The 437,613-nt window shown below is 37.6% G+C and overlaps 3 protein-coding genes, 2 long non-coding RNA genes and 1 pseudogene across 11 annotated transcripts; 4 read left to right on the forward strand and 2 right to left on the reverse strand.

The window, feature by feature from the left end:
* Positions 1 to 15,688: 15,688 nt before the first annotated feature.
* Positions 15,689 to 33,045, reverse strand: LOC109447399 (uncharacterized). Of its 3 annotated transcripts, XR_016018914.1 has the most exons (5): positions 32,909 to 33,045; positions 32,033 to 32,280; positions 29,399 to 29,452; positions 19,674 to 19,711; positions 15,689 to 16,571 (listed from the first exon to the last, which is right to left on the reverse strand). It is a non-coding gene; the product is annotated as an uncharacterized LOC109447399 (long non-coding RNA). The 3 variants fall into 3 exon arrangements; XR_016018915.1 differs by lacking the exon at positions 19,674 to 19,711 and having other exon boundaries at positions 32,909 to 33,044; XR_002137355.3 differs by lacking the exons at positions 15,689 to 16,571; positions 19,674 to 19,711 and adding an exon at positions 22,807 to 27,682 and having other exon boundaries at positions 32,909 to 33,044.
* A 35-nt stretch (positions 33,046 to 33,080) lies between these two features.
* On the forward strand, positions 33,081 to 62,410 carry UBE2D1 (ubiquitin conjugating enzyme E2 D1). 2 transcript variants are annotated; one of them, XM_088791985.1, is made up of 7 exons: positions 33,081 to 33,330; positions 54,211 to 54,274; positions 54,368 to 54,399; positions 56,425 to 56,502; positions 57,816 to 57,921; positions 60,748 to 60,841; positions 61,526 to 62,410. In XM_088791985.1, the coding sequence occupies exons 1-7, from the start codon at positions 33,307 to 33,309 to the stop codon at positions 61,587 to 61,589; spliced, it is 462 nt and encodes a 153-aa protein (XP_088648111.1). In that variant the 5' UTR covers positions 33,081 to 33,306; the 3' UTR covers positions 61,590 to 62,410. The 2 variants fall into 2 exon arrangements, with proteins under 2 accessions (XP_088648111.1, XP_019587468.1); XM_019731909.3 differs by having other exon boundaries at positions 61,537 to 62,410.
* Positions 62,411 to 83,115: 20,705 nt separating this feature from the next.
* TFAM (transcription factor A, mitochondrial) lies at positions 83,116 to 97,794 on the forward strand. The gene is made up of 7 exons (XM_019731912.3): positions 83,116 to 83,364; positions 83,916 to 84,034; positions 85,259 to 85,329; positions 85,756 to 85,905; positions 89,060 to 89,155; positions 93,947 to 94,003; positions 94,483 to 97,794. The coding sequence occupies exons 1-7, from the start codon at positions 83,264 to 83,266 to the stop codon at positions 94,627 to 94,629; spliced, it is 741 nt and encodes a 246-aa protein (XP_019587471.1). The 5' UTR covers positions 83,116 to 83,263; the 3' UTR covers positions 94,630 to 97,794.
* Positions 97,795 to 182,912: 85,118 nt separating this feature from the next.
* On the forward strand, positions 182,913 to 432,605 carry BICC1 (BicC family RNA binding protein 1). Of its 4 annotated transcripts, XM_019731837.3 has the most exons (22): positions 182,914 to 183,372; positions 258,175 to 258,221; positions 319,619 to 319,688; positions 393,305 to 393,384; positions 395,163 to 395,321; positions 396,603 to 396,656; positions 397,480 to 397,674; positions 397,900 to 398,151; positions 400,155 to 400,286; positions 402,342 to 402,528; positions 404,420 to 404,581; positions 405,371 to 405,567; positions 405,706 to 405,838; positions 406,385 to 406,541; positions 409,457 to 409,622; positions 412,329 to 412,368; positions 412,758 to 412,912; positions 418,762 to 418,918; positions 422,052 to 422,212; positions 424,679 to 424,778; positions 427,510 to 427,588; positions 430,026 to 432,605. In XM_019731837.3, exons 1-21 carry the CDS (start codon positions 183,183 to 183,185, stop codon positions 427,563 to 427,565), a joined length of 2,850 nt encoding a protein of 949 aa, XP_019587396.3. In that variant the 5' UTR covers positions 182,914 to 183,182; the 3' UTR covers positions 427,566 to 427,588; positions 430,026 to 432,605. The 4 variants fall into 4 exon arrangements, with proteins under 4 accessions (XP_019587395.3, XP_019587396.3, XP_019587394.3 ...); XM_019731836.3 differs by lacking the exon at positions 427,510 to 427,588 and having other exon boundaries at positions 182,913 to 183,372; positions 409,460 to 409,622; XM_019731835.3 differs by lacking the exon at positions 427,510 to 427,588.
* LOC109447371 (5-hydroxytryptamine receptor 3C pseudogene) lies at positions 300,967 to 301,934 on the forward strand (annotated as a pseudogene).
* On the reverse strand, positions 412,974 to 431,375 carry LOC148755180 (uncharacterized). The gene is made up of 4 exons (XR_016018916.1): positions 431,291 to 431,375; positions 430,075 to 430,287; positions 428,402 to 428,549; positions 412,974 to 415,592 (listed from the first exon to the last, which is right to left on the reverse strand). It is a non-coding gene; the product is annotated as an uncharacterized LOC148755180 (long non-coding RNA).
* Positions 432,606 to 437,613: the final 5,008 nt, after the last annotated feature.

Here is a 437,613-nt window from a genome sequence, read left to right on the forward strand (position 1 = left end):
AATACTCAACCTGGAAATTTGCAAAGGATGGTTGTTAACTGAGCATCTACTTTCTGTGAAAAGTCTTTCTTTTCTGGATTTGAGTGAAGAAGTATTTCATTAAAAAGTTTGTATATATTAACTGAAGTGGCCAGGAATCCTGCCAAAGGGGAAAGACTGGCAATAAGATTTTAATCAGTAAATCACTGAATAGATTAAGATTATAAATTAGGCATATGGATATGGTGTTACCTCTTAAGTCTGTGGACAACAGAAAAGGCAGTTCCATCTCAAACATGAAACAAAAGACTGCCAAGCTGAGAATGTTGTCAGGTAGGCATTGTGTAAACGATATTCTTCACTTTCAGTCATACCTGTACTTCTGAGGATAGTCTATTTCTTTCTTGCTGTTCCAACCTGCCACAGATAAGCAAAGTCAATCTCTGTCAAGACCTGGATCTTCAAATGCTATTTCAAAAGTTGTGTTCATTGTAAGTATACTAAGTTGTATAGATTCCCAGCTTTAGTTTACGTTTCAAATAATTTTGAACATTGCCCACCTGCCTGCATAACTCATTATGATAGGATAAATTATCTTTTTGCTGGCAATACTGCCTACCAACATTGTCATTATTGACTTAGGCAGTGGCTCATCTAACTCCATTTAGAAGATAGATATGAGAAATGATGTCTCTTATGGCTCTATCATCCATTAAACTTAGCTAAATGTGTTAAATTTATTTCACAGTCTCCCAATTATGAAAGGTAGCGTTCCATTTACGTACTCCATCTGCAGAGCAGTTCTTTTTCTTTATCCTAAACTTTCTTAACACTGGCTCTCTCTTCTCATTCTAGACAATAAGGCTATGCATTCACCTCAATAACCATTATAATCAGACACTTAAAATTTCTCAGCTTTCATCTTTCCAACTTGCAGTCAGCTCTGGAGCTATCACGTGAACATTCTTCTTATCTCTTTACCACTGCATCCATTCCAACAAAGAGCATTTTGATCACTTAAAGCAACCTCATCCCTTACTTTTTTAATACTATGTAGAATCCACCGGGAAGAGTCGCTTCTAGCACAGAAGCTAAAATAACATTGGGTAGTTATTACTTCCATCCTGACCCTGGATGCCACCTAGTGTAGAGTCTATGATAATGCAATCATTAAGCCATAAATGACAGTTCTTAGTTTAACAATGCCGTGCTGTGAATGCATGTTCAGGTTCAGTCCCTGATCTGAAGTACCTTTGTACTTCCAAAAGTCTGGTCACTTGAAGCAGCTTACAGTTTACAGTCCTGTGACTCCCTTATGCTTTTGTCATCTGGTTTGCCAAGTCATTGGTAAGAGGGACTCACTTTAACCCCTAAGAAAGAAAATGTTTCAAATTTGGATCATTACAATATACTCAGTACCCAGAACAGTTACAAGTATATAGCAGGTACTCAATAAATATTTGCTTTAATTAATAAAGAGATTTGAATGTAATTTTAAGAGAATACGAAAGTAATTGCCAAAAAGTATTTCTGTCTTGTTCTGCCCCCAGACCCTGATTATCTTTTTGTCAAGTTTGTTCCTCTACATCCAGTATTATAGACTTTTGAACATGCCTATGTTCAAAATTACTAAAATTACTGTATAGTTATCTTGACAAGATTGGCTATAATTTAATCTAATTAATACTTCGGTGCCTAAACTTCTAGTATAAAAACCAACCAACAAATACTACTGCTATCCACATCAGCTTGTTTTATGCCAGTATGCGCATGATACATCATAATTAGGGAAGAAATGTGGTACTTGGGATATTTAAAATCTGTGGACATTGCTTTGAGAGAAGGGAGCCACTATGAAAAAGATCAAAGCTTCTGGTGTTGGTCAACCTGGAAGGCTTACTAATTACATTTATTACCTCTTGGGAGGCAGCGGGGGACTGGTACAACAATCATGGGCTTCTACCGTGTTTCCCCAAAAATAAGACCTAGCCGGACAATCAGCTCTAATGTGTCTTTTGGAGCAAAAATTAATATAAGACCCAGTATTATATATTATATTACATTATGTATTATATAAGACCCGGTCTTATATAATACAAAATTAATATAAGACCAGGTCTTATATAATATATAATATAATATGTAATACTGGGTCTTATATTAATTTTTGCTCCAAAGGATGCATTAGAGCTGATTGTCCGGCTAGGTCTTATTTTCGGGGAAACATGGTAAATCACACTTCAGTTCAAATTCCTGCTCTGCCAATTAATTAGTGGAGACCGTGAAGAAATAATTTTCTATGGGCCTCTGTGATGGTTAATTTTATGTCAACTTGAATGCCTAGATATTTGGTCATACATTATTCTAGGTGTATCTGTGAGGGTGTTTTTGAATGAAATTAATATTTAAATCAATGGACTAAGTAAAGCAGATTGTCTTCCCTAATGTGGATGGGCCTTATCCAATCAGTTGATGGCCTAGATAAAATGCGACCTTCCCCAGAGGAGGAGAGTAGTTTTTTTTTAATGTTTAGTGAGAAGAGTGGCATTGTTTTACATTTTTTGAGAGCTTTCTTTTGTTATTTATTTTTTAATTGGGGAATACTGGGGAACAGTATGTTTTTCCAGGGTCCATCATCTCCAAGTCGTTGTCCTTCAATCTAGTTGTGGAGGGCGCAGCTCAGCTCCAAGTCCAGTCTCCATTTTCGATCTTTAGTTGCAGGGGGCGCAGCCCCATCCCACTCGGGAATTGAACCGGCAACCTTGTTAAGAGCTCGTGCTCTAACCAACTAAGCCATCGGCTGCCACTCGGGCAGTTCATTGTCTTCAATCTAGTTGTGGAGGGCGCAGCTCACTGACTCATGTGGGAATTGAGCTGGCAACCTTGTTGTTGAGAGCTCAAGCTCTAACCAACTGAGCCATCCCGCCGCCCCGAGGAAGAGAGATTTCTTCCTACATGAGTGCTTTTGAACTGAAACATGCACTCTTCTTAGGTATCAAGCCTGCCAGTCTTCAGACTAGAACCATACCATCAGATCTCTTGGGTCTCCAGCTTGCTGACTTGTTAGCCTCCATAATCTCATGAGCCAACTTCTTGTAACAAATCTCCTCCTACATACTTCTCTCTCTCTCTCTCTCTCTCTCTCTCTCTCTCTCTCTCTCTCTCTCTCTCTCTCTCTCTCTCTCTCCCCACACACTACTACTACTACTACTACTACTACTATTACTCTGGAGAGCTCTGACTAATACAGCCCCTTTTATTTGTTTTTGAGACATGTAAAGGGGATTATACCTACCCTGAGAGGGTTAAAGATAATGAATTTAAACATATATCACGGAATCTCATACATAACACAAACTAGCTTGGGTTCCCTGCTACAAGTAGTACAGAAAGAGATTCAGAGTAGTTTTCTACATAAATAATACAGACAAATGATTGAACATTGGAGAACTTTTTTTGTTAACATTACCAAGACAATGTTCTAATAAGGTCCCCTATTTTTCTGCATGGGGATTGGGGGGGGGGGCGGGGAGCAGTTTTTAAAATTACAAGGTCTTTCTACAACAATTCCTACAAATAGTTATTGAGCACCTACTTTTTGCCAGACTGGAAGTGACAAGACTGAAACAATTCCTGCCCTTATGGAGTTTATTAACCCCCAACTCTTAGTAGGGGGGAAGGTTAGTGTTAGACACAAGTATTAAGGCTACTTTTAATTAATATGATTAGAGATATAAGGTGAGGGACATAAGTACAAAAGCATAATAAGAACACGGGAGGCCCAAATCCAAAAGCAGAAGTCAGGGCAGCAAGAGCTGAAGAATGAGTGTGTTTGAAGGGGAAGGGGGACAAGTAAGTTTCAAGTTTCTAAATGGAGAGACCATTTCGGAGCAGTCCACCGTGCCCTCTCCTCTGAGATGGCCCTGATCTGGTCTACTACTTGTTAGGTCTGCAGTGCACCTCCCTGTGGAATGATTGCATTAATAGTATTTTTTCCTGACGTTTAACGTGCAAGATGAAATCCAGGTGTCATCCTGACTCATCAGGGGAAAGAAGGACAAAGTCAGGATTAAACCCAGGTACAAGAGGCTGGCCCTCATTGCTTTAGCCAAAACTTACAAAATCTTGTATTCAACCTTGATCGCTTCACCAGAGAGGCTAAGAAGTAAAATTAATGGTGTTACGTATTGTTGTCATTACTTAATGAAGTAATACCTGATCTGAATGGAAATGTTTTATGATATCAGTACAAATAGTGATGTGTTAATTTAAGCTATACTATGGTGTAAGTGTGAAGAGGAGAGTTTAAGTGGGTGTTTATACCAAAACCATTCTCAGGATTCACTGCCCACCAGTGAGCACCCTGGAGGGACCCTGACGAAGCAGAGAGCTAAGGACTGTCTTTTCCACTGTCAGGTCACTTAACCTATTTGAGCCCCTATAACACAAGGATAATGGGACTGACACAGGGCTGTCATGGAAGATGAAATGCACGTGACGCACTTTACACCGTACCCAACACCTGGTAAATATGCTCAGTTATTATTGTCCATTATTGTGCAGCTGTTTAACAGCATATTGGGATGCTATAGGAATCATTACTACTGCATAGCCATGACCATCTGAATTCAAAGAAAACTTTTTCTTGATCAGAAACTAGTTTTGTAAGAACTATAGTCCACCTACTATAGTTGGTTTGAGTATGAGGTTGCTTTGATTGTTAGACCCTTTGTTTGATCAACACTGTCTAAAGACCCAAATGAAGAAAGTGGAAAAAAAAACAGAAGCAATAAATATACCACACAAAGGTAATGAGATTGGAAATTTAAACTGTGAGAAGTAACCCACATTCCTACATTTTTCACCTTCCCCTTTTGTCCTTTGGCCTCCTCTGTTAATAGCTGCTCCATAGAATGAAAGTCTATTGGGAAATGCAAAGTTCTGGGGATTCCCATGTACTTGTTACGACAACCACCAGGGGAGTCCTGGCCACATCTGTCTATGGCAAGGAAATTGGCACAGTGGAGCAAAGTCCCTTTTTCATAAGTTTCTCATTAACATTTAATCAAGATTAGAAAAACTGCAGTACTATTGACTAATGGGAGTGTACTACTTGATTTCAAGGAAACAATTTCAACCAGCTAAGTTTTTTTTTTTTTAAGTGTCCTAAGAAAAATATTTAAAAAGAGGAGAACGTAAACCCTAAGGGCAGAATGAAACTCCAGACAGTAAGTATTAAGAGATCAAAGCAATCAGACCTCGGACTGTTCTTTTATCAGTACACACAGAAAAATGCATACTTGCAGGGTAAGAGCTCCAAGAAACTCCACACTGTAATATTAAATAAAATTTCTAATCTCTCATTGCCTTCAAATACTACATCTTACAGGACAGGAAATAGTTAAAATTATATTCTTACTGAGTGAAGCACATTTCTCTAGCCTTAATCTAATCTTCTAAAGAGTAATGAGAATTTTTTTCTTTCTTGGTAAGAATTTCATATTTTTGGGGGAGGGTAAAATGAAAAGTCAAATATATATATATATATATATATATATATACACACACACACACACACATACACACACACACGCGCAGGGTGCCGAAAAAATATATACACATTTTGAGAAAGGAAAAAAACTATTAAAATTGTAATACTTAATATATACCAATAACAAAAGAAGTCACGATTGACTTCTGCAATTACAAGAGGTGCTCAAAGTGGTTACCATCAGGGTCCAGACACTTCTGATTACGGCGAACTGCTGCTTGAGCAACATTGACCAGAGTATCCACTTGTATACATTTTTTTAGCACCCCCAGTATATATATATAAAATATGATGTCTTACAAGTGTCAATAGCAAGCCAAAGAGTCACTTGACAAACACAAATCCAAGTATAAGGTATGCAATTACAAAAGAAGTAAACATGGCTTTGGGGGTTATAATTTGTGCTGGGAGATGTACCAGCAGAAAGTCCAGAGGTATTCACAAAAGAGCAAGGAGCCCTTTGGGTTTCAGTAGTTGGAAAAGACTGCATGGACTGGGTGTTAAAATACAATACAGAAAGACAGACCTGTCAAGGTTGTCGTGCAACTGTACTAGCACAAATAAACAAATAGCCTCCCTCCCTCAAAAATGTTTGACCACAGGTCAAAGCAATGGAAGAAGAGCTCAGTGTAAAATAGAATTTCATGACAACCTTCTTCCTATGCAAATGCCATTAAATTTTCTTTATCCCCATTCATTTTAATCCAAATGATTTAATAAGTAATCATATCTTTGCTCCTGCTACGCTGTTTGCATGATATGCCCTTCCTCACTCTTTTTTTGTGTCTAATATTCTGAACATCCATCTCAAATGCTGTTTCCTCCAAGAAGTCATCGACAATTTCTTGTTCCTTTTGTGCTCCCCAAACACTAATATGCAGATACTTCTTCATTCAAAGTACGACGTATCTTACAGCTGTTTTGGATACAGAAATGAACTGGAAAACAGTCCTTGACTTTAAAACGATTCCAGCCTAGCTGGAAAACTAATAATAATAACTGTAAAATAAATTATTCGAGCTATAGTAAAAGTATGTGCAAACTACAGTGGTTCAATCCATTCAAATTCTATTCTCAGAGGTTCTAGGGAAGTTGAAACCATCTTTCCAGAGAAAGTGGCATTGGAACTGCTACATAATGATAAGGGAGATTTTCCTAGTCAAAGAATAAGAAGAAAAAAAATTACAGGGAGTGGGGGTGAAACCCACTGGGAAAAAACGTGAATTGTGATTAGGCTGCATAGCGTGCTAGTGTTGTATGAAATTATTCAATGTAATTCTTTATGACCAAGCCTGACTACCCTTTGGCCCTATCGTTCATCGATCCCAACTATATCCTAGGAAACAGCTATTCCAATCTCACTTAGATCCCATACCCAGATGCTCTCTCAAAATGCTTCCCCACACCTTTTATGTTTTTTTTATTTTTTCTGGATAAATCCAACTTCTTCAAGAATCAAAGAATCAATTTAATGTCGCCTCTTCTGGAAAGCTGTCCCTACTCCCTCAGGATTAGGTGCCCCTTCATTGCAGCCCACAGAACTCGCCTGTTTTCCTTTGAGTCCTTATTCCACTTACTATAAGTCTTTTCACTTAAGCTGTGAAGTCTTTTCTGTTTCCCTACTATCTTACATTTGTTGAGTGAATGAATGAATGAACAGGTACCTGTTAAGTACCAGAAACTCTGGTAGGCCGGGGAGGGGGTGTGCAATAAAATATAATTTTTGTTCTTAAGGAGTTTACAGTCCAGGTAAGTCCTAAGTGGCATATCAGTGATGGAGGTGGAGGGAGAAGAGAGAAGGGAACACTGGGTTGTAGGATCCATTGGCAGGACTGGAGGGAGTTGACAAGGAGACAGACTCCTTTTATGTGCCCCCAGCACCTACTAACACCAAGACTGAAAACTGGTGGACTCGTGGCCAAAAAAGCCGCAGGCAGATTTCGTTTGTCCCGTTAAAATTAGGAGATTTGATGCAATAGGGTGGATATCTGGATTCATTTCACTAATTTGGTAACATGGAACTGCATTCTCAGAACTGAGGAACAGCTGCCTTTTGCAGATGAGGCATGAACTCTTTCCCATTTACCAAGTTTTATACTACGTAAACTCATTTCAGTTAGGAAATAAGTCACTTTAAAGAAAAACGTGAGTTAAATAACTGCAGGCAGTACTTGGATGCAGCCTAAAAAGTGAAGGGGGTACTTAAATGATGGTTCAAGACCATAGAAAACACGGGCCTCCAGATTATCTACCAGTGCCCACTCCCCTCCTCACCTGCAGATTCCAACAAATTTGGTGAAATATTGCACCCTTTATACAGTGTTATCTTTGTAATTATTTTCCAGGATTTAATCTCATCTCACGTTAATATAACAACCCCTACTTTCTTTTATTTGTATTTTCCCAGAATATTTTTGTTCATCCCTTTATTTTCAAAGTTTTTTAGTAATTTCAATTTAGTGCCCTCTTTATGGGTAGAATGTTCTTTGTTTTATAATTCAGACAGAATCCTTTTTTAAATAGGTAGGTTTTAGCATTTTTATATCTGTGGATATAAATAGATGAGTCTTAGTCCTGTTATATTTTAATTTCTTTCTTATTTTTAGCTTTTTAAGAAGAATTTTTACTATACTATGCTTGTTTAGTGTTGGTATGTGTGTTTCTTGTGACAATCTGGGAAGTTTGTATTTTGGGTTGTTTTTTTTTTACCTTTATTATGAAATACACTCTTGTTTATTTGTTTAGATAGTATCTCACTACTATTTAGAAATCATGACATGAGCATACAGAGGGTGCCAAAAAAATGTATACACATTTTAAGAAAGGAGAAAACTTTATTAAAATTGTAATGCTCAATATATACCAATAACAAAAGAGTAACACAAGTCATGTGCATACATTTTTTGGCACCCCTGGTATTTTCACTTCTTTCTCCCTTTCTGTCACCAACCTAAATAGATATCTGAGGAAAGCAATTTCTAGGTGGCAGAACAGCAAGTATAAAGACCTGGGGTAAATTATGCTAAGTTTTCTTTTGTTTATGTGTTTGTTTGAAGAATAGCAAGGAAGCCCCTGGGGCTGGGGCTGAGTGAAGGAGAGGAGAAAGAGGGCTGTGTGAATATTTGCCTTTTGCTCTGAAATCCAATACTGCTGGAGGGTTTTTGAGCAGGAGGCTGACATCTGATTTACATGTAACCCAGGCTTCTGTTTGAAGACTAACTCTAGGGACACCAAGCACAGAAGTAAGGAAACCATTTGGGAGGCGCATGCAATAATCCAGATGAGACAAATGATGACAGCTTCATCTAGGATGGAGTGATAGAGAATTGAACAGATTCGGAATATGTTTTGAAGGTAGAATGGATCGGGTTTGCTGATTGATTGGACGTAGCATGTGAGAGAAAGAAGTACTGCAAGACTGTTTACCTGAGCATTTCCTGAGACATTCTCCAGATTGCTGCAGGAGGACAGCAAAACCTGTTATTAAGCCCTAAATTAGCAACCTCGGATAGTTAAACTGTTATTAAACTACGATAATAATTGAAATGGTGTGATAATGGAGCATGAATTTACACACACACACACACACACACACACACACTATATATATCTTACAATTGATAATATATATATATATATATATATATATATATATATATATATATATATATATGAAAAAGAAGCTTAGAAAGGACCTTAATTCAAAGGAGAATTTGAAATAAAAGTGGTATTTCTAATCATCAAAAAGAGGGTAAATAGTTCAAAGCACTGGGCTGAAACAGCTAAATTGTGACCTGGGAAGAAAGAATGATGTTGAATACCTATCAGTACCTGATATCTTATAATGTCTTACAATTGATAATCCTCCCCAAAAGTGTAAAGACAGTGAGAGTCTGTGAAGTTCGGGAAGACAGGACAATATCTTTTAACTCTTGAAGTGGGAAATATTTTTATAAGTATAACACGAAACACAGAAGCCATAACTTTTGACTTTATTTTACAAAATCAAAAAACTTCTGCATGACAGCACCCAATAAGTAATATCAAAAGATAAAGAAGAAACGGGAGGGTGGGGCTATATCTGCAAGTATCGTAGACATATATGATATTGGTCAACTCTTCTGTGTTAATAAAAATTCTATTTGTAAAATCTCATAATAAAAATACTAAGAAAAATAGAATTCTACAGAGATTCAGGAATTGGGGTAACTGTGAACATGGTAGGGAAGGGGTGTCGCACTTTCTGGAAGAAATCAATCAGGAAGTCCTGATTGATTTGCGTCACTCCAAATGGATTTCATAGACTTGCCCCCATCTTTAGGCTATTCTCACTATTTGGTTATTTTCTGCACGTTTAGTGAGTGGACTGCTATTGAACTAGACATGATGACACAACTGTGGTCAAGAAAACAGTAACTGAGATTATTGCCCATTTTGGCCTTCCTTTATGAATTGGATCAGACCAGGAAACTTGTTTTATAGCAGAGATAAACCACCTGCTTGCCAAAGCTCTGGAGTACTCCTTAAAATTTCATACCCCATACCACCTTCAATCATTAGGGCAAGTGGAACATAAAAATCTGGACATAAGAAGGACTTCAGGAAACATCTGTCAAGAAACTGGACTTATATGGGCAGCAGCTTTGCCGTTGGCCCTTACAAAGATTTGGAATGCTCCAAATAGGCGACATGGATTAACTCCTTTTGAAATTGTATTGGGACATCCAGTGCCTACTGTTATCTCTAAACCTTCCATTACTAGATTACGGAAACATTATGGAAACTTAAATGAACATGTGATGCTATGACTAGCTATATACAAGGACTGACTAGTATGCTTGAAGCATATCGCCAACAGGTAAAAGAGGTATGGCCTCCACCAACTGACAAGTCTTGCCATCCCTTTTGTACAGGAGACCAGGTGTACATCAAGGTCTTTAAAAGAAAACACGTGCTGTTGCCTTGGTGGGAAGGACCTTATGAGATTCTGCTAACCACCTACACTGCCATCAAAAAAAAAAAAAAAAAAAAAAAGTCCTCCTGGATCCATGCAAGCCATGTCAGAATAGACCCAGACCATCGCTTTCAGGACAACTGGGAGGCAGTCCCTGCAGGTCACCTTAAACTAAGGATTTCCAGGGCTAGTTCTCAGCAGATAGCACTGAGAAGTAGACAGCTTTGCCCAACATCATGAATCAGGAAACCTTGCTTTCACCTACCTCCCCACCCCAGCCAATCACCAAATGTTCTAAACGGCTCACAAGCCACGATTATACAACTTAGGGTATTGCAGTTGCCCCCTGATTAAGTTGCCCAATACCACAGAATATATGTGGATAGAACAAAAGCCTGGACTTACTTCGTTAGGTCACAAAACTAAGCTTTTCAACTGCCCAAATCAGACTTGCTTCTGGCATCCTATGCCATCTAGTTTGCAATCTGTTCTGCTCTCATACATTGACAGGAGCACATGGAAAAAATGGAGGTGCATGAATGCTAACAGTACAAATAACAAAGCCTGGAGAATACTCCAGAACGTGGCAATTACAGATTCTACGTTTAACCTTGTCTCTGAACCACACTGCTCTTTTCATTTTATGTGGTGACAAGGTATATAAAGGGTTCCCACCTAAATGATCAGGATAGTGTGGATGTGGATACCTGGATCCTGTCACCCAACACTTCATCCTGAATGCCAGCTGAATTACAAACTTGGGCTCCTTTGTTCATAAAGCTGTGCCACTTAAACGTGCTAGTGGAGCAATTGCATCCCAACTCCAAGTTCTTTTCAGCATTAAGGGTTTTATTCCCAAGCTTTGGAAAGTACAAATTGGAAAAAGCAGCCTTACATCTCTCCATGGTAATGGAACAAGAGTTCAATATCACTATGCAAACTTCGAAGATACTCCTGTCAGAAGTTAACAGCTTAGCTTCTGTGGTTCTCCAAAATCGTTGTGCCCTAGATACACTGACTGCCCAACACGGGGTGGGGTGTGGGGGGGCTTGTGCAATCATTGGTGAGGAATGTTGCTTCTTTGTCAACTAAACGGGACACATAGTATCTAATTTAAATCTGTTAAAAGAAAGGAGTAATATTTTTCATCAGATCCATGAAGCAGACATTTTATTGAACTGACTTATTCCCAGGAATAGGAGACTGGCTTAATGGGGTGTAGGGAAATGTGCTCCAATTTGATATTTTCTGTTTATTTATCCTTGTGCTTATCTATGTTCTAGGCTTTCTTCACTTGATCTTAGCCAAAAGACAGAGAAGCGATTTTTCTAGTCTTTCTTTATGAGCTCTTACCATGGTATCTCTTACCACTAGGCTACTAATTCATTTCTTCTCTCCATAACCACCAACTAATGTGTTGATGTGTGAAACTTCTAGGGAACTTTCAGAGGAGGAAACTGCGGGGGTCAGGACAGTCTCCCCAGAATATGCTACCCTGGCATGCAGATTATTTCAAGGGGAAAACAATTAAAGCCTAACAAACTCAGGAAGAGTTTTTTACCTCCCCCTTTCCTGCCTTAAGAGATTCAAATTTTAAAAAGAAAACCTGGTTCAGGAAGGGAACCCTAGCATATTCACTGTAGCACATATGAATTAAAGGTGGCAGACAGGAAGGATCTAAGCAAAAATCTGTTCCCTAGATTCCCCTTTGTGTCCTATTGTTTCTGGATGGCCCTGGTTTACCAAATGGTTTACTTTTGCTCATTTGCCTCTGAATTGCCTACCTCCCCTGCCTCAGTCCAAATGACATATATGTATATATATATATACCTCGGTTTGCCTCACTGTCTTTGGAATTTTCATGCTTAAGTGATTTCCCATGTGCATGTATTAAAATTTGATTTTCTGTTAGTCTTCTGTATGTCATTTGAATTATTTGACCAACCAGGAGAACTAAAGAAGTAAGGGGAAAGTTTCCCCAGCCCTAACACTCTGCTAAACCTCATCTGTAAAATGAAAATAGTAAAACCTACCACATGGGGTCGTTGTGGTGATTGAATCAAGCACCCCAAGAGAAACTGCCTGTCCCAGCGTCTGACACCTGTGAGTACTAGGTGAGTCATGTTGCCCAACCCCCAGGTTCTAGCACAGTAATTTTCAGGAAGTCATGAGTATGTCTTTATAATATAGGGTAAAAAAAAATAAAGAAACTAAGCATAAAAGTAATTTTCAAAGATCATCAATGCAGTGGTCAAATATCTTGCATATCTGACATCCAGAGCAGATTATTTTGTTGTTATTTTTAAACAACCCCCATTCTATATGACAAAATGAGTTTCAGTAATAGCATAAAAAGAAATGAATAATAGTAATGGCCAGAAAATTTTATTTTATTTAACTTCATAGATATAAGCCTGCTGGTAAAAATAAAAAAAATTAAATATTTAAGTAAAATAAAGGAAAAAAGAAAGCATTAATGCTTTTTAATTGCATTAATGTTTTTGGGTTTTTGTTTTTTTTTGTTTGTTTGTTTTTTTTGAAAGAGAGGGAAAATACCTACATATTGGTCTCTAACAGAAATGAATAACATTACATTTTCTGGTTTTGAGTGTTAACTTCGAGAAATTTGTCAATGATGTGTCAATGGTTTCATCAAATTTGACCTTCACATCTTCACATTCAATGGACTGTATAACCAGATTTGTTGCTCTGTCTTCAGAACAAGCAACATGTTTTAATAATTTTAACTTGGAAAAGTTTCTTTCACACAAACAACAGATATATAAAGAGTCAGGGAAAGTCTTCAACAAAAGAATAAATTTTGCAGTCATAAAAATTGGATTTAACAAGAAATTCCAGAAATTGCAATGCTCTTCAATGTCTCCATAATAAAAAAAATTCCATTAAGACATTATCTTTACCAGAAATTACTTTTCCTGTAGTTTACGAAAAAATTCCAAAGTTTTTCATTTTATTAAAAAATCTGAGAAAATTACTGATAGTAAATATCGGCAATATTTATAGTAAATATAATAATAGTAAATATTGGTAATGTTTAGTAATAGTAAATATTGGCAATTTTTGCTCCATTGCTTTAAAATGGGTGTCTAGTGCTTGAAATTCAAACATTGACTTTTGATTTCTTCTAGCAAGGCAAGGCTAGCCTTTTTCATTCTTTCTCTTGGCATTCTTCTTAGAACTTTTCTTTTCCTTTTTGTTTTTTTAATGTAAATGTCCTATTTCTTTACATTTTGTTGTTGTACAGCCTTCTCCCCAGTTTCTATGCACAGATCTTCAGGGAACAGTTTTAAAGCTTGGTGTTTCACCAGGTACTATTCAAATCTGAGTGTAGCTATTTGCAAATATTTTTGTATCTAACCTCATTTAAAAATTCATACCAGATAAAAAATATAGCTAAAAAAATTTCTTGCTTACTTCTATCATTGTTTATTTTGAATCTATTGTTTAAAGGTAGGAATATGTAAATTACAAGAGTTGGAGGCAAAAACTGCCCAATGATCTAAAACAATTCTAGATCATTATGAATTTACTTTCAAAACAAATGCATGTAGCTGAGTTCCATTGGGTCAGAGGCCAACAATAAAATTGGAAATTCTCCAAATTAACTTCCATGTAGTATGCAAAACTATTAGTAATAAAAATGTGCTAGTTAGAAGCTTACATATGTATTATTAAAACCTGGTGATGACATGTTCCAAACTTAGACTGTGGTGATGGTTGTGCAACTCTGTGAGTATAATGAAAGCCAATTAGTTGTATACTTTAAACAGATGAATTTTATGGTAAGTGAATTATAGAAATAAAGATGTAAAACATTATGGCTGCCCAAATGCTAAACCACACAGTAATCCAGGTGATTTTGGAATCTGCATTAAATGACATACTCAGGGGTGACTTTGAAGCTCCCTCCCTTTGATACTGAATATTCTGTTTTGCGGTTTTCTCTCTCTCCCCCACCCCTTTCTCTCTCTCTCTCTCTCTCTCTCTCTCTCTCTCTCTCTCTCTCTCTCTCTCTCTCTCTCTCTCTCTCTTTCTCTCTCTCTCTCTTTCTCCTTTACTCATTCTCCCTCTTTCTCTTTCCCATCCCCAGCATTCTGTGTTAGGAATATCTGAAAATTATTCCAAAAGGCTTAATGTTCTTAAACCTGTCAGTTGCCTGAGACTTTTTAGCACTAGCAGAATAAGGTGCTTTTTTAAGGTATGAAGTCTACAGCAGCTGTGTAGCTACAACACCTACATTCACACTAATTCCACCTCCTTTTCCTGCAAAGGCAAGAGAAACTTCAATCCAGACACTGAAAATGTGCTTTGTTTTGAGGTGGGTGGGATGTTCATGTGAAGATGTGATTCAGCGGTTTCCCATCCCCTCCAGGGTGGTGGTGGGCTGGAGAGACGTAAGAAATTAACAACATCACAGTCACTTATGTAAGTGCACCCTTTATGGGATATTTTTGTCAAAACCCAGAAACTGTGGCTTTCCCTTTTCTTTTCAAGTGCCCTCTCCCCATTTCCCAGCAGGCAAGCATTAAAACAGTATAGTTATCCCTTAGCACACAAAGGGCCTTTGCCCAAAGTCTCACACTTTTTCTCCTGGTCAAATAGTATGCTTTCTCTTCACTGTTTCCCAGGCAGCTGTACTCTTTTTACTTTCAAGTTTTACAAAGTGGATTGACCCCCCCTCATTTTTTTAATCTCTTCTCATTTCTTCCATTTCCTGATCATCTAATGGTAGAATGTGTCCCTTTTCCCCAGGACAGCAATGGATGGAATTCTTTGACAAATAAAAAGCTAGAGAGACAGGCGTGCAAAAGGGACTGGCTTACAGGGTTCAGAGCCACCCATGTGTTCTCTCTATAATAGAAGAGTTAAGCAACAGTTCTTGGCCTGACTGTCCAGGCCCACGAGGGTTGGTAGAGTGAATGCCCAATCCCATCCTCGGAGAGATCGACTATTCTCAAGAGAGGAGGATAATTTGAAGGGGAAGCAAATATATTTAGAAAAAGCATATTACAGTGTGGTGGAAGGCAGTAAAATAAAATACCATGGCTAACAGCATAGCTATTAGCTCAGTCACTTACAGCCTATGTGACCTCATGAAATTATTTTTTCTCTTTATTTTTTTAAACTTTCATTTATTTTTCAATTACAGTTGACATTCAATATTGTATGTTTCAGGTATACAGCACAGTGGTTAGACATTTACACAACTTACAAAGTGATCCCCCGATAAGTCTTGCACCCACCTGATACCACATATATGAGTTATTATGATATTATTGACTTTATTCCCTAAGATGTACTTTACATCCCCGTGACTATTCTGTAACTGGCAATTTATACCCCTCGATTCTTTCATCCCCCCAACCCAGTTCCACAACCCCCTCCCATCTAATTTTTTCTCTTTAAATCTGTGTGTGTGTGTGTGTGTGTGTGTGTGTGTAAAATGGGACAAATAAGTAGAGTTGACCCTTTAACAATGTGAGGGTTAGAGGCACCAAATGCTACGCAGTCAAAAATCTCTCATAACGTTTGACTCCCCAAAAACTTAACTACTAACACCCTACTGTTGACTGGAAGTCTCGTCAATAACATAAATAGTTTAACAACACATAGTTTTTGTATTATATGTATTATATATTGTATTCTTACAGTAGAGAAAATAAAATGGAAGACAGTAGAATTCCAGTCAAGATGGCAGATGAAAATAAAAATAAAAGTAAGCTAGAAAAAAAAAATCACAAGGAGGAGAAAGTACATTTACAGTACTGTATGTATTTATTGAAAAACAAATCGGCACGTAAGGGGACCCCAGCAGTTCAAACCTGTGTTGTTCAAGGGTTGACTATATTTCCTTAATTGAAAAGCAGACTTTTTGTATTTTAATGTTTATGAAATTGGGATACCTGGCAATCTGTGCTGTTGTCTATTACATGTATACTATTGCCTACCTCCTGGGGTTGTTATGAGGCTGAAAGGCGATCATACGTGTAAGTTGCACTTCACTGGTGGAAATACTTCCATGATGGATGTTTTCTCTCCCAGAAGGTAGAAAAGGCATGTCAGAATCTGTGGGAACATGAGATTTTATTTTTATTTGGGAGGATGTGGGTTTGTGTATGTGTGTGGATTTATTTTACTCACAAATCTTCATGTTGGGCAGAGCCCAGCTGAGGTAGCTCACCTCTGCTCCAGAAAGCACTCACACTGGCAGCTTGAATAGGGCTGGAGGATCTCCTTCCAAATGGCTCCCACATGTGGGTCATGGTGTTGTTTTAGTTTTAATATTTATTTTATTAAAGTATAGCTTACATAGTATAAAATTCACCAATTTAAAATGTACACTGAAATCATTTTTCGTGAATTTATCAAGTACAGCCATCCCCGCCATTCAGTTTTAGAACATTTTCATTACCCCCAAAAGTTCATTTGTGCTTGTTTACAGCTAATTCCGATTTGCATTCCCAAGCCTAAGCAACCGCTGATCGCTTTATTTTGGTCTTTATAAATTTACCTTTGTTGGACATTTCGTATAAATGAAATCATACAATATGTAGGTCTTTTGCATCTGGCTTTTTTCACTCAGCATAATGTTTTTAATGTTCAGCCGTGTTGTAGCATGTCAGTAGTTTGTGCCTTTTCATTGCTTTAATATTTTATTGTGTGGCTATACCACATTCAGTTTATCTATTCCGCAGCTGATGGGCATTTAAATTGCGTCCAATTTTTAGCCATGATAAATAATGCTGCTATTAACATTTATGGACATGTCCTTTTGTATGTTTTATTTCTCCTGGGTAGATTTATAAGTGTGAAATGACTGGGTTATATGGTAAAGTTTGTGTTTTTGTTAAGAAACTGCCAAAATATTTTTCCAAAGTGGCTATACCATTTTACATTCTCACCAGCAGTGTATAAGACCTACATATAAGATATTTGTCCACATCCAATAATTGTCTTTTTAATAAGTCATTTTTTAAAATTGTGGTTAAAAAAACCCCACATAAAATTTACCATCTTAACCATTTCTAGGTGTATAGTTCAGGAGTGTTAAGTTCATTAACATTGTACAAATCAGTTTCCAGAACATTTTCATCTTGCAAAACTGAAACTCTATATGCATTAAACAACTCTGCCTTCCCCTCTCCCCCTAGCTCCTGGCAACCTCCACTCTACTTTCTGGTTCTATGAACTTGACTACTCTAGATAATTCATATAAGTGGAATCATACTATTTGTTTTTTTGTGCCTGGCTTATTTCACTTAGTATAATGTCCTCAAGATTCATCCATCTTGTAGTATGTGTCTGAATTTCCTCCTTTTTTAAGGTTGAAGGCATGGGTTTTTAAAGGCGAAGGAATGCTGCATTTATTATCCTTAAGTTAAACAAAGTCCCCCTTGCAGTTCTCGCTAGAGGGGAGGAAAAGAAAAAGAAAGGGAAAGAAGAAAGAAAGTAGAAGAAGGATGTTGGTTGGGAAGGAAAGTTTCTGAAAAGGGAGAAAGATATATAGCAAGTAATTAGAAATATATACTTTATGTTATTTGTCCTTTGGCAGTCAGAAGTAATAAGCTTTCTGCCTTTTCACCGTATATATATATATATATATATATATATATATATATGTTATATATATATATATATATGTACACACACACACAAAAAGGTCCTCTGGGCAGACTGGCTTTTGGAGTCCTTGTCACTCTTAATTGATTATATAGTTGGATCTGCATTTACTGCCCATAATTATACCCTGTTAGGCCTTGTAGAAAAGCACATCCAGCCATGATTCAGGGCACTTGAAAATCAGTTCGTTGAAGAGCTGTATCTTGTATACTTGTTTAACAACCTTTATGGTATTGACATGCTTAATATTGTTTAAACAGAGGAGTAAAATTATAAACATCCCTCTTTCTCAGTAAATTGTCACATATTGTCCTGGATTACTTATAGAATTAACAGAGTGGGGTATTCATTTATTGCCTCTAAAAAATAGTCTTTATTATGACATGGCAATATCAGATGCAAAATGTGCAATTGTTATAAAATAGAGCAAAAATTCTCAGAGCAATGAAGTATGGGGGTGAAGTTGAAAGACTACATCCAGAATATTTATATCATGACCTAATATGATGATTCATATCAAAGGACGAAGGGATGGACTTTATGAAAATACTTGTGGAGAGGTAAGAGATTGCCCTGCATAGGAAACAAATGTTAAATGGAATTGAAAGAGAGAGAGAAAAAGAGAGAGAGAGAGAGAGAGAGAGAGAGAGAGAGAGAGAGAGAGAGAGAGAGATCTGAGAAGGAAGAACTCTGCAAAAGAGTAGAACACGTTTAATTAGGGAATACAATTCTCTCTACATATAACTTGCTGCTTTAGGACTATCACTACCTTAATCTTTTTTTTTACATTAAAAGTTTGAACTGAGTTGATTAGGGACATTTTCCCATAGAAACAGTTTTTATTTTAGAGAAGAAATTATGGGAGAGGGGAACTGCTGTATTGTCACTGTTGCTTCTTTAAAAAAAATGTTTTTATACAAGTGAATTCATGTGGTATTTACGTAATTTTTCAAAACATTTTTTTCAACGAAGAATATAGACCAAATCATGGACTTCCAAACCTGTTTTTCAAGCACTAGGAACCATTCTTCTAACAAATTCTAAAGTAGAATGTAAATACAATAACAGCTAACATTCTTCTGTAAAGCCCAGTGCTCCTTTCACTGTGCTAAGAGCATTACATGCATCACGTTATTTCATGATACCGATGATATCAAGCCATTTTTTATATGAGGAAACTGGTCTAAGTCCACTCAGATAGTTTAGAAAAACAGATAAATACTGGTCTCTTGCAATTATATTTGAGGAGAAGAAGGACCAGGTCTAGCTAGAGCTTCATCCACTTGTCTGCCCTCCCAACCCCCTTCTCCTAGCTCCCACAATCCCAGTCCAAACTCTGGGACTTCACTGAACTACTACCCTGCCTCAGAGTGGACTGTCAGGAGCCTGTCCACTGGGCACTGTGTTACAGAATGAGGTGATTCAGCTGCTCTGTTTAAGAAGAGTTGCCCAGGTGTGGTTAATTTCATGTGTCAACTGACTAGGCTAATGATGCCCACACAGCTGGTAAAATATTATTTTTGGGTGTCTGTGAAGGTGGTCACTAACCTGAGTAAAGAAGATCCACTGTTACCAATGTTGAGGGCCTGAATAGAACGAAAAGAACAAAAATAGAGGAAGGATAAATTCTCTCTTTCTTCTTGAGCGTGGATATTCATTTTCTCCTGTCCTTGGACATCAGAGCTCCTGGTTTGGGGGCCTTCGGACTCCAGGACTTCACACCAGTGCTGCCATTTCCCTCCCCCTTCTCAGGCCTTTGGCCTCAGGCTGGAAGTTACACCACTGAGTCCACTTGTTCTTAGGCCTTCAGACTTGGATTGATTTACACCACTGGCTTTCCTGGTTCTCTAGTTTGCAGGTAGCATATCTCAGCCTCCACAGTAAATCTCTTTTTATATATCTATGTATATCCTATTGATTCTGTTTCTCTGGAGAACCCTGAGTAATATACCAGGGCTCCTTAGAACTTTATTAAAATAGATTATTAGTAGAACCACAGGAGGCTTTTCCTTCTCATACCTTATTAAACAAACAAAAAAATGTTTAAGCATTCTTCTGCTTACTGTTCAGTGCTCAAAATTGATTTTTATTAACGAAAATAAATAGACTATGCAATGCACAGAAAGTCTTGAAGGAAATGTAGGCCATAGAGGGGTACATGCAACAGAAACACCCTTGAAGGAAGCATCTGTCACTCCTGAAAAGTTAATAGTTGGCTTCACAACCATTAAGACTCTCTGTTCTGTGCCCTTCTCAAGCCACGCTTCTAGTCTAGTTTCAAACAGAAGCTCACTCAACACTGGGTTCTAACTCTATGGAGACTTACTTGGGGACAAGGAAGTTCACGCATCAATCACAGGCTTCACCCCACGAATGGTCCCCCTGAAATCTTATGGCCTGTAGCTAGACAGAGTCAGTGGGAATGGGGTAAGGACAGAATCTATAAGCCGGCAACCCAGACAGGTATTCTTGAAATACTTTACAATGAAGAATGCTTGAACAACATGTGTGCCAAACATCTGTTCTGTGCCATCCCAACTGTCCTGACTGGGCTCTACCTCCTGGTGATTCTGGTTTTACAGTCATGGGACAACAGAATTACATGGGGAGAAGGGCCTGTTGTATCCGACGACTACCTCGGTGGCCTACACACCCGGAACTGTCCCAGGCAAAAGATAGTTCCCATCTTCTCCACCAAAAAGCACCCACTGGTCAAAAGAGCTGGGAGTTCTTGGGTGGGGAGGCCCTCTGCAGATAAAGACTGTTGACAGCACAGCCAAGTAAAAGCACAAAGAAAAAAAAACAAAACAAGCTCTTCTACATTTGCAAAAACAAACGTGTTTTTTTTTTATAAGATTTTATTGGGGCAGGGGAACAGTACTTTATTGGGGAATAGTGTGTACTTCCAGAACTTTTTTCCAAGTCAAGTTGTTGTCCTTTCAATTGTAGTTGTGGAGGGTGCAGCTCAGCTCCAGGTCCAGTTGCCATTTTTAGTTACAGGTGGTGCAGCCCACCATCCCTTGCGGGAGTCAAGGAGTTGAACTGGCAACCTTGTGGTTGAGAGCCCACTGGCCCATGTGGGAATCGAACCGTCAGCCTTTGGCATTAGGTGCACGGAGCTCCAACCACCTGAGCCACCAGGCTGGCCCAAAACAAATGTGTTTTCATAGAGAACAGACGGAGGAGAAGTAACATTGGCTATCAACAGATTGTTCCCAGCAGTACCTGAGGAGTCAGATGACATCAGTTGTAGAGAGAGCAGAGCTGGTGGTGGTGTTCCTGGCAGGGCAGCCACTCTCTGCTGGCTTCGTTCAGCTGGGGTCAAGTTCATGGACCGCAGAGGCTGGACTCCCGGCAGATGCCCTGCTCCCCCATGTCACACTCACTCAGGAATGCCTGGATATTTTCACCAAACCCTTCCTTTTCACTCCACTCTCTTTGACATGTTCTGGCCAAATCAGTGTGTCAGTATGTCTCAGGTCTTCATAAACTGCCCTACTGTCGTTTTGACTCTATTAGGTGTTGGCCGGCACACCCCGCCTGGTCCCAAGGGCCTCTTTGTTCACCTCTTCCACTTAGTCAGCGAACCTCTCCAGAGACTTCTTCAAATATGTCAATTCCTTCATTCAGCTTCTTGCCCTGGATCATTTTTTTTCCCCTGATTAACATGACCCAGCAACTTCTCTGTATTCCAAGTGTTCACAACCCTGCAGAGGTTTTCGCTTAAATAGGAGTTTCTGAAAGCAAGTGCAATCACTGTGGCCTCTTCGAAAAGTTAAACCCGGGGAGATGGAGCACTGGTTTGCTGCAGCCCTGCTGTGGGGTAATATGAAGGTCAGGATTCTCATTGCTGTAAGTGACGGTCACCTGGAGATGCAGAGTCTGGCTCCTCCCACCTCGGCCGGCCCAGCCCAGAGGGTCTGGACGGTCTTCTTCACTCGCCTCCTTCCCTGAGCACCCGACAGGCCACGGAGTGCATGTCCGGCCCGAGGCCACACCCATAGCGAAAGGAGACAGGGAAGGACAGGGCAGAGCTCCCTGGACGCGCGGGGGGTGGGGATGGGGGTGGGTGGGGGTGGGGGTGGGGGTGGGGGTGGGGGTGGGGGGTGGGGGTGGGATCGGAGGGGGGACAAGACTTGGAGTTAAGGCCAACGGGTGAGCTGCCCTGGCCGTTGCTCCTTCTGCTTCTCTGTGCCTCACTGCCTTAATCCGGATTTCTAAAAAGTTATTCCAGCTATTCTGATGCACAGCCTGGGTGAAGAACTTCTACTTCACAGATGCTGAGGCTAGAGGATTCTGACGTCTTTCCTTTCTTATTTGGAAGGGGTGGGAACACTGAAACGGCAACCTGGAGATGGAAACTAGAATAGGGCTAACCAGAGGGAGAATCCAGGGGAAAGAGAGTGACAGTGATAAAGCCTGAAGATTCAAATCCCAACGTGGACAGAACTATCTTTTTAAACATAGTTTTATCGAGATATAATTACATACCCTAAATCTTAAAGTGTACTATTCAGTGGTTTTAAGTATATTTACAGACGCCTGCAACCATCACCATACTCTTAGAACAATTCCATCAACCCCAAAAGAAACCCCATGCCCTTTAGAAGCCACTCTTCGTCCCTCCCCCAACTCCAGACTTTCCTGCCCCTCCAGCCCTTGGCAAATACTAATACGCTTTTCATCTCTATGGATCTGCCTGTTTTGGACATTTCTTATAAATGGGATTATACAATATGAAATATTTGTGACTGGCTTCTTTCACTTATCATAATGTTTTTGAGGGTCATCCATGCTACAGCATGTATCAGTACTTTATTCCTTTTTATTGCTGAATAATATCCCATAGTATATAGATATACCACAGTTTGTTTTTCCATTCACCAGTTGATGGACATTTGGGTTGTTTCCACTTTTCTGGTTATGATGAATAATGATACTATGAACATTCGTGTACAAGTTTTGGGGTGGATGTGTGTTTTCATTTCCCTTGGATAGACATCTAGGAGTGGAATTGCTGGCTCATATGATTATAGACATCCCAGTGGGAGTGAAGTATTACCTCATTGATTTGCATTTCTTTGATGACTAATGGTGTTGAGCATCTTTTCATGTGCTTATTATCCATCTGTATACTTCTTTGAAGAAATGTCTATTCCTATCCTTTGCCCATTTTTAAATGAGGTTGTGTTTCTATTATTGATTTATAAGGATTCTTTACATATTCCAGATACAAGTCACTTATTAGATATATAATTTGCAAATATTTTCTTCAAGTTTGTGGGTTGTCTTTTCACTTTGTTGATGAGACTGACCTTTAATAGGTTTGTCTTATATTTACTTTGATGGATTCTTATAAGTTTGTCAGGTGACTGTTGTTGATTGTTAACTTCATCAGTTTCCTTGTTAAAAAGTCTCAAAGGAAGGGTGTCTGTGAATTTAGGGAAAAGAAGTGAGAAGATATAGGAAACTTGTCGAAGGCTTCCAAGAGGGTCAAGAAACATAGATGGGAACTATAATGAGGCTGAAGGTTCAATGCTAGGCATTAAGGTGGGGATAGGGACTATTCCAGAAAGTGATGTTTAGGGAGCAGAATCTCATGTGAGTCAACACTAGTCACAATCCTCACCTTTCTTATGAAATTAGGCTCTATTTATTGGCCAGTACTTCATGCTCAATATAGCACTTATTATTACATCAAGTCTGATGAAATGAGGAAGGAATCAGGAACTTTCCAGAATATATATGGTTTCTTAGATATGGTACTAGCAAATGTAATGTGCTCCCTTTAATCAGTGCGCTAATAAAGTTAGAAAGATCGAGATTGGAGAGTCTGAAGAATTCAAGAGAAATTTCCCCACAAGTAACAACTGTGATCAAAAGACCAAAAGGTAGGACCTACATGGAGAGTTTAAAGAGTTGGAAAAAAGGGGCAAAGAAATGGAAATATTATTGGAGGCTTACTCTGAACTGGATGCTTTAAGTAGTTTGTTTAATTTCTTCTTCTCACCTACTCTATGGGATTGGTATTATTACCATCAAATTATTTATGAAAAAAGTTAAGAACTGGAGAGGTTAAGAAACTTGTCTGAAGATACACAGCTAATTAATACTGGAATCAGGATATACATTCAAGTTTTTTATTTCAAAGTTATATTCTTTCCACTGCATTGTATGGCCTCCTGAAGAAAACAGGCTTATTTTTTCATCAAGTTTTCTACCTTAGTTGTAAGTAGGCCTTCTCTGAACAAACTCAGTCACTTCCTTTATAAGTACTCTCATTTACTTTCCCCTTCACCTCTGCCATGAGATTCACTACCACTCTTCTTTCCTCCTGTAGAGGATGCAATCCCTATCTCTAAAGCCAAGCCCTATTCCTGTATTCTGGATCAATGCTTCTCAAAACTTAATACACAGATAGGCTACTTGAGAATCTTACAAAATGCAAATTCTGATTTGGTGGGCCTGAGATTCTATATTTCTAACTATCTCCCAAACGACGCCGCTCTATGGACCACGCTTTGAGTAGCAAGGGCTTAGCTCTCACTCCTGGGGTGGCCAGCCTGTAAGATGCCCCTCAATGATTGTCACTTCGTGATATCCACATCTGTGAAGTTCCTTTCCAAGTTGAGTAAGTTCTTGTTGTTGTCCACACTGAGTCAATGTGTGACTTCCAAGGTTTGTTTATAAATGTCATTGTGACTTCCATCTTACTCTTTTCTTGGAAGAATGAATAGGGTGAAGCCAGGTGCCACATTGTGAGGGTTCTCAAGCAACCCCATGAAAAAGTCCAGATGGCCAGAAACAAAGACCATGCTGCTATCCATGTGAATAAGTCATTGGGGATGAACCATCCTCCATCCCTAGTAGAGTCTTCAGATAACTGCAACCCCAGCTCACATTTTGACGACAGTTTTATGAGAGACCTCAAGCTGGAGCCACCCGGCTTAGAGGCTCCCAAATCCCTGACTCACAGAAACTATGTGAGGTAAGAAATGTTGACGGCTGAGCTAAGCAGCTAAGTGTTAGAGTATTTTGTTTGGAAGCAATAAATGATATATCTACCAATTCTTTCATGTCTACCTTAAGCATGCAAAGATCTTATTTGGAAAAAACACCAAGTCTCTTTTAGTTCCTATTTCATGCCCCTTTCTCCCTCACAAGTGAACTTCTCCAAAATGTGGTAAGCATTGGTTGGGTCCATTTGATTAACTCCTTTTTATTTTCAGTTTTATTGTGGTATAACTGACAAAATTCTAGGCTATTTAAAGGGTATACATCATGGTGATTTGTTATATTTATACATTGTGAAAGGATTTCCTTCATGTAGTTAAACCATCACCTTATACCATTTATTTATTTGTTGAAGTTCTATCCTCTTAGCAAATTTCAGTTATACAATACAGTATTGTCAACTATAGTCACCATACCATACATTAGATCCTCAGAACATATTAAACTTATAGCTGAAGTTTACACCCTATTATTGACCTCTCCCGATTTCCCTCACTCCCAGCCCCTAGCAGTCACTTTTCTACTCTTTATTTCTATCAGTTTGACTTTTTTTTTTTTTAAAGTTTCCACATGTAAGTGATACGATGCAGTATTTGTCTTTGTCTGGCTCATTTCACTTAGCAGAATGCCCTCAAGATCCATCCATGTTGTCACAAGTGGCAAGACTTTCCTCTTTCTTATGGCTGAATAATATTTCATTGTATTATATATATACACCACATCTTCTTTATCCATTCGTTCGTTGATGGACACTTAGGTTGTTTCCATATCTTGACTATTGTGAATAAGGTTGCAACGAACATGGGAATGCAGGTATATTCAATATCCTGTTTTCATTTCCTATGGACATATGCCCTGAAATGGGATTGCTGGATCATATGGTAGTTCTATTTTTAATTTTTTCATGAACCTCCATTGTGTTTTCCATAGCAACTGCACCAATTTACATTCCTAACAGTGCACAGGGTTCCCTTTTCTCCACATCCGTGCCAACATTTGTTATTTTCTGATTATTTTGTTGTTTTTTTAGTGGCCATGTTTATAAGTGTGAGGTGATATCTCATTTGGTTTTGATTTGCATATTTCTGATGATTAGTGATGTTGAGCATCTTTTCATGTTTGTTGATCATCTGTATGTCTTCTTTGGAGAATGTCTATGCAAGCTCTTTGTTCATTTTTTAATTGTGTTATTTGGTTTTTGTTGTTGTTGAATTGTAGGAATTCTTTATATATTCTGGATATTAACCTCTTATATATATGGTTTGCAAATATTTTCTCCCATTCTGTAGGTTGCATTTTCACTCTGTTAATTGTTTTCTTTGCTGCACAGAAGTTTTTAATTTGACATAGTTCCATTTGTCTATTTTTGCTTTTGTTGCCTGCACTTTTGGTGTCACATTCAAGAAAATATTGCCAAATCCAGTGTTGTGAAGCGTTTCCCCTGTGTTTTGTTTCGGGAGTTTTATAGTTTCAGGTCTTACATTTAGGCCTTTAATCTATTTCAAGTTAATTTTTGTATATGGTATAAGGTAAGGGTATAACTTCTTTTTAATACAGACTTTCATACAGACTCCCACCCCTCCTTCTCAACTCTTTACACTCTCCTTCTGAGAAACAGAGCTTCATTTCTTGAAGCTTTCTGCAACAGTCAGCTGGCTTTTCATTTGCCTCTCTTGGTTCCCACTACACAGAATTTTCTTGGTTTTCTACCTACTTTTCTGCTGTCTGGCTCTGCATACTGCAATAGCAACTGAACTTGTTCCCCTTCTTCCATTTTCTCTTTGTCTAGTCCATCCCATGTTCCTCTACTGTATTAATCTGTTGATTAATATACCACTATCACCCTCATGATCAAAGCCTCTTCTTGTTGCATTTAAGCTCAACTTCACTGACATAACAGTCAATGCCCTCTATTATCTGATTCCCAATAACTGAATGTAGCTACCTGTATTTCCTTGGTATTTCCCAACAGGAAACTTGGCCTCTGTGTGGAACATTTCATGCTCATTTCCAAGTTCTTCAGCTATTCCTGTTCTAATCCAAATGCTTCCCTCCATTCAAAGTCTATTATCTCTACAGAGGTTTCCTTTACTCTCCAGTCCACAATAAAGCCCTTTTTGAACACCTTTAACCCTTATCCTCTGCACCATTTATCTGGCTTTCAGGAAATTTGTTGTTGAGTGACTGAATGAATATCATCTTGCACTGCTACTTATTTATCTCACATATTTTTAAACATCTCCCTCCCATTGTAGATTTTAATTTCGTGGAAGGTAGGAACAAGTCTAATCTTTCTTTTGTGTAATCCTTATAATTTGGCACAGTGTAATGCCCCAAATAGAGGTAATCCTGAGAGCAAAGATTGTTTATTAATAGTGTGGGCTGATGGCCAGAAATTTGCACTTCTAATACGTCTTGCACCCCTCTCCATCCCATAGGATTTTGATACACTGTTGAAGGTAGAGATCTTATCAATTTTCTTCGTCATATGCCTTCAGTGCCTGGCATATAGTAGGTATTAAGTAATATTTTTGAACCATGGCCTGGGAGAAAGAACAAGAGACTAAATAAAAACTCTGAACTACTATATGTTACATATGTATTTGCATGTTGCAAAACAGCATGTGAAATGTTTTCAAAAGTTTAAAGCAATCTCAAAATATAAACTATTATTATAAGATGCAAAAGTAGATTTTATTTTTAAGTGCAATTTCTCTTCTGTTAGGAGGTAAATTTGCCTTGGGAAAGATAAAAAGAAACTTGTAAGCTTTCTTGTTTATAAAGAACAGAAAAATCAACTTTTTTTTTTTTTTGTACAAATCATAGACTTTTGAGTTGGAAAGGTACCAAATGTTTTAGGTTCATTCACTTTAAACAAATACAATGCATATTTATTGCCTTAGTTATAGATGAGCAAATTGGGGTGTAGACAGATTTAAGGATTTGCCTAAGGTGGAAATTCTCTCAAAGTGTTGTCCTCAGACACCTCAGAATATCCTGGGAAGCTTATTCAAAAGTATAGACCCCAGAGCTATACCCAAGACTTAACTAAATTAGACTCTGCATTTTCAGAGGCTTCTTCTATATCACGGTCTTTCAGCATAGTGCTTCTCAGACTCTAACGTTCGTGTGAATCACCTAGGGATATTATTAAACTGCAAATTCTAATGCAGCCTACCTGGGGTGGGGCCTGAAATTCTTCATTTCTAACGGGTTCTCAAGTTATGCTGATGTTTCTTGTACGTGAATCACATTTGAATAGCAAAGATCCAGAGCATCAGTTTTCAAGGTGTGGTCCAAGAACCAGCAGCATCAGCATCACCTGGGAACTTGTTAGAAACACAACTTTTTGGCCCCCACTCCAGACACTTTGATACATGCTAAAATTTGAAAACCCATTGAAACTCATAGCCACTGATTTAAGAACATTTATTGAACAACCCTTGCCAGAGCCTGCCAGAAAATCTGATACAACTACCCCTGGTTGAGGCTTGGCTATTGCTGTAATTTTTAAGTTCCTGAGTTGATTCTAATATGCATTCAGGGTTGTACACTGTAGTTGGAAAATGCTGGTCTAAGGTGGCACCTCTATTCTTAGAAGGACCTAAGTCTCTTGCATGCTGGTGACATCCTTTTCCCATCCTTTCTGTGGTTCCTTAACACCAGCTCTGCAGAATACTGACCTATGAGTATTCTGACCTATGAGGATGCTGCCTAAGAATCTGACCTCTGCCCCCCTCACACACATACACATAATAGGGACAGAGAGTGGGAAGGGAGGGAAGGAAGAAACCACTTCACCTATGGAACTTTTTTAAAGATTCAGATCCCCAGCCTTGGTTGGGGTACAGAAATTTGGACTTTCTTTTAAGTTCCTTAGTTTTCAAGCACTTTGCATTGCAGGACCCTGTCTACCCCACACTCCTATCTTTGCACAGACTCAGATTGTTTCTCCACCTAGGACAACTTTTCTAATTAAAAAGTTGCAAAGGCTTGGGTTTATTTGAGTATATATCTTGGCTCGGTAGCCTAAATTCTATGGTTGTTAAGTAGATTTAAAATCAATCTATGACTTTTTTTTAAATTACAATTTGAAACCCACTTTATCATAGTCCCCTTCTTTGTATGCTGAACGAGATATTCTACTCCTGGCCAGACACTGGGACAGGAATAGCTAGATTTAGGAAAAAAAAAATTAACTTCTCATGGAAAATCAAAATTTTGTTTCTAATTTCTGGAAAATTAATTATTGAACTTACGTCTCAGTGACAGTAGGGTTTTCCATCTTCTGGGTTATTATTCAGGAAATTTTGCTGAAAGACAGTGGATGGTGTTACTTTCTTCCTTGGTTAATTAAGGAGAACATTCAGTCAGTCAAGAAAATGTATCGTATATCAACAGTCTGCCAAGGGTAAGTTCTGAAGACTGGAAGTCTGACATCGGGTGCCAGCATGGTGGGGTCTGGTGAGAGCGCTCTTATGGGTTGCTTACTGACAACTTCTTGTATCCTCACTTGGTTGAAAAATAAGGTACGACTTTTAGATACTCCTTTTTATGGGCAGAGGATGAGCTGAGAATGGAAAGGTATTTCTTGGTGCATCAATGGATAAAGTTCAAGTCACAAATTTACAGCTAATGGCTGTAGTTTTTCCTATTTTTGACAAGGGCCCCTTTTTACTAACCCTACCACTATCATGGTTTACTCAGCAAAAAAAATTTTACCCTCTTTACAGAGAAAGGATTCATGATGAGTTCAAACTTTGACAAGAATGTAGAACAAACAACAGTGTCATACAAGTGCTGTCAGGACTTTAAAATTATACAACCACTTTGGAAAACTCTTTGGTGGTGTCATATGATATCATACATACAGTATCCTATGACCCAGTGATTCCACTTCTAAGGTTTCATCCTAGAGAAATGTCAACATATATCTGTAAACAGAGATGTACAATAATATTCATAGTACTTTTATTTATAATAAACTCAAACTGGAAACAACCCAATTTTCACCAACGTGAGGAAAAAATTATAGTATGTTTATCGCATGGAATGCTAGTCAGCAATTTAAAAGAATGAACTACTGATACACATAACAAAATGGGAGAATGTCAGAAACATTATGTTAAGCTGAAAAAAAAAGTTGAATACAAAAGGGTATGTATTGTATTTTTCTACTTACATGACATTCAATAGACAAAACTAATCTGTGGTGATAGAAATCAGAACAGTGGTTCCCTATTGGGGTAGAGAGTGACAACAAGAGGTCACAGGGGAATTTTCTGTGGTGATGAAAGAGTTCTGTATCTTGATTGTGACTTTGTTACACAGGTATAGTCATTTGTCAAAACTCATACATGCATCTTACTGTATGCAAATTTTAACTAGCTTAAAAAGACATTTTCCATATGTTCTTAGAGTTCATGTTCTAATGAGATAACCGAATAAGTCATGAATAAGATAAGTGATATCCCTAAAATATGAATATCTTGCTTCTGGACTGAAAAGAATACTATACATAGTAATAAATCTACCTCAGTGACTCGGTAGAGGAGGATCTCATAGAGCATACATCATTTGAGTTGGGTCTAGAAGGACGTGTAGGAGTTTGTCAGGTGAATGGTGGGAGGTCATTCTATGTGAAGAGACTGCATTCTGCAAAGGCACATGACATTAATTAACTATAGCGTGTGAGCTAAAAATGGAAAGGAGGAATTTAGGGATAAACTGTGATGGGTGTTTTGCAGTATGCTCAGGCATTGGGCTTCCATGATACAAACCAATAGAGGTTGTTCAGCAACGGAGTGATATGATAAGTGTGTTTTTAGTGGTGTGTAGGATATCCTGGAATAGGGAGAAATTAATGACAGTATCTTGGGCTCTCAATGCCTTTTGAACGAAACTGCCCTGATCATAGCCTCTGCTTGCGTGTATATTTTTGTTATTTATTGAGTGATGATCAGGACTGTCCACTAAATAACCCTGGAGGTTTTTTTCTGGGCTTCTTGGGGATGAACTACCTGCAACTAGTACTTCCCCATAGTGGTGGTGGTTGAATGTGGCCTCACTTTTGACATGATATCCTCAGCTTGGGAAAGGAGCTCCCCAAAGCAGTTGGTGCCAAGCCCAGACTGTTTCTCCCCTATTTACAAGGATACTCTCATGCTTTCCCTAGAAAAAGGAAGAGCAATGTGGGGGTAGGATACCACTTTCCGGAATACAAAAATGGTGCATAGAGCTAGCCCAAGTATCTCCCTCTGCAGGATGATAAGAACTTGCTGGGGTGTTTCAGAAACCTGTTTGCCCAAGAGAAGCTAAGGGGAAGCTTGAAAAAGGAGGTTGGGCCAAAACGCAGCAGTCAGCGAGACCCTATGAAAAGGAAAGTAGGAGAGTAGCCAGACCCAGATCTGTCTTCTTCTTATTGTTGTTGTTATTATTATTATTATTGGGGGGATCTCCCAAATTAAGTTCAGTTCCCATTAATTATTTCTATCATTCTTCTACTATCCTATTCCCCTGGACATTTTCTTTTAAGTTATACTAGTGGATTTTTTATTCCCTGGTCTTTGTAAGCCTGTAGAATGCTATGGTAGCTATTACTTTGGGCTTTCTGGAATAGCTTTCCTCTACCCACACCTTGTAGTACAGACTCCAATTCCTGGCCACAGGAAAGGAAGGTGGACATGCCCAATAGGCTTTTGGAAATACAAGGTCTGAAACTGAGGTGAGAGTTTAGGCTGTAAAGAGAGATTTTAAGGTCATCATCACAGAGACAAATATAAATAAGGAAATAATTTTTATAGAGCACTTTCAACATGTTAGGTATTGTATTTGGCACATTATGTATATTAAAACCGGTTAATTCTTACAATAATACATGTAGAGATTATTACCTTTATCGACAGATGACGAAACGGAATCTTAGAAAGCTTAAATGGCTTATCCATGGTCACACAGTGGGTGGAGGTCAGAGCTGGGATTCTATCCCAGGATGGGGTGAGTCTACAAATCCCATTCTCCTTCAGCAACTCTGGCCCCCCTCCCAGTTTTGGGGAGGGTGGGAGGTCTATCTTCTTGGAAGATATTGATGGTGAGAGACCAAGGCTTGGAACTCTGGGGCACTCCAACTCGAGAAGAGGAGCTAGTGACAGAAAAGGGAAAATCAGAGAAGTGGAAGTCCCAAGCGCCATGATGCTACATGGGGCAGAGGGAGTGAACATTATCAAAAGCATAAGCGTAGCCTACTATCAAAGGGTTCAAAAACATCATGGAGAATCAGGGTGACTTGGGTTTGGTAATTAGAAGCTCAAGCGCGACATTGGTGAAAACCGATTCTGCTTGTGCTGAGAGAGAAGCCAAGCTTTCACGAGCACACAAGCGCATACCAATGTAGGGACTGAGGAGTGTGATAGATTATATTGAGCAGATATTGTCAACGGAAGGGAAGGAGCCAATGGTGAGGATGAAATTCAGAATTCAGAGTTCGTAGGAGGAGCAGACATGAGGGATTAGATAGAGGAGGTGCCTTTTGCAATAGGAACGAAGGAGGTAAGGAGTCACAGTAGGTGTGAGTCTGTGTCTGTGTGGAGGGTAAAGAATTAATATATTTGAGAAGAGACAGTGAAATCTGTAAATTGAAAATAACAGGATCAACCGTATAGCACATATGAGAAATTCCTATAAGCGCTTTACGAGTTAGTTGTTATCCGCATTGTACATGGGAAATCCAGCCGGGTTCAGTAACCTAATCAATATCAAACTGCACTCACCAACTCCAGCCCCGGGCCGTTCTAAGCCCAGGCTGCGGGGTTGCGGTCAGCAGCGCGTCCCGGGACCCCTCCTGGAGCTGGTGGCCGCGGAGAAGCCTGGAACTACACTTCCCAGTGTGCCAGGCGGGGCGGGGCGCGGACGGGGCGGGCTCAGGCTCCTTCCCAGAAGCAAAAGCGGAAACAAAAGAGTCTCGCCGGCGTCCCCGCCCGCACACTCGCGCTCGGGCGCACACACCGAGCAGGCACCGGCGCCCGCAGGGAGCCAGCGAGCGGCGAGCCGGGGACCCACTAGACTGAGCCAGCCCAGCAGCCAGCGAGCCGAGTCCGGGACGTCCCCACGCTCCTGAGCCCCGCAGCCGCCCCCCGCCGGCCGGTGTCCCCGCCGTCCTCCCTGACCCATGGCGCTGAAGCGGATTCAGAAAGTGAGTGTTGGGGACAGGCCTGGGGCTGCGGGGCGGGCTTCGGCCCCTGCCTGCACTGATCCGGGCGGTGGTACCGAGAGACGCACCGGGAGGGCATGGGATGGGAGGATGGGCCGGGGCGGGGACCCGCAGCTGGAGAAGCCGGCCGGGCCAGCAGGCACCGGACAGGTGAGGTGGGCGCAGGGGCAGGTCCCGGGTGCCTGGAGGTGCTTGGAGGCAGGGGGCCCTCTGCGCGCTCGCGCCGGACCTGCGCCCGGAGCCTCAGTGGGGAGATAGATCCTCCTCGGTTTCCAGACCTTCCCGAAATCTGTGCTTCACGGTCACCGCTGGATTTTTGCCCTACACGGGGCTAGTTTGGGCCCTTGTCATGCTGTGTGTTTTCTCCACACTGTTTCTTAACCCCTTCCTCTTTTATGTTCTTGCTTCCCCCGGCTCCCGGGGAGGGCAAGGAAGGTGTGGTGGGCCTGCAGCCTTTCTCCTCGGAGCTATTGGGTTTGTTCTTTCTCTCCTCTGCGGTTGGCTCTTGCTCAGATGCTCGAATGGGCTGGAAAAGCCCATTTGGGGCCGAGAAGCCAGGAAAAGCCTCCTGCCCCTTCTATTTTGGTGCTTCTCCTGCTGCCACTTCAGGTCACATAGCCGTAGTGAAAACATAGTTGCTGATACACAGCAAGATGACCTCCTGGCTGTGATTCATGGTGAGTCAAGCCAAACAGGTTTTTTTCCCCTCATGATAAACTTATATATAAAGTTCGAGACACAACAGAAACTGCCACAAATTATATTGCTTGATGCTTTGACACATGGGTATAGAACGAGGAAGAAATGTATATATTCATTCAACAAATATTTATCCATTCCAACTGTGTAAGGAATTGTCTTCTCTTGCATAATGTTTTGTGCTACAGTTTCAAATGTGAATATCTTACAAAATTGGGGTTGGGACATTTCTTTCTGTTCACTTTTATTTCTTGTTGGGTTATTGGTCTGTTCACTAACACAAGTTTTAGGTTTCATAGGTATAGTTCATGTGGAGAACATTGAGAATTTGTTTTTTAAATTGAGAGTGCTTTTGGCAAGTTAAGCCAACAATGGACAGCTTGTTTGTAAGTGATTTCAGAAAAAATCAATGCCTTCTGAAATTTTTTATCAACCTTTTCAGGCACGAATCAACAGAGTAGTGATAGAGATCTATACATTGTATCCTCAGTCACTACAGGTGGCATCTTCTGGTACAGAGGACAGCAATTTTGAGATCTAGCCAATTTTTTTTTTTATTTTTTTTTTTGGTTCAAATCTGTGGGTCACTATTATTTTTTGTGCCATTTAAGGGTCTTCTCTATAGCCAATAATCAGTATTTATTGATTAATGTTTTCTGGTTTGGGAATAAGGCAATTACATATTTTTTTCCATATAGATAATCCTAATTTTGAAGCCCCAGTCAGAATATTTGTTATGCTTTGTATACTTATTAATCATAATGTAATATTGGCTGACACTTAACACATTTTCCAAGAAAGTTGTGAAATTCCATTTCTTTCCTAGTTGGGAGAATTTTTCACACTATTCTACACTATTTAAAAACTATTGTATGAGACTTTGCACATACAGTAACTTTTAAATAGTGTAGAATTTGTCCCCAATAGGTAGACATTCAAGGAAAATGGACACTATTTGTAAATACTGTACTGAGCAATTGTTGATCACCATATCGAGCCAATGTATTTGGCCTATATTTATAGTATGGCTTGTGCGCAGACCGTATTTTTAGTAGTTGCTGGTTATTATTAGTTTATAATAGAGTTGTCTGGTAAAAAAAAATCACTTAGCTAAAATAGATGTCAGATCTGCAAAAATTGATTTTTGGAAGAAGAAATTGGGGATCATATTATATCACATCTCTACATGTCAATCTTGGGCTTTCCTTTTCTGCTGTCAGAAAAGGGGACTTGCGTAAATCTCCTTTCCATTAATCACCTGTTGAAATCATTCTCTTAAATTTTAGGGGGTATTATTTTGTTTGACACTCCCCCCCTTTCCTCCTTTGCTCACCTCCTTGATTAGAAGCCAATGCCAGGTAAGGTTTGCCACATGAAGAGTTAGGAAGCCTTCCGTATACCATTAGTATACAGATTCTTATTTGAATCTTGCTTGTCCCAACAAAAGGAGACGCATGTTAACTTTTGGCCCTTCTTTTTCAGCATATTAAAATAACAGTGTCAGATACCTTCCAGGTCATTGGGTTGTGATTTTCCTGTACCTAAAGTGACAGACTTTAGAGCTGTGCAGAACCTCAGAGAACTGTGCAGTAGTGGAGTGGAGGGCAGGGACAAGGGCATAGCTTCTAGGGTGGTATATCAGAATCACCTGTGGGACATTTTCAGCCTGTCCCCATTGCTATAAATGGAGAGATGTTGAATCCCTCAGTTGGGCTGGGGTGGAAAGATTGAGAACCAGTGTTCTGGTCTACCTGCATTATTCAAAGAAGGAACCTGAGGCCTGGAGTGGAGAAGTACTTTGTCCAAGTTAATCGCTTAAGTGATTTGACATATTGGAGAATGTTAAAAAGCTCATGACCTTGTATTTCTTCACTTCATATAAAAATATTAAATATGACCGAATTAAAATTGTATGTATAGAATATACAAAGCACGTATGTACCCATGCTTAAAGAATACTTTTATACTAAGGTATGCTAAATGATTTAATACTCTAATTTAGACACTCAGTGCCAATTTTGCATGTCAGCTCATAAATTTACACACCCATGCCCTATTTTTAGATACAGTGTAAGATGTTAGCACAGTCACCTAAATCGCTAAAGGGAAAAAGTTTAAACAAAGTCTGAGGAAAGATACCTAAAACATGTCTGAGAAAAGAGGACAGTTTTTCAGCTGGGCATCTAGTATTATTTTCTAGAATCAATTTCTAAGTGTTTCTTCCATCAATGCTATTTTCGATCCTCGATAAAGTCTTTGGAAATCATTTTTAAAGTGATGAATGTTATATCACAATACTGAATGTTTTGAAAACCAGAAGAAAAAACAGAAATCATAATACAGACATTGTCATCATCTTAATATATTGTTGACCCTTGAACAACTCAGGTTTGAACTGTGCAGGTCCACTTATATGCGGATTTTTCCCCAATAAACACCTGTGCTGTTTTCAATCCACAGTTGGGAGTCTGTGGATGGGGGGGGGGGGCAACTGTATGCATTGATCTGCGCCATTTGACATAGGGGACTTGAGCGTCATGAATTTTGGTATCCACGGGGGTGAGGGATGTCCTGGCACCCCTCACCCCCATGGATACTGAGGGGCAACTTAAGTGTTGGGGGGAGTCAAAAGTTATATGTGGATTTGATTTTCTATTGCATGGGGGTTCAGCGTCCCTAACCCCGTGCTGTTTAACGGTGAACTGTATTTCCTTCTTGATATTTTGTATATGATACAGAAATTGAAGTAATGATTATCATACTAACATAATGTGGGACGACAGGCTTGTTGTCTTTTTGCTCTATCTTTTGAAAAGTGAAACAAAAGAATTTTGGTTTGCAAATATAACAACACATATAGCTATTCTTTATTGTCCAGTCCTGTCTCCAAAATGGAATATTTGGTTTTTTAAATAATTAATTTAACTTAAGATAAATAAACATAGATTACCATACAACCTTTTCAGTGTTTTGAGTTGCTGAATTTTTTGACTTCCGTAATTCCACATTGAACTGCGTGTCAGTCCAGAAAATCTTAGGATACTTAAAACAACAGCAACCCAGCCCTCTAGATGGAGCATCAAATGGGAGAAGAAGATCTGGTTTGTATTCTTGGCTCTGTGACTTACTAGCTTGTTTCCCTTTCCCTACAATGATGTTGCTGATAAGTACAGCCAGAGTGTGTGATAGACGGTTCCTCTGTGCTAGCCACTGTTTTAAGTGCTTAACTTATATTAATTGATTGAATCCAAGAGATAGAAATTATTATTATCCCCATTTTACAGATGATGAAACTGAATCACAGTGATACTGAGTAACGCACTCAGAATTACATATCTAGTAAGTGGCAGTGCTAGGATTCCAAACCAGACATTTGGCTCCAGATTCCAAGCTCTTAACGGTTTCAGTACATGGCTTCTTCTTACCAGATAGACGCATATCTTATATCTACTGTACTTAAATTGAAAGACATATAGAGTCAAATGAGTTTATGAATGTAAGTGCTTTGCAAACTAGAATGTTCTATACAAATGTAAAGTAGTATTATCATTAAGACCTTGGCATATTTAATCATGTTTTTTGATGCATCACTCAGTGCATTGATTATGCATTGTAAATCTCTGTCTGAGGTAATAGACACTGGGTCTTTTAGCATGGTGAATAAATAATATACTTTGTTCCATCACGGAAAAGTTTTCTCCTCCAAAAGGATTTAGACAAAAATTGATTGCAATTCGTAAGTGTTCAGTCAAAAGTACCATTTCATTGTGGGGTTTTCATTTGAGAAAATTGTTCATGAATTGATATGGCTGTTTAGTTCTTTTGGTGGCTTTGAATAGTAGTCAACTGTTCAGATTGCACATATACGTTAGAAGGATTTTCAGATTAGTAGATTAATTGTAAGACTCTATGTTCTTTGGGTCAAGAAGGATTAAATAAAAATTTAAAAAGGAGTAACACAGTATTTAGCTTCTCGGTAGATAAATGATCTGCCTTGAGATGAAAGGAAGAAAGTGTTCTTTTTCTAAAAAGCCACCATGTGAATTATTTGCTTTTGAATCTTTGTAATTAAGCTCAGTCTTCCTTTTGCCCCTGGTATCATGTATGTTCCTTTCTTCATCACAACAAAGGTGTACAAAGATGAGATACCCTATTAATAGTTAAAAAGTTCCGCAGTTCCATCTCTGTGGAAGTAAATAGCATAAATCTAAATAAGGCTGTTCATGCCTATTTTAGGAAGCCAGGCACATATTAGAAAAACCAAACCCAGCAGGATGTGGGGTTGCCTTCAGTAAAGCAGAGTAGCACCCTTACTCGCTTTAGTTCCCTGAAACACACAGAAAACATGTATTTAAGGAGTGTTGGTAGTCAAATTGATAAGCCGAATATTTTCCATCAAACTGAGTTACGGTTGTCTACAGTGTACTAGCTCGTCTTACCCTCCCCCCACCCCTTTTTTAACAGTGGATGAACTGATATTACCTTTAATTAAAAACAGGTATTGAGATGCTGTCCTCCCTTCTCTTAACCCTGTGATGCTGGAATAAAAGGCACTGGGATGTATAACTATATTTGCAGGGTTTGGGGATTGGAGGGGTCCTCGGGCCACCTTAGAACATCTGAAGGCAAAACGAGTTCTATTTCTGGCCTGCCTTGGTCTAGATGGCCTCTGAGAAGCTGAGGTTTTTCTGCGTTTAATTTGGTACTGGGATGAATCGATAAAGGTTCAGTTACACACACTAGACAGTAGTGAGGCCCCTGTGTTTCAGGAGTTGTCCTTATGGGGAGGAAGCTGCCATCCTGAAGCCTACAGTCTGGTTACTGCTGCCCATCAGAGCACCACCACGGCTTGCCTCTTTCCAGATATTTCCCTCACTGTTCTCTATTCATATGATCCTGTTTCTGTGGCTCTTCTCCTTTAGTGACACCAATTGCTCATGAGATTCCTAGTCTCCTTTCAGATTTAGGAAAGCCTGTCCAACAGGGGTTAGATGGGGTTTGGTTCTTTCACCTTAAACTTCTGTAGCAGTAGAAACAATCTGATGGTTCTCACTCCAAGTGACCACCCTCCTCGTGTGAGCAGTCCCGATTGCTCTGGAGGAAACACGCGGACCCGATGGCCTGGGCTGAGTCTTCCTCTATACCAGTGGAACTCTGGCCTGTGTTTTTGCTTTCCCGAAGTTTTGATGTTTTGTGTTTTCATTTTCATTGAGTTGAAAAATATTTACGATTTCCCTTTTGATTTCTTCTTCGGCCCTTGAGTTAGTTAGAAGTATATTATGTATTTTCCAAATATGTGGGATTTTACAGATAGCTTTCTGTTAATTGATTTTGCATTTTATTCCATTCCGATCAGAGAAGATGTGTTATTATTTGACTCCTGTTAAATTTTTGAGACTTGTTTTATGGCCCAGGATATGGTCTCTGTTTTTTTACTCAATAATAACACCCTTCAGGTACGCAACATAGCTTTTGAATGAACAATATTAAATAATTTCTAAACTTTACTTTGCCAGTTTCTGGTTTGTGTTTATAGAGCCCAGGTTATTCCCAAGGAAGGAATGCCAAACTAAGGTGTGCACCTGTCTAGTGTCTTCTTCTTGCACTTTTATTAGCTCCCAGAACAGGGTAACGTAATCAGTGTAGTGGCTCACAGACAGCACTTTTAAAAATGGAATAGAAAATATTAGAGCTTTGGGTGTAGTAAGGGTGTTGCTGTTTCATGAAACTTCTGTTTTCGTTATGTATGTATGTCCCTGTGCATATGTGAGTGTGGTAGGTGTACTAGGTTGTGCTGTATGTTTTTCTTATTATGAATTGTTGTAAGGAACGTTTGAAAATTACTGTTCCATAGCATAAGATCCTTAGGTAAAATTAATATTGTCAAAAACACGTCCGATATATTTATACATATACATATGTGTGTGTATATATATATGTGCATAGGTGTATATACTTGTATATATAGAGAGTAAATTAACATATATACACACACAAACACACACACTTACACATACACAGACACATGCACAATGTAAAATGTTCTAGCCTTGGAACCATTTTTATTTGATACAGACTGTCAGTGCTCATTGTTTTCTTCTACAAAGTAGCATTTTATAATCACTGATATGCAGCTACAGTATTCAAGAATAGCACTGGGTGATTATTATGTATATACTTAGTAAGTGCCTAGTATGTGCCAGTTATTAGGGACGGAGCTGTAAGAAGTGACACTTAGTAACAAATATTTGGTAAACATTGGTAGTCATGTTTTTGTTTTAAGTTTATTTTAAGAAATAGCATGCTAGCTTTTTTTCTTTCATTTTTTTTTCCTTTTTCTTTTTCCCTGAAGCACCATTTTTCTTGGTTACTATGAAATAAATAGTAACTTTTGATAATGTAGCATTCAAAATGCTGTGTGTTGCATGTTCCATTGTGTCAAAATTCTTTTATATATTTTGAAAAACTATATGTAATTTCCTATCATGTTTTTCTTGCCTCTCAGAAGTCTTTGAAACAAACATTCTCCTCAAAAACTTATTAAGTAGTGTTCATTTTTAACCTTTTATAAGATATAAGACTCCTGGGAAAAGATAAAAAAGAATTCCTTTTCATTCCCTCATTCTTCACACTTTTGTTTCTCTTGAGCATGGCTGAAAATGAACAAATGGCTTTAATTCATCCTGGAGCATTGCTGGCTCCAATGTTGATGGAGAATAATGTGCTCTAGTTATTACAGCCTTGAGGTGAGGATTGTTCTGGGGTGGGAGGGGTGCTAGAGTGGAAGTCAGATGGTCCTGAGCTTTTGTCCTAGCTTTAGCATTGTGACCTTGGCAAAGAAAGTCATTATCTTTATTTTCTTTATCTAGAAATTTTATGGGTTGAACTGGATGATTTGTATGGTCTTATCTGATTTATAATTTTAGGCACACCTAAATAATGTTATTTGCTGTTTGTTTTTGTTCATCAAACAGCAAAAATGGTCACAAAAATAAATATTGAGCAGTGGCACTGTGTTCTGTTGCTATATGCAACTTGAGTTAAAATTCTATTTACTTTGAGATGTCAGAATTGAAATAAATGTTGGCGTCTTAATGTATAAGGTTAATGAGTTACTAAAGATATATTACTCTTTGATTAAAGAGCAATTATTTGTGATGCAAATAAGGTATATTTCTTTTTTTGTACTGGTAATATAATATGTGTTTCTAATTTAATTTATCTCCCATCTGTTTCACAGGTATCTTTTGTACTTTAAAGATAGTTTTATCCACATATTTACACCACTGCTTTACACAACTGCTTTCAAAGTTAATGTATTTATGGAGCATGTTCTATATATAAGGCATATATACAATGAAATAAGGAGATATATAGGAAAGTAAGGTATAACCAGCATTACCTAAAAAATTTAAAACCAGTAAGGGTAAGAAAAGTACCATAACAACTGCGTAGATTTAGGAAACTACCATAAGGAAAATACAACATATTTGAGCAGGAAGGGAGTCAAAGGTGGGAGAGGCCAAATTTATTGGGGGAAAATAAGGAAAAATTCTATGGAGAGGATGGAATTGGATATAAGTGTAGAAGAAAGGGTAACATGTTTAACGACAGGGAAGCCAGGTTCATAGAGGAAGCTACAGAAAGGAAGGCACGGGAAAGTGTGTGGCTTCTATGGGAAGGGACAGATAGTCCTGCTTTGGGGAAGCATTCAGGGAACAGTAGACCATAAAAGTTCATACTCTGGAGGACCTTGAAGACCCACGCTAAGAAATGTGTACTTCATGCAGAAGTTTGGGGAAGCCATTGAAGGTTTTTGAGTAAGGAGGTAGTAGCGTTCTTAATCATAGTGTAGATACGCACTCTTGCCCTCATAAAACAAAAGGTTGTTTACCATTTGTGGATGTAATTTGATGAATGTTATGACAAAGGAAGTATAGCGTACCCTGGGAATATGGCAGGGACCCTTTGAAGGGGTCATGAAAAACCTTAAGAAAATGATGTTTAAGATGAGACATGAAGGTAAAAGTGCACTGGGTAACGTGTGTGTGGGGAGGGAAGTGAGGGGGTGATTTGGAGTCTTCTATATCCAAAAGGAAACGATGTTTGAAATTAGAGGCAAGATAGCATTTGGGGGGAATTGAGAGTCATGACTGGTGCAGAGAACGCTGGGGAAAGTGGTGCAGACGTGAGGCTAGAGAGAAGGACTCAGATCCTGGAAGGGCTGGTCAGCCCTTTTAAGGATTTATAAATCTTATATTAAGGTGATTGAAACACATTGAAAGGGTTTGACATGGTACTTTAAGAAGGTGATTCTGACCACAGAGTATTGGTAGAGAAATAGAAAGACAGTGGGTCTGTGAGGATGTCACTGCACTTGTTCAAGTAATATTTAGGGAGGGTGTGAGCTGTGGTAGTGGCAGAGGACATTTGGAAAGGAGGGTATGGGAGAGAAATGAGAGTGTGTTAGTGCCACCTAGCCTTTTGCAGTTGGCCTGATACACCCAATCCTTGACTTTAGGACGGGTCGCTAAGGCTCAGTGGTCTACGCAGTCTCTTCAGACTTCTCCTACTGCCCAGTGTGCCCCAGACACTTGAATAGTCTCCCTGGCGCTAACCTTTGTCTTCTCAGCCTGAAATGTGCCTCCTCTGGCTTTTCTCAGACTTTCCTGCCATTTGGAGCTCAGTTTTTCTAAGTGATAGGCTTGCTCCTGGGATCCTATCAGTGGGAGTGACCTGGACTGAAGGAGAGAGAATCTGAGCAACTTGGTACTGTTTAATGTGAGAGGGTGGGATAGGACCTGGAGGGAAGAAGGAATCGGATGGTGATTCCAGGGGTTAGTAGGCTCACATACAGTTTTTATTGAAATACCCTGGATTTGTCGAAGGTATATTTTTATTTATGTAATGCCTATGATGGAATATTAGATATAAAGGGAGGTGATCAAGAGTCTTCTCTTCAAAAGGAAGCCATGTTTTAACCTATAAGCAAGATAGCATTATGGGAAGGATGGCCGGTTAGCTCAGTTGGTTAGAGCGTGGTGCTCTTAACAACAAGGTTCCTGGTTCGATCCCCACATGGACCACTGTGAGCTGCGCCCTCCACAACTAGATTGAAACAACTATTTGACCTGGAGCTGAGGGATCCTGGAAAAACACTTAAATTAAAAAAAAAAAAAAAAGAGGATAGCATTATGGGAAATTGAAAGTCATTATGGCTGCTGTAGAGAGCAGTGAAGGAAAGTGGTTGCAGATCTGAGGCATTGGGAAGATAATGTCCCTGTTCCTGACCTCAAATGTTCATTCTAAATTGTGCTTTTTATAGTTCAGATTTAATACATATTACTTTGATGCGGCAAAGTCAATGGTATCATTCCTTTCCTCATCTTCTTCCTTTTGTGAAGAATTTGGTTGCATCACCACCATCATCATCATCATCATTATTTATTTATTTATTATTTTAATAAACAGCCTTTGCCACATACACCTGATCTAAAGAGACAGCAAAGCCGCCAGGACCATTCTGTTGAAGTGAATTTGGTTCCTATAACTTAATTGGATATTGTCAGCGTTTTGAAGTCTTCCAGAAAGAATCTACATGCTTTAAAATAAAGAGGTTCTTTAATTCAAGGGCTTTTAAGGAGGGTCTGTATTCGGAGACATTTCAGGCAATTGTTTGACATCTCTATGTTGAAAAAGCTCTAGTCACCTGGATAAGATCGGCATCTGAACTGTAAGGCCATAAAATGTTTATTTGCAGACAAACCAAATATAGCTCATATATTCCTTTAGAGACATCAAAAAATGCAATCCACTAAGAATCACTGTCTTGGTTTAGTGTTGAGGGAAAGATGGTTGTGTCACATTAATTAATTGCCTGGTGAGCCAGGATTTTTGAAATAATGCTTTCATATGGTTTGGATTCAGTAATTGAGATTTTGGACCGTAAATCAGTCCCTATGTGTGGGGCTGTTTAATGTCCTTTCCACACACCCAGTGGGGTATATATTCTATCTATTACAGAGATTTAGACCTTCTGAATGTTGAAGCTAGAGAACAACAAAGCACTTTTCAGTCTGCTCGGCATAATTTTTTAGAGAATATTTACTGGATAGTGTCATACTAAGTCTGATGGTAAATAAGGCAGCTGACTTGTTAGCTTTCATTCTCCACTGTTCAGATTGGACTGTTACCCTTCTGGGAGCTGAGAGATTAATGCAGGCCTCTCTTCTCTTACATTCCCTTCTTTGTTTCCCTTTATTTGTTTACTTTCTTTGAATTAGACTGCCTCATCTACTTTTAGATTTTAAGTCCCCTAGAGGCAGGGACAGTGTCTAGGTTGGTTTTATGGAGAACACTCAGCATATTGTGGCGTGTTATAAACATGCCATCTGTGCCAATTTACAATTCAGTTTCAAACCTCTCAGTACTTTTCTTTGTGTTTAGTTGGTTATAGAAATCTGAACTAGAATAGAGGCGGTTGGCCATGTAAGGCTGTATAAATCCATACAGTGCTTTTATAGTTCCAGTCCTAATATAGGGACCGTATCTTGTAATCTACCTTTCGTTACCATATCTTATATTTTTATTTTGGAATTTAGATACCCTAATTATTTTTATTTTATTTTATTTGAGTGTTAATCACTTTGGAGTAGGAAATTGCTTCATTGACATGGACTATTGTCTGGGGCATACTTTCGCCACTTTGATGATAATTATTGCTTGATCTATGTTTAGGTGTAACGTTGGTTTGTTTTAAGCTTACTTTGTCTCAAAGGAGAAGGAGGAGATTGGATCAGCTGTGTATTTTAATTTCGGATTTATAAAGTCACTGGAAATAAACAAAGGTAACCACATACACACATAAGATATGTGTATTCACATAGTGTGTTTACCGTAACAAGTGCTTTTCATTTATGGACTTAATAGTAGTCTCATTATTTGATAGCTACTTTTACATTATATGATTTCTGTATATTTCTCTTAGGTATATACCTAGCAGTAGATTTGCTGGGTCATTGAGTATTCCTGGGTTTACTTTTAGTGTTGACTGGCAAACTTTTCCTCTTCTACCAGCAGCATGTCAGAGTCCTAGTTGCTTCACATTTTTGCCAACATCTGTACTCTTCTGTCTTTTTTATGTTAATGATTCTGTTGGATTTGTGGTGGCATAGCATTTTGGTTTTAATTTATGTTTCCTTGATGACTAATAAAGCCAAGCTCCTTCTGATGTGTATATTAGCCATTTGGAGAGCCTCTTCTGTAAAATGCCTATTTGAGTCTGCCTTTTAAAAATTGATCTTTTGGAGTATTTTTTACACATCCTGGATTTGAGTCTTTTGTCAGATATGTCCTATTTGGTGGTGTTCGTTTTCACACTTTTAATGTGTCTTTTGATGAACAGATGTGGATTTTAATCAAGTTCAAATTTTCCAGTTTTTCTCTCATGGTCAATGCTCTTTGTTTAAGAAATCTGTGCCTCCCCCAAGGTCATGAAGACATTTTATGTTTTCTTTTAAAAGAGTTATTATTATTGCCTTTCATATTTAAACCTATGATCTGTTTAGAATTGACTTTTGTGTGTGGTTGAGGTGGGGAAGGTCAAGGTTCATTTATTTTTCCGTACGGATACCCAGTTGACCTAGCACCTACCCTGTATTGAAAAAAAAATTTCCTTTTCTCCCCTACTAGAATGTTGCTGTCTTCTCTTTAAGTTTTGAATCCCAAGTTTGTCATTGTTTTTCTTTCATTCTCAACACATTGATGAAATAAAGTTAAAATAAGTGTTTATGGTCCCACTCAGATGTCAAACACTGTCACTTCTGCTTCTCCATCAAAAGGGCTATTTGTTGGTCCAAAATAGTGATACTATCCTAAGTTGCATTTAAAGGCTATGTTGTCCATTTCTTTTATGTGCAACTTTCTGTATTGAAGCTTTGTAGAGCTTCAGGGGGCCCCACTCACATTGAAATTTGTGTGAATGGCACCCTTTGGAATTGGTACACAACAGCCTGTGTGTCAAAATGCAGCAGCCCTGAAGGCTATTTGTAATAACTGGCAAATACAAAAAAAAAAAATCGTTAACTTTTGCTGTGTTCCAGCAATCTACCTTTTAACAAATGAAGGTTGTTTTTATTTAAGTACAGGATTGTAGTGTGCCACAAGTTTAATGGGGTACAATAGGAATAAATTCTGAGGCAACCCATGGGCCTTTTCAGAATTTACCAAATCTATAACTTTTTCATGTTTTACATTTGTGTTTATTTTTGAAGGCCGTTTAAGTCAGTGAAGATATTTTATACCCGTTTCGTGCTACATCACCTTTCTATCTTAGGAGAAACTTTCTTTCCCACCCTCCTTAGAGTATTCCAAACTTTAATGAGCACATTCAGAAGATGACCCCTGAGGCTTATAACTACCCTTACATGTATTTTCTTGGAGATACAACTACTTTGAAGCTTCTAAAAATCCAGAGGACCTCTTTCCTATACATTTTAAACTGTGTCTTACGAAGTTATCATTTTTTCCCCACAAATCAGTTCTCCTTCAATTTCATGGCCCAGTATCGTCATCAACAAATGTGCCTGACTTGTGAGGATTTTTATTAGCATCATAATCTGATATAATTAAGTTAAACCTTTAAAACATTGGGAATGTAGAGTTGGGATGAGAGTATACGAGAATCAGAAAACCATGATCCCTGTTAGAAAGGATGTGGAAGTGCTTAATAAACTGCTATAATTAGTCCCCCTGGTTAAATTGAGCATGGAACAAATTTAAAAAACAACAACTCTGCCACAAACTGCAGCTCTGTCTATGGCAGCTCTGTCACCAAGGATTGCCAGTGGTTGGAAGATGACTTACTTTGAGACTGTGTCAGCTCGGCACAAACCCTTATTAACTCCTCTAGGAAAAGCAACCCAAAGCTGTGTCCTGAAAGTAGGTCAACACCATCCTAAATAAGCAGAAAGGATGGAATATTTAGAGTTTTGAGGTCTTCTAAACCAGAAAAACCAAAACAAAAATTTCTGACAGGAACTTAGTGTGGACTTGGAGACTTTTCTAGAATAGCATACATTTTGTAAATCAAAAATAGTTGTGGCAGTGCATGTGTTTTTAATACCTAATGATTAATAGTCTTTTGGTTCATTTTCAGGTTTATTATATGTTATTTAAAAGGCCACCCCAGTGTTTTTAAATGACCTGCACTGTTAACACCTGCTATGATGTTCTTTTTGTTATATGCCAACTGCATAGCGACGTAGGGAGTAATCGATTCTTATTCTAGTGCCAAATCTAATCATTTGCATTTCTAAAATAGAAATTTGAGATATGTGTGCTCTGCTGATCACATTATTCCTTAAATTTTGTTGCTTAACTCGAGTAATATCACATACTTTACAAGAAAGTCATTGTGCTAAGTATTGTGGAGGAATCCATGAATAAAACGCATAAAGTCATGGTTTTAAAAGCAACATTCTGGTAGAAGAGGAAGAGGGGGAGGAAATCAATATTTATTAAGCATCTATTATGCGTCCCACGTATTAAGCTAGGTACTTTATCTATGTGTTTTCATTTAACTTTCCATATAGTTCTTCAAGGTTACCAATGGTGTTCCCAAATGAGGCACTTGAGACTTAAAGAGGTTAAGTAAGATGCTCACACAGCTAGTAAGAGGCAGTAGCAAGGCCAGACTTGATTCAGGTTTGACTCCAAAACTCATGTTTTTCAAGTGGCTGTTGAGAAGACTGCCACTGTTTAGAAAGATGGGCGAAATATGGGCATTGGGAGATAGAAGAAAGGTTATATTAGGAGAAGGAAAATTTTGAAGGCCAGAAAACTTAGCCATGTACAGGGGACATCTGTGTAGGCTAGACTTCACTAGACAGTTCGCAAGCTTTTTGGTCTGTGGACCTCCTTATATTAAAAGTATTGAGGGCCCCAAAGAGCTTTTGTTTGTATGGGTTTTGTCTATTAATACTTACCATATGAAAAATTAAAACAAATTTAAAAATGGTAATGGAAAAACAATAAACCCATTACATATTAACATAAGTAACATTTTTATTCAAAATAACTATATTTTGGGCTGCTGGATGGCTCAGTTGGTTAGAGCGTGAGCTCTTAACAAAAGTTGCCAGTTCAATTCCCTCCATGGGATGGTGGGCTGCACCCCCTGCAACTAAGATTGAAAACGGCGACCAGACTTGGAGCTGACCTGCGCCCTCCACAATTAGATTGAAGGACGACTTGGAGCTGATGGGCCCTGGGGAAACACACTGTTCCCCAATATTCCCCAATAAACAAACAAACAAACAAACTATATTTTCTGAAACGAAAAAAAGAATGGTAGAGTCGCATCATTTTATACGTGTTTGGATCTCATTCTAGTCAGGCTTATGGATGATAGTTGAGTTCTCACATCTGTTTATGCATTCAGTCTGTTATAATATCACGCCATTAAACTGGAAAATGCCACTATATACTACTACTCAGATACTGAGAGTGAAAAAGGCAAATAACATCTTAGTTTTATTAAGAAATTAATTTTGACCTCACAGACCATCTGAAAGTGTTTTAGAAAACCCAAGGGGTGGGGGGGTCTTTGGAGAATTGCTGGGCACATTTGTGGGGAAACCCAATTGAAAGTGTGCGGTTGGGGTGGGGCTGGGAGATGAGGGTAAGGGGGATCAAATATATGGTGATGGAAGGAGAACTGACTCTGGGTGGTGAACACACAATGGGGTTTATAGATGATGTAATACAGAACTGTATACCTGAAATCTATGTAATTTTACTAACAATTGTCACCCCAATAAATTTTAAAAAAAAGAAAAGAAAGTGTACGGTTGGGACTAGATAATGAAAAGCCCTTCATTGGTTGAGTTTAGTCTTCAATATGCAGTTGGTAGCCACTGAAATTTTCTAAGCAGAAGAATGAATGAAACAGTTGTGCTTTTAAAAGATTATTATGCAAATAATACACAGTATTGGGAAGCAATTATAGTTGAACTGTAATTGTTTTTGGAGGTAAATATGGTAAGCAATATAATGGGTATTGAGGTATAATGTATTATATTACTTTTCATCTGACTATATACAAAGGATGAGAGAAAGTCAAAACAATGCTGATATTTTGAGCTGGTGACTAATAATATTCCATTATTATATATAGGGAATACAGGAAATGAAACTATTTTCTTAGGAAAGAGAATAGTTAAATTTTGGAATATATAAGAAAAAGTTCTACATTTTTTACATTAAAATAATTTTAGTTTTACAGAAAAGTTGTAAAAATAACACAGAAGGTTCATAAATGTTCTTCACTTAAGGTACCCTCATCTTTACACTTAGATAATCATAGTGCTGTTATCAAAATGAGGAAAGTAACATTGGTATGCTACTATAAGTTATAGACCTCATTCAGATTTCGCAGGTTTTTTTTCACTGTCCTTTTCCTGTTTGGGGATCCAGTCTGGGATCACGTGTTGGTATTAGTTGTTGTGTCTCTTTAGTATATGTATCCTCTGATCTGTGAAAGTTCCTGTCTTTCCGTATAAAAAAATTTAATGAAAACAGAAGATCCTTATAGTATATGTGGCGAAAAAAAGCAGTATCATTTCATCTCTTTTAAAATGTATAAGAACCTGAATAAAATCATTGTTTTTTTCTTTAAAAAGTTGCAAAAGTACTGTAAAAAATTGAAACAGTGTCTTAGAAGACATAAATAAAAAGTGACAACCCACTCCCAGAGATAACTACTGTTAATATTTGGTGTATATTCTTTTAATATTTTGGTGTATATGTTTTTTTAATGCATGTATAATATGTGTATATATTATGGGATCTAATAGACATACTCTCTGCAATGTGTATTTTTCATTCAAACACTACATTATATTCACACAACATTCTTTAATGTCAACATATAGAGATCTAGCTCCTTTTTAATGCTTGGACAGTGTTTCACAATATGGCTATATCATGAAACCATTCCCTTATTGGTGAGCCTTTAGGTTATTCTCAGTTTTTCATAATTATAGAAAATGTCTCACTGAACATCTCTCTATATATACCTATATATCTTTGACTATTTGGATAGTTATTACCTTGAGGTTATATTACTAGGTCAGACACCATATGTGTTTTCCACTTTCACAGTTATTACCAAATGGCCCTCCATTGCTCTTTTTGGTTTTTCCCTCCAAATCACTGCTTTGCTTTTATAACACGTGTGCACAATACAATACTTAATTAAAATGGAATGGTTTTAAATGCTTTGTCTTGAGACCCTTTGCTTTTAATGGGCATGGGGTAAAAACATGGCCATGAACGCCTAGGCAGGACGCCTGAGGGGCTAGTGAAACAGTTATTGGGAGGCTACCTATGGGGTGCATCCTGGATTTCAGAGTAGTAGTGGAACAGGAAGAAGTGGGTGTTCAAGAAGGGAGCGTCAGTATCATACACTGTACTTTAGAGGGTTTTCCATTAGCAGTGAGATATGTGGAGGTAAGCCTTGGCTCTTAGGAGGATCCTTATGGACTTGAGCAGTTCGTATAATTCAGTGCTAATTCTTAGAGTGGAGAGAGGAGCAGAGGAAGAGATTACTAATCCTAACATTTCCTTTTGGAATAATGCAAGAATCACTACATTATTTTTAATACTCCATATGTGCCTGTGATGCTAGAAGCAGGTAAGTAAGAATGTCAGTTATAGCAGAGAAAGCATAAATCAGATCATAAGGCAGTTTCCGAAAACCTTGGAGTAAACTAAACTAAAAGGGAGAATTTAACAAGTGTAAGTAGTCCATGATTTTTTGTGTCTCATCTAAAAGCACACTGGTTACAGAGTAGACAAAGACCAAAAAAAGGTGGGGTTTGTTTTGTTTTATATTTTCACCTCCTTAGCACATCTCAGAATTCTTCACATTTTCTTTCTTCAAATTTAAGGTCTGTATTTTTGTGGGTGAGGGAGAGTATTATGCCTTTTGTTTCTGTTGTTTTAATTACATGTTTCCAAACAACAGCGTATTTCCAGGCACATGGTTTGACAAAGGGATAGAACATTAGAAAATTAGGCCCTCCTAAAAAGTCTAGGATGTGTAAGTCTTCTCACCAAAGCATTAGTTCCATTAGTAGCAATGGTCAGTGTGACTATTAGGAATGTTTGATGTACCATCAGCTGCTGTAGTTTTCTATAATAAGTGAGCTTTCCATAGACACCTTAAGAACCTGGACTTAGCAGTTCTGTGGTTAGATTTTTTTCTCTCTCTCATCCTTAGATCTAACTTCTCCTTACATAGGAGGCAGAATCAGGGCACAAAAATATAAGAACATGATAACCTCTGTTTTTCTGTAATATTTTAAAGGGATTTGAAGAGCGGTCTGACATTTGAAATTTGAATGTGATTCAAGGCTATTCCAAGTAACATAAACGGTTTGGGTTTTTTGTTGTTGTTTGTACACAAAATACATTTGTATGTATTTATGTGTATGTATGATTTATTCAATATACATTATCTATGTAAAATATATACATGCAGATCATTAACAGTTTTTTAAACCACGATTAGACTATCATTTTTTAAGTAACTCATTTTCTAGTTAAAATAAGGGCAAAGAAGTCCCATTTATACTGTTTAGAAAACTCCACGTGATGAATATTTTCAGAAGCAATCTCCTAAAAGTCCACATTGGAAACTGTTAAATAAAGCACAACCATTCTAACCATGGGGCTGTGACTTATGAACTCCTTTCCCCATCATTTAAATGAGTTAAATAATTCCGCTGCAGAGAATTTGATGGTTGTTATCAATTTTGTATTATCTTCACATTTATTTGAGTGCTTACTATGTGCCAGAGACTGTTGTACATTTCACATCTATCATTTCACTTGTTCATCATAGAAACTACAGATGGAAGTAGTAAGGACACTTTTACATTAAAGACAACTAAGATTAGGAGAGAAAAAAAAATGTTTTGCCCAAGGTCATGTGGCAAGTGAGTGATGGCATCTGGACTTGAACTTCAAAGCCTTGCCTCTTAACCACTATTGCTAAGTCGAAGACTGAAATCTTCCTCTTTATTGCTTGCTTAACTATACCTCGACCAAAGGAGCTGCTAACTAAGTTTTTGTCAGGAAGAGAAGCACAGCACTAACTGAAAAAAAAAACCCACAAAAAGCAAAACCAGCAATAAAACCAAAACTGAAAATACCAAGATATATTGGAAAAGACTGGAAGACATGGAAGAAGGAAACTTGACTTTGCACTTGGCTTAATTATGTAGCTCATATATCACTTTCTTAGGAAAGCCTTTCCCCACCATGTTCTCTTCTTGTTTGTCTCTATTAGAACGCTGAACTCATTGCCATAATTACCATATTGCAATCTGTTCTAATGTGCACATCTTACTCATTTTAACATTTCTAAAATCTGGATGTATGTGATAGTGGATGATGTCTTAAAATTAATTGGCAGCAGTCCTCCTTAATTATTGATACATAAAATAGGGCTATGATTTATGGTTAGTGGTATATTAGATTTAATGGAATGTGTGATTTGTTTACATGGGTTCCATGAAATGTTTACATCATTCCCAGGGTTTAAAATACCTGGTATACAAAAATTGGAATGATTTTCTGACTTCTAGTCTAGGCCTCTTCTAAGCTCCCGCCCTGTATGTTGAACTAAATTTCCCCTGTCATAGGCATCCCAGGTTCCATGTGTCTACTTTCCAAATCAACTTACCTTCTGGTGTCCCCCCATCTCAGTAAATAGCATCTACATTTGTACATTTGTGAAGCTAAAAAGCCAGAAATTCGACTGCTAGGGTTTGAATCCCAGTTCCACCCTCTACAAGCTAGTTATGGGAGCACACAGTGAAGTGTGTCACCTCTGCTTTTGACATGTAACATGGGGAGCATAATGACACCTACCTCTGAGGATTGTTAGGGTGATAACACATGGAGTAAATGTTAGCTGCCACTAATCTGCATGATACATGTCTCTGACATTTCTCCTTACTCTGCAAAAGTAATTCATCATCAGATCCTGTAATAGGTAGGCCCTTTAAAATACCTCAGATTTTATCCACTTTTATCTCGTTGCCACTTCTCCAGTCTGAGCCCCTATTTTTTTGCCTGTAGTAGTAACTAATCTTGTAGCTTCTCCCCTTTCCCATCTCTAATCCATTCAACACTTAGACCCGTAGAGCCATCTTTTAAATCAGGTCATGCCACTTCTTAAAACACCTCTCAACGCACTGGTATAAAACCCCAAATCTTTAATATGGTCTATATTCTCAGTTTTCTCCCTGGCCTCTGCCTACTTTTTCAACCTCATTTTATGCCACCCTACCTCACAATGTTACTTGTTTCTCCCCAAACTAGCTCCGACTGAATTAGCTTTCCGCTTAAATGTCACTTTCCCAGAGGCATTCCCTGATATTTCAAACTAAATTAGGCTCTTAAGTCCTAATATATATATACTTCTTTATATTGAATTTATACCTTTTATACTTGGGAGTAATCAGGTACTTCCCAACTGAAGGCAAAGAAATTAAATCATTTCTCCAGGGTCATAGAGCTAGTTATAGTAGAACTTGGATGCCAACCCAGGACTGGCTGACTCTAAACCTGTGTCATACCCAGGATCCTTCCTTGGCTCTGGAAAGCAGAAAAGAGCATATGAATCAATGTGCTAGGTTTCAAAATATGGCCTGACTGCTCTCCTTTCTTTTCACTTAACCTTGAGCTTGTTCCTTAAACATCCCTCTTTCTGTGAGTCTTCACTCTGCCAAATTAGCTTGTAAACCTGTTGAAGTAAGACCGATTTCTTATATATTATATACTTAGTACTTACATCCATTACCTTGACTGCAGTAGGTGCTCATTAAATATTTTTGTCTTAGGGATATTAAAGAAAAACAACATTTTAATCCATTTAATTTTTTTCAAGTTTTGGAGCTGTTTTACGAAAGAATGGAATACCTTATTCCCTACTCTTTTACCACTTGGTGACAGAGCACATTTTATGTTTTCATATTTTTTAATGGAACTCCATAAAATGGTTTTAAAGTAAAGTTGATAGTTTGCGTGTTCGTGGATCATTATGCTTCTTTCACTGGAAAAAGAATTAACATTAGTATTTTTGCTTTGCTTCAGGAATTAAGTGATCTACAACGCGACCCACCTGCTCATTGTTCAGCTGGACCTGTGGGGGATGACTGTAAGCTTTGCTTTATTACTAGCATTTTGCTACCATTAGTAATACAGGTTTGAACATCTGTTAATGACTCCAAAACTCCTTTGTTTGTTTCAGTGTTCCACTGGCAAGCAACTATTATGGGGCCTGTAAGTATGATTCATATATATGAAATTAATCCCCTCAGCCATACTTCATTCTTGCCATTTCACCTTTGATCAGATGTTTGTGGCTCAGGTTGAATTTTCTTGTATCTGAATCACTCAGGAAGCAAAATATGATTAAAGGGTTTATGATAATTTTCTAGAGCACTGATGGCAAATACTTGCTAGGATCACTGTGATCTGTTTTCCTTTGCCAAATCCTTGATCATTACACATAGTAATGGATCACCCACAATTTGCAACCTGGCTTTGTGTTTCTTTTATCTTTTTTTTTTTTTAAACACAGAAAGCCGGTTCAGAACTAAGCATAATTATTCTCACATCAACAGTTTTATTAGGTCAGAAATAAGTCTAATTAACCCAATCATAGAATTCCTACAAGTAACAAGTACCAGTTTGCAGTAAGTTTCATCACTGTTCCTGTTTGCGAGAGAGAACTGATAAAATATTGCAGTGGGTCTATCTTTGCCACCCCATGAGTTTGCTGCTTTTGGTGTGTTGCATTATCCTGAAGTCAAAATTACCTACTATTTTACAACTAGCTTCTCTTAACACTTAACACTTCGTTAAGATTATTTCTCTCTACACCTCAGAGGCAGTTCTGACTTGAAACAGAGGCAGTTCTTTGCTTTCTATGAGCAAAAATCTGATTGCATATCAAATCTGCTTTCTGGGTGACAGTACATGAGTAACATGTTTTCATTCTCTCCTCCCTCCCCCGAAAAAACTTCATCTAGTAAACCATAGAGTTTTTAATTATATTGACTTGTGTTTAACTTATAAAACAAAACAATTATTGAATTTTCAGAGCTGGAGTGCTGGGCTAGTGTCTCAAATTACTAAATTGTTAAGTTAGCTTTTTAAAGGGTATATTGCAACATATTTACTTAACAACTTTCAATAAGAATCTAGTTAATTCTATTTGTTTTTCATTGCTTACTAAGAACCTTCAAAATACTATCATCCTTACCATTTGAATTACAGCCCTTCAAAACTATTTCTTAGGTGAATTACATGTAGCAAATGGTTACAATTATGTTACTCATATCCCCTTTATTTTAGAAACATAAGCATGCTAACTCTGTAGTATCATTTGAATATCTAAGCAGACCATGTCTGGCAGTTATAATTCACTTATATTTTCTACATTCCTTATAATTTTTGATGAAGTAGAATTAAGCTATATATAGTAAGAATAATTATACAGTATAGTCCTCTAATATGTATGCAGAAACTTAAGGAAGAAGTAATTAATGATAATTTTGCTATTATTACCAAGATGTTAATATAACAGGATAAATTTAATTAAATATAAAGGAATTAAAATAGAATTTTAGGTATTTTTGCTACCTTTAAAAAAATTTATCTTTTTTTCCCTTGCTTGTAACATTTTATTTTCTAATGATCATAAAGACACAGGGCCAAATTTAAATTCCTCTTGTTAAGTTGATTCCTAATTTGATAATTCCATGAATATTGAATTTATTAGTTTTGTTTGGGGCTTTTTTCTTTTGCATTTTCCTCATTATTTTATAAACTTACTAAGTGAAGATTTGAGGTCCTTTTCGTAACTTGTTCAGTTCATCTCCATTCTTGCCCCTGAAAGAACCGTCAGAACTTATTTTATAAATAAGAAGGTAAACACTAGCCTCAACCCTTGTTTTCATACTGATTACTACTGCAGAAAATTATGCTTTTCTTATAGCAGTGTTGTGTATATACTGATGTTTAAAAATCTGTACTCATAAACAGATTTGCTTGGGCAAGTCACACCACTGCGTGTGTCCTATCTTTTGTTTGTTTTAAACTCTATGATGTTATCATGATTGTTGGAATATCCTCCTTCATCCCTGGAAAGGAAAACCTGTTTTCAAGGTAAATGATTAGAATTTATGACAAAATGATGGCATATTTTTCAAACTGACAGTTTTTGAGGGAAGGGAAGGATCATTTTAGGTTACCAAATGAATACAGTACTCAAACACTGATGCAAATATTTTGTAATTTCAGCCTGATAGCGCATATCAAGGTGGAGTCTTCTTTCTCACTGTACATTTTCCGACAGACTATCCTTTTAAACCACCAAAGGTATTTTTATTTTTATGATTCATGTGATTTCTATGTCAGAGATATATGCAGAGATTTTTATGATGTCCAAGATAGGTTAGCATATTTAAACTGTTCTATAAAACCACTGAACCTAAAATATGCTTTTTTACTCTAATATTGTACTGTGTCTGTAAAACAAAAGTCAGTATCATGTTATAAATTAGGTTCCTTACTTCTTTTCTTCTTCATTAGATATGTGTAGTTTGGGAAGATTTTTATTATCAAGAATTAGACTTTTCCATTCAGGAGATTATCTTTCCAAAGTTGATTCTTTTTTCTCAGTTTTAAGTATTCAACAAACATTTACCGAGCACCTACCATGTTCTGTTATGTTGGAGAATACAAAAGTAAATATGGCACTCCACTTAGTGTGGTATGAGAAATAAAAACATGTTCTTGCTAAATTTAATTTAGATCTAAAGAAGAAACAAATGATGTGAATATCAAGGAGAGAGAAAAATCATTAACAAATTCTGTCACTCAGGAAATAATTATTTTAGATTTTAATAAAAAACACCTGATTAACATTATATATATGAAACAACATAACAACTTTTGTGGAAGATTAGGATTCTTGGTGGATTTCTTAGGACAGGTAACAAGCTGAGGCCTCTCAGCTTTCCCCTAGAACAGGGTGAGCACCCTATTTTTAAATACTGCTGTCACTTCCAGGTGTCACTGACAATCAAATTAAGAAAAGGATTACTTTAAGGGATGAAGAAAGCCATGGCTAATTATTTCAGGTGCTACTCAACCAGTCATAGCAGCTATTATAGATTTATTTATTGCACTCTCCAAAATACTTCTCAATTTCTTGTTGGGGTGCGGGAAACTGACTTTATTTGCTTTCCCATTCCCAGTACAGTGGTACCTCAGTTTTTGAATGTCTCCGTTGACGAACATTTCGGTTTACAAACACCGTAAATTTTATGGATCTATGGTATCATTAGAGAGTAAAATTCATGCTAAATTTGCAGTTTTAGGGGTTGATTTTAAAGGTCTGGAACAGATTAATCCATTTTGCATGACTTTCTATGGGGAAACCACGCCTCAGTTTTTGAATGTTTCAGAACTTTAATCGTCTTCCGGAACAGATTGTGTTTGAAAACTGAGGTACCACTGTAGCTAAAACTACATGTGCACAAAGTAGATGCTCATTCAATTTTTGTTGAATACATTTCTCTACTAAGGTCATGTAAAAATGAGGACATTTTACTCTAGAGCAAATTGGTTCTGTTTTGTGCATAGTTCTTGGATTGTCATATTTTTATTTTGTTTTGTTGTATGTTTAGATTGCTTTCACAACAAAAATTTACCACCCCAACATAAACAGTAATGGAAGTATTTGTCTTGATATCCTGAGGTCACAATGGTCACCAGCTCTGACTGTATCAAAAGGTAATTTTATTTATTAGATTTATAACATTTGGTAACAGACAGGAAAAATACAGCAGATGTTATCTAAGGACCAAGACCAAAGTTTTTTTAAAAAAACAGTCTACTGTGTTTTCTTCTGCTCTGATTTTGTTTTGCTTTCATAACTCTTATATTACTCTTTTGGTTTTAGCAATTAGCTTGGGGAGTTGATGGGGATTGCTTTTAGTAATTAGCTTGGGGGTTGAACTCTAAATGTTGAAATAAAATAAATTTAAAATGTTAGAGCTAGAAATTTAGGGATAAGTCTCTTGAGATTTTATGCTTTAGTTTTGGCTTTATCTTGAGAAAGAGCGAGAGCGAGAGCGAGAGCGAGAGAGAAAGAGAGAGAGAGAGAGAGAGAGAGAGAGAGAAATATAAGATTTTAGGGCCAGTTGTCCCGTTCATTAAGTGGAATGATTGACATAATGAGTAAAGCTTCACATCTGTTTTACTTCATCTAAGGAGAATTCTCAGATTAGGCTGATAAATGATTGAAAATGAAAGACATTTCACACTTTAGAATAATGCAGTACATATGACATATTAGTCTAAACTTTGAATAATCAATAGCGTTGTTATAATAACTGATACATTATCCATGTGGATTCTCAACTTTCACAGATATGTAGCCGTGTTCTTTGGTAAATTATCAGATGTGTACGTAGGCCATCTGAAGCCATTTTTGTTTCATTAGCCAATACTATTTCCTGTACCACTCCTCTTAATTCATGTCTTGTTTCTCTAACAGAAGAGAACCTGCAGTTGGAAAGTATTATTTTAAGTTAGAAGCATGTGCCCCTGAAGTAATTGGTAGTTTTTCCTTTTTATAAAATTTAAGAAAATTATTTCTCTTGAAGGATTCAGGGGAGGAATCTATGGTCATTTAAAAAAAATTTTAATAAGTGCTACCTGAATATATAATTTGTTTTTTAAAAGTGATGAGGGATATAGAAAGCAGGGTCCGCAGCCATAATTATTTCAAGTATTATATAAAATAATACCCTTTAGGTCCATTAGGTATTGAAGGACAGTTGTTCTGACCTAAAATGTTTGTATAAAATGTTCATAGAGATTCTAGTCTCTTTTTTAAAAATTTCACATAGTGTAACTGTTAAGCACTAGATGTAGGGAAGATTCTGTGTCGAAGGGTTATTCAAATTAATATGCTCTTTCCTGGAATGGCATTGCAAATTGTAATTCATTTGGCACAGTGGCTAAGTACTTACACATATAAAAGAAATGGCAGACTGCCAGATGTTGAGAACTTATCTTCTGACATTGGTAGCTTTTTATAAAGAATAATTAGTAGTGTTGGCTTCTGTGAACTGTCGTTTAAGAACAGTATCAAGCCGCCTTTGTTTCCTCATATGTAAAATGAGGGTTATAATAGTATTAGCACATACGGTCATATGTACCTGGCACATAGTAAGCACTCCAGTGAATGTTAACTATTCCTTTTTCTTTATCTTAAAACATTTGATTTGTGTGCATAATAGTGAAATCAGGGCTCATGGCTCTTGGCAGTGGAGTGGGGAGGTGAGGGACTTGCCTCTTGCTTATTTTATAAGGTAGCTTATACCTGCCCATTGTTTGTACCTTTTTCACTTCTCTGTATTTTAACTGTCTTATTTTGCTTTTTATCATGAGTTTAGTCTGGAAATGTTCTGGACACATGAGCCCAGATAATTGTGGTTTAATATACAAGACTTGAAATTTTATTGGCTAGATGAATTAAAATATTAGTGTTTTCATTAGCCCTTAGCACTCCCTTTCTGTGTCATTTAATAATCAACTCTGCTTTATAAGTTCTCCTGTGGATTTGTAAGAATAGGAAAAGTTAAAGGAACATAATAGAGGAGGCTGGAGATGGAAGGTTGTTCCAAAGATTCCATCCACGGACCCCCTCAGTGGTGACATGAAATTAAAACAGAAAATGAGGAACCGGAGTCCTTCTTCCCTACTTTTTCAGATACTTAGATATTTTGTGTGTGTGTGTATTTATTTGTGTTAGTATTTTGATATATGGCAGGAAATGACTACTTTTTCAATTTCCATCTGTATTTTAAAATATTCAAGTTATCTATAAAACTATTCACATTATTTTTAAATGCATTTGATACAAATAATATACACAGAATAAAAAATTCATTGGAAAAAGTCTTAGAAATTTTGCTTCTTTGTAGACAGTCTACAGCACTAAGCCAGAGTAAAAAAGTACATGAACATTGTCCAAATGGTTTGGACTGTTGACTGTAATTTGATTGCTTTACCTTGAATTGATTAGAACACAGATTTTTTACATTAAAATAGAGTAAAAAATGGACTGTTTTCTCATTGAAGTACAAAAGTATCTCAAAAAGAAATCTAAAATTAGGATGTTTTTCTAAAAATTCTTTGATTATGTACTATATGGGGTATTGTTTGTGTTACCTAAAAATATTTTTGTAGAGAATGCTTGAGTTTAAGGTTGTTAATAGCTACTTTAGAGATTCACATTTTTATAATAAATACAAATTCAAACAGAATTCAAACCTTTAAAAGTTATAATAATTTTATATTATATACATTGTGTGGTACATTATAAAATTATAAAATTTTTTATTATGTACATTGTATGGTATATTATAAAATTTTATAATTTTAAAAATTAAAAATACTTTTAAAAATTAAAAATTAAAATTTACTGTGTTCATTTTATTTTGTTTTTAATTAAGTTCATTGTCTATATTCAATGAAATCATTTTCACGTAAGTAATTGTATAAAGTAAAAATATCATTATCTAACATGATGTTCTCTTTTAAATCTAGTTTTATTGTCCATATGTTCTCTACTTTGTGATCCCAATCCAGATGATCCCTTAGTACCAGATATTGCACAAATCTATAAATCAGACAAAGAAAAGTAAGTGTTTTCTTATATTAGTTTCTGCATGGGAACGTTTTTATGTAGTCCACCCAATAGGTTGCTTATACTTATAAGTTTATCTTTCCAGTATAGTAAACCTTTCTTTTTAAACTCTATTAGTTTTTTACAAAAAATGTTATTCCTTCCCACATACAGTTTAATCTTTTACAATTTAAGCGTACATGTTCTGCATTAGCACAGTATGTTATATTTTTGGTAAGAAAGAAGAATGTATAATTCTAGATAGTAAATTTAAAATGAAAGCATTTGATAATTGGAAAGTATTGAATATTATATTCCTTATCTTCTCTCAGGAAGAGAAGTTATCCCTAACCGGCCCCCCAAACCCCAAACTGACTTAGTTTTTAAGGTGTTTCATCTTGCTGGTACCAGTGGTTCATTCGCAGTTTGCAAATAATGCCCATTGTCTTTTATATATTTTCATTAGAAACTGTTTTTTTCATTTTGTTGTTTATCATTCAGGTATGTTTTCACATAGGTTGTAGAGAAATCCATCAGTTAAAAAATCACTTTTTTCTGTTTTATTTATTCATAAGCCTAAGTCACATTGACCCAATAAATGCTGTATGTATAGTTATTGCAGTTAAGCTTAAAAAGGTAGAATATACAGATAGATCTTCTAAAAGATTCAGTTTGTATATTTTTACTGTACCCCTTTTGTATGCCCACAGATACAACAGACACGCAAGAGAATGGACTCAGAAATATGCAATGTAAAATTTAAAACATTTTCATATATACCAGAGTACTGTAAAATCTAGGTTTTTTTCAATATTAGCAGTAAATTGAGCACTGTTTACTGTTTCATTGTACCATTAAATCCTTTGATTTTTACCCATTTTAAATGTATTTCTGAAGCAAGACAAAACATACTTCCAAAAATATCCTTAAGACTGTGATGAGAGCATTTATCATTTTATATGCATTGAGAAAGACATTTATTATGGTTTTTAAGATACTTGGACATCTGCATCTTCAGGTTACAAGATCTACAATGCATCTGAAAAGCAACCAAATTATTTTTTGCTGAAACTAGATGTTTTTACATGAGAAATACTGTATGTGTTATCTATGTCGTCCGTTTTATAAATCTGTATTCAGATTTCATTCTTGGTTAGCTCACTTTATAATTTGTATTTTTTTACTGTATAGACTAAATATATTCTATTTACATTATGTCAACTCATTACTTTTTTCCTGTGAACAGTATTGAAAAACTCAACAGCTGATAATTAAATGAATTAACTGTCTGTCTCCCTTGTCTTAGGGTATTCTGTAGATCGATTGCAGATTTCTTAAACCTGAATGATCTTTACACTGTAATTCTCAGTATACTGATTATGGAGAAACACTTGTTTTGATTTTGTTATACTTGACTTAACTTTATTGCAATGTGAATTAATTGCACTGCTAAGTAGGAGATGTGTAACTTTTATTTGTTGCTATTCACGTTTGAATTTTTTTCTGTATAGGCAATATTATAATGATACCTTTTACAGATCTTAATGTAGCTTTTTCCATATAAATAAAATGCTTTTTCTACTATTTGTCTTGGTTACTTAAAAAGATAGGGAAAAAAAACTTACTTTGTAAGTAAGGATCAAAGGTATATAAAATTTTGCATGAAAATGAATTACAAATTCTGAGAATGAGGTCTGTTGGTTTGGCTAATTGATCATCAATTATATATATTTTATTGCTTTAGGTTTGTATCTGTTTACTAAATTGTCAGTCTAAATGATTTACATTGGTCCCTTGTTATAGAAGAGAATTTAGAGTAAGTTGGGGTTCTTCTTGGATCACATTTAAAATGGATTAAGGTGTGTATAAGGTAGTGTCACCTACCTTGAAGAAAAGTCTTTATAGACCTGAAGAATAATTAGGTTAATTCATTAAAATACCCCTCTAGATATAACTGACATTGTATTTCTTCACATTTTAAAATCTAGAATTTCTAAAATAGAATTTTAGTGCCATCACAGTTTGAAGAGGACATCCATTTTCTACTATAGAAGTCATAGAGAAAATTGTAAAGTGATGCTTTCCTCTGTTTCTATAAATTGGCAGTTAAAAGTAATTTAAATGAGGAGGTTATCTTTGCAGATTTTAAAATCAGCTGGAAAGTTCTAATGTTTTAACTTGGGAAAAATACATCTCTAATTATTAGCATGCTTACCAAACTTGAGTGAGTGTCATTTTTAAGAAGAGTTTTAGTTCTGAATATTGCAGTAGCTGTATAAGTGTGCAAGAATCTGTGATGAGTGTAGTCATTATTAGCAAATCATTTAAATCACTTGAGTATTTTACCATGGTTCATTATTATTAAAGCACAAAATAACCCATTGTTAGAAATGTGTTTTTATAAATGAATGTAAAATAATTAAATGAATTGTGAAATGGATATTTAAGAAAATATAGGTTTAAAAAGTAATTATATTAAGTGATGTCTTGAGACAGCCATATCATGAAAAACACTACTTTACTTGCTATATTATTATAAGCTATATTCACCCAGAATTTGAACATTCAACATCATTAGATTTTAGTATATTTTGATAGTGAAGGGTTTTGTTTCATGAATATCTTTCACTTTTTTATAAACTTTCATTTGTGTGGCATTTATTTTTTGAAGTGTCTTTTTTTTCTTTATTAAAGTTTTGAAACTTGCCTAACTCTTGTTGGCCTTTGCTTACATCTGAATTGTACAGCCATATTTGTAAGGAGCGCAAGTTCCTAACTAAAATCTTCAGAATTCATCGGTGGCATAATGATCAGTCAGATCACCATGTGGGTATGTTGCTTTTGCTTAATTCTAACAAAGGTTACATCAGTTACCTTTTATAACTAAATCCCAACCCAGGAGCCTCCCTGCATAGATGAACCGTTAAATTAAGGACCTCCCTGAGGTGAAGGAAATAGGGAGTCTTTTGGAGATTTAGAATCCTACCTCTTGAAGTCCTGCATGCTTTGAAGCATACTTGAAAGCCATATTCAAATTGGATTCTGGACACTTATAACTGCCATATACAGTAAATCGGTATTACAGGTTGTAAAGGCAACTTCACTGTCATCCCCCAGCTCTCTCAAAAGCATATGATTCCTGAAATACAGCCTTTACACATTCCTGTGTAAACCATGTATTATTAATTTTTTCTTTGTTTACCCCACTCCTTCATGAACTTGGTTAGGGTAAATTAAAAATTTACTTTGAAAATCAACTACTTGTCATACTCCCTAACTTCAAATTATATTACAAAGTGACAATAATCAAAACAACATAGTATTGGCAGAAAAACAGACACACAGACTAATAGAACAGAATTGAGAACCCAGAAATAAAACCATGTGTGTATGGGCAAATAATTTTCAACAAAGGAGCCAAAAGCATACAGTAGGGAAAAGAAAGCCTCTTCAATAAATGGTGCTCGGAAAATTGGAAAGCCATGTGTAAAAGAAACTAGACTGCTATCTGTCACCATACACCAGAATTAACTCAAAATGGATCAAAAGCCTACATGTAAGACCTGAAACAATAAATTACTAGAAGAAAATACGGATACTAAACTTATGGACCTTGGTCTTAGGATTTTATGAATTTGACCTCAAAGGCAAGGGAAGTAAAAGCAAAATAAATAAATGGGACTATATCAAACTAAAAAGCTTCTGCACAGCAAAAGAAACCGTCAACAAAACAAAGAGGCAACCAACTGAATGGGAAAAGATATTTGCAAACAACACCTCCAAGAAAGGGCTAATAGCCAAAATACAGAGGGTGTCAAAAAAATGTATACATATTTTAAGAAAGGAAAACTATTAAAATTGTAATAATATATACCGTTAACAAAAGATGAATACAAGTCACGTATGACTTCTGCGATTACAAGAGGTTCTTAAAGTGGTTACCATCAGCATTCAGATACCTCTGATTATGGAGAACTACTGCTTGAGCAACGTTGGCCAAAGTGTCCATTTGTATACATTTTTTTGGCACCCCAACTATATAAAGAACTCATACATCTCAACAAGAAAAAAAAAAATCCAATTTAAAAATGGGCAGGGGACCTGAACAGATACTTCTCCCAAGAAGACATACAAATGGCCAACAGATAGATGAAAAAATGCTAAACTTCACTAGCTATTAGGGAAATGCAAGTCAAAAGCACAATGAGATACCACCTCACATGTTAGAATGGCTGTTATCAACAAGACTAGTAATAAGTGTTGGAGAGGTTATGGAGAAAAAAGAACCCTCATACACTGCTAGTGGGAATATAAGTTGTTAAAACTATTATAGAAAATGGTATGGAGGTTCCTCAAAAAATTAAGAATAGAATACCACATGACCCAGCAATCCCTCTTCTAGGTGTCTACCCCCAAAAATCTGAAAATGTTTATCCATAAAGATATATGTACCCCTATGTTGACTGCAGCATTATTCATGGTGGACAAGACATGGAAACAACTGAAGTGTCCTTTGATAGATGATTGGACAAAGATGTGGTACATATATACAATGGAATATTACTCAGCCATAACTAAAGATGAATTATTGCCATTTGCGAGAACTTGGATGGATCTTGAGATTATCCATCCAAAATTTGCTCACTTCTAAGCGAAATAAGTGAGACAGAAAAAGTCGAGAACCATACAATTTCACTCATATGCGGGATATAAAACTGAAAGCAGCAAATGAACAAAATGACCAAACAAGCGAAAACTCATACACACAGACAACAGGTTTAGTGGTTGCCTGAGTGTAAGGTGGGGAGGAGGGTGATAGAAGAGGGTAAAGGAGGTCAGATATATGGTGATGGAAGGAGAACTGAACCGGTGGTAGACACATAATGCAATGTACAGATGATGTTATAGAATAGTACACTTGAAATATATAGAATTTTATTAACCAATGTCACCTCAATAAATTTAATAAAAAAATTAAAAAATCCATATAAGAAAAACCACCAAAGGATCAAAAGATATTAGGTCACAAACACAGAACACCAGGGCAACCCTAATAGTTAATTTTCAAAAGGGTAACTTTTAAATTTATTGATTAAAAACAATACCACATGTACTTTTTAATTTCTATTATTTTATTACAGTGATCTGTTTACATTTATACATCATTCATTCACTGCTTCAGCATCAAAGGATCCTGCTGTCACAGTTCTGTATTTTTAAAATGGAAAGAATGGGGAAGTTTATTTTTCAGATTAAAAGAGATACTTGGTCATGAAGCTATTTACATCATGTCTATTTATTGGTAGTCAATTTGAAATGGACTCAAAATCCAGTCCAGTGAATGATTTAAAATTTGAGTTCTGCAGTAGAATCATCGATGCTGTTATTCATTCTTATTAGGATCAGCCATGAAAAATGTGATTAATTCTTTAGCCATAGCTATATAAATAGAACTTCAGTGTTTTCAGATTGTTGAATTGGTCTGTTAAGATAGTACTGCTATTTAGAAATGTTTATTTACCTCATTTAAGTGATTATTAATGGAACAATAACATCTGAATTTTAAAAGTTAAGTTCTATCACTCTACCAACTGTAAATTAGGACTTTCAAAATTTCTTGAAAGCAGAAGTTTAATTACAATTTAATAGCCGAAAAATGTAATGCAGTTTATTTGTGAAAGTTCTCATTTTTTATAGTGCTTCTCTTTTACTGTTCTGAGAGTAAGGCAGCAGGTAGAGATTCATTTAATTTCACTTGTAAAAGAAGTCATTTGATTATATGTTCATGGATTCTGTTGGGTCAGGAATTAGGGATGAGGCACAATAAGAATGGCTGGTCTGTTCATAAAACTTAGGGCCTCAGCTGGGGGTGGCTGAAATGTCTGGCAGCTGAAATCATGTGGAGGCTTCTTCACTCAGATGTTGGCACCTGGACAATTATTATCTACTAGAGCACTTATTTAAGTCTTTCTGTGTGTCTCGAGCTTCTCTCAGCCTGGCAGCTCAGTTCCCAGAGGGAGCATCTGGGGAGCAAGTGTTCCAAGAGAATGAGGAGAAAGCTGCACGACCTTTTAACCATCTATCCTGTAGTTTATTGGTTGAAGCAGTCACAGGCCATCTCAAATTCAAAGGAAGGTGATGTAGATCTTTACCTTTCCATGCAAAAGAATTTGGGATCACCACCACATCTTACTGAGTCTTCCATTCAGTGGATGTATATATATCATTCTATGTACTTAGATTGTCTTTAATTTCTGATGGCTTAATTGCTTTGTTGAGGTCTTACACATTTTTCATTGGATTTATTTCCAGGTGTCTAATTTTTTAAACCTGTTATAAAAGTGACCTTTCATCTCGTTTTTCTATTTGTGTGTTCTTACTGTACTGAAAAACAATTTATAATGTCTGCCTTGTATCCTGCAACCTTGCTAAATTCACTTTTTAAAACTTTGTAGAATTCTGAAGTTTTCTACACTTATGTTACCCGCAAATAGTGATCATTTCTTTATTTCCAATCTATATGCCTCTCATTTCTCATGTTGCATTAGCTATGACCTTCAGTATCATGTTGAATAAAAATAGTGATAGCAAGCATCCTTTCTTGATTTCTGAGGGAAAGCTTTCATTATTTCAATATTAAGTATGGTGTTTGCTTCATATTGCTAAGTTCCCTTCTATTTTTAGTTTATTGAGCATTTTTTTTATCATTGTTGAATTTTATTGAATGCTTTTTTTTTTACAGCTAGCAAGATTATTATTGTGATTTTTATCATTTTTCTCTGTTAATGCGGAATGAATTTGTTAAATGGTTGGATTTTATCTGATTTGTGTTTTATCCAGTATGACAATTTTAGTCTTATAATTGGAATATTCAGTTCTCTGCATTTAGTGGAATTTCTGATGTAATTGGGTTTCTATCTAGTATGTTCCTGTTTTTTTTAAACCATGTTTTATTTTTTCCCTACCTTTCTTGACTTCTTTTGGATTAATCAATTTTTATAATAGTCCTATATTTTTCCCTCTGATAACTTGTTACACATTCTTTGATATGTGTGTGATTACCCTGAGTTAAAAGATCTATCTTTGCCTTATTACAGTTTAATATAAATTATTACTTTTACCATTTTCCCCAGGAATGTAAGAACCTTACACTACTTGGATTCTGCTACCCCTTTCCTACATTTTGCATTATTGTCATGTATTATAATTCTACATATGTTAACTTCTACAAGGTGTTAATATTCTTATTTTGTATGTCATTGGCAATTTATTTATCTCCGTATGTTTTTCCCCGATGCTCTTCATTGCTTCTTGCATTGTGATGTTTCTATCTGAGGTCATTTGCCATCGGCCTAAAGAACTCCTTTTAGTATTTCTTTTAGTGCAAATCTGATAGTAACAAATATGTATTTTTTTTTCCTGAAATGTTTTTATCTTGCTATTATTTTATAGGATATTTTCACTGGGACTAGTTTACTACTTTCAGCACTTTCAAGAGATTCCATTGTTTTTGGGTTCCACAATTGTGTTGTGAAATCAGCTGTTAGTTTTATTGTTGCAGCTTTAAAAGTAATGTCTGTTTTCTCTGACTACTTTTTAAATTCTCCTTTCTTATTTTTAGCAATTTTACTATGATGTTACAAGGTGTAGTTTTCTTTGTCTTCATTCTGCTTGAGGTTCACAGAGCTTCTTGAATCTGTAGGTTGACGCATTTTCATTAGTGTTGGAAAATCATCTTATCATTTCATCAAATATTGCTTCTGTCCCATTCTATTTCTCCCCTTTAGGACTCCAGGATAAAGTATGTTAGACATTTTGACTGTATCCAACATGTTTCCTAACCTATTTTCTGTGGTTTTCTTTTTACTTTTATGCTTCAATTTAGAAATTTTGTATTAACCTTTTTTTACCATTCATTAATCTGATCTTCTGCTTGTCAAATCTGCTCTTTAAATCCATTCACTCAGTTTCAGATATTATAGTTAATTTCAAATGTATTTTTCTGTTCTGGAGTTAGCATTTGATTTTTTTAAAACATTTCAGTTTTTTATTGATTTCCTAAATTAGTTTCTCCATTTTTTTTTTTTTTTTTTGAAGTCCTTATGGCTATTTTAAAGTCTCTCTCTCTCTCTCTCTCTTTTTTTTTTTTTTTTTTTTTTTTGCTAACTTCAATTAACTGAATCATTTGTGGGTGTCCTTTTCTTGAAAGCCAGACATTGTGTATACAAACAATAGAGACTCTAGATGATATTATCTTCCACCAGAAAGGGCTCGCCCTCTCCTTTGCTAGATAAATAATGTGTGAAGATTATCACCTTAAGACAATCAGGGTCTGGCTTAGTTGAGGTTGGTTTGCAGTTTTATCAGAGTCTATCTATGTCTGGTTTACAGCCCTGTAGGACTGTTTGTTTTTTCAGTACAGAGAGACTGCTTTTCAATGTTTTTGATTCACAGTTTTAGCCTTTCACTTCTTTGAGTTTGGCAAACATCTTGAGGGAGGACTAACCACATGTGTGAAGCCTTTCAGATCTGCCATTTCCTCACTTGATCTGTGCCAACACTTAAAGTCTTACTGGTTTTTCTGTGATGAACCGTCACCCTCTGTCAGAGATCAAGCCTAAGTTCTCAGCCTTTTGCCACATCCCCATCAACAAGTGCCCCAGGGAAAAGCAGGACTGAAGACCATCGGGTGTCCATTCCTTACTTCAGTCTTTTAACTCCCAGTGTGTTCTTTGGGGGCCGTCCTCTGGCAGGCCTCTGTCTTCTCAACACTGAGACGGCAGGAAATTACACTTTGTTTTCAAAGTTTAGTTCTTTAGCTTCCTGACTAACACAGCTTAAGACTGGCACAGATCTTGAGGGGAAGACAAGTTGCATGTTGAGGTCCCATCGGTCTCCAGTTTTGTCACTCCAGTACTGTGCAATCACAAAGCTCTACTAGTTTCTCTGTCCCCCAGCAGTGGCCCACTGCCTGGGCTAAGCCCAAATTCTCAGCCTCTAGCCTGGACTTCAGGGGAAAATGACTGCAAGTACTCAAGAGCTTACTTCTGAGAGTCTCATGGCTTCTGGAGCAATCGCATACCCTTTCAACTATAGTTTTTATATTTTATCCAGTTCTGATTCTCGGTAGGACCCTCTATCTGCAAAAATAGAAATTTGTCATCTACAGAAATGTCAAAGTATTCTATCTGACCCAAATCTGATATTGTAGGTTATCAGCTTTAAATTTTTAAATAGCTCCCCACAGGCTCAGCAGTGGTTTTGCAGAGAGGCCTAGAAAAGAAAGAAGGGAGATGCCAATGGCCTTTAGATCCTACATGTCTATTCCAAACAGTTAAGCTCATTTTTATCTGATTTATATATCAGGGTCCTGTAGGTTCTCAGGATAGTTCCTTTGTTTAAATCACCCACCAGTAGATAAAGTACTAATTACTTATGAATTACTCTGGTGATCTGACCTGGATTGCATCTCCAGACTCATCTGCCACTCCCTGAATCCCACCGAACTTCTGCAGTCCCCATTAGCTCCCAGCCTCTCCCACTTGCAGTATAGACTGGTGCTTCTCATTCTCAGACTTTGGTCAAACGGTTTCTTCTGCCTAAAATGCCCTCTTCTCGAGGCCTTTAAATATCTATTTCCATGTTTCTTCTTTACCAGTTGAGGAAAATAAGTAGTCCTCATTGGTGCTACTATGACAATCAGTGTACATCTTTTACCCACCAGTTGTATTGAGCTACAAGTGACATACGAGTGCATATAGCATCGTGTGATTAAAGCATACAATGTGTTGATTTGATACACTTGTTTATTGTGAAATGATTACCACAGTAGCGTTAGTTAACACCTCAATTACCTCACATAATCACCATTTCTCCTTTGTGGTGAGAACATTTACGATCTACTCTTGGCAACTTCAAGTATATAATATTGTTAACTATGTTATAACCATGTTATAATTAGATCCCCAGGACTTATTCATCTATAACTGGAAGTTTGTACCCTTTGGCCAATCTTTCCCCTTCTGGCAAATACCATTCTACTCTCTATTTCTATGAGTTTGGCTTTTTTAGATTATACATATAAGTGATATCATACAGTGTTTTCCTTTCTCTGTCTGACTTATTTCACTTAGTATAATCCCCTCAAGGCCCATCCATCTTGTAACAATGGCAGGATTTCCTTTTCTCATGGATAACATTCCATTTTGTGTGTGTGTGTTTATATATTCATATCAATATCTATATCTATATATATCACATCTTTATCCATTCACCCATCTATGGACACTTTCCATATCTTTGCTATTGTGAATAATGCTGCAATGAACATGGAGTGAAGATATCTCTTTGATATCTTGTTTTCATTTCCTTTGGATGTATACCCAGAAGTGAGATTGCTGGGTCATATGGTAATTCTGTTTTTAATGTTTTGAGGAACCTCCATACTGTTTTCCATAGTGGCTGCACCAACAGCAATGAACAAGAGTTCCCTTTTCTCCACTTTCTCTCCAACACTGGTTATCTTTAGTTTTTTGATGAAAGCCATTCTAACATTCTAAGGTGTGAGGTGATATCTCATTTGGTTTTGATTTGCATTACCCTGATGATTAGTGATGTTGAGTACCTTTTCGTATACCTGTGAGACATTTGTATGTCTTCTTTAGAAAAATGTCTTCAGTTTCCCTGCTCATTTTTTAATCGGCTTGTTAGTTTTTTGCTATGAGTTGTATGAGTTCCGTCTATATTTTAGATATTAACTCTTTATCAGATATATGATTTGTAAATAATTTGTCCCATTCCTTAGATTCCCTTTTCATTTTGTTGATTATTTCTTTCTCTGTGTAGAGCTTTTTAGTTTGATTTCGTCCCACTTATTTATTTTTGCATTTGCTGCTTGTGCTTTTGGTGTCATATCCAAAAAAAAATCATTGCCAAGATCAATGTCAAGGAAGTTCTTCTCTATATTTCTCTAGAAGTTTTGTAGTTTCAAGTCTTATGTTTAAGCCTTTATTCCATTTTGACTTAATTATTGTGAGTGGTATAAGAATTTCATTCTTGACTACATATGATTATCCAGTTTTCCCTGTACCATTTATTAAAGAGACTGTCTTCAACCCACTGAGTATTCTTGAATCTCTTGTCAAATATTAGTTGAACATATATGCAAAGGTTCATTTATGGGCTCTTGATTCCATTGGTCTATGTGCCTATAGTTATGCCAGCACCATACCCGCTATATTTTGATTAGTATAGCTTTGTGGTATACTTTGAAATCAGGTAATGTGATGCCTTCAGTTTTGTACTTTTTAAGAATTACTTTGGGTATTCAGGGTCTTTTGTGATTCCATCAGAATTTTATTTTTCTATTTCTGTGAAAAAATGACAGGAATTTTGATAGGGATTGCTTTCAATGTAAAGATGGCTATGGGTGGTATGAACATTTTAACAATGTTAGTTCCTCCAGTCCATGAACACAGAATTTCTTTCTATTTATTTGTGTCTTCTTCAGTTTCTTTCTCCAATCTTACAGTATTCAGTTTACAGAACTTTCACCACCTTGGTTAAATTTATTCCTCAGTATTTTATTGATTTTGATGCTACTGTTAATGGGATTGTTTAATATTTCAGATATTTGGTGTTATAGAAATGTAACTGATTTTTGTATGTTGATTTTGTTTCCTGCAACTTTACTGAATTTGTTGATTAGTCTACTAGTTTTTGGGTGGAGTCTTGAGGATTTTCTGTATCTAAGAGCATATCATTTGCAAGCAAAGACCACTTTACTTCTTTCTGATTTTGATGACTTTTCTGTTTCTTGCCTAATTGATCTGGCTGGCACTACTATGTTGAATAGGAGTGTCTTGTTCCTTATCTGAGAGGAAACCCGTTTTCAACCTTTCACTGTTCTTTATATTTGCTGAGGACTTGCCATATATGGCCTTTATTATGTTAAGGTATGTTCCTTCTATATTTAATTTGTTGATAGTTTTTATCTTTAAAGGATGTTGTATTTTGTCAAATGCTTTTCCTGCAGATTGAGATGATCATATGATTTTCACCTTTCATTCTATTAATGTGGCTTGTCACAATTACTGACTTGCCTATGTTGAACCATCCTTGCAACACAAGGATAAATCCCACTTGAGCATAGTGTATGATCCTTTTAATGTGCTGTTGAATTCAGTTTGCTAATATTTTGTTTACATCTATATTCAATAGGAATATTGTCCTGTAGTTTTTTTTTTTTTGCAGTTTCCTTATTTGGCTTTGGTATCAGGTTAATGTTGGTCTCTAAAATGAGTTTTGGAGTTATCCCTCTTCTTCACTTTTCTTTTTTTCTTTTTCTTTTCTTTCTTTCTTTGTTTTTCTTTTCTTTTCTTTTTTCTTTTTTTTTTTTGACTTGTTTGAGAATGATTGCTATTAATTCTTCTTTAAATGCTTGGTAGAATTTACCAGGAAAACCCATCTGGTCCTGGGCTTTGATTTGGTCGGGGATTTTTGATTACTGATTCAATCTCCTTATGATTGGTTAATTCCAATTTTCTATTTCTTCAGGCTCTATGTTTCTAGAATTTATCCATTTCTTCCAGGTTATCCACTTTGTTGGTTTATAATTGTTCATAGTAGTCTCTTGTGATCCTTTGTATTTTTGTGGTTTTAGTTATATCCACTCTTTCATACCTGATTTTATTTATTTGAATCTTTTTTTCTTTTTTGCTTAGTCTAGGTCAAGTTTGTCAATTTTGATTATCTTTTAAAAAATCAGCTCTTAGTTTCATTGATTAAAAATTGTTTGTTTCTGGTCTGTATTTCATTTACTTCCGGTCTGATCTTTGTTATTTCCTTCCTTCTACTAACTTTGGGCTTAGTTTGTTCCTCTTTTTATAGTTCCCTGAGGTATAAAATTAGGTTGTTTCTTTGAAATCTTTCTGTTTTTTTAATAAAGGTGTTTATCACTACAAACTTTCCTCTTAGAACTGCTTTTGCTGCATCCGGTAGATTTTAGCATGTTGTGTTTTAATATTTGTTAACTTCAAGATATTTTTAAAATTTCTCTTTTGTTTTCTTCTTTCACCCTTGGATTTTCAGGAGTGTGTTGTTTATTTACAAATATTTGTGAATTTTCCAGCTTTCCTGTTATTGATTTGTAGTTTCATACTATTGTGACCTGAAAGGATACGTGGTATAATTTCTGTCTTCTGAAATCTGCTAAGATTTGTGCCTCTCATATGATCTGTCCTGGACAGTGTTCTGAGTGCTCTTAAGAAGATTGTGTTCTTGGGTGAAATGTTCTGTATATGTCAGTTAGGTGTGTTAGTCACAAAGGATAGTCTTAAGTCCAGTGTTTCTTTATGGATTTTCTGTCTGCAAGATCAATCTATTATGTTGAAAGTGGTGTATTGAAGTTCCCTACCATTGCACTGTTGTCTGTTTTTTCCTTCAGATCTGTTAATATTTGCTTAATGTATTTAGATATTCCAATGTTGGGTGCATCTATACTTAAGATTGTTATATCTTCTTGATGAACTGACCCCTTTATCATTATCTAATGACTTTCTTTGTCTCTTGTTACAGTTTTTGGCTTCAGGTCTATTCTGTCTGACATAAGTATAACTACCCTTGTTCTCTTTTGGTTTCCACTTGCATAGGATATCTTTTTTCATCCCCGCACTTTGAGCCTATGTATGTATGTCCTTAAGGATAAAGTGAGTCTCTTATAGGCAGCATACAGTAGGGTCTTGTTTTGTTTTGTTTTAAATCCATCCATCCCCTCTACGCCCTTTGATTGGATAATTTGATCCATTTGTATTCAGAGTAATTATTGATAGGAAGGGACTTATTAATGCCATCACATTATTTTCTGTCTGTTTTGTAGTTCTCTTCCTTTTTTCTCTTTTGCTGCCTTCCTTTGTGAAATGATTTTCCATGCTTTGATTCCCTTCTGTTTATCTTTTGTGAATGTATGGTAAGTGTTTGCTTGTGGTTACCATGAGGCTTATATGAAACACCTTATAGATATAACTGTCTATTTTGTACTAGAAACAGCTTAACTTTGATTGCATGCAAAAACTCTACCCTTTTACTCCCCTGCCTTTTAAATTTTTGATATTACTATTTCCCTCTATTTATATCATCTATTTACTAAAAAGTAATTGTGGCCATAGTAATTTTTAATACTCTTGTCCTTTAACCTTTATATTGGAGTTAAGTGAGTAACACACTACCACATTGCAACATTAGGGTATTCTGAATTTGACTATATATTAATATTTACCTTTACCAGTGTATTGTACATTTTAATGTTACTAATTAGCATCCTATTGTTTCAGCTTGAAGAATTCATTTCAGAACTTCTTGTAAGGCAGGTCTATTGCTAATGAACTCCATCATCTTTTGTCTGGGAAAGTCTATTTCTCCTTCACCCAGGATAACTTTCCTGGGTAGAGTATTATTTGTTGGCACTTTTTTCCTTTTAGCACTTTGACTACATCATCTCATTTTTCTCCTGGCCTGCAAGGATTCTGCTGAGAAATCTGCTGATAGCTTTATTGGGCTCTCTTGTAATTTACAAGCGTCTTTTCTCTTTCTGCTTTTAAAAATTCTGTCTTTGTCTTTGATATTTGACAGTTGTATTATAATGCATCTGGGAGACAATCTTTTTAAGTTGAGCTTGGTGATCTGTGACCTTCATGAACTTGGATATCTAAATCTCTCCCAAGATTTAGAAAATTCTCACCAATTATTTAAATAAAATTTCTGCCCCCTTCTTCTAGAACTCCAATAATTTGCAGATTGTTTCTTTTTATAGTAGATCATGTAGGTTTTCTTCACTCCTTTTCAGTCTTTTTTTTGGTTCTCTTTTGACTGGATAATATCAAAGTTCTTGTCTTTAAACTCATAGATTCTTTCTTCTGCTTGTTCTATTGTGTTGTTGATGTTCTCTATTGCATATTGTATTTCACTCACCAAATTCTTCAGCTAAAGAATTTCTGTTTTAATCTTTTATGATTTGTATTTCTTTCTTGAACTTCTCATTTTTTAAATGTATTGTTCTCCTGATTTTGTTGAATTGGTTTTCTGTTCTTGTAGCTCATTGAGTGCCCTTAAACCAGCTACTTTTTATCAGATAAATTTCAGATCTCTGTATTTTGGGGATTGGTTCCTGCAAGAATGTGATCCTTTGGTGGTATGTCTCCTTGATTTCTCATGTCCCTTGAAGTTTGCATTGCCGACTTCACGTTGGAAGCAGCACCTCCTCTAGCCTTTACTAACTGCCTTCAGGAGAGAAACAACTTCCATCAGCCTTGCTAGGGATTTTCTCAGACCTTCTAGGGATCACCTGCTCCATGTTTCTTGCTCGCTCTTGTGGCAGAATTCTTAAGCTTGTATGCCTTCTCTCGATCCTGTAACACACCAGGTTGCGTGCTGACACTTACTTTTTGTTTTTCCAAAGATGGTGGTTAAGCTCAAGTTTGTGGACTCTGGCCTGCAGATTCTGGCTGGCTTTCTGTGTGTGCTGACCAGCTGTACGCCAAATCTCGGTCTCACTGCTGTCATGAGAAGTGCCCACAGGGAGCTGTACATAGGTGTGTGTTTGTGTGTGTGTGTGTGTGTGTGTGTGTGTGTGTGTGTGGTGTGCTGAATACCGGGGGCTGCTCATCGTCCAGTTAGGGAGATCTGTGAGTGAGGCATCCCCAGCAGCTCATGGCCTGGCATCTTGATGGAACCCACACATATTATGATCCACGTCCCTTTAATAACCTGAGAATCCTATCTGGTGCTCTCCCAGCCTCTTCCCACTCTGTAGTCCTCAAGTTCATGAGGCTGTATTCTGGATGGGATGAGAGAGAAATGAGCTCGCTTTGCAGTGTTGTGCACAGCTGGGGAAACCGGGTGCTCTCACACACTCTCACTTTCCCTCATTACAGAAATCTCAGATATCTTGGCCCTTATGTTGTGCCATCTTGGGAGGTGAGTGTCATGGGTAAAGTCAGACTGTTCATCTTACCTTCTCCAGTGTGTCCAAACTCATATGTTTTTTGCTTCAACATAATCCTGGAAGTTCTCTGCTGGAATCTTGACTTTCACAGTGGCTCTTTTGTCTGTGATTGTCTAAGACGGAATTTTGCAGGGTCTCCTGGACTGTGGCCAAGAGGGGCTGGAACTGGTTCATGGCCAGTGTAGGGTCCACAGCCAGGACCCAAATCTGCATGCCTGTTATCCAATGCATGGGTAGGCGAGACTCCTCCTGGGTCCCTTGGCATATGGTACTAGATCCCACAGCTCCCACAAAGGCACTTTTGTCTGAGGATGAATGCCAAATTGTTGTTGGGGGGACATGAACGAGGGATATCTTATTCAGCCATAATGCTCACTCTACCCCCAGTGTGTCTCTATAACTGCACTTTCCATGCTGTATTATCCGTATCATTAATTGTGAGAGCCTTGGTGTTTCCCATTTTTCACTGCCTGGGACATAGCACAGTATCTGGCACATAAGAACTCAAGTATTTATTGAGTCAATGAATGAACTAGGTCTTGGGAGATAGTTAGCATTTTAAGTGGCATATTTAAGTGGGGAAGACAATTAAAATAAGAAACCAAACAAAGATAATAAAGTAGAAATAAGTGAAAATCGCCTTGTAGGGTCTATGTGCATTTAATGAGAGAAAAGGTTAGGTGTAGAAGGCAGATCTACTGGATGTGAAACCTTGATTTGATAGCCTATAAGAACTCAGTGTAAGTTTTTGACAAGCCAAGTGATGTAATAAAAGTGATTGTTTAGATATATTTATTTAGCAGAGGATTTAAATCGGAATAGTCTGTCATACTAGAAATTCTCAGTCATTCTTGACTTCCATGTGCTTAACTGGCCAATGAAATGCTGCTGCTTGTACTTGGAAATGCTTTTAGAGTGTGAACCATGGCACTAGCTTAGTTCAGAACTCAGCCTCTCTTCCCTGACTTACAGCAATAGCCTCCTCACTCATTTTCTTCACAGTGTCCTCACTCCCATTACTCTGTGTTCCTACCAAGGAGATTTTTCTAAAAACAATTTTAACCTGCCTAAAAAGTTGTCTATCTTTTGCTAGAAAGCTCCTTGGCATATTATACATAACTCTTCACAACCTAATGCCACCCTTCTTTGGGTTTGTCTCATGCCGCTTTTTTCACATGTATTTTGTTTTTAAGTACACCTGTGACTTGTGTATCTGTGACTTGCACATACTGTTTCCTTTTTCTGGAAAGCACCTCTATCCTTCCCCACTTGAAAAAACAGTTCAAATGTCACCTACTCTATGAAGCCATTCCCTACTCTCCCAGGCAGATTTAAACAGATGGATCATGCCTTAGTCATCCTTGTATTTTTAGAACTTATTACAGTATCTAGCATAGTACTGGCTTCCAATAGGAACTGAGTTGAAAAGAATATTACAAAATATGACAGTTGCAGTTTGGAAAACATGTAAAATAACACAGACCTATAAATCTAAGTAAAAAGTGAGTGCCGTCTACTCACTCCTGCAATCCTCAGGTAAAATCACCATTAAATCCAATTGTGTATTATTTTGCACGTTTTATGTATGCACACCCATTCATATGTATGATTTTTAAAAAATTCAAACCTAAGTGTTATTGAATGACTGAATGAGTGAATAAAGGAGCTTAAGATTTTATTTAAACAATCCACTCATTTGTTAAAGAAGTCAAGAAAGTCTTTGTAGGGTTAGAAAAGAAACAGTAGAATATAGTGTGGGAAAAACAAAACTGCAATTTATGACTGATTTCCCTATATTGTGCTTACATAGAGTCAAATATAATTTCAAGGCTGCAAAGAGGATTTGTAGGTAGAAAACTTTAACAAGATGCAACAAGGAAGATACTTTTTTCTATATATCTCTCTCAATACATTTTCATATTTGTACAATAGAAATAATTCCATCTTATAGGTTGCATAAAAGGATTAGGGATAATGTATTAAAGTACATAGTTGAGCCACATAGTTGAGCAATAAATTATGATTATTTGTATTGATCAGGTGTTTTACAGTAATGTGAGGGCAAACACTGTAGGTTATCCTGTTTATTAATAGCATTATTCCATCAATATAATCTCTCTGGATTTCTTCCAGTCTGTAAGTCAGCTTTCAGGTTTCATATTCAGCAATATGAATTTGGGTTTTATAAATTTACATAAAATTATAGGTATCTTTGTGCTTGTCCTACCTCCTGCTGGCTCATACAATCAGCTTTAAAATAGAAAAGCTATGTTTATTTTGAATAATGCTGCTACAGCACTGGCTAAAAATAACTCTGATGTGCTCTTAATAATTAAGGCTGCATGCAGACTATGTTCTGAGAAATAATTCATAAGCTAATTTGGATATCTGGGAACTATAACATGCAATAGATCTTTCTAATTTTTCTGTCCCATTCTTTTGTATACTAATTTTAAAGGCAAAGTCCTTTTGTGATAATAGACCCTAAGTGAATGAAAAGAATTTGAAGGGAAAAAAATTATACATGTCATTTTCTACATGTATAATTTATTAAAATCTTGATTTTCAGGAAAGATAAGGTAGGAAATATTCAGGTTACAATTTTTTCCCTGAGTTGCTACAATGAATTATATTTTTGTAGTTTTTGCATGTTCATACTTTGTTTCCACAGGAACGTCTTGCCTTATTTTGCCACTTCCAGTGCCTATCACAATGCTATTTAATTGTTGATGAGTAAATTGTCTTTAAGTGTGTTTTCAGTATAATCTTATTTCTAGAACTATATTTTACTTATGAGTTCAGAATTAAATATATTTGGCATCCTAACCCTATTAGGTGATTGCTTCTATTGTAGCTGAATTATTTATCCATTATGAATAGAAAAGCAAGATGGCTTTCTCTTAATATTTTTTCTTTGAGTGGTATCTATGGATCTAACTCCATTATTCAGCAGAGAATTTTCTTGGTCTGTGACTGCTGATGCTGTTTATCGGTGCCTTCAGCTTTACCAATGTGCAAATATCTATAAACCATGCTCATTACTTTTATATTGTAGATTCCAAAATTTGACATGGTTTCCATCTCCATACATAACTGTCCTTTCTACTGGCAAATAACACATTTAACAGGTAGTTGCTGTTTCTATAGGGCCAAATTTGTATAAAAATAATTTGTGCGGATTCTAATCTCTCTCTCCCTCTCTCCACCTTCCCTCCCTCCATCTATCCATTATGCTTAATGTACTATGCTAGGTACTATAAGGGATGGAAAGAAGCATAAGACTTGGTCTTGTCCTCAAGTAGCTTACCATCTATTTTTTTTTTTAATTAAATTTATTGGGGTGACAATTGTTAGTAAAATTACATAGATTTCAGGTGTACAATTCTGTATTACATCATCTATAAATCCCATTGTGTGTTCATCACCCAGAGTCAGTTCTCCTTCCATCACCATATATTTGATCCCCCTTACCCTCATCTCCCACCCCCCACCCCCCGCCCCCGTTACCCTCTGGCAACCACTAAACTATTGTCTGTGTCTATGAGTTTCTGCTTACCATCTATTGAGGAAAAAAATATGTAGACATATAAAACAGATATGTCTCAAGTAAATAATACAAGCTTATACACTATAGAAGATCCAAGGACGATATTTATATTTTGGGCTAGAATGATGTGGTGTGTTGACTGAGTCTGAGGGTTAGTTTGATATAATGGGAAAAGCACAGACAATCAATTGGAAGACCCCAATTTCACTTCTATAACTTGCTAACTATTGTAACCTTATGACTTAAGCTTTCTGAACTTAATTTTTCTCATCTGTAAATTGGGAATCATGATCATGATAATACTTTCTCTGTCAACTTCATTTTGTGAATCATAGAATCAAATAAAATTATATAAAAATGTTCTGAAGACATTAAAATATGATTCCTACCTAAGGGTGTGTTGTTTTAATTTTTCATTATGTACCGTAGGGTTTATGCTCAAACATTAATTTAAGAAACACTAATTTAGTGTTTCAGAAAAAGAGAAGCAATGCTTGTATATAATATGTATTATGTAATGTTATTTAATAGATGTTGGCAAACACTACATATTAGGTCATTCTTTTTGGAGAGCTAATTTACCAATATACTACTGGCTTCAACAAACGGTTGAAGAAGAGGGAATACTTACTGGAGGGGTTAATGAGGTTGATTGATGGGGTAGGAGAGTCAATGGGGGATATTATAAAATGATTTAAGTTTTTGGCTCAGGTGAGTCAAATGGGATACTGGTGCCTCTTACCAAAAGGAGGAGTTGAAGATAAGGGAAAATTGGTGAATTCTGTTTAGGGAAAATTAAACTATCTGTGGGACATGATGGTAAATGTTCAGAAGACGGTGGTTATATAGCTATGAGACCACAAGGAGAGGTCTGGATTCCACATAAAGTATGGGAATCGTGTGCACATGACTGATCATTGAAGTCATGGGAGTGGACGAACTTTTAAAACAAAAGGACAGAACCCTGGGAAAGACTGTGGTTAAGTCTCATTTTACAAAGTAAATGTAAATGAAACCATATGTCTTTTTGTTCAAAACAGTTTGAGAAAGTAGGTAGAATTATATTTTCTTTGTAAATACTGCATTTGGAATAAAAGTATCACTGCAGTGTTAACGAGTTTTAAGGAATATTGGCATCTGATGAAAACAGAAACGTTATAGATCAGATTTATAAGAACTTTATAGCCATATTTATCAAAATGACACTTTAAAACAAAATATATTTTAATATCCAAAAGAAATTTAACTTTATATCAAACATCTGAAAGAACAAAAACATTCTAGAAAAAGAGAGAAAATAAATGATTTCCAAAATGTAATTATAAGGAATTCTATCCTGTATGTACCTCTCTCTTGGCACTATATTGTAATTATTTCTTTTCCTCTGCCACTAAACTTTACTGGGTGTGGGGGAAAGGCTGAAAATCTTTTATCTATGTTTGGGTCTTTGTACACAGCATCATGTACTCAGATAAAAAACAAAAACAAAACTCTTCCATGACAGGGTGGGAGGTTTGAAGAGATGATCTGGAATGTCCCTTTCAACCCTGAGGGTATGAAAAGAGAAGTGGTGGTAATTGCTTACCACTTAAAAGACGTGGGCTTAGTCCTTTGTAGCACCAAAGGTTTCAAGGCTACAAAAAGGCAGGAGACTCTCAACTCAGTATTACACTAGTAAGGATTTTCTAACAAGTACAGCTATCCAACAGAGGAAAGGCTGTTTCAGGAGGTGGCTATCTTTGAAGTAACTATAATGTAAAAGCTGGAAGGGTCCTTAGATCTCTGTAGTTGGTCTTCCCAATCTTTTCATGCCATTGCCTACACAGAAAATGGTTGTACAGCACATCAATGAATTTCTCAAAGCGCACTTGTCACACTGTTTCAGGGCTTTCGTTGGGAAAACTGTTCTCGTACAACATCCTCCTTTGCAGTGGAGGAAATCGGCTCTTAGAGGGGGGATGCGACATTCCCGGATCAAGACCTTAATGTTGATGCTGGGGCTAGAACTCAGGTCTCTGGATAACTAACTAGCCAAAGTCTCCTCCCCACAAATTCAACAAGATTACATGTCTGGCTTGAAGGCTGGGTCAGCATTAGTTGCAATAAATGGGACATGATCTAGATCAGTGTTGCTTTCAATGTGGTCCCACGACCACCGCCACTAGAACTTGTTAAACCTTGAGGAACTTGTTACAAACGCTAATTCATGGGCACCATACAGACACATTGAATCAGGTGCTGCGATAAGTCCTGAAAATCTGCATTCTTAGGTTTGAAAACACGCACCATCCTCCACCCTCCTCCGCGGCAGGGTTTTTGGCTCCAGCTCCGGGTTGATCTGAGCGGCTCTGCTGGATGTTCAGCACCGGCCAACCTGACCTCAGAGCAACGTGGGCGGCACAACCATCCAGTGTTCTTGTGGTATAACTGTTACGTATCAGCTTTTCGGGCCATCACAGGCAGACGCCAACCAGTGTCAGGTCCTGGTGAGAGCGCCGCAGTTCCTCCATCATCTCGGGTCCCGGGGAGGAACCGACTGCGGAGGCGGGGGCCGGGGGCAGAGGCGGCTCAGCAGCGCCCCCTCCAGGCCAGGGCCCTCCGCAGGCGAGCCGGGCTGCGGCCTCCTTTCTTCGCTTCCGAGCTCCTCCTCCTTTTTTGCAGTCCCGCCCACCGGAGGGAAGCCACTACAGCGCCTGCGCCAATTCTGCCTTGTCCCACCCCCATCTACCAACCGGAAGTTAACAGGCTTCCCATAGTGCCTCGCGAGTGGTGGGCATGATAGCGAACCCGGGACGGTGGTACGCGGGTTCAACTTGTCGTTGTTGGGGTTCTGTTGTGCCAGGGGGCTCCACGAGGTTGGGGCCCGGTGACTGCCTTGTCGGCGGGTGCAATGGCGCTTCTTCGGGGCGTGTGGGGCGTGCTGAGTGCACTGGGAAAGTCCGGAGCTGCGCTCTGCGCGGACTGTGGCGGTCGACTGCGCTCTCCCTTCAGGTAAGACAGCCCGCCTGCGCCTCAGCAGGCGGTAGGGCTCAGGATGCCCAGGGGCTGGAACGTAGACGGCTCCTTCCACTTTCAGCTCCTCCTGGGAGGTCAGGGCCACCTTGAGCCTTAGGGTCAGACCTCGACCTTGCCAAGGGACCGGTGGCTTTGATACCAGGCCTTACTCCCGTAGTACCCAGCACCTTACTTCCGGCCATCCCCCACCTTCCCGCCTCCCCACTGTCCAGGAGCACCTGCAAACTCGGCGTTGCCTGCAAACTCGCGCCAAGAGTCTCCCGCCATCGTCTAGGCACTGAGGAGGCGGAGCCCAGGAGCGGGCGTACAGGTGCTTTCTCCGCTCTGCCCGTGGTCGAAGTGAAGGACTTTGAGACTTCAGTTTTGCAGTCTCTTCCCTCTGGTTAGGATAGGATTTTAAGTGTCACTCGCTTACTTGTTGAAGGTGTAGATAGCATCTTGATAACATCTTATTTGGTATTTATATACGTATGAATATTTCTTCTTAAATGCTTGACATTGATTATTTTCTTTTTATTTATATGTAGTTTTGTGTATGTACCGAGATGGTTTTCATCCACCTTGAGTAGTTATCCAAAGAAGCCTATGACTTCATACGTTCGATTTTCTAAAGAACAGCTACCCATATTTAAAGCTCAGAACCCAGGTAAGGAGTTTGGGGGCTTGTACTCTGATGTAATAAAGAGGCCACTAAGCAGATAAACTGCAAACTTGATTTGCTCTACCAGACCATCCAGTGAGTGCAGGAACTAACCATTCTTTTGGATGGTCTTAAAATAGGAGGTATAGCATTTTTTACCAGACAGAAATGCTTTAACTAGGACTGAGAACTAATGAAAGATATTTTTAAAATAGTAGTATGTAGAGTGGAAATCATCAGAGAAGAGGATGTAAAAAAGCTTTAGTTCAGGTGTAGTTGCCACTGGCTTAGAGGACCATTGATGAATCATTTTATCTCTTGCTTAGCTCCTTCTGCCTCAGGGAATTGTTAATGAAGTTGCAATGAAATAAGTTCTGTGGGAGTGTTAGGTAAACTGTAAAGCTCTATACAACTTACTGCTAATTTCAAGAGATTTTATACTGAAAGATTTCCAGATAGGATGTTTGTTGACTCCCTAGAAAGACTGTGGGGCCTTTATTTGAGGTTGTTGTGTAAAGATGATTACTAAATTAATAGTTAACCTTTGCTTATGATTTCTAAAGCCCTTTCACATGCAGTATTATCTACGACAGGGCATTTGTGAAAATCAAATGAGCTATAATAAAAATTTTTACGTTATAAAGAATTGGTTTATAAGAGATGCATAAATACATTTTTTAAAATGTAGGAGTTGAAACTACTAAGTGGTTTGTTAAAGCGTTTATACCTGTCTTTCCAGTTAAGATGAGGAAGGAAATGGGGACTAATGAATTGATTTTAGAATAATTTAGTTTGTTTGCAAATGGTATTTCTGTAATTGAAATACAACGTGGTATGTAATTCAAAACTATATTTTGTTGTTTATTCGGGTTCTATGAACTTAGTTCCTAAAAGACAAAAAAATGTTTGATTGAATATGAAGTAAACAACTTGAAGCACTGGACTACCCAACTGCTTAAACTAGCAATCACTTTCTGTGGACTCTTTTGGTGATACGTGATATACATCTTGGTTATTAGATAGGGAACTTAAACAATTTGGATAAAGTATTAAATTATCATAAATTAGTTGGTTAAAGAAAAGCTAAATCATTGTGTTAAATTGTGTGTGGTGTAGAAGTATCTAATAGAACTTATAGAGCTAATAGATTATACTTTCTTGGAACTCTTTAGAAATTAATCCTGAGACATAAAATTGTGACATCTTTTCTCATTTTATTCCAATCCATAGATGCAAAAAATTCAGAACTAATTAAAAAAATCGCCGAGATATGGAGGGAACTTCCTGATGCAGAGAAAAAAGTAAGCATATAGGTTTTCAACATGGCTGTTCAGTTATTCTGCAGTTAGGAACAATTGTCATGTCCCTTAAGGGACCAGATGACCCACAGTTTTTTTTGTTTTGTTTTGTTTTGTTTTTAACATCTATTATCTACAAATGAACTTCATACCTTCTGATCTATATAAATGACAGTATGGATGAATGTGGATGGTGATGAAGGTTTGGCAGCAATTTGAAGACTAATTGCTAGACTCTCACCTTGGTTAGCATGTATATGAAAAAAATACATGTTTTTAATCCGTATAAATGTGATCCCAGAGCACATTTCCCATTTGGTGGGTCAGTCTGACTTTATCTGAAATCATGCAGTTGTCTTTCGTTGGCAGTTATGCTATGTTTAATTTACTAGCAAGTTCACTGACTTCATACTGGTTTTTTATTCATAGATATATGAAGATGCTTATAAGGCAGACTGGCAGGCATACAAAGAAGAGATCAACAGAATTCAAGAACAGCTAACTCCAAGTCAGCTGGTATCTTTGGAAAAAGAAATCATGCAAAAACGTTTAAAAAAGAAAGCGATAATAAAAAAGAGAGTGAGTATCATTTAAATATTCTTTTCCTTTGACAAAAAAATGAAATTTGTGTAACTCTGCATATGGGTAGTTTTCTCTTATTTTGATGATATGTGTGGTGATGAGGTAGAATGCCATCAGATGTCCTTCAGTTAGGAATAGCTCTCTTCTTGCCACTAGGACCACTTACTGTTGAGTCTATCTTGGAATCCCTTATTGCTACTTTTGGATGTATTCGAATTTAAGATATATATGAAAGTTGTAGGAACAAATTATGGAACAACTAAATCAGGAACAGTAAGAATCTTTGCTTCTGGATCTTGTCTAGAATAGCTTACTGATTTGAATTGTTCTGTAGGTAATGGTGAGTGTGATTCTGAATATTGCTGAATAGACTGAATTTATTAACGCATCAGGGTAAAGTGCCTGTTGTATCTAATCAAATAAGTGCCTTTAGGTTAAAATACTATTTTTCCTCATTAAAACCGTCACATGGTTCAAAAATTGTAGTTCTCAGCATAAGGTATTAATCCACATAAATCCCATTGTTTAAAATGGAATTTCAAACATTCTTCTGTAGAACCAGTATTAGGTATAAGGTGGTCAGCGGGCTTGTCCAGTACATATACTATAGGAAATGGCCATCAGAATTAAAACTGTTTCTCTGAAAAAGTAGATTACAAGCCTTTACTGTGACATGCCAAGATACCTGTCCCTGACCCTAATGTCTTAAGTCCTCCTACCAATTTCAGGTCAATGATGGTAATCTAAGGCGGCTGATTCAATTAGTAAAAGGGATACAGAAGAGATACCAAGAGTGAGAAATACAATCTCTGCATAAGGCTGGTATTTGGAGAGGTGTGAGTTCTAGAGTTTACTATCACTTTCTTTTTAATGCATCCAGCCAGTGCTAAGAGTGGGGAGGACCAGAAATGAGGATTGGGCAGATAAAGGGTTTCCTTTTCAAATATTTCTTTTCTTCCTTTCTCTCTTCTCTTGGTATTCCCATCATGCTTTTGTTACACCTACTGTAGTTGCCCCATAGTCCTTGGATATTCTGTTCTGTGTTTTTCCCCAGTCTTTGTTCTCTTTCCTTTTGGGTTTTCCAGGATTCTATTAATATGTCCTCTAGCTGAAAGAGTCTTTCCTCACCTGTATCCAGCCTACTATTCAGCACATCAAAGGCATTCTTTATTTCAGTTACTGTTTTTGCTCTCTAGCATTTTTTGGTTCTTTCTTAGGATTCCCGCCTCTCTGCTTGCATTGCCATCTGTTGTAGCATGCTGTCTAGAGCTGTTAGCATATTAATCATAGTTGTTTTAAATGCCTGATAATTCCACCATCTCTGCCCTGTCTGGTGCTGATGCTTTCTTTGTCTCTTCAAACTATGTATTTTGTCTCTTAGTATGCCTTGGAATTTTTTTCTTGATAACTGGGCATGATGTACTGCGCAAAAGGAATTGCTGTTAAATAGGCCTTAATGTGATGGTGGATGTGGCCGCAAGGGAAGTGTTCTTCAGTCATTTGATTAGGTCCTGGGCTTTCAGTGACCCTATGCTTCTTGACTGTGAACTGCGCAGTGTTTCTCAGTTTTTTTCCCTCCCCCCTAGGTGGGACAGGATAGCTAGAATGGGCTGGAGTTGGCTATTTCCCCTCCTTCAGGTCATTTAAGCTCTGATAATACCCCAGCAGGTTAGGCTGTGTCGAGGTAACTAGTTTCCCCGAGGGCAGGCCTTGTTAAGAAGACAGGGTGCTCATGCGTTTCAAAATGGTTCCTTTTCTCCTCTCCATGCTGGAACCAGGGGGGGATTTTTCTAGATAGTTATTGTGGGAGTCTGGTTAAGCTCCTGGAGTTGTAAATCTCACAGTATTGTGAGGGCCCTCAAATGACTGGATTCCCTGGAGTTTTTAAACTCTGAGTTGTCCACACAGAGCCTCCAGCAATGCATTACTTACAGTTCAGGTTTTCTTACCCAGCACTGGTTCACATAGCAGTTCCTCCTGAGTCTTTTTGCTCCTCTGCTCTGGTAAGCCTCAGCTCTCTATATTCATTTGTCTGTCTCTCCAGTCTTGGGGGCAAGCAGCAGTTGCCCATTGTCGTCCTTTCATGCATCCAAGGAGAGCTGTTGATTTTTCAGTCTGTTCAGAAAGCTTTATACTTTTAGGATGGAGCAGTGACTTCCAAGCTCTTGTTGAACCTGAAGCCTGAGGGTTGTTTTTTCCCTCAGACTTCCAATCCCTCATTCCCTGTTGGAATTTTTCTTCCCATTACAGATTCCCAGTACCAACTAGTTAGAGATCAGGTGAGGCGTGTGGGAACCAGAAAGTTGCAAGTGAAGCATCTAGTAGTAATTCTAGAAATAAAAGGGGCTATATATAGTTAAGTTGTGAAGTGCCTGGAAGCTACAGTAGTTTTCATGACAGAGAGGTTCAGGAAGAAGGAAGTGACTAGCTATAAGTCAGCGGAGCCTTACTTTCACTGATGAGTAAAACTTGGATTTATTATTGACTTAACAAATTGTCATTAAAAGTCACAAAATTTTATAAATTACAAGTACTACGCACTATCCAAATTCTGACTCCTAGGTTAGGATAATGTAATGTCTCTCATTCTCTGAACTTAGAAACTAAATTGATATAGACAGCAAGAGGTACTTGTGTTCTTTTTCATCTTTTCTTCCCCTCCCTTTGATACTGAGTAAAAAGAATTTAACACATCTATTGAGGTTTAAAGGTTGAGAGACATGCAGGGAAAGAAATGAAATGAGAGCTATTAAACAGATACTCTATGTCCATGAGTTGTGGAGGTACGTAGTGGTTTAGCCAAGGAGATGGTAGTATCCTGTAAGGATGAAACTGAGATTGTTTTATCTTTTAAAAAAGATTTTGTACATATGTCCTCAGTTATTCAGTTCATGGAGACCATGAAAATGATATGTAAAAAATATTTTTGTATGGTAAGTAACTCATAAAAATCTATTAGAATTTTCAAAACTTAGTGCTATCAAAAATTCTGACTCTAGGAGAGAACCATCACATACTTTATATAAGAATCGTAACATTCACTTTAAGGAACATTCTGTGTAATACATAGTAGTAAATACAGTTTCTGTAAGTGAAATTAAGTCTCACAGAGGTTAAAATTGTATGTAACTCTTCCATGTTTATTACTCAGGAGTTAACAATGCTTGGAAAACCGAAAAGACCTCGCTCAGCTTATAACATTTATATATCTGAACGCTTCCAGGAAGCTAAGGATGGTTCATCACAGGTAAAACAGAGCTGTCTTTGTTTTAAATTTTTATTTTAATTTGAAACATAGTCAGGAAATTTTAGGGATGCCATATGTCAGGTGGTGAAAAAAAGTAGTAAAGTACTATGATCAAATACTATATATGAATAAGACCTTCGTTTTTTTATCTTTTTTATAGAAAAATCCTTTTTCTTACTATGTAGAATTAATATGAGTACGTAGGTGCCAATATGTGTATTTTCAACTTTTTTTATTTAAAAAACCTAAAAATTTTTCAAGTTTACAGAGATGTTAAAGATCTGGAGACTTATCCAGCAATTCTTAACTGTATTACAGTCACTGGGAAAGAATCAGAACAGAACTATAATGTTTTTTTACTGGGATTTGAATATAACCTGTTGCTTCATGTTTCATATCCTTTAATAAAATTTTGGTTATGCCCATGGGGATGTTTTATATGGATGTTACTATATGAATATGTCAAAGAAAAAAAGTGGTCATTCCTGTTGTGGCTTAGTCTTTCCTTTGTTTCCTTAGAAGCTCCAAATTGACCATTGTATTTTTCTTTTTATATTATGACATGGTAAGAAGAGTGTATGTTCAGATCCCTAACTCTTGTCAATCTGAGATGAAGTTCTTTTTCCACTTTTCCCTTTTGGGTTATTTGGTTTCATGATTCATTTCACACATCCTGCTTAACATATGATCAAAGAATGTGTACATGTGATGTAGTCTTACCTGGCTAAATAGTTTTACTGATTTACTCCCTTTGGGATTTTAAATTCAGTTTCTATGGCCCTACATTGCTAAAATGCAAGCCTGTTTATTTTTTTAGTTGCAATTTGCTCAGTCACTGACTTACTTTGGAGTTAGTTGTTTTGTCAGTATAAGAAAGTTATATGCTAGAGAATCCTCCTAAATCAGTGGTCTCAACTCTGACTGCATCTTGGAATCACCGGGGAAGCCTAATGCCTGGGCACTACCCCTGGAAATGAAAATTACCTCGACTATGTAATTTTTATTCATTAAAAAATAGTGGTTATACATCCTTATAGTTTAAAGAATCAAAATAAGGCTTGTTATGAAAGATACTAGTCTTCACTGCCCTGTCGTATTTCTTACTCCAGAAGCAAATTCCACTGTTTTAGCTGATTCTTGTGGTATTTACCTCCATATCTCTAAATAACATCCTTATGTTGTTACTTCTTGATTTTTTTCAATTTTTAGCATTACTTATATTTTGGGCATTGCCCTTCATTATTTAAAATGAACATTTAAACGTTTCTCATCCCACTGTTCATTTTTTCATCCTCCTACCTCTCAATATTATCATAATTTTGGTTATATTATTATGATTACATAAGCCCTATTCATAGCTGAGCTGTGGTATTTGCTACGACTGACTGTTTTGCCTTTCTGGCAAAACTTAACTTTCCCTGAAGTTGGTTATGTTTTGTTTGCTTAGTTTTTTATGTACTGTCAATAATTTAACCTCAAACTCTTCAATATTCACCAGCTTTCTGTATATTTAGATACATTAGCTACTCTGTCAGCTTCATTCTGGAGCCTCTGATTTTTTCCAGTTTGGTTGTTGCCTTCTGTGCCTAGTGCATAGCTGACATCCTGCGATCTTCCTTCATCGTCATCCTTGTGGTGCTTTTGCTTCTGTTGTCGTCTTTCTTGTTTACTGATTCTGTTATAGCATCTCCCCTAGTGAGGGTACGTGGGAGATAAGCTTTTTGAGTTCTTGAATGTCTGCAAGTGTCTCTGTTACGTTTGATAGTTTGGGCATAGAATTCTGTTTCATGTTCTTTGAAAATTTAAAAAATAATGCTCCTTTCTTTTGTAGCTTCTTGTATTGCTTTTGAGATGTGTAAAGCCATTTGATTATTGGTCCTTTGAATGTGATCTGGTTTTTCTTTTCCCCCTCCCTTTCCCTCTTTTTTTCCTTTGTTCTGACGCTCTAGAACTCTTATTTGTTTGTTCATCTTCTGAATTGGTACTTTAATTTTCTTATCTTTTCTGTATTGTTTTTCTCAGACTTTTTTTTGCTTTTCTTTCTGGGATACAGTGTGCATTTTCATTTAATCTTCCTGTTTTCAGCATGGTACCGTTGCCCTTAACTATACCTGGTATCCACAGAATAATTATTTTACTGTGTTGAGAGATGAACGTCCCAGAATCTACCCACAGTGGGCATGTAACCTCTTTTTAAACACTTTCCAGTCTTCCTGGTTTTAACCTGACTTCGCCTCTTTTTTATACTTATCTGGTGCTGCCAATTCCTGAGCTACTTGGGGAATTCTACATTGTAAAACACTTTGCTTTGTTTGGCTTTCCCCATTGCCAGTTTAGGAATAGCTTTCATGGGTTATGTAAGCCAGGAACCATTTCTCCATCTGCTTTTCAGCTTCAGCTTTTGTGTTGTACTCTCCCATTATCTTTGTCCATATGGGTTTATGCCTTACAATTTTTTGTTTATTCCCTTAATGTTTGTTTATTTTAACATAGACAACAGAGATTTATTGCTCACAGTTCTGGAGGCTGGGGAAGTCCAAGATCAGGCGCTGTCGTGGTCGCCTGCTGGTGAGGGCCCTCTTCCAGGTTCATAGCTGGCGCTTTCTCACTGTTGTGCTCACATAGTGGAAGGGCTCATTTAACGGAGTTTTAGGAGGGAGAAAAATATCTTTCCTTCTCTTTAATTTTTTTTAATGAATTATTTTTATTGAAAGATCAGATTATTTATGCATACAACTTCATGAATTATTGTTGAACTCAGTGAATGTGAAACTATATGGATAGTAAAGAGTTAGTTATGAAAGAATCGAGAGCGTTAAAGTAATTGCTTCCAAGTTAAGAGTCAGCAGTTTAGTGAGTAACCATTCCTGAATATATTAGAACTGTTTGTAAAGGTAAGTTTAAAATGTTCAAAACATAATGGTTATGTAATCTCAGATACTATCTGGTACCTCTATTTTTGTTGATAGGAAAATAAAATTAAGTCAAAGATCTGGTGAAAATAATAAAGTTCATTAATCTCACTCTGCTTCTCCTTAAAATCATTGATGATTTCCTCATAACTTTAAACAGATACTTTTCAGACTATATGTCTCTCCCTCACAGTCCTCCTTCTACCCCTCTGTTCATTTTCTATGCTCATTTTCTATCCGTCCATTTTTCCCTTCATTCTCTGCTCTCTGGGAGCAACAGCACAGGTGGTGTGAAGTGTGCTGACTCTCCTCTCTGCCTTTCTTCCTGCCACGGCATCCCTGTATCCCTTTAATTTTATAGATGAAGAACCAAGCCAACAGAGGTAGAACTTTTTCAAAGTCACGTAATTAAGTTCAGCTGAGTAGAATTAAGGACTGGTGTTGTATTGTTCCTAGGATTAAACCTTGGCACACATTTTAGAGTAAAACACTAAGCTACAGGGAAGAAATAAAAACACTTAGTCTCTGAAGTTAGGCAGTGACAGAATGTAGGTTATATTTGAATATTAGTATTTTTGAATCAAAAAAGATAAATATCTGCACAATAAAGGAAACCATCAACAAAATGAAGAGGTAGCCTACCTAATGGGAGTAAATATTTGCATATCATAAGGAGTTAATATCCAAAATATATGAAGAATTTATACAATTCATTAGCTGAAAAACCAATCTGATCAAAAAATGAGTAGAGGATCGGATTAAACATTTTTCCAAAGAAGACATAGGTGGCTAACAGGTACATGAAAAGATGCTTAACATCGCTAATTATCGGGGAAATGCAAATTAGAACCACAATTCACCTGGCAACCTGTTAGAGTGGCTGTTATCAAAGACAAGAAATAACAAGTGCTGGCGAGGATGTGGAGGAAATTAAACCCTTATGACAGTTGGTGGGAGCGTAAATTTCTGTAGCTTCTATGGAAAGCAGTATGGAGGTTCCTGAAAAAATTAATAAAAAGAGCTACCATACGTCCAGCAATTCTGGATATTTATCCAAAGAAGAAGAAGACACTAACTTGAAAAGATATCTGAATCCCCATGTTCATTGCAGCATGATTTACAACAACCAAGATGTGAAATCTAAGTGTCCATCAATGGATGAATGGATAAGGAAACTGATATATATGTATATAAAGTAGAATATTATTCAGCCATAAAAAGAAGGAAAACTTGCTATTCGCGGCAACATGGATGGATCTTGAAAGTATTGTGCTAAGAAAAAAGTCAGACAAGAGAAAGACAAATACCGTATGATCTCACTTATATGTGGACTCTGAAAAAAAATGAACAAACTGAGTTCATAGATACAGAGAACATGTTGGTAGTTGCCAGGGATGGGGTGTGGGTGAAATGGATGATGGTGGCCAAAAGGTACAAACTTTCAGATATAAAATATTTAAGTCCTGAAGATACAGTGCACAGATGGGAACAATAGTTAATAAAACTGTATTGCATATTTGAAAGTTTCTCAGAGAATAGATCTTAAAAGTTCTCATAAGAAAATTTATGGTGATGGATGTTAACTAGACTTGTGATCATTTCAGAATATGTACAAATATTGAATCATGTTGTACACTTGAAATTAATATAGTGTTATATGTCAATTATATCTCAATAAAAAAGATAAATATCTTCATCCAGGTATTTTGTATATTTTAACGGTTTAATAGTTTAATTTAGAGTGAAATGATGTTAAGAACTGATGAGGGTTGCCTGTGATTCTTGTTTTTTGAGTTTTTGTTGTTGGAATGAGTAATAAAAAATATTTTTAATCACTGAATTCCCTACACCTGGTACTTAAACATATGTTGTTTTACAGTTAAAGCTGAAGGCTGTAAATGAAAGCTGGAAAAATCTCTCTAGTTCTCAAAAGCAAGTAAGTAGTATGGTTTTCGTTTCAAGTGTCTGGTTAGATGTCTGTGAGAGACTATTAGGAGAAGGCTTAATTCATGTGAAAACCTTATATTACTAACAACACAGTTAAGGTATTTTTAAATAATTTCATATTCTTAGAACCAATTTAGCTTTTTTCTTTTGGTAGATTTTGACTGCAAATAAAATTGGTATTTAAAATAATGCCACACAGAATTTAGTGTCCACTGTATCCTGTGAGTCGTACCCTGCCTCTGCTCCTTTCCCATATCTCAAACCCTGACATAACAAGTTCATTAATACAAGGTCTTTATCTCTTACCTTTTTTTCATCTAATTTTTATCTCACAAAAACATTGCTTCTCCTGTCCCACTTTATACATGTAGGACAATGTAATTTCTAGAGTATTTGTGGAAGCATTCCAGAAATTAATTGCAAAGTTTCTTCTAAAGAAATCATTTTAACAATGACACTTTTTCTCAGGTATATATTCAACTTGCTGAAGATGATAAAATTCGTTATTATAATGAAATCAAATCGTGGGAAGAACAAATGGTTGAAGTTGGACGTAATGATCTTCTCCGTCGCAAAATGATGAAGCCCCAGGCAAAAAGCACTGAGAAGAGTTAAATAGAAGATTATGTTCATAATGGATAGTTACAAGAAACCAATTAGGTCTCAATACCTGAAGCTTGTAAAATTAGAAAGGATAAAAGTGGTAAACATTTTATACTTAATTCCTTTTTCTTTAGCCCATGGACTTCTGCCGGTTCAATACATTCTTGTATTATAACATCTTGCTTGGAAAACCCAAACAGATAAAAAAGTTCATGCGAAATTTATTTTCTGTTTAGGAACTTCTAAGGATCAAAATAATCCATGAAATGTATCAGAAATCATTTTACCTTTGATAAAGGTGAAGCAGACTGTGAAGGTTTTTTTGTACTTGATGACTGTGGAAAGACTATTCTTGTTTCCTTATTTTATGGAGGCAGGAGTTTTCTGTTCAGAAGTGTCCCAAATTGTAGACATGGTGTTCTGTGGTATAATTGTGCATTTTTAATAGACCTTATCTAGGTAAATTCCAATTCCTACCGTGTTTCCCCAAAAATAAGACCTAGCCAGACAATCAGCTCTAATGTGTCTTTTGGAGACAATATAAGATTCGGTCTTATATTTTATTACACAAAACCCAGTCTTATTTTACTGTAATATAAATATAAAATAAGACCAGGTCTTACATTAAGACCCGGTCTTGCTCCAAAAGACACGTTGCTCCAAAAGACATATTAGAGCTGATTGTCTAGCTAGGTCTTATTTTCAGGGAAACGGTAGGTATAATTCATATTATATTCAGAGTTGATGGTGGTACATGCAAGGATTGCTGGTTTTGGTTGCAATTTTTTGTACAGGGGATGGAGAGATTTATAAACCTTTTCCTCTGTCTTTTTTCCTAAAGTAAAAACTAAGAAATTATGTACCAAATCTATGCATATTGTTATACATTGCATAGAATAAATTTTTTGTGTTTCTTAATGACATGTTTTAAGGTGAAACATTTGTTTTACGGCTTCTTTTTCTTTTTTTTCAAATATGGGTTTGTATTCTGAATTATTTTTTCTCTCTCATGTGAATATATTTATCCTGAAAGTAGAGAACTTGTTTGGTAAGTTTTAAAATGAGAGATCTTAAAAACAAAGTCTCCAAAGTCTCTAGACTTAGAATCTGTAATTTTTAAACATTTTATATAACATATAAAAGCCTATATAAGGGACAGCAAACACTAGCCTGTGGGCCAAATTCAGCCCACTGCCTGCTTTTCATGGCCTGGGAGCTAAGAATTGTGTTTACAATTTTAAATGGTTAAAAAAAATACTTCAAGACACATGAAAATTATGTGAAATTCAGTGTCCATAGATAAAGTCTTACTGGAAACAGCCATACTCATTCGTTTATTTATTTATGGCTGCTTTTGTGCAACAATGAGAGGAGTTGTTACAGACAGTAGCCTGCAAAGCCTAAAATATTTACTGTCTGACCCTTTACAGAAAAAGTTTGCCAATCCATGGTCTACAATATAGTGTAGTGTGACAAGTGTTCCAGCATATTAATATGTTGGGATAGGTTTTTAAATTGTTCCAGAGGTTCTTGTTTTTGGAATCTTTGTCATCATCAACGAGGGAAAAAGGTCAAATTGCTAAAGAAGCTAAACTGTTGTCCCAGTGTTAGCAAGAAAAATAATCTTGTTTCAAATTACGTTGCAGTATAATAAAGATGATCCATTTAGTGTGGGATGAGATTTTCTTAAATTATTTGCTATGGCTTGGTAAAGTGTACCTTAAAAGTTTTCCAGTCAGCGCATACCAAAAAACCTTACCGTCTTTTAGCATTTGTTTATCCTCTTAGGAGAGTCAAATAAAAGTTTTCAAAATCCACACCACCTTTTTGAGCAAAATAATTCATCTTTTGTCATCAGCTCACAGGAATAGGATAACTCAAAATTTATATGTACTTTACATTATGCAAAACATTTAGAAATTCTAGGTTTCTGATCTCCAGGAAAAAAATTGAAGATTTTTGTATAAAGTCATGAAAAGATACCTTGTTAAATACTGAACTTGACAAAGGTAGGAACTGAAGAGAAAAATACAATTTAAGAGGAAGCTTAAGATTTAAAGCTTAAAGATACAAAGTTGAGTGTTTTCAAACAACTTTGTTCTGTGGTTATGAATACAGGACAAAGTTGGCTATTAGTTAAAGAAATACCATGGGGTAGAGGAGTTGGGGAAAAAGAGGTCGATCACAGCCTTTCTCAGTTTGCTTTCCAGGAGAGAATTAAGCCCTAATTCTCTTTGGCATCTAGAATGGTACTGACCATGTACCATACTTAGGAAAATGAAGGAAATCACTGAAATCATTTCCTGTGTTCTGTGCTTCAGATGAGCCCAGGGAGCGCACAGGAGTTAGTGTTTATACTACAGGATGGCTGAGGTAAACATCTGTAGGACAAAACGCAGTATAAAATATCTTTTCGTTACCTTTTTCTGAGCTCTTGGCATTCAACTGTATATACTATTTTATACAGAACACATCAAATCATACTTTCTCAGTTAGGAAGTTCCTTGTCTAGTAAGTTCTCAAATATTTACAACTTAATATAGGAAAAAAGAGTGAAACGGTGAAAAGAGAGCAAAACCATTTTATGATAATACCAAATTTTATTTGATTTGTTCTGAAAGATTGTTAATACTTTAAATATGGTAATCTGATTCCATGCCTTTTTTAGTAAACCAGTACATGTTGAAGAGTGGAATACCACATACCAAATGCCATCCAGTTTAACAACATGCATAAATTCTATATTGTTATAAAGAATAAGACCTTACATCACTAACCAGTGGCAACTCATAAAGCCCTGCTTTTTAGACTTAAGTTGACCCAACAAATTAACTGCTGTAGAAGCTAAAGAAGAGTACTAGGGGCAAAGATGCGGAAGAAACAAAATGTGTGTGTTGTTCTGAGCGTGTGCTGTTCAGAGTCAGAGATTTTTATACTTTTGTTCATTGGAGTACCAATAGTAAGTTTTTTTGAAACAATTTAGTGACAGAGTTGTGTGATTATTTTACTTTCTGTTTATTTAAAAGATACTGTGTGCAGAGTCCGCCTACCGTAATGTAATTTTGCTATTGATTATGGCTCCTTTCTTGGAAATGCCATTTTTTTAACAAGTTATATTTTTTATAGTTGCTCTGAATGTGTATATTTAAATTTCTGAATAAAATACTACTGAGTTGATTTTAAGTAGCAAACTTTATTGCTTTTTCTGACATTTACTGTACCTAGAGTTAATCACCGGGCAGTTTTTATATAGTTAAGTGATAGTATCCATTGTTTTTCTTAATTTTATTAATATTTTAAAATAAGAATATTCTCTCCCTTTGTTTCCTCTCCTGACAGCCACTCTTCTTCTCTTTATAATACCAAGCTCCTACAGATAAATTTGAAAATGTTATAAGGACAGACTGTTGAAATTTTAAACCACTAGTATTTTTAAAGTTGAACCTTTGGGAAGAATCAGAAAATGAGCATGTTTATTATTTTGAATTTGTGAAACTTTCCAAACAAAGTAAAACTATACAAAGCTAGTATCAATTTTTCACATTGTTCACAAATAAACTACTTTTGCTAATCGATTAAATCACTGCTTATATTTAATGGAAAATACATAAAATCATTTTCTAGTGCAGTCATCCCTGGGTATTTGCAGGTGATTGGTTCCAGGATCCTCCACCCTCACAGATAACAAAATCTGAATGCTCAAGGCCCTTATATAAAATAGTATACTGAATAGTTAAACTGTACTGTTTAGGGAATAATCACAAGAAAAAAAATCTGTTCATATTCAGTATGGTCACAACCACCTGGGCCTAACTACTAAGTGCACATCAGCAACAGTGTAACTTTTTTTCAAATATTTTCAATCTGGATGCAGAACCCACAGATACGGAGGGCCAACTGCACATTTAAAAGTATTTTTTAAATGTATATTTTACTGGCTAAGGAGCTAAAAAAATTTGACCCTAAACAAGAATTTTAAATAAGCTGAACATTTAAAAATCACCCTAACATTACGTAAATCATTCTAATATAATCGTTTCTGATTTACATATGTGATGTGCAAGAATATATTTGAATTTATTCTTTGCCTGTATTATTTTAAAATTTGTCCAATTTCACTCCCCCATAAATCATGTATAAGATAGGGGAAGAAGAAAGGGGAGTACACAGTTTTGACTCAGACTTATTATATAGGCTGCTGCCTTACCAGCCTTCACATTAAAAACTGATTTGGTTACACCCTCTTTAAGGTTCTATTTTTACTGGAAATTTTGTGCATTGAATCATGAGTAGAATTAAGTGATGAGAGGAGGGCTCCACATTTGTTTATTAAACATTCAGAAATTGTTGAACCATTATCATTCTACTCAATTTTGGATTTTTTTCCTCAGTCACCAGTCAGAACAGGTCCTCAATATTTGTGTAACAAAGATAAACAGGACTTTTACTGATGGTAGATACTTACAGATGCCAGTAGTTTTTCCAAGCTGGAATTTATACCCCGACTATGAGACTACATACACTATATGGGGATAGTGGAGATTTGTTAAAAGTGTAGAAATTTTGTCTTGATTTTGACATTTAACATCTGAATTTATGTAAGCTTAGAATCCAATGTTAATTAGACCTAAATAATTCAGGATATTTTCCCAAAGCTATTCCCTCACACTCAGTTTTCATTTTTGCGGGGCTCCTACTTATCATTTGTATTAAGAGCCTGAATGAATGGATGTCGAGACATGTCACAACCCTTAGCCAATACTATTATTGACAGTTTTATCTTCGATTCAGAAGGGAAGTGTTTATCTTTTTAAATGGCAAATGGGAATTGACTGCTTTTAAATTTATTTTTTAAATATTTTTATTAAAAGATAGAGTTAACATGCTTCATATCAGTTTCAGGTGTGCACCACAGTTAATTCAACATTTATATACCTAAAAATAAGTGATCACCATGAGTCCAGCAACCACCTGACACTGCTATGCTATCACAATGTTGACTATATTCCCCATGCTGTGCGTTACATCCCCACGACTTGTTTGTTTTATACCTAGAAATTTGAACCTCTTATTCCTTTTCACCTTTTCCCCCCTCTTTTTAAAATTTTCAATTACCGTTGACATTCAGTATTATTTTGTATTAATTTCAGATGTGCAGCATAGTGGTTAGACATTTGTATAATTTAAGAAGTGATCCCCCTGATGAGTACTCACCTGGCACTATATATTGCTATTACCATATTACTGACTATATTCCCTATGCTTTACATCCCCATGACTATTTTGTAACTACCAATTTGTACTTCTTAATTCCTTCAACTTTTTCACCCTGTACCCCAAACCCCCTCCCATCTTTCACCCCGATAAATCTAGTACCATCTGACACCATACATATTTATGACAATATTATTGACTTCCTTGTGCTATGCCCTACAGCCCCATGATACTTTGTATCAACTTATTTGGACTTCTTAATCTCTTTCCCCTTTTCACCCTGCCTCCCAACCCCCTTTTCATCTGGTAACCATCAAAATGTTCTTTGTATCATGAGTGTATTTCTGTTTTGTTTATTTTGTTCTTTAGATTCCACATACAAATGAAATCACGTAGCATCTGTCTTTCTCTGTCTGGTATACTCCACTCAGCACAGTCTCCCCCAGGTCCATCTATACTGCTGCAGATGGCAAGAACCTGTTCCCTTCCATGGCTGAGCAATATTGCATTGTATATATGTACCACCTTCTCTTTATCCATTCTATCGACGGACACCCAGGCTGCCTCCATATCTTGTCCATTGTAAACAATCCTGCAATGAACATATGGATGCAAATGTTTCCTTGAAGTAGCATTTTGGGTTTCTTCAGATAAATACCCAGAAGTGGGATCATTGGGTCCTTCTTTGTCTCTTGTCACACCTTTGTTTTAAAATCTATTTTGTCTGGCGTAAGTATTGCTACCCCAGCTTTTTTTTTGTTTTTTTCATTTCCATTTTCATGAAATAATGTTTTCCATCCCTTTCCATCTGAAGTGAGTCTCTCGTAGGCAACATATGTAAGTGTTTTCTTATCCATTCAACCACCCTATGTTTTTGATCGAATCATTTAATCCATTTACATTGGGAGTGATTGTTGATAGATATGTAGTTATTGTCATTTTATTATTCATGTTTTTGTCCCCTCTCCACCCCATCTTGAAGAAATCCCTCTAAGATTCCTTGTAATACTGGTTTGGTGGTGATGGACTCCTTTAGCTTTTTCCTTGTCTTTATTTGTTCTTCGATTTTTAAATGATAACCTTGCTGGGTAAAATAGTCTTGGTTGTAGATCCTGGCATTTCATCACTTTGAATATTTCTTGCCAGTCCCTTCTGGTCTGAAAACTTTCTGCAGAGAAATCAGCTGACAATCTTATGTGAGTTCTCTTACAAGTTACTAGTTGCCTTTCTCTTGCTGCTTTTAGGATTCTCTTTGTCTTTAACCTTTGCTAATTTAATTATAATGTGTCTTGGTGTGGGCCTGTTTGGGTTCATCTTGTTTGGGACTCTGCATTGTCTGGACTTGTATGTCTATTTCCTTCACCAGGTTAGGAAAGTTTTCAGTCATTATTTCTTCAAATAGGATTTCAATCCCTTGCTTTCTCTCTTCTGTGGTACCCCTATGATGCAAATGTTGTTATGCTTGATGTTGTCCCAGAGGTCTCTTGAACTATCCTCATTTTTTTCCCCTTTTGCTGTTCTGATAGGGTGTTTTCTGCTACCTTGACTTCCCAATTGTTGATTTGATCCTCTGCTGGTGATTCCTTCTAATTAATTCTACATTTCAGTTATTGTATTCTTCACTTTGGATTGGTTCTTTTTTATGGTTTCTGTGTCTTTTTTAATGCTTGTTATCTCTTTGTTGTGATTCTCACTAAGTTCTTTGAAAATCCTTATAACAAGTGTTTTGAACTGTCTCTGGTAGGTTGCTCACCTCCATTTTGTTTAATTATTTTTCTGAGGTTTTCTCCTGTTCTTTCATTTGGGACATATTTCTTAGTTTCCTCATTTTGGCTGCCTCTCTGTGTTTGCTCATATATATTAGGTAAATCTGCTGTGTCTCCCAGTCTTGCTGGGTGGCCTTATGTAGTAGGTACCTTCTGCAGCCCACTGGCACAGTTTCCCTGGTCACCTGTGCTGGGTGCTCCAGGTGTGTCCCTTGTGTGGGTGTGTGTGCCCTCTGGTTACATTTGAGCCTTGATTGCTATTGTCACATCAGTGGGTGGGATTGACTCTCAAGCTGATTGACTGTGGGGTTTGGCCATGTCCACAGCTTACGGTCTGCTGTGAGGGGGAGCTTACCACACAAAGCAGGATTCTCCCCAGTGGGCTCTGGTGCTTGTTGAGCCCACCCTTTGGGTATGCCATTTGGGCTAATTGAGTGGTGCTCTGCTGTGGTCTGAAACCAATCTCCAAGTATGTTCGTGCTGGGGCCTCTTGGGAGGGGCTCCAGTGCATACCCAGGTCTTCCTCTGCCTGTGACCAGCTTGGGACTACCTGATAGGAGCTACAGAGCGATCCTCGGTTGTTTGCTGCCTGTGCTGGACCTGGAGATGCATAGGAAAGGCCATGGTGTGAACCCAGGGCAGGGTCTCAGTGAGTCACCAGGGTGGAGCAAGCAGAGCTCACCAGACCCATCATTCAGATTTGGCCATGGGTGTGGGGGAGGGCTCAACACAGGAAAGATGGCGCCCGCCTGCTGGCTGCTCCACACAGGGAAAATGATGACTATCCTCCAAGCCTCACCTGAAGCCACATGCGTCAGTCTGCCCCCTGAGACACTGTCCCTCTGATGGAGCCCAGGATGAGTGCCTGTGAGTGAGTCTCTGTGGGCCCTTTAAGAGGACGTCTGTGTTTCCCATAACCTTCTGTCCCATCCAGACAGTTGGAATCCCCACTGTTTTTTACAGCCAGATGTTGTGGGGGTTCCTCTTCCCAGCACCAGTACTCCAGGCTGGGGAGCCTGGTGTGGGGAGGGTCCCTCACTCCTCTGGGGGTGGGGGGGATCCTCTGGCCAAGATATTTCTCCCAATTTTCATCTGCCACAGGGAGGTTTGGGGCTAGCTCCTTTGTGTGTCCGCCCCTCCTAGCAGTCTCTACGTGACTTCTTTATATCCTTAGTTATAAAACTTCTGTTCAGCTCGACTTCAGATGGTTCTCCATGTTGATTGTTCTATAATTTAGTTGTAATTTTGATGTGTTCATGGGATGAGGCGAGCCCAGCGTTTATCTACTCCACCATCTTGGATCCTCCTCTAGGAATTGATTATAGATTCAATTTGTTGCTGAGTGGTAAGGAAAAGAAAACATACATGAACAAAATAATTAGAACTAGCCATTGCTTTCTATAAAGACCAAGGGATGAAAAAAGGTTTAAAAATGGTGAGATTAAGCCCTCTTCCCTTTTCCTCTTCCAAGATTTCATTAAAGTGATGGAAGAAATGCAAAACAGAGGCGACAATATAGCAACATTAGAAAAGAAAGTACCATCAATAGAACAGCAATTTCTGGGTATTTTTGGATAACAGGTAGATGGGGATCAACCGGTACTCATTGGTGCCAATATGAGCAAGCCACATAAGGTGAGTGAAGCAGAAACAGAGATCTCACCAGTTCTGAGCAGTGGAGGCTAGTAGCGAAGGTTAACTCCTAAGGTGGTTGGAGAGAAATTGGGGTTGGGTGGGACAGGAGAAGAGTAAGTGCAAATGTACAAACTAAGGAGCGTTTGTTTCTCCTCTACTATTATTTTGCTTAAACTGAGGAAAGTAGAGTGATAAGCTATTTTATAATGGGCTCTTTGTTCAAACTAGTTTCTGTGATTCTCAACCCTTGCTCAATAGAATGAACCCTAGAGCTTTTAAATATGCAGATGCCTAGGCTAGAATCTGCAGGGCAGAACCGGGCATTGGAGTTTTTGTGATAGTTCTCTTGGTAGAATACTGTGCAGCTAGGATTGAGAACCACTTGGTGGGAAGAGTGTTATAACTCAGAGCTTCCCAACCTGGTGGTAATGGCTGGTATTGAGTGGGTTTTTTAAAAAGTGGGAAATTGTGTGTGTGTGTGTGTGTGTGTGTGTGTGTGTATACACACACACACACACACACACATATACGCGATCTGATAATTAAGTTCGTGAACTCATCCTAGAAAAAGTGCTACATACCTCATTGCTGAATATAACTACAGTCACCTTCGAAGTACTCCCCTTGGGAAGTTCTGCACCGATGCCAGCACCTAGTCCACCCTTCAAAGCAATTTTGGAACTCTTTCTGGAATGGCCATCAGAGCTGTCGTCGTCTTTCCCTTGATGTCCTGAATGTTATCAAAATTTCTTCCTTTAAATATTTCCTTTATCTTCAGGTAAAGAAAGAAGTCATTGGGGGCCAGATCAGGTGAGTAGGGAGGGTGTTCCAATACAGGTATTTATTTACTGGCTAAAAATTCCCTCACAGACAGTGCTGTGTAGGCTGGTTCATTATCATAATACAAGAGCCATGAATTATTTGGCGAAAAGTTCAGGTCGTTTTTGTCTAACTTTTTCATGCAGCCTTTTCAGCCCTTCCAAGTAGTAAATTTGGTTAACTGTTTGTCCAGTTGGCACAAACTCATAATGAATAATCCCTCTGATATCAAAGAAGGTTAGCAATATTTTGCAACAAGTTCATGAATTTGTTGCAGACCTCGTATAGCTGCGACTGCCTACATCATTAAAGATCACAAATCAACAACCTAAGCCTTTTACTCTAAGACAGGATAAAGAAGAGCAAACTAAGCCCAAGTAAGCAGACAGAATGAAATAAGAATTAGAACAGGAATTAATAAAATAGACAATAGAGAAAGTCAATGAAACCAAACGTTGGTTATTTGAACTGATGAATAAAACAAACTTTTAGCTAGATTAACCTAGCAAAAAAGATTCAAATTATAAGAATTTGAAATGAAAGCGGGAACTTTACTACAGACTGTACAGAAATAAAAAGGATTATAAAGAAATACTATGAGCAACATTATGCTAACGAATTAAATGAAATGAACAAATTCCTAGAAAGACAAATTACTAAAATATATAAGCCGTAGTATAGCTAATAATCTGGGAGGAAGTGGAGTTATTTTCTGAAGTTAGCTGGTCATGAAAAACATTTAAATGTTATTTAAAGATGTACAGTAATGGAAGAGATAAAGCTATAAGAAAAATTGGGGGATGGAGTAGTGTTGCTGTAAGTCATTAAAATTTTCATAGCTTATGGAGACATTATTTATACTTAAAATTGCAGCGGTACAGTCCTATTAGAGTTATTGATGTAATCATCATACTAAAACCTGAAGGTGGAGTGGCTAGCCTCAGAGGTGGAAATAAGTATGGGAGGGCAGGAAGTGAGACTTGCTTTTCTTCTGCTACCCTTCTGACTTATGTTTTTATTTTTATATTATTTAAATCAATTTTTTTTTAATTGCGGAAGGGGCACAGGACTTTATTGGGCAACAGTGTGTACTTCCAGGACTTTTTTCCAAGTCAAGTTGTCCTTTCAATCTTAGTTGTGGAGGGCGCAGCTCAGCTCCAGGTCCAGTTTCCGTTGTTAGTTGCAGGGGGCACAGCCCACCATCCTTTGTGGGAGTCGAACCAGCAACCTTATGGTTGAGAGGACGCGCTCCAACCGACTGAGCCATCTGGGAGGCAGCTCAGCTCAAGGTGCCATGTTCAATCTAAGTTGCAGGGGGCGGAGCCCACCATCCCTTGTGGGACTCGAAGAGTTGAACTGGCAACCTTGTGGTTGAGAGCCCACTGGCCCATGTGGGAATCGAACCAGCAGCCTTCGGAGTTAGGAGCACGGAGCTCCAACCACCTGAGCCACTGGGCTGGCCCCTATTTAAATAATTTTTAAGCGGAGAACTAAAATATCTACATATTTTGAGGAGGAAAAACAACAACGACAACAACAACAAACCCCACCATGAACAAGACTTCATTGTTCCAGAGCTCCTAAGGGGTTGGCCACGATTTAGACCCTAATTGGTTTGACTCTTAACCTTTATATTATACAGTCTTCCATTTTAGTTAGTTATTGAGTGCTTATTGTGTTACAGGTACTGTAAGCGCTTTATTTCAATTACTTATTTAGTTCTCACTGCAACCTGATGAGATAGGTGCTATCATTTCCACTTTTGCAGATGAGAAAATTGAGTTACCCGATATTAAGTAACTTTCTTTAAAAAAGTGGCAGAGCCACAATTCGAATCTAGATACTCTGACTCCAGAGTTCTTTCTTAGTTACCGTATCATTTTGAAATCTGATGGACAAAATTTCAAGAAGCCAATAATTAGCTTAATTAATACTACAAAAATTAAAAAAAAAAAAAAAGTGTACTCAGCATCTGTCACTCCAAAATTCATTTTTAATGTTTTATACCTAGAAGGAACCTACAATTTCATCTTTCATCCTAGGAGTATATTTCTCTTTGGTTTTACCCTGGCTATGATATTCACAGATCTTCATTTACACTTAGGATTGATTCCTTTAAAAACGGTGGCAGGAAAAAAGTTGGTGGATTTAGGAAACAGGAGGACGATGTCCCAGACTGCACTAGATACACTGGAGAATATGAGAAATGGTAGGGAGCTCAAAGGTAGGTAGATATGAAATACTAACAGATAGTTGACCAGCCAACCATCAGAATGATCATATAGGAGGAATTCACATTTGAAGTTGATGCATTTCAAAATTTAAATTTTTTAGTTGATGTAGTTTTAACATTTTTATTAAGATATAATTCACACATACAATTTAAAGCATAAATTAAATTTTTTTAGTATATTCAGAGTTGTCCGACCATGACCCCAATCTAATTTTAGGATGTTTTCATCACTGCTGAAAGAAGCCCATATCCATTAGCAGTCACTCTCCATCCCCCACCCCCAGCTCTAGGCACGCACAATCACTAATCTTTAACGCATTGAGAAACTACCAGACTGTTATCCAAAGTGGTTGCACCGTTTTATATTTCCATCAGAAATGTATGAGGGTTCTAATTTCTCCACATTCACATTTTTTTAAATTGAGATATAATTGACATATAACAACATATTAGTTTCAGATGTACGACAGAATGATTTGATATTAGTATATATTACAAAGTGATCACTATAATACATCTAGTTAACATCTCAACACATAGTTTGGTGGTGATTTTTTTTTCTTGTGATGAGAATTTTTAAGATTTATTCTATTGGCAACTTTCAAATATAAAATACAGTATTATTAACTATAGTCACCAAGCCCTAAGTCACCAGGGCTTATTTATTTCATAAGTGGAAGTTTGTACCTTTTGCCCACCTTTACTCATCTCCACCCCCACCTCTGGCAACCACCAATCTGTTCTCTGTATAACACTTGTTATTGTATGTCTTTTTTTTTTTATTTTTTATTATAGCCATTCTAGCAAGTATGAAGTAGTATCTCAGTGTGGTTTTGACATGCATTTACATAATGACTAATGATGTTGAGCATTTTTCATGTTCTTATTGCCCATTTGTTTATCTTCTTTCGATAAATGTCTATTCAGATCTTTTGCCATGTTTAAAACTGCATTACTTATCTTTTTATTACTGAGTTTCAAGAGTTCTTTATATTGTCTAGAAATGAATCCCTTATAACTTACATGAGTTGCAAATATTTTCTCCCATTCTGGGAGTTGTCTTTTACTTCATTGATGGTATCGTTTTGCAGCACAAAAGTTTTAATTTTGATGATGTCCAGTTTATTTTTATTTTGTTGCCTATGCTTTTGGTGTCAAATCTAAGAAAGAGTTGCCAAATCTAAGTTCATGAAGATTTACTCCCTCTGTTTTCTTCTAAGTGTTTTACAATCTGTTTTGAATTAACTTTGGTGTGTGGTGTGGGGTAGGGGTCCTGCTTCTTTCTCTCACATGTAGATATCTATTGTCCTAGCACCATTTGTTGAAAGACTATTCTTTCTCCTTTGAATTGTCTGATACCCTACTTGTAAAAAATCAGTTGACCATAGATATATAGGTTTATTTATTTGTTTATTTATTTATTGTAAGATTTTTTTTTTTTTATTGGGGAAGGGGAACAGGACTTTATTGGGGAACAGTGTGTACTTTCAGGACTTCTCCAAGTCAAGTCGTTGTCCTTTCAATCTTAGTTGTGGAGGGTGCAGCTCAGCTCCAGGTCCAGTTGCCGTTGTTAGTTGCAGGGGATGCAGCCCACCATCCCTTGCAGGAGTTGAGGAGTCGAACCAACAACCTTGTGGTTGAGAGCCCACCTGCCCATGTGGGAATCGAAGCGGCAGCCTTCGGCTTTAGGAGCACGTAGCTCTAACCACCTGAGCCACCGGGCTGGCCCCATATAGGTTTATTTTTGAAGTCTTGTTTCTATGAGAGTAATCTGTATGTCTATTTTTATTATGCCAGTACCGCATTGTTTTCATTACTGTAGCTTTGTCGTAAGTTTTATAACTCTCAATGTGAGTTCTCCAACTTTGTTCTGCTTTTCAAGATTGTTTTGGCTATTCTGAATCTCTTGAATTTCCATATAAATTTTAGGATCAGCTTGTCAATTTCTATAAAGAAGCCAGCTGGGATTCTGATAGGGTTTACATTGAATTTGTAGTAAAATTGGTGCTTCTTGGTATTAATTTCTATTATTCTGTGTCATCAATGGCATCTTTATATTAACTTGCATTTGGCAGCTTCTCTACATGATTTTGGAGTATGAGTATGGCTTAACCTAACAGTGAAATGGCCACATTTGCAGTTAATTTCCTGTAATTGTGCCATGGAAACAGCACATTCAAAGGCCTTGTGTAGGTGAATTCAAGATATGCAAGGTCGAATCCAAGGACCCAGTAATTGATGGCGTTTGAGAGATAAGGCAGAAAAAGATATAAAAGGTTATTCCCAAGTTTCTTTGAGCAACATGGTGAAGAATGTTGGAGAAGGAGCTTATTTCCTTCAACTTGACCATTTCTCTGCCTATATCTGTGGATTTCTGGCCCTTGTGGGCTATTGTTTTTAGGGTTAGGGAGGCAGGACAAAGCTAGGACTTAGAATGTGGGCACACGCACAAAAACATGTTGAAGCTGGGACAGTTGATAGAGTTGCTACGTTGCACAGAGCCAAAGATTCATTTGTATAGAGAGGAACACAATCTTGTGAATTTTTAAAATTAACATTTGTTAAGTAGAGCCCTGGGGGGTCAGATGGTGAGCAAGAGTTCAACAAAAGACTGAAAGAGAAACTGAAATAGGGAAGTTTATTAATCACAGGTGCTGGAGACATTTAGCTAAATTCTCAACACAGAGTCCTGAATGTGCATCCAAGGAAAATCAGAGCGTCAGAATCCAAGGAAATCTGAGAGTGCGTCCAATGAGATCAGTGCTACTGGGGACAGACAGATGACACACCAGCACCATGAGTGAGGATATGGATCTGAGATGTCAATATAGGCAGAGGCTAGGCTGTAGTACCTAAAACCATGTTTTTCAACTGACAGCAAGTATGAAGGACTTTGTTGAGGAAACCAGGGTCAGATTTCAGAAGCCAAGAGAATAGAATCAAGAGCATCATCTACCTGGAGTCAGAATTTCATCAAAACCAGTCTTTAGCAAACAAATGAAAATAACCATCTGCAAAAATATATAAAATCAGAATTCATGGGTGTCTCATTAGGTCAACAAGAAGCTCAAATGATTCTACCGCAAATGGAATATTGATCATAATCTGAGAAATACCGATGAAACTATTAAAAAAAGCAGTTTAATAATAAAGCAGCAGGCAACTAGGAGATATATCCCTTTTTAGGTCTAGGATGGATCTTAATGTATGAATCTACCAGGAGTGGAGCCATACCAGATCTTGGCTAGTCCCATCTGATCATCCTCTAAATAAGTGGTCTTGACCTGGTGAAGGGCAGGGGGAGGGCTAGCAAATTTGCCCCTCAGAACATTCGGCCTTTGTCTGGGGATAGTTTGATTGTCACAACTGGGGGCAATACGACTGGCATTCAGTGAATAGATGACAGGATGCTGCTAAACATGCAATATGCAGGATAGTCCCCACAACAAAGAATTATCTGGTCCCATGTGTCGATCTTGCTGCTGTTGAGAGAGCTGCTTTAAATCATGGACTAACATAAGATCTTGGAATAAAGAGAAAAGTAATTGCTAACAAGATTTAAGAAACACGGCTAAGGTAGTTCTAACTCATTTTCTTTGGGAGTTGCTACCATTAACAATACCCACACCATCACCAAAATAAATACTAAGCTTTATGGGAAGAAAAGAATTAAGGGGGAAGGGTATACAACAACACAGCATAGCCCCAGAAACTGCCCCTTACATCTGTTCTGTGAAGACTGAACAATGATGAATGCTATTTGCATGGTCCTTGTAGAAAGTGAGCAGTAAGGACACCTTGTGTTTTTATAGCACTTCCATTTACAAAGTACTTGTACATTCCTTAGCCTAGTCTTTGCCTTGGGAGGTAACCAGAGTGTATTGGTTTCTTGCGGTTGCTATAACAAGTGTCCACAAACTTGATGACGTAAAACAACAGTAATTTGTTCTCTATTAGTACTGGAGGCCAGAAAACTGAAGTCAAGGGCTCTGTGGGGCTGCAATCCCTCTACAGGCGCTAGGGGAGAATTTATTTTTTCTTCTTCCAACTTGTGTTGGCTGTCAGCATGCCTTGGCATATGGTGGCTGTATCTCTGTGCTCTGTCTTCTCATCACCTTGTCTTCTGTGTATGTGTCTGAAAATTCCCAGTGCTTTCCTGTCACAAACATACATGTGATTAGATTTAGGGTCCACTCAGGTAATCCAGGATGAGGTCCTTCTCTCAAGGTCCTTAACTTAATCACATCTTTTGCCATATAAGGTAATATTCACAGTCCCCCTTCTTCCCCCAGGGATTAGGATGTGAATATTTCCTTCTGGAGGCTACCAGTCAGCCCACTACACAGGGCTACAATCACCCCCATTTTACAGTATTTTACTAGGTCACTTGGCTAGTTAATTGTGAAATTTGGCCTGGAGCCCAAATCCTAGTCCCATCTTTTATCACTATACAAATCATAACAAGAAACAAGAGTAACAAGGCACAAAAAGAGAATAATAGAGAAATAGGGAAGTAGAAGACAAAATTAAATTGCAGACTTGTGATTTGGGGACAGTAAACAAAAAGAGATATTGCTATAAAAAGGAGTGAATAGATGAGACCTGGGGCAATGGCCAGTTAATGAATAATTACAACCTTTTGGGATTTTTCTTTGTTGCCGTACCTCTGCAGCTTAGTGTTTCAGGCCTGGAACTATCTAAAATGGAGACAATTCTCTTTACTTACAACAGTTGGCACAGTGCCTTGCAATTAATAGCATTTCATCATTGGAAGACATCATGGTTATCAGTTAACATTTTTGTGCTTAAGTTCTATAAGGACTGTTGATTTGATATTTTTATAAATCTTGTAAATAGTTACTTGCCAGAAAACGAACACTGCCAGACAAATGATAAACAATGTGGCTTTTGTTTTTTTCTGCTTCTTGTGAAGTGTCATTCTATTGAGAGAGACTCTTGTTTTTAGACCAGTTATTCTCAACTGTAGCTGCACATTAGAATTACCTGGGTAACCTCAAAAACCATAATGTTCTTGCCCATTCTAGAACAATTACAAAACAACCTTTAGGAATGGGACCTGAAAGAAGAGATACTCAAATATTTTTCCTGTAGTTTTTAATATTCACAGTCACGTTTTAAAATTGACATACTATTTTTTTAAGTTTAAAGAGTTGTAAAGTATTACATTTCTAACATATTGTAAACATTGACTTAAAAACAGAAAAGTCACATCACTTTTTAAAATGTATATAATGGGCTGTAAATACCACCGTGTAACATGTAACAAACTTCTTAGCACTGGGAAATTTCCCACCATTCCATTCCACTTCCTCCATAAAATTTTATCCTACCAATGTAATATATTTTTATGCTCCAGTGTCTTCTATTTATTACCCTATCATAATTCTCATGAGCAAAAACATGTATACAAATTTGGATTGAACTTCTAAAATTTCCTGTGTTCATAGGCTTTAAGCATTTGAAATGTTTAAATTGTGGGATCATTGTAATAACTACTAGAACACAACTAATAAAAGCAACCTTAATATATCACAATTTCAAGGGAACAAAATCCAAATTTCCATCAATAGGTGAAAGAACAAACTAAATATAGTATATTTATACAATGGAATGTGCAGCAATAAAAAAGGAATGAAATATACACATTAGCATGGATGAATTTGAAAAACATCATCCAAGTGAAAGAAGCCAGACATAAAAGAATATATACTGTATGCTTCCATTTATATAAAAATCCTAGAAAATGCAAACCAATCTATAGTGACAAAAAGCAGGCTGAAAATTGACTGGGGCTGGCAGTGGAGGGAGGGACAGACTGCAAAGGGTTATGGGAAACTCTTAGGGATGATGGAAATGTTCTGTAACTTGAGTGTGGTGGTGAGCTCACAGGTGTGATCATTTATCAAAATTCATTGAATAAAAAGTTTAAATTATACGTTAGTAAAGTAAAAAGAAAAAGTTCCAGGTTTTTATAAATATTAAAAAATAAAAATTTATTGGAAATATGAAGAAGAATAAATCCCTATTCAAAGTAGTAAAAGTCTGTCATTTTTGAACCAAAGCTAATAGTAATAGTTTTACTGTAATTTTACCCCCACCCCACTATCTGACCTTATTTCCTATTCTATCCATTAACTTAACTCATTTTACCCACCTCTCACTCACCGGGTCATATGCTCACTCCTGGGGCTTACTTCTCTCTCTTCCTTCCTTTAAGTCTGTTCTCAAATGTCATCTATTCAATGAAGCCCACCCTGAACACCCTTTAAAATGGCAACCTGTATCTCCATCCTCATACTCCCGTTTCTTCTGCCCCACTCTTCCTTTTCTTTATTCTGTAGAACTTAACACTTTCTAAATACTGTATAATGTACTCAATATATTTAGTATTTATTGCCAGTAGGATATCAGCTCCATGAGGGCAGAAATCTTTGCTTTGTTGTCTGTTGTACGTAGAATTGTGTCTGAGTAGCACCCAGTAAATGTTACATAGAAGAATGAGTGAAAATTGATTTAAAACTGAACACTTTCAGAGTTAGTATCTATTTGGGTCTGTAAGATCCCTCATTAAACATTTTAAATCCTTCTAGGGATTTTCCTGAGGGTACCCTATCTGAAACAAAAACAAAAACAAAAACCCTTCAGTTCAAAGATGTTGATTCAGTGTTTTTGATACAAAAGCAGCAGGTTATAAAAATAAAACCAGCAGGTTTATGTGCTCCAGCTTTCCATCTGTGAATATCTCTGGGTGACCAGCAGTTACCTCTGTTGTAGTTCAATTATAATTATTAGAAAATGATATAGATCACCTCAAGCTGAAAAGGACCAAAATGAATATTTGTGGTGGAGCGTGCTTTTGTGAACAAATTTGCCAGTTTAACAGTAGTGAAATTTCAAGGCTCTTTTGAGCTTGAGCTTGAGGCCAAATGGCATGGCTGAATTCCCCTCTCACAGATCCTGGATCTGACTTCAACTCAGTGAGAAGGCTTTAGTTCATACTACCTGCTACCGTGTTTCCCCGAAAATAAGACCTAGCCATACAATCAGCTCTAGTGCATCTTTTGGAGCAAAAATTAATATAAGACCCAGTATTCTATTCTATTCTATTCTATTCTATTCTATTCTATTCTATTCTATTCTATTCTATTCTATTCTATTCTATTCTATTCTATTCTATTCTATTAAAATGACTGGGTCTTATATTATAGTAAAATAAGACTGGGTCTTATATTAATTTTTGCTCCAAAAGATGCAGTAGAGCTGATTGTCCGGCTAGGTCTTATTCTCGGGGAAACACGGTAGTTCCTGTGGTTGGTATAGCATTGTTTCTCAAAGACTCGGCCAAGGATCTGCTGTAGCAGAATCACTTTTTGTGCTTGTTAGAACAAACAAATAAACAAACAAACAAATGGGCCAAAGATTTTAACAGACACCTCACCAAAGAAGGTATATAGATGGCAAATAAGCACTTGAAATCTTGCTCTTTATTATGTATCATCAGGGAAATGCAAAATAAAAGAGCAATGAGATACCACCACGCACCCATTGGAATGGACAAAATCCATAATACTAATAACACCAAATGTTGGCGAGGATGTGGAGCAACAGGAACTCTCACACTCTGCTGGTGGGGATGCAAAATGGTACAGCCACTTTGGAAGTCAGTTTGGTGGTTTTTTATAAAACTAAACGTACTCTTACCATAGAATCCAGCAATTGCATTTTTAAGTATTTGCTCAAAGTAGCTGAAAATTTATGTCCACACAAAAACCTGCACATGGATGTTTAGTCACAGCTCTTCATAATTGCCCAAACCTAGAAGCAATAAAGATGTACTTAAGTATGTGAATGAATAAATAAACTGTGGTCCATCCAGACAACAGAATATTATTCAGTGTCCAAAAGGAATTAGCTATCAAGCCACGAAAAGACATGGAGAAAACTTAAATGCATCTTACTAAGTTAAAGAAGCCAATCTGAAATGGCTACATTCTGTACAATCCCAACTATACGACATTCTGGTAAAGGGAAAACTATGGAGACAGTTAAAATACCCGTGGTTTCCAGAGGTTGAGCGGGAGGAAGGGATAAATGGGTGGAGCACACAGGATTTTCAGGGTAGTGAAAATACTCTGAATGATACTACAAAAATGGACTGGTGTCGTTATACATTTGTCCAAACCCATAGAATGTGTAACCTCAAAAATGAACCATAATGGTAACTATGAACTTTGGGCGATGTGTGAGTGCAGGTTGATCAATTGTAACAAATGCACCATCTGGTGGAGACGTTGATAATGGGGGAGGCTGTGCATGTGTGGGGGCAGGGGGTCTATGGGAAATCTCTGTGCCATCCTGTCAATTTTGCTGTGAACCTAAAACCGCTCTAAAAAAATAAAGTCTATTTAAAAAAACCCCACCAGTTCCAGGTGCAACCCCAGACTTACTGCATCACAATCCTTTAAAGGATAGACCCCTTAAATCTTCATTTTCAACCAATAACCCAGATGACTCTTAGGTACACTAAAATTTAAAATCTTCTGTAACAGAATACGTACATGTGCATCCTCCTCAGCTGAGGCTGCACCGTTCAGGAACCGCTCACTACCCAGCTGGCTGGGGCAGAAGGTGTCTGGGGGCCAGTGGGCTGGGTTGGACTCTGCTGTCTTCCATCCTGCAAACAGTCCTCCCAGGCCGTCTCCTTCGCTTGGTTAACCTCACATGGTAGTTAGTACAAAATACACAGTGTTCTGCACCTTCATTTTTTGTTGTTATTGTTTTACATTTAGCAGGAGATCAGGACATGGAGAGCGGCTGCTGCTTCTTCGTCCCCTTCTCCTTCTCCCTTCCCCCTTCTTCTTCTCCTTTTTTAAAAAAAGGCTATACAGGATTTCATTGTGTGGCTGTACCATAACTCTTTAAAACAAGTTCCCTAAATATGGTTTCTAAACTTTTGCTGTTACAAAAAAATGCTGCCACAAGTAGTGTTGTACATGTACGTACATGTTATTTTGTACCCCTGTGAATATATCTGTAAGATACATCCCTTAAAGTGGAGATGCAGATTGGAGGTATATGCATTTGTAATTTTAATGTCTGGTGCCAAGCTGCTTTCCACGGAGGTAACATCAATACACACTTGCTAGCAATATGTATGTACTACATGATTTTTAAAGGGCAACATAGTTTTCTATGGTAGGGATTACCATCATTTGTTTAATCTGTCTCCTGGTTGTGAATATTAAAATTGATTCTGTATCCCACAGTTATTTAGCTTGCGGAGCTACACTATTTATTGTATTGTGTGTAAACTATTTGACCTGGGGGATTTGAGTTTTGGGAGGATGCTTGTGGTTGACATATTACGGTTATTATCATAACAGCAACACTTCAAACTCTTTTCTGTTTTCTCCATCTATGAGCTCACTTTTGTGGCTAGACCTCACCTCTAGCCCTTGGGAATTTCTTCTGTGAACACAGCAGGATGACATCCCTTAAGTCAAATTCCAAAGCTTTGAAGCAAATCAGCAGATCAGGGCCCCCTAATGACTGATTACACACATCCCTGACCCCACACAGCTTCAAACTTGTTGTTTTCCGTAGCCTTTCATCCCTGCATCCTGAGGACGAGTCCATCTCTTCCCCAGTGGGAAAGCAAACAGCGGAGTGGGAAGGGCATGATGCGACGTCCCCCAGGCTCTGCAGAGGGGCTACTCTCTGATCTCTGCAGTGACTTGTTTGCAAATGCCTTTCCCTTAGTGCCAGAGGACTGAACTGAGAAGTGAGGACGGGGAAGCTTGAGCACTTGCAAGTGGAAGGCTTACCTGCATGAAGCAGCCTAAGACTGGTTTCTGCTGAGCATCTCCAGCTTGTCATGTTTCAGTTCTGCTCTAGCCTCACACTTGGACGGTGTCACATGGTTTGTCAAAGAGATCCCCAATATTTAGGAGTTCTCAGAGATGGTGGTCTTAAGGTGGAGATAGAATGAGTGCTGCAGCTCCAGCCATGATTGCCTTTCCCCATGGCTCTCCTTGGTTTCTCTAGCCTGCATCCAATGAGAAATCGAGTGAGCTTGAGAGGCTACTAGAAATTATTTTGGCCAGAGACTCATGAATATTTAAATCCTACTAAAGAATAACCAAGAAAGGCATATAGTCAAGGAAGGTTAGCAAAGGAAAGTGGAGTAACACTTGATAAAAATGCTTTCAACCCCCGACCCCCATATAGACAACTCACATAAAGTTGTCTAAAGAAGAGGCCTATTCTAACCCAGCTAGACCCATCCAAAGATCCCAAACCGTAATTCTGGCCATGAGGGAAGAAGAGGGAAGCGAGGGAGATGACTGTGACTTACTTCCTGTGAGCACGGACCCCGGACCTTAACATTTTAACAGCTTGGGAGGGAGACAAGAAAGAATCACACTCCCGCGGCTGCATTATTGGGGGGAAAGTGTGTTCCAGGCAACTTGTAAAGATAGATTACAAACCAAGAAAACTCAAATGAAAAATAGTGGCAATAAATGAAACTCCTTTACTGGAAGTCTTTATTTTGATTCATAATTTGTGTAAAATGATTCATAATTTAATTGCTCATCTGCTTTCCTGATCATTGCATGAACCACAAGGAAAACTTAAAACTTCCCCACTCTGATCATGGAGGAAAAATCCACCTATATGTAGAGGTCTGAGTCAGTAATACCTTGGCAAAGCTTGATCTGGTCATCAATTGGCTACATCATTTGGAAGTAGTGTTGGTGTCCAGCTTGGTGGATTTTTCCCAATTTCTGTGAAGTTCAGACATCCATTGCTATTCACCCCCAGAAAACCATAGCTAGATGCATTCTCTCATCAGGCTGTGTTTCAGCATTTCTCAAAAGTAGTTTATTCCACAAACATCAGAGGGCAGCATTTGATAGGGATTCTGAACAACCAAAAAAAAGAAAAAAATTCTCCGTGTCAAACCTGCCCAAATGCTCCATTGAGTTAGGCTTTTCTCTCTTCTTCCCTGGTTCCATTTATGTTTTCAAGCCAGGAAATGTCTTCACCTGTGGCTTTTCGCTACCCACGTTCCCCTTCCTCCAGAGACACAGCGAATTGGTTGGGGATCATAGTACATTAATGCTCAGTATCCCTTCCCTCTCCTTTTAGGATGCCTGCCTGTATTACATAGGCTGGAAAGCCAAAAACTCTATCTCCTGATTCCCTCAAGTTGAGGTTCCATTTAAGTTTGGTTAATCAGATGCACCTGTGGGACATTTGGAAGATCGATATGTGCATGGAGAAGCACCGTTGCTACTTCTGTTTCCTGCCGGCAAGCATGGTGTGGAGTGCTTGGGCTTTCTGTGGTAGCATCACTAGTCCAACCACTAGCTCCATGGTGGTCAAGGTGGAGGATGCTGGCCATGCAATTTGGGCTGATGCCAGGATAGCAGGAGCAGTGTGATTTTGAAGGCAACAGCTGTAGGGGTGGGGCATCATGATTTCCACATTGCTGTTTAGGCTGTGAGTGTCTGGAGCTAACAATTCCAGGGCAGTTTCCTGATTCTCTACTTTCTTGATTATGGCCAGGTAGCTGGTTCCTTGACAGGCCAGTTCTGTCATCTGGGAGCCATCCCTGGCCGGCCCACCTGAAATTTGCTTCTCCAGCCCTTCCAATATTTTTATATGCACTCAATTCTCTACATTTCTCAAATCTCTTCCCACCTAAAATGGCTGAAGTGATTTCTGTTTTCTAACTGACTCCTGAATGATACACTGGCTGAAGGTAAGTGAAGCCTGTAGCATCAATACAGTGACGGGATCTCTATCTTTCTGATCTTTGCAGCCATGAGATGAACTGAAATGCAACGCCACCATGAAACCTTGGGAGTAACAAGTCCCTTCCTCCTGTGTGCCTTGCCCCACTTCTAAGGTAAGTAACTGTGACCCCCACCACTGTCACCAATATCATGGGTGTGAGGTGGTGATCTCAGATTTCATCTTAGTTATCAAGCTCACAGCCATAATTCATTCAATAAGTATTCACCTTGCAAGATGGCATGAGACAGTTTAGAAAGGCTTATTAGGAACCAACCTAATAAGTGTGGCTCCCCTGGTCCCAGATACAAATTGGTTGATGGATTGTGAAATCAGTGGCTTGAGGAACCTACAGGCCCAAGGATGCCAGATAGTTACATATACACATATTCTTTTTTTGCTGTTTTTTTAAGATTTTATTGGGGAAGGGGATTTTATTGGGGAACAGTGTGTACTTCTAGGACTTTTTTCCAAGTCTAGTTTTTGTCCTTTCCATCTTAGTCGTGGAGGGTGTCGTTCAGCTTCAAGTTGTTGTCCTTTCAGTCTTAGTTGTGGAGGGCACAGCTCAGCTCCAGGTCCAGTTGCCAATTGTTAGCTGTAGGGGATTCAGCCCATCATTTCTTGTGAGAGTCGAACTGACAGCCTTGTGGTTGAGAGGATGTGCTCCAACCCACCGAGCCATCTGGGAGCTCAGCGACAGCTCAGCTCAAGGTGCCGTGTTCAATCTTAGTTTCAGGGAGCAGAGCCCACCATCCCCTGCGGGACTTGAGGAGTTGAACTGGCAACCTTGTGGTTGAGAGCCCACTGGTCCATGTGGGAATCGAACCTGCAGCCTTCGGAGTTAGGAGCATGGAGCTCCAACCGCCTGAGCCACTGGGCCGGCCCCTACACATAGTCTTTGTGAGGCACAGCTGGGATGTGTTTCCTGACACTATTCGCACATGAGCATGAGAAATATCTAAACTCATCTGACCTCACAGGATAGACCCTAAACAAGCTACATTGTACTCGTATATGCTTTTCAGCAGCTGCTCTTGGCCTATTTGAAGTCCAAGGGCCCTTTACCTGAATCCCCAGTACACCACCCTTCTTAGAATGGCATCCAGTTACTGTAGCTGGTATACTGAATATAAATTCTCTGGGTAAGTGAGCCCTTTAATGATAAATGTCCAGATTTTTACGTGTGATACTTGACAAGACTGCAAGTTCAACCTGCAGCCTACAAAATCAACCTCAGAGTTTGATTTTCAGGGAGTCAAAAACTGAAATTCCTCAATTTTCTATGACCAGCATGCTCTATGAATCTCTAACTCTTATAATGTTAGGACTAAGTTTGCTATAAGAATTGGAAGTGGAATCAGAGATTTCTAAGTACTCAAATGCCTCTTAAAAACCCACCTTTGAGATTTCATTGCATAAAGAACCAGTTCTACCTTCCTTGTCTACAGAAGCTGTTCTTTGCCACCCTGAGAGCTGTCTTCAGGGAGGAAGCTAATGATACCTGTCATGCTACATCTGTTGCCAGCAGGCTGGGGACCAGAACTAGATCCCATTTTTCCCTGGGATTATACAGTGTTTCCCCGAAAATAAGACCTAGCCAAACAATCAGCTCTAATGGGTCTTTTGAGCAAACATTAATATAGTCTTTTTTTAGCAAACATTAATATAGTCTGCTTTTTAGCAAACATTAATATAGTCTTGTGTTATAGTCAATGTTTTTTAGCAAACATTAATATAGTCTTATTTTACTATAAGACCGGGAATATAATATAATATAATATAATATAATATAATATAATATAATATAATATAATATAATATAATATAAATATAATACTGGGTCTTATATTAAGTTTTGCTCCAAAAGATGCATTAAAGCTGATTGTATGGCTAGGTCTTATTTTCGGGGAAACACGGTATGCAAAAGTGGACACTTCCAAAGAAAGTTTATGGTCTGAAACCATTGTTGGAATTGGCGAGTTTATGTCAGCCAAAAAAGGTAAGCAATCTTTTTAGGAATGGAGATTGAGACGACTTGGTTCAGAAGCATATTAGATGGGCTACCTTTGTTTGAATGGGTGCATGATGCCCTGATGGTCTGTATCCTACAACTTGCTCCCTAGAACCAGTGCTCGTATCTGTGAGGATTCTTCAGTTGTAAACACCTTAAATCAACTCTGGAGGACTATAATGGTGTAGTGGTTAATAGCTTAGGTTTTCGAGGGTACAAATTCTGACTCTTTAACTTACTAATTATGTCACCGGGCAATCAAACTAATTTCCATTTGCTCTCTGTGGAAGGGAATAATAAAAACTCTACACACTTCATAGGCATTGTGAGGAATAAGTGGGACATTCGTGTGAAGAGTTTGGTACATAGTAACTGTGCAGTAGATTTCAACTGTGATTTTATTTTTAGATGACCTTCCCTGCATTTCTCGAAAGAATTGTTTATTATCATTAAATAAGTAAATCCCCAATCCCCCTCATCCTGGAGCCCACCACAAAGATTTGTTAATATAATACATAAGTTATTTCTAAATGAACACTTGTAATTTTCAGTGTTGGCCCTTGTGGTATGCAATTTGGAGCTTATACTTGAAACCATTTGTATCATTTGGGTCCTAGAGTAAGCAGACCCTGAGACAAGCTTTGGAGTACAAGAGATTTATTGGGAGGTAATATCTGTGAAAGATAAAAGGCGACAGAAGTAGAATTTGGCAGGGAAAGACTTTAGACTGTGATGTCGCTCTGACACCAGTGAAGGGAAAGGAGGAAGAAGCAGGATTGAGTAGGGAGCTCAGAACATGGTTCAAATATGACAGAACCTCAGCCAACCCAAAGCAAAGATTGCTCCTTACAGGAATATGCAGAAATAGCCAGACACTATTGTTTCTGCTGTGCTGTCATTGGGGATGCTTTGGAAGAGGGTGGCTTTAGCTTAAAAGTTAAGGCAGACCCTGAAAACATTCATAGCTGAGACTGCAAGCAAGTTCTTTCTTGAAGGAGTTTGGAGCGACAAACCTCCATGGCTGCCACAGTCTACCCCTCGGGCATGGCAGCCTCCCTTCCTAATGGGGACATTAGAGGCCCCAGCTGGAATTCATTGTCTTTCCCCCTCCCACATCCATTCTAAATTTCCCTCTCCCTCAACTACCACCTCTCTGGCCTCAGTGGTTTATCCATTGGTTTGACCCAAATGCTGATTTCTGAGGAGTCTGACCCCCTGGAAACCATATTCTTCTGAGGTCAGGATGGCTGCACTTGTCCATTCACCGTCACAGAAGAGGGAGTAAGCGGAAGTGCTCTGGTAGATCACCTGCATTCCACATCTATTCCTCCCATCCCAATTCTGTAACAGTAGCCCCACCTCCTACCCATCAAGATCAGTAATCCCTGTTAAGGCAATGACTCCTGTTCTTGCATGATGGTCTTAGATATAAGGAGTCCAAAGTACCCAGAGGGCAGCTGTGTCTTATAGATCAGTGGAAGCCTTGCTATGTCCCTTTCTAGGGGTATGACCCCTCGTGGAACCAGAACCTCTAATCCTGCATAGCCTAGAGTTATGGGGACAGAAAGCACAAAGTTCCCTGATGGGTCACTGCAAATGATATTACTTGGGGCCTCTCCTGCTTCCACCCCTTGGTTCTTTGACCCATGAATTCTTCTTATTAGGGATAGAGCACCATATAGAGGTCTCTGATTCAGTGTGTGCACTGCATCCTGGAGGATGGTGCCCTGTCCTTGCAGAGTACTACCTGTGAGTTAGTACTTCATCAGGTCATTTCATTATTCTAATAGGTTGGCCGCTTCTGTATGGAGCAGTATGTGATGTGACCAATGGATCTTATGGTCTTGGCCTACTTCCATACCTCCATCTCTCCTTCAGTGGGTTCCCTGGATCAGATTGTGTAGAGACTATGGAGATGCTCCCTAGCCATTCCCTCCAAATCTGACTCAATTTTGGACTCATTGCCTCCCAGTTGGAAAAGACTCAGAAGTCATCTGTTAGTTCAGGTTGAGTCTGACCCCTGATTCACATCTACAGCATCCTTGAAAAGAGGTCAACAATCCCAAGGATGACAAAATCCATGATACCAATGCCATCATTCCCCTTTTAAGGACTCATGGTAGACATCACTAATTTGTATGACATTTATTTTTTCTGCTGAGTCCAGATGGGACCTCAGAATCCTTTGCAACAACTCTGGATGCAGCTAACACTAAACAATCTGATCTGTCACACTGAGTTTAAATCTATGTGCTGTTCTGATCTAACCTCTACCTGAGAGCTAGCCAAAGACGGAATGCATTGCTACTGGTAAGAGCGAGCTTCATTTCAATAAAAACATGCTGCCTCTTTTCACTTTTGAATCCCCCCAAATATGTACATAAATGCTTAATATTTGTAGAATGAATGAATAAGATAAAAGGTTTACAGAAGGGTTTCATAACTTGCTTCAGATCACCCAGAAAACGAGTTGATTCATCCAACATTTATTGCGCTGCCAGATACTGTTGAATGACACAGACAAGATACCTATCCCCATGGAGTTTGTATTCTAGTAGACATTGACAATAAGGATACGAATAGATAAAGAACAAGAAAGCAGCAAGTAGTGGAAGTGCTATGGTGGAAATAAACATGGTTTTGTGATCGGAATGATTGCAAGTGTCATTCTTTTTGTAAGGTGATCAGGAAAGTTAGCAATGAGAAGATGGCTTCCTTTTTTAATTGTGGTAAAATACACATAACATAAAATTCACCATTGTAACCATTTTGAAATGAACTGTTCCGTGGCATTAAGTACGTTTACATTGTTGTACGATCATTGCCACCATCCATCTCCAGAACTTCTTCATCATCGCAAACTGGAACTCCATCCCCATTAAACAATAGCTCTTCATTCCTCCCAACCCCAGCCCCTGGTAACCACCATCTTACTTTCTGTCTATGAATTTGACTATAGTCCTTATATAAGTGGAATCGTACAGTATTTGTCCATCTGTGTCTGGCTGATTTCATTTAGCACAATGTTCATCCCTGTTATAGCATGTATAAGAAGATGACTTTCTAAAAAGTTATAAGTTGAAGTACAACATACAAAGAGAAAGTGCATGACTCGTGCACAACCTGAACACATTGCGGGTAGGCAGCACGTAGGTAAGTAATCCAAGCGACCAGCACCACAGAAGACCCCCTCATGTTCCCTTCCAGTCACGGCCCCCAGGGGTAACTTCTATCCTGACCTTCTAACAGCATGGATTAATTTTGCCTAGTTGTTAATTTTGTATAAAGGACGCCATACAATATTTACTCGCTTTCTTTCTGTTTGCTTTGCTCGATATTATGTTTGTGGCATTCATCAGTATTGTCGTGTACAGTTACAGTTCGTTCTCAATGCTGTGTGGTATTTTACCATGTGAATACGCCACAATTTATTTATTCCATTCTGTTGGTAGATACTTGGGCAGTTTCTGTTTTTAGTTATGAGTAGTGCTGCTCTGAAAATTTCTGTACATGTCTTTTTGAATGGATTTATATTACCTATACCATATTATATATTAGTTATATGTATATACCCGGGGTGCCAAAAAAATGTATACACATGACTTGTATTCATCTTTTGTTATCAATACATAGAGTATTACAATTTTAATACAATTTTTTCCTTTCTTAAAATGTGTATACATTTCTTTTTGGTACCCTCTGTATTAAATATATAGTATAGAATATGGATATAGAATATGAACATATTTAGAATATAGATATATATATTCAGAAGTGGAGATGCTGGGTCACAGAGTATGTGTATGTTTGGCATTAGTAGCTTTCCAAAGTGGTTTTTCCATTTAGAAAAGGTTACATTTAAGCTGTGGCCTAAAGGACAAAAGGAAATGGAAGCTGCACTGAGATTTCTATACTAACATCTCCCCACTGCTCTACCCAGACTGTGTCCTTTCTTAAAGTGTTTAGAGTCAGATGGGAGAAGTCCTCCACCTCCTTTCTGCTGTGGTCTCCCAGTGACACTTTAGTGAGAGGACCCTCTGTGATTTTGGTCAGACCCAGGGAGACAAGAGATGATGACTGATGACTCAGCCTTCCCGGCTCCACTTCCCAGAGCTCCACTCACCACATCAGTGAGCCTGGCAGTGGGGGGGAGACATAAACACAACCATCGTGTTGATATCAATTCTAGCAGAGATGTCAAGAGCCAAAGCCTGAGCAGAGGAGTTGAGAATCAGGGTAAATCTGTCAGTGGAAAAAAAGACCAAGAGAGGGACTCAAAAGTCAAGTTTAAAGAATTGTTTAAGTAACAGTGGCAAATGGAAACAAAAACCCTCTACTGCTAAAATAATCAGTGGTACCTGTTTCAGATTCCCATGCCTCTCTTGTTTTTGGGAGGTCTTGGAACTTAAGGCATTGCCAATTGTGTGGCCTGGGATGAAAACCATCGAGAGACGTTGAAATTTAGGGCTTTCTTCTAAACAGAAATGAAAAGAGGTAAAAAAAAAAAAAATGCACATAAAACAACAACACAAAACCCCCCATTTATAGGCCCACAGTAACGCCTATAAATGCTGTGTGGGTGTGAGGGCCTGCCTGTTTGTCCTGGTTCGGGAAATATAAACAAAACTGGTAGAAATGGGTCATTTTGGGAAAAAAGTTTCCAGTAGGAAAGAGAAAAGCCTAGTTGCTTTGCCCTTCAGTGTTTTAGCGTTTCCTCAGGGTACAGAGAGCTTCTTTCAGGTGCTGCCCATGAAATCCTGTCTTTTAAAGAAAAGAAACAGCAAAAATGATTGCTGTGTCACATGTGGCCACAAGTAAGTGATTCCTGATCCCTTTTTGAATTGCATGCTGTGTCTTTAAGGTGGCCAAACTGCCCTTACGCATAATGCCCAGGGCTAGAATGGATTGAGTCTTATGCCAAAGTCTCCATTGGTGATATTTTTTCCCCTTTAGTATATACAAAAAGTGCGATTTTTAGAAGTATCTCAGGGTCATCATTCTGAACTTTACTTGGGTGTTCATGTTTATAGATTAGAGTTGTGGATGTAGAAAGTATTAAATGTTGGAATGTATATATCCTATAACAATTGTGTATGTGTGTGTTATAGCAGAATTTCTTGTATGAGATAATTCTCTTTCATGTATTTGTTTCTCCTAAGAGTTCTCTGGGAACATAAAAGTTAAATCAGCTGAGAATATTCTGATTAGTTAGATTCCACTTATACTGGTTTCCGTATATATAGGGATAAAAGAAGGAAGCAAGGGAGAAAAAGCCCATTTAAATATGTGGCCCCATGTGGTCCAGTCTGTATGATGTGTCACATTCAAATAAACACAAGTTTGACAACCAAGACTAATCACAAGGTAATTCAAATATTTACTATGGACTTTCAAAGAATGTCAGAAGATTATCTAGTAGAAGTCTTTAAAATTGTTTCTTCATCTCTTCTTCCATTCCCTACCCACTCTAAAATTCTTTCTAAAGACTGTCAGCTCACCAAGTTTCTTTCTCATCCCTGTATACACTCAGGGTTCTGGTCTTTCTCCCTTTGTCCTCCCATGACAAAGCTTTTTCTCTTTCTGAGATTAAATATATATATATATATATATATATATATATATATATATATATATATATATATATATCCTCAGTCTGTCTCTTATCTTCCCGTTTTCACATCTTTCTACCCATTGTCCTGGTTGGCTTCATAGAAAGCCTGGAGACAAGCACATAGCCCCAGAGAGGCAAAATTGTGAACTCTTTTAAAGTAATGCTTTCAGCCTCACTTAGACAATATTTTGTTAAAATATAATCCACACGACAGACTGTTTTCTAGTTATTAAATGGCAAAACTTTTTTTTTTTTGTAGTAAGAGAAAAGGCCAACAGAGTTACCAAAATCCACATTTTTGAAGAACGGAGGAAGCGATGAGGGAAAGAATTGACATGTGGTACAAGAGCAGATATATAATTCTGCCTAAACTCACCTCTTTCCCTCCTCTGATGACATCACACATGCTGATACTTTTCCCTGCAAGCCCTATTTTTTGATCTTAGGATCATAAATCAATAACACCGTCTCTTGGAATATTCACCCACTTTTTGAGAACAGAATTTCAAGGTCAAGTTTGGTCATTTCTCTGCTATCTCATGTCTAATGTCTGAGAGTTTCTTCACGAGGTCCTATTTCTTTGTTAAAATCAAACAGTGTCTGATCGCTCCTATCCAGGAACAGGGATGGGCCAATGCCAGCATTTAATACTGACCTGAAGCTAGGACAGCTCAGGTGCTTCACTGCACTATCCAAAAACCAGAGGAGGCAGAGAAGGAGTCTAAGAGCATACAAGATGAAAACATATAAATAAGATGATTCAATAAGATATAAGCTTGACAAAATGTTAGAAAAGAAAAACTGCTAAATACATGTTTACTTACTGTAAACATGATGGAAAGATTTCATAGTGTGGCTGAACAAATAAATGTTTCCTCAACCAATAATAGACTTAGAAAATGTTAATGTCATGTGTACTTTTCTAGAAAGAGTTCTTTCTTTCTTTCTTTCTTTCTTTAATTAAAATTTACTGGCGTGACAATGGTTAGTAAAATTACATAGGTTTCAAGTGTACAATTCTGTAATACATCATCTATATATTTCAAAAGCACCCCGTAGATGCCTTGGGATTAAACTGCTCAGCCCTTTGGGAAGGAAGCAGTTGCTTGTTTATTCATTCATTAACTCAAAATACATTTAAATAGGTTTACTATGTACCAGGCACAGTATCAGGCACTAGGAATAGGGCATGGGATGCAAACAACGTGGTCCTTACCCTCTTTGAGCTTACGATACAACAGGGAAGACAGACTCTGAATAGGTTATTACTCATGTGGACACTGAATGTGTGCATTGAGGGTTATGATGGAGACGGACATCGTGCTATTGAAGCTTGTCATTCAAGGAAGACTTTATGGAAGAATATGATTTAAAAAAAAAAAAGAGGACAGTTGTCTTCTTTTCTATGGCATATTAAACCAAGTGAAGATCTGTTGCGTAATTCAGGTGCCACTGCTGTCACCTCCGGGCATGGTCTTTCTTCTTTGCCTGAAAAGAATACATTAACATCAGGTTAAGCCAAGAGCTCATAAAATGCATGATGGCACACTGACCAATCAAAACATACCAAGCATTCTTTTCCAGAGGATTGGGAAAGAGATTCATTTTGAAATAATTATCCGGCAATAGGTTCAACCTGAAAAAAATAAACATGAAACCATAATTATTTTTCAACAGAACTGGAGACTTATCCTATTTTCTGAAATTATATATCTATTTCATAGCACTGGAAGCTCAATACTATGTTTTATGTTCTAAGGGTAAAAACACGATGTCTGTTTTATTTCATAACATGAATTGAAAGCATTTGTGGGACAGGATGTTGTTTTGGTTCAATAGGTTGTTCAAGGTTCCTTAGGAGTTTTATCCAGTAACTGCTTTCAGCTTTAAGATATTAATGTTTCCATTTGGTTTTCATATCCAAAGACTGTGTAAGCAGATTTTTCTGTTTTTGATGCCTTATCCTTCTCCTAGTACGGTTTAAGGTAATCAATCATATAACTGAGAGTAATAAAGGACTCTGGCTAAGAGTTTTTACACAAATAAAACTTGCATTGATGTGAGTAGGGAAGGTGATTATTCAAGGATTGCAGGAACAGCTTGGAGTCAAACCTCAAAAATGTCCCAGATTTGGAGCTCATGCTCTGATTGGGAAGGCTGTCCATCACGTTAATTCAGGGAATACGCTGACTAGGCTCAGGCTAGGAAAATGAGAGTACCTTCTGGGAACAATAAAGTGACTAACTCCTTTGGACTACTCAGGCAGTCTCTACCAATCTTTCTGCCAAATTCCAGAAGGAAAACCTGCTTTCTCCTATCTTTCTCTGGAGACCCAAGCCCAAGGTTTGTGTTAGGAACACAATGAAATAAATCAAATTTTCATAGACTTTTTCTCTCCGGACCCCTTCCTTTCCACTTCATGGGTCTATTACTCCTGTCTTCTAGTACTCAGAATTTTCTTCCTGTCTTCTAGAGGCCCTGAGTTCACCACTGTGGTGCCCTACGAGTCTAGAGGCTTCCCTCGTGGCCTGTGGCCCCCTTCCATCTTCAAAGCCAGCAATAGCCAGTTGAGTCTTTCTCAGATTGTACGTCCCTGACTTTGCTTTGTCATCACGTTTTACTCTGACTCTTACTTCCCTGCTTCCACTTTCACATATCACCCTAGTGATTACATTGGTGCTTACCTGAATAATTCAGGATAATTTCCCTGTGTGTCAGTCAGCTGATTAGCAACCTTAATTCCCTCTTGCCATGTAACATAAGATATTCACAGGTTCTGGGGATCAGGACATGGACAACTTTGTGGGGTCATTAGTCTTTCCTACACTCGCCTTCAATCCTACTATCAAAATTTATACGTATTTATGTTCTCAAATAACTCCTTACTCAGCTGAAAAGTAAACCTGATCACTGAACCCAACAGGAGATGTTAAAGGCAAGTATAGTGAATAGACCATCGTTAATTATACTGTGCTGCATATTTGAAAGTTGCTAAGAGAGTGGATCTTAAGTCATCATCACAAGACAAAACACGTCTAACGATGTGTGGTGACGAATGTTAACTGGACTTATTGTGATGATCAATTCTCAATATACACAAATATCAAATTGTTATGTTGTGCACCTGAAATTTATACAATGTTATACCAGTTATACCTCAATTTCAAAAACAGGCAAATATGTTGGTCTTATCCGTACTTATTCTCTTGTATCTGTTTACATAGCATGAGTCAATCATAGTGTTTTTTTAATACTGAATCCAGGTGAGCTTTCAGAATTCTTTTTACCATAGTATCCTGGGCAACCACTTCCAACTAATCAGGTTTGGTGTTAAGATGAAACTCATTTGATGTCACTGCTTTAGTGCGGCACCTCTTCCTTTTAATCGAGAACTTCTGGAGATGTAATGTTTTAACCCCAAGGAATGCTTTGAATGTTAAACTTTAGAGCATCAGTAACCAGCCTGTGTACGCAAGTATGCTTGGCAGGTTTTCCTGGAATCTTTGAAGATATAATGTACGTATGGCTTTCAGTTTTCCCTCTTCCTAAGGTCACCACTGCATGGGGAACAGGATTGGATGGTATAGCATAGGGTTTCTCAACCTTAGCACTACTGACATTTTGCGCAGGGTAATTCTGTTGTGGAGGGCTGTCCTGTGCATTGTAGGATGTTTAGCAGAATCCCTGGTTTCTACCCACTTGATGCCTGTAGCACCTCTCCAGGTAAAAACATCTTCAGGTATTGCCAAATGTACTGTGGGCAGCAAAATAGCCCTCAGTTGAGAACCACATTTCTGGTAGAATGAAGTGGGAATCACCTATTTCTGGAATTAATAAGAGAAGAATATACTTTTGTTGAGTTTCTTTGACTTCTCTTTGGCCTGTACTTAATGGCATTCCTTTGCCAATAAAAGACCCATTGACAAAAGCATTTCCCCAAGTCTTCATTTCAGGTATCTAAATTCCAGATCTGAGCAGAAGTGCTTTCGTCCGGAAGGGCTTGGTGTAGCATGAGCAAAAGTATTGATTCTATCCATCTTCAAGTCTCAGCTCAAGCCCATTCCCTCCAAGAACCTTTCTATGCCTACTTTTTTTTAGGAGCACTTTCTTCCTTTTCTGAGCTCCCGCTGGCTAAACCTCCAATGACCATTGTCGTATGTATCTGGCATTGTGAGTCATTTTATTTATGGGTACCTGGCTGACACCTCAGCTAGAATGTCCAGGTTATGAGTGCTTTGAAAATGGCTTCTATATCTTACTATGTATCGTACCGTGTACATACTTAACAATTACTGTAAAAAATGTTTACATTAGTTCTTTTACAAAATATAGAGTCAATTAAATCCTTGAGGTTTGCTAATGAAAGGTAGTAGACTTATTCCTTTTTCCACTCTCCCCATTATGTAAAACCAAGAGGCAACAATTTTTACCGTTTTTAGAATATGGTTTTGGTATTTACCTCCATGTTGCTAAATAATATTCATGTATTGCTACCTCTTGGGTTTTCAATTTTAGGCAATGTCTATCTAGGGAAGATAGGAATTTAGTTCTCTTAACATACATACAAACTTCCAGTCTTCAGGAAATGAAAGGTATTACAGTGTACTCCTAGCACAATCTTTCCAGTATGGTTATGCCATTGTTTTGAGTTGAATAATATTCATTGTTTATATCATTATTTCTATATAAAAGCTTTTCATAGCTGAACTACATAGAACACTATGATTGCTTTTCCTTTTCTGAAAAGTTTTTGGAAGTTAACGTAAGTCCACAATCTCTTATCTGCAATTCCAAAATTCAAAAAGCTCTGTAAAATAAAACCAGAACAAAATAAAACAAAATGTTATGTTGTCAGCAAACTCATTTGACAGCAACATGTGACCTGAACATGTCTGTGACCATTTATAGTTTTTATTTATACTACCTGGTGCAATTATTTAGATGTTTTGCTGCAGAAATGTTGATGTGTTTGATTATAGGAAGTGGTTTCAAACCTATTTAGGGAGTAAAATAATACATATCATATGAACCATATTATAGTTCTGAAATTTGAAAAAAGAAATCTAAAATTTGAAATACATCACTCCCCAATGGTTTCAGATAAGTGATAGTTTCTTTTCTTGTTTCTTAAATTTCCTTTTCAAAACTTTTATATTGTGAAATGCAACAAACTTACAGTAAAGTGCATACAACAGATGTACAGTGTAATGAATGGTTGTAAAATGAACATCTGTTGAGCTGCCACCCAGGTGAAACAGTGCAAGATTTCCAGCACCCCAAAAACCCCTTGTATTTCCCTTCTCAGTCACAGTCCTCCCCCGTACCGTCGGTGGTAACCGCTAGCCTAACTTTTATGTATTTATTTCCTTGGTTTTTAGTTTAATTTTACCATCTAATTACCCATCCCTAAACAATACATTTTCTGTCTGTTTTTGATGTGTATATAAATGAAATCACACATTACATATTTTGTGGTGGATGACTTTCTTTTTCCATTAAAAAATTGAAATAAATTTATAGAAAGGTTGAAAATGCAGTGCAAAACATGTTTCCTGAAATATTTGAGAGTAAACTGCTAACATAATACCTCATTACTCTGGAATTCTTTAGTATGTGTTTCTTATAAACAAAAACATTCACTTGCATAAACTCAATATGACCATCAAAAGCAGGAAATTAGCATTGTATTGTATTATATAGTCCTCAGATTCCATTCAAGTTTTGCAAATTGTCCCAGTAATGTCTTTTATTGTTTATGGATCCAGTTCAAAATCATGTTGCATTTATTTGTCTAGTCACTTTAGTCTCCTTCCATTCCAAACAGTTTTTGAAACTTTCCTTCACTTCCATGACCATGATACTTTTACAAACTATATATAGGTCAGTTATTTTGTAGAATATTCCTCAATTTGAGCTTATCTGGTGTCTCCTCTTGATTAGATTTAATTTATGCATCTTTGGCAGGAAAACTGTAAAAGTGATGTTACATTCTTTTCACTGAATTCTACCAGGTGGCATATAATTTCTTTTTGTTCCATTATCGATGTTGTTTATGTTGATCATTTGATTAAGGTGATTAAATCTGCTAGGCTTCTCAGCTGTAAATCTATTCTTTTCCCCTTTATAATTAATAGATATTTCATGGGGAGATTTCTTTTTTATAATATTGAAGTACTCTATTTAAATATCCCACAACACTTTCAGTTTATTCATTTTTAAATTTATAGTAATTTTGAGTGGTGGTTTCCAATTTTATTCAATGGGTTATAGTGCTTTAATATGTTATTTATTGTGATGTTCAAATTCTTCCAGATTTGACCAGTGGTAGCCCTTCAAGATGGTTTCTTTTTAACATGTCATTATCATTCTTTGAGCAATTCCTTATTTTCTGACACAAGAAGAAAGAATGTTCCAGGATCATCTTATTTTTTCCCTGCCCCTACCCTGGAACCAGCTATTTCTCCAAGAAATTTAACTCCAAGTTTCTATTTAGTAGATATTTAGAGAACAACATCTGGAGAGTAGGTGTGCTCATTGCTATCGAAGGTCTTACTGCTCCCCTTCCCTTTCAGTGGACATAGCTAGAAAATACATGTATGTGTATGCATATATTTGTATGTGTATATGTGAGTATGCATATATGTTATATATATATATATAATAGTCACACAAAACTACACATTTACATCTATATTTCTCTGTCAATCTATATGCTAAAAACTGTGAGTTTACAATGACAATTCTAATTTTTTTTTTTAATTTTTATTGGGGAATATTGGGGAACAGCATGTCTTTTCAGGATCCACCAGCTCCATGTCAAGTCGTTGTTTTCAATCTAGTTGTGGAGGGTGCAGCTCACTGGCCCATGTGGGAATCGAACTGGCGACCTTGGTGTTATGAGCACTGTGCTCTAACCACTGGGCCAACCGGCTGCCCAACAATTCTAGTTTTATTTCAATACCACAGGGTTCATTCTTGTTTTCTCTCTTTCCACATTTTTCCTCCCTTTCTCCTAATAGGAAACTGCTTCCCATTATCCTTAACAGATTTACTTAACTGATCAGTCCCTTGTCTGAAACCAACCTCTCATCACCTCTCATCACTGCTGCTGGTACCCCCTGCCACACACACACACACACACACACACACACACACACACACACGATCTCATCATTTTACTGATGCTCTGACACCATGCAATGGGTCTTTGATCAGTCTTATGACCCTTTGTAATCCCTCCATTTTGCTCCTCCCCGAGCAAACACTGATCTGCTTTCTATCTCTACAGTTAGTTTGAATTTTCTAGAATTTGATGTAAGTGCATAAGTAACTTAAGATTCATCCATGTTGCCATGTTACTAGTTCATTCCTTATTACTGCTAAGCAGTAGCTGAGTCCGGATATACCACAGTTTTCACTTGTTTCAATATTCCCTAATAAAAATTTAAAAAAAAATAGAATTGTCATTGTAAACTCACAGTTTTTAACATATAGATTGACAGAGAAATATAGATGTAAATGTGTAGTTTTGTGTGACTATTTTATATATATATATATATATATATATATATTACATGCATACTAACATATACACATACAAATATATGCATACACATACATGTATTTTCTAGCTATGTCCACTGAAAGGGAAGGGGAGCATTTGAGTTGTTTCCACTATTTGGCTATTAAAAACAAGCTGCTATAAACATTCGTGTGCAAGTCTTTGTACAGACATATATTTCCTTTCCTTTGAAATACATAGGAATCATATAGCTGGATAATATTATAGGTTTAACTTTTAAAGCAACGGCCAAAATCTTTTCCAAGGTAATTGTACCACTTTATATTCCCACCAACAGTGTATTTCAGGTTTTCCACATTCTTGCCCATATTCAGTAAGGTCAGTCTTTTTAATTGTAGCCACTCTAATGTTACGTAGTAGTACCTCACTGTGGCTTGAATTTGCATTTTCCTAGTGACTAATGATGTTAAGTTTATTTTCATATGCTCTCTATATATGTTCTTTGGTGAAGTATTCAATCTATGGTGATTAAATCTTTTGCCTAATTTTAAATTGAGTTTTTATCTTGTAGTTGAGTTTTGAAAGTTCTTTATATAGTTTGGATACAAATTCTTTATCAGATATATACTTTGTAAAGATTTTTCATTCTCATTCTTTCATTTCACTTTTATTCTTTCACTTAAAAAACACCGTTTTTTAAAGAACAAAATTCTTAAATTTTGATTAAGTCCAATTTATGAATTTGTTATGAATTGTCTTTTTGGTGTCATATGTAAGAAATCTTTGCTTAACTCAAGGTTACCACAACTATTCCTTTTTTTGTTGTAAATGGTAATAATTTTTCAATTTCAAGTCCAAATTTTTGTTGCTGGTATATAGATGTATAATAGCTATATAGTTCCTCTCCCTCATGTCAGGAGGTACATAATGCCTGGTTTTCCCACTCTTAGTCATGCTGATATTTGAGTTGAGATAGTATCAATATGGTCTGTCCATTAAAATGTTCTTTGTCAACCTTTCTCTTAAGATTTCTGGACTATTAGTATTGCCTAAATGAATTCTTTCATTAGGGGTTGCAAACTGGTGATTTTCTAATGCTATCATTCTTCTTGCATTTACTGGCTGTGATTCATTTATAAAGAAGAAATTTGCTTGGTCAGTTACTTTGTTAGCCAGCAGTACTGTGTAGAGGGAAAGCAGTACAGAAACTTGATTCTTACCTTCTATTTATCATTTTTAGAATACAGATTTCATGTTCTAGCAACTTCTAAAGGTGATCAATGAGTTTTTATTTTAGGAGTATCATTATGAAAGCATGGATTTGTGTACATGTGATGTACTTCAGTTCATTGGAGCCATTGTTTTTTGGATGCTTGAGTTGTCCCATCTTTGGACAGTAGGAGCCCTTTTAAGTGGCTCCTGTGTTCTTTTGATATGACTCTAGTAGGTATTGATAACTTTGTTGCTTTAAGACCAGTCAAAATGTTTCAGATTCATTCTATGTATTTCCTGTCACATATTTGGAATTGCTGTTTCTATAACATGCACTGGTTCCCTTTCTGGAGAAATGGTATAAAGAGATCACAATCTAGATGCCTTACTCCTGGATTTTTATTGTTTCTTTTAATGTATGTTCATAAACAGAAGTATTTAATTGAAAATTTGTCAAATTTATTAATATTTTTCTTACTATTAAACTTATCTTTTTTGGTGTGTCTTGTTTGAGAATATTTCCTTACCATGGATTTCTAAAAATATTCTCCTATGTTATCTTCTAAAAGGGTTTATTGTTTTGCCTTTCCGATTTAGTGCCATGAGCTAACTGGAATTGATTTTGTTGCATGGTAAGTGTTCCAATATCATTTTCCCCCAAAATTATGCACAACTTTCCTGTCATTATGTATTAAAAAGTTCACTGATTTCTCACTACCGTGCATTTCTACCTTTGCCATAAATCAAGTATCCATATATGTGTCAGTTTCTAGAGCACACATAGTTCATTCTATTGGTCTCTTTGCCTATTTTTGCACCACTACCTCATTCTTTTAAATAGTATAGTTTAATGTCTTAATTTCCAGTAGAATCAATCTTCCTGCTGTAATTGTTTCCTGTGTCTGTTAGGCTTTTTGTATTTTATGTATATTACAGAATTGGCTTGTCAATATTTCTCCAGAAACCTATTAATATTTTGATTGGATTACATTGAAATTCTAGATAAATTTGTGTACAATTGTTATCTTTATAATATTGAGTCTTCCAATCTCTTTATTTGTGTATGTCTCCTTTAATTTTATTAAAATTTTGCAGTCTTATAAAAGATGTCTTATAAATCTTAGGTTATAGCTATTCCTAGTTACTTAATATTTTTGATATTGTAATAAATGGCATAATCTTTTCACTTTCATTTCCTAAATTTTTTTCTTATATATAGAAATAAATTTTTATATTGATGTTGTACCTAGCAACCTTGCTAAACTGAATTAACAATTTATCTCTAAATTATTTTTGTATTTCTGTGAATACAATCATACCTGCAAATAATGACATTTTTTGTGTGGTCAATATATCATATTTCTTTGTCTTGCTTTATAGCTTTGGCTAGGACCCCTAGGGCAATGTTGAACAAGAAGTAGGATAGTGGCATCCATATTTTATTCCTTAAAGAGACCAATATCAGTGTCTCCTCATTAAATTTTATTTACTTTTTTTCAGATAAGATCTCTTCTATTTCTAGTTTGTGAAGATTTTTCTTTTCAATCACAAAAGAATGTTGAATTTTATCAATTATTTTCTGTATCTATTGAATTGATCATATGACTTTTCTTCTTTAACTTCTTAACATGGCAAATTACATTGGTTGATTATTTTTATTAGCACCATGCTTTAACCAACTGAGCTAACCGTCCTCCCACCCCTTTCTTTTCTTTTCCTTTTCAAAGAGGGCACAGCTCACAGTGGCCCAAGAGGGGACTGAACTAGCAACCTTGGTGTTATTAGCACCATGGTTGATTATTTTTTAAAGTGTTAAAGTGTTTAAAGTTTTTAAAGTTGAATTGCTGGTATAAACCCATCTTGGTTTATATTATATCCTGTTGCTATACTGCCAGATTCAGGTTGCCACTTTAGTGGGGTTTCAAGGGTTAGTGAAAGTAGATGCATGTTTTCAGTCTGCCATCTTTACCTCCAAGTTGGCACTCATTAATTTTTGTCAACTGACAAAAATTATGTTGGCACCTTCACTCCTATGCAGTAGTCCCTGCCACCCCCTCTATCCTGAATCCTGGCACCACTAATTGCATTGTCTTGTGGTCACCAATGTAATATAAATGTTCCCAACGTTGTGCTTATACTGCATTGCCAGTATGTTATTTATGCTAGTTTCCCTTATTAGACAGCGAACCCCTTGAAATCCTAATCTTGCCTCTTTGTCTTTGTGTTGTCAGATGCCTGACACAGAACATGACTAGTACATTTGTGATGAAAGGAAGGTTGGACAGATACCTCATCTTTTCCTGATATGTATTTAAAAATCCCTTACTGCTATTATACTTGCCATTTGGCAACTGCTAAGAATGACAGCTGCCAAATGGTATACAAGAATGTGTCTCAATGCCCCATAGGGCGTAATAAATTACACCAGTATAGAACTATTCTATTTAACCTTTCAAAGTATTTTCACAATTATTCTCTTCTTTGATCCTCACAACAACTGTGAAATAGGGAAATTGGTAGCTTTATCCCTGCTTTACACATAAGTAAATAGGGCCCAGAGAGACTAAATATTTACCTAAGACCATATGGCTAGTGTTTCAGGCCAAATTTGGGCTAGAATCCAGGTCTGCAGACATTTAAATCCAAGCTCTTTTCAATAGACCAGTGGTTCTCAAACTATGGGTCTCAGGGGCTGCCCCACTGAATGGGGATGGGGAGGGGGTGAATGATCAGGGATCTGAGCCCCCACCCTTGTCACAGTTCTGCTTTTATCTCCTTTACATAGTAGTGTTTCAAATAATTTTTCGTTTGGAAAATAGCTTTGTTGTTGATAATAACACACATCCCTAGTCTTTAAGCACATACTTGCTTTCTGACACCTTGTGATGTTTCAGGTTTACTTTGTATGCTCCTTGTTCTAGAATTGGTGTCAACCACTCCTCCAAGGAGTTCTGGTTCCTTTTGGTGCGGAATGAGATTTAGCATGCAACATCTGGGCTCTAGGTGTGCTCAACGGTACTGGTGCCTCAGTGATGTTAGCTCTTTTCAAGGGAAAGTGCTAGGAAATTCCTGTGAAAAAGCCTGAGTTCTCACTGGTATTTCTAATTCAAATCCAGTACCACAGGGCTATTTCTTATCTTCTCCCATTCCATTTTTGTATCTCTCTTCTCCCACTGTGAAAACCCTGCTTTCAAAACACCACAAGCAATATTTACTCATTTGCTCTATCCTGTGGTGCACATAAAAGAGTTTTAGAGCACTACCACCAGTGCCCTCCTACAAAACAGAACTATTAAATTGAGTTCAAAATGCCTTTGCAGTTCTTTTTTATGCTTAGACTATCTTACATTAAGGGTCAACAGTCAGAGAACTGTGTTCAAAATTTACTCGAATTAATTGTCTTTCCTGAGTTGTTAAATGTTTTATCAATTTACTTTATATTGGTGGTCATTTGTTTTTATTCAACTTTAGAGTTTGCATTTTAAAAATCCATTTTGATTTAAATTTAAAAATATTTATAATATTTACATGTTTTAACAGGTGAATGTATATATTTACTAAGATATATATATATATATATATATATATATATATATATATATATATACTCAGAAAAGTCCCAATCCCTATTCTCTATTTCTTCACTCTCTGTCCAGTTCCCAACTACTCTGCTCCATATAGATAATCATTTTCATCTGTTGCTGGTTATCTTTTCTCTGCTTCTTTCTCAGCAATAACTGTATATACACTCTTATTTTGTCTTTTTTCTTATAAAAATGGTAGTGTACTCTATGCATACTCTATTGTATCTAGGTTTAATTTTAAATATATCCAAATTTCACAATTTATAATTTTATGTTTAGTCCTTTTTGTTTTTCGTTTAGGACTCCCTTACTTGCCTAAAGGTCATGAAAATTTTCTACTATGTCATCCCCTAAAATTTTAAAGTTTTATCTTAGACACTGAACTCTTTAATCAATCTAGAGTTGATTTCACATACGGTATGTGGGAGCAATCCATTTTTTTTTCTTCTTCTTCCTTTTTTCCTTTTTTTGGTATGGATGTCCATTTATCCCATATACTTTGTTGAATAGTCTATTTTTCATCCACTGATCTTCCATGTCAGTTCAGTTGCATACTTGTATCAAGCTCACATACTTTTATGGGTCTGCTTTTGGACTTTTTATTCTGTTTTATTTATCATTGTACATATTCCTGAGAAAAATCTCTTATTTTTAAATTTCAGACATTTTCCTCATTCTAGAATGTCCATTTTAAAAAATAGATATTGTTGGGCTGGCCTGGTGGCTCAGGTTGTTGGAGCTCCGTGCTCCTAATTCCGAAGACTGCCGGTTTGATTCCCACATGGGCCAGTGGGCTCTCAACCACAAGGTTGCCCGTTCATTTCCTCAAATCCCACAAGGGATGGTGGGCTGTGCCCCCTGCAACTAACAACGGGCAACTGGACCTGGAGCTGAGCTGCGCCTTCCACAGCTAAGACTGAAAGGACCACTTGAAGCTGAATGGCACCCTCCACAACTTAGATTGAAAGGACAACAACTTGACTTGGAAAAAAAGAATTTATTGTTTCTCTGCTGGACGATTTTCTACTTTTTCTACTATGAGCATATTTTCTTCTATGTTCTTGAGGATAGTTATAATAATATCTTCGCTAATTCCAACATCTGGCCAGTCTATACTAATTGCCTTTTTTCTTGAGGATACATCACATTTTATATTTCTTTACATGTTTAGTAATTTTGGTTTATATCCTAGACACTGTACGTGATGTATCTTAGTCTCTGAAGTCTGTTATATTTCTGAGAACGTTGATTTTGCAGGCAATTAGCTTGGCTGACCTCAGGCTCCTAACTCTGTGTACCTTGCAAGTGACATCTCTGTTTAACTCGTTTATCCTTAGCAGGCTGTTTAGAGTCTGTCCCATACATGAACAGTTCAGGGGTCAGCCAGAGATTGGGGAGAATTTATATGCAAAATTTGGGATTCTCTCTTTCTGGGTCTCGTCTTTCCTGGATTTCTTCTCTCACGTTTTAGCCACTGTGTTGGCCCCAAACTCTATTCTGTCGTTTTTCAAGCCACTAAGATTATAGGCTTCTATGTGAGTTTTAGCCAACGAATGCTTGCCCTCAAATAAAAATCCATTTGAAAATGGAAATCTCACCAGTTCCATTACCTTTATCTAAGTGTAGACTGCTCTCCAATGTCTTCCTGCTTTTAGTTGCTTTCCAGTTTTCCTGGGAGTTGTTTTTTTATATTTTTTTCCAGAATTTTAGTTGTTACATGTGAAGGCTTAGTGTGGTAGGAGCTACTTAATCACTACTGAAAGCAGAGTGCCCACGCTATTTTACTTAGTTTGGCTTTTAATAAGGCTTATATCTTGTATAACAATTCTTCCCACCCTAGTTCTATTCTTCAGAAGTATCTTATTCTTGTGCAAGGACCTAAGTCTTGCATAGTACTCTCGTCTACCTCCCAGGTTTAAATGGAAGGACTTCAGAATTAGTCATGCCAAAGAGAGGATATGTGAAATATGAGAAGGAAGCTGTGTGTTTATGCTTTGTACGTGTGTCTCTAATGTCAGGGATGGTGGCAACCTGAAACACAGACATCATGTACAGGTGCATGTCTGGTGTGTTGGGAGAAGATCATTTAATCACCAGGACAGAATATTTGAAAAAAAGAAGTATATTAGTTGAATGGAGAAATACCTGGGAAGTCTGAAAATGGAGACATGGGTGAGTTAGTAGGCTATTTGCAAGAGACAGGTGAACTGAGGAGCTGAATTAAAGCAGTGTCAATGAGAAGGAAGAAAGGGACCAGATTTGAAAGAGAATTAAAAACTGGTAAACCTTGTATTCAGTGATATGGTGCTGAAGGACATATTTATAAAGATAAGAAACTTTTTCTCCCATCACTCAAATCACAGCATTTGTCGACTTCTTCCTTTGCTTACACATGTAATAATACTATAGAAAGACTAGATAAAGCAAAAACAAAACATCCAAAATTCCACTATTCTTATGAAACTGCAAATATTTTATACTCTCTTCCAGGCCTTGTTCAGAAACAAATATTTATTTTTCATAGGTGCACTCATATCTCATATAGAAAGTCTTTGATACACCATAATTTTGTATTTATCACATGAAGAAGCCGTTTTTGCTGATCTTCATAATTATATCCATTTTGATGTCCACATAGTATTCCATTATTTCATGCGCCTCAACTTTTTGAGCCATTATTCAATTTGTTAGACATTTATATAGCTACTAAGACTGTAAATAATGCTCCATGAAAGTGTTTATGTATGTAAATAGGCTTTCCCTTTTGTGGGGGATAGCTTGTCAGCAGTAAGATATCTGTGGTAGAGTAGGTCCATTCAACATTGTTTCATCTAGCTTAATGTTTACTCACTCAAGCCCTGACATTAGAAGGCTCTTAGAGTGATACATGTGAGAATCTCTGTATTTCAGATCATTACTGAGAGAAGGGACTTTCTTCCCTTGTTTATGGTTACTGCATCTAGCATCTAGCATAATGCCTCTTATTAGATTTAGAATAGCTTGGTTGGAATGAATAAATCAATGAATAAATGAATGATTAATTCAGTTGTCTTCTCAGGAGTGTTTCAACCCTTTCTTGCCATCTGGATGTAGGATGCAGTTTGATTTCAAGTGTATCCTGTGATATTGGCAAGGTCTTTAGAGCCATTTAGGTAGAGTTACTCCAGTGGTCCAGATGTTACAGAAACCTGGAACGTCATCCTGAGAACAGTCTGCTACAGTATCTGTCTGGGATTTTTGCTTTTGTTCCTGCACTACTACAGACCCAAGTATTTTCACAGGCTCTCTTTTCTTTCTGAAAGAAACTTTCCCATTACTTTTTACCTCCGTGCAATAGGGCCCTTGCAAGACAGGTTAAACTTGGGCCAGAATGTTTGGATGTCTTGGTTGTATTCTCTCCTGGGCTTCAGAAAACAGCTAGGTTCACACTCAGTTTGAACTCAATCACGTTTTCTGTTTTATTTTGTTGTTTGATGCACTGGTGTTTTTTTGTTTGTTTGTTTGTTTTTTGTTTTGTTTTTTTTGGTGGGGGATGAGGAAGGGTAAGAAACAGTTTTGGTTCAGATCAAAGTGTAAAATAAAGTTTGGTTTGGGATTCCACTAATCAGAATCATAGAATTATGGAATGGAGATCTTATATCAATGTCATTTGTCTTTTACTAACAATAATAATTACTCTTTTGGCACTTTGTGCCAGGCCCTATTCTAGCACTTTGCTTATGTTATTCACTTAATTTAACCTTTATAACAACCCTATGAAGTAGATATTATTTCTGTTTTGTAAATTAAGAAAATGATGCTTGAAGATCTTAAGTCACCTTTCCACAAACATATGGAAGTGGTGGAGTCAGGATTCAAAGCTAGATTTGTCTAATACCAGTGTCTTGCTTGGCTATCCGTTTACAAAGCACCGTCATGTAAGTTCTATTCTCTAATTCATAGTTGCAACATTAGGAAGGAGACTGTTCAGCCCTGCCTGGCAGAGGTGGAGTCAGATGTTCTCTGCCATCCAAGTCCACACAGGAAAGAGTTATTAGAACCAGGTGTGAATGTGCAACTTACGGTTCCTCATCCCGTGCCCTTTCCACTGCTCCCACTGCTTCCCTAGTGATTTCTCTGAATCCCTCACTTCGTAGTTAAGGAAACGGGTCCAGAATATTGCAATGATTTACCAAGGTCACATAGCTCATTAGCAAACTAAGACTAGAGCCCAGATTTTCTGTCTCCCAAGCTAGTGTCTTTTCTAGTATGTCTACATGGCAAACAAAAGCTCATTGTTAAAGAATGTTCGATGGGATTTATAGTCCAAACCTGAAAAGACATTGACACAGGCCTCCCAGCGCAGAGACCTTCCACTCATCATGTTGATTTTGTTAAAATGTCTTCCGTTATTTGCGATACCAAGTCAATCTGTTAATCATCAAATACATACTGAATGACTTGTAGAAATGTGCTGAACACTGGGGGCCAGCCCTTAAGTGGCGTCTTTGTCATCAGTGTATGAAAAGTCTCAGGATTAGCAGCTCTCCCTCCCCCAGTGTAGACCTCAAAAAAGCCAAAGTAAACAGAGTTTTCCGACTCAACAGCTGTATTTATTTTGGGCTGTTTCTCCACCTATAACGCCCATTTGCTATCCTCGGCGCTTCTGAACCTGTTTATTTTCAACTTCCCAGAGACAGCCAGCTGTTGTATTCCTGTATCATGGTAGAATAAAATCAACAAGTTCTTCTGGAGGGAAGCAAGCCATTTCAATAACCCCCAAAGAGTTTACCAACTGCAGCTATTTCCTGAGCAAGACACCAACCCTGCTCTCAAATGTCTTATTCAAGTAGCTTAACAAGATATAACTGGAGACAGATCTTGAGCACTCAAAATTACATAATAATATAAAAAGAGCTAAGGAGCAGTAGAAGTTCCATGGTTAAGTGATATGAAGTAAGTGCGTTTGAACTGTCTCCTAGTCAGTGGGCTGGACTAAGCTCAGAAATATTTTGTTTGGGTCCAAGTTTGTTTATGTGTGTATTTGTTTTCTTAGTGAGCCAGTATTTAAAAATTGAGAACGTTTCCCTCCAGATTTCTTACTTCTTTTGAAAAAACAGAAGATCTCTTAATATGGGTTTATCCTCGTGTGGGGCAACTGTGAGCTGGAGTGGTGAGTGTGTTGGATGAGACACACACTCCCCCATTTGCCTCGGGCCTCAACACTCCCTGTTTTCTTCCCAATTCTGAGGCCAACACCCAATTGCCTTGTATCCTGAAAATTGCAATGTTATTTTTCTTACATTCATTCACTTCAATTAGGTGCTGGGCCACAAGAGCTTGGGGATATTCCATCCCTGTTGGGGTCATCGAGTTCTGTAAGTTCAGAAAAAGAAAAAACCCTTGAGGGCTGGAGTGGATGTCACACTTGTTGAGTGGCTGCTATAATGTGATAAGCACTGTGCAAGGCATGATACCTCATTAACTACTCACAGAAAACTCTACCAGGTAGGTATTATCATTCCCAGCTTACAAATGGGAAAAGTGAGGCTCAGAAAGTTTATGTGGTCAGCCAGAAGTCATCCAGTTAGTGCATAGCTAGTAGTCAAACCCAGGGCTGCCTGAGCTCTTTCCATCTAGATGCAGGATCCTGAGAACTAGGAAGTGATATAGCTGACTTTTGAACCCAGACTGTCTGACCTAAAGCTCAGATTCTGCTTTATGCGAAGCGGTAGCAAGCAAATATCTTGTGATGAATCAAGAGGAGCAAGAAGAAAAGGACCGTTCCACTGGGAAATGACTTACATGTCCAGGAATAACTTCTGAAAATAATATATTGTGATAGTCCTTAAATTATAGATAGTCCAGCTCATCGCCAAGCCGTTGGCCTGTGTTTCTGGAGTAGGTAGGTACTGAGCTACTCATAAGCACCATTAGGTATTTTATTGGGAAGGACTAAGTCTTGTGAAGAAGCTAAACAAGGACCACAGATTCCAAATGGCCTGGGCAGATAAAAGAGCAGTAAAAACTATATTCTAGTCTTGGAAAGGCAGCTCTAGGCCACCCCTCCCCTGGGAAGTGGCCGCCAGAGGCTGGACCTCAAAGAGACTGAAACCCTATGTCAAAAGTCATCACTTTGCCTACAGCTTATCCTAAGTAGTGGAAATACAAAAGATTTAAATGCCAGATATTCTGTTTTATATTTTTTTAAACAAAGTTTTCATCATAAGTTGCAAAGCTTGGATTCAAATCCAGGACTTCTTGGGTTCTTTCCACTGTATACTGCCTTTCAGAAAACAGATGGTAGAGAGGGGTGGTAAAGACATTCCAGGTAGGAGATGCTGTGATAGACATTTCAGATTCTGTTTGGGCAGAGAAAGAAACACAACCACAGAGGTCAGAGTCCTGACAACAGTCACCAGCTTTATAACTTCCCTGTTACCACACATTGCATAGGACTGACCATGGGGGTCCCCTCTGAGATTCCCAAGGGCCATATCTCTAATGCTCACTCTGCCTTTTTCACTGTCCTTTCCTCAGCCATGGCCATTTGTTCTCACCTGCAGGATCAACCCTTCTCCAAGCTTTTGGATTGGTCCTCTTCCTAGCCAAGGTAAGTTGCAGGCTAGTAGATAAACCACAAGCCAACTTTAATTTGAGTAATGTTTAATAACAGCAACAAAAACCAAAATGACAATTACTGTGACAGTAATAATAGCAATTACTTTTACCAAGCTATTTGTGTATTCTAAAAACTTTTAAAATAATTTGTGTGCTTTACTCTATTTCATCATTGTATCAGCCTGTGAGGGGTCTATTATGGGGAGACAATTATCTGTGGGTCTCTTGCATTTCTGCAGATCTCTTGAGGGAGGCACTGGCTCCGCTTTGTTGCAGACAACTTTTGAAGGATGCATGTAGAACAAACAGCCTTGGAAGATGGAGATAGTGTCTTGTCAGAGCAAAAGACAGGCATGTTTATTGACTATTATAAAATTCAGGTTCCTTAAACTCTGGATTTAGTTTTACTATCACAACCCTCTTTGCATCTCCCTGTGGAAAATGGATCTCAGGGAGCCAGCTCAGAAATGCTGAATTTCTGGCTACTGCTATTGCCCTATATATAAGCTGTCTTCTGTATCTGACCCAGGAATCTTGTGTATTCTACTAGCATCCATGAAACTCTGGCAGGCTACCCTATTAACTTGTAAGTAGGGTACTTACTGTCTTAGACTCTACAGGGTCCTTTGAAAGATTTTATTGGTCCCATTTTATAGACTAGAAACTGAGATTTGAGGAGGTGTTTTCAATTGCTAGTATTTATTATGTCTGATGGTACACTTCCGTCTGTAACCTGGATATCCTGCCTTGTTGTGGAGATTAAATCCCCATTTTTGAAACATATTCCTGGCACCCAAGTACCAGTTTTATTCTCTGTTCCTGAGACAGTCATCCATCCATCTATCTCAATATTTATTCAGCACACAATATCCATCTTGTTCTCTTCAGTTCTCCTAGGAAATGAAATCTTGCTTTGCACCCCAACTCCCATAACTCATAAGATTGTGGTGGAAATTAATTAAAACTAATGGATGCAAAAACATGTACTACAAAAGACTCTCAAACTTTATGTTGCATCTGAAATACTGGGGTACTTCTTTTAAAATACAGAACGCCAGGCCTCATCCCTAGAGATTCTGAATCTGTAGATCTAGGTTAAGACCAAAATTCGATTTTTTAAAAAACAAGCATCACAGTGAATTTTGGTGCATTTGCATCTTGGGCTTCTTTGAAAAGCGTTCATCTGTGGAATGAAGTGAACCTCCTTTACAAGGCAAATCAGGATTTCCACTAGAAAGTCCTTACTTACCTCTTATGCTGTCGTTATCTTGTGCGTTACAGTCTAGCAAATCCTAACAATTTGTAATTCTTTCGTCTATTCCTCTATACTTTGGTCATCTTTCTTCTCTACCTAGGATAGCTAAGCCCTACTCATATTTTAGCACAGATGTCTCCTCCTTCATCCCAGATATGACAATGAATGTCCTTACCCTATCCTCCCAAAGCTTGCTCTGTTTACCTCTAGCTTCTATTAAAATGAGCTGTTTATGTGTCTGTCTCCACTACCAGATTATACACTCCTTGAAGGCAGGTAATTTGTCCTGTTCACTCTTACACCTTATATGGAAGGCTTTTATGGGATAATACAGTTTCTGGTTTATAATAGGCACTCAGTTTTGAAATTAGTTTTTGTCAAAAGAATGAATACAGTGCCTGAATGAATGCAGCTGTTTGTCTGGAAAAAACTTTCAATATAAAATCCCATTGATGATATACTCTTGATTTTCTTAAAAACGTTGATTTCTTCTGACATACGAACAGAAATGTAAGGAAAGGGGGAGAGGGCAAGACATTAAATTTTACACAGGTAGAGAGATTAAAGATAATATACCCTGGCCTCCCTGTTTTATCAAGAGGGAAACTGAGGTTCAGAAAGGATAAGTGAATAACCCAATATCACACAGCTTGTTAGTGGTGAAGCAAAACTGGAAGTTTTGTCTCTTGGATCTTAGTCCCAAACTCTCTAGACTAACCAGAATCCCTCCCTTCCACTAAATTATGACCCTGCTCAAAACCCTACTAAAGTTTTCACCATCCTGCCTTTCATTGACTTCACGGTAATGGTGTTCATCACATGTGAACAATTCTTATACCATATTTTCTTTCCATGAATTTGCTTTCTCTGATGTGTACACAGTATTGGGGGTATTCAAAAAAACTTTTATTGTGTTTATCTTTACTGTTTAATTAGAGTTTTGTTTTTATATGTGTGACTCAATTTGCTTCCTCATCTTGACTGACTAGTTTTGATCAGATAGATTTCTCTAGAGAAATATTTCTTTCGCTAGGTATTTGGGGGAGGAAAATGTGGTATATTAAAGACGAAAACCACTTTGGTTTTCCAAATTCATCCAAAGCACAATCATCTCCATCTGTGTTTCTTCTCTCACTTTTATAATCAGATGTGGAACATATTTAACATCCCATTGAGGTCTCCAGTTTGAATCAGTACGCAGGATAAATTAATTGCAAGAGGGTGTGTAATTTGCCTTGCGATGGAAACCTTTATCTTTGCCCTGCAGCCTGATCGTAGTTTAACAAAAGAAAGCCCCTTTGAACAGGTCTTGTGCAATATGGGGTCCCAATTAGGTCTATGAATAATGTATTAGTCAAGGATCTTGTTTCTGTTTATGAAATAATATTCTGGAGTCCATTAAAGCTAGACTTGTGCAGTAGTCACAGAGTCCTTGAGTTCCAGCTAGGAATGTGGAGAAAAATTGTTGTTGCTATAACTCCTCAAACATATTGCTAAGTTCAGGGAATCTGTTAACTTCTTGTGTTGCGTCCAAAAGTTTCCAATTATCAACAAAAGATGGCATACCAATCCAATTACTCCTGATGGATTCCAGTTAAAGATTCCAAGTTACCATAGTTGTGTGGGTGTATGTGGTCTGAAATAACAGTAATCAGTGAAAATTTCAAGCATAAATACACAACGGAGATCATTTACATATCACAACCAGACAAACGTATCCCACTGAGCTGAATGTGCTTTCAACAGGAAGCAGGAATTTTTGGGCTACCTCCCAAACCCTGAGTTGTAAACTATTTAAGATATATTTTGTTTCCAGTTTTGCAACAGACTTCTCCAACAGCTTCTTTGCTTCAAGTGTCAACAAACTTAAAAAAACACGGTGCCTCTTACATAAGATAATCAGAAATGTGAAAAGCTATTGTTAGTGACCTGGTTACCTCCAAAACTTGGACCAAGATATTACAGATTGTGACATGGAAGCAGGCTTATCTTGATGAGTCTTAGTATATCCCTCTAATTCCTAGATAACTCTTATACTCCTTGGAATGAGTTGGTTTGGGATCTTTTCAAAGGTTGTTTATATTTAGTGACTCTATGAGCCAAAAAAATAGCAAAGTAAGAAAGGGAAAAGAGTATTCTGCATAACTTCAGGAAAATATGCGCTGCCTGCTTTGGAGGCAAATCATCCCCAGGGAGGAGGCCTCAGGGAGATTGCTAAAGGCCAAGTCCTGACTGCCCAGGTGCTGTGGCCACACACACCGTCACCTTTACCTGTTCAGACAGCAGCAGAAACTAACAAGCCTGTCTGTGAAACAGGCAGTAATTCAAGCTTGGTATTCCCAAAATGCAACTCAGATTATGCCACTAAATCTTTACTGGTTCTTCATCATTTATAAAATCAAGTGCAAACTCTTCAGCCTGGCGTTCAATGCCTTCTCCAAGTAATTGTACAATCTTCTATTCCATTAGTCATCCAGATTCTAATAAAACCAGATTGCTGGCTAGTTCATGAAAGAGCCCCTGACTTTGCTGTCTTGCCTTTGTTCGTGTGGTGTTACAAATACGATTGATAGCAGTAATTATTCACTCTAGTATTTGTTGAGTACTTACTGGGTGCCGTGCACCATGTGATGACTTTCCATGCATTAGCTTATTTAATTCTCATAACAATCTATGAGGTAAGGACATAGAGTAGCTAATAATTGCTTAAAATCATAGCACTAGTAATTTGCAGAGTAAGGGTTTTGATCTTCTCGTGTCATTTGTCTGACATGAGAGCCTTCGTTATACTGCATCTGAACTTCCCCAGGAAATCGTATCTCTGAGAGAGTTCGTTTTCTCTTTTTATTTTTGTAATCACTTAGCAACCTTTCTGATCCTCTCCCTCACGACATAGTGAGGTGGAAGAGAGTGGGGATCCCCACTTTGTGTTTTCTGTATCCCACAGAACACCACAGACTTGTGCATAATGGGTCTTCCATTGGTTCTAGGCAAGTCTCTGTTTACCTGGAGATTAGCACAGGATTCTGAAAGTGATAGCAGATTATGTCAGAAGGAGCGCTTGGTGAGGTGGGTCTCTGGGATCCAGCCTGCTCTCGCTGGGCCCCTGGTTTCCTCCTAAGAGAAGGTCTCATTCTCCAGGGCATCACCAGAACTGGGAGGCAGAAGGATGTGAGGCTTCTATTAGGCCCAGGCAGTGGCATGGTGGCGCTGGTTTGGACCAGCTCATGATGGTCAATAACAAGTGTGTGGTCTAAATTCCATGTTCAATGACATAGTATTAGAAGCTTGAAATTGGCTGTGTGGTGGTAGTATTTACACCACGGAACTCAGCAAACACTGCAGATCAGGATTCCTCCTCCCCCTCTCTGACAACTTGTGTGCAGATCCACTAGGTCCTGCCCAAAGAGGAGAGGACCTGTCATCCCAATCGCCTCGAGCCTTTTCCCTGCCCCCTGTGACCTCTCAACGTTTGGATTCACAAAACTTCAGGAGGTTCCTTATGTAACCAGATACTCTGCCAGGTGATGTGAAAAACACCATGATTACTGCCATCTGCTTCCTCCTGGAAGAGCAGGTTCTTCAGTGGGGAAATAACAGGTACATGGATAACACGAATACTTGCGAAGTGATGATCTCATTTGGCTTTTTTAGCTCACTTGTTTCTAAATGAAAAGTATCTGTATTTTACATATATGGAAATACAGACAAATGTAAATCCTGTGAGGACGGGGCCTTTACTTTTTTCCACTGTTGCCCAAGCACTAGGACCGTGTGAGGCAGGTGGTAGGTGATAAACAGTGAATGAGTGAAATTACGCATGAAAAAACTAAAAAGAATGTAATAAAATACTGATGGTACTTATCTATGAAGAGTGGGATTATGGGTCATTTTAATTATCTTCTTTAGGGGGTGGGAGTTGGAGACCTTATTTTTACGTTGCAGATGTTTAACAGCGTGTGTGTATTACACAGTGGAAGCCAAATAAAAATAAAAGAAATATCAACTGGAATTGTGCAAAGTGGCAGACATTGAGAACCAGAGGGCACAGAAATGTAAGCCTTACGGGAAGTCCAGTTGCAGGCGCGAGTTTTGTAGAAAGGCTTGTTGAAGGAAGTGAGACTTGAGATAGGCTTAAAATCTTTCCCTCAGAGTCATTTTAAGCTAGCTATCACATTTTGAGCTCGCTAACCAGATCAAATAATTCCCACTAAGAGCTGAGGAAATGGCAGCTGATGATGCCATCCCTCCCTGGTTTCAAAAATCCCAATGGGTGGCTTCTGCAGTGAAAATGTCCATAGTCTGACCAATTTTGTATTTGTTTCAGTTATCAATTACTGACAAAGGTACATTAAAATATCTCACTATGGTAGTGGGTTTTTTGGTTTCTCCTTCAAATCAACTGCTTCATTCTGTGCAGTTTTTTCAGATCTATTTTCCAGATCACTAACTTTCCCTTCATCTATGTCTAAACCAACATTTAAAACTTCCTTTGAGGTTCAAATTTTAATTATTAAATTTTTTATAGCACTAGTAATTTGTTCTTTTTTCACTTTGGCTCATTAATGTTGATACTTTAAATACTTTTTATAGTTCTTTAAACTTATTTCATGTTTGGTATTTGGTAATTGTAGCTTCTTCTGTCTGTCTGGGGCTGATTCTGCAGTTTATTTATTTCATGAGGATGATGATGATGATGATGATGATGATGATGATGATGACCTGTTTCCAAATATGCTTAGAGACTTTATAAATTGTGTACTCAGATTCCTCTGGGACTTCTTTGAAGCCTGTCTTTAAATGCATTTACCAAGAAAAGATTGGCTTTTGCCAGGTGTTTTATGGTGCCATCAGCCTGAGGCTGCTTAGATGGTTTTGTTGCTGGAGCCTCACAGGGATATCCAAGAGAGGACGCAACCAGAGCCGTGGTGACCGGGTTCTTGTTTCTGTGCAAGAAAGAATTCAAGAGCGAGACAGATGTAGGAAAGCGAAGGTGATTTATTGAGAATGAAAGTACACACTTGAGAGGAATGTACTGGAGGACTCAGAGAATGAGTGACCCCCCCCCCCCCGCCCCCCAGGAAGTCACGAACAGAGGTTTTTATCCCTCCTGGGGCTGGGAGTAGTGACATCCTATTGCTGTGGTTTACTCATCTCCTTCCCCTTAGCAGGACTCTCCATTTACCGCTTTTTCTCCCTTATTTGGTTCCTCTGGAACTGTCATGGCATCAGATGCATGATGGGACTCATAGTAACCACAATGTAAATGAGACTATAATGACATTATAATTAGCTAATGGTCATGGTCATAGGGATCAGCCTAGTTGGATGAAACTGGTTCTTGTTCTTCTCCAGCTGCAGGTACTGGATACAGTCACATGTTACTTGTGTGACCAGTGAGGCATCTCGGGTTGTACCCTGGAGAGGCTGGTCCATTTCCTAGGCTGCATCACCTGCCTCAGGATGAGTTCTAGCTCCAAACCTGTGTGAGGGTGAGCTCGTGGTCAGTTGGGAGTTATCACGGAATATTTTTTTCTTTTATTCTGCTCTGTCTAGAGCAGCGCTGAGGCAATCAATTGTTCTAATCACCCATTCCTTCATGTTTTTTTTTCTTTTCTATTTCATTTACTGACCTCCTTCTCTTTCAGGGGCTCCTGAATTTATACAGTGATCTATAATACAACTTCCAACATTGTAATGGTCTCAGGATTTGTCTTTTGCGACTTGAGCATAAGCCATTGAACCCAAACTGTCTGCTCCTAGAGGCTTGTAAATGACCCTAGTGAAGGGTGGCTCCAGTGCTTGCTTTCTTTGGATTTGTGCTGTCCTGTTATTTCTTCTTTTTCCCACTAATTCAGTCATTATTTTAAAATATGAATTTTATATTTTAGAATCACTGTTAGATGTTCTGCACTGGGGAGGCTTCTCTGGAATCTAGATTGCCTTGGTGCCAAAAATGGATGTCCTGTATCCAGGCAACAACCTGCTCTCTCAATCCAGAGGAATCACTGCCCTTATTACCCTTCCCCTCCTCCACAAATTTATCCATCTTCATCCCCTCCTCATCATCTCATCTATTCCAACTAATAGATAAGAAGTGCTCCCATTTACATGAACACTTGATATGTGCTCATCACCGGTTTAAGATCGTTCCACGTTTTATGTCACTGAGAGTAGTCTGGTGGTGTAGGTCAAGTGTTAATCTTTGCCTTGCCGAAGAGGAGCCTGAGGTCAGAGAAGTTATGCTGTGTATCCATAGCAGTCTGCATGCCTATCCATCAGAATATACTTTCTGCTGTGACTGATGAATGGGCAAACTGATGTGGCATTTCCAAGTAAGTGTCTTCAACTCAAATACAGTTAGGAAACACAGTTAATTAAAATGAAAGGGTTTTCTTTGCAGAGAACGCTCAGAGTCTTTACTATATTAAATGTGCACCATGAGTCTGTAAGGGAATAGATCACACATGTAGCTTTTCCCAAACTCCTTTGACCACAGCAGTCATTTTGTTTTGCTTTTTTTTTCCCGGGGAGCACCCGCAGCATCGCAGTACCGGAGAATGCAGTTTGGGAAATGTGGCTGTAAAATAATGAACTTTATTCTTTCCCTTTTGTGTATTTAATCATCATAAATTCAGGAACCTCCAGAGAAAGACACAAAATAGTCTTTAAACTTTATAGCAATAGTGATGATGATGATGATGATGATGATGATGATGACAAACACACACCAAATGGAGGTCCCCAGCTTGATCATGCTTCTAGTCACGTGATTTAACTTCAAATGACTTTTACAATATTTGCAACCAGGCTCGGATGAGTTATCACCAAGGGGATTCAAAAGACAGTGTCACTGTCTATAGGGAGTTAGTTACCAGTGAGGACGCCCCAGCTTCCTAGAATATGGACGGCCTTACTGGCACAAGCCTCAGAAAGTCATTTAAGGGACAACCCTCACTGGGAGATATACATTCACTGAGGTTAAAATCCCAATCAGTCTCACCAAAAGAAATATACAAAAATGTTAACAGTGATTAGCCTTGGGTGGTAGGTGTATGAATGGTACTTTTTCTTTTAATTTACAGTATCTTAAAATATTTCTATAATATTTGGTATTATTTTTAGAATAAAAAAATATATATTTGTTTTGTTTTTTACAAAGGAATCTTATAACTACTTAAAAGGGCAAATAAGTTTTAAAAATGGAGGACTCTGAAGCTCAGAGAGGAGGGCGGCTTTCCCAAAGTCACACAGTATGTTAGAGGTCAAACTGGAGTGCGTAGCTCCCTGACTAGGCCCCTCATCAGGATGCTCTTCCTTATCCTGTAATCACCCAGACCGAGTCACTGCCCCGGCTGTCCCTCCTCAGGGAAGGAGTCCCCAACAGAGGAGAAACCGGGGTCTTCCGGGTAAGTGCGCGTCCTCTCACACTGGACAAACAGGACGCTATGCTGCCAGTTCCATGAGATTCCATGACGGGCTTGCATCAGGAGAGTGGAAGAAACCGTCTCTTTCAAGGACACCATTCTATAATACATGGAGCATTGTTGCTGCTGTCCCGCCCCCTCCCAGTCTGTTTATTGCTATTGAGCACCCTCAGAAGACATGTAGGAATGTCACTTGACTTCTCCTCTAGGGAAGAGTGGCTGGAACCACCTAATGTGAAAGTTTGGGAATCTTTGGCGGCTGAGGTTGGGTGATGGGGAGGTCTGTGGTGATTCTGGAACTCATTTTACAAAATAGACAATGAAGTAATTGATTGATTCACTGTTTTCAATTAAGACTGCATTTTTGTGGTTTTTCTTGTGGAAATAAGAGCTCAGAGGGAGGATGGTATAATATTGGAGAAAACCTTCTGTAACCTCACCTACCTGTGTCTGCCTTTCCGTATGACTTGGGCAGTAGAAATTGGAAAGTGGGAGATGAAATGGGGACTGGGAACAGATAGGCCCCCCCCCACAGTGACATTGATTAGGAAAGGGGCTCTCAGAAAGCCTTGGTGCCAATCTCCTCATTTTTCACATGGGGGTCGTAAATTTTATAGGTGAGGAAATGGTAAGTATTTAAATCTGTATTGAGTATCTAGTATGTACTAGATACTGAGCTAAGCATTGAAGATACAGCAAGAAACAATATAGATGAGTTCCCACCTTCTGCAATCTAGAAATCCATAAAGCAAAATTACAAAACAAATCCCAAACTAGAATCCAGATCTTTTAGGTCCCAACTGATGATCCTTTTTACATTCTCCATCTAATATACTTTAGGCACCTAAGATTTCCTGTATGGTTTTGGGCAACTCACTAAACGTATGTAGGCTTCAGTTTTACTAACATACACACAAACAAACAAACAAAAAAACTTATACGTTTACCTGTTCATATATTTATTTAACAAATATTTACTGAGAACCATCTATGTCCCAGGCATAAAGCTCACTGAACTCACAGAATGAGACTTTTTTGCTGACAGTAAGTGTCCATCCATCAGCAATTCTCTCCAAACAGTAACCAATAGGTGGATGGAAATTCCAAAGTTGGCTATATTTTCTTTCTGCCACTCAGAGTTGACTTACACCCCCAGTACCTGACTTCCCACTTGAATTTCTTTCCCCCTCCTTCCCTTCGTCCCTTTTCTTCTCTCTCCTGTCCTCCTCCCTCCTTTCTATTCTTCCTTCCTTTCTGTCTTCCCATCCTATTTCTATCTATCCATCTTCTTTCCATTTGAAATATAAACATTAACACCAGTGAATTGATTTACAATAAGAGATTTCAAAGTCATAAAGCTGGACGCTTACTTTGGCACAGTTAGTATACTCTTTGCTTTGTAGCTGCTCTGTAACATTGTAACTTATTTATTATTCCTAAGTGAGAATGTGTCCTAAATCTCAAGATTTTATTTAACATAGGGGACATCAATGCTGGATTATATTCACCACTATTTCAGGAAAACATGTTATTGGCATGAGTCCCACAGAAGGCAAGGGCAAAAGAGAGAAAAAGAAAAAAAATGCAAAATGACATGACTGATTTCTGACAAGTCCAGATAAAAAGGAAGAAAAAAGTACTGGTCTTTATCAGGGCAAATATTGTTATCTCCCAAAGTACATAAGAATTTCCAATATTAACCAACATGTACCCTTCAAAAGACATTTTCTCATAGCTGAAGAATCACATTCATGTTGGCAGCTGATTTACAAGTACAGGAATGTGGTTTCTTGGACCATTGCCTCATTAGAATTGACAACGTGTAGAAATAAGTGATGCTCATCGGTTTGTTTTTTCAGTTCACTTGCATGTAATTTTTTTCTTTCAACTTTCAGGAGATTAATGGAAAGTAGTTACTTGAAATTAGCAAGAGTTTGTGGGCATACTGCTAACCACTGCGTAGCAGCCCTTACAGGATCTTATTTCAATAAATGAACAGGGTAAATTTGTGTATTGTTTTTGGAGGTCATTGGTATATCAGTCCAAAGACTGACCATCCCATTGAGACATTCCTCCTGTTAAACTTCTCAGGCACTCGTGTGTTCTCTGCTCGTGTGTGTGTGTGTGTGTGTGTGTGTGTGTGTGTGTGTGTGTGTGTGTTTCAGAAGTCACTAGGGTTCATCAGCAAGTACGGACGATGCATCTATAGTCTTAATTGGTGAAAAAAGTATGTCCTGGCTGAAGAAGCACAAAAGTGGCCCCCTGTATTGGCAGGATCTTTTTGTGGTGAAAATATGACAATTCTTTTAGTCCCATCCTATCCCAGAGCAGGAGGATAACAACCAGACAGTAGGTGAGGAAGAAAACTTTTCTTCAGAAAATCCCACTTGATGCTCTATGCAGTGTTTTCACTTATTTAACATTTGTACGTCTGTTTCCTCATCTAGAAAACTGTGCTTTCATATTGCATATGCACACTTTTTTTGGTTTTGTTTTGTAGAGTGTCACAGGTAAATGCTTAGTGTCTCTTAGACACAGCTGCTGTTACTAGTATCACTTTACCGCTGCTGTTATTACGACCACGCTCTCACGGCTACTACTGCTAGTCTTCTTGTAATTACTGTTCTGGGTCACCTCAGTATTGCATTTGGACCCTCAACAACCACAATATTATTCTGAACTCCAGAAAACTATGCTGTGTTAGAAGTCTGTCTTTATGTAACAGAAAAGTCAACTCAAAGTGGATTTAAAAAACAAAAAAAACAACTTAAGCGTTTCAAGGCTGACAATACAGCGAGCTGAGATAACCTGAAATCTTTCTACTACAAACCAAAAGAAATGCTGGATAATTTTTTTTCCTCCAGAAGACCTTACACGATGAATTCAATATCTTTAATAGTTTTGGACTATTTACAGTATCTGTATCATTATGGATGAGATTTGGTACTTGTGGTTTTTGAGGAATTGGTTCATTTCATCTAAGTTGTCTAATTTTCTGGTGTAGACTTGCTCACAGTATCTCTATCCTTCTGCTGTCTGCAGGGTCTCTAGTGATATTTCCTCTTCCACTCCTGATAGCAATAATTTGTCTTCTTTCTTTTTTTGTTGTTAGTTTTGCCACAGGTGAATTTGCATTTTATTGCTCTTCTACAGGACAAGATTTTGATTGTTTTGATTTTGCCGATTTTCCTGTTTTCGATTTATTGACTTCTACTCTTAGCTTTATGATTTCCTTCTTTCTGATTGCTTTGGGTTTATTTTCCTCTTCTTTTTCTAGCTTCTTAAAGTACTTTCTTTAAGCACTTAATGCTCTACATTTCTATTTAAGCACTGCTCTGAATCATCACACATTTTGATATACTTTCATTTTTGTTCAGCTTAAAATATTTTCTAATTTTTCTTGAGACATATTTGATGCATGAATTTAGAAGGGTGTTTAATTTCCAAGTGTTTGGAGATTTCATGTTATCTTTCTATCATTATGTCTATTGTAATATCACTATACTTAGAGAACATACTTTGTATGATTTCAATTCTCTTAAATGTGTGAAGGTTTGCTTTATGACTGAAGATTTGGTCTCTTTTGGTGAGTGTGCTACATGTACTTGAAAAGAATGTGTATTCTGCTGCTGTTCTAAAAATTTCAATGAGATCCAGTTGGTTGATGATGTTATTTGGTTCATCTACATCCCTGTTGATTTTCTATTCGTTCTATGAATTACAGAGAGGCAAACTGAAGTCTCTAACTTAAAACTGTGGATGTGTCTATTCCTAACTTTGGTTCCATCAGTTTTGCTTCCTGCAGTTTGAAGCTCTGTTAAAAGTACAAACACAGTTAGGATTGTTGTGTCTTCTTGGGGAAGTGATATTTTTGTCATTATGTAATGCCACTCTTCATCCCCAGTAAATGATTTTGCTCTGTAATCTTCTTTGTCTGATATCAGTACAGCTACGCCAGCTTTCTTTTGATTAAGGTTTGCATCGACTCTCTTTTCCTATCCTTTTACTTTTTACCAACCTATATCATTACATTTGCAGTAAGTTTCCTGGAGACAGTATGTAGTTGGGTCATGTTTTTTTCATTCACTCTGACAACCTCTGTCTTTCAGTTAGTATTCTCAACTGAGGATTATTTTGACACCTCCTTCATAGTTATGACAACCAAACATGTCTCCAAATATTGTCAAATCTCCCTCTCTTTCTTTCTCACCCTCTCTGTGTACCATTTATTTATTTATTTGCCATGTATCTCTTGATGGGCAAAATTGCTCCCAGTTAAGCCATTGCCCTAGAGATTTCAGTATGTATCCCTAAATTGTTACTACAGTCTACCTTACCAGTACACTTACTGAAGAATGTAACATTTCTTATAACTTGATTTCATTTGTCCTACCTTTTGTGTTATTGTTGTCATTTATTTTATACAATGTTGTATGTTCTAAACTCCAAAAGATGTTATTATCATTGCTGTTTTTCACTAGTTAGTATTCTTTTATATTTATCCACATCTGTATACTCCTTTCAGTGCTGTTCATTGCCTCCCAATTTTCTGTGTTTCTACCTGGGAAAATTTCCCTTCTGCCTAAAGAATTCCCTTTATTACTTTCTTTCATGGTATGCTACTGATAGCAAATTACCTTTGTTTTTGTTTAAAGGAAATATTTGCACTGGTATATAATTCTAGGTTGGCAGTTTTTTTCTCTTTCCACTTTAAAGATGTCACTACTGTATCACCTGACTTCCATATTGTCTGTTTGAGTTCTGTGGAAGGAAATCACTAAGATGGGATTAAAAGATTTATTGGGGAGGGTGTTTGGAGAATGTCTGTGAAAGATAAAAGTAGACCAAGAGGAATAGGCAGGGAGAAGCTTCAGAGAACCAGGACTATCTGGGACTCGTGAAAAAAAGAGAGGAAGAAAAGATTGGATTGGAAGAGTCTCAAACTGTAGAATAGTTCTGAGAAATGCTTGGCCAATTTATCGTTTCTTCTGTTTTGTTTAACAGATTAAGCTGCCTATTGTACTGTGCTTTTATTTTAACTTCATTATCCAAAAATTCTTGGTGGGTTTGTGTTTATTTCATTTTTGGACTATTGATCACCGTTCCTGCTTCTTTGGATATATAATACATTATGCTGGCATTGTGTATAAAAGAGCGGGAGACACTTCTGATAACATCTTCCACCAGAGAGGGATCCTCTTTTTCTTCGTTAGGTAGCTAGCAGAGGCTGTCTTAATTCAGTCGTACACTGAGTTGAGGTGGGCTGGATTTACAATTTTAGCAAGATTCTGTCCACCCCTGCTTTGTCCTTATCGTTGGCCTTTAGACATGGTTTTTCCAGGCTTTTGATTGCGAGCCTGGAATGTCCATGTCTTTCTAGCCCTAAAAAGGGCTTTTCGCTCTGGATTTTCAGTTCATTTAATTCTCCACAGCTCTTTGATGTCTTTAACATGTTTCTATCAATGTATCCATTTGATTTTAGTTGTTACAGCAAGAGTGTTGACTTGCTGTGACCTCCTACATTGTATCCAGGGGCAGAAGGGTATCTAATCTGTTATCTAATAACATTGTAACAAATGATCTTACACAAGCTTCATTTCATACAAATTCAAGTCCAGCTATAGGAGGAAGTCTTAGATCAAAGATATGTGCATTCTTAATTTTGGTAGACATGGCCATAAGCGCTCTCCTTAGACGCTGTACCACTTTATACTTCCAACAGAAATGCATGCCGGTGCCTATTTCATAGCACCATTACCAGTATTCTGTGTGAACTTTGCAGGTGTGTGCACACAAGAGTGACATGATCAGAGCTCTGCATTAAGAAGGTTAATTCAGTGACAATTTGATAGATGGATAGAAAAAGGCCAAGGACAAAGTTTACTTACCTCATAGTTTTGTTTTTGTTTCTAACGATTGACCAAGTGAAAGCCAACTGTATTCATGCTCGAAAACATTTTCTAACTTTTCCTGTCAGGCTTCTTTTTTAGCTGGAAAGTTGATGGTTCACTGTCCTTTCTTGGGCTCATTACGGATGTCAGGAGATTTCTAATATCTGAAGTGTAGTACATCTGTTTGTCATACCAATCTCAGCATCTGAGTCAGAAACAGCCAGTTTTGTGATTCAGGAATAGAAGGGTTCTCTCTTAGGGCTCTAGCGGAGGGACAATCTGGGGACAGTAAAGAACATGAGATGATGTCTCTGTTAAGAAGAAATCTGTTCCTGCCTCATTCTTGGCCCAAATAGCCGTAAGCCTGATAAAACAATATTGCATGTTAGTTTCAGGAATGTAACTCAGCCATTTCAGTGTTTCCTTTCTGGGTCTCTGTGGATTTCTAACCCTCACTTTAACAGTAAGGCTATATTATCCTCATTTTCTCCTGCCATCATTCGGCTGTTTTTCTTTCTCCTGGTTTCAGTGAGTCATTTCCTCAAGTCTTCCCTGGTTTGGCTTTAAAGTTTTAGGATAATCATCAAGAGCTATCCTCTTCTCCCCTTCAGGCTTAAATTCCTCTCAGTGTTAGAGACCTTTTGTTTCCCACTGTCTGAGGTGGGTGGGCTGCAGCTAATATCCTTCCTTAAATCTTGGTATGTTTTCTAGAGAGGGCCTGACAGACAGATCCTGAGAAAGAGGTAACAAAATGAATGTTTCAGGGAGAGAGAAAGAGGGAGGGAAAGAGGCAGGGAGGGAGGGAGAGAGAGAGACAGAGAGAGAGAGGTGGGTGGGAAGGAAATGGGGGAGGGAGGGAGAGGAAGAGAGAGAGGGAAAGAGAGGGAGAGAGAAAGAGAGGGAGAGAGGCACACAGACGTGCTCCACCAAGTTGCTGATACGGATGCTTTATTGAATTATTTAAACTACTGGCAGTTTCCTTCAGAATAACATAAAAACATTCAATGCTTTGTGAGAAATGACCTAGTTTCCTCTTCTGTCTTCTAGACAGTTATATTCTTCTACCGGGTGAAGTTGTTAAACATTTGAGTACTAAAGTGAGACAGATCTGGGTTCAAATACTTTTACACCACTTTCTAGCTGCATGACCATTGACAGGTTATTCGGCCTGCATGTGTTTTCATTTTCTTATCTGAAGAAAATGGACAGCACAATAGTATTCATCTCGTAGGACTTGTGGAGCAATCAAATGCGGAAAGCCACCTAGGAAGTGCTCCATAAATTGCAGCCATTATTGTCATCGTTCCTACGGGAATTGAATGTATGCCTACCATTTGCTTATGTTTTTCTGGGATGTTCACATGGTATTTAATAAATAAGTAGGTCTAGATCAGGTGTTGACAAACTACAGTGCACTGACCAAGTCCGGCCCTCACCCAGTTTTTGTAAATATGGTTTTATTGGAATAGAGCCATATCCATTTGTTTGTGTACTGTCTATGTCTGCTTTTGCTGTATAGTGGCAGCGCTGAGTAGGTGTGACAGAGACCATACAGACCTTAGTGCCAAAAAATATTGACTGGATGACTCTTATTAGAAAAGGTGTGCCAATCCCTGATCGAGGCAGTTATGTTTTAAGTGTTTTAAAATAAATAAGTAGCTGTGGACATATTTGTAAGTCTGTGCCTCAGTTTCTCTAACAGAAAGTTGCATACAGGAAGTAAGGTGCCTTCTAAATAGGATCTTTCTTTCCAGAGCTATGAATCTGTCACGGTAACTTGTAGAGTCTGGGAATTTGCAATTGGTTTGGCCTTTCTGGTGGGCTATTCTATAAGCTGAAAGGAGAGGTAAAACGCAGAAAACAGCCCTCGGTAACTTAGATGTCAAATATCATGTCAAATCTTGAGAGGTGATTTATTCCAGAGAGGGGGATGGCAATTTTGTGAAGCTTTAACATTTTCCTCTGCTTCCAGGTGCGGGAGATCTTGGTAATCACTGGGCCCCTTCCTGGCTGATGTAACAATTTTCCTAATTCTTTGGCTGCTTCTTCTTTTTTGAAAGCCATTCTTTCTGTCTCCCTACTTCCTATTCGCCACACCACTTCCTCTCCAAGTTGGCCCCTGCCTCTTTGTCTTCCTCCATCCTGACTTCTTTTTCCAGTGGTTTCTCAGCCCTCAGCTTTCCACCCCCTCTCCCACAAATGTGAGGGAGGCGGGCTGCCAAGTCTCCCTGCCACCCTCAGACATGCTAACTGTCCTGCTTCCAGCAGAGCCTGCAGCTCAGGGCCTGGGCTCTAAGCAGCAGGGGACCAGTGAGTCGCAGGAAGGGGAAATACCACTAACTAGTAATCTGTGTCCTTTGAGGTTTCGAGCTGGGAAGCAGGGAAGGCTGGGAGATGTTTGACAATTTCTAGTGGGTTCCTGAGTCAGGACTCTGTTTCATTTTCTAACAAGAGTCATCTAGTGCAGAGACGGTGGGCTATCCCTTTGTCTTCCCCGAGCTTCAGCTTTTCTTTGTTTGTAAAATAAAAATAATTTCTGTTTTGCTTTTCTCACAGGGCTTTTACCATAGTCCCATGTATGTGACAGAGCGTTCCTTTTTTCATTTTTTAGAATACCTATTTGATTCATATTTTCCCATTTCAAAATTCCCTCATGCTTTTGTCATATAAGAACATCTGTCATTTTATGGCCACCCAGCAGCATCCACCATTCTTTACTCCAGAATCCTGATTTCCTTTGGGGGAGTGAACTAGCACCATTGTATATAATCTTACCGGGATGGAAATTCCAGCTGTTTGTGCCTCAAACACCCAGATTATTCCTTTCCTGCCTCCTGTTGCCAGAAGGTGGGCAGTGACGTTAGCTCAGCCTGTGGAAGTGCTCTGCTGGGATTTGGACTTTTGTGTGTGTGACATTCTGTGAGTGAAGGGATTGGCATTCTTCTCTCCTGGCAGCAGCAACATCCCTTCCAGACCAATCCTGAAATTTCTGCTTTCTAGTCCCTGAAGCGGAATTGCTTTCTGCCTATTTCCAAGCCTGGTTCTCTACCTTTTTTGGCATTGTTTTCAATAAAGTCCCCTTTCTATAGGTTTGCCAAAATGTATATCTGTCACCTGTAATCAAAAACTCCAAACAGTATACATACTCTATGTGGAGAACCATTTAAGGAGGCCTTATTATGCGTGAGGCCATGTACTTAGCTCTCACACATACATTATTTAAATTTAATGCATACATTATTTAAATTAATCCTCACAGAAACCCTAAGAGGTGGATATTATCATCTCCAAATGACAGATAAGGAAACTGAGGCTCTCTATAAAGCTGAATAACCTACCCACATTTGTATAAGGAGCAAGTGACATAACTGGATTCTGGAACCAAGGTTTGATTCAAGACATCTTTGACTCCAAACATTTTAATCCTTATGCCATATAAAAACGGTATAATAGTGGACATTTTGTTTTGTAGACTGTGTTTTTGGGTTAGCAATTTATTATGAGTGTCTCTATGTCAGCTGTATTCTTGAACAATATGACATATAACAGCTGCCAAATAGTCTATCATGTAAATTCACTAGCATTTACCTAAGCAAATTCATATTGTGAAACATTATAAAATGCACTGTAGTGAATATCCTTAGACATTACTTTTTATCCTTTAAACATTACCTATCTCAGAGTTTTTCCTTAAAATAAGTTCCTCGATGTGAAATTTCTGAGTTTAAAGCTTTTCTATGAAAGCTTTTGATGCATATCGACATATTGCCCACCTGAGAAATCTTATCAAATTTTATTCCCATCAGCAAAGTCTTCAGATACCAAGGCAAGGGCTTTCTACATGGAGAAAAGTGCTCAAAAAGGTATAAAGAGCTCATTAGTAAATGCCATTCTTATTTAAAGGAGAGGTAAAATGTTTTTCCAAATGGCATCTGCCACACAAATGAATATAGAGATAAAAATAAATAAGGGCCCCAAATTAGGGTACGACCTGAAATGAGATTCGTATTCCAAGTGTAGGCAGTGGGTTCCTATACAGATCCTGGGGAGAGGGAGTTACTTTCATTCTCACAATGTGTTAAGAAGCCAAATCAAAGAGGGAAGAGGATGATGATGATGATGATGATGATGATGATGATGATGATGATGATGGAGAGGAGGAGAAAGAGCAGGATGATCTGCCAACCCGTCTGTGGTGGTCAGAGTAGCTGCCTGGGTTTACTTTCTTTCTGAGACTTTGGCTCTGCATTCCTGCTGGAGATAAAGGAAAGTCAGGTTTCTCCCCAGACTTTTGTTAGCCCCTGTGGTAAGAAGGCAGCTGGGCCACCCAGACTTACGTACTTGAGGCAATAAATAGTGATCAAAGCAGTATGATTCGAAGGGAACAAAACTCTTCCTGTCCGTCTACCACCCTCTTTGTTCCTCAATAAATGCACATTGGTTTCTTTTGTAAGAAAGCTTACATTGAAATGAAAATCTGACATCTGGAAACTTTGCTGCCCACTATGAAAACTTTAGCTATAATTACATCATAAATTTTATTTCAGTCATTTAGCAAGCAAGACCTAAGAGAATGAGAATAGAACCAAATTATTTTCAAAGGGATAGGGGAGCTAGGAAAGACAAAATTATCATGGTTTGGAGTAAGTGATACTTCTAGGAAGTTTTGGACATGTTTGGAAACAGGTGGGAGCTTGAGGCTTTGGGGGGCGTGGAGTGAGGGTATGGAGAGCCATTGATAGATAAAAAGTGGGAAATAAATAGAGAGTAATGAGAATGAAATTTGTGCTATGTGATAGAGTATTACAGGTATTTTGTAGCAAATGCCAATAATGTGTCAGGGTTTAACATAAGAAGTGAGAGTCTCCCAACACCTCAAACACTGCATTTCACTGATTCTAGGATTCAAATTGTTCTGCAGTTTAACATCTCTGAAATGGGGGTATATCGTATGATCAGTGGCATGTCATGGGTTAGTTAGAATCATTTTTTTCTTTTATTAGTGGTACATAAAGAAATGGTGCATATTATGGTGCCTTCAATGTGTGTGTGTGTGTGTGTGTGTGTGTGTGTGTGTGTGTGTATGCATGTGTGAGAGGGAGAGAGAATACTCTCTCATTACAGGGAATGTCTGAAAGATTATATGTTGACTACTTTTTCCATTTTATTTATTTATTTATAAAGGGTCTTAGTGATCACTGAAACCAATGTCTTCATTCTACTGATGAGCAAATGGGCCTGCAGTGTTTGATGACTTTGTCCCCATCACATGAGTTTAGGGAGAAGTGGATCTGAATGAGCATTTAGAGCATATTTGTGTGTTCATCACTTCCTAAAACTGACTTACCAATTATAGTGAATTAGGAGCCCCATGCAATTGAATCTATTTGGAGCCGAAGGACCAAGAGTGATGAGGGCTGTGCCTTGTGAAACAGCACCACTTGGTAATTCCAAAGCCACAGAACGGGAGGAAGAATGGCTGGGGGCAGTCAGGAAGGGTTAGAGTGGTTCACTTTTGCTGACCTGACATCTTTTCCTTCCTTCCTTCCTTCGTTTTTCTCTTTAAGTGTCTGTGAGGCATGATAGGATAGTGAATTCGGTTATCCCTTTGAATGAGGAGGGTGCCTGTTGTCCTGTGTGTTCTCCTTACACTTGTAGGAATGAGTCAGAGTTGAGCCGTTATTTCAGTGTAAACTTGGGTTCAAGTGGGCATGGACGAGACAGAATGGTCACGTTTTCCCCCTCCTGAGAGCCCTAAAATTGTTCCACCTCATTTTTAGCCCTCTTACTAGAATCGATATTGCCACCTCCCTTCCCCACAAGTTTCTCTTTCCCAATTAAATGATATCCTGCCCATCCTCAGGTCATATTGGGGTGCGGCTGAATAGTACCTTCAGGATCTCTTTTCCGTTCGCTCTGTTCTTTGAGTCTTGGTACTGCCATTTTAGGCATGTGACCTTGGGACTCTGGAACCACAGTTTGCTCATCCCAGGTAGGGATATAATAATGCATATAGTCATTTCATTTTATGATGCTACACACATAACAAATATTCTGTAAATGATAACTTTTTTATTATTTTCTTGTGGCAGTCCCTCTTTTCCTCCCTTTAAGCATTATACTACAATTCTTTCGCCTTTATAGCAAATTTATTCTCTATAAGTTTACAGGTTTTAATATTAATTACTGCTAATTGTGTGATTTCAAGTTGTTGCTCTACCAAGAGTATTTGCATTCTTCACTTCCATTTATTTTTACGGAGTATAACCATCCTTCTTATACTGAAAGAAGTTCAGTGAAGTTATTTTTGGGGTAAATTGATAGGGAGGCAGGGAGAAGTGTCTTCCGGTCTTATTCTCGACTACCCCCATCTTTATATAAGGCTGATCCTCTTGTCTACACAGGCATTTCCCTTGGTTCTGAATGCCCATCTTGTGCCAGTCCCAGTGTTGTGTCCACTAGTTCTACTTCTTGCTTTCCTGAAGGCCATTGTCATGTTAACTCCTTTCTTCAGGAAAACCATTCTAGGACTTTGAAGGCAGAGAAACTTTTGTTTTATCTTGTTTTGTTTTGCTTTGTTTTACTCCCACCTGCTTCCTGTCTCCTGAGGATGATGACCCAGCCAGGCTACAACTCAGATAGTTCCATCTCAGACAGTCTCTCACCTGGCTGGCTGAGATCCCCTTTATCCCCTCTCTTTCCACCTCTGCACGATACAGTGCACTCTTTCTTCTATTTGTGAATCAAAAATGACTTAGATTATATACAATAAGTACAGGAAACTGTGATAAGACAACAGTACCCAGGAAAAGGAAGCTGCACAGGTTTTTGTATTTTTACTGTTTTTATTTAGATTATAAAGATAAGACATCATGGCTTAAAACGTTTAAACACTAAAAATGTATGAAGAGAATGAGAGAGTCTCATATACCCTCACCCACAAGAGGCAACCACTGATAACAGTTTGGGGCTTATTGGTTCAATTTTCTTTTTTCTTTCCTTCTTTCCTTTTTTCTTTTTCTTTTTTTGATGATGTTAAACTTTTAGAGCACAGTTAGGCATGAGGGAGAAGCGCTGGTTTCCTGAAACTCTAAAAACCTTTTGAAAATACCCAGATCTGCTCTTAGGAATTAACACAAAACCTCCAATAAAATCTGTTCTTCCTAAAACCAAACATTCCAAATACATAAAAAGAGTTCTTATTCAATTTACTGTTTTGTTTAATAACTATCATTACTAAAGTATTGTATTGCCCTATTTTCTTAATAAACAACGTGGGTTTCAGATTCATGATAGCCAGAACAGGCCTAATCTTGAAATTCAGCCACCACTAAAAATATTATTTCTGTAAGAAAATGTGTACTGACAAACTTTGGGAAGATAATTTGGGAACAGCCAGTATTTACTTCTACGTGAATGCAGCTTCCAGTCAGAAGCACGCAGAAAAGGTGGTAAAGAAAACCCGACTTAGGACCCAGCTCTGGCTTAGATGATGAAACCTTGGGTAAGTCATTGAACTGTGTGCGTGGTTGTTTGGATCTTGCCATGTAAAGTGCAGTAGATGTCACCAGTATTCATGAACGTTACATTGTGGCTGCCAGAAGGCAACAAATCATGGCTTAAGGATGAAAAAATCGGACTGTTTTGTTAAAAAGAAATAAAAGTCTAGTCAAGTTATTTTAGAAAAGAGTTGATTTTAGGGCTAAAACGGGCAAAGGACAACACATTAAGAACAGTTGAGTTGAATAGCTAATAGCTAATGAGAGTAAAACTCGGGGAGCTGAGGCCATTCCACTACCTTTCAAAGGCAGCGTCCTCTGTGTTCTTGCACTTCTCTCTGCTCTCCTGTAACTTTGATTTACATGTGATGACTTTGGCCAGGAATTTGACACTGATCTAGGTTTTAATGTCTTTGAAACTTGGCTTCCCTAGCTAATTGAGCCACTTGTGTTCTGTGTTCTGATTTCGAATTCCCAGGATAGAAAAATCTGATTGTCCCAGTGTCCAAATATCCACTCATCATCAAATCAATTGTGATGAGGGATGCAGGTGGGCCCATGGGTGGGAGTCAATACTCTTAGAAAAAGCTGTGGCATCAACGGCTGCCATTTGCTATAACTTGAGAGAAAAAAAATGGGGCTTCAGGCCTTCTAGTTTTAATTCTTTGGAGAGCTTTGATTGCAACTTAATTCAATTCAACAAATACTCAAGTCCCTTCTATTCTAAGACATGCTTTTTTTGTAACACTAGTTAATGTAACTGATATCTAGTTATGTCTAACAATCAGTGTGTTCATTTAATGATTTATGTTGCAGTATTTCTTCTTTGTCCTCCCCACAGCCAAAAAGTATTATGAAACTGGTGAGATTTTCAAACCAAGGAAACATAGCATATATTATCTACAGGGCAACAATTGCTTTCCATGGAGGATATAATAAAGGTGCTTCTAGGTATGGGGTTGGGTTGGAAGATGGGGAAATATTCCAGTATCTTTTCTACCACCCCTGAAATCCTGCACCAAAAGGAAAAGGAGGCTGTGTATCTCTATTATAAGCGATGAAGTCCATTAAAGATTCTGAGGTGGTCTCAGGATTTATAGCCCTGAGAAGCAAACATTTATTTTATAGAATAATAACTATCAGTGCTGACTGAACAAGAAGTCAACACCAGAGCACGTGTGGGCACTAAATGTAGCTTTGTATGCAGCAAAATTCCAGGCAATCGCCTCGTCAGAATTAAAAAAAAAAAAAAAAAAAATGCTTCCTTTGGAACTGAAGTTCTTTCTACTTGGTTTAAGCCCAAAGGTGAGTATTTTTTTTTTTTTCTTGAGAAGGTTAAATCTTTTCAGATGTTTTTGAGGTGTACAAAGAGGAAAAGTTAAACCATCCTCTATTATGCATACTTCTAGCTTCAATTACCCAACTGGGTTTGAACTTTACTATTTTTATTCTATTTGGAGAGTCCCATTATCTGCTAAAAAAGTAGCTTATGGAAAAAAATCCTTCTCAAATCAGTCCTGAAAATAGCTACTTTTGTACTTGCTTAGAAGAGTAAACTTTTCAAACTATGTGAGAGGTACAATAAGGTAAGGCCTATATATAGAAACTCATCAATTGAAAAAGTGGCAGATGGAATCTGCTAATGTTCCAGAAAAAAAAAACCCAAAAACTTGAAGTAAGTTTTTTTAAAACTAGTTAACCTTTAAAGCATTCATGGATTGGAAAAATAGAGCATTCAAACTAAATGTTGAGACTGCACTGATTAGTGATTGGTCAGCTTTGATGCTTATTAGCTGTGTGTGGTTGGTTAAATTGCTTACCCTTTCTGTGTTTCAGGTTTCTCACATATGAGGGGGTCATGATAAAAGAACCTATTCCAAAAGATTGTTGTGAGCAATAAATCAGGTAATCAACATAAAACACTTAGAAGAGTGAGTGGCACACTGTAAACTATCCATAAATGTTTCCTACTAATTACATTAAAACCACCTTAAGATAGATACAAATACCATTTAATTAAGAAATAAATATTGTACTTTTAGTGATCCCTTGGGTTTTCAGCTCATTATTTTCAAACTCAATGGTAATGTTTTTTATTTCAGTAATTTCAAGTTTTTCTTTTCGGTTGGGGCGAGTTCTCCCTGCCAAATTGCGGATAGATCAGACCACTTAGAAATGGGATAGTTTCTGAGTATGAACATTCAATATGCATAGTAAAAATTCCATGCTACTCACTAGACTGCACATTTGGAGATACTCTTGTGACATTTGATATGTCTTTAGAAAAAGAAAAGATGACTCATGAGTCATGACTGCTCTCAGCATACCCCCCTGGGCCCATCCACACTCCAGCACCCCCAGTGTTAGCTTTGCTCAAGAACCATAAAATGCTGGTATCACTATGCCACCAAGAACATTCAATGGCTTCATACATTTCTTTTGTATGATGCTAATAGATTCCTGATTTTTTATGTTAAGCCTGGCTAGGCCATGGCTCCATGCTTATCATTAGTGACTGTTTTGCAAAGTGCCTTGAAACAGGCAGACACTCAGTATATTCAATATGTTAATAAATGAAGTACAGTTTCCACTATGGATTAATGTTGGTTCTTTCCATATTGTATTTGTTTCCCTAAAAATTGTACTGTGTACACTAATTTTTGTAAATGAAATATGTATCATATTGCCTTTCCATAGACTTATACTATCAGATACTTTTTTACTTTTCTACAGATGTTTAACACTTAAGGTTTAAGTATTTCTTCTCTCTTCCTGTTTTGCAAGCTACCAACATCCTCACCCTCTTCTCTGTCAAGAATTTAATGATTTGCAGGTATCTCTTTTGAATTAGAATAATCAGCCCCCTCACTTCCAATTTACTTCTTGCAGATTTTCATTTCCAAGTGACAGCTTGTCTTAGAGTAGGGGCCTACTTATAAATGTGTTTATTTCACCATCAAAAGGCAAATAGAAAAGAAATTTCACAGGGAGATAATGTCTCAAATTTTGTAACTCTTAAATGAGTGATTAGCAACAGTATCAATCCTAAGGAAAACAAGATGAAGGTTGTGACTAAAATTTCATAAATGTAACATAAAACCTTGTTACATTTATGACACAAAAAGCAAGGTACCTATTTTCACTTGGCACAAATAATATGTGTTGGCTGGCTAGAAATGGTTGTAATTATGTGGTATAGAATAAAAGTTTCCTTTGATGCCAAAAACAGAAAAATGGGTGAACCAGACCAGAAATCATATATTGGGTAAACAGCTTCCCAGACAAATGAATTTAGCTGATTTGTAAAAAAGCAGTTTCTTTAACTTTAGGTTTTATGATCTTTATGGATGCATCCAAACTCTTTATGTAAAAAAAATTGAGGTACAAGTGTAGGTATCACATACTTATAAACCATGAAACAGTGTAGTCACATGTTTAACAGAATACATGGACTATACTTTGGGATACTCTTTTTAGGACTTTAAATAACAAGCAACTTTAAGCTAACCTTTGTACAAGATATAAAGCAGAGAGGGAGCTGGTTGGATTATGCTTCAGGAATTGTGACATTGATATCTTGGGGTTTTAATTTTTTTCTTTTTTTACTTCTCAGGAAAAAAATGTAATTCATTTAATTTGCTTTGGTAGGAAGATTAATAATAATTATGATTTTGAAAAATGTCTGATCATCTGGGATTTAGTATATATATACATATATATATATATATATATATATATATATATATATATATATATACATATACACATATATTTAAAATTCTACATTGACGGTAATTTATATTTATCTTAAAAGATAAAACAGAAAACACAGACAAGCACAAACATTTTAAAATCGTATTCACCCAGAGAAAATCACAGTTAGCTGTTAACTTTAATACATATACATCCAATGTCTCATTCCCCCACCATTTTGCAATCAAGAGTTTTAAAAAGAGCGTGTATTTATAACATAATACTATAAATATTGTTCTGAAAGCTGCTTTTGTAACCTAACCTAACCTATATAGTATAGACATTTTTCCATTTTGTCATTTCCTATTTATGTATAGGACCCAGCAAGTCCAGGAGAATTGATGGTTTTGGAGGCATGCAGTTACTGTTCACTTGACATAGACATTAGCAATGAGGTGTCTTCAAAGCAGTTTTATGAGCCGTAGACATAGATAAGTGGGAGCTGGAATGTGACTCTGTGGATATCTCATAAAGGATTGTGCTAATAGATTGAGGTGTGACAATATACAATGTCCTCTTTGAGGAATGATTTGAGGAGGAACTAAACTGCTTTAGCAGGTGAAGGAGTTAAATATAAATGTGACCCCCCATTGCAGTCGCAGTCAGCTGAAGGGGAACCAGATATGCTTATTTCCTTATATTTGCATTGTACATTCACAACCTCAATTGAACAAGCCATCAGAGCCCAGTGAAGGGAACAAAAAACACACTAGTTATTTTTAACAGAGAATTTAATAAAGGAAATTGATTAAATGGTATTGTACTTAGGCAAAAAGGGAACATTAAGGTGATGAAGATAAATACTTGGAGGAAGAAACTGTGACCCCAATGGCTGGGGAAGCAAAGGGAAGAGTTAATTAGCAAAAAAACTGCAAGCTTGGAGGGGCCCTAAGAAGCTGGGGATAAGGCCTCCACAGAGCGGGTGCCACCGCCTGCTGTTGTACCTCTCTGAGTATGAGGCTGATTCCAGCAGTGAGGAAATAGCTCAAAACTGGAACTACATTTTGCTGCTGGGGCAGTGATGACAGAACAGGGGCACAATGGAAGGATCCCATCCCTTTTTCTCCTCCAGCCATCTTGTCTCCCACTCTTCCTTGTATTTGCAGAACCTAACAGAAAGTGCTCTCGCCAGAGAGAAGTGGCACTAGCAGAACCCCAGTCCTAGCATCACAGAGTGGAATCTAAAAGGGTGGGTTTGCAGCTGAGAAACAATAGCTTAATCCTGCAGAGGGAGTGCTTGGGTATAAATGTAATTCCCATTTTGTAGTCACAGGGTGTTAAAGGAGATCTGGACTTTCCCGTTTCTCTGGTGATGAGTTAGTAATTCATCACCACAAGCAAAGAAGCCGAAGAAAAAGACAAGTTGTCTACGTAAGTAATCATAAATTCATGGTGAATGAGTTCGCCATTAATCTGTACTTAGTAAGTAAATCCAACTGATCTGTCAGTAAACCAATAGCAGTAGTTTCTAAAAGTATTTTAAAAACCTTGTTGATAGAAAAACCTAGAATTCAAGAAATTCATTTATCAATTTTTAAAAATAAACTGGGGGAAAGTTTCATTATTTGACTTGGAAATTTGAACATTTATCCCAACTTTGCATTTTGACAGATGTATTTAGAATCAGCATTAAGCTGGTAGTGTAAATGTCTATAAAATGGGAATAGGCACCAATATACCGAGGATTATCATCTTTGTCTACTTCTGTTATTTAATTCCTTCCTTGAAGTGACTCTCCTTTTAAAGTCTATGAAAATAATCCTGTAATGTTTATATATCAGAACAGCCAGTCACTTGAGAAAAAAAACAAAAAGGCAAGAAAGAAATTATATCAGCTATTAGTTCTTGAACAGAATTCCTGATTGTTTTATCTTTCACTTTTGATTAAGTTTTGTTGGAAAGTATAACATTAATTCATTGACTTTATTTAGTGCCTCCAGCGTATTAAGTGCTGGGGATACAAAGATAAAGAAATGGGCCCTGCTCTTAAGGGACTTCTGATCTAATAGATGAAGATGGATATGTCAAAGATACCTTGATGGAATCAGGCAGACAATGCTGTGAAGATAAATTCTGCCTTTGGGATGGGGATGGTTAGGAAAATCTCTGCTGAGAAAGTGACTTTTGAGCCTTAAAAAATGAGAATATATCAATCAAGTAAACTGATTGAGGTAAATAGCCTCCATCAATTTTTTTTCTTTGTACCTCTCCCACTGTTTTTTTTGTGTGTGGATCAAATGTTCTATGTGGACATGTCAGAGATATTGAATTTGTGGCAGACTGAGAACAAAACCACAGTGGTATCAGGGCCAAAAGAAGAAGAAAAGAATTCAGAAATATGAAGATATTTGCCAGGAAGTGCAAGTTTTTTTTTTAACTGTTGATTTTTATTTAAAAAGGAATATATAATTGGATACATTATTATGTCACTGAAAGACATATTGCAGGTACTGACTATATTCCATTGTCATTTGAACTCTAGCCTGCAAGACCTGGCTTTAGAGAAAGGGATTACACCTGGGCATAGAGATTATGTTTTGTGGGAGGAAGCATTTAGAGTAGTGATTTTCACATGACTTCTGGAGAACAAGTTAATATGTAGATTCTCAAGCACTCTCCCTTCATCTCCCACTGTGAGATTCAGATTTCATTGATCTGGGAAGCGTCCCATCAATTTGCCTTTTTAATAAAGCACTCCAAGTGATTCTAATATAGGTGGCCTTGGACTACACTTTCGAGAAGGGACCATAGGAATTTTGACATTTTTCATATCTGAAATGTCTTCTTTATAACACAGAATATAGAGCTATTGAAAGGCAAAAGGCTTGGGACAACTCTTAAACACATGCTTCTCACAGACTTCTGCTGAAGGAAGTTCTTTCCTAACTTAATGCCTCTCAGTGTGACTGATGATTAAGTGTGGTCTTGTTTCTGCCCCCCCACCACCCCTTTTTAGATTTTTCTGTTTTCCATACACTCTCCTGATTCTTCCTCCTTTTTTTCAGTTGTACTGTATCTACATTGTCAGTATATAGAGCCATTCCATACTGCATTCTCTCCTTTATAACTATCATTGAATTTCAGTTCTATAGTTAATGTATATTTAATACTCAGTCCTTATGTTGGTTATCTCCCAAATCATTTTGTGTGCTGAGAGCTTCAAGTAAATCCATTAGAAGGGTCTGTAAGAAGCATTCGTGGGAGCAATATTTCTTAAGTATATTCACAACAGTTTATCTGTAGTCTTTGTATACTAATAACCAAGTTAAGCTGGATAGAAAAATCCTTAATAGGACAGTTTTCCTGTTATGTTTTCTCTTGAATACCTTAAATTTTCTCTTCTTGAACACTTGATGTTATTCCTTTGTCTTGTGGCATAAAGTGTTGCTGATGAGAAATCTAATAACAATCTTATTATTTTTCCTTATAAATGACTACGTCTTTTTGCCTGGTAGTCCAAAGAATTGTTTTCTTTTTATGTAAAATCTAAACCTTTATGAATACATGTCTTGGGGTTGGCTATTCTAGGTGGGTTTTCCTAGACTCAGGGAGTTTCATTTAAATATGTATATTTATTCATTTCTTAGTTTATGAAAGTTTTCTTAAATTAGTAGTTAGTGTTTGGCCCCATAGCTTTGGTTTTCTTCTTCAGAGATTCCTGTTATGTAAAAGTCTCTCTCCCTCCATGTTCTAGCTCTATCGTTTCCTCCCAAATCTCTTTTAAAAAATATTTTTCTTCATTTCTTTTTGACTTAAAATATTTTTCTACTTCCATCTTTTATTTCTCTTTAGATATTGTCCATAGTGTTTGTTTGTACTTTAGTTTCTTCTAATTTAGTGTTAATTTCTTAATTTAACCATGCTTATTTTAATTCTTTCCTGAGTTTTTTATCCTCTCTTTCAAATCTCCATTTTCCCCATTCATATCAGAGTTTTTTTTCAATTCTGATTTATTTCTTCTTTTACAGCTTCTGTTGTTTAAAACATTTTTTTTCTTTTTTTTGGCTTGTTTTTAAATTTTAAGTTACAGTTTTCAACTCTTTGGAGGGTATGTCTTTCTGGCATATTTTCATTATCACTAGGAATATCTCTTGTATTATTCAACTTCTTATTCCTGTTTTTGACTCATAATTCAACCTCAATCCATTTTTGTTGTGCATTTTGTAGTAAAAGTAGATTTGTTTAGCAAAGACGAAAAAATATATGGCCCCCATATTTATAAAAATTTGCCTCCTCTGTTTCCTTCTTCTACTTGTATCTTGGCCTTCTCTTTCCTCTGCTGCTATTTCTCTGCCCTGCTTAATTTGATCTTATTTCCAGAACTTTCTCCTCAATACAGGTGTTCGACTTGGAAGAGAGCTTCCATTTTTCAGTTTTGAGAATTCCTGGGGTCCAGACTGCTTCAGCACCAATAGCCTGACATTACGGCCATCGTACTGCACTCACCTACAAACTGCCTACAGATTGGATCCCGCAGGAACCCACTCAGTTACAGCTGAATTTCAGATTAGCTTCCTGTGGTTTTCAATGAGTAGATGATGGCAGTTTTGGGGTTCATTCACTTTATGCATCCCCATCCTGAAGTTTGTGGGGGTACGTAGTCATCTAGATTTCTCGTGTACATTCTTGGTGGGTTTTGGTTTTGCAAACTAGTTGTTCTGTCTGGATTTCTTTTGGTGGGTGGCAGGATTCATGGAGTTCCTGAAAATACATTGCTAATCCTATCTCAATCTTTCTTTATCTTTTTCAAGTATATGAATATGTCTTCTCACCTCAAGTAGATTTCTTAATTTCTCTAGTTATGCACAAACCAATTATTAAAAATAAAATCCATTGTTGAGTGCTTGCTGCAGTCCAAGTACTGAAGAAGTTAAATGCTTTACAACATGTTCATTTCTCTTTACAACAACCTGTGGATGCAGCTACTCTATGCCCATTTTAAACAAGGGATAACCAAGGTGTGGAAAGGTCAATGATTTGGACCCAGGTTGGGGTAGGCAGCTTCTAAGATGGCACTAATAATCCCTGCCTCCTGCCTGGTATTAATGTCCTTGTGTGATCTCTTCCCCTTAAGTGTGGGCTGGGCCAAGTGACTTGCCTCTAATGAATAGTGCATGGAAAATGTGATGGTATGTCATGTTTGTGATTAGCCCACAAAAAAGATTGTAGCCTGGGTACTCATTCTGTCTTGCTTCCTTTCTTGCTCATTCTGATGGAAGCTAGCTGCCAGGTTGTGTGTTGCCCTGGGAGAGGTCCATGTCGGAGAAACTGAGGGAAGCTGCCAGCCAACAGCCAGCAAGGAACTGAGGCCCTCAGCCCAACGGTCCATGAAGAACTGGATCCTGCTCACGGCCACGTGAATGACTTGGAAGTGGGTCATCCCTCAGATGAGCCTTTGAATGAGACCACAACCACAGTTGATACAATGATTATAACCTTGTGAGAGATTTTGAGCCAGTGGCACTGAGCTAAGTTATACTTGGATTCCTGACCCACAGAAATCCACAGATAATGTTTGTTGTTTTAAACTGTTAATTTTAGGATAATTTGTTACACAGCAAGATATAACTAATACATAAACAGGTTGTAACAGTAATTGAGCGTTGGCCTGGAACCCTGGGGCAACAGCTGTGTACCACGGATTTTGATTAGTCTATACCTTTATGAGCAATTCCCACCACATTGAATTTGACAGTCTTCCAGTTCTTCAATTCTATTCATTCTTCTGTGAAAGACCCTTTTCTAACTAGAAACTCCTCATTGCTCGATGGAGTAATAAGTGAGTTCTTCCTTTAAGTCATGGAAATTTAGAGTTTAGAAGGAACCTGAAAAATCCTAGAGTACAAACCAATCTGTTCTCAAATTTCACAAATGAGGACGTTAAGCCCAGCAAAATTAAGAGACTTTCCTCAAGTTATAGAATTAGTGAAAGGACAGGGATTAAGACCCAGGCGTCCTAATGTACCGTGAGCAGGTACATACTGGTAGTTCTGCATGGCCATCGCTCACCACCACTTTCTTAACCCAGAGTAGATTCAGTTGGATCCCTATTCATTTTCAATGTATATAACACAGAGGTATGTCAGCAGGGAACAGCTGACATATAACACATATTTACTTCCTTTGCTCTTAGACTCATCTCCCTTGAAAGAGGGGTCAACAGACTGTGTCCAAGTGAGTGACTCTCCATCTTCCAATTCCTTAGCCACAGCACTGGGTCCAGCATGGCAATGAAGTTCCACATTGAGTGCCAACTCCAAATGATTTGTCTTGGCTCTTTGGACTATTCATTGAGAAGCATTTCCTGAGCTGGAGTGGAAGAGACTGTGACCAACCAGTAAAGTCAGCCATGAGAGGAGGTTGAGGGTGTGGTGGAGTGTGTGCTATGTATTTGCCCACTGGCATTTCTGCAGATTTGGGGCCTGGTCCCTCCTTTGATGACCCACTCTTTTCCTGCTATGAACTATTCTTGCCACACAAGCTTCCCAGGAAGGCTCACGTTCAATTCTCCATTGGCCCTCATTTCTGGAATCTTTTTCTTCTCATTTGATGTGAGGTTTAGCACACCAGTGGCACTGGTGGAATTTACCTTGTAACTAAGTGTAGTGTTAGAAGCAGAGCCAGTTCTCACATCCCTGAAGGTTGGATGCTTTTATGGCTTTGTAGGCTTCTTTTTCTGGCTGGATCTAAAAGCCACATTGCCAGCAGACTGTCACGCCACTAAAAAAAAAAAAAAAAAAAAAAAAAGCAGGCAGGTACAATTTTGCACATGCTTCTTCTGTTGTCTTTTGCAAAACATTCCATCTTCCTCAGTGCCAGGAGGTCATGTGAATAACTTTGCATGTGAGTGTTTGTCCGGGGATCCTGGATGACAGGGTAAAATATTGGGACTGCAGATGAAAAGCACAGCTACCATGTGCCTTGAAAGTTGGGCAACTGCAGGAGCTGTGAGGCTGGTGCTTAAATATCTCCATGGGTGGTACTTTCAACATAGTACTGCTAGCATTTCCCTTCCCCCTTCCCGCCCCCCGCCCCATTTTGGCAAAGTCTAATATTGGGCAATATTAGAAAACAGGTGAGTGACTGGGAAAGATCATTTCCTTCTATTCTTCTGCCTGCTGCTTAAGTTCTTCCGCTTTGATTCATTTTCTTTTCTTTTCAGTGATCCGTGTTCTTCTATTACTATTCAGCACTGGGGTTTTGAAACCACAGTGAAAATTTTACTTTTCAGAATTTATATATATATATATATATATATATATATATATATATATATATATATATATATATTTTAGCAGCAGTCTATTTTAGTGAAACAGAAAGAGAGTCCTAGGACAGCTGTCCTCTGGCAACTAGATACCCTCTGTCCTTAACTTATGGAAAACACAAAACCCCTCCTCTTTGGATGGGAAAGCAATAAAAACCTGATCATGAGCTGTGGAATTTGGGCAAGTCACTTTGGCTCTACTATATGAGAGAGATGGGTGGGGGGGGGGGGAGAGAGAGAGAGAGAGAGAGAATATGAGATCCTTAGTTTTCTAAGCCTTTAGAACCCTTCAATTATGAAAGGAAAAGTTTGAACTAGGTGAGAATCCTGTCCTTCTTCCACCAGAACAAATCTGTTATTAGTTTTCTGTAAGGGTTTTCTGCATTAGCATTTATTTTAAATGTGAAAGCTGCCAGCATCAACGAGCCTTACTTTCCTTTCACTTCTAACAGTTTAGATTACCTACCTGTAATCAGATAGTCCCGGATAAGAGAGCAAGCCCCATGTAATGGTTAAGAGTGTCACCTCTGTCAGAGGTCTCTGTTTTTGATTCACAGCCGCACCATACTGTGGGTCTCTAGGCATGTTGTTCAATCAAGGCTTCACCTATCCTCTCATTTTAAAAATGGAGATAATAGGGGCGGCTGGTTAGGTCAGTTTGTTAGAGCGTGAGGCTGGTAATACCAAGGTTGCTGGGTCGATCCCCGCATGGGCTACTGTGAGCTGTGCCCGCCTCAAAAAAAAAAAAAAAAAAATGGAGATAATAGTTGTACCGATCTCATATTGTAGTGAGAACCAAATGAGATAGTAGTGTCCATCAAATTATAAATACCTAATAAGTGTAGGCATCATTATTCGTCTGAATAAATACTGATATTATACACGGTCTGCGCATCTTCCTTTACTACTTCATTTCTGTTTATTTCAAATATGCCTTCTCCTAGAACTAACTCTAAGGGCATTAAAATAGAATATCAAATACTTTCTGCTCTTTTACTTGACACTGCAGGGAAAATTGATATGATTTTACAATGTTCACTTAAGAGCAAACTGATCTCTAAAATAAACTATGTAGATTTTTGGCCAAAAAATTTCAGTGAAACGTTAAAATGAAAAAAAAAAATAAGGTGAAACAAATGATTTTTGTGGATGGTGCTTTGTGAAAAATCAGCTTTTTCATAAATTTTAAGCATAAAAACAACTGTTTTTTCCTTTAAGTCTTTGGGTCTCAGTTTCTTGAACTGCAAAGTAGAAGGACAGGATCAGATAATTTTTCGGATTCAACATTGATGCCTCTGAGTTTATTTTCATGTCATGTGGCACTCTAATCAATTTATCTCATTTCTCCAGGCCTCTGTTTCCTCAGCTATAAAGTGAGAAGAGAAAGTTGTTACCGATCAGGTGCTCTGAATTCCAGCATTACTGTTTTAGCTTTTCTTTTAAGCTCCTCCTCAACTGTTACTCTCTGGTTACACAATCATCCAAATTGTATCACAAAATAATTTCTAAACACATGTTTCTAGGTCCATGGTTAAAACCTATACCAGGCAATTTCTGGGTTCTGGAGACACAACAGTGAAAAGATACATTTTCTGCCTTCAGGAACTCAGACATCAGATGTATAATAAAGGTGATGATTATGATGATAATGAAGATAACAAACGCAAAGATAATTGCTTTAATGGGAATAAGCAAAAGATAAAGGGAACCTGAATTAGCCTGGTGGCTGGGTATTTGTGAAAATATTCTAGGCTAGAGGGCCACTGTTTGCAAAGCACAGAGCTCTAGATCAGAGGGCAGGACTAGACCAGGAATTACAAATTGTTCAGGATTGTTGCAGTGTGAATTGTAAAAAGAGAATGAGGTAGAATTGCTACATAGGGATCCACTACGAGCTTTCTATGCCACTTAATCAAATATCTGGTCATATGTTGAGATTATTCGAACATAATTGAAATGCCAAGGTTTTAAGTTAAAATAGACAGTATTTTTAATATAAATGTCTGAAACTCCTACAAAAACACACAAGTTCAGGATCAATAGTTTGTATTTTGCCTTAGAACAAACTAATTCAGGGAAACTAATTGAGAGTGCCTGGAAAAGAACACTGATCCATTTTACTTTAAAATGTTCCCAGAGGAGCTTTTTTCGTCATATGACTACTGATCAAAATGATACATGCATTTCTAAAGTAAATGTGAGATAACACTCCTTGTTTTTCATTTTTTTCTAACTTTTAAAATTTATTTTAAGTGTGTTTTTCCAGGACCCATCAGCTCCAAGTCAAGTAGTTGTTTCAAGCTAGGTGCAGAGGGCGCAGCTCACAGTGGCCCAAGTGGGGATGGAACAGGCAACCCTGTTGCTAAGAGCACCACACTTAACCAACGGAGCCAACCAGCTGCCCCTCCTTGTTTTTTAAAAAAGAAATCTCTTACGGATTTTTATATTTTGTAAACTTGAAAATTTAATGTGATCTTAGTTATTTTAGATTTTCCCAGTTATTTTTCTTTTTGAGCTTTACTCCATAAAAAAAATAATTTACACAATGATTACCTGACATCTGATCTATTCCTATACTTTAAATTGAAAATTATTTTTTCTTAAATGATATAGAAAGATAAAGACAAACAAAGCAAATATGCTTTATGAAAACAGAAAAGATTATCAATTATTCCATCTCTGGTTCAATTTTTGTAGAAAGAGCATAGAACTCAGAAGTCATGAATTCAAGGTGCTGTTATTTAACATTTCAATAATGGTATTATAAGCATATGTTACTTCATTAGCTTTTCTAAAATTAAAGGTATGTGGTTTAAAGAATCAAATTGTTCTAGAATACTTGTATAACAACAGAAGTATCATATATATGCCTTCTCCCACTTTCCATTTTCTTCGGTAACCACTTCCAACACTTTTGATTCTATTGGTACTCCATATCTCCAAACAACATTGCTTGTATTGCCACTTCTTGATTTTTAAAAAGTTTCTGTCATTCTCTATCAGTGTTCCCCTAATGCAGATGAGTTTCCCTTTTTTCACTACTGACGCACCACAAAGCTCCCACGACACATTTCCCAATCCCCTAAATTCCTAATCCAGTTATAGTTATAACCTAGGTTTGATCAGTATTAATGGTTTACATTATGATAACTATATAAATACTAGTTACAGCTCAGCCATGGAACATACTGTACTTTGACTTTGCTGCATATTTTGTTATACTTGGAGGTATTGTCTTTATTTTTTGTAACAGTTTTCTGTGAACCAATTATGAATATAACTCCAAAGTAACAGTTTCCTCAACTGGAAAACAAGGATAATTGTAATAGCTACCTTCAGGGATGTTATTATAACCTCATGATCTTTTGCAGGGAAGGCTCTTTTCTCCCTTTTCTTGCCCAGTTAATTTCTTCTCAAACTTCTATTCTCAGCTCCAGAATCACCATCTCTGAGGGGCCTCCACTGACCTCTCTAAATCCAATTACTTCATTATGTGATTTTTAAATATCTTTAGTCTCTTATTTGTAATGGTTAATATAGGTGCAATTTTATATTTTTCTGAGTGATATATTGATTTATTTTTGGTTAACATTGTATCTTTCTCACCAGAATGCCAGCTCCAGGAATGGTGTTTGCTAAAATATTTGTTGCCAGAAAAAGACAGTAAATATCCCTGATGCAGGGTTCCTTGATAACGTCTTTTGGTGCTTAAATTAGTGCTTTGCACAGTAATTAATAAGTTCAGAGAAGGAACATATGGTGGTGAAGCAAGCAGTTAAGTTGTATATCTGCTCCCAGTTCCTCAGCAGACGACCCAGCAGGAGGGTTCTCTGCTCAACAGGGCAGGGTTTTGTGAAGATTACATGTGAAATAACTCACCTGGGTTTGATTCTCGCAGTTGTTATCTGCTGCTGTCTGACCTTAGTCCTGTCACTTGACTTCCCACAGTCCCAGTTGCCTCCTCTATCAGTTACAGCAGAGTCAATTCTTGTTAACTGAATTAACAGTTGTCTAACTGAACCTATACTAATCTTGATTAACCTAAAGCATAGTACATGATTGATTATTCACCATGCCAATGATATAACTTGCCCCGCATGTAGGCCAGTAAGCATCCCTCTTTGGCACAGAGTCAAACTGCTAGCCCATCCGTCCTTCAAAAAATAAAGTTAAAAACAAACAAATCTTTCTGCTTTTGGTCATAAAACAAGAGAAGGTATGAATTAGGGTGAACTGGGAAAATAGAGTTCCAAGGGTATTCCTAGTGCAAGCAAGTTTTTTTTTTTTTTTACACTGGTGCTTCAAATCTGAGTTTGAAAGTGTCAGTGGGTGGGCTGGCTGGGAGCAGGTAGAATCAGAGGTTCATTTGCTAGTTATCTGTGAGACACTGATCTTGAGAACACAGAAGAGCCTTCAGTCCCTGACAAGACAGCCCCACACAGATGCCAGCTGGATCCAGCTAATCACCCCTACAATCTCAGAGCCTCTTTCCTCCTGTCTTTTTTTTCTTTTTAAATAAATTAGCTGAATGCATTACTTGAGAATCATATAGAGGATGACTCCCTCCTCAACTCATTCAAGAAAAAAAAAAATCCCTTTCCTCGCAATAAAAAGAGAAAGCCTCTTGTCGACCTCTTGTGTAGGGGGCCACTTTGCTAGGATGAGCGACAGGAGCGATCTGGGTTGGAACCGTTAGTGGAGGAATGAACTGTATGCAAGTAATGACCATACCATAGTGATATCTGCAAGAAATGGACACTGTTTCTTTTGCAAGCCTTCTCTATTCTCCCTTCTGTTTCAAACTTGTGGGACTGACTCGGGCTGTGAGTTTTAGGATGTAGGGTTTTGTGTGTAAGTAGAAGAGAAATTGTGTGAGCATTCGTGTGTGTTCAGGAGGGTGCTGTGCTTGAGTTGAACTTGGCGAATGCGCGTGTTTGAAGAACTATGAAAGTATGTGTATGGAACAAGATCTATATGTGTTAAGTGCAGAAAAGTGGTAGTGTGTACGTGGTGAGTGTGTGCGCGCGATTGTGTGCAAGCGCCAGGGGCCGCCTGCCCGCGCGTCCGCCCGCCTGCCGGGGCTCCCGTGGGCCGGCCCGGCCAATGAGCGCGCGGCTGCAGGGGGGGCTGCGGGCGGGGAGGGGGCGCCGGAGCCCTGCGGATGGAGGCGCGGGCTGCGCGGCGCGCTCATTCCGCGCGGGCGTTGCTGGCTGGGGGCGGCGCAGCCACTGGCCCAGGATCGGGGCCGGGACCCGGGGCGGCGGGCGGTGTGGGCGGTGCCCGGGGCTGGGATGCGCCGGTGGCTCCGTGGCGGTGGCGTTGGCGGCGGCTGCGGGCGGAAGAGCTAGCGCCGCGGCGCGGGGAGCCAGTCGAACCCGGCCGGCGAGCGGAGGCGGCGGCGCAGGCACAGCGGCGGCCGCAGCCGGAGCCCGAGTGCCGCGCGCCGACCATGGCCGCTCAGGGCGAGCCCGGCTACCTGGCGGCGCATTCGGACCCGGGCTCCAACAGTGAGCGCAGCACCGACTCGCCCATGCCCGGCTCCGAGGACGACCTGATTGCCGGGGCGCCCCTGCACAGTCCGGAGTGGAGCGAGGAGCGCTTCCGCGTGGACAGGAAGAAACTTGAGGCCATGTTACAAGGTAGGCATCCCCCCCCGCGTTCTCGGACTCCACGATTGAGCCCCCAACTCTTTCCCGGACATCGCGGACAACGCACCCCAGCGTCCGCTACTCTGGCCCACAGCCCACTTAGTCTGGACCTCCCCCGCAGAGCTGGGGAACACCCAGGGAGTGGAGAACTAGCGGGACTCTTCACCCTTCCACGCCTCTCAGGTCTCTAGGCACCGGGAACTCTGTGCTAACTTCACCGGCTCCAGAGAAGCCGAAGGCCGGGTTTGTACTGGCGCGCCCAAGGTGCGTTCTGGACTTTGGAGATGCCAGTTTCCGTCCGAACACCTGGGATGTGCCATCCAGACCAACTCGGACTGCATAGAGTATGCGTGACTCTATCCCTACTCCCTGGCAGCCTTGAATTGTAGCTCTCTGTTTCTGTCTCGCTCTTGTCAGTATCCACTTCCTCCAGCTGAGGGGCCTTGTCTCGCTATTGAGAAACGCTCTGCAGATGTCAGGGCTTAGGACAGGAGTTCCCGTCCCCCCCGCCCCCTCCACCTCGGAGTACGAGGGGCCAGGATGAGGGTGAGCAGCCCAAGCGTGGGGATTGTGTGAGGGTAGTGCTGCTGGATCAGAGGACATTGTGTGTTCATCTCCTGACAGGCTTATAAAACACATCTTGAGTTACACTAAATTCATAAAAATCTTCCCGTACTGTGGGTGTCAGTGTCTTTCACAATTTGGGAGTTTTTTTTTTTTTTTTTTTAACTCCCTAATTTCTCTGGGACTTTCCCAGGCATAACAGCTTTAACTATATCGCACTGGGATGGTCGGAGCTCTCAGAGTGAATGCTAAAATGTCCAAGGTCATTTTGACCTTTCTTAAAAATGTTAATTACTAGCCTACCTGTAACCATAGAGGTGGCTTATTTCCCTCATCCAGAGAAATAAGGTAGTTTGAATGACTGTCATTCTTAAAATACTGTAGAGGACCAGGCATTAGTTTCAGTAAGGCCAAGTAGTGGATTCATTCAGTAGCTAGTGTCCTTATAACAAGGGAGGATTGGACTGTTCCAATTTTTTTTATGGCTTTATGCATAACTTATTTTGACTTTATCAGTCAATGCATCGCAATATGGGAGCTATTTAGCTCTCTGTGGAAATGCAGTGGCTTTTTAGAACATTTAAGCAGGTTATTTTAAGAGAGAACAACATGTTTTCCAAAACAATAAGTTGGTGGAAACAAATAGCAGGAGTGTTTGGCAGGCGTTTTTGGATGCGCTACAAATTCGTCTCCCTTGTTGCTTATTTTTATTGATAAACATCCCTAATGCTTGTCATGTCTCTCTCTCTCTGCACCCCTCTTTAAGCCCGCCCTTAAATTATATAACTTTCTAGGAGCGTTACTTTGATGGTAAACTGTTCAAATAAGAATATTGAACAGTGGGTTTGGAAATTAAAGCCCCAGTTGCATTTTGGTAACTCATTTTAGATATTTCAATTTTTTTATGGTCCTTTTTTGTCTAGTTTCTGGTTATAAAACAAAATATTAAATTTATTCAAAAAATATTGTTGTGAGATTGTTTGGATTTAACTGATACAGCACATACCCACATTTTCAACAAGTTTCCAATTTGTTTTTTTTACATGAATTTGGAGAGATGTAAAAGGTGGCTCTTCTAATAATACTGGGTCTTCCTTAGCCGGTTTACCCATGCACATACAAATAACGACAGTGCCATTAACTTCCAGGAAGCCTTCATGCATCACCTGAGCTTTAGAAGTGGATTTTTTTTATTAGTCAATTAATTTTCATTTAGAATAAAATGAAATATGGGTGAGGCATTTTTTTAATTTGAAGATTATCCACTTTGTAGAAATGGTATTCTGACATGAGATGGTTTAATATTGCTTTGCAGTGATAGGGTTTTATTTACAGAAAGTCTTAATAGAGTTAAGATTTTTCAACAAACAGTATGTAATGAAATATTCAGATTTCAACCCCAAAGAATTCTTTAATGATTGATCATAGTGCTTTAACTTTCCAAAATTGCCAATAAGTGAATTATGCCTTCTAAGATAGTAAATTTTGGATATGTTTGACAGTAGAACCCAGTGTACAGTGTGTCAAGGAAATGTGTGATGCATGCTTCCTAGTGTCAAATTATGTAGAACCACAATGTTTGAAGGAATAAGACTAGTTTTCTGAACCAAACATAATCATGTGCCTCATTGCTATATACCAAGTGGTTATAGCAGGTGTGGGCCTAGGTTCAAATAAATCTCTGGTGGGACGTTGGGACAGTTCCTGGGCCACTCTCTCAGTTTGCCCATCTGTAAAATGGGACTGGCACCATGCTTCCCCGAAAATAAGACCTAGTTGGACCATCGGCTCTAATATGTCTTTTGGAGCAAAAATTAATGTAAGACCTGGTCTTATTTTAATATAGTATAAAACCCAGTCTTATATAATGTAATATAATATAACATAACATAACATAACACTGGGTCTTATATAATATAATATAAGACTGGGTGTTATATTAAGTTTTGCTCCAAAAGACACATTAGAGCTGATGGTCCGGCTAGGTCTTATTTTCGGGGAAACACGGTATTATTACCTGTCCCATAGGCTCATGTGAGAATCAAAAGAAAAAATGCCCAATAGCTAAAACTTGCCACACTGGTAAATAATAAGAACTTAATAAATATCAGTTGCTTATATTGTTAATAATAAATATTACAGCATGGATTAAAAAGATTTCTAGTGCTATCGCTATTTCTGACATATAGTATATACATAAATAATGGGAACAAAAGAATTTTGCAATTTCATAACTGCAGAAATAAGATGTAGACCAAGGTAGGAAGTTTGGCAAGTCAACAAATATTCTAATATTGTCAGATATTCTTAGGTGGAAAACTTTTCATTTGAAAAGTGTCAAGTAATAAAGCTTATATTTTCCTGGTTGGGTTTCTGATTATTGTGAATTTGGATTTGCCATTTGTCTATTCACAATTGCTTTAAACTATGTGCAGGCTTCCAATTTAAATCAGGATAAATAAGATTATCTGCCTTTAAGTCTACATAGTACAAATTGGTGATTATAATGCTTGGAATTTGTTTCCAGAGAGAAGGTCCTGGGGGCAAGTTAATCTTTAATGGATTGTATTTTTATTAGTAGAGAAATTCTTCTACGCAATGGACCAAAAATTTAGTGAGGTTAAAAGATGGGCAGTAGGGTAGTGGTCAAAGAAATGAAATACCATTCTTGGATGATCATTCAATTCCCAAAGAATTGATGCACATAAAAATACCAGGCTAAACATGTAGGGAAAAATCACTAGTTTGTTTTTTTTTTTCCCCTTCCTTCCTTCCATCCCTTCTTTTCTGTCTTCCTTCCTTCCACTTTGGAATAGCTATGCAGAATATTGCCATCTTTGTTCAAATCTAAATGAAGATTATTGATTTGATTAGTCAATAGTTTTATAAATGGGAATTTATTTTCAAGTTCAGTTTAGGTTTTTGATTGGTATGGCCAACGTTGGAATGGATACCAGGGACAGCATTGTTTAATGATAAAGAAAACTTGTTTTAAATTTATGTGATAGTGAGTGATCTTTAAGATTTAGATTTTTATGCTTCATGTGAGATAATGGTGTTGATTCATTTAAGTCAATTGAGTGTGAATTATGGTGTGTAAAAAGTAGAGTGGTACAGAGGGAAGTCTGGGAGAAGGTAGGAGATAAATGGGTCAAAAGAGTCAGAAATGCAGTCTTGCTGTTTGCCAGAGTCCTGAGAGGCAAACATGGGATTTGTATGTTTTCACTTTTCTTTTTTGGGTTGGTTTACATCTTACTGTTATCCTTTTCTTCTTGCATTGGAAAACATATGTGTGCAATATAATTAAAAATTCCTATATATAATTTAGAAGCACAGGCATTTTCAACGTTCTGAATGCCTTGTGTTTCATCATAGAAGGACGCGTTAAAAGTGGGGAAATGGCCTATTTTCATGAATTGAGGTTGACATCTGGTGGGCTTTTAGGATATTGCTGTTGAAGATTTAAAAAACCATGTTGCATATTTACAATGATAGGCACGGTGGGGGGGTGTCCTTTACTGCTGCTTTCTTGAGCTGCAGAACTAGCCACTTAAACAGGGTATCACACATCATTGATTAAAAGTAAGAGCAGCAATTATGTTATCTCTGTAATTTCACAAACTTTAGTGAAGATTGTCTTAGGATTTGGTGAATAGATAATTTTTCAGTTGTTTTGTGGGAGTAGGGAGAAATATGAAGCAAAAATAAATGAAAATGAGGGAGTACTGGCAGGGAAGATAAGTAAGAGCTAAGCTTAATATACTTTTCTAGCTAATACGTGATTAAGGCTAATGAATAAGAACAAATCAAATAATTAGGAAGCTTAGTGGTTAAAAGGACAGGGCTGTGGGAGAGATTTATATTTGAATCTAAGTGTTACCTTTTAATAGGGAGCTTGGGAAAATTCATCCTCTGCAGACTCATTTCTAAAAGGGGGGTGTTGATAATAGTGCCTATATCCTTAGGTGGTTGTGATGATGAAGGAAAAAAAGATGTATATATAACATCACAGTGCTGGCCACATAGGAAGTGCTGAATATATTAATAATAACCATATTCATTATAAGCCATAGTTCATAAAATGCACATTATGAAAATGAAAATCAAGTATAGTGGAAAATGAATTAAATGTTCTTAATGATAAATGAACATTCACGTTCTCTAAATATTATTGGCCTTCCTGGTAGCACACAGTGTGCCAAGTATGTTAATCCCTTGTAAAGGTAGATGAGGTCATACTGAGTAACAGTATATTAAACATGAGTATAGAATTCTAGATTTTGCTCAGGATGGGAGGGGCTTTACTTGTAATTGTTCTTGCCTTGCGTATTTTTCATTCTGTGAATGGTCCTCAGCCAATCACTTCTGATATTTTTACTAAAGCCTAGCACCAAAATCAATATCCCTTCTAATTTTTTTATGTTGCTCTGAACTTGTCATTGGTGTCTAGAAGGAGACTTTTTCAAAGAAAATGCTGTGCCTGGGCTGATGTGTTCTGTTTGCTCTCTTGCAAGATGGGGACACTTACAGTATCCTTTCCTGGGGACGTAGTGAGCCCTGAGTGAGACGATGCATGTGAAACACTTAGCCCAGTACTGGGCACGTGGTCCTCAGTAAACATTAGTGTAGAGCCCCAGCTGTGTGCCACGTGATGGAGAAAGATTTCAGAACACTAGAAAGCAAATGTCAGGTCAGTAAAAAAATTGTATATGAATCCTTTTTCCTTAGGAGAAGGAGTGATTTATTTTTTAGTGAAAGTCTTCCAATCTGAAAGTTTGTTAGGACAATTGTAGTTGAGTCAGAAAGTTTAAGATTGCTTTATGACTACATGAAAAATCTGTCAGAGGTTGGCTAGCTTGGCGGTGAGGAGTTCAGGGACGGCTGTCAGGGTGGCCTGGCTTGGGGTCCTAACTGCCTCTAGAGTCCTGTGAGAAAGAAATGAGATGGGCATTATAGCCCTGCGCTCATAGGCAGGGGTTAAACACTCTCAGTAAATATCCGCATTCAGTAAATCTTATCTCTGTGAGGACTTGGGTGGTTTTGGTTAAGTTGATCATTGATAAGTTAAAACAGAAAGGTTTTTCATATTAATGATTGTAACAGGCAAGAATGTATTTGGCTGCGACTAACAGAAAATCCAACACAGAGTGGCTTAAACAAGGTAGGGGATTATTTTCCTCACCTAACAAAATTCTGGGCTAAGAGGTCCAGGTCCCATAGCTGCTCAGGGGCGTCAAGGAGCCCAGCGACTCCCCTCCTAACCTCTGTTGTCCCCAGCCTGTGGCTTTTGGCTTCATTGTAGTCTGGCTATGCTATGCCTTGAGACGCATCTGTGGTCTGTGCAGGGAAAGGGAGGAGAACAAAAGTTGTTTTCTATTCAAGATTTTGCCTGTTCATGTGATAAAGGATTCTCTGTCCTGGAACTTCCACCTGTATTTCTTTGACCACCCTTTGCTACAAGGGATTTTGTGAATGCAACTTCTTTCCCGGCTTCTCTAGTAGGAGTAGACAAGGAGGACGGGTGCCCGAATGGATGCTGAGTGAGCCAACCCATAGTTTCCCCACGGGGCAAAGCAGAGGGCACTGTGACAAAAATTCCAAGTTGCGACCGAAGCAAAAGCTTATCTGTATCGGAGACTTTGGCCTGTATTTAGAACCCCTAGAACTTTAGATTATTTGGTAATGAGATATATGTAGGTGGAATTTCTTTCTTGGCATAAGACAGGAATAAACCTAATTCCCAAAGAAGAAGCACCTTTGATCACGTAAAGCTGCTCTCATCTTGTTACTTCTTTTACTGATAGTACCTACCACTACTTACTGTAACAATCTTTTTTGCACCTCCACTGTTTTCTCCATGTCAAATATATCCCTTTTTATAAATTGAAAATTACACAATACAAATGCCCATTTTACCTTTTATTAATCTAAGAGATCCTTGCTCCCCTCCCTCTTTTCTTCCCAGCCTACTACCTATTTCAAATTGCTTTAAGAATTGACAGGTTCAATGTAGTTCAGACTTCTGCCCTATGGCTCTTTCGTAGATTGGGCACTGAAGTATAATCTGGCCAACAAGGTCAGAATTTGTTCAGCAGATGAAGTCATTTTGAAGGCAGTTTGATAGTAGAAAGATCAGATTTGTGCCATGTTTTCATATTTGAAAACAGAATGATGAACACAGAATGATGAGCTAATTAACTGTACCAGTTGGTTCCTCCTTGGTTTATTCTAAAATATAGTTATTAAAAAACGCATGGGATAATAGTGGTCACATATATTCCTTTATGTAAAATGCTTGTTAATTAACTACCAGGGATGAGACACAATTTTAATGCTAATTTACAATGGCTTTTGCAGTGGGTGGGGATGATCTTGGCAAGAACCCTTCTAATTATGTTGTGAAAGCCACCACATTTGGTTTTTAATCCTCGTACTAGCATTTAGGGCAGTATCCAAAATGCACAAACCATTGACAGAAACATTTTGTGGATGTTATACATTTACAAATCCATTTCCTACCTACCAAGAGACTAATAACTATAGGTGATGAAAGCATTTATGTTTATAACAAGTTTAAATCCCACTCCCATTTATGATACTGGCATGTAAAAAGATAATGTTCACTTTGTAGCTATGAAGCAGTTTCTTTGTTACAATGAATAAGATAAGAGACATACTTAGTCTGCAGATAGAGTTGATTTGGAGTTTAACTACATCTCATGTATAGGAAGATGCTTAAATATAGGATTTGAATATTAGCCATTGTTTTTATTTCTGATTGTAAAAGAAATACAAACTTATTGTAGAATACTTGAAAGTACAAACAGATGTAGTAAAGAAAAACCAAAAGTCACCCCTAAGTCTAGAATCCAGCAATAGCCACTGATAACATTTTGGGAATTTTTTCCTGGTCTTTAAAATATACGCCCACACATAAGTAATTTTTGCAGTAGCTTTTGAGTTTCTACCTTATGTCTGGTGCAGTGTTAGGCTTTGGGGATTCACACAAAACCAAGATAGATACAGTCCCTAACTTTGTGTGAGTTGTGTCCCTTAAATGCCAAACTGGGATCACACTTCCTTCTTTTTTGTTTCATATTGTATCATGGGTAGTTTCCATTTAAGATTCATTAAGATTCTTGAAGAATATGGTTTTAAGTGACTGTATAACATTACCTTGACATATCTTACTTTGCTTAAATATTATGACATTTTATAACATTTTTAGGTGTCCAGGCAGTGGGGAAAAGCCTAATGTTTCTACTTCAGCTGCCTGAGAATCAGATTCTGGCTCTTATCATTTATTGGTTGTATGGCCTGGGTTCAAGTTAATAAATTCTCTGAGCCTCTGTCTTCTTATCTCTAAAATGGGGGGGGGGAAGTATCTTCTGGGTTGTGAGGGTGAGAGATACTGTATGCAAAATACCCACTAGTGCCAGATGCAGTGCACATGCTCCAGAAATGGCAGATAATGCATATTAATACTGTTGCCCCAAACACTTTTGCCTAATAATCTTTTCTGCATCCTTGATTCTTCTCATAGGAAAAACTCTTACCAGTGAAATTTTGAGGGCAAAGGGCATGGACATTTTAAGGCTATTGATAAAATCTGCTAAATTATTTTCTGGAAAGATTCACAGGTTAGACAACAAATCTACAGGATATCTGTTCCTTGTACCTGTGATCCCACAACCTGGTTTATTTGAGCTGGTGGTTGTGAGAAATTAGGAAGTAATGGAATTGCCAATCTAGAGTTTGAATTCTGTAGGTTTCATTCGTTGAAAACTTGGAGTGATGTTTATCTTACCTGATTAGTGTGTCTGTGGATCAATAATTCTTAATATTTGCATACAAGTCACCTGAGGATATTGCGCAAAAGGGCAAACTCTGGGCCCCTGAGATTCCACTTCTATAGGCTTGAGGGCTGTAGTGGTGGGAGGAATCTGAATTTTGAAAAGAATCTTGCGTGAGTCCCAGGACCACACTTTGAGAAACATTGCCCGATAGTTAGGTGATGATTAAAATGAAGAAGATTCAGATTCTTTTCTTGATTCCCTTTACTCTTGAAGCTAGTACTTTCTCCATGTTATTAAGCCATCTTGAAGAATTTTAGTCTCAGAGCATAACTTATACCTGGCATGATGTTATAGAGAATGGCTTGTGGTAAGGGACTTGGGGTAAGAGCACAGACTTATATATTCCCATGGAGGGGATATATTGTCTTTATTATTGCACAGCAGCTCAAAATGCATTTAATTTTCCTACAGACTCCCATTAAGGTAGGTGTAATGGACACCTATTAAGAATATTATGAAATAACTTAAAAGCACACTTTTTTTTATTGTAGAAATTTAAAAGTAATACGAAGGGAACTTTTACAAATAAAAACAATGTTCAGTAGTTTACTATCTTAACAGCTATTTTTATTTTTCTGCCTTGAAATGCAGTACTTGAAATACAGTCCTTGACTATTTGCATAGAGTTTACGTAGCTGCTGTTGTAGCACTAACTGCTGCTTTGTATTATTCAGCATTGTTTTTTTCACAAAGTATTAACTTTATTCACATTTTATCAGAGTTTGTATTCAGCATTTTAATTTACTATGTTAAATGTTTTAGTATTTCTAAGTAGTTTTCAGAATTAAAATTTTATGGTTGAGTAGTAGTACATTTGGTTAAAAAATGCTTTTACAGTTGTAGTCCACCTTATAGCGAAAATGAATTGAGTAGCTTTTCTCTCCTTTGGAACTGTATTCTGAGGAAAAAAATTTAGAGGACTATGGTTCCTGAAGCATGGTGGTGATTTTGAAAGCAGCCACTGACTTTAATTGAGCACTCACTGTGTGTGAGAGAGGCGCTGTTCGGGTGCCTTATGCCTCTTCCGTCATCTCAGCCTCTCATGCAGTAACTCATGAGATACAGACACTGTTGGCATCCGTGTTTCACAGATGAAAAAGTAGTAAACCCTTTAAATTTGGGGCCTGGATGTCGTTTTAGGATTCTGAGTGGATCTAGACACTAGTTTTCTTCTTAGGGTTGTTATAAAGTTGATCCACTTATGTGGTGTGGAGACTCGTCAAATCTGAGTCTACGATGCTAAACTGTACTCCAGAACACAGTGCTGTGCTCTCCCAGTTAGAGATGGGTGGTGGGCACTGAGGTGGGTTAGCATTCTCGCGGAGAATGCAGACATTCTAAAGCTCTGTCTTCTACTGGCTTTGGTTACATTTTCTTCGTTTCCTCCGTTGTGAAATGAGGATAATAATACCTTTCTCCTTGGGCTATCATGAAGATTATATGATAATGTGTATAAAGTTGACTCATAATTGGTGCCCTGTACGTGGTCTATGTTTCAAATTCATCTTCTATTCCTCTCCAGCATCTAGCCCAGTGCTGTGAAAATAGCTGCCCTGTTTACACAATAAATATGATCCAGATGGATCTGGATTAAAAACTGTCCCATTGTGAGCTGGTGGACCTGCCACTGACCTCATGGAATCGAACTTTAAAGCTAGGGCATGTGCTTGGCTTTAAGAAACACCAAACAGTTCGGCCTTACATAAGTAAGGAAGAGTAATTCTGCACATGCAAGAGTCTTTCTTTACCCCAAGGCTAGTGATAGTACATTAACGTGGAGTTTTGAATGAAGATATGCAAAACTTAATTCAAGTGAGGTTAATGTTGAATAATTTATATCTGTCTGATCTGGATTAGTTTTATAAATTGAAACTTGTCAAGATGTATATAAATTTTAAATTTATTTACTTGCAGACACTAGATTACCATATTCTTACAATAATTCATCCCCAGATACGTGTTTAAATATGACTTTAAACCATTTAGACAAGAGACAATCTACTCTTAAAATAAGTGGTCTTTTATGCTATTTTGCTTATTCCACCAGATGCTCATTAAGGTATTTTGAATTAGAGGGAAATAAACTACTCCTCTTAGTGGAGTGTGTGACCAGGAAGTCAGGTGACTTGAATTCATGACCATTTTGCCATTGACACTGTCACTTTGGAAAAGTCATTTAACTCTCAGGGTTTTGGATTAGTTGCCCTTAAAAATCCCTTCCAGCTTCGGTATTCTGAGACTTTTGCACAGTATATGACATAAACCCAATAGTACTTGGCGTGTGCTGCTGGAGGCTAACTCAGTTCTACATACATGTGTAGTTTTGTTAGGAATTTGTCTTATTTTGTATCACACATGAACATTAATAGCAAATGGGGAATGAGGATAGTTGAAGTGTGTTGGCTTTGGAGAAGCAAGTACTCACAGGAAAGCTAATCACAAGCTCTGCTTTCTGGTATCTTGGCAGTCAGGTTTGCAGTGCACTGGATTCTGTAGATGTTAGCTTATTTAACGTTTTCTACAGTAACTGAGCAGGGATGACAGTGCAAATCACAGTTGAGACCTGTTGGTGTTGACATACTGTGTTAGAAGAACAAAGGAGATTGTGTGCTTCCCCAAGTAGCATCTTTTGTCACATTTTCCTTCTCCTCTGCCAATGTGTCTGGTTATCCAGCTTCATGTGCCAGGATTTATATCTGTCATCTAAACCACGAGAGAAACATAGCAGGGAAATGTAGTAACATTCATTAGATTAAAATCTCAATTAAAAAGACATGTCTATGTCCAAATTTTAATTATTTTCAGAATTATTTTAATTGCTTGTTGATTGTAGAGAACTAACACAATATTTTTCTTGTACAGAAGACCACTAAAGCTTGTATTATCTATGTTTTAAGTTGGTCCCTTTATCATATTCTGAGCTTCTGAAGTGCCATTCAAAGCAATGTCAATATTGTGGCAAAATTTTATTATCTTAAATTGCTTCATTATAATTATTTAATTTAAAAAGCTAGAAAAATATATATTTAGTTTAAGTATTGCAGGAGGAATCATATAAAGAAATGGTTACTTTAATCCAGGGGGAGTTTTTTTCTTTAAAATATTTTTTATATGGGAAAAGGAAACCTAAGATTAGCATAGATCCATAGAGTTTTAATTTTTTTACAGGGACCTATAATTTAGTACAATATCATTGGCAGTCGTATTTTCACCAAAATAGAAATATTGCATATATATACTATATATAAATATATATTTATATATATTTACTATCATTGAATGGACATCTGGGATGCATTGTCTATAAAAAATATATTGCTCAAATCAAACCAACTAGGCTTGAGCAACAAAATATTACAAAAATGGATTTGAATTTAATGGAAGTTCTACATGAGTGATTAGCTTTCAAACTTACGAAACTTGTCTCATAAATCATTTGGGAATAGTGAGGCCATCTGAAGAACCCTATGGGAAATTGTTGTATGTGTTTAAAAAAATCATGAGGAAGTGAAATAAGTCAGACACAGAAAGACAAATACCATATGATCTCACTTATATGTGGAATCTAAAGAAAAGAATAAATGAATGAACTAATCAGAAACAGTCTCCGAGACATAGAGGAAAAACTGAGGGTTGCTAGATGGGGCTGGGGGGTGGGGATTGGGGGAAGGTGAGGGGATTAGAAAGCACAATCCGTAACCACAAGATTGCCACGGGGATATGAAAGTCAATTTGGGGAATGTAATCAATAATGATGTAAAGATTTTGTAGGGTATCCGATGGACACTTGCCTCATTAGGGAGACCACCTCAGGGATGATGTAGATGCCTGATCACTGCACTGTACACCTGAAGCTGAAGCTGAACAATAATGAACGCCAACTGCAATTTTATATATATATATATAGATATAGTTACAAGAAGTGGAATACAGCATTAGTAATAGAGACAGTGAAAATGAAATGGCTGTATGTGATGTCAGAGGGATAGTAGATGGGGGGAGGGGGGTTATCACTGTGTGAGGGATATAAATGATAAATGTCTAATATATTGTTTTGTACAACTGAAACTAATAATTAAAAAAAAATCATCAGGTCACATTATGGGACTGTACAAGTGAATGAGGCTTTTTCCTTTTAAAAGGAATGCACTCTAGTGAAAGAGAGAGAACCTACCTGTACTTACCGACAGAAAAGGAAAGGAGATCCCATATAGTAAGGCCCTACTTACTTAATATGTGCCTTAGCCTGGCACAAGACAAGGGCTTGTGACAGCTTGTTTATTTGGAATGTGCTCTCAAGGAGAGGAAGTGAGGGAGTGTGGAGAGTCACATAGGGAAGTAGGTAAAGCCAATCCAATGACACATTATGGAGATGGTTACTTATGAGTGTGACTGCTGTTTCTGGTGAGTCCCAGAGACTACATACTTAAATCATCCATCCCAGGGACTAAAAAGTGAAGTGTTTATCAACTTCTGTTCCTCTTTGAAGAGGATTGAGGGTTACCACATGGGGATTGCCTTCCCTGCACTTCTAGGTGACACATATGGGACATCTACCAGCCCCTGCAGGAATCTAGTCAGCTCCCAGGGCAGGAAATGGTAGTGTGTGTGGGGTAAGCTTGAGATGAGGCACTGTCAGCACAAAGTGGGTTGATGCCTGCAGTTATTGTAGCCTGGCTGGAATCAGAGATGAAGTGTAGTGGAGGTGAGATGGCGTATAAGATGAGATGTTCAGTACAATATCCTTATACACTTTAAACGCAAACAAAAATCAGAAAGGGAGATAGAGATGTTTAAAATATTTCATATGCTTTGTTCTAAATCAAAATCTTTACTATAAAATCTTGAAGACTGCTATTGTGTATGTTTCTGCTGAGTTTGCTATAACAGGAGATTACAGAAATAAACCTATCTGTGGTCAGGAATATGATGGAATAGGAAGGCCTTGCTCTCCTACAGAAGCACCTACTTAATAATAGTGCACAGTTCAAAAAGCTGTTATGAGAATGCCCAAGCAAACTCAAAGCCAAGAACAGCTGCATTGAAATGGGTAATAAAAGTGGTTTCATTTAATCTACATCAGTTCCTACCACAAGCCAGCAAAGCCAGCAATTCGGAGGAAAAGCCCAAAGTACTGCTTCCTCTTGAAAGGGAAAGAGAACAGTGGAATGTATGTCCAACATTCCCACTGTGTGTGTGTTCGTGTGTGTGTGTGTGTGTGTGGCTACCCTAGGGATTGACTTCTGTTTCATCTGACTTGGAGCACTGATGGGGAACTGGCATACTTCAGATGCCTGGGGGCCACTGAGAACAAAAAGAGCTTAATACCTCGTGGTTGTGCCAGATAACCTGCAGTACTAAAGACAGACATGAGAGGTACCAAAAAAAAACACCACTAAAAGCCTCATGAAAAATAAACTAGCAATCTTTTCTAATTGGAAAACTACATGCATAAGCCCAGAGAAGATGCATCTTTGTTAAAGGTTTGAGACACCCCCAGAATCTCTAGGGAGGTTTATTGGTGAAAGTCTTCCTGTGTATGAAGCCAGTCCGTAAAGACTGGGAGAGATGGCTATTTATTTAAATGCAAAAGTCACAACAAAAAAATAACAACACAAATAACAAGGCACATGAAAAATCAGGGAAACATTGCCTAATCAAAGGAGCAAAATAAATTCTTAGAAACTGACCCTAAAGAAATGGAGTACTATGAATTACCCAACAGAGAATTCAAAATAATCATCTTAAAGAAGCTCAGTGTGCTTCCAGAGAACACAGATAAATAAGTAAATGAAATAAGGAAAGTGAAGCATAAACAAAAAAACAAAATGAGAATATCAACAAAGGGATAGAAACTACAAAAGAACCAAACAGAAATTGTGGAGCAGAAGAATACAGTAACTGAATTGAAATGTTCACTAGAGGAGCTCAGTATCACACTTGATCAAGCAGAAGAAAGGATGAGTAAACTTGAAAAGAGTTCATTTGAAATTATTAAATCAGAGGAATGAAAGAAAAAAATCTAGGAAAGTGAAAAAATCCCAAAGGACTTATGGGATACTATCAGTGGACCAATATACCCAATATGGGAGTCCCAGAAAAGAGAGAGATGAGCAGAGAGCTTATTTGAAGATATAATGGCAGTAAACTTCTCAAATTTAAAGAAGAAAATGGACATCCAAATTCAAGAAGGCTGAGAAACTCCAACTAGGATGAACCCAAAGAAGTCCATACTGAGACGTGTTATAATCAAAGGCCCGACCCTGCTTAGCTTCCGAGATCAGGCGCGTTCAGGGTGGTATGACCGTAGACATAATCAAACTGTCAAAAGTCAAAGACAAAGAATTTTGAAAACAGTGAGAGAAAAATGACGTGTTATGGACAAGGAATTGCCCATAAGAATTTCAGCAGATTTCTTGGAAACAGTACAGGCCAGAAGTTGAGTGGAATGATATATTTAAAATGCTAAAAAACAAAACAAAAAAAAACCTGTAACGAAGAATACTATATCTGGCAAAACTGTCCTTTAGAAATGAAGGAGAAATAAAGACCTTTCTGGGTAAATAAAAGCTGTGGGAGCCACTAAATGTGCCTTACAAGAATTGTTAAAGGGGTCCTTCATGTTGAAACAAAAGAACACTATACAGCAACAGAGAAGCATATGAAAAATAAAGCTCTCTGGTAAAGACAATACATATAGAAGATGCATAGAAGAAAATGGAAAAGGAGTCAAAACATGTCAGTATAAAAAAAAAATCAATGAAACACAAAGGAAGGCAGCAAGAGAGGAAAAGATGGTCATAATACCTGCAAGATGTCAAAAAACTGTTCATAAAATGACAATAGAAACTCCTTCCCTATCAGTAACTACTTTAAATGTAAATAGATTAAATTCCCCAATCGAGATACATAGTGACTGAATGGATTAAAAAAAACCAAGATCTGAATATATGTTGTTTACAAGAGACTCACTTTAGATATAAGGACATATACAGACTGAAAATTAGAAGATGGAAAAAGATATTCAATGCAAACGAGAGCAGGGGTGGCCATACTTATCTCAGATAAATAAACCTTAAGTAAAAAACTATCACAAGAGACAAAGAAGGTCATTATATAATGATAAAAGTCTCAATTCACCAGGAAGATAAAACAATTATAATATATGCACTTAACAGCGGAACACACAATTATATAAAGCAAACACTGACAGAATTGAAAGGAGACATAGTAATACGATAATAGTAGGAGATTTCAACATCCCATTGTAAATAAGGGATTGATCAACCAGACAGAAGGTTAACAAGGAAGGGCTTGACTATATATTAATTGGACCTAACAGACATATACAGATCACACTACCCAACAACAGAATACACGTTCTTCTCAAGTGCATATGGAACATTCTCCAGGATAGAGCACATGTTAGGTCACAAAACTAGTCTTAACAAATTTAAGAAGATTGAAGTCGTACTAAGTATCTTTTCTGACCACAATAGAATGAAACTAGAAATCAACAGCAAAATGAAAATTGGAAAATTCACAAATACGTGGAAATTAAACACACTGATGAACAATTAATGGATCAAAGAAGAAAACACGGGAAATTAGAAAATATTGTAAGACACGGAACACAAAAACACAACCTATCAAAACTATGGGATGCAGGAAAAGCCATAAAAAGAGGGAAGTTTACAGTGGTCAATGCCTACATTAAAAAAAAAAAAATTTTAATCAGTCTAACTTTACAATTCAGGGAAGCAGAAAAAGAAGAACAAACTAAACCCAGAGTTAGCAGAAGAAGGAAATAAAAAAAAGATTAAGGCAGAAATCAATGAAATAGAGAATAGAAAAACAATGGAAAAATCAAATAAGAGTTGGTTCTTTGAAAAGATCAATAAAATTGACAAAGTCTTAGCCACACTAAGAAAAAAAGAACACTCAATAAAAATCAGAAACGAATGAAGAGACATTATAACTGATGCCCCAGAAATAAAAAGGATTATAAATACTACTGTCAACAATCTTATGCCAATAAATTGGTTAACCTAGAAGAAATGGATAAATTTATAGAAACATAGACATCTACCAAGATTGAATCATGAAGAAATAAAAAAATTCTGAACAAAGCTATAACTAGTGATGAGATTGAATCATTACCCAAAAAAACTCCCAACAAAGAAAAGCCCAGAACTAGATGGCGTCACTGGAGAATACTACTAAATATTTAAAGAATAACTGACACCGATTCTTCTCAAACTCTTACAAAAAATTGAGGAAGCATCACTTCCAAAACTCATTCTAGAAGGACCCCATTATTCTGATGCCAAAATCAAAGGTACTACGAGAAAACTACAGATCAGAATCCCTGATAAGTATTGATATAGAAATCCTCAACAAATTATTAGGAAGCCAAAGTCAGCAATAAGAGGATTATACATCATGTCTAAGTGGGATTTATTGTTGAAATTCAAGAATGGTTCGACATTAGAAAAATCAATAAATGTAATACAACAGATTAACAGAATGAAGGACAAAATCCACATGATCATCTCAATTGATGCAGAAAATGCATTTGACAATATTCAACATTCTTTCATAATAAAAACATTCAAGAAACTGGGAAGAGAAGGAAATTATCTCAGTGTAATAAAGGCTACCCATGAAAAGCCCACAGCCAACATCAATCAGTGGTGAAAAACTGAAAACTTTTCCTCCAGGGTCAGAAATTAGGCAAGGATGCTTGTTCTTACCACTTCTATTTAACATTGTTCTGGAAGTCCCAGCCAGGACAATCAGGCTAAAAACAAAAACCAAACAAATGAAAAACATCAAAATAAGAAAGGATTAATTATTTCTGTTTGCAGATGACATGATCTTGCGTATAGAAAGATTCCACAAAAAATTTTAAAACTAATAAATGAATTTAGCAAAGCTGCAGGATACAAAATCAACATGCAAAAATCAGTTGTGTTTCTATGTATTAATAATGACCAATTTGAAAAGGAAATTAAGAAAATTCCATTTATAGTAGCATCAAAAATAATGTACTCAGGAATAAACTTAACTAAGGTGAAAAGAAAGGCTTGCACATTGAGAATTATAAAATGTTACTGAAAGAAATTAAAGAAGACACAACTACATGGAAAGACATCATGTTTTTATGGATTGGAAGACTTAATATTGTTAAAATGTCCATACTACCCAAAGTGATCTATAGATTCAATGCAAATTTTATCAAAATTCAATATAATTTTTTACAAAAATGGAAAAAAAAACTATTATTAAATTCATATGTAATATCAGAGGACCCCAAACACTGAAAAAATGTTGAGAAAGAAGAAGAAAGCTTGAGGCTTCAAACTTCCTGACTTCAAGAGCTGCAGTAAGCTGTTATGGAAGGCAGTGTGGAGGTTCCTCAAAAAATTACGAATAGAATTACCATATTACCCAGCAATCCCTCTCCTGAGTATCTACCCAAAAAATCTGAAAACATTTATCCATAAAGACACGTGTGCTCCAATGTTCATTGCAGCTTTGTTTACGGTGGCCAAGACATGGAAACAACCAAAATGTCCTTCGATAGATGAATGGATAAAGAAGTTGTGGTATATGTACACAATGGAATACTATTCGTCGGTAAGAAAAGATGATATAGAAACATTTGTGACAACATGGATGGATCTTGGGAGTATGATGCTAAGCGAACTAAGTCAGACAGAAAAAGCAGGGAACCATATGATTTCACTGATATGTGGTATATAAACCAAAAACAGCAAAAGAACAAGACAAACAAATGAGAAACAAAAACTCATAGACACAGACAATAGTTTAGTGGTTACCAGAGGGTAAGGGGGTTGGGGGGTGGGAGATGAGGGTAAGGGGGATCAAAAATATGGTGATGGAAGGAGAACTGACTCTGGGTGGTGAACACACAATGGGATTTATCGATGATGTAATGCAGAATTGTACATCTGAAATCTATGTAATTTCACTAACAATTGTCACCCCAGTAAATAATAATAAAAAAAAAGCGGCAGTAATTACAAAGCTGCAGTAATCAAAATAGTATGGTATTGGCATAAAAACAGTCATATAGACCAATGGAACACAATAGGGAACCCAGAAATAAACTTATCCATATATGGTCAAATGATCTCTGACAAAAGTGTTAGGACTACACACACAATGGGGAAAAATTATCTCTTCAAGAAATGGTGTTAGGAAGACTGGATATCCACATGCTAAAGAATTCACTTGAACCCTTGCCTTGCACCATATACAAAAATTAACTCAAAAATAGATTAAAGACCTAAATGTAAGATCTGAAACTATAAAACTTCTATAAGAAAATGTAGGAGAAAAACTTCATGACATTGGATTTGGCCATTCTTTCTTGTATATAACACCAAAAGCACAAGCACCTAAAACAAAAGTAGACAAATGGAATGACATTTAAACTGAAAAACTGCTGTACAGCAAAACAAACAACAGAGTGAAAAGACAATCTACAAAATGGGAGAAAATGTTTTCAAACAATATATCTGATAAGCAATTAATATCTGTAATATACGAAAGAACTACAACTCAATAAAAAACAACATAATAAAAAATAGGCAAAAGACTTAAATAGACATATCTCCAAAAAAGATATACAGATGGCCAACAAATACATGGATAGATGCTCAGCATCAAATAATCATTAGAGAAATCCAATTCAAAACCTCAGTAAGATAACAACTCTCATTTGTTAGGATGGTCATTACCAAAAAACCAGAAATTAAGTGTTGGCGAGGACGTGGAGAAATTGGAACCCTTGTGTACTTTTAGTGGGAATGTAAAATGGTGCAGCTGCTATGCAAGACAATATGAAAGTTCCTTGAAAAATTAAAAATAGAATTATCATATATCCAGAATCCTACTTTTGGGTATATATCCAAAATAATTGAAAACAGCATCTCAAAGAGCTCCCTGCACACCCATGTTCACTGTAGCATGATTCACCATAGGTGGAAGAAGCCTAAATGTCCATCAATAGATAAGTGGACAAAGAAAATGTGGTATATACTATATATACAATGGAGTGTTATTTAGCCTTAAAAAGCAGGCAATCTTGTCATATGCTACAACATGGATGAACCTTGAGGACCTTATGCTAAGTGAAAAGAGAAATAAGCCATCACAAAGAGATACTGCATGATTCCACTTCGATCAGGTATCTAAAATAGTCCATCTCTTAGAAACAGAAAGTAGAATGGTGGTTGCCTGGGGCTGGGAGTTGGGGGAAGAGGGAAGTTGTTCAGTGAATATAGAGTTTCAGTTTTACAAGATGAAAAACTTAGATCTGTTGCACAATGTGTGTACAGTTGACACTACTGTACTGCACACTTAAAAATGGTCGAGATGGCAAACTTTACGTTCTGTGTTTTTGACCACAATAACACTATAAAAAAGAAAACATCCTGTGTGCTGTTATCTGACTTTTTTACCTGGTAAGACAGACTTGCCTATATGAATAGGCATGATCTTTTTAAAAACTATTTAGACGTTTTAAAAATGAAAGAGCAAAGGCACTTGAAGAGTCAAACTGGTTCTTTATCTTTTGTTAATAGCTTAAAAGGCGAGCACTTGGCTATATTTCATAAAGGTGAAAGCATTCAACCATTGAAACCTAAACCATGAGTATTTCCTTCTGAGAGATGCATAAAAATAAGTCTGCGTGAAGGCAGAATCCTGCGGTAACTGGAACCTCGTAAGAGCATTTACATTTGGTATTAGCATGCACATAACAGGAAAAAGGATTCAGTTATTTTCAAGCTCTCAAATCCCAAATGTGCTGAATAGACGTTTCTTTTAAAAAATAAATATACAAAATGGATTTGTATGACTTGAAGTTTAAAAGAAATGGTCTTGCATTCCATTTTAACAATTGTAACAGTATCACTTTCTCAAGTTTCCATATTTTTAAAGTGGACTATCATGGTTTGGCTGAGCAACTAAATTAAATTATTGCTGGCTTGCACATTCCTTTTGGTTACACTATAATCTTTACCTCCATTTGAAAATATGCCCTATTTTGAATGTTTGTTTTGGTCTCCTTGGCTTGAAACACCTCTGTTTAGCAATGAAGCATGGATGTGTATGTGTGATCTGAGTTGTTTCTAGAAAGAAATAGAAATGTGTCACACTGTGTTACAAATACACATTGAGAGGTATGAGGAACTTCAAAAGTGGTATGAATAATGTTATTCAGTATAATTAAATTCTCAAGAATTGTAAGTGGTTCTAGTTATCCATACATACTCATATACATAATGCATGCACGTACTTGTATATATGATAAACACACATACATGTCTGTATGTGTTATAGATTGAATTGTGTCCACCCAAAATTCATATGTTCAAGTTCTAACCCCCAGTATCTTGGAATGTGATGTTGTTTGGAGACAGGATCTTAAATAGGGAAGCAAACTAAAGTGAAGTCATTAACAAAGGCTGTGACCCAATATAACTGGTGTCCTTACATAAAAGGGGAAATTTGGACACAGAGACACACATAGAGGGAAGACAATGTGAGGAGACATACGGAGAACCTAGCCATCCTTTCTAGCCCTCAAAAGAAACCAGCACCTTGATTTTGGACTTCTGGCCTCCAGAACTGTGAAACAGTAAATTTCTGTTAAGCCATCCTGTTTGAGGTACACAGTTATGGCAGCATTAACAAACAAATACGGTATATTTATTATGCTGTAAATCAGGATAGACTCATTTAGCTGTAATACATATTTTTGAAGAGTTTCACATTACTTAGTATCTCATGAGCACCCTTAAGAAATTAGTTTTCCAATTTTGCAAGTTGAGAAATGATGATTGGCCATGGTGATGAAGCAGTTAGATTTTTATTTATTTTTTTTATTTTTAAAGCAGATCCAGGGCCTCTGACCCTACTCTGCATAAATACAAAGACCTTTTCTGATTCAGGAGTTTAGGAGTTTTGTGCGATTTGGACCAGTGCCAGAGTCTACTGGAGAACTAACTAATAGATTGGAAAGGTGGAATCAGAAAGAAACAAACCTACTTTCATCCAGCACCAAAATTAAACAAAAAACAAAAAACCAAAACCAAAACAAAAACAAAAACACACACACACACAAAAACCACACGTTCTCAAAAGGACATGTATTGGAATTAAATTATCTGGAGATTAGAAACAGATGTCTTCAAATGACCAGTTTTTCCACTGCCCCAAGGTGAAAGTGCCTTTTTATTGTGCTCATTTTGTCAACAGAAGACGTGACACTTGAGTTCAGTGCTTCGAAAAGTGGAAGATGAAGCATTCCTTCAGCTGTACCCTCTGCATTCCATGCTTTATAAAGGTTTCCCATATCTCAGTAAGCTCATATCCAGCTTTATTACTTCCACCCGACGAGAGAACACACCTTGCCTACCCAGCCTCTGACTGGGGAAAATTGGAGTTAGTGATAGAGAAGAAGAAAGCTATTTAAAAATGTTAGTTTTTCTTATTTTTGTTGTTGTGATGGAGGTTGGGAGAGGTTAATCTTTGGATGAAAAAGTTCTATACCTACTTGAATTTTGTAGATTAAGGTACTTAAAGCTGTTAAATTGGCCTGACCAATGATTTTCACAGTAATTTTTAATTAAGAAAACAAAAACTGTAGTATATAAAGCTAGCATTCTTTCAGTCATGTTCTTGGCTATTTTAAAGTTGTCCAGTATTCTAGTAACTCAAAATGTACCAAGGAATGTCATTTAAAAGGTCTTACACTAGTGTTTAACATAAGACTATAAAGTTTTTGGAGTAAAGAAGAACCCAAACCTTTTGGAGAAATTGACCTCACTGTTGTAAACTTGTATTATCTATTCCAAAATGAGAATTTAATATTTAGAAAGTAGCTAATCAGGGGATGTTATATCATTTATGATGCTTATGAATTTGAGAATTTTGTGGCACTTAATTTTTGGAATAGAATTATTCTGTGTGTTATCACCATGAGTGCCGTTTCTAAATACATGCTTTTTTTGTCCTCTTATTGTGACTATTTCTATCCTAACATTTTCAAGTTCACAGTTTTTAGTCTTAAAATAATCTAGTCAATCAGTTCAGAGTAATTTTCTGCTTTTTTTTTTAACATTTTAAATTGTGAAGTATAACACAGATACAACAAATGTAGAGGTGAATAATAAATTATTTACACCACTCAGGTCAAGAAAGAAAAAAATATTGTCAGTACCCGAGAAATACTCCTTTCGTGCCCACTCCTTACCTTTGAAGGTCACAATTCTCCTCATTTGTATGGTAATATCTGTCTTAGTTTGCTATATGTTAATAGTTTTACCACCTATATGTGTATGAATCCCTATATACCTTGTTGGGTTTTGCCTTCTTTTAAATTTCATGTAATTATACAATATATAATCTGTTGGGTCTGGCTTTTCTCCCTCAAAATTTTAAGTTCATCCATATTATAAATGGCTACAATTTATTGATTTTCATTGCTGAAAGTTTTCTATGGTATGACTGTGCCATAGTTTATCCTTTCTACTGTCTTTTTTTTTTTTTTTTTTTAAAGATTTTATTGGGGAAGGGGAACAGGACTTTTTTTTATTGGGGAACAGTGTGTATTTCCAGGACTTTTTTTTTTTCCAAGTCGAGTTGTTGTCCTTTCAGTCTTAGTTGTGGAGGGTGCCATTCAGCTTCAAGTTGTTCTCCTTTCAGTCTTAGTTGTGGAGGGCGCAGCTCAGCTCCAGGTCCAGTTGCCGTTGCTAGTTGCAGGGGACACAGCCCACCATCCCTTGAGGGAGTCGAAGAGTTGAACTGGCAACCTTGTGGTTGAGAGGACGGGCTCCAACCAACTGAGCCATCTGGGAGGCAGCTCAGCTCAAGGTGCCGTGATCAATCTTAGTAGCAGGGAGTGGAGCCCACCATCCCTTGCAGGACTCGAGGAGTTGAACTGGCAACCTTGTGGTTGAGAGGACGGGCTCCAACCAACTGAGCCATCCAGGCGCTCAGCGGCAGCTCAACTCAAGGTGCCGTGTTCAATTTTAGTTGCAGGGGGCGCTGCCCACCATCCCTTGCGGGAGTAGAGGAATTCAACTGGCAACCTTGTGGTTGAGAGCCCATGGGCCCATGTGGGAATCAAACCGGCAGCCTTTGGAGTTAGGAGCATGGAGCTCTAACCACCTGAGCCACCGGGCTGGCCCCCTATCCTTTCTACTCTTGACTATCCTTGCCTTTTAATTGAAGTGCTTCGTTCCAACAAATATTTAATGTAATTATTGATATAGTTGGATTTAGAGCTATAATTTCACTGTGTGTTTTTGTCTCATCTGTTTTTATTTTCTTTTGATTTTCAATAAACTTATTTTTCAGAGCAGTTTTAGGTTCACAACAAAATTGAGCAGAAGGCACAGAGATTTCCCATATATTCTCTGTTTCTACAAATGCATAATCATTACCATCTTTCCCAACCAGAGTGGTATGTGGGTTCCAATTGCTGAACCTACATTGATGCATCGTAATCACCCAAAGTCCATAATTTACGTTAGGACTCACTCTTGGTTTTGTACATTCTATGGGTTTGGACAAATATTGGGGTGCCAAAAAATGTATACACATGACTTGTATTCATCTTTTGTTATCGGTATATATTGAGTATTACAATTTTAATACAGGTTTTTCCTTATATGAGGAAATGTAAGATATCTTATATGAGGTATCTAAAATACCTCATACACAATACATCCTCCAGGTATCCCAGTCTATTTAGAGTTATGATTGTGCCACTTCATGTAAAAAGAAAGGCCTTGCAACCATTTAGATCCATTTACTACCATCCTCCATCCTTTATAATACAGTTGTCATAAGTGTTACATCTACCTACATTATAAACCCCACAGTACAATGTTATAATTTTTGTTTTAAACAGCCATATGTATTTTAAAGAAATTAAGAAGAAAAATCTATTTGTGAATCTATTTACATAGTTACCATTTTTTGAGCTCTTCATTCCTTCTTGAACAGCCAAGTTTCTATGTAATATTTATCTTCATCCTGAAAATGTTCCTTTAACATGATTTGTAGTACAATTTCTACTGGACACTAGCTTTTTTAGTTTTATCTGAACATGTTTATTGCCGCACATTTGCTCTCTGTTTGCTCTGGAGTATTCTACTGAATGCATATGCCACAATTTATCTATTCTAATTTTTATTTATGTTAGTTTTATCTTTTGGCTATTACGAATAAAGCTGCTACGAATGATGTGCATGTTCTTTGGTGGACTGATTTCTTTTGGGTGTGTACCTAGGGATGAAATGATACACAGGAAGAATATGTTTAGTTTTAGAAGATATTGCCAATTAGTTTTCAAAAGTGTCATACGCCCTTGTACTCTGTCAGTAATCTAAGAGTTTTTCAGTTGCTCCATAACCTTGTCAATAATAGGTAGTCAGTCTTTTTCTTTGTAGCCATTCTGGTGAGAATTTCATTGTGGTTTTAAATGTGGAGCAGCAGTTCATTGTGGTTTTAATATGCATGTCATTGATTACTGATGAGGTTGAGCATCTTTTCACATCTTTGCTGCCTATTTGGATGGTAACTTTTGTGACACATCTATTCAGTATAATGTAATCTTACATAACGCCAATGCCTGACTCTCTAGCGTTTAGCTGAGAGGTTGTCAAGAACATGACTTGGGTTCTCAGATGCCTCACACTTAAATCATGTTCCCATGGAAAAGGCCCCAAGTGCTGCCCTCACCTTCCTCATCTTCTGTTCTCCACTGTATCCTGGCTTGGCAGTCCTTCAGTCTCTTGTAATTCTCTCATGCCTCTAAGCAGATCTTTCCTTTCTTTTCCCCTACCTTCCTTCCCTCCCCTTTCCTTTTTCTTTCCCTTTCGTCCTCCCTTCTTTCCTTCCTTCTTTCCTTCCTTCCTTCCTTCCTTCCTTCCTTCCTTCCTTCCTTCCTTCCTTCCTCTTTCCTCCTCCCCTCCCCTCTCCTCTTTTCCCCTCCCTTCCCCTCCCCCCTCCCCTCCCCTCCCCTCCCCTCCCCTCCCCTCGCCTCTACTCAGTATTATCCCCATCTTTTCCAGTTAACCACAATGGGAGGGTCTGTATCACTTGATCTGTCATTATGGGAAGTGGAATTTCTCAAGAGTTTTATTGTTTTTTTCCCCTCCACCAAAGGATTCCATTTTTCTAACCTTAATTTTGAAGATATGGAGGAAAACATGTCATGAGACAATTGATTTTCACAGGGAATAACTTTTAAGGGAATTTATTTGGAATTTCATTTGTGGTTTCCTTACAAATTATTCCCTGGCTTTCAAGGAATTTCTCATAAAATGAGCTGTACTTATAATTTTTGGTTTCCATTTTGCAATATTATTTCTTGATGTTTTTAGAAAGAAAAATACTTTGGTTAGAACTGAACTTCAAAATAGTCTAGATATATAATTGTGGCAGCAAGTAAAAATGCATATTCTTTCATAGTAACTTCTTAAATATCAAAATATCTGCCCTTTCAGTTGATTTGATATAATGTGCCTGTGTAGTAGACATGGGCTGTGTTCTCATAGAACTTACAAAACGTAATAGAATGGACTGGGGGAGCTAGAAGGAAGATGGCAGAATCGGAAGCACCAGGAATCTGTGTCCCTGCCTAGACAACAGTTGCACCAGCAGAATCTGCCTGATGTAACTATTTTGGAACTCTGGAGTCTGATGTGCCACAGCATGGATGAACCTTGAAGCTATTATGCTCAGTGAAATAAGACAGTTGCAATAGGACAAATATTGTATAATTCCTCTTCTATGAGGTACCTAGAGTTGTCAAATTCATATAGACAATAAAGTAGAATGGTGGTTGCCAGGGGCTGGTGGGAAAGGGAAGTTGTGTTAGTGTTTGATGGGTAGATTTCAAATTGGGAACATGAAAAGTCCTAGAGATGATGGTGGTGATGGTTGCACAACAATGTAAATGTACTTATTGAAAATGAACCGTACTCTTAAAAATGGTAAAAATGATAACTTGTATATTATATGTATGTTACCACAATTAAAAATAAATAAATTTTAAAAATGTAATGCCATGTATTAGAACACATTTTATTAACTCTTGTCCCTCAAATATCTAAATTAAGCCATAATTTGAATGTATGATATAATGTCGCTATTTAGAGAAATCATACAGTGAATTATTTTTCTAAAGTGAAGCCTCCTTTTGGAATGGAAACTCCTGCCTAATTTTTGTGATTTAGAGATTTAGAGTTTTATATATTTAGTTTCTTTCGGTGGAACCCATTGTCTTGATGTGACATACCGCTCTTTTATGTGATGAGACCCTCCAATCTCATAAAATTAGTCCTCAGTACTTGTAAATTATTGCAGAAAGCTCATTTTATCCTAGGTTGTAAATTATCCAGTGGGTATTATTTATGTGCATTCTTGAAAATGATATGGCTATATAGTGGACATAGTATAGGATGTGTAGTACTAGTTTTCTTAACCTGAAAATAAGCCACCTCAGTACTTTTTCTGGAGAAACTTTATAAAGGCTAAGCAAATAAATGAATAATTGGAAAAGCAAGTTGATTGATTTGGTTTATTCAGTACCAAATTAAAGGTTCACAAACAATTTACTTTGAAAATATAACTGAATTATTCAAAGTATCCCTAAGTACTGCAGATTTTTTTGTAAATGGCACTTGTCTTACTGTAAAAGTAACATATGATTAACATGGCTATTATGCTGCTTACTTTAGCTTTGCCTCTTAGATTATTTTAATCATCTTTAAGAGGTATAGGTGTGCTATGTAGTATTGTTTTTTAAATAAATACATTTATACTTTCATAAGACTGCTCTTGCAGGTTGATTTAAGAGTTATCCTTTTAAATGTGGATATATTTTAGGGAATAATTTCGTTCTTAAAGTTTAAAATAGAAAATTTCAACTTTGATTTATCCTTAGAATATATATCGCCATGGCCATGAGGTGTTTCAATATTTTGTGACTCCTTTGTTAGAAGAAAGTATAAGGTTTGATATTAACTTGTAGTATTTTTCTGCATTTGAGGTTTGTTCATGATCTCTCTCTTGGATTTGAATAGTTTTTGACTGGCATGAACTAGTTTGACTTCAAATGTTTTCTTTAAAATTATTGGAGTTACATAATGGACGTAGAAAATGTCAAGATAAGTGGGTGCTCCCTTCAGGATAACGATTTGTCTCCTGTTCTTTAGATAATTGTTGGCCAGACATTGCCTGGGGAGGTGAGGCGCTGCCTGGGGGAAGGGTGGAGAAGTTAGCCCTCTGGTGGCAGCTCCAGGCCTTTTTTTCTTGTTTCAAGAAATTTTGCTGCTGCCCAAACTCTGGTGCTCCAGCTCACAAAACAAATCCACCCACTCATTTCACTAGTCCTGCTTTCCCTGGAAGACCCTTTTTACACGTCCTTTGTGGAGTTCACTGTCTATCTAAAGGTTATCAAGTTATTCTGTCCAAAACATATAGCATCCTCTCTGAGGACATTGAGAATGCACATCTTCAGTTTTCCTTCATATCCTTACACTACTAAATACAACCTTTTCCTGACACATGGTATATTTATTTACTTGTTTTTCATCTGTTCCCCTGATCCTTCACAAGAATTGAAGATCCATAACAGCAGGACATTTTTTTTGTTGTTGTTTTTCATTGCTGCGTCCCTTTCACCTAGGACATGCCTGGCATATAGGAGATCTCAATGATATAATGTATGAATGTAATATGGTGTCTCATATTTACATCTTTGAGCAGTAGAGTATTGTACAAAGGTGAATTTGCCAAATAGCTAAACATTATAACTATATAAGCCGCAGGACTTATAATTGGAAAAATCTGCAGTTGATATTTTCAGTGTCATTACATGTTACTCTTATTTCTTAAACATACTGCACTAAACTTAATTTATTCTCTGTGCTATATCATTTAATATTTTGACCAGAAATCAAGAATGGGCGAAAGGCCTTGTGGGGGCAGAGCCCCAGAAAGTAGTTTACAGGCTCTCAGCCTCACGTGGAGGGGTGCTGGCTCGGGTAGTAGATGGCCATCAGCTGTGGCTGATTAGCTGTCAGCTGTAGCCATTGAGCCATTGGCCACTAATATAACTGCTGCGGCTACAGAGGAGAGTGGAGAAGAGAGAAAGAATGGGGGCTAGCAAGAAGATGGTGGCTGGGCTGGCAAGTGTGGATGGCGGTTTGCGGACAGTGTGAATCCAGCCTCCATTGAGAGTATAGTGCCGCCAGAGAGAATATAGTGGTATGACTCCCCTACCTATGGCTCCGTGGGTGTTCCTTTTTGGCCTCACCATATCCTGCGTTCTTGTATGGGGAGTGGGAGCAGAGACCCCGCAGGCCTCCCTGCATGACAAATGGCGCAGCGAGCAGGGTCTCCCGCACGACAGGCCTATTTATGAAATTAACTAGCCAAGTGATCTTAGAAAAGTTATAGTATCTCTGGTTCTCAGTTGACCATCAATTTCAGTAACTAAGATTGCATCAAGCTCCGAAATTCTGATTGATAATGACCTCATTCTTTGTGGCTTATTTTACTGGGTGCTTTCCTCAAAATGATATTCAAGTATGCAGAACTATTCTCTCTAATAGCATGTGGTTTCAGACAGTTGTATTTTTAATTATTATTTTGTAAAATCCCTTGTACATCTGCCTTTTGTTGCTAAGTGTTCCTGTGTTTATCTCTCTGTTTTTTCCACTGAATTGTTTTTTTTTTGCTGACCCCGTTAAATTGACTCCCGTAGGGCTTGTCCGTCTTTGTACTCTTAGTAGGCTTTCTCAGTAAATACATAATGGATGCTGAGGTAGGCGGAACGTCTCCTCCACTTGTCCGTGTCCTAATTCCCAGAACCTGTGAATGAATATGTTACCATGGCAAGGGCAGATTAAGGTTATAGGTGGAATTAGGTTTGCTAATCAACTGACCTTAAACTATGGGAATACTCAGGTGAGCCCAGTGTAATCACAAAGGAGATAAGTGAAAGAGGGTGGCAGGAGAGTTAACGAGTTACAGTATGAGAAAAACTCAACTGACTGTAGTGGCTTTAAAAATGGAAGGGGCCATGAGCCAAGGAATGCGAGTAGCCTCTAGAAGCTGGACAAGACAAAGAACATATTCTCCCCCAGAGCTTCCAGAAGGAATGCAGCCCTGACAACACCTTGATATTCGCCCACTACAACCTTCTCGTCTTGAAAACGGTAAAATAACGAATTTGTGTGGTTTTAAGCCATTAAGGTGGTTGTAATTTGTTATAGTTGCAATTGGAAACTAATGCAACTACAGATGTCTAGTGCAAAGAACACTGTAAATTAATTCCAGAAATTAGTGTTCTGAAAACACTTGTAAAATATATCAAGCAAAATATTTTTTGGGGGAGTAGAGCCCCTATATTTAGTGTTCTTTAATGAATATCAAGAATTATAATGCTCATTTTGTGTGTTAAAATGTCTTGTGTCATTTTCAAGGTTAGCTTTTTAGAAGTTTGCCAATAAAGTACAAAAATTAGAAGAAATTTGAATTTGTCAGTCTCCTGGGCCTGGGTGACAGAGTTCACTATTCGTATGTTAACAGCTTTAGTTCCTTGGTTACTTACAGTATTTGGGGGGAATGGTGACTTATAAAATTAAAAACATTGGATAATTTATATTTGAATTTGAGCTATGTTGGATGGTTTAGAATAAAGGTTTTATTTTAAAAATAATTTTCATTTTTATTATGTGTACTTAAAAATAGCTAATATTAAAATGAATGATATTTTCTCAGCATCTTAAATGGACAGATTTCTTATTGGGTGACTGGTGAAAGGCAGGAATTGATTGAATTAAGAGTTACTAATCCCTTATCAAAATCAGAAGGATTCATAGAAGGAGCTATGAACATTTGTAGAGGTCACACTAATTCTACAGCTGAGGAAAGCTGAGGTCCAGAGAGGGTGGTTTAAGGAGTTACTTCGAGTTAACTTACCTGGTTATTGTAGAACCCCAAGCAGAATTTAAGTCTCCAAACTCTAAATCCAGTCTTCTGTCTTGCTGCACAAAAAGGTAAGATTAAAAACTGGAAAACTTTAGGCTCTTAATTGAACTTCATGGTTTCAGTCAATTCTGTAGTTTTTGTAAAGAGCCTGCAATATATAGATTCTCTTTTTAAATGCTGCAGCCCTTGTAAACGTCTTAGACAAATAGCCATTCTCATTTTATTGTACAGTTTCTGAATTTTCTATTTCTTTGGTTTGTTTTTCTTGTGATGCCACCCTAAATAGCAGTAGGTTTGATGTATAAAGAAAGGGCAAGAATCAGGCAAAATGCTGCTTTGTTTCTTAGGACAGCATATACGAGATAAGAACTACTGTGAGTTTTGGACCCATAAAATATGAAGATTTGATATGGCAAAGATGAAGGACCCAATTTGAAAACTTAATGTCGTATGACTGTCTGATTTTTAAAGTTCTTACATGAACTACACGTGAATCTTTTTTGCTTCTCCAGCTTTGTTAGATTATATTTAATTTCGGTATAAATTATGCTACATATGTATCTTTTTCCATTATGCATATTAATATTATACTGTTTTATTTCCTAAGAAGCTTAATTCTGTTATGTATATTTTTGTGTATGATCAAGAACGTAACTGAATATGTACATTCTGAACACATTTTCAATTTGCGTATTTGTCCAAATTTTGTGATAGTCATTTCAAAGGCCTTCTTTCAAAACTAAAAGAACAAATAAAAGGTAACTTACACATAGTAGGGAGAGTAGAATCCTTATTTTAGTTAAAATTGCTTAGATCTGGGATAACTACTTGTGGGAAAAGTGCATTTCTGAGATTTTTCTCTCCCCTATTTTTGCTTGAATTACCTTTAGATGGTAAGCAAACTTCTGAAACTTGGTATAATGCGCTTTCTTGGTTTCTGTTGTTATGACAACTCCATGAATCTGGGAATTCTATTTGACAACTGAAGGCAATGGAAGCTTTTGGGGTTTTTTTTTCAGGGACGTGAATAGCATACTAAAAGTTGCAACTTGTGGTTCTAGATATGCCACCTATTTGATTGAATTAATTAGTCCTTCACAGCATTGTTTTGAGCAGGTGTCAGGAAGAAAGTTGACCACCCAGTTGGTTAAAAAGTATGGTAATCAATAATGCGGGCAGGAGTCCTGGAAACATCAATGTAAATAGGCAAAATTTCTCTTCTGGTCATGAAGATCAGAAAAGGGAAGCTGAAGTCCAGGTAATGAGGTTCTCCTTGTGTGGAGTTAGTTAATTTTAAATGAGCTGATCAGCATTCTCATCTCTTCTCATGATAATGATTAGCAGCCCTTGGTAAGGGAAACTTCAATGAATACTTGAAAAATGTGGGTTAGTGAGATCTCTCATGTGAAACTAAATGTTTGCCTGGCATTTCTGGAACTCAAAGGATGACCAAATGGGCTTAGCCTCTGTTAAACAGAGTTTTAATCATTAAATGGAAGTGGGTGAAGTTGGTGAACTAATATAGTGGCTTCAAAGTTCTGGTTTGGGTTTTTCAGTAGCCCCTAATTCGGGCTGGAGATTCAAGTGAGCTATTTCACCACTGCTGTTATCACTAAAGAGAATCAGTTCTGCGATTGGTCCTACTTTCTCTAAACATAGGGTTCTACACTAAGGAGCAGAACTGTCATTCCCAGTTAGTAGCATTTGGATGGATAAGTGATATCTAATTGTATGTTTTTAAAAATGTCTTTCATTTATTTGCTTAATTGTGGGTATTTGGATAACTTATAAAGGATAGAATCAGAAAGCCTATTTGTAAGATGGTGGAACTTCTATTTAGATGTGTTGGGAGATGGTTAATATTTTGATAAATTATTAACTTGGGATGAAAGTTGTACCTCCCAGGTTGTGTTCAAAATGCATCTTTTATTGCTGAATGGGAAGACTGGATTCTGTCTGAGTGTTATTGGCATGGGTATATGTATGCAAGTAGAAAAAAAGATTAATTTTACTCATTTGCAGATTCTCACATTTTAAATTGCATTACTAGTTGTGGGGGCAGAGCCCCAGAAAGTAGTTTACAGGCTCTCGGCCTCACGTGAGGTCGAGGGGTGCTGGAGGGGTGCTGGCTCGGGTAGTAGATGGCCATCAGCTGTGGCTAGTTGGCCGTCAGCTGTAACCAGTGAGCCATTGGCCACTAATATAACTGCTGTGGCTATGCTAGCAGAGAGAGAAAAGAATGGGGGCTAGCAAGAAGATGGCGGCTGGGCTGGCAAGCGTGGATGGCGGTTTGCGGACAGTGTGGATCCAGCCTCCAGTGAGAGTATAGTGCCGCCAGAGAGAATATAGTGGTATGACTCCCCTACCTATGGCTCCGTGGGTGTTCCTTTTTGGCCTCACCATATCCTGAGTTCTTATGTGGGGAGCGGGAGCAGAGACCCCGCCGGACGCCTTGCAGGACAAACGGCGCAGCGAGCAGGGTCTCCTGCACGACACTAGTTCTAAAATAAATGTTACAATAGGTCAATTTGGTCATGCATGGAAGCATTTCATGTGAGGAAAAAAATGTTTGTTAGAGTTATTGAAATTCTTGAGGGGCCATAAATCCACTTAGCATAAAAGTTTGCAACTTGGTTAAGAATATGAAGGGGAAAATAAACTATCAAGAAATATTACTTACAGAATATTTCCATAGAGTTAGCATAATTTCAATCTAATGCCAAATTTATCCTTAGAATTAAGAGTAACTTGATTGACAGAACACTTACTTGATGCAGGCAGGCAGGAACCTTGTTTTTTCCCCAGTCACTTCTCTGATTGCTTGTGAGTTCTTTTTTCAAAAGCAGCATTTACAATATTTTGATTATGTAAATATTGTTTGCTGCAAGTTCAAGTCGTGTACTGGGAGTGGTTAAGAGGAAAACAATCTTAAATTACTAAGTCTGCAGGTCAAAGGAGAATGTCCCAGGCATTGAAATCCAAAGGAGTCTCATTTAATTTTTTTCATGCCTATTTCTTGCCATTTATGAGTTTATAGTTTTTTATCTGATTTAGGAAAATTTCAACCATTATTTCTTCAACTATTTTTTCTGTTCCCCCTCCTTTGGGGACTTCATTTACATGAACATTAAATTGCGTGAAGTTCTTCCACAGCTCACTGATGCTCTGTTCATTTTTCTCTAGTATTTTTTATCACTTTATTTTATTTTAGATAGTCTCTGTTACCATGAGTTTAAATCCACTAACCATTTTTTTTGCAACATCTAATGTGCTATTAATTCTATTCAGTGTGTTTTTCACCCTGACATTGTAGTTTTTGTCTCTAGAAGTTCATCTTTTGAATATCTTAAAAATATTCAAATTTTCCTTGAGCATTTTGAATACACAGTAGCCATTTTTTTATGTCCTTGCCTGTTAACTCAAACGTGACAGTTCCAGTTTGGATTTACCTAATTGATTTATCTCCTTATTATGGATTGTATTTTCCTGCTTCTTTATATGCCTACTGAGTTTTGATTAGATGCCAGGCATTGTGAATTTTATCTTGTTGGCTGCTGGATATTTTTGTATTTTTCAGCTTTGTTATGAGATGTGGTTAAGTCACTTGGAAAGAGTTTGAGCCTTTTATGTCTTGCTTTTAAGCTTTCTTAAGTAGGACCAGAGCAACATTTAGTTAGGGTAATTTTACCTCCTACTGAGGGAAAACCCTTCTAAATACTCTACCTGATGTCCCATTAATTGTGAGGTTTTCCACTCTGACTAATGGGAATAGGAGGAGCCATTCCCAGCCTATGCGAGCTTTGGGGATTATTCCCTCTGATCCTTTCAGGTGGTTCTCGGGTAGTTCTCTCTCTCTCTGTCTCTCTCTCTGTCTCTCTCTCTGTCTCTCTCTCTGTCTCTCTCTCTCTGTCTCTCTCTCTCTGTCTCTCTCTCTCTGTCTCTCTGTCTCTGTCTCTCTGTCTCTGTCTCTCTGTCTCTGTCTCTCTCTCTGTCTCTCTCTCTGTCTCTCTCTCTGTCTCTGTCTCTCTCTCTCTCTCTCTCTCTCTCTCTCTCTCTCACACACACACACACACACACACACACACACACACACGTTGTTCAGCTGAAGGCTTGGGGAACTCCAGCACATCTCCAGAGTTTTCAGTCTTTGTAGCTCTGTGGTACTATGCCCTGCAAACTCCAGGCATCCTGACCTCCTTGAGCTCCCAGCTCCATCTCCTCAACTCAGGGAGGTCACCAGGCTCCGCCTGGCTCTATGCAATTTGTGCCTCAGTCTGGAAATTCTCCAGACAATAAGCTTAGTATAATTACCTTGCTTGTTTCCTTTCCTAAAGAATCACTGACCATTGTTACTTGATGCCCAGTATTTTAAAACTATCGTTTAAAGTATTTTGTCCATTTTTCAGTTTTTAAAGTATGTGGATCTGGTCCCTGTTTCATCTTGGCTGGGAGAGGATGTCTCCTGCCTGTGAGATCTTAATCATCTCCAAGCAACACTCTTAAGGTTGCCTTTTTGTTGTTAACTTCATAATGCATCTTATTTACTAAAAACACCCAGACTTTTACTTAAGACCTGAAAAATAATGTATTGATATATTTAGCTTGACTTACTATAGCTTATCTGAAGGTCTATAAAATACAGTAAAAATCTTCAGAATTTAGTCATTATGTTGAAATAAGTTTTGAGTTGTAAATAACTTATAAAACTGAAAAATAGTAGCATACCTATTTACTTAAAAAAATTAATATTGAAATGCAGCCATTACCTGGCTGCTGTATGTATCTGTTTTCTGGAATATGTGAAATCTTAAATTCAGAAACAATGGAGTGTTTTAAAGTTTCCTTTGTCTCTTAGCAACAACAAACAAATAATTTTCTTTGGATTGCATTTTTATAAGTGATAAAATTTTTAGTGATGTGACAAGGTTAGTGAAATTTCTTGAAAAAAGTTGCCAATTTTTTTCCTAATGTTTGCTTTAAGAAACAGGTTTACATATTTGAATACTGAAAGGCATGCATTTAATTACTAATAGAGTCATGTATCACATTTTATTTATTAAAACATTTTTTTTTTATTGGGGAGTATTGGGGAACAGTGTGTTTCTCCAGGGCCCATCAGCTCCAAGTCGTTGTCCTTCAATCTAGTTGTGGGTGCAGCTCAGCTCCAAGTCCAGTCGCCGTTTGTAGGGGGCGCAGCCCACCATCCCATGTGGGAATTGATCCAGCAATCTTGTTTTTGAGAGCTCAGGCTCTAACCAACTGAGCCATCCGGCTGCCCCTCTGGCAGCTCAGTGGCAGCTGGTTGTCTTCAATCTAGTTGTGGAGGGCACAGCTCACTGGCCCATGTGGGAATCGAACCAGCAACCCTGTTGTTCAGAGCTCACACTCCAACCAACTGAGCCATCCGGCCGCCCCCATGTGCCTCATTTTATTATGTACAACTTTTTCTTTTGGCTTTCAAGTAGGAAAAAATAAAAGCTCTGTGCTATTTTGTGATAACTATGTGATCAAAGTTTGAGGTGAGTGAAAGCTGATGACATATTTTAAGCTGATTTCAATTAAAAATTCCTTTGTTTTAGCTTTATATTTTTATTGTATCTAGGCACAGCATAATAATTTTGGGTCATTTTCAATCTTCCTTTTCCCTTTCTCTTTGTGGGCTGTTTTAAAAATTAAACAGTTTTGAAGCAAAGTCTTTCATAAAGTGCTTTGCTCTCAGTTATTGTTTATTTGCCATGGCTTTAAATCAAGTCCATAAATGAGAAAATGGTTTTGGCTCCCTGAGTAAGGCCAGAAGTGCCGATGGCAGCATCTGAACCAGTGGGGCTCTCCTTGGATTTGCAGGCGGCAGGCACTTTGTATCAATCATCTCAAGAGCAACGTCAGGATCCCATGTCCCCGCAGCAGTGTCCCATGTCACAGATGAGGGGCCTGATGCTCAGTGATTCAGAGGTCACAGTAAGCTACCCCTCAAGTCATTCCATTAGTAAAGGGCTGACTCTTTGGACTCTGTGACACCCAGGACATTTTGTTATTTCTCTGCCTTTTCCCCTTGGACATGGGTAGAGGCAACTATTGGTTGTTCTAGTGCCCTTGTCCATTGTCATAGAAATCATTGTACCCACATTCAGAGGAGCAGTGGCACAGTTATGGTTTAAAACTCATCTGTAGGAAAGTTTTGGTGCTTTGCAAAAAGGGGCTATAATAACCGTTGCATATGATTTTAGTAAATGTGGATTCGAATGGTTTTGGCTATTTATTTAAGAAAAATCTATGAAATGGTGTGTTTTTAGGAATAATTAAAGAATATCTATGAAATGACATGTTTTAGGTGTAATTTTTGTCCTTTCCATTTTAAATAGTATTGGTATAAAAGTGGGGGGATCAATAGGAAAGAAGGAATTATTCAAGAATCTGGGTGGTGGCCACTTTGATTCTTATCCAGTTTCCCTGTGTACAATTATTGCTTCAACTCACCTATAGCTACTGGAGAAACTTTTGTCGTAAGCCAAATCTCCCAGTTTCTCTCCTGGGTATAATGTGAATATTCTGACTACGTCCTTGAGTTAGAAGGTGATGCAATCACCTTTTGATATAAAGACGCATCATTTAGGATTTTATTGGCCCTTATATTTATTGGCATTTCTGCAGGAAGGCACATGTGAAGGACCTATATCAGTTAATCACTGGATATTTATTTTGTTCTGTTAAGTCCATGTGCCTAGAACACAGTGTGAACAAGACAGACCTGAGCTCTCGTCTCCAAAGGCGTGCAGTCAGGAGGGAGGGCAGGAATTTTGGAACCGTGAACAGATGCTGGGCAGAGCCTCTTTTCATCCTGTCCTCAAGAGAGCTGGTCAGTTAGGTGGGACAAAATGCTCTGCGTCTGTGCTGCCTGTCCCTTCGGGGTTTAGGAAAAAAGACAAACCTCTGAGTGGGACAGTAGAACACCCCTCATCCTCATAGCGCTGGTCCCCTGCCCCTCACAGCCTGCCCCTGGAGGGCAGACTAAATGCTAATGGAAAGACTAAGTTCTGTATTTACCTGGGAACCCTTTGTCATATTAAATCTCTCTTTGCGTCAGACTGTAAAATTATCTAATATTCTGAAAATCCCTGAGAGGTCTGTGCTAGCTTCTCAGACTAACCTATAAAATAAGGGGGGAGATGGCATTGTTAAGATGAGGGGTTGCATTGTAGGCTGCTCCAACTATTAGGGATTTCCTCTTTCATTTTTTTCTTCTCCGTTTCCTATTTTGCTTTTCCTTTTTTTTTCTTCCCATAAAGCAAGAGGGATAAGAAATAAGTGAGTAAATGTGTTTATCTGTTCTCTATTTCCCATCTGTAAATAGAGAAGTGTGTATATCTGAATGAAATTTCAATGAGTAAAAGGATAATAAAATAAATGACTTTATTACCTTTTGGGGAAGTGAGTATACGACTGCTGAGCTTGCCTGTGTTCCCTTTCTTTGGACTGTATCTATCAGCTGACTTTGTGATTGACACACATAATTATTAAATATTGTGCATCTGTGTTCACATTTGTCTGATTATAACCATGTTAAATTTTTTTTTTCCATTTATAAATGGTCAGTGATTAAAAGATTAATTCCAGGGCATCTATTTCCCTGAAGCTCAGAGGATTAATTAATAATCAGAATGTTGTTTGGTAGCATTAGAGAACTGATCTTCAAACATAAAATTGGAACAGTTAATAAACTAACGTGGCCTTATAGCAGAAAGGGGTATTTAAATTTAATCGACTATTCCCGGAGAACTGAAACCTATACTGTTAACTACCAAATCATCAAAAGTTATATTTCAGCATACATTTTCTGATTGTAAAAATAATGCATGTTCATTATAGAAAAAGTTAAGAGAGGGTAAGAAGAAAATAAAAGTATCTCTATTTTAACTATTCAGTAATAATTTTCAGTAATGTCACTGTTAACCCCTGGTTTTAGTTTTATAGACTTCAGTTTTTTTTCTGTGACTATATGCGAGTATATATAATTATGTACTTTAAACATTAGGGTCATATCGAGCATATTGTCGAACATGTAAAATTTTAACGTTAGGTGCTTCTAAAATTCTTTATACACTTCTCTGCCTTCTTGAAAACACTTCTTGGTGTTTTAAGATTACTATTTTGTACTGTAGGGTGTCTACCACTTTATTTTTATGTTTCCTGTTCTGTTGTTAATCTATCTCCTAAAGTTTGGACCCTAACATGTCTTTAATTCTATTTGTGGTTCACTTGTGCTGTGATCTGGTTTCGCAGGTAACTAGGCTTTTTAGGAATTTTGTTAAGAGTCAGTAAGATTCAGAGAGAGGACTTACAGAACAAAGAAGACAGTTCTTGCTGAGATTCGTGGTTTTACTCCCATAAGTGTCCTTGTGGGAGGTTGAATAATGGCCCTCCCAAGATGTCCATGTCCTAATCCCCAAAACTGTGAATGTGTGACCTCACATGGCCAAGGGGCTTTGCAGATGTGATTAAATTAAGGATCTTGAGCTGGGGAGATGGGCCTAGTGTAATCATCAGGGGCGTTATAAGGAGAAAGTAATAGTATTGGAAGGAGATGGATGATAGAAGCAGAGGTTGGAATGATGTTTTGATAATGGAGGAGGAGACTATGAGCCAAGGCATGTGGATGACCTCTAGTAACTGGAAAAGACAGATAAATGATTTTTCCCTAGAGCCCCCAGAAGGAACATAGGTCTGCCAACACAGATTTTAGCCATAAGATCCATTTAGGATTTCTGACCTCCAGAGCAGATAGATAATAAATTTGCATTGTTTTAAACCACGAAGTTTGTGGTGGTTTGTTACAGCAGTGATAGGAAACTAATATACCCCTCAGTGAGGTTTTTAGAGGGAGAACTGTATCTCTTACATTTTAAAATCCAGTACGGAATATAGTGCCTACCAACTAAAAGTACAAAAGAAATAATGAACAAATGAATACTAACTTCAACACTTGCTTTTTTTTTTTTTTTAAAGTTACACTTCTTGGGGATGTCAAAATTGACAAGAATGAAATTGTGCGGTAGTGGGTTAAATAATAAATGGCTTCCCTAAATTTAGAGGAATTAGTAACAGCTCTCTGTTAATTCATTAAAACTCAGCTGTGTTCAGGGATGTAATTTCCCCGTTTAATTAAACAATGCTTATGTATTTTACAACACCCTTGCATCACAAAAAGTAAAACGTTTTTTGTAAGGGAGAAACTCATCTTAATGTTGAATTTTCTTCAGTCTTACCAAGAAGTGGCTGGGGACATCGAGAACGGAACTTACTTTGTCATTGCCAGCTGGTGCATAATCACTATCAATAGCGTTAGCCGGAAAAATGGCTCTCAACACATTCTCCTGTTTCATAGGTCAGTTGAATTACCTAAGCAAGAAATTCTGTGTCTGTAGTCACCATCCATGCCTTTGAGATTCTGGCTGCTGTGAGAAGTGAGTAATGGGTGATGGTGCCATCTTGGCATGGCCATTCTTCCTGGCAGTCATGTACTGTGTCTCCTCTGCTTGTCTTTTTGGCAGGTAACCCTTTCCTATCCATGTATTTATGCGAAAGTTACTTACTTGGAGCTTGTGGATATTCTTCTGTTAGTCCCAGTTTCAGCAAGCTTGCGTACTTGGTATTTATTTAAGTCCACAGCCAGCTAGAAGTGGCTCATTAGAAACTTGGAGAAGGGATGCTTAGGCCAGTTACTCTGACATCATCAGCATGAGACACAGTTGAAAACCTAATGGGAGAATTACAAAAGGTGTCAAAACTGATGGGCATCTGGGGCTGCTGCCGCTCGCTTCTCTGGAGGCCGTGTGGCATTGCCATTGACATTCAGGATGATGCCCTGAATAAGACTGTGTCTCTTGTACCTTATGAAAGATGCAGGAAACGTGTTTAATGGGTTCATAGAACACATTCTATACTTAATGGCTAACTTAAATTTTGTTGTTGCTTTGCTAAAGAATATAAACTTTCTAGTTTTCTATGATGACCCATTCCCTAGAAGATCTCCAAAAGTGAGATTTTAGTACAGATCTCATAAATCAGCCTTTACCAGAAACCCTCAAAAATGACTTGAACTCTTTCTTTCCCTTGAGGAGAGCTATGAAGAGAGAAAAGAATTCGTCTCTTAAAAACTACATATGTAATTTCTCTCCCTCCTCCCATTATTGGCTTATTTGACTTTAATGCTTCAGTATTTGGTTGATTTTAATTTTTTTTTTTTTTTAAATTTTGTATCCTGCTGAATGCTATGACCAGAGTTGCATAGTCAGTTAAGACTTAAGACAGGCATGGGCAGTTTCAAGTTGAGATTTAAATAATCTGCTTATAGTTCCATAGATAACTTATAATAATAGCATCGCCAAGTTTCTAGTATTTAGGGCTCCCCTGACCAGCTGTGCCTGGAGAGGTGGTGAAGGCTGCTGGGGAAGGAGATAACATGTGATTCTAAAGTAAGCTTCTTAAGGACCTTCAAGTAGAGGCACCTTCAAGTGTAAAGACTTGGATGTTGGAAAGGGCATGGTCTATTTGGAGAATACTGAGAGATGTTATGTGATCAGAATACTCCAGGGAGGATATCTGACGGGGGAAGGAAAGAAAAAGGAAACCTTCTCTTCTGGAGTGGATCCCAACAACTTTCTGGCCATGTGACTTTAGGTAATTTACCCCATATCTCTACTGTAGTTTCCTCATCTGTACAATTAATGGTGTCTTTCTCCAAAAGAGCTTTTTAAGGACTAGATGAGAAGGTACAGAAGCTTCTAGCACCCTACCTGGAATGAAGTCTGCTTTTCCTCATTCTCCTCAGGACCCCTAGTGACCATCCCTGGTGTTTTCAGGAGGCCAGACCATACTGGCAGGTGCCAATCAGAGACCCAGGACTTGGATGCGAAGAGTCTGGCTTGGGAATACCCTTGCATGAGCAACATTTGGTTCCTTTCAAAGAGGAGTTCCCCTTGAGAGCATCACACCCTAAACCCAGGTCACATTTGTTCCAAGGCTTTCTAAAGCTCGTTCTCTGTATTATATAGCACTTATTTAAATGTTCCAGTGGGTTATCTCTTCACCCCAAAGTTTAAACTGAGAAATCCTTCTGGCAAGGATGAAAGGAAAGGAAGAAGGATTGCTGGCCAGCAAAAACAGAATAAGAAGAGAAACTTGTGCTCAGATCGCCCACATCAGCACACCACATCCACTCCAAGGAGGCAGGAGGTTTCTCAATCCCCCAAATCCAGCCATCCAGCCAGGGTTTTTTTAGGTAAGGATTGGTCTTTGTGTTCGATATTTGTCTTGGACTTCTTCACACGTTTTCCTACTCCTGGTGCTCCATCCCCTTTTCCCCACCTCACCCGCCTTCTCTCAACTCAGTGGATTATCAGAAGAGAGAAGGGGAGGATCAGGTCTGGCACCCTTTGTAAGAACTACATAAAAATCAGCCTTTCTAAGGAAGGGGAATTTTGCCTCAAAGCTGCTGGGCTCTCCATGCACTAGAATGGGAGACTACTCTGCCTTCCCCTACATTACCTTTTGTGTTCCTAAGGAAAGATTTTTGCAAAAAGACCAATCAAGGCATCCCACTTCTTAGGTTATGCTTAAGAATCCTCAGTTTGAACTTTAAAAAACATTTCCTTTCTCCAAATAATACAGGTAGAGAAATGAACCCGGAGAGGTTTGGTAAAAGTGTCGTACAAGTGCTGTTTGTGTTTTTTCAAGTTACACTGAAAGAGGGAAAATGGCACATTAAATACGTTTCATGCAGAATACAGTTTATGCAGCTGATAACATTCGTTTGGAGATGGTGTAACTCTCAACATTTGCCTACACAGATTCCTGGAGGTTCTGCCCTCTCAAACCTCTTTAATTATATAGTGTTGCATTTTCTTTCTTTGTTGCTGTTTCCCTCACCATAAAGAATGTGTGTTGATGTCATATTTAAACATCTTGAGGGCTCTGTACTGCAATTGACATGGAATGCGAGGAATCCTTTTTGAGGAAATATTTATTTTTATGAGTACCCTTCAGGCCTATTGTTTTGGGAACTATAACTTAACATGACTTTTTAGTCAACTCTAGTAATCAGTAAATAAGCAACATGGTTGTCTAGCTAGACAGCAGCAAGATGACTGGCTCTGTATTTCTTGGTTCTGGGAAGCTCAAATCATCTTCATAGGAAAATTTACTTAAAAACAATAGATGCAGTGTCTCGTTCTGATGTCAGGGTTAGAGAAGTTATCTTTGGCTAAGGTTGTCTTCTCTATCTTGCCTTGTAACATTGAAATGTATGCTGTAGCGTGATGCCCACATTGTGCTTTTCCTGGCTCGCTGCTCTCGAAAGTTTGGCCCTGGTAGACTTAAAGGTTCTCCAACTTGGCCAACCCTCAGGATGAACTCTTTGAGCGTGATAGGCGGGAATCGATGGCAGGAGCAGCCAACATGACTGAAGCTATGATTCTGGTGTTGAAAGAGGATGAAATGGAGCTTTTCAGAACAGATGCAGAGTTACTTATTTCAATTGATCCCATCTTTGTAGGCTTCTTTTCAACTTTAGAACTGCTTCTTACTTTGGCTTTGTATGTTTATCTTTCCTTTAACTTTCTGGCCATAATCTATTTGAGCCAGCGGAACTTAGAATTTGTGCTTAATTTGTGCGAATACAGTTTGGAAACTTAAAGGCTAGGAAAATTATGTGTCAACAGGAAATTTAACTTAAACCAGAACTGTGTGTGTATTTCCCAGATCTGAACCCGTTTAACCTGGACTCACTAAGCCAACTGCTAATTTAGCATTGATACAACCTAAACAAAAACAAATGGGTAGCAAGCGTAGCTTTGGTCAGTTCTCTTCCAGATGCTTTTGCTTTATGTAAAATAAAATAGGATCTTAATAACCTTTGTTTGTGAAATATTTCATGACACCATACCTGTTTTGGGTTTGTAAAAATACTGCTGCTGATCTTCTTTTATTCTTCTTGCGTGGAAATGTTTGCTTGACTGATTATTTTTATTACCCAGCGACGGTATCTGCTTCACTGATTTCTCATATTTCTTATTGTCATTAGGTATCCTTTACTGTATCTGTCATTGCTATTGATCCAGTACATTCTAGACTTGTTTGTAAGCAGTATATTAAAACAATTTAAATTGCGAGACTGACTTCCCAGTTTTATTATTTCTGCTTCATAGATGGCAAGGTTTAGAAGGGCACTCTGATTGGTTAGAGCTGACCGGTTCTGAATATGTAAAGTTATGAGAATTCGGAGATGTGCATCATTTTATTGGAAGAAACCTTTGTCTTTTCCACTGGGCCTATCAAAGTATCAGCTAATGGAAAATGCTTAATTAAATACTTGTTCCGTTGAACTGATATGGCCAAGCAGTGCATAATTTTCATAGATGGATTTGATGGAGCCAGATTTATGGAAATTATCTGGAGGTTAAGATTATATTACTTCCATGGTGATTCTGTTATTAATCTAATATAAAAACTGTCAATTTGAAGAAGTTTCATTAAAAAATGTTATAATTATTAACATAATATGTGCATAAAACTGAAAAGTGCAAAAAAGTCTCCCTTAAGCATTTATCTCTCATATCTTTAGCTATATTTGTATACAGATATTTAACATATACATCTATATTTAAATACGTAGAGAAGCTCTAGAGGGACAAAATATCAACAAAGATAGTTTCTCTGGTATTGGGGAGTACAAGAAAAACAAGACAGCCTGGGTGGGGGAAACACCATGTTGTGTGTAGCTGGTAGTATCCTCACCTTTTGGGCAGAGAGAGGGGTGAGATGTGATGAATATTTTTTATTGTCGTTAGGTATTCTTTGATAGCATGTTTTTCTGTTATTATGTTGTACTCCTTCCTATGGGTACTTGATTTATTTGGATTATCCGGGGGATGAGAGAAAAGATTTGGTGCTTACTATTGATAGTTCTTCATCAGTATTAATGGAAGAAAGCCAAAGCAGATAGATAATTCACGTTTGACTTTGGATTCTGTATTATCTGAAGTTTTGCCTCAAGGAAAATGACAGAAGCTCTTCATGTGGCTCGAATTTTGGAATCTGCATATTTTCCCTGCTTAGCTCCCTCCTTCTCTTCCCCTACTTTCTCTTCTCCTTCCCCTGCTTCCTTAAGTTGTAAATAGGGCGGTCTCAGTGTTGTGCAATGATGCCCTGAGCTGAGTTGCCATCTTCTATAGCTTTTTTTTTTTTTTTTAAATAAAGGTGTAGTTCATAGTTCAGTGTTGGCACATTAAAGTAGTTAATGAATGTTCATTCCTTTAACTAATTTTCTTACAAGAAGAGGTAGCTAGATTTTTTTGTAAAAAGGTAGCTAGATTCTGGAAAATCAAATTTGCCCTTCGTCATTAATGAAGATACTGCTTTGTAAGGTAGAACCCCCGAGCCCCTCTAGGTAGTTCTTAGCAGTTAGATGATTGTGCTGGACAAAACGGAAAAGGCATTTCTGAGGTCTAAATGGTCTGAAAGAGGTTTTGATAATGCCTCTAAACTAATTTGATGGTTTATAGTTTTTCAGTTCTCTTTGGAAGGGATCCATAGCTTAATAGCACAGGTGAGGGCTGTAGGTTTCCTCCTCAACAACCTTACTCAGGTAATGTGTAACTACTAAAACAAATTTCATATGGAATCCTGCCTCACGTGCAAATCCTGATTAATGAGCACGGTCTAGCATGACTATTCCGTAAGCTCATTGGCGACCTAGCCCTCTGTCCTTTTGCCCTCCCAGAGTCCTTGTATAAGACGTTGACTAAAGGCAGAAGGGAAGTTGTTCAAGCAGCATGATTAACTTCTACTCTTTCCTTACCCTGGAAATCCAAAGCCTAGGGTGCAGATCCAAAGGGTTTGGGACATTGGACTTGCTCAATTCATGTGCTCTGTTTAGTTAAGGGCAGGAATGCACTACAGTATTTTTAGCCAGTCCACATTTAGAAAACATCACTGTTTCACCCATGAAAATAATATTTTACATCCATTTTGCTAATTAACAAAGCCTCTGGTATTATTGAAAGAGAAAGAAAAATTCTGACTCCTTCACTCTGGAGTTTGTCCTTCAGCATGGAGGCTTTGGGATACGAATGAAATACCCTTGGGGGCGTGTTCTCAGTACCCACCCATTCCTGGGGTGGGGGTCAGAACCCACCAATAGGCATTTGTCACAGGAGCTGTGCTGAAGTATTTTAAATATAATTACAGACAGCACAATAGGAGAATGTTTTGTGATTATTCCACTGTGTGAGAACCAGATTGGGAGATGCATTTGGAGACAAAAATGTTGAAATATAAGGAACATTTTTGTGGTTGATGGGAAAAATTGGAAACACATTTGACATTAAGACTGGCCTGGAAAACCTGGGACACATGGTTGCCAGAGAACAGGCCCTTTTGGTGCTTTTTTTTTTTTTTTTCCTGGGCAGGCAACTTGGAAGTGAGATAAAAGCACACAATGCAGGCTAATATACTTCTACTTTGCATAAAATATAAATGCATACTAAAGTAATACATATTAACAAAAACAAAGTTGATCACGTGTATGGATAGCATACTAAAGTATACACAGCCCTTTCCCCTTCAGCAACAATTTTCAAACGTTTGGTCTCATGACCCTTTTTCATTTTAAAAATTATTAGGGACCACAAAAGGGATTTCATTCATGTGGGTTATAGCTGTTGATACTGGCTGTATTAGAAATTAAAATTGAAAAATTTTAATATCTTTATCAATACATTTAAACATAATTCTAGATGCGTTGCATGCTAACAAATTATGTTTTTCATGAAAAGTCTAGATTTTTCCAAACAAGAAATTCAGTGAGATGAATTATATTTTACATTGTTGCAGATCTCTTCAGTATCTTGTGGACTAGGAGACCGTTGGGTTCTCCTGCCTGCTTCTGCATTCAGTCTGTTGAGCTATTACTCTTCATGTAGCCTCTGAAAAACTCTAGTGTACATTTGTGAGGAAACGAGAATGAAAAAGGCAAAGAATGACTTAGTATTATAAAAACAGTTTTGATCTGTCAGACCCCCTGAAAGGATATTAAGGATCCCCACGGGTCTTGGACAACATTTTGAGAACCTCTGCTTCAAAGTTTCAAAAAATGCTCTACCACCCATTTTTTGATTTGGTAGTAACACTAGCCCTGAGAAGTAAGTAATATCTCCATTTTATAGCTGAGAAAAACTCAGATTCCAGCAGGCGACCCCTTGCGTATTGTGATAGTTCCTCAGCTACTAGTGCAGCCAGTTTCTATTTATTTGGTTTTTTAGATGGGGGTCTTCTGATGGTTCTGTTTGTGTGATTGTTCTTTATCAATGTATATCTTTGTTTTCCATAACTTGTGTCAACCTTCTACTTAAACTGAGATTTCAGGGAGAGTGAGGCATTATATTAAGAGATTAGTTGTTTGCAAAAAGTTACAGCTTTGGGTGATTTTTCAAACATTGTCATCTTAAGTTTTCATTAGTATTTTAATGTTTGATGAGCATTTATGACAAGGATAAGCAACACTATTTACTATGGTTATTTTTTTGCTTGTGCTTTAAATTTAAATAAGTTATTTACAGACAGTTTTATTTTCTCACCTTATGTGGATTACATTTCACACCTTGGGAGAAAGTGGATTTGGCAAAGTGTCACCTAGCCTCTAATTAACTATATTTTTACACTCTTCATGAATTTGTGCCCTCCATGGAGGTCAAAACAAGTCTCTCTCCCAATTCTTCCAGAAACAAACCTATTGTATAGGATCGGAGTTTTGAAACTTTAAAGTTGCAGTGGGCTGATACTTCTTGATCAATGAAGAAGATGAATTATGAAAAAAAAGAAAATCACTAGAAAAGCAACAAAGACAAGCCCCAATTTTTATTTTATTTTATACATATGTAGCTCCTCTTTCAAGTTACTATAAAAATTTCTAAATGCTTCCCCTTAATTTCTATATTATCTACATTATTCTATGTTATCTCCTTGCTGTCTGGGAATACACACTTCATATAATGGCAGTACACCCATTTTTGAATAGCACTGATGTCCATTACAGGTTACAGCCACTGTGCCTTTTCACGTAATTCAAACCTGGAATTTTTTTTTTTTTAGATTTTTTTTTTTAATTGGGGAAGGGGAACAGGACTTTATTGGGGAACAGTGTGTACTTCCAGGCCTTTTTTCCAAGTTAAGTTGTCCTTTCAATCTTAGTTGTGGAAGGTGCAGCTCAGCTTCAAGTTGTTGTCCTTTCAGTCTTAGTTGTGGAGGGGGCAGCTCAGTTCCAGGTCCAGTTGACGTTGCTAGTTGCAGGGGGCACAGCCCACCATCCCTTGCGGGAGTCGAAACCGGCAACCTTGTGGTTGAGAGGACAGGTTCCAACCAACTGAGCCATCTGGGAGCTCAGCGGCAGCTCAGCTCAAGGTGCCATGTTTAATCTTAGTTGCAGGGGGTGCTGCCCACCATCCCTTGCAGGACTCGAGGAATTGATGCGGGACTCGAGGAATTGAACTGGCAACCTTGTGGTTGAGAGCCTGGGCTCCAACCAACTGAGCCATCTGGGAGGCAGCTCAGCTCAAGGTGCCGTGTTCAATCTTAGTTGCAGGGGGCAGAGCCCACCATCCTTTGCAGGACTCGAGGAGTTGAACCGGCAACCTTGTGGTTGAGAGCCCACTGGCCCATGTGGGAATCGAACTGGCAGCCTTCGGAGTTAGGAGCATGGAGCTCTAACTGCCTGAGCCACCGGGCCGGCCCTCAAACCTGGAATTTTAGTCATTTTACTTCCTGCCTCCCACCCTCAACCTCAGCTTAAACTAGAGAATTCTTATGTATTCTTTTCTGCCTCCTCAAATAATATTTAACTAGTGTTGTACATTGGAAACTATGTTACCAGAGTAAGTAAGGTATGTATGTTCAAAGTATAATGTTAAAAAGGATCATTATTAATACAAAAATCCACTCAAACATAAGTTCAAATAACATTGTTCTGAACTTTATTTTCTCTCTTAAGATATCAGCTCAGGCTTATTTGTTTGAGGGGACAAAATAACAATTCAGAGAGGTTATCCCAGATGGCTTGAGTTAAGGGATGGAAACAGTGGTAGCTTAGTTTTTCTTTATGGGGTTCTTACATAGTCGTTTTGTTGAAGACTTGTGGATGTGGGAAGGGAAAGAGCTACAGCAGGTCAGAACGGGTAGCTGCTGAGAAAAAGGGGGAAAACAGAACAAGCAAACAGGTCGGCCAGACACAGAGGAGGCTGTAGTAGATAGGGAATGCGACTTTACATAACATGAGGTTGGTTTCCAAGCTGTGCGACTCTCAGCTGGATCTGTGGTTATTACGGTTAGTGCTAGGGTTTCTCTGGACACTTAGCATTTATTGGGTGTGCCAATAAATGTGCCAGGCAGGGCTGGTTCCTTTTCATATAACCTCACTTAATCCTCAGTTATGCCCAAAAAGGAGGATAAGAGGACAATGAGGTTTAAGGAGGTAAAATATTTGTTGAAGGACACACAGCTAGTAAGTAGTGAGGCTGAGATTGGAACCCACGCAGCGAGATGCCAAAGCCTCTTGCTCTTTTCAGATCTGCTGCAAATTCAAAAGATAGGGAGTTGAGACGGATGTGGGCCCACGTGAGAGCTGTAGCGTGCCTGTTAATTACTAGCTACAGTAAACGAGTAGTTTCCTACCAATTTCTACCTTACTTTTCCAGATAAAGAAGATGGAAGATGGTGAAGTATCTGTTTCCAGAAACATTTTTAAGGAAATCAGAGAGAGGCCAAAAGGGACTTAAGTTTCTCCAGAGAGGAAGTTGAGAAACTCAAGTATAGCAAACCACTAATGCCAGATGTTATTTATCCAAAGGTTTTTGGCTACATTGCAGTACTTTCTGGATCTCTGCTAGTTCTCTGCAATCTTTCTGAAGCTGCTTTGAGTTTTAAAAATATACGTACCTGAATTTGAAACCATGGTCATTTGAACCAAAATATGCTCTTAAAATCCTAAATTCTTGTAATAACAATGGTGGAAGCACAGAAGGAATCACTCCAAATGATTATTTGAAGTATTATTTTATTCCAAGTGGAAAAACATATTTTTGAACTCACTACTATTTCAGCTATATTAAGCTGTGTTTCGCTTTTTTTTTTTTTGAATTACATTTAGCACTCTTTTACTACACACACATGGAATGTTTCCTACCTAAATTTTTAATTATTATTTTTTACTGGAAGGCTAAAAGGAGTTTTCACTGTAACTGTCCTGGACTTTTCTACTTGTGAATGGTAACAAAAGCTCTTACATTTGTTCATAAGGCAAAAAATAATACGTATGACCCTGTAAAGGGTATGGAGAGGTGGATGGGGTAAGGACAATTTAAATTTTCTCTTCTAAAAAGGACTTACTGATTTGTGATCTTAATTCCCTAATTATCCTTCTTTTCCTGTATGATATTTTCAGTAACATTCCAGCTTTAATATCTATACTTTTGATCTTTTTTTTTCTGTTCATTTAGGGAGTGTTTTCAAGTTGCTATTATTATTATTTTTTTGTTCCTGAGACTTTAGTCAAAGTATCTCATCTAATTGCTTTTTATTTTTCTACCAGTATATTCTGGAATCTGCATTTTTGTTCCCCAATACAATTGTACACCTCCTGTGCTAGGGCCCGCTCATTCTAATGCACCTCCCTAATTGATAGAAAACTTGGAATGTATTCTTCCAGTTAATCTATTTTTCTTCTTAGTAAAGAGTGATGCAGAAACTTTTCTTTTTGACTTTGGCTTTTGAAAATGTTCCTAAAATAATAGCCCACATTCTTGCCTTAGTAAGCACAGTGGAAATGATTGCCTCCTGATGGCTGAAAACCTCTTGGTGTTTGAGAGCGACTTTTCCAGATACCACTTCTCCTTGAATGTATGGTAAATGGAGGTTGGAAAGGAGTGGAGATTAACAGCTTCTGACATAATTGCCAGAGAGGCAAGGGATCTGGTTGCTGTGTCCCCCGCCCCTCCTTCAGAGAAGCTCAGGATTCCATATCTGATCCATGCTCCCTGCTACCTGTGTGTGTAGGAGTTGCAAGTGTGCAAAGTTCCCTCCACTTCCTTTTGCTGCTCCTCACTGACAGCTAGCACTCCCTCTTGTCTTGTACATGGGAAGAAAGGGAGGCGTACCTTGCAGTACCTTTTAAGACATGGAATGGCCAGGAAGTGGTTATGTTAAAATAAATTTTCATGATGTAGATATTTCTTAGGAGTTGGTTCCTCAAGAAGGTTTGGGCTGATGAGGACCTGATGAGCGGCCCTGAGACCTTACTAGTGATGGTCAACCACACTGAACCCCCGTTGTACTCCACCTGGGACCTATGGCCTGGTTCCTGGTGAGCTCGATTTCTACCAGCTGCCTTGACTTGGTCATGCCTCTGGCTGCATTGGGATTTCCCTTACAACTGGTCATAGTGAAGCCCAGAGGATGTTCACAAGGGGAACCGTCCACCTCATGCTGTGGGAAAGACACTTTGACCTTTTTCTCGGGTTACACTGCTTGACCTTGGGTCTTCTGGTACTGAGGTAGTCTCACACCCACAGTCCAAGAAGACTTTCCCTTACTAAAGGAGTAGCTGTCTGTGTGCAGGTGCTCACTGGTGGCAAACACTGTAACAGTAATGGTCCATGTAACAATGGTTACATCCCTGAGCCTGGCCTGGTGGGGAGGAGTGTTTCCCAGACTGCATTGCTCTGTTTACAATCCATCTCCAGGCAGGGCTCTTGCTGGATGTCATCTTATCACTGCCACTTGATTATTTCCTTCTTTCAGGAGAGAGGCTGGTTGGGAAGTGCTCATTTTTTATCCTTCCTAATTTTGAACTGATGGGAGTTTTTCTTCCCAGCTGCTGAGCCAGTTGTGAAGTACCACCCCTTCCTCCTTGCTACCTAGTCTGTGTCTGGATTACTGTGCCCAGTTGGTTGAGTTGGTGTGTTTTCAGGGGGAATGTAAATTAGTTTAGTGAAAGGGAGTATGATTAGAAAAGTAAACCTACAAGGCAAAGAAAACCCCAGATGCTTTCAAGGTATAAAAGAAGAGCTTTTTGGGTTATCCGTTATGTTGGATAATGGTGTTGCTCACTCTCAATCACTCCAGTTTAGTTCCATGGCTGTGTGAGAATTGGCTATATTGTATTTTCCCCTGAATCTTAGGCATTAGATTTCTCTTAGCTCTCCTGCCATCAGCCTCCCCTTCCCAATATCAAGCAACATTTCCATTAAATTTGAAAACTTCAGTCACTAATGAAGACAAACAAGAGAAATTAAGCTCAGTGTATAACAGAGCTAGAGGGTTTTCAAGATCAAATTGTATGAGAGGAATTTTGTGTTTAATTTTTAAGTCTGCTTAGGATGTCTTGATGATGGGAGTAAGAACAGAAAAATTCATGTTGACAACTATTGTATTTAATTTTAGGACAGGTTTTAAGCAGAGAAGAGAGATGTATTGAAATTTTGAAATTGAGGACTTTTATGATCTTTCTTAGCAACTTAAAAATATGCAGTACAGTATTATTAACTATAGTCATCATGCTGTATGTTTTTCCTTTTAAGTAATACATAGCCACTATATTTCTTGGTGTCCTGAAATCAGTAAAATCTTTCCATTGTCTATATTCATTAATTAAAGGAGGTAATAAGTATCTCTTTATAGTCCCCTTGTTTTTATAAAGATAATACAAAGTCTCAGATAATTGTGCTTAATAATCTTGAAGGTTTTATATGTTGAAACATCTTTTTACGTGTTAATTGAAGTATTTTTAATAATAGTGCTTTCCCTAAATTCACGTACTTCACAGAGCCGCAAAAAGTTAACCGGTAATGGTAATATTTATATTTAGAATATTTATCAATTTATTATGGTATTAAGTTATTCATGGTCAACTTCTTTATCATCATATAGATATATAGATATATAGATATATAGATATATAGATATATAGATATATAGATATATAGATATATATTATAATATTGTTTTTAAATGTTTTGGTTTTCTTGATCCACAGATATTGATATGGTCCTTGAGAGACTATATGAAAAATACTCCCAAGTTTTTTTTAAAGAAGGCATTCAACTTTTCATGTACTTCTGTTTTGTGGTTCTTAAAAAAAAGAAATAAAAAGCAAGGGATGGATTTTGGCTGTTCATTGTACTGCATTAGAAATAGGAGAAGTGCTGAGGAACCCCTTTCCCCCCATTTGGGGAAATTGAGAAAAGCACATCTATTTGTTTTGGATAGGTAATATATGCATATGGCAGATTTCAAAAGAGAAAACAATACATTAAAAAGTATCATCGCTCTCCATTCCTATAATCAACAAATTATTGAATTTTCCCTTTTTCTGACACAACCACTTCTACCAGGTTCTTGTACCTCCCTCCCCTCAGAGGTCATCTAGGCATAGACAAGCATGTATCTGTATAACCTATTTTGTGTAAAAAAAAATTGTAGCATTCTCTACATGCTTTCTCCCCAGCTTTCCATTTTTCACTTAATATCTTGAAGATCGTCCTTGATCAGTACTTATCCTTTCTGATAGGGTTTCCAGGCAGGAATTCCTGCCCGTTCTCAGGAATTTTGTTCGCTTTCCCGTTCCTGAATCCAAGAAAAGTTGGTCGGGAAATCGGGAAAATCGGCTCCTTGAACCCAGGTGGTTGGTAGTATCAGCTGTCACTTTGTGGAAACGATTCATCATGGAGAACAGAAAACAGTTTATATCTCGGGATTCAGTAAGCGGAAAGCGAAAACAATTCCTGAGAACGGGCGGGAATTCCCGCCTGGAAACCCTACTTTCTAATGTCTGGCTGGATGTACTTATATTACTTAGCTAGTGCTCTATCCGTAGACATTTCTGTTGGTTGCAATGATTTTAGGGTATGTGCATAATGGTTTCAAATTATATTATAAATTTGCTCTCCATGAGCTCTCTACTTCATATTCACAGTAATAATGAGTGAGATTGCCTGGTTTTCTGTGTTTTCACCAGCATCACGTAGACTAACTTCTTGACCTTTATTAATCTGATAAATGAAAAATGGTATTTCAGTGTTTCTTCTGAGTGAGGTTAAACATAAAAAACTACCTTTGACTGTCAAGATATTAATTAGATTTGAGGTTGGTGAACCGCTTGGGCCCTTTTCTTTCTAGTTTATATTCTCTCTCTAGATGTTGCATATTCCTATTTAATTACCATCCACTTAGATGTCTCAAAGGCCACTTATAGTTGTTTCCTATTGCTGCCCTAATGAAGTACTACAAACTTAGTGGTTTAAAACAGCACAGACTTATTATGTTACAGTTACGAGGTTAGAAGTCCAAAATGGATCTCACTGGGCTAAAATCAATGTGTCAGCAGGGCCGTGTTCCTTCTAGAGGCTAGAGGGGAGAATCCCTTTCCTTGCCTCTTCCAGCTTCTAGAGGCTACCTGCATTACTTGGATTGTGGTCTTACCTCCATCTTTAAAGCCAGCAGTGAAGCCTCTTCGCATCTCTGACTCTGAATGACTGTCCCAACCTTAAGGACCCTTGTGATTCCATTGTTTCCACTCAAAGAATCCAGGGTGATTTTCTTATTTTAAGGTCAACTGTTAGCAATCTTAATTCCAGCTGCAACCTTTATTCTCCCTCACTATGTGGTCCAGCATACCATAGGTTTCAGGGATTAGGATTTGGGGACCATTATTCTGCCTATCATACCATCTAAACCCCATATAACCAAAACATAACTCATAGTTTTCCTACCCTAAACTTAGTCTTCCTTTAATGTTGTCTTATCAGTGAGCAAACAGATACCTCAGAGTTATCCTTGATTCCATTTTTGTTTTCCACACTGTCCATGATGCATATGTTAAGCATGTTTCTTTTTTTTTTTTTTTTTTTTTGGGGGGGGTCAGCTTTATTGAGGTATGGTTGACAAATAAAAATTATGTATATTTAGGTTATACAATGTGATGTTTTTAAAGGTGTACAACATCAGTATGTTCTTTTCACCTCCTCTAGATATGTCCACACATTAGTTAGAGCAATTTAAAAGAAAACAAAGATACTAGTGTTGCTTCTCTTACTAAAAACTTAAGGATAAAAAATCCCTGATGTATCCTCGAGGTTCTACCCCTTTTTCCTTATCTCATCTTCCTCTGTAGTCTTTATTCCAGTTTCCCCTCTCCCTCAGGGCCTTTACATGGACTATTTGCCAAGAAGTGCTTCCATCTCCCCCATGTTTTGCCGTCTTAGTTAACTCGCATTCATCATGTTTTGGTCAATGCACTTCCTCATGAAAACCTTCCTGTATTGGTTGGTCTGCATCAAGGACTCCTGCTGTCAGACTTCTCTGTACTTTTTCCTCATAGCTGTTGTTACAGTTGGTAATTGTAACTGTTTTTTTGAGTAGTTGTGTACCTCTACTCTGAATGTAAATATGAAACTGTTATATATACACGCAGGCACACAATATTTCAGTAATTGTTAACTGTGCTATGTGGAAATTGCCTTTTCTGTGAGATAGAATATAGCATACTCCTTAATGATATCGAAACCAAATTTTATAACTTTCTCATTTCCATGTTTAAGACTCAATCTTGTTCATTGTACGTCCTTTGTCTTCAAGTCAGGGATGGGAAGAAATTAGCTCTTCCTCCACGAATTTTATTTTCCCGAAAGGTGACCATTTCCTGCGTTCGCAGTCCTCTTTTTGTATTGATTGGGGTTTGTGTGGGATTATGAGTGGTGGGATCAGGGCCAGCCCTGGTGTGTCTAGTAAACTCTGGGAGGCGGTGGCTTCCCCAATATTGGTGCTCCGCAGGCTGCTTTGTGAACCCGTGTTGTGATGTACTTAACTCTGTGCCTTGGCCATAGTTCTAGGATATGAGTATCTTTGCTGTGATGCTATTGCTTAATTTATCTTTGTGATTGTTAATTAATTTCTCCCTCCTTCAAGGGGCAGGGAAGCTCATGACTAAAGGACCCATGTCTGTTTTTTTTTTTTTTTTTCTCTTCATTTATTTCTTAGTGTAGAATGACTAGTGCTTTCAGTATATTTAGGAGTGAGGTGTTTCTGAGGACCTGGAACTTTCAGTGCTAAAACTGGGAAACTCCTGGGGAAATTGGTTTGGATTAGTCTGTTTCAGTTGTTTCTTAGCACACTGACTGAAAAAATGGGTATGAAACTTTTTTTAATTGAGATGTAATTCACCTACAACATTATATTAGTTTCAGGTGTACAATGTAATGATTCGATATTTGTATGTATTGCAAAATGATCACCACAGTAAGTCTAGTTAACATCCATCACCATACACACAGATTATTTTTTCTTGTGGTGAGAACTGTTGAAATCTACTCTCTTAGCAATTTTCAAACACACAATACAGTATTATTAACTATAGTCGCCAATCTGTACTTTACATCCCGGGACTTACTTATTTTATGTAAAACATTTTTTGAGTATGGAAGAGTTTAGAAAGGCTAACAACATAGGTTATAAACATATTAATGATTGCAGACGTTTCTGTTTTAGTTAATAAAAATTCAGAATAAATGAAATTAATCATTGTACAACCTCATCTGTATTAGTTAATTTCCTTCACTATAGATCTCTAATTGTACTTGGGAAGTGGTAATGAGTAATTATACAGTATGAAAAGTGGAATTCAGTTGACTTAATGCTATGTGAACCACATCAATAATTTATTTGTGATATTTAATAGGGTTGGAGTAACATATTTAGATAGCTTTACAGTATTGTAATTTGTCTTTGATTTTCAAGAGTGTTTTGCATTGGCAGGTAAAGAGTAGGTAGTCTGTGTGGTCTGTTCCTATGCAGGACTATGACACAACTCTGTAGTCATTGTAAAATTCAGTTTTAAAAATATCAACAATAATTTGGTTTTCTCAGTAATAAATTATTAATTCATTAGTTCATTTAGTTATAAAAACTCTAGACAGTGTAGGTATCATTCTACCTATGTGACCATAGATAATGATGTATTTTCAGAGAGGTGGTTAAGCTGGATTGTTACTATATATTGACAGACATACAACTTTTGTTGTGAAAGGTAAGGAGGGGTTGCAAAGAAAATATACAATATTCCTTTTGATTAATATTTTACTTTATTAATATATATATTTATGTAGTTATAGTGTACATATATAATGTGTATAATGTATATATAATTTTATATATGTATGTAAATGCACATAGGTATTTATTTTATATATAACATTATTTTATTAATATTAATTTTTTGATTAACATCAGTTTGATAGTTTTCCTTCACTTAAACATTATTTAAGAGATATTCTTACCTTATTATTTAAATTTTTCTACAACTGAAAAACGATTTAGTTTATACATGCTAGTATTAAAAATGTAGTTACATGCAATTTTCTCTGAGGATTAAATCCATTGTAAGTGGAATAACTAAAAAATGATTTCTTAACCCATTTATTCATTCACTTAGCCATCCACTTAATGTGCATTATATGTCTGCTGCATTTCACATATTGCCATAGATTGGGGGATGGATGGGTTAAAAAAAAAAAAAAAAAGATTAATTTGAATTTATCCTGTCTGGATGAATTCAAGCTCCACAGTTGAGTATTCTTGGTAACCCCTTACTGATAATTAACTGTACAAATATTTGCTGAGTATTTTCTTTGTGTCAGGCACTGTTGTTAGGTGCCCGTAATAGGATGTGTATGAGATCTGCACAAATTTCCTACCCTCAGATGACAGATAGTATACATAGACAACATAGACACATACACACTATGCATATCCATATATACATAAGCACGCAAGCATACAGTTATGTACTCATAAACATATGTATATCATTTGAAAAGGTCTGTGTGTGTCTAAATGGATGAGCTCATTGAACTGAGGGTAACTTCAGAAATCAAGCATCAACCAGCATAATTATTATTAACTTGCAGCCAGGGTCTTTTCTGGGCTAGTTTGTCCACTTGTCCTCTGTGAGAGAGACACAGGTATCTGCCAGTTAGCCTGCTGACAGCAATGGGGTTTATTTGTGTTTCTTGTGCAGAGGAAGAGAGTAGGTGTTACCCTCGATGGCCTAATTAAGACATTCTGAATATTGAATGCCACATGTCTCATGTATAATTCGTACAGTATGAATATTTAATGTTTTAGGTGCCTCATGAATATTTAGTGCCTTATGAATATTAGGTGCCTCTTTTATATTTTGTGCCCCAGGTGCCTCATGCATATTTAGTGTCTTATGAATATTAGGGACTTCTTGTATATTTAGTGCCTTATGAATTTTAGGTGCCTTTTGGTCTCTCATCCTATTTTGTGTTCACACACATATGTCATTTACTTTATTTAGCTTATGACTTATCTATCCTTAGCACATCGTATGAGTTTCATCCTTTTATTTTCCTATGTTATTGGGCAGTTTCCTACCCTATTAAGCAGAATTGAATTTTCTCAAACCGTATAGCAAGTGTACATAACGGCTGTCCTGTTTTCAAGTTCCACGAGTGTACTGTCCAGAAGCTTCAGGGAAAAGAAAAATATTTCTCATTTTCAAAATTTCAAGTCAGTGCATACACATGTAGATATCTTCCAATGTATAAATTTTCATAAAAACTTGAGTATAACAAAGCTCAAAAATAAATTGCAATTCTTATGAAAAATACATTATTTTTGAGCAATTTATATATATTAGTTTATGGTTTTACTTAAAAGCTCATACCGTGAAGTTTGTGGAAGGAGATGGTAATGCTATTTTGATTTTTAACTTTCTAGTTTTATGCCTCTGTGTTGGAAACGCTTTTGATATAGTTATGATTCCAAGTTATAGTGTGTGGAAACGTTATTTTGTAAGATAAAGTGTCAGACTAAGGTAAATAGGTTTTGGGGGTCTAGGAACCCCTATTTCATTCTGACCAAGAGCCAGGTCCTTATTAGGCTCCTGGAGTTGAGTAATCTGGGCGCGTGTTTAAGGTGGGCAGTAACTGATAGGATGGTTTGTACTGTCTGTGTATTGTGGGAAGTGGTTGATTCCATTTCATTAGTAACTGGTCAGGAAGGGATCTAGGAGGGATCTCGGGTTGGCACCTTCTCTGCCACTTTCAGAGAGGGTCTCTCATAGACTGTGTGCGAAGGCATCTTGGAACAGTCACACTAGCCACCCCACATGTACCTCAAGTGGTTGTGTGCAGTAAAAGTGTTTTTCCAGTGTATTTGAAACCAAATAAACTTGAATAAATTGGGGAATCATAAAGAAATGCACAAACCCTGAATATTTTATTATGCCCTCAAAATATAAATACTCACTTTTTAATAGGGCCAAGGCCTTTTCTGAATATGGGAGATTGATTAGAAACATTCATATTTTGGGGGATTGTTTCTTTGACAGACATATTTGGGAACAGATACAGCTGGCTCTGGGTAAATAGACCACGCCCCTGGTTGGAGTGGAGGTGCTCGGGGGTGCATGGATATATTTTTGTCAGCCTTGAGGGTTTAGGGGCCTCGTGTGCATTGGTCACTTTGTTTCGCAGGTGGGAACGGAAGAAGGAGGGTGATGTGGAGATTGGTTAGGAGAGCTGCTCCTGCTGTCTTTAATACCTTTGGTCCTCCCTCCCTCTTTCCCTCCTTCCCTCCCTCCCTCCCTCCTCCTTCCCTCCTTTCCTCTTTCTCCTTCCTTTTTGTCTAATTTGAAGCTGAGATTCTCTGCTCCGTATCAGTGACGGAGCAGGTAAGAAAGGCATTTCTTGTATTAGAGGCTTTCCTTTATAGCATCATGGAGTCATTTAGGCAGGCAGAGCCTGGCAGCCTGAGTCTCGAGCAGACGCAGCTCCAGACCCTGATACCCGTCAGGCACAGGGGCAGAGGCTCCAAGTGTCTCTGTGCACTAAGAGCAGATCCGTGATTCTTCCGTCGCTTTGAGTATACCCAAATCGCTACCATCCAACACTGACTGAGTGCCATGCCCTAGGCCAAGCACTCAGCGTGGAGGAGAGCCTTGATCCTCATGAGACTGGGTGACAGAGCAGACACTGGCTAAAGCCCTGCCCACACCTCTCGCTACTCAAGCACCAGGCAGCCTCACTGGCTGTCCAGGTTTACTCGGGACTGAGGGTTTTCCCTGAAGCCCAGACGGTCAGTGCAGAAACTGGTTGATGAGTTGGTCCTCTTAGCCCCTGTGAGTCCTGCCTGAGGGCACCCCAGCCAAAGGAGCTTGCTCACAGCAGAGGCGCCCCTTAACCAGAGATGGGCTAGAATTGGTGGGTGAATACCAGCCTCTGAGCCCCTTGAGGAGACAGCTCTGAGGCATCTCTCTGCAGTCTGAGAGATCATCCTTGGAACTGGCCCTGAGGCCCACTAGAGAACCTACCCACACCGCTGTGCAAGCTCCCCTTTTTGCTCCTCCCCATTCACTTTCCCACCTCCCTACCAGGGAGCCCTGGGAGGGGCAACTGCTGCTTAAGTTACTTTCACTCAGACGCTTGTCACAGAGTCTTGTCACTTGCTTCTGGGAAAATCCAATAAAATACATATGAGTAGGAGCTATTTCCCCCCCCCCCATTTCATATAAGAGGAAACTGAGTGCAGGGAAGTCAAGTTATTTTGCTCAAAGTTGTGTAGCTAGCACACAGTAGAGCTAATAATGAACTCTGAGTTACTACATCACATACAACTTTTGTTCCCATCTTTACTAGTTTGTAATTATTTCCAGAAAAATCTGAAGTTTTTCTTACTCATATGAAATCAACAAGCAACCATCAGTCCAGTGGGATTAGGGATGGTATGCTGTTATTCTGTCACTGCTAAATTTATTGTCAGAGGATTGAGCGTGGACCAGAAAATTCCTGTTCAAGGAATTGAGGGCTGTTTTTACTAAGGAGAAATCCATCTTTTATACATCATGTTTCCAAAACCAGCGTAGTTGCTGACTAAGGATGCAGTGTTGACCCCTCTGCCTTGGCTGCAGGCAGGACTCACGACGTCTCTGATGGGATTGGATGTAAACTGCCTGCTTGGGCTAAGGAGTTGTGTCTGCTGGTTCCTGGCTCTTATCCTAGAGCTATTTATGAAATGACTCATTATAAGGAAGTCTATTAAAAACAAATCTCTCCTTGTTTTAGAGCATCTTGTAGAATTTTTCCTTAATTAAAGAATTTTGGTGCTTTTAGTTCCGGTTACTGCCAAGAGATGTAGTGTGCATTGAGGAAGGCCATGATGGTTACAGTATGTCCTTGAATTCCTTGTAAAGATGGATGCTTTGGGACATGAGTTGAGTGTATTTACTTCTTATTTGAAAAGCAAGAGGCTTGGGAATTATACCAGATGTTAAAAAAAGAAAAAAAATCACTGTAAACCCACAGCCTAACCAAAAGTGCTCCAAGTTTCTCTAGTAAAAAATAAAAGTGAATCCACTCATCTGAGCATCGAAGGTTCTTTCCCATTGTTCTCAGTCCCTTATAGTTTATAGGTTCTTAGGTTATCTATTTTTTAAAAAATGGCAACTGCCTGGCGAATGATCTACAGAAATAAAATGAGATTGTGCAGAAGTGTAGAATATAACCACATGCCCCTGTTTAAATATCAGTGGGAAATGTTTTACTTTAAAAAAGACAGAAAAGAATTTTGCTTTAGAGAAAGTGATGTTTGACCAGATCGACTTCTTGTGATTGAAAATGAGCTGGCCCTACTCTTCCCCTCTACTAGTGCAATTCCTACTTACTTCCCTCAAAGATCTAAACAGACACTGCCCATTTTTGGGAAATATCCCCTCATTACTCCCGGCTCTGCATTTCCCAGTTCCATGTCTGCTTCGCATCCGGTGCTATGAAGGTGTCCCTCCTGGCCCCTCCCTGCCCCCCAGCACACACATGGGTGCTCTTTCATGTGCCTTTACGTGCTGTGGAGTCATAAGATAATAAATGCTAGGAGGATTCAGTCCAGTGTGGGCGTGACGTGGGTCCTATGCCCTTGGTCATGACTGAAAAGCACATTCATTTTACCTGTTGTGTGGTGAAAAGTACGGGAAGGTAAGCTTACCTGGTGGGGAGGTTATAAAATGCAGTGAGAAAATGATACTTCCAGGATAATTGGATATCATTAGGCACCAAGAATTATTTTGTCAAGGCTGATGTGTCAGGAATTGAGGTGAATGTTCTTTTCACCTTGCAGACTCCCAGCTTTCCCTAACACGCGCCTTGCTTCTGTGGACTGTGGAGTGCATGAAATGCTCTGAATTCTTCTTGTACCTAGTTCTGTTTCTAGTCTCTGCCCTCAAGTTTCCTAGGTTTGCTAACCACATATAACGTAGTGCTTAGAAACACTCTTCAGGATGAGGTGTTATTTTTCTAGAATACTAGTATATAGAATATGTTTCCTAGAATATGACAGACCTTTGTATTCTCTCCATACCTTTTATCATCCTATGAATGTGATTCTCCTTCCTAGAATGAAAATTTCCACAGAAAACTTTGTTGGAGGAAAAATGTGCTTTAATAAATATCTCATTCATTATATTAATTGCCTTTATCTGGACACAGTCCTTCCTTTAGGTGTTGTGATACGAGATACATGTAGTATTACATGTGTGGCTGAAGATTAGTTTTCATTAAAATCAGGATGATATTCTCTTTTGTCTTTGCCTGTTTTTCCTTCTTTTTTGGGGGGGAGATGAATGGTGGAGAAAGTTGGGGACAGATTTTGAGTTAATATCTTTAGAGAATCAACTGTGATGATGTTGATTTTTTTTTTTTCTGCCTGTAAGTCCATCAAGTAATTAAAAAATTATGCCTGTGAATTTTCTTTTTCTTACCTGTCCTCTTCCTCTCCATGTGTCCTTGTTCCTAACTAGAAAAGAGTTGGACACAGTACCGAATCAATGTTGATGACTTTATTAAAGAGCATTTCTATTTAAAAATTGTGAGACCAGTTTTTCTGTATTTCAAGTGCAGGAGGGTGACAGGTGTAGGAGAACATTTTCTTATGAGAATATTTCTTCATAAACTATAGCTACCTGATTGTTTCCCAACGAAACACTGGTACTCTAACCAATGCAACTTGGATGGTCTTTCACGAAGTCTAATAGAAGAGGGGAGGGAGGGAACACCTGCATTTATCTGTATTTTTGTTTTTCATTACAGTTTTGGAAGTTCTTTGGGTAAAGATTGCTCAAGAATTGCTTCAGGATGCATCCACTGAAGCTCAAGTTATTGTTTCCTTGTTGCTGGCGGTGACCTTTCTGCTCCCCACTTTGCCCTCCTTGTCCTGTGTGAATGGGGTTTCTCACGGTTCATGCAGAACCACTATTCTGAGAAGTTGACTCCCAGCCCTTGCTGTTATTATAACAGGCATGTAGCATAGCACCCCATTTTTCAAGTTCATTTTTGTTGGCTTGAGATTGTGCTTGTAAAAGGTGCTTATTTAGAAGCCCCACAGCTGTAGTGTTCTGTTTATAACTACTGAGTGGGTACAGTTAAGCTAACTGCATTGTACGTGGGGAGAGATCATAGGTATTCAAGGCCAGGAAGTGGGGAGACTGAGGCTGTCTGTATGACAGCGTGGTGGGAGAAGCTTGGCAAGATCTATTGGAAGGCAAGCATTCTAGTTCACGTAGGTATTTGAAGAATTTGGGCAAGCTACAATGTTTTGTACATTCATTTTGACTGTTAATCTTAAAATATCCTTTGGGTATCATACTTTACTGGGTTCAGTTAGATATATGAGTAGATAAAAATTCATCGAGTCCTTATTTTTCTCACAAATAGATACTTTGAAAAATGATTAGACTTATGATAAAAACTCTTAAGTGGTTTTTACTTTTATGAGTATGTGTGTTTATAGATTCCTGGGTCATTTTTAGAGCACTGTAGCTACCGCCTAAGAAAATTTGGGAAAGATGGAAATATGTAACTTTTCCTTAGCATACACATTTTGGCTTTTTGATGCATGTCTCTAGTTTTTGTGTGTATATTTAAAGAATAATAGGTACAGTCATACTGCACATGTACTTTTATGACCCACTTAAAAAATCAAATCTTATTTTCCTTTTTTTTTACTGGATAGGTTATTATCATTTTTCCTTACTACTTCAAAGATTTTGCAAATCACAAAAACCATCTTTTTAAATAACCTTAAAATATTTGAATAAGTACTTATATCTAAATTTTCTTTATTCTTGTATTGCTTTTCCCATGTTTTTTTTGTTATAAATATTACTAAAATGAACATCTTTATGCCAGTAGTTTTTCCTTTTTCTTTCATGTTTTGGATTATATTTTTAGGACCTAGTTTCTTAGAAATAAAATAGTGGGTCAAGTACATGGAAATTATAGTTATTCTTTACATAAATCAAATTATTTTCCAAAACAATTGCATGAATTTACACTTTAACATTGTGTTAACACTACATTATGGGTGCTTAGAGTATTAATAAATTTCAGGGTTATTACAATTATATAAGTTATAAAACCTTAACCTTAGATAAAGTCTTTAAGTTCTCTGGGAAAATACACCATTTTAAAAAAGAATGGATTCAGGTATTATATCTGACCCATTGAAGATCAAGAATTTATTTTCAAACCTTTCTGAAATTAACTTGAACAGTATTAGCAAAATCAGAAGAATATTCTAGAGATATTTTACACTGTATATTTCAGGGTAGGTGCCTCAAGCATGAACATTCAGAACTTGACAGGACGTCAATTCTCAAACCCAAACAGGAGAAAAATTTTTCATTACCTTTTTAGATAGGCTTGAATATTTTGAGACTGGTGAATTATCTAGGCCTAAGACATTTCAGTTCCTTGAACTTAAGAAAAATGAGTTTAAACTTTCCAAAGTAAACAGAGTACAAAAAGCAGCTGAGAAGATAGAACTGTTTAAGAAAATGAATACTTACAGGTCCACTATGCTATTATAGAAGATTCATTTTAATTGAGATAGACTGTGACTCCTTAACCAAAGTTAACAGTTCTGGGAATAAGAATAAAGCTATGGCTTAGAATATGACCACCATGTTTGCATCGTAAATATACGCACATATTTTATGAAAGGAAATCGAGGTAACGATATCTGCATATTACTTTTATCCTAGGCCGAAGACTATTACCTTAAAATTACTCTTCAAGCATTGTTTGAGATGAAAACCACATTTAAAGGTGGTTTTCAGCTTACTGATGAAAAATGAATTCATGCTAACAAACCAAGGACTTTAACTGGAATAAATTATAGTCAGATGTTAGGTTTCAATCAGCTTTCACAAAAACAAATGATTCTTTTCAGAAATGAGAATTGATGGCTTAGCCCTCAAAGAGTTTATCATTTTTCAAACCAAATGTCTCCAGAGGAGGCGATCCACTTAATTTCATAAAAGTAGGTTTGTGCTTTACCAGCAGCAAACTGCTGAGTTTAAGAAACAAGAACTCCCCTAAATGTTTTTCTAGGCCTTCTGAATGAGGATGCCTTGATCTGTAGTAACTTGATTATGCAAAGCCACGTTTTCCAGAAGGTTGAATTGTGCAGCTAGCTATAGAAGCAGGACATGTTGGGAGCGTAGGTCAGATACCCTCTGAGCAAGTACCTTTGCTGCCTTTCTTTTGCATGTCTGCACTCATTTCATAAACTTGTAGATCATGAACTTGGTCCTCTTGAGCGGAGAACAAAGCCCTCCAGGACCACTGGGCACCTGCTAATTATTATTTTCGTCTTCAGACCTCTTCTAATGAGATGCAGTTGAGGCAGCTTTGGCTCAACAGGCCTTGAGTAGAGCGAGTTTAAAAAGGGAGATAAACAGTTTTAATAAACAGTTACTGCCTCACAATAAAATGTGAGTCAGTAACTGCCTCTACCATCCTTTAGTTAGTCTTGAAAAGCAGCTTCTCTAGCTGTAGTCATTTCATAATTGTAATGAATTATGCTAAACCCCCAGAGCACTGGCATGCCTTTAATGCCTGGAATGATTTATATTGTGATATTTAAACCATTTACCTGCCTCAGAGTAATTTTATTTCTCTGTATTCCTGGGGTTAAAGTGCAATCTACAATAGACAGCAGTGGGCAACTGGCCAGGCCTATAGAAAGCCAACTTGACTGAGATTTCGGAAATATAAAGCATCCATCTTACCATGGGATTCCAATGATGGCACAGTGCTCAAGACTTAACTGTGTATATGAATTATCTGGTAGGTTTATAAGAATGCAGATTCCTGGGCTCCCATAGAGATTAAGATTCAGTGGGATCTGTGGGTGTGGCCCAAGAATATGAATTTTTTCATGAGCACCCCTTTCCCCCAGTGTATCTTCAAGTTGGGATGCCCACACTTCACTGGAGTATTAGGGAGCCCTTATCCAATAGATATGTTTGCTTAAACAGACCTATCTCATTTGAACTAACGGGAGCATCCAATGAAACAATATTAATTTTGTGATAGTTAAATTTATTAACAACTTAAAAGAGTACGGAAAGATCATGCAAATTAGTTGTCCATTTGGTAGTTGACTGACAGTATAGAAAGGAGAAGTGGTATAGATATGTACTCTTTGGAAGATCATTGATTGGAGAAAGGACGTTTCTAAAAGAAACACCCTACCAGTATTGCTCAACTAGGGGGTATTGGCATGATGGGTAGTACGATTCTTTATTGAGCTGGATCCTTTGTGACTGCCCTGGCCGATCAAACTTAATGTCTGCACCACTGCCCTCCGACACTCATCCTGTGACAACAACTACCCCCACCCCCCATATATTTCCAAACAGTCCTCTGAAGAGTCGTGCTTCCTCTGGTAAAGAATCAGTGTGAACCAACTAAGGGATTCATGTCCCCAGTCACTGGAGAGCTCCTCTTCCTCTCTGCTGTCCTGCACCTACTACTCGTTCTAGAAAGAGGTGCTGTTTTAAGTGCTCCAAGGCACACAAAAGGGAAACTGGAATTTTGAAAAGACAGACAGACAGACATAGGTATTCAAAGCATTCTCACTGGCCAGAATTCATTTTGCCATCTCCCCATGTCCCAGTCCTTTCCTACTTTAAGCAATCAGCTCAAAAGCTCCCTATCATGTCCGTTTTTGGAATTTCTGCAATCTGTGACTCTTATGTAATTGGTTCAACCTTTAGAGTCCTGTCATTTTTATTACTGACCTCAAAGAACTTACTGTTGAGTAAGAATATAAGTTCTTTGAAGTCAAGGTTGCTGGCTTCCATATGTTAAATGCTTATGGAGTGCTCATTTGCATATTTTAGAGGCGAAAAGAGCCTTAGGGACGCTACCTCACTTGGTTGGAGTTACATGCTAGTATATGGAAAACCTAGAGTTGAACTCAGGCTTCTCTGATTCGACAACTTTTATTTCCTCATTGTGTGCCTCGGGTGCTAAATAAGTGTTGTTTAAATGAGTCAATAATTGAGTCTTTGAGTGTTAAGTTGAACTGAAGTAGCCCTGATAAAAGTAAGCACTCCCCCACCCATTTTGGTGGGGAGAATAGCAAACACACCACCTTGTCATAGATTTCTGCATATAACCTGAACTTTAAACATTCCTGGAACACATTTGGTTCTGATTTAAAACAAGTTGGCTTGCCCCATTGCCATGTTATTACAAACACAAAAGAAATATAAACTTCATTCCATTAAATAACTATCCACATAAACTCTTAAATAGTTTCATGGTTTTGGACTGGGCAAACGCTGGATATTAAGGAAATGGTTATTAATGTTACATATTTCATTCAAACTACTTTAATTCTTTAACCCTCCCACCAGTCCCCAAAATACCAACGAAACCTTTTCTTCCTCCCTCAAAATATTCCCAGTAGGTTAAGACAGATACAGCTTTGATTTCAAGCTGCTGACTCTTACTATTTGGAAATATTCCTGGTTTTCAGTTCTTCGTAGCCTGTTGCTATGTTCTCTACTTGAATCTTTTCAATCCTCTTTGGTAATAGCTAAATAAGTTATCTCCTATACTAACACTGTACCATGGAAATATAATGTGAACCACAAATGTAGTTTCAAATTTTATAACCACATGTAAAAGCAACAAAACAGGTGAAATTGATTATAATAATATAGTTTTCTTTAACCCAGTATATAAAAAATGGCATCATTTCAACATATAATTAAAAAATTATTAATGAGATTTTTACTTTTTTGTAGTAAGTCTTTGAAACCCTTGCATTTTTCACTCTTACAGCACATCTGAATTCAGAGTAGCTTCATTTCAATAGCCCAAGTGGCCAGTTGTTTTTCTTTTGGACAGCACATCTCTGTGGGAAGACCAACATAAGCTCACTGTAGTGTATTAGGTATTCATAATTCCATTAAGCTTTATGAAGCCCATGGACATCCTCTACTTTCTGATGATAAAGCTAGAAGAGTGTTGATTTTAAAAAAGGAAACTAATATTATGTAAATACTCAAAGTTACCAAATAGTGTGTGTGACCGCAGGCCAGAGTAAATGGTGCTTCGGGGATTGCTATGTAAGAAGAATCAGGGTCTAAAAGGAAGACACTGGATGTGACCAAAGTTTCTGTTAATTGGTTGGGCTGAGATTGCATTGACACATGTTAGGATCGTTAGTCCTTTAGGAAGTCTTCACTATCAGGCCAGTAAGTTTGAAGTCGGAATAAACTCTTAGCCAGGGTTGCTTGAAGAGTTCCAGTTCAAAGTTGCTTGAAACAATGAATAATGTAATTTAGATGTTCTCAGATTTTTGTGAGTATTTGTTTTCCTCCATTTGACAGCAGCAGACACTTTCTGAAACTAAAAGCTGGTGGGCTAGAGAACTGCTGTGCCCTGACTGTGGCAGAGCCACCACCGTTTTAGATTGTCCCCAGCACTAGAATTTACCACCCTGAGAGATTTAACATGTGAAAAAAAATCTCCTGCAATCCTCATTTTTGAGAAGTGTAGTCTGCCAAGGACTGAATTGTTGGGATTAGTACATGAAAACCTTAAAGAGGCAGCCTTGGTCCCTGTTAGAGTAGATCAGGACTGCTACCTCACCCCCATATAATCTTTGCCATTCCTATCAGTTCTGTTGAAAAATGAAATTTAAAAAAAAATAGCTTTAAAGGATGTCTTATTGGTGTAGTTCAGTTTTGCCCATGCTCAGTTAGGCCCAGATTATCATAGATATTTCATACTCTTAGCCATTGAGCCTTTTTAGAAAGTGGTAAGTTAATAAGGTGATACCTGTTTTATTGTATGTAACCTTTCAGTAAAAGTAGTCTTCTTTTAAATAGTTTATGATGAGAAATGGATACATAAAATTTTTCTCTTTTCGGTTTATGCCTTTTAGAGAGTGTTTCTTTCTGTCTTTTGTGATTTCGATGTGAATCACAGAGGTTTTCCAAGTATTAGATTATTTATGTTTTCAGCTGTGAAGTTTCTTATTATAGGTATAAGTTGTTAAAACTTCTCCAGTGGAAGTTGCACGAAGTCAATATTTCAATCTAGAAAGTGTTAGGTTAATTAGGCCTGTGATGTTCTATACTTGGTATGATTTTATTGAGTGTTCATTATTAATCTCTGATACTGCATTAGTCATTCTCTATTTCTTTAGGTAGTTTATATCCACATTTGACCTTCAGATTCTTGCCAGATTGTTTTATATGCTGGGGACTGAAAACTACGCTGTGACAAATCAGTAATAATAAAATTTTGTTCACGCTCAAATAGGAAGAAGGATTTCAAATGATTTTTACCTTATTTTTTTCCTAATTAAAAAGTTCAAGCTATTTAAAGGCATTCTGGAAAATACAAAGGAAAAAGTGATAAATGACCCAATAATTTCACCACTCAAATAATAACTGTTATTATTTTGGTGTTTATAATTTTTTCTAGCATATATACTATATGTATATGCATACATACAGCATTGAGATCATTCAGTACATCCTGTTTTACAGTTTCCTTAAAAAAACAATTTATTGCATTTTTTTAACATTAGAATTTTAACTGCAAAAATGAAACAATATTTAAACTGAAACAAATTTGAAAATTAAAAAAATTTAAACTGAAGAAGAAAACCATTCTTAAATATCCAGCCATTATTAAATAACAGTTACATTTATTTTTGCCTGTTTATTTTTTATTTTTTCCCAACAGGCCTACATCATTCTTTTTTGAGGGCAGGTGAATTTGATGTGCTCACAACGGACTCTGGGAAGCAGGTAGTGAGTTTTAGGGAAGATGAAGTCTGAGAATCCTCATACCTACTGTGATATAGAATGTTCAGATGACACTATTTACTACTGAAGTATAAACTTGGAAGTATTCTTCAGTTGGCTAGAATATTGAAATGATTTTAATTGGGAACTGAAGAAACTTTAAAAATAGACTTAATACCTACTCTTTCTTCAATCAATTCTTAGAGGTTTGCATGCCAATCCAGAGTATTAGATATGATTCATGAACAAAAAGTTATCTGGGAGTATATAGAAACTGCATCTTCCACGTCTTTTGCTGATTTCTCTTTCAGTAGAACTGGCCAAATTGTCAGGAACTTTTCTGAAAATAGAAATATACAGAATAAAATATATGGCATAGCTAGTTTAGCATGTGGATTAAATTGATACAATAAGTGAATGTTTCAAATTTTTGGTAAAATATTTTTACAGGAGAATCAGGCTACCTAATGATGACACATTTATCTTTCAGGTGACCTTTAGCTACAGCAGCCTTCTTAGTTACACATGCTCTACAGTTGGGTTGTGTTAAAAAAAAAAAAAAAAAAAAAAAAAAAAAAGGCGAGGAATGCCCTGAATCTTTACAGATTTGAAGATTTATTTCTCAATTATTTTTTAATAATTTGAACTTATTTTTCTCGTGCTCAAATTCTACAGGGGTGAAAAAACCCATTGCTTATCAAGGGAATGTTTAAAGGTTTTCTGTACTATGTTTTAAATATGAAATACCCTTGTGTTTTTAGATTGGATCCATAAAGTACAAGATGTTATAATGCAAAAGCATTTCAGAATGAAAAGGATATTTAAACAAGTTTCCATATGCCCTATGAAGAATTTAAAAACGAGCTTCCCCCCCCACCCCCTTTAATTCAGTAATTAACTAGACTTGCCCTGTAGTTTAGGGGACTGTAATAGTTTACACCTGTTTCAACTTTTGCTGTTTTTTTTGGCTGTGGCTTTTGCCATCCCGTATTTCTTGTGAAGCAAAAATATGAAATAAAATATGGCAAAGCACTAGCGAAATTATAATAAACATAAAAAATGAGTTGTTCAGCTTAAAATATGAAATGCTTTACCTGCACAACCCATGAAGCCATGTTTCAGTAGTATTGAAGTAATTTATTCTATGTTATGAACACAAAGACAATTGCTTTCATTGGCAAGAATAATCCAGTGTTTTTACAATCAAATGATTAAATTTTGGAACATCAAGCAAAAGTTATATTACAAAGACAGTTTGAAAAAGGCTGCTAAATCATTATGTGTTCATGTTACTGTGGAATAAAAAAGATGAGGGTGTGTGTATCAGTGTAGAAGAATGTGAAGACTCAATAGAACTGTTATACCACAGAATATAATCAGACTTCAAAGGTCAAGGAATTCCATGACATCAAGAATGGGTTCGCTCATTTCACAGGCAACATTTCCCCCCTCCAACTATAATGAAAAGGAAGCCATTGAGTCAAGATATTATCATACCTCATATTATTTCTTGCAATCCAACTCTCCCTAGAAGCCACCGTTATTCTTCAGGCCTAACAGTAGCTGCCCAGCTCCAGTGTTGGGTTAACAGTGAAATGATGAACTTTTTAGTGTACGATCCAGAATGAGAATAGCTAAATTAAATTTCTAAGTTTAATTTGGATTGAGTTGTGATTGTGAAAAGATTTTTGGGAATGTTGTCAGTAGAACTGAATTTTAATTTTGGCTTTATCTTACGAGTTGGGTGGCTTTGACTATATGGGCTAAGGTTGTACGTAAATGAGGGCAGGTCCTGTCCTATTTTGATTCACTGGTATAAGACTTAAATATTTGTGCAATGAAAGTGAATTTCTCTTTGTTCTTTTCTGGGTCTGTAAAATAAACATGTTAAATACCTAAATTTATAATGGGAAAGAAATATTCTGCAAGCACCCTCCTCACATCTTTTACTTCTTCAGGGGAATTTATATTTTGATAACTGAGGATTTCAGAGCAAGTTTGAGAATTGAGCTCTCAAATTTGATCACAGATGGATGGATCCCTGTTTGTGGGGAGAGAGAATACTTGTGAAATGTCACTTTCTCTTGATTAGCTCCTATGGCCTTGACAGCTTTGCTTGGGTGTGACCATTAAAAGTCCTGCAGCAGACTCAGCAGCCTGGGAATTAGATAAGGACACTCCTTGCAAAGTGCCAGTGACAGTGACGGAGACTAACCATGGTTTGCACCTAAGGCAAAGATCTAACCAAGAATCTAACCAGAGCCTCTTACGAGGGTGCTTGTGGGCTTGGGAAATGGATACTTCTCAGGATTTAGGGGAGAATCAGGCTCAAATTTGGAGGTTCTCATACATAAATGCTCGGAATGAAAAAGAACAAAGATTTCTGTTGCCAAACAGCATGTCATTTCTGGCTCTCTGTGTCCTGTTCCCTCTCAAATCATAAGGTTGCTAAAAGATGCAGGTTTCTGGTTGAATTTTAGAGTTTTTCTGGAATATAGTTAATTATGGTTTAGGCCTAACTAAGGAAATTCCCGCCTTTTTACTCATCCAGGCATTGAAAGGCCATTGTATGAAGCCTGTTTAGACTTGGAATGAAGGGGCATTTCAAGATTGTGACATAATGAGTTTGTCATGAGCACAATAAGTGTCCTAAAGGAAGTTTCTGTAATAAATTGTAGCTGTATCATGAGATTTAAACTGATGAATTCTGAGTTGTGTAGGCATTCCCTGTGGTTGAAAGGGGGTGATTATCTGCCTTGCTTGATAGACCTTTGCAAATATCTTTGATTTTAAGATTTCAAAGAAGAATTTCCTTGATGTCACTAGAATTTTTAAAAATCTTCATGTTTTTGTATGCAGTTTTCATTGCCAAGCAATTGTGTTATAGATTAGGACCCTTTTAAACTAATATTAGCTTTAGAGGTAAAGACAGCCCAAGAAGTGGCTCAGTTGAAGTCTCTCCAAGGCACTTGTTATTAGGTTTGTGTCGTTAGGTTTGGGCACGGTCTTTTTATCTTACCTAGGTGGCCCCTTTAGCTAAGATCAACCACATTTGCCAGTTTATTTGAAAGAGTGGGCTTTTGCTTTTGTTTAAATTTGCTTTTTATGTTTTTTTTTTTTTTAAAAAAAAGCTTTAATACTGATATATTTCCAAGATTGAGAGTGAAAATAGTAATTTGTAGAGTTAACTGCGAAGAATCTTTTTATGGAAATCTGTGCCTCAAATGCTTATGTCAATGTGTGTACTCATCTCGTGCTGTTGATGGTGTGGCCTTTGTGCAAAACATAAAGTTCAAATGGTACTGGCGCTAGTTTTCTTCTGCTGCTGAAACAAATTACCCCAAGTACAGTAGCTTACAGCAACACTAATTTATCTTACAGTTTTGGAGGACAATGGGTGTCACTGGGCTATATCAAGGTGTTGGCAGGGCCATGCTCCCTCCAGAAGCTCTAGAAGATAACCCATTTCCTTGCTTTGTTCAGCTTCTAGAGGTCTTCTACATTCCTTGACTTGTGGTCCCTTCCTCCATCTTCAAAGCCAGCGGTGTAGCATTTCTGTATCTTTCTCCTCTCCGAACCTCTCCGTATGCCGTCACATGCCCTTCTCTCTCTCTCTGTTTTTATGGTCACGTCACTTTCTGTGACTCTGACCTTCCTGCTGCTTCCTTCCTATAAGGACCCATTGTGATTGCATGGGGCCCCCCTGGATAATTCAGGATAATCTTCCCATCCCAAGACCCTTAATTTAATCACATCTGCAAAATCTCTTTTGCCATGTAAGGTAACAGATTGATAAATTCCAGGGATTAGGATGTGAACATCTTGGGGAGGCTGTTATAATATTTAGCCTACCACACATTAGAATACAGTTGTTGTTTTTTTTTTTTTTTTAATTTCTTTTAGTTACTGTTTTCCTACATTTCCTCCAATTGTCCGTGGTAATTACAGAAACATGTACTCTGTGCTCTCTTTTTTTGGATGGAAACATATTGATAAAAAAAATACACATTTTTACAAAATTGCAGAAGGTGTCTTATATTTATGAAATTAAAGTTGGTGAAAAAAATAATTCATCATACTTGTTATTTTTTTGAGGGCAGAGAGAATTTCTTTGAGTTTTGAATCCTTCACATAACAGATGATCTGCCATACTTTTTGGGTCTTTAATCATTTAAACAAATTCCAGGAGTTCTGGCTCCAGCTCCTTGCTTTGTACTGGTGAGAGGTGGTTTCTCCAGTTAACCACTGTTCCATTCTACATTTGAATCCGAGATCCGTTTGGTATTTGCCCTCCAACAGATGAAATTTGAGGCTATTTCAAGCAAGATTCTATTGGCTCTTTCTCCCCTCTCTCCCTTTAGTCAAATTTCCCACCTCTCCCCACAGATTTAAAAAACAAACAAAATAAGTTCACAGGTTTATAAAAATTTTGAACGTAGAGAACTGGGTTTGCTCTGTATTTATAGGCTACCATGTAGATATAAATATAATTGTTCAATTATAGTGACCTTTTAATTAATTGCACATGAAGTTTTATTGTTGTCTGTGACTTTACCAGTACTATTTAATTCTCATGTAGTTTTTTTCTCTTCATAAGCCAATGAAGGAGTGAATTAAAGTAGCCTATGATGCCAGCAGAAATCCAAGTAGATTATATAGTCATCGCAGAACCTCAAACTGACAGAACTCAGCAGGCCATGTTCCATGAGCCCCCAGTCGAATAGGCAACCTCCTGCCTGGGATTGATTACACATAGGAAGTGCTTAGAGCCCTATAGCTAATTTTACTGGTCGTGGAATTTGTTCATATAGTTCCTTAACTGTGAAAGGACGAGATTACTTCCATCTATGTGTGCAAATAGAGATTTGTGAGACTTCCAGACAGAAAAAGGAGTGTGAAATTATCTAAAGATGTATAATTGATTGGATTAGTATTTTATTATCAATTTTGCATCACAGACAAGACCTATTAGCAGGCACTGTGCTTTGGGGGAACAAGAGTAACATCTTGTTTACCTTTCTATTCTCGTACCTGATACATGAAAAGTTTTGAATACATAGGTTGAAAAGAAACTATTTTAAACGTATACATTTTTATTTACAGCTGCTGCTGAAGGAAAAGGCAAAAGTGGGGAAGACTTTTTTCAAAAGGTAAGTTGCTTTTTACTCCTGCTTTGGTGATAATTAAGGAGAAATACAGCTGTCTCAGTAGCTACAGTAGAAGCCCCTGAAAGCTCCCCTTCCACGTGGAAGGGAATAGGTTTTTGATAAGACAGCTTGAGATGCTCAGAACAAGGAAAGGGTGGTATCCTGTTTGGCATGTAACCATTCTAAGAAGGTTCTTTCTGGGCCAATCTAATGAAGGTTTTGCTTGGAGGTAAGGAAGCAAGGAGGGCTACTCTGATTATCTTCTTTTACTGCTGCCCTCTATTTCCTTCTTCCCCAAACACACACCTGACCTGGGAGGTAGAGAGGAATCCCTCACAGCTTTCCTCATTTCCGGTAAGCATGACTGTGGGCGGGATAATATAATCAACCAAAGATGTACCTTTAGACTTACTTGCTCCCAGTTGGTGACTATGTCCGTTCTGTCCCTGGCTGTCCTCTGAGAGGTCTGACCTTCAGTGAAGCCAGTCTGGCTAGTCATTTATAGCAAAGGGAAATAGGAGTGGAGCTGATTAAAAAATGAACATGAGAAATGATGAAGAGCAGCTGATTAAATCTAGTCAGCTGTATTTCTTAAATTAAGTATAAGGGAAAATGCCTATCCTTTCAAAGAAATTGATTTAAGTTCATGTTCTTCTCTCTTTTGTTCATTTGGAATTATTGTATTTGTGTCTTTGTTGGGATCCAGAAAGCATGTGTGTAGGAACAAATATATGGGTGTCTTAGGGGAAGGGAAGAGTGAAAATAAAGCAGCAACTATGGATGATTATTGGATGATTGTTAATATTGCTGTGGAGGGTCACCAAGCCTTTGAAAAACACTTATGTGTAACCAGATGTGGCCTTTACAAGCCTCTGTGAGATTTTTTTTTTTTTTTTTTTGGTGGGAGCCAACTTCATCATTCATCTGCACTCTCTGCCAAATGTATTAAAAGCAAATATTTTCAGAGCTGATACTTATATCGCCATTTCTTCATTCTGAAAATATTTATTTACCACCTGCTGTGTGCTACACACTAGAGAGACCAAAACGATCAAGGCATCATCTCTGCCCTAAAGGAATTAATCCGGTGTCTTGTGATATAGTCACAGAAATAGCAGGAGAGCCTGGGGCCATAGAGGATTAAGCACTTGGCTGGGCCTTGAGGAGATGGGAAAGGACTTCGTGAGACCTTCAGAAGAGAAGGAGTTAGCCATGCAAAGAGCTAGGCTTGGGTGAGTTGGAAGGCTGTCTAGGCATGGACACAGACTATAAGAAGGCTCAGAGGTGGAAGAATTTATGTGGCATTCACACTTCAAACATTTGGCTGGCATGCTGCACAGAGGAGGGGTTCATAGTGCAAGATGAGATACAGTATGCTACATGATGAAGTGTCTTCTTTGGATGGGTGTGGGGTGGGGGCTTTTCTAAAGGGATTTAAATTTAAAAATGCTGTGCCGGCCAAACAGCATGTGCCAGACCACAGCTTCCCGTTTCTACTTTAGGGTCATGCTGTTGAAATTTATGTACTATGCCTGAAGCTCTTTGCTTGGCAATATCTGACATTGGTTAATATCCAACTTGTCCTTAATACTTGGGCATTTCAGAATGCCCTGCCGTTAGCTGGGGCAGGGTTGCCACACGGGGAAGGAAAGAGAAGGCAAAGAGCAGAAATCTCAGATTTGCTTCAGGTTGGCTTTGATGGGACAAATAGATGCTAGCTGTGGGAGAATTTTTTTCAAAATTTTATTGTTCTTCTTTAACTTGCAGATAGATTTAAAAAGCAGACTGTTCAGCTTTGTATGACTCAGACATTTTAAAAGCTGAATCAAAACACAGTGTATGTGGTCATAAAGGACCTTCATTCTTAGAAGATTTGCTAATATTTATCACTCTTTGTGGAGCCATATATACATTCCAGCAGTTTAAATGGAAACACATGTTTGAATCCAGGAACATGTGTGCGTCCCACAAACTATGAGTTGGAAATGTAGAATCTATTATTGATTACAGGTTAATGAGGTTTCTGAATAACTAAATCGTTTTTATCTCCTCATTTTCTTCTTTAGTTCATTAGAAAGTGTCTTCCCGATAGACAAGTGTCCATATAGGATTTGGATACTTACCCTGGAAAATAACCTGTAACTTAATAAAAGGCACACATCCCAAATTCCAAAAGAGTAATTTTCAGTATTTTGACCAGACAGAAGTAGACATTATGGTTCATCTACAGTAGAATGAAGTAATGGAGAAGTATTGAAATTGTCCTCTGGGAACTTTGTTCTAGTCACATGTATTCCAATTTCACATAATGACATTTTGGGAAACAAGAACAAGAAACAGTCCACATTGGTGGTCATTAGCATCTTTGAATAAATACTTTTCTTCTCCCAGAGTAATGCTAATATACAAAGGCTCTATATGCTTAGTAGAATGTGTTTTGGTTTTGACTCTAGGTGTGTATCACAAACCAAAATTAGAACCACTTGAGCTGAGTTTGAAATTTGACTACGCTATTATTTTAAAAAACATCTAAGCCTAGAAGGATATCTTCTTAGCTTCATACTGGCTCTCCCTAAGGAGGGGATTAGAGGAGTGTGAGACTTTTTGTATGTTACTTTTTTTTGTACCATTAAAATATATGTAAAATCATACCAATATGATTAACCTCAGTTAAAGTAATTATTCTCATTGAAAAAATTTGAAATTGAAAAAAAAGAAAGTAAATTTAAAAATATCTTTAAGAATAAGAATTGGTAGATTTCCAGAAAGGTTTTAAATTGTAGTTTAACAACTGCTAAGATCACCAAATATATTGTCTCAAATTTGAAGCTGTAATAATATTGTTCAGTTTATGATATGTACACATAAACATCTCCCATAAAGACGCAGTTATTTTTTTCTTTCAGAGATCTACCTGGTTTTCTATACACTGCTTTAGTGCATGTGTTTGAAACATTTAATTTCCCCTGACACTCAATTAGGGCAAAAGGCTAACCTATAATAACAGAGAAACCCAATATTATAGTGGCTTAAGGAATAGAGTTACCTATTTTACTTTTGTGTAACATTCTAAGGAGAGTATTCCTGCTTGGTGGGTGGCATTGTTCCATGCTGTCAGTAAGAGACCCAGATTCCTTTTAAGTAGCTCTGCTTTTCCAAGGCATGAACCTCATCTATGTGGTTGAAGGTGGTCACCACCATGTCCAAAATATGAGCTGGTGAAAAAGGAAGAGAGTATGGAGGAAGCGTGCCAGGATCTTAAGGCCCAGGCCGGTATGGCATATGTCACTTCTCACATCCCTTGGAGAAAACTTATTTATGTGGTCTCTGTAACTGCAGTAATGGGGGTTGGAGAAGAGGAGGAACATATAGAGGAAGTACTGATTTTGCCAGCACTGTCTAGTAAAAAAGACAGATTTATGGGGAAAAATGTATGTGGTCAAAGTAATGTTTTGATGGGCTATGTTTTGAAACCGTTTGTGTTACTTTGTTAGGGCTACTGTACAAATGATCAACAAACTGGGTGCCTTAAACAACAAAAATTGGTTGTCTCACAGTTTTGGAAGCTAGAAGTCCAAGATCAGGTCGTTGACAGGGTTAGAGAGAGTATGTTCCAGAGCCTTTCTCCCAGCTTCTGGAGGTTTGCTGGCCATGTTTGGTGTTCCTTGGCCTGTAGAAGTGTCATCCTGATCTTTGCCTTCAGATGGAGTTCTCCCTGTGTGTGTCTCTCTCTGTCCAAATTTCCTTTGTTGTAAGGACAGCAGTCATATTGGACGAGGGCTTACCACCCTAACGCGCACATCTTACTAATTACATCTGCGATGACCTATTTCCAAATAGGTCACATTCTGAGGTCCTGAGGTTAGGATTTCCACATATAAATTTGGGAAATACAGTTCAACCTATAACACCTTTTAAAGGAAGAAATGATTCTATAGAAAAATTTACTACCATGTTTTCCTGAAAATGAGACCTAGCCGGACAATCAGCTCTAATGCGTCTTTCGGGGCAAAAATTAATATGAGACCTGGTCTTATTTTACTATAAGACCAGGTATAATATAATTACAATATAATATAATATAGTATAGTATAATATAATATAATATAATATAATATAATATATATAATACAACTATAACTATAATACAATCGTAATATAATAACTTATAATATAATATAATACCAGGTCTTATATTAATTTTAGCTCCAAAAGATGCATTAGAGATGATTGTCCAGCTAGGTCTTAATTTCAGGGAAACGTGGTATAACCAGAAAAATTTGCTAAAACTGAATGTTATTTATTACATTTTTAATGCTCAATTTCATTTGTAGATTTTTAACTGCTTAGTCATTTATATAAAATCTATTTTTTTTGTTTTTTTTTTACAAGTCATTTCTAAATTGTCTAGAACAAATACATAATTGATATGCAGGAAAGTGAAAAAATCTAATTTGTTATCCTGCCTTGGAAAGACAGCTACTGTTTATATACCTTTAGTTCTTTTTTCAGTATATGTTAAAAATACACATAAAGTTTTTGAATATTCTTTTATTAGCTGATGGGACTACAAATTAGACGATTTGCATTGGCTACATCCCAAATGTTTTTATGTGCTAAAACTTTGCAAGTTCCCCAGTAATTGTATTTTTTATCCTTTGGTTCTAACTATGGTGACAAAAGGAAGGAATGGATACAACTTTATCAATATTCTCCCTAGTTCTTTGTCCACCATGGCAACTTTAATTGAAACACATGGAAATGATCTGCTTGGATTTTTACAGTTCTTTGGGCAGTTGTTCATGGCTTACTCACTGTCTGTCCTGTTTCCTTTTAATCAGTTCTTTTTTTTCCTTGTGAAATGACTATGGCCAGATCTTGGAGGGGAAAATGTGTTGCAGTGTTTTAGGTGGGGATGGGTATAGTGATTGTATTACAGATGTGACTCATCAAAGCAAAAATGCTTTAGGAATCTTAACTCCCAATGGCTGAAGAAAAGCAAAATCTAGTCAGCATCATAATTGATAAAAGCCAAGTTTTCTATTGCATTGGATTCTATACATTCTTTCTTCACAAAGTACACAGCACATATTTTAAGTGTAGGGATATTTTATAGTTTTAAAATTAAATGTCAGTTTGGAACACTGACCTTTAAACTATGGCTTTCACAAGGGCTAACAGTAAGACTGATATAAATAAGATACTGTTTGGTGGTGTATGTGGTATATTTTTATTATCTTCAAACTCATCATTCTTTGGCAAACAAATTACTTCTGTCACTTTGAGACTGGAAAGTAGCAAGTATTGTCTTCTGGGGAAAATGGCTGGGAGGAATATTTGGCTCCTTTTACCTCGAAATGAATGCATTAAGTGGTCTTAGATGGGGACTGCTTGAATCTTTCTAATGCAGGGGAAGGCAGAAATCTTGAAATAAAATTGCTTCTACTTTCTCCAGTAGCCATTATTTTGTATATGTTGAATAGATCATATTTTGATAATAGAAATAAGTTTTGACTTAGTTATTTAAAAATGAATTCAATTAACTCTAGCCCATGATGTAGTTTCTCTAATACTGAGTCTTTTTGCATAAACATTTTAAGCTAAATTTGATTCAATAAAATTAAGATATTTTAAGGTTTTAATGTTAGTATTTGTTTCCATAATGAATATATCCACATGACTGACAATTCAAATGTTACACATGGGGATCTGTACAGTGAAGTGTATTTGATGTCATGGTTCAGAAGATGCACTGAGAAGGCTGTGCAGAATTACAGTGTTGGTTCCAAACTTAAGCAAAGATTATCACTGGTGGATGTCATCACTAATGGGCAGTTAGGCCTTGAAGCTGACGTTCAGGAACACTGAGTTCTTATTCCCTTATGTTTCTGAGAATAAGTTTCAGTGAGACAATCTGTGATCATCACTCTGCTACTGACTGAATTGGGATAATTGAACATGTATAACACTTAGAAGAAAGTCCCCCAAAATGGGTTGTCTGGTCATCTTTTAGAAAGGTAAGAATAAATCCTATTTTTATATCTTATAATTTGCTCCATCATCTATCAAGAGTCTAGCAAATAAGGCTTAGTGAGAAGATTAAGAAAAAGACTAAGTGATTTGCTCATCATCCGTTCTTTAGTCTTCTAAGTTCTGTCGGTGTTCATTTGAACATGAGAAGAAGCCTAGGTGTCAGACCATATTCTCAAGCATGTAGTACAGTAACCTGTAGAGTTTGATCATAATGTTATATACTCGGCTTTTATCTTGGCAGTCATTTCACACCAGTGCTTTGTGGAAACCACATTTGCTGTTTTATTCTTCTTTCTGCAATCATGGAAGTAGGAGATGGCATTGAGTTTCCTTTAAAAAGTGTGTTTGATGGTAGTGAATATATCCTAATTGCTACTACAATTTTTAAAAGTGAATAATCATTTAAAATCAATATCCGGTGCAAGTTTAGTTGTTCATGGTTAAAATGTTCATCTTTCTTCTTGAAACCAAACTCAAAGCATTGGATTATGGGAAAATCAAATGGAATTCATGGAAGTAGATCTTTGATGAAGGGTTGCAAGGCAGGATTGTGAATTAAATAATGACGTGGAGTGTACCTGGGACAGAAGGACCATGGGAAGGTCCGGTTAAATAATTTATTGGTCTTAGTTTTAAAAGGCTTGTCTATTATTTTGTAAAATGCTCTCCCTGAATGGGTTAAATTTCTTAGTTTCTGTAGTTGTTGGGATATGTCTTAATTGAACACTATTGAGATGCAAGCTTCCTTATTCATGGTTGACGGGAAGATTTCAGAACAATTTTCACATTACACAGATAAACCCAAATTACACTAATAAACTGATAATATGCAAATTTAAACATTTCTATGTGGATCAGAATCAAGTTTTTAAGGTAGACTAACTATTTTTGAGGAAGAATAAAGTTTGATGATTAGTTCCAATCACAGGAACTTGTGCTGGCTTTGGTAGTCTATTGGTGTATACTTAATTACGTCCTTCGATTGTCATGTGATTCAAATTGTTTTTATGTATAAGGAGGCATAAGACAAATTTAGTCTTGTAGATACATAGAACATTAACAGATGTGTCTGAAGATCACTGTATAAGGACAGTCATTGGAATATTTGTAATTTAAATGCAAATAAAATAAATTAAAAATAACCTGAGTGCTTACTGTAATGTTTGAAATATGGTATATCCAAACTTTGGATTACTATGTAAGGATTAAAAATCATGCTGTTTTATAAATACTTAATGATTTGGAAAATGATAATCATGTCAGTGCAAAAAATGAGGACAAAAGGGCTATGAACAGCTTGATCCAAATTTTGTTATATATATTTATGCCTAGAAACATGGGGCAGGAATTATGCCAAAAGAAATGTTAAGTGACTAAGTGATGGGATTATGGTTGATTTTTATTCTTTCTCTACACTTTCCTGCAATGAACCTCTTATTACTTTTGAAACCACCTCATGGAGAAAAGCAGATCATAAAGGCTAAAATAGGTTGAAGTTGCCTGTGGATTCATAAATTGTTGCTAATTTACAGAATATACAACATTTTGTTGAAAGGAGTCTAAGAGGTTCCTGGTCCTGCTTCTCCTCCAGTACTAAGGTTTCTTCTGTATCACCTACAACAGGTATAAAGACAAAACAGATATATACAAGATAAGTCATTTTTAATCAGTGATAACTTTTAGAAAGTTTCCCCTTTCTTTCATCCATTTGCCTTTGTTTTGCCATATTGAGTTATAGAACAACTTGAAGATGGTTTTTACATCATCTCTCTGCCTTCTTTTCTTCAGACTATAGATATTTTAGTTTCTTATTTTCATATGACTTACTTTTCAGACTCCTCACCATTCTGTTCACCTTCAGGAGCAAGATCAATGTCCTGTTTTAAATGTGGCAATGGTATCTGGGTACCATGTTTTGGATATAGCCTGACCAATACAGTTATAGATAGTGAGGCTGTAATATCCACAATTGGATGTGATCCAGAAGTAGCCAAAGATTATATAATTTTCAGGTACTGAATTGGTCACAGACATGAAGAATTGGTATTTCTTGCCATTCTTCACCCAACTCCAATGTCATTGCTAAGTAATAATGTAAAATAAGGATACTTGATTTCAGATGGGCAGGTAAAGGGCCACTTAGATAAAGCTCACATGTTCTGTCTTTCATTTTAAGCTCTTGACCTGATACTTGGTTTGTGGACCATGTGGTAGTCATGGTTCCCAGAACATGAAAGTGTGGAGAGCATCCCTCTCAAGGATTTTACCTGGTTCTGTGACTTAGTAGTCAGAACTCCTGTATGATTTTCTTTGTTCATTGTGAGCTTCAAAAGGTTACCTAGGGATAAGGACTCAGCTGCAGGATGATAGTCCATAAAAAGATGGGGTCTGTGCCTTTTAGTGTGACTCAAGTGAATGCTATGACATTTAGTAAAGAGCTTTAAGCTTCATTGATTTAAAATGGGTTCACAGAAGAATCAGTACATTTTAAAGCTGGATGTGGTGGTATTACCTTTTTATTTTAGACAGCAATCTGAATAGTCTTAGAATGATTTTTTTTTTAAGGTTAGACAGCTAGTTAGTGGTGGCCAAGACTTGGAGTGTGCCTTTCTGACTTTGACAGTTGTTAATAAAACATAAATTATTTTCTTTATATCAGCAGTTACTGTGCCCTCTTGGGTGGGCTAGGATCCCATATGAGAGAAGTTCGGTCTGAAGCTACAAGGTTCGTTAAGAAGGGCTGTGAGTCGGGGCCATTGTGGTGCCTTAGAGGGACAGTCAGAAGGCTGGAGACACATTGATGCAGCAAAAAAATGGCATGGGTTTTGTAGTCCCTTATATCTGGTTTAAACAGTCAAGGTTTCAAAATCACATTAAGGTTGGACGTTCTGAAATTTGTATGTGATATTTTCCTATTTTATTCTACCTACAAGGCTTACAATAATGATTTGTTGTCATCTCATGAATCAATCCTTTCTTTATTTTTGGGACTCTTTGTTTTTTAAAGAACAGCCTTTTGCTTGATATGTTTAGTATTTTTTTCATTTTATTTAGACAAAATAGATTCCTTTGGAATTTGTCCTTTGGCTAATTCAACTCTTAACTTGCTTTTGTCTCTGAATAGTGCTGTTAAATGTATGTGCTTTGTGGTTTATGTGATTATGTGCCTGCCTTCCCACACACCGTACCATGAAAAAGGAGAGGAGCTAGGCATGCTTTGGACGTCCTAACTTTGATTCCCAGTTCATCAGCTACAGCCGATGGGCCTAGATATGGGCACTAGACCCAGGGATGCACCTTCTGTGGACACTGGCCATGACTTGTGAGACTGGCTCTGCAAACTCCCTGAGTGAGATTTGTCTCTGATAAATTGGAAAGCAAGGTAGTGGGAATGGAATGGGAAGGGTCATGTGGCAGAATGGGGCAGGAGAGAAGCCAGGAGTGATAATGTTGGCCATGGTCAAGCTGGAGTTACTAGGGAGAAGCTGTAAGTAAGCAGAAGAAACCCATCCATGGAAGGAAGTGTGGAGTAAAACACACAGAGAGAGCAGATATACAAGAAGTGAGGGATACTCCTAGTGGAGCTGGAAGTTTGTGATGCTTCTCATGTTTTGACTGACAGGCATTCTTACTTGTTGTCTCCCCTTTTCCTGATGTAGTTGAGAAACGCTGTGAGGCTTTGTAATTAAGAATCAGACTGAAACACACAAAAGGCATTCCATTACTTGATTAATTGCATAATCATCCTTTCTTCAAGAGGTTCATGCATTCACACTTCATCAAAATTCGTGTATATATGTGTTGAGTACTTTAACCCCTCAATGAGTGGCTCAAATTAAGTTATATCTTTAAAGGAGTAGTGCTCTTTAGATAAGACATAAGACATTTTCCCAAAATACGTATACAGCAGCAGACCACCATGTGTTTTAAAACATGAAAACACTATTCCAGTGTATGATAAACACTCAAGAATAGTATTCTTATTCAGGGTGTGTTTCTTTTTGCTAGTCAGTTGCCAGTATTATTCAAGGAATAATAGGGTCATTGCTATTAATATCTTAGGTGGAAAAAGCATGCACTCTCCTTATTTTCCAAAAAATATATATTTTGTTGTGGGCTTTTATTGTACATATTATGATTTCCTCCTTTTCCGTGGCCACTGATACTAATATTGTTTTAGTCAATATTATACTTTCATGGGAAGTGTGTAGTCAGCCACCATGCAGGAGGGTTAGTACAGTATAAAACATTTTCTGTTTTTCTTAATAGTTAAGGAGAACACTTTATTACTCTATGCCTGTTTAAGTAACATGATCCTTGAATTAAACTATTAAATATCCTGACTGTTACTCTCTCATTTTGTATCTTTAGCAGTTGTGGCTCGTCTCAAACTAGTTCTTTTGAAGTTTTTAAAATTTCTTTGGATGTAAATGTCTTCTTAAAAGGAACTGCCTTTTGGCATTTTAAGTGGTGGAAAAATAGATTTCATTACCTATTTTTTTCTTCTTGGTGAAATCAAAATGGTCTAGGAGAGTATTTAAGTATGTCTTTCCTTCCTTAGCAAACCACTTTTAGTACTTTTTGTCACACTGTATTATCATTCAGTCATCCAAATTTTCTGCTTCTTACTGGTTAAAGTGATGATAGGTGGGGAATGAAGGAATTTAGCCAGGGATGACACCAACTGCAGGCAAAAATACAGAGGCTTTTGTTTCTTTCTTGGTTTTCTTTCCTGAGTTCACCATCAATTACCTTTTTGAGGGGGAAAAAAATATCCAGCTTTAGTTCCCATGTGCCTGTTTACTCTGGAGTTACCAGGAAACCTGAATCTCCTGTGAATAAGAAAACTTTAAACTGAGTCAGTTTGGAGTTGTTTTCTTAAAAAGAACTTCTTCCTGTTATGTTTTTCTAATAACAGGGATTAGAAAAATGGGATTTTCTAAGACAATGGTCCAAATTCATGTGTAAGTCAACAGGAGGTGCTGTTTGAGAAGCTCCGTGGCATATTCCCTAGGTTGGTAGGTTTGGCAAGCTTAAGTTTTTCTTGGCTTCTACTAGTACATTGAGAGGGAGGTATTAACAAAATTGAGGAAATAGTATTTTTCAGTACTTAATTGGAATGTGGATATGTGTTTCTTCTCATTTGAATATCACTTCACGTTAGTATGCCTCTGAGAAATTAAACATATGGTGAGCTATCTCATGATCTGTGAATCTAGAAACTCCTGTTGTCTCATAGGTTCCATGGGGATACTAAAGAAGACATACTTTCTACTTTCAAAGAGCTTTCAGGCTGAATGGGAAAGATGTTTCTAAAAGGGCTAGAGTGAATAATTATGTACAGACTTGACAAAGATACTAAGGAAGCCATTCATGAGACATGTACTGTCCTCTCTGTCAGCTTGACACTGTGCCAGATGCAGGACTGATGAGGAGAAAAGGTGGTTGTATGGCCCTTGTTTTCAAGAGGGTCACACTCCAGAGAGGTGGCGCATAAGTGCCACCTAGTCGGACAAGAGCATATAGTAGAGGAAACAGAAGGAGTAGTTTGTTCTACTCAGAGGAATCAAGGAAGGCTGCCCTCAGGAGAAGGTGTTTGAGTAGGGATTGCAAGGACAGGGTAAAAGAGTATAACTGATAGGTAAGGCTTTGTGGGAGAGCTTCTGAAGAGATGGCAGAGTGGAGATTAGGTTAAGCTATCTTCCAGACCTGTGATTTCATGACCTAAATATCTTAATGGAGGCAAGATGGAAGGGCATTCTTGGCAGAAAGAACCAGTGTGGGCCTTTGCAAAGGCAAAATAAGGGACAGGGGAGATTGTTTCTCTGTCATGTGGCCCTGGAAACAACTGAATTAAAAGTGATATATACCATTATATCATTTCATCTGAGCAAATTATTCACAGATTCAAGTGAAAGGCTGAGAGGATCAGTAAAAGGATTTGAAATCCAGATTAAATTTAGGAGATCATATTGTTTGTAGTCATTGTCTACTCAAAGATGATGAAAATTAAAAGTGATAGCCAGGGTAACCAAACAATTTTCAATGTAGTTTGTTTTGCAATTTCTGACTTCTTTATGAGTGCTAGGTTTGGGAATGTATTATTACTTTTTTCTTCCCCCTACTTTTCTTGGATGATAAATGAATCCCAGGAAGATTAACTTTTAACTCTGCTTTGATATGTGAGTTTTTAACTATTGTAATACCTTTATTGCATTTTGCATGATAAAATTTCCAAGCTTGGAATGATGTCTATAAAAGAAATAGCATCATTTAACTAAGTCCTGAACCTATTATAATATGCAGTTTTAAAACGTGTCTTTTCCAGGAAAACAGTTGAAAGTTTTGGCTTCGCAGTTTACTTCTGGCTGTGTTTTATGGAAATCAAATTTAAAACTACTGAGATATAGGTACTAATGATTGAAATTTGGCAAATAATAGAAAATTTCATTCTATTTGTATAAAATTAAAGATTCCCTTTAAAGAAGTCGTTGGCTATCAATTGAGCATACTCTAATAATTAGCATTAAACCACCAGTTTGTAATGATGAATAAGTACAGAGAAGGGAAGGCCAAGAATATTTGAGATCTGGTATCATATGCAGAATAAATATAGCCAAGATTTTCAGTTTTTCAGGGGTGGATTTTCTAGCTGAATTATTAACTGGAATTCCTGTTTCCTTTCCCATTTCCACAACTCTACCACTAACCATTTTAGTGATAATAAACTCTTAAGTCTACAGCAGTGTTCCTAACCCTCTTCCTTGTAGGTTTGCCTGAAGATCTTTTAAAAATTATTGATTCCCAAACTAGAGATTCTGATTTAATTGTCTTGGAAGTAAAGCTTCGGCATTAGGTGTTTGTTTTGTTTTGTTTTTACTGATGTGGAGTATGGGAGTATGGGAAAGTGCAAAGAGAAATTGTAAGTTCATGTTGGTCTCTAATGCTGATAAAAGGAAAGGAATTGAATGCATTTTGTGTGTATGTATTTTACTAGTGGATTCCACTTTCTGTTGAGTTTCATTCCCTTAGGGCTAAATGTTTCATGGTATAATTTACAAGAGGGTATATATATACTGTGAAACACTAGTTCTGCATTATGTTAATAACTGTCCTATTTTAGACAGTTCCATGATAAGATGAGGAGTGCTGTCACGTACAGTTACAAAGGGTTCTTTCCCACAAAACTGCGTACTGACTTTAATGTGCTAATTATTTGCATTTTGTGAATTTGTTAGAGGAATATGTAATATGTGGCCCTTTCCAATATTACTTGATCACATCTTTTTTTCCCCCCTTGGTGAAAATCTAGTTTATAGAATTAAACAATCAGTGAATCATTTCCTTTTTTTTTTTTTTTTCACCGACCAAGATCTGCGTTCGGACTAGATGTAGATCGTTCTACAAAGGAAGCTTAAAAGTGTATTTCTTCAGTGAGCCTCATGATAGGGATGAGAGTGTATATATCACTTCAGAGTACATGATTCTTTCCTAAAATACAACTGTTACCATTTTATATCCATGCTCAGAATTTCTTTCACACCTTTCCATTGCCTCCTAGATGAAGCTACATGCCCGCCTTTGAGTGTTCATTACACTTCAGTTCCTTCCTGCTTATTAACTTTGTCTCCCATTACTCTTCAAACCAATCCCCCTGGCATCAACCAGTGGTATCCCCAAGCCATGATTATTCCTAAGTCTGAAGGCTACAGATAAAAATACCCACCTAGAAAGTTTTATCTCGTTTTGATCTCTGATCTTCTCCAGATGTGTGTTGCTAAAAGTCTCATGGTTTTGTGGGATATTCTGGACTGGCCCAGCCTACATTGACAGTTTTCATTTCTGTATACGTTACAGTGCCATATTCACCTCACTTTGTTTGGATTTTATTAAAACGTTCATTTTCTTATAATATTATTCTGTTTTTTTTGAGATGATATGCTAATGGTTCAACTAGTTTCTGAACTCTCGAGTTGAGAGACTCAAGAATTTGGGGGCCTAACACATTGCTCTGTGTGCATGGTTGGGGCTAAGTAACTCCTTAGAATCATGATGCTGTAGGATTGAAAGGGACCTTAGAGATTTCTTAGTTCAGCATATGAGTGAGGAAAGCAAGACCTTAGAGAATTTAAGTGATTTATCCAAGTCATATACTATCTAATGGTTGAAGCTTGGGAAGAAATTCAATTCACCTTTCTTTTTCTCACTATACTGACAGTTCACATCTTTTTAAAATCCAGATGTTCTTTGAAGAAAAATAAAAATCTCATGTCCTTCTTTTTTAATGGAAAACACAGTAGACTAAATATTGTTACTTAAAACAGATCAAAGCAATAAGAGATAGTGCTGTTTTCCACCCTCCCAATGCACAAAAAAGATGCTTTAGAGGTTCGTAAGGAGTCTGAGTTTTAATATTTGGATGGTCCAGAGATGATTAGAGTTGGTATTCTTTCATACATCACTGTCTCCTCCTCCTTTCTTCTTCCAACCCCGATTCATGCCATGACATTGTCTTGAATCAGTCAGTGAATGAAACAAATTAAGAGATGTCAATATTATAAAAACACTAACCTAAGAGCCATGAAATGTGGATTCGAGACCCAGTGCAGTCAGTAACTATGAAATCCTGGGCAAGTCATTTGGCAGCAGAACCTGAGTTCTTTTAGTTTTACAAAATGTGGACAATTCCTAATAGAATTGGTGTTAAAATCAGTTGAAATAGAACAAATTCAAATCAGTTGAAATTGAAAAGCATTGAACAAATATGAGAGATTATTTGATTCTTCAGAGAGCCCCTTCCATGCCAATGCTTGCATCTTTGAGGTTGAGGGAAGGCTTGTGCAAGGCTGTTACTGTTTTAGCGTGAAGGGCCATGTCTTGCTTGGATAAACCACACACAATTCTATAACATTGTTGGCAAGTCTTCTCAATTTAGATTCGAATGATTGTAACTTTTATTTTGGGATGCTACTTTCTGGATTTGTAGGTTAGGAAAAGATTCTATTTGTTGGTTTGTGTGTGTATGTGTGTGTGTGTGTGTGTGTATAGATATATACATATATCTATAAATATATATAATTTTTTTTTTTTTTTTTTTTTTTTTTGCGTTTTAGAGTAAAAATGTTCTCTGGTGGAGATTTTTTTTTCTTGAGATGATGGTGGTGTTAAGTTCTTATGCAACAAGGTAGTTCTTCAATATTAGAAATACTGTTATTCCTTCGACATGAAATGGAAAATTGTCAGGGAGTGATAGGCTGTGGCTGGTTGAGGTTTGCTACCAATAAAGAATTATCAGGGCAAACTGCACTTGCATTTCTGATGCAAAGATATGTGTTTTGCTTGTCAGAAGAGGATGAAAAAGAGAATCCGAGCAACTGGTTGATTCAGGAGCTGCTGGTTCTCTTTGTGGCTCAAGAACCATTTCATGTGTCAGCCACAAGAATTTGCCATTTTGGTTCTGATGTGCATTTCCTTCCCTCCTCACGTGAGCTCTGCTTCCAATTTGTGGTTTTGCGGCCCTTTGAGGTGATGAAAGTCCTTCGAAAGGTACTCATGAACTCCCGTTCTATTGGCCTGCTGGTACAGGTAGTGGGATCCACACATCGTCATTGTAAAAACTTTTATTTAATATTAAACTCGGCACCATTTGGCCCGTGTGGGGAACGATAAGACCGTGGATTCTGTTCATTGCTGACTGTGAGTGGAGGTACTTTTTGGGGTAGGTCCAGATGGTACAACTGACAATAAAGTAGGTATAAGCACAATGGACCAGAATGGGGTCAGGTGACTTAGTGCTGTGATGGCCAGGGGAAGCCACCAGAACAGGAAGGACTTATAAGGTGAAGAAGGCCTGGGAACTTCGGGAAGGTATGAGACAGGGAAGATAAAGGGACAGACATAAGGAAGTGGTAATGAAAAATTTTGATCTAGTGGAATAAAGAAGAACACGAAAGAATTTAGGATGACTAGAAGGTTTGCATATGAAAAGGACTGACACAGTAATATCGAGCAGGAGAGTTGTTTTGGAGAAAAATGTTTTGAAGTCAAGGGGAAGATGTTTAGTGGTATGCTCAGGAGAGAGATCAGAGCTAGAAATAGTGACTTATTAGAAATCACTTGCATTCCCGAAATAATCAAGTGGTTCATGTGAAACTGCCTGGAAGCTGGGAGTTTTCTTGTTCATCTCCTCATTATTACAGAAAATAGCAGTTGTATTTTATGGTAAGTAATTGTGGAGGGTTTTCTTTTTTGTTTTTTAAAGATCATTTGAAAAAGTGGCTAGAAAATATCCAGTAGGAAATGTGGGCCTATGTGTATTCTTTTTAACATGTGGCTCTGAATTTGGAATAACTTAAGCTGCAGTTAGAGGAAGAACGCCTCATTGATTTGGCTCGTCATCTTCGCTGTCTTCCTGTCTCAGGCTCCTCTCCCCCAATCTCCTGCCCGCTTTTTGGTCTCAGTGTTTCTGAGAGGTAGACCAGGGTCTCACTGCCACATACACATCAATATGTGGTCACCTAGTTTACAGAAAGTTCCTTCTTCCAGAGAGCTGCGTGTGTCACATCAGCCTCCCCCGTGGTTTTGTGGCATGGTGGTGAGGAGAAAGGAGCCCATGGCTACTGTACTAGTTTATTAGCAGCTAGTTGTTATGAAAAGAGTGTTGGATGAGGGGAAAGAAGAGGGAGATAATCCCAGTGCTGGGTATCTCTTCTAGGTCTCTGGTTCCTTATTCATTCAGAGAGTGGCAGAACTATCTGGTCTCTAAAGCTCTGATACTCTTTTGTTCTTTTTAGTGCACAGAAGTAAGATCCATATCCATACTGTACGTGGTCCCAATGAAGTAAAACATGGTTCCAGTAGCAGCTCATAAACGTATTTGTTCTTCATGTGAGATTTATGCAGCACTCTTATATTTGCCAAGACTTTTATTTTCCTAAACTCCACAGTAAGATAGGGCAACAAGAAGATCTTCAACTATGAAAGCAGTCGATAAGCAAGCCCGCCATTGAAATTAATCCAGGTTAATCTTCTCAGAAACCACTGTGATAATGAGAAATGGGGTCAGGCACAAGAAACTCATGATTTGCCGAGCCTCATGACTAGCTCTTGTTAACTAAATTTGGACAGAAATGGTAATTTCTGATTACCCATAAGAAAACATTATTTTTGTACTCCTTTTCTGGTGGAGGCAGCATATAGTAAGTTAAGCAATATAAGTGTCTCAGAAAGTATTGAGTTAGACAGGAATTGAATCCACCGTGTAATTTTTGTTCCAGGTTTACACCTTATGTCCTACCTTTGTTTAGGGATAATATTACTTGCAGATTTTACTTTTTGGGTACTGAGAGGTGTTGGTTTTGTACGAAGACCAAAGTTATTGTAGACCGCTTATACCAAAATGTTTACCCAGAAACAGGTATGCCTATAATGAAATGAATTAACTAGTCTCTAGTCATAGTGAAGAAACCTGTATGTATTGTGGCTTCTTTACGTGTAAAATTTTAAGACGTTTTAAGTCATTAGATACTAAAGAAAATACAGACTTCTGTTCTTTTTGTGAATTCTTTCATCCCAGAGACCAAAAAAGTTTATATAAGCATATATAGACGTTTGTTAAATCTTAAGATGGTTATTGCAGCTGTGGAATCATTACTCATTACATACTTCTTAATCAGATAAATGAAATGATGAATTTATGTATTAAAATTTTTTTGAGCCCTTTAAGTGTATGCCAGGCATTGTGTTGGGCCTGAAATAAAATGGTGAACAATTCAGACGTAAGTCCTGCCATAATGGAGCAAATAGAAATTTTACTGAAGGACATAGACAAAGTACATGGAAACAAGCAAATAAAATAATTATTAATTTTAATACATCTAGGAAAGACATATACAAGGTACTGAAATGAGGAAAGTCTTATTAAAGTGGATGAACACATCAAGTAAAAAAGAACTCTTCAATTTTTTTAAATGAAGTAATTCCAGAGGACCGCTAAATTTTAATCATTTGCTTTGAATAGACAAAAAGCTTTCTTAAGTATTTACTTCAGTTTACAGAAGCAATTCTTTACCCTCCCACTTAGACCAACACATTTAAGAAATCTTATCCATTAAGGATATAATTGTATTTTCTTTCAGTTGTCTTTAATGGAATGCTTTTACAGTTCTTCCAAAACAATAATACATTCCTCAGGGCTAAGCCTCAGCAGGAATAATGAAGTATCTCATTTGATGTATTATTCCATTACCTATGATGGCAAGACAGTAAGTAATTTCTTTTTATAGAGCAACTAAAGTGGAGGAGGGAGAGGGAGAAAAAGATTTAACCCAAACTAAGCAGTCTGATCCCAGGAAATGATTTAGGGCAGCTCTGTCATGTGATGGCTGCTATTCATTATCTACTCTGTGTTGGATAGACTCAGGGTTTTGTTTGCCTTTTAAATTAGGGCAACACTTGGATTGTGGTTTTGCTGTCCTGCCCTTCCTTCATGTTTGGATTTTTCTAGGGCTTGTTGCAAATTGAGAGGCAGATGTTTGTCTTCCTGAGGTTCAGGGATGATTTGGCGCCATCTAGGCTGATTTTTTTTTTGCCTTTTCCCTGAATACTGTTGAATAGTTTCAAGCAGTGACAACAGCTGAAAGGAAATGTTATGGTGGTGACTTCATGCCTGGGGCTAGTCAAGTATTAATTAGTCTTAATGAGGCTAATGATTTGTGATTTTAAGTTCTAATAATACAGTAAGCTTATCACTTACATGTATTTGAGGAAAACCAATAGTTTCCACACTTTGTAATGAAAAATCAGTTAGCCACATGTTAATAACATGGTTATACAGAGAGAACCTCAACTCAGGGATTCTTTGTATTTTATTTTATTTTATTTTTTATTGTGGCAAAATACACATAACATGAAATTTATCATTTTAACCATATTTAAGTACAGATCCTGTTTCCCTGAAAATAAGACCTAACCGGACAATCAGCTCTAATGCGTCTTTTGGAACAAAAATCAATATAACACCCGGTCTTATTTTACTATAAGACCAGGTCTTATATAATATAATGTATATAATATAATACCCTGTCTTATTTTACTATAAGACCGGGTCTTATATTAATATAGCATATTAATATAATATAATACAATATTTACTATAATATAAGACCCAGTCTTATATTAATTTTTGCTCCGAAAGATGCATTAGGGCTGACTGTACGGCTAGGTCTTATTTTCGAGGAAACACGGTACTTCAGTGTCATTCAGTGCATTCACATTGTTGTGCTACTTAAGAGATTCTTGCTGTGAAATCACGACCCACCTGAATTGATATTTTGACATTAAGATGGAAAAAAATTTAAAATTTAAACATAGATACAAAATATTTTGCTCAAAATACAAAATTTGAAATTGTAATAGCATTGCTGCAAATTTACTTAAAGCTGAAATAGCCAGGGCTCTTAGAGGCCAGCTTCACATATTTAAATGAACAGTAAGTAGTCATTCTGAAGTTGGCATTTATAATGATTAAAAAGTTGGTAGGTGCTGAATACCTAGAAAGAAGCATGAGGAGGTCTCTGCATTTTGCGAGGGGTACAATAGGCTTTGCACTTAGGGGTGAGTAAACATAAACAGCAGCTACTCACTGTGGCTTTTTATTCCCGCATTGTGAAAGAAAGATGCTAGTGGGCAAGAGGGACCCACTGTCACATGTAGGAATCAGCCCATCTTCCCTGAAATGTTTATTAAATCTGTGAGTGTTCCAGGATGCAGAGTAGTGAATTTGGTAGGATAGAGAAGGAGGTCAGAGAGATGAGTTCTAGGCAGGCATTATTCCTGGAACTTTGTGGAACTACTATTTCTGGAACGAGTTCTTGGTGATTTGAGAGCATTTGCAAAACCTTGCCCTCACACGTGGGTCATGCAGTCATTATTTGTTTCATTGATCCAGCTTGTTGTCCTGTATGCAGACAGTGGTCTCACAGGAAAGTGTATAACCCATCATTTAATTGGACATACCCGTAAACACACACATGTGCCTGAAAATACGGACCATTCCTCTGTATTATTCTTTTGCCTTAATGCCTACGTGGTGATATTTACTAATGGGCCTCGTAAACCAGGTCTCTGTTTTCGGACACCAACAAATGAAATTTTATGTGTTTTGGCTTCCTCAAGTAACCATTACCTAAAGGAAAGCTGAGTTGAATTTCTCAGCTTAAAAACTGGGGAATTGAAATCCCTGTGGTTGGTCAGTCTCCTGAAGGCTTTGTGACGGTGCCACTCTCAGATCGGGGCATGAGCATTCGAGGTAGGGATAATATTCTCATTTACGTGTGTGACAACTACATGCGTCCAAGAGCATTTGGCGATATTCAGTGATTTAAATCCCCCCCTTTGATTACTGAGCTCTTTGCTGTCTTCTTCCTTTGTGGCGAATTTTGTCAAATATCCCAGATATTTCCTGAAGCAGTTTCCTCCCTAGTCGTCCATCAACATCTGTCCATCAGAGAAATTTTTTAGTTACCACTGAAGCGGAGCTTGGCTGGGCTAGGTTGAACATAGAATTCTTGTATTTTTAGTATGAATCCTGAATTGCTTTAAGATATGTTATCCCTTGCTCCAAAAGGGATTTGAAGTGCCTTAATAATCTACATTTAGTAACACAGACTTTTGAAAGATAAATGCAAGAGGAAATCGGTGTGACGGGGAAATAAAGAATTGGAAAATAATTTGACCTGAGGACCAATAAGGTTTGTATACAACACACTGATCAGATTCTGAGCTTCCTTGCCATGGCCAAAGCGGAAAAGGAAACCTGGCCAGTTACAAGAATCACAAGGTCCATAAGGTGAAACCTGAGTCAGTGACTCCGGAAGATCACAGGCTTTATTGGTACAGGAACCTCGGGAAAAGCTGCTGTGAATTTGCTAAAGGACACACTGCAATATGTGTCTAGTAGATTATGTTGCCCACAGTGACTTCCCAGGCTGCAGTATGGTTGTTTCTTGTTATGTCTCAGTTTCGGAAAAGTATAGTTGCTGCTGCTTATGTACTACTATGAGTTAAAGCACTTCTACAAAAGTTAGAAATTTAGAATATCTGGGATGACCCATACACGTATCGGACAATCCTCCATGGATATTATTTCTCCCAGCTGAGTGAGATAAGGTGGTTATCTAGCCTTTATTATTTATTTTTATTATTATTCCGAACTCTTAACAAGAGCACCACGTATAACACCAGTGCCTGTCATGTGTCAGATGTTGTAGTAAGGCACTTGCCGTGGAAGAGATCTCTTAATCCCCACAGAAACCCTGTGGCTTTATTCTTATTTTAGAGAAAGGAAATTGGCTCAGAGACTTTGACTGACTTGGCTAGGTTTGCGTGCCTGCTGCCGCTTGTGCGCCTTGTACTGATTCCACTACCTGAAACCAACAAGTTGTCAGGCAACGAAGACAATTCAGCTCTTTTGAACCAAATCTCAAAAACAGCCTGGGGAGCCTTTCCTCACATCAGCTCATGCAGCACAGAAATGGACCCCGGGCCGCCCCTGCGCCTGGATGCCTGTTTTCTGTTGAGCCCCATGTGTGCTGCATGCATACTTTGTAGCATTCCACAGCTGGCTCCCTTTAAGACTCCTTAGTATCGTGCATCCAGGGCCACATCAGAGTGATTGGAAAAACTAGATAAGAACAAGGATTTTCTTGCTTTGACTTTTAAATAGTCTTAAGCTTTGAAAATATAATTGAATTGAATTTGGCTAATGTTGTCAGGAGGGAAAAATCATATAAAGAGAAATAAAAAGCCTTCCATGTAACAATATTTGAAATCTGATAATATTCCTAGCATGTCCTCTTGATTACAAAGCTAAAAAACAATATATCCCTTCCATCATTTTGACGGTTTAGTATATGTTTAAAAGTATCTTTAATATGCCTATATGTATTTTAAGCCAGAGGCAAGTTTACTTTTAAATGTCAAATTTTAAGAATGATAAAGTTCACGGAATAGTAGTATGTCCACATTCTAAAAGGTTCAGTTTGTGTTTAAACAAAGCATTTGCTTTATATGGACAGAAAGGGAGTCCCCCCACCCCTGCCCCACCCCAGCACACACACCACAATTTGCTGTATGGTAGGTTAAGGTAGGGAAGCTGATGATGTGTTTTAAAGAGGGACAAGGTATGCCATTAGAATCATACTGGTATTTTGGCAGGTATTTCTTTTTCCAGGGTGAATGTGCTTTCAGAAATTGCCAGTAGTTGCTAGGCAGACTTCAACAAACACAAAAGACATTACCCCGGCATCCAACCTGGCTGGTTTCTCAATTTAAATTTCGTGATCCTGGCTCAAAATGTAGTAAACTCGATTACTATTTGAACTTGGAATAAAGAATTTTGCCAACGATCCCATTGGCATTCTGAGGCACTAGTGAAGTTAAATTTTCTTCCCCAGGGGGCCAGTTGACTGACTTTTAAGCAAGGGCCGGCTGACCAAGATTGTAGGCCAGATCACACGCACAAAGGTGAATGGAAAGTGTGTGACAAAAACAACTCCCTCTCACCAGGAGCACTTGCCTTTTATTTGGTGCTCTCCTTTCTGATGACTGGATTTTCCTGCTGAGTATATGCTGGCTTTTTGTACCTTTCTCTTTCTTCTGGCAAATGAACAAAATTTTCATATACTCAGTTATACTTAGTTTTTTACTTAAAATAACTTTCCCAGATGAATGTGGAGCAATGCCAGTGAAACTGAAGAAATACATGTTTTTCTGGACCAGTGATTAGATGTGCAAAGATTTTTTAAAAGTAATTGTTTCACCATAGGTCTGTTTATTTACTTATCTTTGTTTTGTTTTGCACAGTCTCTCTAGGCTGACTGTTCTCAAGGACTGTACTATGTCATTTACTGTTAGATGGGGTACACAGACTAATTACGAAGGCTAAAAGTTTAAAAGACAGCAACTTTTAAATGTGTCAGTCATGTTGGGGGCAAAATACTGATAAATACAACTCTCCTTTCTGCTTTCCCAAATAGAATAAACATGCAAAGTTGGGATAATAAGAATGTGAACTAAGAGATTTCATTGATCTGCAATAGGAGTGAATAACCGATTATTTATCTGGGCAAAAATGTTCAAAATACACGAACAGAATTAGCTTTATCGTGTTTCCTAATGAGTTCTGACTACCATATAGCCTTCAGAAAAGGCCTAGGGCTTTTGCAGACTGTCTGCGTTATCGGTTTGGATATTATTACATAGAAATGAGGCAATGGCGATTGATGTAAAGATGAGCTTCCTTCTGCTAATAACCCTTTTTATTTAGTCTCATGTCTGTGTGCCTTCTGCACAGTACCTTTTAGGAAACTCACAGTAGAAATAATGGAAGTAACAATCTAATTTTAGGCTCTGGGAGATTTTCTTGTGAAAAGTACAAGAGGTAGTGGTACCATCTGGGAGACATGACAGGGTCTCTCTTGCCCACTTCTGAATTTAATTTTTTTTAAATTAAATTTATTGGGGTGGCAATTGTTAGTAAAATTACATAGATTTCAGGTGTACAATTCTGTATTACATCATCTATAAATCCCATTTAATTTTTTTAAAGCTGCTAACCACTGTCTATTTTAGAGCATTTAAAAACAAACGCAACAAAAAGGTTTCGTTTCATAAGTTTATATTCTACTTGGAAAAATAGCCTTTCCTTCCTCCCCTCCTTTTTTTGTGAAAATGGTGTGTACTTGTTGAAGGAAAAAAAAGAGTATAGAAAACTACAGACCAGAAACTAAGAAAAGCCAAATTCCTCCCTAAAGATACTGGTCACATTTTGGAAGCATCTCTCTAATATATATATAGATATAGATATAGATATAGATATAGATATAGATATAGATATATGTATTTTATATCTATATATCTATATTTGTCATTTACTCTGCAAGCTAGTGTTTATTTCTGCTTTTTTCTTCTAGCCATCAACTTCTCATTTTAATAAAAACAGATTTACAACAGCCTATCTGACGATCATGGAATCAATAATTTTCCCATTAAAAATATGAAAGTGTTTTTATTAGAAAAGTAGTATTAAACATTGAATATTTGCCTATAGTAACCATTGAAAAGAGATGATGCCAAGTTTCTGCTGTGAGAATTTAGTTTATAAAGCATTGAAATTATATTGTTTTAGGAAATAGCATGAATGTCAAAATCTCTTTGCTGCTTTAGAGAATGAGAAATCCTTGGCCTTTAGCTTAATTCAGAAATTTGAAAGAACTTAAAGATAATTCATGAGTTTAGGAAGTGTTTTGATGCTATAAAAGACTAGTTATCTGGAATCCAGAGGAATCATAATGGTTATAGTATCAAGGACTGAAGGAGTGATTTTTTTCTTTTTTTCCAAGGTGATTTTCTATACCCCTGAAAACCATCATTTTCACAATAATCTCTGTTTTTTGGCTTGTCAGCACTTTGAAAACATGAGACTTTTCCAAGTTACAAAACCCTCTTTGGCTACTACTCACAACTACTTTCCTGTGTTGTTGATGGGCTATAAAAGACTATCCGTCACCTTTCTATGAATGTGTGCTTCAGAGAGTCGAGAAGAGCTTTCTAAAAAAAAAAAAAAAAAAGTTTGTGTGTGTGTGTAATCCTGGGAGGGAAGCACAGCTCGGCAAGCATGAGACTGCCTAACGGTTTCTCCAGTTCACTTTGGTGTTTAGCTCTGACTAGAATTACAGAGAAAAGTTGACAGGCATTGTCCTGGTTGACTGATTCTGTGTGTTGTAAATTGTTGAGAGGATATGCTGCATTCAGCAGTACATTTTCCAGAAATCACATTTTTTCCCCTAGCTTTAGGACATGCTGAGTTCTTTCTTCATCTTGATTTTCATGCCTTATTTTAATTTGAATAGGTTGACAGAAGTAAACATGACACAATCAATTGCATTAAAAAAAAACAAAACACAGCTACTTTCCTTTTTTTTTTTTTTTTCACAAACCATGAGGTCATCTCTAAGGGCAGTGTCGTCACTTTTGACTGAGATCTTCTACAAGAGAGAGTGGCTGACGTCATCTGCTTTAGGAGCTTGTGGTACTTGGCAGTGTTAGATGCTCACATTGTATAAAAATATGTCAACAAGTGTCCTCTCTCAGCTGTGCTTTCATAGGCATCGCAGCACATGGATTCAGTGCTCCGACATTATACTGATCCCTCAACATTTTCTTGTGTTCATCCATTTTAAATGCCATTTCCTTCTGCCTTTTGCCAGTGAAGGCTTTGAATCTAAAGGCATGTGTCATCCACAGTTTTATTCTGGGCATGTACAACACTCTTACGTTCTAGCCACTCTGCCATGACTTAGTTTATGAATATAGAGATGTCGTATGATTTGAAAGGCTTTGATATGGAGAAAACAGTGCCATGCCATGTTTAGTGTCTCTCGCACTGCCCGAGCACTGCGGTACAGAATGCTTCTACGGTGTTGGGAATCTCCATTGTCTGAGCATAAAACTGCTTGCTACTCCTGTCTCTCCTCCTCATCATGATGACTTGTGATGACTTACGACTTTGCTTCTTTTTCCTTTCTGCTTTGTTTTTTTTTGGTAGTTCTACAACACAGGATTTGAGTAGGACTTCCTGTTACCCCATAGTTGGCAAGTAGGACTCAGAGTGGAGGGCCATGTGGCCCTGGCATTCTAGAGAGAGCTTCGGAGGAACTGTCAACACTTGAGTCCACACACTTCTCCTTCACACGTAAGAAGTGGCAGAAACTGCTTTAATATCCACAGCCACCACTACAGACCACCCCGATTCCTTGCAAATTCCTCCCTGATAAGAAGATTGAAGTAGGAAGAAAGAGGTGGAAAGTCATTTGGGATTTTGGGCTGGTGGGAAATGGGGTAGGTGCCATAAGAACTGAGAAGGTGAGCTCTTAGGAAAAGAGATTTTCCAAGGAAATTGCTCATAACGAGTGGGTATAACTGCAAGAGGAGACCAGTGTTCCATTACCTGGTGGCACAACTCCTTAAGTGACAGACTTGCTCAGGTGCCCCAATGCCTGTGTGAGATTTGAAAAGAGAACTGGGGAGAAACTCTCCCATGGTTTAGTGGGGGTCAAGCAGATACCACTGAAGGGAGATGAGCTTCAGCTGTTGCTCTGGTAAGCCCCCATGAAGCCTGACTACCAGTGAGTAGAGCCCAGCATCTAGAGACCATTAGGTATTCTGCTGGTGTTGGGGGGTAAGCAGACATGGAGGATGTTTGTTTATCTCATGTGAGGGAAGTGGGCAGTGCTAACCCTCATAGATGCCTCTCAGAACCTCATACAGACTTTCCACAAGAGAGCCACAGCTGCAAACCTTCCCTGTAGAGGATGTCAACAACCTTTTAGTGTTAGTCAGAGAAGCACTGGAAATGGCAGAGAGGATTGCTGTGCAGCACTCCCACAAGTAAGGAGGCATTTGCTTTTGCTTCCATCCCTTCTTCCCCTAAATAGCTAATCTCTACTGGCATATTCTGTAGGCTTTCTATGTGTTAACTCTTCTCCCAACAACCCCATGATACAGGTTTTTATTTTATTTTATTTTGTTTTTTATTTTTATTGTTCTCAGTTTCCATATACAGGAAACTAAGGCACAGAGAAATTCAGTACCTGGATTTTGGATCCAGGTGGTCTGGCTCCCAAGACCACGCTGTAAGCCATCCAATTGTACTGTCCCATCATTAGCTATTGAAAGAATTGTCTTTCAGTTTTTTTTTTTTTAATGTAACCAGCAGTTAAGAATACATGTTACATTCTAACCCAGTACACATCTACATAAAAATAAATAAGTAAAAAAGTTTAATGAAATAACACTTCATGTACTACAGCGTGATCTTTTTCTATTCTTTTCCAGAAATCACATTCCCCCTCCCGCCCCCCCCAGCTTTAGGACATGCCGAGTTCTTTCTTCAACTTGATCTAAGGTTTTCATGCCCTATTTTAATTTGAAAAGGTTTGCAGAAATAAATATTAAAAAATGCCAGTTACCGCCTAGTAAATAGATGATCTGAGGCTCAGAAGAGTATGAAGTGGGGAGGAAACAGCACCCCATTCCCTGTGTGCCTTCCCTCTGGCCCTTTCTTTTTCTCTCCCTTCTCCCATGCCGCCCGGAGTTTCCTGAGCTGTAACTCAGCTGGTCGTGAAGAGTGGGGTTAAGTTTCAATTGGTTCTCAGAGGTGAGTGTTCCACTGCATTGGACTGAATTTCTTACACTAGAAGTGACCAGTACGTTTGGGGCTCTTACCTTCATGATACAAGAGAGGGAAGAGGAATGCCAGAGAGGACAGCTGAAAGTAGTCACGATGAGATTCATGTTACTAACCCCCTACCTGCACCCCGAATAGTACCTTCTTTGTGAGCTAGTTCTATCTGCCTTCAACTGTTGGGAGTACACGAAGGGCCTGGAATTCAGCTAAGACAGCCCCGTCTTCCATGGGTCGTGCGTACATTATCCATGGAACATAAGCCATGCTCTTTTTCTTCAGGGCTGAAGTGGAGCTGGTGGGGTTCTGATGTTAGAGCTCAAGCTATTTTGCATTACTATCCAGGGCAGGTTTCATTGAAATGTCTGATTCTGCTAATTTCAGACTTACTTATTACTGCATTGATTACTGAAAGCACAGCATGTTCCTTCATTCCTCCTTGGTTTATAATTTCTTTTCAATGAGACTCAGCCTTTTTTATATCTTTTTTTTTTTTTTTTTTTTTTTTTTTAAGATTTTATTGGGGAAGGGGAACAGGACTTTATTGGGGAACAGTGTGTACTTTCAGGACTTTTTTCCAAGTAAAGTTGTTGTCCTTTCAATCTTAGTTGTGGAGGGTGCCGTTCAGCTTCAAGTAGTTGTCCTTTCAGTCTTAGTTGTGGAGGGCGCAGCTCAGCTCCAGGTCCAGTTGCCCTTGCTAGTTGCAGCCCACCATCCCTTGCAGGAGTCGAACCGGCAACCTTTTGGTTGAGAGGATGCACTCCAACCAATTGAGCCATCCGGAACTCAGTGGCAGCTCAGCTCAAGGTGCCATGTTCAATCTTTAGTTGCAGGCGGCGGAGCCCACCATCCCTTGCAGGACTCGAGGAATTGAACTGGCAACCTTGTGGTTGAGAGCCCACTGGCCCACGTGGGAATCGAACTGGCACCCTTCGAAGTAAGGAGCATGGAGCTCCAACCGCCTGAGCCACGGGGCCGGCCCTATATCCTTTTAATAAGCTTTTAAAGTCAACCTGGAGCTCCCTTTGTTAAAAATAAATAAGTCAAGATGAAAAGATATCTCAGCAGGAAAAGATAAAACCAACTGCAGTTAGTCCTTGAAAATTTACAGAAGTACAAATGTTAATGGCAAAACTTCTGTTAGAGTTTGTTGAATTATGTTTTTTTTAGAGACCAAAAAAAAAAAAATGACTGGGCTCCTTCTTCACCCCACCCCCAACTTACAGATTACTTTTGTAGGTGATGAGGAATGGCTGCCTTGAACACTTGCCAGGCTGAAATGATTCTGTCCAGGCTCTAAGTTTTGTGACTTTAATCGCCCATTTGTCTGGGAGTTGGAGGAAAGCCAGTCTCTTCTTCTCTAACAGGTTTTGGCCTTTCTTGCATGTGCTTCCGTGGCCTAGTGAGATGGGTGTCTGTGTCTCCTTTATTTGGCACTGTGTCATCGGCCCGTGTTGCAGGACTGTGAGCAGAAAAGACCCAGCACACGCCAGTGTTGTAGAGGCCGTCCACCATATCACAGACCGGACTCTGTGAGGAACCATGGGAAATGGCCTGCAGATCTTCCTACCAGCACCCTCTGTGCTCCCACCCTGAAAACTTGGCTTACTTTTCAGTTTAGGGACAGTGTGAGCCCTGTATAAAGATGGTTTCTCTCTCTGTTTGAGGGCGGCAGAGATCAAATTCACAGCCCAAGATGGTGACTATTCGAGCCTGGGGGTATGAGATTCTATGTTCGCACCCTCTCCTTGGCTTTATTATTCTCCTAGCCCCATTTTCCTTCGGGGATTCTCTTGATTCTTCATTTGGTGCTTTTTAAGGCACTTCCAGTCCTCTGGTGAGATAACATACATCCGTGCTGTTCGCAAGTAAATATAACATGTTTTTAAAGCTTTAGCCTTTTTTATCTACTGCTTTAAATAGTGGTTGTGGTTGAACATAAATTATGGCCCGAAATTTATAGTGGAAGAGCAGGCTTACAGCTTTTCTACAAACCTTGAAATCTTGTTCCACGGTAGGCATGACTAAGATAAAAGTGAATTTTTCTTGAGATAACAAGATTAAGATGATTGAAAAGTCATGTTAGGTACTCAGGAGAGTTAGCAGATACTAAATTTTAAGAAACCACCCAGAGGGCCATTCCAAATTCAGTAATTTAATGGGACAGAAAGCTTACTTAACAGTTCAGAAGAGAAAGGTAGGATAAGAGGTGTTGATACTCAGAACCAAGACACTTACTGTGTTACTTTGAGATGTCATTTTCCCTTTTGTAAATTGGTCATCTCATCTATAAAATGAAGAAACTAGACTAAATGGACATAACAGCTCTGCTGAAGTTCTGTGATGTCTCAGATGCAGTTACAATAGAACCTGGAAAAAAGAATTTCCCATCACTACGTGTGTAAGTGGAAATTTGAGAGTTCTGAGTTTTGTGCCTTTTGTGGTAACTGAATTGACATATGACTCCATAGACCCTCATTGCTGTTTCCTGACACAATAACTGGGGCTCCAGACCCAATATCCAGGTGTTTTTCTCATAAACTTGATGTATAATAATTTCTGGTAAAGCAAATCAAAGAAGTTGTGTGGCACACACATGCAGGTTTGTGTGATTATCATAGTTATTTACTCCTAGCCATGTTCTTGGTTTTAATATGTCCATCGTAGGTGTTCAATAAATGTTTATTGTTTTGACTTGGAATTTTACAGCACTATCCATTTCAAATCATCAATTATGTAATGTCTTGTACCTTACTTTGGAATTGATTTTTTTCATGTTATAGAGACATAACATTTTAAAGTTAGAAAGGACATTTTAACGTTGTTTACTACGTTGTGAAATATTTTTGTTCCATGATTTTGGGGACAATATTTAATGTTGATACTGTCTGGCAGGATGTAGCTTGTTTTTTCTTATTTATTTTTATTACAGAACTCTTAAACATGTTTGATATGTGTAGTAGAAGAAAACAAGCATTGTGCCTAGGACATAGTTGGAGCTTAGTAAGTGACAGTTGTTTTCTTCCTTTCCTCAAATGAGTGTTTGCTATTAGTGGAAAGCTTCACAATTTGAAATTTATACACATGGAGGCTGAGCAGATTTCCTTGTTAGCCTGTTACTACATTTGGCCATGCCAATAAAAATTTTTAACCTCTAATACAAGAGACATACAGAAAACAGATGAATAGACTCATCACACAATAGTGCATAGTTATCGCCTTACAGCTAATCATTGATTACTTTTAATAAGGTGGATGCAAATATTGTATTTAAAAGGCTAGCTACCCTCTAAAATGTATGTTTAGTCAAGGGGAATGACTTTTGCTGGTTTGTCCTGCTGCTGGTAGCTGTCATATTTCACGAAACAATGCGTTTTCACTGAGTTGGGCAGACACAAACCCTGCCCTGAGTTTGGCCAAGTAGCCAGAAATAGTTTGGGATTCATGGAGTTGTGTCCAACATTCCAGGGTTATTGCATCATCTTCATGGGTCTGGTTTGTTTTCAGTTCTTTTTGAAACTGAGCCCCACTTGTGGGATAAATGCTCACTAAATCACACCCACATTAAGACTGTGCACACCAAGGCAGTAGCAGAAATTTAAAGCACCTTTCATAAGCACCAGGCTTCTCTTCTGAAGAGTGGCTTTATTTCCATGAAATCATGGTGCACCGTTTCTTCAAAGCATGCAAAGTTTGAACTCAAAATAGTCCAGCATGGAAAACCGTGGAAGTCTAGCCTTCAGTTGCCATGTGGTCAATCGATAGGTCTGTTGGAATCGGGACAGTGTGTATCCTTTACCAAGGAGCATTGCTCTTGCTTTATTCTAGCAAGTACCTGTTTAGCCTGTACAGATTGTGACCTCAGCAAGAAAACAATTGTTTAAATCACAAAGGTTCTAAGAAGTTTGGTCTTGCAGAATTTTTATTCCTTACGTTCCTTGCTCTGAGAATGCAACTCTATTAATTTCTTCACATTTTCACAACCAGCTGGAAAAATTAAAATAAATGACATCTCCGCACACTGCCAGGACTGCCTCCAACCTTCAATATATTGCAGATGGTTAACTGCATCTGGGCATACAGACACTTTATAATCTTGACAATGTCTCCATCATGCCTTACAATGTTAAACATTTACTGACTATCTATTACGAGCCAGGCACTCACCTGGACTTCGGATTTGCCTGATTATTTACATGCCTCTGCTTTCTATGCTGGCCCACGTTGCAGCCTCTTCTACCTCACCTTTTCTGTACTAACCATGCGCTGTTGCCAGATGGGCTGCTAGCTCTCTCCAAGTGCCACTCAGGCATGCCATCCCTTCCGTCTGAATGGTCTCCTTCTTTCCCAGCTTTTGCCTGCTGCTGCATTATTCTTGAAAAGACAAGTGCCCTCTTAGTCATGACGTCCTCCCTGATCACTGGAAGTGATTCTTCAAGTGCTGTGTTGTACACCATAGATGCGTCATTGGGGTTTTCGCCTGCCTATAACTCTGCACTGTATTCTGATAGATGTGCTATATGCAGACAAAGCCAGGGATTGCTGGTTTTGCTTTTTTTGTATGTTTCAAAGGAATGTGTCCTGTGGTAGTTTCTTTATGAGAGTGGGAGCGCGATATCACTGAATGAACAAACATTTCTGTGATTTAAGTGGCACCCACCTAACGTGCACAGTGATTTTGGAGAAGAATGGAAATAGTCTGGAGCCACTGAAGTTACCTTGGTGTAGGAAGAGCTCTTGAATGTAAAATTGTTTTGTGTATATGTTAATTTAACTTTTTGCTTAGTTAACATGTTTACAGGATTCAGGGTTCAAAATGTACAAAAGTATACCTGTAAAGTTAAAAGATCTTTTAGCTTCTTTTCCCTTCCCAGTGTGCAATTAACATTTCCAGTTTTGCAACTTGCTTTATTAGCTTCAACAGTATATTTGGGGACTAATTCCAATGGAATCTTTAAAGATTACCCTCATTTTTTTCTTCTTGTGCCATACTACATGTCATTACATTGCAATATGTTAGGCAACCAATTCTCCACTGGGAAGCTGTTATTGTTACAGAAATGAATTTGCAGCCATTTACCAACTAGAGAAGGAGGGGAAGAGAAAAACTAGAAGATGTATAAGATCTTGAACAAAGAGGAGATTAGTTTCTGAACATAGTACAATTTTAATAGGTCCAACTTGTTTTATATGAATATTCCTTTCTAGTAAAAAAAAAACCCACTAAAATTTTAGTTTCGAAGATCCAATTAAAAACCCACTTGGCACAAGTAGCTGTCAGTTACATCTGCTCTTTTTGTTTCCTATTTAAATTGATATTTTATTTGTAATTTCTGAGGATTTTATGGACAAATAATCTTTGCAATAGTTTATATCCTTATCTGAGATCCATTTAATAATTGTTTTGTGATACTAATAAGCGCTTCAGAGTTAAAGACTTGCTTTTCCGTTATTGTTAATATTTTCCTTATAATCTTCTTAGTGCTGTCTCTGCTGACAGTATCAGTTTCATCATTTGGGGTGGATTTTTGCAGCTCAAGATAGGTCACAGTTATTCAGGATTGTCTTCTTAAAATAATGTCAAAATAAAGAATTATGCTCTGCATACATACATGTTAGATTATGCTAAGTATAAAAGTTTCAGCGTCTGGAACAACCATTTATTGAGCAACTACTGTGTATTGTGAAATGCAAAGTCAGTGGATTCTCCTAAGAGCGTTAAATACTGGTCCCTGATTCTTGGCGCCCCCAGAGACTTAATTGGGCACCCTAGGTGTTAGGATTTATAGCAAGCTCTTCAATGATTCCTTATTAATAAGTGTGTTTTAGTTTAAAATTGTTTTGGACATCCAAAAATGTTTCAAAGAACTTTTGCACTCCTGTCACCCAGATTCCCAATTGTTAACATTTTACTGAGTTTTCTCCCCCCTTCTATTAATCTTTCTATGTGGTCTTTTTATATGACATGATTGCTCCATCGCCCTTACGTACTGCAGTGTGTACCTCTCCCAACACAAGGATACTCTCCTGCATACGTATTTATAATGATCACTCTGTAGCCTCCTTCCTCTTTCACCACCATGCTTCACCTTCACTGCTGTCCCCTGTCCCTGGATGTTAGTTAGACTGGCACCCTGTCTCCTTTCCTGCCCCACTTCCTTGGATGTCAGCATCTCCATGCTGGGGAGGGTAAGACAGAGGAAAGTGAGGGAGAATAGGAAAGGTGGTCTGTTAGCAGTCAGGAAATAAATATTATAGAAAACCATACAATTAACACACCCCATTCAGGTTTTACCAAGTGTACCCATAATGTCTCTCTTTCCCTTTCTGGTCCAGGATCGTATCCAGGAACATGTGTTAAATTTCGTTGTCATGTCCATTAGTCTTCTTCAGTATGAAACCCATTGTTTAGCCTTTTCCCTGTTTTTCGTGTCCTTGACAGGGTTTTCATTCTGTAGGACGTCCCTCAACTGGGAGTGTCCAGTGTTTTCTCAGGACCACATTCAGGCCACGTATTCTTAGCAAGAATGATGCCATGCTCTTTAAATTCTATCACAGCAAGAAACATGCTGTGTCAATGCATTTCACCACTGGTGATGTTAGCTATGATCACGTGGTGAAGATGGTGAATGCTTACGCTCTCAACTATGAAGTCACCATTGTTCCCTTTGTATTAAACTCGTATTTTGTGAGGAGATGTTCCCATATTATGCCAGTGTCCTATTTATCAAATCTCTACCTCAAGCCCTAGCATTCATTAATGACTCCTTCCTTTTTAGACTACCACTATGATAATTGTCAAATGGTGACTGTTTTCATTATTCCATCTATATTTCTTAGTTAACACTCAATAGGAAAGAACTTGCTTTTCTTTCCTATTTATCAACTTATTCATTTACTTATATCAGTGAGGATTTATGGATCCCCATTTTATTCCATGGACTGTAATCTGGTAATCTCATTATTTATTTTGATTCTGAAATTGTCCCAGATTTGTCCCAGATTTATGTCCTTTTAAATTGACTCCTGTGTTCTTTTGACATGTTCCCATCATTCCTTGAGCATTTTCCTACTTTCTGGCGTAACAAGATGTTCCAGGCTTATCTTGTACTTTTCCTGCCCCAACTTTGACCCTTGATTTTTTTTTTTTTTTGAGTGGAAGACAGTAACTAGAATCATGATCTGGGTCTCGGTGGTGTCATTGCTTCTGGGCCCTCTCAGCAGACAGAACTAGGAACTATAGATGTTTATACACATTTGTGCATACACACATGTGCATCCATGACTATTTCTATATCTGTGTCTGTATAACTTTTGAAAAATGAGTTTGTTCTGATAGCAGTTCAAATTCTCACCCAATATTACAGTATTCTTTCTAGACTTCCTTCTCAGAAATTGAGAAAGCTGGTTTTCATTATCCTCAGTATCCTAATTTTATGCCCAGTTAATTAATTCATTAATTTTGCTTCATGTAACCGATGTTCCTCTTTCCTCTGGTACCTTCATGCTCCCCTACGACCCCTCTCCTCGGCTGCCAGCATACTGCTGCTGCTGCCTCTGCGTGGCCCCCGCTCCCTCTCATGGCCCCGACTTCCTTGGACTTCAGTATCTTCATGCCAGGAGGGAGGAGAAGGGAAGAGACATAGAGAAGGTTCCCCTGGTGATTTAATGTGCTGCAAAAGTTAAACAGCCAATGTACTTAACATGTAACATACATTATGTCTTATTAAACATTCAAACCCCGTATTCTTTCCTCAAGATGTAGTTGAGATTTAAGAAGAATATATCTTTGTTATCACCTTCTCTTTTTATAATTTGTGAATTTCTCCCATTGTTAGAATAGAGGTACATTTTTATAAATTTTGAGACTGTAGTGGGATATTGATAGCGAGGTTTTAATCTGTTTTTAATTTCTTTGGTGGTAGTAGGTCAAGGTTTCCAGAGTGGCGTGCTCCATATACTGGTAGCAGCCTGGTGCTGTCAGGTTTTTTAAGGGGGAGATTCTTTTCTTCAAATTTGTGATTTTAAAAGTTCTCACATACTGAGCTTGCATTTTTCTTTTAGTTTCTGAAGTCTCTCATGCCCCTGTCTGCTCTTGCTTCTTCACTCAATTCAGAAGCATTGATATCAAGACAGTTCCATGTCCCTTCTCCCTGGAGTTTAGAAGTGGCATTTTGAAGAGCCCTAGCCTAACCCCACCAGCCCCTTTAGAAAATCTAGAGGGAGAAGTGGTTGGGAGCCACCGGCCTAAATTATAAAAATCAAAGCCCCAAACCCGATTATAGTCAGAAGAATCCTATTCTAGAGCAATCTAAAGCTAAATTCCATTGCTGTGTGATTCATGATGATCTAAGACTTTTCATCTGTTTTTGATTTTCTGAAGATTGTTAAGTTGGTTGCTATTATTGACAATGTTTAGGTTTAAACCACTAAAATCAAGGTGTAGAGTTACCTATGTATGCTGTGTTCAGGTTTTGCTCATCGTTGGCACAAGTTCATTCTGCAAAGGTTATATGGCACTAGTTTACCTTAGATAATCTCTTACATAGTGGAAAATAATATGAAGTCAGTTGGAGGGTAAAGGAGTACCTTGAGTACAGTTTCACTTATTTAAAAAATTGGATTAAGTCTTACTGATTTTATACTGATTTTAAATCTGATGTAATTTGGATTTTAAACTATGATGGTTTGTAGTATTACTCATATGGCTAAATATTAAATTCCATAACTTTAAGATTTGATATAGTTTTAAATGATGAAATCAAGAAAGCAAAAGCATAGAAGTTAGTGTGCAATTTGAGAAAAAAATACTAAAAATAGAGAACTATACTTTTTGAGAATTTTCATGTGTTGGAATTCTGAAAAATTGTAAATGGGGGTAAAATGCTTTACCTCTTATGTTCTAGATTTCTGTTCATTGTGTTTTTTCTGTAATGAAGTCATTTGTGAGGCACATACGGCCATGCAGCTCGGTTGTGTTAGTGTGTGCATGTATATTGAGTGGCACCCGTCATGTAGTGTACCTGAAGAAAACTGCAGTGACTATGGAATTAGTAGTGCCTCCAGGACAAAATACCATCGCCTCAGTTCATGGATATATTCTACTAGAAGATTATAAACATCCCAATGGCTTATAAAAAATATTAGGATAGTCTTAAAGTACAAAATTGGTAATTTTTCCCCTCAAATTATCTTAATATATTATACTATCTAAAAGAACTTCAACAAAATAATATTCCTTTGTGTGTGTGTGTGGGGGGAGGGATTCTGGAAAGTTTATTTTTTATAGGGATATACCATTTTAAAAGGCTGAAAAAAAATCTTTTAACAAGGATTTTCATGTGTTCCACTAATGATAAAGAAGGAAGTTAAATAAAAGACTTTTAACTAAAGATGGGAAGAATTGTGTTGTCCTTTAGTTCTCACATTAGAAATATGAAACCATATCAAATATATGGTGATGGAAGGAGAACTGACTCTGGGTGGTGAACACACAATGTGATATAGACGATATATTACAGAATTGTACACCTGAAACCTATGTAACTTGACTAACAGTTGTCGCCCCAATTAACTAATTAAAAAGGAAAAAAAAAAAAAGAAATATGAAACGAGAAGTCAGCTAAGTAGCCATAGCATTCATTTCCATTTATAAGATGAATAACATTCACTCCTGTCATTGGGAAAATGCTTGAAAAGTTAAAAAAACAAAACCAAAAAACAACTCACAAAAAAAATATCAGATGTTTTGACTAGAAATTCAGTCCTTATTTTACATTACAATGAGAAGGTGTGACACAACCACTGATTACTTTTACAGCTTTCCTAGCTTGAGTTCTTGTCTGTGGAAACATAGGCAAGAACTATTTTGTTGATTACACTGCAGTTTCCTATGTTTCACCCTAATAAACATAAAACTATCAGGAGAAAATAAAGGATATTTTTTAACAATCTGGTGAGAAGATGGAAAAAGTATTGAGGGCTGATTGATAACATTCAGTCAACATGTGAAAAACTTCTATTAAATGAATTTTTATGCATTTGTTCTCATCAGTTACTTTTCTGAAAATTCAAACTGTCAAACTAAAAGAAACATTTTGGTATGTGCAATGTCTAGAGTAGTGCAAGCTACATTGTAGGTACTTAGTAAGTATTTGTTGAATAAATAAGTCAAAGATATTTTTATTTGTAGTTGGTTTTGAAAATTCAATTTATAGGTTTTATTTAAAAGAACAGTTTCTTTTATCCCAACTTGTAGAACCTGACAACCACTGATATGTTTCTCTCCCTACGTTTTGCCTTTTCAGAATGTCATTTAAGTCGAATCATACTGTATTTAGTCTTTTGTGTCTTCTTTTACTTAGAATAAATCTCTCAGGAGTCATCTACGATGTTGGGTGTATCAGTAATTTGTTGCTTTGGTTCTGAATAGTAATCTGTTGTATAGATTGACTACTTTTTCTGTTGTACATTCACCATTTGGTGAGCATTTGAGTTGTTTACATTTTATGGCTATCATTTATGGAGGTGCTGTAAAATCCATATGTCTTTGTGTGGACATATATTTTCATTTCTCTTGGATAAGTGCCTTGGGGTCCATGGGGTAAGTGCATATTTCACTTTATCAGATATTGCCAAATTGTTTTGAAAGTGGCTATCCAACCTTGGAATCCCACCAGCAATGTATGAGAATTACACTTGTTTCACATTCTTTCCAGCATTTGATATTGTCCATCTCTTTAATGTTCACCTTTCTAGTGGATTCGTAGTACTTTCTCATTGTGGATTTATTTAATACTCTTTATTTCTGATAACCGGTGTTGTTGAGCAGTTGTTCATGTATGTGTGGGCTGTTCTTATGGCTTCCTTTGTTGAATTTGTTCAAGGTTTGGCTAATTTTTTGTTGGGTTGTCTATTGAGCAGTAAGAATTCTGGATACAGGTCCTTTATTGGATATATATTTTGTAAATATTTTTTTCCAAGTCTGGCTTTGTTCTGCATTTCATGTATTTCCATTTCTCTTTTTATATCATTTCCATCTCACTGGTAAAGTCCTCCCGCCCCCCCCCCCCCCCGTATGCACATGTTGATCATTTTTAAATTAGATCCTTATCATATTTATAACTATTTTAAGTGTCCTGTCTGCTGTTTATAATATCAGGGCCATCTTGGAGTCTGGTTCTGTTGACTATGTCATCTGTTGGCAATGGCTTTTTGTGTCTAGTAATTTTTTAATTGAATGTCAGGTATTTTGTGCTAAATAACAATGGGGAGTGAGGTAAATAATATCAATATCTATAAATGGTCACTTCTTTTTTTTCTTCAGGACCTAACTATAGATTATTGTTAGTGTTAGCAGTAGTTGAGCTGGATTTGAATTTTGTAATTGGTGTAGTTACCACGAGTACTGTGAGACTTCCAGTTCCTCCAGTGGCGGACTGCTGCTATCTTGAGCTTCGTTAGTATGAGGCCTGGAGTGTGGGAAGGTTTTCTGGGTGTTGCTGATCCCCCTTCAATTTTCAGTCAGGGCTGCGTACCTGGGCCCCAGGGCTCTCTCTGTGTTCTTTCCTCTTACCCAGTGGTTGACTACTGATGTTTGTTATTTGGTGCAGGATTCGTGGTGGGTAGAGGGTGGGTTGGTATTCTCCCTTCCTTCCCAGCCTCACTTTAGGCAGGCTCTGTGTGCCAGAGCCTGAGGAGAGGGTCTTTCTCAGTGTTCCTGCTCCTTTCATAATTATTTTTGAAATTTGCATAATAGATTTTGTAATGTCTTATTCCCTTAACGTGCTTTTGAAAACTTCTTTTATATCTTTAACCATAAATATTCTTTATCATATTATTATAATATTTGCATTATTTTGGTTGTCTTTATCTGTAGCTTATTGTTTCTATTGACTCTCATTACTCATAACTTTTCCCTTCATATCTCTAGTGGTTTTGTTTTTTATTGTGAGCACATGTTCATTAGAATTTTATCCATGAGACTTCTTTGAAAACTACATTTAAATTGCTTTGCTACAGATAGTATTTGTGTCTTTATTGGCCTGGGAGCACAACTGGGCTTAGAACAACTTAAACTAATAGGTTTTGTTTGTGAGTTCTATCACCAAGAGTATGTGAATATAGATTTGTGCTTAGGAATTCTCGGGGGAGGCATTTTCTGTTCCCTTGTTCTACCCAGGGATAGCCAGGTACGCATCTCGACTGTGGATCACCAAGGGGAAGTTTTATTTTACTTCGACTTCTGGGGCTTTGTGTGAGTGTTTCTGATGTGAACTTTATTTTCTAGTCTCTGAACATGATTTGTTAAAAATTCAGGTTATAGGACCAGGTTATAGACATGTCTATGGCAGATGCTGACTCCAACCTTCTCTTTACCTCTTTATTTCCTTCTTATATCTGACCTCTAAGGAATTTCCTCTCTTTCCGAAATACATTTTTATATCTTACTCAGCATTTTAAGTTGTTTTCTACTTAAATAGCTTTGTCTGAATATCCAGTTTACCTTATTGCTGGAAGTGCAAGTTCTATGTCCTGTCTTTTCATACCTCTGGTATGTAGCAGTTAATATAGCATAGTCATGTTTTTTTTTTTTTTTTTTTTTTTTTTCCTCCAGCTAAAACTAGTATTCTAATAGGTTGCTGAATGTGACTTTTTAGTTTTTGAATCCCTGGCCAAGCTCAGAAAAGGTGGCAGAAGGTAGTGTTCAGAACTTGAGTTTGTCATTCAAGTATATTTGAAGTATATTTGAGCTGGAAATATATCATCAAGCATTTATTAGCTTTGTGACTTTAGGCAAATTATGTAGTTTTTGAGTCTCCTTCTTCATCTGTTAAATGGGATAATGATTCCTATTTTTTACAGGACTAAATAAATAAAGAAATTTGCATAAAACCTCCCACCTGGCATGTCACGTAGTAGGCATTAAAATGTTAATATTGAACTCGTCCTCTCTTAAAATACCAGAAGAATTATTCAGTATACACTATATTTTCCCCTGCAAGGAGTTTTAAATAAGGTGGTAAAAATATCTCAGCCATTTGTTCCTATTTAACCTGTCGTGTCTATTTAATATTTAAACTCCTCTGACAAATATATTGGAAGTGATGGCTTATTCTGACATTTTAATAATGAACTAGATAAGAGAGGTTTGCAATTAGTCCAGATGGAAAAATCTCAATTCATTGCAGCTTGGCAGTTTCAAGAAAGGCACAGATTATTACTCACCACACTAGAATTTTATTTTCTAACTAATTACTATGAGTTTTATACCTCTGTGGGTTATAAACAGGATACAGAAGAAAGTACTAGCTTTTTTCCCTAGGACTTCTAGTCATTTAAAAGCTAACTCAGAAAGGCTGACATTTAAATTTAGTTTAGATATACAATTTCTCATTAGTTATTAATGATGCTTCTTTACCAAACTTCTTAGTATGAGAATACAATAATGATTCTGTTTTTTTTTGTTTGTTTTTTAGTGAAGATGCAAGGCATTTGAGGGAATTTTATGAAGTTTTCATTTTTTCACTGTAATCATTAAAAAAATTATAGCATCAAGAGGAATTCTCTAATACTCTAATTGTAGGAAGTAGTTTTAACTTGTCTGCTCAAGATTTATTTTCCTTTAAAAATTAGATGTGTGATCAAGAATCAAAGCAAAGCTTTTAAGTACTGTTTTTTTGTGGTGTGTGTGGCATCTTCTTTTCCTACCATCTTATGGGATGGGTTAAAAGACAGTGAATTTGGGTAAAGGCAAGGAAGACAGTTTAGAGGTGGAGGGGGAGAAATAATTCTGACCATTCATCACCAGTCCTTAAGATATCAAATTCACCTTTTAATGTAATTGAAATGTTTAGTTGAGCCTTTTTATTTGTGCATCTGAGGAACTGGAGTGGTAGTAGAGCTAGTTAATGGCAAAGCCAGGACTAAAAGAGGCTCTCATAGCTACATGATCCTAAGCTAGTTCTTTAATCTCGCTAAACTTTCTTTTCCAGTGTCACAGGGGGATTTGCGTGCTTTATAAGGTTATAGGGATGAAGTGGAGATCACGTATATGTGTTTATGAAGTGTTGATGGATACCAGGTGCTCAATAAATGTTTTTTCCCCGTTTGTCTCATCTTAGCTTACTGGAAATTACTTTTTCTGTGAACATAATAAATAAGAAATTGGCAATAAATACAGAATTAAGTATTTTACGGTCTTCCACTTCTTCACACGATACACAGGGTGCAGACTGGAAGTAAAAATTCTTTTGGAAGATTCCCTGAATTTATTTTAGCTTGAAAAAAATAGAAGTTTTACATCATATTTAGATGCTGTGATGTCAGTCAGTGTGTTTTGCCTTGGGTCAGGTACACCCATTTATTCAAAAAGAAGTTTTGAAAACTTTTTCTTGCCCTTTCTTTTGTGAATTCCTCTTGTGTGTGCTTTTGATCCTCACTGAATGACCTTATGAAAGAAAGGGAAAATATCAATAAAGTTGAAAACTTACATTTTCCACCCCATTTGGTTCTCGATGAATTCACAGCATTCTGAATCTCACGTGTAGGTCTGACTATGGTTGAAAAAACTCTCAAAATTTTGCTTTGCCATGACAGCCTGTATCCCAATAGTCACATTTGAGATTTATACTAGTTTTTTTTGTCCTTTTACTGAACACATGTTCCAAGGATTGCATCAATTTAAATGGGTGAAGTGTGTAATTCGACATTCTCTTATATGGGGAAACTCAGTTTTATTGATGACATTTTATTGATGAGTTCTGGTGTTTGTTTACCACATTTATTGAAAGCACTTTGCTTCGGGCCAATGACAGCATGTCAACTTCTAAAACAAGATTTCTCTGTCCTCTCTAAAACTGGTGGGTGTACCTAGTTTAACATTTTTCCTGATCAGACTGAAGAAGAATTTAGAAACTTGAGGACTTAGAACCAGCCTTGGGTTCACTTAACTATTTCTTTTTCCTTTAACAGTGGGGCTCTAAGAAGAGATAGTGTCCAGATGTTTACTTGAGGGATTAATAAACCTTTCTCTTTTCAGAGTTTAAAAGAATTGTAAAAAGTTTCTTTTATAGTAAAAGTCCAAGCTGATAGCATGTGCAATAAGGAAAGCTACTTGTCTTAGAATATTCACCAGACTATATATTCAAAACTTCATGTGCTGAAAATGAGTAGTAAAATATAGTTTCCCAAGTAGTGTATATGAATATGTAATTAAAATACTTGCGTGCTAAATGAAAACGTTTTTCTTATATAGTGTCTATAGTAGTGTTTGCCATATAATAAGCTAAGTACTGGTTGAATGAATGCATGAGAGTTGATAATGAACATTTTAATTTGTAGTCAGTTTTGAAAATACCGTTTATCAGTTTTAATTAAAAAGACAATTTGAGTTAAGGCTTCAGATGTGGCCTGTGGTCTGTTAAGGTCCACACTCATCACTGTCTCCAGAGAAGAGCGAAGGAGAGGAAGATGGAAAGAGGTTGGCTCCCCAGGGAAGGGTTCCTTCTCTGCCTCATTTTCCACCTGCTGCTTCATGGATGAGGAGACATTTTTACTATTAGTCACACTGTCTTTGACCAACATGGGGTAGAGCCTGTTGTCAAGCAGTGTTTGAAAGAAAGGCTGCTGTCCAGCCATCAACTCCAGTATCCCCACTTATGTCAACATGTCCTTTACCCTGTCTGCCATCCTGGAAGTGGATGCACAGCTTCACTGATGGCCTTGTTCTTGTGGCTAAATACGATTTGGTATAATCCATTCATCAGGTGGAATGCAGTGGAATATGGGGGCATCAGGAGGCTCAGCATGGCAATTGAAAACCTATGGCTTCCAGATCTCTTCCTCAAGGAGTTCATGGATGTGGATCAGGCACCTTTAGGTCTATGGCTTATGTCAACAGTGAAGGTCACATTAGATATGATTAACCAAGGAGGGTGGTCAGCATCTGTCACCTGGCATCTTCTGTTTCCCCTTGGATGAACACAACTGCACGCTCACTTCAGTTCTTTCATCTAAACAGGTGGCCATCAGGCACGGTCCCAGCTTCTATGTGACAAACCTTCTGGTCCCTAGTGTCTTTCTGGTAGCCATCAGTGACCTCACCTTTTACCTGCTGGCAGAAAGTGAGAATCATGCCCAATTCAGGATGATACTTCTGCTGCTGCACTATATTTCTGCTCAAGATGAATGACTGAATCCCAGCTCTGGGTGCAGTAGAGCCACACGACAGACACCCTGGTCCCCATGGCCTCCTCCATCACTATAGTCATTGTCCTCTGGAACACCTTAGCCGATACCCACCCACAAACCTCCGTCTGGAGCTTCTCTTGCTTTTGCAAACCAGTCAGGCTCTCATGCCTATCCGACTCCCACCCACACAACTAGGCTACCACCTTGTTTTTAACCCTGGTGCCGTTTTTTGTTTTGTTTTTAATTAAAATTTATTTGGGTGACAATTGTTAGTAAAGTTACATAGATTTCAGGTGTACAACTCTGTATTACATCATCTATAAATCCCATTGTGTGTTCATCACCCAGAGTCAGTTCTCCTTCCATCACCATATATTTGATCCCCCTTACCCTCATCTCCCACCCCCCACCCCCCTTACCCTCTGGTAACCACTAAACTATTGTCTGTGTCTGAGTTTTTGTTTCTCATTTGTTTGTCTTGTTCTTTTGTTGTTTTTGCTTTATATACCACATATCAGTGAAATCATATGGTTCTCTGCTTTCTCTGTCTGACTTATTTCGCTTAGCATTATAATCTCAAGATCCATCCATGTTGTCACAAATGTTCCTATTTCATCTTTTCTTACCACTGAATAGTATTCCATTGTGTATATATACCACAACTTCTTTATCCATTCATCTATTGAAGGACATTTTGGTTGTTTCCATGTCTTGGCCACCGTAAACAAAGCTGCAATGAACATTAGAGCACACTTGTCTTTATGTATAAATGTTTTCAGATTTTTTGGGTAGATACCCAGGAGAGGGATTGCTGGGTCATACGGTAATTCTATTCGTAATTTTTTGAGGAACCTCCACACTGCCTTCCGAAATGACTGCACCAGTCTGCATTTCCACCAACAGTGTATGAGGGTTTCTTTTTCTCCACAGCCTCTCCAACACTTGTTACTATTTGTCTTATTGATGATAGCCATTCTAACTGGGCTGAGGTGATATCTCATTGTGGTTTTTATTTGCATTTCTCTGATGATTAGTGATGTTGAGCATTTTTTCATATGTCTATTTGCCATTTGTATGTCCTCTTTGGAGAAATGTCTCTTGAGGTCCTCTGCCTATTTTTCAATTGGGTTGTTTTTTGTTGTTGAGTTTCATGAGTTCCTTGTATATTTTGGATATTAGCCCCTTATCGGAGGCACTGTTTGCAAAAATCTTCTCCCATTCAGTTGGTTGCCTCTTTATTTTGTTGATGGTTTCTTTTGCTGTGCAGAAGCTTTTAAATTTGATATAGTCCCATTCATTTATTTTAGCTTTTACGTCCCTTGCCTTTGGAGTCAAATTCATAAAGTGCTCTTTGAACCCAAGGTCCATAAGTTTTGTACCTATGTTTTCTTCTTTGCAGTTTATTGTTTCAGGTCTTATGCTTAAGTCTGTGATCCATTTTGAATTAATTTTGGTACATGGTGACAGATAGCAGTCCAGTTTCATTCTTTTGCATGTGGCTTTCCAATTCTCCCAGAACCACAGAACCATTTATTGAAGAGGCTGTCTTTTCTATATGGTATGTTTTTTTGCTTCTTTGTCAAAAATTATCTGTCCATATTTATGTGGTTTTATTTCTGGGTTCTCAGTTCTATTCCATTGGTCTACGTGTCTGTTTTTCTGCCGATACCTGGTGCTGTTTTGGACCAGACCTGGCCAGTGCCCTGTGCCCTACAAAAGTTAGGTCCTTGCCCCTGCATGCCATCAGCTCTGCTCAGTCCCCCTGGGGGTTCTGCCTGACTCCTCAGGACTCAGGTTCCTGGAATGCTTCCTTGACTGAATCACCCCTCAAGAATCCCTTTGCAGAAAAGAAAAAAAAGGAGGGGGGACAATTTGCCTTTGTTTTGAAGATAAATATTTAGTAAAATTTAACTAAGCCTTTGCTATTTTTATAGTTTCTAATGTTTGCAAAGAAAGACCTAGGGGGTGTTCTTTAAGTAAAAAAATATGTTTGATCATGGAAATTAAGGATATAAACAGTATTCCTAGGGAAATATTTAAAAACACATTAATGAGTAACATACTGTGACCCTTGGTATGCTAGTAATAATTATCTACTTATTAAATGGGTCCTAAAGAGCTACCAGAGTATGAAAAGAAAGAAAACAGTACTCTTAAAATGTTACCTAATTCAGAAGGATCATTATTTTTCCTGTATTAGCTGGAATTTCCCCCATCTTTTTTTCCCCCCCTGAGAAGCCAAAAGCTTCTCAGACTTTTGGCTAAGATCAAGTCAATTATCATGGTTACATTGCTTAAAATGTGTTAAAATATTTCTATTTAACTCTTTTTCTGCCAAGTACACAAGTACATATTTTGGGTTCTTGATAATGATTTCAAATGGCATTAAAATATTAGGCTTTTTTGGTGATTGAATTGGGTATAAATCCCTTAGTAGTAGACATGCGTTCATCTATATTATTGTAAAGTTTTAGTTACTGCTTTTAAAAAAGTGCAGTTTAGTTCCATAAGGCTTTTCTAACATTTTACTGTCAAAATACAGAAAAGTTGAAAGAATTATGCAGGGAATACCACATATCTATTGCTTACACTCTACAATTACAGTTGTTCTGACTCAGAATATCCTGTTCTTTTTTAACCCCTCCCCCACTTTTAAAAAATGATCTCTTCCCCACTACCTTTTCTTCATTTCCCCTAGTCGGTTTATTTTATTTTTTTATTTGTTCACTTTTGTAGATGTTGTCAGGGGCCGTTTTACATGCCTAGTATGGAACACAGTATCTGGCACATATTTGGTATATGGTAAATGTTTGTAAATGAATAAATGCTGATGCCTCTCCCTGGCATGATTTGTGTTACCTCCTTTGATGTAACCTGTTTCATATTGCAGCTCACCCTTTCAAGGTAGTCTTCTCTGATTAATAGACTACATGACATCTCTCTGTTAGATAATATCATCGCAACTTGGAAGTTTCTTTCATATAACTTCTTAGGCTTTGCAATTATGCATTCGTAAAGATTCATCGGATGATCGTTTCCCTGACTATGTACCGTCAGCTTTATGAGAACAATTTCCATCGTTGTTTCCCACTGATTGAACATAGTGTCTCGCACTCATCTGGTTTTGTAAATGAATGCATAGTGGTAAAACTATACTTGACTAGTTCACATTTCATAATTCAGGCTAATTATATGTCATTTTCTCAGATATAAATAGGTGCTGGAAAATGAGGATGTCGTGAGAGAATCTTAATTTTTTGAAACCAGAATTTAGGAACTTTACAGTGTTTTATAATTGGATTCTCCTTTAGATGTTAACAACCTAAAAATTCACAAGGGAAAAACTTTTGAAATGTTTACTCTAAGAATCACATGTAGACATCTGAAATATTGCCAAATCCAATTGTGCACTGTTGCGGATTAATGAAATCTTAGTACATCTGCGTCTTTGTCTTTCCAACTCTCCCTTGTGACATCGTTAGTGCACTTAGGCCTCCAGAGTAGCTTCTTTGGAAATTTTCATAATCAATTAAATTTACTTTTGAAATACATAAATTCTTTAAATATTACTCATAATTTTTTATGGGGTCCACACTTTTTTCCTACATCAGAGAGATTTAATATTACTTTTGCAGAAGAGTACTTTTAGAATACAGTGGATATTTTCTACCATGCAGTACCAGATTCAATAGGGTAACACTTTCTGGCATCCTCTTGGAAGGAGTGATTTCCAACATTAATTCAGGAAAGTTTAGTGGTTTTTACATTCCTGCCATGCGCAAGGGATTCACAAACAACCTTGGGGGTAGACTTAATTGGCCTCAGTTTGCCAGAGTCAGGTGCTGGGCTGTGTAGCAATTCCTTCTTCCTAAGATCAAAGCTCAGCTAGTTGTAAAATGCCTGGGGCACAAAATTTACTGATTCTGATAGAAGCACCATGTACTTACTCTTTTGAGTATTACCATATTCCTGTTGTATTTCTTTGAACCAGTCTCAGGTAAACAGAATAAATGAATAGTTGCTGGTTGTACTTGACATACAAGTTTTGTTTAGGCCATATTGTATTCATCTGAATAGTGATTTTGAAATAAGTTTATTTAGCTGCCGACACTTAAAAATTAATAGATTTTGCATACCAATCTGGTTTGGTAGCATTTCTTGAAAAATCTGAAAGGCCTGGCTACTTTGGGGCCAGCTTCCATACATGCTAGTTGGAGCTAGTGGTGGCAACCTTGGGCAGGACAGGTGTCCTCCTGTTAGCTGCACCCTCTACCACTTTGTATTTTCCTCACACTGAGGTCAGGTGTCCATTACCATTTATCCTTGTTGTTGTACTGTTGGTTTTCTCACGGTGGAGTAAAAAAATTTCTTCTTGTAATCACATCTATAGGTCAAGGGGAAATATGAGTGAAGGGGGCAGTAAATTCTAAGAAAGAGAGAAAAGGTGTGTTTATTTGGGGAAATGAATACTTTTTTTTGTGTCTGTTTTTGTTTTTCTTCTGTGGATCGTGTGTTTGAATAAAAAGTATGCATGGTGCCCATTCATTCCTAACTGTTCCTTGCCTGGCTCCTATAGACTTTGTCAGGGACTCCCGACTTAGATGCCTGATTCTATGAAAGGGAAATGATTCCATCTTCAGGTCCCTCAAAGGACAGCAGGTCATTCTCCCAGAAGATTCCAACTCTTTTGAAAATAAAGTGCCCAGAAATCCTGTCCATCACTAAACAATTGGGTAGCTGTTGTTGGCTTTCCCAGTAATTTAGGCCTTGCAGAACCTGGCGATTCTTGGACCAATTTCTGGCATTGAGAATGGCATCACTCTTAGATAATTGGGTTGATTCCTAGATCCTGGGTAGACAACTTACAATATCCAGTTGTGTGGAGAAGATTGTGTTCAGTTTAAACATGTCTAAGGAGTTGGTGGGATGTCAGCGTTACAGGTGTGAGTCTGGATTCTGAAAGAAGCATGGGGGAGGTTTTACTTTGGAATAAGTTTTTCAACTAACTCACGCTGAAGTTTTAAAGAACCATCTGGCAGAGGCAGGAATGTCCCCCAAATGTACTAATTATCCCCTGCATGACCCAGCCCCCTTTTAATCGGCAGAGCTATGTGGTTAGCCATGGCCTATGGGTTGTGAAGGAGGTTGTGTGTTTTTCTTCTAGGCCAAGGCAGTAAAAGATTGATGTAGGATTCTTTCTGTTGGAGACTGAGGAGGCCATAGATTTCACGTGGGCAGCTAGGAAATGGAAGGGCCTCTATCAGCTTGCGTCCCTGAATGCCTGTGCAGAGCCAAGCCCCTTGCTGACTCATGCAAGAAATGCAACGTGAGAGAGAAATAAACTTTTGTTGTGTTCATCCACTGATGTTTAGAGTTGTTTCAGTGGCATAACCAATATATACCTCTTTTTATTACGTATTTGGTTTTCTTTGGAACAAACTTTTCTCGAACGTAATAGTCACTTCTTGCCTACTCACCCAATATAGCCTGTGTAGAATTTTATCTTTTTTTGATTACTTGAACGTTGTTATAGATCTGCTATTGTGCTGATCTGTCGTTACTCACCAGCATCAATGCCACTGGGGCTTATTGAGCTAAGAAGGATTGTTACTGTGTTTCCCTGAGAATAAGACCTAGTCGGACAATCAGTGTCTTTTGGAGCAAAAATTAATATAAGACCCGGTCTTTATAATATAATATAATATAATATAATATAATATAATATAATATAATATAATATAATATAATACTGGATCTTATATTAATTTTTGCTCCAAAAGACGCATTAGAGCTGATTGTCCCACTAGGTCTTATTTTCGGGGAAACACGGTAGCTTTAAGAAGATTAAGATGGTAGAATGTATTACCTGAAGAAGCATATAACGTGAATTCATGTAGAGTAACTAGGCTTATGGAAAATTGGAGGCTAGAAAATTGCAATCAAGTTTTAGTAACTTGATTTTGTTAAAGATACCAATACTATTACAGTTTTCTCCAAGTTACGCACTATTACACTGTAACACTCAAGTTATACTGAAGTTATACTCAGACAGTTCAAGTTTAATAAATCTCTTTATAACTACCCATAATGTCAGATAAGAGGTCTGGTTAATCCTTCTGAGGAATTGTAATAGAGTGAAACTTGGAAAATCTAATAGCCTTAAGAGTCACAGATCCTTCTGTCCCAGAGGAACCAAGCAACCTGTTCTTCACTAACATTCTAGGGCATCACGAATAACCCAACCATACCTGATGAAAATTCTCTTTGGTTTGGAGCACAGGTCAAAAAATGGAGTCCATGCTTTCTTTGGTTCACAAAGTATTTTTTAAATAATTGAAATAGATGCCAACATTTGGAAATCAGGAGATTTAACTAAAAAATCTGGCTCATCTTTTAAAATAGGTGTGGCCCCCTCCCCTGAGTCTGTGCCAGCCATAGGCTGGAGCAGAAATGTCACAGCTTAGGGTTCCCACTTTCCATAGCCCATCCTTTGCCCAGCTAGCTACTCACCGTACTTATCCCACCACTTCAGAGTTTTTGATTGGAGAGTTTCTTTCTCTTTTATAATGAAGATATACCCTGGGAAAATTATTTCTGTCAGTGATTTAGAATTTACTCTCATTTAATGAATATTCACTTAGTTCATTTATTCTGATAAGTAGGATCCTCAAAAATACCATTTTTTTTGAGTTAAAGGAAATTTTATAGATGGGGCAGCTGTACTCTATGATACACAAAGTGCCATGTGATTGGGAAGTCCTATGTAATTGTTGCCTCTTCTGTCCCCATCATGTTATCACCTCCTCACTGTTACTTACTTTAACTATGCTGATGGAGATCCTAAGCTAGATTCTAATATTAAAAATGAACAAGATACAGTTGTTAGCCACCAGGAGCCCAACTCATTGGTGGGGTTGATAAAAGAAGTAAAGCGATAAGCACTATAATGTTGCCATAACAAAGTGAGAATGGAGAGGGGCAAAAGAAAGGTGACTCTGGGAGTGTTGGAGAAGTTTTCATAGTGGAGGGCACATTTGAACTAGGTTTTGATTGATAAGTGGGAGTCCTCTGAACTTTTTGAAATACATTAGCTAAGCCTGTCTAGAGTGTGGAACAGCTTGAAACCCCTTGTCAGTGATTCTCAATGGGCCATAAAAGGTACTCTTCACCTTGAATAGAAATCTGGGACCATAAAAATGACCATGCAAGCTGAAACTGAAAGTGCTTTTAGTCATCAATGGGAAAATGGAATGATCAATCTTTAAAAGATTTTTGTCAAAACACTCAAAATTTGTCTATCAGTCATAAATATATAGGAAAACGAAAAAAATTTAGTGCACTATATTTAAATGTTAGAAATATTAAGAATTAACCTGTTTCATTTCTTTGTTAAATACTTGTCAAGAATAGTTGGAACAGTGCTGGCTTTTTTGGGTATATAACTGATAGTACAGAAGGAACAGCTTTTCTATGCCTTGGTGAATTGTTATAATCAGAAATATTTCCCAGAGTTTCTTGAATGTGAAGTTGTTTTTGCCGACATCAATTCCTTTGGGGCATCTTAATCCTTTTTGTCTCAACTGCTTTTGTTATTTGTGTCGATCAGTTTGTCTTTACTAAGTTTCCTCTGGCTGCAGTCTTTCAAACAGCGGCAGTGTCAACATTCCCACAGTCAGCTACTGATTCTATATTCATTGACATTTGATTCAAATTTCACTTCCAGTGGTATCATTTTTTTTTGTTTCTTTGCTGCACTTTTATTTCTGTTGGCCAGTGTCCACTTTCAATTATCCATTTTTGTAAAATTGCTTGGTTTCATCACTGAGAGACAAGAAATCAAGCACAAATCCTTGCTTTGCTGTCTGTACATGAACTGATTACAGATATGCAGTGAGTTATCACTGACAGACTTACAGAAGTGACATGATTGGTCACAGAGCAAGTGACCATCTGTAGGTAGTAATTTATGTCCTGAAAAAACTGGCAGCGGAATTTGCATTTGACGCAGGTACTCACAATTAGTGTACTTTGGTAACTGGAATGTAAACTTGGGTATGGGTGGATTGGTGGTCGTAAAGAAGCTGTGGTAACTACCTGAAATTTGTGCATCTCAAAACTGTGCAAAGCCAGGACTGTCTGTATGGACATCTTGAGTAATTTGTTGTGCCCTTTGTTGGAGGTTCAGTACCTGTAGCCCTACTCACTGAGTGCCAGTGTGACCCCTTTTGTGTCACTGTGAAAACCAAAATGCTTCGCACATTTTCCTTATGTACATTGGGATGGGGATAGTTCCTTGGATTGAACCATGCTAGAACGACCTCTGAGTCACTTTGTTATTAATCAGTTATAGAGTGTTGAGGGGTAACCACTCTGCTGCTTACTTGAGTGTTCATGGCAGAGTTCTGGGCAGTTGAACTTTCATAGTGACCTCCCCATAAGTTGGTGGTGCCTCCCACTTCCTTCATAAGCCAAGTGAAGCAGAAATTGTCCTCGCCAGGGAGTTATGTGACTTAGATTCTAGTTGGACTTAGCTACATACCTATCTGCTGCTTAACCTCTTTGAATCCTAATTTCCTCATTTGTAAAATAGGTTTCACGTATCTGATTTACAAGTCTATTGTGAGGAGTCCATGGGAAATATATATGAAAACTGTACTAGACAAACATGGAGAATTGTTCTGGAGATGATGAATAACTGAATCATTGAGATGCATTTCTTGGATTTAAAATGAAATATAACAGTCCTCTAATGTCTCAGCAAAATAAACATCCTCAGCTTTTAGAGACCCTCTCATGCAAAAAGTTCACTACTTTCCCATCTCCACTTTCCAGTGTTTTCTAGTTGGCTGTTTTCTCACTTAGCTCCCTTTATGGTGAAATGCAGCATATTGACTCAAATCCATTAGTACATGAAGTAACTTTAAATAGCCTCCAACATGAGGATAGACCTTATTTCTGTATTGATACAAGAAAAATAGAGCTCAAATGAGTTGGTCTTTTGGAGAAGTAGGCTGCAGATGGCTCCCAGCTGGTAGCCATTTTAAATGATGAATTTTGAATAGTTTAGAGTATAAATGTCAAGTTAAAGTGTTCAACGTTCTTTTCCTGGTCCAAGAATAAATATTTCAAGTAAAGTCAGCATAAATAGACATGTCTTGGGTTGATCTGAGATGCTGATTACTTACCTGTGGATTTTTACTTTACGTCTGGATTGAAGAATTTGGTGAAATAAGCACATAAGTTGAATGTTGTTGGTTTGGCAAAGGTTTCCTTCATCTGTAAGATATTATCCTATAATTACTGCAAACTTGCAAAATGTGTAGTACAGTGAACATTGGTTGATATGTTCTCTTTCCACATGGTGTGCTAATCTGGATTTTTTTGAAGATGGGAAACATTTACTATTACTTGGGCATTGAAGAATATAAGTGGAAATTATTTTTTATTATGGATGAAACTACATGTGGAATTTGATTAGATATTACTTGTTTATATTTTTCTAATTTTGCAAGTTATTTTAGGAAAGTGAAATCACTTAAATAATTCCATGTAAATCTGTGATGAAAAATATTTTCAATAGCGATAGAACTGTCTTCCAATTAAAAAAAAAATCCAAATTCTAGCTTATGTAAACATTCATCTCCCTTCTACCTTTCCCTCTGTTACTCCCCACAGAAAGTAAAACCAAAACAGGAACATAGGATTCCATGTTTATTAGGTACCCTTTTAATATACAGAACAGAATAAAGCTCCAGAAAAAGAACTAAACAAAATGGAGACAAGCAATCTACCAGACAGAGTTCAAAACACTGGTTATATGGATGCTCAATGATCTCAGGGAGAACTTCAACAAAGAGATAAAAAGCATAAAAATGGAGACAGAAAACATGAAAAAGAATGAGTCAGAAATAGACTACAATAACTAAAATGAAGAACACATTAGAGGGAATCAACAGTACATTAGATGATGCAGAGAACTGAATCAGCGATTTGGAAGATAAGGTAGCAGAAGACACCCAAACAGAACAGCAAAAAGGAAAAAGAATCCCCCAAAATGGGAATAGTTTAAAGGGCCTCTGGGGCAACATGAAGTGCACCAACATTTGCATCAGAGGGATACCAAGAGGAAAAGAGAGAGAGCAAGGAATTGAAAACCCATTTGAAGAAATAATGACAGAAAACTTCCCTAACCTGGTTAAGGAAATAAATATACAAGCCCAGAAGTTCAGAGTCCCAAACAAGATGGACCCAAAGAGACCCACCAAGACACAGCATAGTTAAAATGCCAAAGCTTAAAGACAAAGAATCTTAAAACAGCAAGAGAAAAGCAGTTAGTACCTACAAGGAAGCTCCCATAAGACTGTCAGCTGTTTCTCAACAGAAACTTTGCAGGCCAGAGGGATTGTTACAAAAATTCAAAGCGATGAATCTTGGACCTACAACCAAGATTACTCTACTCAGCAAAGCTATCTTAGAATCAAAGGATAGATAAAGAATTTCCCAGGGAAGAAAAAGCTAATGGAGTCCATCACCACCAAATCAGTATTACAAGGAATCTCAGAGAGACTTCTTTAAGATGAAGAAAAAAATAATATGAATAAAATGGCAATAACTACATATCTATCAAAAATTACTTTTAATGGAAATGGATTAAATGCTCCAATCAAAACATAGTGTGGTTGAGTGGATAAGAAAACATTGTATATGCTGCATAGAAGAGTCTTACTTCAGATAGACAGACACACAGAGACTGAAAGTAAAGGGATGGGAAAAAGGTATTTTATGAAAATGGAAACAAACAAAAAGTTGGGGTAGCAGTACTTATACCAAACAAAATAGACTTTAAAATAAAGGCTGTAACAAGAGACAAAGAAGGACCCAGTAATCTCACTTCTGAGTATTTATCCTAAAAACTCAAAATGGTATTTTGAGGGGACATGTGCATCCATATAGTCATTGCAGGATTGTTTACAGTGGCCAAGATGTGGAGGCAGCCTTGGTGTCCACTGATGGATGAATGGATAAATAGGAGGTGGTACATATATACAATGGAATATTGGTCGGCCATGGAAGAGAATGGGTTCTTGCCATCTGCGGCAGCATGGATGGACCTGGAGGATATTGTGCTGAGTGAAGTATATCAGCGAAAGACAGATGCAACGTGATTTTGCTTATATGTGGAATCTGAAGAACTAAATAAACAAATAAAACAGAAACAAGCTCATATATACAGAGAACATTTGGATGGTTGCCAGATGGGAGGGGTGTTGGGAATGGGTGAAAAAGGGAGAGAGATTAAGAAGTACAAAATGGTTGTTATAAAGTCATGGGGATGTAGAGTAGAGCATAAGGAATATAGTCAATAATATTGTAATAACTATGTATGGTGTCAGATAGGAACTAGATTTATCGGGATGATAGATGGGAGGGGAATTGGGGGGCTGAGTAAAAAGGAAAGCATTAAAAAATACAAATTGGTAGTTACAAACTAGTCATGGGGATGTTAAGTAAAGCATAGGGAATATGGTCAATAATATGGTCATAACTGTATATATTGCCAGGTAGATACTAGACTAGTTAAGGGGATCACTTTTTAAATTATATAAAAATCTAACCACTATGCTGTGCTCCTGAAATTAATATAAAATAATATTGGATGTCAGCTGTAATTGAAATTTTTTTAAAGCGGGGGATAAAGGTGAAGGGGAATAAGAGGTTCACATTTCCAAGTATAAAACAAATGAGTCATAAGGCTGTAATATGAGGTCGGACAGTTAAGTTCGTGAACTCATCCTAGAAAAAATGGTGCATATCTCATTGCTGAATATCACTACACTCACCTTTGAAGTGCTTCCCTTGGGAAGCTATGCACCAATGCCAGCACCTAGTTCACCCTTCAAAGCAGATTTGGAACTCTTTTTCTGGAATGGCCATCAGAGCTGTCATCGTATTTCCCTTGATACTGTGAATGTCATAAAAATGTCTTCCTTTCAATATTTCCTTTATCTTCGGGTAAAGAAAGAAGTCATTGGGGACCAGATCAGGTGAGTAAGGAGGGTGTTCACAATACAGTTATTTATTCACTGGCTAAAAACTCCCTAACAGACAGTGCTGTGTGAGCTGGTGCATAGTCGTGATGAATTGTTGGCCATGAATTGTTGGCGAAAAGTTCAGGTCATCTAACTTTTTCACACAGCCTTTTCAGCACTTCCAAATAGTAAACTTGGTTAACTGTTTATCCAGTTGGTACAAATTCATAATGAATAATCTCTCTGATATCAAAAACATTAGCAACATCGTTGTAACAAGTTTGTGAACTTAATTGTCAGACCTTGTATACAACATAGGGAATATAGTCAATAATATTGTGATAGCATAGTACGACGTCAGATGGTTTGCTGGATTTATCATGGTGATCAATTCTTTAGATATATAAATGTTGCATAACTGTGGTGTATACCTGAAACTAATATAATATTGTATGTTAGCTATATTTTATTAAAAATCTTTAAAAAACATATGGAACTCACCTCTAATCTTTCTAGCTCTTCCTTGCCTCTAGGAGAAATCACAGCTTTACCTCTCACCTTTATTCATTAGTTGCATTATTAATATACAGCATTCATAATTATGAGTTAAAACAAGTCTTTACTCATAGATATAGGGAGAAACTGATGGTTGCCAGATGAAGAGGTTGGGGGATGCTGGGTGAAAAAGTTGAAGGGATTAAGAAGTACAAATTGGTAGTTACAAAGTAGTCATGGGGATACAAAGTACAGCATAGAGAATATAGACAATAATATTCTAATCACTGTATGGTGCCAGGAGGGTACTAGACTTTTCAAGAAGATTACTTTGTAAGTTATATAAATGTCTAACCACTATACTGTGCACCTGAAACTAATATTGAGTGTCAACTGTTATTGGAAAAAACAAAACAAAACCCAAAAACAAGTCTTTGAAATATTTGTGTTATTTTAATCTTTATAGAAAACAATCTAAAATTAGTGGTTCTTTTAACTCAGGTTTTGTGAAGGTGAAAATGGAGGCCATAATAAGGTTAAAAAAATAAAAAAGCCAGCTGCAACTCACTTTAGTATTTTTTTTTTTGAGACATAAGACATAAGATGTTGTTTTCTTCTCAGAGGTTTTGTGGCTTTTTTGATTTCAGCCACAGGTTCCTGACCTCAACTTTTCCAGTTGCCCTATCTACCTTGACTTACCTCCGTATTTGTCTTGACCATCTAGGACATCTTTTAAAGCATAGCTTTCTTAATACAGAGCCTCTGACTTGCTTAGTGCCCTGATTTCTGCCTCTGCGGCCCCACCTTTATCCCTCTTCTCCCAGGGGCCATGCTTCAGCCTCGTGCTTTAGCCCCCTGCTCCGCCGTCCAGCTTCAGTCCTGGGGTTCCTGGGCCAGCTTCCACGCACTCTCCTCGAGAACTGTGCTTCTTCCTTGCCCTGCTCATGGGATTGCTTCACACTGTACCACGCCCATAACTGGCTGGGGCGAAAACCAGCTAACAGTGCGCAGTGGCTATGCTGTAGGAACTGACTTGGTGTCTTTGTAGATGATGGTTTGTAAAGCTTCACTGATAACTTCCTAGGGGTAATTTTGACCTCCTGAAAGTGATGTATGTATGGCCCCTTCCTATTTGTAGTTACTCCACTGGTTTTCAGGACTCATTTGTAGCAAGTGACAGCCAAGCCAAGGATGGCTTTGCTTGGTGTCATGTCTTCAATTCTGTATTGAGCATGTTCATGTACAGAGCTGTAGGAGAGCGGAGAAGACACACTCCCCATCCTGGATGGGTGAGGTGAGCCTTGATGCACCTCAGCTACACCAAATCACCCTCAGGCTCTGCTGAGTACCTGCCTGCTCTCCTTCTAGACCTTTCTGCATGCACTCCTCTTCTGCCTGGGACGCTTTCTCCCCCTTTAGCTAGCCAACTTTTTCTCTCCTTGCATCACAGCATTAATAGGCATTTCCTTGAGCTAACGTTTCTTCACTCCCCACAACTGGGTTAGGATCCTCACTGTGTACTCTCATATTGTCCTGCCCTGTTCTGAAACTTAGCACATAATGGTGAGTTGACTTGTTTTCTCCCTTGTTGGACTGTGAGCTGCTGGAAGGAAGCACTGTTTGGTTTGCTGTTGTATTAGGAGTATGCAGGACAGACCCAAAGTAATCAATGTGTAATTAACACAACAAGGGCCAATATTATGGAGCACTCCGGATGTGCCACATTCTCTGCTTGGGGTTTTCCACATGTTTTCTTATCAAAACCTCACAACAACTGTATGAGTAAGTACGATAATTAATTGTACAGGGAGAAAAGTGAGGCTGATCAAAATTATTTGCCCAATGTGATAGCTAGTGGCAAAGCTGGTCCTTGACTGTAGAGCCACCTGCTTTAATGACTCGATTACACATAATGATAAACAAACATGTAAAAGGATGTCAGCAAAGCCATCCAATTGGAGCGCCTTAGAGGGACTGCAGCCTAGTGAGTGACATGTGTGGTTGGCATTGGCTGGCCACAAATGTTGTTCAATGGAGTTGCTTTTTTTCCTAGTTACATTGGACAGGTCTGCGACAGGTGTCAAATTCCCATAACTAGTCATTTGTTTTCTCTAAGGTGTGACATTTACTGTGGCTCCTAGAACTTGGGAGGTTATGCAGTATAGAAGATCGAACTCTGGTTTTTAAATTAGGGGTCCTAAGGTTGGGGTAGCCTCTCTTTCCCTCACAGGCAGTGTTGATGTGGGTAGGTTGAAAGGGGATTGTTCCGAGTCCCACCACTTCATTGCACAGTAGAGACACTGGAGTGGTGTGAGTCTCACAAGGAGTGCGTGTACAGTAGGCATTTCGACTTGATGGATATTGCCTCCTACTAGGATGTTTTCTCTGGAATGTTATTTTTCTGTCATGGAGAATCTAGTGGTATTTAATAAAAAGAGATCATATGCAGGTTGATTTCTGGGAAGTTCTGCAAATGATTAAGATTTCAGATAGTTCTGTCTTCCAACCATATGTTGACAGGGAAGCTTCTCTATCATAGTATTGTAATTGTGGCACCTGACATAAATTACTGGGTTAAATGGCCAAATTATTTAATTCAGAAAAAGAAAAGTATACACTGTAGATTATTTTCTTACTGTTTCTTCACCAAGAGTATTATAGTAAGATCTCATTTTTTCTTTTTTATCTCTTCAGGTGTCTTAGCTAACGTAGAGGAAAATTCTGAATCTAATTTTACGAGTCACTTTGAAGTCACTTGTAGTCACTTTGATGATACGTGTACATATAGTAGCTGGAACTAATAGGTGATAAAATGTCACCAATGAGAAGTTCCTTTTCATTGGGCCTTCCTGCCCTTGTTTGGGGACTGATGAACTCATTCATAAGTTTACTTTTACTTGACATTCAGCACTTGAGTGATTTTGCAGATTACATTTTGGGGATCCCTTAATAACTACCTCCCTACTCTGACCTTTCAAGATAGGGGCTGTGAGCTGCTCTAGTGAGCAGATCCTGTGCCAGCTCCCAAGCCATTGTCAAGCAGTTACTTTTTATGTTTCTCTGTGTACCTGACTTGACTCTAAGCTTGTGGGCCCCAGGAATTATGTCATATTCATAGCTGTGGGTCCCCGCACTTGTGGCACCTAAGTAGGCTTCTGATAAATATTTGTAGGATGTTCAAAGCAGTTAGTATGCATAGCTCCTAGAGCAAAATTTAAAATTTGTATATACACGTTTAAAACAGATTGGGGCCATATTTTCAATATAGTATAGTGGTTAAAAGTGTGGTCTTTGCAAGCAGTCTGGGGTTTTTATCCACTCTGCTGCTTCCTAGCCTATGTGAGGAATACAGAAATCTACTTCATAAGGGTGTTATGAAGATTCGTTCACCCAGTTATATCCTGAGCTTGCTGTGTGCAGGGTTGAGAGCTTTGATTTCACAGAGACAGACTATGACCAAGTAAACCCAGAAAAGAGGAAAATTTCAGATTGTAAGTGTTAGGAGGGAAATAGACACAGTGAGGTGGGAAGGAGAATTCTGGTGAGGGTGATGCGAGAGTAGAAGGGGGTGGGGGATTTGTAGAAGGTGGCAGCTGGGGATGTGACAGTAAACAGAAAGGCCCTGAACAGGGTGTCTGCTGGGCCTGTTCTGGGGTAGGGGTGGGGCTAGTATGGCTTGAGAGAGGATGTTGAAGAGGGTAATATCTATTTTCTTTTTAAATATGGATTTAGAGTTAACTAAATAATTTAATGGTGAAGACAACGAAACACATTAAGAAGGACAGTGTAAGATGGGGGGAGATGAGGCAGGGGCCGGGGCTTGAAGGGTTGGGGTAATAAGCTCACCTACTTTAAGAGCCAGGCCAATACCTTGACTGAGTGAAGACCTCCTTTGGTTTGTGATTTCTAATAGAGACACAGGTGTAGAGAAATATTTCTCTACAGCAGTGCAAACACCATGATAAATGGCAAGTGAGGTGATCCAAACATGATGGTAATGGTAAGTGAGAGACCCAGTGTGGACTGGGGTCAGCTCAGAGCCTTCTGGGCCTGACTGAAGAGGGTGTCTATTCCTCAGTGCTACCCAGGTGTGGCCAGGTGGGGATGTGGGTTCCAGGTGCTAAATCTGCCAAGTTTTACAGAGAACCAGAATCTGAATTTCTGCGGGAAATTCCCAGATTAAAAAATGTTGGCTCATGTTTTCTTTAAAAAAAAAACCCACAACAAATCTTGCAATGGATACACAAAATGCATCTGTGAGCTGCCTCTCTGAAACAGCTGCTGAAAGCCCTTTTATGCTGTGATAAAGGGGATTAAATGAAGTATGGTGCACGTTAGCATGTTAACCATTTTGCCTTAGGCCTAGAGCATATCCAATACTGAGGGGGGAAGAGGTGCTTTCTGTTAATTGCACAGGTTAATGTGTTTAATTGTCTTCACCATTCATTTGTTTACTTAACTCTAAATCCATATTAATAAGTAAATATTATTCTACTTTAGTTTAAGTGATTAATATATGATAGTTGCTATTTTTGCCATTTAATCTGTTTAGTTGTTTTCGCTATCAATTTGGTGAATTCTATTTTCACTGAATGAAAGTAAACATTAGTCTAATTCATGTGATAAAGTAGAGAAGAACAAAGGATGAACATTTTTTGGTGATCCCATTGTTTTTTTTTTTCTTTACTGTCTACCCCTTTGTGCTGTAGTCTTGCTTCCCTCACTTGTGTTTGCACTTTGGCACATTTGGGTCTCCAGTCTGCTGGCCAGGAAGGCTGCATGTATATGGGAAAGAACTGTGGCAAAAATGACACTTTGGACAAGGCGAATGATGATGGGAATGCAGCCTTATGCCGTGATGTCATGTTTAGAGGCTTTTCATCAGTTGTAATGAAATACAAATGTGCTCAAAGCAAGTTATTATCTTTTTTCCCCCCCAAAAAACTTCATTTAGTATGGCCTAAACCATGTAGTGTTACAAGGATTATGTTTGGTGTGTTGTAATCTGTTGGCAGTTGTCTTGGGGAATTTATTTAGCATCAGCATCTCTGGTGTCAAGTTGGGTAAATAACTTGTTCATGCACTTTTTGGTCTTATTGTCTCTAGGTTAAAATTCTTGACCATCACGGAGAAGAACACTGGGAGTAACAAAATATACTTAAATATTTCTAATAGATGAAACACTTATAAAAAATGCATCTAAAAAGATACTCTTCTAACAACAACAACAAAAAACAAATTTGTTTTTTCTCAGGGTTTTTTTTTTTTTTTTTTGCATTGTTTTAAAATGAGATCGTTTAGTTGTATCAACATGACGCTAAAGACTTGAAAATGATCTCTGTTTGAGAACGTCTTATCTGTAAATATGTTCTTAATTGAATCAATATTTCGCTCAATTTTTGTTACAGATCATGGAGGAAACAAATACGCAGATTGCTTGGCCATCAAAGCTGAAGATCGGAGCCAAATCCAAGAAAGGTAAATTGTGAGACATGGAGAAATTGGTTTTGATAACAGAGGCTGTGGGATTACTACAAGATTGCCAGGGAGAAAATGAACCCTTATTTTGATCATGTTTATCCCCAAATATTTGTCAAATAGCAATATTTTTTGGAAGTGTATCATAATCAAAAATAATGTAGAGCCTTTTAGCCAACAACAGAAAACAATGTTTTAAAGTATTTTCTTACAATAGAAATGTTGTTATAGAAGATATCATAGCAAATGATGGTTTCAAGGATGCCTCTTCATTTGATGGCATGGTAACTTTCCACTTGTAATAACATATTTTCAACATATAAACTCCAAATGTTTACACTTTAGTTCTTGTTTATGTACCACACAGATTTTTTTCTAGCTTTAATAAAAGTATCTTTTAAAAATTATTTATTTTCGCAGTTACAGTTGACATTCAATATTATTTTAAGTAAGTTTCAGGTGTACAGCATAGTGGTTAGACATTTATATAACTTATGTCGTGATCCCCTTGATTAATCCAATATCCACCTGGCACTATATATAGTTGTTGCAATATTATGGACTATATTCCCCATGCTATACTTTACAATGCTGTGACTATTTTGTAACCACCGATTTGTATTTCTTAGTCTCTTCACCTTTTTCACCCAGGCCCCCAACTCCCTTCCCATCTTGCAACCATCAGTTTATTCTCTGTATCTATGAGTCCGCTTCTTTTTTGTTTATTCATTTATTTTGTTCTTTAGATTACTACATATATGTGAGGTCTTATGGTATTTGTCTTCCTCAGTCTGACTTATTTCACTTACCATAATACCTTCTGGGTCCATCCATTTTGTTGCAAATAGTAAGATTTAATTATGTTTTATGGCCAAGCAATATTCGGTTGTGTATATGCACCACTTCTTCTTTATCCATTTGTCTGTTGATGAACACTTAGGTTGCTTCCACATCCTGACTATTGTAAATAGCACTGCAGTGAACATGTGGGTGCGTATATCTTTTTAAATTAGTGTTTTGGATTTCTTAGGATAAATACCAAGAAGAGGAATTTCTGGGTCATAAGGTAGTTCTATTTTCAATTCTTTGAGAAGCCTCCAAACCGTTTTCCATAGTGGCTGCACCAATTTGCAGTCCCACCAACAGTGCACAAGGGTTCCCTTTTCTCTGCATCCTCGCTAACACTTGTTTGTTGATTTATTGATGATGGCCATTCTGACAGTGGGAGGTGATATCTCATTGTGTTTTAATTTGCATTTCCCTGGTGATTAGTGACATTGAGCATCTTCTCATATGTCTATTGGTCATATGCATGTCCTCTTTGGAGAAATGTCTATTCAGGTCCTCTGCCTATTTTTAATTGAACTGTTCATTTTTTTGACGTTAAGTTGTATGAGTTATTTATAAATTAAGCCCTTATCAGATGTATCATTGGAAAATATCTTCTCCCATTCAGAATGATGTCGTTTTGTTTTGTTGGTGGTTTCCTCTGCTGTGTAAAAACTTTTTAGTTTGATGTAGTCCCATTTGTTAATTTTTTCTTTTGTTTCCCTTGCTTGAGGAGATATATCAGAAAAAAATAACAGTCTCAACGTAGCTTTTTCTTTATATCCTTTATAACTTATAGGACTTATATTCAGCTAGTTTTCAGATAGTTCTCCAGGTTTATTGTTCTGTAATTTAGTTGTAATTTTAATGTAGTCTTGGGAGGAGGCAAGCACAGTGTTTATTTACCCCACTATCTTGCTCCCCTCTCCTCTGTACCAAACGGATTTAATAGCTGATTTTTTTTTCTCCCTCCAATGTGATACAAACTTTAGATTTTCTTTCTTGGCTGTTTCTTCTCCTCTTTTCCTATCAGACAGTGAAAAACTCACTAGATTTCTCTTTTAGACTGAGCATTTCCCTCATGTGGCCTTTATTCTGCTTTATCTGGAGGACACTACCCAATGCATGGATGGTCAGAAGTGAAAGTCGAGGTACCATTAAATTTCTTTCAAGATTACATACTATTTTCAAATAACCTACTAGTATATATTTTTATGGATAGTTTTTCTTTTTAAAGTAAACCTTAGTCTCAATGAACTTTGTTGTGTATACTTCATTAAAGAATGCATGTAGTCATTAGGAGGTAATGAAGAGTACCATCAAACAATTGAGGAAACAGTAGTTGTGGAAACTGAGCATTATCCATTATGGTCTAGCTTTTTGTTGTTTAGCTTTGCATTTGCTGCTCCTTCTCCCTATCACTTTTATCAGTAACTGATGCTAAATACTGCAAGAATTCTCAATTTCCTGTCTTATTTTAGTCCAGATTGTGTTCTTTTAATCTTGTGATAATGGTGGCAAGAAGTGGGAATCTGATGTGCTAGACAGTCATAAGACGTGGTGAATTTCCAAGTGTAATTCCATAACTTTGTATAAACCTTGCAATTGCCAAGGGCTATAGGATATACTCTCAATTAATCTTCAGTATGTTGAGATATTTTATACTTATTATGCAGAAGAAGAAACTGTCATTAGTGGGTTATCTACTTACTTGGTTGTTTGTGGCCATTTAAAAATCCCTGACCTACTATAGTACTTGAGTAAATTGGAACTTGAACATGAACTGGAACCTCTTTTCCTATCGTTAGGTATTTTTACTTAAAGGATGAAATGAGCTTCATTACTATCCTAATAAAAATGTAATTTGATCAGTGCCCAAAGAAAACCCCCAAGGAAATATGAATATTAAAATAATTCCAGATAATTTTGGGTGGGTTATTCTCTTGCATTACCCAGGCTAGTTTTCTTCCCCCCTACTATATGAGAAACTGAGAATTGATTAATTTTATTCAAAATGTGATGACAAGTTTGGAGATTTTAGATAATATGTTTAGGTTAATGTTTTAGATTAGTTTCCAGTCATTGACACACAACCCACTCAGAATGGCCAACTATATTTCACATTTTGATTGTAAGTTTTGCTTTGAAAAAAAGAGTATTTTAGCAGTACACTTGAGGGCATTTCACATCATTTCCATATGGTTAAAGTTAACCTTTGGAATTGTGCCTAAGAATTGATCTCTCCAGGCTTAAGTCTACAGACATCATTTTATTTTTTATTATTTATGAAGTGCTATGAATGTACACAGTACTGTGTGATGAGCAGAATGTGCCAAAAGAGAGAGATGGAGCTCAAGGAAGAGAGAAAAGTCAAGAGTTTTCCTCAGAGGAATTTACTGTTCAGAATTTACTTGAGTTGCTCTTATTATTTAAACACACAGCTGCTGAGTTAGTTCTTGGCTACCATCCCTAATATGTATATTCCTATATTATTTTTTGAATGATTTAATTCAGAGATGAAGTTTGTCTATAATTTGTATTTGGTAAAAGTAAAATGAAAATGGGGGGAGGAGCTTTAGAAGGTAATTGTTTGCTCTTTCTTCTAATGTGGCTATTCCTTCTGAATTTTGTATAGGAAAGAGTTGTTGGTCTTTATTTTAAGCCTTCTTCATTCCAAACATTATTATTATTATATTCTAAGGACTTGTGCCATGTTTTGCATGATTATTAAATTCCACATCTTGTGGTGATGTGAAGATTTGGAATATACAGATAATCCCCAGACTGTGTTAGAGAGACAACATAGCCATGAATTTGTGTTGTATTTCACTTTCTAGATTTATAATGCTTATTGGGTAAATATTTGAGTCAAGGCAGCATTATTATGGTTACTGTTTCCACTGTCTGCTGCCTTTTTTCACCTTATTGGAATTTAGTCCTATGCTTTTCAATGAACTTCTAATAGTTCTGTCCAAATCTTATTTTTTCAGCCATCAATCCTTTATCAGACCAGTTATTTGAGCGACTGTATGGCTCCTTTGGTTGAAGTTGTGGTAGGATGCTGTCTGGCAGAAAGACAGAAAGCCAACAGCCAATTGCCTTCAGACAATTCAGATCCTTGTTGAGAGATTCTGGTTCCGTAGTTCTGAGGTGGGAGACGGAAGCCATATATTTAACAAGTTCCCCTGGTTTGTTCTTATGGTTAAACTGAGTTTGAGAAACAAAAATCTCATCATATGACATGGAAATATCATGTTTGAGTCAGTAAAGAGACTATGTGTTCAAAAAGCAATGGATGATGACTACTATTGAAAAACAGGCCAAGTGTTTCAACAGTTGCTTCTGAAGGATGTCCATCTTGGTTTTCAAAGAACGGCATTTTTACGGATTCGTTGATTTTAAGCTTCTGCCATCTTTGCAGTCAGTTTACGTGGTTAGTTTAGAGGGATCACAGCCTCATTTTTCTGTGCCTGTGCTGAAATATAATTTTGGATAACAGACCATCTGGTGTTTGTCCCCTCTCTTTACCCCGCTTTCTTCTTCATCATCCTTCTTGTTCTTCTTTTTTTCCTTTTATTCCTCTTCCATTCCCCTTTAACCATATAGAATATAAGGAAAACTGTAATAGAAACATTTTCATTTAGTAAGCAGGGCATTTGGGGGAAGTACATGTTTTTTGATATAAACTCAGGGACTACAGAATTAAAGAAAAAAATTCCTGAGTGTTTGAAATTATTGAAAGATGGAATCCTCATTAGAGCTGGAAAGAACTAAGAATTTAAGGTTCAATATAATGGACATTTAAATAGGCAACTCTAAGATTGACTTAATGTGGGCCGTGATTAAGAAAAGTAAAGCAATGCTTAGTAGTTGTTTTTTTTTTTTCTTCATGACAATAGATTTATTTATTTTTCTTATCTGCATCATTGGCTGTGATTGTGAATATATTGCTGAATTTTAATGCTGAGAGCAATTATTCTTGTTCTCACCTTTTATTTATGTTGCAATGGTTGTAGAATTTTATCAGCATCAATAGAATTTTTCAGCATCTATAGAATTGACTATACATATCATCTTCTTTAACTGTTTGATATAATGAAATACATGGATGGACTCTTCCTCCCTCCCTCCCTCCCTCCCTCCCTCCCTCCCTCCTTTTCTTCTTCCCTCCCTCCCTCCCTTTCTCCCTCCCTTTCTTAATTCATTTCTTTGTATAACATAAATTTATTTTGAGTGGAAGTAAATAAAACTCTAACTTTTGGAGTCAGAATACTAGAACATTCTGCTTTACATAGAAAAGTCTGAGGTTTGTACCTGTGAGACTGGTATTTAATAATTAAGGCGTTTAATATGGTAAACCTTACTAAAATAGAATAACTTCAGGCACTCATTAAGATTTTGAATATGCTATTGTGAATCACAGCCTATTTTAAAATACGTGCAGCTTCATTAAAGTACAAATAGCATTTTGAATGCATTCAACTATTTTGCCAAATAAAGTCCTGCCAGATCTGCCTTAACAAATAGATAAAAGTGATTTGTAATGAGAATTTATTAAGCTGGTATGATTGTGCTGCATGCCCCACCATGCTATATGAGTTCTCTTAAGTAAGGCAAACATTTTTCTTACAGTCTTCCTTTTGTTCTTAATTTTCTCATCAGTATTTTTCTTCTTAGGCTGGCAAAGGTAAATGTAGGTAAAAATTGTTTAAAGTTTTTATGCCAAATTCCAAATAAATGAAGTCAGCATTAACAAAGCTTTATTGCCTTTTGTTCTGGAAAGGAGTTGTCCTGCAGAGTTTAACTAAGTGATAGAAACTGTTCTCTGCAAGTGTTTCTCCTTTGACAATGGAGGATGCCCCAGGACTAGCTGGAATGAAAGGTGTTGACTGGATTGCTGGATGTGTCCTAGTTTGGAGGCAATTTGGCACCAAGTTTGGCCAAATTTATTCTTCCTCCTAGAATAAACAAGAGAATCATCAAAATCCCATGAGGTTTTAATAATTTTGGTTGCATTCCATCCAAATAAATATCTAATAGAAAATCTTAGCATGAGAAAAATTGTAGACTGTTGACTTGATTTGTTTCCAGGGGAAAGTATTTTGTTGAGGGTATTTACACTTTTGTTGGGTGTTCACGTTGGACTATTTAAGGCCTTTAACATGGTATTGCTTAAAAGGCAGATGGCAGAGAAGAAGCATGGCATGGTATGCTGGACCACAATTTCTCCATGGTGGGTTGTATCTTAGTGTATGAAAAATTAATTTAGTGGACCCCAACCAGCATGTGAAAATATACAATTCGATTAGAAAAGAAAACATCAGGGTTACTGTAAGAGTATTGTTTTGTGATACTTTCAGTCATATGTGTCACTGTTTATGTGTATGTATACAAACACACATACACACATATGTATCACTAGGTTATGATGTAGAATGTGTGACAAAGAGAGGTCAGAGAACACTGTTGTAGGTGGTCAGTTCCCCTGAGGGTAAAGAGCATATGCGTTTTGTTCCTCACTGTAGCCCTAGCACTCTAACCAGTACATTATTGGCGCTAAATAAATATTTGTGGATTGTTCCTCAACTCAACTCAATCATGATTATAGTGGATCCATTACTACAGATGGGGCTATATATCACTAAAGAGTGTTATGTAGGAAAAATACTTAGAATCACAGCCTTCGCACTGGGATGGCAGTCACTGCTATGAAAAATAGCAACTAATGATGTCTTTCCAGTAGACCTCTTAAGTGAACTAACGTGGGACACGATTTGTGGATGAGGCTCATGTGGCTAATGCTCCTTTAGTGGTTTCCATAGTCTTCGTGAGGGAAGTGGAAAGAAACTTAAGGAAAATTACCTGTTCATTGTTATTCATGGGACACCCGAATAAGTGAAACTCTGGTGCCATCATTAGTAGACTTGTAAGTGAGACTTACCAAGATGCAGCTTCCTGATTGTCTTCCAAACCAAGTTGTTTTGGTTGTAGTTACTTTAATTAGTATTTGGTTACATAGTTGACATAGCCATAGTAATATTGGGCACTACCATTTGTTGAGACCTGCTGGAGCCAAGCACTAAATACTTTACTAAATACTTTACATATGTAATCTTATCTGATGATCGGTGCAACCCTATGAGGTAGGTGATGATATTTTCCTTTTGCAGGTGAACAAACTAAGGCACATGAAGGTAGAATAATTCACCTATAGATTTATAGTTAGTAAGTAGCAGACCCCAAACGAACTCAGATTCATTTTCGGAGCCTCAAATCTTAATCACTGTACTTTTCTCGCCTGGGGTGAGAAAATACCTTTCTTGATGTCTTTCCTTAATCCATATCATTCTCTGATGTGGTATTACTTCAGTGATCATTGCCAGGTATAGCTGACTACAATCAATAATAATAATCAGTTTCATAATGCCTCAGTCCTTGGGAATTACAGAGACTTAAAGGTGGGCTAACTTTAGCATATCCTTACTCTTAAGTTGGATTTAACATTTAAAAATATGAAACCACTTGTAGCTGTGCCCATTTAAAAAAAATGCCTGCTTCTGAATTTTAACTTGATATATCATGTTTTTATATGCAGTTTCCTTAGGAACAGACATTTTTATTTGTCATTAAGCTAAACAACTTCTAAAATGGTTTTGAAGGGAAAATAAGCTCAGAACATGTTATAAATTGCTTGGAGGTGGTTTTTTTTCCCCCCCTCACTTTTTTGCTTTCAGTCTTTGAAAGTAGTTTGTTTGACCTACCCAGAAACCATTGTATTTCATCTGGGTAGAAAAATTTTGTACTTAACTTTTTTATATATATTATTAATGTGACTGATCATCAATTAGTGAGTGCTGATGGGGAGCTAAGAGTAGGAATTCAACCAAAGAGCTGGATAAGTTATTTGCAGTGTACTAATAGTCACTGGTTAGAGAAAGCATGGTCTAACTGCGACCTCTCATGAGGATGGAGACCTGGGTTATGTCTAGTTCTTGAAACTCCCAGTATACTTCAACAATAAAAGCTTATAAAAATTAATGTATGTTTTAATGTATAATCTGTCACTATATTCCTTTTTACATGAAGCCTCATTTGTAGATATTGTTAAATATGCAAGTTTGAGATCCTTTCGATGCTCTCACACAGGCATATCTTACCCTCCGTCCCCACCCACACGCCATTTTACAGGTGAGATGATTCATGCAATGTGACACATTATCAGGATTAAAGACTTGAGCTTCGATTCATTTCTTGATATCCAACTGGTTCCCCATACTTCCCTCTGAAGGATTGGTTCACTTGCTCATCTCATAACTGCCACAAGCTAGCCTCTCTTTCCAATCATTTCTGTCTCTCCTGTACTAGAGCCAGAGAGGATGATGGCCTTAGCTTTTCAATTGTCCTATCAAACCTGAAATAAGCAAATATATCTGGTGGTTTATGAAAAGATATTTTTCATCAACTTAGCAAGGAAACAAATTTGGAGTGGAATCGAGAGGTGAGAAAGTAAATGAAAAAGATGAAAGCATCAAGAGAATAAGAAAATAGGTCAGAGACTGGGAGAAAAATATTTGCACAAGGCATATCTGGAAGAGGACTATCACCCAAAACATACAAATAACTCGTAAAATTTAACAATAAGGAAATGGACAACCCAATTAAAAAATCGGTAAAAAATCCGAGCATACACCTCACCAAAGAAGATAGACAGATGGCAGATAAGCATATGAAAATATGCTCAATATCATATGTCATTAAGGAATTGCAAATTAAAGTGACATTCTACTACACAGCTAGTAGAATGGCTGAATTTCAAAATACTGACATCACCACATGCTGGTGAGGATGTGGAGCAACAGGAACTCTCATTCATTGATGATAGAAATGCAAAATGGTACATCTGCTTTGGAAGACAGTTTGGCAGTTTCTTATAAAACTAGACGTATTCTTACCATATGATCCAGCAATGACCCTCATTGGTATTTCCCCAAATGACTTGAGAACTATGTCCACACAAAATGCTTCACACAGATATTTATAGTAGCTTTATTCAGTAGCCAAACTTGGAAGTCACCAATATGTCCTTCAGTAGGTGAATGAATGAATAAACTGTGGTTCATCCAGACAATGGAATATTATTCAGCATTAAAAAGATGAGCTATCAAGCCATGAAAAGACATGGAGGAACTTTGAATGCATATTACTAAGTGAAAGAAGCCAATCATATGTATTGTATTATTCCAGCTATATGACATTTTGGGAAGGCAAAACTGTGGAGACAGTAGAAAGATTAGTGATTAGTGGTTACTAGGGGTTTAGTGGGGAGGGAAGCATAAATAGGCAGAGCACAGAGAATATTTAGGACAATGAAAATATTCTGTTTAATTTAAAATGGTAGATACATGTCATTATACATTTGTCAAAACCCACAGAATAGGTTTCGATGTTGATATGATGTTGATGGCGAGGGAGGTAGTACCTGTGTGTGGGAGGGGCAGATAGGAATTCTGTACTTTCCACTCAATTTTGCTGTGACCTTGACTGATCTAGAAAATGAAGTCTATATTAAAAATAGTCATAGATACTGGCTACAACACTTTAATCAGCATTTTAAAGTGTACTATATGCAAAGATGTTATATAATCAATAATAATTCTTTAACATATGAGTTTAAAAGCAGCATGAAATCTCTTAAGAACCAAATGAAAAGTTTTGTGAAATGGAGGGAGGGAGGGAGAAAGGAAAGAAGGAAGATAGATAGATAGATAGATAGATAGATAGATAGATAGATAGATAGATAGATAGATAGAGTTGAATTAAGCAGTAAATCACACTCTTGTTCCCCAGGAGGTGAGTGGAGCCCCATCCTCATCTTTCTTAGCTCACCGGCCCCTGTGACTGCTGTCTCTCTTCTTGGAAGAGCTCCTTCCCCCTCAGTCTTCTTATCTCCTGAGCAGATGCTTTTAAGTCCCTTGCCTTTAGTGAAGAAAGTGCCACCCCAGGATCCCTTGTGTCTGCAGTTGCTTTTTCCTCTGTTAAACCCAATGAGGAGGGAAGAAAATACTTTATATTTGCCCGCCTTATAATAGGCATTGGGCTAGGTGTGTTACCTGTTATCTCTTTTAATCCTCACAATAACCCAGATGAATGACTATTATAATCCCCATTATACACATTAATAACTGATGTGGAGAGATGATATAACTTGTTCAAGGTCATAGAGTTTGAAGAGATGGAGTTAGGATATAATCCTTGATTTCAAACATCAGGGTATTTCTCCCCACTCCATAAACATGCACATAGCATGTTGGTGAGTGGTCACCAAAGGAATGAAGATTCACTAACATTTACTTTAAGAAAACTCAAGAATATGTTTCCTAATTATCTTCTAGAAGAAAGGCAATCCTAACCACTTACCCATGTACTAGAAGCTTGCTGGATGTCTATTTTTTTAAATTTCAACCTATATTTATTTTTATTGTTCTTTGTACTTTTTGCAGTATCTTTCTTTTTTTTTCCTTTTTTTTTTCTCTTGTGTGTGACTCATTAGTGGTTTTACTAGGATTTATATACTTTTATCTACAGCAGTGGTTTTCAACTGGGGATGATTTTATCCCCCAGGGAACATTTGGCAGTATCTGGAGATAATTTTGTTTGTCACATCTGGGAGGTGGTCCTACTGTTCACTGAGTGGGTAGAGACCAGGGATGATACCAAACATCCTACAATGCACAGGATAGCCCTCACGACAAGAATTATCTGGCATGAAATGTCAATAGTGTGAGGTTGAGAAACGCTGAGCTGGAGCAGCAGGTATGACTTCAGGAGACCACAGTCTGCATAGCACTGGGTTCCTACTAGAACATTTAATGAAGCTCGGTGTATCGTATACTGGCTTGCTTTTGCAGCTTGAGAATGATAGTTTTTCTGTGTTTGGACTCCTGAAGGAAGAGTGTACATATGTGACAAAATAGGTGAATTAACCGACTATCAGTAAAAGAGAGAAAAGGTGGGAGGGTGGGCTACACATCTTAAAAGCCATTTTGCAGTCAATTTTGAATTACCTAGTTTGTCAACTTCAACTGCTTGTTAATTTTTCATGAGTGTTTCAACCAGTGTTTAAAATTGTGCCTGTAGCTTTGCCTGTAGTTTCAGTGCTGGGGGACTGACCAGCTACCCTTCCGGTTTCCGCTGCCTTTGTCTTCCATTCCCATTTTCTGGAATGTGTAGTTGTGATTAACTGTGATAGTTTCTAAGGTTTATGACCATATTTGAACACAACAATGGTGTTGCATTGGCCTGGAGATGGGCACCAAATTTTGATGGTTTCCCAAACCATGTGTGGCCTTTCCCTGGTTTTCCTCTGTCCAGTCATGGCATTGCTGGACAGAATTCAGTGACGTCTGTCAGGCCCAGCAGTAGCTAAATAATTCTCCTGAAGCCTTTTTTTGCAGTTGCAAACCTTATTGAGCTACCGTGTGACTTTTCTCATTAGCTAAGGGAAATAACTTAAATCATAGCGGCATCCTCATTTCTTCAAATACCATTTTATGCCATTAAAGCATGGTTCATGGCTTATTATAATGTCTTTATATAAACCTTGGTACTAACAGACATTTTAATAAAAAGATATTAGAATTCAGGAATGAGGAATTACATTCTCTTTACATCTTGTGGCCAGCAATTACTATTAAAGCAAAATAAGTCCTGCCTGAAATAAAAATAAAATGAGAACACAGTAGAGTTTTTGGCTGTTTGGTCTATGCAAATACTTATGTGTTAATTACTTTATGAAAATAACACACACACACATTACTGCAATTGGATTTTTCCTCTTAAGAAGCGAGAGGACATCTTCCATATAAGCACATAAATAATAATATGATTATTTTTGTAGTGCTGTGAAATACCATTGTGTGTATGTGGGATGTGGATATATCATACTTTGACAAATCTGTTTTGATGGACATTGGGTTGTCTTCTATTTTTTTCTACCATGAATGTCAAATTTATTTGTCTACTTGTAAAGACTTTCCTGATGTGTAAATCCTTACAAGTAGAATTTTTAGGTTACAGGTAATTTTTAGGTTATAGGTAACTTTAGTGTTTTTTAGGATTGCCACTTTGTCCTCTCAAACAACTATTGAGCTCCTAGCTGGCAGGGACTGGCTTCTGGAAAGGGAATGGCTCTTCCCACATCTTTACCAACTCTGTGCTTTCCCTTCCTTGGCCAGTAAAAATCGTGAACATCATGTTGTCTCATGCCCTGCCTTAATGAATAGAAAACTGAGCGTTTTTCATCTATCTGTGGAACACTTGTTTGTATTACTTTGTGAATTGTCTGTTTTTCCATTTTGTTTGTTTATTCATATCCTTCCTGTATTCTAGTGAGTGTTCATCTTTTTTCTAACAAAATAAAGACATTTAAATTGTTTTTTTCTTACTCAGAAGTTTAAGATTAGTTACGCTTTTCTCTAATTGTGTTATCCAAATGGCTCATTTCTCACCATCAATGTTTATTCACAAGTAATACATAGACCATTCCATTTCAAACTAGAAAGAAATGAATTGACCTTAAATAGTAAAAATGTATTAATTTTTGAAGAACTGTAGAAAAGTATGCATTAACTTTAAGAGTATTGTATTTCCAAAGTAAACTGTTTAAAGATTAGATCTTTAATACGAATAGCATGGAAATTTTATGCACATACGTAGTGTGTGTATGTATGTGTATGTTTGTGTGGCAAGGCATGAGAAATACCTGTGGTACTATATATAAGAGTCATCAAATTTTTAAGTTTTTTTTTTGTGTAACGGAAATAAGACCCAGTAAGATGTTTGGCTTTGTTTCCACATGTTGGGTTTTGGTTTTGTATTTTAGTGGAAAACGTTTCTGAAATTTTTTCCAGTCCCGTATATTCAAGGGTAGGACACTTAAATTCTTTATTTTGGATTGACTTGCATTCCATTTCTAAACTGTCTCCATTTCTAGGGTGGGATCCATAAATAAGAGTATTTAGTCTTTGGTATAATTTACTTCCTCTTTAACTCTCAGTTTACTTAACAGAACAAAAACCGCTTTTTGCATTGCTCTTTTTCAGAAGTGCCCCTTGCTTTTCTTTGTCTGTGTGGTCTGCTGTGTGGTCTACCCTTTCTCAAATTTGACACAGCAATGCAGAGTCCTAATTTATTTCCCTAAGCTCAGAGGTATGTGTGAATTCAGGAAAGGAAGGGAGAAGAAAGGGAAGAGGACTTTCAGCCACCAAAGATACACATATTTGAAATCAAACAATATTCCTATTTCCTTTGCTTTCACCAACAAATGGTATAGTCTAATCTAATCCTCTTGGGTTAGATTTTTTTTCTCCTTAGGTCAACGCCTAATAGAGTTGATGTCATAAGTTATGTAACACTCTTTCCACACCTGCAAAATGTAATTATCTAGATAGTCTAGGTTTGAAAAATCATTAAAATGTCATTGCAATTTTTTTTGGTTTGTTTGTTTGGAGTAAAGTTTGTTTTAGACTTATCGTCTGTTCTCCGACCCATTATGCCATTTCACACCTTTACATAAGCTGTGTTTGTGGCTGTAGGGCATCTTCCACCCTTCTTTTTCCAAATGTTCAACTCCTAGTCATCCTTCCACATCCATCTCAGATGACATGTCTTCCTGGAAAGCTTCACCTGCTCTGCAGAAAGAGTTTACTACTCTGTTCCCTGCACTAACTCAGTACCTTATACACACTTCCATTTTGGCACTTCTCACACTGTGTTGTATTTGCCTTTTCTTCTGGACTGTGAGCTCATGGACCCGTGTCAAAGACCAACATGTTTTATTCCCTTCTGTGAGGATGGTGCCTGCCAGGAAGGTGGAGCTATAAATTATGAGTTGAAGTTTACATTTTCATTTAGGTTTAGAATAAATTTGAAATTAATTCAACAATGATTTAAGTCGTTCTGGTATCTTCTGAGTAACTTTGAAGAAAGTGAAAAATGGCCCTGGCAGCTACCCTGCAGTGTTCCTAATTGAACATAAATACTTCTCACATAATATAAATAAGCGGACAAGGCTACTCCTTGAGTATGTCTGAAGCGAGACTGAGACACGGACACTGCAGCCATGAAAGTAATGAAATATCCCTCTCGTGACTGGCATGAGTGACCTGCTGCTTTATCAATGTTGACTCCAACTCTGCATTAATCCTCTGCCTTTTAGATTAAATTTGCCAGGAGAGTCAATGATTGTCTTCCACTTTCTGACAGCTTTCAATCCAAATCTGGTCTCTGCTTTCTTAGACCTTCCTTGGAATCACCCAGAACAAATCCAAATTGTATAATATGCTTCCCTTAATTTCCTCTTAAGATGCCCCAGGTCCTTTGATGTATGCTTTCTCTTGCTGTAGCAAGCGAAAGCAAGCTTGTTTTAGTATTTACTACACATATGCTCCTGGTGGTTTTTGGCTGGTGAGCACTATAGTGAGTGTTGGAGGCACTTAAGAAAAAAAGCGTTCGTTTTAGTCTCTGCCCTTTGGATACTTACAGTTTGGCCAGGGTTTCCTGCCCCACTCTCTTTAAACAAATTTTTAAAAATGGTGTTGTTTGCTGTCAGGACTAGAATAGTTCAGAGGATGAGGAGAAACGTGCAAGCCACAGCCAAGGAAAATACTCATTAGGGATTGCTGGTTCCTACTGTGGCTCTCAAAAAGGTGGGTAGGAGTGGGGCATTCTGTATGAGAAAGGCTCAAAGCCGAGAAGGACCACTGTGTGCTGGAGGAAGAGAGGAGACTGGTGAAAGGGAGAGAGTTGAAAGAGCTGGTGGCCAATAAGGTTACCCAGGTAGGACAGATCAGTGAAGACCATGACCTCATGAGAACCTCATCCATCCTGTAGACAGTGGAAAGCCTGGGGTACGGGGAGACCGGAGGAGATAATCGGTAGTGGTTGTGTGAAGATGGATGTCAAAGGAATTGGGTAGTTGGTTGCTATAGTAGGTGCTATTCATAAGCGCTTGGCCTACCTGTGAGTTTACCTGTGGTGGACATTTCCCATGCACGCTGCGAGCTCACAACCTCAGGTGCCGGGTCACTGAGCTTCTCTCCTGGGGCACTTTGTCCAGCACCGGAGGAGCCAACTCCTCGGGTACAGAGCAGCCTAGAAGTAAGTGCTGGTGATGGTGCCCGTGACTGAACTCTCCCGGGGGGGCGCCTTCAACCACTGAAGGACTGGAGTCAGAAAACTAATGTCCAGTTTCCCTTCTGTCTGTGGGGCAAGTCTAAGGCACATTATTCATGTCTCCTTAGAATACCCCAGGGGCACTGAACCCCTGCAGGGACGGCTCCATACCACTCCCTTAATTGGCTTTCCTCTTTCCTCAATCATATTTTCCTTCCTCCCTGACTGTGCTCCTGAATAAACTACCCCAAGTCGCACACACTAACCCCTGTCCTTGTCTCAGCATCTTTTCTGGAGGGGAACCCCAACTAAGATGGGTATACTGGATGATTGGGAGAATCATTCCGCCGTGGAAAAATGAATTTGGCATTCGGTCCTTGTCATTAATTAATGACTCTGTTATTTAGTGAAAAAATGACTGCAGTCATCTCAAGTGTACTTTACATATTAGTAAAGAAATATGGCAAAAGGATTTAGAGTTCGTGGCTCATTTTGAGAAAAAAGAAATGCTCCAAACCATCTGCAAAAGTATTACAATGATCCCAAGTGGAACATAGGCACTTGAAGCAGTTTCCAGGCACATTAGATTGTTGTCAACAAAAAGAAAAATATACACTATGGGGGTGAAGAAAAAAGAGAGAAAGGTTCTGGAAACCCATGATTTTAGCAGCTCAGGAAAAAGAATGTCAGTGGGTGAGCAGGGCAGGAGCCCTGAGCTCCCCCATCTGACTGTCATCCAGGTGGTGTAGGAACCCCAGGCTGCTGGCAGCTGTGATGTGATGCTTGCCAGGTTAGGGAGCATTGACGATCAATCATAGGGGAAAGGACGCAGCCATAGCATCATTTCTGTCTACTTGTACTCTACTGAAAGTCATAGTGAACGACTTGAGCCAAGTTAAGAAAAATATTTCCGTTACTAACAATATAGTTGTTAAGTGTGCTCCGTGGGGATTCTGAAATATTTACTTGACAATAATAAGCATTAGAATTTCATCCTTTTCCTATTTTTCCTCATCATCACATTAGCATCCAAATATTTTAAAAGTCAGCACTTGATAGAGTTTTATAGACAAATGGCAAGAAAATTGCTTATTACTAAAGGAAGCAGTGAATCCACCCAGTTTCCATGAACAATCATACCTGCGTTCGTCCCCATTTGGAACTGATGCTTGACTGAATAGATGCCTAGAGAGGGGTGTTCCTGTCTATTACGTTCTCTGAGGAAATGAAACCCTGGCTTTCCTTGGTCCTGTGTTCTGCATTGAACCTTATTCTAGAAGGGAAGGGATAGTGTTTATTGTTTTTCCCCCACCTCCCAAATCTACTAGTGGGAGATTCTTAATTCTATTGAAATGAGTTTAAAACATGCATTGTTTGTTCACCATTTAATAAATTTTGGGGAGTTCATATGTATTATCAATCTGTTATCTTCTTATCAATTATATGAATTAAGGAATAAAATAATAAAACTTGAATTCTTTTTAGGAACATGTATTCTTTTAATCAGAAAATATTCACCTCCCTTATTGGAAACGTCATATACAGGAAAGTAAAACTAATTAATGACCGTATTATTGACCTTTGAGAGAGCAACATAAGCTAGAGTACAATGATCATGAAAGAGGCAGCAACTAGTATATAAGGGGGCCCATCTGTAAAAGAAAATGGTGCTAGATGGAGTGGTTACTTGACACAGGGTTGAGGTGAAATTAGTTTATTTTTTCACTTACTGTTTCATTTTTTTCTTCTATAAGAAGCAAAGTCACTTGAGTGAATATCTAGACTGAGAAACTATGGAGAAGAGATCAACACTAGAGACTATAGGAGAGTAGAATTCAGGATGAAGTTACCCCTTGCAGGGCTAGATTTAAGATAACAGGTGTTGGGACTGGGGTTAATTCACCTTGGGCTGTTCACCTCACTTTGTGAGTCACTCCACTGACGTTCTGCTCATTTTAGTGCAATTACCTGTTTTCAATTTCTGATTTCTATAGTCCTCATTAGACTCTGTTGGTATGGTTGTGAATTTAATGTCTGAGGTCTTTGATTCTGCCTGGCATAAGCTCCATAGAATTCTTGGCTTGTAGTACGTCCTCAGTAAATGTTTATTAAACTGGTTTGAACACATTTTCCTGAGTTTGGTGAGAAGGAAAGAAGAGTAAAGATTATGATAGATTTAAGATAAAGGGTAGAAAATTGAGTGTAAATTTCCTCTATCTTTCTTAGTCTATTTTGAGATGAAGTAAGCTCCTGGGACCACTGGGGGATGGTTTGGAGACTTGAAGAAACTGGGGAAGGTTCAGAACAGTTGCTTATGGAAAGTGCAATAGAGATGAATAAAAAAACTTGCCAAACCAAATTAGTATCCAGCTGAGGCGACACAGGATGAATTTGTAGTCAAATTTCTTAGGACAGTTATATGCCTTTTTCCAGTTCTTTGGTCACTCAGAAGTGGAGAACATAGGGGGTTACCTATGGTGGAAGGTGATGAGATGAGTATGGCAGAAAGCCAGAGGAGTGGGGATTTATAGGGTGTGAGCTGAGAGGGGGTGAAATGGTCGACCTTGGGGTGTGATGGCACAGGGAAAATTGAAGCCAGCAGGGAAGCCGGAGAAGACAGGGAACCTGGAGTCATAATAACTTAGGGAACTTGTTGAGGGTATTCAGAAGCTGCATTGGTAGGAGGTTGTAGCCACAGAAGGTTATGACAAGTTAGGGCAAGTCTTGGAAGTGGCATTGTCTCGATTGTGATGAGGTCCCGTGTATGGCTGGGTTACTGGTATATAATTAGTTTCATAATTTAGTAATTCTCAGCACCTTTAGGATTATTTAGCAAAATTAAATTAGATTCTTTAAAAAAGCAAAAAGAATCTTATTAATTAATTAGTTAAAATCAAGTAAGATGTAAACACTTAGTGTCAATATGATTCTAGTTTACTAAATTTTATGTGATTTTTAAAACTGAGTAGCCAAGCTAATACTCCTTTAGCAGTTGACTTTCATGTATGGAAGAATGACTTATGTAACATCCGATTGGTGCTTTTGCTAGCCAGTTTTAAAATGTTACATGTGCAAACACCTCATAACTTATGCATGTTTTCCAGTGAGAATTACATCATAGGTCGAAAGAAAATAAATGCATCCATGGTTCTTAGATGTTACATAATCTAAGAACTTCATAACTTCCTAGTTACATAATCTGAAGTCATTATATAATCTCATAGCTCCTTACAAGGGGCAAAAGTTACATTTCTTATAGAAATTCAATAGAATCATTGGCTAAAGAACGTGTGTGTGTGTGTGTGTGTGTGTGTGTGTGTGTGTTTAATTTTGCAAATACACAAATATTTAAGTACTAGTTAGAATTGATCTGACCATCTCTCTGGCTGCTCCCTCTACCATCCCAGTGAACATCTAGGTCACCTTTCAGTTCTATATCATCAAAAGCTGTGACTAGTGTTAGCGTAGAGCTACACACAGGATTCTCTGGAGTGACAGGGCATGTTCTCTGCCCTCCCAGCCATACCTTCTACTCTTTGCCTTTGATTCTGCATGTGTGGCCATTTATGCTCAGCCCTACTTGCCTTTCCAGCATCCCCTGAATTGGTTGCTGTCGAAGCAAGGTCTGTTGGTGACTTCCAGGATGTGAAGGCTTTGGCTTACAGACTCGCCATCTGTGGAACACATCTGCCAAAGCCATGGCTGCCCCTCTCCCAATGAGGCAGACAGCACACCTTCAGGTCTCTGATTCTTCCTGTATCTCATCATGGGGTCGGGTCTTACTTTCTGAGAAGGAAGTTCAGGAGATCAAGGCCAATAAATCTCTGAGGGTCTTGTTGCCTGTCCTGGCTGTCTATCTAAATGGAGGTGTAAGCTGAAGCACCTTACCTCCTTTTGAAATACAAATACAATTTGCTTAGATCACTCCCCATTTACAGTGAAAATCCAGGATCCTCTGTAGCAGTTTGGTGGGAGTGGGTTTTGGGAGACTTTCACCTGGTCCTTTCTACCTTATTTAAAATATGGCTTAATTTACTGTCATGTGCCTGTTACTAGGCATTAATGGTGAGGACCACAGCTTTTCCTTTTGGGTTTTCCTCTCGTAAACATCAACTGTACAAGATGTGCACTGAGGCAGAATTAAATGTGTGAGGCAGCAAGAGATTGTTCCTGGCCTGGTCTTTCTGTCTGAGACATTCTGCTTCCTGGCAGCCCTCACCCGACTGCAATACCCTACTCCAGGCTCCACCCAAATTAATTCAGCAAACATTTTAAAACATATTATCTCTAAGCGTTCACCTTGCGTCTGGTCCTCATTTGGGCTTCTTTGATGCATGGATCATCTACTGTGGGTCCTAGCTTGCAAAGTTATTTTCTCTCTCCCCTCCCAGTCTTTAAAAGGGGACAGGAGCAAGGAGGAAATGTATGTCACTACTGGTTCTATGAAGATGTCTTATCAGAAGGCAGAAAAAGCTACTTTGGGAATTAAACAGCATGTGCTTTTGTTTGTGAGTTTGCTTGTTTTGCCTTTTCAAATCCACGTCAATCTTTCAGATTGTGGACCCTCACCTAATCCAAGGTGCCTGCCTGGCCCCCTCAGCCTTGTTAGACAGCCCGGATTGCTAGTTTTAATCCGGTAAATGTGGTACCCATCTGAGGAGACATCCTATAGGCTCTTGGTTTCCCAGAAACATGTTTTCAGGGAAAAGTTCTTGAAGACTTACTTTACTATTGTTTTGGTTGATGTTTTTTTAACAACTTTGTGGGGGAATGGTTGTACATTCAGTGCATTAAGAATGCCCTTTATAATTGGGGGATGCCAAGACCAACTTTAATGTAGATCGTTAGTGCCTTTTTTACTTACAAAATTTAATTATGAAGACAATGTCTCCAGTGTTCTCATATCAACACGAGATTAGAAACTCTTCCTTGTGTAATACAATTTTAATTTGCCTGAAAATTCAGTAATTTGACCAAGTCTTTCCTCCCTATTAAAAATTCAAACTTTGCAACCTTGAATGGGAAGAATTAAAAGTGAGATCAGATGATAAGCATGTCTTTTTTCATCCAGATAAGACTATATTACTATCAACAATGGGTTTAATATTTTAACGTGTTTTGATGATGATGATGATGATAAAAATACCTACCAAGTCAGGCATTGGATTATATGCATTTTATAATTTATCTCACTCTTATGACTAACAATTCTGAGATGGACATCTCATCTCAAATTGCAAAATAGAGGCTTAGAGAACTTCATTGGTTACACACCTTGTAGGTGCCCTGACTGGGATTTGCACCAACAATTCATTCTGCTGGGTAATCCATCCTCTTCACAATGCTTAGGGCTTCTGGAATAGAACCCTGGACCTGACGCTATGTACTAGCATAACACATGTATATTTTTGAGCACTGTAATAGTTAAATCTTTCTGATTTTAGCAGATAATGTTTTTATTACACGTTATAGGCACAAATAGGAAATGGCTGTGCAACCCCCATCCATCCTATGTCTATTAATTACACACTGAAAAGAAATGAACTGGTTACATTTTCTTTTGGAACAGCTGGAATTGGCCTCATATATATATTGTCATCTTAAAAATATACATCAATTACCATGGAAAGTTCTGCAGTTGCTTCTAAAGGTTGAATAACTCAACTGATGGTAAATATCTTTTAATCTATTGACAAAGGAGCAAGTTGACTCCAGGGAAAATCAGATTTTCAGACTGTTGTTATGTAAAGTGAAACATTTTTTCTCCTAGAACTTGGCAGAATTTATAGTCCAGGAGGAAAAGAGTATTTGTGTGGGTGGGAGATTGAGGAAATGTGAAGAAGTTGACTGAAAAATTTAAGCGATTGATGAAAAAGCAAGCATAAATGCTAATCTTTCAGCGTTTTATAACTTTGTCTCAGTAATGTTAACGCTTTCCTTTAAAAGGTGATAGAATTTAGTTTTGCTCTTTTTGTTACAAAGCCTAATTGAATTTTACTGAGAGAAAATGGAATATTCCATGGGAGAGCAACAAAATAACATATACATGATTAAAATGGTAATTTTGGCTATATTTTATGCATTTACTTCTTTCTGAGCAAGTATAATATGTATATCCGAAGTCTGTAACCAAGTAGTTAAAAAAGAGTTTTTATACTTTAGAATTGCAAATGGATTCACAGCAAAATTCTGTTAAAAAGTGGATCCCTTTTTGTGTTGAAAATACAATCCTTGGAAACTGGATTTATATTCATTTTTTGTATTACAATATTCTCTTTAGAAATTGGATTTGTATTCATTTAGCAGCACGCCTGAATAATACCATTTCACAGCTTCTTAATCAAGTGATATATTATTAATATGTAGGGAGGTTAGATAGACAATCATAATGTAACTAAAATAAGCATAACTCTGTAAATACCTGTAATTCTTCTAATTTTTATGAGTTACTGAAAATAGGACTTTGTGAATTAATCACTAGCTCATAGTAGGTAGACACAACATTTTGTGTGTATGTTATGACTAAATAGTGCATGTGTGATTGATGTCTGGATCAATGAGTTGATGTGTGATTACTTGAGCTAAACGCCTTTTGCTGCTAGTGCAACTTCTTATGATTCTGTTCTACAACAAATCATCTCCCTTCCCTACCCTGTCTTCTTTCTCTGGTGTACTTAGATTCATGCTCGGAGAACATGCTGGCTCAAAACTAGAATAATAATCCCAGGCACAAAGTCCAAATAAATTTCAGTGGAGATTTACGTTATGGGAGTGGTGTTGATAGGACTGAAGTCTCACCTGGAGGAGTCTCAGAATCCCAAACAGTCTCAGTCCCTGATGTTAGGGGATCTCGCTTAATTCTGTGGCTTGCTGCTGATTGAGCTATGGGTGCTATACTCCTGGTGACATGCTTACCCACTTTCCTGGATTCAGCTCAAGCCAAATAAGTCAAATGGTTAATTGGGCGCTGCAGGTGATGTAGGCAGGGTTAGTCAGCCTGGCACCGTGAATGGGCATCTAGCTGGTCTTGTTTATCTTGGAAGTCCTTTCTTTTCTGCTCTAAAGCTCTTTAGTGCAGGGTCATGGTTAGGAGCATGCCGTCTTGATCCAGAGCTGCATATATTGGACTTCTAGCTCAGCTACTTACCAGGTATGAGGCAGTGGGCAGTGTGCTCACTGTAAACCTCTAGATTCCTCATCTGAAAAATGGCAACACATGTAGTAGCTACCTCTTAGGGTATTTGTATTAATCTTTGCCTTAGATACTCGAAGCTGAACTTCCATCCAGGGGAACAGTCTTTGAGTATTGTCACAAACCTGCACAGGGGTCTGGACAAAAATGAGGGCGATTTTTAACATGGGGCCAGGGCTGTATGTATTCCCTGGGTGCCCTACCTCTAGTCATCTGCAGCTATTGGGGAGCGAACACCCCCTCTTTGTGACTTGCCAACTTGGCAAGAACTTTAGGTCACTGCTTCCACCCAGGTGCCAGTATTAGACTCTTCAGACTCTGTGATCATTATGATAAAAATGTTCATTCTGGAAAAGTTGGAAAATGCTTTTTGGTTAGAATGAGATTTTTGGCATGTTTTCACTGTGGTCTTTGGCTCTAAATTCCTGAAATGCTGACCGAGTTGAATTTATTTTTGTTTTAAGTACAATTGGTAACATTTCCAAGTGTCCACATGGGCTGGATAAATACTTTGCTTCTGCTTACTGTATATGTGAACTGGATGAAGAGGAACGATTGTGATTGGGGGAATCCTGCACATTTTTCTTCATTTAGCTTCATGCTGAAGTGAATTGGAAATATTTCTTTGTCATCATAATTTGGGGGTTTCAAAATTGTGTTTGGATTTTCAGGAAATCGGTGGTAACTTTATATTAGCCGAGAAAAATGAATTTTAAAATTCTCAGTGAAGAGGCAAATGATCCTTTTTTCATAGCAAAAACTTATTTTTCAAGGGAATTTGCTGCCAAGAGGTCCGCAGCAGCTTCAGGCTTTACTTGACCTTTTGGCACATCAAGAAATTGTTTTCTTTGTCTAAATATTAAATCAATATTTAGGGAAGGCTGGGTACTGCATGGTATGTAGTGCATGAGCACAAACACAATCAGCCGTGTGTATTTCCACATCTGCAAGCAGATTTGGTTTCTGTAACTGTCAGTCAAGCAGAGCTTATGGAATGAATTTTCATTCCCTTACTAGTTGCCATACAAATCCTAGTTCTCCAGGAAATAAATCACAGTAGCCTTTCTGACAAAGGTAGACAGTGAAAAATCGTATGATGATATAGTAAATCCACTCTTAAGCAGACATAAATTGCTTTTTGTTTCTATAAATGAAACTATAAAAAAAGAAAAAAAATTGTGCAAGTTTCTTCTAAGCATGCATTATCTCTGATGTGATCGACTGTGTTCTTTTCTGGGCCATTTCTTTGTTTCTGATTCCAGTAGGTACTGGTTGGAAGATGTAGTCTCCTGTTTGGATGCCGTAGTTGAGGACGGGGTCCTTCTTCCCGCTTTGTGTTACTGGAAATAGTCACCCCTTCTGCATTAGCTGCCGTGTAAATGGAGGCACTTTCAACTGTGACCACACACTGTTAGAACCTTTTGATGCCAGCCATGTTTTACAGGGCGCAGTGCCTCCTAGGATGTTTTTCAATCGATCCCTTACACATGCATTTATAGTCACCTAATAACAAAGGGGTTAGTATTACTTGTGCTTAGCAAATATGTTCACTGAGATAGGAAAAATAATACAAAATAAAGGTTTTCTAAAAGTGCCTGCTGCAACTCAGTCACTGTGCTTGCTCCGTCACAGCCACTCTGCCAGGGAGGGGTTACCCCCCTCCCGACGACTGGGAAACTAACACTTGTAGCACTTTTGGCAAACTCTCCAACTAACAGGTGCTGGTATTCAAACCTGCATCTTTTAGAGTCTAAAGTCCACATTCCACATCAGCCACCTCAGTGAGGGTCATAGTAAAGCGAAATGTTCAAAGTCATCAGTGAATATTGTCAAGCTGGAAAGAAATGCACAAAATTCCAATTTGTGTCCCAAACTAAATATGTTTTTTGTACCACTAGGTTGCTGGACGAAAATGGATTTCTTATACATGTTTCACTCTTAGTCTGACCCCAGGTGAACTCAGTCTCCCTCCCTAAGTTTGTTATCCCTTTCAGAGTTCACATTTCAGATGCTCAAGCCAGAATCTCCAGAGTTATCCTTAACCCTTTTTTGTTTCTTAAACTCCACGTGTCATCAGGTACAAAGTACCATTGATTCTACCTGTGTCAGTTGGAGGAATGTCTGTGAAAGTCACAGGGTATATAGAGGTCCAATTCAGCTCACAAGTCAGATCTGACACCTATGAAAGGAAGTGTGTGGAGTCTTATAGGGGCAAGGTTAGGCCAGCGGAGCCTCAGACTGTCACGCAGCTCTAACAGTGCCTCGATTGCTCCAAGAAGAGTTCTGCAGCAAAAATTGTCAGAGAAATCCCATTTTGAGCAGAAATGATAAAATCTGAATGTGCCATTGTGGTCAGTCACTAGCTGGGGCCTGTTCTCGAAAAGTCTGGCCAGGGCTTAAAAGCTGAGGTGAATTCTGAAGGTGCTACAGTGGGAGACACTCTGCTAATCACCCTCCTGCTGCTGTACAACAGATTCTTTCTTAAAGCGAGATCTCAACAGCACACACAGTGGCCACCGCCATCACTCCAATTGTCTACCCTCTACCCTAGTTGCTTCTCCCAGACCTTAGTTAGCTGCCTTCCCCGCTCACCTAGACTACAGTAGTCCTATTTTTGCTCCCCTGTAACACATTTGCCATTTTCTTTTGAAATTTTTAAGGAGGTGGCTTTATTTAACAAATGTAAATAAAAAATTGCTTCTTGATAGGCTAGATCTAGAGGAAACACTATATTTAAAGCGGATTTGTGCAAGTCACATTGAATACATTCTCTTTGGCAGACTATGGCTTATTTGCTAACACATTTTAAGTAACTTGTAAACCAAGTGATAGAGCCCCCAAAGGAGTCATATACAAAAATACCAAATGACGGCAACGGGGAGAAATTTTCAATAAACTTTCTCTGGTGTGACTTGCATTGCATGAGATATTAAAATCGAAAAGTCTTAGCATGGAAGCATTTGTTTCTTTGTTCTTCTTTTTCTTTTCTTTCTGATATAGTGTTTCTACCAGAAAATCCTGCAGTGACACATGGAATGGGATATATTTTATCCAGGTTCTGTGGTTCCATATAAGATTTTTTAAATGAATACTATGTTAGGCCTCTGGTGTTTTCCACTTAAGGCCTTTGAACATCACAATACCTGTATGGCAGCCACGGTTGGATGGCCACCAGTACGCATACTGAGGTATACTGCTATAGTATTAGGATTTCAATATAATTTCCTTTCCATATAGGGCTTTAGGTAGGTTCACCTAGATGATCACCAGACCTGAAGACTTGAGGAGAAAATTCCATAGTGGGTGATTTTTTTCCCCCCTCATGTTCCCTCTTGTCCTCTTTTTAGACTCACCTTTAATGATATATTAATTAATGATCTTGTGAACCCTTTATTGTAAACCCTTAGGCTGAATTCCAGATGGGGTGCTGAGTGAGCTGTCCCCTCCCCACTTTTTAGCCTCTCATCCCAACTCACACTAGATCCTAGAGTTCGAAAACAGAGTCTGAGAGGAAGTTTCATGTGCAAGACATTTGTTGGGGGAATGCCCTTGAGATCAACACCTGTGGAAAGGAAGGGTGAAGAAGAAAGCAGGATTGGGAAGAGGAGAAGTTGAGCCATCCTGAGAAAAATCTCCCTTTTCCCTAAAGGATGCTTTGGAGTTGGGAGGCTCTTCTGAGCTCTTCAAATTGAGTCAAGGGGACAGGCTTTTATACCTGAGTTGAATGGTCCCTGGATGCCACTGGAAGTAGGCGTGAATAGGCAGGGTAGTTTTCTTCAGCAGAAGAAAACCCCAAAGGAGGCTAACCCTTGAAGGCTGTTAGACAGAGGTGCTCCCAGCTTCTTGGGAGAATGAGTCCTTCCATTCTGCAGGGAGATCTGGTCAGCCAGTGAGCACCTCTCCAGCCATGCTTGACTTCTCCCTGCAGACCTCTGGGCCTTTTGTCTGTTATTTCTTCCATCTGGAAACTTCTTGTTTGCTATTTATCTCATAAGTCTTCTCCACAGGAAATCTCTTACCAGACTAAACTCTTTGTTATGCAAATCCAAAGCACCTATTTCTCCACCTTTGTAGTGTCCATTGCACTTCCTTATTCCCTAAGAAAGTCCCCCATGTGAGGCATGGTGGTGACATGTCCTACTGCATCCCTAAACGGTAGTACGTGTTATATAACAGGCACTCAACAAATAGATGTTGACTCACTAAAATGGGACGGAGTATTAATTTTTTTTAAAAAATTACTTTGTTTTTGAAGTATTCCTTCTCATAAAAAATTATTTAAACTTAAGCAATGTGCAGAATTCTGTGATTACATTTGATACTTGCTTTATTCGGTACTTCGCCAAATGTAGCATGCTATTTTTTCTTAAGCTTCTTATTGTGGAAAATGAAGTACCAAGTAACTCAGGTGAGTCATCACAGAGGTAAAAATTTTGGTCAGTTCGGAGTATTTATGACTGAGCAAATTTCCATAAATTTGAGAAACGCTACATTGCCATCTTTCCATTGGATAGCTCTGTGATTTAGCGATGCATTTTTAGAAAGTATAAACAAGCAAACAATCTTAAAATTATTTCCATTCTTATTAAAGAAAGACTGTGTATGAAAATAAATATGTATTTACAAAGTAGTTAAATTCAAGGTCATTGTTATGGTATGGAATTCTAGTGTTACCAGAAGACTTAGTAGTAAAAGCACAATACTCTGTTTACAATTGCCCAGTACTTGACAAAGAGAAGGGAGTCAAGTAGTTCAAGGAAAATGTAAATCTAAATTATTTCTCATGTTCAGCTGGGATGAGAATCATTAATTTGACCGAAGTGAAGAAAATAGAACCACATTTACAAAACCTTGGTTTGGTATTTTATGTATTTTATTTCCAAATCCAATTGCTCTCCAACAATTCTTACATGACCTGCAGGACTTTTGCCCCTTGTTTGTTTTTGAGATATTATAGATAAATTTTAGTTTAAGGACTCCTTTTTTTAAATAAGATCTGATGTTCTTTCAATTGAGTTTATAGTCTGTCAAATTAAAAAAATATATAACTTTCTAAGGAAATTTTATAGATTTTCCCTTTATGAGGAAATAAAAATACTTTTGAGAACGTCTTTTAGCACTCTGGGAGAGTAGTATTAGGTTGGTGCAAAAGTAATTGCTGTTTTGCAATTATTTTTAACCTTTTAAATCACAATTCCTTTTGCACCAACCTAATATATAAATCTTAGGTGAATGGCTCATGTTAAACACCCTGGTTAAAGAAGGCTGCCCTTGAAGTTGACAGTCTGAGGAAGTCTTTGGTTATTTGCTCTATAGAGAAGCCATCGAATAGGCCTAAATTTTGGTACATCATTGTAGCTTACAGAACGTATACATGGGCCAGGGAGTCAGGAGGTCAGGATTTGAATCTGCAGCAGCCAATATATAGCTGGATTCACTTAACCTCTTTGACCAACTTCCTTATCTATAAAATAGGAGTCCTAACTCCAACTTCCTTGGGTAGCTGCAGTATTCAAAGGCAGAGATCTACAGGGAGTGCCTGAGGAGGCCTGGCACCAGGCCCCTAGCGAATGGTAGCGATTATTATTATGACCAGTGCTTGGAAATAGCATATGTTTTTATTTCCCAATTTCAAAGTTAATTTCTAAAATGAAGGTTTATTTCCCCATTGAATTCTAAAAGTTTTGCACATGTATAAAGAAAAGACTGTTACAATTTAGAAATTATATTTTGGAAACTTACGAGAGTCTTAAAATGTTTGGCTGTTCCCTGGAACTCCTTTGACATTTAAAAGTTGTCAAGACACCATCAGGTATTTCAGAATGAGATCAGGTCTGATTCATTTGGATGAATCTGATAGTTTTTGAATTTATTTGATTATGTTGAGGCTTTTTGTTCCTAGTAATTCTTTGGATCGAGAGAGAGAGAGAGAGAGAGAGAGAGAGAGAGAGAGAGAGAGAGAGAGAGAGAGAGAGGAGTGGCTGGGATTTTGGTGAAAAAACTCTTTAGGAATGAATAATATCTAAATCACTGTTTATATTTTTTCACTTTTGTTCCTGAGTTTTAACAGCATGCCAGGACAGAGTTGAGAACAAAGTGCCATGGGAATCCACAGAAGGAGTGAGTAACACTCATTCTGGAAGACCTCATAGAAGAAATGACATTTGGGTTGGCTTTGAAGGACTAATTGTTTGCCAGACGGAGAAAGGGACGGGTGTGGGGTGGTTTTTACTGACCAAGGAAGTGATATGTGAAAAGGCAGAGCCCTGAAAGCACACGTATTTCATTAACAATGAGAAATTAGCTGCTGGGACCATAAGAAATGATAGTGTGGATGCCGCCCCCAGGACTGGGCAAGAGTGGCCGGAAATGGGAAGAGTGTGTCAAGATACTGGAAAAGGATTTGAGGCCAAGTTGAAAAGAGTGTGTATCCTAAGGAATTTGTTATTTACCTGAAAGGCAGGGCTCACATTTCTGTTTTAGAAAGGTTTTCGGGTGGAGGATGAACTGAAGAGATGAGAAAATAGATGAGTTGTTAGAAGGTGTTGACCATTTTCCAGATGAGGAAGTGTGGTGACAGACATAGGAACAAAAAAGATTAGGAGTGGGATACTTAGGCAATAAAATAGATTATCAGAAGGAGAAAGAATTTTAGTTAATATGTATGGGATGTATACTCATACGATGTAACATGAGCTTTAACTTCATAACATCCCATGAAATAGGCTAGTTTTTTGCAACTGATTTTTTTTTTTTTTTAGAAGAAATATTAATACGTTCCTTACAAAGGAATAGTTCAGTCAAATAAGTTTGGGAAAGAGTTGATTCAAGAAAGGGAAATCATTTTTGCTCTAATTATGTTATTTCTCATAACCTTTAATCTGATAATGTTTTTTATGTTTTTATTTTTGTGAACTCCAAGAGAACAATGTAGAATAATAAAAGTATACCTCAAAACCTATTTGTTTTATTTTAAGGAAATTTCTTACAGGACTCATACTGAGAGCATTTTTATATCCTTATTTTACAAACTGGGAAACTGAGACTTTAATAAGATTAAATACCTTGTCCAAGGATTTTATAGTAGATAAGAATCACTTTATATCAAAATCCATGCTTTTTATTTTACAGGATACTGTTTCCCTGTTGAAATTGTTGGATTTAGGGTTTGAGGCTCGGAAAGAAGTCAGGGCTGAGTTAAAGGGTTCTGGTTTGAGTGACTGCAGTTACTGGCATTTTTAACTGAAATAGGAAATGGACAGTTTTGTTTTTGTTTTGTACATGTGGGACTGGAATGGATAATCGTTTAAGCTTTGGACTTGTTGCATTTGAGGTACGTGGTAGCGATGACTAGTAAGCAGTTGGAATACCAAAAAATGAAAGGTATATTTTTGGAATTGACAGAACGGTAACTTTTTCTGTTATAAAATGGGCCATTGAAATTTGGATATTCGATTTTATTATGGCTTTAAATAACAATTTCTAAGTTGGTATCCAAACTGCCAAAGTAGTCACTTAGAAAATGTTTGTGTGTTTTTTCTAGACGGAATTGTTCCTTCATGCCCAAACATCTCATTTGTGTGTGTGTGTGTGTGTGTGTGTGTGTGTGTGTGTGTGTTTTCAGAAAGCTGTCTGGAGAAAACTTTAGGGGAAAATATCTCTAATAATTTTCTTTAGAGAAAATTATAGTCTCTAGATCTTATGGAGTATTTTAAGGATTTCTTGACACCATTAAGTGCTCATGTGAATGGATTATATCAGAGTGGTGTTCTCAAGAGTTGTTCACCTCTGCCATCATTATCTGTATGATTAAAAAAATAATCCCTATTCTAATAGTATGTCTCATACAGCTTTGGATTGATCTGCTTAAAGGTTTATACTTCAATATTATTAGATATTGAAATCAATGTTCCTTAATTTTCTGCCATTCCTTCCATTATCATTATTGTTGTCCAAGTTAAGGAGAACTCTTAGACCAAGAGCTATACCCCCTCCTTAATGGTCAATGTTATAAAGAGGTGAAGTAGACACCTGAATACTCTGGGATGCATAAAGTAGATGTCAAATAAGCAATATGAATAAAACAGTTGTATCGGTTCCGAAGGCACTTTTGCTAGGTGCGAATTGGTCATGGTTTTATAGATGATTTATTCCTTGTAGGATGGTGACTCAAAGGGCATTCATGCAGGTGGTGGGTATGCTGAGGGAAAGTCGGAAGGGCACACAGCATATTTATGGAATGGCAAGCATGCCAATTTGGCTGGAATGCAGAATTCATAGACTAGTGTTGTTGGAGACAGGTGTATAGTAAGGTGGCTTGGGGCCAAATTGTGGAGGACTTTGTGATAGATACCTCATTTCTTAAGGAAATACAATCTCCAGGTCTCTTAGTACTAATCTGGCTATCACTGTTCCGTGGACTCGTTTTAGTCTCCCAGGACAACAACAAAGCTTGAGCGGATGAAATGGCGCACATATCCTTCCAACAAATTGGAAGTCAGAGCCTCTTCCCTTCTCCCCACTTTGAATTGTTATTTCTCTGATACCATTCCATTTCACCATTTGGGCAAATTTTCTGATATTTTGATGATGATTTTCAGGTAAGCTTAAAGGAAAAGATGAAGTTAGCTGAATTTCTTTTACAATACCAACAGAAATAAAACAAGGAGACAGCAGCTGTGAAAACATATGTCAAACGTCTCAGTTATGGTCTTATCATGCTAGCGTTAGTGCAGGCTCACAATGTGTACTTCTGTTTCCATGGCTACCTGCTAGGCAGCAGAATCCCCTAGGTTGGTATGCTCTAGCGTCAGAATTTTTCACGGATAGGAAATTCAAGACTGTTCAAAGAGTGAAGTCAAAACTTTTTTTTAAGTAGATACGTTATACATTTTTAAGAATAAAAATGGTGACTACAGTGTTGATTTCCAAGTTATAAGTGAAGCCAGACTTGAAGGGAGCGTTTTAAGGAGTTTGAAAGTCTGGCATTTAAATGGTTTCTCCTAGATGGTCCCCATGACAACAAACTCAATGCAGGTATTGAGTATCACCTTTACTGTGAAATATTCATGCCACAAAAATGCCTTTCATCATTTATGCTACCCTAATATACTAAGGCAGGAGAATTTAGCTTTTTCAGTGTTACATGGACAAATATTTCAAAATCCTTTTTTTTTTTTTTTTTTTTGTGTGAAAAGCTTAATAAAATTGCAATTGTAAGTGAACTGTTAAAAAAATGGAGTGATGATGTCAGGCTGTATTATATTCTTAAATTGATGTTTTATTCACTAAGACCAAATAGATATTCCAGTTGCCATTTGGAAAAAGAAATAAAATATTGTTTTATGATAGAAAATTTTAAATTTCTTATGCACTGCAGAAGATTGCTATTTTAATAATGCTGATACTGTAGTGTAATAAACTACTTCTCTCAATGTTCTGACATATACATTCTCCCCTCAATTTTTCTACCAAAGAAAAATTTCATTTTCAAGCTAACACCTGATGAAGCCATACATTTGTTAAAAGATGTAATTAAAAAATAGTTTTAGCATTTTAGTTCAATGGCCATTGTAATATATGTGTCTTTTAAAGCTTTTCAAAGGACTAAACTGGTACCCAGATATAATGAATGAGGTGCCATCTAAAAACTAAGCTGTTTATTCATTAACCAATATAACTTGAATTTTAATAGGCTCATTTGTTTCTGAAAGTGACAGTTTTTCTTCTTGTACTTGTTTATTGTTAAATATTCTATTTTATGTAATGGACTACTGAGGGAAAAGCATAGAATCTTAAATGCCATGATGACCTTTCATGATTTGATGTCTTTATCCTTATCTTGAGTAAGAAACCATTTGCTGATAAGCCTCCCTTTATCAAATCCAGATGTCTATATCTGGTGTTCAGTAGTTTCTACTTCTGAACCATGGTTCAGGACTAGGATTGATGCAGGAAGTCATGGCGAAGACATTGGGGCATGGGGGGCACTTGAAGGTGAGCAGGGGTCATTTTATAGGAATTGAACCATGGAAAGGAAGTTACTTACAGCAAATGGATGGGATTGATAATCTGGAAGAAATGAGAAAGATTGACTAGTCTCGACAGCTCTTACAAAGGTATTTTTATTTAGTCTATTTCCACAGGTTCGGTCGGGCCTTAAATTAGATTTTCTCTTGTCTCCTTTATGACCTTATTCTGCTACATCCATATTCCTGATTACATGTTATAACAACCCACTTCACTTCCTTTGACCAGATGATGACTCTAATCTTTGAATGACTCTCCATCACAAAATTTCACATTTTAACCACAGGATATGATTGTCCAGAAGATGTTTTCTGTAGCATTATATCGTTCTTAGCGTGAAGTACTGACTAAGAGGGTGGGCACTGGAGCCTGACTACATGGGTTTGAATTCTAGCTCTGCCACTTAACAGGTCTGTGACCTTTGGCAAGTTATTAACTTCTCTTTTCACAGTGTTTTCACCTGTGAAGTGGAAATAACAATGGTACCAATCTCATAGAATTATATTACAGTTCATATATCAGAAATGTCTAATGTATTAGTTTTCTATTGCTGCTGTAACAAAACAACACAAACGTATTGTCTTAACAATTTTGTAGGTTAGAATTCCAACATAGGTCTCACTGGGTTAAAATCAAGGTATTGGTTAGACTGTTCCTTTCTGGATGCTTTAGGGGAGAATTCCTTTTCTTCACTTTTCCAGCTTCAAGAGGCCACACACATTCCTTGGCTCATGTCCCCATTCCTCCATCCTCAAAGGCTTTTTTTTTTTTTTTTCTGTAGTCACATTTCCCTCTGACTGTCCTCTGCCTCTCTCTTCTACTTTTAAGGACCCTTGTGGTTATGTTGAGACTGATTAGATGATCCAGAATATTTCCCCTATTTTAAGATCAGCTGATTAGCAATCTTAATTCCATCTGTAACCGTAAATATCCTTTGCCATGTAACCTAACATATTCACTGGATCCAGGTGGTAAGGATGCGGAAGTCTTTGGGATGGAATGGGGGTGGGGCATTATTCTGTCCAAGTTCCCCTTTTTACCTCATGCTCTCCTAGTGTTGTAGGGTAGATGTTTATATTTTCCCATAATTCTGTTCTACTTTGCAGCAGACATGTTATCACAGGCAGATGATAAGTGCCAAAGAGAGGGAGAAGTGGGAAGAATTATGTACTGATGTTATTTTTTGCAGCTACAGAGACTAGAGATAATTCTGTTGTCATATTTTTATAGCCGTCCAAATTGGCTTTCCCTTTGGTTACTGCCTCTGAAGGTTTGCAAACAGCATTTAAGAAGATCTGGACAACATTTAATCCATTTATCCTTAAGAGGTTGTTTTCCTAGTGAAACTTTCTTTTCTTTTGCTTATATCCATAAACTATGACCTGACTACATCAAATATTACTATTTAGAGTGGGCAAAGACTCAAAACAGTGAAATAAAGTATATTAATATTTGTGAGGTGTCTAACAGTTTACAAATGTTTTCATAAAAATTATTTTATGGAGCTTGTCAGCATTTTGAGAAGTGAAGCAGCTGAAATCTTTTAGACAACAGAGTCATCTCTAGAGATTTGCTTGCTCATTTATTTTGCCAAGGAAGACAGAGATAAGAAAAACACGTACCTTCTTCCTTCATTAAAATTTGGCAGCCGTATTATCAGTGGGAAGAGGCAGGAATGAATGAATAGATGAATTTCCATTTTTACAGCTGAGGAAACTGAGGGGACAAATATGATTGCTGCCCATTGGTTGTGGCTGTGTTTCTATCTTAGTCTGTTTCTCTTTGTTCCTTAGCATGAATCAGTTTGCAGGGGTGGGATGAGAGAGAGAGGCATTCTTTGCCTTTCCTAAACAAGGCCATGAATATATTAAGCCATTGTTTTCTAGTTCAGTGTACATTTACCAACACACTCACTGATTACATTTAATAAAAAGGGGGTGGAGGGAAAAAAAAATCTGTTCTCAGTTCATAAAACTCACTAAAGAAAAAAATTTAAGTCAGCTGATATGTCAACAGCAGTGAAATAATTCATTCTCTCTTGGAAAAGTGAATGCCAATAACAATAGCCATGATTCTGGCAACAGAATAGTGCCTGAGAAGGGTGACTTTCAGCTCTTGGCTCTCTCTTTTTCCTCCATTTCCAAAGGCCATTCTCCCTAACAACAGAACTGAGTGATTTATCTTTGCTCGTGTCAGCTGCCGAGGTTCATGGGACCACACAGTGTGGTTGGTGGGTCAGGTCTGTCTTCCTGAGGCTATGGTTGCAAAGGAAGCATAGTGTTTTTGGAGAACTATATGATGATATGTTTGTTACCATACCCTTCTTGGATGCTGTGTAGAACATTAACTTTAGCTTTGGGATGCCAGAGTAAACTTGAAAATAATACAAGAATGGTCATGTCTACTACTGTCTTGATTGCCCCTGAATCATATAAGGTTGGTGAAATGAATAAGGCCACCTTTCCTTAATGTTCACCTTGAGTGTATCTCTGTATTAAAAAATGAATAAATAAAAAGATACAGGAATGAACTTTGTTAAAATAAGAAAGCAAAATAAGAAAGCAAAATCATGTATAAATAATTGATGTAAGAAATAAGTCTGCAGAACTTTCTTTTTAAATTATCTTGAATATAAATTTTAAATAAAAATATTAATCTGATCTCTCTAAAGATAGGTATTTGAATGCTGCTGATAGCTTTTTATTTGTATCTCTCAACTAGATTATAAAATATAAAGCTAATAATAGTTGTTAGCTCTGTCGATTTGGTCAGGGATCGGCAAACTATGTTCCACAGGCCAAATCTGGTCCACTGCCTGTTTTTGTAAAAAGGTTTTATTGGAATACAGCCATATCCATCATTTACATATTGTCTGTGGCTGCTTTTACGTTATTGAGGCAGAGTTGAGTAGTTGAAATAGAGACCATATGTCTTACAAAGCCTAGATATTTATTATCTGGTCCTCCATAAAAATATTTGTCAACTGCTAGACAGATATAGTACATCACACCATACTAGGTGATGTGGGTTCAAAAATTATTTAAGGCTGAGTCTCTAATAACTTACGCTATAGTTGCAGAAAAGACATCACAAAGCTTAAGTGATAGTACAAGTCAAGTTTAAATTCATTTATTTGTTGACTCAAATTGAGTGACTTTTGAGTGCCTCCTATGTGCCAGACAATGTTTATAAGCACTTGGAGACATAAATGTAAACAAAGAAGACACAGTTACTGCCCTTGTGGAGTTTACAGCCTAGTGGAACAGGCAGATTAAAGAAGTTAACATATAGTATAGTGTCTTGTGTTATATTTTGATATCATATTGAGATTCAAGCCCACGTCACTTAATGGTGTTTGTCTTTAGCAATAAATTAATTTTCCTAAATATCTTCATCTCTAATGAGCTTCAGATTTTTTAAAAAGGGAAGAGAAGGGAGAATGAAAATATCTCCAACCAATAATTCTTTCTCTGAGCTTTTACGCATTGTTCAAAATTATGTTTATGTGTTGATATAGAGTAGCAAACAATACATATGTGTTCTGGAATGGTAGAAGAATATTTGGGCAACAAGAAATCTGTGTATTAGTCCCTGTTTAGTCTCTTTTTGGCTGAATGGCCTTGTCAAGGTTCTTAACTTCTCTTCATCATGTAGGAGGTTGCAGTCTATCAGTGCTTCTCAAACCTGAGAGTACGTCAGAATCACCTGCCGAGTTTCTTAGAACACAGATTGCTGCTCTCACCCCCTGACTTGCTGATTCAGTGGGTCTGGTGTAGAACCTGAGAATTTAGCTTTGCTATTGGTCTGGGGACCACACTTAGAGAGCCGCTTCCCTAAATAATTGTGCAGGTCCTTTCAGTTCCTCCATTATTTTAATTTATTTTTCAATACAGTTCACATTCAGTACTATTTTATATTAGTTTCAGGTATACAGCATAGTGGTTAGACTTTTATATAATTTACGAAATGATGTCCCGATTAGTCTAGTACCCACCTAGTACCCATACATAGTTATGACAATATTATTGACTATATTCTCTATGCTGTACTTTACATCCCCATAACTATTTTGTAGTGATCAATTTGTATTTCTTAATCCCTTCACCTTTTGCACCCAGGTCCCCAACCACCCTCCCATCTGGCAACCATCAGTTTGTTCTCTATATGAGTCTGTTTCTGTTTTGTTCATTTATTTTGTTCTTTAGATTCCACATATAAGTGAGTGAGGTCATATGGTATTTGTCTTCCTTTGTCTGAGTTATTTCACTTAGCATAATGCTCTTTAGGTCTATCCATATTGTCGCAAATGCTAAAATTTCATTTTTTATGGCTGAGTAATATTCCATTGTATATATGTACTACATCTTCTTTATCCAGTACTCTGTTGATGGGCACTTAGGTTACTTCCGTATCTTGGCTATTGTAAATAGCGCTGCAGTGAACATTGGGGTGCATATATCTTTTTGAATTAGTGCTTTGGGTTTCTTCTGATAAATACCCACAAGTAGAATTGCTGGGTCATAAGGTAGTTCCACTTTTAATTTTTTGAGGAACCTCCACACTGTTCTTTATATTTTTTTTCCGTTTCGATGTGGCTTCTTTATATCCTTAGTTATAGGACTTCTGTTTATCTAGTCTTCAGATGGTTCTCCAGGTTGATAGTTGTATAATTTAATTGTAATTTTAATATGGTCATGAAAGGAGGCAAGCACAGTATTTACCTACTCCACCATCTTGACCAGAATCCCCATGCTGTTTTCCATAGCGGCTGTACCAGTCTGCAATCCCACCTACAGTGCACGAGGGTTCACTTATCTCTACGTCTTTGCCAACACTTGTTGTTTGTTGATATATTGATGATAGCCATTCTGACAGGTATGAGATGATAGCTCATTGAGGTGTTAATTTGCATTTCTCTGATGATTAGTTACGTTGAACATCTTTTCATATGTCTATTGGCCATCTGTATGTCCTCTTTGGAGAAATGTCTATTCAGGTCCTCTGTCCATTTTTTAATTGACTTGTTTGTTTTTTGGTGTTGAGTTGTATGAGTTCTTGATAAATTTTGGATATTAACCTCTGATTAGCTATATCATTAGCAAATATCTTCTCCCATTCAGTGGGTTGTCTTTTTGTTTTGTTGATGGTTTCCTTTGCTGTGCAAAAACTTTTTAGTTTGATGTACTCCCATTTGTTTATTTTTTCTTTTGTTTCCTTGCCTGAGGAGATATATCAGAAAAAATATTACTAAGAGCAATGTCAGAGAGTTTACTGCGTGTGTTTTCTTTTGGAGTTTTATGCTTTCTGGTTTCACATTTAAGTCTTTAATACCTTTTGAGTTTATTCTTGTGTATGGTGTAAGAAGGTGGTCCAGTTTCATTTTTTTGTGTGTGTATCTGTACAGTTTTCACAGCATCATTTATTAAATAGAGTGTCTTTACCCCATTGTATATTCTTGTATTCTTGCCTCCTTTGCATAGATTAAATGACCATATAAGCATGGGTTTATTTCTGGCATTCTATTCTGCTCCATTGATCTGTGTGTCTTTTTTAATGCCAGTACCATCCTGTTTTGATTATATAGCCTTGTACTATAACTTGATATCAGGTAACATGATACCTCTGCCTTTTTTCTTCTTTCTTAAGATTGCTGTGGCTACTCAGAGTCTTTTGTAGATCCATATAAACTTTAGAATTATTTGTTCTGGTTCTGTGAAAAATGCCATTGGTATTTTGATAGGGATTACATTGAATCTATAGATTATTTTGGGTAGTGTGAACATTTTAACAATGTTAATTCTTCTTATCCATGAGCACGGTATATACTTCCATTTATTTGTAGCTTCAATTTCTTTCTTCAGTGTTTTATAGTTTTCCAAGTACAGGTCTTTTACCTCCTTGCTTAAATTTATTCCTAGGTATTTTTTTTTAATGTAATTGTAAATTGGGTTGTTTTTTAAATCTCTTTCTTCCTCCATTATTTTTAAACACTCTGAAAAAACTTTATATGTCTTTGAACTAGCCTAGGAAGATCCCACTAAATAATAGTTTGGCCAAGGTAACTACTTTGTATTCAGTGCTGTTGACTGAGGAAGAGCTTCCAAAGAAATGAAAATTTTTAAACACTTGCTTTGGTCACATGGATAGATAGCCATATTTAGTAGATTTTATATGGTTTCTTTGGGAAAATCAGTATACAGTAAATTCCAAGAGTGGAGACCATGATTGTTCCTGATTTTTTCCTCTTCATATCCCATGTCCACAGTGTGCAGTAGGTATTTAATACTAACCTGTTTAATTGACCTAAACATAGGAGGACAGGTTGCTTGTTAAGGTCATCTTCCGAGTTGCTGTTGTTTTCTGTTAAATTTCATTTAATATTAAGAAACACTAATTCCACCGGTTGCCAAAACTCTAAAACTATTTATAACAAGTATTGTATTTCTGAAAATTCTAGTGTTGCTATTTTTATAGAAATTCCCCAAAACCTTCATTGATATTCAATCTGTCTCCTCTCTTGAGTCTGAATGTACAGCAAAACAAACAAGCAAATACAAAACAACTAGCATAATATTGAAAACTTTACCACATTTTCCATTATATATAATAAGTTATCCACTTAATTAAATGTAATTCAAGACATTTCTGTTTATATATGACTTTTACAGAGCATGCCCCAAAGCTGTAATATTATTAGAATGAATTAAAAAAAAAATTCATTTCAACCTCTGTTTATAAAATACCTACTTTGGGTTTACAAGGATGTGTAAGATAAAATTTCTACTATTGAGAGACTTCCAGGCCCTTAGTTAGATAAGTCCTGGACTGCAAACTCAAATGTCTAAGGAACTGGGCACTCCGTACTTGAAAGTTTGGATTTTTGTGAGTTTATTTTTTTGCTGTTGGCTCAAGTTAAAAAGAAGCAAACAAAAATAAAGCATGATGTGGACCAACAAAACCTAGGTTTACCGGCTGAATTCCGACATCAGGCTTAAGTTTATAATGTTCAAATATAGATCATGTAGACATAGTATTAATATTTGGAGTGTTTCACAGGGGTAGGGTGAGGACTAATCTAGATAAAGAGATTAAAAAAGACTGTTTAGAAAAGTAGTATTTGACACGGACTATGAAGGATGACTAAAGGTTCAAAATCTAGAGCAATGTGAGCATAGTGAGTTCTAGCAGGAGAGAGTACTAAGGCAGGTAGTTGGAGCAAATGTTTTGGGCATCATGAACAGTTTGTTTCTAACAGCAGGACAGCAAGAATAGTAGCTAGTGAGAGGTAAGCCTGGTAAGTGTAGTAGGGATTCTATTGTGTGGGGCCATGATGGGTAATGGGAAAGCTTTATAGTCGGTTTGTTAGGCATCTCAAATCACCAGTCATAGACAAGTACTATTTATCTGGATCATATATATGTGCTCTGTTTCATTGACTCTACAAAGCCACTGAATGTTAGAAACATATAAAGCACTAAGGAGGAAAAAATGGTACTGTTTAAAATATGACACAATGGTGTCTTGTCATTTGGAATTATTTTAAACTTACAAGAACTCTTAGGTATGTTTTGTTACAAGAAATATGAAAATCTGAATCTTTGTGTGCCAGTTTGTGTATGCACAGGCAACGGAATGGTGTCATGATTGCCACAGGACCAACAGCTATTACAGCTGTCAATTCTAAGATGCATCTCTACTTCACTGGTGTTGAAATGTGCGTCTTACAATTAATGAAATACAGTAGGTGAAAAACTCTACATACTGGATGTTATCCTTCTACCCATAACCTGGATTGAGTAGAAAATTTTTGAAAGTAAACAGCTAGATCATAACTACCATTACTATCAGACTGTTACCACCTTTAGGTGAAAAGTTTTAAGAAATACCTAAGTTCTAGAAATCTGAAGGGCACCTACTTTTTAATTGTTATCAGTCTGTACCCTTTTGAAGCCACAAATACTTTCTTGCATGAGTGGTTCTCACTGAACACAGCTGATTACTGTTCCTGTTTGTGTTCTTCCTTGGAAAACATTTTGCTTTCTCAATTTTCATTCTTTTTTTTCTTCTTTCGCTCTGAAAAGATACGTTAAGAATTAATGGAATAGGAGAACAACCCTAGAGGATAAACTATTAATCACAGGGCTGATTGAAGAGCTTTGAATTGGAAGCTGCACACACCTAAATCAATAGCAATAGAAGTGGAGCAGGGCTGCACATCTCCAAAAACTATTCTTAATTCAGGAAAAACAGGAAGAACCACAGTCTCCAAATGATTAAGATTGTTTTTCCTTTCTCCATTGTTGTTGTTGTGTTTTTTTTTTTACCACCCATTCCAGTAAGTTATCTGAAATCTCTCTCCCTCTTTTTTCACTTTTATACTAGTAAAGTGATTGAACATAAATGGTGCAGTTGCCGAAACATTGACCACAATCTTTTCTTAATATCTCTACTGTGGTGATTTTAACTGGTGTCAGCCTCATGTACTATCAATTTTGAGATGTTACTGGTAAATATTTGTAATAAAAATGTAGCTATCAAAAAAAGCTATGTCAACCATAGATTTCCTTATGAACTAAGACTTTCATTAATAATACCTGGGATATATTTTGTATTTATGAAATAACATGTTTTGTAGTAACTATTTCATCTCTCTCTCTCTCTCTCTTTCTCTCTCTCTCTTTCTCTTTCTCTGTGTGTGTGTTAGGAATTCAATACTTATCAGTTAAGATGCAAAATATTTTATTAGAGCAAACAGATCAGTACAGCTAGAGAAGAATAATTCAAGAAAATAATACAGCCCAAAACATAACTGAAGCTTATTATTAGTCAGAATGCGTACTCTAATTTTCCTTTATTGAACAATGAATACTTCAAATTTTGTTTCTAAGAAGTAATTAAAGTTCAGCTTTATTTTTAAAGTGCCTGAAGTATTTATCCATGCACATGTAGGTTTGGAACCAAAAATCAAATGCAGAGGCTAAATATTTTTAGGTGATCTAATTCATTTGGGAATTGTGCTCGCTTCGGCAGCACATATACTAATTCATTTGGGAAATGAGACTGTCCATATACGTGCTTACAGGGTGCATTTATTTTTTTTCCAGAAAATCAAGCACAAAAAAGGTGTTAGGATGGAAACAAGCCTCCCTTTCTGTTACAGTTCTTCACAGGGTATATCATCGTGATGGTTTAGCATGAGCCATTGAACGTTTGCAGTTTTGCTTATTTTTAGACATAGAATGAAATGTTGAGTGCATTTTTCTTTTCTACCTCTTCAGGTAAAGAGGGAAAATGGCAATAACAAAAAACAAAACCCAGTTTTGGTAAAATTATTGTTCTGAATCTAAGGCATCTCTCAATGGCATAAGAAAGCTGGAAAGAGCTTACCTGAGGCCTGGTTGGCCCACTGTGTGGCATGTGGGCTGTTGTGGAGTTGTTGATTTAAACATATATGTGTAATTTTTGGCATTTTCAATGTATTGGTGTGCAATTGTGTGACATCAGAAGTGCCCAGGGGCAGAGTTTGAATATCTGCTTGCAAAAGATCTCAGTAGATGGACCTGATTTTCCCCCACAAGTACAAGTCCTGCTGTTCTGCTCCTGAGGCTGATTCTACCCTGACCACCGTCAGAGCCTGGGTTAGCGGCAATTGAACCAGACCTCGACAGGGCTGATGAAAAAACAGTTTTTCTCCAACATCATTATCCTACTTGGCTGCTAGTAGTCTGTCTCATGTCTCTTCCTCCTGAATCTTCCTCTGATGCTCAGATGCTATGTTGAATATTTCAGAGGCACCATCTTGATTATTTTCAAGAGAACATCTGCTCTGTATATTAGGACACATTTTCAAAAACATTGTGGTGAGCATTCTTTTGTTACCTTGGGTACACAACATTTACTTGATCATGTACTTTCAGGCTGCAAGGAACAGAAACCTTAATCGGCAGTAGTTTCCAAAAGCAGGTTACGTTTTCCTCCCATCACAAGAGATCTGGAAGTCAGCAGTCCAGGGCTGGTACCAGTGACTAATGATGTATGTGGCCAGGTACCCAGGTGTCTATTCTCTCTTTGTTGTGTGCTGATTTTCTTTATGCTTGTCGTATGAGGTCATAAGAGGGTAGATGCATCTCTATAACCAGCGGGAAGGGGGAGAATGAAGGGCTGCGTGATGTTTTATTGTTCCTTTCTGCTGATGGAAATTTGGATGGCTTCTGGTGGTCTTCCACCAGCTGAAAAAGCTCAAAGTTACCTTAATTTTTGTTTCTATTTGATTTTTCCTTTCCCATGTAGATCTTTGATCCATCTGGAATGTACTTTCATATATGATGGGAGATAGGAATCCAAATTTATTTCCATAAAAGTGTTTTCTCAGAAATAATTTCTATCCTTTCCTACTGATGTGTGCTGCCATTTCTCGTTAACCATGTTGGTGTGTACACAACACACACACACACACACACACACACACACACACACACTCACTCCTTTCCTCCCTCATTTTTTTTTTTTTTTTTTTGAATTTCTCTTCTGTCTCTTAGACTTTGTAATATGTCTGAATATATGGTAGGCAGAGGCCCCTTTTTCCTTTCCTGTGCTGTCCATTTTCTGTTATATTCAATCCTAATGTTTTCTTTTCCTTGTCTGTTCCTTTTTTTCTCTTTCTTGCCTCTCCTGCCTTAAAATTGCCAATGCAGTAGTGGATGGTATTTCAACATGCTCACTATGTGATAGGGCTTAATTTTTGTTTCTCTTTCATTGCTCACCAATTGAAAAATCTATTTTGAGGTATTAAGTGTGTAAGAAACCTAGATTCAACAATAAAAACTGAAAAACAACAATATGAAAATCACTATACTGGCCACTACAGAAGTGTTTGGTTTGCTTTTGCTTTGTGTTTTACTACCAGATGGAGCCAAGTGTTCACCTAAAGTTACAAAATAGCTCTGTACAGTGTTGCTTTTTTAACTCTTGTCCCCTCACATCCCTTATCTGACTAAAAATGGTGTGTTGGAAATTTAGAATGAATAACTTTGAGAGGAAGTATTTATTTCTTGTATTCTAAGTAGAAAGTGGCTTTTTCGATTTGGTTGAATAGTTCTTGAAAGATTCTGGATAAAACTAGTGAATTCCATAAGCCAACTGGTTAATCCTGAAGCTGAAAACGTGAGGCTTCTGCAAAAATCAGTCACAGGATTAAAGCACCTTTGGTCACAAGTTGTTTAAAAAAGCAAAAAAAAAAAGCAACCTGCAGCTGTTTGAAAGTGGGTGTTTCCTCTTGGAATGAAATCCAAAGTTTCTTGGAGATCTATTCTCATTTCTTCATAACTTGCCAAAGGTTGGCAACCTCCACTCAGTTGATGTCCCATACTGTCAGGAGCAGAAGCAATGTCTCATCTGTGTTTGGAGTGGGTGGTCCCCCCCCGGGAGTCCAGAGATGCCTCAGGCGTGGCTGGGAAATTTTCCTTCTGTGGACATTTGTACTGTACGGGCCTTAAGGACAAATGTGTGTGTATGTGTGAGTGAGTGTGTGTGTGTGTTTGTGTGTGTGTGTGTGTGTGAGAGAGAGAGAGAGACACAGAGAGAGACAGAGAGACAGACGGAGAGAGAGAGAAAAACACTACTTGAGCTCTAATTTCCAAGCTGAAATTGTTTACCTTCCAAATAACTTTGAAAGAAAAAACAGAAGCCTGAAAAGGGACTTTGAATGTGAAAATGCTTTTCTTGTAGCAGATCAAAATTGCAAGTGGGTCCCCTACAGACCTGAGGTTTATTGCTTGCAGTACCAGATGAATTACAGTATGTATTGCAGTCATTGTATTTTCGGTTACATCTGCTTTCTCTTAAAGTTCCTTGGTAAACCGAAACTAGTTAGTGAGTAGAAGCCTGACTCTGAAAATTTTGAGAAGCCGCTGTATCCAGATCACAAGATTTTTCTTTGTTTTTGTTTTCATGGAGGAGTTGTCCTGGGTTTGATGACTGTTTTATTTAAACCAAGTACAAATGTAGGGAGCTAAATAGACACCCTTATTTTAGCCTTATGAACTTTGTTGGATTCCTGTTTTTATTTTCACAAACTGCCAGAGTACACATTTTAGTGTCTCCCCTGCTTTCTGTCTTCAGCTGTACTGTTTTGCTTTTGGTCATATTGAGGAAAGATGGAGATGAGAGCATTTCTCCTTAAATTCCACTCAGCCTTACAGCTTCCACACACCATGGTCCCAAAAGGCAGTGGGGCTGTCACATTAAAAGCTGAGAATAGCTGGTTCCTCAGCTGGTGGACAGCTGAGACTCTTCATGTGATTTGGGTTTACATTTGGTTGGGTTTCACGTTACAGTCCATTTGGTGAATTATTTCTTCGGCTCTGGCAACTCCGCACCACTTCCTCTGTATTAGGGATTTTCCGTCTGAGGTCTTCAGGAAAAATTGCACAGAGTTCTTGGAAACTCAAAATTTTAATGGATGAATGAAAAAACACCTTAGGTTTGAAAGGTTGTTTTTCAATTACATTCCTGGATTATATAAATACATATATATATATATTCTTTTTGTTGTGAGTATTGAATGACATTCTGGAAGGTGAATTTAAATTGCGTTTGGGGAAAACCTTGGCAGTGGTGGTTGAGTCTGGATTAGTTTCCATGGTTAACAGTGGAAGCTTCTCTGCATCGGCTGCACCTGCTAGCTTGAGAGACGTTGCTTATGGATATTTTCCACGACTTGGTGATTAGCCCTTCTCAGTTCTGCGGTTTTCACCGTGAGATAATTTTACTTTCCCCTTCGGTGCTCATGAGTAAGCACTCTGTCTGTTTTCGCCCACCTTTGCTTTTTCCATTTTCCTCTAGATTTGTTCCCCTCACATTTCTTTATACCTTTCTTTTCAGCCTTCCAACATCACACCTCTACTGGTTCCATTTTCCCTTGTGTCTGGAAGTTTTGCATCTTTTCCTTTTAAAAATGTTCCTTTTCTCTTATGTGACTTATTCCAACATCATCAAGATGGAGATTTCTTTTCTAGTTCCCTTTCATACCTTAGAAGCCAGTGGCTCTTCTCACTTAAAGAGCAATTGAAAAGCCTGCTTTTTGCTTTTCCGCTTTTTTTGCCTTTCCCAAGTAGACTGGATGGCTGCTTACTTGAGAAACCACAAGCATTTCTGTGAGAAATTAAACTTGCTGTTTTGAGATTTTTGAGTGTGCAGGTAGAAGCAGGGGGAATGGTAATATTTAGAGTCACTGGCCTGCCCTTTGCCTCTCCGAGGTTGGTAGCATTTGCTGATTTTAAGCTGTTCCTATATTTAGGACTAGTTTACTGAGTGTACTTATTCCCTCTCTAGCAGGACACCCAAGGGGACTATGTGCTTGCTTCCTCTTGCCCTGGTCCTACTCCATATGATCGCACCCCTGCTCACAGAGGTTTCTGGTGTTCAGGACGCTAGCACGTACTAGTGTTTTGCTGCAGTGTTCTCCATAGGAACAGTAATGGCATATGAAGGCAGCAGTTCATTCTTTTGTGAGGAAAAGCAGAATGTATTAAACAAAATGATATTTGAGCAAATATTTTTGATTTAACACTTTGTCAACATTGAAATGCCTTTTAAAATGGATCCATCTCACAAACAAAAGATAAATAACTTTCTAGACTTTGTACAGTGCTGTGCAAACCATGCATATGGAAGTTACACTGTCCAGAATTCAGGGATGTAATAGATTTGGATAACATGATGTCCCTTGCAGTAGGATTTCAGTACCTCTTAGACAGATAGTGAGGAATGCTTGTATGGAGGTTTGACAGTTAAGTTCACGAACTTGTTGCAATGATGTTGCTAACCTTTTTTGATATCAGAAAGATTATTCATTATGAATTTGTACCAAGTGGACAGTTAACCAAGTTTGCTATTTGGAAGTGCTGAAGAGGCTGTGTGAAAAAGGTGACCATAGTGATATTCAGCAATGAGGTATGTAGCACTTTTTCCAGGATGAGTTTGTGAACTTAATCATTGTGTCCAACCTCGTATTCAAAAAATTTACATAGGTGCTAACATTAAAAGTTTCAATTTACTTTTTTGGTGCTTTAATTTCTTAATTGCTGTCATAAGAACAACTTTTATAACCATATGTCATTAAAATATGCAGTGCTAAACATAATTTATAGGTATAACCAGGTGCATCCCTTTAGAATATATTGGAGTACATATAGAATAATGAAATCAATTCTGTGACCCAGGCATGAGATCAAGTCTCCTTGTTGAATGTTAACCCTACATGTACATTATGTTCTGTGGATTTATATGAGCATGTAGACATTTCTCAACTGTGAAATATAGATTTTAATAAGTTCTACATTTTCTGTAAAAAGAGTATTTGATATTACAGTTAAGTGTAGTACCATTTCATCTGCCCAACTATCACATTTCTATGTTTCTTTTGGAAAATACACCCCTGATTGAGATGTGGGAGGCCAAAGGTACAAAATATATTAAAGTGCCTCTGTGTGACTAGCACCACTATGCATTAAAGATGCAAAACTAAGTCTCAGAGAGTCCATGCCAGAGTGTAGCTTATGACCAGTAAGTGGATGTTACAAAGGATGTATATTCAGGATCTCTGACTAAAGTTTCAGTTACTTTAAGAGGTCTTGTCCATAAAAAACGCAGAAGGGCACAGACCTTTTCTTAAAACTCCACGTACCTGTGTAACTTCTAGCCCTGTGGGGAGGGCTAGAACCCCATCCACATCAGTCATTCCCAGGTATTCTGAGTTAAAGAATAAAGGAGGTGACATGACTAGGACCAGCTATGACTTCTGTCAATGACTATTTGCATATTTAAATTTACTGGTGGGTAAAGTTTGTTGGGACCAGAGATGCCATAAATATCTATGCAGTCTGTCCTGAAGCCTGACACTTCCAACTCAGATCAGCTGTGTGCAGCTGGCCCTCACATCAAAGGCTTCTCTTGCTGTGACAGCAAAACGTTTGAAATTCTTGGAGGTTGACAACGCTGAGAAGCTGTACTTCCTATATCAGAAACAATGCATAGAAAACAACCTTAAAAATGGTGCTTGGTTTCCAGAGCTATTCTGTAGAAGACAGAATGTGCTGACATACATCTGCAATATGTTTTCTCCAATATCGTAACAAATTATATATCTAGTTTCTTAGTCACCCTGTGGATTACTAGGCCTTTGGAAGCCAAATCTGGGACCAGAGCCATCATTTAAAAGTGGTTGTTGTTGTTGTTGTTTCTTAAGCTGGGAAAATATATTGTGTATTTTATACAACCAATTTACAAAAACACTTTTAGAATGTAACCTGTTCATAGCTTGTGGTCCCCAAATGTGTGTCATATATACGTCTAAATATGAGATTACGTAGGTGCCTGCACTGTAGGTGCCTAAAAGTGGCTGGATGATTTTTGATGCCCTCTCCACTATCAACTTGACAATTACACTAATTCTATTGAATAAAAAAATGGGATTTGGGGTAGATCCTGGTAGAGGCAGTTATATTACTACCATGAGTCTGATATTCAGTAACAAAGCATTCCTGTCACATAGTTCGTCTATGTTTTTTTTTTTTTCCCCCTTCCCCTACTGGGGCTGTGACAAAATGTGAGCCCATTATTTCTCTGGTCCCACATCCGCAAAGACAAGGTTAGTTCTAATAACCAAACCGTCAGACTAGGTAGTAATTCCATTTTGACTCTAGATCATTACCCAAAGCTGTGAAGCATCAAGTGTTTTATCAGCTATTTCTTCTCACCATGTATAGGTCCAAGATAATGAAACAAATGGGGACTAGCTTCTTTGTCTCTTACTCATTAAAATTTTTTGTTGTTCTTGGGAATAAAAGTGTGATCCGAGAGAGGAAACTAAAATTAAAATAATAAGTGAGTGTTTGTTCCAAGGAAGATTTTTTTTTTTTAAAAGCTGGCTACTTGCTGAAAGCCCAATTTAGATTCCAAGGACAATAGCTTCAGTCATTAAAATATTTAGATTCCAAGGACAATAACTTCAGTCATTAAAATATTTAGAGAACTGTAAACATATTTCAATGTAAATTTTAAAAAGATGTAAAACCTAAAATCATTATAAACTTTTCTAGAGAAATAATATCAGGCTAACTATCTGGGAAGTAGGCATTTTAAGCCCTTTTGCTGGCACATAGAAAGGATTAATTGATATGAACAGTGTTGGGTATTTACTGTATGTACAGAGGATGCCAAAAAAAAGTATACACCCTTTAAGAAAGGAAAAAAATGTATTAAAATTGTGATATTCAATGTACACCGATAACAAAAGATGAATACAACTCATGTGTATACATTTTTTTGGCAACCCTGGTGTTTGTATAGTGCCGTAAAACATTCTTTGCTAAGTTACAAAGTAATGAAGGAATGAAAAACGCTAAATTATTATTTTATTGTTAAGATAGTACCTTCTGTTTACTCTTTCTCTGTGGTGTGAAAGAAACTCAATGTTGACTTTCTGTTTTGTGGAAACTAAAAATAGAATTATATTAAGAAAGGCAAAGGAGAGAGAAAGGTTGTTCTCTTTTGAGAGAGTTGTAGTCATTTGAAATATGACATAATGTTTGCTGTTTTCCATAAACATGTTTTAAGCAAACGTGTTCTTAGCTCTGGTTTGGTTTTAATAGTAAGTCCACTGTGCATTTGTATATTGTGGAAAGAACGAACGGTGTTAAAAGAAGCCTGGTTGCTGCCAGGTCTGAGAATGGGAATGGTTTTCTCAAGGAACCCTTATTCCATGAAGGGTGTGAAACTACTGTAAATCACATCCATGCAGCATGTTGGTGAGTCCCCAAATGACAGTTTCCACTGTTTTCCAACTCCTTAGTATATCTGTACCTAATAGTGTCGCTTCTTGTTAAACTGTAGAACTCATATATTATGTTCTGTTCCACAGAGAAGCTCATATGTACATTTTAGGTAAAATATCAGCACAATAAATACATCACCACCAAACACCATAGAATAGATTTTCTAAGCCATTTAGTTATACTGATACTCAATGCAGAGACATTTCTGTGAGCAAAAATGTGCTTTTGGAATTTATTGTAATGGGATTTAAATTGCCCTTAGTAATGGCTTTGGGAATTATTTGTTTTAGTGTTAAAGGATAAATTTCCAAAAAACAAACCGACAAAGAAAGGAACATTATGACTCTCATACAGACATAAGAACACGTGTTAAAGATTTTTTTGGTAATTTTTGATGAGAGAACCAGGCAGATGTTATACTTACTCAAAGGAAAAGCACAAATTCATATGGAATAAAGAAATGTCAAGTGAATTTACAAATGGACCTAAAGCTGGCTTTTTCTATTGTGAGGGGGAAGGGAAAATCAACTGACCACACCAGAGGGCAGGATTTATTCGCATGTCTGTAGACAACACTTATTTTGTTTTGCTTTCACTTATCCTAAAATGTAGGGTTATAAAATAGTTCAAAGGCAATGCAGTGCTAGAATCAGAGAACTTGGAAGGATATGGTCTAAGTCATGTCTGTTTTCTATCGGAGACATCCAGTAATCCTTTTTGCTTATCGTTTCCTTACATTAATTACGAGTGATATAAATGAACATTTGATGGTACCAGAGGAACTGGTTGAGGAGTAACAAATAGCATTCCTTTGCTTATTTTCTGAAAAGTCAAAGGTTATTATAATTACTTTATAGACAAAGACTTCTTCAGTCACTGTTATAAAAAATGCAAAGTTTATTTTTAAGGGTATGATTTACGATTTTGTAAGGTGTAAGGGACTAAGAATTGATGAACATAATAATGGGTTTGTGTGATAAACAAAGCTGAGATACAAATGGAGGTCACTAACCTTGTACTAGCTGTCTATAGAAGGAGAAAGACAGAACTGAAGAAAGTTGATTTCTTTCTAATTGAAAGAGGTGTATAAGTCCTAGGGGAGGGGTCAGTGACAAGATGTAACATTTGCATGAGAGAAACACTGAAAAATGAGTCAATGAAAGACTTTAAGCTCCATGGACCTAAATCGATCTCCATTTAAAGGAACTGGCAGAGATACCCATCAATACAGAGTATCAGAGATAATTTATTGTGATTTCCCTCATGTATTAATTAGTTCCATCTGTCTCCCTTTATTTATACTGATAAAAATCACTTAGAAAAATGTAGAAGTGTTTCTGTGCTTAAATGTTATAATACAGCAGGAAAAGGAGTTTTGATCCTATGGATAAAGCTTGTTGAGAATGGATGACTAACAAACCGTTTGGGTTGCTGATTCCTTGTCTGTGTAAGAAAACAAACAAACGAAAACAGAAGGAAGTGATTTGGGCTACGCTTCTGGAGACGGACTGCAAAGCAAACTCTGGCATGTGAATCTTTGATTCTTGGGAGTATACAATCATCTTCCAGGAGCCTAGAGTAAGTGCCTATATAATCTTTTTCATGAACACATTTCAAGAACTGATACGTTGGAAGTTCCTATCAGCCACTAATAAAAACAACCACTTCCTTAATGACTTTTGTAGAAAAGTCATTTTCTATGAGACGTTTCTATAAGGAAAGAACTGGGAGTCTAAAGCCTGGTGAAAATCAGTCACATTGTAGAGGTTAAACTTCGTCTTGTAGGTGTGAGTTCAGGATTCAGTTTGAAAGCAAACTTCTTTTCAAATGTTTGTTTTAACCTGGCATTACTTTCCCTCATGAAACTCGTTTCCCCACACGTCTTTGTTGTTGATTTATGTCGGAAAGAGCCTGTACATCCTGCACACCCAACCTGGTATGGCCAGTTCCTTCTCACTCTAATAGAAATGTGTGGCCAGGAGATTCACAGAGCCGATCAAGTTCAAGGCCAAGTAAGTGAAAGCTGAAGAATGTACAAACATGGAAAAACAAAAATCATGGAAACTTGCAAAGAACAAACAGAATGTAAGAGGTGACACCAAAGTGAGGAAATATGGTCAGACAATGAGATCTGATTTGCAGCCAAGCTTAATGGGAATGTCTATGAAATAATGGAGAATGTAGTTGTCGGGTTTGCTGAATACAGCAAAAAAATATCTCAGCATACAGTGGAAGTGCCAAAATCAAGATCCATAAGGTTTTACATGATATATTATATAGTAGTATCTGGCCAAAAATGTAGTCAACTTTATGTTTTCTTTTGTTTCTACACTGTGTGGTAAATGGAGCACTTGGTTATAAAATGGCCACATTCCTCTTTACAAACTTTGGGGTCTGAGTCCGCTGTGCTGCAGGGAACGTTAGTCTGTCTGGTTAAATGGGTGGATTGGTTATTGGGCCATTTCAGTGCCAGGTGATATACATGACATTAAGCTTCTATATGTTCTCTCTTCGAAATTTTCTTTACATGGCAGTTGACATGAGTTTTTACTGTGAGATGGAAGTTAATAGGTATTGGCTAAACTTGCACGTGTACTTTGGAAACCTTAGAGAACAAAGGGTATAAAAGTTTTCAGATTAATTTTACACAAGAATAGCACAGTACCTGAGTGATTTCCTCTTTAAACATAGGACGCTCCGCACATTTTTCACTGCTACAGCAAATCCCCATATAGTGGTCGACTTAAAAGAGTAGAAAGTCTGTCTGTTAGAATTTCGTAGGTTCTAAATGTAAAATGGAGCCAGCTTGTATTATGTCTGTTGTTTCAAGGTCCTATGATCTTTTACCTTTGTGAATGAGGGAAAGCTAGGGAAGCCATTGTGTAATGAATTGTTAACATGACTTGATTTCTCTCCTAATACCCAGATGTACTTCTGTTAAATTCTCAAACTTTCAAAATCTTGACCATCTCTACATAGATAAAAATAACAGAGTCTCCCAATACATAAGCACAGAAAAGATATGGTAGTTATTTTAAAAATATTGCAGAATTTGAGAAAAATTGCCTAAAATATGTTTATTATCATTATTATTTAATGTTGTTTAGATACCAGCTGCTGTAGCTGATATCGTAGGTTGGTCAAACTTCAAAGGTGATTTAAAAACTATGAGAATATAGTTTTGAGCTTTTCCTAAGACAGCATCCCAAATGACAAGTTAAATCTGGTTTAGATGGAGGAAGAAAATGTTTCCAAACCCAACAAATTTTGGAATCATTCAAAGAAAAAAATAAGCACGATGATTCCGAGTAATGGACAGTGTCACACTGGCAGGTACTGCTGAAGTTGAATTACTCACATGGGAGAGATTCAGGAGGTGTTAGTTCTGAGCCCAGACTGGTGTTTGTATTAAAGTAGAACAAGGTCACATGCTGATCGTGATCTTTTAACCTTTGAATTGCTTTTTACACAAGCATTTTCCTTCCTCCATTGTGGAGATCCCCATTTCTCCCAAAAGGATAGAGGACGGTAATGCATTTTGGATCTGTCATGTTGAAACGAAAGATCATAGGATGGTGGAGACGTTGTTTACAAGCTGGCTGGAACTATAGAGAGACCAAAGCTGGGAAACTAGAATTGGAAAGCATCAGAGTATTGGATGGGAGTTAAGCTACATGAGTAGATGGATTGTCCAGGTAAATGACAGAGAAGAATGCCACAGAGGGTACCTTGGGAGTAGAGGCAGAGAACGCAGGAAAAGAGACTGAGAAGGATACAAAGTGAAGATTCAAAGTCATGGAATTGCTGTAAGTCTAGTGCTGTTTTGTGCCTCCCCCGCCCTTAAAACATAGGTGTAGTAACACATACTGATGTTTACTAAGCACGTACTATGGAACAGGTGGTACTACCAAGACCATTTTATGAGTGAGGAACCGAGAACACATTAGTTGAACCAGGACCTGTACCTATTTTACTCTGATAATAACCAGTCGCCCACGTTAGGCTTTTGAATGTTTAATTAGACTGATGATCAAACAAAGAGAACTAGAAACGATTGAAAATTGCCAGAAATACAGTTCTATCAAGGATCTATAATAACTTAGCTTACATACCCAGAGTCTTTAGACTGAGCAGCAGAAGTGGAAAAAATCTGGTTTATATGACTATGGAGAAAATTCTGTAGTGCTTGGAATTCTGTATCCTGTTCCGGACACCTTATTGGCAGAGAGATCTATTAACTTGGAAAGGACCTGAAATTCACTTGTGGATGAAAAGCTAAAGAAATAAATGCTTACGGCAGTAAAAACACATAGAAAGTGAAGAAAGTGATACATGGGTATATGCTGATATTGCAAAAGGGCAAAAAGACCTGAGTAAGCATAAAACAAACCCACTCCAGACTCAGGGACGAGAAGCACAGAGGCTTGAGACCGATCAGTAATATCCATTTTTTCGTTCCAGGTCAGGTGCTTCCCACTTTGTTCACCTAAAATAGGAAAAGGGATTGGTTTTAAATTTCATGCCTTTAATCCCTGCCTGTTAGAGATAAAAATATAAAATCAGTGGGCTGAAATTTAGGGACACTTAGGAAATGAAAATGGAATAATGTATCCGGGAAGTTCATCAGTGTGCTCGGGAATAATCCAGAGATAATGTGAGAACAGACATTTCAGTCTATCATTATCACCTTGCAATAATCAAGGTGATATCTGTCAATCAGGGGAAGATAGGAATCCAAAAGCTGTTATTATAAGGAAGTTTTCTTTCCCTCCTGTGGCCAAATTATGGCCAAATATTCCTGGGGAGACCAGTTTAGTTATGATTTTATAGGTAGTTTGTGATTTAAAATATATACATTTGGCTTCTAAAGGACCTGGTGGTGTTTGAATAGCATTTTTCTTGCCCAAACATTTTTTTATATACATTTACTTATCAAACACTTTTTTCATATCCAAAGTAAAGATAAATCCCAGCCTAGCTCAAAACTTTTCATGTTGTGAATTAGTGACTTCTGTGTTAATGAGGTTGCACATATTGAACTCCCTGTGTGAATCCTGAAACATGTTCTCCATCAAGGACAGGAGAATCAATCATACCTAAGATTTGACAACTTGTCTATCAATCGTTCTGGATAGGCCAGAGCACAAACAAAGCAGTCTAACTCTTTTCCAACTAAAAGTTTGGATTCTAAGATAGGAACCTGGAAGGGAAAAAGTATCCTTTTTCTCCTGCTCTAAAAGGATGCTTCTAATGCATCTGTACTTAGAATAATCATGTCAGAAAAGCTGATGCCAATTCCGTTTCTTCTCCTGAACTTTATTAAGAGAAAAAAGTCCTGTTAAATTTCTGTCAACAAATGCAGGTGTTATGGAGAAGGGTAGATCCATTGAAAGCTGCCAGTGACTCCAACTATCCTCTCTTTTCCAGACACACAATAAAGTTGGTCCACAGGACGTATGAAATCTTTCTAGTCCTCAATAACCTTAGCGTATGCATTATGTTATTGGATGCAGCACAGAAATATTCCCCTTTGATTCAGTTCAGTTCCTAGTCTCCCCTACCCCCCAAACCCATACACACCGCCACCTCCCTCCAAAAAGCTGCCTCCTGCTGGTTTGAAAATTTTGACAGTTTCTGGCAGGACAGTGATACTGCTCTCCGATTATATTACTGCTTAATGTCTGGTAGTTGCAGAGGAGGTTCACGCTGTGTTATTTTCCAAGAGCAAACAATCTGTGAACCAGATTAAGGCCAAATGTAGTCTTGGGTATGGTAGGGGCACTGGCTAGCAGGATTGCTAGAACTTGACGGAGTAAAACAGTGGAAGAATGACCCCAAAGAATGACCAGGGGTGCCAAAAAACATGCATACAAGTGGACACTTTGGTCATTGTTGCTCAAGCAGTAGTTCACCGTAATCTGAGGTGTCTGGACACTGATGGTAAACCACTTTGAGCACCTCTTGTAATTGCAGAAGTCAAACGTGACTTGTAGTCGTCTTTTGTTATCGGTGTATATTATAATTTTATCGGAGTATTATAATTTTAATAGTTTTCCTTTCTTAAAAAATGTCTACATTTTTTGAAACCCTCTGTGTATATGTGGATATGTGTATATGTGGATGCAGGAAAATATTTTATTTCTTTTAGCATATGCATATTAATCTATTTAGTGATGATGCAAGTTATAATAAAATTTAGATAGTTTCAGAGTTATTAACTGAAGGAGCTGGGAAGATATCTTTTCAACAATAAAAGCTCATCATTTTCAAAGTATTCCTCTCTTTCATGCCCACTTTCATTAGGGAAGGATCTTATACCATTATGAATATAATTACCATGTCTCATATTTTCTTGGACTTAATATTTTCAATTCTCTTTCTCTTTTTTTTAAAAGATTTTTACTAAAATGTAGCTAACATATAATGTTACATTAGTTTCAGGTGTGCATCATAGTTATTCAACATCTATATACCTAAAGAAGTGATCACCATGATAAGTCCAGCAACCATCTGACACTGTACTATGCTATCACAGTATTATTGACCATATTCCCCATGCTGTACATTACATGCCTATGATTTATTTGTTTTATGCCTGGAAATTTGAACCTATTATTCCCCTTCAACTTTCCCCCCTCCTTTAAAAAAGTTTTCAATTACAGTTGACAACCAATATTGTTTTATATTAATTTCAGGTGTACAGCATAGCAGTTAGACATTTATATAATTTGTGATTCCCCTACACTGGTCTAGTACCCACCCGAAAATAAGACCTAGCCAGACAATCAGCTCTAATGTGTCTTTTAGAGCAAAAATTAATATAAAACCCTTATTTTACTATAATATAAGACCGGGTCTTATAAAATACAGTATAGTGTAATATGATGTGATATGATATGATATGACGTGATATGCTGTATAATATAATATAATATAATATAATATAATATAATATAATATAATATAATACCGGGTCTTATGTTAATTTTTGCTCCAAAAGACACATTAGAGCTGATAGTCTGGCTAGGTCTTATTTTCGGGAAAACACGGTAGTTATTACCATATTATTGATTATATTCCCTATGCTTTACTTTACATCCCAATGACTACTTTGTAACTACCTATTTGTACTTCTTAATCCCTTTACCTTTTTCACCCTTCTCTTTAACTCCCCCCATCTATCACCCTGATAAATCTAGTACCCATCTGAACCATACATAGTTATTATGATAGTATTGACTGTATTCCTTATGCTATAACCTATATCCCCATGACTGTGTAACAATCAATTTGCACTTCTTAATCCCTTTCCATTTTTCACCCCCGGAATCCCCCTCCCATCTGACAACCATCAAAATGTTCTCTGTATGTATGGGTTTGTTTCTGTTTTCTTTATTTTGTTCTTTAGATTCCACATATAAGCCAAATCACATTGCATCTGTCTTTCTCTGTCTGACATACTCCACTCAGCACAGTCTCCCCCAGGTCCATCCATGCCACAGATGGCAAGCGCCCATTCCCTTCCATGGCCGAGCAATATTCCATTGTATATATGTACCACCTCCTCTTTATCCATTCATGCATTGACGGACACCCAGGCTCCCTCCACATCTTGGCCATTGTAAACAATGCTGCAGTAAACATAGCGGCACTTGTCCCCTCGAAGTAGTGTTTTGGGTTTCATCAGATAAATACCAGAAGATTATTGGGTTCTTCTTTGTCTCTTGTTACAGCCTTTGTTTTAAAATCTATTTTATATGGTATAAGTATTGCTACGCCAGCATTTTTTTTTTTTTACATTTTCATGAAATATCCTTTTCCACCTTTTTACTTTCAGTCTGTGTGTGTCTTTCCATCTGAAGTGAGTCTCTTATAGGCAACATATGTAAGAGTCTTGTTTTCTTATCCATTCAGCCACCCTGGGTCTTTTGATTTGAGCATTTAATCTATTTACATTTAAAATAATTGTTGATAAATATATAGTTATTGCAATTTTATTATTCATATTTAATTATCTTTTTTTTTTTCTTAAAAAAGTCCCTCTTAGATTCCTTTGTGTGGTGGTGATTAACTCTGTTAGCTTTTTCGTGTCTGGCAAGTTCTTTATTTGTCTTTATTTGATGGCTTTGCTGGGTAGAGTAATCTTGGTTGTAGGTCCTTGCTTTTCATCACTTTGAATATTTTGTGCCAATCCCTTCTGGTTCAAAGTTTCAGTTGAGAAATAAACTGAATAAGAGCTCATAATTTTATGTGAGCTCTTTTGTAGATAACCAACTGCCTTTCTCTTGCTGCTTTTAAGATTTTGTCTTTGTCTTTAACCTTTGGCATTTTAATTATGATGTGTCTTTGGTGTGGACCTCTTTGGGTTTATCTTGTTTGGGACTCTCTGTGCTTCGTGGGTTTGTATGTCTGTTTCCTTCATCATGTTAGGGAAGTTTTCTCTCATTATTTCTTCAAATAGGTTTTCAATTCCCGCTCTCTCTCATCTCCTTCTGTTACCCCTATAATACGAATGTTGGTATGTTTTATGTTATCCCAGAGCCTCCTTAAACTGTCCTCACTTTTTTGGATTCTTTTTCCTTTTTGCTCTTTTGATTTGGTGTTTTCTGCTACCTTATCTTCTAAATCACTGACTCGATCCTCAGCTTCATCTAATCTCCTGTGGGATCAGCCCATTCACTGTCTCTGCCCCTCCTGCCAGTCTGAAGGTGGTTTCTTCTGTATGTCCTTAGTTGTAGGGCTTTGGTTAAGCTAGGCTTCAGGCGATTCTGTGATGGCTTTTCTGTAGTTTAGTGGTCTTTAGAGGAGGTGAGCAGAGCATTTACCTTGTCATCTTGTCCGCAAAACCACTGTCTCTATCTTAACTAGTATTCTCTGAACTACTGTTGGCCCAACTGTGTTTAATACATAGTTCTGAACTCAAGGATTTAATAATTATTTTTCTGTGGAAAATATTTTTGTGAATTAAAAAAAAGATTGTGAACATTGATGGCTTTTCATTTTGCAGTTTCACCTTCATCATATATATTGTACTTTACTAACTAACCATGTTATATTTATCAGCTATGGAGCTGAGAGGACCCCAAATTATTTAGTGTATGGGGCCTAAATTCCTAAATGATGGCAGCAAAATAAGAAGTGTTAAAGTAGTGGGGGTTCAGGGCTATTGTACTGATTAATATGAACACATGAAAAGTCTGAAAGTCGAACTGCAAAGTGTTTCACATGTATGTCTTTATTATATGTTTATCCAAAGCTATTAAATCAGTTCGTGTGTTTTTAATTATAATTGCAAAATGTAAATTCTATAAATTTTTCTGAGTAATTTTTTATAATATTTAGCAGATACGTTCTAGTTTAATTAATTTAGAAGTCTTGCTTAAAACTTTTTTTATATTTCCTAATATATAAGTATCATAGAAACCCTGCTGTGAAAAATATGTATTGTAGATGTGTTATGGATTTATGCTAAATTAGTTTTTTAGTGATTTTCAAGTTTTAGAATTCCTGTTGTGGTCATAATGATGTAATCTGATTCTCTCTCTCTCTCTCTCTCTCTCTCTCTCTCTCTCTCTCTCTTTCTTTCTTTCTTTTCTTTGAGCGGAATAGTGAGGTGATGGCAAAGTAAATAATCCCATTTTTATTTTTGTCTTTCTCTCTTGAAATGTTATCCCCTCACAAGTTGCAGAAGGAACCTATCTTCACTAAGGAGTTACCATGCTGATGTGTTGTACATTCCTAATACTCCTTAAAAGTGAGGGAAAATAAACATATCAGATATCAAATAACACAAAAATTTCTCTAAGAAGCCAGGAATAAGAGTTTAGTTTATTGTTTATCCTGCCTCTCTTTGTGTGGATGATACTACCAATAGGAGTTTCCCATTAAAGAAACAAACAAAACAAAAAGCAGACACTAACATAATAAAGCTAACCTGAAACATTTTAGTATAATTTGTACTAAAACCATTGTAAAAAAAAAAAAAAAAAAGAAGAAGAAGTTATTTGCACTTGATGGAACAGGACAGTCCAGGGAGGGAAAATTCAGGGCTTTCTACTGGTTGATGTGAGAAAGTTCCAGGGTTTGGGTTGTTCACAGTCCCTGCACCAGAAGTGATGTGTGAGATGTTCCCATCAATGCCATTTTACGCAGCTTTAACAGTGATCAGTAGGTTATACAGACCTGTTGGACTCTGCTAATCAGAGCACATCTCTACAAGAGATTAGAGCAAATAAGAATACGTCTAGAAAAGAGCTAGAATGGCGACTGTTGTGGTAATCCTTCATTCAGTAGTAGTAACTAACATTTATGGAGTACTGACCATGTCAGAGACACTGTGCTAAGCCCATTATGTTAGCCCATGTACTGGTATTTAATCCCCACCACTACCCTTGTGAATGGGACACCTCCTTTATTCCATAAACTGTGCCAGAGATTAAGGAGTCAAAAAATTAAAGTTGCCTCACTTAAAAAGTCAGTTCATAGAAGGAATAACTGAGGGACGGGGGAGTGCATGTCCAAAGACAAAACGATCGAGAGCATAGCTGGTGGCTGTGCCAAAATCTGAAGGGCTGTCATGGGTGTGCCAAGAGGAGTGGGCTTTTTAGTGTGGAGGAAGAGGGGACACATGCATAAAAAGGACCGGGAAGCCAATATTGCTCACTCTAGTGAAATCCAGATAGCTGGCTAACGCCTGTGTTCTAAGATTCTGTAATATGTTCTGTGGAGGATTCAAAAACCGGACACAGTGTCTTCCATCAGGTCAAGGAGCCTACAGACTTAAGGAGAATGGTAGGGATATAAATAATAGGGTAGCATGTGATAGGGCTGTTGGAGCACTGAGCAGTGATAGGGGAAGCCAGCAGAGATTTACTTTGCACTGGATGGACCTGATGAAATGTGACATTTGGGTTGACCTTAAGGTGATGAGGATTGGACAGATGGAGCCAAAATTAGGAAGAGTGCAGTGTCTGATGGCTTCAGGCACAGAAGCATGGAGATAGGAAATGATGGGGCATTTTGGTGCAATGGTCTGTGTTTGGGTTTGGCTGTAGTGTGGGGTATGTAAAAGGAAATAGGAAGTGAAAGCTGAACAGCTGGGCATGGTCCTGATCATAAAGGCTTTGAAAACCACATCAAACAGATTGAATTTTTAATTCTATCAGGTCAGGGAATCATTGAAGGTTTATGTGAGAACGACGGTTTTAAGGAAATAATTTTTGACAGCTAATGTTTGTTTTTTGGTAAAGCAGTACACTTTCTGTCACTAAAAATGTGGCAGTCTAGAGGACAGTTTGGGAGGAATGTTATATGGAACAAAGCATCCTGGGAGTGGAAAGTTTTAAAACCTGTGGTCACTTATACGGCTCAGACTGTGCTGTCATTTTCGCTGTAGCTGAACTTTGTAGAATGTGCCTGGCCCAACGTGGGCATTCGGTGAACCTTGATGAAAGAAGGGAAAGAAGACTAGAACTCTGTTCCATTCCAGGTCTGAAGTTCTTTGACATAATTCTAGGAGTTATTCTGAAACAAGGTGTCATATCATCTGTTGAATAAATATCTATTTCTGTAGCAGAATGATAAAATTTCTAGGACTTTTACTCTAATAAAATATAGTTTGTTGCTTTTTTATAAAAGAAAGTTAAACAACTTGATTCAGTAGTGACTTCCCTCACAGACTTTGTATTCTTTCTGTTTGTTACTGTATTCTCCTATGTCTCTTATAATGGCTGAAAGAAAGTAATGATGCACATAAATTTGGCATTATCTTATTGTTTAGCATTCATGTTTAAATATAACTCCTGAAGTCATATTCAAAAAAATGTTGAAAATATCTGAATAGAAGATAAATATCAGCCTATAGTAATGCCAAACACAGTGAATCCTTGAAGTATTTTAAAGCATGCTCTCTTAGTGTCTTTATAACATTCCATTCTACTTAGACAAAGACTTCTTAAACTTTTTAGCTTTTTTGAGAATCTATAGAACCATTCAGAAAATTGTACCATTGCATATGTACACCCTCTTTGAATGTGATGAGAGGCAGGTTCGCAGCCTCACAGAATAATCCATAGACCTCCTCCCGCCCCAGTAAGAAACCCTGGTTTATAAAAAAAAACACTTTTGTAGATTTGAAGTTGGCACAAAACAGATACACGTCTATAGCATTTAAAACTGGGTTGTTTTTTTTTTGGATGTAACATACAAACAAATGCCTTTAGAGGTAAAAGTTGTATGGAAGCCAAGAAAATATTAAAGAAATTTAGAAATGCTGCTGAATCCGCACATATTTCTCAAAGGTCCTATAAACATTACAACACATTTATCAGGGAACATCTGAAGGTGCCAAGATACTTCCAGTAATGTACCAGAATAAACATGATTATATGATGAAAATGCATTTTCATAGCCTGTGGGGGCCGGGTGGGGAGGCAAAGAGAAAGAGGGGGTCGAAGGGGGAGGAAGTAAAGGAGGAGGGAAGAAGGGAGAGAGAGGAGAGAAAATAAAGAGAAAACTGCATTATGGTTCTCTACTGTGGTTGTGAAATTGACTTGTGCTGAACAATAGAAGAAATCAATCTTTTCAACCAAGTGTCTGCAAAGACCTAAGCAATGTTATTCTTAACCTGTAAAGGCATGGAGTGTGCCCCCTAAAAGCTTCTTTTTGTGGAGAAAAGAGACAGCACAAATATTGACTATAGGATTCTCCACTTCACCACCACCCTTGCACACTTTTTCATCAAGGTAAGAAAAGGAATTGGTGGAAGAGGTATTGTATCCGTGGTCTGACAGAAAACAGAATTAACTTCAAAAGATTTAAATAAACTCTTAACGACGGAGCTACTAACAGTAGACAGGGTGAAGGGATGAGCAAATAGTTATTAATAGACCATGAGGCATAAAAACTGGCCATAGCTGGAAACCATTATCACCCAAAGGTGGAAGAACAAGGACAGCCCCATGGAAAACGGACTGTGGCAAGAAGGTACTGGTTGGACTTGGGTCACAGAGCCCTGCAGCTACCAGCAGAGATGCTTCAGCTTCCTGGGCACAAAGCAGGGCAGAGTGAGAGACAAGAGACTATCCCTGGAGCAGGGGCCCGTGGAACATATCGAGGTACCATTTTCTACTGGGACGTCTCTGCTCAGGAGATAAATAAGTTGTTATTGCCATCCTGGTGAAGTTGTCATGAGGGCACTGTCCTTTGAGGTTATTATTTACTGACATCAATGAGTGTTTTAATCACTCTCTGAGAATGATACATGAATAATGCTTTTCTTAATGTCCTTACTTGGGGGGACATTAGAACATTCTTTTAAGAAAGAGCACTGTACCTCCACTACCAGGCTTGCTCTTGTTTCCATTTATTTTGGAAACAATTGATGAAGAAAAAGAGAGATGGGGCCATGAATGTTTGAAAGAGTTTCACGAGTAGTTAGTGGTGGCCATAAACATATGGCCTTCACCAGCTATTTGGACTCTGTTCCAACTGTGTCTTTCAACTGCAGCTAACCCCATCATTATGTATTTTTGCTCCAGTTTCACTGCGAAGTCTGTGTTCAGAGCCAAAGTCTGTTGATAAAATATTAAAGAGCGATGGCACAACAAAGAGAAAGAGCCAAAGTTCAGAAACTGCATGGCAAAAAGCCTGTCATGGAATTGTAGATGAGAAAGAAGGAACTTTTCTAATTGAGAAAGTGCTGTTGTCATTATCGTTAACATGTTTAAAGGTCTTAATTTGTAAGGGGATTCTTGAAACATTGTGCTCAGGGAAACAAGGCATTAGGACTGAAATACATTTTGTTTTCAAGTATAAGGATGTAATTCATGCAAATTTATCTCAGACTCGACTGATACAGATAATCTTTTAGCGGGTGAGTGTTTTTTTCCACATTATAAATGTATACGTTTCATGGTAGGAACTATAGAAGAGCTTGAAGCATAAAATAAAATAAAAATTATAGAAATAATCGCTGGTAATTGGGGGTTTTCCTTTTTATTTGGCTAAATATGTGTGTATCCTTAATATGAAATTATGATATTGTGATTCTTCATTAATATTTCCAAAATGCTCTCCAGACATGTTACACCAACTTTTATTTCCATCAAGAGTATGTTAGTTTGTCTAGTTATATCCTTGTGAGCCATATATGTAATTAAAAAAAAATCTTTCCCCATTTTATAAATAAAAAATGATTAGTAAGGTTGAACTTTATTCATGTTTATATACTTGGGGTGCCAAAAAATGTATACACATGACTTGTATTCATCTTTCGTTATCGGTATATATTATTACAATTTTAATACAGTTTTTTCTTACAATGTGTATACATTTTTTTGGCACCCTTTGTATTTATTGACCATTTTTCTATTGAATTATTTATCCATGTGTTTTTCCCATTTTTCTCATGGGACAATTAGGTTTTTTGTTTGTTTTTTTCTTGGTTTATAGGACTTTGTATAGAAACAGCTTTAAGAATATCAACTTTCTTGTTAGAAAGGATAGGACTAATTGGTCACCCTTATCAGGTGATGGTCATTTTCTGTGATTTTTGGTGAGAAGCTCCTGCCTTCTTGCTCTCAGAAGAAAACCAAGTTTTAAAATACCGAACTCTCAAATTTTTTATTATTTAAGATAATTAAGCAGGGGTATTACCTTTAGATAAATATTTGGTGAATCCTGATTTAGAAGTTGTTAGGCTTTAAGGTAACTTTAAATATTTTTATTGAGAAAAATAAAGGACATTTTGAAGTTATTTGATGTTTTAAATTATATTTTCCTCCCAAAAGATGTAAAACTCTTAGGAGTACGAGATTAAGACCTTATTCCTACTTACTCCTGTCACCAAAAAAGTGTGAGCGAAACAAATAATATCCAGTTGGAGGCAAGGATATTAGTTTCCAGTATGTGTGGCTGCATAAAAAACTACTAACAGCTTTTTAGCTAGTCCATAAAAATTGGGAGTAAGAATCGGCATTTTCCAAATAATTTTATTTAAGGTTCATTTACCTAGTATGAGGTACTTTTAATTTTTGCGAAAATTACTTTCTTGAGATCATGAACAAACTTAAACAAATCTTTAACACCCAGAGTTATATGAATCCTTAATTAATTGCTCTTCAGTGCAATCTGTACAACTTTCTCACTAGATCTTACTGTAAGGTGGAGAGTTTCAATGCCAGTCTCTAGGTGCTAAGTTATTTTTAGAACTGAATTCCTAAAAGTTTTGTTGTTTCTTACATACACCCTTAATTGTGCCTCAAATATCTTCAAAAGGCAGAAATTCTGGTTTTTAATTTCTTTGTAGGCCCGAAATAAAACAAAGAGATCATGTATGTGATACAATGTGGCTAAGTCTTCATTTACAGGACTTTCCTTGTCTAATGTGTGTGAACCCTTGAACCATGGTTGCTTTTCTGTAATGGCAACCAGCAGTGGTGTGTTACGATGTTTCACAAATAGTCCTAGCTGTTGTAAAAAGGAACAATCTGCCCTGGCCACAGAGTCCATGCTCCGGTTTTAGACCACAGGCAATACCACTGGGAGTTGCCATATACACTGCGAACATCAGTCTTCCTTGGAGAGAGAAGGAAGATTAGTCACTTCTGGCTCCTAGAAATTCTTGCATAACGTGCTGCTATCTCAGTGCAGTTTCCTGAGGATACTTTATGCTGGCACATGCCTCCATCCCCACTTCACTGCTCCCTCCTTTGTCAAACGGACCGTTGTGTATAGGTTCGCAGCTCCAGTTCCATTCCAGAGGGCCTGTGTTCAGTTCAGCTCTTTTACCGCTCCTTCCTCATCCTGGGTCCTTGCATTATTACTTTTGTCATGCCTTGTGGCTTGGGCTTTGTTCCCAATGTCACAAGAGTTGTTTATCTGTAGCTCATACATATGTGAACGTTCTCCCTCGCATTAACCTGGCAGTGCCCATGCTTTGTGTAGAATTGTTATAAACAAACCATTCAGATGACTCCAGATTTCTTCCTGGCAGTTAATTTTCTTTCCTCCCCACTTCCCAGAATCCTCTTCCTTATCTCTGGAATACAGACTCCGATGCCAAAAGGCTTCAAGAAACTGAGTTAGGCTTTGTGTTTTTAACTTTCTTTATCCACCCTCCATGTTCCAAAGCTACATTTCTCTTGTGCTTTGGATTTTTTTCTGCCCCCCTTCTACCTGAGCAGCAACTCTGCAATTATGCCCGGAGTTTAGTTTACACTGCATAAGATAAGGTGGTTTATAAGATAAGGTAGTTTACCCTTTTCCAATTCGCACACTCCTTAAATACATCTGTTCTTGATTATTTCATCTGCTACGCCTTGAATTTGCTTAGTACTTTGTTTGCATTTCGTTGTTCTTCTTTGAGCTTATTTCTAGGCTTTTGTTGAGTCCCTATAACTCTGTTTCTGATTAAATAAACAGCTTTGATAAGGCACCTAAAAAATCTGAACAAAGAAGAGGCCTGTGCCAGATTTACTTCTTCCCTCTCTTCTGCCTTATTTCCTCCTGCAGTTGAGACACCAGGGGAGAACAATTATTATAGCTTATTATCATTGTGTTTTGAACTTTTATTGCTGATTAAGTTGGAAAGGATGGTATTCTATCAGCAAAAGCTCTTGTGGGTCTGCTAGCTTACCTTTGAAGTTTCTCAAGCTGAGAGCTCTTTTCTACCTAATTGATAAAGGGTCCGTGGGCTCCATCCTTGTGTGTGAGCGCATCCGGTTATTTCATTCAGCAAGAACTTCCCCGAGCTGCCCATTACCCTAGTGATGAGAGCACCCTGTCTCCAGTCATTGTCAAAGCGTTGAACTGGAAAACATCGTGACGAACTTGCCATGCTTTCTGTCTGTGGATTTGCCCATGTCACTCATGCCACTCTCATGTCAAGAGTGCTCTTAACTCTGTGGAGTGTTAGGTTTCATTCTGCCAAATGGAATTTTGATTGGAAGTTATCTCAGCGCATCATGGTTTGTGAACTGATTGTGATTACCAATGGAAATATTGTTTTGAATTTAAAATATACAGAGGGTGCCAAAACAATGTATACACATTTTAAAAAAGGAAGAAAAAAACTATTAATATTGTAATACTCAATATATACAAATAACAAAAAATGAATACAAGTCATGTTTGACTTCTGCAATTATAAGAGGTGCTCAGAGTGGTTACCATCAGCATTCAGACACCTCTGATTACGGCGAACTACTGCTTGAGCAACGCTGACCAAAGTGTCCACTTGTACACATTTTTTGGCACCCCCGGTATTTGTTTTGGCACTTCTCACTGTCCGTTTCCCTGCTCTTCTAGTTAACTAGTAAGGAGATTAATATTTTCTGTTTTAAAGGTAAATAAGGATGATTTTATGCCTTCTCCTAAAGTAACACAGTTTAAGGAATGCCTAAAACAGGTGGACTTGTTTTTTCTTGATCCCAGTAGTAATAGCTGATGTATTATGGCTGTTCACCAACATTTTGCCTTCAATACTTAGAGCTTAGGGTCTTCCACTGCCTCTCCAAATATACTTCTTGCCCTTTTATTCTAACTCCATTTATTGGAATTCTTGTTGTCAAACAGCATTCCTTGAAAGAATCTGGATTCTATATTACTGGCTATAAAATAAGCTGAAAGTGCATCGGTCTCCTGTCATTCTGTTTTGTTCTTTTAGTCGTTTCTAGTCATGTTTAATGAGTCAGTTCAGGTTTTCTCTATTTCTTGATAAAGTATATGCCTTCACTTAAAAATGTGATATTGGTATATAATTTATCTATTTATTTATTTACATTAAAGTTTATTGGGGCGACAATTGTTAGTAAAGTTACATAGATTTCAGGTGTACAATTCTGTATTACATCATCTATATATCACATTGTGTGTTCCACCCAGAGTCAGTTCTCTTTCCATCACCATATATTGGATCCCTTTTACCCTCATCTATCACCTTCCCCCTCACCCTTGCCCTCTGGTAACCACTAAACTATTGTCTGTGTCTATGAGTTTTTGTTTCTTCATTTGTTTGTCTTGTTCTTTTGTTGTTTTCAGTTTTATATACCCCATGTCAGTGAAATCATAGTGTTATCAACTTTTTCTGACTTTTTTCGCTCAGCATAATAATCTCAAGATCCATCCATGTTGTCGCAAATGGTACTATTTCATCTTTTCTTATGGCTGAATAGTATTCCATTGTGTATATATACCACAACTTCTTTATCCAATCATCTGTCGAAGGACACTTTGGTTGTTTCCATGTCTTGGCCACCGTAAATAAAGCTGCAGTGAACATTGGAGCACATATATCTTTATGGTATGTTATTTGACCCATGTAACATTTTTGTTTATAAAGGACAATTTATTTCTCAAGAGGTCAGAGGGAAACTCTTTGTTTCACAGGAAAACACAGGCCATGGCCAGTTGACTATGAGTTGAATTAACTTTTGCTAATAGCAAAGTGACTTGCCAGCCTAAAGGAAAAGTGATTAAAAAAAAGCAGACGTGTTGTATGGTATCAGTTTTGAACTGTGACATGGCTCAAATAGGGTTTGATGTAGAATGCAATCTCCCTTTGGGCCATCACTGCATTTGTTTTGGGCCTGCAAGCACATTATTCAGGAAATGCCAGTGGGGTGAACACTGGATTTCATCTACTTTGATACAGAATTACACATTTGTAGAGCATATGAAACAAAAGGAAAGCCCAAGCTGCCATCTCTGAAGCCAGTTATGGATCCATCACCAGGTTTCAGAGGCTAATTTTCCTCAGCTCAGAAGCAGATTGCTATTTCAGACCCATTTGTGTTTACTGCCTGCAGCTTAAGTTCTTGGCAACATTTTAGATTGTGATACTTTTGGTGAGCTACTTATTGTGAGATATCAAAAAATTGAAAATAAAGTTGCTTATGACGTTAGTTTTATTTAAGAACCTCATAGTACTTCTTTACATTAAAGAATTTTAGATTTATAAGTATAACAATGATGGGACCAAACTCCCTCATTTTTTTTTTTCTTTTTTGAGGAAACTGTACTCCAGAGATTCAGAGACTTTTCCACAGTAACAAAGCTTCTTTATGGCTTAATTGGGATTCAGAACTTATTATCATGACTGTGGAATCTGCATATTTTTCCCACAACATGAAGGGAATCTGTAGCCTGTTGCAGAGTCAAAGTTGTTAAAATTTAACACAATTTGTGGCGGGCTTTTCCTAGCCTATCCCTGTGTGATCCAAGTCAACCAGTGACCTGGACATGTCTGGGGCTTTTTCTGAGACTTGATGCATATTGGCTGTGTGACAGAATCCTTACCCTAGAGCCACAGTCTTCCTTATCTAAAAAATTTGGCCATTTCTGCCGTGGAACTACTTGTCAACTGTGGACGCAGGGAATTTCAGAGGAGGTTCGAGATGCTTCTCTGCCTGTTAACACTGACCATTCCCAGGAGTGTTGATGGACCCTGCCCAGGCCCCATCCATGTCCTTCTTGGTTAGACAGTTTTAAAGTCTACGACTCAGGAGGAACTTGAAATAAAAGTGAAAAGAGCGCCCAGGCAGGAGAAAGTGAGTTCTGTCCCTGGTCTCTTCTTACGGATTTAAGGCCAGTTTGACAGTTTTGTTTGCATACATAAAACGTACCAAAGCCTTCCTGATTTCACGTTGTGATGTAGAACTTATCCCCATAAACAAAAGTGCAACTCGAATAAGATATCTTTTATTCGGGGGCATTGTGGGTGGGAAGAGTGGGGTTAAGTCAAACAAGGAATTTTCTGTTGTTTTCTTTCTCCAAGAGAACATGCTGAGAACGAAAGCATTACTTTGAATTTTGGGGGTTGAATCTTTCCTTTCACAGCAATCAGTCATGGATTCAGGAAAGTAGCTACAAACAGATCACTGGTGAAACACTGATGGCTTAAATTCATCATATGTCAATAGCACATCACTTTCTGTAGCATAATAAACACCATGAAATGGCTGACATGAGTATTTTCTATAGATTTTGCCGTGGGACAGGAATGAGAGGGGAAGGAGGCATAAGCTTGAGGAGAGAAGGAAAAAGCAATAAAACATTCACTAATGTTTCCAGGAATGGAGATGTTTCCAAGGACGGAAAACGAGAGAGCAGAAACCAGGGTACCAAGAGATCATCTTGTAAAGATAGAACTAAATTTCACTTAAGGTCATGTAATCATCCCAACTCTTTCAAGCATTTATTTTTACTGAAGATAAGATTTTTAGCATGTGTTCTTATGAAAACAATTGTTGCCTTATCAAGTCCTTATGAATATATGGAAGTCATAAAGATCTGTGTGCTCAATATACACATATAAAGTACCGGTTTCTTACCCATGTCCATAGAGCTTCACATGACTTATTGAAGGTTGGGTTATCATCTGGTCATCTTCTCTTCCATAGGATGACACCGGAGAGTTGTGAGCAGATTGGTGGGACAGGAATCTGAAATACTGGTTGAATATCTGACAATTCTCTGTATTTTTACAACAGTACTAAGATCAGAATATTTGAAGTCAAAACTGTTTTGGGAAGTGCAGTACATGGGGTCACCTTGGATATGAGGTTTAGGCTCTTCTCACAGATTCCTATCTCCTTAGCCTTTTCCCCAAACAGGGGAGCCATCAATCCATTCAACAACAGTTTATTGAGTATCTGCTACTTGTTTTGCCCTGTGAAAGTTACAAAACTAAGACAATCACTGTATTTAGGGAGTGTGAGGGTTGATTATAAATCAATGAGTATTATTTTTAGAGCAAATGTCTCTCAGAACTTTCATGCCCAAATTGGAATTGTCTTTCAAAGCAGTTAGTTTGGGGGGAGAAACTATATACACTTATTCTCTATTTCTCTACCACCTTCCAACAATCTTCATAGCGGGCATTTTCCTTGTTTTTATGTTTATGGTTAATACTTGGGTGTTTCTTTTCTCCATCAAGTATTTTCAGAATTGGTCTGGATGTAACCTGAGCACATGGACAAGCTTGAACTGTACACTGTAGCACTCAGAAAGCAGAGAACTGTATTTCAGGATTTGGAATGAGCACATGAAGTTCAATCTGGAGCTCATATCCTTTAAACGAGGGCAAAAGAGGGGGTGAAAATACAATCTTTCTAGCCAACTTAGCGATCTAAACCAGAGTTTTGTCATGTTTGTTTTTCTCTGTACTTGTGAGACTTGATTATTTTAAAAACCATTTCCCAAACAAGTGCCGATTGGGGTCCTAGAGACAGTTCGTTGTTACATGTTGGTGACTGTATGTCGTGGGTGTGTCTCTATTTGCGTCCATTTATAATTTAAATTTTGGGTCACTAGATGGTGCTCTTTCACTTTGAAATAAAATGTGTTTTCTATTGAGGCTTTTCCTTTCTGTTTTCTTTATTGTTCTATTTATGCTGAGATGGTGGAAAAGCAAATTCTATCTTAAATTGGGTCTGAGGTTTCCTGTCCCTCTACAGATGCCTAGGAATTTTAATGTGATTATCCAGCCTGTAAAGTAATAGGTTTTCAGATTAGCGTACCACTCGATACTTACTGTTAATTTATTTTGTGAGAAAATGCACTATTTTTCCTGTAGAGGCATTTTATGTTGTATATACTTGATCCATACATAAGAGACTACAGTTATATGTGTACTATGTGGTTTAATAAGCTCTGTCCTATATGTGATGTAAAAATTACTTGGGAAACCAACAAAATGCTGATTACTGGGCCCTGGAGACCCAGGAACCTATAGTAGCTAGTGCTAGAAGTCTGATGCAGGCATGTTTTGATCCTGTACAGGTTAGATCCAGGTTCCAATCCTGTGCAGGAGAGTGCATGTTCAGTAGAGATTAACACCACGTCAGCCTACAGTAATTCAAACTATAGCTGAAGAGAGTTGAGACCAAAATTTTGAATGTAGGACAGCTCTTTATGTAAATATTGCCTAGAGCAGTTGTAATGGATTTAATAAGAATTATTGAAGAAAATGGTTTGTTGGTTTACATAAGTGTGCTAAAGCTGGCGAAAGACTTACAGAGAAAAGTCCTCCCTGTTAGGAGGCCTTAAGGAGCTAGCAGTGTGAACAACACACCCTAACGCCTTACAGTGGAGGCTCTCCCAGCTTGTTGGACATTCATTTTGCCCTGCTTTTAGGCCCCTTGCCTTATAATACCTGATGACACTTAGACATTTTAGAAAGTCTCAACCACTCTTCAAGTCTTTGATCCTCAGATGTCCCTTTGACAGGGTTAATGTCTGAGGGGGGATTAAAGAACAAAATAAGGAGAAGTGCCCAAGGCCAAGAGCAGTCACCTGGAGACAGTCTGGGGAGAGGGAGAAGGAGGGGGGCTGGAAGTGGTGGCACTGACTCATATTAAGCACAGCTGCTGGGATGTTGCCCCAGGAGGTCAGATGCATTCCTGAACTTTGAAGCTATTGCTCCATCCTTGTCCCCAGAGAGGGTGGCTTTAGAGAATGGTTTCCTCCTCCCCATTCTTCTTTCATTTCTCTCTCTCTCTCTCTCTCTCTCTCTCTCTCTCTCTCTCTCTCTCTCTCTCTCTCTCTCTCTCCTTCTTCTTATTCCTCTTCTTCTCTTGCTCCCTCCCTCCCCCTTTCCCTCCCTCTCTCCACCCCCTCACCCCTCTCTCTCTCTCTCTCTCTCTCTCTCTCTCTCTCTCTCTCTCTCTCTCTCTCTTTCTCTCTCTCTCTCTTTTTCAATTGTTCGATTGCACCTTACAAATATGTTCGTCAGAACATTGATTTTTCAAATGGACTGTGAGATGGGGATGGGTGAAACCCAATATGAGGGAAACATATGTAACTTGATAAAATCCTCACCAGGTGACCAACTTCTTACCCTAGACAATTAATGGTTTAGGACTCAGCAGAACTGCTTGTTAATAGTGAGAGGTGCTCAGCAAACATTTGCTGACTCTGTGGCCGACCTGGGGTGATGTACAGTGTATGAAGGACTCAGCAAAGAAGGCAGTCAGTAAGATTGTCATTAGTAATCATTGTGATGATGGTGATGACAATCAATCGTAAATTATCTCTGTTATGCAGCTTTACCACTAAAGTGAGTGGCATACAACTTTTGGCTTACCCCAGAATGGTCTTACACTCGGTCAGGCTGACCTATATGGTAACAGAACATGTAGCTTGCTGGGGAGATGTGAAAACCTGATTAAGGAATGAACTGCAGAGGCACATCCCCACCCTGGAGCTTTGGCTTTCACTTTGCCTCCACTGGAAGATTCCAGCTGCCTCACCTCCTTTAAGCCTTTCTCAGTAAGGCCTAAAGCCCTTAACCCCTTCCCATAGCTGGTACTCCTGGTCCTTTTGTCCTCTCTTCTTTCATAACAGTTATGTTCTAATATATTAGGTTATTTATTTGATTCACATTTGTCTCCCTGCGCAAGACTGTAAACTCCATGTGGACAGGAGTCTTTTTTCTTCCCTTACAAATCCCCCAGCCCTTAAAACAGTGCCTTGGTACATAGTAGAGGTTCAAAAACTATTTGCTGAATGAATGAATGATTTTCTACATCAAATTCCGTGGCAGTAATAAACAATAGACATGACATATATTAATCACTTAATACTAATTTTACATAAATATTAAATATTCCTTAATGAAGACTAAGGGTTTTTTTTCTATTAAACTTGACCTATAATTCTATCTTATAAATTAAGTTAATCACATAGTTGAAAGTGTGGATCCAGAGTTGGAAGACATTGGATTAGAGTGAACAAGCCTCTGAGTGGTTTTCTGGGGCAAGTTACCAAACTGCTCTGTACCTTAGTTTCCTCTGTAAACAACCTCACCAAGAAAACTGTGGAGTAGATTGAGTTAATGCGCTTAAAGCATTAGAACAGTGCCTAGAATATAGCAAGAGATCAAATAATAAATTGAACGTATAGACCCCTCACCTGTTTAAAAAATTGTGGGCTATGGGTACTAGACTTACTGACTTCGTAAGGTATATAAATGTCTAATTACTATGTTGTACACCTAAAACCAATATAATATTGTATGTCAATTGTAATTGAAAAATTAATTTTAAAAAAGACCTTGTTAGTTGTCGTAATGTAAGAGTCAGATTATAGAGGGCCACCCACAAGAGAGAGACAGGATTTGAAGAAGTGATTACAATAGTCTGGGTGAGAGGTGGTGAAGGTCTTAACTATCTAAGGTTTAAAATCAGATCTACTGTTAGTACAGTGATACAGAGATGTTTTCTTTTTTGCAATCGATTGGAGAAAATATAAAACTATACATTTGTAGGCATTTTTAAAAAACGAAAAGTTTACATATTCAAAAACCAATAAAAATAATTATATGATATACTTATTTTGAAATTAAATTTAAAATTAAATGATTTAACCAGTTTTCAGAGGAACGATGCCACGGATGAATGCAGTTTACGTATTTTTCATATTCCTGTCTTTATTACAATAATAACACAGAATGAATCAAATATTGAATTCATTATGGAATCTCTTTTCTTATATTGTGACATCAGTTTTTAAAACAGAGTTTGGGGGTTTCACGTGCACCCTTTGTGTTTGATTTCTTATAGATCCCCATATTAAGGTTTCTGGAAAGAAAGAAGATGTTAAGGAAGCCAAGGAAATGATCATGTCTGTCTTAGACACAAAAGTAAGTGAATGTTAAGGACACTCAGATGTCAGAACCTTGTCTCTGCAAGGGCTACTTCATGCTGTTCTGAAAGAACCATTTGGAGAAGAAAAACCAGGAGAAAGTAATGGTGGGTTTTAAAATAAGCACCTGTGATGCTTCAATGGATGTAAAGTTCTATTTAAAATCTAAATGGGTTCTCTCATGCTGGGTAATCGAATAATATTGTATCATTTACATATATGTGTATTTACATGCCATCTTCAGAAATAGACAGTGAGCCTGATTAGTATAGGGCACGTAAGTAATAAAGATTGTAATAATTAGCATATTTGCTTTTATGATGCCAATAGAAAACCAAAGTTATCTTCTGTATGGCTCTGTATGTGGGATGGCATGAAATCTGACACGTTCTCTTGTACATTTTCTCGCTCTGCAAGTATGTATAGAGAGATAATAGGGAAATTTAAATACCTAAAAATGTGTACTCATCTGTGAGAATCTACTTTAATAAATACGTTAAACCACTTACTATGTGCCAGGCACTTTGCTAAGCGTTTCACAAATATTAATTTGTTTAATCCTCATACCTTACTCAACACAGAGATATTAGGGATTTTCCCCAGGATCCAGTAGCTGACAAATGGGGAGGTGGGATTTAAATTCAGGCTCTCTGGTTTTTCACCACTATGTTTTGTCACCTGGTATGTCATGGAAATGGTTTTTGACCTCTTCCTCCATTTTTAAAAAAATCTTTTCTCATTCTTTTTTGTTTTTGTCTTATTTTAAAGAATTATTTGCCTAATAATTCTTATTTTTAAGAATTATTAAATATTTCAGAATTTTTTTTCCAGAAAAGAATGTCTTTTTCCTGTTTTTGAAATGTTAAACTAAAAGAACTGAGTTTAAAAATCTAACTATGTAATGGATATGTTTAAAATTTAAGAATTCAGAAGATGTAAAACTACTGATATTTTTAATACCTTGTTGTCTTTTGACTTTTTAATTTTACTTTCTAAGGACTGAAGAATTTCAGTATCAATCTTGTAAAGAGAAAGATTTCGTGGTTATAATTTTATAACACTAAACTTCTCCAAATTAAATACAATTATCCTTGTATGACCATAGTTATCCATTGTCTTGGAATTTTACATTTTGCTTTGCTATAACTAATTTCATACTTTGTATTGGTTTACTTAAGCCATTTTACTGTTAGAAATCTGTACTTTGTGATCTCTTCCTCATTCTTCTTCCTATCAGCAAGAATAATAGATCTACTTTGTAAAGTTTGACATACCATAATATAGCAATTGTGAAAACACTTGTAAATACTTCTTTATTCAGTTTTGAGATTTATTTTTATTTCTAGTTTTCTATCATCTTACTTCTGCAGTTCTACTAGCATGTATATATAGTCAGTCTTAGAATTGTGTTTTCATCTGTTTTTAGTTATTTGAATTAAATGTTTCATGAATAATGTCTATTAAAGAAAAACATGAGTAATTTATTTGTAATTGTAGCTGATTTTATTTAAAGGCTAGTTTCCAAAAAATTATCTTAGTAAAGAGTATATCTTTGTATTTCTTCTGACAAATTTGTCTGAAAATATTTCTTTTTTTTTAAATATCCAAAGAGAAATAGATAGAAATGGAACATCTGTAGATTAAGATCTTATTTAAAAATCTGTAGTCTCCCACTGGCTCACTTTTTGTTAATGTTATTCCCTATCGGGAAAGTGCTTTAGGGAGTGGTTCCTTCCTTTTTCATGCCTCAAGAAATAATACATTATTTCCACCTAGAGCAATCGGGTCACCTTGAAGATGGATGTTTCACATACAGAACATTCTCATGTAATCGGCAAAGGTGGCAACAATATTAAAAAAGTGATGGAAGAAACAGGATGCCACATCCACTTTCCAGATTCCAACAGGAATAACCAAGCAGAAAAAAGCAACCAGGTGCTGAGTCTTTTCACATGAACTTTTATGGGACAAATTACAGAATTAGTTTTGCTGTATGCACAGCTTTTTTGGGGAGATGAGTGCAAAAAAAGTAATCATGGAGACGGCATGTAGTATATAGATTGTATGACCCTCCCCCCTGCCACAAGAAGATTGAAAGTGCTCTGGTTTTTTGAAGAAAAGAGTTGTAGGTGGGCCCGAAACTCTTGATCTCTCAGTGGTTGGTAGAAGAGAAGAGAGGAAGTGATGGCCACGTAAAATGAAGTTCCTAAGGAAAGGCTCAGAGAACGTATGAACTAGGAAAGGACCTGAACGCTTGCCTAGGCCGAGCAACACTTGTGGGATTCTGTCTGCAGCATCCCACGAGTGGTCCTCCAGGCGGTACCACGTCACCTTCTGAGGGGCAGTCCATGAGTGCCCTGTTCCTCACATTGACTGAATTATGTCTCTCTTTAGTTCATACACATTTTTCCCAGTTCTTATGGTTGGAAACAAATCAACTCACCTATCCACATGAAAACATTTTCAGTACTTGAAGAACAGATATTATTTGTGTTATTTGGAAGTTTTTTTCTCTCTCAGCTAATCACAATACTAGAAGCTGTCGGCCACAAAGATAAATAAAATAGTCTGTTCTCTATGGGGACTAATGTGATAGTGGGACACATTCACAAAGAACTGGATCAAAGGTCATGGTAAAAAGCAAGGGCAGTGTTTACAATATTTGATAACTAGTGTGGCATAGGCACATGCTCGAGACCACTGTCCTGGAGCCCCACATTCTGACCCTCATGCCAAGATTAATTCTTTAGTTGATGGATCCTGGGAAAGTCCAAGGGGTCCCAGCAGAGGGCTGGGGGTGGGTGTTAGAGGAACAATTTTTTACCAACCAGCTCCCATGTAGTTCATTCAGCAGTATCATTGTATCGATATGCATCTAGTCTGCAAGGAGTTTAAACAAAAGGGAGAAAAATGCAGTGAACAAATGAAATTATAAAGGAGGCAGGATAACTCACTGGGGCTGTGAGGTTTCAGGACTTCCAGGGGATAATGGAGATCAATTGACACAAATTACCTGAGGAGCTCATTAAAGTGCAATTTTTGATTAAGCAGGTCTGGGTTGCTGCCTGAGATCCTTCATTTTTAACAAGCTTACAGATAGTGCCCATGCTGTCTCTTCCTGGAGGACACTTTGAGTAGCAAAGATGTAGATAACTGGAAAAGCAGATGTGGGTTCAATTAAAAGAAATTTAACTCTGTATTTCCTTATTTTTGCAGGTATCTATAGCAGGACAACCGGCAGGAGTAGAATCTGCCCGAGTTAGAATTCGGGTAACTATTTATTACTTTAGTACCGTAAGTCATTGTCAGCAACATTTTCATTACAGGGCGTTAAAAATCATAATTCATCAATTTATAACAGTCACGTCCATTATGAAGGAAATAGTGACAAAAGTCGGTTTAAGACATTAAAAATGTGTCTTAAAGACTTTCTGGATTTTGCCTGACTCAGTTTCTCTGGTGATTTTGAAATGATCAAAAAGAGGATGGGGCAGAAGGTGAAGGGATTAGAAAGTACAAATTAGTAGCTACAATATTGCCACGGGGATACGAAAGACAGTTGTTGTCAAGATGTTGTAGGGTGTCAGATGGGCACTTGTCATATTAGAGAGACCACTTCATGGACAGTGTAGATGCCTGATCACTGCACTGTACACCTGAAGCTAAATAGTATCGAATGTCAACTATAATTTAATATACATATAGTCACGGGATGTGGAGTACAGCATAGGGAATAAAGTCAATTGAATTGTAACAGCTATATACGATGTCAGAGGGATAGTAGCTTGGGGAAGGGGGGTTATTACTTTGTGAAGGGCGTAAATGTCTATTACATTGTTTTGTACACTTGAAACTAAAAAAAAAGAAAAGCCTGAGGAAAATGCCACAGGTAGTTACAGTTACAAACTTTGAGGTTTCATAAAAGGATCCTGTCATTTAAGAAACTTTATATATTCTACCGAAGCTTATGTTTATAATCAAAGCAATTTATGTTTTAAAATGCCATCCTTAGTAAAGAATGAATGAATTATACGTATTTCTAAATGGATAATGATGTAACTATCTGCTTTGGGTTCTCATAATGTCATTTTAGGAGCTGCTTCCTTTGGTGCTGATGTTTGAGTTACCGATCGCTGGAATTCTTCAGCCAGTTCCCGATCCTAATTCCCCCTCCATCCAGCACATATCACAAACATACAACATTTCGGTGTCCTTTAAACAGCGTTCCCGAATGTATGGTGCTACTGTGATAGTACGAGGGTCTCAGAATAACACTAGTGCTGTGAAGGTAAGAGATTGAGATAATTTCAAACATCGTACATGCACAAATCATTCACGTTTTCTTTTTAAAGGATTTTCCACTAATCTGTTTGCCAGAATTTTCCCTTGTATTACATTCTGGCTTATAGAATGTGTTGTATTTTTCCATAGTTGTTAGAAGTGCACTGGACTCTTTCCCTGTGCGTGGACAGTTATTTTATAGGATTATTTCTCTCCCACCCTTTTCTCCTAGGAAGGAACTGCCATGCTGTTGGAACATCTTGCCGGGAGCTTGGCATCTGCTATTCCCGTGAGCACGCAACTAGATATCGCAGCTCAACATCATCTCTTTATGATGGGTCGAAATGGAAGCAACATCAAACATATCATGCAGAGAACGGGTGCTCAGATCCACTTTCCTGATCCCAGTAACCCACAAAAGAAATCCACCGTCTACCTCCAGGGCACCATTGAGTCTGTCTGTCTTGCAAGGCAATATCTCATGGTAGGTTTAGTGAAATTAGTGTTATAATTTTTTTTTTTTTATCTCTTTGGGCACAGTGTATATTGCTGCACATATCATACTAACGTATTTATGAAATCACTTTGGAAACCTGGTCAAATAAGGAAATAAAGGAATAAGGTAGATAGTGCCTCAACAGGCCTAATTTCATTACATAGGTGAATAATTTCCTTGCAGGATTATTATTATTTTATTATTATTACTTTTAAACTTAGACCAAACAAAGTGGTTCAAATGAAATAATTGACTGTATTTTGTGGAAGGTGATTATTTTCATAAGATATATTAGTTTTCAGTTTTCATTTAATGAAGAAAGTCAGTTTAAACAGAAAAGTAAAAATACCTTTTAAATATTACCCTCAAAGACGTAAATTTTGGTAGCATAAAACATTTGAACATTTCATAAATCTCTGACATAATTTAAAAAATGCTGTTTAAGCCATGAATTCGAGTGTCATGCATTGAAGAAAAATAGCAGAATTATATAATTCAGTACTACTTCCAGTTTATAATTTGAAATACTTCTTCCTATATTCATTTAAAAACCCAGTGTGTAGGTTGATACATAGTTACAAAATGGATTGACATAATGTGGACTCACAAATATTTTTATTAAAAACATCATTGTATTCTCCTGTTCAGAACGTGACCTTTAGTGACATTTGAATCAGTAAGCTCCAGGTATGACCATCACTATTATTAACTTGCAGAATTCGCTTTTGAGAAACGTTTACAAAATCCAAGTTTGCATTGTTGACTCCATTCCTCTGACAGAAGAGAACTTGTTATAATTAATAAGGCGTATCATATATAACTTTAGGAAATCTATTTTGTGAATGATTTTTTTAAGTCAAGTTCACTTTATCAGGCTATTTTTAATATACTACTAATCAGATGGCATATTCATATCTGAGCATTATTATGCTTATTCATATTTTTTCTGCTCTTCAAGTTCTTTAGGTATTATTTTGAATTCAGTGAACTTTTTCAAGCATTCTTCACAGTTATGAAGTCATATACGTATTTTAACCATACCTGCCAAAAATATAGGTGGGCATGAGAGATATTATTGTACAATATTAAAAGAAGTGAGGGACAGAGGGATGAATTAAAAGGCTTTAACCTATATTTTAAATACCATCACCTTTCTATAGCCATGTTCTTACAGAAATGACTTTTATCCACAAGAAAAATGGAACATAGTAATTTCATTTTAACTCTAGTATGTTTCATGATAACTTCTCCTGATACTTATGTACAAAACCCATCTGTCAATAGGCTAACACTGAGTATCCTGTGCATCAAAAAATGTGTGTGATGTGGTTCTTATACTCAGTAGATTAGGGGTCAGGAAGAAAGCATCAGAAAAAAAAAAAACCACACTAAACTCTGCAGAAAGGAGGTAAGGTTTGAGCTGCATCAGAAGAGAAGTAGCACTTGGGTTGGTGAAGAAGTCTTTTGATGAGTTAAGATGCTGATAAACAGAATCTGTTTAAAAGACAGTCAAGAGGCTGGTCTAGTCTGGAAGAAGGGACAGACATAGAGACCTGTGATTGCACAAGCAAAGCCAGGCGAAAATGTGAAGATCTTTAAGTGCTCATACAGGTTTAGATTTCATTCAGGAGACAATAAGAGCCACCATTCAGTCTTTGAGGAGGGCATAAGATGAGTACCCTGGATATGGTTGCAAATCTCGTTTCTGCCATCACTCACAAAACTGAAGTCAGAGGATAGAGGAATTTTCCCAGGTGCAAAATGAGTAAAAAATTCAGGGCCAAAAATAGAAACTTAAGACACATAATTTTGTCACCCAAAAAATGGTTTCTGCCACCAGCCCTCTGAGCTATGTGTAGATATATAGTTTAGCTTTAATACTTTGGTTTACTCTTTAGATCTGTAAAATACTGCATTATTTGTAGGCATGTTAAATTATTGGATGCTTAAATGAGTGACACTCCTACACTTTTTATTGTGGCATTTCCTAGGGTTGTCTTCCTCTTGTGTTGATGTTTGATATGAAGGAAGAAATTGAAGTTGATCCACAATTCATTGCTCAGTTGATGGAACAGCTTGATGTCTTCATTAGTATTAAACCAAAGCCAAAACAGCCGAGCAAGGTTGGTTCAGAGTTTGGACCCGGAGAACCATGTATCATATCACATTCTGTTTTATTTGTATATAAGTGTGTATTTGCATACTCAAGGAAGTAAATATCCTATATAGCATATGTCATTATGTATTATATTTAGCTGTTTTATACAAGTATAAATTTGTAACAACATTCATTATTGATCATCATTTTCTTTATATGTGTGTTGAGTTTGGAGTCCATTTTTAGTGACCATTATTTTTCTATATATATAGAAAAAATTATATATATATATATATATATATATATATGAAGGAAAGAGAAAACATTTTTTATCAATTTGCATCTGATTATTAAGCTACCAGAGAGTTGATAAGACAAACGTGTTATATGTGTATATGTACATATCCAGTACAATTCAAAAAATATTTAGTTTACGTATTATTTGGCAGCCACTGTGCTAGCACTGGAAATGTAACGAATAGGTGTCCATTCTCTTTATTAATGAATACTTTTAGTAATGAATTATACCCAGTTCAGCCTGGTTGGGACCTCTCCCCTAAGGTGTTGCAAAATTTCAGTATTTACATATATTGTAACAGTTTAATGGGATAACTGATGATATTAAGTGCTAGTGAGAATTTGAGGAAAGAGGAATGTTCCTATATTAATATTTCATAAACTGGCACAACCACTTTGAAGAGCAATTTGGGAATATCTGATCACACTGAAAATACCCTACCCCCAGCAATTCTGCTTCTAGTTATACACTCTGAAGAAACCTTTGTACCAGAAGTCGAAGGAAAAGAATGGGGTTTAGTAATAAAAGCAAGTTGCATATTTTTATTATAGTAGGTGAAATACCAAACAGCTATGCCTTCTATTTTTTAAAATTTCTAAACCACAAATCTTATATATGCATAATGGTATATGTATAATACATTTCATACATTTTTGTATATATGTAAATAATGTATTCAGTGTACATTTTTAATAAAACAAAAACAATCATGCCTTCTTCCAAAGAAAACTTGAAAGGAAAAGGAGTATTGATTCTAAGTGAACTTGGTATAATGAGCTTAAAGTTAGAGAAGAGGACATTCATTTCACGTGTTGTGAAGCTTCATGCTTGACTAATTTGAGTGGACTGGAGTCGCTGAGATACCAGGACAAAAAGATAAAGACAGAATAGACTTCTGAGGACTTGTGCATATAACATGGACAGACACAAGAAGAATTCCTGGAGTTCAGTAGCAAATGAGCACAAGTCGGGGGAGAATAGATTATAAGTGAGAATTCGGAAGCCTTGCAGCATCACAGGCCATTTAATTCTGCCTTGCTGGCCGCCATGCTTACTGCTGCTTTAACTGGATTCTCAGCCACAAATTTTCTTTATTGTTCATTGAAGGCTTTCCCCCTTGGGTTCACATTTCCAATTTTCTAGATGAGTCCATTGAGGCGAAAAAAAAAGATTTATTGTTTAGAAATTTATTTTATTATAAGCTTTGCCATAGATATGTCATCAATGAGGAATAGTGGTATGTCAAGGTCTATTAGTTAACTAGTAGACCATAAATGTCAAACGTAAGTGACTATTATTTTGCAGTCTATACACTGTCTAGAGACAAGTTTGATTTGTTTTGTAAAAAAAGAGATCAAGGGGGAAAAGCTTTAACGACAGGACGATGTAAACGACAATGGACTCTAGAGATGGTCTGTTTTTCCAGTCCTCTCGCTGTCCCTCCACAGCTGCACTGTGACCTTGGGTACATCCCTTAATCTTCAATAAATATGAATAAATTTCTAACCCATAAGGTTTTGGTGGGAATTGGAATATACGTGCAGCTTCCATCACAGTTCTTGGAACACAGGACACACCCAATAAATGGTAACTAACATTTTATGGTTTTTCCAAAAGGAGGAAGCATAGTAAGTGGTTAGAATTTGCAGTTGATTTTAAATCAGCATTAGTATATTCCTTAAGTAGAATTTTTATTACCACGTTCATGTCTCAGCCACCTCCCCAATTCATTGTAGAGTACTTGCATGTCACTTTTTTCTTTCCCATTATGTGTTTTCATAGTCTGTGATTGTGAAAAGTGTTGAGCGAAATGCCTTAAATATGTATGAAGCAAGGAAATGTCTCCTCGGACTTGAAAGCAGTGGGGTTACCATAGCAACCAGTCCGTCCCCAGCATCGTGCCCTGCCGGCCTGGCATGTCCCAGCCTGGATATCTTAGCCTCAGCAGGCCTCGGACTCACTGGACTAGGTATAACATTTATTATTATAGCACTTCTCAGTCATTGGGGGATTGATTATCCAGTTCCCTTTCTTTCTCTGGTTTGGGGCTACATTTTAAAGGCTATGATTTTCCCGCTTCAGGCCCTAAAATCAGATGAAAAGCAACAAAACTCTGATCAATCTATTTTGGTTTTTTTTGTTTGTTTGTTAGACTCTATGGATTCCTGTTTCCCAGATTCTTATTCTTTTAGCATAAAAAAATCAAGGTCTGACTTTTATTTTCAGTGGCTGTGTTTGTTCTGCTAAATTAAGAATGCCATTGAGAGTGAAGTCAGCGGCTGAGTATAATTTATGTGTTTGTTCTCTCTTGCATTTGCAATATTGCCATCAGTCCCTAGAGATAAAGATTATCCAGTTTGTGTTTCGAAAAGTAATTGCAAATCTGTATGAGAAGTGGGGAGAGGGGGAGGTGAAAGCATGCAGAACCCCCACTCCCAGGGACTAAGCCTGCCTCCTGCTAAGACACAAAGGAAATCAAGAGTGCGGCTGGCCACCGAGCTAGGGGAGCAAACAGACCTGTATTTGTATCTAAGGCAGAGAATAGGAAGGTGAAAGAACATTTCAGTGCTTTGGTCCTTTAAGAAAGTCAAGTGAGCCCCGTAATAGTCATGGTGATATTTATTGCCTCATTTATGGATTCCCATCTTACAGACTGAAGTCAGTTGCTATATTAAACTATGCTAGGTTCACTACTTTCTTGCACATTTTTTTCAGTAGCCTTTATATAAAAAGTTAATGCAATAACCCGAGCAAATCATTCTGCCCCATTCAGTGTAGATTGGAGACAAAAAATACAGCAATCCTTAGGTTTTTTTCTAATAGCTATTCTTGCTTTAAAAATATATATAACATGTTTAAATAATACAATTAATACTCCAAGCAGCCTTGCCAAGACGTCATTGAAGTAAAGGCAGATTTTTCTCTCTTTCTCCTGACCCACAATCTCCCAGTGGTGCTTTCCACTGAAGAGCTGAATAGCCCTAGTAATACAGCAGTTTATCTGGAAATGTGTCACATAACTTAGGAGGAACTGAGTTCCTTGCTGTACTAGAGAGAAAAGAAATCAGCAGAGATTCAGTTACTCGATTTTTAAAACATTTTCATGGCTATGCCTATCCTATACTACTTCATGCTTTAAGTATTCCTGGAAATTTGTATATAAATCCACATTTTACTTCAGGACATATTTTAAATGCCCAAAGGGAAATCTCATCATTTAAATCAAGCATTAAGTCCTTAAAAACAAGGGAAGAACCAAAAAAAAAAAAAAAAAAAAAAAAAAGACATGTTTTTTCCCCTGAGAATAGCTTTCATACACATTGAGATGGAGCACGAAGAAGTCATGTATGTGTTTTGACATAGTATGCAAACTGGTCCAGGGAGCCCGGCCCATCTGCACATCGGCCAAATGGAGCCATTCTGTTGCAGGAACACAGTCCCTCGTTCACTTTTAATTGTAAGTGGTTTGAAAAGAGTTTGTTTGAAAGCATATGGCAACTGAGTTCTTGCAGAGAAATAAAAATGGGTTTCCACTTGAGCAAAATTTTGTTCATCTTGGCTACTGAAATGAATGCAAAGCAGCTGGCGTTGGTCAGTGACCCTGACGGCTTCCTGGTTTGAGTACACACCTGTCTTCCATTTTCCCATCAGCACCTGTCTGTGGATAAACTGGGTCCTGTGTTGGAGTCGTAGCATGCAATATTTCATAGGAATATTTGAAAGGAGGTAACCTGTCACTCATTTCATATTTAGAAGATATCAGATTCTATCACTGTGTATTCCAAATGGTGATATTGGTGCCATCTGTTATTGTAAAATCTTGAATTTACGCATACTGACTTTCCATTCCTCTATTACAGGTCTTTTGGGCCCCACCACCTTATCTCTGAACACGTCGACAACCCCGAACTCACTCTTGAATGCTCTTAATAGTTCAGTCAGTCCTTTGCAAAGTCCAAGTTCTGGTACCCCCAGCCCCACATTATGGGCACCTTCACTTGCTAATACTTCAAGTGCAACAGGTCAGTATCATGTTAGTACAATCAAAGGCATGTCTTTTAAATAAAACTTACTAGTGGGTCCATGTCCTTAGGGGAATAGCTACAGTTCCAAGCGTATTGCAGCCAAGCAGAAATCCCCTAATATGTAGTTAAAATGATGCACGAAAGTTTTTCATAAAAGTGAAATCTCTTCCAACCTGACACGCAGATCAGGAAAAAGAGCCTGATGTGCAGGGAGCAGTGACAGAGGCACATGAAGGTCACTCACCTGGTAATTAGGAAATGGAGGTTCTAGAAGGACAGATTTGCATAGTAGTCATCTGCACACACTAAATCTACCTAGCTTCCTCATCCGTACGGGGAGGAGCTTGCATAAGTATTCTCTAGAGCACGGGTGTCCAAACTTTTTCCAACGTTTTATACCAAGGGCCATATGCAGTAAAATAAACAAACAGCCGGGCCACTCACTCGAGGTGAAGTACGTATTGCCTCACCTGGTTTATTTAAGTAAACTAAATATATTTTTGGAATTTGCTGTGAACCAATTAAAAATGGATTGCAAGCTGCAGTTGGCCCGCGGGCTACAGTTTGGACACCCCTGCTCTAGAGTATAGTGTTCCATTTTAACATCGTTTTGTAAGAAATGTTCATTAAACTTGTTTGCAGAGAGGTATCAAAATCAAATTCTCTTGTGAATTTGCAGCAACAAAAATGATGTGAGTTGTTGTTACTGAAAATAATAAAATAATGCTTGTTGATTCTGAGTTTTTTTCCCTGTCTAATATCTGTCTTCATGAAATGTTGTTCTAGGTTTTTCTGCCATACCACACCTTATGATCCCACCTACGGCCCAGGCCACGCTGACCAATATTTTGTTGTCTGGCGTGCCCGCCTATGGGCACACAGCTCCATCTCCCCCTCCTGGCTTGACTCCTGTTGACGTCCATATCAACAGCATGCAGACAGAAGGCAAAAAAATCTCTGCTTCTTTAAATGGACACGCACAGGTAATGCCCTTCAGCTAGAATAAGGTGATCTCTGCTGTTCGTAAGAGATAAGCTACTCGCAACACTTTTAAACTGTCACCTGAAATGAAATTTAGAATTGTGGCCATATCTGTATGTTATTTTCTATTATTATTTCAGTCTCCGAATATAAAATATGGTGCAATATCCACTTCATCACTTGGAGAAAAAGTGCTGAGTGCAAATCACAGTGATCCCTCCAGACAAACAAGTGGATCGGAGCAGGCCTCACCCAAATCAAACCCTGCAGAAGGTATCTATCTTTCCTTTTGAACTTGAGCCTGGTCTGTTACTTGGATAAAGGGGATTGTAGAAACTCTGTGAAGTGATTTCAGATTGCTTTTGCTAACCAATATGCCTGATCCTGCCTCAAGAATGCAGAAAGGCAACATCTTGGATGAATTTCCAAAGAACATGGTGAAAAATCAAAAAAGTTTTTCCACAGAATCACTTTCCCGTGACAGTGGGACTTCTTAAAGTGAATGTAATTGTGTAGCAGGAAAATATCAGTTTACTAAATACATATATATGTGTGTGTGTATGTATGATTTTTTTTTTTCTAAGTAGATAACTGCTTTGTAGAACCCTTTGACACCTAACAATCTTTAAAAAATATGAGGACTTCTCTTCAAATTTCATCTTGAGTTTTGGAGGCAGCCTGAATTTAAGGTGTTGTCTCTGCAGGTGAAAGCTGTTACCTCTGTGTCTCCCTAGAGTTGGGTTCTGGTTTGTTTCCATCGCAGGTGATTGTTGATGATAAGGTAATGTTTGGAGTTTCACTTTGTTCTCTTCTCCGCAGGTTGTAATGATGCTTTTGTTGAAGTAGGCATGCCTCGAAGTCCTTCCCACTCTGGGAACGCTGGTGACTTGAAACAGATGATGGGTCCCTCCAAAGTTTCCTGTGCCAAGAGGCAGACAGTAGAACTACTGCATGGCACAAAAAACTCCCACTTACAGTATGTATTTCATCCTTAAAAGTCCTTGATCCTTTGAAAGACATTGTACAACAGGCTGGATTTGCTTTAAGTTAGTGGAACAAAACTGGATTTGTTCAGCAGTTAGTGCTCTTTGATTCAAGTGAGTTTCATCTCATCCGTGAGTTTTTGTGTTTTTTTTTGTTTTGTTTTTTTAGTTCTCTTTATACCTTTTCATTTTTCTTAAATGTTTTTATTGAGATCACATGGGTTTATAACATTATATAAGTTTCAGGTGTGTAACATTATAGTTCAACATCTGTATGTACTACATCGTGCTTACAACCAAAAGTCTACTTTCCATCTCTCACCATATAATTAACCCCCTTTATCCATTTTGCCCCCCTGTACACCACTTCCCTTCTGGTAACATCGACCTGTTGTCTGCCTCTATGATTATGTTTTTGTTTTTATTTGTTCACTTGTTTTGTTTTTGTTTTTATACAAAAACAAATGACATGGTGAAATATCAGTGAAAGAACATGGTGCTTGTCTTTTTTCATCTGAGTTATCTCACTTAGCACAATGCCATCAAAGTCATCCATGTTGTCACAAATATCAGTATTACATCTTTTTTTTTATGGCTGAGTGGTATTCTGTTTTGATCTTAGTGATGTTTTTGTGGGTAACAATTTTATTAAGGAATAATATCTGGTAATTTTAACCCTTGTTATCTTCTCTATAGTCCATCTCCTTGTCAGTTGGTTAGGTTTTTATCTGGGTCCTCTAAACCATCTATATTGCTCTGAAACTTTAACATTCTCTCTGCTCTTCAGTAATCAGCAAGGCAATATTTATTCTCTGATTGTTGCTGTCAGATATTTTCCTGCTGTGCATTCTCCTTCATTTGCCTTTGTATTTCTAACTTAAACTATGACTCCCTTGTTCCAAATACTAACTTTGGTATTAAATACTTGGCAGCATCATGATTTCACTCATTACAAATCACAGTGAGTATAAATACAGACGTTGTGTTAAACATAGCTCTCCTTTACCATAGGATGGTTACAAACGTGCTGTCCTTATTTTATTGTCTTTTTCCACTTATCTTGTTTTTTCAAATAGGCAGTCTATTCACGTGTTTGTAAAAAGAAAAACAATGAAATGCTTCTACATAGAAAAGATTTGCTCCCACCCATCCCATCTACCAAATTCCCTCTACTGTCGTATTAGTTTTTTTGCGCAGTTGATCCTCAAGTAACGTGGGTGTTAGGGGCACTGACCCTTTGTGTGGTCAAAAATCTGTATATAACTTTGACTTCCCAAAAACTTACCAACAGTCCTTCCTTGGTATCCAAAGGGGATTGGTTCTTGGATCCCCCTCCCCGTGCCTGCAGATAAGAAAATCCCCAGGTGCGCAAGTCCCTTATATAAAATGGCACAGAACAATGCGTACAGTTGGCCCTCTGCATCCCCAGTTCCCAACCATGGATCAAAAATACTGTTTTGGAGCCATTATTGGTTGAATCCTAGGATGCAAAACCCAGGGATATGGAGGGCTGACTGTACATTTATTGGAAAAAAAAACTGCATGTAAGTGGACCCATGCATTTTAGAATCATGCTGTTCAAGGTTTAGCTGTATATTCTTAAAATGTAGAATGTCTATAGGCACACATAGCACATACAGTCTTATTTCCTCTTTAGTTTACCAAAGTCTGATTAGTTTTTATAAACTCTTTGGTCAATTAATTATTATTGTTCCCATTTTGTCTAAATTTGCTGCTATATTTGTATTTTTCTTTACATGGTACTAATACCCATAATTAACATTATTTAGTATAAGTTAAGAAATGATTTTGCTTTCTTCTCTATATTGAAACATTTGAAGTATATACCTATTCCTTTTATCACTAAATGTGTTGTGAATTTAACATTGTCTCTTTATTTTGAAAACACAAGTCTGATCTTGGCATATTCTGGCTTTAAAACCACCAACGATCCGTATTGCAAGCTTCCTTTCTTTTGCTTATGCTGTTCCCTCCATGTTGCTGTTCTCCTGGCCTTTTGCACTGGTGTACCTATAGATGCCCTTTGAATTCCAGTTCAGATGTCATCTGTGAAGCCTCTGTGAACTTTTGTCATGGAAACAAAGTTTATTGCACCCCCTTTTGTATTCCAATAGTCCTTTCTAAATTCCCTGGACGTCCCCTGGCCCAACTGAGTAGTGAATGACAAAAGAAAGAATGAATGAACAAATCAGCTCTTTGACTAATAATGTTTCTTACTTCTCTTTTACTTGAGCTTAACATGCAGTTGGATTTGAACTTGAGGTGTATGCATAGGGCATTATCAATTTTTGTAATTCAGATCATTGTTCCTCATTTTATGAAGCAGTTTCATGCCCTTCCCATAGCCCTTGAACAGGTGTTGGCGAATATTTCTTATTTATCTGCCACCTTGATCATAGCAGATTTGTTAGCAATATCATATACATCTCACACATATGAACCGGATCATCTGCATGCCTTCAGATTGACTGAGTCTTGTTTAGACTGTGTATTCATTGGCCACTGCTATCTCCTTGATGTATACAAATTAGAAATCTTGTCTGTCTGTCTATTCCACATGTACCATATACAATACCATATATACTATATATAATGTGTGTGAATATTTGTCATGAAATAGTTTTAGCTCCAGCTCTTAAGAGTCAGAATGCGTGGGTTCCAGCTCTGCCATTTATCAGAGGTATGACCTTGGACAGGGTACTTCTGTGATCTATAAAATGGGGATAATAATACTGCCGACCTCAGAGCAGTGTTGTGAGGATGAAATGAGCTAATACAGGTAAATAGTTGACAGTAGTAAACATACAAAGTAAATGTAGCATACAGGAAACATTCAATACATTTGTGTATCACGGTGGAGTGTTAAATTCCAAACTCTGTTTCACAGCAGCACTGACAGGTTGCTCTCAGATCCTGAACTGAATGCTACAGAAAGCCCTTTGGCTGACAAGAAGGCTCCAGGAAGTGAGCGTGCTGCGGAGAGGGCGGCCGCTGCCCAGCAAAACTCTGAAAGGGCCCGCCTGGCCTCACGGCCATCATATGTCAACATGCAGGTAATGATAAAAAAAAAAAAAAAAAATGGGAAGGCCATGCAAATGTAGAATGTTGGGTTAGGAAATGGGGAATTCGGTATTTAGCAGTAGAGCAGAAATTAGGTTTTCTTCCTGTCCTCCAGTCAAAATTAAATTTAAATATATATGCAGTAGTTAGGAATTGGTTTTGAAATGCAGGATTTAGCTTAAGTGAGAAGAATTGTTTACAATATGAAGAGTGACATAAATGGCCTATGCCAGTGTGTGTTATGCAAATGATGTTATTCATCTGTTTTAAGAAAATTTAGATAAATGTCAGAGCTGTTATTTCTAAGTATTTCTGCCTCATGACATAGTCTTGGATAAATAGATATAATATCCTTCTATCTATAAAATGGAAATGATTAATTTGTTTGGTGTCATTTAGAGGGGTATAAAAATAACTCATCTGAATCTTTAGTTTTTTGAAAGAAGATGCTAAATATTATTGATGATTATATTTACAGATTTCCATGATTATTTTAAACAATTTTCTCAGCAGGGATTTTTTCTGTATCCATTTTTCAAAGTATTGGGCTCATTACTCAAAATAGACTATTGACCATAAAAGTCAGAAATCAGATTTCCATATAGATCATAATATGAAAGATAAGGATTTTGTGCTTTGTGCTTTTAGAGATTCCTATTAACATTTGCTTTCAGGATCAGAATTACTGGGTAGACTTACCTACTTCATAGTAAGATATTTATCACCCCCATCCTTCCACGTCCAAAAAAAAACACAGAAAAACTTTTCACAAAATCCTAGAAACAAAGCTGCTGTCACAAATATATCAAAGAAATTAATTCGTGAAACTAAATTATACTTCTGTCATTCCAGTGAAAACTACAGTTAAGTCCTGCGTGTCTGTTTTTTAATCCTTTGCATTCAAACATTTCCATGAGTTTTTAGAGGAATGTTTTTACAAAAGCCATAGTCGTTATAAAGAGTCAAAGTTAAAAAAATGCCATTTGTTACATTTTCTCTGGTGGATTTATTTTCACTTAATATAGATTAAAATTCTCTCATCTAAGAAGTATCAAATCTGCTTTATGATCCATTTATGGTTTTCATCCGTCTTGTACTTCTCGTCTTTTCCATCGGGTTTATACCTACAGTGAACCATTTTCATGTTTCTTCTTTTAGGATGGATAAAACATGTTTTTGGTGATCTGGTTTCAACTTAAATAGATGTATTTATGCCATTCCTAAAGAGCTGACTCTTAAAATCACTAGGAAATCAATGATAATAGTCACTGAGCATTGACAGGGAGAAAGATTGAAGACTCCCTTGATTCCTTCAGCTAAAAATCATCTCTGTCTCCTGACCGTTCTTGGAATGCTGCTCCAACTCTCTTTTCATACCTATCTCACTTCCTAGTAGTTATTTTTTGTAATTTTTTTCTTTTACCCATCCCTAAGACTCTACTTTAAGGCTATAGATTATTAATTAATTGTATTTTTACACAAAGTGTAGCACATTCTCTTTAACCAGAGACACTCAGTGAATATTTATTGAACAAATGAATTTAGGATCTCCCCACATTTTGCCCTTAGACTTTAATTATTAAAAGTTGATTTTAATTCCCAATGCCATTTTATACCTAGGGTTTCAAAAACATCATCAAACAGTTATCAAAAAACCTGGCTCTCCCGATTTACCGTTGTGTTCTTAAAGTTAATCATGCAATTTGGTTTGTCTGGGTCAGCCTGTTTAGTTGTATTATCCTGACCTGATTATTATTTGTGGCACATTTCACTCAGAAATATCCTGTTTCAGACTGTCAATTACCTGGGCATGCACTCTACATATGGGGAGATAGTCCTTTTGGGAGAAGGGTCAGAAAAGTTCTTCCCAGTTGGTTCTTGACCATCCTGGTAGGCCTTTGAGACATTCTTAAATCAAGTCTTAGCTAGTCCCTACATTGGGGAGTTGAGAATACTGGGTTAGCATTTGGGATGTAGTTATTTCGAGACTACTTTCTTCAAAACGACCTATCTTGGTTTCTTTGTTGACCTGACTGTGGCATAAGTCACTTATTCAATGTGAATAGAAAGAAACTAAATTGTGCCATCCTAGTCCTGTGCAATAAAAGGTAACGAGGTTTAATTGCATTGTATTGCTTAATGTTATTATAGCTTAAAGCTAGGCATTTGCCATTTATCTCATTTCAAAAGCAAAGCCTGTTCCAGTTAGGCTAAATAATGTCTTAAGTTGTCTCCACATTATACTACTTCAGGCCAGGCTTTACCTAATGAAGAGGGGATTTTGAGAAACAAAGGAGGCCAATAGATAACCGGAAAGCATTTTGGTAATTACTTTGAAACTTAGCGTAACTATTATGTTATTCACTATACTTTAGCATATATTTGTCCTGGTATGTTAAATATTCATACTACGAGTATACGTAGGATTTTTATTTCCTTTTGACAGAAAATGTCTAACTCTTGTCACTGCCATGACTTAAAATCAGAAGTAGTAATTTAGTATGCTAATTATTTTTGAAAACACATTTACATTTGTCAGATTTGCACTGAAGTATTGACACAATATGGTGCAAGACTTAGCATGTGTCCTCGGCAGATTCCTGTGCTATAGTCAAAACCTTTGTTCTCTAATCATGGGGCATTGGAGTGGCATTTGGATAAACTGGCAATAAAGATAGTTTCTCTATTTCATTTTTCAGGCATTTGACTATGAACAAAAGAAGCTATTAGCAACCAAAGGTATGTGATACGTTAATGATCTATATACTTTGTTTTTGTTTTTGTTTTTCTAGTGGACCCATAAAAGGTTTTCTAGTATTCATACTGAATTGTGAAATTAAACCTTCATAAAAAGAAGGTTTAGGATCAAAGTTGCATACATTTTATTGTGGTTGAATATATTTTGTTGAATAGATTAACATTACATCAATTAAGAAATAATGTAGCATTTTAATATTTACCATTACTTTGTATAGAAAGTTTTGTGAAGATATTTTAAGGCGTTTTGTGTTAAAAAATAATATTCAGTGATGATTTCTTTATGTACATCAAAGAAAACACTCATCGATGTTTTATTTAAGAGATATATTTAAATGCCAAGCATTTGTTTTATATTCTGTTTCCCACAGCTATGTTAAAGAAACCAGTGGTGACAGAGGTCAGAACACCTACAAACACCTGGAGTGGCCTTGGGTTTTCGAAATCCATGCCAGCAGAAACGATCAAGGAGCTGAGAAGGGCCAACCACGTATCTTATAAGCCCACAATGACAACCACTTTTGAGGTTTGTAGAGTCATGCCCTACTCATCCTTCCTGTGTGTTCTTTCAGAAAAGAGAACAGTCATCTCTCCCATTCTTTATTTACATAAGGAAATATCATTAGTGGGGATTTGTTTAATTCCTGTTCTTATAAACACGTTGCTATAAAATTGATGCAGTCTAATATATTATGGTCTTTTATATATCTTCTCTTAAAATTGTTGATCAGCTGTTATGGAGATGTAAATTTAGATAAATGTGCTTTGCATTTTTGTTAGGGGGAGAGTGTCATCAGTGTTAGAGCAGAGCTGAGACTAAGCAAAGGACAGATGTAATAGTCCATAAAACGTATAAAGAATCCCTGTATCCAAAGGTATCACCAGCAAACCCACCATAGGGCGAAAAGGCAAATGTTCAACAAAAACAAGTTTTCAGATATGAGTTAAAAATTGTGTTCAGATGTGCCAGGAACACAGCAGGAAGTATCACAAACAAGAACTCCAAAATTTTATGTTTCCCAGATGTTGGCTGCACTGCTCATAGTGAGACTGGGAAGCTGGCATTGTACCACATGAAGAAAGGGTCCAGAGTTCCGTCCTTCCCAGCCAGGCTACACGTGACTCACTCAGCGAGGCCTTTTCAGTTCGAGAGTATCAGATTTTGGCTGTAAGCCTTTTGTGAGCTGGGGTGGAGTCAGAGCTCACGCATACACACACAATACTGGGGAGACTGTGCAAACTCAAACATGGGTGAAAATCATTAATCCAAGAACCACAGTGTTCAACGAGAACACTGTAGACTGAAAAACAAACAGTGGATAAGGGTTTCACAATTGTTAGTTTAATAACTGGCATTTGTAGAGTGACCTTCTTTTCTCCACCTATTTTCTTTGTAATAAATTAGACTGTTGATGAAGGGCAAAAACAAACATGGGAGTTTTGTCCTTTGTCTCTTCGAGTAAGTGCAAAAGAAAATACTATTTGAAATACTGAAAAGAATAGTCTTCTGTGAATGTCATTGTTACACTGACAGTAGTAACCTGGCAGGCTATATTTAAAGATTGAAGTTGCTGTCAGCAGCTAGAATGTAGGGACCATGATGAAAAATCTTGAGGCTCTAGGAGGTACACTCTTTCTGTCATTATGGTGCTCAGAGAAACTAAACATCTCCTTTTGTTGGCAGAGACCTCAGAACTACTGTGCTAATTCTTTCAACTGATGAACTATAGTTGTCCATTTCACTCACCGTTGGCTTTGGCACAGTGGAGCGTTAGGTGGTTGACTGTGTTTCTGTACTTTCAGAGGTGAACTATTTCACTATAGAAATGCTAATTCAGTTCTGCTCTCAAAGACCAACCATATGAAGGTTTGAAATGGTGATCATTCTAATAATATGGGGCTGTGACAACCACTGTTGATAGAGGAGTGACAGTTTTGAAGAGTGACTTCACTCCTCTGAGCCTGTTTTCTCATTGGAGTTTTCGAGGATGACTTGGGAGAGGGCGTTGAGGGCATAGCATGGTGTACAGTAAGTTCTGCAGTTAGTATTAGTTCCACTGGAGAACTTGACCATGAAGAAAACCAAGAGCCTGCTGAAAGATGAGATTAAGTATATGAATGCTTATTGCTGGAAGTATTTCTGCACATTAGAACTAGGTGTGTTTTTTATAGCCAAAAGAACACCTCAGAGTGTTAGATCAGCCCATAATGTATGTGTGACAATTATCTTAAATTGCATTAATTTATTTCTTTGTGGTGTATAAGGTGCGTTTTCATCCACAAGTTTATTCAATCCTTGCAAACTCCCATGGAGGAAATGGGGGCCACAAGAGTTAAGTGTCTTACTTGAGGTCATGGCAGTAGGTGTCACAGAAAAGACTTGAATTCATTTTACAAGATTTCCTCACACTCCTTCTAATGGTTTCACCCAAGAGGGTCCACAGCAAAGGTGATATGAAATTAATCTAGAGCCATGTTGCCCTACCTTAATAAATGGAAGAATCACTTGGAGAGCTTGATAAAAACGTATACTCTTGCTCTAGGATCTCATTCATCAGATAGGGAGCGGGAACCGGGTATCTCCGTTTTCAGCAAAAGTCTAGTATGATTCTGATGTAGGCATCTTCTGGAAATACTGCTCACAGGGACCTACCACTAAGGGGGATGCTGCAGAAAAGGTGTCAGAACCTGCTCTGTCTGCTCTGGCACTTGCCCAGGGATAGGTAGACCACTTTCTGCAGACAGGTATGTGCAGGTCGTGACTCAGCGGCTGAACCTCCCACCCCCCCCACCCCCATGTGGCTTTCCTTGCTTGGGCCTTCTTGGGTCAGGCCCTTCCACCTTCCTGGCCCATTCACCCTGACGGGGTGGGGCGTGACCAGCTGGATCAGTACATGGGTGTTCACCTTGTAACCTGCTTTTCATTAAAGCCCCTTTACACACTGCTGGTGCTGATGAAAAGACAAAATCAAGCTTTCTTTGGGAATAGTGTTGTAGATTCTTCCTGGTGTGTAGAACTTGAATTTTTCTTCCTGCATCACAAATCCATCGAAAGCGGACGAAAGGTCCTCTTCCATAGCATGATCTGCTATTCCGAAGCAGTAGCCATCTGCAGGTACATGCCTTTCCTTTTATCCTGCTAGGGCAGTCAGTGAGGATTGCTTCTTTGGGTTAGGACTTGGGGACAAGGTAGGATGCAAAAGGACCTGGGGAAAAGAGAAGTTAAAAGTTTCTATTAAAAGACTGACCATGTCTTTAGTTATAGCACTAATATTTTTAAATTAGAGGCTGGCTAGAAACACGCTTTTTCCTTATTTATTTTCTAAAGAGAAACAATCAAATGGGTAAGTAGAACAGGAATCTATGTTTAGCCAGTAGGTCCTGATGGGTGCAAGCTGCTCGCTCAGTGTGCCAGGGACCCGGCACACCGTGTCCTGCTCCAGGAACCTTGCTTGAGGCAAGAAGCTGAGGCTTTGAGCTCCTTATTCAGATGTCGGAGAAGCTACACTTGAGCAATTCTTTCCAGTTGGAGGGCAGCTTTGAGAAATTAGCCTGTTCCAAAGAGCTCCTTTAGATAAGAAACAGGCAGCTTGAGGCTGTGTTTTGTTTTCTTCAAGACTCAAAAATATAACCCTGTCCACTTGATGATGTACTGGGACACCAAAGGTCAAACAAAAGGCTGCTTTGACCAGTAATACATCTGTGACAGCAACAGAACTACAAAAGGTTTGGGATTTTCCTTTTGTTTTTGCCACTCATCTCTTAAAAGCATACGCAGTGGTTACATTCTCTAGAGCAAATAAAAACCTGCAACGGAATCAAAGATGGGTTTTCATTTTCCAGCACTAGCAGCAATGAGGTTGTCTAATTATTTTAAGTCTTATAAATCTAAGAGTAGAGGTGAGCTGCTCTTTGTGCTACTTCAATTAGTAGATAACAAACTAGTAGACATCACAAAATTATTTTTTAATGTTTAGCTAGGTCTGACATAGTATGTGAATTAAGTTGGCTTAGATCTTAGTTGAGTGGGTGTTTTTAATTCTCAAGAAGAATTTAGATGCAGATTTAAAGATATATATATATATATATATATATATATATACACATACATACATATATATATGTGTATATATATATATATATATATATATATATATATATATACACACACACACACACACATACACACACACACACACACACACATATATCACATAATGATCTCATTAATGCTTCTGGTAGTTACCAGTTTTGAGCATGCTCTTATTTCCCTGCTGCATTGGGTTTATCTGGTTAAAGTATATGTTAAAGATGGTTTTTAATTGAAAAGCCATTTTTTTTTGGGGGGGGGCGTCTCAGGAACCTTCCTTTCCCTGTGCCCCTTTCCATAGTCAGCAAAGGACATCCCATAGATGTAGGAAAAGGCATCTATGAGATTCAATAATTCTACAAATACTTATTAAGCAATTTCTGTGTTCCGGACACAATTCTAGGCATTAGAGATACAATGCTTGAATTCAGGTTCTTACTTTCGTGGGTAGAGCTTTCTCTTTGGTATAGATACAAAAACAAGCAAACAAGAAAGCATTAGGTAATAAAAGTCTCTGAAAAATATGAAACAGAGGCTGCTTTAGGTGGGGTAGTCATAGCAGGTCCTAATGAGATGACATCCAAGCTAAGACCTAGATGACAAGAAAGGGCCAGCCTTGTAAAGATCTAGGGAAAGAGTATCAGGCCAGGGGAACAGTTGGCATGACCATCCTGAAGTCAGAACCAGCTGGTGAGTTCATGGAGCAGAGGTGGATAGGGTGGTGAGCATTGAAGATAAGATGGAGAGATAGGCAGAGGCTCGATTATGGAGCACCTCAGCCCATTGTAAAGTACTGGAAAAGCATTACTAGATTTTATACAGAAGCATGATTTGTTCTAATTTGCATTAAAAAAAGCAACCTAGTTGCTTTATGGAAAATGGAATATTGGGGTTGGAGGCAAGAGTAGAATCAAAATTTCCATTAAGCAGGCTATTGGTAACAGTTGTGGAGATGGAGAGAAGCAGGTAGATTCGGGATGTGTTTATAGATTCCATTGATAGAACTTGCTGATAAATTGGATGTGGTGAGGGAAGGAGGAATGTGGATGACCCTTAGAGGTTTGGCTTGAGCAACTGGGTGAATAGTAGAGTCATTTACTGACGTAGGAATTCTGGGGGAGGAATAGGGTTGGGTGTAGTTGGTGGGGATGAGTCATCAGAAATTTGATTTTAAGCACTGAGGTAAAATGCCTATGAGACAGTCAAATGGAGGTGTCGGATTGACAACTCTATGATACTACATTTGAACAGAGAAATCAAATCTGAAGGTAAATATTCCGGAGTCATGGCTGTCCTTAGCCTTGAAAGAGGTCTTAAGAAGAAAGTGTAGAGAGAGAAGTGAAGGAGTGCTAGGATCAAGCCTCAGGCAACGTGACATTTGGAGTGGGAAAGGGGAGGAAGGTCCTACAAGGCTGCCGTGCGCTAGGTGGAAACCCTGGCCTGTGGTGTCATGAGGCCTTGAAGAAGGAAGTGTTAAAGGCGGGGTGGTCAGCTGTGGTTTTGCTGCTGTGAGGCTGAACTAAGTGAGATTATTGAAATGCATGATATAGGATTCTCTTAGAATTCCCCAACAAACATACAATTTTGAAAAATCAGAGAACTTTGACTTTAGTACCCTAGATATAGTACAAAGTAGGGTACCTATAGTATGGTGATTACATGGATAAAGGAAAGAATAAATGCAAATTCAGTGTAAACTGTGAGATCTTTTATTTTTTATTTTGACTTGAGGGAATTAAAATGGTAGTTTTTCCAGGTACTTGTAATGTGTTGGAGAGATCGTATTTAGGTGAGGCCAACACGGAGAAGTGCCAGATATCTCTATCCTCCGATTCTGTTGGCCTGGGAGCTCGATTGCTGTCAAAGCGCTGCTTCTAGCTATACCTCTTTCCCATTTCTTTTTCTTGTGTGATACAATGAAGAGAATTTCTTCTATACCAGATGGAAGATCTGCTTTGTGGTTTCTGAAACTAGAGTGGAATCTCAGCATCCACTCCTATAAATCTCCTAAGAGTGTGTCTTTACACCAGGGGCTCTCAGAACTCTGCTGGGCGTCCCCATAATGAAGGACTTCACTGTGTATATTACCAAAGTGTCCTTGGTGGCTGGAGGGCAAAGGCTATATAGACAGGTGCCACAGCCTCTTTCCGAGAATCAGCATTCATGGGTGACTGCAGTGGTTAGCAGAAGTAAATAGCAGTGGTCTAATGGGGATTCCTTTCTCCTCGCACCCCAAGAAACCCACCTTATTAAACATTTCCTTATCTGGCTTTGATTGTTTACAGGGCTCATCAATGTCCCTCTCGAGGTCCAACAGTCGTGAGCACTTGGGAAGTGGAAGCGAATCTGATAACTGGAGAGACCGAAATGGAATAGGACCCGCGAGTCATAGTGAATTTGCAGCTTCTATTGGCAGCCCCAAGCGTAAACAAAACAAATCAAGTGAGCTTTGACTTTTAATCATACCTTTAAAAGGAATCAGCTTGGAATTTGTTTATTTGGTTGAGGGTGATGTTCAAGGATAAATTCTGGACTCCATGCCTTCAAGTGTTTGTCATAACTCACATGCCACATCCTTTGTGAAGCCTTCCTTATTTTTCCCGTTGAAGCAGACTAGGTAGTTCTCTGCTTTCACTACATTTTGCATATGATTTCATTCTAGCACTTGTCATGCTGAAGTATAATTATGTGTTTACATATCTGTCTCTACCTGTAGAATTGGAGCTCCTCAAGCCAGGGACCATATTTATTCATTCAGTAAACACTTATTAAGTGTTCACGTTACAAGCATTCTGTTAGGCTGTGCCTTATTTGTTGTTTCTTCCCAAATGTCTAACAGTGTCTGACACATAGTAGGGGCTCAGTATTGGACAATAGAAGAAAGTCTGCCCAGTGGGTAGTTACTAAAGGTGGAGAGCAGCATTTGATTTTTTAAATTGACAAAATGTAGCTGAATTGACATAAATTTAAAGCATAAGGTTCTGGCTTTGAACACATATGGTTAAGACTCAGCATGAGTCCAGTGGTTTTGTCTGTAACAGCACCCACACTTCTGGGCTGTATACAAAGGTAAACAGACAAAAGTTATCACAAGAAATGCCCCTAATGCCTTTGTTTAGGGTTTTTGACAAATTTGGAATTCTGAAACACGTAGCTTGGAATCTGTGAAAACCCCTTAAAGAAAGGCAATCTAAAGTTGTGGAGTAGGTACTCAGTGAGTCTGTTGTTACCATCGATCAAGTCGGACATGCTGTCAGGAGTCTCAGATATGAAAAGAGCAGTGTGAGGTTGGCTAAATAAGAGAGCACAGTCAACTCTTTCATTCCCAGGGTACTGTCTGTAGTAGCCTGGATACTTCCTATCAGTTATGGGCTGGAGCCGCCATCACTGATAGGAGGATGGGGCTGAGAGGCAGCTGGTGCCAGGTACAGATCCAGGGGTGGAAATGATCTCCGTTCTGTAGCCCTATATAAATTAGTTTGGTGCCTGTCTTTTTCTGTCTTTATCTCCTTTCCCTTTCCTTAAGGCTGGATAATTAAAATTGACTGTACAACTTAGCTGCACCGAAGTTCAGGATTAGGGTTAAGATAGGGGATTCATTAATAAAAAGGAATGATTAAAGAAGCACAGTTATTTGGCTTTTGTCAGATGTTTTAAGAGCATAGGGAGTTTAAAGGAGAATATACTGGGGGTGCCAAAAAACGTATACACGTGACTTGTAGTCATCTTTTGTTATTGGTATATATTAAGTATTACAATTTTAATCGTTTTTTCCTTTCTTAAAATGTGTATACATTTTTTTGGGGCACCCTCTGTATGAACTATAGGTAGTTAAGATAAAAGAAATGTAAAGAAAGTTATTTACCATAATAAATATTTATCACTAAGAATATTTTAGCCCATCTGTTTTTTTAAAATTTTATGTACTTGCTTAACCCAGTATATGTAAAATATTATCATTTAATTATGTAACTAATGTAAAGACTTTTTTTTAGATACTTTACATTCTTTTTTTCTACTGAGTCTTTAAAATGTGGTATGTATTTTAATTATAGACATTTGTAAATTCCCAATAGCCACATGTGGCCAATGGCTACCGTACTGAACAGCACAGTTTTAGATGATTTTTTTTTTTGACACCTTGTCAAGGTTACCAATATCTAGGTTTTCCCGTTTACACCAGTTCTTCAGTGTTAATTCTCAGAAATTCCCACTTTTTTTCTCAAAAGCAGTAAATTTATCATTTGGACAATATTATATGGTCAACCTGCCATGTTGTCAAGTCCAGTGGTCACTCCAGTGTATTCTTCATATGCTGCTTTGCATTACCCCTGACACAGTACCTCACTGCTCACTCCTTCTGTCTTTATGACGGTGGGGCCTTCAAATGATGGAGTGTTTCAGGGCTGAGGGTCTTCAGGGCTTGGTCCTGGAGCCTTTCCTCTACACATTCTCTCCACAAGATATAAAACATCCACTTTTAAGAGAAAAAGAACCCTTATCAAGAAATTCCTTCTACTTGAGGTATATAAAGGACATCTCAACTGAGAGATGAAAACAACTGGAGAAAGTGGTTAGTGGCACCCAAAACAATGCAGAATAAGATTCTTCGATTTAGTGAATGCATTGATCCCAGAGGCGATTAGCTGGATCTGATTGGCTAGCTGAGTGTCCTCCTCCTTCCTTTCCCTGGGAATCCCTTGTGAAGCTGCATCTTTGGTGTAAGAGGATAGAATTCCCACTGGACAAGAGCCAGTTCTTCGTTAGGGAGGTAGACGTGGCTGCACAGCTCCGCTAGAATCTCCACAACAGCCCTTGAAGGGTTTAGATATTTGGTCAAGTACTAGGCATGGCTCACTAGTCCATCACCCAGCTGTGCATGCCCCTGGCCTGAGAACCACTGACAATGTGGAGAAATCTTTGCCCACCAAATCAGTGGCAGAGCCAAGGCAAAGTTCGGCATTGCTATCTTAGGATTTTTTTCTCAAGACCCAGATTCGTTTCTGTCATAAATTAAATCCAGGAACTCCAGCATCATTTTTGTCACTTCATATGTTACTCTTAATTTTGGAAGCGCTCTACTTTGTGAGCTCACTGCCCAATTATATTTTTGTCAGGAAGGAGATTTATGTGGTGCAATATCATAGAATTCCTTTGACTGCAGGTAAGCACAGGTGTGCATACAGAGAGCCATCCTGCCATCCAAAAGGAGCTTGGACTTAATAATAACTTTCCCAATTCCCCATTTAATTCACATTCAATCAATTATAAAGAGCAAATGTTTCTGAACGCTCTGGGAGAATATGATTAATGATTATTAACTACGGAGGCACTATTGCTGAATTGCTGCCTCCCGAGTGTATGCTTTTCAATGGCAAGAGGCTCTCTGAAAGCAATAACCAACATTTCCTTAATGAAAAGCCAATGTTTCCAGTAAAGGATTGCTGTATTGCTGCCGCTACTGTTCTATTCAGCCCAATAATGAATTTGAAATATTTGAGTGATTAAAACTTTTAATTAAACCTTGTCCTCTTGGGGCATTTATACTTCAAGCCTGTCTCTTGTTGCCTTTCAGCGGAACACTATCTCAGCAGCAGCAATTACATGGACTGCATTTCCTCACTGACAGGAAGCAATGGCTGTAACCTGAACAGCTCTTTCAAAGGCTCAGACCTCCCTGAGCTCTTCAGCAAACTGGGGCTGGGCAAATACACAGACGTCTTCCAGCAACAAGAGGTCAGTCATTATTTATTTTTCCTGGGCATCTTTGTTTGGGTTGTGTGTATGACGACTTCTAGAATGAAATCACTCATTGACTTATGACTGTGCTTTCACTGAGCATTTATTCAAGTCTCGTAGCTAGTCTTGCTGCTAAGAAAAATGTCCTCTCATTTCCTATTTATTTAGTGCAACCAGTAAACACAGCATAGGAGAAATACAGAAAATGCTATTCACAAAAACATACCTTCAACTGTTTTAGCTAAAAGACGTAATCAGAGTATTGGTTCATAGGAACTTTTGATTCATAGCTCCCTAAAGGTCAGCAACAAGTCTGTGTTAAATATTATTTCACTCTTTCATCTGTTATCTTTATTTGTGGCACTTGAAAGTAAATAACAGCATCTGAAATAAGTATGTGTGGTTGTTTTTGAACTCATCCTAGTCATGTTACTGAAGTCTGTTCTCACAGAATATAGTGTACTTTTTCTACATGTTAATTTATTCGTTAACTTAATGTCTGGGTTTTGCCTACACTGAGACAAAACTAAGATGTCTTCTGAACTGTCCCTACCATGGATTTTGGTCAAACTGATGAGCCATGGCCATTATGCACTGGCATAAAGAGAAAAGTGTGATTCTTTCTAAGAATCTGTCATAATACCAGCACACAGCTAACCCAATGCAACAGAAAGTTAAAATAGTTCTATAAATGTATCCGTTTGGTTCAAGTTTGATGCTAGTTGGCTTTATTTCATCTTCGAGAACATCTGATTAAGTCACTAATCTCCAGGTATGTATCAGTGAATGAAGAATCTAGAATTTTTATTAGGCACTTTGTATCATAAACATAAGGTATTATCAAAGGTTCAAAACTTAAGTTTAATTGCTGAACTTTTCTACACCAGAAAAAGGTTATCATGTATATATTGGATTTCAGGGTACTGATTTTATTTTCTTTCCTCTACATCTAAATTAGTGTTCATTTCACCAAGGATTTTGTAAGTTGAATAATATTTTCTTCATCAGTGCATGAAGGAATTTCTTTTATTTAGTCTTGCTGGTTAGATGAGGGTGTCTGTTTGAGAAGTTCAATGGCAGAGGTGTTTTAACTTGTTCAGAAACAGAAGGTCTCCAAGTAGGAGATTAGATGCTATTCAATAGTACTCTGGTTTTGTTTTTAATCTGTATTCATTTCCTATTTGTAGAAACATATAAATAAATTTTTTATAGGTGCTTCTTATCCAGACACTTTAAAAAGGAAGAAAATATAATATGAAGTCAGGGTGGCTTTATCTAATGTTTATTGGCTAGAGCAGGGGTCAGCAGACTACGGCTTGCAGACCTGCTACCTGGTTTTGTAAATAAAGTTTTATTGGAACACAATTATACTTATAGTCTCCATTAAATAGGATTTCTAAAAGCATATCCCTAAACCTATGATAAATGACAAACAAAACGGCTTTATAAGATGTAACATATGCATGTAACTTCTAAATTAAGAGAAAATTTCAAATTAATTTCTATATAATTTAAATGAAAAGTATATTTTACTGTTTTCAGGTGTGTTGAAATTTGGTACTGCTTCATTCATCTAGAATATTTTATAATATTCAGATATGACTTAACAAGAATCCCCCATTAAGTAACCTTGTGAGGTTTATTTTAAAGAGGTTGAAAATTTATTGAGCAACTTTCCTGGATGTGTCTGTACACATTATTCCTAACCATAGCTGCCAATTCTTTAACCCCTTTGGTGAGCCCATTGCTTAATATCTACAATAATATTTAATGCCCACAACGGCCCTGCAAGGTACACTGTTGTTAACCCTCAGTGCACACAACTAGAAAAGGCAGAATCAGGATGTGAATCCGTGTCTCTCTGGCTTCAGAGCCCCTTGCCTTTCTATTCTGCACTGTCTCCAAAGAAAGGGTGGGATGCTAGGGCTAATGCCAAAGAGCGCAATTATACTGTCTCTGGAAATACTGTGTGCCACTTCCAGAGATAGTCTGCCAGGCTCAGCCAGGTGCCTCATGGGTCTGATGTAGTCTGGGAATTCTTCTATCAGTCGAACATGGTGGAAGATACCATCTATGGTATTATCCAGTTTCTCTTTATAGAGATATACTTACCCAGTTCAGAATCCAAAGCTAAAAAATATTTTCTTTCTCCTGGACAGATATGTATTCCTCCTTTTATCAGTTCACCAAAAAAATGTGTAATTCTTGTTTCCCTTTTTTCCCTGGTTGCCAGGATACTAAGACCTAAGTTTTTGTCTCAATTGTAGTAAATCACTGGCTTAGACTGAGTCTTACGCTGGAATAATCACTTTTGTTTCATCACCTGAATTACTTAACACCATTCTTGTTTGGAAGTGGACAGAGCATAATTAATAAAAATAGATGTAATAATGGGTTGACTCTCCAGTGAGGAAGAAAATAAGTACTTATTACATGGGTTAAAGATTGCTTTTTCACCCACAGATCGATCTTCAGACATTCCTCACGCTCACAGATCAGGATCTGAAGGAGCTGGGAATTACTACTTTTGGTGCCCGGAGGAAAATGCTGCTTGCAATCTCAGGTGAATACTCATGCTCACACTCATATTTTAAAATCTGAGCCTCTGTCAGTAGTAGAGGTTCTACCCAGGAACCACTTGCTCACTACCCTGGCACCTCTGTGGTTGTGGTATCCGAGTGTTTTCCTGCTCACAGTGTGACAAATGCTGAGAACATCCCCACTCCTTCATCAAGGCACTGCCTGAAAACCTTCCGTGACAGTGTCATTCCTTAAAACAGATCTCTTCAGAAAGATCTAACCACAATTGCCTGTTGCAGAACATGAGGCAGGGGGAGCAGTTTAGTTCTCCTTTTTTGTGGTTGTGTTAAGCAATAAACATTGGGTTAATGAATAATTATCCTGGATTGGCTGCAATGTTTCAAGCGCATGTGTGCTGTATACCAGCTGAGATCACTGCCCCAGAGGAAAAAGGAATGCTCTTTTGTATAGCTGGAACCTGGCAGTATTACTTGTATGCTTTATACTTTCCCCCCAAAGTTTTAATAGAATTTGTGAGTCACAGAAGGGTGTAGGATCCTGCAAATAGTCACAGAATGAAGGAAAATAATGTTGTCTGTCTCCCAGACTGCTTTCTTTGTGCGTTGGTTGCATATTCTATGCATTACAAAATGCTCTATACGTATTTACTGGGTACCTCCCATTTCAAAGGAATTGAGCCAGATAAGGAGTCTGGAGTCGGCAAATACATAATTATTGTACAATGGACCTCAAAAAGGTGTTTAGAGAAGTATGAGGAAGAAATTTGGGGGGCAAAAAATGGAGTTACTTTTTGAAGACTTCCTGATAATGAATGTCAATTTTATATGTGTGCCAGTCTCTCAGACAGATAGTGACAACAAGGACAGAAGCCAAGTGTGAGAAAATGACTTTGCTTTTTCAGAAGAGTGAATTTGCAGACGATGCCTTTCTAAGGCCAGCCATGGCATCCAACTGGTGAAAAAAGTCCTTTTCAAACAGCGTTCACTAATCTGATCAGCAAATAAAATAAAACCTCAGTGGGTTTCCATGTTGTTTTTGCAGCAGATTGCCCTCCCCACCCCCCTCCCCACAGGGAGTCTTATCTATAGACCTCATATCTAAAGCAGATGTATGCAGAGCAGCTTTGAACTAGGGGTGGCAATTCCACCACTGAGCAGCCTGTTACGCTTCTCTGTGGATAAAGACGGTTCTGCACCCGTCAGTGGGAGAAGTCCTCCTTCAGCCTGGGTACCCAAGCGGCTGCATTCACGGGCAGATGCTCTTTCTTCTTCGCGCATAAGATCAGCCTGGGATAGTGCAAAGAACACTGTTCAAATAAGGAGATCTGGGCTTTGCCTCTGCCAACTCATGAGTCCTTCAGTGAGTTTCCAAACCTCTTTTGGTTTTGGTTTCTTAACCATGAAGGTGGATTGAAATAGATGATCATGTGAGGTTACCTTCTACTTCTAAGCTCTGTCCATCCATGTGGTATGTCATCAGCGTAACGAAAATAGCCCAGTTTATAAACAGTGTAAGTATATGTTATTATAACAGCAGGGTCCTACCTTGTTTTTTTTTTTCTTTTTTATATTCTGTGACAATAGGATAGTTTTTCCAACTTGTTTACCCTACAGCTCAGCCTCAGAGGGCTATTCCTAGACCTAAATTATCTTTATATATTTTTACGTTCTTTTGTTAATTTGATTAACTCACATAACACCATGTCTATACTGTTAAAAATAGGCCTGTGGGCCAGAGAAGTGTATGTTCTGGAATCCCATAATCTTTCACTAGAGATTCATGGAATATCAGTGACAGTATAATGAAGTTCTTTCTTTGTGCACCAAACCAATTCCAAATTCTGTAAGGCTTCCGGCAACAAGCAGGTATCTCTGAACACTTTCACTGGTTCCAGGTGGGTCACTAGGATCTTTACTTAGAGCACGTTTGTGATGTATTCCAGGTAGGCTTGTGGGAGCAGAGTGGGAAACAGCAGGAATTTTGAATCCTCTTCAAAAAATGTTTTCTCTAATCATCATCTTCAGTGTGGCTCTACTGATGGTATATACACTACTTCTGTAGACGGCCTCTCTATGGGGTTCACAGGTGCTTCTTACTTTTAAGGGAATTAGAGACTTTGAATAAGATGCCTTATGAATGCTCTGCACAGCGGGAAGTATTTCATCATTTTCAGGATGATTTCACCTTACTTTGTTGAGTGCATTTATTTGCTTGAACCCAGTATATTGTTTTCTCTGCAAGTAATAGGTTTTTGAGAAACCATTCGTCAAAAAGTTTCTTTTTCCAATTCAACTCATCTGATAACAAATATATCCATTTAGTCTAAGAATATTCCATTTCCAGCTCGATACAGGATAGCTGGGCAGCCCCGATTTAACCTTTGTCTTGTGGTTACATGGTTCTGTTAGATACAGAGTTTGCTCAAAATTCCTTTTTAAAATTTTGTATTAAATTTGTCATCAGAGTTCTTTCAGGATTAGGTTTTGTTCTGTTTTTAATCTTGGGCCAGAAGACATTTATTTTAGTATTGTAGGAGATGATATTTATCTCTAGTAGAGAGAGATCGGAGGGAAAAAATGGCTTTTTTTCCCTAAATCCACCATTTTTTTGAATTTTTAAAAATTTCTCTGAGTATTTTAGTGAGTAGTTAACTAAATGTACAGGGACTAAGTGCAAGGAAGTTTAGCATCCTGTTAACAGTCTTCCCACCACGGCCTCAGGTAGATCTAACATTTCCCGACCTATTCTTTTAGTTTGTGACTCTGTTCAGACCCGCAACAAGATCCTGAGAGCTGCCAGGATTGTGTGAGCCTTGGAATTTCAAAGGAAAAGGTTGGTATTTCCCCAAACTATCCCTTAGGCTTACTGGAAAAAAAAAAAAAAAAAATCAGAAGAGGGAGTGTGCTTTTTAATTTGAAAACTACCACCACCAACTGAAAGTCTCTACTTGATACTTGATATTCTCTCTACACGTTTATCTGTGTGCTTCACATTTGGAAACATATATATCTTAGAAATTACATCTTTAGGGAATGGCCGAATTCCTTCATGATCGTTTTATTCTCTCAAAAGTCTAGTTGATACGACTTTTCCGAGTCAAGTTTTCAATGTGTATTAAAATCTTTGTCTTCAATGGCCCAGTTTTTTTACGTGTGCGCAATGTTATGTGTGATAGGGGAGGACAGTGTTTGACCTCATTCATTCCTTTCCTTCTCAATAGTACAGGAATGTCCTCCTGATGGGTGGGTTATTCCCCCATGAGGAAATGGAGGCCTAAGCAAGTCTTTTAACTTGAAGGTGATACGACTTTCCGAGTCTGTGTACTTAAGAGGATTCGTTTGTTCTGAACTCTTCTACAGTTGCCTTTCAATATATTAAAGTCTGTCTTGATTTCTGAATTTGTTTTTGTAAAAAAAGATACACATGTTCACCTTGTAATAGGAATGTCAATGCTACTAGGTTTCTGTGGCAACTTGAAACAATTGCTATCTATAAGCATGCCTGCATGTGTCTTTTGTTTGTAAAGGTATATTCCTTGCCGCTTTAAAGTTATGCTATATTTTTCGATTTTAAAAAATGTGGTATAGTAAACTGTCAAGTAAAGCACTGCTGTCTGGCATACATCAAACTACCATTTTGTCAAACCTGTGTTCCTGGTGCTTGATTGGTCTCTGCACAGCGGCTGGATCACTGCAGCCTACGGTGCGGGCCGGGCAGGCAGGGTTACAGCTTCTCACTGAACAGCTGTGTGGACAACTTACTTCGTCTATTTTTTAAAATTCAATTTTCTTATCTGTAAAATGGAGAATGGTAATATTATCTACTCTTAAGGAGGACTTAAATACAATGAAATGAATGTCAAGTGCTTGTCGTATAATAAGCTCTAATAAATCACTATTACTTTTCTCCTCCCCTAAGACCTAAATGTGAACTAAAGAGGGATATCTCCACTCTTGCATTGCCCCTGTGGGGCAGCCATTTACATATTGGAAGGCAGTGCTGTGAAATGTGAAGGGTGTTGGTCCATCTTCCAGAACTAGGGAAACAGGACCACCTCTGGCCACAGGGCCACCTGTGTGACCCGCTGCAGCCTGAGTCTGTGTCCTCATCTCAGCATTTTTGGAGCAGGCCATAGTTTGCCGTGCACCTTCATAATTCAAAAGGCGATTATATGTGTGGTTGAAAAACTACTGTGCAAACATAGGTGTTGAATCACTGGCTCCACCCCGTTCCACTCCCCCACCTGCCCCAAAAGACAACTTTAAGCGCGTCAACTATATAATCCTTCTATTTGAAACTGAATAATTTGAAATATTTGCATTTGATGGCTATTAGAATCCTAATTTCCAGAATCTGACAATTCTGTCTGCTCGTATGAGTTCACTAGCAAGAGTTACATCGTTTGATTTGAGGATTTGGATATGTATGTGTGTTGGGGGGTGTTGGGAATAGAGGGGTCGCATAGTCATAAACAAGGTAGGCTGCTTCGATTAATTTTTTACCTTTCTGGTTAACAATTTGTAGTTGGCAAAAGACAAAACTAAATAGTGTTTCCTAAGTACTCTGTTTTTTCTTGTTTTTTAAGATTTTCCCTGAAAATTTGGGTTCACGTATTGGTTATTTTCAATTGTATCTATCTCCTAAACTTGCTATTTTTACTAAGCTGATTTTGTATTCAGAGAAGCCTGCTGAGACGCTTCTTCATGAGGCTCTTCCTGATGCCGGGAGCACAGGCGCCATGAGCTGGTGGAGCCGTGCGGTGGACGCTGAACTCTCCAGCGTGCCCCTCCAGCATTCTCTCGTTCAGATGTGGGCTCTAATTCTCACATCTGACTTCAATACTTGAATGATTGCTGTGTGTGACATGGATGAGTTCCCTAGCTGTAATAATTTTCTGTGTCATTGGTAATACATCCTGTCCTACGCCTTCACCAGCTTTGATGCCCCCTCTCCCCTTTGCCTCTGAAATGACATTTGGGATCGGTCACACTGTTAATTTGGATATCCAGAGTTTAGAGGGCTCTGAGAAGGATGTATATCCCCCAGATAGTTTCCAAACTGCAATAAAAACAATCTGCTATTCTTGGTTCTCTTGGCTCCGACATGCTGCCTTTATTATCGGACTTCCTAGTATTTCAGAAATGTCTTGACCATCAACTACAGGTGTTCCTCTTGCTACCACACTTGACTTTACCCCCCAAAGCTGCCATGTCCTGTAGATTGTACAACTTTCACTGAGCTTCTAACGGATACCTCTTTCTCTCTCTAGAACTAAATAAAAACCGAAGAAAGCTTTTTGAACCGCCAAATGCACGCACCTCTTTCCTGGAAGGTGGAGCCAGTGGGAGGCTACCCCGTCAGTATCACTCGGACATGACGAGTGTCAGTGGCCGCTGGTAGCAGTGCTCTTCAGGCACACACCCGCCAACTCTGCCATGGTGGTCACAGGAGATCTGTGGACGGCCTTCACTGCACACCGTCCTAGGTACTCGGGGTATCCGGGATCAGGACCAAAGCATCTTATTCACAACCTGAATTTTGTGCCAAACAGGAAGAAAAGAGAGAAGATCTTCTTATGTCATGCAGAATACCACATGTGGATTACTTTTTTTAAAAAAATGGTACTTGGACAGAATTTGCAATATGAGGGTAGGGCTTTATTTCCTGTTTTTATTTACCTATATAACATATGCACTGATTTTTTTATACTTAAAATGAAGGATGCCAGAAAACACAGAAGTTATTGTTTGCTTGTTTTGTTTTGGTATTGGGGGGTTTAAAAAATAATCAAAGTGGAATTTTCTGGTACTGCTTTAAGATAATTATTGAGGTCTTTCAGCACTTTACACTTTCTAATTTCTTGTCCTGTGGAAATGAACTCTTTCTCTCTCATTTTCATGTCACCTGACGTATTGGTACAAATCAGATTTAGTCACATTTTTCTGACTGCGTTAAATTTTTGTTTGAAATGGTACTGGATTATTCGTTTTTGTGCAGAATATTCTGTGACTTTGGGAAATTTCAGTGACTCCACTTGGTTCTGGACCAGTTCTGTTCATTTGTGTCAGCATCCTAGAAACAATTAGCAATGAACCTAGTTCACTGTAACAGGTGCAGAGAAAGACCAAATGGACTTTGCAATATTAACCCTTTGCAGTTATATTTAGCTGCTGCCTGTATTGCTAAAATGACTTTAATGGTTGTCTTGAAGGCAAAGGGCTATTTTTTAGTATACTGCCACTAAAGGACACTTATTTATATCAAACTTTTATTTTTAGATATTATAAGCATACAGTACATAAGTGATTAAATTGATATCTACTAGAGATTTATGGTAGAGAATGGACGGCATTCAATAACTGGAGCCCTAGATTGTCACTTTATTTAAAAAAGAAATAATCATCTGACAAGACAGCACTGTTGCCATTAGGAGGAGAAGTAGATTACTGTCCTTATCATGTACACATTAGCTGTGCTCCATATGGTCAAAGGACTTTCCTAAAACCGTTATCTGTCTGCTCAAAGTAGACTTACGTTAGTTGAGAATGGAAAGGCTTTATTCAAGTCTCCAGGGTGACAGTTGATAAAGACAGCTGAGTTCTGAAGGAGGTAAAAAAAAAAAAAAAAAAATGACTATTTTATAAGTGGCTAGATTCATTGTTACAATCTTATACTGTGAAAGTCCAAGAAATCAGGCAACATTGTTTCCTAGGTCTTTTCAGACATGCTATTGTGGATTTATGAAGGGTTTTTCAATACGTGAAAAGAATCACTAGGTGCCTCTTTTTCTTCAAAACAATATAATTTCCAAGTGTATCAATTTGTTGGAAAACGTTCCCATAGGAAATGTTGTGAATTACCTGTACTGTAATGACTTATTTATGTTCATTATTGAAGATGGACATCAACCACTGTTGCATGCTCTCAGCAGAAGGCATTAGATAAGCATACAGAACAATTGGGGACTTTCATACAAATGCAGAATCAGTAATACTTGATATTTTCCCTGACAGAGTCTTACCGTTAAAAAACAAGAGAACTGAAGAGAAATTTTGCACACACAAAAATTTTCACTTTAAAAAATTGCATTGGTTACTTTGAAGGCATAGATAATGGACGCGTCATAAAATTATCAATTATAATGGCACTAAGGGGATGCCCATTCCTAAATAAACTATATCTGCTTAAGGACGTAGAACTACATTGCTCCCTTTGCAAGTACAGTGGTGTCACTCTGCACATATATGCACATGTACACATCACGCCACACACTCAGCACAGGGTAAGCATTCCAGATTTGTTTCCTGTTCAACCGCTCAGTGCTCTAAATTTTATCATTTCTTTAATAAGACTTTCCCAAATTAAAAAAAAAAAATCATGTGGAGCTCTTTCCCCAGCTCTCTACGATGCATTTGCAACAGGAGGAAAATGGAATGAATTTGCAGTATTAAGTTGATGGAGGTTTTATGAACAGTGCTTTATGCCAAAGGGAAAACTGTTCCAATTAAACTAAATAGGGTGGCTAAAAAATAAATAAAAACACTGGAAATTATTTTTCTCACTTTCTCTTGATACAATGAAGGGAATATGACACTATAGTACATGGTGTTGTCAGTGTTATATGATGCACAAAATATTTGGATTATTTGAGTAAATGGTAGTTTTTAATCAATCTGTGCCTTAATAGTGACCGATGATCTATCTGTAAATATAGAACAGATACAGATTGTATTTTTGTGTGGATTTTTGTCCTTTAGTGATTTTTTTTAAATGAAAGATGGAATTAAACATTGAAAATGGGAATTTTTTCTAATCAATTGTTATATGAAAAATAAATTTATATAACCCCTTTGTATTGCCCTTGCTAGATGAAATGCCTTTAAAAAAAAATCTTTACACATAAACTCTGTCTGTCTTTGTTTTCTAAGAAAACTTTTTTTTTTTTTTTTGGTGGCTATTTTCAGCAGAATTGAAAGATGTTTTTGCAGTGAAATTGAATATGTACACTCCTGTTGTTTTTGCATTGACAATCCTCATTTCAACCAGAAGCTAAGGCACTTGATTTTAGCCAGTGAATCCAGGACCAGTAATCAATCATTGTTTCCGTGGCCACCCACAGGTACATACAAAAAGAGTAATATGATGGAACAGGTTTCATGCTTGTTCTTTCTTTGGTAAGGACTCAAATGTATGACTGCTTTGACAACCTCATCCATCAGCAAAGGAACTCCTCATTGAAGGGATGCTGGGTTTCTTGACCCAGGTTCTCGTTTCAGAGGCTGACCGTTGCGCTCTCACAGTGAGCGCTCACTGTGCCTTGTGGTTCTGCCCGAACTCATTCTCAAGCAGAACTGATACCATATTACTAATCCTGAGATTTGTCTGAACCTCGAAGAAAACCTAACCCTCCACCCATTACGCACCCAGAAATATCTCCACTTCTTAAAATTTTTTTCCTAGCACAAGAGTTCTTTTCATAACTGAAATCTTATCTGGGAACCCAATGTTAAATTATCATCCATTCACTGGTTCTATAAATATTTAATGAGGGCTTAGTAAGTTCTGGGACCTGTTCTAGCAACAGCAGGGAATGAAACATAAACCCTCGTCCTTACTAAGCTTTCATTCAAAATGGAGAAAGGTACAGCTGAGGAAGAGGGGTTGGAGGATGGAATCTCCCCCTCCCTTCAACACAGCCTCCGTGTGTTTATAGTATTCTGAGGAAAATCAAGTGCTGTCTAGAAACCCCACTTTAAAAAAACTTTCAATTAAATGTATTGGGGTGACAATGGTTAGTAAAATAGGTTTGAAGTGTACAATTCTGTAATACAGCATATTATACATTGTGTGTTATGGTGATGAAGAGTCAGTTCTCCGTCCATCACCATATATTTGGCCCACTTTACTCTGCTACCTCCTCACCTCCTCCCCTACCCTCTGGTAACCAAAACTGTGGTCTGTGTCTGAGTTTTTGTTTGTCTGTCTTGTTCATTTGTTGCTTTTAGTTTTATATCCCAATGAGTGAAATCATATGGTTCTCGACTTTTTCTGTGTGACTTATTTCACTGAGCATGATAATCTCAAGATCCATTGTTGCAAATGGCAGTACTTCGTCTTTTCTTGTGGCCAAGTACTATTCCATTGTATATATGTACATCTTTAGCTAATCATCTATCGAAGGACACTTTGGTTGTTTCCATGTCTTGGCCACTGTGAATAATGCTGCAATGAATATAAAGGTACATATATCTTTATGGATGTTTTCAATTTTGTGGGATAAATACCCAGAAGAGGCACTGCTGGGTTGTATGGTGATTCTAAATATTTGCAGGAGCGTCCATACTGTTTTCCATAGTGGTTGTATCAATTTGTATTCCCACCAGCAGTTCCTTTTTCTCTACAACCTCTCTAATGCTTGTCACTGTCTTGTTGAAATAGCCATTTTTACAGGTGTGAGGTGGTAGCTCATTGTGGTTTTGAGTTGCATTTCCCTAATAGCTAGTGAAGTCGAGCATTTCTTCATTGTATTGGCTGTTTGTATGTCTTCTTGGGAGAAATGTCTGTTCAGGTCCTTTACCCACTTTTTAATTGGATTGTAGAAACCCATTTTTGACAAAATTCTTGAAAGTACCTATCCCACAGAAACAGGCCTGTGCTTTCAAATGCAAAATATTCACCTGCCAGGCCTCCTTTTTTTAAGTTTCAGAGCTTAATCACATTTTCAACGGCATGTGTGGACTAAAGGGTTATGATTCACAGCTTTATAGTTATAACTACGTGACCCATCCTTTCTTAGATTTGACTCCAGGTGACTCTGCAGTGTTTATAAATCAGGTTTACCTTGAAGCAACACGAGTTGTCTACCACTGAGGATATGCCAAGAATGCAGTAATAGAGAGTAATGGCACCAAGATGGTGACATAGGTTATTCCTGACTTGGTTCCCCCTTACAAGAAGAACTAACAACTATCATGGACAAGACACTGAGAGAATCCTAGAACATGGGAGTGAGGGTTCAAGTAACCCCCTTCATCACAGAGGCCAAGACAGACTGCAGTAGAAGGGAACAGGGAAAGGTCACACGCTGACTTCATTGCCCTCCCCACCCCCCAGGCTGGTGCAGATAGGTGTCCCCTGAGCCTACAGTTTCTCCAGTGGGAAAAGAGCCCAGGGTTGAAGTCCAGCACGCCCAGCATTGTGGGTCACTTCATTGGAGCCGCTAGTCTGGTTTTACCCCTGGGGATTGCAGGGGAATCTGCAGGGCTCAACCACTGAGAATCTAACTCCTCAAAAAGGGGCAGAAGCTTCTAGCACTTGTCTTGGCAGACAGATGTCCTTCCCACAGAAGCCAAGCAGTGGCCAGAACCAGTGGCTTTGCTCATCTGCAGAACCAAGTCAAGGATACAGTCACATCAGGGAACTTGGTGGCATGCAAGCTATGCCTGATATGCCTCCAATGAGTTTTGCAGGCCCTGAGCCTGTTACGCCCATACCCAGGCAGAAGGGCTAAGTCATAGCCCCATCGTTTGCAGAGCATGGCTTCCTTCTCCTCCTGATCAAAAAGCATGTTTGGGAAAATTTGGGAGTTAGCCGCAGTAAGCCCTCCCACTCCCTCCCAGGCAGGAGCATGGCCTTAGGCCTATCCGACAGGGTTTGCTGGAACCTGAAAGCCACTTCATAACCAAGTAATGCTCAAGCCAAGATCATGGGAAGGCAGAGATGACTACACAGCAAGGCCAGTGACCCTGTTCAGCCAAGGAACTTGGAGCATGGATCAGCTAGAGTCAAGTGCCAAAGCGCCTTAGTGGCCTTGGAGCTGCTGCTTCTGCTATGCAGGGAAGGAAAACTATTTCATTGCTCCACTCCTTGCTGAATAATGGCCCTAGGCCCACCCACCTGAGGTACCTTACCAGAGCACCCGAGAATCTATACAGACCCTCCAACAACGATGCTTACAATAGTCTTGAAGAGTGAGTACAGCCTGCGGCTTTCGCAATATGCAGAGCCAAACAGTGGCCTCATCTGACCAGGACATTCAGTGTACATCTTACCAGATTCAGATCCCCAAACAATAAGCCATGCAGGTCCTGGGCAGCATCCTACTGCCCTGCCAAGGCAGGAGAGCGAATTCACAGCTCCACATACTGCTGAGGCCTTTGGTCAGTCCTGACCATCTAGCAAGCCTGACCAAAGAACCCAGGCAATTTCAGAGCCCTTCCTCTAGTTTCACATGGGCAGGAAACCAAGTCAGCTGTCCTACACAACTGTTCTCAGCCAGTGGCAACCCCCTTACCCTGATATCAGATCTCGAACAGTTGCCTTATCTAAAAATAGGCCTTAATAGCAGGCCCCACTTGCTCAGGGACATTATCAGCAGACACATCTAGGAAACCTAACTGAGCTGAGTAGTGAAGGACTGTCTCTGCCAAAGTGAACCTGCAAACTCTAGAAGAGGAGACGACTTGTTCAATGAATGTGCAGATACCACATAAGGAATAAGATCATGAAAAATCAGAGAAATATGACACAACCAAAGGAAACTAATAATGCACTAATAACACCCTAATGAAATGGAGCTCTATGAACTGTCAGGAAAAGAATTCAAAATAATCCTCTAAAATAATTTGATGAACAAACTGACACCTAAACAAAATAAGGAAAACAATGTATGAACAAAAGAAGAAGTTCAACAAAGAAATAGAAACCATTAAAACAAAAACATTGAAATCCTAGAGCTAGAAAATACAATAACTGAACTGAAGAATTCAACAGAGAACTTCAGAAGCAGATTCAACCATGCAAGAGAGTCAATGACGAGGAAGATGAGACTTATGGAACACAATGAGAAGAAACAATATTTATATTATGAGAAATTCAGAAGGAGAAGATAAAGAGGACAGAAAGAACATTTAAAGCAATAATCGCTGAAAAATTCCCAAACCTGAAGAGAGAAATAGACATCCAGATCCAAGAGGACTAAAAAATCCTGAAGTGGTTGAACTCAAATAGTGTTACACCGAGACACATTGTAATTAAATCATTAGACGTCAAAGACAAAGCAATAATTCTAAAAGCAGCAAGAGAGAAGTTGCACTCAAGGGAACCCTCCTAATACTATTTGTGGATTTCTCAACAGAAACTCTTCACACCAGAAGAGAATGGGATGACATAGTCAAAATATTGAAAGAAAAACCAAAAATATCATGCCCAGTGAAACTGTCCTACAGAAATGGAGGAAGACACTCCTGAACAAACAAAAGCTGAGGGAGTTCATCACCACTAGACCTGCCTTACAAAAAATGCTAAAGAGAGTTCTTAGAGTGGAAATAAAAGGACCCTAATTAATTAAATAAGGTAGTGTATAATGCACAGGTAATGGTAAATATGTAGTCAAAGTTAGTCTGTAATATGATAATGGTGGTGCTTAATTCAATTACTAATCTAGTTTAATAGTTAAAAACAAACATAGTAAAAATAATAACTACAACAATCTGTTATTAGTTACAATATAAAAAAATATAAAAATTGTAACATCAGTAACTTAAAATGTGAGGGGGAGCAGTAAAAGTATAAAGCTTAGGAATTCTATTGAAATTATTAATTTGAAATAGGGTGTCATGATTTTAAGATAGCTCATGTAACCCTCATGGTAATCACAAGAGAAAAACCTGTAGTAATTACACAAAAGCACTGATAAAGAAGTCAAAGCATACTGATACAACAGGATGACAAAACACACACAAAAAGAAAGCAGGATAAGAAACAAACAATGGATCTACAAATCAATTAAAAAACAAATTTTAAAAAGGACAATAGTAAGTCATTACTTATCAATAATTACTTTAAACATAAATGGA

This window comes from Rhinolophus sinicus, chromosome 15, assembly GCF_057876585.1.
Source record: "Rhinolophus sinicus isolate RSI-liver-muscle chromosome 15, RSI-T2T, whole genome shotgun sequence".
In the NCBI taxonomy this organism is placed as follows: domain Eukaryota; kingdom Metazoa; phylum Chordata; class Mammalia; order Chiroptera; family Rhinolophidae; genus Rhinolophus; species Rhinolophus sinicus.

What these genes read in the sequence shown, in the direction of transcription:
- TFAM (XM_019731912.3), top strand. Translation starts at nt 83,264, where the DNA reads ATGGCGCTTCTTCGGGGCGTGTGGGGCGTGCTGAGTGCACTGGGAAAG. An exon ending in ATTTAAAGCTCAGAACCCAG is followed by an intron (nt 84,035 to 85,258) that starts GTAAGGAGTTTG and finishes TCCAATCCATAG; the next exon opens with ATGCAAAAAATTCAGAACTA. An exon ending in CTAAGGATGGTTCATCACAG is followed by an intron (nt 89,156 to 93,946) that starts GTAAAACAGAGC and finishes GTTGTTTTACAG; the next exon opens with TTAAAGCTGAAGGCTGTAAA.
- UBE2D1 (XM_088791985.1), top strand. Translation starts at nt 33,307, where the DNA reads ATGGCGCTGAAGCGGATTCAGAAA. An exon ending in CGCTGAAGCGGATTCAGAAA is followed by an intron (nt 33,331 to 54,210) that starts GTGAGTGTTGGG and finishes GCTTTGCTTCAG; the next exon opens with GAATTAAGTGATCTACAACG. An exon ending in TGGACCTGTGGGGGATGACT is followed by an intron (nt 54,275 to 54,367) that starts GTAAGCTTTGCT and finishes TGTTTGTTTCAG; the next exon opens with TGTTCCACTGGCAAGCAACT.
- BICC1 (XM_019731835.3), top strand. Translation starts at nt 183,183, where the DNA reads ATGGCCGCTCAGGGCGAGCCCGGCTACCTGGCGGCGCATTCGGACCCG. An exon ending in GGGAAGACTTTTTTCAAAAG is followed by an intron (nt 258,222 to 319,618) that starts GTAAGTTGCTTT and finishes TTTTTGTTACAG; the next exon opens with ATCATGGAGGAAACAAATAC. An exon ending in GCGTAAACAAAACAAATCAA is followed by an intron (nt 418,919 to 422,051) that starts GTGAGCTTTGAC and finishes GTTGCCTTTCAG; the next exon opens with CGGAACACTATCTCAGCAGC.